The sequence below is a fragment of the Heloderma suspectum genome, chromosome 17 (assembly GCF_057233095.1).
Source record: "Heloderma suspectum isolate Gila_16-S chromosome 17, 16-S_ref, whole genome shotgun sequence".
NCBI lineage: Eukaryota > Metazoa > Chordata > Lepidosauria > Squamata > Helodermatidae > Heloderma > Heloderma suspectum.
The window spans coordinates 10,105,760-10,547,598 of record NC_139474.1 but is presented as its reverse complement, the minus strand read 5'-3'; the positions used below and the strand labels follow the sequence as shown (position 1 = coordinate 10,547,598).

General features: G+C 48.4%; 19 protein-coding genes and 1 non-coding gene across 34 annotated transcripts; 10 read left to right on the top strand and 10 right to left on the bottom strand.

Annotated features, from left to right (window-relative positions):
- Positions 1 to 945: 945 nt before the first annotated feature.
- On the bottom strand, positions 946 to 28,528 carry NR1I3 (nuclear receptor subfamily 1 group I member 3). The gene is made up of 8 exons (XM_084824052.1): positions 28,353 to 28,528; positions 24,872 to 25,002; positions 17,194 to 17,387; positions 15,331 to 15,545; positions 8,019 to 8,164; positions 6,205 to 6,321; positions 4,709 to 4,814; positions 946 to 2,404 (listed from the first exon to the last, which is right to left on the bottom strand). The coding sequence occupies exons 1-8, from the start codon at positions 28,526 to 28,528 to the stop codon at positions 2,266 to 2,268; spliced, it is 1,224 nt and encodes a 407-aa protein (XP_084680178.1). The 3' UTR covers positions 946 to 2,265.
- Positions 28,529 to 55,026: 26,498 nt separating this feature from the next.
- PCP4L1 (Purkinje cell protein 4 like 1) lies at positions 55,027 to 88,344 on the top strand. Its single transcript, XM_084823635.1, has 3 exons — positions 55,027 to 55,166; positions 80,460 to 80,514; positions 86,084 to 88,344. The coding sequence occupies exons 1-3, from the start codon at positions 55,158 to 55,160 to the stop codon at positions 86,227 to 86,229; spliced, it is 210 nt and encodes a 69-aa protein (XP_084679761.1). The 5' UTR covers positions 55,027 to 55,157; the 3' UTR covers positions 86,230 to 88,344.
- Positions 88,345 to 98,882: 10,538 nt separating this feature from the next.
- LOC146334457 (uncharacterized) lies at positions 98,883 to 121,225 on the bottom strand. Of its 2 annotated transcripts, none has more exons than XM_084824820.1 (8): positions 121,044 to 121,225; positions 117,947 to 118,141; positions 114,372 to 114,533; positions 112,234 to 112,404; positions 110,373 to 110,471; positions 109,515 to 109,988; positions 103,438 to 105,363; positions 98,883 to 101,905 (listed from the first exon to the last, which is right to left on the bottom strand). In XM_084824820.1, exons 1-8 carry the CDS (start codon positions 121,048 to 121,050, stop codon positions 101,364 to 101,366), a joined length of 3,576 nt encoding a protein of 1,191 aa, XP_084680946.1. In that variant the 5' UTR covers positions 121,051 to 121,225; the 3' UTR covers positions 98,883 to 101,363. The 2 variants fall into 2 exon arrangements, with proteins under 2 accessions (XP_084680946.1, XP_084680947.1); XM_084824821.1 differs by having other exon boundaries at positions 114,372 to 114,509.
- A 5,795-nt stretch (positions 121,226 to 127,020) lies between these two features.
- CFAP126 (cilia and flagella associated protein 126) lies at positions 127,021 to 171,634 on the top strand. Of its 2 annotated transcripts, XM_084824143.1 has the most exons (6): positions 127,021 to 127,296; positions 127,415 to 127,534; positions 162,604 to 162,666; positions 164,613 to 164,693; positions 165,877 to 166,053; positions 170,484 to 171,634. In XM_084824143.1, exons 1-6 carry the CDS (start codon positions 127,258 to 127,260, stop codon positions 171,135 to 171,137), a joined length of 1,134 nt encoding a protein of 377 aa, XP_084680269.1. In that variant the 5' UTR covers positions 127,021 to 127,257; the 3' UTR covers positions 171,138 to 171,634. The 2 variants fall into 2 exon arrangements, with proteins under 2 accessions (XP_084680269.1, XP_084680268.1); XM_084824142.1 differs by lacking the exons at positions 127,021 to 127,296; positions 127,415 to 127,534 and adding an exon at positions 161,535 to 161,770.
- Positions 132,296 to 156,604, bottom strand: MPZ (myelin protein zero). The gene is made up of 6 exons (XM_084824144.1): positions 156,538 to 156,604; positions 143,147 to 143,313; positions 141,305 to 141,518; positions 137,699 to 137,834; positions 137,416 to 137,473; positions 132,296 to 132,400 (listed from the first exon to the last, which is right to left on the bottom strand). The coding sequence occupies exons 1-6, from the start codon at positions 156,602 to 156,604 to the stop codon at positions 132,296 to 132,298; spliced, it is 747 nt and encodes a 248-aa protein (XP_084680270.1).
- A 5,948-nt stretch (positions 171,635 to 177,582) lies between the features above and the next one.
- On the bottom strand, positions 177,583 to 200,034 carry SDHC (succinate dehydrogenase complex subunit C). 4 transcript variants are annotated; one of them, XM_084824148.1, is made up of 7 exons: positions 199,988 to 200,034; positions 191,338 to 191,394; positions 189,499 to 189,600; positions 188,100 to 188,239; positions 186,778 to 186,839; positions 182,468 to 182,631; positions 177,583 to 178,810 (listed from the first exon to the last, which is right to left on the bottom strand). In XM_084824148.1, exons 4-7 carry the CDS (start codon positions 188,165 to 188,167, stop codon positions 178,706 to 178,708), a joined length of 399 nt encoding a protein of 132 aa, XP_084680274.1. In that variant the 5' UTR covers positions 188,168 to 188,239; positions 189,499 to 189,600; positions 191,338 to 191,394; positions 199,988 to 200,034; the 3' UTR covers positions 177,583 to 178,705. The 4 variants fall into 4 exon arrangements, with proteins under 4 accessions (XP_084680274.1, XP_084680273.1, XP_084680271.1 ...); XM_084824147.1 differs by lacking the exon at positions 188,100 to 188,239; XM_084824145.1 differs by lacking the exons at positions 191,338 to 191,394; positions 199,988 to 200,034 and adding an exon at positions 188,914 to 189,153 and having other exon boundaries at positions 189,499 to 189,599.
- A 10,695-nt stretch (positions 200,035 to 210,729) lies between these two features.
- Positions 210,730 to 210,920, bottom strand: LOC146334453 (U2 spliceosomal RNA). The gene has a single exon (XR_014786382.1). It is a non-coding gene; the product is annotated as a U2 spliceosomal RNA (small nuclear RNA).
- Positions 210,921 to 212,067: 1,147 nt separating this feature from the next.
- On the bottom strand, positions 212,068 to 238,358 carry LOC146334452 (5'-3' exonuclease PLD3-like). 3 transcript variants are annotated; one of them, XM_084824253.1, is made up of 13 exons: positions 238,088 to 238,358; positions 231,475 to 231,693; positions 227,665 to 227,742; positions 226,307 to 226,573; positions 225,607 to 225,791; positions 224,955 to 225,138; positions 223,474 to 223,588; positions 222,424 to 222,551; positions 220,973 to 221,173; positions 220,123 to 220,262; positions 219,379 to 219,544; positions 217,751 to 217,850; positions 212,068 to 217,156 (listed from the first exon to the last, which is right to left on the bottom strand). In XM_084824253.1, the coding sequence occupies exons 1-13, from the start codon at positions 238,175 to 238,177 to the stop codon at positions 216,930 to 216,932; spliced, it is 2,100 nt and encodes a 699-aa protein (XP_084680379.1). In that variant the 5' UTR covers positions 238,178 to 238,358; the 3' UTR covers positions 212,068 to 216,929. The 3 variants fall into 3 exon arrangements, with proteins under 3 accessions (XP_084680379.1, XP_084680380.1, XP_084680378.1); XM_084824254.1 differs by lacking the exon at positions 238,088 to 238,358 and adding an exon at positions 234,810 to 238,081; XM_084824252.1 differs by lacking the exon at positions 227,665 to 227,742 and having other exon boundaries at positions 238,088 to 238,283.
- ZBTB3 (zinc finger and BTB domain containing 3) lies at positions 238,304 to 247,961 on the top strand. 2 transcript variants are annotated; one of them, XM_084824257.1, is made up of 3 exons: positions 238,304 to 238,647; positions 240,261 to 241,785; positions 243,017 to 247,961. In XM_084824257.1, exon 3 carries the CDS (start codon positions 243,069 to 243,071, stop codon positions 244,449 to 244,451), a length of 1,383 nt encoding a protein of 460 aa, XP_084680383.1. In that variant the 5' UTR covers positions 238,304 to 238,647; positions 240,261 to 241,785; positions 243,017 to 243,068; the 3' UTR covers positions 244,452 to 247,961. The 2 variants fall into 2 exon arrangements, with proteins under 2 accessions (XP_084680383.1, XP_084680382.1); XM_084824256.1 differs by having other exon boundaries at positions 240,261 to 241,789.
- A 685-nt stretch (positions 247,962 to 248,646) lies between these two features.
- On the bottom strand, positions 248,647 to 256,635 carry LOC146334450 (microtubule-associated protein 1 light chain 3 gamma-like). Its single transcript, XM_084824258.1, has 4 exons — positions 256,442 to 256,635; positions 254,846 to 254,901; positions 251,114 to 251,220; positions 248,647 to 249,690 (listed from the first exon to the last, which is right to left on the bottom strand). The coding sequence occupies exons 1-4, from the start codon at positions 256,479 to 256,481 to the stop codon at positions 249,528 to 249,530; spliced, it is 366 nt and encodes a 121-aa protein (XP_084680384.1). The 5' UTR covers positions 256,482 to 256,635; the 3' UTR covers positions 248,647 to 249,527.
- Positions 256,636 to 258,326: 1,691 nt separating this feature from the next.
- Positions 258,327 to 283,320, top strand: LOC146334449 (uncharacterized). Its single transcript, XM_084824832.1, has 4 exons — positions 258,327 to 258,849; positions 272,683 to 272,980; positions 274,875 to 275,117; positions 276,135 to 283,320. The coding sequence occupies exons 1-4, from the start codon at positions 258,667 to 258,669 to the stop codon at positions 277,598 to 277,600; spliced, it is 2,190 nt and encodes a 729-aa protein (XP_084680958.1). The 5' UTR covers positions 258,327 to 258,666; the 3' UTR covers positions 277,601 to 283,320.
- A 3,185-nt stretch (positions 283,321 to 286,505) lies between these two features.
- TTC9C (tetratricopeptide repeat domain 9C) lies at positions 286,506 to 293,753 on the bottom strand. 2 transcript variants are annotated; one of them, XM_084824836.1, is made up of 4 exons: positions 293,645 to 293,753; positions 292,034 to 292,289; positions 289,740 to 289,922; positions 286,506 to 287,561 (listed from the first exon to the last, which is right to left on the bottom strand). In XM_084824836.1, the coding sequence occupies exons 1-4, from the start codon at positions 293,663 to 293,665 to the stop codon at positions 287,467 to 287,469; spliced, it is 555 nt and encodes a 184-aa protein (XP_084680962.1). In that variant the 5' UTR covers positions 293,666 to 293,753; the 3' UTR covers positions 286,506 to 287,466. The 2 variants fall into 2 exon arrangements, with proteins under 2 accessions (XP_084680962.1, XP_084680961.1); XM_084824835.1 differs by lacking the exon at positions 286,506 to 287,561 and having other exon boundaries at positions 289,546 to 289,922.
- Positions 293,754 to 297,257: 3,504 nt separating this feature from the next.
- On the top strand, positions 297,258 to 318,371 carry HNRNPUL2 (heterogeneous nuclear ribonucleoprotein U like 2). The gene is made up of 14 exons (XM_084824831.1): positions 297,258 to 297,764; positions 302,180 to 302,312; positions 302,763 to 302,836; positions 305,274 to 305,413; positions 306,588 to 306,678; positions 306,774 to 306,886; positions 307,267 to 307,530; positions 308,465 to 308,587; positions 309,720 to 309,851; positions 311,149 to 311,317; positions 311,481 to 311,681; positions 313,428 to 313,510; positions 313,870 to 313,977; positions 315,724 to 318,371. The coding sequence occupies exons 1-14, from the start codon at positions 297,272 to 297,274 to the stop codon at positions 315,790 to 315,792; spliced, it is 2,193 nt and encodes a 730-aa protein (XP_084680957.1). The 5' UTR covers positions 297,258 to 297,271; the 3' UTR covers positions 315,793 to 318,371.
- A 3,239-nt stretch (positions 318,372 to 321,610) lies between these two features.
- LOC146334446 (adenylosuccinate synthetase isozyme 2-like) lies at positions 321,611 to 337,447 on the top strand. Of its 2 annotated transcripts, XR_014786364.1 has the most exons (14): positions 321,611 to 321,884; positions 324,943 to 325,045; positions 325,663 to 325,731; positions 325,852 to 325,902; positions 326,008 to 326,074; positions 326,879 to 326,986; positions 327,654 to 327,735; positions 328,683 to 328,809; positions 329,583 to 329,737; positions 330,686 to 330,810; positions 332,359 to 332,456; positions 334,361 to 334,510; positions 335,018 to 335,926; positions 336,470 to 337,447. XR_014786364.1 is itself a non-coding variant. In XM_084824834.1 (13 exons), the coding sequence occupies exons 1-13, from the start codon at positions 321,672 to 321,674 to the stop codon at positions 335,068 to 335,070; spliced, it is 1,401 nt and encodes a 466-aa protein (XP_084680960.1). In that variant the 5' UTR covers positions 321,611 to 321,671; the 3' UTR covers positions 335,071 to 337,447. The 2 variants fall into 2 exon arrangements, 1 of the variants encoding a protein (XP_084680960.1); XM_084824834.1 differs by having other exon boundaries at positions 335,018 to 337,447.
- Positions 337,448 to 337,793: 346 nt separating this feature from the next.
- GNG3 (G protein subunit gamma 3) lies at positions 337,794 to 346,064 on the bottom strand. Of its 2 annotated transcripts, XM_084824837.1 has the most exons (4): positions 345,587 to 345,663; positions 343,755 to 343,913; positions 341,307 to 341,412; positions 337,795 to 338,736 (listed from the first exon to the last, which is right to left on the bottom strand). In XM_084824837.1, exons 3-4 carry the CDS (start codon positions 341,403 to 341,405, stop codon positions 338,608 to 338,610), a joined length of 228 nt encoding a protein of 75 aa, XP_084680963.1. In that variant the 5' UTR covers positions 341,406 to 341,412; positions 343,755 to 343,913; positions 345,587 to 345,663; the 3' UTR covers positions 337,795 to 338,607. The 2 variants fall into 2 exon arrangements, with proteins under 2 accessions (XP_084680964.1, XP_084680963.1); XM_084824838.1 differs by lacking the exons at positions 343,755 to 343,913; positions 345,587 to 345,663 and adding an exon at positions 345,760 to 346,064 and having other exon boundaries at positions 337,794 to 338,736.
- A 3,425-nt stretch (positions 346,065 to 349,489) lies between these two features.
- On the top strand, positions 349,490 to 368,887 carry BSCL2 (BSCL2 lipid droplet biogenesis associated, seipin). Of its 3 annotated transcripts, none has more exons than XM_084824828.1 (11): positions 349,490 to 349,584; positions 351,697 to 352,317; positions 354,878 to 354,959; positions 357,071 to 357,214; positions 360,054 to 360,188; positions 361,956 to 362,053; positions 363,045 to 363,186; positions 364,408 to 364,483; positions 365,622 to 365,702; positions 367,630 to 367,716; positions 368,542 to 368,887. In XM_084824828.1, exons 2-11 carry the CDS (start codon positions 352,109 to 352,111, stop codon positions 368,700 to 368,702), a joined length of 1,215 nt encoding a protein of 404 aa, XP_084680954.1. In that variant the 5' UTR covers positions 349,490 to 349,584; positions 351,697 to 352,108; the 3' UTR covers positions 368,703 to 368,887. The 3 variants fall into 3 exon arrangements, with proteins under 3 accessions (XP_084680954.1, XP_084680955.1, XP_084680956.1); XM_084824829.1 differs by having other exon boundaries at positions 349,490 to 349,901; XM_084824830.1 differs by lacking the exons at positions 349,490 to 349,584; positions 351,697 to 352,317 and adding an exon at positions 352,342 to 354,275.
- Positions 368,888 to 376,917: 8,030 nt separating this feature from the next.
- Positions 376,918 to 383,189, top strand: LRRN4CL (LRRN4 C-terminal like). Its single transcript, XM_084824827.1, has 2 exons — positions 376,918 to 377,241; positions 380,844 to 383,189. Exons 1-2 carry the CDS (start codon positions 377,235 to 377,237, stop codon positions 381,707 to 381,709), a joined length of 873 nt encoding a protein of 290 aa, XP_084680953.1. The 5' UTR covers positions 376,918 to 377,234; the 3' UTR covers positions 381,710 to 383,189.
- Positions 383,190 to 404,022: 20,833 nt separating this feature from the next.
- LOC146334442 (uncharacterized) lies at positions 404,023 to 412,163 on the top strand. Its single transcript, XM_084823612.1, has 8 exons — positions 404,023 to 404,107; positions 405,854 to 405,953; positions 406,639 to 406,723; positions 407,738 to 407,762; positions 407,938 to 408,125; positions 409,651 to 409,725; positions 410,351 to 410,661; positions 412,002 to 412,163. Exons 1-7 carry the CDS (start codon positions 404,023 to 404,025, stop codon positions 410,621 to 410,623), a joined length of 831 nt encoding a protein of 276 aa, XP_084679738.1. The 3' UTR covers positions 410,624 to 410,661; positions 412,002 to 412,163.
- A 1,195-nt stretch (positions 412,164 to 413,358) lies between these two features.
- On the bottom strand, positions 413,359 to 415,988 carry LOC146334441 (proton-coupled zinc antiporter SLC30A1-like). The gene is made up of 2 exons (XM_084824826.1): positions 415,370 to 415,988; positions 413,359 to 414,658 (listed from the first exon to the last, which is right to left on the bottom strand). Exons 1-2 carry the CDS (start codon positions 415,905 to 415,907, stop codon positions 413,943 to 413,945), a joined length of 1,254 nt encoding a protein of 417 aa, XP_084680952.1. The 5' UTR covers positions 415,908 to 415,988; the 3' UTR covers positions 413,359 to 413,942.
- A 3,711-nt stretch (positions 415,989 to 419,699) lies between these two features.
- On the top strand, positions 419,700 to 431,027 carry UBXN1 (UBX domain protein 1). 2 transcript variants are annotated; one of them, XM_084824338.1, is made up of 10 exons: positions 419,700 to 419,797; positions 421,316 to 421,399; positions 422,261 to 422,314; positions 422,411 to 422,532; positions 423,150 to 423,228; positions 424,878 to 425,069; positions 427,913 to 427,964; positions 428,916 to 429,047; positions 429,410 to 429,593; positions 430,669 to 431,027. In XM_084824338.1, exons 2-10 carry the CDS (start codon positions 421,344 to 421,346, stop codon positions 430,719 to 430,721), a joined length of 924 nt encoding a protein of 307 aa, XP_084680464.1. In that variant the 5' UTR covers positions 419,700 to 419,797; positions 421,316 to 421,343; the 3' UTR covers positions 430,722 to 431,027. The 2 variants fall into 2 exon arrangements, with proteins under 2 accessions (XP_084680464.1, XP_084680463.1); XM_084824337.1 differs by lacking the exon at positions 430,669 to 431,027 and having other exon boundaries at positions 429,410 to 429,785.
- Positions 431,028 to 441,839: the final 10,812 nt, after the last annotated feature.

The window sequence follows — 441,839 nt, the reverse complement described above, 5'->3', positions numbered from 1 at the left end:
GCAATGCTGATGCCACCTTAAAACATAAGGACTACGGGGCTGATTAAGGATAGGAAAGGCTTTGCCTGACTGGAAGCAAGGGAGAGGAATGCAGACGCGGAAAAATAAAACCAGCACTTTTTAATGTTGCCATTAAAGTGCTATGGGGCGAGAGGGGCGGGGGGGCTCCGACTTCCTCTCCTTCCCATGCCCTAAGACATAACAAACTTATCCATTCTCCAGTCTGCAAAGAAGATGCCTTCCCTGTGTGGCATTGCAGTCTTATGTGTGTTGAATCTACACTGGAATGGAAGAAGAAAAATTGGGTGACATCCTATGCCTATTTAGACAAAAAAAAGTCCTACAGCTCCCAGCATGCCCAGCCAGCATTGGGGGGGAGGCGTTTCCCATTCATAAAATGGCTGCTGCAGTGGGCACGGCCAGTGGCAAAACACTAACTTCCCAGGAATCCAGCTCTGGAGATGAAAAGAAAAGTCAGTTACCCAAGAGCCCAAGGCAGAGGTGGGCTCTGAACTCCAAACCACAAAACTATTCTCTTGAACCTAAATAAAGATGGTGTTTGAAGACGGCCCTCTGCTTTGCAGCATGCCAGCATCCCAGTTTAAAAAAAGAAAAGGATTTCTAAAACAGAAATAGAATAAAATGCCAGCAGGGAGCCTGTTGGGCAGCAAGAGAGGTGTCTGTGGGCCCCCTCTTGGAGACCCCAGCACTAGACGTTTTAGAAAATGAGTGACTCCATGTGCCTATTAGCTATGCTGGCTAAGTGGCCTCTGAAAACCTATGGCAGCCCTCAAATAAGCCGGGAAGGACAGTTGCCTTTGTCCTTTGTGCTCGGCCTTCTAGGAGGCCCCTGGCTGGCCCCTGCCAGCAAGGCTGGGGTCAAAAGGCCTTTATGCGGAGCCATGACTGCTCTCCTTATATCCATCAAGTTTCTTTTTTCTTTTTGGAGCGGAAAAGTGGCAGACAGATGTTGGGGGTAAAATAAATAAATTGCTTCCTTTCAAATGGGCAATTCTTGTGAAGCAGAGAACTCGGTCACCTGTTCTGTCGCCTAATCCGGTGGACCTAAGAATCCTGCGTTTCTGGAAGCTGCATGGGGACGTGTGCACCTTGGCCCTACGGAACTGGCTCGCTTAAGTGCTGACAAAAAAGAGGGGCGGCATGTAGCCTGCCTTGCTCTGTAGTCCGCTGGGTTTCGATGCCTGCTGTAATTCCAGTTTGGCCCCCGAGGCGTTCCTGGGCAACCCTTCTCAACTTGTCAGCAAGTCCATGTTCCATGAAGATGCCATCACTTTCCCCAGAGTGACCCTCCCTCCTGAAGGAAACCAGTGGTAGGCAAAGACGACCCCCGAGAATTCACACGGGCGAGTGTAGCGGGCTGGGGGGAAGCTTGGCAAACAGGGCTGTGCTTTTCATGCTCTCCGAAGCCTAAAGAGGGGTTTAGAGAGCCGAGCAGGGGCGCTCGGAAAGACTTGAGTGGGTCAGACGGGGGGGCTGCTGGGGAGGGTCAGGTGGCCCTTGGCTAAGCCGGGGTCAGCTTTGCAGGGGGGGTGGGGAGGACGGGGTGGGCTGCTGTTGGATTAGCTGTGTGGAAGGAGAGGATTAGATGGGGGGCACAAAAATGGGTTCTGGGCAGATGGGGGGTAACAGCTCTGCAGTTCGGCAAAGGGAACCCCAGCTCCGGATAGCAACCCCAGCTCCGGATAGCAACCCCAGCTCCGGATAGCAACCCCAGCTCCGGATAGCAACAGGGCAGTGCTGCCTCCAGGTTTTGGAGGGCCCTTGGGCAAGAAATCCTCGGCAGGCCTCCTCCCTCAGTGGGTCCACCTTCTCACAGCCATGGCCACTGGTTGCTGCTGTTTCCCGCCAGGGCTGCCGCTTGCTTGCTTGGAAGGCAGGGAGCCGGGGAGCGAGGGGGCCACAGCATGCACTGCTCCTCCCTCTCGCCACCTCTGTCGTCTGGGCCAGCGCGAGAGGCAGGTGAGCAAGCAGGTTGCAGTGGGGAGCAACTCTGGGGGATCTTGCCAGTGGGCCCCTGCTGGGGGGGCGGGCCCTCGGCCGCTGCCCGATCAGGCCTGCCCTCGGTGCTGGCCCTGAGCACAGGTGAACATGCCTGATTTTCCACCAGAGCCCCAGTTCCTGCATTTCAGGGTGAGGTTGTTCATTCTGGGGGAAGGTTCTAGATCCCGTCGTCCGGAGCAGATGTCGGGGACATGGAGGCGATGGAGTTGCGAGGCAACGCGATGCCCTCCCGGCCTCCAGCTTTCAGCTGATAATTTCTGACAGCAGCGGCGTCATGGAGGTGAGATCCTGGGTGTCATGGATGTGAAGGATCTGCCGTGTGTTCTCGACTTTGAGGGTCTGCAGCTCCGTCAGCAGCAAGAGAAGTTTGGCGTAGAGAAACCTGGAGAAAGGGCCACAGCAGCAGCTTTTAGGCCGGTTCCTGCCTCTCAGCCGTCTTCCATATCTTTGGTTCACAGTTGCATTCTCTTTACCCCTTCTGACAATGCCCCACTCAGCCAATGAGTGGGAGAGCCCCCAAACGCATCAGGCTGGCCGGATTATAAAGCAATGCATACAACTTCACTTACCATCTAAAGTGGGGGGCCCTGGAAGACCAGAATGTAAAGCCACCTAATTGCACCTCTGCTTAACAGTCTTGCAGCCCTGACACAAAGAAAGCAGAGAGGTCGCAGCCCTCTCCTCTGCCAGCAGGAGATACCAGAGCTTTGGCATGGCCCGTCTAAAAGCTCTCATTTCAGCTGGCTCTGCTCTTGCTTGCTGCAAACACAACAGCGCCTACCGCCTAGTCCGCAGCATGTGGGGAGGCTTATATGGGGAGAGATATCTTTTTTCCTGCTCTTGCAGCTATGATGCCCACAGAGTCTGAGCCTTTCTTCCTGAGGCTTTTAATGTGTGCTCATGATTGCTCGCTCATGGTAGTTTGCAGATCCTTTACACGACGTCGTCATCCTTCTCGGCCTCTCCCACACTTTGCAGCCATTTCCTCGGCATTTTTTAGATCGGGAAAAGTGTGGCATTACTTAGGAATGGCGGAATGAGACTCTGGTGTAATTGCACAATTCCGCAATACCACAGTGCCATCTGGTGGTTGTCTAATGGAACGTGTAGAAAGGCAGAGAAAGATAAACCCCAGGGGGGAAAAACATGTGTAAAGGAGCTGAGCTTAGTCCCGCAAAGACTCCAGAAGCAGAAGCCTCGGTAAAGGTACAGGTTAAAAGCCTTCCATTTCCTGCCATGTTGGGCCACATTTACACAACAGCCTTAAACGGGCCAGTACCCAGGATTCTATGGGGAAAGTCAAGAGAGGTATAAAACCACCCTAAAATACCCTAGATCAGCCTTCCCCAACCTGGTGCCCTCCAGATGAGTTGGACTACAACTCCCAGCATCCCCCAGCCAACATGGCAGAGAGGGGGAACCTCCAGCCCGCAAGCCTATTCTGGCCTGCGGCGGTTTCCCATCTAGTCTGTGGAGCCTCGTTGGATTCCTCTCGGCCCCCTGGTGGACCCCCCCCACTGTTATAACTCATGGGGATGCAAGTAGCAGGGAACTTGGCAGGTGCTGGGAGGAGAAAGGCAAAATGGGTGGGACAATGATATTGGGGTGTGTGGCCATGCCCACTGATGTCATCTGGCCGCCCACCTAAAAGCGATTCTCCAAAGTGAAGAGCCATTCTGCCACACTGGCTCACTTCACCTATACTGCTGCAAATTTCGTGTAGAGCAAGGGAAGGCAGACCCCAGGCATGCGGGTTGTGCTTAGTTATGTTTTGTTGTTGTTTTTACTAGAACCCCAAAATCTACCAGCTAAAGCCAGCTGCAAAAGACACACACCTAGAATTAAAGATTTCTGTGTCCAGGCATTTTTGAGGACCAGAATCAACTCTTGCAGTCTTTCCACATGCAAAGATCCATTCCGGGTCCAGTCTGCTTTCTAATTCCAGCAGTATAATTTGGGCAGGGTGGGGTCATCTTTGTTGTGGCTGTTGTTAAACAATTGGGAGACAAATCCTGACCAATTTACCTCAGATCACTCTGAGATCTACTAGTAGATCTCCTAGGAATGTAGGAAGCTCCGTATACAGAGTCAGACCATTGGCTTATCTAGCCCAGTATTGTTGACACTGGGCGTGTTTGTACATGAGGCTTTTATTGTGCATTTGTAATTGCTCACTTATGGCAGTTTGTGGATCCTTTGCATGACATCCTCCAGGGCCTCGCCCATGCTTGGTGACCATTATCGTGAGTTTTTTCCCAATGAGGAAAGTGTGGCATTTTTTCTGAATGGCATTATAAAGCCCTGTGTAATTGCGCAATTCCACTCTACTACAGCACCACCTAGTGGTTGTGTAATGGAATGTATAGAAAGACAGGGAAAGAACCCACCCAGGGGAGGGGAAACACACATGTAAAGGAGCCAATTTTAATTCTGCAAAGAATCCGGAAGCAGAAGCCCCGGTAAAGGTGTGGGATAAAAGCCTCATGTAGAACTGCTGTGCCTGGCAGTTGTTCTCCAGGATTTCAGACAGGGGATCTTTCCCAGCCCTACCTGGAGATGCCGGGGGTCGCACCTGGAACCTTCTGCATGCAAAGCAGGGGCTCTGCCACTGCGCTACGCCCCTCACCCCGATCTTGATCTCCCTTCCGCCCCTAAAGAGTCCCCCGAAAGCTCTTTCCCTGCTCACCTGCCTTTAGGCAGAGGGTGTCGCTGGTCGATGTAGCTTTTGAGGGTGAGGGCAATTTTCTCTTGGATCCGGTCGATCTCCTCCCGCTGTGTCACATTCATGTGGTCTGCAAAGTGTCAGGCTCGGGCAGTGAGAGGCAAGGCAGAGGAGAGATGGGGTGGAAATGCTGGCGCCCTCCCTTGCCCCGAGGGGCACGGGTGAGCCCTGCTTGCTGCAGGCAGGGGGGCCCCAGAGCTTGGGAGTGCTTGTGATGGAACGCCTTGCAGCAATGGGGGAGGCTTTCCTTGCCAGCAGAACAGGGGTAGGCCGCTTTGGGGGGGGGTGCATTAAGAAACTTTAGAAATGGCAGGTAGCACCTTAAAGCAGATGTGCAGAACATGGGAAGCTGCCTTATACTGAGTATACCATCTAGCCTAGTACTGCCAGCACTGACAGGCAGCAGCGCCTCTCCAGAGTTTCAAGCAGGAGCTTTTCCTAGCCCTGTCTGGAGATGCTGGGGATCGAACCTGGAACCTTCTGCATGCAAAGCAGGGGCTCTGCCACTGAGCTGCAGTTCCTCCCCTGGGGACGCATCGGGCCCACCTGGGGTCCCAATCCAGCCCTCCAGGGTTCCCCAGAAGCCCACACCCCTTTCCCCTTCCCACCAATCTTTTGGTGGTTTCCTGGCTTTTGTGCAGGTTTCCCCACCTTCTAAGAGGTTGAAACGTCCCTCCTAAGGCCTCCTTATTGGCAGCAAGAGGCTTCAGCTAAAACGTGCTGGTATTTCTGGTACTTTTTGTCCCGCCCCTTTGCCTTTGGCCCCACCCACCACTTGAATGCAGACCTTGAGCTTCTCCAAAATGGAATTCAGCCCTCAGGCTGAAAAGGGTTCTGCACCCCTGCCTCAAAGGCTTCAATAAATTCCGAAGATTTATTATGGGATAAGCTTTCATGACCCAGAGTCCACTTCGTCAGATGCACGAAAGGTTAGCCTGAGGTACTCAGGTTTCAGAGAGGGACAGAACAACCTGGCGTGGAGTAAGCCAGTTAACACACGTCGTGTGAAATTATGATTTATGATTGATCATTTATTGCATTTCTCTACCACCTTTCTGAAACCAAACAAGGTGGTTTACAAAAATTTCAGAACATAAAAAGCACGATCAAGTAAAAAACTTAGTGAAACATTAAAAACAGCAACCCTGAAAAGCCATAATAACCATGGCTTTTGTGGATGCTGTTTTTAGAAAAAGACTGCACAAAGGGAGCGATGCTTGGCACGTGCTCAGCAGTGCTTAGAAAAACTGTTCAACCCTTTGTCTGGGGAGAACAGGCCCTCCATGCACTCAGAAACACCCTTCCAGAGATGCCAGATTTCTCAACATCAGAACAAGGCCAATGTACCAATATTGTGTGCAGTGTGACTCTGGGCTGCCGTGGGTGGGGATCTCTTGCATTTAGGGAGCGGGCTGCAATTTGTGGCTGTTGGGGGGAGTGGCCGGGGGGGGGGGACTAACCTGGGTAGAACAGCACCAAAGCTTGTAGCAGGACATATTCAGCCTCGTGCAGCTGGAGCTTCTTCAAGCTGATGTGGAACTTCAGCAGTGGCTCCAGGTAGATCTGCTGGAATCCCGCTGGAAGACAGAGCGGGCTGATGAGCGCCAGTGTGCATGAGAGGTGGGGGGTGCTGTGGTGCTTGGGGTGGGGCAGCAGAAAGATTTTCTCGAGGGGGACAAATGCAAAGAATGGGTCCCTTCAGGATTCCTTTGCCATGGTAAATAATCCCCTCCGACCACACGACGGTGCATTCGCGCAACATAACCCACTGACCTGTTGTGGCAGGCTGGTTTCGGAAGGGGGCAAGACTCAGGCCTTTGCGGGGAGGAGGCACGAGCTGCGAAGAGCCTCCACACCCCACACCCCACACCCATCATTTTATTATATTTGCATATATATATATATATATTGATTGATTGATTGCATTTATACCCCGCCTTTTTTCTTCTTGCAAGGAACCCAAGGCGGCTTACATTATTCTCCTCCTCTCCATTTTATCCTCACAACAACAACCCTGTGAGGTGGGTTGGGCTGAGAGTCTGTGACAGGCCCAAAGTCACCCAGTGAGTTTCCATGGCCGAGTGGGGACTAGAACCCGGATCTCCCAGCTCCCAGTCCAACACTCTCGCCACTACACCACGCTGGCTCTCATATAATCCTTTTTGATAATGAAATGGTGCATATTCCCAGGTAAATGTGTTCAGCATCAGGACAACAAAAGCAAACTCCATTTTATTCCTGTAGTCACAACAGTGCTATGATTTATGCGAGTTTAAAATGCATAACTGCACTGGCCCAAAGTCTCGTCTTGTCTTTTCTTTGAATCAGGGTTGGCAAATAGGGTTTTTGCTTTGGTTTGGCTTTTTTGCTCAAACACGTCAGGAATGTAGAACCAGCTGTGAAGCATGAAATGGCAGGGAGGAGAGGAGAGAACTGCTACTTATGTACTTCGCAACTTAAGTTATACATGTGGCAGTCCCGGAATGTATGATACATTTGTTTCAGTTCGGTTTTGATCAGGATGTACCCAGTTCATACTGCCTGAACTGAATGTGGACTCAAACTCAATCTGTGGTCAAAGTCTGTACGTCTCCAAGCTTGCAATATGATTTGCAGAATGCAAATAATGCATTGGACAGCATACATGCTTTTGAAAAATGCATACAAGTACACTTAAGCAATGGGAGACTGATGTGTCCATTTCAAAGATGTGCACAACTGATGCATACATTTGGGAAAATAAGCAAGCATGTTTGTGCAGAAAGAAAGAGTCACAATCCGATATGGACACAAGTCAGAACTGATGGGATTATTTAGTAGTGATGCTTCCTCTTAGAAAGGCAAATAGCAGAGAAAATACAAAAAGGCAAAACAGAATGAGTGTTTACCAGTCCCGTGTGCACACAGGCTATCTTAAGATAACAAAAGGAGACCACACCCTTCTTTAGAAAAGGGAGGAGCAAAAGGAAGGAATCACAGGAAACCACACTGTAGGCTATAGAGATCCTAAGGCTGGCTATACCCCAAATACCCTTGAAGTAACTAACTGCAACACTGCCCCCTACCTGTAACGTGCCAATGAGGCTGTGATACTCCCAACATGCACAAACTTTGAGGTGGAATTTGAAGAACTTGACAAGCTCGAGGTCTGCTTGTCCGCACATCGTTACAGCTGTCTAATGGGAGGACCCATAAGATCATATGGTCCTGTGTCTAAAATTGCTGCTTCCACTCAGTGTGGCAGTTGGAGGACTCTAGACTTCCGGCGACTTACCCAGGGCTCCATCTTGGATGGTATAGCAGTGCTGGCCACACTCCCAGGCCTTGGTCTCCTCGTTGAAGACGGTGTTGAACTGGATCTGGCAGATCTCAAGGGTGGCCCCCTTGAGAAGGGAGATCTGATCATCGATTGGCAATTTTCTAGTTGCAGGGAGGGGGGGAATGGGGCAAAAAGAGATTGGTAAGCATTGGCACCAGCTCAAACCGGTCTCCTGCCCCTTTTGTTGAAGGCCCAAGGCAAAATTTGCAGCTCGTATTCTACCCAATTGCTGCTCAGCAGGGGCATTGCTAGGCTGGGGGCCATGGGACCACGGACCTGAGTCTATTTCCCAGGGCCCCGGATCTCAGCGGAGGCTGGTGGCTCCGATTTTGGTGGGGCTGTGAATCCATCCTGGGTTTCAGTCAGAACCAGCCAGAACTCTAAAGGAGGTATCCAAGGTGCTGAACCTATTTTACTTGTTTTTCCCATTTTCTTGAACTACTTACAAGGCACACACAACTCACAAGCCCCAGTTCGGACACTACAGAAATATAACAAGGGGGTTCAGATTTCATCTTTTAATTTGTTGATATTTTTAAAAATAAAAATCCAGCAAACACGCCATTATTGGGGAGCTGTTCTTAATTTGACTAAGTATATCTTACCAGTGATGAAAGCAGCCAATTAAAGCAATGAAAATAAATATTTATTTCAAACAAACTCAAGTAAAGAATAAATTAGACTCAAAACTACAGAACTAGCTTCGGCTACAGTCCTATGCATCGTTGGCTTTACAAAGGCACCAGTTCCTGTTCGGAGAGCCTGGCCTCCCTGATCCCAACCCAAGGCTTAACCTTCACCCTCGCGTGCAACAGAAACATCCCTCCATCCCCCTGCTATGCTCAAAGACAGTTGGCAAGCTGGCCTTTTAGCCCACTCAGTCTGCCTGGCCAAGCTAGGCTGTACTGAGGCCCTGCTCCTCTCTGGACAGCCGGGCCTCCCCTACTCTAACCCTAACCTGAGGCTTAACCCTCACCCTCACGTGCAAAGGAAACAGTCCCGGGTCCTGTCTGGAGACACGTTAAGGCCGCACCACTGATGCTGGGGTGCCCTCCTGTGGCCACCTCGGAGCACTGCAGTATGTTTATCTCAATAGTCCTGCACTTATACTGGGGTGCCCTCCTGTGGCCACCTCTGAGCACTGCAGTATGTTTATCTCAATAGTCCTGCACTTATACTGGGGTGCCCTCCTGTGGCCACCTCTGAGCACTGCAGTATGTTTATCTCAATAGTCCTGCACTTATACTGGGGCGCCCTCCTGTGGCCACCTCTGAGCGCTGCAGCCTGCTATTCTGAATAGCGAATTTAAGTCCTTAGCGCTCATCCTGGGGTGCCCTCTTGTGGCCACCTCTGAGCACTGCAGTATGTTTATCTCAATGTTGTTGTTCAGTCGTTCAGTCGTGTCCGACTCTTCGTGACCCCATGGACCACAGCACGCCAGGCCTTCCTGTCCTGCGCTCTCTCCCGGAGCGTGCTCAAGTTCATATTCACTGCATCGGTGATGCTATCTAGCCATCTCATCCTCTGCCGTCCCCTTCTCCTTTTGCCTTCGGTCTTTCCCAGCATCAGGGTCTTTTCCAGGGAGTTTTCTCTTCGCATTAGGTGGCCAAAATATTGGAGCTTCAGCTGCAGTATCTGTCCTTCCAATGAGCACTCAGGGTTGACTTCCTTTAGGATGGACTGATTGGACCTCCTTGCAGTCCAGGGGACTCGTAAGAGTCTTCTCCAGCACCACAGTTCGAAAGCATCAATTCTTCGGCGCTCAGCCTTCCTTATAGTCCAGCTCTCACAGCCATACATTACTACTGGGAAAACCATAGCTTTGATTAGACGGACCTTTGTCGGCAAGGTGATGTCTCTGCTTCTGACTCTGCTGTCTAGGTTGGCCATAGCTTTCCTCCCAGGGAGCAAGCGTCTTTTAATTTCATGGCTACAGTCACCGTCTGCGGTGATCTTGGAGCCCAAGAAAGTAAAATCTGTCACTGCTTCCATTTCTTCCCCTTCTACATGCCAGGAAGTGATGGGGCCAGATGCCATGATCTTAGTTTTTTTAATGTTGAGTTTCAAACCAGCTTTTGCACTCTCCTCTTCCACCCTCAACAAGAGGCTCTTGAGATCCTCTTCGCTTTCTGCCATTAGGGCGGTATTGTCTGCATATCGGAGGTTGCTGATAATTCTCCCGGCAATCTTAATTCCGACCTGTGATTCATCCAACCCGGCATTTCTCATGATGTACTCTGCATATAAGTTAAATAAGCAGGGTGACAATATGCAGCCTTGTCGTGCTCCTTTCCCAATTTTGAACCAATCGGTTGTTCCATGTCTGGTTCTTACTGTTGCTTCTTGACCCTCATATAGGTTTCTCAGGAGACAGGTAAGGTGGCCTGGTAGTCCCATCACTTTAAGAATTTGCCACAGTTTGTTGTGATCCACACAATCAAAGGCTTTAGTGTAGTCAATGAAGCAGAAATAGACGTTTTTCTGGAATTCTCTTGCTTTCTCCATGATGCAGCAAATGTTGGCGATTTGATCTCTAGTTCCTCTGCCTCTTCGAAACCCAGCTTGTACTTCCGGTAGTTCTCGGTTCGCATACTGCTGAAGCCTAGCTTGTAGGATTTTGAGCATCACCTTGCTGGCATGTGAAATGAGTGCAATTGTGCGGTAGTTTGAACACTCTTTGGCGTTGCCCTTCTTTGGAATTGGAATGTAAACTGACCTTTTCCAGTCTTGCGGCCATTGTTGAGTGTTCCAAATGTGTTGGCATATTGAATGCAGCACTTTAACAACATCATCTTTTAGGAGTTTAAATAGCTCAGCTGGAATACTGTCATCTCCGCTAGCTTTGTTGTTAGTAACGCTTCCTAAGGCCCACTTGACTTCACTCTCTAGGATGTCCGGCTCAAATTCAGTGACCGCACTACCATGGCTATCAGGGACATTCAGATCTTTCCTGTATAGTTCTTCTGTGTATTCTTGCCACCTCTTCTTAATCTCATCTGCTTCTGTTAGGTCCCTGCCTTCTTTGTCCTTTATCATGCCAGTCTTTGCACAAAACGTTCCCTTGAGATCTCCGATTTTCTTGAAGAGATCTCTAGTCTTTCCCATTCTGTTGTTTTCCTCGCTTTCTTTGCATTGTTCATTTCAGAAGGCCTTCTTGTCTCTCCTTGCTATTCTCTGTAACTCTGCATTCAGTAGGATATATCTTCCCCTTCCTCCCTTGCTTTTCGCTTCCCTTCTTTCCTCAGCTACTTGTAAAGCCTCCTCAGACAGCCACTTGGCTTTCTTGCATTTCTTTTTCTTTGGGATGAATTTCGTTGCTGCCTCCTGTACAATGTTACGGACCTCCGTCCATAGTTCCTCAGGCACTCTGTCTATCAGGTCTAATCCCTTAACTCTATTCCTCACCTCCACTGTGTATTCATAAGGGATATGACTGAGGTCATACCTGAATGGTTTAGTGGTTTTCCCTACGTTCTTCAATTTAAGCCGAAATTTTGCAACAAGAAGCTCATGATCTGAGCCACAGTCAGCTCCAGGTCTCGTTTTTACTGACTGTATAGAGCTTCTCCATCTTTGGCTGCAAAGGACATAATCAATCTGATTTCAATATTGACCATCTGGTGATGTCCATGGGTAGAGTCGTCTCTTGTGCTGTTGGAAAAGAGTGTTTGCTATGATCAGCGTGTTCTCTTGGCAAAACTCTATTAGCCTTTGTCCTGCTTCATTTTGTACACCAAGGCCATGCTTGCCTGTTATTCCGGTTATTTCTTGACTTCCTACTTTAGCATTCCAATCCCCTATGATGGAGAGGACATCTTTTTTTGGTGTTAGTTCTAGAAGGTGTTGTAGGTCTTCATAGAACCGATCAACCTAAGCTTCTTCGGCCTCAGTGGTTGGGGCATAGACTTGAATTACTGTGATGTTGAATGGTTTGCCTTGGATTCGTACTGAGATCATTCTATCATTTTTAAGATTGTACCCCAGTACTGCTTTTCCCACCCTTTTGTTGACTATGAGTGCTACTCCATTTCTTCTAAGGGATTCTTGCCCACAATAGTAGATATGATGGTCACCTGAATTAAATTCGCCCATGCCTGTCCATTTTAGTTCGCTGATTCCCAAGATGTCGATGTTCAATCTTGCCACCTCATGTTTGACCACCTCCAACTTACCTTGATTCATTGATCTGACATTCCAGGTTCCTAAACAATATTGTTCTTTACAGCATCGGGCTTTCTTTTCACCACCAGACACATCCACAGCTGAGTGTCCTTTTGGGTTTGGCCCAGCCGCTTCACTCTTTCTGGCGCTACTTGGAAATACCCTCTGCTCTTCCCCAGTAGCATATTGGACACCTTCCGACCTGAGGGGCTCATCTTCCAGCATCATATCTTTTAGCCTTGTGATACGTTCCATGGGGTTTTCTTGGCAAGAATACTGGAGTGGGTTGCCATTTCCTTCTCCAGCGGACCACATTTTGTCAGAACTCTCCGCCACGACCTGTCCGTCTTGGGTGGCCCTGCACGGCATAGCTTATGGCTTCACTGAGTTACGCAAGCCCCTTCGCCACAACAAGGCCGTGATCCGTGAAGGGGCTATTATCTCAATAGTCCTGCACTTATACTGGGGTGCCCTCCTGTGGCCACCTCTGTGTACTGCAGCCTGCTGATCTCGATAGGCACGTTAAGGCCTCACCGCTCATGCTGGGGCGCCCTCCTGTGGCCAACTTTGACCACTGCAGCCTGCTATTCTGAATAGCGAGTTTAAGACCTTAGCACTCATGTTGGGGTGCCCTCTTGTGGCCACTCTAAGCACTGCAGCCTGCTGATCTCAATAGTCCTATTATGTGCGAGGATACATGGATTAGCATCTGCTTATGCCACATTGCACTCCTTGGAAGGAAGGGGCTGGAAAGAAATTCAGTTAACTGCTTTTGAAAAATTACACACCTTGATCCCAGGCATCGTTCAGCGACAATTTTTCAAGGGGGATTGCAGCTGGGGAGGGAAGGGTTAACTCCCCCCACAGAGAGATGGGGGGGAGAGGGAGCACCAAAGTTGGAAAACAGAATGATGGACATATATAACGATTAAAAAACCAACAACTTTGAGAACAGTAGGCATTGCACTGAGGAAGGACTATATGTATCTCAGCGGTAGAATACAGACGTTGCATGCAGAAGGAGGTCCCATATGTTGGATAATAGGGACAACTCTGCATGCTTCCAGACACTAGGGGGTGATAGAGAATGTCCGGTAGTCTGATCAGTTCCTTTTTCCTGCTCCCTCCCCTTCCTTTTCCTTCTTCCATCTTCCTCTGCCACAAGTGCCATGTGGTCTCTCCAGAAAGGAAGCAAGTAACCATATATCATGCCTTCAGCTCACTTAAACTCATGCATCCAGCTTTAGGGGGTGTTTATAGTTAAAAACTGTTAAAGAGCCTTCTCTGACAATGTGTATAAAAGAGTCTTCTCTGACGTACTAATAACGTCAATTGATTTGGACTTCTTTTAAGCTGGCTCTAGCCTGTGTTTATTGCCTCCAATACTAAATGCTGGGTTGCCACACTCTCTATATATGAAGCAACTCTGCTGTGAGTCACACCAGACTTTCCAACACCATGTTCAATCCTGACAAGTTCTGGAGTGGGGGGAGGGGACTTGGAGAGCTGCTTCCAATGTTCCCCACCCTGGAGTAGCCAATCCAGGGCGGAGTCTGTATGGAGCAGCTCCATTGGTTCAGGTGCTTGTCAATCATCCCATAGCACTGGTGGACTACTTAATCTCTCTGGTCAGTAGAGCCAGCAAAGAAAGACCTGTCCCCTGCTTCCATATAGCAGAATGCTTTTATCAGGCCAGCTCGGAGATCACAAAGACCCACAAGCATTTTTTTCCAGATCTGTTCATCAGGCAAGATGTTACAAAAAGCAGGTTGGTTTGCGGGTCGGGGGAAACAGGAGGAGGAAAGAGAGCTGACTGGATGTTGCATAGTCAGAGTCTTAAGAGGATATGGAGGGAGAAGAGAGTTTGCAGACATTCAGATTGGGCTCTGCACGGTGATGGGGTGGTTTCAGGTTTCAGTGCCTCCTAGGACCACTGGGAAGCAGACCATTGTAGACCCTCCCTTTTTGCCAATATAAAATCCAGCTAATTCCAAACTATCTCCATCTTGGGTGAACTAGATGGTTCCTTGGCTGGTGGAAAGACAGAGATCAGCTAGGCAGTCTTTCAGTTAACAAAGCATGGGATAAATTTAGATGCTGTGTTAGGTTTTTAAAAAACAAAGAACCAAATTCCGTAGTTTTGCCGAGTAGCTGGAGGAGATGAATCCCCAGAGAAAAAAGCCGCAGCTTCAAGTGAACAGCTGCAGACAGACCACCAGCCAGACGCACGAGTGGCCAGCGTGTGGCAGCTTCGTATAGGTTCAGATAACGTTAAGCACAAGTATCTCTTATATTTAGCCGGGGGGGGGGGGCATTGGCCAGTTTGCATTAACGCAGAACCGGGGTCCCCACGCATTTGGGAATTTGAGAAACTACCGTGGGTGCCACCACAAAATGGCTCCCATGGAGGATGGGGCTAGTCACATGACTGCCGTGGGGAGCCGGCTAAAAGTGAGTGAGAGGGGGGTCGGGGAGAGAAACAGTGGGGCTGGAGGCTGGGAGGGCAGAGAAAGAACAAGGCGGGAGACTAGAACAGGAGAGAAAGGAGGCTGCCCTAATATTTTCCAAGGTTTTTTTTAAACGTTTTTGAAGGGGGTGGGAGGGGAGAGCTCTGTGGGCGCTGCGTTGGGGACCCTTGACTCAGAATGTCTGTCCCTCCGTAAATCCCTTGCTAGCTCCTACCACAACATTTCTGGCTGCGGGCCTAATGAAGACATGACAGAGCAGAGGTGCTGAACCTTTCAGCCCAAGGGTCAAATTCAATTTTGGAGGAGCTCCCGGGGGCCACATTCCAGTGGTGGGTGGGGATGAAGGCAAAAGGGGGTGGAGCCCAAACTACAAAAAATACCAGCCTCTTTTAGCTTCAAGCTCTCACTGCCAGGAACGAAGCCTCAGGAGGGGCATTTCAACCTTTTAGAAGGAGGGGGGAAATTGCAGAAAAGCCAGGAAGCCAGCAAACGATCAGTATTTGGGGGGAAAGGACATGGCTGGATTTGGCCCCTGGGCCTAAGGTTACCCATGTCTGTAGTAGAGGGTGAGTAACAGAGGGCAGAGAGGACCTAGACATCTGTCCAGGGTGATCAAACAAAGAGGCACGGCCACCCACCTGAAAGACGGGATGGCCTTGGCGAACTGGATTACTTGCTGAATCATGAAGGTGCTGAGGTCCGCAAAGAGCGGCAACAGGGAGAAAACATCAGGCAGGACCTCTTCCGGGTAGCTATCCACAGGGTCTTGAAGGCTGAGGGGGCACAGCGGAGGAAAGGTGCCATGCGGAGGACTCCAAGGTCTGGGACTGTGGATAGACAGGCGCACTGGAGGCTGGAGACAGAGGCTGCGTCAGAGGGGCTCACAATCAACACAAGCCCCTGTTTCTTTGTGCCAAGCCTGGGACAAGCTCAACAGCCTTCCCCCCCCCCCTTGGCTAAGTGTCTAGTCCTCATGAGGAACGCGTGGACATTTTAAAAGCCACCTAATTGCCGTTCGCCTGGCCCTCTGTGGTGAATAAAATTCACCTACAGAAGTTAGTTCAGCAAAGAGCCACTTCTGTCCTCTCTCTCTCTCTCTCTCTCTCTCTCCCCCTCTTTTTGTTCTGCAGTAAAACCAATTTGAAACAAAAACATCTGTGGATAAGGCAGGAAGGCTGGCATGTCATGATGATGTGGACTCTAATCCACGAAAGCTTATGCCATAATAAATGTGTCAGTCTTTAACATAAGGCAGGGATGCAGAACTAACCCATGGGCCAAATTCCATTTCTGGATGGGGCCAGAGAAAGGTGGGGCCATCTGGGGAACCCTGGAAGGCTGAATGGAGGCCCAGGTGAGTCAGGTCTGCCCCAGGGCCTGAACTTATGCCCCCCGCCCAATTTAAGATGTCACAAGAAGCTTCTTCGGTTGTGCTGCAAATTGGTTAGTAGTCCAAGTGGGAGGTGAAATTGTTTCCATTGGGTTTTTCTGCCTCAGGCCCTCACATGACTTAATTTTTAATGCATTTTATAGTTGTAAGCTGCCTTGGGAGGGCTTCTGCCCTGAAAGGTGGCCAAGAAATATTTTAAATAAAAATAAACCAATAAATGAATTGTTTATTTTTATTTTTTCATTTCTGTACCACTGCAGGTAGGTGAGAATTTTCGTTAGTTTTCAACAAGAATTCACCAAAATGTGCACATTTCCTCCTATATGGGATGGAAAGACCTTGCAATTTTATTTTATTTTTAAAGGGAAGTGGGAGAAAGGGAAACAGGCCGATTCGTCCATTTCTAGCCAGCTGCTAGTAGGCGACGAACAAAGAAATAAAAAGACACATTACATGCATTCGCAGCAGTCTGGCTGTTCTTTGAAAGGAGGGATGCATTTATATGGCCCTCTGCTGTAACGCAAGGTGTGGTCTGAAGGTGCATGATGCAGCCCCCTTGCTGAAGCCAAGCCGGGCTGGCCCTGGACAGGGTCTGGATGGGAGACCACTTGTGCACACCTTGATCAGGGCCGCCTCCAGGGTTCTGAGGGCTGCTGGGCAAGACACCCTCAACGGGTCCCTTCCGCCTTTCTCATCACTGCTACCCTCAGAGAGCCAGGGAGCAAGCAGGCCGCGGCATCGCCTGCTCCTCTTTCTCCCGCCCTCCGCTGTCTGGGCCAGAGCGAGAGGCAGGGGAGCAAGCCGGTTGCAAGGGGGAAAAGGAGGAGGAGCAACTCCAGGAGGGTTTTGTCACCAGGCCCCTCCTGGGGTGCGGGCCCTTGGCAGGTGCCTGACCATGCCAACTCTTGACGCCCGCTCTGCATGAGAGCCCTGCGGGGAGGTGGGGAAAGTCATGGTGGTAGACGACTCCAGGGGGCTCTTGTCAGTGGGCCCCAGCGTGCGTGGGGCCCTCGTCCGGGGCCCGACCAGGCCTACCCTGACCTTGATTGCCATCTCTGAAACAAGGGTGGGATGAGCAGAAGCGAATGAAATACGCCCCTCTGCAGCTCACCTGGTAGTGGATGAACTGGGAGAAGCTGGAGTCGAAGTTCCTCTGGTGCGCTTCGGTGAGGATGCCGATCAGCTGCTCCTGCTCGGCGGTGAGGCCGCTCTCCTCGGGCGGCTCCACCCTGGGACTCTGCTCTCGCTGGAGCTTTTGCTGCCGCAGCGCCCGGCGCTCCCGCAGAGCCTCCTCTGACATGATCACTAGGGCGGGAAGGAGGAGAGGCCACCTGGGGTTTGGGTTCAGCTCAGGGAAGAGGCCCGTGCGCCTGGCGTGCCACTGAGCCAAACCCAAACTCCAGATGGCCCATGAGAAGGCAAGCGCCCCACGGGCCACGATCCACGCCTGCTGTGCCCCTCTGAGCATCGCACCAGATTTCAGACGGGCCCCATGTGCAATGGATGGCCGAGGGGTTGGACTCGCCAAACCAGGCTCCAAAATTTGGATTCGGCCGAGTCGGTTGGCCTTTAATGATTCATTATGGGCTGCTTCCAGACTAAGTTAGTTGAACCTAGTCCTCATTGAAATCAATGGGACTTAAGTCAGGACTAACTAGTCCCATTGATTTCAGTGGGGCCTGAGTTCATCCTAATCAGGATGCAACCCTGTATTTTCCTCCTGCCTTTCCTCCAAGTTGCTTGCGTCACTGTACTTGGTCCTCCCCCCACACGCCTACCCCCATTTTATTGTTCTCTAAAGCAACCCTCCCCTTCATGGATCACTGCCTTGTTGTGGCGAAGGGGCTTGCGTAACTCAGTGAAGCCATAAGCTATGCCGTGCAGGGCCACCCAAGATGGACAGGTTATGGCAGAGAGTTCTGACAAAATATGGTCCACTGGAGAAGGAAATGGCAACCCACTCCAGTATTCTTGCCAAGAAAACCCCATGGAACGTATCACAAGGCTAAAAGAGATGACGCCGGAAGATGAGCCCCTCAGGTCGGAAGGTGTCCAATATACTACTGGGGAAGAGCAGAGGGTATTTCCAAGTAGCGCCAGAAAGAGTGAAGCGGCTGGGCCAAAGCCGAAAGGACACTCAGCTGTGGATGTGTCTGGTGGTGAAAAGAAAATCCGATGCTGTAAAGAACAATATTGTTTAGGAACCTGGAATGTCAGATCAATGAATCAAGGTAAGTTGGAGGTGGTCAAACATGAGATGGCAAGATTGAACATCGACATCTTGGGAATCAGCGAACTAAAATGGACAGGCATGGGTGAATTTAATTCAGGTGACCATCATATCTACTACTGTGGGCAAGAATCCCTTAGAAGAAATGGAGTAGCACTCATAGTCAACAAAAGGGTGGGAAAAGCAGTACTGGGATACAATCTCAAAAACGATAGAATGATCTCAGTACGAATCCAAGGCAAACCATTCAACATCACGGTAATTCAAGTCTATGCCCCAACCACTGAGGCCGAAGAAGCTGAGGTTGATCGGTTCTGTGAAGACCTACAACACCTTCTAGAACTAACACCAAAAAAAGATGTCCTCTTCATCATAGGGGATTGGAATGCTAAAGTAGGAAGTCAAGAAATCACCGGGATAACAGGCAGGCATGGCCTTGGTGTACAAAATGAAGCAGGACAAAAGCTAATAGAGTTTTGCCAAGAGAACACGCTGATCATAGCAAACACTCTTTTCCAACAGCACAAGAGACGACTCTACACATGGACATCACCAGATGGTCAATATTGAAATCAGATTGATTATGTCCTTTGCAGCCAAAGATGGAGAAGCTCTATACAGTCAGTAAAAACGAGACCTGGAGCTGACTGTGGCTCAGATCATGAGCTTCTTGTTGCAAAATTTCGGCTTAAATTGAAGAATGTAGGGAAAACCACTAAACCATTCAGGTATGACCTAAATCATATCCCTTATCAATATAAAGTGGAGGTGAGGAATAGATTTCAGGGATTAGACCTGATAGACAGAGTGCCTGAGGAACTATGGACAGAGGTCCGTAACATTGTTCAGGAGGCAGCAACTCAATCCCTCCCAAAGAAAAAGAAATGCAAGAAAGCCAAGTGGCTGTCTAAGGAGGCTTTACAAGTAGCTGAGGAAAGAAGGGAAGTGAGCAAGGTGGAAAGGGGAAGATATATCCAACTGAATGCAGAGTTCCAGAGAATAGCAAGGAGAGACAAGAAGGCCTTCTTAAATGAACAATGCAAAGAAATCGAGGAAAACAACAGAATGGGAAAGACTAGAGATCTCTTCAAGAAAATCGGAGATCTCAAGGGAACTTTTTGTGCAAAGATGGGCATGATAAAGGACAAAGAAGGCAGGGACCTAACAGAAGCAGATGAGATTAAGAAGAGGTGGAAAGAATATACAGAAGAACTATACAGGAAAGATCTGAATGTCCCTGCTAGCCATGGTAGTGCGGTCACTGAATTTGAGCCCGACATCCTAGAGAGTGAAGTCAAGTGGGCCTTAGGAAGCATTACTAACAACAAAGCTAGCGGAGATGACAGTATTCCAGCTGAGCTATTTAAAATCCTAAAAGATGATGCTGTTAAAGTGCTGCACTCAGTATGCCAACAAATTTGGAACACTCAACAGTGGCCGCAAGACTGGAAAAGGTCAGTTTACATTCCAATTCCAAAGAAGGGCAATGCCAAAGAGTGTTCACACTACCATACAATTGCGCTCATTTCACATGCCAGCAAGGTTATGCTCAAAATCCTACAAGCTAGGCTTCAGCAGTATGCAAACTGAGAACTACTGGAAGTACAAGCTGGGTTTTGAAGAGGCAGAGGAACTAGAGATCAAATCGCCAATGTTCGCTGGATCATGGAGAAAGCAAGAGAATTCCAGAAAAACGTCTATTTCTGCTTCATTGACTATGCTAAAGCCTTTGATTGTGTGGATCACAACAAACTGTGGCAAATTCTTAAAGTGATGGGAGTACCAGACCACCTTACCTGTATCCTGAGAAACCTGTACGATGGTCAAGAAGCAACAGTAAGAACCAGACATGGAACAACCAATTGGTTCAAAATTGGGAAAGGAGTACGACAAGGCTGCATATTGTCACCCTGCTTATTTAACTTATATGCAGAGTACATCATGAGAAACGCCGGGTTGGATGAATCACAGGTCGGAATTAAGATTGCCGGGAGAATTATCAGCAACCTCCGATATGCAGACAATACCACCCTAATGGCAGAAAGCGAAGAGGATCTAAAGAGCCTCTTGTTGAGGGTGAAAGAGGAGAGTGCAAAAGCTGGTTTGAAACTCAACATTAAAAAAACTAAGATCATGGCATCTGGCCCCATCACTTCCTGGCATATAGAAGGGGAAGAAATGGAAGCAGTGACAGATTTTACTTTTTTGGGCTCCAAGATCACCGCAGTTGGTGACTGTAGCCATGAAATTAAAAGATGCTTGCTCCTTGGGAGGAAAGCTATGGCAAACCTAGATAGCATAGTAAGAAGCAGAGACATCACCTTGCCGACAAAGGTCCGTCTAATCAAAGCTATGGTTTTCCCAGTAGTAATGTATGGCTGTGAGAGCTGGACTATAAGGAAGGCTGAGCGCCGAAGAATTGATGCTTTCGAACTGTGGTGCTGGAGAAGACTCTTACGAGTCCCCTGGACTGCAAGGAGGTCAAATCAGTCCATCCTAAAGGAAATCAACCCTGACTGCTCATTGGAAGGACAGATAATGAAGCTGAAGCTCCAATATTTTGGCCACCTAATGCGAAGAGAAAACTCTCTGGAAAAGACCCTGATGCTGGGAAAGACTGAAGGCAAAAGGAGAAGGTGACGGCAGAGGATGAGATGGCTAGATAGCATCACCGATGCAATGAATATGAACTTGAGCACGCTCCGGGAGAGTGCGCAGGACAGGAAGGCCTGGCGTGCTATGGTCCATGGGGCCACGAAGAGTCGGACACGACTGAATGACTGAACAACAACAAAAGCAACCCTGTGATATAGGTTAGGTTAGGCGGAGAGGTGGTGAATGGCCTATGGTTTTCCACTGCCAGCTTTGTGGGTGGGGAGGATTTGAACCTGGGTCTCTCTGCTTCTAGCCCTCCACGCAGCCTTTCCTCCACCTGATCCCTTCCAGATGTTTTGGATCTCCAACTCCCATCAGCCCCTGCCAGCATGGGCAAGGCTCAGGATTGTGGGGAGTTGTAGTCCAAAACATCTGCCGGGCTGGAGCAAAGCTGCTCGAACCACTACACCATGCTGCTCTCTTGCTATGACGCTGCATATCCCAGGGCTAAATAGTGGCTCTGAAAACAAGGTTCTAGTCCCCGTGGTCCCAGTCATACTCAGGTCCCTGTGGCAGGCATGGCGCAAGACTGCAAGGAAGGCATTGCGTGGCGGTAGTGTCTTTAATACACCAGCTTTCTCTGTTTCTCTTGCTTGTCTTCTGCCTTGCCAGTGCCCGGCTGAACTCCTTTCAGATTCTGTAGGGAGAACTTGACTGACTGATTTGTTAACACGCCTCTCCCCTCTCGGGCATACAGATCCTGCCGACAGAAGCCGGCTCCTTCGCAGCATTCAGGAGAAACTCGGGTGCAAGTCAAAGCCGCTTGCGTGCGTGTGGCTCAGATCTGGACTGTTTCTCTTTTTCGGTAAACAAACGCAATGTGCCCAGGGCTAATAGCAGGCGGACTGCAGCAAAAAACTGCAATACTTCACCCTTTTTCATTCTTGCTCACTGCTCTTTCTCTGTGTCTGCTGCCCTGAGGAGCAGGATAAATCTTTGGCCAGAGATTTAACTTGTCCCCATCATATTATTCTGTGTTCAAAGACCTATTTGGGCTCTGTTGCCAGCCTGCCCTTGTTTGCTTTCGGAGGCAGAGGGAGGGAAAACTTGAGCGTTTTCTTCTGCAACCAGAAGTGGTGATGAATCTATTCTTGTGTTCTCTTTGTCTGTGTTCTTTCTTTTCTTTCCCCCCTCCTTTTAATGAAATCGGACCCTCTGGGCCTGTCAATGCAGAGGAAAGCCAGGCAGGGCGGCCTCATCCATCCAGATTTTCCAGTGCGTGGTTCCCTGGGGAGATGATGCGGCGTTCCTGACAGCTGCCTCCTCCTCCCCCCTCCCCTGTACACACACCGCCCTGCAGCTGTGGGCCACTGCCTCCCGCATTACCAAGGATGGCTTTGCAGAAGCAAAACAAGCGGAAGGCTTCCCCCCCTGCGCAGGAGGCCCAAAGCCCCTTGAAGCTGCGCCTATTGCACTGTTCACCCGCGTGCGTGAAACTCAGCCATACAGGACAAATCAACCAGCCAGAAGGACAGAAGAAGAGCTGTGCTGGATCACACCACGGGGCCATCTAGTCCAGCTTCATGTTTCCCCACAGCAGCCAACCACAGCCTGCCGAGAAGCAAGGCCTGCTGGTTGTTCCCCTGCACCTGGCTTCCAAGGGGACTTCAGAGGTTGCCTAGTCTGACTAGTTCAGTGCAGAATCCACAAAACAGGATGCAACAAAGCAGGGGTGTTGAACCTCTCTCAGCCCGACGGCCAAATCCCATTTCAGAGCAGCTCCCGGGGGCCACATTCCAGTGGTGGGCGGGGCCAGAGGCAAAAGGGGGTGTGGCCAGGATTCTAAAACCACCAGCCTATTTTTAGCTTCAAGCTCTTCCTGCCAGTAAGTCAGAGCTTTTCTACACAAGGCTGTTAATCACTATACCTACTTTCAGTTTCATTGCAGGACTGAGAGCCGAGCTCTACACAAAGACCTTTTCCTTTCCTGCTTTTCTGCTATATCACCTCTAGGTGGTGCTGTGCTATGGTGGAATAATACAAGTACCACAAGTAGCTCTTTTGCTTTCAGAAATAATACCCCATTTTCTCCACTCTAAAAAAATAAATAAATGGGAAAGTGCTCTTAAAAAACAGAAGCAAAACTGGTGCATCACGACGTCATCAAAAGAACCCGTAAACATGGGGTTCTGGCTGGGTCATGCTGGGAATTGTAGAACTTTTTTTCTGTCTAAATACGCATAGAGTTGTGCCCTTAGTTCTTTCCACTATTCCTCATAGGGTGTGGTTTTCAGTATATTGCCTCTAGTCACAGAGGCTCCATTTGGCTGTCATATCCACTAGCTGTAGATAGATCTGTCTGCCATAGGAACATATAAACTGCCTTCCTGGAGCTATCCAGCCTAACATTTGGTTTTCCACAGTGGGTGGCCAGCCAAATGCGTCTGGGAAGCCTGGAGCAAGGAGCAACTTCTCCCTCTTGTCCCCCTGAAGGTCGGTCTAGAAACGTTTTAAATAAACAAATAAATTAAACAAAAGGGTCAAATTTAGCTTCAAAACAAGCTACATTCAAACTATTTGGAGCTCTGTAGGCCATTTAAAAAAAAAATCAAACCTACCCAATTCTCCACCCCCGCCCCCACCCCTACCTGTCACCACCCTGGTGCATAGAATTGCTGCCTAAATTAAAACACATATATATCGAGAGACTTCATCTAAGTTACAGGGTTGTTGTGAGAATAAAAGAAGAACCTTGTGCAGCATGCTGTGCTTGGTACAAGGCAAGATAGTGTTAAATCAACAGCAGAAGCATGAACCTACCTGTATACTATGTTAATCATCTAAGGCCCTCCTCCAGGTGCCTCCTCCAAGGGAGGCTTGGAAGGCAGCAACAAGGGAGAGGGCCTTCTTGGTGCTGGCCTCCAAATTTTATCTCCCCGACGAGGCCTGCCTGCCACCAACATTGTTATCTTTTTAGCTACAGGTAACAGTTAAGACCTTCCTCTTCTCTTAGGCATTTGGCAGCATATGATGAGGTTTTAATCAGGTCCTGGATTTTTCTTGTTGTTTAAAATTGTTTTAGGTATGTGTGTGTCTCTCTGTGTGCTGTCTGTTTATACCTTTGTATGTAAACGGTTTTTATACTATCCATAGTGTATTTTTAAGGATTTAATCTTTGTAAACCACCCAGGAAGCTTTGGCTATTGGGTGGTATAGAAATGTAATGAATGAATGCATGAATGAATGAATGGTTACCCGGAAAAGGTGTTTCTGCCTTACCACACTCTGCTCGGCTGTTTCGAGCCATTTTTCCCCAAGAAGGGATCTTTATGAAGCCAAAAAGCCGCCACCCACACACAAGAGGGTGGTATCAGCAGGACTGGGAGAACCCTGAGTTTTGCAGAAGTACAAACAATAGTTTTTTTAAAAAAAAAACCCTAAAAGGGCTGTAGGGGCGGAAACTCCATCAACAGCCCAACAAGGACTAGTTGGAGAAATGAAACAGAAAACCCAGGAGCAGGAATGGAATGGAGCACCCTGGAAGAGGGTGTGGCTGGCTGGAACCCTAACAGGAACACTCCACGCTGCAATGTTTTGTTGCAGCTCCCACTTGCAGAAAGCAACAACTTCCCATCTCATGGCGACTTATGTATTTATCAGATTCATTTAAGTCCAGTGGAGGCTGGCAGCTCTGATTTCAGTGGGGCTGTGGAGACCTGGGTTTCATTCAGAACCAGCCAGAATTCTAAACTAGCTATCCCAGGTGCTGAACCTATTTTGGGGGGTAGGGTCCAGCACCTTGGAGAGCTCCACTGGCCTCCGCTGTTTAAATCCTGCCTTTTTTATACGATGGAGATCAAGGCAACGTGCCAAAGCGGTCCCCCGTCCAAACACTGACCAGCCCCAGATCCTGGCCCAGAAAGCCTGGCAAAAAGCAAGCCCAGAAGAACCCGGGCACACTTACTGTCCTTCCTCATGCCCACGGCCAGGCACTTCTGGTAGCGACAGGCCTGGCAGTGGCGCCGCTTGGCTTTGGTGATGGTGCAGCTGCGGGGGAACGGGCAGGTAAACTGGACACCCTTGATGACTGTGCGCCTGCGAGACCAAGGAAGGAAACGGAGATCAGCCCATGAGCACAGTTAATGCTGTTAACGTGTAGCACTCAAGTGCTGGAAGAGGTGGGGTGGCCACATACTCAGATGGCTTTAAAGAAGGCAGCCCGCCACCGTCCCTTCGAGCCTAACCTCTGAGATATGCCGCCTGTCTCTTCAAGCCGGCCCTTTCCACCAATCATGCAAAATCCCCACATTTTTTCCCTTTTCCCTCCCCTTCCCCTTTCCTCATGTGTCATGTATTTTTAGACTGTAAGCCCGCGGGAAGGGATGGTCTTATTTTATTGAGGGATGGTCTTTCCTACTCAAGACATTTATCATGCACATGTCATTCCCTACTCATGTTTGTTTACAAGTTCTTTAGATGACGAAGTGACCCTCCACCTTTGCTTCTGCACCTAACCAGCACTTTCAGAGAGGGGTTTTTTTTGAGAGGAGGGGAAATGTGGCATTTAATTGTGAAAGCGAAAGAAACCCTTTCCTTTTTCACTTGTGCATTTGTGCTATTCCGGTATACCACAGTGCCACCTAGAGGTTATGCAGTGGAAAAGCAGGAAAGGAAACACTCTTGTGTAGCGCTCGGATCTAAATTCTGTGGCGAAACCAAAAGTAGATACAGTGAATGAACAGCCGATGAACAGCCTCGTGTAGAAAAGCTCTGAGTGACTGTAAGTTGCTCCACGGGCCTTTTATTTTTTAGATTAAAAACAACCATTAAAAAAACACAACCGTACGAGAAGTTTTTTAAAAGCAGCACCCGGCCCAAAAGAAGCTGCTTCGTCTAAAACTTCCAAACGGCTACTTAGGACGATCTCACATCTGACTCACTCGTGGGAGACTCCTTCTTTTGGACTGTGTCGGGAACAATACCCCGGGGCCGCTGTCTTTTGTTGTTTGGTTGTTTGGTTTTGGTTTTTACAGCTGCTTTTTAACCCTTTCTGTGGTTCTTGACAAATTTTCTTTCCCCTGCGAATTTTTGCTAGTGGCTTCCCCAGCCTCCCAGGACGAACAGCATGGCAAGGGCAGACCAACCTGGCCCCATCCGCCCAGAGAAAGAGCAGAGGCCAGGCATTTGTTTCCCTCCTCCCTGCCAGAACGAACACGGTCAGCTTCCCTGGGGCTGCAGGAACAAGGCCGGTGCCAAGGGCCGGCATGGTTGGGCACCTGCTAAGGGCCCACACCCCAGCAGGGGCCCATGGACAAGAAGCCCCTGGAATTGCTCCTCCTCTTCAGCATTGCAACCTGCTTGTTTGCCTCTCACTCTGGCAAGGAGGAGCAGAGATGCCACGGCCTCCTTGCGCCCTGCTCTCCACCTGCCAAGCAAACAAGTGGAGGAATGAGGAGGAGAAAGAGCAAGAGCAGCTGGGGGACACACACTGTGGCCACCCCCCTCTGCCAGGGGGATGGCGCAACCTCTGCCTTCCAGGAAGAGCATCATGGCAAGGGGGAGACCAACGTGGCCAGAGGAGACGCAGCTGCAGGGAGCTTGTTTCAGAAAGAACGCTCTAAGCACTTTGCAGCTCCAGGGCCTTTTCCCTCCTTCCTCCCAGCCCATTTTCCCCTTGTGTCTGTGCCATTTCAGTCGCAAGCCTGAGGGCAGGGGCTGCCTTATTATTGATTTTTGTAGGCCCTTCTGGGACGCTTTATCAGCTGAAGAGCCAGTGGTGTAGTGGTTAGAGTGCTGGACTTGGGAGACCCGGGTTCTAGTCCCCTCTGGGCCTTACAGCTCACTGGGAGACTTTGAGCCAGTGGAGCCTGGTGGCTCCAATGTCAGTGGGGCGGTGAATCCGCTCTGGGTTTCTGTCAGAACTCTAAAGGAGCTATCTATGGTGCTTCAGAACCTTTAGAGTTTTGACTGGTTCTGCCTGAAACCTGGAGTGGATTTGCCACCCCCCTGACATCAGAGCCATGAGACTCCACTGTCTGGGGCACGTCACTGACTCTTGCCCTAACCTACCTCACAGAGTTGTTGTGAGGGTAAAATGGAGAGGGAGAAGAGGAACATGCATGCTGCCTTTCCTCTTTTTTGGAGGAAAAGGTGGGATATAAATGTATCAAACAAACAAACAGATAGATAGATAGATAGATAGATAGATAGATAGATAGATAAAATGGTACGGGTAGAAATGGTTGTTCTTAATATTTTATGGTTTTTAATGTCCTTTTTAGTGTGTTAAGTTTTTTTTTTAAATTGTTGTTCACCAACTTGAAGGGTTCTTGTTGTTTTTTTAGCAAACAAGGCAGTATATTAATGTGATAAATAAATACATAAATAAATAAATGTAAAATGATGATAATAATGATAATAATGATCCCCCAATAATACTCCTTGCAAATTAAAAATACAAAGCTAGCATATCAGGGATGATGATTCTATCCCAGTCTGCCCACTGATTTTCTACTTGCAGGGATGTGTGCATGTGTGTTTTCTCCAGAGGCAGCATGCAAAATATCTCCCCACAAACAGCTAGAAATGACGCCGTCCATACTTCCACCCCAAGGCGCTCCTGCTCCGTGAGGAAAAGAGCATCTGGAGAAGATGGAGTGCAGACATGTAGCAGTTGACAGTGCCCCTGAGGAAGATTTCAATGGAAATGGATTGGGACTACTAAACAATATCTCCTGTGCCTAAAGGTTTGCTTCTGTCTCTGCCCCAGTGTCTTTCCCCCTTTCTTCTTTGCCATGGTAGACAAGGCTTTGGAAAATGTTATTTGAGTGATTGGATTGCTAAGTATCTGGCGGGGTAGTGGTCATTTTGGAAGCTAATAATGACAGTCCCCGTAGCCACACCCCCAAGGAGAGTCCAAACATCCAGGCAGCTGTGTAGTTCCATATCAACAAGCCATTTCTAGAAGTTTCCACCTCCACCAGGAGCAGGCCTTTGGTAAAGCTAATGGGTCTAATTGCCTATTCAAGACCAGGCCGCCCCACAAATATTTTGCGTTACAATAGAGATCGCTCACAACTATATATTGGCCTGGTTCGCATGGAAGGACAACCCAGAGTATGGTCTGTTGTTGAATCATGGGTTGCTGAATCATCGTGCATTGTTGCTGAATCGTGGGTTGTCGTTATGTGGGAACCCTGCACTAAGGTTTCACTATGGGTTGTTAACCACAAACGAACCAGGAAAAGAACCCATGACTTGTTGTTGGGTTGTGAATGCTGGGTTGTCCATGGCTGAAAGAGTTTCAACACCCCTGTTTTAAAAAGGCCCAAACAGGGTTTAACTTTTCCTTGCAGGGAAGTTGCTTCCTCTGATGGTTTGGGTGGCCCTCTCTGGAAGAGGGGCAAGGAGCAGCTTGGAGCAGAAGGGCTTGGGGGGGAGCATACCGGAAGAACCCCTTGCAGCCTTCGCAGGTCATGACATGGAAGTGGTAGCCAGTGGCCCGGTCTCCACACACGGCGCAGGTTTTCTCCTCCACCTCCAGATCCGTGTCGCCACGACTGGAAGCTGTGGTGCAGGGGCTGCTGCAGCTGCTGGTCTCACCGTCCGAGGGGCACTGCATGGTCTACTGTTCTGGCACAATAAGGGGGGGGATAATCAGTGACAGGCAGGTCCAGCAGCCTATTCCTGAGGGGCAGGTCCAGCTCAAATCACTTTGCTGCCTGAAGCGAAAAACAAAATGGCGCCCCTCCCATTCCATGCACAAGACACGCCTGAAGTGGCTGTTGAATCTTTCTTCCGTACCGTCAGTGGGGCAACATCCTCCATCATACCTGAAGAGGGCAGGCTAACTTAGAGGTCACAGCACAGGCCATGGAGCACAGAGCTCTCTCCTCCAACAGCTGGCTGCCGCCTCCCAGCATCTGCCACCTGAGGAGACTGCCTCACTCTGCCTAATGGTAGGGCTGGCCTTGCTGAGGGAGCGAAATTCAAACAGCACCTCCCTGTTTAATTTTTACCCAGCTTTGTTGCTGCTGTTGTTACTGTAAAGAAAACCTGGTCAAAGTGGCTTACAAGAGTTTGAACAACAGTGGGCTTTTCTGCATGATGCTTTTAACCTTTGCCGAGGCTTCTGCTTCCGGATTCTTTGCAGGTTTAAGATCAGTTCCTTTACACATGTTTTTTCCTGGGTTTTTTCTTTCTCTGCCTTTCTGCATGTTTCATTACACAACCACTATGTGGCGCTGTGGTATAGCAGCATTGCGCAAATACATCAGAGTCTCATTCCACCATTTCTAAATAATAACCACACTTTCCTTGATCTAAAAAAAGCAGGGGGAATGGTTGCAAATAGCAGGAAAGGCGTGGAGGAAGATGACGTCATGTAAAGGACCCGTAAACTCCCATGAGTGAGGAATCATGAGCACACAATAAAAGGCTCATGTAGAAAAGCTCAGTAAAGAGGACATGTAGCAAAACAATGCTAGGAACGAAGTGTGGGCAACTTGTGGCTCTCTAAATGTTCTGGCCTACAGTTCCCAATAACCCTCACCATTGGCAATGCTGGCTAGGGCTGATGGGAGTTGTAGGCCAAAAAAACCCTTGATTAAGACCAACAAGACATACAGAACGCATCATAATTTTAAGGGTTTTACGTCTGCATTTTTATTATTGTTTTGGATCTTGTTATTTCCTTTTTATCGCTCACTGCTCAGATATTTTATTGGATATAGAGCGGTATATAAATGGTGTCAATGAAAATAAATAAATAAATAAATAAAGACAGTCACATATTACATAGGGACATGAGGAGGGGCGCTTAGCAGATCAGATCAAAGCCTTATCTAGTTCAGCCTTCTGTTCCCCCAGAGGACAAACAACTGCCTACGGGGAAGCTCGAAAGCATGACAGAGGATGTTTCCCTACACACAAAGCCATGGACAGACTCCCCCCGCCCAGAACACAATTGAAATTTGGTCGGGCGCCAGATAAAAGTGCTCAGCAGGGTGAAGTCGATCCAGCCTGCGTGGGGCACCGGTCAGCCCATCCTTCTGCCCCCAAGCAGGAACTGAGTGGCTTCCCTCTGGGGCAGAGGGGCTGCTGCCCCATGGTTTGAGAACTGAGAGCATACCACCAATCTGTGTTCAGGCATCTTGAGTTTACCACCTACCTGTGTGAAAGCTGTGCCCTCCTCCTCCTGACCACTGTGCCTGTGGGTATAAAAGGGCAGCATTATGCAACCTGGGAGTGTGTGGGGGGGGGACATAAAAGCAAAGGTCAGGAAAAAAAGCAAATCTCTCTTCAGTGCCTCCCTTGGCTTATAGAAAAACAGAGAGCTGAGGAAAGAAACCCAAAATAAGACAAACCTGGGAACTGCTCTGGTTCCTCCAACCCATCTTTCCAAAGTGGACTCCTTCTCTCTCTGCTTCTGATACACCTGTGAACTTAACTAGCTAAAGACAGGAGGAGGAAGGGGGGGCTGCCAGTTTCATCCCTAAGTAGCCTCCCCTGACTTCTGACCTCTCCAACGTCCTCTTCTTTCTCTCCTGCACCCCAAATTGCCCCCCTCTGCTCTCTACACAGCTAGCCAAAGTATCCCCACACCTTTCTTTTGCCCTACCTGGGTATCACCACTTGGCCAGCTTACCAGTTGTGTTTGTGTGTGTGTGTGTGTGTGTGTGTGTGGTGTGCAAGGATGTCAAGAAAAGGGGGGGAGCAGCCAGCCGGGTGGATGATGGGGTCTCTCCAGGGCCTCTTGTTTTCCTCCCCAGAAGTGTTTGCGTCTCCGGAAAAAGATCCAGCTTGATTTCGTTTGATAATGGTGGGTGAAATTTGTACTTTGCCCTTGAGAGCAAAAAGGAGTGGACCGACACAGGTGGTGTGTGTGTGTGTGTGTGTGTGTGTGTACACCCAGGCAGGGGCAAGCAAAGGCAGAAATACAAGTGGAGGTTTGAGGGGGGTGGAGACGAGGTTAGGAGCAGATGTGACAGAGAAAAGGGGAGACTGTCCCCGAGAGATTGCCACCTCATTAACTGGCAAAGTTTCTGTGTCTTAGATTGGCCAGATCTCTTCTTTTACAGGGATGGTCCTCTATTTGAAAGGTGCCAGAGGAGCATATTCTGTTTCAAGGGCTGTCCGGTCCAGTTCTGGTTTAAAGATAAAAACCGTACGCCCTGTCGTCCATGATCCACAGTTAGTACCTGGGCAGGATATCTAGATTTGCATCTCTCTACCTAAATTCCAAAACAAAACAAATGACCACCAGTAGAGCATCCAGTTTATAAATTTATAGATTTCAAAAATTAAAATTGACAGATTTCAAAATTTCAAAATATATATATAACAGATTTTAAAATGTGACACGTTTTGGTATAAAACACCAGCACTCGGCCATGGAAGCTCACTGGGTGACTTTGGGCCAGTCACAGGCTCTCAGCCCAACCCACCTCACAGGGTTGTTGGTGTGAGGATAAAATGGAGAGGAGGATTATGTATGCCGCCTTGGGTTCCTTAAGGAGGAAAAAGGGCAGGATATAAATGTAATAAATAAATAAATGGGGTGCCAGCATGTGTATGGAATGCAGGAATGAAGCAGACACTGCTTTCCCCATTCTTGCCTCCTCCTTTTGAGAGAAAATGCTGCACATGTTGAATTTCTGCCTGTCAGACAGCTGTTGAAAAGACAGGAGCCCTGCCTAATGGGAGGGGAAACCAGAGACAGGAATCAGAAGTGCCTTAAAAGGACATAGGTCTGTCTGTCCTAATAGCCAGAATCATCGTTCAAGCAGAGTCATGTGTGTATATTTATTATGTGTTAAAACAAACAGACTCATCCATCCTCCAAAGATGGCAGGACACACGGTCCCTGCAACCCATTTATTTATTATGTTTATTTAGAATACAATGTACAGCTCCCATTTTCCTCCCCAAGAGATGTTCAAAGTGGCCAGCGAAGGCAAACAAAACCACACAAAAGGTCGGTCATTAAAATGCAACCAATACAACAAAGTTAGCAACACGCCAAGAGTAAAAGCAAAACAAAAAACAGCATAAAAACATAACATAATAGCCCTGTGAAGTAGGTTAGGAACTTTATTATGTGCTTTCACTACTCTGTACTTTAGTGTACATTATACATAGGGCTTTCCTACATGAGGCATTTATCATGCACCTCTTATCCGCTAGTCACTGCTCTTTATGGGTTCTTTGGACAACATTGTGACCCTCCAGTTTCACTTGTGTGTCTAATCAGCACTTTTGGAAATTTTTTTTTTTTAGAGCAGGGAAAATGTGGCATTTAATTGTGAAAGCAAAAGAAAGTGCAATTTCCTCATGTGTATTTGGGCTATTCCACTCTACCACATTGCCACCTAGAGGCTACATAGCAGAAATGCAGGAAAGAAAATGCACTTTGTGTAGTGCTCAGAACTCAATTCTGTGATGAAACTGAAAGTAGATACAGCTGACTAACAGCCTTGTGTAGAAAAACTCAGGGATTTATATACAAGATAACATCTCTGGGCATGTACAGAGTGTTTTTCCAGTCATTACAACTAACGCTCGCACAAGTCTAGGATTAAGGGTGATCATTTCTGTGGCTGAGGGTCTAACTTCCAGACTGGCTTAAGCAACAACACATCAGACAGAAGTTCAGCATGTGAAGCTTCCACCTGTCCCATTACGCTTTTGTGTCCAGATTTACAGGCCTGTGCTATTTTGATTCCTACAACAGGTTTGCTCTGCCTGCTACCATTTCCCCTTTGCTTATTTTTATTTATCGGGTGCATTGCCTACCTGCCTTTCAAAATTACAATCATAACAACATATGAAGAGCCCTGCTGGATCAGACCAAGGGTCCATCTAGTCCAGCATTCTGTTCACACAGTGGCCAATCAGCTGTTGACCAGGAACCCACAAGCAGGGCATGGGTGGGAGGGTGCTGTTGCGTTCATACCCTGCTTGTGGGTTCCTGATCAACAGCTGGCTGGCCACTGTGTGAACAGAATGCTGGACTAGATGGACCCTTGGTTTGATCCAGCATGGCTCTTCTTATGATCTTATGTTCTTACTGGATCACCCTGTCTACATGTTTATTGACACTCTCAAAGAACTCTAAAGTCAGACAGGACTTCCCTTTGCAGAAGCTGTGTTGATTCTTTCTCAGCAGGGCTTGTCCTTCAATATGCTTACTAATTTTATCTTTAATAATGCCTTCAATTTCTCAGGTCCCCCCTGGATCCCTTTTTGAAAATTGGTGTTACATTGGCCATCTTCCAGTCCTCTGGTATAGAGGCTGATCTTAGGGACATGTTGCATATTTTGGTTAGAAGATCAGCTATTTCATATTTGAGTTCTTTGAGAACTCTATGATGCATACCATCTGGGCTCAGTGATTTATTTGCTTTCAGTCTATCAATAAGGTTGAGCATTTCATCTTTTGTCACCACTATTTGCCATTCCTCAGATTCCCTTCCTGAAAACATCCATTCAGGCACAGGTATCAGTTCTATATCTTCAGTAGTGTAGACAGATGAAAAGAATTCATTCAGCTTCTCTGCAATCTCCTTATCCTCCTTCAGTACTCCTTTTAACTCCATTGTCATCCAATGGTCCAACTGCCTCCCTATCTGGTTTCCTGGTTCTGATATATTTAAAGAATTCTTTATTGTTGGCCTTGATATTGTTAGCAATATGCTCTTCAACATGCTTTTTTGCATCTCGTATTGTCTGTTTGTATCGCCTTTGTGCAAGGTTATACTCGCTTTTGGTTTCCTCACTTGGGCAAGACTTCAATTTTCTGAAGGAAGCTCTCGTTTCTCTAATAGCTCCCTCTACACTGCTCATTAACCATGCCGGCGACCTCTTGGACTTGGTGCTTCCCTTCCCAACCTGCAGTATACATTTTAGCTGGGCTTCCATTATTGTGGTTTTGAGTAATCTCCAAACATTTTGAAGGGATTTAATCCTCTTGATTTAAAAGGGATTTAATCCCCTTTTAACTTCCTTTTTACCAGTTCCCTCATTTTAGAGAGGTTTCTGCTCTTGAAGTCAAATGTGACTGTGTTGGACTTCTTGGGCAATTTTCCACTTAAATATATGTTAAATCTGATAGCACTGTGATCACTGTTTCCAGTTGGTTCAACAACATTTACATCTCCTACTAGGTGGCTTACAATAAGAAAACCATACAGTTCTCCATCGATATAACAAGTTTGTAAAAGCATGAATTAATTTTAAAGCTGCATTTAAAAATGAACCATAGAATCATAGAATCATAGAATCATAGAATCATAGAATAGTAGGGTTGGAAGGGGCCTACAAGGCCATCGAGTCCAACCCCCTGCTCAATGCAGGAATCCAAGTCAGAGCATCCCTGACAAATGGCTGTCTAGCCTCGTCTTGAAGGCCTCCAGTGTGGGAGAGCCCACCACCTCCCCAGGTAATTGGTTCCATTGCCGTATTGCTCTGACACTCAGGAAGTTTTTCCTGATGTTCAGTCGGAATCTGGCTTCCTGTAACTTGAGCCCATTATTCCGTGTCCTGCACTCTGGGATGATCAAGAAGAGATCCTGGCCTTCTTCTCTGTGACAACCTTTCAAGTACTTGAAGAGCGCTATCATATCTCCCCTCAGTCTTCTCTTCTCAAGGCTAAACATGCCCAGTTCTTTCAGTCTCTCTTCATAGGGCTTTGTTTCCAGTCCCCTGATCATCTTTGTTGCCCTCCTTTGAACCCTCTCCAGCTTGTCTGCATCCTTCTTAAAGTGTGGTGCCCAGAACTGGACACAGTACTCCAGATGAGGCCTAACCAGTGCTGAGTAGAGGGGAACTAGTACTTCCCGGGATTTGGAAGCGATGCTTCTATGAATGCAGCCCAAAATAGCATTTGCCTTTTTTGCAGCCACATCACATTGTTGGCTCATATTCAGCTTGTGATCGACGACAATTCCAAGATCCTTCTCGCTCGTAGTGTGGTTGAGCCATGTATCCCCCATCTTGTAACTGTGCATTTGGTTTCTTTTTCCTAGGTGCAGAACTTGGCATTTGTCCCTATTAAATGTCATTCTGTTGTTTTCTGCCCAGCACTCCAGTCTATCCAGATCACTTTGAATTTTGTTTCTGTCTTCCAAAGTATTAGCTATCCCTCCCAATTTTGTGTCATCTGCAAATTTGATCAGCATTCCCTGCACCTCCTCCTCCAAGTCATTAATAAAAATATTGAAGAGCACTGGGCCCAGGACTGAGCCCTGCGGTACCCCACTCGTTACCTCTCCCCAGCTTGAGAAGGTCCCATTGATAAGCACTCTTTGAGTCCGATTCTGTAGCCAACTGTGGATCCACCGGATCGTTGTTTCATCTAGCCCACTTCGAGCTAGTTTGCTCATCAGGATATCATGGGGCACTTTGTCGAAAGCTATTTAAGTCGCTCATGGAGACGCCCCCTTGTCTGCCTGAGCTTTTAAGTGAAAGGCTTTTGTTAATACGTGCTGCTTTTGACCAGATCAAAAGCAGCACGTATTAACAAAAGCCTTTCACTTAAAAGCTCAGGCAGACAAGGGGGCGTCTCCATGAGCGACTTACTCTGAGCTGGCCACGTTTGGAGATTGTTAGGGGTAGATAACGTCGCGGCCATCCAGCAGCCACCCTGGAGCTTATCAGGGAAAACCCAGATTTCCTGAGACTGCTTGAAGTCCAGTTCTTTTCCTTAAGTCAGGTCCTCCCTGGTAGAGTTGCTGTTTGCCCCAGCCCCTGCATTGACCTCGGGTCGGCCAGCCCTGCCCAGGGGTGTGCCTTTCACCGGGACCCCGGTCAAGGGGTGTTTCCTGTGTGTTTCCCCTCCCTGCACAAACCCATTAGCGTCTCCTCAGAAGTAACTCCCCTTGTGCTCAATGAGGCTTCGCCCCGAACGCCTACATCAGAATTGGCAGAGATCCCCCCGCAACTGAAATAGCACATTTTAAAGCACTAATTCCCTAAAGGCTGTGAAGCGCTTTCTCCGAGCTGTGCATCCCCCTTGTTCGGCTTATTGCCATTCAGAAGTGACTCCTTCCACCTTTGATCATCCCGATCCTGTGCAGCATCAGGTTAGAAAGAGGGCTGGTTTCCTCTCCGTGTCCCCTCCCTGTCTCTCTCAACACAAACATGTGTGTGTCTGCTCAGGAGTAACTCCCATTGTGGTCAATGAGGCTTGTCCCTGAACTGCGCACTCCTGAGATTCCCATGAATCAGAATAACACATTTAGAGAGCCTTAATGTCAAAGCTGAGATCAATACGGTGTTCATTTCATGATTGGGGGGCGGGGCGGGGAGAGAGAAAGAGAGTGATTTCTGTGGATACAGAGGAGGAAATCCCCCAGGATGAAATCAAAGGAGAAAGCGGGGGGAGAACTTGGGGGGGGGGAGCCTCTCTTATCGGTTGAGCAGCCACTGCCAGTCTGATGATGTTCACTCCAACCCCCCTCCCCACCCGGAAGTGTGTTCTGTGAAACGACTGCGATACACTTACTCGTGGAGCCCTGTGGAGAGCAAAGCCAGCTCCCTGAAAAATCCAGGTAAGCCATGATTGGCTTCTCCTTCTGTCTCCTTCCACTGTCATGGAGAACCCCCTCCCCAAGTTTTAAAAACACACTTAAAAGCCAAAATAGATGGAGCCACAGGGGGGAATTCTGCAGAACAGGGGCCACGACTGAGAAGGCCCTATCTGTAGACCCTGATGACATTACAGATCTTAATGGTGGACCACTGAGTAGGGCCTCTGATGGTGATCATAATGCACAGGCAGGTTCATAGGGGTGAAGGGGCATTTTCCCAGCTGCCCCTTTGGGGTTGCCACTTCGCTGGCCATGATCCCATGCTTGAGCAAGCCGCCTGATACACAGACTCACGACAAGCTAACCTTTCCCCGTGATGCCCTCTCCATGCCAATGAAAAGTCCACCTGCAACATTCCTGTTAAAAGCCACTGGAGCAGGGCTAATTCAATAGATGGCTACCCGAAGAAGAGAAAGGAACCAGAGCAGGGCAGAGCGAAACGAAAAGATAGATTCCATCCTTCCGTTCCCCAGTGTCTGATTAATACCCCCAGTCCCCAGGCAATGAAGACCAATTTCCTGCTAATGAAACATCGGAAAGGCTGATTAATCTGAGCTGAGCCAAGCTGGGCTGATCCATTCCCCCCGGGTTCCCCCTCTCGCCAACCATGGTGGTTCAGGCAGAGATGATAATTATATCTGAATAGGATGTCTTCATTTGGCTGAGACTGCTCCATCACATCCTTGCCTTCCCTCCCTCCTCCACCCCCTGGCTCTCCATCCACAACCCCACAGACCCCCTGGGATTCTTCTGGCGTGGGAGCTGCACAGACAGGACTCCGCAAAGAGAGATGGAAAATTCAACCGAGTCTGTAAGGTGGCCAAGGTTCAGCCCCCAAGCTCTCCCCTAGGGAAGGCCTGTAGCTCAGCAGCAGAACACCTGCTTTGCATGCAAGCTCGTGATGGCCGTTGCTGGGAAATCCAGTTCTTCTTTGGATTGACAGAGTTCTGCGGCATGTAGAACTCACTTTGCAGCTGCGGGCTGTTTCCCAGGCTCTGGGAATTTTTTTGCACATTTTTGGAAGGTTCTGCAATTTGCACAAATTTCTGAGCCATTTGAGCAAATCTGGCCCTAATTTGTGCAAATTGCCCAGAAATTTGTGCAAATCACAGAACCTTCACACACACACCCCGCAAAATTCCTGGAAAATCTGTGCATTGGGCTGACTCACTGCAGATCAAGTCGGGCATCACAAACAAGAGCCAAATTGAAGTTCTAAGGGGCTCTACCCCAAAATGGATTTCTCCAACATCCCTAATGCAAGCAGACCCAGTTCAATCTCTGGCATCTCCAGGTAGGGCTGGGAAAGACCTGAAACTCTGGAGCCCCTGCCAGTCCTTGTAGCCAGTCCTGAGCTGGATGAAGCAAGGACCTTACAGGATAGGGCCGTTTCCTATGCTCCTATTTTAATTAGCTTTTTTTCAAAACCATGAGGACTAGAATCTTACTTGCTCTTTAGGGGAAGGGTTATATAGCTCAGGTAGAACACATGCCTGACATGAGAAGGTTCCCAGGTTCAAGCGCCATATCTCCAGGTAGGTTTAGGAGAGGATTGTGCCTGAAACCTCTGGAAAGCAGCTTCCAATCAGCGTAGACCATTCTGAACCTGATGGACCACCTGGTATAGGCCTGCTTCTTACATTCCTATTTAAATTAGCCTTTATTCAGAACCATGAGGACTGGAATTTTACTTCCTTTTTAGTGGAAGGGCCATAGCTCAGTGGTAAAACACATGCTTTGATGCAAAACGTCCCCGGTTCGATCCCCGGCATCTCCAGGTAAGGCAGGGAAAACCCTGGCCTGAAACCCTGGAGGGCTGCTGCCAGTCATTGTCGACAGTACTGGGCTAGATGGACCAGGGATAGCAACAGGCTGGCGAATGCTGGGAGTCGTTCTGTCTAAACCGGCAGAGGATTGCGTCCTTAATCCCTGTCAAAGGGGCAGGAATCCTCCCTCACACCCCCTCCCCCAACAGGTGATTCCCACAGTCCACTTACCCCGGCACTCCGCAGCCTGTGCAAGTCACCTCCCAAAGACGTTTGGCCAGCTATACGGAGTGCTCTTCTTGGGGGCTGCCCCTTTTGCGTTGGGGGCTCAGACCTTTCAGGGGCTGCCAGCCTGAGGAAGGGCGGGCTTCTGGGGAGCTCCTCGGGGACCCCACGCCTGTCCCATGTCTCAAGGCTCCATCTGCAGTTGTGCTCCAGGGCTCACTCGCAAGGAGGTGCCTCCCATAACAAGCCAGGAATGAGGACGGACTAGTTCAGGCCCAGCCAGGTGAAGGTCGGGGCCGGGTGGTTGGCATCTGAAGGACGGGCCGGGGGGGGTGCACAGGAACCTCCCCGGGGAGGCAGACATAAACAGTGGAAGACTGAGCGCAGCCTGGGCCAATCTGGTCCCTGCCAGACGTTTTGGACTACACTGTCCATCAGCCCCAGCCTCAGGAATGCTGGGAGTTGCAGTCCAAAACACCGGGGGGGCACGAAGTTGTGGAAGGCTGTTTTGGGGCTCCACTAGAGCAGGAAGACACACACTGAAGGAAGGCGCCAACGGATGCCAAGGTGGTCAGGTTAGGAGCAGTGGAGGCAGGTGTCTCTGATGTCAGTGGGGCAGTGAATCCACTCTGGGTTTCAGTCAGAACCAGTCAGAACTCTAGAGGAGCTCTCCAAGGTGCTTCAGCACCTGAAGGAGAGGGCTTCTTCCCCATATATTGAACAGTGGAGAGGATTTTTTTTTTCTTTGCCAGGCTGGTGCAGGGGGCAGAAAAATCTGCTGCTTTCCCCATTCTCGTTTCTCTACAAGTATCCAAGAGGTACACGAGCCCTGTTTGTGGACTGCCACTCTCCCTCTGCTCTGGTGCCTTTCACTGCAACTGGACAGGCAAGAATTAGATAGGCGAAGCGCTCGAAGTTCCCTGCCAGGAAAAAGCTTCACCTGCAGAATTTCTGCCTGAGTAACAAGCTGCACTTAAGGGTGCAGGTCAGCATCGGTTTAAGAAGCTGGCAACCCTAGCAGCAAGCTTTGCTCTGGACTTGCAATTGGGCTATGTTTTGTTTTTGTTTCTAAACTGTGGACGTCAACTTTCTTGTGGGTCGCTTTGAGGCGCTTTGGCCATAAAGGGGCATAAAAGCCAAACACCATTAATATAAGATAATGCGACTAGGCCTCCCTCCTATACAGGAAAGGCAAAACCAGGGAAGAGAGATTAGACTGTAGCAAGTGGTGCTGTTGCATCTTCATTTTGTTTTTCCACCGCCCCATGCTTTTTTGAATAGTTGCAAGTTGGGCAGAAGTTCAGCAGGTGATGCTCCTGTCCATTGCGCCTGAGGCAGTTTTGCCCAGATTTTGCTGCCTTCTGTTTGATCTGTTTTTCACAGTGCCCTGGAGCAACAGATTTCTTGCCTTACCTCATATTTAGGGCACTGGAGTTGAGACAGAGAGAAAGAGAGAAATGTTTTGGCCATGTACATCTCGGTCTCTTGCGTGTCACGTTGGAGGCACAGTTGTGTTCCCGCCTCGGTTTTGCATCTCTGCCTCAAGCCTGTTTGCTGATGATGGCAAACCATGGATATTTCTTGGATCTCGGTGCGAACTTAAGCCTGGTACCTCTGTAGAATTATTTCTGAAGATAAAAGAACAGAACAACAGAGGATTTTAGATACAAGGGAGTTTTTGTACCAATGTAAGTTTTAAAAGGCCCCTGTCAGTTTATTTCAGGGGTGGGGAACTTCAGGCCGGGGTGCCAAATCTAGCCCTCTTGGGGGCCAAATTTGGCCCTCCGGGGCTCCGCAGATAGACACACCCCTTCCTCTGGTCCCACCCCTTTCCCTCAACCACTGGTTGTTGGGTGGTTTCCCAGCTTCCGCACAGGTTTTTTCTTTTCTTTTTGCCATTCTGAAAGGTTGAAATGCCCTTCCTGAGACTTAGTTGCTGGCAGTAAATCTTTAAGCTCGATCAAGCTGACATCTTTATTTGTATTTTTAGCCCCACCCTTTTTGCCCACCACTGGAATGTGGCCCCCAAGAGCTCTTCTGAAATTGAATTCGAGCCTCAGGCTGAAAGAGGTTCAACACCCCTGTTTTAATTATTGCAATTATTGCAAAAATCCCTCCTTCACTTCAAGAGGCTCCGAGTGGGATACTTGGTCCTTCCTCAACCCCCGCCCCCATTTTATCCTCACATCAACCCCGTGAGGTAGGTCAGATGGCAAGAAATTGTGATTGGCACTCTTCTACAATTGCTTCACCTCCTCCTCCTCGTCATGTTAGGTGCTGTACATCAGAGGCGGGGAAGCTTTTTCTGTCGAGGACTACATTCCCTTGGGGGTAGTCAGGGGCAGGACATGCCAGCAGTGGGTGGAGTCACTGCCAAACTGGGCAGGGTCATCTCTTTCCTCTCTCTCCCTTTCTGACACGCCCTCTTCCCCGCTCCGACGTTACCCAACAGGTTGCCTAAAGAGGGACCGATAGCTCTTGCAAGAGTGGATCACTTGGAAAGAGCTTTTGAAATCAAGCCAAAGACACCTGTAGCCCTGGGGCTATACATCATTGCCTAGCTTTGCTGTCAGAGATGAACACACTGAGACGCACACACAGCTGCCCGAAAGCTCACGAATTTAAAACAGTTCCTTAAAGGCATTTCAAAGACAGTGCTAAATGCGAAATCACTGAAATGCAGTTCATCAAGAAATTCAACTGTATCTCCTGTGGTTCGAATAAGGACAAAGGTTTGTGGGGGTTTTTTTGCTTAAAATCACAGTATGTATGTCAATCAGTTCAACATTGCAAGAATTGTCAATCAGTTCAACATTGCAAGAATATCTGTGTTAAAGCAGCCAGGTTTTGTGAATGGCGACTACTGAGGTAATAATTTCCAGAAGGGGTATCCTTATAAGTCTGTTTCAGCAAAAACAAGGAATCTTGTGACACCTTAACTAGAACACATTTATTCTGGCCTAAACTTTAGTGGACACTCAGGCATCTGATGAAGTGGATAGTGCCCACGAAAGCTTAGGCCTGAATAAATGTGTTCATCTTTCAGGTGCCAGAAGACCCTTTGTTGGTTTATGTTAAGGTAATTATCACTGTCTCTACCGTCTGCATATTCATTCCCTCTGACAACACAGTTTGTTCATGGCCTCATGACCCTCCAAGTTTCACTTCTGTGTCTAACTAGCACACTTTGGGGGTTTTTTAGAGCAGGGAAAATAGGTATTATTTCTGGTGGTGAAAGTAAGCGTGATTTCCTCTTTTGTATTTGTGCTATTCTGCTATACCACAGTGCCACCTAGAGGTTACATGGTGCAAAAGCAGGAAAGGAAACCCTCCTTTAGTGCTTGGATCTCAATTCTGTGATGAAACTGAAAGTAGATACAGCAGATTAACAGCTGATTAACATGTAGAAAAGCTCTCGGTTGGTTTTGCTGCAATGGACAGACATGACTACCCCTTTGGAAATCTTAAAACAAAACACACCCGAGACAGAAGGAGATAGGAGTTGAAGGGGGAAACTGCACAAACAGAGAGGGATTGAGAAAGAGAATATAATCATCCATCTCCTAATAGGAGATAAACAAAACAAAAAAGCCAAGTTAATCCATCCAAAGGGAAATAAAAGAGAAATCAGTCACCTGCACACTCAGGTCCACTCCCTCCCTCTTCGCAGCGGGGGTTGCATGTGACAGGGGAGGGTGTCGCCTTCTCCACGCTCTCCCTCAAAAACACAGAGGGATTCTGGATTATCTCAAAAGGACCATTTGCTCCCATCAGCAAACCAATGTGGATTCTTGACCAGTGCCCTGCCTTACAAAGGCATGGTCGGCCAGCCTGGTGGCCAGAACATCCTGTTCATATGCTCCTGCTAAGCGTTAGCAAGGACGAAACACTCCAGGTGGTGCTGGAAATCCTGCTCCGTTTCCACCCATCCAGCCAGCCCCCTCTGGTGCCTGAGTTTCCGCCAGGCATCAGATGCACCTCCTACCTTTTTCAACCATAAAGCCTAGAAACTTACTTCCTTTTCAAAGACGATTCTCAGGATGTTTGAATCCTACACCTAAAGGAGGCCATGTGTCCTACTTTATGGAAGAAAGACCTCTATTGGAAGGCATCCTTCAGTTCAGGGCTGGGCAATGTGTGGCCCTCCAGATGTTCTGGCCTACAACTTCCACGATCCTTCGCCATTGGCTATGCTGGCTAAAGCTGATGGGAGCAGAGCAGGGGTCTTGGAGATGCCCACCCACAAGTATCGGCACCTGGGGAACAGACTGAGCAGGAAGGCGTACAGGTCACGTGATCACAGTCTTCCCCACTAGGGTGAGATATATTGTATTTCTGTTTAAATTATAGAAGAGGCGTGCAGAACCTCTTGCAGCCACATTCCATTTTGGTGAAGCTCGAGGGCCATATTCCAATAGTGGATGGAGCTGAAGGCAAAAGGAGTGGAGCTAAAATACCAGCATATTTCAGGTGAAAGCTCTTACTGCCAGGAACTAAGCCTTAGGAGAGGTAGTTCAGCCTTTCAGAATGGGGGAAAGAAACTATATAAAAGCCAGGAAACCACCCAAATATTAGCATCTGGGGAGGAGGTGTGGCCTTCTGGAGAAACCTGGAGTGCTGGATTGGGGTCCCCAGAGGGCCAGATCATAGAATCATGGAATAGTAGGGTTGGAAGGGGCCTACAAGGCCATTGAGTCCAACCCCCTGCTCAATGCAGATATGGCCCCAGGTTTCTGCACCCCTGTGATGGAAGGATTTCTAAAGTTACCTCTATGTACATATAAGTTAACATATGCACAGTTCATGCAAATCCTCTCTTGCCCTCCCTTTTGGCACTGTGTTCAGATTTTACATGCCACTGCACAGCTGCAGAACGCACACCGTACAGGTCTGTCGTCTCCATGGCTGCGAAGAATATCTTGTCTTGAGACGTGTAGGGGGACAGGAGGAGGATCCATCGAGGAAGATCTTATGTGCTGAAGGAAAGCTGTGCACCGGCCTTTCCCAACCTGGGTCCCTCCAAAGGTCAGATTCCAGTTCCTATCATCTCAGCGAGCAATGGGAGTTGTAAGTGTAATGATGGGAATTGGACAAATTCACGGAGGGGATGAATTCATAAAAGGGGACCGGACAAACTCATAAAAGAGGACCGGACAAACTCATGGAAGAGAAGGCTATCAATGGCTACAAGTCCTGATGGCTGTATGCTACCTCCTTATGTACACCAGTTGCTGGGGAACATTGGCGGGAGGGTGCTGTTGCACTCCTGTCCTGCTTGTGGGTTTCCCATGGGCAGCTGGTTGGCCACTGTGTGAACAGAATGCTGGACTAGATGGACCCTTGGTCTGAGCCAGCAGGACCCTTATATTCTTATTTATTATCATTATTTATTAAATTTATTCATTGCCCATCTGGCTGGTCACCCAGCCACTCTGGACGATGTACAAGAATAAAAACAGTTCATACAATAAAATTCAACATTAAAAACATCACATTTCTAAAATTACCCTTGTTGTTCAGTCATTAAGTCATGTCCGACTCTTCGTGACCCCATGGACCATAGCACGCAAGGCCTTCCTGTCCTGCGCTCTCTCCCGGAGCGTGCTCAAGTTCATATTCACTGCATAGGTGATGCTATCTAGCCATCTCATCCTCTGCCGTCCCCTTCTCCTTTTGCCTTCAATCTTTCCCAGCATCAGGGTCTTTTCCAGAGAGTTTTCTCTTCGCATTAGGTGGCCAAAATATTTGAGCTTCAGCTTCAGTATCTGTCCTTCCAATGAGCACTCAGGGTTGATTTCCTTTAGGATGGACTGATTGGACCTCCTTGCAGTCCAGGGGACTCATAAGAGTCTTCTCCAGCACCACAGTTCGAAAGCATCAATTCTTCGGCGCTTAGCCTTCCTTATAGTCCAGCTCTCACAGCCATACGTTGCTACTGGGAAAACCATAGCTTTGATTATACGAACCTTTGTCGGCAAGGTGATGTCTCTGCTTCTTACTGTGCTGTCTAGGTTTGCCATAGCTTTCCTCCCAAGGAGCAAGCGTCTTTTAATTTCATGGCTACAGTCACCGTCTGCGGTGATCTTGGAGCCCAAGAAAGTAAAATCTGTCACTGCTTCCATTTCTTCCCCTTCTATATGCCGGGAAGTGATGGGGCCAGATGCCATGATTTTAGTTTTTGTAATGTTGAGTTTCAAACCAGCTTTTGCACTCTCCACTTTCACCCTCAACAAGAGGCTCTTGAGATCCTCTTCGCTTTCTGCCATTAGGGTGGTATCGTCTGCGTATCTCAGGTTGTTGATAATTCTCCCGGCAATCTTAATTCCGACCTGTGATTCATCCAACCCGACATTTCTCATGATGTACTCTGCATATAAGTTAAATAAGCAGGGTGACAATATGCAGCCTTGTCGTACTCCTTTCCCAATTTTGAACCAATCGGTTGTTCCATGTCTGGTTCTTACTGTTGCTTCTTGGCCCTCGTACAGGTTTCTCAGGAGACAGGTAAGGTGGTCTGGTACTCCCATCTCTTTAAGAATTTGCCACAGTTTGTTGTGATCCACACAATCAAAGGCTTTAGCATAGTCAATGAAGCAGAAATAGACGTTTTTCTGGAATTCTCTTGCTTTCTCCATGATCCAGTGAATGTTGGCGATTTGATCTCTAGTTCCTCTGCCTCTTCGAAACCCAGCTTGTACTTCCGGTAGTTCTCGGTTCACATACTGCTGAAGCCTAAGTTGTAGGATTTTGAGCATCACCTTGCTGGCATGTGAAATGAGTGCAATTGTACGGTAGTTTGAACACTCTTTGGCATTGCCCTTCTTTGGAATTGGAATGTAAACTGACCTTTTCCAGTCTTGTGGCCACTGTTGAGTGTTCCAAATTTGTTGGCATATTGAGTGCAGCACTTTAACAGCATCATCTTTTAGGATTTTAAATAGCTCAGCTGGAATACTGTCATCTCTGCTAGCTTTGTTGTTAGTAATGCTTCCTATGGCCCACTTGACTTCACTCTCGAGGATATCCGGCTCAAGTTCAGTGACTGCACTATCATGGCTATCAGGGACATTCAGATCTTTCCTGTATAGTACTTCTGTATATTCTTTCCACCTCTTCTTAATCTCATCTGCTTCTGTTAGGTCCCTGCCTTCTTTGTCCTTTATCATGCCCGTCTTTGCACAAAAAGTTCCCTTGAGATCTCCGATTTTCTCGAAAAGATCTCTAGTCTTTCCCATTCTATTGTTTTCCTCGATTTCTTTGCATTGTTCATTTCAGAAGGCCTTCTTGTCTCTCCTTGCTCTATTCTCTGCATTCAGTTGGATATATCTTCTCCTTTCTCCCTTGCTTTTCGCTTCCCTTCTTTCCTCAGCTACTTGTAAAGCCTCCTCAGACAGCCACTTGGCTTTCTTGCATTTCTTTTTCTTTGGGATGGATTGAGTTGCTGCCTCCTGAACAATGTTATGGACCTCCGTCCATAGTTCCTCAGGCACTCTGTCTATCAGGTCTAATCCCTGAAATCTATTCTTCACCTCCATTGTATATTCATAAGGGATATAATTTAGATCATACCTGAATGGTTTAGTGGTTTTCCCTACGTTCTTCAATTTAAGCTGAAATTTTGCAACATCATCTGAGCCACAGTCAGCTCCAGGTCTTGTTTTTACTGACTGTATAGAGCTTCTCCATCTTTGGCTGCAAAGGACATAATTAATCTGATTTCCATATTGACCATCTGGTGATGTCCATGTGTAGAGTCGCCTCTTGTGCTGTTGGAAAAGAGTGTTTGCTATGATCAGCGTGTTCTCTTGGCAAAACTCTATTAGCCTTTGTCCTGCTTCATTTTGTACACCAAGGCCATGCTTGCCTGTTATTCCGGTTATTTCTTGACTTCCAAATTTAGCATTCCAATTCCCTATGATGAAGAGGACATCATTTTTTGGTGTTAGTTCTAGAAGATGTTGTAGGTCTTCATAGAACCGATCAACCTCAGCTTCTTCAGCCTCAGTGGTTGGGGCATACTTGAATTACTGTGATGTTGAATGGTTTGCCTTGGATTCGTACTGAGATCATTCTGTCGTTTTTGAGATTGTACCCCAGTACTGCTTTTCCCACCCTTTTGTTGACTATGAGTGCTACTCCATTTCTTCTAAGGGATTCTTGCCCACAGTAGTAGATATAATGGTCACCTGAATTAAATTCGCCCATGCCTGTCCATTTTAGTTCGCTGATTCCCAAGATGTCAATGTTCAGTCTTGCCATCTCATGTTTGACCATCTCCAGCTTACCTTGATTCATTGATCTTACATTCCAGGTTCCTAAACAATATTGTTCTTTACAGCATCAGACTTTCTTTTCACCACCAGACACATCCACAACTGAGTGTCCTTTCAGCTTTGGCCCAGCCACTTCACTCTTTCTGGCGCTACTTGGAAATTCCCTCTGCTCTTCCCCAGTAGTATATTGGACACCTTCCGACCTGAGGGGCTCATCTTCTAGTGTCATATCTTTTAGCCTTGTGATACGTTCCATGGGGTTTTCTTGGCAAGAATTCTGTAGTGGGTTGCCATTTCCTTCTCCAGTGGATCATATTTTGTCAGAACTCTCCGCCATGACCTGTCCATCTTGGGTGGCCCTGCACGGCATAGCTTATGGCTTCACTGAGTTACGCAAGCCCCTTCGCCACAACAAGGCAGTGATCCATGAAGCGGACAAAATTACTCTAGCCCACCCCAAATGCCTGCCTGAACAACCAGGTTTTTAATGCGTGGCGGAAGCTCATTAAAGAGGGGGCATGGCGGAGTTCCCTAGGGAGGGAGTTCCACAGAGTGGGGGCCACCACAAAGAAGGCCCTTTCCTTCATCCTCACCAGCCTAGCTGTCCTGGCTGATGGGTCAGAGAGAAGGCCATCTGAGGCTGATCTTGTTGAGCGGCCTATCTGGTGTTGCTGGAGGTGCTCCTTGAGATAGGCTGGGCTGGAACCATATAGGGTTTTAAAGGTCAAAACCAACACCTTGAATTTGGCCCAGAAAACAACTGGTAGCCAGTGCAGCTCCTTCAGCACTGGAGTGATGTGATCTCGCTGGTGGCTGCCTTTAATCAGGCGAGCCGCCGCGTTCTGTACCAGCTGCAGCTTCCGAACTGTCTTCAAGGGTAACCCCACGTAGAGCGCATTACAGTAGTCCAAACGAGAGGAGACCAGGGCACATACTACTGATGGGAGCCGATGGTCGGGAAGGTAGGGGCGCAGCCGCCGTATCAGATGGAGTTGATACAGCACTGTCCGGCTCACAGCTGACACCTGAGCCTCCATGGACAGCTGGGAGTCCAAAATGACCCCCAGGCTGCGGACCTGGTCTTTCAAGGGTAACCATACCCCATTCAACACCAGGTCAACATCCTCCAGCCTCCTCTTGTCTCCCACCAAAAGTACCTCGGTCTTGTCAGGGTTCAGCTTGTTCCTCCACATCCAGCCACTCACCATCTCCAGACATTTGGACAGGGATTCTACGGCCAACCTTGGTGAAGATCTGAATGAGAGGTAGAGCTGCGTGTCATTCGCACTCCAAACCTCCTGATGATAGCACCCAGCGGCTTCACATAGATGTTAAATAGCATCGGGGAGAGGATGGAACCCTGTGGCATCCCACAAGTGAGTGGCCACAGGTCCTAAACTGCTTCTCCCAGTGCTACCCTCTGGTACCTGCCGGAGAGGAAGGACCGGAACCACCATAACATAGTCTCTCCAATGCCCAACCCCTCCAGGCAGTCCAGGAGGATACCGTGGTCAATGGTATCAAAAGCTGCTGAGAGGTCAAGGAGAACAAGGAAGGAGCATTCGCCCCTATCCAGAGCCCTCCTCATATCATCCACCAAGGCGACCAAGGCCGTTTCTGTCCCATGCCCAGGCCTGAAGCCTGACTGAAATGGATCTACATAATCGGCTTCTTCCAAGTGTGCCTTCAACTGCATCGCCACCACCCGCTCAATCACCTTGCCTAAAAATGGCAGATTCGAGACTGGGCAAAAGTTGTTCAGAACTTGGGGATCCAAGGAGGGCTTTTTAAAAAGCGGTCTGATCACTGCCTCCTTGAGGACTGATGGCATCACTCCCTCCTCAAGGGAGGCATTCACCACTGCCTTGATCCCCTCACCCGGCCTCTCTCTGCAGCTCATAATGAGCCAAGATGGGCAAGGATCAAGTAAGCAGGTGGTCGGCCTTACAGAAGAAAGCACCTTGTCCACTTCATCAGAAGGAAGAATCTGGAACCGATCTGGAACAGTGCGGGCTCCAGATTTTGGAGGGCCCTTAGGAAAGATGCCCTCAATGGTCCCCCTCCCACAGTGAGTCTATCTTCGCACTGCCATTATCACCAGCTGCTTTTGCTCCTCCTCCTCTTCCTCAGCATGGCTCCCACTTGCTTGCTTGACAGGTAGAGAAAGCCAGGGAGCAAGCAGGCCGCGCCGTCTCCTGCTCCCCCTTCTCACCACCTCCGTTGTCTGGGCCAGAGCGAGAGGCAGGTGAACAAGCAGGTTGCAAAGGGAATAGGAGGAGCAAGGCCAGGGAGCTCTTGTCAGTGGGCCCCTGCTGGGGTGTGGGCCCATGAGAGGTGCCCGACCAGGCCTACTTTTGACGCCGGCTCTGGTTTGGAGCGACCTGGGTCGGAGACGGCCAGAGTACCCCCAGCCTCACTTGACACAGATTAGTTGTGCTTAACTATCAAGAATTCCTGAGTCTGCACTTTTGCTTCGTAAAATGGACCACAAGGATTCTAATTTACAAAAAACAAAAAAGTACCAAACCAACCGAGACTCGGCTTGGCCTGGGGAAGAAGGAAACTCTTGCATGTGCTCCATTTGTGTCAACATCAGAGATGTGCTTCTGCGTGTGCCTCTCTGTGCATCTTTATGACTCAAGGATGATGAGGATGCGAAAGAAGAAAGGGGGAGAGGGAGGGAGGGTGTGTTTGGGCCTGCAATTGTGTCTCTGTCTGTGCGTAAGTCACTTTCTCGGAGTGTATGAACAGGGCCTGGCTATATGGGGGTGGGAACGCGTCGCTGCAAACTCACCAGTGGGTGTATAATTGGAGCCGCTGATGCGCACACCAGCTGGGTGTGCTGCTAGGATCGGAGAGGGATGTGAGAATCTGCACTGTGCACTGCCGGGCATGTTTCTTCCTGATGCTGATGGGCTGGAGGGAGCAGGATGCGGAGGAGAAGAGAGCGACCCAAAGCCTGGGCAAGAATCATGATCATACTAGAGCGTTCCCCAACCTGGTGCCCCCCAGATGATGGACTACAACTCTACCTGCCCCCCACTTTAAACCTAAGAAAGGACATGAGGGCCCATTGCTCAGAGCGCAATGCCTCTCTGGCTGGGTTCACACAACACGACAACCCACACTCAGAGTTGAGTGTGGGTTGTCATTGAACCGTGGGTTGTTGTTGAACCATGGGTTGTTATGCTGTGTGGACCCAGCCATGCTAACAAGCCATGGTTTGTTAACCATGAACAACCCACAGTTCACAACCTAACAACAAACCATGGATTCTGTTTGTGGGTTGTTCGTGGGTAACAAACCAGGTTTTTTTCTTAGCACGGCTGGATTCACACAAAGCAAGAAGCTGTGGTACAACAGCAGGTTCAGCAACAACCTTCAGTCAACCCATACTCAACCCTGAGTGTGGGTTGTTGTGCTGTGTGAACCCAGCCTCTGTGTACTGCAGAGGGACGCATTGCCTACCACTCAGAGGTCTCAGCAGTATATCAAGCAGGCCCTTTCGCATAGGGCAGGGGTGCTGAACCTCTTTCAGCCCGAAGGCCAAACTCTATTTCGGAAAAACTCTTAGGGGTAGGCATTCCAGTGGTGGGCGGGGCTGGAGACAAAAGGGGTGTGGCCAAAAGGTCCAGCAGATTTTAGCTGAAAGCTCTCACTGCCAGTAACCAAGCTTTAGGGGAGGCATTTTGGCCAAGACTGGTGGGGGGAACCATGCAAAACCTGGGAGACACCAATCGGTGATTGGGGGGAAGGGGTGGGGCCAGAGGAAGGGGGCGTGACCATCTGGGGATCCCAGAAGGGCCTAATTCAATATCCTTGGGGTTCAACATCCTTGGCATAGGGGGAAAGCACACTGGGTAGGTGTGTCTGTGAAGGAAGGGGGGAGGGAGAGAGAAAGAAAGAGGGGTGGGTGGGAAAGCAATCAGGACGCCTGGCAGGGCAGTGCAAGATATAATCAGAAGGGGCCACCATACACAGCACTGACTCCAGGATTTACCCACGTCACCTGGAAAAGGGAATTTGCACCACTTGCTGCTGACCTCCTTCAGTAGGAAGTTGACACCATCAGGATGGCAGCATCTTGGCCAGGGCTGGGGCTGTTCCTAATGCCTGGCCTGGCCTCCTTTCCTTCCTTTCAGAACCAGCCTGCAACTGCTGCCCAGTTGCTGTTCCAAACAAGGGCTGAAGTTGGTTCCTAGTGGTTCCTTCTACTTTAGCTTCTTCTGTTGTCAATAGATTTCGGGTGGGGTGGGTGGGGAGGGGGAGTTTTGGCAGATAGGAAGCTGAACGGAGCCAGATTTCTCTGTCTCCGTCTGCTGCCTGCCTCTCCCCGGGTTGGGCTGTGCCACATTAATTTTTTATCACCTGCTTCTTCAGCTTTCAATTAAACATGAGGAGGGAAGAGATGGGGAGGGGGAAGCCACCAAAAATAAAGGCCTTTAATCAGCTCTAAATGGGACATGGCAGGTGACAGTGGCTGGCAGAGGGTGTCTTTCTTATGTGCGGAGAGGTGGGGTGGAGGCAGTTGTGGGGCGTAAGGAATCAACTGCCCCACCCATGTCATTTCCATCTTGCTCTGTTCAAGGTATGTGTCAAACAACACTCGGCATTTGTCAGACCACATTTCAAGTGCTCAGTATGATTCATGCACCTTATCTCTGGGATTTTTGCAACAACCTTTGAAGGTAGGCCTTATCCACAAGGTGCAGATGGGAGGCTGAGAGAGACTTAAGACTCTGATTATGGAGACATCCTGCTACAACATCTAGTGCGCATTTCCCCCCTCCTATTCCCCTTGCCAGCCTGCTTTTTGTAACATCTTGCCTAACAAATAGATCTGGAGATCTCAAAAGCTTTCACATTTTTGGTGATCTTTGAGTTGGCCTAGTAAAGCTATTAACTTGAGCACGCTCCGGGAGAGAGCGCAGGACAGGAAGGCCTGGCGTGCTATGGTCCATGGGGTCACGAAGAGTCGGACACGACTGAACGACTGAACAAGTAAAGCTATTACACTATATCATTTTTTTTGTTATGGGCAAAACATGGCTGCTGTACTTTTTTTTAACCATGCAGCAAGTTATTAATTAATATTATTATTATTATCATAATCATCAACAACAACAACAACAGCTATTGTTAAGGCTGCAGTCCTATACATGGTTGCCTGGGAGTAAGTCCCATTGAACTCAGTTGGACTTACTTGCAAGTAGACATGCCTAGGACTGCACTGCAAAGAGCACAGCGGTGTTCTTTCTGTTTATTAACACTTTTACGGGATTTCATGGGAGTTGAGCAAAGACTTCATCAGTACAATGAGCAGCAAGACAGCATAGCGGTTTTGACATCTCCTAGTTTATGTAACGCTTCCCTTGAATCCTCTACCCAGTCAACATTCCCCAACAAAATATGATCAGCTTTGAAAATGATTTTTAAAAGTTTTTTTCAGAACAATAAAATATTAATTTAGAAGGGAAAAAAGGATACACATAATTATCTGGTTTTATACACATTCCCACACGGTAAATATAGATATTATTGCTCACTTGGAAATAGAAATATACAAATTTAGTAAAATCTGTTCCGTTCGTGTTTTGCGGATTGTCGGTGCCTTTCATTCTGTCGTCTGCCCTTAGATGGAATCAGATTTTTTCCAATTTCCTGATTGTGTGCAAATTTGCATTTGCGTGAATTTGCACTTGTAAAAATGTGCAAATCACCCCGCATGTGCAAATCCCACACACACATTCTCAGCTGTTCCCCCCCTATTTTTCTATGACTAAATTTGCGTAAAATTCCAGAGAATAAAAAAAAACAGTCCACAAGTCTGTGGAATCTGTGCAACTTGGAAAAAGACGGTCTGCTGCAGAATTGGATTCATAGAAATTCGAACTCATTTGAGTCCATTGCTGATTTCTCCGACATCCCTGCCTGCACAATTCCCGATTACAGCACTGTACTTGTCACTTTGAAGAATATTGTTATTCAGTGTTACATTTTTATTTTATTACATTTACCTCCCCATTTTCCTCCAAGGGCACTAAAACCAGCACACATAATTTTCTCCCTTCTTGTTTTATCCTCCCAACAATCCTGTAAGGCTGCCAAAATGAAGAAAGCTTGGGGTGAAAACCAGGAGTGGATTTTCACATGGAAGAACAGCAGCCTCAGTTCTGATACCAACAACAAGTTCTCAGTCTGAGCCATGTGCTCAGAGGCACCCTCTCCCTTCATTCTACTCGGCATATGTCTGCCCCCCTGAGCCACAGATGGTGAATCTTGAGGTTCACAGTGGGTAAATCTTGAGGTTCTAGTAAACAAACAAAAAAACAAACAAACCCAAAACCAAAGTAGATCCTGGAAAGCTGAAGTCTTACCAACCCCAAATCTGACCCATCAAAATAGGGGTCCCCAACCTTTTGGAGTCAATGGGCACATTTACAGTAGTGTATTGTAAATACTACGAAACTGGAAGAATGAAAGTTTGCCGCCTATAATGCAATGGATTGAAGACTTAACAATGCTAGCAACATTTGAAAGAGTGATATGTGGACTTGATATTGCAAGTCCAACTTGCAAATGGACTTATACTTGAATATCTGGTCTGCTTTTACTGAAGTTTACGTCTAATCTATTCTTTGTCTCTTTTTTTCTCCCTAGAATATTGTAATATTTGAAACTGAGGATCTTAGAATATGTTGTTATATTTTTAATTATGTTGGTTTTGTTATTTTGTTGTTGTTTTGTTAAAAATCATAATAAAAAATTAATTAAAAATTACAGTAATACATTGGGTCTGAATTAACGAATATGGAGTCAAAGTGTGTGTGCGTGTGCGTGTTCCCTTCGGTCAGCTTTCCCCAGTGGAGGCTGGTGGCTCCAATTCTGGTGGGGCTATGCATCCATTCAAGGTTTTAGTCAGAACAAGCCAGAACTCTAAAAGGGCTATCCAAGATGCTGATCCCTATCCCCCAAATGGGGTCAGCACCATGGATAGATCCTTTATCATTCTGGCTGGTTCTGACTGAAACCCAGAATAGATCCACAGCCCCACCGGAATCAGAGCCACCAGCCTCCACTGGCTTTCCCCTAACCTGTGCCCTCCAGCTGTTTGGGACCTACTCCCAGCATTCCTCCCTGTTGGCCAGGCTGGCAGGGACAGACAGGAGCTGAAGCCCAAACCATCTTTGTGTATTTTTCCAAATGTACACATCAATTGTGCGCATCTTTGAAAGGTATGCATTCTTCTCCCACGGATTAAAGCATATTTGTGTCCCTTTTTCAAAAGTATGCATTTTTTCATGCACCCTTTTCAGACGTATGCATGCTGTTGAATGCAAGGGGGGGGGGTGTCTGTGAATCTCCTTGCGTGCTCAGAAATGTACGGACTTTGACTGCAGATTGCATCCAAGTCCACATATGGTCCCGAAGCTGCTGGGTAAATACTGATAAAAAATGAACTGGAACGAATTTCTCACACACCCCTAGCCCTGGGTCCATCTAGCCCAGTATTGTTGACACTGGTTGGCAGTGGCTCTCCAGGATTTCAGGCAGAATTATTTTCTAACTGTACCTGGAGACGCCAGGGGTCAAACCTGTGAGCTTTTGCAAGCAAAGGATGTGTTTTATCCCTGAGCTATGGTCCTTCCTCTAAAAAAAAGAAAGAAAAAAAAAGGTTCCAGTCCTTATTGTTCTGAACAATGGGCTGATTGCCTTATACCAAGTCACATCTAGTTGGGTATTGTCCAAGGCTCTCCAAGGTTTCAGACAGAGGATTTTCCCCAGCTCTACCAGGAGATGCTGGGGATCGAACCTGGGACTTTCTGCATGCCAAGCAGCTGCTCTGTTGCTGAGCTACTCTGGATGCACACAGGGGAAGCCCAGGGACGCGGGGACAGGACTGCAGCTTTTTAATGCATGAAACAAAGCCATTCTCAAAGGTGTTGCTTTGCAATCACCAAGCACTGGATTTCAGAAAGAAGCAGAAGAAAACCAAAGGCTGGGTGAGGAGGACGGGGAAAGAAATCTAGCTGGGATACTCCAGGGGGGGGGGGGGGAATCAACTAGGCACCATTTGCCTGCCCCCCTCGCACACACACACATACCCTTCTGTTTACTACCACCAAGCCCCACTGTGTTAACCCAGTTTTGCGAATGCAGCAGAAGCTATGGGTCACTCCCATTGGCTGCCTGCACCTGCCACTCAAAGTGCCGGGGATTTCTGAGTCTAGCAATATGCTATATCTGCCAGTGAGCTGAAGATAGAGAGTGAGAGAGAGAGAGTGAGAGAGAGAGAGAGGTGTGTGGGGGAACCAGTGTGCGAATGAGAGCGAGCAAGAGACAGAGGACCAGAGCATCTTCGCTGGAGCAATACCCTGGGTACCAGCCCGGCAAGCGCCATGAGTAAGGTGAGAGGAAGATGCTGGGGCTTGGGAGCGAGAAGGTCTGGAGGTGGGTTACTTTTTTTTGTTCCCCTCTCCTCTCCAAGGGATACCTTGGCAGCCTCTGGGCAGATTGTAGGGCTTGGATGTGCAGGAGGGATAGCAAGGCATCAGGGATTATGGACTGAAGAGACTATTGGCATGGGAGAGTGTGTGGACCCAAAGCGAGTGAGACTATTGGCATGGGAGAGTGTGTGGACCCAAAGCGAGTGAGACAGACAGACGCTTAATTGTGTAATGTATGGGGGGGGGGGAGAGACAGACAGGCAAGCTTCGTGCTGTCACCGTGTAATCCCACTGGTGTGTGTGTGTGTGTGTGTGTGTGCGCGCGCGCGCGCGCGCGTGTGCGCGATTGACCCACGCATCTCATCTTCCTTGTGCAAAGGTCTGAGTTCTTGGTGTGTTTTCCCAGCGAGATTCAACTGTACATCGGAAAGAGTGATGGAGAAAGAGAGAAAGGAGGAGAGAGAGCAAGCCAACTTTGTGACTGTGTCTGCAAGAGAGAGAAAGGTTTAGAAGAGATGGAAGATCTGCTCACACAAGGGCTAGCAGTTGTGGGAGACACTCAGCCCTGCAGAGCAAAGAGGTGTGTGTGTGTGTGTGTGTGTGTGTGTGTAAGCATGCTTATTTGACACACTGAAAGGCCCTTTGTAAATATGTTATTTATAAGTGTAAGTGTGTGTGTGTGCGTGCATGTATGGGACAGTTCTTCCCCCCACCCCTTTCTTCTTTTGGGTAACCGCTCTGATAAGCAACAAAGGTCTGACTAAACAGAGAAGGAAGGACGTTGTTCTATAGAAGAGGGGATCCTGAGCGGTGCAGCTTTTCTCCACCTTGTAGAAAAAGCTGGGGGGAATTCACTCCTCTTCTATACAACTCTTATTAAAGGCATAGCAACCCTGTCTCCTCTCGCATCTGGTCAGCCTTGGAGAAGTGTGTGTGTGTGTGTGTGTGTGTGTGTGAGAGAGAGAGAGAGAGAGAGATGCGGAATGCTCCCATCCTATATCTGTGCCAAAGTGAGGTACAGTTGTGTATAGCAGAATTTAAACCATGTGTGTGCGCACGCAAATGCATGTGCATGTGCATGAGAGAGAAACAGACTCAAGTGTGTATATAATTGAATCCGGTGTCTGTTAATCTCTGAAATCCATCTCAGGGCGCTAACCCAGCTCTCTCGCTCCGTGTGCGTGTGCACTGATCCAAATGCATGTGCTATTTACGCTGAAACATGCATAAAATCCTACTGTGTGCATGATCCAAATGTGGAAGAAGGGATCCCCTTATCTGCAAATGACAAGGATAGAGAGGGAGGGGTGATTGTGTCTTGTACAAATAAACTGTGTCATTGATAGTGGGCATATATAAAATTACATTTATATCCTGCCTTTTTTTCTCTCTCTTGCAAGGAGCCCAAGGCGGTTTACATGATGCTCCTGCTCTCCATTTTATCCTCACAACAACCCCGTGAGTTAGGTGAGGACTGGCCCAAAGACACCCAGTGAGTTTCATGCCGGGTGGAGCCTTGAACCCCAGTCTCTTGAATCCCAGTCCATCACTCTAACCACTACACCACACTGGCTCTCTTACAATGTATCTATTTAATAGAAGAATTCTGGGGTTACTTTCTGAAATTCATTGGCAGTAGGGGCAAAACTGTCAAAAAGAAAGCACTTCATTAGGGGACATGTAATTAACATATGGCATTTGCTTCCCTAAGAAAGGGATGACAGCCTAAAAAACAAGCCAACAAAAAGATTAGGTGACTTTAAGAAGGCTAGTTCAGTGGCTGTTGGCCAAAAAAGTTAAATGGAACCTCCATTTCCAGTAGCACTCTACCCTGGAAACAGGATACTGAATTGGATGGAATTTTGGTCTGATGCAGCAGGACAGCTCTTCATATGTTCTAATCAGGGGCACTCTCAAACACTTAAAAGATTTGGGGTCTAGATAGATTTGGGGTGTAAAATCTACATGGGCTAATTAGGATCTATATTTGCAAATTTAGAACGCATGACTAGGTTTTTACTGAAATTTCACAGCAGGCAAAGCCAGTCAATTAATTTCTCATGTAAGTAAGCTCAAATAAATTGCATTTTTCAGTTGATTTGCACCCTGCCCTGGATCATCCCAGACCAAGGTGGAAAGGGTTTCCCACCCACCCCCCTGCTTAATAGCCAGGCAGGGGGAGGTTTGGGGGGGAGGGTGTGTCGCAGGATGTGGGGAGGGGACAATTAACCCTTTCCTCCCTCCCCAGTGGCAATCCCCCTTGAAAATCACCCCCTGCATGGCAAATAAGCTGATGGGGGGCGGGGGGGGGCAGGAACCCGCCCATTCACACCAGGGCTCTACAGAATAGATCTAGGCTGCAGGAAAATTGATTCAGCCCCATGACACAGGCCATTAATTGATGGCCCCATGACCCAGACCTAGGGACGCCCCTGGTTCTAATCCTGCAAGCTCCACTTGCAAAAGTCTCCCAGCAGTCCTGCAGCAAATCCGGCGGTCCTTGCGCTGGACCCAGGCTGCCCCCAACTCACCCCTGTGGTGCTCAGCCCAGCTGCAAAACCTCTTTTGCAGAGGGAAAAAGAAGAAGCAACTCCGGTAAAGAGCCCTTGAGTGAGGCTCTGGCTAAGTGGGGTTGACAGGAGCCATTTAGGCATGAGCAGGGGAAGGCTGATGCTCTTAATCATGGTTAATTGCTTTGGAGAGGCCAGTGAGAGCCCTAGCTGGTGCTCTGGGCTCTGGGCTGGGAACTGGCACCATAGCCCTCGCTCCAGATGGACACCACTGATTAAAAACGGGCTCCCGCCAACCTCTGCCAGGTCCTCGCACCCTTCCAGAGTCTGCCTCTTGTCAGTCAGGGGACGCATCTCCTCCTGCTGCGATCCCTCCAGCGAAGGCATTTGTTCTGCCAACAAGGGGCCTAGGCCCTGGGGCTTGTCCATCACCTCTCGCCTGTGGTGAATCGAGATCGCCTTGTGGCGATTAGGAAAGGCATCTTTTCTCAACAAGACTGGGGTAGGGAGAAGAGCTGGCACAGGATTTCCCCTCCGCCAATGACAGCTGTGTGAGCAATGGCCTTTTGGGGCCCTAGCCGCTTTGTGGATTTAATTGCAAGAATGTGCCAAGGGCCTGGAAAGAAGTATGGGAACGGGGTGTGGGTTGTAATCCATTGTGATGGACAGGGCTAAGGTGAAAGGAGGGGATTAGGATTTGGTAAAGGAGTAAATAGCCTGGGAGGGGAAAAGATCTATTTGGAGGGGGGACCCCCCCTGCATCTATCATTGTAATTTTGTGCTATGTGTGTGCATGCGTGTGTGTGTGTGTGTGTGTGTGTGTCTCTGTGTAAAAGACCTGATCCCTCCATTGAGGCCAGATTGTTAACAGGATTACAAACTAAGTCCCTATTCAACCCTTCTGTTCCTTTAAACAGACAATTTTGACCAGATTAACAATAGCCTGGATGCCAACATCTGTTGTTGTAACGCTGCCAGCGCCGGACAGTGCTTCGGTTTTCTTCTGGGAAACCCAGGTTCCATTCCCGGCTTAGCTACCAAAAGCTGGCAGGGTGTCCTTTTGAGGCACGTCACTCTCAGACTTCCCTACTTTGCAGGGCTGTTGTGGGGCTAAAATGCTGGAAAAAAAGTGGGGTACAAAAGACAGACACATACACACAGAGGTGTGTGGGTATATATATAGGACAGAAATATTGTCTGTGACTGAAGAAGAATTCTGTGTAAAGCTTATTACAAGTCTTTGTCCATTTTCCTCACTTCTTCCTCCGGGAATTATGTTTGGATTCAGTGGTACCAACAGGGGAGAATTTGGGGGCAGATTTCGAGGCCCCACTCGGGGGGGGGGAGGCAAAACACAGCACTACTAATACATTTTGAAGTAACTGAAGTAATACACATTGCCATCTGAAGAGGGGATCCTGTAAGACCATTTAGGCCAGAGTTTAAAATTCCTCCAACCGGACCAGTGCTTGGATTTCCTCTCTCCCCTAGTAAACGCTGACCATGTACAGCAGCCCCTGTATATGCACACACCAGTAAATTAGATGTAGTTTGCAAAGCAAACAACCCACAAAACAGAACCACCACCACCCCTAAAAAAAACCCTCCCAACAACATGAGGTACCGGGACAAGATCATAAAATAAATGAGCTGTGAGACAAGGAAACAGGCATCATTTCTCTCCAAAGAAAGTGGCAGATGAAACTTGCAATGAATAAATGCAAGGGCATAAATTCACTGGATTGTTAAATTTTTTACTTGTTTGTGCTGTGAGGGTGGGATGAAGGAGAAGAGACAGACAATGTCCAGGAATAATGAATGAGAGATTTCTGTCCAGACCACTATAGTACAAAAAGCTCGTACCTCTTGAATGAGTCACCAGATTTGCACACAGAGACTCTAGGAACTGAGCACAAACAATAGTAGGATCACATACAGATGGGGTGAGAGAATGCAAACTTGGACGAGTCTCATGAGAACAGAATAGAAAAGGGAGAAGATCATAATATCCATCATTTTAAAAGCTTTTACATAGTGACTTGCTTTACTGTCCAAAAATATTCAAATATAGCATTTCAACAACAGCTAAGGTAGATCGGTACTATTACCCCTATATTACAGATGGTGTAAATGACGCTGAGACAGTGTGGCTTACCAAAGGCCACCTAATGAGTTTGTGGCAGAGGCTAGACTCGAACCAGAGGCTCCATGTCTTGCCAGGCAAGGAACCTCAATCATTTCAAGTGAGAGCTGGATCCACGTGCGCTCGGTGGAGGCGAGCTGGGGACGGGAATGGGGAGGGGTTGGTTTCGGTTACGCCTTTACCATATTTCGTATTGAGAAAGAACTTTCCCCCCAGACTGGGGCTTCCTGGTCTTTTTCCCAGGACAGGGCCAGCATCAGAGGTAGGCATGGTTGGGCACCTGCCAAGGGCCCACACCCCAGCAGGGGCCCGATAACTAGACCTTCGTGGACTTGCTCCTCCTCTGCACCATTGCAACCTGCTTGGCCGCCGGCCTTTCACTCTGGCCCAGGCAACGGCAGTGGTGAGAAGGAGGAGCATATGCCGCTGCAGACTTGCGCACCAGCTCTCTGCCTGTCAGCCAAGCAAGTGGGAGCCATGAGGAGAAAGAGGATGCGTGGCAGGAGTGGCTGGTGGCAATGGCTGCGCATGTTCCTGGCACGGCCCCAGGAGCACGCAGCTTGGCTTACTTGCTTGAGTCACCTGAAGAGGCTCTCTAAGCATCTTGGGTGAAGACGCATTCTGTCTTGCTCTCTAGGTGTGGTCCTTATTCTTTTGAGATTGACTGGGGGGGGGGGGCAGGGAGAGCATGCAAGGGGCTGTTCCCACACACCAGGCCCTCTATTAGCTTCTGAACTCTCTGCTCCTGTGATTGAATACGCTGCCTATTTCATCCAGAGGTGTGCCAGTGGCTTTGTGGCCATCTTCGCATTTAATACTCTTCTTCCATCTCGACCCCTTGGGCTGGCAGTAGAATATTAATGGAACTATTTATGTCATCCTATTATTCAGAGCTTCCTTTTAGCTATTTTTTCCCCCTTCAGGATTTGGATACAGTCCTATTCTTGCTTTAATCAAGGCCTGGGGGAGCAGGGATCTAACCTTGAACAGGAGTCATCCAGCAGCGTGAAGGAGGATGAAGGAAGGCCTGGCATGCTATGGTCCATGGGGTCATGAAGAGTCGGACACAACTGAACGACTGAACAAGTTGTTCTCTCAGGACCAGGGAGAGCGCCTAATGAAGGCAGATGTCACTCTGACAAGGCCCATAGAGCAGCGCGGCCTTTATATACCCTAAACAGAGTCAGGTGACTGCAGAGTCCCACCCATCAAGCGAGGTTGCAGGAAATTTAAAGGGGTGGTGCTGTGCTTTGGAGCCATTCCATTAGTTCCTTTGGCAGTCTCCAGTGGGGGAAGCTCAAGGAGAGAGAATGGCCTTGAGTGGCTGGTTGGTTGCTTCAGAAGGCCCCACCCCTCTCCCCACTCCCTCTCCCCCAACCACTGATCATTTGGTGTTTTCCCAGCTTTTGTGCAGTTTTTGCCCCATTCTCAAAAAGTTGAGATGCCTCTCCTAAGGCAGCAAGTGCTTTAAGCTCAAGTATGCTGGTATTTTGGGCTCTGCCCCTTTTGCCTTTGGCCCCACCCACCACTGGAATGCAGCCCCCAAGAGCTTCTCTGAAATGGAATTCAGCCCTCAGGTTGAAAGAGGTTCTGCGCCCCTGGCTCTACGTCCAGTGGTTTTAGGGGCTGTGAGATCTCCTGGACAGATTTACTTCTACACTTCTGGAGCTGTCTGTTAGAAGCTGCTTTGGTGCTGACCTTGCTTCGAGACTGATGTCACTGTGAATCTGGCACTATCTGCTGTGTTCTTGCTTCTGCACCCCTGTAAAATTGTACAGCTGGAGGCATCACTTTCAGAGGGTTTGGGCGAGACCTAAGCCGCTAACAATGAATGCTAATTAACATGTGGTCAAGACAGCAGAATCTCACCTCGTCCATTGGGGTAAGGCAACTTGGTGTTTTGGACTCCAACTCCCTTAAGCCCCAACCAGGATGGCCAACGGTCAGGGAATATGGGAGTTATTGTCTGGAAAACACTAGGTTGCCTCCCCTTGATAGAAATGGCCAGGTCAACCCAACCCACAGGCTGGGAAGGAAATGTATTTATTTATTTATTCCATTTCTAATCTACCCAATAACTAATGTTCTCTGGGTGGATTTCAAGCAGTTAAAAACTAACATGCCACATAACAGTTAAAAATATAAAATATGGTGCAAATATTTGAAAGAATAAAATACAATATAATGCAAAGCAATAAACAGCACAGGAGAGAACTAGGTCTCAAAAATGCCTGGGAGAAAAGAAAGGTCTCTGCCTGGCATTGAAAAGATAACAATGTAGGTGCCAGGCAAACCTCTTTGGGGAGTTCATTCCAAAAGTGGGGTGCCACCACTGAGAAGGCCCTGTCTCTTGTATCCACCTGTCTAGCTTCCTTTGGCAGGGGCACCTGCAGGAGGTCCTCTGAGGATGACCTAAGGGTCTGAGCAGATACATGCAGCAGGAGATGTGCCTTTAGATGCTCTGGTCCCATTGTAAAGGTCAACACCTTAAAAGGTCAACAAAAGTATGTTTTCCTAGTTTGAAGTGGGATATAGACAGTATTTCCTCTCTCCAGAAAATCGAAGGTAGCATAATGCCCAGATCATGAGAAGTAATGGTACCGCTCTATATTCTGCTTCGATCAGACTTCCAGTTCTGGAAATTGCAGCTTTAAAAGGATATTGATTAACTGGAATGTGAACAGAGGAGGGTGACAGATAGTGAGGGTCTAAGTCCTATGCGATGACGGTTGAAGGAATCGGGTCTGTTTAGCCAGGAAAAGACATGATTCAAAGATGGTATGATAACCATCCTCAATATTTGAAGGGGCGTCACATAGAAGATGGAGCAAATTTGTTCTCTTTGCTCTAGAGGAGCCTTCCTTAATCTGATGCCCTCCAGATGTGTTGGACTACAGCCAGCCAGGGGATGCGGGGAGTTGCAGTCTAACACATCTGGGGGGCATCAGCTTGTAGAAGGCTGCTCCAGAGGGTAGGACCTGAACCAACAGGTTCAAATGGCAAGAAAGGAGACGTCAACTAAACCTTTGGAAGAATTTCCTGATGGTATAAGCTGTTTGACAGTAGAACAGAGTGCATCGGAACATGGTGGATTCTCCTTCATTAGAAGTTTTTAAGCAGAACCTGGAGGGCTGCCTGTCAGAGATGCCATAGCAGTGGATTCCCTATATCAGCAGGGGGTCAGACTAGATGACCTTTGAGGAACCTTCTAACTCTATGATTCTATGACTGAACCTTTGTTTCTGACGGTGTACATATTTATTTGTTTTGCTCTGGTGTCATGTTGGATCAAAGATTTGGAAGCAATACATAAATCAGAAAAATGTTTTGGCGCAGAAAGATGAAAGTGGGTGATTTCAAAGAAAGAAAGAAAGAAAGAAAGAAAGAAAGAAAGAAAGACTGTACATGCCCCAAGCAATAATGTTCCCCATATCACAGTCAGCTCTTAAATATTCTTGTTTGGATTCAGTCTGAGACCTCGAAAAGAGACCATCCTGAATTTCGCCAAAGAGTGAAGGACACAGTTCTAAATTCCTGGAGCCATTTTAAAGAAGCTGTTTGGGCACTGACCTTACTTAGGGTTACTGTGAATCCCGTCCTACCTGCTGTGTGCTTGTTTCTGCACACCAGACCCTTCATAAAATCAGCTACATGCTATAGCTGTCAATAAACGGAAATGATCACCATCACGACGATGACACAGATCAACATTCTGCAGCACTCCTCTCTCAGCCCCAAGAAATATGACCCTGTTAAAGGCTCAGCTAGAATTTGCCATGGCTGAGAGAAGCGTGCAACACTTTGCTCCCTTGCTTTGGCACTGGGCCGCTCTTACATTAGGAGGGCAAACCTTGAAAATGACCACATCTTGTATGGCACAGAAAGCTAGACATGCGTTCCTGGGATATGAAAAAACAACTGATTTTCTAGGTGGGATGGCAGGGGATGTGGACGTGTGCTGTGAAGTTAAAGGATCCCAAAGTTTCCAGAGCAGCCTTCTCCAACCTGGTGTCCCCCAGGTGCTTTTGGACTACAACTCCCATCATCCCTGAACATTGGCCCTGCTGAGTGGGTGCTGATGGGAGCTGTAGTTCAAAATGTCGTGGAGGGGACCAGGTTGGAGGAGACGAATGCTCGAGCAGCTGTGGCTGGTTCATGCCAGAGGGGAACGAACAAAGAGACTTGGGAGGAAGAGCCTCCTGTTACCTTCAGCTCAGCTGCTTTGATGCAAGAAAAGGGCATGGCTGGCAAACAGGCCTAGGAAAGCCGGGGGTGGGGGAGAAGAAGGGGAGGGGGCTCAGGGGGGATGTGGTGGTGATAGGGGCTTGAGAGGAAAAAGAGGAGCAAGAATGTATTTATGCATTTTTATTTTTACATGTAGAACCTGCCCTTCCCGTAAGGCGCTGAAGGAGCATGGTTTCCCCCTCCTCATTTTATCCTCACAACAACCCTGTAAGGTAGGCTAGGCTGAGAGAGAGGAACTGGCCCATAGGTTACCCAGCAAGGATCATGGCAGAGTGGGGATTTGAACCTCGGTCTCCCCACCCCACCCGGCCTAGTCTGACACTATCGCTACGACACACTAGCTCTCTAGAATGGTCCAAAGGAAAAGTCAGAGGGGGAAGTTTAAGGGCAAGAAAAACTCCGGGTGGGGGGCCAGGGGGGAGAGAGACAGAAGCGTGGTGTGCGGGGCTGCAGAAAGGAGGGAGGCTTACGTCCTTGTATTGAGTTGGGGCAGCCAGCCAAACTTTTGTCTGCAAAGTCTCTAAAGACTGCAGAATTATGCACATTGACGTGCCAGCAAGCCCTACAGAACTCAGTGGGACTGAGACGGCTCCCCGTTTGACAGTGGAGGCCTGTGGCTCCGGTTTGGGTGAGGCTGTGAATCCATTCCGGGTTTCAGTCAGAACCAGCCAGAACTCCAAAGGAGCTCTCCAAGGTGCTTCCACACTGAGTGGTTTGTTCTAGTGTGAGTGTTCAGGCCAAGCAACTCCAAAACAGGCAATAGGCCTGTGCTGGCTCCAGGTTCTGGAGGGCCCTTGGGCAAGGCACTGTCAATGGGGCCCCTTCCCCAGGGAGTCTCCCTTCTCCCTGCCATGGTCACCAGCCGCTCTTGCTCCTCCTCCTCCTCCTCATGGCCGCCACTTGCTTGCTTGACAGGCCTTGAGCCAGGGAGCAAGCGGGCCGCAGCATCTCCTGCTCCTGCTGCTCACCTTCACCGTTGCCTGGGCCACAGCGAGAGGCAGGTGAACCGGCAGGTTGTGAGGCTGAAGGGGAGGAGCCACTCCAGGGAGCTCTTGTCAGTGGGCCCCTCCTGGGGTGGGGGCTCTTGGCAGGTGCCTAACCATGCCTACCATTGACGCCGACCCTGCATGAGTGCCCTACTGGGAGGTGGAGAAAGTCAAGGTGGTAAACAGCTCCCCAGCAATAGAGGTCTTGCCCACTCTCCCCTGTCCTGCCCACTCCACTCTTGAGAGACGAGTAGCCTGACACCACAAAATGTTTTGTCCCCACGGCTGCCAATTCTGGCTGAGTTATCTCCCGTTACATTTTTTGCTGTGCTAATCCAGTCCCCATGGACAAAAAAGGGGCAAAGCTCCTCAGCCTCCGATAGCTTTTTTTTCTATCTCTGCCCCCACCCCCGTCCCCCGCGTTCTGTTTCTTTCTTGGGAGATAACTGGAGCATAGGCTTCTTCTTTTCTTCTTCTTCTTGTGTGCGTGCGTGTGCAATGGAGTTCATTATGGGATGGCCTGTGGTTGCCTTGGCAACAGCAAATACAGACAGAAGGCCCAGCTCCTCAAGGAGAAACCATCAAGACAGAGCATCTTCTGAGAGAGCAGTGGGGTGGGCCTTGCCACGTGGGGGTGCTGTGTCCAGGGCAAGAAAGAAGCTCTCTGGCAGGGCTGGCTGTACCCTTAGGCAGAGTGAGGCGGCCACCTCAGGCAGCTGGTTTCGAGAGCTGGTAAAGGGCAGCGAATTATTGTTCGCTATTTCCTTTATGGTGGTTGTATTTTTACGGCCGGGGAGGGGAAGAGATTTGATTTTCTGCCTCAGAGGCCAAAATAACATGATCAGCCTTGGGTACAATGCACGTTGTCTTTGGGGTTCAGCACCTTGGATAGCTCTTTTAGTGTTCTGACTGGTTCTGACTGACACCCAGAGCGGATTCACTGCCCCACTGACATCAGAGCCACCAGCCTCCACAGAAGATGCCCCACCCCAGTCTGAAACCCTGAAGGACCATTGTGATCCAGTGTAGACCAGTTTCCCCCAATCTGGTATCTTCCAGATGTGTTGGACTACAGAAAATATCAGCATGAAATTTAACAGACAAGTACAAAGTTCTTCAGTTAGGAAAAAAAAGAAATCAAAAGCACAGGTATAACATGGGGGGATACATGGCTTGGCAATAGTAGGTGTGAAAAGGATCTAGGAGTTGTAGTCTATCCCAAGCTGAATATGAGCCAGCACCATTATGTGGCTGCAAAAAAGGCAAATGCAATCTTGGGTTGCATCAACAGAAGTATTGTTTCTAAATCTTGGGAAGTAATAGCTCCACTCTACTCTGCGCTGGTCAGACCTCACCTTGAATAAGGTGTCCAGTTGTGGATACTGCACTTTAAAAAGGATTCAGATAATTTGTGAAGAGTTCAGAAAAGGGAGACAAAGATGGTCAGGGGACTAGAAATGAAGTTCCACCAGGAAAGATTGACGTAATTAGGTATGTTTAGCCTTGAGAAGAGAATGCTGAGGGGTGGATAGGATAGGATTTTTCAAGTACCTAAAAGGTTGTCACACAGAAGAGGCCCACAGCCTGTTCTCTCTCATCTAAGACTCTAGGACACAGGCTTACATTAAAGAACGCAGATTTTTCCATGAGGAAAAATTCTTAATGGTTAGAGCAGTCAGACTGTGGAACCAGCTGCCTAGGGAAGTTGGTGGGCTCTCTGTCGCTGGAGGTATTCAAGCAAAAACTGGACAGCCATCTGTCAGGGATGCTTTAAACAGGATTCCTGTACTGAGCAGCAGGTTAGACTCGATAGCCTAAATGGTCCCTTCCAACTCAATGATTCCATACAGCTCCCATCACGCTGTGGCTGGGGATAATCAGAGTTTTAGTCAAACAGGCTCAACAACAGGGATCAATGCTCTGACTTGGCAAAGGGCAACTTCCTATTTAAAAGCAACCCTTTATTCAGAAGCATGAGGACTGGAATCTTAGTTTATTTTTAGGGGACGAAAAACAGCTCCATGGAAGAGCACCTGCTTTGCAAGCAGAAGGTCCCAGTTTCAATCCCTGGCATCTCCAAGCTGAGCTGGAAAAATTCCCCCATCTAAGGGCTTCTCCACACAGGACTTTTATTCTGCTATTGAGATTGGTTGCTCATAGAAGTTTGCGGGTCCTTTACAACCTCCAGTGCCTCTCCTGTGCTTTCTGACCATTTCCGTGGCTTTATTTGAAATGGAGATAATGAGGCAATTAAAAAAAAAAAAACACTGAGGGGCTGGCTGGGGAATGCTGGGAGTTGCAGGACTTTTTTTCTGTCTAAACTTGCATAGGATTGCACCCTAAATGAATTTGTCTGTATAAAGAAGGAATTGCCCTATAACAGCAGCACCATCTAATGGCCGTGTCTTGTTGAGGGTGAAAGAGGAGAGTGCAAAAGCTGGTTTGAAACTCAACATTAAAAAAACTAAGATCATGTCATCTGGCCCTATCACTTCCTGGCATATAGAAGGGGAAGAAATGGAAGCAGTGACAGATTTTACTTTCTTGGGCTCCAAGATCACCGCAGACGGTGACTGTAGCCATGAAATTAAAAGACGCTTGCTCCTTGGGAGGAAAGCTATGGCAAACCTAGACAGCATAGTAAGAAGCAGAGACATCACCTTGCCGACAAAGGTCCGTCTAATCAAAGCTATGGTTTTCCCAGTAGTAATGTATGGCTGTGAGAGCTGGACTATAAGGAAGGCTGAGCGCCGAAGAATGGATGCTTTCGAACTGTGGTGCTGGAGAAGACTCTTACGAGTCCCCTGGACTGCAAGGAGGTCAAATCAGTCCATCCTAAAGGAAATCAACCCTGAGTGCTCATTGGAAGGACAGATACTGAAGCTGAAGCTCCAATATTTTGGCCACCTAATGCGAAGAGAAAACTCCCTGGAAAAGACCCTGATGCTGGGAAAGACTGAAGGCAAAAGGAGAAGGGGACGGCAGAGGATGAGATGGCTAGAGAGCATCACCGATGCAATGAATATGAACTTGAGCACGCTCCGGGAGAGAGCGCAGGACAGGAAGGCCTGGCGTGCTATGGTCCATGGGGTCACGAAGAGTCGGACACGACTGAACGACTGAACAACAACAACAACAAATAGAACTTGCAGATAAAGGCAACCCCTGAAAAAAAAGAGAAGGTGCATGTGAAGGAGCTGATCTTAAGCCTACAAAGAATCCAGAAGCAGAAGTCCCAGTAAACTTGCAGGATAAAAAGCCTGGTATGGAGAAGCTTGAAATCTTTGGAGAGCTGATCCTGGGCGAGATGGAAGAATGGTCCTAGAAAGCAGCTTCCTATGTTTATTTAGAAGTGAGACCCACTGTGTTTAATGGGGGGAAGTCTGCAGATAGATGCAGCCTTAGGAGATTAGTAGTGCAGGCGATGCTTGGACGTGGTCGGGATAAGGTTCTATGGGGTAGGCATGGTTGGGCACCTGCCAAGGGCCCACACCCCAGCACACTGGCAAAAGCTCCTCCAAATGGCTCCTTCTCTTCACTTGCAACTTGCTTGTCGGCCTGCCTCTCGCTCCGGCCCAGACAACGTTGGTGCTGAGGAGGAGGAGCAGGAGATGCCACGGCCTGCCTGCTCCCTGGCTCTCTGCCTGCCAAGCACGCAAGTGGCGGCCATGATGAGAGAGAGGAGGAGGAGCCAAAGGGGCGGGTGACCGTGGCGGGGAGAAGGTGGACTCCCTGAGGGAGGGGCCCAAGGGTTCCTTGCCCAAGGGCCCTCAGAAACCTGGAGTCAGCCTATTGACAGCTACCCTCCACCACCCTCCAAGACCGGGACAATGAGTCTGAAATGGGAAATCCCAGGCAGGTGCCGGTGTGATGCAGTGCAGGCTGGTGGCTCTGATGCCAGTTGGGCAGTGGCTCTGCTCCCGGAAGCACCTCGGATAGCTCATTTAGCATCCCGACTGGTTCTGACTGAAACTCGGAGCGGATTCACTGTCACTGGCAACAGAGTCACCAGTCTCCGCTGGTGTGGTGCAGTGGTTAGTGTTGGACTAGGACTCAGGAGACCCACTCAGGTTCTAGTCCCACTCAGGCCATGAAACTCCCTGGGTGACTTTGGGCCAGTTGACCTTCAGCCTAACCTGTCTCATGAGGTTGTTGTGAGGATGAAATGGAGAGGAGGAGGGCCATGTAAGCTGCCTTGGGTTCCTTGCAAGGGGGAAAAATGGGGGGGTATAAATGCAATAATAGATAGATGGATGGATGGATGGAAGGAAGGAAGGAAGGAAGGAAGGAAGGAAGGAAGGAAGGAAGGGATGGTGAGGTTCCTGCAGTGTGTTCCTGTGTGTGTTTGGGCATCTTGGCAATGTACTGATGGAGCAGTCAGTCTTGTGGAAAAATTATCACTTGACAGGCAGCAGCACCTGAGGGGGGGCACCATACAAGCAGTGGGGGGGAGAAGTAAAAGAGTGACAAAGATCACTGGAGCCCAAAGGAAGACATAGAGAAGAGAGAAGCAAGCTTTGTTAAATCTCTCCTCTTTTTCTCACCAAGAACTCAAAGTTTGGTCCAAAGATGCAGCAGGGGTAGGGAACCTGTGGATTTGGTTGGACTCCAATTTCCATCAGCCCCAGCCAGTAGTCAGGGATCATAGAACCATAGAATAGTAGGGTTAGAAGGGGTCTATAAGACCATCGAGTCCAACCCCCTTCTCAATGCAGGAGTCCAAGTCAAAGTATCCCTGACAGATGGCTGTCCAGCTTCATCTTGAGTGCCTCCAGTGTGGGAGAGCCCACCATCTCCCTAGGTAATGGGCTCCATGGTCGTATTCCTCTAACAGTCAGGAAGTTTTGCCTGATGTTCAGCCGGAACCTGGCTTCCTGTAACCTGAGCCCATTATTCCGTGTTCTGCACTCTGGATGATCGAGAAGAGATCCTGGCCTTCCTCTCTGTGACAATCTTTCAAGTATTTGAAGAGCACTATCCTATCTCCCCTCAGTCTTCCCTTCTCAAGGATAACATGCCCACTTCTTTCAGTCTCTCCTCACAGAGCACTGTTTCCAGTCCCCTGATCATCTTCATTGCCCTCCTCTGAGCCCTCTCCAGTTTGTCTGCATCCTTCTTAAAGTGTGGTGCCCAGAACTGGACACAGTACTCAAGATGAGGCCTAACCAGTGCTGAGTAGAGGGGAACTAGTACTTCATGTGATTTGGAAGCTATGCTTCTATTAATGCAGCCCAAAATAGCATTTGCCTTTTTTGCAGCCACATTACATTGTTGGCTCATATTCAGCTTGTAATCGACAACAATTCCAAGATCCTTCTCACTTGTAGTATTGTTGAACCAAGTATCCCCCCATCTTGTAACTATGCATTTGGTTTCTTTTTCCTAGGTGCAGAACTTGGCATTTATCCCTATTAAATGTCATTCTGTTGTTTTCTGCCTAACGCTCCAGCTTATCAAGTTCACTTTGAATTTTTTTTCTGTCTTCCAAGATATTAGCTATCCCACCCTATTTTGTGTCATCTGCAAATCTGATAAGCATTCCCTGCACCTCCTCCTCCAAGTCATTAATAAAAATGTTGAGGAACACTGGGCCCAGGACTGAGCCCTGCAGTACCCCGCTCATTACCTCTCCCCAGTTTGAGAAGGTCCCATTGAGAAGCACTCTTCGAGTCCGATTCTGTAGCCAGCTGTGGATCCACCTGATAGTTGTTTCATCTAGCCCACTTTGAGCTAGTTTGTGTCAGGAGCGCCCTAGCTGCCTCTTGCGGTTCCCACCAATAGCCAACTCAGGACACAGACGACGAGGAATTCTTTCTGAGACTTTATTCCTTTATTACTTTATGACTCTTTCAGAACACTAATCGCTAGTGCCAAAGCAAGGAACAGCACTGGGGAAAGATAGCAGAGTAGCCTAAGCTCCAGGTAAGGCAGTTGGTCCCTGTTTGAAGGAGAATCACGGGAAGACCCTGAACTTATGGGCTAGGGAGAGATCCTCCCTCTTTCCCTTGTTTCCTCAGGACGCGACTGTTGTTTGTGCGCCAAACGAGTGCTACGCCTCCTTTCAGTGCCCTCTATCTGTCGTCGCTCCCTGCGTCTACGCCGAGCATCCAGCAAGCCCCCCTCCAGCGCTCTCTCACTGCCAGGGTCACTATCTATCCCAGGAATGCTGGCAGGAGGAATATCTGCCAGCTGCTGTGCTTGTGAGAGATGAGCGCTCCTCTCCCATGGATTGCTGTTCCTCCTCAGAATCAGAACTGCTCTGGGGCTCTATGGGCTCAGTTTCCACCCTGACAGTTTGCTAATCAGGATATCATGGGGCACTTTGTCGAAAGCTTTGCTGAAGTCGAGGTATATATGCCCACAGCATTCCCACAATCCATAAGGGAGGTTACCTGATCAAAACATGAAATCAGATTTGTCTGGCAGGATTTGTTCTTGACAAATCCATGTGGGCTTCGAGTAATCACTGCCTTGTTTTCAAGGTGCTTACAGATGGATTGCTTGATAATCTGCTCCAGAATTTTCCCAGGGATTGATGTTAGACTGACTGGTCTGTAGTTCCCAGGTTCCTCCTTTTTGCCCTTTTTGAAGATAGGGACAACATTAGCCGTCCTCCAGACATCTGGCACTTCACCCGTCCTCCATGATTTCTCAAAGAGAATAGACAGTGGTTCTGAGAGTTCTTCTGCCAGTTCCTTTATTACTCTAGGATGCAGTTCATCTGGCCCTGGAGATTTGAACTCATTCAAAGTAATTAGGTGTTCTTTGACCATATGCCTATCAATCTCAAGCTGCAATCCTGCCCCTTCAGCCTGTACTTCGCCTTTGCCGGGGAGGGGGTCATAGACCCTCTTTCCGGAGAAGATTGAGCCAAAGTAGGAATTGGGCACCTCTGCCTTTCTTTGTCATCTGTTATCATCTTGCCGTCCTTATTTAATAGTTGAACCACCATTTCTTTCTTCTGTCTTTTACTATGCACATATCTGAAGAAAGCCTTTTTGTTGCTTTTAGCAACCCTCTCTAACCTCAGCTCGTTCTCAGCTTTAGCTTTCCTGATGTCGTCCCTGAAGTTCTGTGCTACCTGCCTGTACTCTTACTTTGTGGCTTGGCCTTCCTTCTACTTCCTATATGTGTCCATTTTTTGTTTTCAGGTCATCTCTAAACTTTTTGTGAAGCCACATTGGCATCTTCTGTTGTCTTCCACTTTTTTTTCTTGTTGGAATTGTTTGTAATGGTGCCTTTAGAATTTCATTTTTTTTACAAACTCCCACCCATCTTGGACTAATTTTCTCATTACAGTCGCTTGCTATGGGACCTTACCTATAATTGTTCTGAGTTTATTAAAATTGGCTTTCCAGGGTACGCGTTTGGCTACACTCAGCTTTTGCTTCCTTTAGAAACAAGAACTCAAGTATAACATAGTTGCTTTCCCCTAGAGTTCCTGTAACTGCTGCTTTTTCCACTAAGTCATCTCTGTTGGTTAGGATCAAGTCAAGGATATCCGATCCTCTAGTTCCTTCCTCCACTTTCTGTAGGAACACAAGTCAGAAATTTCTTGGAGGGGATGAGAGTTATAGCCCATCAACATCTGGAGGGCCACAGTTTTGCCGCCTTTGTAAACGGAAGATTCCAGGGTACAAAGACAGGGATGGGAACACAAGAGCAGGACAGAAAAGGGATCCAGCCTGTCATCCGATGAACCTGATAGGCGCTAAGTTCAGGGCTGAGAGAAAGGAGGCCTTTCTGCGCATGGTGGGTGGTCAACTTATGGAACTCACTGCCGCAAGGTGCATTGAGGGCAGCCGGGCTCAGATGGCTATAGAACAGGACTGTCTCCCAGGAAAAAGAGATCCTAGTTGAGTTTTGAGTTTTAGCTGACTGATCAGCGCATTCCAAACTGAGAATATTCTTGTAAAAGCTCGCATGAAAATTTGTGCACTTTTCATTTTGTACACAATTCTGATGCGAAGCAGCAGCAGCAGCATATCGATCCTGCCCTTCCAGGATGGCATACATGCTTCTCTCCCCGCCCCCCAACACCCATTTTATCCTCACAATGACCCTGTAAGGTGGCTTCGACTGAGCAAGAGTGACTGGCCCAAGATCACCCAATTAGCTTCATGGCTGAGTGGGGGGATTTGAACTCGGGTCCATCAGGTCTTAATCTGCGACTTGAACCCCTACATTACACAGGCTGTCTAGTAATAACCATAGCTCCCCATGGCTACAGCATGCCAACCCAAAGTTAAGCAAAAGTAGCTGAAACAAGAAGAGCCACCTATTGAATATATGATAGCCAGCTGGGGGGTTGAGGATGCTCCCCCTCTCTGCTCCATTACAGAGTTCTCTGCTCTTAGCACCCCCGATCTCCTCCTCCGCTCTCCATGGCCTACTCTTTGCTTGTCCTTGATGTGATGGCTGATGTTATCGCAGCAGGGGACCCAGCCTCTGCAACTGTCAGGAGACCAAAAAAAAAGGAAGAGAAAACAGCTGGTTCTGTGTGCAATGGCCCATCAGTGACCCAGTGGAAAAAAACACAACTGTGGTGGGATGAAAACAAAGACCATCCTATGAGCTATTTCTGGAAAGAAGCAGGGATGAAAACAAGATGTATTTGGAAAACAAAAGGAGACCCTTTCCTCGAAAGAGAGGAATCTCTCTCTCATGTGAAGCAGTAGTTTTCCAAAATGTGTTATGGGAACTCAGTTTGGTTCTTTGTCAGCACAATGTGCATTCCTCACTTGAAAAGACCCATAATGGCACACAGCTTGCCTGTAGCTCAGAGTGCTGTATGGCCTGAACTTCAAGTTACAGTTAGCGCAATTGAAAGGCGGTGGTTATCTATGGGCACAGGGTGGTGTCCCTCTGTCCCCTGGCCTCTTTGTGATAAGAGTAATAAGACTCCTCTAAGCTTTTCATCTGTACAGCTTTTCTAGATGGGGCTGTTAATTGGTGGTTAATCTGCTGTATCTACTTCCAGTTTCGTTGCAGAATTGAGATCTGAGCACCACACAAGGAGCATTTCCTTTTCTGCTACATGTCCTCTAGGTGGCGCTGTGCTATAGCAGAATAATGCAAATATACCAGAGGAAATCGTGCTTTCACTTTCACAATTAAATCCCACATTTTCCCTACTCTAAAAAGAACCCGCCAGAAGTGCTGGTTAGACACAGAAGCAAAACTGGAGGGAATGATGAGTGCATGATAAATGCCTCATGTAGAAAAGCCCATCGTTACAGTGGAAAGCCCACCAGTGAGACCTGCAAGAAAATGCTTCTGTTCAGTGTTCCAGCCAGCCATGCCCTCCACCACAATACTTCATTCCATTTCCCTCACCCACCATCAGCCCAGTTTTCTTCCTTCCCCCACAACTGTCAGTCAACACTCAGCACACACCAAGCATATGCTACGTCTTCATTGGGCTGTTTTGGAGGGTTCCTTCCCCTACGTGTCCCCCCACAAGAGTTTTTTTTACTTCTGGAAATCCTGGGTCCTCCCAAGCCTGTTGATACTTCCCTCTTGTGTGGGGGTGGTGCCATTTTGGCTACATAAGCAACGGCACTCACTGCCTGAACATCAGAGATAAAGAGAATGATGATAAGTATGGTGTGACTCTAGATTTCTTCTCTATCTACAGGCTTGCATGCCACTACCGATGAGGAACAGTTGAAAGAGCTGGGTTTGACTATTGTCCTGGAGAAGAGCAGATTTAAGGGGAGACATGATAGCTGTCTTCAAATATCTGAATCGCTGTCAGGCAAAAGATGGAGCAGACTTAGTCTCTGTTGGTCCCAGGGACAGGACTACAGCTGATGGGTGGACATTTCAGGGAAGCAGATTCTGGCTAAGTGTTAGGAGAAACCTCCTAAGGGAAAGAGCTATTTGACAGTCAAACAGACTACTTCAGGGCTCTCTTTCACTGGAGATGTTTAAGCAGAGCCGGATGGACATCTGTCAGGGAAGCAGAAGTTGCATCCTGCATTGCAGAACCTTCGTTCAGCACACAGATGTATGTGTTAGCCCCCATGTTTCCTTACAACTCTTATCATTGTGTCCCCGCAAAGCAAAACTAGGAACAGTGATTTGTTAGGGAGCGGTACGGGAAAATAAAGGAAAAATTCAGGATGCTACAACCTTCCCATGTGATGCAGCAAAGCGCATGCGCAGACTGTGACAAATTCATTCATGCAGCCTTGGCACCAGTGCTCAGCATCCATAGGCAGTGACCAGGGTCCCAGGCCCTGAGACCACCAATCAGAGACAACGCCCCACCTGGGCTCTAGGAGGGCGAGCCACCATTTTGGATTTCCCACAATGCCTCACAGCACATGTAGCGCTGTTTGTGGGAAATATAAAATGGCAGCTTTGTGGCTGCCAGGTAAGCCCACAGCTGGGGGTGGCACTGATGTAAAATGGGCCACCTCAAACCTGTGCAAAATCTAGCATTTATGCCCACAAACAGTAAGGAAGGTGGATTTTATTTATCTTGTTTATTTCCTGGCACCAAATCCTCTGTATTTGGCAACAAGGAGAGAGAATGAAGTTCTCAATGGGGCCTACAGAATTCTGTCCAGTGCAGCAGCTCTCATTAGAAGGGTCACGGTCCTCCCTGCACGCTCTGTGAGGTGCTCTGAGGTGGCCTGGCCAGGCACCGCTTTTTGGTGCCAGCTGGAGAGAAAGAGATGGGACACTCATCCTGGGCAGATAACAAGGTTTGGAAGGTTTGGCCGAGCAATAGCAATAGCAAATTAGGGATCACTGAGCTGCTGAGCGTGACTGGAGAGCTTGCACCATTCATGTATCTGTGGAAAGCAGTGTGTGTGTTTGGCAGGAGGTGTGGGAGAGACTGAAGGATCTGATTGTGGATGCAATAATAAAAGCCAAAGATATCTGGATGCTTCGCTCTGGTTCTTCTCAGAGTTTGCCGTTGACCTGCAGCGCTGGGGAGGTGGACCTAACCTTTTGGGAAGTTTGGGAAGGAGAGGAGATTCGGTTACAGAGCTCCGTGAGGTTATACACTATGTGGTGGCTTCACTCTAGGCCTTGGTTGTATGGACCCAACCTGTCTGTGGCAGCAAGGGAAAGGGCCTTCTCGGTGGTAGCCCCCCTCTCTCCCTCTCTCATAATACTAGAACCCAATGGGATCATCCCATGAAGCTGATTGGTGGGAGATTCAGGACTGATCAAAGGAAGGACTTCTTCACACAGCGCGAACTATGGAATTCGCTACCACAGGATGTAGTGATGGCCACCAATTTGGATGGCGTTAAAGGGGGATTGGACAAATTCATGGAGGAGAAGGCTGTCAATGGCTACTAGTTTTGATGGCCATATCCTGCCTCCAGTATCAGAGACAGTCTGCCTACGTACACCGGTTGCTGGGGAACATGGGCGGGAGGGTGCTGTTGCACTCATGTTCTATTTGTGGGTTTCCTGGGGGCAGCTGGTTGGCCACTGTGTGAACAGAATGCTGGACTAGATGGACCTTGGTCTGATCCAGCATGGCTCTTCTTATGTTCTTATGAATGCTGTTCCCCCTTCCTCTGCTTCCCTTCCCCTTCCTCTGTTGTTTTCCTTGTGTCAGATTTTAGACTGTAAGGCTCTAGGGGCAAGGACCTGTGATCTTGTCCTCTGTAAAGCAGCTTTCCCCAACCAGGTGCCCTCTGGCTCTTTTGGACTACAACATCCATTATCCCATGGCCAGCATAGGGAGTTTTAGTCCAATACAAATCTACAGGTGTGTGTGAGGGAAACAGCCCCATAATAACGCAATGGCACAAACTGTTGAGTGAATGTCAGGCGGGAAAAACTGACACCAAGTTGAAGAAGGCTGCTTTACAGCAACATGCATATGGATGGTGCTGAATAACAACAACAGCAGCAGCAACAACAATAATAACTGTGGACTAGTAGCTTGGGCTGATTTATTTGCAAGGCTCGGCTGTGCAGTGTGGCATTCTTGATGTCCTTAATGTCAGAAACCTCCTCCCACACCACTCAGGACCCTGCAAATCCTAGTGCTGCCCTTTCGTGGACACCCCCCCCCCCGCCCTCACTGCTAATTGTTCCACCCCCTGTGGGCTTCGGTTCGCTCTGCCTGGGCTTCTCCTGCTGCGCTTCTCTTTAGCGCTCTGAGGGTTGCATAGCAGGGGCTTAATTGCTGCTTTAGAGCTTAATCACCCACTAGGGTATAATAAAGAAGCAGATGCTGCAGTGCTGCACCCTCCACGCATGCACGCCACCACAATCCCTGCACGGCCTGTACAAGGAAACCGGGTGAGGGTTGCAGCGTTGGCTGCCTCTTCTGCTCCCCCCGCCCCGCAGCCCCATGCGGAGAGCAGATGCCAGCCTGCATTTGTGATGACTGCGTGGGCTGTAGCATCCTTTCCTCATCTCCCCCCCATAATGCAACACCTCTCTCTAATCCTCCACTCTAACTCCCCCAGTCTTCCTTAGGGACTCCCTCTCGCCATCCAAGCTGCAGGCAAGGGATGATCCCCCATCCCCTCTCCAACGAACTATCTTCCCCTGCATATGGCTGTTTTTATAAAACATTCCCCAATAGATTGAGGGTGGCCTTGCTGCATGTGGAAAACAGCCATAAGAAGTGCTTTGCTGGGTCCACTCAGCCCAGTATTCTGCTTCCAAAAGGGGGCAATCCAATGCCTTTCCTCCTCTCTTTCTAAATTAGCAGTCCTTCCAGATTGTTAATGCCTCAAGCTCACAAGCACAGTGTGAAGGTAACAGCCCCCCTCCCACCATTTATCCTCAGCATCTGGTATATTTGGGGATAGGCTGCTTCTGAACATGGAGGTTCCATTTAGCTATAAAGGCAAATTGCCATTCATAGATCTGTCCATGGTGGATATGCATAATCTGTCCCTCTATTCCCGATTTGAACCTTTCTGGGATGTGGAGCTTGAGCCAAAACCACACCAGCCATGCACAAGAGAAACATAGCAGCAGATTTGGGGTAACCCCAAGGTTTGTAGAGACCACAAAAATCTTGGCGGGGGGGGGGACAAAATTGTGCATTGGAGGGAATCAGCACCATAAAAATGCAATGGCACAAAGGGTTGAGTGAGTGTCAAGGGGGGGAAACTGACAATCAAGTGGGAAGGAGAACTGAATGGAATGGGTGGAGAGGAAGGAGGAGACCCATAGATTTGGTGGGGAAAGGGTAGAAAGGATCATCTTATTGTCTGGATTGGTCACTTCCTGATTCACACTGAGAAGTTATTTTAAAATGTCCCCAGGGGCAGAAGTGAGATATCAATGGAGAAATCATATTAATTGAACGCAGCTGGGATGAATGACAAAAGTACCCACCCCATAGACCGACAAATACAGGGGGACACCCTCCCCCAACCCAGTCCATTGTAAACTGAGCATGCTTGGCAGGAATGGAAAATGGTCTGGGGAGGAGGGTGACATGGAAAAACAGCAGGAGGGGGGTGGAATGAAGTGACCGGAACCCTGAACAGAATACTCAATGCAGCATTGTTTAGTTGCAGGAAATCACTCGTTCTTTCTAAAAGCCATCTTAAATTTGGGCCCATCACTGCAGCATCAGGCAGTGAATTCCATATATTAAATCATTACACGTTGCATGAAGAAGTGCTCCCTTTTTAAGAGCTAAGTGCAGGATCTAACTTGTTTTGTAGGTATTCAAATTCATATTCCATTTTAAAACCTTAAAAAAAACAGATTTGAATTTTTTAAAAACCTGATTTAAACGGAAACAAATCTAAGATGTTTGTTTGTTTGTTTGTTTATACAAAAAGTATTTTTTTTAATTCATCCTCTTGTTGTTAGTGTGTTGCAGGAAGGAGGAGAAATGGTACAAAGCGTTAAGTGCTCCCTTCTTGCTGCTGCTTCTTTTACCCAAAGATGTTGTGATGGCAGGCTGCCATTTTGGATGGCTTTAAAAGGGGATTAGACACATTCATGGAGGATAAGGCTATCAGTGGCTACTGGTCATGATGGCTATAGATTATCTCCAGAATCAGAGGCAGTATGCCTCTATGCCAGTTGCTGAGGAACATTAGGGGAAGGGTGCTGTTGCACTCATGTTCTACTTCTGGCCTTCCCATTGAAGCATCTGGTTGGCCACTGTGGAGCAGAATGTTGGACTAGATGGACCTCTGGTATGATCCACCACAGCTCTTCTTATGTTCTCATCTCAGTTGCCCACACTAGAAGAGGCCTTGGCTAACTTTTAAATGGGCTCCCAGGGCAGCCACCTTCCTGAAGCTAAGCAGGTTGGATCTGGTAAGTGTTTGGCGGGGAGACTACATGTGAACCACGATCCATGATAGAAAAAAGGTGGGATATAAATGTGAAAACATAATATAAGCTATTATCAGGAAAGGTTGGAGGAGTTGGATGTGTTTAGCCTGGAAAAGAGATGACTAAGAGGCAATATAATGGCCATTCTCAAATATTTGAAGGGCTGGTGCACAGATGATGGAGCAAATTTGATGATGGAGGGCACTGTCGCCCTCCTGTCCTGCTTGTGGGTTTCCGCTGGGCAGCTGGCTGGCCACTGTGTGAACAGAATGCTGGACTAGATGGACCTTGGTCTGATCCAGCAGGGCTCTTCTGATGTTCTGATGTTCTTACATGTCTTCTCTGCTGCTCCAGAGCCACTGGGTTCAAATAGCAAGAAAGGGGATTTCAACTAAACGTCAGGAAGAACTTCCCAACAGTATGAGCGGCTTGACAGATTGCCTCAGAAGGTGGTGGATTCTCCTTCCTCTGAGGCTTTTAAGCAGGGGCTGCATGACCACATATCAGGAATGCTCTAGTAGTAGGTTTTGTGCATTGGGAAAGGGTCAAGACTAGGCTCCTTCACGTTTGCATTTACAGTTTGGGCCTGACATGTTGGACTTTCCTTCACTCCCCAGCATTGCTAATTCCATCCCCCACTTATTCATCTTTTCCCTTAAACTAAAAAGAGCCAAATGTGTTCTAGTTTTTCCTCACAGGGAACGTGTTCCAGTCCAATCTCTCCATAGTTTTAGTTGCCCTTTTCTGTAGCTTTCTCCAAAAGGAACCTTTCAGGTGACAGCGGCTTGGTGTACAAAAACAGAGGAAAACAGTTCAGTTAAGAAGGAGAAGAAAAGATGTAGAGAGGTCAACGCATCCTCGGTGCTGGGTAAGATACACCCACCTTGTCTAAAGTTTCTCTCCTTCCCTCCTGACAGCTGTTCCAGAAGCTTCTCCCCTGGGTGACATTGACAAGCAAACACGCACACAGGGACATCTGAATGACAGGGAACTCGGAGGCAAATGAGGCCACCCGTCCGAATACAGCATGTTCTAATCGATGCCCTTTTCTCCCTCCCACCCCCCGTTTTCCTCTCTATAGCTCAGCTCTAATGAGTCACCGTCCCCCAGTGAGATCCCTGGCCAGGAGGAGAAAGGTGAGTGGAGACAGCTGGCATGCTCTCTCTCTCTCTCAGCTGCCAACTTCATGCCGATCCGAGCAGCACCATCCCACAGGGGAAAAAATCTTTACAGAAATACATAAACCAGTGCTTTTCTATCTTTTAATGCAGGGGTGCAGAACCGTAGGCATGGGGGGCAAATGTCTTCCTCCTGGGGTCCTGATTCAGCCCCCAGATAGCCACATCCCTTCCTCCCCCCGCACTGGTTGTTTGGTAATTTCCTGGCTTCTGTGTAGTTTTCCCCCCATCCTAAAAGGCGAAATGTCTCTCCTAAGGTTTTCTTACTAGCAGTAGGAGCTTTAAACTACAATATGCCGATATTTTATGTATGGGGGGGGCTTTTGCTTTGGCCACACCCCTTTTGCTTTGGACCCTCCCACTACTGGAATGCGGCCCCCAAAAGGTTCTCTAAAATGGAAATTGGGCATTGGCCTGAAAGGGGTTCTGCACCCTGTTTCTGCCGCCCGAGGCAAGGGTCTTGCTGTGCTCCGTTGCAGGCTCAGAGAGGCGGAGATGGAGTCCAGGGGCCCAAGCTGCCAAAAACTCACAGAGCTCTACCCCCCAAATGGAGTCTTCCGACATCCCTACCGTCACCTCCCCCAGATTGGTTCAAAGCGCAGCGTCCTTGGATCCACACTGGGGTGTCTTGAAAGTGTTGCACGGGCTGTGTCTCCCAATCTGAGTCCTTCTGGCTGCCCACGTGCTTCCAGTAGCTCAGTGAGAGGGGAGCAGCCGCTGTGCTAACGACAGAGACGCAGATCGACGAGGTCTGACCCAGGGCACTACAGAAATTGCTGTCATGAGAGAACAGGCAGAAAGGGCAGGGAGTGAGCGGCATCGCGGGTTGACGGCAAGGCGGGCAATGCCAACATATCGGCAACGCCACTGTATTCCCTTTGGTGGTGGGAGTGCTCATTCCCCTAAGACAATTGCTCCAATTGCTTATCCACAAACAAGGAACCGATCACCCCCGTCTCTGCTTCTCTGCTCATTTTATTCCTTGAGCATGCCCCATCATTCTAATTGGCAGCCCCGTGTGGATCCCTGAAGGGGCGCAATTCGTCTCTGTTTACTTTGCGTGCTTTCAGGCCAGGCGTTTCTCATGCAATCAGACTGCCTCCAGTGGTGCAGCTATGTAATTTTAGACCCTGGACTTAATGGTCTTATGCGGGCGGGGGTGGGGGTCCCACTTTCAATGGCTACGGACATTACTTCAGTTGCGAAGCGCATGATGCACATTTCTCACTCATTTCATGTATTACATTTCTATACTGCCCCATAGCCGAAGCTCTCTGGTTGGTTTACCAAGATTAAAAAACATTAAAAATACACTATACAAAGTGTAAAAACCATTTACATACAGACACACATATATCTAAAACAATTTTAAACAATCAACAATAAGAAAAGTCCAGGACTTGATTAAAATCTCATCATATCCTGCCAAATGCCTGAGAGAAGAGAAGGGTCTTAAGCCGGCACTGAAAAGATAGCAATGTTGGTGCCCGACGGGCCTTGTCAGGGAGATTGTTCCAGAATTGGGGGGGCACCACCAAGAAGGCCCTCTCCCTTGTTGACACCTTCTGAGCCTCCCTGGGGGGAGGTAGCTGGAGGAGGGCCTTAGATGCTGAGCGTGGTGTACAGCTAGGTTCATGCCAGAAGAGGCACTCCATCAGGTACTATGGTCCCAAGCTCCCTCCTCCCCTCGCCCCCGCCAACAGCCATTACAAACTTTAAAACTGCTTCTGCACTCCTGGTGTGACAGAAGAACGACAGGAACAAAGCTGTTTGCCAGCCCTGATTTTAAAAAGCAAGAAGCCTGCACATCTGCAGTTTCGCATTTTGAATTCACTGAAATCATAGCATCATCCAGGAATAAATGGAATTTACCTCCACTCCCATGATGCATCTCCTGCCGCGCTGGGTAGTCAGAGAGGGAGCAGGGAGTTGGGGGGGGAGTTGACTTTGGCCCTAGCTGCACCACCGTCTGCCTCATTCACAGAATTTTAGGGTGGGGGGTGTCCAGACCTCGTCGTCTTCCACTTGTAACCCTTCCATGTTTTCCCACCGCTTCTTCCACCTTTTTTTTCTTTCCACAAAAATGCCCATTAAGGAGGAAAAAACGGAATAGCTGCCTGTGTAGTGTCATGGGTGGCACTAGGAGTTGTCCATCTCACAGCACCCCCTCACTCCCCTGTTCTGGGCTGAAATCCTCAGGAGTGCTCTGGCCAGATGTGGAAAGGGTCCAGGTCAGGAAGGAAGCAAGCCATCTGGACCATGGATAGTTCCCTGTGGGGCTGGCCGCAAGAAGAACAGGCCAAATACCTGACTTCCGGGCAAGCGGGGATGATGGCCAGTACCTTTGAGGCCCTGAAGGTTTAAGTTTGTGCTGCGTCCAACTTTTGAAATTCTGAAAGAGCAGCGTGAATGTAGGAGTGGGGGTGGTGGCAGAAGAGGCAGTGGGGTGGGCAACTGCCTCCCCGTTTTCACATGTTTGGGGGAGTTAATTTTGAGGTGGGGCATGATCTCAACATTCACTCTCCCCCCACCTCCTCACTGCTGCCAGCTGTCAGGTTTAAAATTTCCCATAATGCCCTGACACAGCACAACACTGTGGCATTCTGGGGGGGGATGCTTCCTTTACCCCCCCCCCCACATCCGCTGCAGTTTTGTCCCATGGCATTATGGTGTATTAAACTTGGCAGAGGGAGGAGCTGGGGGAGCGCTGGTGAATTTCAGGCACCCCTGCCCTCAACGTTCACCCCCCCTTTAAAATAACCAAACTGCCCCCCCCCCATGTTTAGATGCTTTCCACAGAGAATTTTGACATCTGTTAGGAATCCTTTGGCATATGAATTTAGAGAAGGGAGAGGACAACTCAGCTGCGTGTTTGATGCTGTGATCCTGCAACTGGTTTCATTTCATGTCACATATTCAAAGACATTTATTTCCTATCAGCCACCCCTCACATACTTACTCTCCACTTTGAGAGAGAGAGACAGAGAGACAGAGAGAGAGAGAGAGGAATGAATCAAACATGGATACTCTTGACGGCCCATTTTGGCTCTTCTCATGCTAGAGGGCTGCCTGCAGTCAAAAATGGTGGTGTCAAGTAAACAGCAACAAAAAGTTCTACAACTTGTCAGTCTCCCACAACCCGATGCCCTCCAGATATTTTATACTACAGCTCCCATCAGCCCCAGCCAGCTTAGCCAATATATAGGGATGATGGAGGTTGTAGTCCAAAACATCTGCAGGGCACCACGTTTTATTGATCACTTGATTAATTGATTAATTGATTGATTACACTTATATACCACCCAGTCACTTAAGCTCTCTGGGTGGTTCACAGCAATTAAAACCACAAAATACAGCATAAAATACAATAGGAAATTTAAATGTTGAGGAAGGCTGGACTAGGGTTTGACTATATGTATAAGGCATTATACATATAGGAAGGGCTGTAGCTCAGTGGTAGAGCACCTGCTTTGCATTCAGAAGGTCACAGGTTCAGTTCTCCAGCCTCTCCATGAAGGACTAGGAAATACTTTTTATATATCTCCTGCCTTTTTTCCTCTTGCAAGGAGCCCAAGGCACCTTACATAATCCTCCACAACAACCCTGTGAGGTAGGTTAAGCTGATAGTCAGTGACTACCCAAAGTCACCCAGTGAGCTTCATGGCCAAGTTGGGACTAGAACCCAGATCTCTCGAGTCCCAGTCCAACACTCTCACCACTACACCACACCGGCTCAACACACCTGTCTGGAAACCCTGGTACCTATCAACGTAGACTGACGTTTCCTCAACCTGGTGCCCTCCAGATGTTTTGGACTTCAACTCCTATCAGCCCCAGCCAGCATGGCCAGTGTCAGCAATGCTGTGAATTGTAGTCCAACACATCCGGACGGCACAGTTTGGGGAAAGCTTGTGTTAACAATAACGTGCTATATGGACCTATGGTCCAACTCGATTTAAGGCAGCTCCCTATGTTCTATGTTTTAGGGTCTGTATCCCCCTGCTAGCAATCAGATGTAGATAAACACCCCTCACTTCCAAGTCCTACACATCCTTACCCAATTGTAGGCCCCATACCAGATGGTGGGGGGGCGGGGAGAGAGGGAGGACTGGCATTCAGGAAATATTAAGGAAAGAAGGAGTGGAGGGGGAGATATAGCGACAAGTGATGCTCTGACCCCATCAGTGAGTGGTTGCTAGGCACTCACTGATGGCAAAATGCTTTCTGTCCTTGCAGCATGGTGGCTGTAAGTTACAGGCAGCTCTCTGCTTCTGGTTGCTAGGTTACACAACGCCCATTGCTCAGCCCTGAAGGCTGCGAGCCTCCTCAGGGAGGGACAGTGGTTTTTCCTGATACATTTTGTGCCCCCCCCCAAATGTCCAGGTGCAAAAATGCACACAAACCCTGCACCAACTGGGGAGGGCCGCTACCTTAAACATGCTCATTCATTCATTCATTCATTCATTCATTTTCATTTCTATACCGCCCAATAGCCGAAGCTCTCTGGGCGGTTCCTTTTTGGGGCTTGATCCTTTTCGGGTTTCCGGCCTGTGTGTATTTCAATTCCCCCTCCCCCCCTTTTTTTGCAACTCATGTGGTGTGTGTGCGTGGTGCCCTCTAGAACCTGCTAGGTGGTTGTCTGGAAGAAGTGTGCACTTTCCCTTAATTTTTGTACACATTTTTGATTGGCGAACTCCACTGCGAAATTTGGAGAAAGGCGAATTTCAAAGGGTGATTGCATTTCGAGTCACGTAATTGGTTCGAAAGGGCGAGAGTCGGTGTGTTTGCATGAGAATGTGAAGCAGCCCCATTTTTCTCCCATCCCTAGTGTGCTGTGCAGGCTGCCACCGAGCCTGTGGTTGTCTCCCTCTAATGGTGGCCACTAGGTTATACCATGGAGGACTGTGTCATTCCATCTTCATGCACTGTTGGCAGTTGTTAGGCCTATAGCAGACTATTGCTTGCCAAACCTAAGAAAATAAAGGTGTTTGGGTGTGTGTGTGTGTGTAAGGAGAGAGAGAGAGTGTTGGCTGGCTTACGTACAGAAATGGTCCTGGGCTGTTGCCAACTGCGATTGCAGAGAATTGAGTGTATAGAAATATTGGCATAGGTCAAGGGTAGGCCTGGTTGGGCACCTGCCGAGGGCCCACACCCCAGCAGGGGCCCACTGACAGGAGCCCCCTGGAGTTTCTCCTCCTCTTCAACATTGCAACCTGCTTGCTCTCCTGACTCTCTCTCTGGCCCAGACAATGGTGGTGGTGAGAAGGAGAAGGAGGAGATGCCACTGCCGACTCGCTCCCTGGCTGTCCGACTGCCAAGCAAGCAAGTGGTGGCCATGATGAGAAAGAGGAGGAGCAAGAGCAGCGGAGACTGTGGCGCCGAGAAAGTAGACTCATTAAGGGAGGGGGCCCATTAAGTGCATCATTCCCGAGGGCCCTCCAAAACCTGGAGCACTGTGGGCGGGTGTTACATTATGATGCCATTTCTTATTGTGTTTAACGGCTACACTGGCTGGTTCTCCACACAGATAAAGCTGGGAGCGCCAAGAAGGTGGAAGCAGAAGAGGAGGAAATAGACATTGATCTCAACGCTCCTGAGACTGAGAAAGCTGCCCTGGCCATTCAGGGCAAATTCCGGCGCTTCCAGAAACAGAAAAAGGACCCCAGCTCCTGAGCAGCCAGGGCGACAAAAAACCCTCTCCACTCTGCTCCCTCCCATTTTCCTTGCTCCCCACCCCAGAAGCACTCCAAGCACAGCCTGGCTCACTCAGTTTCTTCTGATCCTACCCCCATCCCTCTTAAGTGGGGCTAGAGGTCTTTTTTGCTTTGTTTTTTGCACGTACTGTAATATATTCCAAGCAGAGTTGGGTTGGGTTTTGGGGGGTGGCTGAGGGTTGGACTCTCTCCAGAATAACATAGGGGCTTCCGTAAAGCTCATGCAACTACCCCACGCACCCACCCACCCACGAGGGTGTTCTCACCTTCCAATAGCCATGATAAAGCAGTGTAGCATTGTCCTTCATGGAAAACCATTGATGCTTTGGGGGAGCACGGTAATGCAGGGGGGCAGGCAGCCCTTGGGACAGGAAGTAGAAGGGTAGCTGCTACAAGACTCACATATGAATTTTTAATTCATTGAAAATGTCTGCACTTTGAAAACTGGCCTAGCACCCAGGGTGACTTTGTGGGTCACCTCATACTTCCAAGGTGTCCCCCTTTCTTCTACTGCCGAGTTAGGTACTTTGCTATGCAGCACGAACTGAAGTACCTTAAAGCCACCATCCCCATAAATACACGAGATGGGAGCAATTCCCATTAGAAATGGCAAATTAGATGCCACCCTATGAGAACATTCATGGGGATGGTGGTGAGAAGAAATTGTTTGCAAGTCTTGCACTCTGAAACGTTTCATGCCATCCTACGGAATTCAATAATTGGGGGGAGCCAATGCCACCTTTGAGAGAAGACACAGAAGTTTCTCTCGTCCACCGAATGCACCTGGCAAAGTCAGTAAGAGCGAGCGTTCAAACTGCACGTTGGCAACTCTAAACAGGCCAAATTTGTCAGATTTCAAATCTGTTCTGCATTTGTCATGTTCATACCTACTGCTGTTTTCTTTGGTGGTAAGTATGAATGTAACAAAAGGTTCTAGGGCACTTGAAATAATAGCAAATTTATTAGGGCAGGAGCTTTCATAGGCAGGAGCAAACGACACTTCCTTTGCTCTTTTGACCAATAAGATACAGATCTGGATCAACTCAATCTAAAATAGAACCCTGATTCCATATTCATAACTCATGTTTAGACTCCCCATTGTAACCATGTGCTTGTGTTCAAGGAGTAGGGAAAATATCTACTGTTGCCACCTACATTGTGGGCAAGCATGTTAAAAGATGAATAATTTGCACTAAACATACATGCCCCAATTACAAATGAACTTGCCATATGAAACTTATAGCTCATCGGGGAAGGTCCTGCTCTCTCCCAGAGCATATTTTTGTGATTAACATATACTTTGCAAGAGGTCAGCTGCAAGCTAGTTAAATTTAGAATTTTCTGAAAGAGCACTCTGCCACTAAATATACAGGTCAGTCTCAACAAATGCGCCATGTGGTTTGCCACAAACTCTAACCCCTGACCTCTTGCAAAGTCTATCTTATTTTCCAGATTAAGCGCTTAAGAAAAGTCTGACCATGCAAGCTCAGCCCTTGCAAGCCATTTCTCATTTCTGACACATGAGCTTTGCTTAGGAAAACTTCATTGATACCATTTCCCAGCAGCTAACAGAGAGACAGTTGCTAAGGTCCAAAAGTAGCCAGGAGATCTGATCTGATCTAAGAACGGTAATCTACTTGTCCGAATAGTTGATGGCTGGACTAAACAAACTGATTGCTAAGATCCTAAAATAGATCTGCTCTCCTAGGGGGGAAAACAAAAGGAGGAAGATCCTTCAATCATTGCTAATTTAGACACGTTACCAAGCTCCAAGCCCATCCTATAGTGTGATAAGGCTTTAGCATGACACCTTGGTTCTGTCCATCCCACCAGCAGGAGAGGGCTGTTCTTCATTAAATCCACACTCCCTCTGCTCAAGGCCCAGCCTGCCCCAGAACTTGTGTTGAAGACAACCATTACACAGCTCTGAGCACCATCTCGCTACATCACCTCCAAGCCCAGCTGCGGTGTAGTTCCATGGACCCATCAGCAAATGGCAAATGGTGTCACCACATGAAGCTGCTTTGAGGACTGACTGTTTTGGCATGTTAATAAAATAATCAGGGGGAAATGGTCACGTTTGGTTTTTATTTCACCTCCCTCCGCCACCATTTCTAGAATCCATTTGAATTCTTTCTGTATTTCAAACTGGAGGTGGGTTAAGGGAGTGTGAGAGTGAAAGAGCAGGGGAATAAAGGTTTAAAAGAATTGGATAGCCAAGGATAATAAATATTGGCCATCCAAAAATTGGATCGCCAAGGATAATAAATCTAACACAGTCAAAAATATCATACTGTCCAAAGCCAAAGGATGGTTAGGGGAGGCGTGACCCCATCTTCTGGCCTTCGTTTGCTGCTCTGCAATGCCAGGTCTGTTACCCAGAAAACTTCCCTCATCCATGACATGATCCTGGACGAGGGTGCAGACCTGGCATGTATTATGGAGACCTGGCTGGCCGAGGCCGCTGCTCCAACTCTTGCGGCCATGTGTCCAGCTGGATTTTCGTATGCACAGCAGCCGAGGGCTGGGGATCGGGGAGGGGGAGTGGCTGTTATCTACCGAGAGTCCTTGGTCTTCACCAGACCCCCTCTCCGGGAGACCAAGGTTGCTGAGTGCATGTATTGGAGGTTGGGCCCGAAGGGCCGTCTGGGGATTCTGCTCGTGTACCGTCCACCCCGCTGCACGACTGACTCCCTGGCCGAGGTGCTTGAGGTGGTCTCTGATGTGCGTGTACAGTCCCCTAGCTTATTGGTGTTGGGGGACTTCAACATACATTCGGAGGCCATCCTCACAGGAGCACCTCGGGACTTCATGGAGACCATGGCCTCCTGGGAGCTGCACCATATTCTAACTGGGCCCACCCATGTAGCCGGTCATGCACTAGACCTTGTGTTTGTTTCTGGAGAAGTGGGGAGTGATCTGGAAGTCGGGGGTATATCCACAACCCCCTTGTCATGGTCAGATCACTATCTGGTGACGTTGGACTTCTCGGTTCCACAACCCCTCCGCAGGGGTGGAGGAGCCATTAAAATGGTCCGCCCCAGGCGTCTTATGGATCCAAATGGATTCCTGAACGCGCTTGGGGATTCTCTGGGGCACGCCAACGGCCACTCGGTCGAGACCCTGGTGGGTGGCTGGAATGCCGCAATCACTGGGGCATTAGATCGGGTGGCTCCAAAACGCCCTCTCCCCCTGAACAGGGCTCGGACTGCACCATGGTTCAATCCACGGTTACGAGCTCTGAAACAGGAGGTGAGACGGCTAGAGCGCCGGTGGCGGAGGTCTCGCTCCAAAGACGATCAGACACGGGCTAGAGCTGTATCTTCAGCCTATCACGTGGCGGTGAAGGCAGCATAAAAGGAATATTATGCTGCCTCCATCGCGTCTGCAGAGTGCTGTCCCGGGAGGCTGTTCCAAGTGGTCCGGAGCCTGGTCGGTCCTGTGGCTCCGGAACCACTGGAGCATTCTAAGGCCTCCTGTGAGGCCTTGGCAAGGCACTTTGCAGATAAAATTGATCAGATTAGGTGTGTTACTCTGCACGCTGTGGATACAGTTAGTGAGCAAGAGGCGGCCTGTGGCAAACCGGTTTTGTGGGATAGGTTCCAGCTTCTTCCTCCTAGGGGTGCACGAAAGCCACTTACCTGGTCTCGCAGCTTGCTTCGCGGTGGGGGGGAGGTGCTTCGCTGCTCCCCCCAAAGTTCAGGCCAGGGGGGGAGGCTTCCCTCCTCGCCCGGCCGAAATTCAGGCCGGGGGGGGAGGCTTCCCTCCTCACCCGGCCGAAATTCAGGCCGGGGAGGAGGCGCCTTGCCTCGCCCGGCCGCGAAATAAAAAGTTAAAAAAAAAAACGCCCCCGTGATAGGATACGTAACGATTAACGTAGCCTATCACAGCTAGATCTGCAAAGTCAGCCGTGATAGGCTACGTTAATCGTCATGTAGCCTATCACGGGTGACTTAAAAAAAAAAAAAGCGTGTATGCAAATGGCGGCCCCCATAGGGAGCCGCCATTCGCGTTCCTTATTTGGTCGCTGTAGTCTACAGACCAAATAAGGAACGCGAATGGCGGCTCCCTATGGGGGCCGCCATTAGCCGTACGCGTTTTTTTTTTTTTAAAGGCACCCGTGACAGGCTACGTGACGATTTACGTAGCCTATCACGGCTGACTTTGCAAATCTAGCCGTGATAGGCTACGTTAATCGTCACGTAGCCTATCACGGGGGCGTTTTTTTTTTTTACTTTTATTGGAATGGCGGCGGCGGCAGCCGGTCAAAAGACCGGCTGCCGCCTCTGCCCCTGTCGAAGACCTGCCAAACTGCCTCCGGGACCCGCCGCCGGGAGGGACATTCGGGAAAGGTAAGTCCCATCCCGGGGGGGGGGGCGGGGGGCGGGGGTGTGTGGAGAATTTCTCCCCGAAACTTCGGGGGGCTGAATACGTTGGCACTCAGCCCCCCGAAGTTTCGGGGAGAAATTCTCCCCCATCCCTACTTCCTCCTGATGAAGTGGACAAGGTGCTTTCATCTGTACGGCCGACCACCTGCTTACTTGATCCTTGCCCATCTTGGCTCATTATGGGCTGCAGAGAGAGACTGGGTGAGGGGATCAGGGCGGTGGTGAACGCCTCCCTTGAGGAGGGAGTGATGCCATCAGCCCTCAAGGAGGCAGTGATAAGACCGCTCTTAAAGAAGCCCTCCTTGGATCCTCAAGTTTTGAACAACTTTCGCCCAGTCTCAAATCTGCCATTTTTGGGCAAGGTGATTGAGCGGGTGGTGGCGGTGCAGTTGAAGGCACACTTGGAAGAAGCTGATTATCTAGACCCATTTCAGTCGGGCTTCAGCCTTGGGCATGGGACAGAAACGGCCTTGGTAGATGATATGAGGAGGGCTCTGGATAGGGGTGAATGCTCCTTCCTTGTTCTCCTTGACCTCTCAGCGGCTTTTGATACCGTTGACCACGGTATCCTCCTGGATCGCCTGGAGGGGTTGGGCATTGGAGACACCGTATTGCGGTGGTTCAGGTCCTTCCTCTCCGGCAGATACCAGAGGGTAGCACTGGGACAGGAGGTTTCGGACCCGTGGCCACTTACTTGTGGGGTGCCACAGGGTTCCATCCTCTCCCCAATGCTATTTAACATCTATGTGAAGCCGCTGGGGGCTATCATCAGGAGGTTTGGGGTGCAGTGTCATCAATATGCGGATGACACGCAGCTCTACCTCTCATTCAAATCTTCACCAAGGTTGGCCGTAGAATCCCTGTCCAAATGTCTGGAGACGGTGAGTGGCTGGATGGGGAGGAATAAGCTGAAGCTGAACCCTGACAAGACTGAGGTACTTTTGATGGGAGACAAGAGGAGGTTGGGGGATGTTGACCTGGTGTTGAATGGGGTACGGCTACCCTTGAAGGACCAGGTCCGCAGCCTGGGGGTCATTTTGGACTCCCAGCTGTCCATGGAGGCTCAGGTGTCAGCTGTGAGCTGGACAGCGCTGTATCAACTCCATCTGATACGGCGGCTGCGCCCCTTCCTTCCCGACCATCTGCTCCCATCGGTAGTACATGCCCTGGTCTCCTCTCGTTTAGACTACTGTAATGCACTCTACGTGGGGTTACCCTTGAAGACGGTTCGGAAGCTGCAGCTGGTACAGAACGCGGCGGTTCGCCTGATTAAAGGCAGCCGCCGGCGAGATCACATCACTCCAGTGCTGAAGGAGTTGCACTGGTTACCAGTTGTTTTCCGGGCCAAATTCAAGGTGTTGGTTTTGACCTTTAAAACCCTATATGGTTCCGGCCCAGCCTATCTTAAGGAGCGCCTCCAGCAGCACCAGACAGGCCGCTTAACAAGATCAGCCTCGGATGGCCTTCTCTCTGTCCCATCAGCCAGGACAGCTAGACTGGTGGGGATGAGGGAGAGGGCCTTTTCTGTGGTGGCCCCCACTCTGTGGAACTCCCTCCCTAGGGAACTCCGTCATGCCCCCTCTTTAATGAGCTTCCGCCGTGCATTAAAAACGTGGTTGTTCAGGCAGGCGTTTGGGGTGGGTTAGCTTATTTTAGAAAATGTTTTTATTGTAGAATTTTATTGTTTTAAACTGTTTTATTGTATGTTGTACATCGCCCAGAGTGGCTGGGTGACCAGCCAGATGGGCGATTAATAAATTTAATAATAATAATAATACGAGGTGAGTCTAAGGTGGACACTTACGAATCACCCCCCAAAAGAGAAAATGGATCACCAATAAAGGCAGCACAGATTTGCATAAAATGTGCAAATGCTAATTTATAACAATAGATACAAATTTGGAAATCATGACTATGATTTAAATAGAGCACACCTCACTATAACATAGAAGACTGTGACCAGGTGACCCGTGTGCTGGGCTTTTCAGGTGCTAACTGTGGGTAACGGGCAACAGTTCTTAGAGTTCTTTATCTTTATACCAGACTTGGACCAGGCAGGCCTTTAAACAGAGGATGCTTTCAAATAGAGGATGATCATCTGTTAAAGAGGACACCTGGCCAGCCTATGGCTGGGTCATGTCCTGAGCATCAAGACCTATGTCCTGTCAAAATAAGGAAAGGGGATAGAGATTATCTTTCATTGAGCACCACTACTCAGAAGACCAATAATTAACTGGCCTCAAAGCTTTTATAGAGGCCAAACAATGTGTCACATTAACTGGTCTCCCTGTGGGCCTCTCTTTGGACCAGGCAGTGGCCCACAGGTTGAAGAATCTCCACCTGACACCTCCTTGGTCCTCTGGTTCAAGACTTGAAACATCCTGGAAGAAGCAGGTTATGAGCCTATGATGGCCGCACAACTACCTCAAGGCAGAGGGCCTGATGGAGAAGCAGCTGAAGGGCGTGGTAATAGTGGTACCAGGTTTTCCCCATTAGGAGATTATTATATTTCTACCTAGGCAACAATATCACCACAAAAATCCACCAAGGCAAGGCTGTTACGTACTAATTTATTTAATCCAAATTATTTAAATTATTTTTAGGCTGGCTTTCAGGATAATACCCTCTCAAGGTGGCAATAAAGAGCCAGCACACATATACACACATGCTATAGCAAGGGTGGGCAGAAGGTAGATCTCCAGATGTTTGGGGCTTCAACTCCCAGAAGCCCCTGCAAATGGTCAGGAATGCTGGGAGCTGAAGTCCAAAACATCTGGAGGTCTCCTTTCTGCCCATCCCTGCACTATAGAGGAAAAAGATTCAGAGAGCACCAGCTTTGCACACAGAAGGTCCCAGGTTCGATCCTCGACATCTTCAGGTCAGGCTGAGAAAGATTCATCTCTGAAGCACTGGAGAGAGATGGCAATGCTGAGTTAGATGGTCTGATGTTCTGACTCGGTGACCTGGTTTGCACAAAATGACAACCCACTGTATAGGCTGAGTTGAATCCTGGGTTGCTATTGAATCGTGGGTTGCTTCTGAATCATGGGTTGTTGTTATGTGCGAATCCTGTACTGTTTTAACTATGGGTTGTTATCCACTAACAACCCAGAGTTCACAACCCAACAATCAAACCATGGGTTCTTTTCCTGGGTTGCTTGTGGTTAACCACCCATAGTTATTCCATAGTGCAGAGTTTGCATGTAACAACAATCCTCAATTCAAAGACAAGCCATACTCAGGGTTGTCATTATGTGCAAACCAGGCCAGTATAAGGCAGCATCCCATGTTCTAAGTGAGATCTGAGGTGCATGCTCAGGCCTCATTAGGCTGTGTTTGGAGGGTTTTCCACCCACCCCCTTAGGTCACTTTTTACCCTGTTAAAAGTTTTCTGTGCTTCTGAAAACTTCTGGCCCTGTGGATACCTCCTTCTTATGCATGGATGGTGCCGCTTTGGCTATTTAAGGGCTGGTACTCAGAGAATGAGTTTGCTATGATATATGGCTGGCACTGGCATGTCTGAGGAGATAGAAATGGAGGGAACCAACTAGGCTATTCCATGTCCCTTCAGCTGGGTTCAATCCACATGCAGTTTGCACGTCTGTGGTTTTGAGACTTGAATAAAAACAACAAAGGGTTTAATGGCACATTAAAGACTTAATACATTTATTTTGGCATAAGGTTTCGTGGACACTGTCCACTTCATCCGATGCATGATTTGACCGACTATTCAACGGATGTAATAGCCAGTTGGGCTTACACTTGGCCTAGACGCACCTTCCTGGCTGCAAGAATTCCCCCTTATCCCCCCTCAAATCAACCCAAACCTGAAGAGGCAACAGAACCCAGGCTTCTGTTCTGAGGGAATTTTCAGGGCCCACATTTTGACCAAGGACAAAAAACCAAACCGTCCCATTTCCAAACTCTGCTAGTCATGAGAGCATGTGGAGTTACCCATGAACCAAATTTGGATGGAAAGAAAGTACTTTAAGTATTCTGATAGTTCTACTCCAACCTCCCCACCCCAAACCACCTGAAATCTGACCTGCAACCCATCAATTATTTTTTCATGTTTAAGGCTGGATTTATTAAAATAAATAAATAAATAAATAAATAAAGTGTGTGTGTGTGTATATACACAAACACACAATCTATATATTTGTGTTTATTTTTGCACATACAAATACGGGGTGTGTGTGTGTGTCCGTGTGTGTCCCTATATATCTAAATAGATACATATACAATGTACACAATGTACACACTTATATAAATCCCACCTTTCACACAGACTCACACACACACCCCTCACGCGCACGCACACACACTTACTTATATCCAACTTTTCTCCAAGGAGGTCAAGGCAGTGTGCCTGGTCACCCACCACATCATTTATGTGTAAGCTGTGGTAAAAGTCCAAATTGGACTTGGAGGTCCGTGCCCAGCTGCCCTCCAATTAAGCTCTGGACACACAGGTAAGATTCGAGTTTATTCGTGTACAACGAAGGCAGCTCTGTCAACCCAGAAGCAGCCCAGGTCAACACTCACCAGTTACATTTATAATCATAATGTGGCTAAATAAGTGACATCAGCCAAGCCTAGCGCGCATGTCCGCTCATTATCAATTAAACTTTTACTGGACCATCACCCCCAGCTTCTTCTCAGAGCCCTGCAACTTTTGTAAGGACGATGATTCTTAGGTCTGGGGTAAGTTGCTGTGGAGACAAGATAACTTCTCTCTACTGTCCTAACAGTTTCTCGAAACAAACAAAGACAACAGCTACAGGCTTTTGAGGAATCTACTACATCGGTGCAAAAAAATAGCCGAGACAACATGGCCTTGCCTTAGTTATTTTCCACAAGGCCAACATACCCTGACTCAGAAAAACATAACACTTGTGCATTTCTGTTCCAAAAATGGCAAGCTCAAACACACAGCAACATGGATTAGGTCCTTCGATACAAGATAATAGGTACGTAAGCCTCAGCATTCTGATAACAGGGAAATCCTGAGGGAGGCGCTATTCATTGCTAGCCCTTTCCCTCAAGATGGGAGCATAAAGTACATCTTAACCATTTCAGGCACACTTTATGCGCCCTACCTTAAGGGAGAGGTGTACCAGTGACCCTCCCTTTTCTGGCTTCCGTTGTCTTCAAGCAGTCTTTGAATACATCACTACCAAATTTCATCTGTCTAGGTGCTGTGCAAGATGCTAATCCACGATGTGGCCACTTTGGGCTTGCTATTTGCAAGGAGGGGAAAGAAAATACCCAAAATGTTCCACTTCTCTACTAGCCCAGATGTCTTTGCCTATAGGCCTATTTTTTCTATACTCAAACAAAATGTCAGAGCTATAGGTCATGGGGATATTCCCTTACCGAGTGAGTGTGACTCAGCCACATTTATTTCTGTATTTAAAGTGTGTAGATCTATGAATAGCCACACACAACATACTGTGCTACAATCATTCAAAGGTACAGACTGCAGCACTTAACATAGCCAGCTTATTACTTCACCAAACGAGGGAGCTATGAAGGCGGTAAAGCCAGACTTTCTGAATGGCGCAACTTCCATTTGAGTCAAGAATGTGCAATTTTCATGTTACATAAATCTTTGCCAGACCTTTTTCTTGCACCTGGTGAATATGTAGTTATTTATTTCACCTGCACTCCCGCTATGCCTAGAAGGTTCTCCCCGGAAACCTCCATAATTTAAATACACAACATCAAAGCAATTCGCCACTGCCAACTTCAGCTGTGACATTATTCAAAAGGGGATATTGAATCAAGTTGGCGCAATGATTCACCCTCCACAGTTCAGGAATGATTCTAGTAGCCAGCTGGTTCAGTCCGTGCAATTCTGCAGTCCTCTGAACAGCACTTCATGTGACAGAGAAAATTAAGGCAAGCAATCTCCCACAGCCCTCTCTGGGACCCAAGCCTTGCACCAAAAAACATGTTCTGCAAAACTCCAAACACCATTGCCAAGCTGCTCACGCAGATGGATATTTCCACACAGAAGAAGAAAACATCAAAATATTGTCAAGGCCCGCCTGGCGCATTTGGCGCGGTGCCCATCTCAACACTGCAAAGGAGAGACGCTCCCTGCGGAGCGCTCTGAAACAAGGAATACGGAAGCATATGGGTGTCCCCAGCTTGAGAATTTAGAATTAAATAATTACTGGGGAGGCAGAATTCGTGTTAAAAACAACCAAAACAATGATTTTGCTTCTTAAAGCATAAAAACCAAGAGACACCATCAACCGGCAGCTGCATGTACTTGTGTGATTTGGAATGTTCCGGCAGTCAAGTCAAGCACCAGATAAACCGAGGCCTAGTAGGTAATAGTCATTATGACAGACTAGGCAAAGAAAAAGAGGGTGGTTTCCTTTTTCTTCCAGACAGCTTGCCAACTGCTTCTATGTACCAGAGCAGTACTTCCAGCTACCTGTCCCTGGCAAGACATTTTGGGAACACCATTTTCGCCTTCTGAGGATGACATGTTGAAAATGTTGTTAGTGCAAACTGCTAGTGCCTGAGTTCTTCAAGCTCTTTTCCCCAGAAACTCTAGAACAGGGAGCCACAAAGCAGCACCGCAGGGAGCCATAAACTGGCACCCACAAAACTCTCCGCTCCCTGCCCCCTTCAAAAATGCTTTCAATAATTAGCTCACTTTTAACTAGGCAGGCCCCCACGGCAGCCATGATGTGACTAGCCACATCCTCTGTGGGAGCCATTTTGTGGTGGTGTCCACAGCAGTTTCTCAAATTCCCAAATGTGTCCACAGGTCCGAAAAGGTTAGGGACCCCTGCTCTAGAAACCTCAAAATGGGTGCATGGATGGATCGTTTCTGGCACAGGGGTGGGCAGACTTTCAGGAACTACTTTGTTTTTTTACTGGAATCCGAAGATCCACCAACTGGAACCAGGTGAAAAAAAGTACACCTAGAATTAAAGAATTCAGAGCCCAGGAATTTGTTTTAATTGAGTACCAGAACTGAATGAAGCTCATAGTCCTTCTACACATGAAATCCTCTCCTGGTTATTCCAAGCTTTCTTCAATTCAACACTATAATTTAAGGAGCTGGCTCATTTTGTTGCTGTGATTGTTAAAAAAAGTGGGAAACAAATACTTGCTGATCGACCGCAAATCACACAGAGATCTACCAATGGGCCCAATCTACCCTCTGTCCACCTGTTCTAGCACAAAGCCACAGCAATCTGTGTGCAGTAACACTAATGATACAATTCCATATGCGCACTCACCTAGAAGCACTGGAGCTGTTGGCTCCGAGGTCAGTGGGGCAGTAAATCTGGGTTTCAGTCAGAACTCTAAAGCAGCTCTCCAAGGCGTTTCGCACCTTGGAGAGCTCCTTTAGAATTCTGACTGGTTCTAACTGAAACCCAGAGTGGATTCACCGCCCCACTGACATCAGAGCCACCAGCCTCCACTGCCTTGAAGTATGTCCCAGCCAAATGCAGGAAGACTTACTCTCCCAAGTAAACATGCATAGGATCATGCCATAAGGCATCAAACACATGCAGCGCCAGCCATTTCACACCCTGCAGCTGCAGAGGCATATTTTGAATTGTGTTTCTGTGTACACCTTTTCTTTTCTCTTTAAATACTTTTTATTCTATTTTTAATCTTTATAAATGAAATAAACAATAGCAACAACCCAATCAATATCTACAGTTTCCAACAATGCAGTATTCTTAAGAGGACACAGCAATAACAAGAGAAAGAAGGGGTGGTGAGAAAGAAAAAAGAAGAGGGGGGGAAATAATAAGAAGACGACGACGACAAGGGGGAAGAAAGCAAAAGGGGAAAAGAAAAAATATGAAAAAGTTACTTCAAGGGGTTAAATTTAAACTTCATTAAACACAGACTTCAAGTATCATTCTATTTAAAAAATTATACCTATATCATTGCCATTATTACACTTCAATACAGCATAGATAATCAACCTTAAATTTCAATATCATATCATCAGTCTTATAACACGGAAGGAAGCATACAATTCATTTCCAATAAGCATATATTGCCCTTCAGTTAATATATAATAATAGAGCTTAAAAATTTAGCCAGCTAACAATATTACTAATCAAGGTCTCATAGTAATGAAAGTTATAATAATAGTAAAAAGAAAAAAGGAAAAAAAGGATGAAAAATAATAAAAAATCACTAATATAGTTATACTATCTATATTTTAAATAATATCATTTATATATGAATGTGTACATATCTATGCACACCCAAATAAAATTGTATATAAAGTATATCATATCTAATATAAAAAGAAGTAAGAAAAAAACAGGAAAATACATAAACAGTCCTCTTCATTGGCATACTGCCCGGCCCTTGTAGCCTAAACAAATCCAAAGATCAATCTTGATTGAAGAATTCTCAGCTCATGAAGCTAGAAAAGATGTCTCCTGCGTTTTACTTTGTATGCCAGCTAACCAAGCCTCTGCTAATTCATGATTTAAAAAATTTTTCATCTGGCCTTCAAAAAGAATACAAAATATACCAGGATATTTGATATGATATTGTAAATTCATTTGTCTTGCGTGATTTCTCGCCTTGGTAAATTGCCTTCTTTTGTCAGCAATTTCTTTGGTGTAATCTGGAAATAGCATAACTATATCTTGATTTGGCCCTGAAAAAAGTCCTTTCATTTCTCTAGCCAAACGCAGGATATGATTTTTTGTAGAGACTCTTGCAAATTGGACTATGACAGTTGCAGTCCCATTGGTGCCACGAGCTGCACCTGGAACACGGTACGCATGCTCAATATCCAATAAATAATCAGCTAGCAGAGCAAGTAGCTCATGCAGAAATTTATCCAGGAATTTAGGCAGGCTTATCCCATCAGGCACAGCTTTAATACCCAGGATGTGCAGGTTTGCCCTGCACGAGTATGCCTCCAATTGAGAAATTCTAGCAGACATGACATTATGACTGGCTTGCATAGTTTCTTGCACAGAAATCTGTTCTTGGGGGGCACTGACTTTCAGTTCCATTTTTTGCCAAGAGCTATTAATTAAATCCACAGCCCCTTGAAGGATAGTAATGGAAACTTGGATTGTATCCAGCCTCTTAGCCTGTTCTGCTAGTTGAAAAGACAAAAGTTTTTATCAAGGCCAGTACTGCCCCTAAATCTGCAGGGTCTTTAGAAGCCTTTAACAAAGGGGGGGTTGCAGGGGTCAACAGTGGTCCGACAGTTTTCTTCCTTCCCTTTGATGCTGCCATCCCCCTCTTCCAAAGATAAGGCAGATAGAAATAGTTATAAACAGTCACATAAACAGTCACGTAAACAAGATTTTGCAGGTCCTCAGATGTTGTTATTTTCAATTCAAAATTACTAACTAAAATTGGTGCTTGTCAGTCCTGAAGTCTCCTCACTACCTAGGAGTTTCCAAAACAACTTTGAGTAGATGACGCTCCGGAAAAACTGACTTTAGAATGCAGCTCTTCTTCCGTTTTGCAAAAGGAGTTGTTATTCCAAGCTCTTATCCAGATGGTACTCTAGCTTTCCCTTTTAATTCCAGGGAAAGATGAAAAGCTGTTTGAGGGGGCGACCTGAGGAGCCTCCACAGAACGCTTGCCAGAGCGACATGGCGCCAACCGGATCTTTGAGTAGCCGACCGGATCTCCGAGTAGAGTACACCTTTTCAACGAAAGGAAAGAACACGGTCTTCGTTTTCGTTTTTATTTCTTTGGTTAAAATCATGTGTTCTCTTCAGCTCAAAAAGGCTCTTCCCAGAGCACCTTACCAAGATTTACACTCAGACAGTTGTGTTTTAGATTGTAAGCCTGAATGCAACAACACAAAAGGAAAAAGGCACTGGGAGGAGAAACATGCAAATTCAGGCACTGCTCCTTCATTACAATGTCCTTATAAATGCGTTTTCTGGTACTGAGTGGAGAAGCAAGCGCCTTGCAGCCGCTTCTTCTCTGGCTGGTGGATGCGGCCAGGCTCATCTCCCCTTTGCCATGGTGTCCTTCCTGGAAGGCAGGGATGCAGCAGCCTTCTAGAAGCCTTTAATCATTTGGTGGATGGCAAAGACCAGCAGTTGCTTCCCTTCAGCTCCACAGTTCCAGAACAACTCAAATCTGAAATCACTGGGGGTTGTTGCAAATTAAATTAATACAGCAGCACTCTTGCAAAGTAAATAAATATTAACTAATACACATTTGCTGGAGACCAGAGCCTCCAGCAATGCGTAGCCGTGAGGCTGGGGAGTGGGGGTGCAAGAAGTGATCCTCGGTACGAAAATACGGGCATGATCCCTAGTCTTCCCTGAGCAAAGTTGGAGGATATACTGCACCCACATTAAAAAGCACCCACCAATAAAATGGGGAGGAAATTCAGCACTTGAAAACAAGGAAAGGCCTTTTCTCCCAGCTATGAGGCACTATTTACTAAGAGGTAAGAGCTGGTCTTTGTCACAGGGGGAAATCTTGGAATTCAATAGACAAGGAGCTACACTAACAGACAAGCAAACTCACAAGAAGATTGGGGACGAGTGGGAGAAATACAGTTTCCAGCCAAATAAGCCTGGTTGGGTGACAATTCAAAATGGCAGGAAGGAACCACAGTGGATTTTCAAAATAGGGGAAAGGCACACCACACATGATTGGGGAAAGTCCAGGAGAACCAAGCAGCCAGGCCCAAAGTTCCTAAGCTGCCTGGCCTAGTGCCTTCTTACTCCATGGCTCCCTTATTATGGCTGAACATGTGCCTCTTCAGTTGCTCACTACGAAGGAAGGAGGCATCGCATTGGTCGCAGGAGAAGGCAAGATGCAGACGCATATGTTGCTTCAAGGAGCGCTGATGGACAAACTGTTTGTCGCAGACATTGCACATGTAGCCGCCCCGATGTTGCTTGGCTTGTCCCAGTTCCCTCAGTTTCCGAGAGGACAAACGCTGCCTCTTCATGCTGGCTGCAGGAGATACATCATCATCTTCCGACTCGCTCGACACAGTCAACGTTTCTTCCATTTGCCAGTCATCGTCCGAGTTCTCTTCCACATCACTCTCTTCCCCTTCAACAACATAAGTCACGTGGGAGCGGGCTTCTCGTAAGTTGTAGGACTTCAAGGTTTTCGGCTCATCCTGGGCCTGGGGAAGAGGCTGGAGTGCTGGGGATGGTTCCTGGGCAATCACAGGAAGTTGCTGAGGGGCCACAGTATTCTTCTCTTCCGCTTCCAGCCTGCATATACTGGGTTCCTCTTGACCCCTTCTCACTGGATGAACAAGAACACAATTCATTATATGTACAGTATATCCCGCTGGAAAATTTGGTGTGACTTACAACAGTGTTGCTTCATAGAGAGGAAGTGTGGCAACATAGCATTTAGTACTGGAGGCAATAAAGGCAAGCTACAGCCAGTTTAGAAGAAGTTCAAATCAACTGACTTTATTAGTGCTTTTATACACATCGTCAGAGAAGGCTACCTAACACTGTTTAACTACAAGCACCCGCTAAAGCTGGGTGCGTGAGCAAAAGTAAATGAAGGCACAAGATATGTTTACTTGCTTCCTTCAGGGAGAGAGCCACATATAAAGTTCAAGAAATACAGGAGGGTGGCAGAGGGGATAAGAGCCAAGAGCAAGCATAGAATAGGGGGGGGGAAACCTGTCTTTAATTTACAGTGCGTTTTTGGAGGATCAAGCCAGAAAAGAAACAGACAGTTCATTTCAGAAGGGGGGGGGGCGCAAACAATAAGGCAAGGCATGGGTAGGCTACTATAGTAATATTTCTTTATTTTAGAATTTAGAAAGAAAAAACTAAATGGTTGAATAATAATTAATTAAAAGGGGGTGAGCAAAGGAACAAGCCAACAAGTAAACGTTTGTTTCTTAAAATCTAGATAAGACAGAGTTGAGCGGCAAACAAGGAAGGAAGAAGAGACAGGAGCAGGAAGAAGGAACCGATCACACAACAAGGACATTCTCTAACACCCCCTACTGTCTGGATGCATGCGGAGTTGTTCCTATTATCCAACATATCCCACCCTTATATCCCATGTATCTTCCATAGAACTCAAGATGGCGTACTTGGAGTTCCCAGACAATCTCCTGTCTGGGTACTGACCAGGCTCAAGACATGCTTGGCTTCTCCAATAAAGTGGCTGCAATATGTGCCCTCAGATTGTAAACCTGGTCTATATCCACTCCCATACACCTGCCTATTTCAGTGTATCCTGTAAATCCCTACACACACACACACACACCTACCTTGACATGTACTACAGGGGTGGAGAACCTCACTGAGGAAGGCCACATAGGCCAAAACGCGTTTGGCTTTGTTTTGAGATCAACGAGTATTTTCTTCTGTTCACCAATTCCATGAGCATCCAGGAGGAGTGATAAGAACTACTAACCCATCATTTTCATCTTATGGACCATATATTGAAATAGTCCATAAGATGACTAGAAGAATCGTGTTTCTTTAAATGCTTTTCCACCAGCACTCCAGGGTTCAGGAGAAGGCCCTGTCCCACACGCTGTCTCCCAACTACTGAGCATATGGTAGTTTCCTAGTTGTCCCCACATTCTGAAAGCCTGAAATGCTCTCCGAAGACTCCGTTATGGCAGTAAGGCCTTCAAGCTACAATAAGCTGGTATTTTTGGTGTTTTGGCCCCAGCCATTTTTTGTTTTTTGCCTTCAGCTCCGCCCACCACGGAAACATCCCTGACTTTAAAAAGAAGGCTGAAATAGGTACTGCTGGAGGATACAGAAATGAACAGCAGTTGGGGAAGAAAGCAGGCATACCTGGATTGCAGTGCAACATTTTGCAGTTGTGCTTCCCCAAATACTTGGTCTGGCAGAAGGCGCACGTCTGGGGTGCCAGGGTGGGCATGACTTTCCAAGCAGGGACCTGTAACGTGATTTTAGTGCCTGGGGGCAGCGTTGCTGGGTTCAGCACTATCAAGTCTTTATTTGGGGCCCTGTTGACTTGGCTGAAGTCACCAAGCAGCGGGGCTGATCCTGGACCATTCAGGGGGATTGTGATGGTCATCAGCTCTGGGTCTGAAGCCACCTGCGGGACGGGAATAACAGGAGAGGCTGGCAAAACTGGAAAGGCACATGGCGCTTGGGAAAAGGGCTGGACTGTTATTGGGGCTGTAGGACGGGGACTGGCTGGAGTCTTGACAGGAGGCTGAGCAACCGGTTGAACTGAGCCCATAGGCTGGGCAATGGGCATGTGTTGGATGTGCTGGCCCAAGTTAGGAACTTTGGTTCCTGGGGGAGGTTGAGATCCGATTACCACTGTCACAGGTGGAGGAGCCTGTGGGAAAACAACTGGCACCAAGGGACCGGCTATAGCTGTGGGCCCAGCTCCGGCAACTGTACAAGTCGCCAGCACCAAGGTCTTTGGTACGGTGAGAGGCCTTGGCTGGATTGTACTCCGGGTCAGGCCTTGAGGCCTACCCTTCACCTGGGTCGGTAGCAGAGACCCAGGTGGGGGCGAGGGCCTCTTGGGGCATTTAGCCGGGCCAGTTTCCGACGCTTGTGAGGCAAGAGGTTTGGACTGGGGTGTAGCCTGACTGGGATTTGAAGGCCTGGGTGTTCTGTCGTCCGGTAGCGCAGGCTTGAGTAGGCCTGAGGGCCTGTTTGGTGCCTGGGCAGTGTTTGAGGGCTGCTTAGGATGTGTAGGGTGGATTGGATCTGGGGGCCTGATGCTTTCCTGGCTTGTGGCTGGGGTGTTCCCCAGAGCCAAGGGACTGTCAGAAGAGGAAGGCTTAACCATTGCCTGGGGAGACCCGGAGGGCTGCGTCACGTCTGAAGGAGGCGCCAGTGTCAACGAATCCCGGTTAACACTTTCAGGCCGCTGAGCATCCCTGGCCTGGTTTGGGCAGGGGTGCACCCCAGAGGCCCCGCAGCGCTCGCAAGGGCCTACGGTGTGCAAGGACATGTGGAACTTGTACTTGTACTTGAGGCTGAAGGCTTCGCCGCACTTTTCGCACACAAAGCGGCTGTGGCACTTCTCGTGCTGGAGGAGGAGCCGGGGGCCGGCGAAGGTCTTGCCGCAATCCCCGCAGCGCACCAGGGGCCGGGCGCGGTGGGCCCCTTTCCCGAAGACGTGGATCTTGATATGGTTCACTAGTTCGATCCGGCTGAAGAAGCGGCTGCTGCAATCCAGGCAGGGGAACGGCCGGATGCCTTTGTGGCGGCGGAGGTGGGTCTCCAGGTGGCTCTTCTCATAGAAGGCCTTGGGGCAGAGGGAGCACAGGTGCTGGCGCTCACCTGTGTGGAAGAGCTGGTGCTTGGCGAGGTTGGAGGGGTCTGAGAAGGACTTGCCGCAAGCGTGGCAGCCAAAGGGCTTCTCCCCTTTGTGGATGCGAAGATGCTTCCACATGTTGCTGCTGTTGGAGAACTGCTGGCCACATTCGGGACACGGGTAAGTGTGGGCAGCTCCTTGCAGATTCGCTCTAGGCGGAGCGTTTGGAACTGGTTCTATTTCGCCATCCTCCTCCTCTTCCTCCTCCTCCTCCTCTTCATCTTCTTCAACATCACACCTGTCTCTGACAGGTGACCAGTCATCCTCAGAACTTCCGTCAGACCAGCTCTTTTCTCCTTCCTCCTCTTCCAAATCATATCTAACCGCCTTGCTTTGATGGCGGAAGTTGTATGGTTTTGAGGAAGGCCCTTCCAAACTGGAAGAGGGAGGACTTTCTAAACTCTCACCAGCTTGACCTAGAGGGGAACAAGAGAAACATACTTATTTATTACATTTGTATCCTGCCTTTGTGGCGTTCATGATCCTCCTCCTCTACATTTTCTCCTCACAACAACCCTGTGAGGTAGGTTAGGCTGAGAGTCAATCACCCACTGAGCTTCATGGCCGAGTGGGGACTAGAACCGGGGTCTCTCAAGCCCCAGTCCAACACTCTAACCACTACACCACACTGGCTCTTAATATATATACTTAGGAACACAGCAACATTGGAAGTCAGACCATTTGTCTGTCTTAGCCCAGTATTGTCGACACTGACTGGCAGTGGCTTTCCAGGAAGAATTCTTTCCTAGCCCTACCAGGAGATGCAGGAGATCGAACCAGGAACCTTCTGCATTCGACGCAGGTGTTCTGCCACGGAGCTACAGCCCCTCCTTGACTACAGCCCTTTTTTTCCCCATAATGTTTTTATTTTATTTTGAAGAAAATTCAAAATTGAAGGTAGTCAAAAAAGAACATACATATAACAAGATCATTAGAGAAACAAAGAAATTCACTCATTATAATTCTTAGGGTGCAATCCTATGTATGTCTAGACAGAAAAAAGTCCTATACCTCCCAGCATTCCTCTGGGGAATACTGGAAATTGTAGGATCTTTTCTGTCTGAACATGCATAGGATTGTGCCCTTAATTTATCACCAATATCCTTGTGGAATATCTACAGTAAAACAGCCTAGTAGGAGTTCAATATCTAATGAAAGAATTAAAATAGAAGGTATACACCATATAAAAAGCATGAGTGTTATTTTGTGCTTATGTGTGTGTATATTAGTCAGAAAAAATATATACAACTGGCCTTGGTTGGAATTTGATCAAAGTTTTGAATGGAAACCATGGCGCCATAATACTTTTCTTAAAATTAGGATTCCTTGTTTGCTGCACTTGCTGAGTAAATTTATACGCAGTCAATCGCCCTGTTCAGACATAATGGTGACAAATCATGGGTTAATTAACCCACAATTTGCTGTGTTGTGTGCCACCGCCATTTTGAATGTGCAACCTCTGACTTGCTGTCAGGGTGGACACTGAGCCCATAGAATCCCAGAGTAGTTCTGATGCTGAGGAAGAGCAGTCGCTCCTTCGGGAGAGGAGCGCGCTCCTTTTTTCCCAGGACCAACAGCTGACGGAGATTCCTCCCACCCACATTCCTAGTTTAGAAAGCAGTCCAGGGAGTGACTCAGCACAGATAGCAGACTGGGGGGGATGCGACGCAGAGAGCGGCGCCAAATGGTTCGCACTCAAAGAACGGTTGCGTCCAGAGGATCCAAGGGAAAAGGGGAGGGATTCTCCCTAGTCCTTATATTCAGGGGTCTGCCAGTAATTGCCCTTCAAACGGGGACCAACTGTTCTAACTTAAGGCATAGGGATGCTGCTGCTCAGATCTAGTTGCTACCTGTAGAGCTGTTAAGTTGTAAAAGAAGAATAAAGCTTTGAAAAGAATCCTTTTGTCTGTGTCTGGACTTAGCTACTGGATTAGACTGAGAGCCCTCCAAGGAGCCCTTGACACTTGCCCGATTGGAAGTTGCTCCGTGACAGCTGAAACTGGACACTATGGGTTAATCGTGGGTTAAACAACCCAGAATTAACTTAACAATTCATTGTAGGTTAACTTTGGGTTATTTAACCCACGATTAACGAGTTCGGCTGTCACGAAGAAACCTCCAATCGGGCCGATCAGAGGTTGAAAATTCAAAATGGTGGTGGCACACCAAATCGTGGGTTAATTAATTAACCCATGATTTGCTGCCATTACATGAGAACTGGGTCAAAGTCTCCCCATTTTTATCAACCTACTGCTGTTTAGTTGGTTGCTTCAGAGGTTTCCAGTTACGCCCTTCTTGTGCAGGCAGAGGAGCCTGGTGCAGGCAAATGTCACGACCCCTGCAGCGGTTACTTGCGATGAGATCCTTGGCAAAATGATGGGATTTGGTAAGCTAAACGCTGGACCGCTCCTGCCCATCCCATCCCCTGCCTTGATCGCCGATTCTTGTCCTTCACCCTCTGTCCCTCAAGAGCCAAGGTGGCAGCAGACCCAGTGGGAAGCCCACAGCACCTGTTTGGCTGCCAGAAGGCGCCATTGCAAGGGGTCTACTCAGGAGGAGGGAGACAATCCAGCTGAACTCAATGACCCAGCTGAGGACCAGGAAGAGAAGGGGCTGGCCATGAGTATGAGAGACTTGCCATCTACTCCAATGATGTAGTGGAGGCAGGGCTCTCAGGGTCGAAGCACCAGGACATTTTCCATTATCAGGGATGCTAATCTGCCCCCCACACACACACACACACACAGGATTCCCTGTTCCCTCTGCAATCCTCATGGCAGTTAAGGGAAAATGGATTTTCCCAGTAGCGATATATTGCTATGTGATACCCCTGTTGTAATGCAAAATATTTTGAGGTGGCTTACTCTCGGATGGTCCTTAAGACCCATTAAAGGCATGGGTGGAGATGCAAGCTGCTAGAACTGGTTTGCTGATTTGGATCAATGCAGCTGCCTGCATTTCTGGACTCTCCCTGGGGGCACAGCTGGGGGGCTGTCCTGATGAGCCCCTGCACTTCAAAATTTACCACTACACCACTGGTCTCCTCTGCACTTTTGTTGGGTTAGCAGCTCCCTTTGAGCTGTTACCTGCAGCTCCTTGGTCACGGACACCTGCTGGGTGGGGAGGGAGAAAATGGGTGGCCCTGCCTACTTTTGGCTCTGGCTCCACCCACCAGGGGCTTCAGCTCCACCCACCACTAGCATGCAGCCAACAGATTACCAATGGGCAAATGCAGCCCTTGAATAGAGATGTGAAGGCCAGAAAAGAAAAGAAAAAACGGGGAGTGTGTGGGAGAGAAAACTTTAAAAACAAATCAACCGATATGCAGGCGATGCAATGCACAAGATACAGCACTCCTAAACAAACAAAAAAGACCCCCAGTAGCACATCCAGTTTATAAATGCATAGATTTAAACATTTAAAAATTATAGATTTAACCATTTCTAAATACATAAACAGATTTTATACATTTCAGTATAAAACACCAGCTTCAGTCTGTTTTATATCAAAACGTTTCACATTTTAAAATCTCTCTCTCTCTCTCTCTGTGTGTGTGTGTGTGTGTGTGTGTGTGTGTATATATATATATATATATATATATATATATATGTGATAGAAAAACAGAGTATTAAAAGTATTTTTTGGTTGAGAGAGAGAGGGAGAGAGATTTTTTTCCCATTTTTTTTCTGAGCTGTCAGATCTCTACCCTCAGCCAAACAACAGCTCCCCATCACCAATCTAAAATAATCACTTCAGTATAAGGATGACTCTGAAAAGTCTTTTCCTTGAGCTAAGCGGAATCCTGGGTGATCCAAGCTGAGTTCATTTGGGGGCGGGAGGTGGAAGGTCAGATGCTACTAATTTCTGTCAAACCAGTGAAGCACTCTGAACCCTTGCAATGCACTCAGGAGCAAGCCCCGCCATTTCTTTCCGTCTACGCGTCTGTCGTTTGCACCAGGCTCCAGCTGGTGGATCTCAGGTTCTAGCCCCAAACCAATTAGATCTTGCAAGATTGAGATCTGCTGTCTAGCCTTGGTCTAGACCATTGGCAGGCAACAGGTGGGTGGAAACGACCTGCCAGTTCTTAAACAACTTCAGTGGACAGTGATCCAGTTTTCAGCAGAATTCAAAGTGTTGGTTTTGACTCTTTACAGCAGGCACCATAGCTCAGCCACAGAGCCCCTGCTTTGCATGTAGAAGGTCCCAGGTTCGATCTTCTCCAGGTAGGGCTGGAAAAACTCCTGCCTGAAAGCCTGGAGAGCCGCTGCTGCCAGTCAGTGTCGACGATACTGGGCTAGGTGGATCAAGGCTCTGACTCAGTATAAGGCAGCTGCCTATGTTTCTAGTTAAATTTCTATCTCACCTTCCTCAAAAGACGCTCAGGAAGGCGCTTATGGTTCCTCCCCACCTCCATTTTACCTTCACAACTGCCCTGTGGGGTAGGCCGAGCGACTGGCCCAGGGCCACCCAGTGGGCATCAAAGCTGAGTGTTCCTGCCCCGACCCTCTCACCACCACAGTGGTGAAAAAACCCAGCTACAGAGAACAATGTAGGGGGACACACCCACCTGCCACAGGTTGCCGACAGCCCACAAGCGCATTTCGGCTGGTGAACTGCTTCTGGACGGACTGGTGCCCGTGTTTGCTCCCATTGGCCTCAGTGCGCTGGCTCTTCTTGTCCGGCCCGTCCATTGTGGCAGCTCGGCGGGGCGCCTTCTGACTCGGCTCCCTCCTCAGAGGAAGGGCAGCCTCTTCTTCCTCGCCAGAGAAGCAGCTGCCTGAAGTGCTTCCCGACTGGTCTGGCGCTTCCTCGTGGGGAACGCAGAGCCTTCGCAGGCGAACGTACGGCTTCTTGAGCGGGACGAGCCTCCCGCAAGGCAGCTCAGCCGAGGCTCTGAAAGGGGCGGTGGGTCTTTCCGGCAGCACCTCCTCCTCCCCCTCCACACCGTTTCTGCCCGCTGATGCAGCTACATCTCGCTGTCGGCCGGCCGCTTGCTTGGGGCCCACAGAACCTGGCAGCTCTTCCAGTTGTGACAGGTAGTCTGCAAGAGAAGAGCACAACAACCTTTCGGGGGGGGGGTGTCGTAACTCAGCCGAACTCTCAGGGTCCCAGTATGGCCCTCCAGGGTTCCCCCAGTGGCCACACCCTTTCCTTGAGCCCCAATACTTGCGCTGCTCCCCGGCTTTTGCAGAGTTTGTCCCCCATTAAATGTGTCCCCTAAGGCTTAGCTACTGGCAGTCAGAGCTTTCAGCAGAGAGAGGCTGGTATCTTGACTCCGCCCCTTTTTGCCTTCCGCCCCACCCACCACTGGAGCGCAGCTCCCAAGAGCTCCTCCGAAACAGAATTTGGCCCTGGGGCTGAATGTGTTTCAGCACACCTGGCTTAAAGCTTCAGTTCCTCCTGCTCTCTCTTCATGCCAGCTCACCTTGCAAAGCTTGATGTTCCACCTGCGCCTCATCATAATCAGGGTCCTCCCAGATGTATTCGTCGTCGAGGTCCAAGGGGTGACCCTGCCGCCACTTTCCTAGAGAAGGAAAAATACAAGAATGGAAAAACAGCTCCACTGAATCAGACCAATGGTAACTTGACGTCCTGTCTCCCAAACCTTGGCCTTTTCAGGGTACAAGAGAAAGCTCTGGTGACAAGGATCAGTCTCCTCTCCCGGGGGAGGGACAGCCAGTCCCAGGAGCCCCTCGGCCAGAAGACACAGCCTTGCCATCATCTTCTGAGTCAGAAGAAGGACCCCTACCAGATCCTCCACCTCCCACCCTTGGCAAAGTCTAATATTAGAGAATTGAGCAAGGGCCCTTCAACACTCCTGCCAGCTTCTCCAGAGGGCCTGGAGCTAACCACACTACAGATCACAGCTGCCTACATCAGGCTTCAGCTTGCCACTGAGACAACATCCTCCTATGTAGGTGAGAGCTCTCTGTGGTCCTGTTGCAGCTGCCCTTTTACATAAGAGGGTGTCTGCCTTGACCTCGCCTGCTGTGCCTCATACACTTACCCTGACCTGACTCTAGCCGGCCTGCCTTGACCTGACTGTCCTACATCGTCTGGATCTCTTTGCTCAGATCTGACCCTAATGACATTAGCTTCCCCCGTGAGCCTCAGGTAACCACAGGACAATCCACACAAATGGCCAACCCAATGCCTATGGAATGCTCAAAAGGCACTGCCCATGGCCCCCCAAGCAACTGGTATTCAGAGGCAGACTGCCTCTAGACAAGGAGGTTCTATTTAACCATCACAGCTGTCACTAAAGCCATCCACTTCCATGAACTGGTCTAATCGCCTAAGCCATATCACCCCATTTCACAGCAGGAAATTTCATGGGAAAGTTGACACATTGCCCCGTGATTAGTTTTTTTAAACTGTTTTTATTAGAGCAATCACATTTTTAATAGGCTACCAGCATGCACATGCGCGTGCCAAGTACTCTTTCTGTATAAAATATAGAAGTAAAAATAATAACCAAACAGAAGCTAGCAGCAGTGCAAGAACGTAAAATACAATAACAGATATAAAACAAACAGAAAAAACTAAGATGGTTTTAATGTTTTATATACTTTGTATTGTTTTATTGTGTGCTCTTTGGTTTTAATTTTTGTGAACCGCCCAGAGAGCTTCAGCTATTGGGCAGTATAGAAATGAAATAAATACATACATACGTACATAAGAAAGATGTCTGGGAGAATAAAAATGTCTTCACCTGGTGCTGAAAGGAGCAAAACATAGGTGCCAGGCGAGCCTCTCTGGGAAGCTCTTTCCACAGCTGGGATGCCACAGCACAAAAGGCCCTCTTCTTAGTAGCCACCCACCTCGCTTCCTTTGGCAGAGGCTCCTGGAGAAGGACCGTTGAAGGTGACCTTAGGGTCCAGACAGGTGTATGTGGAAGGAGATGATCCTTCAAGTAGTCTGGCCCCAAACCATTTAGGGCTTTAAATGCTAGTACCAGCACTCTGAATCGGGCCTGGACATGCACTGGCAGCCATGACCCAAAAGGAAAAACAGGAGACTGGGACAGGTGAAGGCTGGGGAATTTGGGGAGGCTAGGGCACTCGCAGGCCACACAGGAGAACCCCTGAGGGTCACATGTGCCGTGGACTGCCCACCCCCAGTGTAGACAATATACCAAACTGGAAGAACTGATGCTCTGACTCACGCTTAAGACCGTTTTCTAAGATCCCAGATACCACTGGGGTGGCGGCATCAGGCCACTGGTGACCTAACCTTGAAGAACAAACGCTGCCCTTCCTCCCGCTGTCCTCCTCCACAGCACTTACTAATCCTGTCAGCTTCCAGGGTCAGGTCTTTGTCATCCGTCCACGGCCAGCACTCCCAGGACATCACAAGTGCTTCGATCTCTCTGTCTAGTTCCTCTGATCGCTCGTCCAATTCACTCCTACAGACATCAAGGGATAATCGAGGAATGGGCACGGACGCACAATGCAGATCTGCAGGGGCCCGGAGAGATGGGGAGAGAGAGATTTTGTGAAGCTCGAGTCCAAGATAGTCCAGCCGGGAAGTATCACACCAGTATCACAACTCCTAATAGCTTTATCCAGAAAAAGATGATGGGCCCTGAACACATAAGCACCATTAAAATCACAACACCAAATCACAAATCCACAACAGAATACAATAAAACCATCACCACAACACCAGAAAATAGTATTGCCTATACTCTAAAAGCTTGTGCAAATAAATATGTCTTTAACTGGGGCCTGAATGACAACAGAATTTCTTTCAGCCAGAGGGCCAAATTCCATTTCAGAGACACACTCGCAGGCCAGTGAACACCAAAAGGGTGGGGCCAAAGCAAAAGGGGTGGAGCCCCCAAAACTAAAAATACTGACATATTAGAGTTTAAAGCACTTACTGCTCATGACTACGCTTTACATACCCAGGCAACCTTAAAGATCAGAGGCGGCCTTGCTGGTCATTCCAAAATTAACAGAACGCTGCCATGCAATACCTCGATGTCAGGCCTTCTCGACAGCGGCGCCCATCCTTTGGAAAACCCTCCCTCGTGCAGTTCAGGAGGCAGAAAATGTGGCACCTTTCAAACGCCTCCTGAAAACACACTTGTTCACCCAGCCTTTCCCCTCCGGGGCTGTAATTAAATTAATCACGCTGCTCCATCTCAGTGCTCTTTGTATTGCTTTGAATTGGAATTGGAATTGTTTTTAATCCTGTGTTTTTAATCTTGTATTTTAAATGCGATTGTAATATTTATATGTGAACCGCTTAGGTGTTTTATTACATTTAACAGTATATAAATATCGCAAATAAATAAATAAATTTCAACCTTTTGGAATGGGGAAAAGACTGCACAAAAGCCAGGAAACTACCAAACAATTGGTGGTCGGAGGAAAGGAGGTGTGAACTTCTGGGGAATGGCAGAGGGCTGGACCGGGACCCCGGGAGGTCTGGATTTCAAACCTCGACTTACCATTCTCCGCCCCTGCTCTACACTACACTGGTTCTATGCTGTTGTCCACGTGGAAGTATATTCCCACCCTATCCCTTGTTTAAGACAATGCAGATACAAGTCCACCATTCTACAGAGTCTCACCGAGGACAACCGCAAACAGGAGCACAATCCTGTGCGTGTTAAGACAGAAAAAAGTCCTACAACTCCCAGCATGGCTGGCTGGGGAATGCTGAGGGCTGTAGGACTGTTTTCTGTCTAAACACGTGCAGGATTGTGGCCTAAGAGCCCGCTTCGTTGCCCGAAACCCGCTCTGTTTGGATCCACCATCGTCTGAGCCTCTGGAAGCTCTGCACATAAACTCTCTTCTAACAGGAACTTTGGATTGCCAAGGACTTGCCATGAAAAGTACTGTGATGCTTTCGTCGGCTTTGAACCCTTGTTTGCTGTGGAACTTGTGTCTTCCTTGTCATCAGCCAGAGTGCTCTGGAGAGAAAAGTCCAAGAGGCAGGATCAGACCCAGCCTGCCAGCATTCTGGCCGATGACAAGGAAGACACACGTTCCGCAGCAAACAAGGGTTTGAAGTCTATGAAAGCCTCCAGAGGCTCAGAAAATGGTGGACCCAAAGAGAGTGGGTTTCAGGCCATGAAGACGAGTGGTAAAGTGCATGCAAAGGGTCCCTCAATATCCTTTGGGGGCCCCAAGAACTTCTCTGAAATGGAATTCAGCTCTCAACCTAAAAGAGCTTCAGCACCCCTGCCCTACGTGTTGGTGTGCTTCCCACAGCAGCATCTGGCCCAAGGTGAAATCCAAGATGCTGGCAAAAAACGGGACCTTCCACCTGGTGCCTTTTTCATTCAGACGAGGAAGAAACTTCCAAAACGGTCATTTCAGAGGTGGAATTTCTAGCTCACAGCATCCCAGCTGGCTGACAAAAAACCTAGAAATCAACACAAGTAATAAATGCACAAGGGTTGCAGTTCTCTTACCAGGAGGAGGAGGAGGCAGCGACAAAGATGTCCCAGCTGCCCTACTCTCTTGGTGAGATGGGGGGCCGTCACTAGGGGGTGCTTTGGGAGGTAGTTCATGCTGGTTGCTATCCGAAAGAATCATAGCAGTGGAGAAGTCTATCGGACAAAATCCGAAGGCAGCTGTGTCAGCCATAAGAAAAATCCCAAAAAATGTATTAGTGTTAATATCCTGAGTAGGCCAACTCAAATATCACCCTCCTGCCCCAAACCTGAAAGCTTTCAAGACTTCCACATCAATTCATCAGGCAAAGATAGTGGGAAAAGCAAGGGGGACGAGAAAGCTGACTGGATGCTGTCATCAGGATGTCTGCATAGTCATACCCTTAAGATGCTTTCTGCAACGTCTCGGCTGATGAAGAGAACCCGAAAGCTTGCACATTTTGGGGTGATCATTGAGCTGGCCTAATCAAGGCATTATACCAGAAGGTAACCTTCTGGGGGCCATGGGCACCTTCGGCAATTTGTGAAACCACCACAAAATGGCTGCTATGGGGTGCAGGGCAAAAGACACATAACCTGCCCCAAAGACTGAGAACTAAATAAGTACTTGGAACACACAGTTTTCAGCACCAGCAGAAACCGATTTCACAGCAATTCCAGGTGTCGGCAAGAGAATATATTAATTTTTTTAAAAATGGGAAGGGTAGAACCTTGTTGGGCACCAAGAAAGGTGTCCAGAGATGCACCAGAACTGAATTCAGCTCTCGGGATGACAGAGATCCAACACCTCTGATTTAGGGGAAGTCCCTATACCTCAGTGGTAAAGCGCATGCAAAAGGTCCCAAGTTTGATTCCCCGGCATTTCCTGTTTGGGATGGGGGGGGCACAGAGACAGAGACAGACACACACACACAGGCTCACACAGAGACACATGGCATCTCAAAGGCTAATAGAGTGGATATAACACATCCGCCCACTCACAGCATGCGGGGGTGGAATAGAAAACCATGGCGCCATGAGGTGGCAAGGAACCCTCTGCACTATTTCTGTGCAAAGCTCAAAGATAAACAGGATCAGCCCCCATGACCGTTCGCCACGGCACTAAACATAATGCGGCTAAACCGGGAGGACTGTTTTCTTGCCAATTAGCACTGTCGCAGACGTCACCATGCATCTCTCAAATACGTTCTGAGCTCCGTGTGGAGATCTCGCAGGCCGCACCTTTTCGCGCTGCTGGTTTTCCTTCATGATAAATCTGTCTTTAAGGTGCCCCGAGGCTCCTTTTCGGTTTAAACTTAAAAATGAGACTGGAATAGCACCAATCTCGTTCAGATAATACAGCGTGGGAGAGCGGACTGATGTACATAGGTAAAGCTGCGGTAGTAAATCAGAATTCCAAAGCAAGATCAGGAGCAGGTAGCTGGATCAGGTCAGTGCCAACGATCGGCGCAACTTTTTGTTGATCCTCCTTCCGGGGAGGATTTTTTTTATTATTATTTTTGCTGCTGGAGAGCAGGTGGTAGAGCAGAGATACGACTGAACTGATATTGACACTGCGTGTTCCCTTTTCAGTATGTACCCTACCTGCCAAGGAGGATGGGTCATAGCTCAGTAGTAGAGCCCCTGTTCTGGATGAAGGTCCCTAGTTCAAATCCCCAGCCTCTCCAGTCAAAAGGATACGGGAGCAGGTGATGAGGAAGCGCTGGAGAGATGTGTGTCAGAGTAGCCCAACATGCTGCTTGTGGGCACCAAGGCACCTACGGATACCTCTCTTGGTGTCTGCCAGGCTCCCTGACCCTCCTGATTTTTATGTAATTGCTTAAGATTTTTAAAATTATTTATTTAAAGTGGGAGGCTGGCTTGCTGCAAAGCAAAGGGCTGCCCTGCGGCACCATCTTTATTTGGGTTCAAAAGTGTGGTTTTGTGTTTTGGAGCTCAGCCCCCCTGCCCCCAGCCTGGTACTTGGGTTCTCGTAGGGATGTCAGAGAATTCCGCCACGGATCCCAAGGAGGCCAAATTCCAGTGAATTCGACCCCCAGAATCCATGGCAGAACGCAGCAACCCGCCCCACCACCCTGTGGAAGCCCCCCAGAACGGAGCCTACCTGGCTCCAGCGACGGTGGCAGCTCTGGCCACTGCCTGCTGCGGCCGCAAATGGTGGCCACTACGCCGGCCACCATTTGCGTCCGCAGACCTGCCGCAGCCAGATGTCCAGCTGCGGATGCACCCAGCCAGCGGCTCCGTGGAGTCACCATGGAGCGGAGCCGGCCGGGGAGGATTCTGGGGGGAGGGACAGAGCTCCTCCCCCCCACACCGTGGATGCCACTTACGAAACAGGTAAGTGGTTTCGTACATCCCTAGGTTCTTGGAAACGTTACTTTTCTTTTAGCTTCATCAGTTTGCCTTCTGGGAAATGAGCGTTTTGTGACCGGCCCCTGCCCATGGCAGCCATTTTGTGAGAGCACCCATGGCATTCTCTCAAAAATTCCAGATGTCCCCACTGATGCAAAAAGGTTGGGGAACCCTAGTATACAGATGGATAGTCTGAACTGCTATAAGAGAACTTTCTACGTATTGATTTTCTTCCCCAGGTTCAAAATGACTGAACAGTCCTACTATGATACTGGAAGAATAAAAGCTCACTGCCTGTAATGCAATGGATTGAAGACTTAACAAAATTAGCAACATTTGAAAGACTGGTATATAGACGTAACTTGCAAATGGACTTATATTTGGATATCTGGTCTGCTTTTACTGAAGTTTATGTGTAATCTATTCTTTCTTTTTTTTTTCTCCCTAGAATATTGCAATATTTGAAACGGAGCATTTTAGAATATGTTGTTATGTTTGTAACTTTTTGTTTTGTTTTGTTATGCTTTTTGTTTGTTTTGTTGAAACTCACAATTAAAAGCTGATCAAAAAACAGTACAATCCTATGCATGTCTAGAATAACAACACTCAAAAGTAAGCCCCTGTGAGGAGTTTTATAGCAGCTACTTGAAGGCAAAGAATCGTTCACCTCCATGATGTAGAACTGTGGTTGCAGCCCAGTACAGCACCCTTTCCTGGGGAAGAGAGACCTGGCCAGGGTTACCCATACATTAGTACCACCCCGCTGAGGGCAGCCCTTGAGAAAGACCTAGAAATCCCCAATGGTTTCAAATGGCCTTCTCTGACCTGGTGCCCTCCAGATGTTTTGGACTTTATTTATTTATTTATTTATTGCATTTATACCCCGCCTTTCTCCCTCTCGCAAGGAACTCAAGGCGGCTTACATTATCCTCCTCCTCACCGTTGTATCCTCACAACAACAACCCTGTGAGGTAGGCTGGGCTGAGAGTCTGTGACTGGCCCAAAGTCACCCAGTGAGCTTCCATGGCCAAGTGGGGACTAGAACCCGGATCTCCCGGCTCCCAGTCCGTCACTCTCACCACTACACCACACTGACTTCCACTCCCATCTGCCCCAGCTAGAACAGACAATGGTGAGGAATGCTGGGAGTTATAGTCCAAAACATCCAGAGGGCTCCAGTTTGGGGAAGGCAGTACGGGTGCTGTGAAAGATGGGGAGGAAGGGGCAGAAATGCTTCTCACCATCAGTGCAAGATGAAGGGAACGAGGCATTTGCCGGAGGGCTCATGGAAAGCAGAGCATGGATGTGAGGCTCAGATTGACACTGCTTCTTTGAAGCCCCTGGCCCCACCTGAAGCCTGCTGGGATCTATGCTCTTTACTAGCGTACTGAGCTTCTCCAGGAAGGAGCTTGAAAATGGCAGATCTGCTGTAGAAGCTGCAGGGAGAAAGAACGGAAAGTCAAGTGAAAGACGTCAATGTAAGCAGCCCAGGCACCTTTTCATTCCCATAGGACAAGTGTGGACAACTTGAGGCCCTCCAGATCGAGGCGGGTGTCAAGGGTAGGCATGGTTGGGCAGCTGCCAAGGGCCCACCCCCCAGCAGGCCTACTGACAAGCGTCCCCTGGAGTTGCTCCTCCTCTTCCTCCTCACAACCTGCTTGTTCACCTGCCTCTTGCTCTGGCCCAGGCGATGATGGTGGTGAGGAGGAGGCGGAGCGGGAGATGCCACGGCCTCCTTGTTCCCTGGCGCTCGGCCTGCCAAGCAAGCAAGCGGCAGCAATAATGAGAAAGGAGGAGAAGCAAGGCCAGCTGGTGACAATGGTGGCGAGGAGGTAGACTCACTGAGGGAGGGGGCCCACTGGGAGTGTCTTGCCTGAGGACCCTCAAAAACCTCTAGATGGCCCAGCACTGCTCTCCAGATGTTTTGGCCTACAACCCCTAGCCTTCATGGCCAATAGTCAGGGATGATGGGAGTCACATCTGGAAAGCCATGGGTTCTCGACTCCTGCTCTAGTGCCAGAGCACACACTTTCCATGCAGAAGGTCTCCAGTTTGATCCCCAGCATCTCCAGGTAGGTCTGGGAAAGACCCCTGCCTGAAAACCTGGAGAGGCCCTGCTGGTCAGCGTAGACAACACAGAGCTAGAGAAATGGCCTGATTGGGTATAAAACAGCTGCAGATTATGTTTCCTTTATTTTCTCAGTAGCCCCACAAACACACACACCCAAGTCCCATGCGCATTTGGCCCCATGGTGAGCCAAGAGCTCTGTTACACACTCAGATTGCTTTTCAGCTCATTAGCTAGGAATACTTTCAAAACCCAGGGAGGGATTCAAATTAGGAAGCGACAGGGATTTCTGAATGACCTGGGCTCATTTTCAGAACAAAGCCAGATTAATTAGGAATGTATTAGTATATAGCAAGTTCACCAGTAGTATATACCACCCTTCTCCAAACAGATGCCCTTCAGATATCTCAAACTACAACTTCCATCATCCCCAGCCCACCTACGTCCTGGTTGGTATATACCAGCCTCCCCCAGCCTGGTGCCCTATAGATGTTTTGGACTACAACTTCCAGCATTCCTGACCACAGGCCATGCTAGGTAAGGCTGATGGGAGTTGTAGTCCAAAATATCTGGAGGGCCCCAGATTGGGGAAGGCTCGCATATACTAATAGCAAACCCAGTCTCCGGGTGTGGATCCTTATACAGCCAAAACAGACCCATCCACACACAAGGGGGAGGTATCAGCAGGCTTGAGGGAAGCCCCAAAGTTTGGAGAAGTACAAAAAAAACATTATTTTTGGAAAAACAATTAAAGGGGAACCCCCATACACACACCAAAAAAAACAGGCCAACAAGAACAGAGCATGCTCAGGGTGAACAGAATGCTGGCCAACTCTTGAGGGGGGGAAAGAAAAATAGGGGGTGTAATGGCGTCCTGGAGGTCAGCACGGCTGTCTGGCAGAAACACTGATCAGGAACCACCACCACACCAGCTCCCACTGCAACATTTTGTTGCCAGTCTCACTTGTAAACACCAAATAAGAAAAACAAGGGGTGAACACCAAACCAGATGCTGCTAAAGGCTGGGGAAAATATAAAGCTTTAAGATGGTGGTGCCTACAATGGGGATACCTGAAAAATGTGCCTGGGGAAGATATTCCAAAGTCTGGGTGCCACCACAGAGAAGGCCTCGTCCCGGGTGGCCATCGACCTCACCTCTGAAGGTAGGTGCACCCAGGGAGAAAAACCAAAACACTAGCCCGGTAGCCATAACATGCTTGCATGTAAGCTATTGTTGTCTTCCCCCTCACCCCTGCAAATGCACTGATTAAAATAACCAATACGAAAAGCAGCTATTATTTTAAAAAATGAACAAACAACTAACGTTTCTAGGCCTCATGGTTTGGGGGACTAAAACAATTATCTTCACAAGTGAAAGAAGCCCCTTCTGCTACCAGGTGCAAGGCTTAATCTGAACTCAAGGTAACCGGGACTAAAGCCTGAAACTTTTCTTGGGGGGGGGGGGCAGTCCCAGTGCGACATGGAAAATAATGTCCATTATCTGAACATACGCAGGGTTTGCCGCTCAATGAACTTAGCCAGCTACTACACAGTGGAGATTGGGGGGCGAGGGCGCATCCTGCCAGCTTTACACCAGAAGCTGTTTCATATCATCAGACCATTTGACACTGTTAGCCCAGTTTTGTCGACGCGCCTGGCAGCGGCTTTCCAAGGTTTCAGATAGGACTCTTTCCTAGCCTTACCTGGAGATGCCAGGGATCGAACCGGGGATCTTCTGCATTCAAAGCAGCTGCTCTACCACTGAACGAGGCCTCCTCCCTGTATCGCACCTACCCTGTGCGACCTTCCAAATAAGGCTGCTACACAATCCTAGCCACAGTTTGCTACGGCCGAAAACAACCAAAGCAATGTCTTGCGGGACGTTAAAGCGCCACTTTAATGCGGCAGCCACTTTCCCGGCGACAACCCGCGCTGAAGGGAACAAGCAAACGTGTCCCGGGCCAGGCAGCAAAAGGGACCGCAGCGGGACCTAACCTCCGCACCCTCCGCAGTTGTCCGCCGGGCGCACCGCCCTCTCCAAGCGCGGCGCGCGCTTTCAAATCTCCTCTCCAAAGCCGTGCGCCCTAGGCGCACGCCCTCTCCAAGCTGCGGCCATTCCACGCTTTACAACCGGGCGCCCGTTCCCTGTATCTTTGAACACCAAATTCACTGATGCACGACCCGGAGAGGAGGAGATGCCCCCCCCCGAAGCTCTAGAAACGTAATTCAGATTTTGTCTGGGGGGGGGGAAGAAAAGAAACTCAACTTACCTTGCATTGCGCTTCTAATAAAATCGGCTCTTTAACTAACTGGAGATCACGCAGCCAGTCTGGACTTGACCGCTCCGAGTTACCTAACCTCACGCCCGGATGGCCCGCTCAGGAGGCACGGTCAGACTTCTCCTTAGTCCTTACAGAGAAATCAAGAGAAAGGGGCCCGTGGCGGAGGCCGGATGTGGGCTGGGAAGAGTAAGAGTGGTGGGGCGTCACTTGAAAGCAAGAAACGCTAGATTAGGCAAGGACCCAGGGTTGCGACACGGGAGTGACTCGGTCGTTGGCTTGATAAAGAGGCCCCGGGGGCATTTTGCAGGGCTGGGTGGGGTGATAAATGCACCTTACCATGCCTGTTTACATAGAAGTTGGCACGAAATCCAAGGAGATTTACTCCTACCTGAAAGTACATATAATGAGATTGTGCCTTTAAACCGTTTTTTAAAGAAATTTGTGTGTGTGTTTTTTTAAGTAATGAACGAATCAAGAAAAGATCCAGAAATATAGAGATGGTGCTCCTCTAAGAAGAAAATTGACTTTTAATTCAAAAATCCATATTAGTGTAAAACTCAGTTTATTAAGCCAACCAAACGTTCACCAAAAATGTGCAAGCTTTTGAGATTTCTTCATCAGGCAAGATGTAATTTAAAAAAAAAAAAAACAGGTTGGGGGTGTGGGGGTGAAGTCACATTATCAGCATGGTTAGGGCACAATCCTATGCATTTTTAGACAGAAAAACTGCTGGCTGGGGAATGCTGGGAGTTGTCTTTTTTCTGTCTAAACATGCATAGGATTACACCCTAAGGGTCTTAAGATGGAATGATTGGCCTAGCAAAGTTATTACACTAATATGGATTTTGGAATCTTACTTATGGTCAACATGACTACTTTTGCTTCATCTTTTTAATGGAAGCACCCCAGCCCCTCAACAGTATCCAGGAGGTCTTGGGTTATGTAATCCATGCAGCATTACATATTGAGGGCACAATCCTATGGCCACTAGACAGTGGCTAGACAGCCATAGGATTTTTCTTTTTTGGGGAACTGACCTCGGAGTCAGTTCTCCGAGGCTGGTTCCCAGAAAACCACCTCCTTGCCCTCTCCCCCGCTGCCTTGTGGGTGGCATGGTTTGCCCCCAGCTCCCTGCTCACAAGAGCAATGTGGAGCAGGGGGAAAGGGGGTGTTCCTGGGGACAGGGAGGGGATGGCAGAAGCACCTGTACAATGCTTTCTATGCGCTGTCTGGACTCTCTCCACCCCTGTTCCAAGCCGCCCCAGCTAGACAGCCGAAATCAGTTGACTAGCTGCAAATGCAGGGCAGCTGGAGTGCAGAGGAGAAGATTCCCTTGCACTCCACCCACCCTGCATTGGATAGTCTGTCACCTCCAAGTTCAGAGGTGGCTGGCTATCCCCATAGGATTGCGCCCTCATCAGAACGTAAGAAGAGCCCTGCTGGATCAGACCAAGGGTCCATCTAGTCCAGCATTCTGTTCACACAGTGGCCGACCAGCTGCCCACAGGCAACCCACAAGCAGGACAGAAGTGCAACAGCACCCTCCCACCCATGTTACCCAGCAACTGGTGTACATAGGCTCACTGCCTCTGGTTCTGGAGGCAGCACATAGGCATCAGGACTAGTAGCCATTAATAGCCTTTTCCTCCAGGAATTTGTCCAGCCCCCTTTTAAAGCCATCCAAATTGGTGGACATCACTACATCCTGTGGTAGTGAATTCTATAGTTTAACTCTGCGCTGTGTGAAGAAGCCCTTCCTTTGATCTGTCCTGAATCTCCCACACATCAGCTTCATAGGATGACCTTGGGTTCTAGTATTTTGAGAGAGGAGAAAAATGTCTCCCTCTCCACATTCTCCACGCCATGCATAATTTTGTAGACCTCTATCATGTCTCCCCTTACCCTCCTTTTTTCCAGGCTAAGCAATCCCAGCTGTTATAACCTTCTCTCATAGGGGAGATGCTCCAGCCCCTTGAACCTTTTAGTTGCCCTTTTCTGTGCTTTTTCAAGTTAGACAATATCTTTTTTTAGGTGTGGTGACCAGAACTGTACACAGTATTCAAAGTGTGGTCGCACCATAGATTTGTATAGGGGTAGTATGATATTGACATTTTTATTCTCAATTCTTTTTCTAATTATGCCTAACATGGAGTTTGCCTTTTTTACAGCGGCTGCACACTGGGTTGACATCTTCATTGAGCTGTCCACCACAACCCCAAGGTCTCTTTTCTGATTGGTCACAGCTAGCTCAGATGATCCCATCAGGTTATATTTGAAGTTGGGATTCCCCCCACACACACACACACATGCATTACTTTACACTTGCTTACACTGAACTGCATTTGCCATTTAGATGCCCATTCTCCCAGTTTGGAGAGATCCTTTTGGAGCTCTTCACAATCCCTTTTTGTTTTAACACCCTAAATAATTTGGTGTCCTTGGCAAACGTGGCCACTTCACTGCTCACTCCTAATTCCAGATCGTTTATGAACAGGTTGAAAAGCCTTGGTCCTAATAAAGATCCCTGTGGGACCCCACTATTTACTTCCCTCCATTGGGAATACCATTTATTCCTACTATCTGCTTTCTGTTCCTTAACCAGTTACTGATCCATAGAAGGACCTCTGCTTTTATTCCATGACTGCTAAGTTTGTTCAGGAGTCTTTGGTGAGGGACTTTGTCAAAAGCCTTTTGGAAGTCCAAGTAAACAATCTTTACCGGATTACCGCTGTCTACATGTTTATTGACCCTCTGTTATTATTTATTTGTGAAATATATATCCCACCTTCCTACTAAAATAGTGCACATGGCAGCTAAAAATAAAATTGTGGGGGCAGACAACGCTCTAATTAACTTTGTTAACTTTTACCAGAGAGCCACTGTGGTGTAGTGGTTAGAGTATTGGACTGGGACTCAGGAGCCCTGGGATCTAGTCCCCACTCCAGTCACTGACTCTCAGCCTAACCTCCCTTACAGAGTCATTGTGAAGATAAATTGTAGAGGAGAAGGATCCTGTATGCCTTTTTGGAGGAAAAGGAGCGATATAAATGTAACTAAGGGCACCGAAAAGGCGTAGAACTCCCAGTGTAAATGCTGAGAGTTGTAGGGCCTTTTTCTGTCTAAACATGCATAGGATTGTGCCCTAATTAATTTGTGGTGCCCCCACCCTATGGAATTCCCTCCGAAGAGATATACAGTTGCTTCCTCTGCGACTGGTTTTAAGAGGGCTTTAAAATAAAAACAGACTTGTTTTCTCTGGCTTTTCATTGAAAGTGTTCTTGTATTTGCCGTTACTACATATTTAAACATATTGTGTTTTTGTGGCTTATTCTTAAATTGCTTACATTTAAGGTGGTTTTATAGTTTATTTATTGCATTTTATTGTTTTATATTGCTTTTTTATTTATCTTTTTTGGAGTTGTAATTGTTCATTAGCAGTGTATTTTAACAGTTTTAAAAATATTTTTGTATGTAAACCTCTTACTATATCAAGCAGCATACAAGAATTATTAATAAATGAATAAATACATGTTAAGCCATCTCGGGAAAACTAGGGTCTTGACAGGCAACTAGGAAATACAGTCAATTTAAAAAAGAAAAGAAAAGAAACTTGCCAATTAAAAACCCAGCCAATAAAAACACATCCATTACACAAATAAAATAAAAGATGAATGACAGCACATCAATCAGAAAGAATGGACAACACATAAGGAAGCAAGAAGAACCCCCCTGGATTGGACCAGGGAAGAACTGTAGCTCTGGGCCAGAGCACATGCTTTTAGAGTTTACACAGAAAAAGTCCCAACATCTCCAGGTAGGGAGGAATAAGAACCCCTGAAGAGCTGCTGCCAGTCAGTGTTTGCAATACTGGCTTAGACGAACCAGTTGTCTGACCTAGTACAACCAGCTTCCTATATCCACATGTTAGCCGTAGAAAACTCCACTGGGCCCCAAGGAAAGCCTGATCCTTGAGGATGATCTGGAAAGAAGGTTGCCCATTTTTTTTCACTCACCCAGCTCCTGTGACTTTAACAACAACGCAACATGATGAAACCAGCCAGTGAAGATTTCGCATGGAGATGGACTGATAGGGCAGAAGCTTAACTTGCCTCCTTTCTGCATGTTAGGCTACAACTGAAGGCACAAGAGCAGGGCTGGTAAAAAAAAAAAGTTGGCAACCTTAGCTGCAATTGTTTCAGCACTCAGAAGTGAGAGCATTTCCCAGTCCCTGCTGGGCTCCTTTTCTGCTGGTTGCTTCCTAAGTGAAACTTGCTAGCAAATGCATTTCGATGTGCTAATAGGACACTCCTGGGGTTTGAGATATAATCAAGTTAGTGGCCATTATTGTGCTAATTGGACAAGCCCTTTATTGGTGATGATGAGTGAGTTGAGCATCATTTACATTTCTAAAAGGACAGCTATAAGTAGATTATAACTCTACCTCCATACAAAATTTGTATGGGGGCCCCCATAAAAAATGTGAAGGTGTCATTTGAGGTTTGTCTCCATGAGCAAACATTATGATTGCCCTCTTTTAAGCCCCCTTCTTTATCCTGTTGAAGCGGGAAATGCCACTTGCATTGCTAGCATGGGAATGTGTTGCTGAGGTGGCGAGAGTCAGTGATTGGATTAGTACTAGAGGATGGTGGCCTATTGTTCTGGGTCCAGTCCCAAAGAGCCACGGGAATGTTGATGAGGCAGAAGATGGCACTCTACTAACAAAGGTGTGTACTGAACACAGGCGAAGGAGATGATCTGAGAGGCGGATGTCAATCTTGACTGCACCACACCTTGGTGTCCTGATAATAAATATCCGCTCAAACAAAGAGTTGGTGTCTGTTCTCTGTCCGAGCCCGGCAGAAGGGTAAAATTCTACAACACTGTCTACCTTTCACAGGCCTCTTTCCCATCTCCCTTACAATAACTGACATCTGTTATGGATCAATCACGCAAGCGAAACAGCGCTCTTCCTAGCCCTTGTGACAACAGTGACCATCTGTTCAACACACTGCGTGGTTTCCTAGGAATGCCACGCATAGACGGAACACATGCCTTTCTCTAGTAGCAGGAGAAGGGTTGTCACTCAGTGGCAGAGCCCATGTTCCACATGGGGAAGGTCACAGAATCAGTCCCTGGCATCTCCAGGTAGGATTGCAGTGGGAGGTGTTCATTAGAAGTGTCTGAATACAGCAGATGGGAGGAGGAAGTAGGCCGTGAGCATATGGTGAAATAGGATAGCCAGTCAAAGAGCTATAGTAGAAAGTACACATGCCAGAGACATATGGAGAGGGACACCATGTTTAGGTGTTTCTGTGCTAAGCCAAGAGAGAATCCTGTCAGAGAAGCCTCTAACCCAAGATGGGAGAAGCTAGAATGCTTGGTTTGAAGTTAGATTCCTGCACTGAGCAGGGGGTTGGACTCAATGGTCTTATAGGCCCCTTCCAACCCTACTTTTCTATGATTCTATGAAAGCAGAACTTAGATATTGCAGTGAAGGAGGGGGAATCTCATCAAATTCTAAACCACGCCCCATTTTCAAAAGTGACAGGTGCCCCGCCCCTGTTGAGATAGGACGGCCCGCCCTAGCCAGAAGTCCCACCTATGCGATCAGCTGACCGGGTCATATGACCTTCAGGGTCACCTGACGGGGGTCATGTGATCCCTCTACAAACTTGTCATGCCACGGTGGACGAATAGGAAGAGGTTTTAGAGCCCTAGCAGGTACAGGTGTGGAAATGGCCCACAGGGCCTTTTCCAAACCCTCCCTGGATTGGCCCAGAGGGGTCACGTGACCCGTCTACAAACTCGCCATGCCACCGTGGACCAACAGGAATTGGTTTTAGAGCCCTGACATGCACAGGAACTCTGGATTGGCCCACATGGCCTTGTAAGGGCACGCCCCCAACTCCTGACCAATAGGGACAGTTTTACCCCCAGAAAAACAGCCTTTCCTACCAACCAATCCAAATCAGGGGCAGTCAGATTCCACCGAGGCAGCCTTTTTTTCTTGCCCAGACATGTTTTCTGCACAAAGAACATGGTGTGGCCAAGCACCCCTCTGGGGCCATCAGCTACTCCTCCACCGGCTGTAGAACCTAATCCCTGAAAACAGTATATCAGTACCAGTTCTGGTGACACTGCTTTTCCTCCACCTAAACTTCTACGCAAGGAGCAGGCCGAAGTTTCCCAAACATGGCACAACATGTTGGAAGTCATTTCAGTAGAGAACCTTGTAGCACAGGTAAGATTCAATGTTTCCATCTATCTGGGTGGGTGGGTGAGATTTTGTGGGGGTTTCTGAAGTGTGCAAAAGGGTTACAGGCAGTATACAGCTTCATAACAGATTGTTCCATTTCCAGGATCCCGGTGTGAATAATGTAGGTGCAGAAGACCCTGGAAAAACTGGTGAAACAAAAGCAGAGGTGCCATCGCTTGTGGCATTATGGAAGATGGCTTCAATTGGAAACTTTCAAATACAGGTACGTGCGATTATTTGTAACCCCAATATTAAAGACATGCTGCGTGTTTTTAGGAGACACCAAAGTATTTTCTTAATTTCTTTTTAGGGTTCTGCTGATCTGCCAATGGATCAGCCAGGCCATGTCATCCTGAAAAGTATTCTAGGCCTGGAAGCAGATGAAAAAAGCTTCAGCTCATCAAGAAAGTGCCGCAGAGCAATGCAGTGCATTGTGAGAACCACTGTTTTTGGCATCCTGAAGCACTGCTTAATTGAATATCTATGCGATACATGTATAGGATATATAATCCAGGCACCTGGACAAGCCTCACATGAATGCTTATCTTGGCCAAAGAGTGTCATCTCTGGAAAGCTGAGAATTGTATGTGGGAAAATATGTTTTAAAAGTATTTTAAAATGGGCCATTTCTGCACCCGTGCCCCCTAGGGCTCTAAAACCTCTTCCTGTTGGTCCACGGTGGCATGATGAGTTCATAGAGGGGTCACATGGCCCCCGTCAGGTGACCCTGAAGGTCATATGACCAGGTCAGCTGATCGCATACATGGGACTTCCAGCTAGGGCAGGGCTTCCTGTCTCAAAAGGGGTGGGGACCTGTCACTTTTGAAAATGGGGCGTGGTTCAGAGTTTGATGAGAAATCCCCTCCTTTACTACTTGCCTTCTTGTAGCAGCCTAGAAATTCCTTTCTTCCTGTCTCAGGAATTCTGAGAGCCACATCTCTGAGCTGGTGTTGTGACATGCAGCTGGGTCACCACCATGTGCTCTGCAAATTCCTGAACTAGGAATAGAGGAACCCATGGCCTGTCTGTTATGGCCCTGTCTTACCCACCACCACCCCTATATCTGGGATCTTCCATATGTTCAGCATGTGGTCTCAGAATTCCAGAGATCGGAAGAAAGGAATTTCTAGGCAAGTTGGTGACTCTAGTTGGAAGTGTTTCAGCACTGTCCTGTTCAGGTCCTTTTCTGCTGATTGCCTTCTAAGCAGTTTGCTTGCAAATGCATTTAGATATGCTAATACAACACTCCTGGGGGTTGTGATCTAATCAAGTTGGTGTCCATTATTGTGTTAACTAGCTTGCTTGAGCTAATTTGTTAAGCCTTTAATTGGTGATGATGAGTGAGTCAACCAGGGTGGCTTGAGGTGTTAAGGGGTTGTTAGTTTTGCCTTTCAGAATGGCAGGGATGATTCCTTGTCACATTCAAATCTGAAACATTCAGTGGCATGATGATGGGGGGGCAGGCAATAGACCCTGTTGAATTTCTCCCTGGCACACAGTTGTCAAAAACACAAATAAGACCTGCCTGAAAAAAGCAGCAATCCTGCATCAGAAGGCACCCTTGATGTTTCAGACCACAGCCTCGAGGAAGAGCATCACGGCAAGAGAGAGAGGCCAACCTAGCCCTATACACTGGCCAGAAAAGGAGCAGCTGCAAGAAGCTTGTTTCACCCTTCTCCCTGCCAGAAATAACATCTATAAGAATTTTGAAACTAAGAACTAGGGCTGGAGTTTTTCTCCCCCCACCCCTGCCCTTCCCTTCCCTTCCCTCCCAATCCCTTTTCTTTTTGTGTCGTGTCTTTCACATTGTAAGCCTGAGGGCAGGAACTGTCTCCTTATGAATCTTTATAAGCTGCTCTGGGAGCCTTTTGGGGCTGAAGAACGGGGTAAACAATACTATAAATAAATAAATTTTGGGCAACAAAAATCACCAAGAAAGCTTCGGCTATGTGGTGATATAGAAATGTTGTTATTAATATTAATAACATTATTAATAATAATTAACAACAACAACAACAACAAAGCTGAGAGCAGGAAGGTAGACTTGCCAAGTTTTCTTTAAAAGGCACCGCAAGGGCAAGTGAAAGGAACCAGGGCAGGACCTGGAGGACTATGGGTAGAGCCTTGGATAATGGGTACTGGCTTTTCGGACCCGTTTTGATTATCTGGCAGAACATGGTTTTACTGATCAAACAAGTCAGGTATTGGCTGGTTGGCCACAGGTTTGCAGCTTGGGTGGGCCACATGACACTCCCTCAAGGGGCTGGATTTTGGCTGACATCCGCTAGTGACCAACCCCTGCTTTAAACATATTTCAGCTGCTTATTTACAACAGGATCCTAGAACATAAAGAAGACTGGGTCTGTGTAGAAATGTCAGTCTTTTTATTAAGGTGTTTTTTTTTTAATTGTGTCATTTTTGGTTGTTGCTGCTGTTTTTGAGAGAATGTACACGAAGTTGAGAAAGCCCCACCACCCCACAAAGAAAAAAGAAATACACCACCATACATAACATTTAAAAAATGCAGTTTAGTCTTCTAGGACTTTTCACTGACAACATTATATGCTACACAGAAAGAGTGTGTGTGTGTGTGTGTGTGGTCTGCTATATACATTTCTATAGCATCGCACATTGATGCTGTGACATTCCCCACTCACAATTGGTGAGGGAGTTTCTGAAGGTCATCGGACGGGAACACGCATGATCTGGTAGAAGGTACAGTAATCTGTCCAAGCTCAGGTGGGAGATGGGATGGGGCCCAGTCCTCAATAGTATGGTGTGTTGCTGGCCTAGCAGAATGGTTGCCCTCCAGAAAATTTGTCCTTGGCAGCTGTCAGGCCTACTAAGTTGTGGAGCATGTTGTCATGGGCAACAGGAATTAATGATTCCTGTTGCCCATGATTCCTGCACTGAGCAGGGGGTTGGACTCGATGGCCTTGTGGGCCCCTTCCAACCCTACTATTCTATGATTCTATAATCTGAAAAAAGATGAGGACAGGCCACAAAAACTGTGGACAGAGAGAAATGGAAAGACTGAGGCCTCAATAAGGGACGTTACCCATGTGACGTCATGTGGTGTTCGGTCACAGGGAAGAGAGAAAAGAAGACTAACAGAAATATATCAATAGTTAATAATAATAATAATAATAATAGTACTAATAACAACCCTCCTGTAGATTGAAAATCATACTGTAAGGTGTCATCACTGTTGAGAGGACTTGTCCAAGGATGGCTTAATTCCCCTTGAGGGGATTAGTGAACCAGAGCATCAACGATGTGGTGAGAAGTCAATATTGGGATGTTTATGTGGTTTGGTATACTCTTGAAGACGGATATGGGAAACCTGCCTGAGGATATTTTCTGATCAAAGCTCTTTAAGCTTTCCTCAGAGGTTTTGCCCAAACGGAAACCTTCACAATTTGCCTAGGATTTCACTTTGGGCAAAATCTGGCAACAACCTAGAGATGGGCGACACCCCCTCCCTGAGAAATTTCGTTGGTGGCCTTGGACATTTTCTCACTTCCCTCGAAATTCCTCAGATGTTTCGCCCAATTAGGAACTGCCGGATTTGCCTAAAGCGAAATTCTGTGGCAACTGGATGGTACTGTTTTTCGCTTACACCCCTATGGGAATGGGACAACGAGAGCTTGCGCCTGAAAGTGAAGGTAGGCAGGGACAGAGTACCTGCAAAATATTACGCCATTTCAGAAAACAAACATTTTCACCCATATCTTTTTTTTCCACTGAGCTTAGAGTACCGGCAAAACAGGGCTAAGGCCCTGGGAAAAGTAAGCAACCAAGGGTGGGATGGCATGAGCTATGTACGGGAATTAAACCATCCTTTTGAATCTCAGAGACACGTATACATATATTTGGTCCTTGGATTAAAAAGAGAAAAAAAAGAAAAATTACACCTGTGCTTGGGTTACCAAGCAGAAGAGGGTTGTCACAGACATTTGAGCAGTAGAAGGTACACTTATCATAGGGTTTGTGTGTCTTTTTCTTGCCAATGTTTAAGACACTGGGATTTTTGAGGGGGATGCTTCAGGGATGGGGCACTAGACTATCTAGTTCTCATGGTATTGTATCAGGCCTAGTGACTGATGGGAATTTGGGCCCCTTGTGGCTCAGGTTGAAGGAGCTTCGTTCCCCTTAAATGGGAGACCAATGTTTCATTACTAGAGGAACTTAAATCACCAGAGAAAAGGTCCTGTCTGTTTCATGTATGTGCTGTCTCAATTTACAGCTTGCACATGGAGGCCTTGGTGTTACTGTGGCCACACGGGGTTACTCAGCGAGTCACTGGCCCCTCAGTAAAAGCTATGGAGAGCAGTGACACAAGGCTGCGGTGTTAACCTTAGCAAAGTGTGGATATAATGGTGTCCCAAGACGTTGACTGGTCTGTTTCTGGACTTGAAAGAGGAAGATGTTCCTAATAATGAGAGGGGGCATAAGTTGGATAGTTGCCTGTGATGATCCTACCTCAGTTTCCCTCCTTCTTTTATGTACACACAAAGTCCTAGGAGTTATTTAACAATGTTAAGCAGTTGTGAACCTACCCTGTGCTTTGCTATACATATACGACGCAAAGATCTCTCCGTCAAGGTTAAGGGCAAAGAGGGACAGACACTGAGCCAGGTTCTTGTCAGCAAAAGTAGGCCAAAAAACCCATCAGCCCCTGACTAGGTGGGCTAATAAAGTACAATGGGTAGTAAACGTGGCAGGAAACAAAGCCACAAAGGGGAAAGTATTCTAGGCCCCTGGAAGTAGAGGACTAGGATCGTTCCCTCCTTTCAAATCACTTTTCCAAATCACTTTTGATGATGTTCATGAGCGCATTTTTGAGGCTGTTCTTGCTGGGGGACTTGACGGCGGGCTTCAGGCCTTCAGCCTCGAGTTGGTCCCTCTTCAGTTCCATCTCGATAGTCATGATGACCTTTTTATCTCCCGCCTTCTTCTGGGTACCTTCCCTGCCTGCTAACCGCTATTTCTTATCCTTGCGGGAGTCACCCAGGCCCCCCTTGGACTTCTTCTCACTCGCCGACTTGGTGAGGCGGCTGTGGTCCAGCATAGCATACAGGACGGGAGGCTAGAGGAGCAGGAAGAAGAACCCCGGAGAGGTTGGCATATGTGGGGAAAAGACAGGAAACTGAAGTCAGTCACAGACAGGAGCCTATATATCTATCGCTATATGCATATTTGCTTCAGCAAAGGAGATCGTTACCTTGTCGTGGTGCCGGAGCTTGAGCACCTCAATGACATCATGAGCTAAACCGTGAAGGGACACCCAAGACGGGAAGGTCATGGCAGAGAGGTCAGACTAAATACAATCCCTGGGGAAGGAAACGGCAACCCACCCCAGTATTCTTGCCAAGAAAACTAAATGGATCAGTACAACCAGAGATATGTCGGTATACCATCGGAAGATGGGACTCCCAGGTCGGAAGATGGTCAAAATGCTACTGGGGAGGAATAGAGGATAAGTTCAACTAGCCCCAGATGTGATGACGCAGCTAGCTCAAAGCCAAAAGGACGGCTAGCAGCTGATGGTGCTGGTGGTGAACGACGAATCCGATGTTCTAAAGATCAACACACCATAGGAACCTGGAATGTAAGATCTATGAGCCAGGGCAAATTGGATGTGGTTATTGGGGAGATGTCAAGATTAAATATAGACATTTTGGGTGTCAGTGAACTGAAATGGACTGGAATGGGCCACTTCACATCAAATGACCACCAGATCTACTACTGTGGACAAGAGGACCACAGAAGAAATGGAGTAGCCTTCATAATTAATAATACAGTGGCTAAAGCAGTGCTTGGATACTGTCCAAAAAATGACAATCATCTCAATTCGAATTCAGGGTAAGCCATTTAACATCACAGTGATCCAAATATACGCCCCAACCACAAATGTTGAAAAAGCAGAAGTAGATCCGTTCTATGAGGATCTGCAGCACCTACTGGATAGTACGCCAAAAAAAGATGTTATTTTCATTACAGGAGACTGGAATGCTAAGGTGGGTAGTCAAACGACACCTGGAATTACAGGCAAGCATGGTCTGGGAGAACAAAATGAAGCGGGACATAGGCTGATAGAATTTTGCCAAGACAACTCACTGTGCATAACAAACACTCTCTTCCAACAACCTAAGAGATGACTTTATACATGGACTTCACCAGACGGTCGACACTAGGGATGTTGGAGAATTTCTCCACGAATCTCCGGGAGGCCGAATGCCAACACATTCAGCCCCCCGAAATTGGTGGAGAAATGGTCCGCCACCCCCCCCCCCACCACCCCAGGATGGGACTTACCTTGCGCGAATGTCCCTGGTGCTGGCGGCTTCCGGTGGCGGTGCGGCGGCGGCCGGTCTTCCGACCAGCTGCCGCCGCCATTTCCCAGTAAAAAAAAAAACACGTGATAGGCTACATAAAGATTTACATAGCCTATCACAGCTAGATTTTCAAAAAACACCGTGACAGGCTACGTAAATCCTTACGTAGCCTATCACGGCTGACTTTGGGGAAAAAAAAAAAAGCGCGTACACAAATGGTGGCACCCATGGGCGCCGCCATTTGCATACACACTTTTTTATTCCCCCCCCCAAAGTCAGCCATGATAGGCTACGTAAGGATTTATGTAGCCTATCACGGCTGACTGCAGGGACACAAACGGCGGCGGCTACAGCCGCCATTTGTGTCCCGGCCGGCCAGGAGGATTCGCGGCTGGAGTGATGGGGCGTCTCCCCCCGGCCAGAATTTCAGCCGGAGGGACGGGGCGCCTCCTCCCCTGCCAGAGTTTTGGTCAGAGGGACGGGGCGCCTCCCCCCCAGCCAGAATTCCGGCAGGGAGGGACGGAGCGCCTCCCCCCCACCGCGAAGCAAGCTGCGGGACCAGGTAAGTGACTTTCGTCCATCCCTAGTCGACACCGAAATCAGATTGACTACATCCTTTGTAGCCAAAGGTGGCGGACATCTATGCAGTCGGTAAAAACAAGACCTAGAGCTGATTGTAGTTCAGATCACGAACTTCTTATTGCACAATTTAGAATCAGACTAAAGAGAATAGGGAAGACCCACAGATCAGTTAGATATGAGCTCACTAATATTCCTTATGAATATGCAGTGGAGGTGAAGAATAGATTTAAGGGACTAGATTTAGTAGATAGGGTCCCGGAAGAACTATGGACAGAGGTTCGCAACATTGTTCAGGAGGCGGCAACAAAAAACGTCCCAAAGAAAAAGAAAACCAAGAAGGCAAGATGGCTGTCTGCTGAGACACTGGAAGCAGCCCAAGAAAGAAGGAAAGCAAAAGGCAACAGTGATAGGGGGAGATATGCCCAATTAAATGCAAAATTCCAGAGGTTAGCCAGAAGAGATAAGGAATTATATAAACAATAATTATCTTATTCCGCAGAAGCGGAATAAGATAATAGAATAAGAAGGACAAGAGACCTCTTCCAGAAAATTAGAAACATCGGAGGTAAATTCCAGGCAAAAATGGGTATGATCAAAAACAAAGATGGCAAGGACCTAACAGAAGCAGAAGAGATCAAGAAAAGGTGGCAAGAATATACGGAAGATCTGTATAGGAAGGATAATAATATCGGGGATAGATTTGACGGTGTGGTCAGTGAGCTAGAGCCAGACGTCCTGAAGAGTGAGGTTGAATGGGCCTTAAGAAGCATTGCTAATAACAAGGCAGCAGGAGATGACGGTATCCCAGCTGAACTGTTTAAAATCTTGCAAGATGATGCTGTCAAGGTGATGCATGCCATATGCCAGCAAATTTGGAAAACACAAGAATGGCCACCAGATTGGAAAAAATCACCTTATATCCCCATACCAAAAAAGGGAAGCACCAAAGAATGTTCAAACTATCGAACAGTGGCACTGATTTCACATGCCAGTAAGGTAATGCTCAAGATCTTGCAAGGTAGACTCCAGCAATTCATGGAACAAGAATTGCCAGATGTACAAGCTGGGTTTAGAAAAGGCAGAGGAACTAGAGACCAAATTGCCAATATCCGCTGGATAATGGAGAAAGCCAGGGAGTTTCAGAAAAACATCTATTTCTGTTTTATTGACTATTCTAAAGCCTTTGACTGTGTGGATCATCACAAATTGTGGCAAGTCCTTGGTGGTATGGGGATACCAAGTCATCTTGTCTGCCTCCTGAGGAATCTGTATAACGACCAAGTAGCAACAGTAAGAACAGACCATGGAACAACGGACTGGTTTAAGATTGGGAAAGGAGTACGGCAGGGTTGTATACTCTCACCCTACCTATTCAACCTGTACGCAGAACACATCATGCGACGTGCTGGGCTTGATGAAGCCAAGGCTGGAGTTAAAATCGCTGGAAGAAACATTAACTATCTCCGAGATGCAGATGATACCACTTTGATGGCTGAAAGCGAGGAGGAGCTGAGGAACCTCATGACGAAGGTGAAAGAAGAAAGTGCAAAAGCTGGGTTGCAGTTAAACCTCAAAAAAACCAAGATTATGGCAACCAGTTTGATTGATAACTGGCAAATAGAGGGAGAAAACGTGGAGGCAGTGACAGACTTTGTCTTTCTAGGTGCAAAGATTACTGCAGATGCTAACTGCAGCCAGGAAATCAGAAGACGTTTACTTCTTGGGAGGACAGCAATGACAAATCTTGATAAAATAGTTAACAGCAGAGACATCACACTGACAACAAAGGTCCGCATAGTTAAAGCAATGGTATTCCCCGTAGTAACCTATGGCTGCGAGAGCTGGACCATAAGGAAGGCTGAGCGAAGGAAGATAGATGCTTTTGAACTGTGGTGCTGGAGGAAAATTCTGAGAACGCCTTGGACTGCAAGAAGATCAAACCAGTCCATCCTCCAGGAAATCAAGCCAGACTGCTCACTTGAGGGAATATTAAAGGCAAAACTGAAATACTTTGGCCACATCATGAGAAGACAGGACACCCTGGAGAAGATGCTGATGCTAGGGAAAGTGGAAGGCAAAAGGAAGAGGGGCCGACCAAGGGATGGATGATATTCTGGAGGTGACGGAATTGACCTTGGGGGAGCTGGGGGTGGCGACAGCCGACAGGAAGCTCTGGCGTGGGCTGGTCCATGAAGTCACGAAGAGTCGGAAGCGACTGACCAAATAAACAACAACATATGCATATTTGGCAAGAGAAATGGTCCTGAAATAGTCCCAGTGTTATATGTGGTAGAGCAGGGCTGGGCAGCTTGTGGTCTCCAGATGTTTTGGCCTACAACTCCAATCAGTCTTAGCTAGCATAACCGATGGTGATGGATCATAGGAAGGAGTTGTGCTCAACCCTGTGGTAGAGTAACACTGGAGCCATGTCAAGGCCAGTCCTAGTCTGAGCAATGGTCATGGCATCTAACCCACTACAGGTCCTGTTGCCCCCAATGATGATCTTTGTCCGGTTTCTATTCAACTCCCAGGAAGAAACATGGTTTGCTGTTGCTAGGCAACAGTGGCATCCTCCCCATCCTCCCCTGATACCCACTCCAGCCTGTGGTGGATGATGGGAGGAGTGGTTTATCCTAGATTTTCAAGCTCCTGTGTGTAATGCCCCATCCTTTGCCCATTTCATCCATCCCTGCAGCTTCTGATTGGCCCCAGATTCTACAGAGTCAACCCCCACCGGGATCCCCATCCCACGTTCCCTTGACCATCTGGCCGATTCTCCTAGAGCTTTTCTACACAAGGCTGTAAATTGGCTGTTAATCAGTTGTATTTATTTTCAGTTTCAACAAGGAGCATTTCCTTTCCTGCTGTTCCACTACATAACCTCTAGGTGGCACTGTGGTATAGCAGAATAGCGCAAACACACAAGAGGAAATTGCCCCTTTTTGCGCTTTCACGGTTAAATGCTGCACTTTCCCCGCTTTAAAAGAATTTGCTGAAAGTGCTGGTTAGACAAAGAAGCAAAACTGGAAGGTCACGACCTTGTCTAAAGAACCTGTAAGCAAGCGTGAGTAGGGAATGATGCACACCTCCTGTAGAAAAGCCCTTAACCCATCCCTACTATATTCTTCCCCATTCTCCCAGCCCCACCCTGAGGCTCACTTCCTGTTCATTCTCTCACACTCACCTGACGGCCTCTTTTTGAAGAATCCTTGCCCAGCCTCAACTTCCCTTTCTCCATTGCACTAAAATGAAATGAAAACAGAAGCGAGTCACTCCCCTTGTGCTTACTTAAACACTCGAAAGGTCCTGAATGTTGGGTACCTTTCTGAGCGAGCAAGCCCTTACTGAGTGTAAGTGTGAGCGTGAGGAAGAAGTGTAAGTAAGTGTGAGGAAGAAGTGTGTGTGTGTGAAGTGCCCAGGGTGATGCTTGCTGCTTCTGCTCTTCCATCACACCCCCAGGGCTTTACCTGAGTCTCCGCTGGAGAGTTGCTTGCCTCCTCAGCCAGCAATACCTAATGAGATAGGCTATCACCAGGACAACAAAGACCACAAGCAGAACGCCTCCAATGATGGCTCCCAACACCACGCCGTACCTGGTAGGGACTAAGGAGAAGAAAATAGAAGGGGGCTGTGTTAAGATGTTTCCTCTCGGATCACAGATAAGAGCACAGATCCCCCTGCATGCAAGCTCAACCTTGCCACCTGGAGGAACGGAAGGAAGCTCCGCAGGCCAGATTCGGAACCTCCATGGGCCAGATGAGGCCTGTGGGCCAGGGGTTCCACATCCCTGGCATTCAGTCTCAAACTGCTCCATCAGCGCTGTGTTTCCTCTACAAGCTTGGCAGAATGAGCTCAGTGCTTCTAGGGGGCTGCCTAGGCTGCAGGCCAGCTTGCCTGACTTCCAAGAGGCAATCGCTGTCCTCGAGGCTGTACAAAAAACACTGGCCTCGGAGGCTACTGCTCCTCAGACCATTCATTCATTCATTCACTCATTTCTGTGCTGCCCAACAGCCAAAGCTCTCTGGGGAGTTCACAACAATTCACAGGATAAAATACAGCATAAACATTTAAATATACAAAATTTAAAAACAATTTATACAGCTAAAAACAATTTCAATAAACTACTAGACCTGTTCAGACAGCTGGCATATATGCCCCATCATCTACCATTAAATGCCTGGGAGTAGAGGAGAGTCTTAACTTGGAGCTGAAAAGATGACAGTGTTGGCACCAGGCAGGCCTCAGTGGAGATATCATTCCACAATCGGGAGGCCACCACTGAGAAGGCCCTCTCCCTTGTTGCCCCCTTCCAAGCCTCCCTTCCCCAGACGAAGGCCTCAGATGTTGATCGTAGTGTCTGGGTAGGTTCAGGCGGGGACAGGTGCTCCATCAGATATTGAGGTCCCAAGCTGTGTAATTGTTTTGTCTTTGGCATAATGACATTTGTCTACGCCGCTCTCTTTTCTCAATTGCTGCCTTGCATCCTGACCCCTGCCAGGGTTTGACAACTCAACAGCCTCTGGCCCCTCTAAACCTTGTCTGCTGCTCTGGAACTCGACCCCCTGCCTCTTTTGGACCACACAACTGCTGCTGACCGACTTGGCCTGACAGCAAGCTCCCCTGATCCGACAGTCTCGATCCAAACCCTTCCTGAGGCCTGAGAAGGCAGAGCCCATCAGCAGCTCACTGTGGGTTCTCATTGGGGTGTCAGTTTCTGTTAACGCCGTTGTTCCTCAATAGAGAAAGATTTTTTTTAAAGATTTTATTGATTTTATGAAACAAAATTAAACAAACCAACAGAAAGAAAATAAAAAGAAACACATTGGATATTAAATCTCTTCATTGACAGAGAGTGGATTTACCTTTCAAACCAAGACATAGATGAAATCCATAGGCTGCTTAGAGTTTTTCTTTATAATTCTTCACCATAACAGATTAAATGTAGTCTCTTTTCCATAGTCTGAGGAAAGGCTTTGACAAATAGTGCAGTGTTTGCCCCTGATTAGTATATAAAATTAAATCCTGCCATATTTTATAAAAGTCAGATGTTTTGCCTTTGCCTTTGGCTAGTTTCAGTTGGTACAATCAATTTTTCTGCCATGACTATTTGCCACAGCTCCATATACCAAGATTTCAGTGTTAGAGGTTCTGCAGTTTTCCGCCTTTTAGTGACAACTTTTCAGGCTGCCATCAGCATGAACACAATTAAATCTTTAGATGTCCCTTTTGCATTTTGTTCTTCCCATATTGTTAATAGGACCAATGCTGATGTAGCATGTATAATTTGATGTGTCTGAGAATATGATGTTCCAAAACTGAGAGAAAACAGGACACGCCCATCACATATAAATATATAAACCTTGCTGAGATATAGATGAGACCATCCCTTTATTTTATTTTAGAGGTGTTGAACCTCAGACCTGCAGGCCAAATCCTGGATGGCCAAATCCTGGAGTTCCAATCTGGCCCTCTGGAAATCTCCCAATGGCCACCCCTTTCCTCCCAATTGTTGATCGTTTAGTGGTTTCCTGGTTTTCCCCTGCATTCTAAAAGGTTGAAATGCTTCTCCTAAGACTTAGTTACGGGCACTAAAAGCTTTAAGCTCAAATATGCAGGGCATTGGGGGTATGTTGACCCTGCCCCTTTTCCCGTTAGCCTCCTTCCCTTTTGCCTTCAGCTCCACCCACTCCTGAAATGCTGCCCCTGAGAACTTCTCAGTGCAGAAAAGGGCAGCTAAAATGATCAAGGGACTGGAGCAACTCCCCTACAAGGAAAGGTTATGACATCTGGGGTTCTTTAGCTTAGAAAACAGGCGAGTAAGGGGAGACATGATAGAGGTGCACAAAATTATGCCTGGTGTGGAGAAAGTGGAGAGGGAGACATTTTCCTCCCTGTCTCGTAAGACTAGAACCCAATGGGGTCATCCCATGAAGCTGATTGGTGGGAGATTCAGGACAGATAAAGGGAAGGACTTCTTCACACAGCGCAGTTAAACGATGGAATCCACTTGCACAAGATGTAGTCAACTTGGATGGCTTTAAAAGGGGACTAGATAAATTCCTGGAGGAGAAGGCTACCAATGGCTCCTAGTCCTGATGGCTATATGCTACCTCCAGTATCAGAGGCAGTCTGCCTATGTACACCAGCTGCTGGGGAACATGGGTGGGAGGATGCTGCTGCACTCATGTCCTGCTTGTGTCCTTCCCATGGGCAGCTGGTCGGCCACTGTGTGAACAGAATGCTGAACGAGATGGACCCTTGGTCTGATCCAAGAGGGCTCTTCTTATGTTCTCCAGAACTGAATTCAGCTGAAAGACATTCGACATCCCTGCTTTATTTCCAGAGCTATTTCAGCTTTCCAGCACAGGAGCGTTCCATATTTGGGACACTTATCCACTAAGGCAGATATGCTGCTTTTTGGCAATGCAGATCTGAATTGTTTTCATGCAATTGTACATGCAGTTGACTTGGTTGCATAGGATGCCACATATCCAGTCACATCTCCTGCCCCCTGATCTGACAATAAGGTTTCCAAATCTGTGGTCTGTTCAGTGCACATATGCACAACCACGACTAGGAGGTTCCTGCACTGGGGGCAGAAAAATCTCAGGCACTCCCAGAATCTTTACACCTGATTGGGATGCTGGAGAAATCTGAGACGGACTAAAATGAGTTTGGATTTCTAAGAATCTGACCTGTGGAATCCACTGCAGACTGGCCTCCTTTGGATGCACAGAACCCATGGACTTTCGGATTTTTAAAAAACTTTCCTAAAATTTACGCAAATTTATTTGTAGGAAACTATGCGCATTTCTGCTAAGACATATGCTATTCTGGAAAATATATATGGGGGAAAGTTTAACGGAATGGGGGACAATACACTAAATGTTACGTACTAACATAAATTACATAAATTGTTGCAAACCCTCTTACGGAATGCTTTGCGTATTTTTCCGCATACTGGAAAAAAATAAATTTGAAGCCAGAACGAACGACACCACACAATCCATGAAACGCACATGGGATGATTTCATAAAATCCAGATGTTATTTCAGCTGGACAGGAAACATTACCATTTTCAAACACGTAGAGCATGACTTGAGAGGACTTCCCCACGATGTCAGGGGGATTCTTAACATCACAGGTAAAGGTGCCGTTGTCTGTGTACTCCAGATCATGGATGACAATGGAGCCATCTTTCCAGCGGGGGTTCCCAATAAATTCAATGCGGTCCTTGAAGACTCCAACATTGTCTATGTAAGCCTGGCCTTTGGCGTAGTGAAATATCTGGGCGGGCAGAATGACAAAAGGAAAGCATGAGCAGAGTGATGGAGAACATGATTGGTATGCAAAAGGCCCCCGATTCAATCTGCAGCTTCTCCAGGTATGGCTGGGAAAACTGGGCAGGATAGACATGGAGTAAATAAATTAAAAATAAAATAAAGTACATGCCTGGCCAGCCCCTAATCATAAAATAATTTTAAAAATGAGAGGAAAGGATGCTGCAGCCACCTGGGTCAGCCCTGGAATGCCCAAGCCAGCCCAGCTAGGCCCTGAGACTCAGGCCTAGCTGCACCACTGTTTTCCAGAAGGATTTCAGCCAGCATTAACTTGGGGTCAGGCAGGGGCGTTGTTAGGACTGGACCCCAAATCTATTTCCCAGAGCCCTGAGTGTCTATTGGTGGTAATTGGAGGGGGAAAAGCAGGATACAAATATAGTTAATTAATGTATATATATGTTTCTCTTGTTTTCCTTGGGGTCAAGCTGGTGAGAGTTTAGAAAGTCTTTCCTCTTCCAGTCTAGAAGGTGGTGGTGGTGGTGGTGGTGGTGGTATTGTTATTGTTGCTACTGCCACCACATTTATGTCCCACCTGTTTTCCTCCAAAGACCCCAAGGAGACGTACATGGTCCCCCTCCCCTCCATTTTATCCTCACAACTTTACACAGGTTCCTATGTACCTGTGAGGTAAATAAGAACATAGGAAGTGGCCTTATACTGAGTTGGACTATTGGTCCATCTAGCCCAGTGCTGTCAACACTGACTGGCAGCAGTGGCTCTCCAGGCTTTCAGGCAGGATTCTTTCCTTGCCCTACCTGGAGATGCTGCTGGGGATTGAATCGGGGACCTTCTGCATGCAAAGCAGGGGCTCTACCACACTGAGCTATGCCGCCTCCCATAGGTTAGGCTGAGATTCAGTGTGTGTTTTTCTCAGTTTAATTGCCATGCAGGGGGCAATTTTCAAGGGGGATTGCAGCTGGGCAAATCACAGAAATCATAGAATCATAGGGTTGGAAGGATCCTACAAGACCATCGAGTCCAACCCCCTGCTCAGTGCAGGAAGCCTGATTCCCAGGCGGTACCCCATCCAAGTACTAACCAGGGCTGACCCTGCTTAGCTTCCGAGATCAGATGAGATCAGGTGCATCCAGCCCTTCAGGGAAAGGTTTAACTCTCCCCCCATGCTTCAAACTCTCCCCCCGCTCCGCCCCCAAATCTTCCCCTACACGGCAAAAAAATACACCTTTTTCCTTTGGGTTGGGTTAACCTGGGTCATGGGGCCAATTAATTGAAGAATGTGTTTTCTTTAAGATGATTTGGACACGAAATTAAGTGGCTGGCTTTGCCTCCTGTTAAATTTAAATACATCCTAGTAATTATTTCTAAATGTGCCTATATAGATATAAATTAGCATGTGCTGATTTTATGCAGCTTTGTGTCCTATGCCCCCCCCCCATACACATACACAGAGAAGCAGAGGGAACCAAGCATGTTTAGGGCTAACGGAAGCAAGGCCTGGAGCGGGTGCACACTGGGTCACACATCCCTAAGGCAGCATACAGGAAAGGTAGTGAAGTTGGGTTCTGTCTTTGGCAAGGGTCAGGGAAGGCATTTGTGCCTCAGAATGGGCCTTACCGAAACAGCGTCTCGGCTGCTCTCAGGCTGAAAGCGCCAAGTAACGGAAATGTCGTCGGAGATCCATTCATTTGACCAAAAGGTGCAGGAAAGGGTCACCTTGGAGCCCACCGTCCCGTGGATTTCGCCAGCCGTGTAAACGTTAATGGCCAAAGCTGGAGTTAGCACTGCAAAGGAGAGGAAATCAGAAGGTGATGATTAGTTCCAGCCCCTGTGGCAGCTCTTGAACCCAGGACCTCAACAATGCAAAGCTGGCCCCGAAAAACACACATGCACACACACCACCTCCCAAGCACAGAATCTAGGAACATGGATGAGTACAATAAATTGTTTTTGGCTGGCTCATATTCTGCCTTTAATAATCATGAATAATTTATTATTAGCATGAAGAATTTGTTTTAGACCTGATTCCCTAATTTATTCGGTTTAAGTAAATTTGCACATTACTTAAAATCTCAAGATTGGTACCTTTTTAGAGGTTAGACTTCATTCCTAAGGGGGTTGTTCTTGCAAATAAGTTAACAGCCAGGCAAGGGTCTGTAATTGGCTTGCATGCATCTGAAGCTAATCCAGTGTGCCCCTTTGATAGAGGCTACTGGGAGCTCCTTGAAAGAGCAGGATATACAGATAATAAATATCTTTTTTTAAAGGAACAACCAAACTATAAAACTGCATTAAAAGCCCAGCAATCGTCGCAGTCGCACAGATTGAAGTGTAAGATTGTTGATACTTCCATTAATAAAAATTATCACTTGTTTCAATATAATTGTTTCAAGATTTAATATTTTCTTTACCTTTGCCTCTTATAGTAACACAGAAAAGCAAGGGTGCCTTTAAGAACAATTTAAGAAGAGCACTGCTGGATTGAAGCAAAGGTCCAATTAGCCCAGTATCCTGTTTCCAACAGTGCTCAGCCAGATTTATTTGTTTGTTTATAAAGACATTTCTTTACCATCTTTCAGCCCTAACACGTGTCCCCCTAAGGTGATTTACAAAACACATAAAATCAGTTTGAATAATAACAGAATTTAAGCAGAACATTAAAACAATGAAGGAGCAGAATTAAAATGTTCAATCACAAGTTAAAAGCCAAGCAGAAATGGAACGTCTTCACTGCCTGCTCAAACGCCATCAGGAATGGTGTTAGCCTTAATTCCTTTTGGAGAGAACCTGGGTGCTGCCACAGAAAAGGCCCTATCTCACTTCCCCACCAGCCAAATCTCTTTTGGAGGTGGGACATACAACAGGGCCTCAAAAGATGATGACAACCTATGGGAGGTGGAGGCCTTTCAGATATCTTGGCCCAAAGCTGAAACAAAGAAAGCTTGGGGTACTCAGGGGTTTTGTGTGGCAGGACCATGAGCTCCATTCAGTTCCAGTACTCAGAACACATTCCTGGGCTCAGAATACTTTAATTCTTGTGTAATCTGGCAATGGGACAGCATCCTTCACTACACCTGAGGGCAGTAGGCTTACTTAGGGGGTGCAGGGCAGGCCATGAGGCACATAATGGGAGGAGAGGGAAATAGCTGGGGTGGGGAGGCTCAGTAGAAACAGCTGGGGACTGCCACCACTGCCCCCCAGGATGTGCCCTGGGAGGCAGTCACCTAGCTCTTAATCTCATCTGCTTTTGTTAGGTCCCTGCCTTCTTTGTCCTTTATCATGCCCGACTTTGCACAAAACGTTCCCTTGAGATCTCCAATTTTCTTGAAGAGATCTCTAGTCTTTCCCATTCTGTTGTTTTCCTCGATTTCTTTGCATTGTTCATTTCAGAAGGCCTTCTTGTCTCTCCTTGCTATTCTCTGGAACTCTGCATTCAGTTGGGTATATCTTCCCCTTTCTCCCTTGCTTTTCGCTTCCCTTCTTTCCTCAGCTACTTGTAAAGCCTCCTCAGACAGCCACTTGGCTTTCTTGCATTTCTTTTTCTTTGGGATGGATTTCGTTGCTGCCTCCTGTACAATGTTACGGACCTCCGTCCATAGTTCCTCAGGCACTCTGTCTATCAGGTCTAATCCCTTAACTCTATTCCTCACCTCCACTGTGTATTCATAAGGGATATGACTGAGGTCATACCTGAACGGTTTAGTGGTTTTCCCTACGTTCTTCAATTTAAGCTGAAATTTTGCAACAAGAAGCTCATGATCTGAGCCACAGTCAGCTCCAGGTCTTGTTTTTACTGACTGTATGGAGCTTCTCCATCTTTGGCTGCAAAGGACATAATCAATCTGATTTCGATATTGACCATCTGGTGATGTCCATGTGTAGAGTCGCCTCTTGCGCTGTTGGAAAAGAGTGTTTGCTGTGATCAGCGTATTCTCTTGGCAAAAGTCTATTAGCCTTTGTCCTGCTTCATTTTGTACACCAAGGCCATGCCTGCCTGTTATCCCGGTGATTTCTTGACTTCCTACTTTGGCATTCCAATCCCCTATGATGAAGAGGACATCTTTTTTTGGTGTTAGTTCTAGAAGGTGTTGTAGGTCTTCATAGAACTGATCAACCTCAGCTTCTTCGGCATCAGTGGTTGGGGCATAGACTTGAATTACTGTGATGTTGAATTGTTTGCCTTGGATTCGTACTGAGATGATTCTATCATTTTTGAGATTGTACCCCAGTACTGCTTTTCCCACCCTTTTATTGACTATGAGTGCAACTCCATTTCTTCTAAGGGATTCTTGCCCACAGTAGTAGATATGATGGTCACCTGAATTAAATTCGCCCATGCTTGTCCATTTTAGTTCGCTGATTCCCAAGATGACGATGTTCAATCTTGCCATCTCATGTTTGACCACCTCCAGCTTACCTTGATTCATTGATCTTACATTCCAGGTTTCTAAACAATATTGTTCTTTACAGCATCGGATTTTCTTTTCACTATAAAGAAGGCTGAGCGCCGAAGAATCGATGCTTTCGAACTGTGGTGCTGGAGAAGACTCTTACGAGTCCCCTGGACTGCAAGGAGGTCAAATCAGTCAATCCTAAAGGAAATCCACCCTGACTGCTCATTGGAAGGACAGATACTGAAGCTGAAGCTCCAATATTTTGGCCACCTAATACGAAGAGAATACTCTCTGGAAAAGACCCTGATGCTGGGAAAGACTGAAGGCAAAAGGAGAAGGGGACGGCAGAGGATGAGATGGCTGGATAGCATCACTGATGCAATGAATATGGACTTGAGCACGCTCCGGGAGAGAGCGGAGGACAGGAAGGCCTGGCGTGCTATGGTCCATGGGGTCACGAAGAGTCAGACACGACAGAACGACTGAACAACAACAACAAAATTAATTGATAGGGCTTTTAACTCTGCTTTTCAGCCAAAACAGGGCTCCCAGCACAGCTTACAAAGATGAATAATAAGGAAGTCCCTGCTTTCAGGCTTGCAATCACAAAGAGCAGATGGAAAAAGAAAAGGGATTGGGAGGGAGGAGGAAAAAAGCAAAACCTCAGGCACCAGTTCTTAGTTTCAAAGTTCTCATAGCTGTTCTTTCTGGCAGGGAAGGGTGAAACAAGCCCCTGCAGCTATTCCTTCTCTGGCTAATATATGGTGCTAAGTTGGTCTCCCCCTTGATATGATGGTCTTCCTAGGAGGCAGCGGGTGCAGCCTTCCAGAGGTCAGTATTTGTTGTTCTCCTCCTCCTCCTCCTCCTCTTCTCATCATCATCCCTAATTATATTTTCTATTATTTTTATTTAGACTGAAGCACAGCTGTGTCTGGTGGGACCGTAAACCCCGCCCCCCACCCCAAAGAAATTAGTTGCCCTGGAGAGATGCCCAGGTATGCTGCAAGCTGAATCTGGCCAAGACTGAGAGAGGCGGCCTTGCAGACCTATGTGGGGTTAATCATTGTCCCAGGGCCCCATGGCATGAGGTGGAGGTGCAGAAAGCTCCTTTGTTCGAGAGGAAGACCCAACTGGGCTCTCTGTCTTGAGAGACTTTTGTTCGGCGCCTCACCCCCTCATCCATCCATCTGCGACGTAGGAGGTTCCCTTCTGCAAAAGCCACCAACACGGCTGAAGGGGCTGCGGAACATTGCTGAGCTACCCAGAAGCCTCTCTGGGGCGACATTTGGAATCACAGTGGGTCATTGTGTGCTACACAATCCCGTCCTTTACTTCCACCCTCGGGGGCAAATTCCGACACGGCGCGCAATTTCCTCGAGCTGGGAGCTTTCACGCCTGCTCTTTTCTCAACCCAGCCTCAAAAGGCGTCGCCCTAAAACGGACCAGCATGACGCGCAACACACCAGACTGAACGCTGGCCTCAAGGCTGCGCATATTGTACGGCTTGACAGGCCCCTGGCTTTTTCTTAACCGAGACCCTGGTGGGCCACTGTACGTGGCCTGGACACGGCTGTGTTTGGCGTGGGAGGTCGTCTCTTGTGCTGGGCTGCCTTAAAATGTCATAGAGAATGGCATGGTGAGGACAGAGACCACGGGGCCATTTCTCAACCATTCTAAATGTGAATGGCATGTGCCCTTATCTGTCCCTATTGACCTAGTATGGTCCCAGTTTCCTGAGACACATCCTGGTAAAAATGCAGCCCTTCTATTACCGCCCGAATCGGGGGCAGCGTGTCCCTTGATAGAAATTGCTGGGAACATGAGGAGGAGGGTGGTATAGTATCGCACTCATGTCCTGCTTGTGGGTTTCCCCACAGGGATCTGTCCGGCTGCTGTGGGAAACAGAGCGTTGAACTAGACAGGCCTTGGGTCTGATGCAGCATGGCCCATTTGCTTTTTGGTGGGGGAAGTTACTTTATTTTTTTTAAAACCCTGTGTACATGTGTGCTAGAGATCTATGTCTTGCAGATCTGTGTTAAATTTCTGAGCGGGCTACAAGATGGCATCTTAACAGAGCTGACTCTAGACATTTTGGTGCCTGAGGTGAAGAACAAGATAGCACCCTTCCCTGTACAGAAGCTGACTGGACTGGCAGTTGCATCTTCCTTGAACACTGGCGAGGGGACAGCATTCTCTACCACACCTGAAGGCAGAGGCTAGCTTAAGGGGTGCAGGGCAGGCCGCTTGGCACACAATTCTCTCTTCCGACACTTTGCTGCCGCCTCCCGGCATTTGCTGCCTGAAGCAACAACCTCACTCTGCCTCATGATAGGGCCGGCCCTGCATCTTGACTATATGTCACATCGATTGTGGAGTGGGGGGAGGGAGGAACAACGGCATAGCTCAGTGGTAGAGCAGACACTTCGTACACAGGCGTCCTCAGGTTCCATCCTGGCATCTCCAGTCAGGTTGTTATAGAAATTTCAGTTGTAGTATGTCTGTTATCCCATGATTTTATAAGCTAGGCTATGTCTGTTTTACCTCAGTGTGAGACTGCCATGCTAAACAAAGACACAGCGTCTTATCAGAGACTCAGGAATGCCAAGAATGTGTTTACTAGAGTACAAGGCTACCTCTCTGCGCATGCCTAGATATGTCAAAGGTGCTGCCTGTCTTCTGTTTCCCTCTCAGCTAGACAAAGAGATTAGTACAGCGCAAGCGTAAGACAGCCCCAAAGGTCTTGCCTATATAAACTTTTGAATCACATCACTTGATTGTAACCTTTGTTGGAGCGTTAGCCCCAAGGGTTGCCTTATTCTGCAGAATAAAATCGTGTTGGACCAGATCTCTGCCTCCTCTTGTTCTTGGTAAACGAATTAGAAGGTCTACCAGGGAAAAAGAACACAATTTTTGTAACAAGGTGGGGGAAGTTACTTTATTTTTTTTTTAAACCCTGTGTACATGTGTGCTAGAGAAGGTCAGAAGGTCAGGTAAGCCCTTGGAGAGCTGGTTCCAGACAGAGCAATGCTGTCAGTGGATGATGGGAGTTGTAGCCCTCCATACATGATCAGATCAGACTTCTGGGAAGAGCAATCTGTCCTTTCCTTGGCAGTCTGCTGGGGGGTTGGGGGAGAGAAAAGGGGTGGCAGAGAGAGAGAGAGAGAGAAGGGGTCCCCTGTCTACAAGTGATCTCCAAGGGAATGTGTGGGCTAGGGCTGATGGGACTTGCAGTCTAACAACACCTGGAGGATGACAAAATACACACACCCCAGGGCTAGCCACTAACTCTCTTATCATCATCATCAGAGCTATCCTCCTCTCTTAACTTGTCTAATCTTTTTTTAAAAGCCACCAAAGCACGCAGGCATCAAGTCTTGCAGCCGTGAGTTCCACAGGTTAGTTTTCTGTTGTGTGGAGCAATAGTTTCTTTTGTCTGTCCTGGACCTGCTGCAAATCGGTTTCTGACAACTACACTTGGCAGCCTCCCAGTGTACGTATGCAAGGAAACCATTCCTGCCCATTTCCTAAGATCATGCTAGAAACAGCTGGCTTTGACACTGCGGAGTGCATTTCGCTGGGCATGGTTCATAGACCTCTGTCTCTTTACAAATAATGAACTAAAACGATGGGGGGGGGGATCATAAATCGGCAAAGCTCAACAACCCGGCAACTACAATTTTGGCATAAACCTGTTTGGATCGCCACGGTCCTTTGTTAATGGGTTTGCTTTAAAATGTGCAATAAATATCACCATAAAACCCGAATCAAATAAAAGCCGTAATTCTGCATTCAGGAATGTATCTGCATCTATATAATGGAAATGATGTACGTGGCATAATGCGTCTTGATCGGCACATTCCAGGTTTTGCGTATGTGACTGCTGCGCTTGGACTACACTCTGAAAGATTAAGGATATTTGCATTGCCTTCCCTGGGGAAGCTTCCCTGCTACCCACGCTGATATCTTTTCAGTATCAGGCAAAGATGGCTTTATATTCCCAGGCATTTTTATGCTTTTAGTGTTCAGAGTGCATATTGTCTCTGAATTTTCCCAGCCTTGGGATGTTCTGGATGACTTTGGACTACACCTCCCATCACCCCCAGCCAGCTGGGGATGAAGGGAGTTGTAGTCCAACACATCTGGAGGGCACCAGGTTGGGGAAGGCTGGTTGGGGCACTGGGATGAGATTTATGGGTGCTGTGGAGCTTTTGCTGCCAATCTTATTTTGAGTTTTATAAGGGTTGGTTTCCCCCATCATTTCTTTTTCCAACAGTGTGTGGGGCTTTTTGTTGTTGTTATATATTTTTCCAAGTCTCAGGGTTCCTTCAAGCCAGCTGATTCTTCCTTGTTGTGTATGGGTGGTGCCATTTTGGCTACAGACGGAACATATTTGGTAGAATGAATTTGCCATTAGCATACAGCAGCCTTCTCTGACCTGGTGCCCTCCAGATGTGTTGGACTACAAGCCCCAGCATCCCCCAGCCAGCCATGGTTGGTGAAGGCTGGGATACAGGACTGTTGTTTTTAGATTTTGTTGTTCTTTGTATCATTTGCTACCCAGGGAACCCTAGGGGTTCAAGATGCACAGGATATTAACCTATTAAAGAAATCAGTGAGGAAATAAATAAATAAAATGATGCATTCACTTGGGTTATGGGTATTACAGTTCTCAGGGTATTTCCTTATGACTTAGCTGAAATTTACAGACATTATCGAAAGCACCCTGATTATTACTAGGGGGCAGAAATCTGCAAATGGGCCACGTGTACATCTCTCCCGCAGCACAGGGGATGTGAAGTGTGCCCCCAAATGGTAATGACACTTCTGTACTAGCAAGAGAGGTGACAACCAGTACACCAGTGGGCCAAAACACTGTATAATTCGCAATGTCTGGAAAAGGGAGACATGGGTCTTTCTGCAGTAAACATGAAGGGTAGCCTTAAAATGGTAAAAGGATTTCCGCATCAGCTACACGTCTGAGATTCGGCACACGCACAGTCCAAGAAACTCTCTCTCTCCTGCGAAATGGTCCATATGAGCATCATACACCATCTCTGTGGTGGCACACTACGTTTGGAATACCCTCCCTAAATAAAAAATAACCCTAAAGTGGTTACAGTACTACCAGACCACCAACCCCCAAAGCCCCTGAAACTGCATAGCCCAAGGTGCAACCAATTAATAGAAAAGTAAGCAAATGTGAGACCTTAACATCTAATGGTCAGTGTTCAGGACATGGGTATTTCCCTTATAAAGAAGGTCAGCATTAGGGCCTCTTCTTTTTGCTCACTACCGGCTGCACAGCAGTGCTTATCATGGAGTTAAACTGTTGGCCCAGGTAGCTCAGTATTTTGTGTTCTGACCGGCGGCAGCTCTCTGATGTCTTTCCCAAACCCTACTATACCAAAGACACCAGAGATTGAATCTGGCCAGCATTTATCCAGGCTCCAGTAACCTCCAGACTAGTCTACTACAAGGGGTTGAGCGTGGGGCTGCCTTTGAAGATTATTCAGAAATTTCAGCTGGTCCAGAATACCATTTCTAGGGCCTAGACAAAGGGTAGACTGTAGGTGGATCTAGATCTAGTGGTAGATCTCCGGGTGAATTGCTGCAGTTCAGAAAGGATTTCTTGCTGATCTACTGCAATATTTAACTTTAGCAGCAACAAAATGGCTTTCCCCAACTCCAGCCTAAATTATACTGCTCAAATGAAGAAAGCTTGGCGTGGATTTTTGTGTAGAGGGACCATGAGCTCTGTTCAGTTCTGGTACTCAAACCAAATTTTTGGGCTCAGAATTCTTTTATTCAATGTCTTCTGCACCAGTTGGAGTTCTAGCCCCAAACCAAGTAGTTCCTGCAAGACATCCTGCAATGTCAATCTGCTGCTCACCCCTGGTCTAGACCATTGGCAGGGAACGTGTGGGTGGAACCCAACCTACCAATCCTTAAACGTCTTCACTGGATATCGTTCCAGTTTTCAGCAGAATTCGAACTGCTGGTTTTAACTCTTTAAGGCAGGCTCCATAGCTTGGTGGGAGACCCCTTGCTTTGCAGGCGGAAGGACCCTGGTTTGAGACAACACTGTGCTAGGTGGACCAGTGGGCTGACTCATTATAAGGCTGCTTACTAGGTTTCTATTTAAATTCATGAGGACTAGAATCTTATTTGATGTTTAGATGAAGGCCTGGAGCTCAGTGGGTAGATCGCTTGCTTTGCATGCAGAAGGTCCCTGGCTTGATTCCTGGCATCTCTAGGTAAGGCAGGAAAAACTCCTGCCTGAAACCCCGGAGAGCCGCTGCTACCCATCAGTGTAGACAATACCAGGCTAGATGGACCAAGGGTTTGACTCAGCATAAGGCAGCTTCCTAGTTTCCTCAAGCCCTACATGGCTTGGGACTGAGGACAGAGTGCTGAGATCTTCTTCAGAGGCCATCCTACGGGTGTTGTCTAGGGTGGCCATTTAAGCATTGCCCAAAAAAGAGGACAGATGCATGTGCTCATTTATACGCCGAGCTGCATATTTAGAAAGAAAGACAAATTTAAACAGAAGCCCAGTACATCTCAGTGGAGTGGGGGAGATCGACCAAATAGCCTGTGCGCCTGCTGCTCGCACTGCTGTCCAGATGGTAACTGTGGCCGGACAACTTCAGGGTCCCCGCTGTTCCCCCTTCTTAGCATTCGTTTGCTTTCAACCGGACTTGGACCAGACAGCCCTTCAAATAGAGGACAGTCCAGTGCAAAACAGGACACACGGCCACCCTAGAAAGGCAGGCAGTGACTAAGGAAAGAGCACCCTACTTGCGGAATGCTCTCCATAAAGTGCATCATGGAGAAGAAAGCTATCAATGGGGCTGTTCTCACAACACGCTAACCCTGCCGTTGAGTGTGGGTTGTTGTTGAACTGGGGGTTAACGTGTTGTCTGAACCCAGGACATTTTCCACAGGGTGGCTTGATAGACACCCTGAACAATCCAACAACAAACATGGGTTCTCAAGGTGGCTTGTTTGAGAAAAATAAGCCACACTGCAGGGTTAACAAGGCACTCTGCGGAAAATGTTCTGGGTTCAGACAACATGCCAACCAATGGTTCAACAACAACCCACACTCAACCACTGAGTGTGGGTTAGCGTGGGGTGCAAACCCAGTCCTGATGGCTGCATGCTACCTCCAGTATCCGAGGCAATATGCCTGTGTACACCAGTTGCTGGGGAACATGGGCGGGAGGGTGCTGTTGCACTCATGTCCTGCTTGTGGGTTTCCCCTGGGAAGCTGGGTGGCCGCTGTGTGAACAGAATGCTGAACTAAATGGACCCTTGGCCTTATCCAGCAGGGCTCTTCTTATGTTCTTATCACATCTATCGCCTTTTGGGTGTCAGCTTGCCATGTAGGATGCCTTCTAGGCTGCCATCCTCTCTGCTCGCTTTCTTAGGAGTAGGCCTCATCAAACTCTGCAGGGCATACTCCTAGGCTGGCGCTGCGCATCTTTCCCCTGGCATCTCCAGTGAAAAGGATCGGGTAGCGAGTTATGGGAGAGACCTTTCTCTGCTGATGACCCTGGCAGACACCAGCTGCCAGTGAAGGGCAACAATACTGGGCAAGATGGACATATAGTCTGATGTGAGGGGCTGTGATTCAGTGGTAGAGCACTTGCTTTGCATGCAGAAGGTCCCAGGTTCGATCCCCAGCTTCTCCAGGTAGGGCTTGGAAAGAACCCTGCCTGAAACCCTGCAGAGCCACTGCCAGTCAGTGTCAACAGTACTGGGCTAGATGGACCAAGGGTCTGACTTGGTATAAGGCTGCTTCCTAAGTTCCCATTTAAATCAGCGCTATATTAAGAGCCATGAGGACTAGGATCTTACTTTATTTTTAGGAGAAGGGCTGTAACGCAATAGCAGAGCACCTGCATAACATGCAGGTCTCAGGTTCGATCCCCAGCAGCTCCAGGTATAGCTGGGAGAGACTCCAGTTCAAAATCCTGGAGAGCTGCTGCCAGCCAGCATTGGCAATACTGAGCTAGGTGGACACAGTCTGATGTGAGGGGCTGTGGCTCAGTGGCAGAGAAGCTGCTTTGTGTGCAGAAGGTCCCAGGTTCGATCCTGAGGATCTCCAGGTAGAGCTGGAAAAATTCCTGCCTGAAATCCTGGAGAGCCGCTGCTGCCAGTCAGCGTCGACAATACCGGGCTAGATGGACCAGTATAAGGCAGCTTCCTGTGTTTCTGTGATCTGAACTAGCTGTCTGTGTTCCTTTTAGTGTTAATTGTGGCTGATTCCCCACCACTTTTCCGTCGCCTCCTCCCCCTTTTTTAAAACGAGTCCCCTGCTGCTTTTAGATTGCACTGCCTCGTGTGTTGCTGTTATTGTATGTTTAAAAATTATTATCTCAGAACTGCACTGGGAGTCCAAAAGGCAGGATGTTACATTTTAATAAGCCCTCTAGGTCAACCTGGCAGCCTCCAGGCGTGTTAGATTACGGATCCTATCATCCCAAGCCCCAGGTTTACTCAGGCAGCAAAAGAAGGAGGCAATATGGACCGCCATCCACCCTGGACTGGAGAAACGAAAGCAGGGCTTTTTATTATCATAATACATTAAACCTGTCAGGTTCCAGCCATTTAGAATCTGGAAAATGACAATTCTTTTCTAATAGCTCTTGCTTTGCCTTCCCCATCCTCTTAAATCTATTCTCCAAAAGAGAGCGGGAGCAAATCCCCAAACAACATACATTTTATTAAATGTATTTCTTCTTCTAACACAGTCCTCGGTTGAGTTGGAAGCAATTTAAGTTACGCCTGGAACCATGACGGGGTTGGGTTGCTTTTGCTTTTTAAAAATACATTATTTGGGTAATTTTTGTCTCTGTGTCAAGTCCCTCTGCCATGAGTTTTATGTCCTTCTGCTTTTGTTTCATGTGTGTGTGCAATTCCCATTTTTTTCAAGTGAAGTTCCTTATGATCTGGTTATAATTCTGTATATTGAAAATGTCAATAAATATAACGTTTTAATAATAATGATGATAATAATAATAGGTTAGATCCAGGTTTAGCCATGCTTAGAGTAGACCCACTGAAACCAATGGGACTTAAATTAGCCATGACTAACTTGTTCCATTGATTTCAATGGGTGTGCTCTAAACATAAGTCAGTCTGGATCCAACCCAATAATAATAGACTTCATAAGGACTTCCTTTCCCCAACCTGGTGCCCTACACACTACAGCTCCAGCATTCCTGTTCATTGGCCATGCTGCCTGGGGCTGATGGGAGCTGAAGTCCAAAACATCTTGGAGGGCACAAGGTTGCCTACCCCTGCATTACACCAGTCCCTGCCCTCCTCTCAGACCTATCTGTATTACGCCAATCCCCACCCTCCTCTCAGACCTATCTGCATACCTAGCAACCGGCACAACTCAAACTAAGGAAAGGTTCAGAGATGAATGTGGGAAGAGGAGAGCATTAACCAGCATTGCTTTCCTGCTATGGGCGGGCTGTGGGGAAACAAGCCACTCTGAGCTTTGGGAAAGCAGTCTTCCAATGCTTAAAATAAAAATAAATCAAGGTCACTTTACAGGGGGTTTAGGCTTTGAAGCAGAAATAGTTAAGAATCACACCCACTGCTAATAACCAGCTGCAGGATTGCCCACTCTCTGCCCAAATGCCAGACTATTTGGATCAGCCCCTCAACCTGACCCAGATTAAGCTGTGTTACAGGCCACCACGGGCTACAAGCTGGAACAAACAAGGGACACCAGGCCAGAATGACCCCACCCCACCCCCGCAAGAAACTGACGGGCAGTAGTTCTGGATTATAGAAAGGAAGCACTTCTTCGCTCAAATGCATACTGCACCAGTGGAACTCTGTGCCACATGGCGATGGCCACCTGTTCAGATAGCGTTAGCAACAACAACAACAACAAAGGATTAGACACGCTCATACAGAGTAGAGAACATGTATCATGATTTCTTCTTTTTTAAAAAGATCCCCCTTGTAAAGAACCAGAATCCAGACGCTGGGGACAATCAACACGAACAGCGCTAAACACAGGCACAAAATTTAAGAACTGGACCATCAGCAATGAGAGCAAATGGGTGAACCCTCCGCAGTCAGAGGACGTCTGCCTCTGAGTGACATTGCAGCAAACGTCCTATCGCTTAGAGCTGTTCTACAGCCAGTCTGTCTCAGGAGGTGGTGGGCTCTCTGCTGGAGGTATTTAAACAGAGGCTGGGTAGCCAGCGGTTTCAGGCGTACTGCAGATTCCTGTGTTTGGAGGGGCGGTAGGTCAGTGGTAGGGCTCCTGCTCTGCATGCAGAAGGTCCTAGGTTCAATTCCCAGCTTCTCCAGGTAGGGCTAGAAACGAATCCTGCCTGAAACCCTGGACAGCCGCTGCTGCCAATCAGTGTCAACAATACAGGGCTAGATGGACCAAGAGGCTGACTCAGACTCAGTATACGGCTGCTTCCTAAGTTCCTATTTAAATCAGCGCTATATTCAGAACCATGAGGACTGGACTCTTACTTCCTACGTTCCTATTCCTGCCTCAAGCAAGGGGAGGTTGGACTACATGACCTCTGAGTACATTCCAACTCTTAAAATGCTACCACAGAGAAGCCGACTTACCCATCGTTGATACCAGCACTGTGAGCAGAAAGGGTCTCTCCTTCCCTGTGCTGCCCGGAGACCCCATGGCTTTTGTTTTGGGGGGGTTACTGTACAATTCCGAGCCACATGGAAGGGAAGACTCTGCAGCAGGGACGGCGATCTCTTTCCGAAGAGTGCCTCGGAGGGTGGCACCCTTGGTTTAAGAACCTGGCCGGTCTCAGAAGGATGCCGTCGTTGCAGAAACCCAGAGCCAATGGGAGCCTGGCATTCGGTTTCGTGGGGGGCCTTTGGAGCCAAGAAGGGGGAGAGAAAAACCCCAAAGCAGAGAACAAAAGTGAAAGGGGGGCATTTATGTTTTCTGGTAGCGAAAGGCGAGGAAACACGCTCCGGTGGCATAGCTGGGCAAACAGCAGCCATTGTCAAGCCGCATTCTCGGCTGAAGGGTGTGGGCGCGGTCACGGCCTCGAGAAAGAATGCAAACTGGTCCAAGGAAGAGCCAGCATCCCAGCCATAAGAGGCAGAGGGACTTGAACAAAAGGCCTGCATCCTTTGGTCCTGTTGCAATGGTGCAGCTAGGTAATTTTAGACCCTGGACTTCATGGTCTCATGGGGCGGGGGAGCTTTAAACGCCCATGTGTATGACTTCACTTGTGAAGCGCACAACTGGTGCCAGCTCCAGATTTTGGAGGGCCCCTGGGCGAGACCCCTCCACAGGCCCCCTCCCTCGGGGAGTCTGTCTTCTCACTGCCATGGTCACCAGCCGTTCTTGCTCCTCAGCCTCTTTCGCAACACTGCTCCCGCTTGCTTGCTCGACAAGCAGAGAGCCAGAGAGCAAGGAGGCCGGGGCAACTATTCCTCCTCCTTCTCACCACCGCCTTTCTCTGGGCTGGAGGGAGAGGCAGGGGAACGAGCAGGTTGCAATGGCGAAGAGGAGGAGCAACTCCAGGGGGTTCCTACCAGTGGCCCCTGCTGGAGTGTGGGCCCTTGGCATGTGCCCACCCTTGGCACTGATCCTGTATACCCAATTCTGTGCAATCACGGTTGGCAGCAGCCCAGAGCCGTTTCTACAGGCAAGACAGCCGAGGGTCTAAATATATATATGCCCGGCCTTGCTTGATGTCAGCCCTAATCCCTGAGGTATCCAAGTCCAGACCTACCTTATTTATGTATTTATTAATAATATTTGTATACCAGTTCTCATTTGAAACAAATACCAGTGCAGTTTACAAAATAATAAAAACAAAAACAGAACAAACCAAAAAGACCACACAACAAGCGCAAAATAATATCTTGAGGTTGGTAGAAAACTAGCTCATAGCTGGGCAAAACCCAAAGCAAGTAGATACATTTTCAATCAACGCTTCAAACACGCCAGCTTTGAGGCGTGATCTACCTCAGAGGGGAGATCTTTCTACAGGGCAGGGGCCACTGCAGAGAAGGCCCGTCTCCGTGCCATCACCAAACAGAAATCTGTAGGCCATGGCATGGGCAGCAGAGTTTAGTGTTTTACAGGTCAAGAAACAGAACTCAGGCCAGGCATAGACATGCGGAAGCTCTGGTCTCAGCAGAGCCCCCAGCACCCTGGCACAGCCCAGTGCTGAAACCTGTCCTGCGCCCCCGCCCCCATTTTTTAAAATGTCCAGTTGTGGTGGGAAGCACCAAGTGGCTGGGAGCCGCCATTTTAATTGCCCACAATGCCCCAGAGTGCTGCTACCTTAAAGGGGGATTCTGGGGAATCAAAATGGCGACTCACAGTCACCTGGGGATGCCTGCCGTTGCCACCCAGTGTGCCTGCCAAGAAATGCCTTTTTATAGCCTCACAACAGTCCTGTGAGGTAGGTTAAGCTGAGAGAAAGGGAGAGAGAGAGATTACCTGAGATAAGATTACCTTAGTTGTCTCCCTCTGTGGCCAAGTCAGGATTTGAAACTGGGTCTCCCTTGTCCTAACCTGACATGGAGAAGACAAAAGGGAGACATGGTAGGAGCCTTCAAATACCTGATGGGCCATCATGCAGAAGATGGGAGCAGAGTTCTTCTCTGCTGCTCTAGAGGGCAGGACTTGGAACCAGTGGGTGGAATTGGCAGGGAAGCAGATTTTGGCTAAACATTAGGAGAACCTTCCTAAGGGCAAGAGCTGTTCCACAGTGGAATGGACTTGCCTGAGGAGGAGGTGGGCTCTCCTTCACTGGAGGTATTGAAGTCGAAGCTGGCGGGTCATGTGTCACAGGGATGCTGTCGTTGCAAGATTCCTGCATCGAGTGTTGGGGGGGGGGAGGTTGGACTAAATGACCTCCAAAGATCCCTTCCAACTCTTCAGTTCTATGATCCTATGTGCCAACTGCTACACCACGCTGTCTCACACCATGTACAGTTTTATAAAACTCTCATGTGCCTCCTCTTCGTTGCCTTTCCCACCCTTGCTAAATCAACCCCCTCACACCCAAGTGTTAGCTTTTTCCAGGGGAGGAAAACGAAAGGCACAACGGAGCACACAATTTCTCCCCTTCGTCTTCCGGATCCCCTGGAATCCTTGCTCCAGAGCCATGCTTTCTATCGGATCTAGCTCCTGGCCTGCCTTCACTTGTAGGCACAGCATTCCACCAGGCTGGGGTGATTGAGTTTGGGCCAACAATGGGAACTTGTTTTCTCGCTAGGCCAAACAGTCAGAAGTGGGCACCTTGAAAAAGTCGCGCGCTCCTAGGACTGCTGCTGGATCCAGAGTAGGACACTGGAAAGGCAAGGGCAGACAGAATGAGACAGGCTACAACAGGGGTGCAAAACAGCAGGGCCGGGGGCCAAATCCAGCTACCATGGGATCTCAATCCACAGCCCTTCCCCCGGCCCCATCCCGTTTCCTCCAGCCACTGACTGTTTGGTGGTTTCCTGGAGTTTGTGCAGTTTTTTCCCATTCTAAAAGGTTGAAATGCCTCTCCTAAGGCCTAGTTGCTGGCAATACAAGCTTTGTTAAAAGATGCTGGGAGGGTTGCCCTCACCCCTTTTGCTTTCTGCCCTGAATGTGGCCCGCCGAGAGCTTCTCCGAAATGGAATTCAGATCTCAGGCTAAAAGATGTTCAACATCCCTGAGGTGGCAGATGAGGGGAAAAGACCCTCCCTCTGCCTGAGACCCTGTAGAGCTACAGCTGATGGGAGTAGACAGTGTTGGACTAGTTTGACTTGGTATGAGACAGCTGCCTATATAATGTTTTTCTTTTCACTACAGAATAATTATGCATCTTTCCAGACCCCACACCCTAAAAAAGGCAGCTCCAAAGCCAACTTGCAGCTTACTCAAGAGGCTTGGTAAGGGCAGCAGGGCAGGCAAAACAGCGCTATAGAAGCTTCTCTTTGACCCTGGTACAGTTTAGACCATTCAGCTGTTAGAATGCTGCTAGTGGTGAAGGCAAATATTGGAGATGTGTGGCACTGAAGAGCAGGAGTCCACCTCTGAGCAGGAGCAGTCTATCAGAGCATTGGGACTTCTGTAGCAGACAAGGCTGTTAAAAGCCCACAACCATTCTGGGCCTAGTCTTGACGTTAGTTCCTGGTGGCGAGGAGCAGAGTGCCAGTAGAAATGGCTACTTAAGCCTTGGCCAAGAGGGGTTGGGTCAGCCCTAGTCCAAGTTTTGGCAGTTGTAGTCCCGTTCCCTGGGACTGCAGACACCCTCCCAATCCCTTTTCCTTTTGTGTCGCGTCTTTTAGATTATATGCCATTATATGGACAGGGACTGTCTCATTATTAATTTTTGTAAGCTGCTCTGGAAACCTTTTTTAGCTGAAGAGCAGGGTAAAAATGCTGAAAATAAATACATAATAAGTAAATAAACTTGCAGCGTGTTGCCGAGACGCAAAGCAAGCTGTACTGTCTGACTCATTAGCAAACGGAGCTGGTCCTCTTGTCGCATTGTCCCACAAAAGCGAACAGACGGTGCTGAAAAACCACAGGCCTCAGCGCTCACGTCTGGCCTCTTTTAATTATCTCTTGTAAATTAATCTGTCTTTTTGCCCAATGCATGCAAATGTAATTTAATGATTGCCAGCAAAACCTCAGTGGTGGGAGAGACAGACTGCACAGATCCTGGCTCAGCCGTTCCTACCCCCCCCCCCCCCGCCATGGCTGTAAAGGAGAGGCTGGAGCTGCATTCGAATCTCCCTTGAGGATGGATTTCACAAAATATTGAGCAAACCCATTAGGGAAACTGGCAGTCCCAAGTCCCCTGGTGTAGAGCATCTGGAAGGAGAAGCAAAAAACAGATTCATCCTGCCAGATCCACTTCAGTGCTACAGAAGTCATGGTTATTTTAAAAAATAAAATAAATACGATCTAGACACACCTTTTCAGCTTGTTAGCTCACACCCAGGAGTATTAGGGATCTGGCTGTGTTAATTTAATAGTGAACATTAATTCTGTGCATGCTCCGAGGCACAGTTAAGACCCTAAGAAGAGCCCTCCTGGATCAGACCAAGGGTCCATCTAGTCCAGCATTCTGTTCACACAGTGGCCAACCAGCTGCCCACGGGAAACCCACAAGCAGGACAGGAGTGCAACAGCACCCTCCCACCCATGTTCCCCAGCGACTGGTATACATAGGCAGACTGCTTCTGATGCTTCATAGATTATTTCTTCACATGGCTCACAACAAACCTGGGGGCCCTGGAGACGGTTGCTTGTGACTGCTAATTCCACACACATACAGGAAAAAGCACAGAATGTGGCACTCTTATTAGTAATGTTATACTTATATTCAGTCTTTCCTCCAAGGAGCCATACAAGGTTCTCCCTCCCCCATTTATCCACACAACCACCTTGTAAGTTAAGGCTGGGATAGAGAAGGAGGCCCAGTGTGCTGAGCAAGGATTTCAACATGGGCCTCCTCGGCCCTCGTCCATTTTGCTACCACGTGCAAAGTTCAGACTCCTGAGACTCCCAACACACAACTCTTTTTGTAATTACTTTAAAACTGATTTTTACAAAAACAAGTTTCTAGTCCTTAGGGAGGAACCGGGAAACGCGGACCAGATTAGTTGAATGGAGGGGAGGGGAAAGAGTTGGCTGGGGGACGTGGCTGGGAACGCTCGTCAGAACGGAGAGAAAAGAAAGGGCTGGGAAGGGGCGCGGCTTAAGAGCTCGCCTTCTCATTGGCTGGAAGCTTTTTTTCCCTGCCGGCCACGCCCACAGCCCACCGTTGCTAGGAGACGGCCCAAACAAAGGTCCAGAGAGGCCGGCATGGCAACGCATTACAGTTCTGGCCAGGTGAGAGTTTGGGGGGGGGCGGGGGATTCCTCACCCCATAGAGACCCCGCCCCCTTTCCAACACAGAGGCATGAATGGGGGTGGGAGTGTACGAGGCAGGAGGAAATCCCCCCCTTTCTCTCCCCATCCAGTCTCCCCAAACCTGGTCCCCTCCAGAGGCGTTGGACTACAACTCCCAGCATCCCCCAGCCTGGAGGGCGCCATAAATATTGCTATAAATATTGGGGGTGGGGAGACTTCACTCCCCATCCCCAGTTTACAGAGAAAACCGGTTTGCTATTTGTTCCAAAACTCCTGTAAAGATGCAAATCCTCTCCCACATCTCCTTCCACCTGCACACAATAAATCCGTCTTTATCCCCCTGCCCCGGTTCCATCCTGCACCCCACCCAGACCTCTTGCCCCCTGAAAGAGCCCTTGTCCCCTGTGCAATCTCCCCCCACCCTTTTTAAACAATTTAAAGGGGGAAAGCTTCTGAAACACCCCCATCCTCTCCAAATTGAGACCTCCCTTCCTGCCTGCCTCCCCCCTGCCCCAACTTCTTCCCTCTCTCCCTTTTTGCATAATTCCACTTCCCCGGTTTTGGGGGAGAGGGCAAGGAGATATGTCGCCTCCTGCCTCCCTCCAAAATTGGAAATCTTCATTCAGCCACACCTCTTGCCTTCCAAGACTTTGTGCATATATGCTTCCTTTCATGCCCAGCTTCAAGGCCATGAGGGCCAGAAACTTGTGTTTTTTTAAAAGGTAAGAGATTCACTTCGCATCACCTTGGCCCTGCTGCCTCTGGAATTGGCTGTCCATTCTCATGCATGCCTCCCCCTCTTCGTTTTGCAGTATGAAGATGCCTATGTTGCCCGGAATTTGCAGAACTGGAGCCTTCCCAGAGTTTCCAAGGAGGTAAGTTTCTCAGTGATCTTGCAGTTGGATGCGGAACAGGTCCCTGAGGCCTGGCCAGATGTGATTCAGTGCCATCTTCAGAGCAGGGGTGGGCAGAAGGTAGATCTCCAGATTTTAGGATTTCAACTCCCAGAAGACCTTGCCAGCATAAGCAGTAGTCAGGAATACTGGGAGTTGAAGTCCAAAACATCGGGAGATCTACTTTCACCCACCCTTGGCATGGAGGACAGACACCTGGAGGCTGTGGGGTGGCCCAAAGCTTTATTATGGGATGCGCACCCTGAATCCCTTATTCTTTTCTGTTTATTTTGACAGTGTCTTGTGCCCAAACAAAGCAATGGGGCAGACATCATACAGTGCCATCTGATAGAGGACATTCTCCTGAAAACGGGGCTGTATGATTTCAGGCAGGCCAAAGTGTACTGAGTGGTGCACACCCCCAGTTCCTTATTCCTACTTGTCATCCAAAGTCATCACCTTTTAAAGGAGCATTGAGTAGAACCAACACAAGTTAAAGTGGAGAAAATTATGAATCTCATGATCATCCATGGAGATATATGATATGGGGTGGCCTAAAGGTTATTTGGGGGATGCAGGAGCCTATAAACCTTAGTTCTTAATTGTTTACCAACTGAGCTCCGCTTTGAATGTTTCATGCCAATAAGCAGCTGGGGACTAGTAACCAATTTCAGCACCGTTACCCATTTTTGAGGGAGAATAAGGCCCAAGACATTGTAGAATGCTATGATGGGGAGGTGACGCCTGTATGGCCAGTATTAAATCCAATTTACTCCAGATTAATACTAGTAAGAAGAAGACAAATTCATAGAAGATGGGCACATTAATCATTAGACATGATAACTAAATCAAACATCCTTGGACAGGAGCAGTTTACCTCTTCTACCTGGTGGTGATGGTGGTGAAAGCTGTGTTGCGTTAATGCTTTCTGAGCTTCCTGCAGGCATCTGGTTGAGGTTATTATTGAAAGGCGGAGGGGTGGGGGGAAGCTGAAATAATGGTGAATCTCATTATTTGGTCTAGCAGAGCTCTTCTGATGGTCTTAAAACAAATATCTTAAGCTGGGGCTGTAATTAAACGGAGCATGAAAATGGACCCTAATAGAAATGGCTTAAAACAAAAGGGAAAGGGCATCAGACAAAGTCATGGAGGAGGAATTGAGTCCTCTGAACTGTACTCTACCTCTGAGTGCCATGTGCTGGGGATATAGAACGGGTGGGGTGCTGTGGCATACATGCCCTGCTTTGAGCTTCCCAGAGGCCCCTCTGGTCGTGTGCAGCTGGAAGCTGGTCAAGCCAGGACCTTTTGGTCATATCCAACTGGGCAGGTGAAATAAAGAACCAGGTAAATGCCTTGCCAAGCAGGCCTCTCAGTAGCCAGGCACTATCACAGCCCAGAACAGAACATCCATGGGAGAGGTAATCTACCTCACAGGCCATACCCTGACCGTTGTTGGGAATTGAAGCCTGGGTGGGATGGGCCTTGGGTCTGACTCAGTAAGGCAGGGGTGTGCAACCTCTTTCAGCCTGAGGGCTGAATGCCATTTCAGAGAAGCTCTTGCGGGCCCGTTCAGTGGTGGGCAGGACCAAAGGGGGAAAGGACGGGGCCCAAACCAGCGTATTTTAGCTGTAAACTTTTCATGCCAGTAACTAAGCCAGGAAAGGGGGGGGTGACTTTTTCAAATGGGGAGAAAAATGCAGAAAAGATGGGAAACCACCAAACAATTAGCAGCCAGGGGAAAGGGGGGGGGCCTGGGGAACGGGGCATGGTCATCTGGGGAAGCCCAGAGAGCTGGACTGGGACCTCAGGTAGGCTAGCTTTGGCCCACAGACCTGGGGGTCTGCACCCCTGCAGCAAGGCAATTCTTCTGGCCTCCTCCTTCCTCTTCTATCTCCCACCTGCCCTAATTCTCTATGTTTCCCCCACAGCATCCTTCTGCCCGGGAAGGTTACACACAATTTATAGCCAATGACAAAGGACACCTGCTCCCTTCAGTCCCACGCTCCAAGGTGAGGCTCTTCTCATTCCCTGCCCACAACAGATGGATGGGGGACCCTGCTTTAATTTGAGAGTTGTACAAAAACAAATAACAGAAGACCCTGTTGAATACTCCTGGCAAAGGTAAAGAATCTTGCAAGACAGGGTTAGCCCCATTGCCCAGGCTGTGTGCAAGTCAAGACTCCACGACAACACAGAAAAAGCACCGAGTTCAGCTCCCAGAGAAGTTAGCTTTCATTTAATTTTCTAGTCCTTATGGCTGAAAAGATCAGCTTGAAAGCAATTGCTGGAGAAAACAGCCACATTCCCAGCTCTTAGGGGGCGGGGAGAAGAGAGGCTTTACTACCTTGTTCATCTCCTAGTCCCTCCCCATGGCCCACGGAAGCAGGATTATTCAATTATGTACATGTGCAAAGCAGCCTCATTTGCATACCACATTGCAGAAAACAGCTTTTCCAGGGACAGAATTTTGGTTTTGGTTTTAGTGTTAATAGCCCACTCCCTGTCACGGCCCTAGCTGCCCTGCTCTCTCCCTACTCAACAAGCTTTTCTCAGCCACCCTAAGGACTGGGAACTTAAGTTTTAATTCAAACAACACCTGGAGGTTCTCAGGCTGACAAGTGCTGTGCCAGGTGCCAATATTCTGTGCTTGCATGGCAACCCCACCAGTTATTGTGGGGGTAGGATATGATTGTTGGTTTGTTACATTTATATCCTGCATTTTTTCCTCTTTAAGGAACCCAAGGCAGCTTACACAATCCCCCTCCTCCATTTTATCCTCACAACAGCAACCCTGTGAGGTGGGTTGGGCTGAGAGTCTGTGACTGGCCCAAAGTCACCCAGTGAGCTTCCATGTCTGAGTGGGGACTAGAACCCGGATCTCCTGACTCCTAGTCCAACACTCTAGCCACTACACCACACTGTCTGTCATGAAATCCACAAGCCCTTTCCCCCTTGACCCCCACCCAATTTTAGCCAAATCATTCCCCACATCCTCACTGTAGCCTTCTAAGGCAGTATCCTTAAATGTAAGGGACACACACACATACATACACACACACACACACCCGATAATTCAAGCACCAATCCCCACAAACATATGCAAATCCCGCTAGCTTTATTCCCACCCCTACCCAAAGCAAGCAAGCTCAAGGGATAAGCTCTTGGATGGACTGCTTTGTCACCGCTCTGCAGGCTTCCCCCTGGGGCACCTACATGGGCACATGGGATATGCCACTGAAGATCCCTCCGGCCAAAGTGAACCTCACGTCCCGCTCTGTTGACGCGGCTGCCCATCTCACCGAGTGGATCAACAAGTCCACAGCCCTGAACAGGGCCTGCAATGGCTTCTGCCCCCAAGTCACTGGCAAGGTAAAAGAGGGGCCGGGGGAAAACCCCTGGGCACGGCAGGCCAGAGCTGCCACAAACCTTTTGCTGAGTTCTGATGTCAGCCACTAGCACATACCAGTAGCTGTATAGCTGAGAGGTGAACTGTCAAATGTCCTTTAAAATCATGTTGCCGATATTTTTCTTTTTTTACAGGATTTATCGAGTATTCTAAAGCTCCAAGCGTGTTTATTTTTGTTTTTAAATACTTCTTGCCTTAATGACTTTTTTTAATATCAAAATTGCGCCTGAATGGTCCCTTGAAACATATTGGGCCTTCATTGGGTAATGGAATAGAAATGTCATTTGCATTAGCTACAAGTCACGGCAACATTGAACATAAAACACAACAAAAAGGATAAAATTATCAGACTAAAAATTATGATAACGGTTTACGCCAGCCACAATTCACATCAAATATACAATACTAATAAGCAAATAAAACTGGCAGGCTAAAAAAAATATTTAATAGAAAAAAATTACAATTCAGGCACAATAACAGACTTTATTTTAATAGCAGCTAGCTGTCCAAAATGTTGCAGATTTTACTGTCACCAATTGATCTTGGTCTACAAGTAGGAAAGATACATACGTTTTGGGCCTTCATCTGGGGGTTGGAGCAGGCTCTGGACTAGTAAGAGCTAAAGTGGTTTTTACTTTAGCAGGGAGAAGACAGCTAAGGAGTCAGGGCATGAGTAATAGGTTTATCAGATCATGCATACCATGGAGAAAGCGGAGAGACCTTTTTCCTCCCTCACAGAGTTGGAGGGGATCTCAAAAGGTCATTTAGTCCAACCCATCGCTGATGCAGGAAATCTGCTGCTACGGCATTCATAAGAACAACCCTGCTAAATCAGACCAAAGGCCTTCTATTCTAGTATTCTGTTGGGAACCTGGGAAGCAGCCTTAAACTGAGCCCTTGGTCCACCTAGCCCAGTATTGTCGACACTGACTGGCAGAGGTGGCTCTCCAGGCTTTCAGGCAGGAATTTTCCTGCCCTACCTGGAGTTGCCAGGGATCGAACCTGGGACCTTCTGCATGCAAAGCAGGGGCTCTACCACTGAGCTACAGCCCCTTCCTATGTTCCCAGAGCAGGCAACCAGATGCCTCCATGGGAAGCCCACAAGCAGGGCATGAGTGGAATAGCACACTCCTGCTTGTGTTCCCCAGCAACTGGTATTGAGAGGCCTACTGTCTCAGATCCTGGAGGTAAATATAGCCATCATGACTAGTAGCCATCGATAGACTTATCCTCCATGAATTTGTCTAATCCCCTTTGAAAGCCGTCAAAGTGGGTGCCCATCACTCCATCTTGTGGTAGCGAATCCCGCATTTTAACTGTGCGCTGTGTGAAGGAGTCCTTTGTTTTATCTGCCTTGCACCTCCTACCATTCAGCTTCATGGGATGACCCCAGATTCTAGGACTATGAGACAGGGAGAAAAACAGCTCCATTTGCCCCGATAGGTGCCTGCCCACAACCTGTGCTTGAAAACCTCTAACAAAGGAGAGTCTACCACCTCCCTGTTCTACTGTCATTACCATTGGAAAGTTCTTCCTAATGTTCCATCAAAATCCCTTTTCTTGTCATGTGAAGCTGTTGCTTTGGGTCTTACCCACTGGAGCAGCATATAAATTTTGTTCGTAAGAACGTAAGAAGAGCCCTGCTGGATCAGACCAAGGGTCCACCTAGTCCAGGATTCTGTTCACACAATGGCCAACCAGATGCCCATAGGAAACCCACAAGCAGGATATGAATGCAACAGCACCCTCCCGCCCATGTTCCCCAGCAACTGGTTTACATAGGCACACTGCCTCTGATACTGGAGGGAGCACATAGCCATCAGGACTAGTAGCCATTGATAGCCTTCTCCTCCATGAATTTGTCCGATCCACTTTTAAAGCCATCCAAAGTGATGGCCATCACTACATCTTATGGAAGTGAGTTCCATAGTTTAATTATGTGCTGTGTGAAGAAGTCCTTCCTTTTATCTGTCCTGAAACTCCCAACAATCAGCTTTATGGGAGGACCTCAGGTTCTAGTATTATGAGGGAGAAAATTCTACTCTACCCACATTCTCCACACCATGCATCATTTTGTACACCTCTATCATATCTCCCCTTACCTTTTTCCAAGCTAAACAATCCCAGCTGTTGTAACCTTCCCTCATAGGGGAGTTGCTCCAGCCCCTTGATCATTTTAGTTGCCCTTTTCTGCACTTTTTCAAACTCTGCAATATCCTTTTTTAGTTGACCAGAACTATACACAGGATTCTAAGAAAGGTCACACCATAGATTTGCATATGGGCAGTATGATATTGGCAGTTTTATTCTTTATAGGTTTGACCTATAATGCCCTATATAGCTTGGGACCAGGCTACCTGAAAGACTGTCTTCTCTCATGTGAGCCTGTTGGCGTTTTAAGATCTTTGACGAAGGCCCTTTCTCTTGGTCCCACCATCAGATGTGTGTTTGGTAAGGATGAGAGACAGGGCCTCCTCCATGGCCACTCCAGGCTCTGGAGCTCCCTGCTGAGGGATACTTAGTTGGCTCCCTCTCCATTGTCCACCCGCTGGCAAGCACAGACATTTTTATTCAAGCAGGCTGTTGGTGTAGTGGATTCCGTTGGGTTGAGTGCTGTTTTTATTTGATTGTTGTGTTTTTTAATTTGTGTTTTGAATCTGTTTGTTTTTTATGACCTTTAAAAAAAAGTGTTTATCTCAACCTTGGTTTTTGTTGCTCTTAGACACCTTGAGCACTATTTTGTCTGGTGGAAAGGCAGGGTACAAATCATATAAATCAAATAAAAATATACCACTTAGCAATGGTTCCCAGGGAGGCCTAATGCCTTTCTTACTCACTCACTTCTGTTTGGAATGACAATATTGGATTAGAAAGACCTTTAGTCTGAACCATCAGGGCTCTCTTACGTATCATGTTAGAACCCTCCTCCCCTTTCTTCTGCCTAGCCATGGTAGCTAAATGGAGCCTCCATGTTCAGAGGCGATGTACCTGAATCTTTTATTGTATCTATTATTACATTTAAATCCTAGTTTTTCCTCTTGCAAGGAACCCAAGGCAGCTTACATGGTCATAACTTCCTATCAACAGCTCTGTGAAGTAGGCTAGGCCAAGGGACTGGCTCAGCATCACCCAGTGTATTTCATGGCCAAGTGGGGACTTGAACCTGGATCTCCTAAGTCCCAGCCCAGTGCTCTAACTACTACACCACACTGGTTCTTTCAGTATTGGTTGCTGAGAGACACAAAGGAGGACGGGACGTTGCCTCCATGTCCTGCTTGGGGGCTTCCCAGGGGCATCTGGCTGGCCACTGCTTGGAAGCAGGATGCTAGGCTAGACCCACCTTTGGTATGATCCAGCAGGGCTCTTCTTATGTACTTAATAAACCAATTGGTGCATGTTCCAGGTTTCCTTTTCATGTTATGTTCCAGGGCCTCCCCCTGAATGCACCACACATTCTTTCTTGTTCCCTGTGGGCACTGAAACCATCCCATCATCTGGTATGGCCCAATTTGAGTATCTGCATACCTCCCTGCTCTTCCATATCCCACTGGGTAGATATCAAGTCAGCCTTTTACTCTCCTGCCTCCTATGCCTCCCCACCCCAGCAAGCCAAGCTGCTTTTGTAACATCTTGCCTGATGGAAGAGATCTGGATATCTCAAAAGGTTGCACATTTTTAGCGACCTTTGAGTTGACCTAATAAAAGTATTACACCAATCTGGATGTGGGATTCCCACCCTACCTGCACTCCCTTATGGCCAAAACATGGCTACCTTTGGTTTTTGTATCACAATAAATGTGTTTGTCTTGTTTTTGCTACCTTGCAGGGTTGTTGGTAAGGATGACTGGGATTGCACATGCAGCATGCTTTGACCAGTTTCCCTGATGGAGCACCTTCTCCCATAGGTCCCTGCCTGATTACTAAGCTAGTTTCTGGAGGCTCTTCTCTGGCTGCCGCCGCCCACAGTGGTGCCACGGGTGGCTGCCAAGGAAAGAGCCTTCTCAGGAGTGGCTCCCCATCTGCAGAATGCCCTTCCCAGGGAGATCTGCCTGGCATCTTCAGTGTATATATTTAGATAACAAGTTAAGACCTTCCTTTTCCAGCAGGCATGTTATCTTTAACCTGTTGCTGTAATTATTACTTTTACTGCTGGTTTCTATGCTTTTGATGTTTAATATTGTATTACTTCGATACTTTTATTGTCAATTTCTTTCGTTATTTTGTTGTTGTTTGGGGGGTCTTTTATGATTGTATGCCGCCCCAAGGGCCGTTGCCAGTTGGGTGGTATACAAATCTAGCAAATAGCTAACTACATCATGAACTCCCTCTCTCTATAGGCAAAGAGATATAAATGGTCTGTTACAGTTGTGATAACACCTGTTTTGCCCTACAGCCAAGCAACCCCCCAGCACGTATCACAAAAGAGACTTCTGCCAAAGGTGTCCAGCTCTCCAGCAAGGGCTCAGAGCGTCCCTGCTCGGCAGGGAAAATGCCTGCTGAAAAAGAAATTGAGCACAGGGGAACCACCACGCCCAAAGGTCCCCTCTCCCGTAAGCCCGGGTGTATTGATATCCGGCTGAAAGAAGATGCTTTGCCGGATGCCCAGGCCTCCCAGCAGCTGGAGACCAAGGAAGAGAGGGGAAGAAAAGCCAGCGAGATCCCAATCTCACGCCAGCCTGGCTCCATGGATGTTCGTCTGAAAGAGGCTACAACCCCTAAAATCCCAACCCCAAGCCGCCCCAGCTCGAGAGAGTCCACGCCCAGGAGAGCCGTCTCAGCGGAGGCCTCATCGTCAGGTTGGCCCAGGTCAGTGGACGGGAAGCCCAAAGGGGTCAGCACACCTGAGCTCTTGGCTTCATACCGCACAGGGTCAATGGAAGCCAATCCCAGAAGCGGCCGTTCGCCAGAGGCCCTGCCATCCAGCCGACCTGTAACTAAGGGCAGCCAAGCTTTGGAGGTTCGGAAGACCCCAATGGAAATGGATGTGGATCAGAAAGAAAGGGGAGGCTCGGCCAGGCCTCTGTCTTGCCTAGAACGATCCAGTTAAACCTCCATCCGAAGGTCAAATCAAAAAATTCTATTACCAATGACTGAAAGTTAAAACAAGCCGTTCTGCTCCATCTTTCCCGTGTGTGCATGTGTTTTCTTTGCTTTTCTCCCCTGCCCACTGCCTCATCTCACCTCGGAGCATTTGTTTTTCTTTCTCTCCATGATCTTTTCCACAATTTCATTTCTCTTTGGCACTGGCAACCTAGTATCTCAGCAGGAAACACCGTCCATCGAGTCCAGGCAAGGGCGAACTGCTGTACCAGCGATTTCCATGCATTTCTCAACTTGTCCCAACCCCAGGAAAAGGAGGGGGTTTAAATCTGTGGTGCCCAAAAAAATGCCCAGGAGAAGATGGGCTCAACTGGGCAAGGAGCAGCGATACCACCTCAACTTTGCAATTAAAAAATAAAAATCACATGGACCGCTGAGGATGGAATGGTGGTGTCACACCTAATGGGTGTTTTCACGGTAATCAACACTAAATAAAGCTAACACAAAAAACATTTTCCCCCTCCCAAGAGATCTTTTCTTTTAGAAAAAGAAAAGGACCTGTCCTCTGATTGGAGAATGTCAAGTCAGTTCATTATCTGTTTTGCTAAGATTAATCAAAGGCTGAAAGCCAATGTAAAATTATTTGGCAGTAAGACCCATGGAACACAGTGGGGCTTACTGCTAAATGCATGGGTATAGGATTGGCTGTGAAACTGTACCACTAAAGAGGATAGGTCTAAAGAGAAAAGTATCCTCTTGTTGTTAGATGCAGTTGGCACCATCTCAAAAGAAGCATTCCGCCCTGTGAGAAAATGGAAAATGCCCCTCCCAAGAAGGTACTGGAAGAGATGTTACCTCCTGTGAGAAAAGGAGAAATCCCTCTTCCAAGATGGCATTGGAATGCATGTTTTAAAATTCTTGTCTTGATTGTTTTATTATCATTTTAACTTTTCATAAGCCGGCCTGGGAACCTATTGAAAGGCAGGGTGTAAATCAAAGAAAAACAGCAGAAAACTAGCATGCCTGATACATGTTTGCAAAGTGAAAGGATTTCTTCCCCTTTGGTATGGGGGAAGCATTCAGGTATAGAATCATAGAATAGTAGGGTTGGAAGGGGCCTACAAGGCCATCGAGTCCAACCCCCTGCTCAATGCAGGAATCCAAGTCAGAGCATCCCTGACAAATGGCTGTCCAGCCTCGTCTTGAAGGCCTCCAGTGTGGGAGAGCCCACCACCTCCCCAGGTAATTGGTTCCATTGTCATATTGCTCTTACAGTCAGGAAGTTTTTCCTGAGGTTCAGCCGGAATCTGCCTTCCTGTCACTTGAGCCCATTATTCCGTGTCCTGCACTCTGGGATGATCAAGAAGAGATCCTGGCCTTCTTCTCTGTGACAACCTTTCAAGTACTTGAAGAGTGCTATCATATCTCCCCTCAGTCTTCTCTTCTCAAGGCTAAACATGCCCAGTTCTTTCAGTCTCTCTTCATAGGGCTTTGTTTCCAGTCCCCTGATCATCTTTGTTGCCCTCCTCTGAACCCTCTCCAGTTTGTCTGCATCCTTCTTAAAGTGTGGTGCCCAGAACTGGACACAGTACTCCAGTGCTGAGTAGAGGGGAACTAGTACTTCCCGGGATTTGGAAGCTATGCTTCTATTAATGCAGCCCAAAATAGCATTTGCCTTTTTTGCAGCCACATCACATTGTTGGCTCATATTCAGCTTGTGATCGACAATTCCAAGATGCTTCTCGCTTGTAGTGTGGTTGAGCCACGTATCCCCCATCTTGTAACTGTGCATTTGGTTTCTTTTTCCTAGGTGCAGAACTTGGCATTTATCCCTATTAAATGTCATTCTGTTGTTTTCTGCCCAGAGCGCCAGTCTATCAAGATCACTTTGAATTTTGTTTCTGTCTTCCAAAGTATTAGCTATCCCGCCCAATTTTGTGTCATCTGCAAATGTGATCAGCATTCCCTGCACCTCCTCCTCCAAGTCATTCATAAAAATGTTGAAGAGCACTGGGCCCAGGACTGAGCCCTGCGATACCCCACTCGTTACCTCTCCCCAGTTTGAGAAGGTCCCATTGATAAGCACTCTTTGAGTCCGATTCTGTAGCCAACTGTGGATCCACCGGATCGTTGTTTCATCTAGCCCACTTGGAGCTAGTTTGCTCATCAGGATATCATGGGGCACTTTGTCGAAAGCTTTGCTGAAGTCAAGGTATATGATGTCTACAGCATTCCCACGGTCTACAAGGGAGGTTACTTGATCAAAAAATGAGATCAGATTTGTCTGGCAGGACTTGTTTTTGACAAATCCATGTTGGCTTCGAGTAATCACGGCATTGTTGTCAAGGTGCTTCCAGATGGATTCCTTTATCATCTGCTCCAGAATTTTCCCAGGGATTGATGGTCTGTAGTTCCCAGGTTCCTCCTTTTTACCCTTTTTGAAGATAGGGACGTTAGCCCTCCTCCAGTCATCTGGCACTTCCCCCGTCCTCCATGATTTCTCAAAGAGAATAGACAGTGGTTCTGAGAGCTCTTCTGCCAGTTCCTTTATTACTCTAGGATGCGGTTCATCTGGCCCTGGAGATTTGAACTCATTCCAAGTAATTAGGTGTTCCCTGACCATATGCCTATCGATCTCAAGCTGCAATCCTGCCCCTTCAGCCTGTACTTCGCCTTTGCCAGGGGGGTCATAGACCCTTTTTTGAGAAGACTGAGCCAAAGTAGGAATTGAGCACCTCTGCCTTTTCTTTGTCATCTGTTATCGTTTTGCCATCCTTATTTAATAGCTGAACCATCATTTCTTTCCTCTGCCTTTTACTATGCACGTAGCTGAAGAAAGCCTTTTTGTTGTTTTTAGCATCCCTCGCTAACCTCAGCTCATTCTCAGCGTTAGCCTTCCTGACGCCATCCTTGCAATTCTGTGCTATCTGCCTGTACTCTTCCTTTGTTACTTGGCCCTCTTTCCACTCCTATATGTGTCCTTTTTTGTTTTCAGGTCATCCCTAAGCTTTTTGTGAAGCCACATTGGCTTCTTCTGTTGTCTTCCACCTTTTCTTCTTGTTGGAATTGTTTGTGATTGTGCCTTGAGAATTTCCTTTTTTAAAAGCTCCCACCCATCTTGGACTCCTTTTCTCGTTAGCGTCGCTTGCCATGGGACCTTACTGATCATTGTTCTGAGTTTATTAAAATCAGCTTTCCTAAAATCCAGGGTACGTGTTTGGCTACACTCAGCTTTTGCTTCCCTTAGAACCAAGAACTCAAGTACAACATGGTCGCTTTCCCCCAGAGTTCCTGTAACTGCTACTTTATCCACTAATATATGATCCTCTACCTCCAGTCTGGGGTGGTACAGATTTACCACCTCTCCATCAAGCAGCTTTCCCCACGATGGGACCCACCAGATGCATTGTGCACCTCTCCCATCACGTTGTGGTGTTAGACTCATCGGCCATGCCTGCTGAGAATGATGGAAGCTATAGTTCAACACCTCTGGAGCCAGACAGGTAACTCTGCCGCCTCCTCATGCAGCAAACTGAGCAGTGGTACAATTTGCTCATTTTAGATTCTAGGCCCGGGCTCCAATGTGCCCACAGGTACTTCTCGGTACCCACCAGACTCCCTGCCCCTCCTGATTTTTATTTTATTCCTTAAGATTTTTTTTTAATTAACTGTTTTTAGAAAACTGGGAGGCTGATGCACTGCAAAGTGAAGGGCTGCCCTCCAGCACCATCTTTATTTGGGTTCCAAAGACTGGTTTTGTGTTTTGAAGCTCAGAGCCCACCTCTGCCTTGTTGTTTTTCTTTTAGCCTCACCAGTTTGCCTTCTGGAAAATGAGTGTCTGTGACTGGCCATGCCCACCATGGCAGCCATTTTATGAAGGAGCAACCCCCCCCCCCATGGCAAAACTCAAAATGTGTCCACCAACCCAAAAAGATTAAGGCCCCTGCTTTTCGCTCAATGGCCTCGGAAACCTGCCCCTCTGATGGTAATGTGCATTACTTCACACTTTAAAATGTTGTACAAATTTTAAAGGCCACCCTGCTGAATGGGGCCCTGCACTCCTGCCCCAAAGCCCTACCCTGACGGCGCCGGTGAAACCAAGAGACAACATAGTATGCACTCAAGGAGCCTCCAAGATTGCCAATGGTGGGCAAGCCCTTCTTTGGGGAATGTCTGCCACTACTGATCTTTTCCATCAAGGAACTCCCCAATAAGCTTCTGGGGAAACTCCTGGGAAACACCATTTGAAAAGAAAAAAACCCACACCAGAAGAATTTTGCTCTGAAGGCTTGAGACGAATCACACCATCTCCCTCTTGTTTACGCCAAGCACATCTGCAAAATGGGGCGGACGGGCGGGCGGGGTGTGTCTGTGAGAACCCAGCTAATTAGTTTGCTGAACGCCAACGGAATCCATTTCAGGACTCGCAAGCTTTCAGACTCCTTAACACCCAGGCACATACTTAAGAACAGATAATTACAAAACACACACCTCCCGAAACCAATAATGGAGAAGCAGGAGGGGGAAGTAGGGAGTATAAAAACTCATCTCGGTAATGGGCACACATAATTGGTTTAACAGAACAGAAGGTATCAGGCTTGCGTTCTGAAGGAAAGCCTTGATCTTTTCATCAAAGCAGCAGGCTTTTAAAGAGACTTTCAGAAGCTGCCAGGGAGATCTGGGACTCGTCTCCCTTTTGATAGAGTGTGCATCCTGGGAAGAGAGAAACAGGTTCAATCTTCTTCCCCACCCCACCCCCTCTATTTTTAGCAACAGAAATTGAGGCACTGCCTAAGTTGAGGGATTCTGCATCTATGCGCTCAACATTTGTTTTGTTGTCACTTTCGTTTGAAACGGTACAGACCTGACCTTTTCATCATGGTGCAACATCAGAGGAAACTCTGCTTGTTGATGTGAAGCCTCCCCACCCAAAAATCAAGTGTGCCTCTAACTGCCACCCTTTCCCCCCAATTTCCAGATGGGTAGCCATGTTAGTCAGCAAAAACAACAAAGAATCTTGTGGCACCTTAAAGACTGACAAAATATATTTATTCTGGCATAAGCTTTCGCAGACCCTCATGCATCTGATGAAGTGGACAGTGTCCATGAAAGCTTATGCCAGAATAAATACATTTGTCAGTATTTAAGGTGCCTTTTTTCTCAGTCACACTAAAAAGTGTGCCAGATCTGCCTTTTTATAGCTATCCTACATACCAATGGAGGCTGATGGGCCCGATGTCAGTGTGAAGCACCTTGGAGAGCTCCTTTAGAGTTCTGACTGAAACGCGGAGCAGATTCACCACCCCACTGACATCAGAGCCACCAGCCTCTTCTGCTATGTACATCCTTCTCAAAGTCTGGATCTGTATGTAGCCAAAACGGCACCGTTCATGGCCAAGGAGGTATCGGCAGGCTTCAGGGGAACCTCAAGATTTGCAAAAAGTGCCAAAAAAAAGCCTTTTGGGGTGGGGGGAAACCTGGATGGGATGAACCCACCTCCAAAACAGTCCAATGAGGTCTGAGTGTGCTTAGTGGGCACAGAATGCTGACTGGTGGGAGGAGAGGGAATGGAGGACATGGCTGACTGGCACCCTGAACAGGAACACTAGACCGCAACATTTTCTTTTTTGAAGGTCCCACTTGCATATAATAATCTGTTCAATGGTCACCAACATTTTCAGACCGGTAGCCCAAATGTGCATTTATGAGGCCATACACCATGTATGCGTACGCCAGAGGTGCTGCTGGTGAGACCCAGAGTTGTGGGTCCAAGGCACCAGCTCAGTACCGCTCTTACCAGATACTAGCAAAATGCCTGTCCTTATGGATGGGTTACTGAGGGTTTGCACATTGCACACACCTGCAGCAGGGTGTGTGCATATTGCAGTCTCTCTCTATGCACAGGTAACTGGCATCCTTCCCATTACAACGGGGAGCTCAGTGGCAGAACACATTGGGCTGGGTCCAACTTTAGCCACGCTTAGAGCAGACCCAGGGTGAAGCTATCCACAACTAACTTAAGTCCCACAGATTTTAATGGGTCTACTCTAAGCATGGACTAAGTCTGCATCCAAGAAGCGTTGGTGCCTTTGTCCTTAAAATGTGCCAACACATTTTTAAGCCAGGCTGGGTTCTGCATCCACGGCACACAAGGATCAACAGATGTGAGGCCAGCGGTGATCTGTTTTCTATCATGGGAACATCAGAAGCTGCCTTCTATTGCGTCAGACCCTTGGTCCATCTAGCCAATAGTGTCAACACTTCATGGCAGCACCTCTCCAGGATCTCAGGCGGGATTCTTTCCTTGCCCTACCTGGAGAAGCTGGGGATCGAACCTGGGGCCTTCTGCATGCACAGCAGGGGCTCTATCACGAGCCTGATTTTTGTTCAAGGTTTCTAAAAGGCTCCCATCCCTCCTTATTCAGAAACAAGCAAAATAAAAATTCAGCCAGCACCATTGCCTGCCCCACCAAAGGCTGGGGCCATTTTATTTATGAATAGAAAGGGCAAGAACTTTATAAAACCAAACCAATGGTTGCACAATAGCCCTGAGGGAAGTTGCTGCTTTTGCAGGGAGGAGGCCATCCGGCTTCAACATTTCAAGACAGGAGAGTAAAGTTTGGGCTTATATATACACACTGGAGTTGACAGTATTTGCTTGGTTGGAAACGTCTCCAAGGATGGCTTTTGGTGGAAGGCAGGCAAGCGGCAGATGAAAAAGGGTTGAATTAAATAGGCACTGTTTTTCCACCCAATAGAGACCATGTCCCAACATCCTAAGCTACGATGACATCACTTCCTCCCCCCCCCCCCGGGCCCGGTCTTGGGTGATGGCTGGTGTGGGGCTGCTTAGCAGCCCATGCCTACAAAGAAAACAATGCGGCACCTCAGCAATGAGTCAGAGCAACCTCAGCAGACGGCAGCAGGCATGGCCACAGGCTGCAGGCCCAAAAGCCTTGCTGTGAGCATTCTGGGGAACAGGACAGCGGCTGGAGGTGGCCTAGGCTGAATGTGCTGCTCTCGCCACACTCTGGACATCAATGGGGATCGTTGTCCTTTTAAAACTATACCCACACGCTCGCTCACACACTGTGCTATTGGGCACAAAGATCAGTATTGTCTCAAGCCTTGGGAAGAGGGGGAGAGAAGAAAGAAAGAAAAAACAAGCAAGCAAGCTGGGAAAAGTAATGGCTCACAGTGCATTGTGGGTATGTTAGATTCTCAGCCAATCAATACTCTGCTGTTCTTGGCCTTCTAAAGTCTTGTACATTTAGTCTCAGGAAAGATAGTCCTGATAGTCCTAGTCGGGAAAGATCCCCTGAACTCCACCTAGCAATATTATGGGACATCACAAAAACAGGAGATTGTACAATAATCCAGGCGGATCTGAGAGAAGGCAAGAGCCCCCTCCTTTCAATTTACTACGAACTATGTGCCGATTTGTGAACCGCACCCCAACCCCACCAGTTTCTTTAGCCACAGAACTGGTGCCAACATTAACCAAACTGCTCAGGAGATGGAAGAGATCAGGACTTCAAGGGGCAGTGGGAGAAGACGGGGTCATCCTGTCCAGATTCACACTGACGCAATCCCAATGGAGGACAAAACTGTCAGGACCAGGACCAGGACTCCGGACTGGTAGACCTGTGGGATCTTGAATCCTTTGCCCAAGTCCCACGCCTACAAAAACAGAGAAAGAGAAGTGAGATATTTCAGCACAAGGAACCAGACAGCACAAGGATATTTCAGCAGAAGGAATCCCAACAAGCGCAACGCCCTCTCCAAGGCATTGAGGTAGAGTGGGGAAGCAAGGAGCAGGAGACCAAAAAACAGCTGAATTCAGAGAGACAGGAGGCACCACTGCCTGAATCCACTGTGCGCGCCGAAGCCAACAAACTGGGTCAACTCAGAGGAAATCTTACTGAGGTTCATGTTCACGCCACGTGTGCATGTACGCACGCATACCCTCCCTCTCACTCTTACGGAGGATGTGTGTTCTGAATCTCAAACTCAGACAAGTATTGAGAACCTAATGAGAGCTGTGCGGGGTCAGACCAGAGGCCTCTCTTGTCTAGCACTGTGTTCCCACAGCGGCCATCCTCATGCCCCAGGGAAGGCCACAAGCAGAACATGAGCGCAACAGCACCCACCTGCTTGGTTCCCCAGCAACTAGCATACATAGGCAGATGGTCTCTGACACTGGAGGGAATCAATAGCCATCATGACTAGTAGCCACTGATGTCCTTCTCCATGAATTCATCCAGTCCCCTTTTGAAATCATCCAAATTGGTCATCCAATTTAAAGGTTTAAAGTCATCCATCACAGCAGTGCAGCTAGGTAATTTTTACCCTGGGGGCCTGTAGATGGTAATGTGTATTACTTCAATGGTGAAGCACACAACTTACATTTCTCTTCCCACTGTCCCAACCACCACTGCCATTCCCAGCTTTACCGCTTCTACACGCCCAATATGTTAGAACAAAAGACATGTTTGCCAGCCCTAGTTTAAAAACACACACATTCTGAACATGTGCAGTTTTGCATATTAAACTCACGTAAATCATAGCACCGCAATAACTGCAGGAATAAAATGGGAGTTTGCTACTGCAGCTGCTGCTCTCTGGGTAGTCATCTTGGGGTCCCCTGGGCTACAAGGCCTTGGACTTTGACCCTCGGAGTCTGACCCGAGCTGACTTATTCCTCCAAGACCTGATCCAATCCTGTTGTAAAGCTGTCCACATTAGTGGCCATCACTAGATCTTGTGGCAGCAAATTCCACAGTTTAGTGTGCAGAATATATATGCTGTGTGTGTATTCTGCAATTCTAGGGGCAGATGCACAAGAAGCATAGTTGTCATTAACCCACTTACCCCCTTCCGAGTTTCTAGCTCTTGTGGCCATGAAGATTTCTGCACTGCCTGGAGAAATCTCAGATGCCAGGGAAGCGGTGCTGAATATCATCTCCACTGAGTGGACTTCCAGGACAAGCCTCCTGAAGCATAGCAGCTAAGAGACTGAGCTATGAATCAGGAAGTCCCAGGATCAAACATCGCCTCTCCCATGAACTCGTTACGTGGCTTTAGACAAGCCGCTCTCTCTCAGCCTCAGTCCACCCATCTTCAATATGGGGGATAATAAGACTGACTTACTTTACAGGGTTGTTGTAGGGACTACAACTAGATGATATAGGTGAAGCACTTGAACACTTGAAAGCACTACACCCAGGAATTGTTCATAATTGTTGTTGTTGTTGTTTTATTATTATGATGCAAAATATATGGCCTGATTTGCATAATTTACACCAGTCACAGAACATACCTCTCTGTGGCCTAAAAGAGGGGGAAATTGTTTTTGTAAAGCTCCTTTGCCTAGTCGCCTGCAAGAGATTCCTATTCACCCAAGGCGAACAGGGAAATGCCTATTGACAGCATGCTTCGAACACCACAGGGTGTTCACAAGGCAGATTTGCTCCTTTGCATGCAAGAGCTCCACAAGTGGATTGGATCCCCCTGCACCAGAACTGGTGCAGCATGGCACCCCAGGATTAAGTCTGTATTTTTCCAGAACTTTCCCATCTACAGCCCCCACCTCTTGGCTATGTCTCTCTTCCCCTCTGTCTCTTGGCAATATTCTCTCGCTCGTTTCAGCAGCTTCTGAAGACAGCAGTTTGTATCGAGTGACAGTAGTTTCCATGTCTCCTTAATAATGTACAAGGGCACACTGAGGCACATACATCAAATCCATTTTTCAAGTCCAGCGCCCACCAATCAGCTTGCCTCTCCTTAAGCAGCAACGTTTGATCACACTTCCCTGTAAACCAGAATGCCCTCCAGATTCCCCCCGCTCCCAAAAAAAGGGTGGTAGGAAGAGAGAGGAAATCCACACAGACTATTTGGAGTGAAAAGCAACAGAAGATGCTCATTCGGAGAGGCATACGGTGCCTTCGAGTCAGCACTTGGCCTCTACAGTTTTCTTTCTGAAGAGGAAACACTCATGCACATACGCATACACACAGCTCACGCTTCTCCGGGGCAGAACGTCTGTCCAAAATCTCAGCCCAAGGCAAGTACTGAAGAATCAGTTGCTTTCAAGGGAATGTTGCCGGGCTCCAGAAGGGAGTATTCAGAACAGTTATTATTTTTAAGGTTTTTGTTTTCTTAAAAAAAGGGAAAACATAAAAAACTGACAGATGTAATTGCTTCAAAAAGTGCTGGCTCTCAGTGCAGGGAATGGTGGTGAAGGATGCAGATAGAGGAGATGATTCTGCTTTGCTCGGGGCAGGAGTAACCCTTCACAGGGCAGCTTTAACCCTTCCCCACCCTCTTTGGTTTTAAGCTCTAGGCCAAAATGGTATAAATACAAAATGTAATAAATAACGTATTTGACCCACGTGGACATAAAATGCATGGAGGCAGCTCTTGCTTTGACCAATTCATTGCCATTCAGGGCAGACTTCCCCCCAACACTAGATGTGTTGGGACTACCATTTCCATCATTGCCAGCCAGCATGTCCATACTGGTGGGATGATGGGAGGGGATTCTCAACCTTTTTGTGTCAGTGAGCCCATTTGGGGTGCTGAGTGTTGTGGGTGCTCTCACAAAATGGCTGGCATGGGAGGACTAGCCCGTTCATAAAATGGATGCTGTGGTGGGCATGGCCAGTCACAAAAGACTCATTTCCCAGAAGGCAAAGCGGTGAGACTAAAAGAAAAGTCACTTGCCCAAGAACCTAAGCACAAGGCAGAAGTGGGGGCTGAGCGCCAAAACATGAAACCGCTCTTTGGAACCCAAATACAGATGGTGCTGGAGGATGGCAGTTTGCTTTGCATCCTACCAGCCTCACATTTTTAAAAGCAATTAATTTAAAAAATCTTAAGAAATAAAATAAAAATCAGGAGGGGCAGGGAGCCTGGTAGGCACCAAAAGAGATGTCCGTGGGCACACTGGTGCCCACATGGAGACTCCAGGGTAGTCCAATACATGCCAGGGGAAGGCTGATGCTGGGTTCCCCCCTTTCCTCCATTTAATCGTCACAAACCACCCTGAGAAAAAAGGTTAGGCTGAGAGACAGCGACTGGGCCCAGGGCCACAAGACTGTGAGCTTCGTGAATGTATGGGGGGCTTGAATCTGGGTCTCCTCAGTCCTACCCCAACACTTTTAGCCCCTACACCATGCTAGATGTTCTGGCTGGCCGCTGTGGAAATCGGGATGTTGCAGGGGAACAGGTGTTGGGCCTGATCCAGTAGGGCTCCTTCTGATGTTCTCATATTGCAAAAGGCTATAAAAAAATAAAACTGCAGACAGAAGCCCCCACATTGCCCTGAAGGCTACTCACCAGGTGCCGGATTCCATTCCAGGTGTGATACGTCAAAGGGAAAGCCAAGGCAAACTTTGCAGAGTAGATGAGAGCAGGCCCCAGGCTAAGGGACTTGACCAGTTCCAGGTAGTCAGCAAAGTGTCCCGGAAGGACCAGAGCGCTTAAGCCAAAGAGTGACACCACTGAGGAAACATGGGCAGAAAGATCATCAGGCTAAAGCAGCAGGCAGGCCACCCCAGGGCCCCATCAAACGCTCCCGGTTTCTGCCACAGCTGTGACAAAAGCTACACACAGCCGATCATTGGATATGGCAGTCAGGACCACCAGAAGCCCACCGCCCTCACCCAACACACGCCTCAAAGAAAGCCCACGGGCGGCATCCACGCCGGAGCTCCCTTGGGGCGTCCAAGCCAGCACGTGCAGCTGCCCTAACAGAGGAGGTGGAGAAACAAAGGGAAGCAGCCTTGGGCAGACAGACCAGCGGTCCATCGAGGCCAGAATTGTCTGCACCGGCCTTCCTCGACCTGGTACTGTCCAGATGCATCTGGACAGGACTCTCGCCATCCCCAGCCCGCATGAGGGCGTGATGGGAATTCTGGCTCGACACACGTGCAGGGTTGGCACCTCCTACATCCCAGGAGCCACACACAGGTGTGACCTGCATGCACAAGTATAAATCTACATCTGAGTTAGTACAGATCAGGGGTTCCAACAACCGGATTTAGAAGTGGGGGGGGGGTAGGGAGAAGCTGCATGGCTGTTGCCAAGAAACCCTTGTCGATATTGCAGATCGTACAGCCGGCCCAAGACATGTTGCTGTCTGAGGCAAACGACAAGATGGCGTCCCTCCTCCCATTCCACGTGCAGAAGAGAACCGAATTAGCAGCTGAACCAGACCCAACATGAGTGGACATTCCCTCCATCATACCTGAGGGCAGCAGGTTAGTTTAGGGGGTGCAGAACAGGCTCTGTGGCTCACACGGCTTCCTCCTCCAAGAGCATGGAATGGCGGGGGGGGGGGGGCGCTCAGGAGGATCAGCTGGGGGGCTGCCACCATGGCCTCCACAAGCTTCTGCTGCCTGAGGTCACTGCATCCCTATACCTAACGACAGGCAAATTGCCCAGAGATCTACCAGTAGTAGATCCTGATCTACCCTCAGCCAAAAGTTTTTTAATTCAACTCAGGAAGGGGCGCCTATAAATAATGTATTGTTGTTGTTATTGTTACTGTTACATTTATATCCCGCCTTTGTTCCTCTTGCAAGGAACCCAAGGCAGATTACACGGTCCTCCTCCTCTGCATTTTATCCTCACAACCCTGCGAGGTGCGTTATGCTGAGAGCCAGGGACTGGCCCAAAGTCACCCGGTGAGCGTCATGGCCGAGTGAAAACCAGAACGTGGGTCTCCCAAGTCTCAGCCCAACACTCTAACTACTACACTACACAGGTGTGTATTATGATGTAGTATTGAATAAATGATAATAATAGAACAGCAGCAGCAGCAACAACTATTATTATTATTATTATTTTAAAATTAATTATAATACTCACTAAAGACTGTGGCTCCACTGTTAGCAACCGACATCATGATGAGAAGCATCGATTGGGAAGGCACGCCGCAGATGCGAGCAAGAGTGGGTAGCAGCAGCTGAAGCTTGGACAACGCCCCCCCCCCCCCACCACCAAAGGTTCCCTTTCCAGGCACATATGCATCACCTCGCCATCACTAGCGACTCAGCTAGCTGGGCAAACCCCACGGATGCAGAGCCAAGCTGACCTGCCCCAGGGTGGGAGCTGGCCTGCAATAAGGCCGCTCGATCCAAGCTCTCAAGCCAGCTCAAGGGCGATGGCGGCAGCTTCTCTCTGTGTCACTTCAAGGCTCCCCCCACACACACTTTTCCCTTCCTGATGGTGCTGCCAGGACGGCAGTGGGGAAGGGCAAGGGAATCAAAGGAGAGCAGAGCCGGCCAAGCGGCAACGAGGGCCTCTCCCTTCTGTCCCAGCCACCTAACGTTTGGCCAGGAGCCCCCAAACGCTTCCTCTGCCACCCCAGCTAGAGAAGCATGTCGGACGAGCCAAAGCCACCACCACACAACCTCCCCTGCTGTTGCCTCGTTGTGCCACTCGCCACTTTGGTGTCTGCCTCCCGAAACTGCCGTCTTGTCCAGAGGATGTTCTTTTTTGATTTGGCGGCTCCCTGATTTCCCCTTGGCTGCTTGAGAGCTAATGCCAGACAGCCTCTCAGTTCTTTCTTTTATTGACCAGGTTCGGACGCAACAGCAATTCACGTGTTAACCCATGAATTGTTGGGGTCACATAGGAGAGAGCAGACGGGCTGCCTCCCGCCCACTCGCCAGTTTCACTTTGCAGCCAGTTTCTCAAACAGCCCATGGGTTAAAACTCTGGGTTGTCTGTCCCTCAACAAGATAGAGTTCCAGATTTGGACATCACATCAAACAATCCAGAAATGGGGTGGGCCATTCCTGGGCTGTCTGAGAAACTGGATGCAAAGGGGAAGTGACAAGCAGGCAGGAGGCCGCACACTTGCTCTCACGCAGCCCCAACAACCCATAGTTTAAACAACTCTTGGGTTGTCATTATATGCGAACCAGGCCACTGTGTTTTAACTTATTTGTTTTTATGTTATACTTTCAGATTTTGTTCTTTAATCTGGATCATATTGTTTATCTCAACACTCCACTACCTCACTGTACTGCATGCACAGACCAGATCTGAGACAAGATGGCTGGCAGAGGCCTCTGGAACAGGCCAGGCCTGGGGAAACAGTAGCTGCTGCTTGCGCCATTCCAATTCCTAGGGCCAGGCACTGCGCTCACTTTTCGCACTAAGCCGGTGGCGTTTAACCTCCGCTCCAAGGGAACCCTAGAATTCCTTGAAAGCTTATCAGAGATTCCTCAAAGAGCAGAACAGCAGTGGCAGGCCAGCTTTCCTGAAAGAGAGCTGGCCCACCATTACCGACCTTCCCCTGCAATGTGCAGATTACAGCTACCAGAACAGGCAGCTGCAGTTGCATTTCTTCCATTTAATCCCAAAGGTTTTAAAAACAGACTCCCCACACACACCGCGCAACCAATTTTTTAAATCCTTGACAAATTACAACTCTGTGATCAGTGATCTTTCGGAAAGCTGCCCAACTAATTCAAATGTTTGCTCCTAAATGGCTCCTACATCTTTCAACACGGCACACAACTTTAAATCATCCCCTCTATTTCTGATATTCAGCAACGAGTGCCGATCCTTATGTAGTCAAAACGGGACCGTCCACACACAAGAGGGAAGTATCTGCAGGTTCAGGGTTCTGAATAAAGGGCTGACTTAAGCAGGAAGACAAGAAGCTGCCTTTGATCCATCCAGATCCGTATTGTCTACACTGACTGGCAGCAGCTCTCCGGAGCGTTTCCCATCCCGAATCATTTTTTAACTGCAAGTGGTGGTTAAAACAAGTGCTCTACTACTGAGCTATGATCCGTCCCCTACAAAGAGGTAGGTGGGATCTTATATGCCGTTCTGAGGCCTTTTGAGGAAAAGTAACCGGTTTGTTTTTGTTTTTAAACCTGGTTTACCATGAACACAGCCAAACACTTCTGGCTGGAACTCTGGCTTGTCTCTCCCCTGACAAGCCAGAGTTCTAGGTTCAGACGTAATGCTAAACAACCCAGGGATGGAGTGCTTCCTCGGTTGTTTAGCCGCTCCCACTGGCAGGATGAGCCAAGCGGGAGAGATCAGGCTGCGTGAACTACACACCGGCTCATTCATGGCTTAAAACTCTGGCTTTAAAAAAAACCTGGCTTACTGTTGCATGCAAATCGGGCCACCACGACCTTGTAAATGACTTAAGGAGTCACTAAATGTTGCATGCTTCCAGGCTTTCCTGCTCCCCTTCCCTTCTCATTGTGTGCATGTTTTTTAGATTACAAGTCTGCAGGCAGAGTTTCAGTCCTGCTCTGTACAGATTACTAGATGATGATGATGATTAATTCACCACCCCTTCCAACTCTGGGATTCTAGGTTTGCAGGGGCACACTCAATCCTGTGCAAAAGCCAAACCAAACTGATCTTTGTCCCAGATTAATCTAAACAAACAACTGCATGGCCATCTAGGGGTCTGAACACTCAGAAAATCAGTTCCTAGGGAACACAAGCAGAAGGGTGCCTTGCACTCACGTCCTGGGGCTTCCCATATGCCTCTGGTTGGGCACTTTGGGCCACAGGATACTGAACTAGTTGGCCTTTGGCTTTATGTTCTCACGGACCCCACCATGGGCCAGAGTAACCGCATTTGCAGATAGAAGAAAAAGGCAACACACCTAAGCTCATCGCAACTCCCGTACCACGGTGGGTAATGGACATCATCATGGGCAGAGACCAACTGAAAGAGAAAGAGAGACAGAACCCTGAGAACTGATATGAAGAGGTGGCAGCGCTAGAATCCCACGAGGCTTCTGCCAGAGTTTACTGCCAATCCTCAACTGGGATATGCTTCTTCCTCCTCCTGTCTCTGTGCCTCTCAATGCCCTCCACTCCTGGTTACCTCAGGAATATTGTTCAGGGCGGCAGGGTGGGTGGGGGGTTAGAGGTCATTTTGTTGCTGCTGTTGTGAATAATTTGTTGTTGCTGTTCAGTCGTGTCCTACTCTTCGTGACCCCACGGACCATAGCACGCCAGGCCTTCCTGTCCTGCGCTCTCTGCCGGAGCTTGCTCAAGTCCATATTCATGACTCAGAAATCCTTGCCAACATACTGCAAATCACCCAGAGATGTATCAGGAGGCCCTGATCTGCCTTCTGCCCACCTGTCTTGTATCATTTTTGAGAGGAGATGCGGAGATGGTCTGCACACAAATTGTGGACTCTACCACTGACCGATGGCCCCGCCACAAGAGGGAAACCTGCTCCCACCTTCCGGTGCTCTAGCTGGTACACAGTATGACGGGTAAGTCTCTGAACATATGAAGCAGTCCTAGCACTTGGTCTGTCTAGCTAGGTACTTACTGACTGGCTTTCCAAGGGCACCAGAATGTATTTATTCCATTTTTATCCTGCCCTTCCTCCAAGGAGCTCAGGGTGGCATCCATTGTTCTTCTCCTCTTTTTCCACTCACAACAGCCCTGCGAGGTAGGTTAGACTGGGTATGACTGGTCCAACGTCACCCAGTAAGCTTCATGAATGAGCAGGGATTCGAACCCAGGCCTCCTCAATCCTAGTGCATCACTCCCACTCAGCCTTCCTCAACCTGGGGCCTTCAAGATGTGTGCTGGACCGCAAGCCCCATCATTCCCACCCAGCATGGACAATGGGAATGATGGGAGTTGCACTCCAACACATCTGGAGGGCACCACATTGAGGAAGGTACGACCTGGTACCAGAAATCTTTTCAGTGGCAATGCTGGGGATCAAAACTCCAATCTGAGAGAACAGTGGGGACTCCTCCAGGAGGCTGGACTTGGAAGCTAAATAGCGCCCCCTGGATGAATCCAAGCAGGCTCTGCAGGCTGGATGAGGAACTTCCACGGGCTGCACTACACCCGTGGGACAGAGGTTCCCCATCCTTATGCTAGATGGACCAATGATATATGGCAGCTTCCCATTGTGGCTGGACTCCTGCCGTTGGTCCATGGAGCGCAGTATCACCTGTTCTGGCTGGCAGCAGCTCTCCAAGGTCTAAGTCTGGGGCCTTTCCCAGCCCTGCCATTCAACATCTTTTTAAACTGGTGATGCCAGGAACAGAAGGCCGTGGACAGACTCTGTCGCTGAGCGGTGCCTGTATGCAGCTTTGGGAAACAAGAAGGGACAAGAAGAGGAGACAGAGAACTGGTGAGGCTCCAGGCACGATGGGAACTCCAAACTGCTCCAGCTAGCTCCATGTCTGCACTCAGAATTATGCAAGGAATCCAGCCCAGAGGAGGAGAAAGAGAAGGGATGGAGGAATCTGTGGAGGTGGCTGAGGAATTACATGACCACAATGATAAGAATCCTGGGAGGGCAGCAGAGGAAAGAGCAACAGAGTTAAAGGGAATGGATCGGGTGTTACGAGCTGTGCTGTCAAATCCAGAGCCACCTACGACAGCAGCCAGATTCTAGCGAGAACCCAGATCTGGCACTCCAAAGGTGATGTGCAAATCAAGGCTGCAATTCTGTCAGGTGAGTGTGGCGGTTAGCATCCTGCACTTGGACCAGGGAGAAGCGAGTTCAAATTCTGGCTCAGTCACAAACTCCCCTGGGAGGTCTTCAGCGAGTCATCTCAGCCTAGCCTACCTCACAGGGATAGTGAGAGGATAACATGGATTAGCATCTGCTTATACCACACTGCGCTCTTTGGAAGGAAGGAGCAGGAAAGAAATTCAATTAACTGCTTTTGAAAAAGTTGTTATATACCTTGATCTCATTTAATCGCACCCCAAGCAAATGCGAACTCCCCGCCTACCACAATAAGGCAATCTTCTACCTGCTGCTGACTTGCAGGACAGAACAAGCCAGCCTGAAGTTCCCCCTGCCTCGGTTCCTTGAGGCACCCCCAGGACTTTTGTGCTGGTCTTGGCCTGGATAGGACTGCAGGCTCTGTTATAGATGCGGCCAATGGGGAAGGCAAGGAGATGTCCAGATCTCTCAAGGGCCTTTTGGGGGGCTTCTGCCATTGCATGGCCTTGGGCAAGACACTGCAGCCTGGCCTCAGTTTTCCTCATCTCTACCATGGGAAGAAACATGACTGGCTTCGCAGAACCTCTCTTTCTCTTATATCTGTATCTCACAACCCTGTATGGTAGGTTACATAAAGAGTGACTCACCTAAGAGTGACCAACATGCTTCAGGGAAACACCCCCCCCTTCTTTAATAATCTCTTAATTCTTATTGACTAATCATCATCACAAACCTCTCAACCCCCACTGAAGCTAAACCTAAGGACATGTAACTGAACTGAGTACATATTCTTCCTGTTTCCTCTTGCCTCCTTCTCCCTCATCTACCCTCTACGGCAGGCATTGGGGAACCTCTAGGCCCATGGGCCGGATATCTCCCCAACTGCTCTTACTTGTAGATGGTGATATGAGGGGACAGTGGGCGGTTTGACTGGGTGTTCTTGTCCCAAAATCGGGCCATTTCCTCCTTTGCCGTTGTTGCCATGGGGACCACACTGGAACAAAAACACAGGAAAGAAGTAGTCAAGAGATATGCCAGAAGGCCTGAGTGTGGGAAGGCAGAGAGGTAGCCATATGGGGGGAATTTTTATTTTTTATTTTAAGGATTGATAAACCACACCTTCACCCTCCACCCACAATGGATTGCAGAAGAGCAATACATATAAAATTGACATCTACAATACAGTTGATTGCATTAAACGTAAAAACAGCAACGTGATAAAACTGAGAGAAATAACTAGTCGACCAGCTGAAATGTACAACAGTTTAAAATACTGGGGCAAATTAAAAAAAAAGATTTTAACCAGCTGCCAAAAAGAAGGGTCAATCATAAGGCACAGGCAGGTTGGTATAGGAGAGGGTCCTCCTTCAGATAACTGTTGTGTGTGCGTATCTTCTGTACGAACATCAGGAGTGCCCTACTAGATACAGGTAGCCCAGTAACCCATTTCCAACAGCAGGTAGCCCAATTTCTTTTAGAAAGTTCTCGAGCTGGGTATAAAAGCAATGGCTTCCCAGTCCCCAGCACTGGGTTACTCATGGTCATGGTGGTTCCATTTAGGTACCGTGGGTAATACTTGCTGAGAGACCTGACCATCCTCTAATATGAATCCATCTAATATCTTATTAATTTATTTAAAAACATTTCTAGGTCATCTTTAAGGGTGGAACCCTCTCAAGATTAAAAAAAAACATACGAAGTGGATACCATAAAAATCAGTAAGTACAGCCTTGGAGCTCTGCTATTGCAAATGGTGTATTAACAACTGAAATGTTTACCAATGGCAAGAACGATAAAAACAGCTTTTAACCTATCACAAATGTGTTGATTGTGGAAACGTTTGAGTTCAGTTTTTCTAACTGCGCATTTGAACAGTCAGAGAAAACTCCTTTTGCTTGGTTAAGTCCATATTCAATAAAAATCCATAAAAACAGTAATTACCAATAAAAATCAATGAAAACAGAAATTACCAAAAAAAAAACCCAGCGGCCCAAGACACTACAGGAAGGCCAGTGAAAACAGGGAGCAGGGGGTCTTCAGAACTTTCCGGAAGACCTGCAGATAGCGCCTGACAAACCTGCAATGGAAGCTGATTCCAGCGGTACAGGGCCACCACTGTGAAGGCCCTCTCCCTTGTATTCACTAGCTTAACTGCCCTTGGTGGCAGGCAGGTGAGAAAGGCATCTGTTGGTGAAATCAGAGTGCGGGCAGGCTGGTACAGGTATTTATTCATTGATAATATTTAGCAGCATCCCCATTTTGAAACTCCCTCTCCCAGGGAGGTTAAGATGGCTCCCACATTATTGGCCTTTAGATGCCTGGTAAAAAGGATACTAGTGATTAATGTCGCTCCTTGATTTTCCTCCTGTTTTACTGTAATGTTTGTATTTTATCTGAGTGGCTCAATAAATAAGCGGCGGGGGGAGGAGGGCTTTGAGGGCAGGTGTAGTGATCTGGTGTGAATTGGAAACGGCACAGAAGATCTCAAGCCAAGCCACCACAGCCCGGAGACACAGTTTGATTTATTGCACCATGTATTTCCAACAAAAAGCACCTGCAGGTTATCCAAAGCGCCAATCATAGCATCGACACCCTGCTAGCCAGCCGTTTTTAACAGCGCGTGAATTATGGTGGAACGAAAGGGAGAAGAAACAAGAGGAGGGAATCTTGCAAAGATCCAAGCAGGAGGAGAAGGAGAATAAACAAAGCCCTTGTGCTGGTAGAAACTTACTGTCTCATGGAGAGCCCTGATCCGAGACGAACACAGAGGCAGCGCTGGCTGGCTAATCTGAAAGACAAGAGTCGGCACTGAATTTACAAGTGGAGGCAATCTGTTTGGCTGTAGCATTCAAACCACACTAAGGGCGCAATCCTATGCATGTTTAGACAGAAAAAAAAGTTCTGCAACTCCCAGCATTCCCCAGCCAGCCATGCTGGGTGTTGTAGGACTTTCTCCTGTCTAAACATGCACAGGGTTGTGTCCTAAAGCTTCAACCCTGTACCTGCTTTCTTGGGAGTAAGCCCCACTGATCTTCACGAGACTTACTACTGCGTAGACATGTGTAGGTAGGACTGCGGTGTAGGTATGTTTTATTGGGGAGGGGGTCTTTCCCTAATGGAATATTTCCATTCAGATACTTTCTGGCTATTGGGAAAAAAACAGCGTGTAAAGTTAATATGGTTGGTTTGTTTGTGTTTAGATCTGCTTATTAAATATAATTATTCAAACACAGATGGCAAATCTGAACCCAACTGATGCAGGGCATTCCAGCCTTCTGCAAACTTTGTGCCCTCCTGCTGTTTTGGATTCCGACTCCCATAGTCTCTGACCACCGGCTATGCTGGCTGGAGCTGATGGGAGTTGCACTCCAAAACATCTGGAAGGCACCAGGTTGACGCCTGCGCTGAAACATGGTTTTGCATCGTTAATTTATATCCAAATGTAACCAGTGACAGAAATCTCAAAAAATGGCACAAAAGGCCCAAGAGAAAAAGAGACCAGATCAAATCCAAACAGCAGAACCCACTGTAACCAACCTTATTTGGTTTGATCTCTCCCACCCCTTTGCTACTATTCCTCACAACTGCCATAACCTGCCACACAGACGGCCCCTCCCCAGCAAACAGCCCCAACTTTGGCTTTATTTATCTTGACCTTTCTCTAACTGCTTGCGATCTTCCCTATCCTTCATGGATGAGAAGGAGGAAGAGAGAGAGAGAGAGAGATCATCAGCAATGATATGGTGATGAAACAGAACACTCCACCTGCCTCCCCGCAGCGGCTCAGAGCTGATTAAGAAAATTACTTCAACATTAATCCCAGAGGCTTAGTGGGTTGGCTTTTCAATATGCACAGACAAAGCTGCATAAGCTGTTAATATTGGCTGAGAGCACCATCTTTGAACCTAGAAGTCTCAGGTTTGAATCTCACCATCGCCATGTGTGAAGCAGCCTCAGAAAAGCCACACTCTCTCAGTCTCTGCTATGCCCACTCCATCTGCAGTATCGCTAGCACCAGCCTACCTTACAGGGTCAGATTGCTGAGACGATACATGCAAAGAAGGACTGTTATTAAAGTCCCACAGCCATTCGTCTGGGCTAACAGTGATCTATCTTACAGGGTTGCTGCAAGGATTATGAAGATAATGGCCAAAAAGCTCTTTCAGCCTACAGGAAAACCTATATTATTACTGCTTCTGTTTTTCCTGCCTTTACTCCAAGGAGCTCAGGGCAGCTTACATGGTCTCCTCTGCATTTTAACTTTAAAAAATCCTTAAAGGGGGGTCAGGCTGGGAGAGAGTGACTAGCCAACGGTCACCCAGTGAACGTCATGGCTGTAAAGGCATTTAAACCCGGGCCCCCCAGTCCTAGTCATAAGAACATAACATAAGAAAAGCCCTGCTGGATCAGACCAAGGTCCATCGAGTCCAGCATTTTGTTCACATAGTGGCCAAGCTGCCCATGGGAAACCCACAAGCAGGAGATGAGTGCAACAGCACCCTCCTGCCCATGTTCCCCAACAACTGGTGTACATAGGCTCAATGCCTCTGACACTGGAAGCAGCATATAGCCATCAGGACTAGTAGCCACTGATAGCTTCCTCCTCCAGGAATTTGTCCATCCCCGTTTTAAAGCCATCTAAATTGGTGCCCATCACTACATCTTGTGGTAGCGATTTTCATAGTTTAGCTATCCGCTGTGTGCAGAAGTACTTCCTTTTATCAGATACTTTCACAACTACATCACATCTGGTGCCCTCCAGATGTGTTGGACTACAATTCCCATTCTCACCAGCCAGCATGGCCAATGGCTATAATGGCTAGAGGATTGGGGGGGGGGGTCCAATATGTCTGGAAGGCACTGGGTTGGGGACAGCTGCTCTCGAGTTTATGAACTCAAGCACCAGAAGTACTTTCACCTCTATTAAGAATCTCTCTCGTTCTACTTGAATGATAAAATCCTCCTCCAAACCAAAGACAGCCAGACTGTAGCCTGGGCTAGGCCTTCTTCCAAAGGTAAACCAAGATGTGGTTAGTACAGACACAGATTTATGAGCTATATAACTTTAAGAATAAAGCCCTTTTAAGGCTGCAGTTCTTGCCCACTTACCTGGGAGTAAGTCCCATTGACCAGAGTGAGACTTTCTTTTGAGTAGATATGGATAGGATTGTACTACATGTTACTCCCTACCCCACCCATTTTAATTTATGTATGTATTTATTTGTGGCATTTTTATACCACTGAATATAATAAAAATCTCTCAGCAGTTCACAATATTAAAATACAATATTACAAACACAACATTAAGCACATAAGAACCTAAGAACAGCCCTGCTGGATCAGACCAAGGGTCCACCTAGTCCAGCATTCTGTTCCCACAGTGGCCAACTAGCTGTCAACCGGGAACCATAAGCAGGACATGAACGCAAGAGCACCCTCCCACCCATGTTCCGCAGCAACTGGTGTACATAGGCAGACTGCCTCTGATACTGCAGGAAGCATATAGCCATCAGGACTAGTAGCCGTTGATAGCCTTCTCCTCCAGGAATGTGTCTAAAACAATTCGAACTACAGTAAAAACAGTTCCAACTACAGTAAAAATCAAGGAGCAGTAAAATAGAGCAGCATAATTAATTTACTTACAGCCCAGGGAAAGCCTGGGTGAACAAGTGTGTTTTCGAGTTAAGCAACTTGTAAGAATAAGCGCCTGAATTTGCTTGTTTTCCTCTTCCCTCCTCATCCTCTTTTCCTTTTACATCATGTCTATTTCGACTGTAAGCCTGTGGTCAGGGCAGGGATTATCTTGTTTGTTACTGATCTCATGTAAGCGGCTCTGAGCGCTGCTTCTGCTGGAGAGTGGTGTAAAAATGCTTGAAATAGATATATATTTGTAAGAATGAGAAGCAATTAATCTGTCTGCATATTCTGGGGAACGTTTTATGCTATTGCCTGGGACTGGCCCATGCTTTTAATTTTGGCAGTCATCTCAGACTCTACTCCTGTGATGAACATTTTCCAGAAAATTTCAGATCAGAATTTTTCCAGAACATCTCCTGCTGCCCTAATCAGCAGCTGCACATTTTTCAGCCTGAGGGCCAAATTCCATTTTGGAGAAGCTCTCAGGGGCCACATTCCAGAGGTGGTTGGTGCAGAAGGTAAAAAGGGTGGGGGCAAAATACCAAAACCACCAGCCTATTTTAGGTGAAAACTCCTACAGCCAATAACTAAGTCTTAGGAGAGGCATTGCAGCCTTTTAAAATGGGAGTAAAAAGATGCACAAAGGTCAGGAAACCACCAAAACATTAGTGGTTGGGGGAAAGGGATGAGGTGGGGCCATCTAGGGTTACCCCAGGCCGAGATTCTTCACCCCTGTTCTAGGGAATGCCAAATGTTATCATGCCAACAACAAGTTTGGGAGAGGGGGAAGATTCAGCCACTTTCCAGGTGTAACCAAGTGGTCCACTTAGAATACCAATGCTGACTCTCCCTGCTCCAATCTAACAGCACCTCTTCCATGCCATTCATCTTTCCATGCTCACTAAACATAAAACCGTTGAGAGTGGGTGATAAAATAGGATCTGACAGGGAAATCTGCCAAGCAAAAAGCTGTTACTTCACACTCCTAGCATCCAACCCCTAAAGAACAAACGTTTGCTGGCTTCTCGGGGGGGGGGGGGGGAGAAGAGAGAGACAGAGGCCTCGGAAAACAAACTTGCTTTCATTATACTCTTTTGTCAATGCCATTCGTCACAACCGAAATGCTGGCGAGATGGCAGGTCACTGTCACGGCTCAGTGACCATCGAATTTCTGTTGCAAACCAACACCATGGGCAAGAGGTAAATTAAGGGTTTCGGGGTTTTTTATTATGCGCACGCGTGCACACACACGGACCCAGAGGCTGTGGGAGCTATTCTGAACAGATCCGGTCAAGGAGCCATTGCCAGGGTGACATTCAAAAGGTGATGCACCAGCAGAAAAAAAAAAGAAGAGCGAGAAATGCACAAGCTGGCCCGTCACAGCGCAAAGAGTTTAGAGATGTGGGCTGGAATCTACTTTGCCTGAAGAACACATTGGTGTGAGGATTAAGGGCACATAACAAAGGCACACTTCAGTTTCCAACTGCCACTGCCCCACAGGCTGCCTTGCCATATCTAACTCATTCTAAGTGAGAGGGAAGGGGAAGGCTGGGTGAAGAGAGACAAAGCAGGGGGTAATTCAAAGTGAGGTAGAGAAGAGGGGCAAAGGAAAAGAAATCAACTGTGAGGCAAGAACCAGGATCAGAACTGAGCCCAGCTGACAGCCTGACTCTAAGCATATTTACTTGGAAGCTTGCGGTGGTGGGAAAAACTCTGTATATAGGAAATTTTCCCACAACTGTGTCTTTCAGCAGGAAAAAAAAATCTACTTGTTACACAAAATTGATAAGTACGTAAGACCCATGCTGGATTAGACCAAGGTCCATCCAAGGTCCACACAGTGGCCAACCAGCTGCCACAGGAAATCCCCAAGCAGGACATAAGTGCAGCAGCACACTCCCACCCATGTTCCCCAGCAACATGTTCCTCTGATACTGGAGGTAGCCATCAGGACTAGTCGCCATTGACAGCCTTCTTCTCCAGGAATTTGTCCAATCCCTTTTTAAAGCCACCAACTGGTAGCCATCACTACAGTGTGTGGTAGTGAAATGCACAGTTTAAGTATGCACTGTGTGAAGAGGTATTTCCTTTTATCTGTCCTGAATCTCCCACCATTCAAGTTCATGGGATTATCCCTTTGGGTTCTAGTATTATAAGAGAGAAAGAAAAATGTCTCCACACCATGCATAATTTTGTACACCTCTATCATGTCTCCTCTTACTTGCCTTTTTTTGTAGGCTAAACAGTCCCAGATGTTGTGACCATAATAAATGTATTTCTTTATACCCTACCTTTCTCCCATCATGGAATTCAAGGTGGTGCATGCAAGGTTTCCCACATGCTCTCCCGTCCAAGCACTGAACAAACTTAGACTGGTTTGGCTTCAGGCAAAGGGGCTGCTTTGTGTGCCTCCAGACACAATGCCAGCTAATCTGGACAGTTTCAAAGTGTTAATTAAGTTTTTTTAGGAGAGTATCCATAGGAAGCATGTTTCCTATGAGGCCATGTTTGCATGGAATGGTGAGTCGGGATTCTGGAGAAGCCTTTCTTATCAAGAGTGAGCTGTGTGCTGTTACACACCGCTCCCCCTGTTAGCACAACTGGCTACACCAGGCAGGCCACTAATGACCATCCAGATGTTTTGGCCTACAACAACTCCGATGAAGCTCACAGGATGACTTTGGACCAGTCACTGACTCTCGGCCTAAGCCACCTCACAGGGTTGTTGTGAGGATAAAAAGGAGAGGAGCAGGAACCCCACCTTGGACTCCTTGGGAAGAAAGATGGGATATAAATGTGACAGACAGACAGACCGACTGACAGACAGACAGACAGACATAAAAATCCGCCCTAGCTGGCACAGCCAATGGTGACGGCTGACAGGAGCTGTAAGCCAAAGAAAGTATAGGGCTTCAAGTTGCCCACCTCTGGGCTAAAGAAACTGTAAAGGTTTGTTTAGCATGTTGTCCAAACCAGGATCCTGGCTTGTCACCCCCTTTACAAGTCAAGACTGTAAAGAAGTGTTTGTTCTCGACTTATAAATCCTGGTTCGTTTCAGAACAATAAACCAGGATTCCCAGTTCGGACAAGACACTAAATAAGCCTTCGCTGGTTTGTTTAGTGCAGGGGTAGGTATCTTGTGGCCTTCCAGATCTTTTAGTCCACATCTCCCATCAGCCTTTGCTAGCATAGCCAATGGTGAGAGATGGTAGGAGTTAGAGGCCAAACATGTGGAGGGCCACAAGTTGCTCACCCCTTAGTGGGTCTCTCTGCAACAGGGGTGGGCAACTTCTGCGAGTCCAGGAGCCAATTCTCTCCACCTCAAACCCACAGCCGGCTCCACCCCTCCTGGCCACAATTGCTGCCACTGCACCGCCAATTCTGGCACCAAAATTCAGTGACACGGCAGTGATTTTCCTCTAAAACAAGATGTTCAGGGAAGTAAGATCGGTGGGAAGCAAAACTCCACCCCGCATCCACCCCTGGGAGGCTTCAGTGAGCATGATTCTGTGTTGAGAAACATTGCTTTGGAACTGGCACTGGGTGACAGGAAAATTCTGGGTTTGATCCAGACTTGGTCATACTTAGACTGAAGTCAATGGGACTTAAGTTAGTCTCATGTTCCCAGTACCACAAACGGACACATACATTTAAACTTATGTGCAGAGAGAGAAAGAGAGAGAGAGACACACACACAAGAACGTCCAACTGCTATTCGTATATTACGCGTTCATTTCCACTAACGCGCATTTGGACACAACGATGCACACACATAGATGTGCAAAGCCTGAGTGCCAGCTGCAGGTTTCGGAGGGCCCTTGGGCAAGGCACCCCCAATGGGCCCCCTCCCTCAGCAAGTCTACCTTCTCACTGCCATTGTCACCAGCTGCTCCTCCTCCTCCTCGCTACCACTTGCTTGCTTAACAGGCAGAGCGCTGGCATCTACTGCTTTTCCTTCTCACTACCATGGTTGTCTAGGCTGGAGTGAGAGGCAGATGAACAAGTGTGGTGCAGTGGTGAGAGTGCTGGACTGGGAGCTGGGAGATCCGGGTTCTAGTCCCCACTTGGCCATGGAAGCTCACCGGGTGACTTTGGGCCAGTCACAGACTCTCAGCCCAACCTACCTCACAGGGTTGTTGTTGTGAGGATAAAATGGAGAGGAGGAGGAGGAGAATGTAAGCCACCTTGGGTTCCTTGCAAGAGGAAAAAAGCCGGGATATAAATGCAATCAATCAATCAATCAATCACAAGTAGGTTGCAAGGGTGAAGAGGACGAGCAACTCCAGGGGACTGTTGTCAGCAGGCCCTTGTTGGGGTGAGGGCCCTTGGCAGGTGCCCAACCATGCCTATCTTTCATGCCAGTCTTGCAACACATACATGTTTACTAGTGTTATAAAGTGCAGTTCACTTTGTGCGCACACAGGCCCCCGTGTTTGAAATACCACAAGCTAATTCATATATTTATAAACTTATGTACATGCACACTCACATGTGCTCAAGATGTGGTATGAATGTATGCATTTCAGCTTAAATTCATTACCATACAACAAAGTGCACACGTTAATCTTGTTAGGGCATTCTCCATAAGTGGAAGCTAAGTGTGGAGAAGGGGCCAGCAGGTCAGCATCACGAGCCCCAACGTGAAGTCATACATGGCACCAGTCTGCCTCGGTGCCCTGAGTGCCCGCACAGTGATGTGGAACCTGCACCAAGGAAACCTACAGGCTGAAAGCTGGCTGCGCAGAGGCTTTGACAGGATCAGGACCCCTGCACAATCAGGGCCCCCTATCATGTAGAACCCTATACACAAGCAGCTGTTCACAAGTAGGCTTCCCAGGTGTGTAAGCCTGTATGATTGCACATACATAAGAATGTAAGAACAGACATGCTGAATAAGACCAAGGATCCATCTAGTCCAGCATTCTGTTCCTACAATAGCCAATCACCTGCCTGTGGAAAACCCACAAGTAGGGCGTGAGTGCTATAACTTCCTCCCAGTAGTGTTCTCCAGGGGGCAAAGACAATATGATGCTGGGGCCTGGACCAGTGGCAAAGTCCCCTTTCTTCACACACAGTTTCTACATGTGGAGAGCACTGGAACAGGGGCAACCAATGCGAAGGTATGATTGCACAGGCACAAATACACACGTTTCAGTGAGCAGAAATGTGCATAATGCTGAGGTGCATGCGTAGTACATCTGTGGAGCTTGCAATCCCATGTCTCTGCATGTGTGCACGTGTGTGAACACCACACACATCTCTATATACATGTTTAAACACATGGTCAGGTTTGGAGCACACGGTGACTTTGGGCCAGTCACTGACTCTCAGCCTAACTCACCTCACAGGATTGTTGTGAAGATAAAATAGAGAGGAGGAGGACCATGTAAGTTGCCTTGGGTTCCTTGCAAGAGGGAAAAACGGCGGGAAATAAATAATAATAATAATAATTAATTAATGTCTGGGTGTCGCACACGTGAACACGTGTTTGCCTGTGCAGAAGTGCCACAAACCCGCGCATGCCTTTCAGCTTCTGCTCGCAGATAACGGGGCAAGAGATAAAGAGACTCGCCACTAGGGCACAACCAATGTCGCCCAGCCCAAGGGCACCACTGTGCCCCGCCGCAGCAAGACCCAGTCACACCAGCTCCCACACAGGCACGAATGAGCCCCCGCCCCCATTTTCCTTCCCCTCCTCGCAGAATCCCTCCCAACGCCTCCCTCCTGCCGCCCCCTCCGGTCACCTCAATAGAGAAGCCGCCATCTTGCCAAGGAGTCGCTCTTTTCCCTCCCGCTCGCGCGGAAGTGAGCTCGCAGCGCGGCTGTGACGTCGCTGCCCCACTTCCGTCGCCAGAGGCAAAGGAGGGCGGAAGGCAAGGCAAGGGAAGGCAAGCGGGGGGGGGGGGGTTAGCACGTGAGGCCGAATCTTTTGGAAAGGTGGAAGGCGGGTGCCTTTGTCTGTGCTTCCCCCTGCAGCGATCCAGTGCACCAGCCTTCCCCAGCCTGGTGCCCTCCAATTGTATTGGACTACAACTAGGTAGCTCTGAGCATGTGTGGAGCGCTGTCACATTCTGGCATCTTGTGTTGGGTACTTCTGAGCATGTGTGGAGCGCTATCAGATTCTGGCATCTTGTGCTGGGTACCTCTGAGCCTGTGCTGGAGTGCCTTTATATTCTGGTGTCTCATGTTGGGTACCTCTGAGCATGTGTGGAGTGCCTTCAAATTCTAGCATCTTGTGCTGGGTACTTCTGAGCATGTGTGGAGTGCCTTCACATTCTGGCTTCTTGTTTTGAGTACTTCTGAGCATGTGCACATGATTTTCCCTCGCCCTCCCATTTTATCCTCATAACAACCCTGTAAGGTAAGTTAGACTGATAATGAGAGAGAGAGAGAGACTGGCCCAAGTTCTCCTGGTGAATTTCAGGGCGTAGTAAGGGAGTTGAACCCAGGTCTCTCCAGTCTGACATACTAATCATGCTGGGTACCTCTAAGAAAGCATAGAATGCCTTCAAATTCTGGAGACTCCTGCTTCTGAGATGACTCTGGAGCAAGCCACCATTCTTTCTGTCTGCCTGCTTTCCATTTGCAATCTGGCAGGGACAATTGTACTGCCTACCTTACAGGGTTGCAGCCAGGATTGCTGCGATAACATAGGTAGTGCCTTTTGAAATGGCAAGTATGATGATTAAGCACCCTCCACTGTTATCTACGTCTTCAAAGATTTTCTAAACTTAATTAGTAAACAAATAAAGGAAATTATGTTCTTAGTTAGAAGGAAACCTGCTGAATCTTGTCTGTCTAATCCAGCATCCTGTTTCCAACAGTGGGACATGCCACAGGAATGAGGATTACTTCTTCAAATGCCATGTATTTCTCAGATGGGTTTCTCAGCAATACCAGCTGCTGTCAACTGCAGCTGGTATTGCCACCAGCCAGCAATGCCTATTGGGGGGGAAAAAGCATCAGAGGTTGCTATCAAAACCTCTGGCAAGACTGTAGCTTTTCTGCACATCAGCAAGGCCAAAGGGAAGGGCACAGGGTTTGGGAGTGGGGGGAGAGACAGACATCTTCACATCCACAGAAGATGCAAGGGCAAAGTAGCATTTTTCTGATGTGGCACAACATTGCCCCGGTGTGGTTGCTTGAGCTCATTCCAACTGTATTCGTTCTTATGAAGGAACCTGATAGAAACAGGCTTGCATTGGAAGCAGGCAACCTGGTGCACTTCAGGTGTTCTTGGACTCCAACTCCCATCTGCCCCAGCCAGTATGGCTAATGGCCAGGGATGATGGGAGTGGAATCCAACAACATCTGGAGGGCAAGAGGTTCCCCCAGACCTGGGATTCTTTATTATCAAGGCTGGGATGTATATTTTTCGTACTCACTTTGTATCGTTTGCTTTATTGATTATGGTAGGGTTATTTCAATGCAAAGTATAATAACATAAGAAGAGCTGTGCTGCATCAGACCAAGGGTCCATCTAGCCCAGCATTCTGTTCACACAGTGGCCGACCAGCTGCCTGTGGGAAATACACAAGTAGGACATCTCTAGCTGAAGCAGGAAGAGGCCAGGATATCACCAGAAAGGAGAAAAATATGACATTCAACTCACATCTCTGGCAAGTTGACTTTTAAGCCAGGAGCAAGAGATGTCACAGAAGATGGGGTCCCTGTGACTTTAGCAACCTACCTGGGCTGTTGTTCCTCTTGAGGAGGTCTGGGGAGCCTGTGTGCCCATCCAGATGTTGCTGGACCCCAGCTCCTATCCACCACACCCAGGTTGGCCAATGGTCAGGGTTGATGAGAAGTGGAGCCTAACAACATCTGAGGGTCGCACATTCCCAGCCCCTGCAATTTTACTCCCAGTAGTTTGTACACCACATTGAACCACCTGCTGGTCTTCCAGGTAGGTGGTTTAAACATTTCATTTTCATATCTCCATTACTCAGATCAATCAGATTCCCATTTGTCAAGCCACATTTCTAAAGAGGGTCTGTCCAGACCTCCCTTTAAATATTGTAGAAAACCCATACCTCTGTTTGTCATTTGTCCAAACAGCTGGTTAGGGATGGTGAAAGTTGTAGTCTAGCCACACCTGGACGGCCTCAGGTTCCTCACACCTGGACTATAAAGGCAGGAGATATGTTTATGGCAGGATACTAAAAAGAGCAAAAAGCCAAGTGGTAAATGTAACAGATAGAAAATTAAGTCAACTCAATAAAAAAAGGTTGGGAAAACACCCAAAGTGATGATGAATAACGTGTTAGTTTACTGCAAGATCTTGCTAGCGGAAGAGCAAAGTCTGATACTCTCTGAGGTAAAAGTTTAACTGTTCTGTTTGTTTCAATTACTGAGGGCCACGATGGGTTAATAGTAAAAGAAAAATGTATGCTTTTTGTCTTGAGGTTTATGCTTGAGGGGAGTTACATTGCAGATATAGTGCGCTAGCAAATTGGCAGTTACTGTTACCGCCAGGAGATAAAAATGAAGCCAGGTTTCCTCTATTTATGTGGGAAGGGAGGACTGAAATTGGCACCATCCGATTGGAGAATAACTGAGCAATCTAAACATGCCTATTGGTCCTAAGTTTACACAGAAGTGGGGTGACGGAATGTTGGCCACACCACAGCTGATTGGCTGGAGGGTACTGACTGGTGTGTATATAAGGAGCTGTGGAGCATCAGGAGACTGACTGGAGAGCTGCCCGAGGAAGAGTCAGCTTGTAGTGGCTTTGTGAGAGGCTGGGTAGCTAGAAGACAGTCAGGTGGTGGAAGAGCTGCTGCAAGACCAGGAGGCTGAGCTGAGAAGCATGTGAGGCAGAAGCTGAAGAAGGTTTGCTAGAGTGGGGAGGAAGACTCCTAAAGCAGCTTTTGGAAGAGAGCGAGAGCTGATGGTAGTGGTCTGAAGACTGAGCAGCCGCTGGACCTGATGGAAAACTTCAGGAGAAGATGAACAGCCCAGAAGGCTCCAGGTGGTAGTTAAACCTGACCAGAAAGAAGACTGATTCAAGCCCTCATTGTTAAGACTGTGAGCTTGGTAGGGGAATTGACTTAAGTTTAGTTAGCATTAAGTGGGGCTGATTGATAGTAAAAGTAATGGTATAGAAATCTTGCTTAAAAGTAGTAAAATATTCTTAAAATAAGCTTTCTTGTTTTATTTTGAATAAACTACATGTAGTTTTGTTTACTTTTCTGTTATCATGGATCTGTTTCGTCTTGCACCTAAGGGTGTGGGTTTGCCCTAGTGTAGAGGCCCCACTCCAAGCCTCAGGTTCTCCACACAGCCAGAACTTCCAACAAATAGGGCAACTCCACCTATTGAATTTCTGCCTGCCACTTAATTGCTAGACATAGAGCTTGATGCATGGTGGAAGTTCGGAGTAGAAATTTCTATAGGTGAAAGCTTATTTTCTTCCACCATGCCTGGAGCTCTGTGTCTTAGAAATGCAGTAGGTGAAGGTCCAAAGGTTTCCTGTGCCTTCAGTAGGCACTTTATGCTTGGGCATTCTGATGACTGTAGCCAATGAACTGCCTGTGGGCAGCCCATGGAAAGGACATGAGTACAATAGCACCATCCTGTTAATGTTCCCCAGCAGCTGGTATTCAAGGTGGCACCAAATTCCACAGTAAGTATGTGCTGTGTGAAGAAGCCCTTCCTTTTATCTGTCCTGAATCTCCCACCAACCAGCTTCATGGGATGAGCCCACTGGGTTCTAGTATTATGAGGGAGAAAAATGACTCCCTATCCACTTCTTTCACACCATATGTAATTTTGTATACTTCTTTCATGGCTCCCCTTGGCTTTTCTTTAAGTTAAACCATCCCAGACCCATAGCAGAGTCCCATAACTCCCACTCCTCGATCATTTTGGTTGCCATTTTCTGAACCTTTCTAACTCTACAATATCCTTTTTGAGGTGCAGTGACCAGAACCGTACACAGTATTCCAGTTGTGGTCGTACCACAGATTTGTATAAGGTGAGCATGAACTTTGCAGTTTTATTTTCCATTCCTTTCCTAATTATGCCTCGCATGGAATTGCCCTTTTCACAGCAGCTGCACACTGGTCAACGTTGTGATTGAGCTGTCCACCACAGCCCCAACATTTTTCAGGTCACTCAGCCTTCCCATACCTGTTGCAATCAAGTCTACCTAGGAATGATGGGAGTTGTAGTCTATAACATCTGGAGGCTACCTGCTTGGAGAAGGCTGCTATAAGCAACCTGGATTTAATGATGACCAGTTGCCATTTGGAAGAAAATGTGTTTCAATTACCATTCTTTGTCTTGTTCGTATGTCTCGGGGGTCTTTTAGGCTTGAAGATCAAACCAGTCTCAGCCCCACAATATTTTTACAGTGGACTGCTCTGCAGGGTTGTTGTTAGCTACTCTCTCAGTCAGGTATTGAGCATGTGGGTTGAGCCTTTTAAGTTCTGTACATTTTTTAATCAGGTGTTGAACACTTTGGTACCAAAGTAATGTAATTTCCTGGAGGTATGTTATGTGTTCATTTGGTCCACATTTGACACACCTGTGTAATGCAGTCTCATCACCATCTTCTTGGGGGCTCCTCCCATTTGCAATTTCTGCATTCTGATGCCCATCCTCTAGCACTGCGGGGACACCTGTGAAATGCAGTATGACTCAGCTACGTTGTTCCACTGTATTGACCAGTCTTCCTTGTCTCAGAAAAACTAAGTAAGATGCATATAGGGAAACTCCAAGCGCATAGCCAGCCCAAGACATTTTGCTGCATGAGGCGAAGGACAAGATGGCACCTGTCACAGAAGGTGATCAGACTGGCTGTTCAATCTTACTTTGATATTGGCATTGGGCCAGGATCTTCCATGGCACCTGGGAGCAGTAGACTAGCTTGGGGGTGCAGTGCTGCCCATGTTGCACACACAGCTCTGTCCTCCAATATTTCACCGCCTTCTCCACTCCTCACCATCTGCCACTACACTTTGCCTAATAGTAGGACCGGCCCCACCTAACCCCAGCTCCTGTTGACTGAGGCTAAAGATTAATAGTGCTGTTTTGTACCTCTGTCAGCTGCCATTCCTCCACGCCATGCCCCCTGTTTTTTGCTTCTATTGCCAGATACCCAATCCTGCAACCAGGATTATGACAATAGGGACCCTTTTCAGCCTCCTTTTGAACACACTTTCACCTGCAATGAGCCATAATTGACTCTTGGGAGATAATGTAAAACCAACTAATGGAAACCCAAGGCAGGAAATATACATAATATCAATAGGGCTTCTGTCCTATCCATCAATCCAGAAGTATCCCCAAAGTGGCCACAGAGAATATGGATTAGCAGTCAGGATGTCTCTTGTGCAAAAAGATAGCAGGAGAATACAAACTCATTGTTTAGGGCTTGCCCTTGGAAGCGCTACATTATGGCCACCAACGGCAGGAGCCACATGTGTATGGCCCCCATTGGATCCTATCCTTGGAGTTAGTCAGTCTCTGGTAGTGAGGAAGAAAGTCTGGTGTTTGGTGGGTGGTGTTTTAGAAGGATCAGGAGAAAGCTGAGGAGAATCTGCATAGCTAAAGCCTGAATGTTATGCTACACCTTCTCTGTGGGATAACCATGTAGGGGGGCTGTGTTATGCCAGGAGGCTGCCTTAACATCTTGCCAGAAGAAGGTGATAGAAGCAAGCAGTAAAAACCTAGATAAGTTGTCCAAGCAGTCATAAATACAACAGGATGAGCTTTGGGAGTCAGAGTAAGACTGTACTCAAGAGCTGGTTGTTGGTGTGGATGTATTTGGCTGGGGTGAAGGTTGCAGGAATCTTGCCTGTGGTAAAAGTTGTCATTAAATCCTGCATGTCTGGGTTTGCCCTTCCCTTGATCAGCCTCAACATGTAGCCTGGAGTTATCAACAAAAGATTCAAAGTTGGACTCTCTATGGGTGTGGTTTTGTTTAGGCCTTTCAAGAATTTATCCTTGATTGCCTGAGGGGTCATTCCAGGAATCATTCCCATTTCTTATCTGGGGTTTGGAACCCTGTGAAAGGATTGCCTGAGTTGGTGCACCAGGAATCCAGAGTCCCTTCCCTTGTGTTCAGAACTGTGGAGATGGCAACAGGGAAACCACGTTGATGGGGATCTCAGTGGTAGCAGTGTTTAGCTTTGGAGTGTTCTGGAATTACAAAGACCCTATAGCTATTGACCATCAGCTATATGACTTCTGAAGAGTGTGACCATTAAGCTTTTGCCGTGGGATTTCCTGCAATAAAGAAATCTCACTGATTTGAGTGTCTGGTGTCAGATTGCCTGAGTGTGTGCGCTGGGGGGATCGGGAAACCTGACAAATAACCCCCAGCACCACCTTCTTGGATCAGCCAGTAGGACTGGAACCGCTGCCTCCAGCTCCCAGCCCAGACAATCTATCCAGAAGGATACCATGGGTTATGGTATCAAAAGCCACCGAGAGGTCCAAGAGAATCAACCGGGTTGCACTCTCCCTGTCCCTCTCTTGGCAAAGGCCATCCATCAGGGCAACCAAGGCCATTTCTGTTCCAAAACCAGACCTGAAGCCCAGTTGAAATGGATCTAGATAATCCGTTTCATTCAAGAGTACCTGGAGTTGTCCTGCAACCACCCGCTCGAACACCTTGCCCAGGAAGGGGATGCGTTAGCCACTGACCTATAGTTATTAACATCCTCTGGGTCCAGGTGAGGCTTTTTCAGGAGTGGCCTAATTGCCACCTCTTTAAAAGATGCTGGAACCACTCCCTCTCCCAGGGAGGAATTTGCAACCTCCTGGCTGTAAATTCTGGTTGTAACAGCCTCCTGGTGTTTCCTATACGCTACGGCTGGGAAACCTGGCTATTAAACTACAGCTGCTATTATCCCTGACCATTGGCCATGCTAGCTGGAGCTGCTGGGAGTTGTAGTCAAACCTCTGGAAGGCACCAGTTTGCCTGCCCCTGCCCTAGGCAGTGTCAGAAGTTCCAGTGAGTGGTGGCAACCTATCATAATTTTCCCCTTGGGGGAACCTAACTAAAAGAGAAAAGGAAGGGTCTCTCAGTAAGGTTATTCCCTCTCCTGGATCAGAATCCAAGGCCACATTTGTCTACAGTTAGGTAGGCAAGCTGAAGATGTGTATGCACAAAGTGGTGGGTGGAACACTGGACAAAAAAAGAGGAATAGAATGCTCCATTCTAGCATGGACAGGTTCATAGGGTTGTTGTTGTTCAGTCGTTCAGTCGTGTCCGACTCTTCGTGACCCCATGGACCATAGCACGCCAGGCCTTCCTCTCCTGCGCTCTCTCCCGGAGCGTGCTCAAGTTCATATTCATTGCATCCGTGATGCTATCTAGCCATCTCATCCTCTGCCGTCCCCTTCTCCTTTTGCCTTCAGTCTTTCCCAGCATCAGGGTCTTTTCCAGGGAGTTTTCTCTTCGCATTAGGTGGCCAAAATATTGGAGCTTCAGCTTCAGTATCTGTCCTTCCAATGAGCACTCAGGGTTGATTTCCTTTAGGATGGACTGATTTGACCTCCTTGCAGTCCAGGGGACTCGTAAGAGTCTTCTCCAGCACCACAGTTCGAAAGCATCAATTCTTCGGCGCTCAGCCTTCCTTATAGTCCAGCTCTCACAGCCATACATTACTACTGGGAAAACCATAGCTTTGATTAGACGGACCTTTGTCGGCAAGGTGATGTCTCTGCTTCTTACTATGCTATCTAGGTTTGCCATAGCTTTCCTCCCAAGGAGCAAGCGTCTTTTAATTTCATGGCTACAGTCACCGTCTGCGGTGATCTTGGAGCCCAAGAAAGTAAAATCTGTCACTGCTTCCATTTCTTCCCCTTCTATATGCCAGGAAGTGATGGGGCCAGATGCCATGATCTTAGTTTTTTTAATGTTGAGTTTCAAACCAGCTTTTGCACTCTCCTCTTTCACCCTCAACAAGAGGCTCTTGAGATCCTCTTCGCTTTCTGCCATTAGGGTGGTATCGTCTGCATATCGGAGGTTGTTGATAATTCTCCCAGCAATCTTAATTCCGACCTCTGATTCATCCAACCTGGCATTTCTCATGATGTACTCTGCATATAAGTTAAATAAGCAGGGTGATAATATGCAGCCTTGTCATACTCCTTTCCCAATTTTGAACCAATCGGTTGTTCCATGTCTGGTTCTGACTGTTGCTTCTTGACCCTCGTACAGGTTTCTCAGGAGACAGGTAAGGTGGTCTGGTACTCCCATCACTTTAAGAATTTGCCATAGTTTGTTGTGATCCACACAATCAAAGGCTTTAGCGTAGTCAATGAAGCAGAAATAGACGTTTTTCTGGAATTCTCTTGCTTTCTCCATAATCCAGCGAACGTTGGCGATTTGATCTCTAGTTCCTCTGCCTCTTCAAAACCCAGCTTGTACTTCCGGTAGTTCTCGGTTCGCATACTGCTGAAGCCTAGCTTGTAGGATTTTGAGCATCACCTTGCTGGCATGTGAAATGAGCACAATGGTGCGGTAGTTTGAACACTCTTTGGCGTTGCCCTTCTTTGGAATTGGAATGTAAACTGACCTTTTCCAGTCTTGTGGCCACTGTTGAGTGTTCCAGATTTGTTGGCATATTGAGTGCAGCACTTTAACAGCATCATCTTTTAGGATTTTAAATAGCTCGGCTGGAATACTGTCATCTCCGCTAGCTTTGTTGTTACTAATGCTTCCTAAGGCCCACTTGACTTCACTCTCTAGGATGTCCGGCTCAAGTTCAGTGACCGCACTATCATGGCTATCAGGGACATTCAGATCTTTCCTGTATAGTTCTTCTGTGTATTCTTGCCACCTCTTCTTAATCTCATCTGTTTCTGTTAGGTCCCTGCCTTCTTTGTCCTTTATCATGCCCGTCTTTGCACAAAACGTTCCCTTGAGATCTCCGATTTTCTTGAAAAGATCTCTAGTCTTTCCCATTCTACTGTTTTCCTCGATTTCTTTGCATTGTTCATTTAAGAAGGCCTTCTTGTCTCTCCTTGCTATTCTCTGGAACTCTGCATTCAGTTGGGTATATCTTCCCCTTTCTCCCTTGCTTTTCGCTTCCCTTCTTTCGTGAGCTACTTGTAAAGCCTCATCAGACAGCCACTTTGCTTTCTTGCATTTCTTTTTCTTTGGGATGGATTTCGTTGCTGCCTCCTGAACAATGTTACGGACATCCGTCCATAGTTCCTCAGGCACTCTGTCTATCAGGTCTAATCCCTGAAATCTATTCCTCACCTCCACTGTATATTCATAAGGGATATGATTTAGGTCATACCTGAACGGTTTAGTGGTTTTCCCGACGTTCTTCAATTTAAGCCGAAATTTTGCAAGAAGCAGCTCATGATCTGAGCCACAGTCAGCTCCAGGTCTTGTTTTTACTGACTGTATGGAGGTTCTCCATCTTTGGCTGCAAAGGACATAATCAATCTGATTTCGATATTGACCATCTGGTGACGTCCATGTGTAGAGTCGCCTCTTGTGCTGTTGGAAAAGAGTGTTTGCTATGATCAGCATGTTCTCTTGGCAAAACTCTATTAGCTTTTGTCCTGCTTCATTTTGTACACCAAGGCCATGCCTGCCTGTTATCCCGGTGATTTCTTGACTTCCTACTTTAGCATTCCAATCCCCTATGATGAAGAGGACATCTTTTTTTGGTGTTAGTTCTAGAAGGTGTTGTAGGTCTTCATAGAACCGATCAACCTCAGCTTCTTCGGCCTCAGTGGTTGGGGCATAGACTTGAATTACTGTGATGTTGAATGGTTTGCCTTGGATTCGTACTGAGATGATTCTATCATTTTTGAGATTGTACCCCAGTACTGCTTTTCCCACCCTTTTGTTGACTATGAGTGCTACTCCATTTCTTCTAAGGGATTCTTGCCCACAATAGTAGATATGATGGTCACCTGAATTAAATTCGCCCATGCCTGTCCATTTTAGTTCGCTGATTCCCAAGATGTCGATGTTCAATCTTGCCATCTCATGTTTGACCACCTCCAGCTTACCTTGATTCATTGATCTGACATTCCAGGTTCCTAAACAATATTGTTCTTTACAGCATCGGATTTTCTTTTCACCACCAGACACATCCACAGCTGAGTGTCCTTTCGGGTTTGGCCCAGCCACTTCACTCTTTCTGGCGCTACTTGGAAATACCCTCTGCTCTTCCCCAGTAGCATATTGGACACCTTCCGACCTGAGGGGCTCATCTTCCGGCGTCATATCTTTTAGCCTTGTGATACGTTCCATGGGGTTTTCTTGGCAAGAATACTGGAGTGGGTTGCCATTTCCTTCTCCAGTGGACCACATTTTGTCAGAACTCTCTGCCATGACCTGTCCGCCTTGGGTGGCCCTGCACGGCATAGCTTATGGCTTCACTGAATTACGCAAGCCCCTTCGCCACAACAAGGCCGTGATCCATGAAGGGGTTCATAGGGTTACTGTAGAATAAAAAAGTGTGCTGAATGCTTCATCTTTCTTTAAACAGTAATATTCCCCCCATAGGGGAGGTGCACCATTCCTGGAGGTACTGCAATACCAGGTTGATGCGTGGAGTGGATGGAGCAAGCCCCTATTCCATCTCCCAGTTCCAAAAATCCATTTAATATATAGTCCTCAAATAGAGGACATATCAGATATTAAACTGATAAGAACAGATACTACACTTGATCTTAGCCAAAAGGCCGAGAAGCGATGCTGATTGCTGCACAAGGCAGGGCAGGCCCCCTTTCCAGTGGTATTTGAGCGGTCCAAGAGCAAATCGAGGCTCCAAGGAGCTCAGCGCCACATCAGAATCAACAGAGTTGAAATTCCACAGAATGCACTCTGACAACCTTCCTATTTTGAAAATCCAGATTAGCAGCCTCCGATAGGCAATTTTAATCTAAAAAAATGTAGGTTTTCTCAGTCTTGTCAATTTCTCCGCTGTCAGCCTGGTTCCTCTGACAGCTGGTTGGTGTGATATTTACATAAACCTACCCATTGTCCCATCGTGCTCTGCAAAACAGTTCAGTCCCTGCCTGCCAGCAGAGGTCCCACATGATTGCCTTCCTGCGGAAACCCAGCAGTGTGTGCAAACAACATTCATCATCATTAAGAAAGGGGTGCAGACAAGAAAAGTGCTCCCCATCAAAAGATGCAATGCTGTAAACACAGTTTTTGTAAACCATGAAGGCACAACACTTTTTTTGGCCTCACGTTCCCTTTGAAACTAGTTTTACTAGGAAATGTCTAAGAAACTTCAAGAACGTAAGAAGAGCCCTGCTGGATCAGACCAAAGCTCCATCTAGTCCAGCATTCTGGTCAAACAGTGGCCAACCAGCTGCCCACAGGAAACCCGCAAGCAGAACAGGAGTGCAGCAGCACTCTCCCACCCATGTTCCCCAGCATACAGCCTCTGATACTGGAGGTAACATGTAGTCATCAGGACCAGTAGCCATTGATAGCCTTCTCCTCTCTGAATTTGTCTAACCCCCTTTTAAAGCCATCCAAATTGGTGGCCCTCGCTACATTTTGTGGTAGCAAATTCCATAGTTTATGCGCTGTGGGGAAAAGTCCTTCCTTTTATCTGTCCTGAATCTCCCATCCATCAGCTTCATGAGATGAGCCCATTGGGTTCTAGTATTATATGAGAGGGGGAAACAGGTCTCCCTATCCACATTCTCCACACGATGCATAATATTGTACACCTCTCTCATGTCTCCCAGTACCCTCCTTTTTTCCAAGCTAAACAACCCCAGCTGTTTTACCTTCCCTCTTCGGGGAATTGCTCCAGCCCTTTGATCCTTACTCCTCCTCTTCACACTTTTGATCTGAGCATGGAATGAACAGCTGTATCCTGAATGATTATAGCACCTTTCCCTTTTATTGATTTTTTCTAAATGAAAATGCAGTCCTGCCCCCCAAGTTAAGTCAGTATGTCTCGAGCACATCAGAACGAATCCGCAAAGGTATTTGAGAAGGAAGGAGGCTTGTCGTGATCTTAGAGCAGGGCTGGGGAATCTCTTTCAGCCTGACGGTACAAGGTTGGGAAAAGTTACACTAATATAATTCTGATGCTCTGACCCAAAGGCATAGGAAAGAGCAGTTTTGCTGGAGTTCAGCAGGTCTGGGCCCGGTCCATGCCCTGCATTTCTTTATGGAAGTAAGGGGTATAACTGCATGAGCAGAAGTATCATTTTTATTTTTAATTCAGGCAAACAGCTATAGGCAATGATCAAAAGAGGGAGAATCTTGTTCTCTTTGCTTCCTGCCACTAGGGCACCAATTGAAGCAATACACAGTAGCTTCTATTTCGGTCCCTGTGCTTTTGCATCGACATACAATGATGAGAGGGGTGGATGTCAGGAGGTAGCATGGTAGGGTGCCTGCCCTGGCCCACCCCACAGCAGGGGCCCTGGTGCTGATCACTGGAGGGATAAAGCTTTGCTTCCCGTGACGCCAGTTGCTCGCTCTCAACAGCTGGACTGGGCGCAGAAGAGGAAGGGAAGTGAATGGATGTGGGGTTCCCTGGGGAGGGGAGTGCCCAGGGGGAGGATCCCACCTCCAGACTGTTAATGGTACTGGATGATATAGGGCTTTCCTATACAAGGTATTTATCATGCACTCATCATTTCCTACTCATGGTTGCTTACAGGTTCTTTAGATGATGACATGACTCCCCAGTTTCGCTTCTGTGTCTAAGCAGCACTTTGGGTGAGTTTTTTTTAGAGCAGAGAAAATGCAGCATTTAATTGTGAAGATGAAAGAAAGTGCAATTTGTGCCATTCCATTATACCACAGCACCACCTAGAGGTTACATAGCTGAAAAGCAGAAAAGGAAACGCTCCTCGTGTAGCACTCGAATCTCAATTCTGCAATGAAACCGAAAATATAGTGGATTTACTGCCTCGTGTAGAAAAGCTCATAGTTGTTATGGAGCTTAAGGCAAAGCAAGGCTGGGTTATTGCGTTCCTCCCCTCCTTCCTTGTGGACTTCCTTGGCGGGGAGGGGGGAATAAATATAAAATATAGACACATCCCAAGCCTTGATGATAAAAAAAAATCTCAGGTCTGAGGAACTGGTGGCCCTCCAGATGTGGTTGGAATCCAGTTCCCATCATCCCTGGGGTTGGTGGGTTAGAGTCCAACAACATCTGGAGTGCACCAGCTGGCCTGCAGCTTGCCTCACACACACACCCAAAGCCTGTTTCTATGATCTATCACATTTCCTCATGATAAAAAGGGCTACAGTTGAAATGAGGTTATGTAGCCACACGGGGACACTGTTGTACCACATCAGAAAAATACTACTTTCCCTTTGTATCTACTGTGGGTGTGTAGATGTCTGTCTGTCCCCCCAGACCCCACAAACCCTGTGCCCTTCGCTTCGGCCCCGCTGACGTGCAGAAAAGCTACGGCCTTGCCGGAGGATTTGATGGCAACTTCTGATGCTTTTTTCCCTAGTGGGTGTTGCCAGCTGCAGTTGAGAGGGGCTGGGAAACCCATCTGCCAAATGCATCGTATTTGAAGAAGTGGTCCTCGTTTCTGTGGCATGTCTCAATTCTTTCTCCCCCTCCAAAAATGTTCAGTTCCATAGAACTAAAAATTATGCATCACTTATGCTCAAAAACTGTAGAACTGGGAATGTTTTCCTTATGGCTGCAAGATTTCAGCAGTCAGTAAGTGAAAGCTTTGAGCTGATTAATGAGCTTTTGAGTGGATTTCCCACATTGTGTTGAGAGTTTGTCATTTTTATCCCACTTTTCCTCCAAGAAGGTCAGGATGGGGCACAAAGCATCTCCCCCCCCGCTACCCCAGGCCCTTATTTCAACCATCCGACAATCCTGTGAGGTGGGCTAGAAAGAGGGATTGGTGACTTTATGGCTGAATGGGCTGCTAGCGCTACCAATCCAAAGGCATTGTGCAGCTATTCTGTTTTTTCTTCCTTGATGGATTTTCTGCAGTAAGAAAAAAGATGGAAGGAGCAGTGGGGAAAATACAGGAGGGTTACAAGTGGAAGACCATGTCAGGACTCACCATAAAAAAAAACCCTGAATGAGGCAGTGGGTGTAATAAAAGCCTCATCTGGAAGCATACATGGTCTGCTCTTCCTATTCCCCATCTTTTCTCCCTTTCAATGTGGTTAATATTATGCTTGCTTGCTTGGAGAGCTTTCTAAGCCCCTTTCAGTATTCAAAAGTAATATTTAAAACAACAAAACAGAATGAGCAAGATAAACCATTTCTATCCCTATGAGACTATTTTTAAAATTATTTCAAAGCAAACATCAACATTTACAGTCACCCACACCCATTCCGGCAGGGTGCAGCAGAGGGAGATGAGAAGGGAAGCAGGGCCATTTGCACCAGCCCCGCTGAAAGGACGGTTGCATTTTTCCTCTTCCCTCCTCATCCCTTTACCCTTTTCTGTCATGTCTGTTTAGACTGTCAGCCTGCAGGCAGAGATTGATCGTATATAAGTCGCTCCCGGAGCTTTTCTGGCTGAGGAATGGGATAATAAGTCTTTAAATAAATTAAATAAACATACATACATACATAATCAAAAGTGGCTGGGAGGATTGTCTGAATTAAAATCGTGCAAGCAATATACAAAGGATTAAAACACACACGCTGACATTTGACACTTCTTTATTAAAAATGGCCGCAATATCAAAAATAAACTCTGCCAAGGAAAGCAATTGCCTCTTCCTCCCCGCGCCCCCATTCCATACACTCAATGAAGGTGCACTCCCTTAGCCATTGCTTGAAGCACATATAGATTAAGGCGCATAATTCTTCATCTCAAACATACTCCCTGAGTAAAACAGATCTCTTTGGTCAATTGAGCTTTGAAACAAAGCTCCCTGAGGACAGTTTCCCAGTGTGTTCCTTTCCAACTGATCTTGTTTATTTATCGGTGCTACAGAATGCAAAAAAAGCAGCAGCCCTGTACATAGCTGCATTGCTAAACAGACCTTTAAGACACGCACACACCCGTGCACACACATTCAAGCCCCTGGAATACCCCCCCCCCCCCCGCAGCAAAGCAGCCACATCCAATAGGCCATGAATCTGGCTGCATCCCCTTTCCAAAATGCTCAGGAGCTGTGGGTTGCCTCCGCCAATATTGAGGGGGTCTCCAGGTTAACGAAAGAGACGGAGAAGCCAGGGTTGGAGATTAAGCTGTCCAAGCTCTTCTCCTTTTTCATCTATTTTTCGTATACAGGGATAATCAAACAATACCTTTCATTGTACGCTCCGTTTCTATTTGCCACTATTTACCGATACCTGTCCCAGTGTCATCATTTTGACCTTGCTTGGGCGGTACCTTGTTAACATTTTTGACGAGTGTGAGGATTGCTAGCGCTGTTGGCAGCCTTCAGGGTTCAGGCCGCCCTCACCACCGCTCCCGGACTCTTAATCATTAAACCTACGAGTGGGGCGCAAATGCATCTCATCTCTAGGGCACACTCCTGTAACTGCATGCACACAGAGCTTTTCTACACGAGGCTGTTCATCGCTGTATCTGCTTTCAGTTTCCTTGCAGAATTGAGCTCCAAGCAATACACAAAAGCTTTTCCTCTCCTGCTTTTCCGCTACATAGCCTCTAGGTGCTGCTGTGCTACAGCAGAATAGCGCACGTACACAAATAGGGAACTACCTTTTCTTTCACTTTAAGAAATAACTCATTTTGTCCCCTCTAAAAAAACCTGGGAAAGTGCTCTTAAAAAACAGAAGCGAAACTGGAGGCTGACGAAGGAACCCGTAAACAACAGTGAATAAGACATCACGAGCGCACAATAAATGCCTCATGTAGAAAACCTCACAGTGTTCTGGGCACCACATGGAGAGTGGCCAGAGGAGAACATCCAGGATGGTGGGGAGTCATGAAACTAAGTCCTGCAAGGAACAGTTGGAAGCGCTGGGTAGGTTTTAGCCTGGAGATGAGAAGATCAAGGGAAGACGTGATAGTGGCCTTCCAATATCTGATGGGCTGTCAGGCAGACCATGGAGGAGACAGGGTAAAATCCAACATAAGTCCTACTTAGAGTAGACCCATTGGAATGAATGGGACTTAAGTTAGACATGACTAAGTTCTTGTTCTGTCACTGAAGAGGGCAGGACTTGTTTAAACTTTTGTCCTTTTTAATGAGACTTCCCCAACCTTGTGCCGTCCAGGTGTTTTGGACTACAGCTCCAGCACTCGTGACCACTGGAGCCATGTGGGCTGGGGCTGATGGGAGCTGAAGTCCAAAAACACCCGGAGAGCACCAGGCTAGCTGGGAAATGTTTACAATTCCCTTCCCTGCCCCCACCCCCTTCCTGAGTTCACGTTTTTGCTGGGAGGAGCGTAGGAGCAAGGAACGTCTTGACTTCCAGGTGTTCCTGGACTGCAGCTCCCATCAGCCCTTGCCAGCATAGCCAAGGGTGAGCGCTGATGGGAGCTGAAGTCCAACAACATCTGGAAGACCAGGCGTTCCCCCTCCTTGCTCTAGAGCACCGCAGAACCAGTGTTCAAATCGCTACGTCAGCGGCTACAGTAGTTCATTCTGTGGCTATGTTCCATCCACAGGACCAGCGGCAGCTTAAGGACAGAAGGAGAGTCTTGCTGGAGCAGGTCAGCAGTCCAACTAACTGGTGGAGGGAAGCCCACGAGAGAGAGCATCTACACTGGAAAATGTTTAATGGAGTGCTTCCGGGTTCAAGGGTCGGAGCGAGGCTGGGCCTAGGACCCTTTCTCCTGGTAGGGTTGCCCACTCTGCCCTTCCTTGGCACACTCTCGGTGCCTGCTGAGCGACTTCACGTGGGGAGAGTTCCAGTCCCGGAGGAAGACATCCTCCATTTGACGGCGCAGGCTGTGTCCCGGGGCTCCCGAGACAGCCTCATTCTGCCTGACGACCAGCCCCACGCCAGTGGTGTTGACAAAATAATCTTCAGACCAGTTGGAAGTACCTGGAGATGGTGAAAAAGCACAGTGGGTTAAAGGGCTTCCTGCACAATTCTGAGACCCGGTTCACACGTCACGGCAGCAGTCCCTGCGTTGTTTAACCCAGGAATTGCAGGGACAAGCAGAGTGTGCAAGCTGCACGCTCATCCTTTCCACTTTTAATGAACAACTCAGGAACGCCCCATTCCTGGATTGTTTCATGACATGCGAACCCAGAAACTCTGGGTTGTTTATGGGTTAAACAACCCAGAGTTAAGCCCACAACAGAACATGGGTGATTGTTGGGTTAACTCGGGGCTGTTTAACCCATAAACATCCCAGTGTTTCCCAGGTCTGCACATCATGAAACAACCCAGGAACAGGGCATTCCTGTGTTGTTAATAAAAAGTGGAAATGACAAGTGCGCGGCTTGCAAACAAGGTGTGAGTGTAGGAAGCAGCCCAGAGGTGGCAGCGGGATTATCGGCAGGCTGGACTGAGGATTTGCGTTGCCTGCCAGGCAAACCAATGGTGTTGGAAGGGAAGTCCTGGCCGTCCAGAGAGTGAACTAGTGGGAGGGGGAGGAGGGGGAAAGAGAAAACACGGACAAGGCCTACGTACCAATGTAGGCAACTCGGTCAGTCACCATGTATTTGTTGTGATTCACGTGGGCGTAAGGGATTGGCGGTTGCTCCCCCTCCGAGGGAACAACAAAGAGTTTCTGGAAAGAAAACAAAACCCAAAAAGTTGCCACTTTGTGCTCTCAATCCAAAGAGGGAGTGGGCAATTGCTCCATTAGCTTCTTCAGGAACTGACTACTAAACCCATCTTGAGGTGGGTACTGCATGGTGTAGAGGCTAGAGCAGCCTTCCCAATCTGGTACCCTCCAGATGTGTTGGACTACAACTCCCATTATCACTGCCAGGGAGACGAGAGTTGTAGTCCAACACATCTGGAGGGTGCGAGATTAGGTTAGAGCATTGAACTAAGACCAAGAGAAGAGACCGAAGTTCAAATCCTCACTCCACCATGAAGGTCACTAGGTGGGCCAGTCATATTTGCACTCTCTCTCTCTGCCTAGCCTACTTTGCAGAGTTATTGTGAGGATAAATGGGGGGAAAGAACCATGTACACCATCCTGTGCTTTCTGGAGGATGGGTGGGATGTTTTTTTTTAAGTAATAAATAATAAACAGACACTTCTTCATACTTCCAGCTTAGCATCTATAGAAGGTTTCAGAAGTCTATAAAGCAGCTGACTTACATGATCTCAGGGCTTTCTAGATGAGGCTTTTAACCTTCTACTTTACCATGGCTTCTGCTTCCAGATTCTTTGTGGGATTAAGATCGAATCCTCTACAAACAATTTTTCCCAAGGTTTTCCTTCTCTGCCTTTCTATATGTTCCACTACATAACCTCTAGGTGGTGTTGTGGTATAGCGGAATTGCACAACTACACTAGCATTTCATTCCGCCGTTCCCCAAAATGCTGACTTTCCCTTAATAAAAAATCCCCGCAAAAACGCTTGCCAAGCACAGGAGTGGCCCTGGAGGATGACGACATTGTCTAAACCACCTGCAAACTTCCATGAGTGAGGAATCACCTGTGCACAATAAATGCCTCATGTAGAAAAGCTCTTAGTAATCCTTACAGCAACCCTGTAAGGTAGGTCAGTTATCTGCATTGCAAATTGTGTGTTTGTGGGCAGGGGCCGGGGCCGGGGTGGGAGGGTGGGGACAGGACAGCTAAGGCTGAGAGATACAGCTTGAGGGGCATCAGTGAGTTCATGGCTCGAGGCAGGATCCTGAACTCAAGACTTCCCATTTCAGAAAGCATCATATCCGTTCTATGTATGGTCCACCATCACCACCTTTCAAGATGAAGATGCAGTGCTGAGGAACTGAACCAACGGCCCTGTCTCTAACACGCTATGGTGTACTCCGAGTGGCAGCAGCTCTCCAGGGCTTCTGTCTGCACCAGCCCTACCTGGAGATGTGAGGGATTGAACCTGGGACCTCCTGCATCCGAAGCAGGCGCTCTACTGCTGAGCTACGCCCCCTCCCGCTAATACATATACACAAGAAGCTGCCTTATCCCAGGTCAAACCACCGATCCATCCAGCCCACTTTTCAGTTGTGACTGGCAGCAGCGCCTGGGGATGTCACGCAGCACACACACAGCGCTGCTTTCTCAGGGCTCTGAGCCAAAGATTAGCAGCCTGCAGCTCATTCTGTGGTTCCAGGACTCACCACCTCAATGGGGCAATGCAGGGGCTCGTGGCTAAGGACGTGGAGCGACTCCAGGAAGACGAACATGGCTGGCTTGGAGTGCGGCCAGCAGCTGATGAGGAGGCGCACCTTCACTCTGCGGTCGCAGGCCGCCGTGCGCAAAGCATCGTCGATGACCGGCCAGAACCTATGAGGGCGGGCCAAACATAAGAGTGTTATTATTGTAGACAGGAGGAGCAGTCCTTCATTTCGTGTCCTCTGCCTGCTGTTGGAAACAGGATGCGCAGACATCGAAGCCTTTCCTCAGAATATGGAAGAGAGACTACAGGCGCAATCCTATCCATGTTTAGACAGAAAAAAGGTCAGCAACACCAAGCATGCCCCAGCCAGCCATGCTGGGAGTTGTAGGCCTTTTTCCCTATCTACACATGCATCGGATTGCGCCGTAAATAGAATTTGTTATTATGAAGCCTGTAAAGGAAAGAGAGGAAAAAATTTATACTACTCTCTGTCAACAACTAGATGTAAATGTGATGTAAATTTCTTTGTGTGTGTTTGTTTCTGTAATTGGAACATTCCTAAAATTCTTCAATGAATTAGGAAAGGCTTCTCAATGCTTTAGCGCCGGTGCTTGGTTCGGACTCTTGTGTGTAATTTTCAAATGCAAATTTGATTAGTATTTCATTCAACGATGATAAGCCACCTTGGATATCAACTGTGCGGAAAGGCAGAAGGTACTTAAAAAGAAAGGAAAAAAACTCTCACCTTTTGGGCTTGCAGAACGAACACTGAGGCTCGTAGTCCATTACGGCAATGTAGATGAAGTCTTCCGCATCCTCAATGGTGCTTATGATGGCGGAGAGATCAGAGGTTCGTCCCTTGGAGCACAGGGCTGGCGGGGAGCTCTAGAACCAGAGAATTGCAGTGTCAAAGAGCATGAGAAGGGACCAGCCATTTCCACCCTCCAGGCCAGGGGTGGGCAACTATAAGCCGGGGGGCCAAATCCACCCCTCCAGAATCCACCAGGTGGCCACACCCCCAAACCCTAAGCATTTGGCAGTTTCCTGGCTTTTGTGCAGTTTTTTCCCCCGTTCTAAAAGGTTGAAGGCTTAGTTGCATTTAATTTCATTACATTTCTATACTGCGCAATAGCCAAAGCTCTCTGGGTGATTTACAAAGTTTAAAAATACAATATTGTACCTAATATAAAAACCATTTACATACAAACATATAAAAACACACACACACAAGATAGAAAGACTAACAACCGAGTATTCATACGACTATAATGATCAACAATAAGAAATCCCAGGACCCAATTAAAAACCTTATCATACGCTGCCAAAAGTTTCTAAGAGCTCTAAGCTACAATATGCTGGTAGTTTTAGTATTTTGGCCCTGCCCCCTTTTGCCTTTGGCCCTGCCCACTACTGGGATGCAGCCACCAAAAGCTTGTCTGAAATGGAATTCAGCCATCGGGCTCAAAGAGATTGCCCACAACTGCTTTAAAGACGAGCGTGACCAGCCTTGGCATCTGCTTGCTCCACCAGTTCTATCTCAACTTCATGCTCCCACTCCAGGGAAGGAGGGAGCGCGAAGCAGCAGCAAGGCTTACGGAAATGTACAGCTCTGCGTCGGTGCCATTGAGCTGCAGCTTCAGGGGGTGGCTCAGGCTGGACTCAGCCGCAAGGCTGGCTGGCCATGCTGCCGGGATGGAAGCCCCCTCTTCTCCCAGCATGCGGTAGATGGCAAAGATCCGGTGCAGGTCCCGAGCCAGGCAGCTGCAGTTGTACAGCACAGCACCCAGTTCCTTCACCTGGAATGGAAAGAAGCAGATGAGCAGCACTCTTAAGAGAGGTCTCCGACGCTCCAGCCATGCTCCCTTTTAAGTAGGCCTCCGTCTCATCCCCTGGGACCTGGTGTGTGCACCAGTGCAGCCCTGAAGGGCCAGCTTCTTGAACCTCAGCTGGACCACAGTTGCAGAGAGAGTGAGAGGAATCTGCCTTCCCTGGCCAAGCTCCCATTGACAGGGACTGAAGTGCAGGGTGGGGAGGGACAGTGAGTCTTGATGTGCACTGGGATGGGCTTCACCTCCCAGAGGGTTTTGCACCAGATAAACCCTCCTTGCACACATCCCCAGCCTGCCTAATGACAGCCCTTTTGCAAGCAACAGGTCAAGTTGGGGCCTGCAACAAAATGTTGCAGCATATCCCCGGCATATCCCAACAGGCCCAGGGAAGAAAAACGACATAGGGTCTAAAGCAAGGGTGAGGAACCTCCAGCCCATGGAGGCTGGGGCTCCCTCTGTGGGCCCTCCCCTCCCCAAGCCCCACCCCATGGCCTGGAGGCTACAAGGGGCATGGGGAGGGGAGAGGAATCCCCTTGTTCTCTCCGATCTGCGGAAGGGGGTACCAGCAAGGAAGGGGAGTGGCGCATTCAGCTGGTGCTGGCAGGAGCTCCTGCAAGCGCAGCTTGAGTGCGCTGTGCCGCTTCACCATTGCAACCTGCGTGTTCACATGCTTCTCTCACTCTGGTGGTGGTGAGATGGAGGAGCGACAGATGCGGCTGCCTGCTCGCTCCCGGGCTCTCTGCCTGCCAAGCAAGTGAGCGGGCGGGAGGAAGGAAGGAGGAGAGAGAGAGAGGAGGAGGAGCAGCTGGTGACCACGGTGGGGAGAAGGGCAACTCCCTGAGGGAGGGGGCTCACTGAGAATGACTTGCCCAAGCGCCCTCTGAAACCAGGAGCTGACCCCGGGACAAAGGGTCTAGTGGCCTCTTTAATCCCCCACAATGCCCCTGACAAAGCCTTGCTCTGGAGCACTGTGGGAACTTAAAGGGGCAGCCCTCAGCCACCAGGCAGTGCTCAGGGCACTGCTGCTAGGCACTGCCGTGACCACATGAGCCCTCCTGGACAACCAGATCGCGCTGTTTTCCAATGTATGGAAGCCCCCGCCCCCCTGCCCCGCCACCAAGCTCCCTAACAATCCACAGAGTGCATCCACAGGGAGTCCGTGGGGGCAATTCCCTCTGCCCGCCACCCCGTCGGCCCTGTTCCCACCACGGCGGTACCTGCGTGAGCGAGCGCCAGTCCATGTTGGCGCTGCCAATGTAGATGTGCTTCCGATCCACCACCCATAACTTGGTGTGCACGATGCCCCCCGTCAGGCGCGTCATGTCCACGTACCGCACGTCCGCCCCTATGGAAGGAGGGTGCGAGGACTGAGGGAAGCCAACAGCTAACTCTGGCCAAGGCTCAAGGCCCATCTTCCACTCCCCCATCAATTTTAGGCTGACATCATTCTCATTATCATTCGCTAGCAAATGGACCCAGCTTTGCATGGGTTTGAATGCATGGCCATTAACAATGAAGCCTTCAAGAAAATGTACGCAGCTGTCAGAGTTGGACACATCATGTCCACCCTGTAGGGATGTCGGAAAGATCCATTTGGGGGGTGGATTTTGACGAGTTTTCCTAGGTTCACCCCGCCCCCCGTCAACCCTAGACTCCGTTCCAGTTCCAGCAGAGGTGCCCAACTCAGTCTGCAGTGACTCCACCCAGCTCGCAGATTTTCTGGTTATTTTGCACATTCCCCCCCCCCTCAGGTTCTGCAATTTCCGCAAATTACATCCCAGATGCAAAGCAGACAAAAGGAAGCCCATCTTCAAACAGCAAATCATTAATTTGTGAAAGTTTCTCCTAAAAGATGCATCAACAGCCACCAACTTAGGTGGCTTAGATTAGACAAATTAACAGCATCTATCAATGACAGCTCATAGGAACCTCCATGTTCAGTGGGAGTCTACCTCTGAGTAATAGTTGCTGGGGGTCAAACAGCAGGGGAGGGGATATTACCTGGGAAGCCTGTGGGCTTCCCAGCAGCATCTCATTGGCCACTGCAAGGTTTGAGGCTAGACTAAATAGACTGTTGGTCTGGTCCAGCAGCAGGGCTGGTCTGATGCTTTAAGATATGCAGGAAAGGCCTAGAACACTCCCAGAATCCTTTGCAACCCACAAAGGGAGGCTCCATGGTTCAGACGCACAAGAGTTCCTCGGCAGAGAGATCAATGTGGAGCTGGTTCCACGCTGCTCGGCATCCGCTGCTCTAGCCAACATATTACCGTGACGGGCCAACTCGTCCGTGTCATTCTCCGACAACTGGGGGCTGTTCACAGCAATACTGAGCTTCACCCCACGAGAAGGCAGGCCCCGCAGTGATTCAAACACTGCCTTTCCCTGCAGAACAACAACACAGTGATATGATTATATTATATTATATTATATTATATTATATTATATTATATTATATTATATTATAATCTCTCCAAGCTCTCAAGGCAACATACACAAGAAAAAATAAGCACAACAAAATCCATGATAAAACGCATTAAGGACGCAATCCTATGCAGATAGGTGGCTGCCTCTAAACTCAGAGGTGACTGCCTAGCCAGTGCAGGCAGGAGAAGCATGGAGGGGATCGTCCCTCTGTGCTTCTCCTGCCCTGCCTTTTCGGGTAGACAGCCGATTGCAACTGTCTAGCTGCAGGAGGGCCAAGAGGGGGAGGAGGCTGCCAGATGACACATTGGATGTGTCATACCAGCATTTCCGCCCTCCCCACCCGGGAATGCCCTCCGGGAATGCCCCGTTTCCCAAACTCCTCTTGCGAGAGGCTGTTCCGCACTGCCTCCAAGGCAGTGCGGAAGTGGGGGGAGGTCGATTATCTGGAAAACCAGATATCCTATGGCCATCTAGCCACTGACTAGCGGCCATAGGATTGCTCCCTCCAATAATGTTTTAAAAGTTTTAAAAAGCACCAATGATTAAAAAAAAAATTTGAGAGAGAAATATCCAAGCTGTGAAACAGTGGAAAAAAGATAATTCCAAAACACAGCAGCTAACACATCACTAAAAATAAAAGAAGCAGCAGCTAAACATTATTTTCACTTCTACTTAGCATTTATATCCAAAGAATGTGTGTGTGTGTGTATCATTATAGGAAAAGCAACTAAACAGCCCTGCAAAACAGGAAAATCTTGGATCCCAGAGGGATGCAACCAACCCCGATAAGAATACTTGTAGTAAAGTAACTGGCCAAACAGGGATAAATATATATTCTAATGGATACTATTGTTCTTGTCTTTTAATATTTTGATATTTTTACAATTTTAATATTGATGATTTAATTATATTTTAAATTTTTGTACACTTGTATTTCTATTTCTATTTATAGGTTGTAATTGTACAAGTTTTAATGTTGTAAAGCCACCCCGAGTCCCAGTATTGTGAAAAAGGTGGGATGATATTATCATCATCATTATCATCATCAAGCGTTTTGCTTTCCCCCTTCGTCAGCGACAGTATTTAGCCATCCACAGTTAGCAGCGGACTGAGCAGGTACACAGGCCAGCTGGTCAGCCTTCCTCACTATGGTAAGATGTATTGCATTTCTACTTAAATTGTAGTTATTCTTTCTAAATTTGCATATATATATATATATATATATATATATGCATATGTAAGTTATGTAAACTGATGTCCTCTTTTGGGGATTATGCATTTCCTCTTTTTTTGGCAGTTCAGAAGCAGCCATCCTCCAGCTGACCTGCTGAGAAGAAGGATCCTGCACGTGAATATCTGAGTCTCGTAGGGTAAAGTAGAATGCCGCAATCTCCACGCTGCTGTTGGCTCCTGCCAGAAGGTCCATCCAGGCCTGGTAGATGGTTGGATTGTGAGGGTTCAGCGATTTGTAATCCAAGCTGGCTGGGATGCTCTCGAGGAGGACCAAGCTACAGCCAAAGAAGAGAGAGATGGGCGTGGGGGGAGCACGGTTTAGGCTAAAGAAGTGGTTTTTCTCCAATCCAGGCCCAACTTTTAAATCGACGCTGCTTTCCAGGATGACACAAATGGGCAGGAACCTGGGTTTGCTGGAAAGGAGCCTGCAAGCAGAAAATTGTGTCTCTGCCCTTTAGCCATTAATTATTATTATTATTATTACTACTACTACACTGATTATGCATCACTTCCCAATGCAAACAGGAGACTCCAAGCAATTTACACACACAGAAACCCATGATTAATATGGCTGGGGCGGGGGGTGGGGGGCAAAATCAATATAAACCATAATCTGCACAATACTACAAATAAAAATAAATACCACAGAAACAATCTAAAAACAACACAGTATAAAAAGTCTTCATCAACAAGTGCACCAGAATTCCCCCTGTTCGCAGTCCAGAATATTACACAGCCCTTACTTGCACTGCGTACTGCACTCCTCTGTCCCGCTCCACAGCTTTGGAAAGCCGCTCCATGTCCACTGTGCACATCCCATCATCCCCAGGAGAGATCCCAGGCCTCTGTGCTCCCAAATGAACCAGCAACCAAAGCCCAGGAGAAGCAAGACAAAAAGGGAACGGAGAGTCGAACGAGACGGGAAACGCTAAGCAGATACAGGGAGGGGCAAAGAGAGAGAGAGGAGAGAGAGATTTAGTGGAATCTCCTCTTGTTCACGACAACCGCAGACATCTCTCGAGTCCACCACCTCCAGCGAGATTTTCCAAATTCTGTCATGGTGTCTGGTACCGACCCCAGGTTCGGAGGGCCCTCGGGCAAGACACCCTCAACAAGCCCCTTCCCTCAGTGAGTCGACCTTCCCGCTGCCATGGTCACCAGCTGCTCCCCCTCCTCCTCCTCATTGCTCCCACTTGCCTGACAGGAGGGAGCAACTCGGGGGGGTTCTTGTCAGGGGGCCCTGCTGGTTTGTGGGCGTTTGGCACATGCCCAACCATGCCTGCCCTTGACGCCGGTCCTGATACATCAACCCCGTTATTCCGTACACTCCAGCTGTCCCATTTGCCAGGAATAGGGCCTTATTTGTTTTGCCTCCTGTCCCTGGTAAAGAAGGACCATTGGGATGCATGCAGATAAGAGTGTACCAGAATTCTCCTGATATACCATGGTCCACGTTTTGCCGTCTCCTTCAGCTGGCAAAGCCGCAGTCTGCAACTTCGAAGGTTTGACCATCTTCACGGTGGGCACCTGGAACTCAGTGGTGACCCTCGGCCTACTGAGGGCTTCATTTTCCATCGTGCCTTGCAGACCAGGCGCTGTCTCTCCCACCAGGGGCCTTGGCTTTGTTCTCCGGGGCCTCGGGGCCTCTAGTACCTGCAGCCGGGCCCTGTTGTCTTTCACCACTTCCCAGTCGACGTTTGGTTTCTGCGGCTGAAGAGAGAGAGGGAGGGGGTGGGGGAAGACTGCATTGAGACAATCATATCTCGGCTTAATACGCCAAGATATGAGTTAACCTTTTGACCATGCAAACAAACCCCCTTGTGTGAGCAAACAAACTGGAAAACCTTCAGTTAACTAGACTGCCCCATTTCATCCACACTCGGAAACTACAGTTAACAAATCCGGAGCAAGCCAATATATTCAAACCATGGTTTGAAGCTGGCTTTGTATCCTTGGGTATTCCAAAACTGTTAACCATAGTTTCCCAATTCAGATTAAATAGGGAACTATGGTCAATTGGAGATTCCTGGCTTATTCCTGGTTTATTTGCTCCTGCTTTACAGGGGATGTGTGGGCAGCCAAAATGTTAGTTCAGGGGTGGGCAACTTCTGGCCCTCCAGATGTTTTGGCCCACAACTCCCATGATCCCTCACCATTGGCTATGCTGGCTAGAGCTGATGGGAGTTATAGGCCAAAACATCTGGAATTGCCCATCCCTGGGCCAGTTCATATCTCAGCTTATTAAACCAAGATACAATCATCCAAACTATCCCAGTGAGAACCAAACCAGGAGGCCGCAGTTCTTGTGCAACCCGAGAAAAAGGTGTGAGCCTCATGGGACACCATCCGTTCTGTGGCAAGCAAAATAAATAACTAAAAGCATTCTCAAAGGCCACAAACCATAAAGCTGGAATGGCTGAATGCTAGTGTACTCTGGGGATATCAACAGCTTCCCCATTCCCTCCCCCCAAAATAGAAAGGGATGGTAGAAGGATTGCTGTCATATTTTCCCCGGTGCCAAGGTCCTGTTCCTTGCACAGCGGCCTCACAGAGAGAAATTCAGCCCCTGAAGCTTGGCCTAGCGTGCAGGAAAACTTTGGCCAGCTGAACGTATTTATGTCTTTGGGATATTAATGGCCTGCCTTTCAATGGGTACACTAAGTTGACAAAGTGGCTGATGTTTTCGCCAGTGGTGCAGCTGCTGAAGGCACAGGAACCTTATTGGGACACATGGGAAGATGTTGAGGGTTACCTCAGGAAGACCCCTGATTTTTGCAGACGTTTCACCCAGCCCCCGTTACCTCCTTTGCCCTGTTTTGGTGTGGGGAAGGCTCATCATCCTGTGGAAGGTCCAGTCTCCTCAGCCTGACAAAGGGGGACTGAAAAGGAAAATGGATGGATGTCTTCTTTGCCGTTCAACACACCCAGCTATGGCCGACATCTGGTTTGCTGTTTGCTTTTGCTTTTTAATGGCCCCGTGCCTGTGAACGATGGCCTGACCCCCAGGAACTAAGCAGCTGATGTGTTGAATGGCACTTTTGTTTGTGTATGTATTTACTTAAAACATTTATTTCTTGCCTTTCAAACCACAAGGACCCACAAAGTGGCTAAGAACAAGAAAAAGCCATGATTAGGGTGGACACATGCCCTACTTACAGAGGGCAGTCCTCTGTTGGAGAGCATCCTGTGTTTGATGGCCATCGTGGGGAAGTGCAGCCCTTTTGGGGCTGGTCGGATCTCCCCAGGGCCCCCGGCTCAGCTAGCATTTGCAAGATGAGCTGAGGGCTTTTTCCTGAAATCCAGGAACTCTTCTCAGGGGAGGGGAAGTGTTCTTAAATCAACATTTATGCAAATTGCAGTTACAATGCGCGTAATTTGCGCAAATTTCAGCTGTGGTTTGCTTGTGCGAATTGCTACCATAATATGTTTAATTTGCACAAATTACACATATTATGGCCAAAATTTGCACAAATTACAGCTGACATTCGCACAAATTACACACATTGCAGCTGACATTTGCGTCAATATCAGTTTAAGTGGGGGGGACCTGAAAATCTACAAGCGGGTCTGACTCGATCTGCATCAAGTTGGGCCAGCTCATGGGGAAGTGAGCTGACGTCTGGGGGGACGAGCTAATGAAAGCTCGGCAAACTTCACCCTCAGACAGATTCCTCTGACATCCCTAATCCAGTCCAATTCCAGTTTAAAGATAATGAACCATAAGAAGGGAGAGCAGCGGGGGTGTGGGGGTGTGAAATTGCAAATCAGCACTTAGCATCCGGACAGTGGACTGAGCAGGCCCAAAGGTCACCTGTTCGCAGTCGTCCCCATGATGGTGAGATCGATTGTATTTCTATTTAAATTCAAGTCACATTTTCTAAATTTGCATCTGTACATACAAATGAGCACACACACATTTCATGCAAAGATGCGTTTTCTTTTGTCCTCTTTTTTGGCAATATGTAAATGGTCTCCTGCGCCATGATACAGAATGGCCCAGTTTGGGATGGGCTAAACCAACCAGGAAGCCTGTGTCCGTGGCTTGTTTAGCATTCTGCCTGAACCAGGATCCCTGACTGTTTTGTGTGCTCACCAACTGTTCATTTCTTATACATATTTTTATAGTGCCCTTCAATTAAAATCCACAGGGCAGGGATGTAGACTTCCAGCTATGAACTGAGTGTCTGGGTAGTTTCATACAGGAAAAGGCTGTCCTAAATCTATCCAGGTCCTAGCTTCTTTGGAGCTTAAACAAGTATTATTAAGGAATTTTAAAATAAAAGAAACAGTAGTCAGTATGAAGATAACTGTCATACCAACCAAACGTAGAAAATACCATATACATACAGCACATACAAATACATATAGATAACTCTAAATATATGGGTTGAATTTAGACTTAGTAATTCTTAAAGTAGACCCATTGAGATCAGTGGGACTGAAGTTAGTGTGTCACACAACTAAGTGTGATTCAACCCTCCTTTAACCTTGTCTAATTTAATGGGACAAAACCTATTCAAAACTAAACATCCTGCAACTTTATATAAGGAAATAGAGGAGAAATAGAGGACAAAAAGATTAATATGCATATATCACTTTCAACACCACTGGTTTCACATTCTCGTATGATATATGGTGTGGACCACAATCCTATGCTTATGCAGAAGTAAGTCCCACTGTGTTCAATAGGGCTTACTCACTAGTCAGTATGTTCAGGATTGCAGCCTTCACTTTATATGGTTCCTTCCTCACCATAGCCCTTGCCATATTCATTTATAAATACTACATCAATTTATGTATTAATATCCTTTGCCATATTTTTTTTCTCCTTAAACTATTCTTCTATGTTTGGGAAGATTTTGCTGTTTCCTGTAGTGAGCAACCAAAATACGTGCAACCAAGTCACATGTTAACAATATCTGGGTTCACACAACACAACAAGCCAGGATACAGGTTGAGTGTGGGTCGAGTATGGGTTGTCACTGAATCGTGGGTTGTTGTGTTGTGCGAACCAATCCACACTAACAAACCATGGTTTGTTAACCATGAACGACCCACAAAGAGAATCCATGGTTTGTTGCTGGGTCACGAACTGTGGGTTGTACATAATTAACAAACTGGTTTGTTAGCATGGCCGGGTTCACACAGCACAACAACCCACGATTCAACAAAAAACCACACTCAGCCCATACTCTGGCTTGTCGTCTTGCGTGAACCCAGCCGATAGCTTTGCACCTGTTATGTTTTAGTCTCTCTTTTACTGCTAATTCCGCTGATTTTATCACACTGGCTGGTTTGAATGTATTTCAGCGAGCAATTGTATGGCCACCTTGAGGCCATAGGTGGGGTATAAAGTAATTAATTAAAAGTCAAAAACAACACTTGGAAATGGGGGCACAGACACCAGCCAGGAGCCAGTGAAGTTGATGCAACACCAGAGTTATATGCACCAAGCGGCTCGCCGTGTTATTATTTTGGCACCTGCATCCTGGGCCGCTTGTGGTCTGCCAAGATTCACCAGCTATATTTCCTGTGTGTTCAGGCTGTTGCTAAAGACAGAGGGAGGGTTACAAGTCTGCCACTGGAACAGCATTCGGAACAGAGATGAGCCTCTCCTAAGGCAAGCCGGAGTGTGACGGTTCCAAGCAGGAGAATTTGGATGTCAGCCCACAAGCAGGACATGAGGGTAACAGCAACATCCCGCTCCTGTTCCCCAGCAACTGGCTGGGGGAGCTTTAGGCTAAAAGATGTCAGTAGTTTTAATATTTTTGCCCCACCCCCTTTGCCTCTGGCTCTACCCACCTTCGAGAGCTTCTCTGAAACTGAACTTGGCCCTTGGGCTCATGGAGGTTCCCCACCCTGGTCTAAGTCCCTCTTAACGTGGGCAGCCATTGCCAAGTCTTTGCAACAGCAGTTTCCACAACCGAAAGCAAATGCCCGCAATCTAGCGTTCTCCAGATGTTTGGGACTTCAACTCCCATCAGCCCCAGTCAGCATGGCCAATGGCCAGGAATGCTGGGATATGTCGTCCAAAACGTCTGGAGGGCATTGGGTTGGGGAAAACTGGTCTAGAGCCACTGCCCCAGTCAAAATTGGAATCTCCCCCAGGGTGGCCAGGTGTCCTCTTTTACAGAGGACGGTCCTCTGTTTGCAAGGCTGGCGTGTCCAATTCCAGGGTAAAGATAAAGAACTGTAAGAATTGTTGTTCGTCATCCACAGTCAGCCCCTGAGCAGCAGCAGACACACCTGCTGGTCACACTCTTCCACACTAGAGTGGGATGTACTGTATTTCTACTGAAATTATAGAAACAACTATTTCTAAATGTGCATCTGTACAAATCGATTCACACATGCAAATCACTGCCCTCTGTTTTTCGGTGATGCATTTCCTTTTTCAGTGATTCATTAGCGGCAACCCTACAACCACCTCCGCCCTTCAGAGGCATTAAAGTAAAAAGAGCCAGGAGACACTTTGTGTTTCACCTGCGTCACCTTTCATTTGCTCCTTAAATTGGACAGCAGAGAAGGACGCGGACTGCCCAACCCAGCCCACTTCCTCTCCCCAGCAGCAAGATGTTGGCAGCCTTGGATCAGCTCGAACACAAACTCACCAGCGTGCTGTCAAATTCCAACACAGCTTGTCCAGGGTCTTTCCGAGTTTCTGATTCTGAGAGCGGTGAAGGGCCCCTGGTTGGACTAGATGGGCTGGGTGAGCGATCCCTGGTTGGCTCAACCTGCTTCCTGTAAGCACTGATGCTCTCTCGGGGCTGAAGGATATCAGCAGAGCGACTTCCCTTTGAGCCTTGCCGTTCCCTTGAGCGTGTGGTTCTCTGCAGTTGAGGAATTGTGTAGGCTTGCATCAAGTACGTAGTTATGGTATAGCATCCACTGCCCTTTTTTCTTTCTTTACTTTTTCTTTTGCTATTGCTGTGTATAATATATATGGGTCACAATGACTACGTTTGGTGTTTGTTTCATAATGAATGAAACTACGCTGCCCCCACATGGCCTGTCCCTGATGTGGAATTACTTTCAGTTTTACTTTTTTACTATATTTCTACTAAACTTTATTTATTTATTATTACATTTCTATACTGCCCAATAGCCAAAACTCTCTGGATGGGTCACAACACTTAAAACTATAAAATACAGCATGATATAATACAATATAACAGTTTAGACATTTAAAATGTCAGTATAAAATAAAAAGAAAAACCCAAACTTTACACATTTGTCATTCCCCCTCTCCACCTCGTAGGTACGTGGGCAGAACGTAGATTTCTCCAAGTTTTGAACTTCCAACTCCCAGAAGCCCCTGCCAGCAGGGCCAGAGATCAGGAATGCTGGGAGTTGGAAGTCCCAAACATCTGGAGATCTACTTTCTGCACACCCACACTAGGTGTTTTATGGCTGCTAGGCCATATTGCACCAAAGATACCAGTGCAATGCAGCCCATAATTTTAAAAAATGTAATGTTTAAGAGCTTTACGGTAGAACAACTTGACAACAAACCACATTCTTACAAATGGATTTGTATATACCTTCCCACTGTGTTCAATACTGTAATGACCATAGAAACAGAAGAACAGCCCTGCAGGAGCAGACCCAAGGGTCCATCTAATTCAGCATCCCATTAAATGGAATCAAAGGTTCAAAGACAACCCACACTCAACCCATACTCAAGGTTCAGTACAGGTTGGCTGTAGGTTGTCGTTGAACTGTGGGTTGTTGAGTGAACGCAGCTGTGCTAACAAACCATCGTTTGTTGACCACAAACAACCCATGAAGAGAACCCATGTTTTGTTGCTGTGTTGTGAACTATGGGTTGTTCATGGTTAACAAACCATGATTTGTTAGTGTGGCTGGATTAACACAGCACAACAACCCATGGTCCAACAGCAACCCATGGTTCAACAACAACCCACAGATCACGCCAAGCTCAACCTTGAGTATGGGTTGAGTGTGGGTTGTCATGTTGTGTGAACCAGGTCGTAGAGTTGGAGGGATTCCTTAGAGGCCATCTAGTCCATCCCCCCGCTTCATGAAGGAAATCTAATGCTAGAGCATCCCCAAGAAATGGCTGTCCAGCTTCTGCTTCAAGACCTCCAGCAAGGGAGAGCCACCCACTCACTAGGCCAGGGATAGCTGCCCAACCCCTCCCACTTTTTTAAAAATTTAAATTAAACAGACCAAGTTCCTTCATAGGACTGGTTTTCCATATGACTGACTGTCCCTGGATCCTTTTGAGAAGCCCACAAGCAGGGCATAAAAGCAACAGGTCAGTGATAGAGCACCTGCTTTGCATGCAGAAGGTCCCAGGTTCGATCCCCAGCAGCTCCAGGTAGGGCTAGGAAAGAATCCCGCCTGAAATCTTGGAGAGTCAGTGTCAGCCAGTCAGTGTCGACAATACTGGACTAGATGGACTTATGGTCTAACTCCATATAAGGCAGCTTCTGATGTTCCTGTGCCCTGTTGTTTGTCTTAAGCATCTGATATTCCAAGGTTGACTGCCACTGTCCACAGAAGTTCTACTTAACTACCATGGTTAACACCCAGCAATGGACCTGTCCTCAGCGAATGCGCCTAATCACCTGTTGAAACCATCTAAGTCAGTGGCTGTCTTTACACATTTCTTTCTTGGAAGCATATCCAGCCCCCTCACACATGGCCTCCAAATGGCGAACAGTAAACCAGACGTGAAAACATGCAACAATAGAACCATTAACAATAGATCCAGCTGGTAAAATCCATTCAAACATCCGACAGCAAAAGGCAATGACTGATTGACTGGATTTGTACTTTGCCTTTCCACCAAGAAAAATGGCACTCAATGAGGCTTACAATCCTAAATAAAACTTGATTAAAACAATAATAAAACAAATACATTAAAACACCATTCAAAACACAACAACAAGAGAATAAAAACAGCATCCAATGCAACAGACCCGCGTATATGCCAAAGGCCTGCTTGAATAAAAAGGTCTTTGCCTGGCAATGGAAGGACAGCAGAGTGGGAGCAAACCTAGCCTCCCTGGACAGGGAGTTCCACGGCCTGGGAACGGCCACCAAAAAGGCCCTCTTTCAAGTCGCTACCACAGATGCCTCTGAAGGCAGTGGTCTTTAAAGAAGGGCTGCTCCTGAAGATCTTAAGACACAGGCAGGCTTGTATGGGAGAAGGAGGTCTTTCAGGTAGCCTGGTCCCAAGCCATACAGGGCTTTATAGGACTTTGACCCAGCACTTTGAATGGAAAGATCGCATCTTTTTTTGAAAACTGTTAAAAGGCACAGGAGAACGTCTTCACTCGGTGAAGAATAAAACTATGGAATTAACTTCCACCAGATGTAGTGATGGCCACCAATTTGGATGGCTTTCAAATGGGATTGGGCAAATTCCTGGAGGAGAAGGCTATCAATGGCTCCTGATGGCTATATGCTACCTCCATTATCAGAGGCAGTCTGTCTATGCTCACTCTTTCCTGGGGAACATGGGCAAGGGTGCTGTTGCACTCCTGTCCTGCTTGTGGGTTTCTTGTGGGCAGCTGGTTGGCCATTGTTTCAACAGAATCCTGGACTAGGTGGACCCATGGTCTGATCCAGCACGGTTCTTATGTTCTTAAGGTGGATTTTGTCTGGTGCCAAAGCAAAAGCAAAGGAGGAGGACGTGTCTAAGGAGGAAGTTCCGCAGTTTGGGTGCCGCCCCCCAAAAGGCCCCGTCTGCCGTAGCCATGCCACTACGTTTGGAAGGCGGGGGCACTCAGAGAAGGGCCTTTAAGACGATCTTAACTGGCATTCGGATTCCTACGGTAGGTGGCCCTTTAGGGCCTCAGGGGAAGCTCAGAGGGCCAATTGGGACTTCAGGTAGTCTAGATTGGGTCTGTGGGCCTGATGTTCAACTCCTCCCATCATAATGGGATTAAATACACTACCGGGGTAGGGAACTGGTTACCTTCTAGATGTTGTTGGACTACAGCTCCCATCCGCCCAAGCAGCACAGCCAGTGGTCAGGGTTGATGGCAGTCGTAGTCCAACAGGTTCCCCACCCTGGCTGGAGATATGTGTGCCCAAGTAGAAACATTTCAGGAAACCGTAAAAAAAAAAAAAAGTATATCGCCCCATCGTCACCGAGGAAGCCCTTGGTGGAATATCAGCCGTTCGACTGCCCCCACACACAGGATGCCACCAGAGAGGCGGCTCCTGCAGCCGTTATTCTGAAGTCACAACGAGCACAAACGCTGCTCTCTTGGGAGTTTCCTCTCTCAGACGGACTGCACAGATGTTTTAGTGTCGCAGAGAGATATGAACTTCAAGCCGGCCTCTCCCTGCCTTCAGACCCACTCACAGCAATTTCTTGCCTTGGGAAGGAATATAGAAAACTGCCTCCTACCAGGCAGACCATCGGTCCATCCAGACCTAGTGTTCTCAGCTCCCACTGGCGCTCCAAGCACCTTGGAGAGCTCCGTTAGAGTTCTGACTGAAACCCAGAGTGGATGCACAGCCCCGCTGACATCAGAGCCACCAGCCTCCACTGCCCAGGAGTGTCTCTCACAGCCTGGCTACCGGTGCTCTTTTTAATTAGAGGTGCCACGGCGTGGACTTGAGACCTTCTGCATGCAAAGCGGGTGCCCCACCACCAACTTACAGGTCCGCCCAAATATATACCATGTGAAAATGAACCCCTGCAATCCGTTCTAGCCCCACCCAAAAGAGGACGAGTGGTGCCCAAAATCCAGCCCCTGTGACCTGTTCTTCAATGGAATATCGATGTAGATTTGTATTAATTAATTTTTTAAATTTATATCCCTTCTTTCCTCCAAGGAGCCCAAGGCGGTTTACATGGTCATAGAATCATAGAACAGTAGGGTTGGAAGGGGCCTACAAGGCCATCGAGTCCAACCCCCTGCTCAATGCAGGAATCCAGGTCAGAGCATCCCCGACAGGTGGCTGTCCAGCCTCGTCTTGAACGCCTCCAGCGTGGGAGCGCCCACCACCTCCCTAGGGAATTGGTTCCACTGTCGTATTGCTCCAACAGTCAGGACGTTTCTCCTGATGTTCAGCCGGAATCTGGCTTCCTGTCACTTGAGCCCATTATTCCGTGTCCTGCACTCTGGGATGATCGAGAAGAGATCCTGGCCTTCCTCTCTGGGACAACCTTTCAAGTACTTGAAAGGTCCTCCTCCTCTCCATTTTATCCTCACAACAACCCTGCAAGGTAGGTTAGGCAGAGAGTCCGTGACTAGCCCTAAGTCACCCAGTGAGCTTCATGGCAGAGTGGGGACTAGAACCCGGATCTCCTGAGCTCCAGCCCAGCACTTCAACCACTACACCACACCGGCTCACACTGGAATGCTTGAGGCCCTTTGTTTGAAGTTTCAGCTCTCATTTTTTCAACAACAACAAAAAAGGAAAAGTATCTAGTCTTTAAGAAGATATAAGGAAAAATAGAACTCGAACCAATTGCTCTGTTAGGTGTCAACCTGTTCCCGCGTTTCTCGTATTCTGCCCAATGAGTGCAAAGGCACTGGCGTAACTTGGCAATTATATATACTTTTTTTAAAAAAAGATTCAATTGGACTAAAATAAATTAATGCATTAAAAATGAATTAATGCATCAAAAATGAATTAATGCATTAATGGTTACATTAAACAAGTTAGACTCACACTGATGCGTTTGCTGCTTCACCTTGCCTTAAGATCATACCCACGTATTCTTAGGACTACCACCACAACAACATTTCTGAGCGTGGGGCTGGCTGCTTTGCCAGTTCAGTCAATTCCAGATCACATCAATTCTAAAGCGTTTACGTGTTGCCAAGGGCTGGAGAAATCCAGCATCTTGACTGCCTGGGTGTCTGGGGAAAGGAAGCAGGGGACCTGAAAATTGCACTTAGAAATCTGAATTTGATAGAGTTTTGTTCACTGTCTCCAACCATTATTTTGCTGATAACTAGAACGCTGGGGGAGATTATGCACGCACACGCACACACAGTATTTGTATATTGCTCCACAGCCAGAGACCTTGGAGCAGTGAACAGCAGACAGGATAAAGAATAAAAACACCATGTTACAATAATTTTTTTTTTTTAAAGAAACAGAGTTCTGATAAAACCAAGTTTGATAAACTGCAGCTGGTCATTTAATGAAGGCTTCCTGAAATAACAAAGGAAGGGGGCCACCACACTGAAGGCTCTTTTCCTGGTGGACTCCAATCAGGCCATGGGCCCATGTGAAACCACCAGGAACATGCCCTCTGCTGACCTCAGTGACTGGGCAGGTTGGTAACACAGAAGGTGCTCTCTCAGGTATCCTGGTCCCAAGTTGTTTAAATCTTTGTACACAACAATAAATATATATGTATCTTTATTGTTGTAGCTTGTTCAGGAGAGGCAAAGCAGGGCTGAGGAGCTGTCCAACTGACTCAGAAAAGCAGCATTTTTGCTGAGAGAGACCCAGTAGGTCCATCTAGCCCAATATGACGTAACTCAGGTTTTCTGGCCACAATGGGGATTTCCCAGCTCAGCTACTGGAGAGCCCTGTAGCTGTAGTTGCTGTAGATGAAACCTGGGACCTTTTGCCATACCTTTACCCATAATAAACGAAGCTGCCTCGTACCGTCCTGTCATTGATCCCCCTGCCCGCTCTGAACACCAGCAGCTCTCCAGAGCAGCCTTCCTTCTCCAACTTCCAGCTGTTTTGGACTTCACTTCCCATCATCCCTGCCGACTGACCATGCTGATTGGGGCCTATTTATTTATTACATCTCTATACCACTGAATAGCTAAAGCTCTCCAGACAGTGCACAAAAAGCCTCTAAAACCATAAATTATGACATGATGAAACATCATATAGAACCTTTAAACATTGGAAACAAGAGTAAAATCAAAGCAAAAGCCAGGAGCAGTGTAAAGATCTAAAAGCACAGTTATCAAGACTGATGGGAGTTGCAGTACAAAGCATCTGGAGAATACCAGTTAAGAGCGTAGGAAGAGCCCTGCTGGATCAGACCAAGGGTCCAGCTATTCCAGCATTCTGTCACTCGGTGGCCAACCAGCTGCCAGCGGTTGGGGAGTTTGCTCTAGGGCCTCCAATGGTGCTGGAGAGGTTCTTTCTTACCTCTTTGGATGCCTGATCTTTTAAAGCTGGAGATGACAGGGATAGAACCCAGGACTTCCTACATGCTCTGACATGGAGGTACAGCCCTCCCTTGCCAATGTTCCCTATTCTCACCTGTGTCACAACGTTCTCCTGCTGCAGGTCGCTGGATCTTCTCAGAGGGGTGTCCCTCAACCCCTTTCGCTTGGGTTCTTTCTTCCTCATGTTCCCCCTGGAAAAGGACAGACGGAAGGACCTGTGGAGAGTCCGCCGCCAGTCCAACACTCTTTCCGCTCCACACCAGAAGAGGTGGCTCGAAAGCGCAAGCGATCTGTCAAGCAGACGTTAACAATTTAAAAAAAAACACCGGATGGATTTGAAATGACAGGCGGCTGCAACTGGCTGACGGGTTGTTTATATACAGACTTTGTTCCACACGGGCCGGGCCGACTCCTAGTGGTGGCTGATAGGAGAAAAGGAGACAAACAGAGAAAACTCAGTTGGTTCGAGAGGAGCACAAGCAATGAGGTGCAGAACCTGCAATCCCAGTTTGGGAAAGAGCCCCATTTTTAAAAAACAGCTTTCTGGTGACACCAACAGGGAAGGACTTTGGAGCAGATGTTCAGGGCCCACTTAGCAGAATGTGGGGTGTCGGTGGTACGGAATTCAGCAAGGCTGACTTATCACATTTCAAAGTAAGTGAAGTACAACATGTCGCCGCCTAAAGAGCTCCCCCCCGGCCATAAAACCAATAAGTCCAAAATCACCTTATCTGTCATCTTTTGGGCACCAGGCAGATATACTTATTTTCCCAGGCATTTGGACATTAGTTATGTCCCAACTGTTGTGGGCTACTTTTGTGGTGTTCATTCCAGGCTGTGGGGGCAGGTGGGATTTTGTGAATAGTGGATTAGCACTTTGCATATTGTATTCTTTTTAGATTATGTTTTGATGGTGTTTTGTTTTATTTGTATCACTGTGCTGATTAAAGTTTATTTTGATTTGGAGGGGGATTTCTGTTACACTCATTACGAATTTCTCTATTTTGCTTGCGCAAGTTGCTTCAAGACTGCTTTTTGCAGTGGGATGCCACACATAAATTTAATAAATAAATAATTGCACTGCTGCTTCTAGCTGGGTTATAGCTACTCCCACAAGTTTCCATCCCATCTAGCCAACATCTTGTCACTGTTCAGCATAACCAAGAAACAGAACTCAAAGCTGGGCTATTCTTGGTGGTGGCCCCATGACTTTTGAACTCCACCCCGCCCCCCAGAAGAGATGCATGTTTGATCCCTTCAGTACAGGTCTTGAAACCCCATTTATTTTTTATCTGTTTTTAATGATATTGTTGAGCTGACTTTTGGATTTTTAATGTTTTGTGCTGCTGCTGGTTTTAGATTTGTTCCCCCCCCCCAATTTATTTAAATTTAGTTATAGAAGCATGGTGGTGGATTCTGATATGTTTTAAACAGATGCTTTAAATTACTGAATGTCAGGCCTGCGGGGGGGGGGGGGGCAGTATAGGATTACTGTAGTTTAAAATTTTATTTGTAAGTCGCCTTTGCTCTAAAAGTGGCCTACAAATATTTAAAATAAGTAGCTGTCAAAATTCACTGCCAGGAGCTTCACCTGCTTCTTTTTCCTGGACTAGAAGAGGTCCGCTTGGCTCTCACAAACAGTTGAGGCAATAAACCTGTGTCGGGATTGTACCATTTCAAACTCCAGGCGGGGAATCAGCATAATTAAATGGTCCTCTGTACAACAATGAATATCCATACACAGAGAGCTAGCATGTCAGGAAAAGGGGTTCCAAGCCTAGCTTTCTCCCTGACATTCTAGTCTTCTGCCTCATCTGTTGGCTGTTTTTGTTTTTTTAAAGCTCTCTTTTAAGTTTTAAACCACTTCTTTTGTTTAACGTTAACAGGCTTGAGTAGTTCTACTACTTTTGAACTAGACAGGCAGGCAAGATATAATTATTCCAAATAAATAAATAAATAAAATGCTGTAATATTAGCAAACTATTATAAATATCCCAAATATGTAAAATGCTACAATATTTATAGTATTCTATCTTCCTAAATAAACAAGCAAGCAATAATAATAATGTACTTCCACCTGGTCATGATGTAACTGGAAAGTTTTGCTATGTGAATTGGCTTGTTTCCCTTTTTGTATCATCTATTATTTATTATTATTATTTTATTTTTATTATTATTATTATTATTATTATTATTTTGTTTCCCAAAAAATATACAAGGTAAAAATGAACTACCTCATCAACAATGAAGTGTTTTGTGTCTTTTAGGTTGCAAGCCTGAAGGAACAAAATTCAAAGTGATCTTGATAGACTGGAGTGCTGGGCAGAAAATAACAAAATGACATTTAATAGGAATAAATGCCAAGTTCTGCATCTAGGAAAAAGAAACCAAATGCACAGTTACAAGATGGGGGATACGTGGCTCAACAACACTACAAGCGAGAAGGATCTTGGAATTGTTGTCGATCACAAGCTGAATATGAGCCAACAATGTGATGTGGCTGCAAAAAAGGCCAATGCTATTTTGGCTCATTAACAGCTCATTAATAGAAGCATAGCTTCCAAATCCCGGGAAGTCCTAGTTCCCCTCTACTCAGCACTGGTTAGGCCTCATCTGGAGTGCTGTGTGCAGTTCTGGGCACCACACTTTAAGAAGGATGCAGACAAACTGGAGAGGGTTCAGAGGAGGGCAACAAAGATGATCAGGGGACTGGAAACAAAGCCCTGTGAGGAGAGGCTGAAAGAACTGGGCGCGTTTAGCCTTGAGAAGAGCAGACTGAGGGGAGATAGGGTAGCGCTCTTCAAGTACTCGAAAGGTTGTCACAGAGGGGAAGGCCAGGATCTCTCCTCGATCATCCAGAGTGCAGGACACGGAACAATGGGCTCAAGTTACAGGAAGCCAGATTCCGGCTGAACATCAGGAAAAACTTCCTGAGTGTCAGAGCAATACGGCAATGGAACCCATTCCCTAGGGAGGCGGTGGGCTCTCCCACACTGGAGGCATTCAAGACGAGGCTGGACAGCCACCTGCCAGGGACGCTCCGGCTTGGATCCCTGCACTGAGCAGGGGGCTGGACTCGATGGCCTTGTGGGCCCCTTCCAGCCCTACTGTTCTATGATTCTAGGGCAAGGCCGGTGTCATTTTTTTAATCTTTGTGAATCGCCTAGAAAAATTAAGATGCTTTATTAATACTAAATAATAGCTCATTAATAATAAAATAATGAACGTTTTGCTTGTTTCCCCTCTCCTGAATGTTGTAAGTCAACGACCATTTTATCTGCATATATTTGCATAAAGTACGATTTGCATAAGCAGCAACTCAACCTTTCCCCCTTCCCTCGGATTCTCCCTCCCCACCGTCCCCCATTTGCACCCGCCCACAACACCTCGGTAACTATGGAAACCAAAGCGCCTCACCTCCAGGACGATTTCACCAATCACCGCTAAGGGCGAGTCGCTGCACGGCTCCTCCAATCGCAAGGCCTAACGTGCAGCATGATCGTCGTGATAGACGGAGGTAGGCTGGGCCAATGAGACAAGAGAGCAGGCGGAGCAAAACCCACCCGCTTTTGCCTCCCAGTTGACTCAAGGTTGGCTGAGAGCGACAGATGGGCGAGAAAGAGCGCCAATGAGCACTGGGAGGGAGGAGGGCGCAGAGAGAGCCACTCAGGACGAGAGTAGGCCAGAGAGTGACAGTTGAGGTTCTGAGAAGTCCCGCCTTTCGAGAGAGTGACAGGAGCGAACAGCCAATCAAGCGGGAGGGGGCGGGTCCCTCGAGGCCTCTGCTTTGTGGTGGGTAAGTGGGGGAAAGAAGGGGCTCCTCCACCACCCAACGCACCCCCTGTTGGGGGGGAGGAAGAAGGGCGCTTGCCGTTAGAGATAGATTTATATTATACTATGGGGGACATTAGCTCCCCCCTCGCCCATGAGGGCGGGGCTTGGAAAAGGGGGGTCAGTGGGGGGGCAGATTAAGGGGTCACTACTGGGAGTCCTCAGGTGTTATTACTGAGGGGGTCACTGTGGAAAATATACTGAGGGCTATGGGGGCAACCCTCCACGCCTAGGAGAATCATTGGGGGGGTGTCCAGTTTTATTGGGGAGGGAGGGCAAAATGTTGACGGCAACTGAGGGGAGGGGGAAAGCAGGGAGGGGGGATTATTAGAGAAATGTTTTTATAGTTGTGGAGATCAGATCATGGGAAAAGATATAATAAAGGGGGTTCAGGTTGGGTGGGGATGGATATTGAGGGGGGTTTCCAAAGAGGAAGGTAATTGCAGGGTGGGGGGACTGCACTGGCACTGGAAATCTAGATTAAAAAGAGGGCTTTGTATAAATATCCCCAGACACAGACTTTGCGGTCTGAGGATGGTTGTGTGGGATGAATTGGAAGAGGGTTCAATTTAGAGGTGCTCGATGATGGGGTGGGGGGATTCAAAAATAGGGGAATTTGAGAAAGGGAAGGGAATCTATATGGGCATCAGAAATCTATATTGATGGCTGTCTGGTGGGGGTGTATTGCCCCAGAATGATATGGCACAGCAACGGACCCTGTTGGATTGAAGGGGATTTTTTGGACAGCTTAAGTTAGCCAGTCCCTCCTTTTCACACTCTGGATGGCAAAAGGAAAGGACTGAGCAACTGAGGGGAGATGGTAGAGTTCCAGAAGACAGATCTCTGCCTGAGACTCTGTAGAGCAGAGCTAAGCAACGTAGTGCTCTCCAGATGTTTTGGACTACAACTGCCACCAGCCCCAGCCAGCATAGCCCCTGGTCAGGGATTGTGGGAATTGTAGTCCAAAACACTTGAAGAGCACCAGGTTGCCTACTGGTGTTGCGGTGCCTCTCCCAGGCTAAATCAACAGTGCTGCGTTAGATGGATCCATGTTCTGACCATTCTTGAGAATGTGGTCCTAGCAAAACGTAATCCAAATGAGTAGAAAGCTGTGGATTCGGACTCCTAAAAACTGTGCCTGAAAAGTTACCCAGTGTCCTCTCTTGCTTTCTCCCTGCTCTGCTATCCCAAGGGGGCTAAGCTATGCCGTTGGTTTCTCTGCCATTCTGAAAAGCGCCTTCAGCATGGAGTTCCCCGACCACAGCAAAAACTTACTGCAGAGCCTGTGGGAGCAGCAACGCGAGGGCTTCCTTTGCGACTGCACCGTGCTTGTGGGCAGCACCCAGTTCTTGGCCCACCGGGCGGTCCTGGCATCTTGCAGTGCCTTCTTCCACATGTTCTACAAGGAGCGGCTGGACAAGCGAGACTTGGTCTCCATTAACAACGAGATTGTCACGGCGCCGGCATTTGGGCTACTGCTGGAATTCATGTACAAGGGCAGCCTCTCCTTCAATGACATGCCGGTGGAAGACATACTCGCGGCTGCCAGCTACTTGCACATGAACGACATCGTCAAGGTGTGCAAGAAGAAGCTGCAGGCCCGTGCCTTGACGGAAGCAGACAGCACAAAGAAAGAGGAGGATTCCCCAGGCAGTTCAGAACATCTACCTAGCACCTCCAAGTGCCAACTCCAGATGCCCGAGATCCAGCCCTTGCCACTGCCGCCCCCTCACCCGGGCGAAGCAGAGAAGAACAAAAAGGAGGAGTGGAAAGGAGGCGAGCGAGCTGGTTCCGAGGAACCGCTGGCCTCTACTTTGGATGTTGCCGACACCACGCAGCCAGGAGTGGAAGCTCCTCCACCAGCAAGGCCTCTTCTGCCCCCCGTCGTTGACATCTCCCTCTCCAGCCCCAGCAGTTCCACTGAAACCATATCGCACAGCTGTTTTCCTCCAGGGAACATAGCTGAGGGACCTTCCGGTGCAGACCCCGTACCAGAGAGGTATGCGGAGCACCGGGCAGGTGGCCTCGGCACATTTTGCCAGAAGGAGTCCAACAGGTCCTCCATCAAGGTCAAGGTGGAAGCCATTGTGATCTCCGACGAGGAGCCAGATGGGGCGGAGCACCTGGATGGACACAACACAGAGTTGAGGCTGGAGAGCATCTTCCAGAGGTCCACCGGAGAGGCAGGGCCAGCTGGAGGCTGCGGACGCCACCCGGACAGCTTCGAGGAGCCTGGTGGGATGGAAGAGGTCTCTTCGGAGAGCGGCTTCTTGCCTCAAGACCACATCCCCTATCACATGATCCCTATGGCTGGCGGGCAAAGCTTCTCCAACATGGTGACTCCCCCTCTGCACGAACAGATGTACCTGCAGGATTACGAGTCCCACTCCAACTTTGGCATCTTTACAGAAGATGTGCCCACTTGCAAGACATGTGGGAAAACCTTCTCATGCTCCTACACGCTGCGGCGCCACGCCACCGTCCACACACGGGAACGCCCCTATGAATGCCGCTATTGCATGCGGAGTTACACCCAGTCCGGAGACCTTTACCGGCACATCCGCAAGGCCCACAACGAGGACCTGGCAGCCAAGCGTTGCAAACAGGATGTGGAGAACCCCTCTTAGGGTGCCCGGTCAGGTGGTTCAAAGGTGACCCAACCGGACAGTTCCCGACACGAAAGGGTGGCATTCTCTCTTTTAACTCTGTGCAGAAGCCATGTGACAGGCCTCCTTCTGAGCCAACAATTGTTTTGTGTCCTACTCGGCTCAGTCTTCCCAGCCACTCCTTAACCATTGCCCCATCTTTGCCTTGGGAATTTGGCATTGGTTTTTCCACAGGGTAGTTCTTGGGCAATGCAGATTCACATCCAGGCCGTCCCTTGTACATAGTTTGGAAGAAGCCACATAATGTAAAAGTAACGGGGGAGTTTGTTTCTTTCCCCTCTTGTATTTATTTATGTCATAGCTCCAGGACAGGAGGTTGGAGTGAAACCACAGAAGATTGGTACTGCTGGATTGAGGGCAGATGTTTTACACCAGGGAAGATCCAGCCTTCTCCAGCCTGGTATCCTCCAGATGTGTTGGACTTCAACTCCCATCAGTCCAAACCAGCATGGTCAAGAATGCTGGGAGTTGTAGTCTAAAGCATTTGGAGGGCACCAGGTTGGAGAAAGCTTTTTGTTCTCCATAGCTGATGCAGAGCAGAATTTCATGTGGGTGGGGAGCAAGTAAAAACAGTATTCTAGCTCATGGCTGCTTAGAAAAGATTGTGTCTGTGGGGATGACTACATTGAAGGGCTTTGCCCTGGCACTATCCCATTGTGCAATGTGGGTGAGCCATGTGGCAAAAAGGGGCAGGGTATTCTGTTTTTAAAACAGCCCCTCCCATACCATTTGACGTGGTGGCATCAGAGTACCATCCGAAGGTGTTACATCCCTGTTCTGAAATATGCCCATTTTACAGACAAGAACGGATGAGAACTAAAGCAGAGGTAGGCAACCTAGGGCCTGTGGGCATCAACACCCCCACACTTCAAAAAAAATTATCACATTTTCTTACTGGCAGCTGGACTTGCCTCACTGACTCTCATCTTCTGGGCAGGTGACTTGCCTTTGCCACACCTCCCAAGGCAGCCATTTTGTGGTGGTGCCCAGGAGTTTTTCTCAAATTGCCAAATGTGTCCATGGCTCAAAAAGGTTGCCTACCTGTAAACTAAGGTTTACACAAGCTGCATTGGGGGGGCCCACACACACACACAAATTCTTACCTGCCTCAGAGTCAATTCTTACCCCCTATTAAGCCTACCACTTCAGAGCAGCCACTGCCAGCTGCTACTTTGCTCCCAGGATTCGCAGCCCTTTCCCCTGTGAAGTGTGTTTCTCCAACCTGTTTGTTTCGTAAGCAGCTGCAAAGCAGCCTCACTGCCAAGGACACACATTCAACAGTAAAAATCAAGCACCGCGTGCTCCTGTATTCTGTTTTCTGTGGTGTAGTGGTTTTCTCTCTCCCATTCCTCTTGCAGCATATCTACCCATTTAAATTGGCTTGGGTTTGATTGAACAATTGATCTAACATTGTTTCTAGGCCACCTTTAAGGGTGGAACCTTCTCAAGGTGGTGTGGAACCCTCTCAAGGTTGCCTTCCTCCCCATCCCCCAGAAAGAACCCTGGGAGCTGTAGTTCATTAGGGTGACAAGAGTTCTTGGTTAGACTCCCAGCTAGAACTATAATTCCCTGTATCCCTTGGTTCAAAGCTGGGACAGGTTTGAATGGGATTAAAAAAAATAAATAAAAGACTAGTGTATTCAGTCCCTTAAACCAGGCTCAGGATTGTCAGGACACAGGATTCCTCCCCAGTGCTCTGTTCTCCCCTCGGGGCTCAGATGCAGAAAATAAATTAACCACACTTTATTCCTGCTCCTCTGTCCCATACCCTGCCACTACCAAGGGCAGCAGCTACTGGCAAACTTCCTCATTAGCCCAGCTTTCCCCAATCTGGCACCCTCTGGGTGTGTAGTCTCTCAACTCCCAGAACCCCCTAGCAGCACTTGCTCCCCAAGGCCTCAACCTCGCAGGAGGCATCCATTGTGGCCATGTTACCTGGGCAAATGTGGAAGCCCTCCAAACCCATCTGCCCCGCTTTCTGCTTGTCAGCAGGTTAGCAGTTACAGTGGGCAGGTCTCCTGCTGGTCCCTGCTTGGTGTTGATGGGCAAATTGGGTATGCTTTCCTACGCAGGAAGTTGCATCCTGGAGATGTGAGCCTGAGAGGGACATTTGAACTCCATATACACAAGGCTGTAAATTCCATCCTTCACCCCTACCCCTCCGCCCACACTTTTGGCCATGTGCTTAGCCTTCTTCGACAAATTCTCTAGAAATAAGCCCTATAGACTTAGTGGATATACTGCTGTATCACAGTTGTCGAGCTGTGGGTACATCATGAACCTATTTAACAGTTGCGCTTGTTTGAAAGTTATGGCAGGTCTGGCTTGTGATAGGAAGAGCCAGGTCCTATCACACCTGGACTAACTACAGCAGCAGACATCTGCTTTAGCTGGACTGTCATTTCCTCTTTCCCCACCACAGGGCCATCTAACACAGAGCCAGCATCAAGGGTAGGCATGGTCAGGCAGCTGCCAAGGGCCCGCACCCCAACAGAGGCCCACTCACAAGTGCTCCCCAGAGTTGCTCCTCTTCACCTTTGCAACCTGCTTCTTCACCTGCCTCTTGCTCTAGCCTAGACAATGGTGGTGGCAAGGAGGAGGAGCAGTGAATGCCATGGCCTACTTGCTCACTGGCTCTCTGCCTGCCAAGCGAGCAAGTGGTAGCAATGGTGAGAAAGGAGGAGGAGCAAGAGCAGCTGCTGACAATAGTGGTGAGAAAGTAGACTCAGGGAGGGGCCGTTGAGAGTGTCTCTCCTGAGGACCCTCAAAAACCTGGAGATGACCCTGATCCAACACCAGCCGCCCTGTGGGATGGAAGCCAGGAGTGACCGGGGGGGGGGGGGCAGGCAAAGACAACAGCACCCCACCCTGCTCCTCCAGTGGAGTCGGTTTGGTTTTATTTTAAGTGATTTAAGGTGCAATCCTATTCATGTTTAGACAGAAAAAAGTCCTACAAAAGCATAGCTGGCTGGGGCGTGCTGGGAGTTATAGGACTTTTTCCTGTCTAAGCATGCATAGGATTGTGCCCTTAAATGATTTATCCACTACACTCTGTAAGTGATGAGAGGCACTTTGAAAACGGCATGCCAGAAACGGGTTGCAAACCTACTAAATAAATCATAAACCAATAGCAATCCATAGGTAGGCTCTCCTGAGCAAGCCGCATCAAAACGGATGGGAGCTTGTTCTTGTGCAGGAAAACTTCCTGGGGGAAATTGTGGCTTGCGTTGGTTCCGACCTGTCTGTCTCCACTACCCAAAGCCACCACTTGCTGTTTCCTTGGACTAGCTTGGCCTCCTCAGTCTCTCTTGTTCTCTCCCTTTCTCTTGTTTTGTAAATCAACAAGTGTACAACACAACTCTTTGGTTGCAGGGTCTGCAAGCACTTCTCCATCGTAGCCCATATGAGTAAGACAGAGATGTTGTAGGCTGCCAAGAACAGATTAGGTTCCCATTTGGATAACTTCTTCACCGTCCTGAAAGTCAACCTGCTCCCATTACATCTGAACATGTCTTATTTTCCTGGCTGGATGACAGCTGCACTCCTTCCCCCCCCCCCCCACACACACACCTGAAAAAGCTTTAGGGCTATAAAATTGGTGGTAGAACACATATTCTGCATGGAAAAGGCCTTAGGTTCTATCTCCAGGTAGGGCTAGGAAAGATGCCTCTGAAAACCCGAAGAGCCACTGCTAATCAGTACAGATGATACCAAACTATATAGACCAGGGGTCTGACTATGTATAAAGCTTCCAATGTTCCTAACATGATCCTACCAAGAAGGTGAAGTTTACTTCCTTGTGGTTCCTGAGCAGGATGCCTCCTGCCCCCCAATATAAACCAGAAAGCTCCTTGCTCTTTTTGCTCACCAACTCATGCCCTTCCCTTCTATGTCAAGGCATTAGAAACTGGGAATAGAAGCTCTCTTTGAGGCTGATCAGTAGCTTTGGGTGTACTTTCAAGACTTTAGATACAAAACCAAAGACTGAGCTAAGTATGTTTACCTTGTAAGGGAGTTAAGGTCTTGCAAGGGCTCTGCTTCAATGCAGCAGCTGAGGTTGTGCAAAGCCGATTTTAAAATAGGGGTCCCGAGCTTGATTTGGCCAACAGCAACGGTCTCAAGAAAAGTTGTCCCCCTCCCCAAAGGTAGAGTCAGGAAAGGAGATAAGGTAGACAACAGTTTTCTACCTTGAGTGGACCAGTCGGCATGCAAGTTTAAAATAACCAAACCTTGAAAAAGCAACACTTTTCCTCTAAACATTATAGTAAAGCACGCATAGTTTACTTTTGCATTTTTACCCAGACAAAATGTTAATACTTCGAGCTTCTTTATAGGCAGCAATAAAAAAATCCCCTTCCCAGTTTCCTCCACATATAAACTTTGTGCTACTACAGCTCCATATCTGGGCCTTTGCCCACCTTCCCAGCATAGGCAGCAGTGTCTGGTGATGATGGTGGGAGATTCTAGGTATGATCTTCAGTTTGTGCAACCGTCACCACTCGGCCTTCTCCTAGTCCCCTCTTCCTTGGTTGCCAAAAGAAATCATTTAAGGTAATCTCAATTTATGGACTTGGGGAGTAGGGCAGGCACAGCTACCACCATCTAATTGAAAAAGTGCTTAAGTGCTACTGTGGCTTCTCTGGAGACAGGAGCAGAAAGGGAAGACTTTTACCCCAAGATTGAAGTAGCCTGTGCTTTTTGGGTGGCAATACTTCGAGGACACAGAAGGTTTGGTCTGCGGCAGCCAGGTAGCTCTTACCAAGAGGTAGACATCCCACCCCAGTGACTGCCACAGAGAGCTAAACCGACATCAGCTCTGTCCATCATAAAACAAGCCTCCCCCTTCAGAAAAAAAAGAGAGAACCTCTTGGTTTACACACAGTAAGAGGCAAGCAGATCGAAAGAGATGTTTAGAGAGCACCGCAACCCCAGGAAAAGGACAGGCAGGCAACCAAGTCGTAGAACCACAGCATCCGTGAGGCAGGCGACCACATCTCTGAAAAGGAGCCAGGAGTCCCAAAATGGCCCCCTGTGTCATCAGCCAAACATCTCCTGGGAGGCATAGGTCATGTAGAGGAAGCCGTCTTCATCTTTGTATGTCGTGTACACTTCGGCCATGGTGGATGACATGCTAACCAGGCTGCGGTTGCCGTCTACCAGGAAGTAGAACGCCTGTGTCGAGCCGATGGCCATCCGGTTCCTGAGGGGGGGGAAGCAACACACGCAGCCAACATGGCTTCCGTGAGGCCTAAGCAATTCTGTATTTCTCAGCCCCCCTTAATTTTTGTTCACAGATGTAATAATGAGATCCCCCCCCCCCCGCAAAGCCGGGCCATTTACAATCCAGTTAACGTAGACACTGCTTAAACCAGGCCCCACATATGGTTGCAGAGACACGCTCGCAGCCCACCGGCTGCTCAGTAAACCGTTTTTATTTTTACAGCCTGTCAGGACTTGCTGGAAGCCCATGTCTGGGAAAGGTAACAAGTGAGGCAGTTGTGGTGTGGAAAGCACCTCATAACGGGCAGGGCCGCTTCACTTCCAGGTGGCAAGGGCCCCTTGGCAGGGAGCCCTTCAAGGGCCCTCTCCCACGGTGGTCTCCCCACCCGCCCTCCCGGCAGGACGGTCAACTATGAGCCATCATATTAAAATTTCCCACAGTGCCCTGGAGTGGCTAATGAAGTACTGCCCCACAGCAAGGGCGGGGCATCTGCAGCCCTCCGCCTAATATCATGCGGCCCCCGGCCCAATTTCAAAAGCCCACTGCAGGCGATCAGTTCAGATCTCTGGCAGGAGTGAGGTGTTCCTTCCTTGGCAGCACAAAGAAAGCAGGAGAGAGAAATGAGTGGCCAAAAATAGGGGTGATGCACCCATTTTAGACTCTGGGCCTGCCCGCTGCTGGCTTCAGCCTTATTCAGCGCCAGCATTCAGCCCCTGACCCCCCCTCCAAAAAAGGACTGCCTTCCCCTGATTGACAGGGAACAGGAACCAGAACATGAGGCCTATCCCTGACAGATACAGAACGCTGTGCCAGTGGAAGAGTTACCTCATGTGCAAACTTATCACGAAGACGCCGTAAGCCAGGGGTGCAGAAACTGAGGCCCTGGGGCCAAATCCAGCTTTCTGGTTTTCCCCATATGGACCACCCTGTTCCCCTGGCTCTACCCTCGTTCTCTTCACCACCAATTGTTTGGTGGTTTCCTGGCTTTTGTGGAGTCCCCCCCCCCGCCAACCCCAGCCTGTCATTCTAAAAAGGTTGAAATGCCTAAATATGCAGGTATTTTTGGCACCGCCCCTTTTGCTTCTGGCCCTGCCCACCACTGGAATGCGGCCCTCGAGAGCTCCTCCAAAATGTAATGTGGCCCTCAGACCGAAAGAGGTTCAACACCCTCGCCCGAAGACTTGAGCATTTTCCCCTCCAAAAAGGAGAGCTACATTCTCACCAACATGTGAAAAACGTTAAGGTTTATATCCCCTGGTATCCCAGAGTCTTAGGGTGGATTGAATTAGGGGGCAGTGGAAGAAGAGAACCAATGTTCAAAATGGCAACACCTATTTTTAGGTCACCCAGAGAGTCCTCCACACAGATTAGGATTACGACGCTAGAGATTACAGATGCTCACCGGATTATTGTGACAAACTGGCCCATGGTGAGATCTTGGGGAACTAAAAATTTGACCTTATTTAAGGCTGGCAACATTTTCTCCTTGGGGTAACGCTCCAGGATCACCTGTGAACAAGAAGCATGTTTGAGAAGTTCAACAGGCCAACGAGCCTGCAAGCTATCTCCAACAGAAAACAACCAGATCATAGAATAGTATAGAATAGTAGGGTTGTAAGGGGCCTACAAGGCCTCTGGGAAGCTCATGCATGCAGATAACAATGAAGACAGCCATTCCCAATTTGTCCTAGTACCCCAAGGTAGACTGCTACTGTACAGTGAGGTTCATCACTTTAACTCTGGAGTCTCCAGTGTGGTGCCCATGGGCACCAATGTGCCCACACACACACACATTTTTAGCATTTGCTGGATTCCCTGCCCCTCATCATTTTGTTATTTTTATATAATATAATTTATATAATTTATATTATATTATATATTCTTATTTTTCATTCTTCTTCATTCTTATTCTTTTTTATTCTCATTGGATTCTGGCATGTTTCAGAGAAGTGCAAAATGGCTGTTTTTTGCCTGGTTACACCCTCCATAACAACCATTTTGTGAGAGCACCCATGACACAAGACTATCTCAAAATTTCAAATGTACCCACAGACCCAAAAAGGGTGGGGGCCTCCATTTAGCTATTACAGCTAACAACTAACCATTTATCTATCCTCCACCAATTTGCCCAACCCAGCAATTCTTAAACCACAATGCGTGTGATGGCTGGGTTTTAGGAACAACTTCCCCAACCCAGCACTAGGGCTGAATAATCCGTTTTAAGATTGCAAGGTAACCACCATCAAGTTTCCGGGAGGCTCCGCCTGCTGGGGGTCAGGAATAGTTCACGTCCTCCAAATTCCAGTCCTATCAAATCTAAACCAAAGCCAGATTTTAAGGGGTTTAAAAAAGGAGAGCGGAAGAGGGGTGGGAGGGGAATAGGTGTATGGGAAAGTACCTGAAGAGCTTGAGATGGTAATTTGCTTCAGTGAGAAGGTTGGGGCGGGTGGAGATATCATGGGGAAGGTGGACATTGCAGGATTCTGGATAAAGTTTTTTAAAAACCTCCCTCAAAACCATTTCTGGATTACAGCTGATTAAAGGGGCCTATGTTTCAATACCACTCCATATTAAAAAGCTCCAGTGCATAGCAAACAAGTGTATGTCAGGGAGAAGACTAGAATCATATAGAATCAGAGGGGGGCTTTGAGGTCATCTAGTCCAACTAAATCTAAAGCACCTCTGACAGATAGCTGTCCAGTCTCTGTCTGAAGATCCCCAGTGAGGGAGAGCCCACCCCTTCTAGGTAACTGGTCCCATTATCAAACTGCTCTTACCACCCAGTTACAGAGTTGAAGAGATATAACATTCTGAGTGTTTGGAAAGCTACCCCGAAGAAGACCCCTAAAAATATCAGGGCTGAAATGCGTTGGGCTTTATTGAAAATAAAGTTTTATTTCCCAGCATCTTGAGACATGTTCTCTCTCTGTAGAACTGTGGTGGACGCTTCCCAGTTTGTCTCCCCTCATCTTACCATCCAAAACTTTTCCTCTAATGGACAACCAAAATCTAGCCTTCTTAACTTTAACCTGTTAGATCCAATCCTGCCTCCTAGGGCAGTAGAGAATAAGTCCATGTCCTCTTTTAAGGGACAGCCCTTCAGCAATTTAAGGAGTGCTATCACTAGCCTTGTCTCTAATGTGCTATTTTTTATGTGCAGGATTTTTATTTTATTTTTTGATGGGGGAGCATTCAGCCACAGGAGACTGGCAGGGAAAACTAGACCTAAGTGGGACTGACTTCAGAGCAGACAAAAGGCTGAAGGTTATGCAGAAGCTGTGTATTTTGAGCAACTGAAATCACTGCTGTAGTCATAATGTGAAGGTTTTTTTTTTAAGCAGACTACAACTCCCATCAGCCCCAGCCAGCATAGCCAATGCTGAGGGATGATGGAAGCTGCAGTGTCTGGGGGGCCATACATTCCCATTCCTGTTTTAAAGCAAGCTGCACATGTTAAAGTAACCACACTTCAAGAAAATAAAACTTTAAAAACAAAGTAACATGAACCCATTAAGAATGACAGTCAGGGGGTAGCACAGCAGTAAGCAACTGGGCGCCCTCCAGATGTTTTGGTCTACAACTCCCATCAGCCCCAGCCAACATGGCCAATTATCAGGGCTGATGGGAGTTGTAGTCCAATGATTGCCTACTCCCGGTGTTGAAGTAGTGAGCGGGCTAGAGATTTTAGGTGCTCCTGAACATTTACGACTTTCCCCTTTCCTCCCCATCTTATCCACACAACAACCCTGCAAGGTGGGTTGGCCAAAAGCATGCAACCAGCCCAAGATCACCCAGAAATCTTCATAGTTGAGCTGGGGGGGGGGGGGAGGATTTTAATGTGGGCCTTCTCAGACCTTGTCCACTGCTATATTACACTCATCGTAAAATACAGCCTGAACCTCTGCCAGGGCAGGCAGCAGACCCCCAAATGGGCCACCGGACTGGGCAATCAAGCTGAACTGGAGCATCGAACTACACCACTTTTGTTCAGCTTCCCAGCTTCTATCCTGTACCTTTTCAAAGCCTTTTAAAATGTCCATTTACAGAATCCAGTTGGACGAGAAGCCGAACCAACAACAGAATCAAGGAAGAAAGAAGCACACCACAACAGCCACTGTGGTGTGGTGGTGAGAGTGTTGGACTGGGGCTCAGGAGATCCAGGTTCTAGTCCCCACTCAGCCATGAAGCTCACTGGGTGACTCTGGGCCAGTCCCTGACCCTCAGCCTAACCTACCTCACAGGGCTGTTGTGACAATAAAATTGAGAGGAGAAGGATCATGTCAGCTGCCTTGGGTTCCTTGCAAGAGGAAAAAGGGTAGGATAGAAACGTAATAAATAAAAAATAAAAAGTGGGGTGGGGAAAGAGAGAAAGTCCATCCTAAAGGAAATCAACCCTGAGTGCTCATTGGAAGGACAGATACTGAAGCTGAAGCTCAAATATTTTGGCCACCTAATGCGAAGAGAAAACTCTCTGGAAAAGACCCTGATGCTGGGAAAGACTGAAGGCAAAAGGAGAAGGGGACGGCGGAGGATGAGATGGCTAGATAGCATCACCGATGCAATGAATATGAACTTAAGCACGCTCCGGGAGAGAGCGCAGGACAGGAAGGCCTGGCGTGCTATGGTCCATGGGGTCACGAAGAGTCGGACACGACTGAACGACTGAACAACCACAACAACAACAATGAAGGAATTATCGCTTTTGAACTCATCGTCCCAAAGGCAGAGAACAAGCAACATATGGAAAGGAAGGAAATAAGGCAAAGAGAATCTGACAGGACCTAAAGACATAAATGAGATAATGCTCCTCTTAGGCAGAAGTCACTGAAAAATTGGTATATACCAAGTTATAGAATTAAAAGCACAGGAACAAACTAGGCATTTTTCCTGGTCAGGAGGCAGCCCACTCCTGTAGATAGCGGGTTGGCTCTGAGACTTAAGTCATGCTTAGCGGAGACATGCTGGAATCAGTAGGACAAGGAAGTCATGACTACCTTATAGTCTTATGGATTTCAATGGATTTACTCTAAACATGACTAAATCTCAAACCAACCCAGTTTAACAAAACAGATATACACATACACCCTACCCTACCAATTACTCACAAGATATAGATAACCCCAAACCCACATACCGGTAGCTTGCAAGGAAATTTGATCCTGATAGCAGCCACCTCACTTTTCCTCGAGGCTGGAGTGGGAGATAAAAAGGAAAAACATTGGAATAGTTACTTCAACAGAATGAGATCCTCTAGTCTAGGGCTAGGCAACCATTTGGGGCCATGGGAACATCTGGCAATTTGAGAAACTGTCCTGGGCACCATGACAAAATGGCTGCCATGCAAGGCGGGGCAAAGGACAAGTCATTCATCCAGAAGACCGAGTACCAGGCATAGATGGGGTCTGAGTCCCAACACACTAAACAACTCCTTTAAACCCAGTTTTGAGCACCAACAGAAACCTATTTTACAGCATTTGCAGCTGCCAGTAAGAAAATGTATGTGTGTTGTTTTTTTAAAGGACACCTTGGTAGGCATCAAGAAAAGTACATTACATTGCTTAACCCTGCTCTGGTCTCCCCTCCTGGGACTAAATTCTCTCTGCAAGCAAGAACCAGAAAACTAACCCTCATCATTACAGGCCTTCAAACAGGCCCTAAAAACTCACGCATTTACCTTAACCGGTAATTGAGTTAGGACTCTACAGGGGTCAGTGCATATATGGCACTATCTCGTTTTAACTGTTAAATTCTTATTTTATCACTGTTATTGTTCTATGGAGTTACATTTTCTTGTACACTGCCTTCGGAGGGTTTACCCTAAAATATGTGTGTGTGTGGGGGGGGGGGAAAGCACCTATAATTTAAAAAATAAAAATACAACCTTTCACTCCAATCTTAAAGATGAACAGATTTATTCAGGCACAAGCTTTTGTGGACTAAAGCCCACTTCATCAGATGCTCTTTCTGCACAAGGGTGTGGGGTAGTGGTGTTGAAAGTGTGGCTCTCCAGATGCTGTTGGACCGCAACTCCCATCATCCCTCACCTTTGGCTATATTAGTTAGGGCAGGTGAGCGTTGTAGGCCAAAAATTTGGAGGGCCACAGCCCTGGCATAGGGCAGTAGTGTAGCTAGAGTTTTAAACCCTGGACTTAATGGGCTTATTGGGGGTGTGGGCTTTAGATAACCATGTGTATTTCTTCAGTTGTGAAACACACAACTCACCTTTCTCTTCTCCTCCGCTCTAACAACTACTCCATGTTTTAAAATTTCATCACCATCCCTGATATGTTGGAACAAAACTGTTTGCCTGCCCAGATTTTTAAAAAAGATACTCTGAACGTGTGCAGTTTTGTATTTTAAACGCATTTAAATCATAACATGATGATGACTACAGGAATAAAGTAGAGTTTGCTTCTGTACCTGTTGCTATATGGGTGTTCATTGGGTGGGGTGCTAGACAGCCCTGGATCCCCAGGTCCAACCTAGCTGTACCCCTGGTGTAGGGAGATGGGAGAGTTCAGAATGAGGTCAGAGGAATAGAAGAAATACATCGTTTCAGAAATACTTCATTCATAATAATTGTGTTCAAGCTTAGGGAGGTGTAAAATCAACGACACGCCTATTTGGGCCAGCAGGGGGCGCCCGCAGCCGAAAAAGAACAACGCCCTGCAGGGTCCGTAATGCAAAGCGGGGCGTTTACATGGGGGAGAAAGGGGTGGGTGACTCTTACCGAAGGATTTTCTGTGCTTGAACGGAGGAAACGAATCCATTTTGGAACGAAAAGCTCCTTTTTCTGAGCCCAACAACAAAAGAAGGGAGAAAAAAGGCGACCCGCTTCCGATGCAAACTCTGACTTCAGCCCCTCCGCAAGCGTTTAAATAGCGGAAGATCCGCACGCCCCGCTCAGTCCAACCCTTTCCCCCCAAAGTGCTTACAGAATCGGGATCGCCAACTTCTGGTTCCGGTGGGAGGAGGCAGGAAGGGAGTGAGGGGCTTCCCCACCCCCAGACCAGACTCGCCCACCGTGAATGGACCAAAGGAAGTCGTCCTGGGTGCGCGCCCAAGGGGGAATGGATTGATAGAACTCACTGCCGCAAGATGTAAAATCCGTGTAAATTAAAGCCATTAAGGGCATAGTCCTAGGCATGTTTAGACAGAAAAAAGTCCTACATCTCCCAGCATTCCCCAGCCACCACGGAGATATAGGGCTTCGTTTTGTTTTTCTCATTATGATACTCAGTGCAATCCTATGCATGATTTACTCAGAAGGGTGTCCAGTTGAGTTCAGTGATGTGTGTACTCCCCTGTAGTAGGACTGCAGCCTCAGCCTGTCACGAAGCCTGGCCATGTGTGACCGAAGCAACAGCCTATTTCCCCGTTTATTCCTGGAAGAAGAAGGCTATCAATGGCTACTTGTCATTATCAGTATCCGCCTTTCGATGTCAGTTGCTGGAGAGCCTGAGCGCAAGGGCGCTGCGGCGCTCATGTCTTGCTTGTGTGTTTCCCATTGGGGCATCTGGTTAGCCGTTGTGGGAACGAAATGCTGGACCCTTGCTCTGATCCAGCATGGCTCTTATGCTTACGCCTGACTCCCCTTCTACCGTTGACTCTCTTCTGTTGAAGTTTAGAGGTATGTTACGGGCGGGCGGGAAAGGGGCCTGGGTCTCTTGTGCTCTGTAAAATGCCATGCACACTGATTAAATAATAATATAATAATAAGCAGCAATAGCAGCAGCAAAGGTAGCGGTGTGTTGATCATATGTAAAATGGTAAAATCCGTGTCACTGTAATACCTTTATTAGGCTACCCAAAGGATCACCCCAACTGTGCGGGTTTTGGAATGATGATGGCTTGGCTCCAGACTTACGGCGCAATCCTCTCCATGTCCACTCGGAAGTAAATCCCACTGTGTCCAATGAGTCTTACTGCCAAGTAAGTAGATGTAGGAGTGCAGCCTTACTTGTTCTTAGAACAGACTCACTGAAATGAAAAAGCCATAAATTCAACATGACTAGAGGATGAGATGGCTAGATAGCATCACTGATGCAATGAATATGAACCTGAGCACACTCCGGGAGAGAGCGCAGGACAGGAAGGCCTGGCGTGCTGTGGTCCATGGGGTCACGAAGAGTCGGACACGACTGAACGACTGAACAACAACAACAAACCATTAATTTCAGTTGGGTCTCCTCTAAGTAGGACTAAGACAGGATCCAACTACAAAATATTATTATTTGCAGTCAGAGGCAGTCTGCTTATGTACACGAGTTGCTGGGGAACATGGGCGGGAGGGTGCTGCGGCACTCCTGTCCTGCTTGTGGGTTTCCCGTGGGCAGCTGTTTGGCCTCTGTGCGAAAAGAATGTGGACTACGTGGTCTGATCCAGCAGGGCTCTTCTGCTGTTCTTGTGTTCACTTGGAGGGGGGAGTCTTAGGGCCACCTGCCGTTCCCGCTTCCTTGAAACGCAGCATTCACACAACAAACTTTCTCAACTTTTTGTTCCCGGACAACTTTTTGCTTCGTGTCGTATTGTTTGTTGCTCTTTCTCCCGCTCGGCTGGGCCAATCACAAGCCGGCCCCTTGAGTGGGCGGGAAAGGGGCGGGGGCAAGCCCAGCCTCCACGTGACTCTTTCAAAACCTTCCCCTTTGTCTGAACTGCTGTGCGCTCCTTCGCCCAGAAGCGCAGCTCGGCGGACTGGTGCCCTGAAGCCGGCGGAGCGCTCCGTTTTCCCTTGGGGGGGGGGGCTCTGCGTGGCGCCCCCACCCGATCTCCCGCTTCCCCACCACGGTGGCAGCCTCTCCTCCGATCCTTGCCGGGAGGGACCGGGTCGCCCGCCGACCATCTCCCCGGAGGGCTGGCCACCTGCGTGCGCCTCGCTCCCTTGGTGCATGCGAGCTGGCCTCTCCAAAGCGCCGGGAGCTGGCGGGGCCGGAGGAGCCCGGAGCTGGGGGCCCCATGGCCGCCCGCAGAGCCGTGCCCCCCTCGCTGTGGTCCGGCAACGAGCGCCTCCGCATCGGCGAGCGCCTTCAAGCCGGCCTGGCCGGGATCTTGGAGTTGGATCTCCTGCGGGAGACGCAGAAGGGGACCGTGGAGCGCGCCCTGGAGGAGAGCCGGGGCGATGGAGAGCCGCTGCAACAGGTGAGTGGGGATGTGTGTGGAAGATTGGGAGGGGGGCTGAAGAGGGCATATGGTGGGGATGCGGGGGGGGGGGATATGGGGCAGAATCCAGCAATAGCCCTACTTATGTCGGACTACACCACGGTTTGTCTGAATCCCAGCACTGTGGGTAAAATCCAACTTAAGTCTTATTTAGAGTAGACCCACTGAAATGAATGGAACTTCAGTTAGTCGTGACTAACTTATGCCCCATTTATTTTAATGGGTCTACTCTAAAATAAATGGGACTTCAGTCAGTTATGGATTTTACCCATAGTGCTGGGATTCAGACAGACCACGCTAGACAAACCGTTCAACACACACACACCCAGGCACACAACTCTATGTACTATATATAAGCCTGAAACTCTCCATGATACTCCATGCATTCTGATGAAACTGGTTATAGTCCACAAAAGCTTCTGCCAGAAAAACTAATCCTGTACATGTTTACTTCGAAGCAAGCCCCCCCTCCCCCCCCCCGATTTCAGTTGGGCTTGTAGGCTGCAATCCTATGTACCTGTCCCACAAGACTCTTCATTGGTTTTGCTGCCATAGTCTTTTTAACACAGCTGCCCTTCTGGGAAGAGCCCTGGTCTAGGCATGTTTGCTTGTGAGCATGTTTGTTGCTGAATTTGGTGGCTCTGACTCCCCCAGGCAGGACAGGTGGCTCTGTCCACAGTGATTCTTATCTCCAGCAAGCCCTCTCCATGTCTACTCAAAAGTAAGCCCCATTCAGTACCATGGGACTTAACTGCTCCCCAGGTTAAGCATATGTACACTTGCAACCTAGTGGTATGTCTACTCAGGAGCAAGCCCCATTGAATTCAACAGTGCTTACAGCGCAGGCTTATGTAGGAGCAAGCTCCATTGAGCTGCTGTTCTTTAAAGGCATTGAAGTGAGTCTGTCTTGTTTCATTGTGGTTTGTGTATTTTTACCCTGGTTTGATTTGATTTATTTGAGTTATATCCCATCCTTCCTCACAAAAGACCCCGGGTCAGCTATAAAACAGAGCACACCACATAAACCACCTTAAAATCGTGACGCTAAAAGCCACAAATGTCTAATAAAATACAATGAAACCATCAATGCCATCAAAGAGTCAAAAAAGACTGGCTTAAAATACCTGCCTTGGATTTTTTTTTTTTTTTGGTAGAATGGCAGGTTCTGAATCTTGATAATAAATCAAGCAATATATTGAACACAGCGAGACTTCTGAGTAAACAGATGTGGGATTGTGCTTTAAGTGAATCCTTTGTGTGGGCAGGAGGATTGCTTAACGTGGCTGAGTTGTACCTTAAACCGCTTAAGTGATCTTGGCTTTATATATTTAAAATGCATTTGAGTAAATCAGAGTTTGTCATTTTAAAAGGGTGGGGAAGTAGATATCATGGCTCATCCTTGCACCACCTGCCAGTTTGCGGTGGGCTACCAGGTGCCTTGCTGGTTGTTGGGCAGGATTTGGGGGTACATGTCTAGCCCCCATGCAGCAAAATGAACAGGAGGGACCCCCAGATGCAGCATGGCTGACTTCAAAGTGTGGTAAGTGAAGTCATCCATATTACTGTCTAAAAGGAGCCCCCTCCTCCTCCCTGGTAAGACCATTAAATCCAGAATCTACAATTACCTAACTGCACTAGTGTAGGGAGTCTTACAAAGAATGCTGGGCCTAATCCAGCAAGACGCTTCCTGTGCACCCCTGCTTAAATGTACGCAGGTTAGTTATCTCTTAATGGTTCCCCTTGGCTTGATTGAAAATGTGTCAGTTTACCTCAAAGAATCTAGATTTGGGCTGGGGGGTGGTTTTGTTTTAAGTCAGCCCATGCCTACCTTAGAGCAAAGGTGGGGTTAAAAAAAAAACATAGGGCCAATGGCTAATTTCAGAGGGGGCTGCCTGATGGTGCCAGCTGGTCACTTGGAATTCCTGCAGAGATGTTATTTTTATATTTCCAAAGAATGGCAAAGAATTATTTGTGGTGCTTTATCAAAAAAAAATTAAATGCTAAGAAAAAAAGGATCCCTGCCTGGACGTGCTTGCAATGGGAGAGCCATAAAGGGAGGGAAGATAGATGGAGGTAAACCAGGCAAAGGTGTGTGTTTAGTTCAGTTACACATCTTTAGGGGACCAACGGGTGAGAAAGTAAATGTTGTGGGCCTTGCCCCGATCCAAGCAAGCATTTCTGACGCAGGTTCTTTACACTGTAATAGATTCAGAATCTGCATTCTTGTTTTACACATGAAAAACGTGTTGCTGGACCAGGGTGTCCTGGGATCTAGTAAAGGAGTCTATGCAAAGCAAGAGGTAGCCCTTCTCAAGCCAGAGTAAGTTGGGGGAGTGTATGCAGATGGCAGTGGAAGTTTGGAATGAAAGTCATCAGGGGGAGGACTTTCAAGGGCAGGTAGGACAGTGTTGGAGTGGAGCAGGGGGCGTGAATTGGGTATAGGGTTTTAGGTGAGATGTTGTGGGGGGCAGTGGTCTGGTGATCAGGAAAGGATGGACTTTGGGGCAGGCAGTAGGATTAGAGGTTAAAGTGGGAAATTTTGGAGGCACTGGGGCAGAAGGAGAGGTCTTTGAGTGGGATGGGAAGAGGTCTTGGGATTGTGGGGGATCAAGACAATGGGCTTGCGGAGTCGAGGTGTATTGAGCACCTGAATTCAGAAGGGCTGGGCCAACATCAAGGAAGATTAAGCAGGTGTACAATCAGGAAAGGGAAAAAAGGCTTGTAAATGCCTACGTGGCAGATGGGTAATTAATATACAAGAGGAGCTTTAGACAGGAGGAGGCAGGGGGGTTGGAAGGTACAAGAATGGGCCTGTAGGAGGAAGCAGTCTGAGATTATGGGCAAGGATGAGAGGGGGAGATAGAGGGTTCTGTTTGCAGGGTTTTGGCAGAACGCTTTCAGTTTAGTGTGACGGATCTTGCCGAGGACAAAATGTTTACACCAAATATAACCCGATCGTGCTGTTGTTGGTTCATCTAGAGTAACTGCTGCTCCCTGCTTCTGTTTGTGAAACTACAGGTGTGCATTAGAGCCTTCCCCAACAGATGTGTTAGACTACAACACCCAGCATCCCCCAGACAGTCCAACACATCTGGAGAGCACCAGGTTGGGGAAGGCTGATGTATTAAAATCCCTCGGCATGCTCCAGAAATAGTGTTTGGGGATGGGGAGAAGGAATTTGCCCTTACGCTGTTTGGGATCTCCATTTGGATCGTTAAGCAATCTTCAAGAATCACCCTGACTTGTTAGCAAGGGGTTCCGCTGGGAGGGGAGTTCGTGTGGTTAGCAATGCATTCGAAACCCAGACAGCTGGGCCGGCTTGAGCTGGTAAAAGAGCAAGTAGTTAACTGCCTGGCAAAGATTTGTATGTCACTCGAAAACCTGCACCCTCTTCTTCTGGCCCTCCCCCTGAACAAGGAGTTGCCATTCTAGTTTTGTGTCCAAAACATATTGGCACACAACCCTTCCAATTTTGTATTCTGTCAGTGCACAACAACTCTCCCAGTTCTGTAGATCCATGTTGTATCCACAATTATGGATAGGGGTGGTTTGAGAAGCTACTTGGTGTGATGAATTTGCAGACAGGTTACCCTGGAGAAGAAGCTGTTGGTTTAAGGAACAGCAAGCTTTTAAAGAAAACTATAGCTCCTCTGTTGGCAGATCGGTTATGTGTGGGTTCTTCTCTTTAATGCCACCATGACCACATTAAGTTATTATATCCATACTAGAGAAAATCCAATGTTTGAGAATACCTTTGTGGAAAGATAGTGGTGTTTGTCATCTTTTGGAATTCTCATTTCCAACAAAGTATTTGCCCGTATTCTCTTTTCATTAATTTGAAATAGACGCTATCTGGTTTATCTAACAATATTGTATAATCTCAGTTATTATTGAAAGCCTAAATAGAAGAATCAGTTTCCCTCCCATGACTGTAAATGAGAGCATGCCCATATTTTAAGTACTGGTGTGGTTATAAAATCAATAAGATTTTTTTTAAAGCAATATGCAAACTTTTGACTTGCATAGAACACTTGGATGTCATTCTGATGAAGTGTTCTGCCTGACTTTAAAGCTTGCCTCTGTGTGCAAGCTGAGACATAGGAACTGTGGCAGGGGTGGTAAAGGTGTAGACTGCAACTCCCATCAGCCCTTCCCAGGGTGGCCAGTGGTGAGGGATGATGGGAGTTATAGTCCAAGAACATCTGGAAATCCACACTTTCCCCACCCCTGGAGCGCCTGTTAAGGATTGCTGTTGTGAGGCTGATGAGACATCAGTATTCTTTAATAAGCCTGGAAAATTTCACTTCTGTTACCTGTCTGTCCACCCCCATCAGATCTGCCTTGCTATTCAATCGTGGCCACATCAGGTTGTAGTGAATTCCTCTGGCTTTATCCTGTGCCGACTGGGAATTCTGTTCAGTGTTAGCAACTATGAGTGCGGAATTTGGACGGGGTATACTTCTGGATGGATTAACACAGAATATGTGTCATCAAAAGCCATGCTCCTGGTGGTTCTGCCTGGACCTATGGCCCGATTGGAGTCCACCGGGAGAAGAGCCTTCAGGGTGGTGGCCCCTTTTCTGTGGAACTCCCTGCCTCTGGAGGTCAGGCAGGTGCCAACACTGTGTTGTTTCCAGCGCCTTCTGAAAACAGCTTTATTCCAGGAAACCTTCCTTGACTGACCAGCCACGGTTTTTATTGGTACACTGTTTTTAAAAATAATAATTTTTAATATGGTGTTTTATTTTTCTTACCTTTTTATCATGTTATCTTTTATTGTTCACTGCTTTGGAACCTGTTTAGATGTGGAGTGGTACAGAAATGCTGTAAATAAGTTGTACCAAGGCAGGCTATTTGTCTACCCATCCCAGTGTTGTCTGCTTGAACTAAGAGCGGTTCTCCAGCGTCTCATAAGTCTTGCGTCCGCAGTAGGAGGCTGCAGGTACCGACAATGGGGTGTACCCCACCTTCATACCAAGAGTTTAATTATATCCTATACTTTAAAAACATGAATCAACCTCTGGGTTTGGGGGTTGGATGGGATGATTCCCCTCACAGGGCAATGGGTGACATCACAGCAATTTTAAGGGGCCCACGAGAATCCATCTTATTCTTTAACCTGGTGCCCTCCAGGTGTTTTGGTTGACAACTCCCGTTATCCCTGACAATTGGCCAGGCTGGCTGGGGCTTTGGGGACTCGTAGTCCAAAAACATCTGGAAGGCACCAGGTTATTTCAAAGGCTGCAGAGAAGTGATTTTTCTCCTGACCCTCTCTCTCTCTAATCTGCACATACCATGCGCTTCTTGGCTGTTTGCATTATTGGCTGCATTTGGACTGGAGTGCTGCCTTTGTAAATAATATCTCCTCTTTTGTCCAATCTGTCACTGCTGCCCCCTTCAAAAAGTAGGGACTCCTGAGCTAGAAACACCCCTAGCGAAACCCCTTGGCTTCCAAGACTCGGTCTCCCGTAGCCTCAGCCGGTGCAGAGGGCCTGGCAGGTGGGTGCTGTGTTCTCTTTCCTCACGGGTTTGGCTTGCGAGCCCTGGGCGTCAGCTGGCCCTGCATGCGTGTGCGGGGCAGGAGAGCGAACCAAAACAAAGCACCTGCTGTTCACCACGGTGACTTCCTCCTTGGCACGTCTCCCTCCTTCTGCTCGAGCCTGCAGGAACAAGGGCCTGACTTCCTTGGGCTTTTTTGCTTTTAGTTTGCCGTTGACCTGAGCAATCCAACAAGAAGAGTGCCTCTGGTGACTTGCTGTGCAACCTTTCCCTTGCTGTGGGGGCTTTCCAACTCTCCTGCGCTCAGGGGAACCCTCCGCATTGCAGAGGATTCTGGATATCGTGGTTGGTTCAAGTAGGGCCTTGTTAGGCCTCACTTTTAGTGTGCCTAAACCATTGCCTTCAGGGGACCCTTATCTGTGACAACTCACCCACTGCAGAACCACAGCATGTTGCAGAGGATTCTGGGCAGTGTTGGGTGCACGGCTGGTTCAAATAGGGCCTTATTAGGCCTAGCTGTGTGTTGCCTTGCCTCAACAAAGAGTGTGCCTAAACCATTGCCTTCAGGGAAACCTTACCTGTATTGGCTTGCCTGCTGTGGAACCCCAGTATATGCAGAGGATTCAGTACGTGGTTGGTTCAAGTAGGGCATTATTAGGCCTCACTGCTTGTGGAGAGCATGCCCGAAAGCATTGCCTTGTAGCTTCACATTGCAGAGGAAGATCCAGCTGTGTTGGGCACGCTCGCTTCCTTACCCGGGGAGGAGGTTCATAGGCACCTCAGACCTCTGTGGTTTGGACACCACTGCATTGCCATGAACATCAGGGGACTTGGGGGAAGTGATGTGGCTTCCAGGACATTCTAGGGGAGTCTTCTCAAGCTGGCCCCTTCAGATGTGTTGGACTACACATCCCATCAGCGTGGCCAGTGGTAGTCAAAAATATCTGGAGGGACCCAGGTTAGGGAAGGCTGCCCTTGGTTGTCCGGTCTTTTTTGAGCCCCATTGCGCCCTTTACCAGTGGGTGTGCTGCACCTATCAACTTCTGTAGAGATTCAAAAGGAACGATGGTCGTATGGAGCTTCTGGTTTCCAAGCTGGTTGCCGTGAAATATGGCTTTCATATTTCATAGAGGGATGATGTACAAAGCTGCGTTACCCTAAGTCAATCCGTTGGGTCTGTCTGGACAAACTTCAATTTAAAAAGGTCAAAACAAAAACTACAAAGGTTACTGGAAAAATGGGGCGGGGGGAACGTATACATCGTAGAATATATAAAAATTCCTAATAGGATACACCAAAGTAATGTACAGTGAGCAAACATTGCAATAAACCAGGTTAAAACATTGTAATCACAATATATGAATGTATATATTCATATATTCATCTTAATCTTAAGTAAGATAAGATTACTTATTGTAAACAAAGCAACATGTATACTCTTAATACAGATGCATGTAAGTAAATGTCAAACGCCTTTAGAATTCATAGTCTTCAGTGGCACATTTATGGATTAGGCAGTCTTCTTTATTTTATTTATTAATTACATTTCTTAATCGCCCATCTGGCCGGTCATCCGGCCACTCTGGGCGATGTACAATGGTACAATTTAAAACAGTAAAATTATACATTAAAACTTTATTTAAAAATACCCTAACCCACCCCAAATGCCTGCCTGAATAACCAAGTTTTCAGTGCATGGCAGAAGCTCATTAAGAGGGGCCATGGCAGAGTTCCCTAGGGAGGAACTCTTTAAAATGAATCCAAAAGGCACAGTATCTGATTATCAGGGAACACACTCTTAAAAGTATGCAGAGGGTGAGGCTCCATGTTTAAATGCTCTCCGTTTTTATTTAAAGTAAAAACCCAACTACCTGTCAATAGAACACTTGGCATGTCAGGGAAGAGGCTTTCTTCTTGCTGACATGCTCGTGGAGGCTGTGTTAAATAGGGGTGGCCGTTCACCTTGAATCGGTACAGTCTAGCAAAAGCTTGAGCACTCAGTTTCTTCCCATTGGGTTGCTCATCTTTGTCCATCCGGGCACAGGAAAAGCCTTGCAAATGCTTGGCAGCATGACCACACAAGCAAGGGGCTTTTTTTGCTGCAGCACCCTTGAGTTCGGGTACACAGGCTTTGCTGCAGAAAGCAGTTTGCCTATATTAGAAAAATTCCAGCTGTTCTGTGTTCCCCCTGAATTTGTGCTGTTTTGCAACGCAGGGGAAAGACGTTGCGGAAGGGTAGCCTTGTTAGTCCATTGCAGCAATCCCCCAAAATTTAGTGGTCCCATGTCCACCTGAAAAGCTAACCAATTTATCGCCGCCTCAACTCTTGTGGACTTGAGCCTGAAAGGAGGTGGGCTCAAAGCCATGGGAGTTTATTCAGGGAGGGCACATAGCTCTGTGGGGAGAGCACCTGCTTTGCATGCAGAAGATCCCTGGTTCGATCCCTGGTTCGATCCCTGGTTCGATCCCTGGCATCTCCAGTTTCCAAAGCATTGGATGCTGGGCACTGTAGTGCAACCTATCTGGAGGGTACCAGCTTGGGGGAGACGGGAGTAGGCACTACTGGGATAGATGGACAAGCGGGGCTGAAATGGACATTAATTTAAATTTATTATATAAATTATATAATATAAAAACACATCCACTACAATATCAAAACCAATAGAAAAAACAGCATAAAGCAATAAATACCTTAAAAACATGACAGCAAAAGCACCAAAACAGAGCAATGTAATGATCGATTAGAAGTCAAGACAATCTAGGTCTAGTGCCTATTTCTTTTCTCTTGTTTTCATTTTTACTCTAGAGTGGGGTGGGCAGACTTCAGGCTTGTGGGATCTGCTTTGGGATTTTAACTAGAACCCTGAGATCCGCCAAATGGCCCTGCAAAAGGCCTGCCCTTAGAATTCTGAACTTGGGAGATTTATTTTGAGTATTGAAACTCTACTGAGCAAACAGTCCTTCTACACCAATATCTACTCCCATATATAGAAAATAGCTTTGTGAAAACCCTTGGTAGCCTTAAAATGGTGGTCTGTCTTCTCCTTCTCTTTTTGGAAGGTCAGTAAGCCCTCGTCTTTCTCCCCATCTCCCTCCTCCACTCCGCCTCCCATGCATGGGGCACTCTCCCTTCTGATAAACAGCGTGCTTCTTTTTTTAAATGGGAGCGTGATCCTCCTGGACAAGTGGATGGATGGCAGCTGCAGCACAGCACTCCACCCAAGGAGGGGAGAGGCTAGCATGCACGCCCATGGATCTAATCGTGGACAAACAGCTTTATCTTCCTGAGGGGTGTGGAAGGGTGGCAGTTCTGTGGCCACATAAATACACTGGGGGAGAGGCTGCTCTAGCTTTTGTAGGTCCTGTGGGCAACTTGGAGTTGAGGGGGGCCTTTAACAGGGGTGGATGTGGGGGGAGAGGACATGGCCCCTAGCCAGTCAGGGTTGGAAAAGAGCAGGGTGGGTGAATGGGTCCTTTGTGCCGTCAAAGGGGTGCCACTTTCTCTCGGGCCAGGACATGGGCAGGTTGGCTGAACTGTGGGTGGGTGTGACCTGAACCTATCTCTGTTTACCTGGAACAATCCTTCCTTTCCAGCTCCTGTCCCTGGTAAAGTGCCCTCCCTGCTTTTGCCTCCTGCAGAGGAGTAAGTCCATTGAAGCTGACAGGACTTCAGACTTCACCCAGAGCAAGTGCAGATATGGATGGACTGGTTCTGGAGAGAGAGCCCAGGGGAGACCTCCTGTTTGATCAAAAGCTGCCATCCTATGCGCCCTTGCTCCCGGATAGACATATGTATCTGACCTGGCTGCAAGCGTCCTCGTTCCCTGGGGTGGCCAGATGCAAAAAAAGGTTGGGGCTTCTGCAAGTTTAATAGTCGCATGACAAACTACACCTGTTGAAATTCTCTCTCCTGCAGAACTCTTAAAGGTGCAAGAGCCTCATCCCCTTAATGGCAAACTCAGGCAGTGAGTGCCGACAAGATTGCAGCCAAAATGGGGCCACCGAGAAATGAGAGGGAGGTATTGGTGTACTGTGGTGGTGAGGAGCCCCAAAGTTTGCAGAATTACAAAAAAAAATGGGGAGGGCAGGGAACTAAGCAGGCAAAGAACCAAACCAAAATGGTCCAATGTGGGCTGAGCTAGAGAATTGTTAGGCAGGGTGGCGGTGGCAGGGGGGATGGAAAATGAGAGGGGGAATAGAATGGAGCATTTGGGGAAAGAGTTCTGTCTGAAACCCTGGAGAGGCAATGCTGGTCAGTGTGTGTCGACAGCCCTGAGCTAAGATGGGCTGACGGTTTAATTCAACGTAAACTGCTTCCTATGTTCTTAAGATGCTAGGTTTTGCTGCCCAAGGCTGGTTGAGGAAAAAGCACTCTGCACATGCTTGACAGCACAGCACTTTTGGCCCAAACCACAGCACTGGAAATCAGTCCTGGGGCTGTGCATTGAAATCCTAGACATTTGGGTGTGAGCCGGCGTTCCTCAGCATTGGTTCTCCTTATCTCCAGTTCACAAAGTCCTCCTAAAGGCAAACAAAGATACATATTTTTTTTATAAAGGTTGGCGTAAGACAATTTGCCCATGAAGTCATGTGCTAAAATTGCTTGACTTTTGCAAGTTCACAGGGAAGTGTTTTTGTTCATAAAGCGTGGCATTGATTTATGCAATGTATTGTGGCAAGATGTGGTTGTGGTAGTGATGATGGCAGCTGGCTTTTAAAAACAGGAACAGGGCGATGTCTGTCATTGTTTACTAGCCAGCAAGGACTGGAACCTCTGTATTCTAGAGTAGTATATCTGTGATTACCATACGACAGGGACAGACAAAAGGGGCGCTTGTAGACTTCGTGGAAACCTCAGGATAATAGTCTAGAAATAGGGGTGTCGAACCTCTTTCAACCTGAGGGCCAAATTCCATTTTGGAGACGCTCTTAGAGGCCACATATAAGTGGTGGGCGGTGCCAAAGGAAAAGGGGTGGAGCCAAAGCACCCAAAATACCAGCATTTTTTAGCTTAAAACGTTATTGCCTATTGCCTTAGGAGAGGCATTTCAGCCTTTTAGAATCAGGTGGCTGTGGGGAAGCTGTACAAAAGCAGGGAAACCAGCAAACAACTGGAGGTCTGGTGAAAGGCGTTGGGGCCTGGGGAAAAATGTGGCCATTTGGGGAACCCAAAAGAGGTTCCCAAACCCTGGACTAAAAGGACATTTGGTCTGGTCCAAACAGGTTCTTTTTTTTTAACATGGTGTGCTAAGGATAATACCTTATCCTTGGTGTTGGTATTGATGATGAGAATATTGTGGTTTTGTAAATTTCTGTCCTTCAGAGAACAATGGGCTTTACGAGCAGTTGGATCTCTGAGCCTTTTTTGGTGCTGCCAGATCATCAGCAAAACATCCTTTTCTCTTTGAATTACCCCAACCCTCCCCCATGAAGGTAGCTATGTTGACCGTAAGAAAAATGGCAAAATCCATATTTGCATAACATCTTTATTAGGTCAACCCAAAGATTGCAAAAATTGTGCAAGCTTTTGAGATCTTTTATGGGATCTTTTGGTTGTCCTAATAAAGGTATTACACTTGTGTGGATTTTGGAATATGTTTTTCTTTTAAAGCTGTTTTGTCCAAGTTTTGATTTTCCACGCGCTGTTTGCCCTCCACTGGGAGATTTCTGAGCAACTCGCCTAGCTCTGCTGGGACGAAGGACTCGGGACAGCGATGAATTCCACTGATGAACCGTCAGCCCCCAAAACAAAAATATTGGAAATACAAACTCAGGGTGTGCTGTGGTGGGAGGGGGGTGAGCCAGGCTGGACAAATGGGTGTTTGCCCTCTGTATACCCATCCACGCCATGCGCCGGCCACATGGCACAGGCGTCTGCCGGGCGGGCTTGCTCTGCGTTTGAATGGGTAACCAGGAGGCCCTCAGACAAAGGCAACAGCTGTGTGGCTTAGGAGAAGAAAGAGCAGCGCAGGGAGAGGAGGGGCCCCCGGGGTTTATGTTTCATTCCTGCTGGCTCAGCAAAGGGGGCTTTCTCCACCCCCCCACCCCCACCCCGTGCTTTTCCTCGCATGCAGCAGCTGTCTTAACTGGTCAGGGAAGGGGAAGGGGAAAACTTCATAGGCATGTTGCAACAATCACCCTTCAACTCCTCACGGAGATCAATAAATCTTGCAAGCCCGGTCCAGGTGCAGTCTGAAAGGCCGGGCTGTGTGTAGAGATAAGCTTTCACATGTTTGCTCCCTGTGACGCTCTGCAACTGCTAATGCCTTGGATTTTGGAGTCTTGGCTCGCAACATCTCCCAAGCTTAAGGCTCCCTTGGTTTGTCTGGGCACAAGAGTACATTGGCAGAGTGGGTCCTGTAATGAAAGATGTTGTAGGGCGGGATGCTCCTGTTCAGGGTGCCAGCTATGCTCTCTCCCATGGTATTCCATTCCATTCCCCCACTCCCGAGTTCCCTATCCCCACCACCAACACACTCATGTCCTCAGGCTGTTTTGGGGGGGGTTCCCTCCCCTTAGGGTGGTGCTTTTGGGGGGGGGACTATTTTTCTGCCACCGCACCCACCCAAGCCTTGATTGTAGCTCTATTCTCTGCATGGGTGGTGCTGTTTTGGCTACACAAGGATCGACACATGAAGCAGGAGTTGGCTACCAGTATGCAGCAAAGGTGGGCAAACTGGCAACCTCTGGTGTTTTGGACTGCAACTCCCATCAGCCCATCTAAAGTTCAGGGATTATGGATGTTGTAGTCCAAAACACCTGGTTGCTTACTCCTGGTAGGTCGAATGCTTTGCATGCAGGAGGTCCCAGAATCAATCCCTGGGATCTCCAGATAAGACTGGGAAACACACACCCCGTCCCCGTTTGAAACCAGTGTGCGGCTGCTGAGAAAAAAGCAAATTCCATGTTGGGCATAATTAGGAAAGGAATCAAAAATAAAAATGTCAAGATCATACTGCCCTTATCGAAATCTATGGTGCAACCACACTTGAAATACTGTGTACAGTTCTGGTCACCGCAACTCGAAAAGGATATTGGAAAAAGTGCAGAAAAGGGCAATTAAAATGATCAAGGGTCTGGAGCAACTCCCCTAGGAGGAAAAGTTTCAACATTTAGGATGGCTGAACTTAGAAAAGAGGTAAGGAGAGACATGCTCAAGCTCTACAAAACTATGCCTGGTGTGGAGAATGTGGATAGGGGGATGCTTCTCTCTCTCTCTCTCTCTCTCTCTCTCTCTCTCTCTCTCTCTCATAATACTAGAACCTAAATGGGGCCACCCTGTGAAGCTGATCAGTGGGAGATTCAGGACAGAAAAAAGGCAGGACTTCTTCACACACCACAGAGTGAAACTGTGGAATTCACTTCCACAAGATGTAGTGATGACCACCAATTTAGATAGCTTTAAAAGGGGATTGGATATATTCCTGGAGGAGAAGGCAATCATTGGCTACTAGTCCTGACGGCTACACGCTACCTCCAGTATCGGAGGCAGTCTGCCTATGTACACTAGTTGCTGGGGAACATGGGCGGGAAGGTGCTGTTCCCCTCGTGTCCTGCTTGTGGGTTTCCCAGGGGCAGCTGCTTGGCCACTGTGTGAACAGAATGCTGGACTAGATGGACCTTGGTCTGATCCAGCAGGGTTCGTCTTATGTTCTAAGCCCTGGAGAGCTGCTGCCAGTCACTGTAGACCATGAGAGGGCAACATCCAGCCCAGGGGCTTAATCCAGCTTGCGGGTGTTGCCTGTCCAGTGAGGAATTCCCCTTGTTGTCTCTGAACCATAATCAGAGATAAGGAGGGGATTTCCCCTACAAGCCATTCGCCCTCCCAGTGGAGCACAGGGGACTCCCTTTGTTATCTCTTGATTACAAATTCTTTTCCTAAATTGCAGCCAGATTAATGGGAGGGCAGCAGACTTCAGGCTTGCAGGATCTACTCTGGTTGTTGCTTTTTGTCCGCTGTCCACCCCCCACTGCAGCCAGGTACAAAACAATGGCTGTGGCAGGCAGACACACACAAATGATTAAGGAATGTGGTGACTCTGAGCACAGGCTGAGTACCAGAAGCAAGCTCGCAAGTCCTTTTCTACTCCTGGTTCACCACCGCCACCCCGCTTTCTTTTCCAGCTTGTTAGTTGTAGCAAGTCTTAGGAATTAGTCTGTCTCCAATTACAAAATACTGGGGACAGAGGAAGGGAGGGCTGTTTCCTTCGCGCCTTGCCTGCAGTCTTCGCGGAGAGCATCCAGCTGGCTTCTGCCAGCCTTTCCTTGCTGTGCCATCTCATGCCAAATTTGTTTGTCTTTCCTGCGAAACAGGAGGAGGACTTGAGCAGCCTGGGCGGGAACCGGTTGCCCGCCGCCCCCACCACCAAACTCGACCGGAGCAAATCTGAGGACTTGCTGGGGACCCCCAAAGAGCCTCGCGCCTCCTACAGCTCATCGGAGAACATTGAGGCAGAGCCCGGGGTGCTGCGGGCTCACGTAGGAGACGGGTTGGACAAAGGATGCCTTGGGCTGCGGATGGTAGGCGAGCAGCTCCTCTCCCACAAGAAAGCCGGGGTCAATGGAGGAGACACCCAGGAGATACTGGAGGCTGACTCTAGGCCCAGCTCAGGTTTGTCCAGGTTTGGGATAAATCCAGCCATGCAAGGGTCTGTTTCATTCTGAATCCTGCCCCAGCAGGAAGCTGGGAGTGGATGTTGAGCTCCGATTGCAAGCCTCTGGAACTCTTCCTTTGGGTGTGTTCTGGATCTCTTCTTAGTTTGTGTGAGGAATTTATCATAATTGATTGTTTTATTTAAATCAGGGGTACAAAAAGTGTTTAGGAGAAATTGGAGATAGCCAAGGGATTCCTTGCCAGCTCTAAGGGAGTCTCTAGGCTTGTGTGTGCGTGCGTGTGTGTGCGCGTGTGCATCTGTGTGTGCATGCAGCCCCCTGGTGGTGCCCAATGTGGCTCTCAGGGCCCAAACGGTTGTACCCTGGTTTTAAATCGTTCAGTTTTATTTGTACCCTGCTTTTCCTTCAAAAAGGAAGCCCAGAGCAGCTAACACGATCAGCAAAAAACAAAGGCAGCAATTTCAAAAGACAAGCCAACGGTATGGGAAACGATCTAGACAATGCAAATGCTATAATAAGGCTATAAATAAACTTTCAGTTCAATGAATGAGGAAGCACCAGTTTGGTTAATAAACCATACAGGGTTCATAAACGGTATGCCTGCTCAAGACCCGGCTGGATATGTTTGCTTTACATTTCCTTCAAATTCCTGCCACAGGTGGTTGGATGTGGCATAGGGAAGGGGAATCTTTTGAATTTAAAAAATGACGCTACTTTGCCCTTATATGGCACTTCCAAATATTTCATTCTCAGGCTGTGCTTCCTTCAATGTCACCCTGCAAATGTAGGTCAGTCTCGTTGCAGATTTTGGCAGGGGCGGGACTGAGAGAGAGGTGGCCGCATTAGACCACCTGGTGAGAGGTCATGACTGTGGATGAGATTCTGACGGAGGACTTCCTAATCTCCATGCTGCTACCTCTGGTGTATTACTGTTATGATCCCGAGCGACGGGGCCTGGCTTCGCACTGGTGGAAATAGCCCTTACTTTGATATAACAAAGCCTTCAAGCAGACGTATGCAACTGTCAGAGTTGGGGACAGCGGGCTGTCTCGCATGATCAAAATAAGCCACCATGGCTTATTTAAATCCAGGCACAATTTCCACAACCACCACCCAGGCTCAGCTTGCCATCTGAACCTGGGCAGCATGGCTTGTTGGAGGGGGAAATGGACCCCCAGTGACCTTAAATAAGCCACGACGGCGTCTTTAAATTGCAGTGCGTTCCATGCACAATTAAATAAGCCACTGTGGCTTATTTTGTCGTGTGGACAGGGGTCACCGTGCCCCCCAGTCTGATTGAAGCCCTAGGCACAGCCCCAGCCATGGTGTACCCCTATAGCCCCCTGAGGGGGGGGCTCCCACACAGCAGGGGGTAGGGGGCAGTCCTATAGCTCTGTCCCTCAGCCTACTAATCTCCCCTGCCTTCAAATGGCATCGCTTGCAAAGCTATGTGCTGGTTAAGTCTTCCCCTAATGACTGAAGATGTTGTTGCAGGCTTCAGCCACAGGGATACATTTAAATTAATGGGGTTTAAAAACAAAATAACCCCAAGGCATATGTCGCAAAGGTCTCCTTAGCATGCATGCCAAGTTTCAGGTGTCCACGTTTCACGGTCTTTGTGCTATGGTGCTGATGGATGGACAGACAGACATCCCTTTTTATAATAGATTATTATCATCTTTGTTATGACAAGCAAGGAGTTAGACAATACCCCCCCAGTTGTTTGTCTCTAACATTCAGGGGTAGACTGCCCCTACCCATGGGGGTTCTATTTAGCTATCATGGTTAATAGCTGTCGCTAGACCACTCCTCCCCGAATATGCCTCCAGCCCTTTTCTTTACAAAACCCACCTAAGCTTGCATCCGTCATCCTGGCTCTCTCCACCTTTCAGGCTTCTATGAGACCAGTGACGTGGGCTCCCTATCTGACTCCTGTGCCTCCGTGCACAGTGATGGGCCCGGGGGATCACGCTGCAGCGTCGGCTCCCTCTCTCAGCTGCCAGGCCTGCGGGAGAGCTGCTTGGCCCGCCCGCACTCGACCGACGAGGCCGCCGTCCGCCTCCTGGACCTCCGGCTACAGCGTCTTGCCTTGGCCAACGCTCCTGGCGCTGACAGCAGGAGGCCTGTATCAACAGGTGAGGCCGTGCTTGGCGTGAACGGTGACCTGGGCTTTGCAGATCCTCAGCGTGCCCGAGTCTCTGCTCTGGCCAAGAGGAGTCAAATGGTAGAACGAGCAGGATTACAGACCTCCCTTCAAACCGGAGCAAAGACAGTTCCTTGGGAGCACTGGGGGAAGCAAAACACTGAGTGCCAAATGCAACTTTCTGAGAATCAATTCTCAGCCTGAAACGAGAGGACGTTTCTAGCCCTCATGGCTGCAGAGACATGCTTGGAAGTGTATATAGGCCAGGGGGTGCAATCCGTGGTCCTCCAGATGTTGTTGGATTGCAGCTCCCATCAGCCCTCACCGGCATAGTCAGGGATGATGGGGGTTGCAGCCTAGCAACATCTGGAGAGTTACACATCTCCAAAGCGGCAGCTGCTTTACTCGTGTTGGTTCTGCGCACGATTGTCTAGCAGCCGCCCTTCTGCAGTCCTTGGCTGTCCAATGCATGGAGGGTGACTAGGCCAGCGACAGGAATGCAGTAGTGGGTTCAGGGTCAGCAAGCGTGGTCTGCTCTCTCCCCTTGCATGTTTTTGATCACGTGATGAGGAACACCCCAAGAAGGCAGGGGGGTTGAACCTCCAGCCCAAACACAGCCCAACCTGGCTCTCTGGGATTCCCCAGATGGCCACACCCCCTTCCTGCCCCCCATCTTTTAATGGTTTCCCAGGTTTTCCACGTTTCCCCCCTCCCCATTCTAAATGGTTGAAACACCTCTACTGTGACTTCATTCCTGTCAGTAGGAGCTTTAAGCTACAGTGCGCTGGCCTTTTTGCCCCAGCCACACCCACCACTGGCATGCGGCCCCCAGGAGCGCCTCCAAAGTGGAATTCGTCTCTTGGCCTGAAAGAGGTTCGAGACCGCTGAAGCAGGGCTCTTGTCTGTTCAGTGACGTTCTGATTTCGGCCTTTGAATTACCTCACGTCCTGCCTCCAGCTGCTGGTTCTTGTACTCGTAAGCTCCTTTTCAATGTCTTCCTTTGCTGCAGGTGACCTGGAGTTCCTTGTGGGCCTCGGAGACTTGTCCCTCCCGCTCCCAAAGAACCCGAGCCTTCAGCTGCTCCAGTACAGGTCGGATCTTGTCTCCCGGAACACCAACGAAGTCTACCACTACCCAAGTCCCTTGCACGCTGTGGCTCTGCAAAGCCCCCTCTTCACCAGCAGCCTCTCCCGCAGTTCATCCCAGGAGGATCTTGACGAGGGCCCTCTGGAGCATGCCAGACCCAGATCCCCAAAGAGGGCAGCCACGGGCTCCAAGGAGCAGCAGAGGGTCCGGTTAGACCAGTACGTTGCTAAGTTGGTACTACGGTACAAGTGCCGACCAGTGGCCGGCAGGACAGAGGCCGGATACCTAGTGGGAAACCAGAAGAGCCTCTCGATGTCGTCCGTCTGCAGCTCGGTGCTGGGCGCCAGCCAATTCCTTGCCCCGGCACCCGGGTGGAAGATCCGACGACGCATCTCCACTTGCTCCCACTTGCGGTCCCCGGAGGGCTCCGAGGGGACGCGGGATTCTCGGGTCTTGGACGGCCCAGGGGATATCGCCCAGTTTCTGGAGATCAGTTCCATCCAGTCCAGCTCCACCAACCTCGCCAAGGTGAGCGAGCCATCGGTGCTGTCCTTTCCGGATCCCCTCCCACCATACCAGGACCCTTCAGTCAGCCCCTACCCAAATAAGCCATGTGGCGGATCGGAGAGAGGAGCTCTGAGCTGGGCTGATGGGACCCGGAGGCACCTTGTCCAGGTCGAGAGCCCCTCCGCAAAGGAGGCCTCTTTGCCCCGGGCTGCCGGGGGAGACTTGGACAAGCTGTACAAAGGCAAACACGCTTCCCGGGAGTTGGTGAGGACGGCCGAGAGGCCAGAGAAGGCATCCGAGAGGAGCTGGCTGAGCCCCCGAGAGCTGCTGCGCAGGCTGAGCCTTCGGCGTAGGCCATCTGCCCGGGTGGGGAGCAGGGCCCGGGCCAGCTCGGAAATCAACGTCCACATGGCAGCGGGGCTGGTGTGCCACGGCGAGCCCCAGGCCACCCGAGGCAAAGCTGTCAAGCCCAAATGGGCCTCGGTTCTGGAGATCTCTAGCAAGGCTCCCGGGCGGCATCGGCTGAAAGCCGCCACCTTCCACCACCCACCCCACATGCTTAACCGCCACCTCGCCTTCTCCTCCGACTCTCCAGCGTCCTTTTGCTTCCTCGGGGGCAGCCACCTCGACCTGCCCCCCCGGCAGCGGGCCGGGCTGGCCAGCAGCACCTCTGGCCTCGGCAGGGTGGAAGCCACCAGCGCCATCAGCCTGAACGGGGACTGGATCCTCCACCAGCTCGGGGACAAGTGGCCTCACGCCTCAGCCACCTTGGACTCTGCCGACCTGCCAGTTCGTAGCTTCAAGCTCCGGCGCAGCCGCTCCTTCAAGGAGCTCAAGAAGATGGTGTCACGCTCCATCAGGGGTTCCAGAACTGCCAAGTGACACCTGCGACCCCAGTCCTTCCTTCCTTCAGCAATGCCAGAAACAGGCAGGAAGATCCATTGGGGGATAGGGGTGCCGGATGGAGTAGCTGCTCAGCCTGTTGCAGGTTTCCTGCATGACCCTCCTGGGAAGAGTTTTCTGTCTCTCTTTCTGGACAACATGGGCTTCTTCCAGAGTTTGTTCAGTACCCCCACCCCCCAGATACACACACCAAATCTATATTTCCACTTCCTTTTGTGGGGGCCAAGCACATCTTCAAATTTGAATTCTGAAGCTTTGGAATATCCACCGGCCTTCGCGAGAACCAAAGTGTGCAGTTGAACTCTGGCACTTCGCCCAGGTGGCGATTTTATTAAGAGTTGGTGGGCGTGGAAGGGGGGCTCTGTGACAACCGCTTCTTGCCCTCGATCCGATGTTGCTCCCGTGGTCTTGCAGCGTCATGGCTGTGAGGGGCAGAGAGACTGCTGCATCCCTTTTTTCTGTTTAAGGTCTCTTCTTTCATTATTGTTATCATTAACTACGATATTTTGGCGTGGTGGAAAAAACATGCAGGCCTACCCCATTTTTCTTTTATTTTGATTCAACAAGTGCAACGCAGCCCACCGAACCTCCGGCTAATCACACACACACCCCTTTCCCGGTTTCGTGTTTTTGTTTGGTTTGACAGGTGCAAGCAACTAAACCAAGAGGGTTTTTCAGCCTCTTGAGTCCGTGGCTAACGTGGTGAGCTGCTTTTGCCTTAGCCCAGGATGGGGAACCTGTGCCTGTCCAGACATTGTTGGGCTAGACAGCCTCACATTCTTCACCATCCCTGGCTTAGTGGGCTCCAAATTGTGTAGGCACAATGGCAACATTGAGGGCCTGCATATTTTGGTTTGGAATTGGATCAGGTGGTTGACGCCTGCCTACTTTGGCTTCCTACCCTGTGCCTTGCGACTGACATCTGTAAAGATGTCTTCGTGTTATATTATATCTCCCTCTTCCAAAATGAGGGTAACGTAAGAGCTAACCCTGAGCAGGGGCAGCCCCTTTGATTTTTTTTCCCCCTTGGGTCCCCCTCACAGGTTCCCTCAGGGAACATCTCAACGTCTTTCTGGAACTTTCCAGTGCTCCCACTGCATTTCAAGGGAGGGGATGCTATGGCCCCATATACTTAAAAGCTGATAGTGTGAAGCATCAGTTTCCAACGTTTTGTTGTCGTTTTCAATTCATCTTGCTCCCTGAAACTGTGAACCTGCATTTTCTTTTTCTCTCCCCACAAATATAAATGTTAAGAATGAGGTTAGGAAAAAATAATAATAAACAAGCAGTTTTAAATGAGGCAGCTTCCCGCTCATTGTTTCCGAGGAAATATTAAGAGCAAAATAGATGGAGGCGTGAAGTCCTCAGTACAAAGATATTTGCAGATGGAGGGTTTTTCAGGAGTCTGTTGCTCTGGCAAAGTACACCTCTGACACCAGGGTGGCATCTTTTCTGTGCTTGCAAGCAACTCAATTTTAAAAAAATTAAGAACTCTGGCAAGCCAACCCATATCTTGCGACAGGAACCACCTGAAGTCTGTGTTAATGTTCAGAAATGAAACAGAGCTGCACCAGGAATGATTCTGCCGTGTATGAATCTGAGGCTGAAAGGAGTCAAAAACAAGGGACAGAGCCCTAGATTAATGTGGGGCTTTTCTTATCCCCACTGTTGACATCTTGAAATAACAGTCTGACCAGATGGGAGAGCAAGAAGGTTTATGACGGGTGCAGAACTTCTTTCAGGCCAAGGGGCGAATTCCATTTCTGAGAAGCTCTTAGGGGTCGCATTCCAAGTGGTGGATGAGGCCAAAGGCAAAAAGGGCGGGGCCAAAAATACCACCATATTTTAAGCTTAAATCTCCCACTTCAGGTAACAAAGCCTTAGGAGAGGCAATTCAGCTGTTTAGAATGGGGGAGAAAAACTGCACAAAAGCCAGGAAACCACCAAATGATCAACAGCTGGAAGAAAGGGAGTAGGGGCCAGGGGAAGGGGGTGTGTCCTTTGGGGGAACTCTGGGGAACGACTTGGCCCCCGGGTCTGAAGTTCTGCACCCCTGGTTTATGGGTTCTATGCAGAAAAGTTGTGCACAGGCCATGGGGGCGGGGGACCACCTCATCCCACCCCATCTCTTTCACCAGGGGGGCACCCTGTGGCTCTCCAGAAGTTGCTGGACTACGGCTCCCATCTGCCCTAGCCAGCATAGTCAATGGCTGAGTGTTGAGGGGAATTGTAGTCCAACACACAAAGAGACACACGTTCCGCACCCCCTACCTTAATGAACCATCCAGTGATGCACTTATTAGCGTTGTGCTTCATAAATGAATCCGTCTGAAAACTTGATCACCTTTAAAGACTGCTCCTGGCAAATTGGGAAGCAGATTTATTCATTTCTATATAACAGCCAATTATTTTTTAGTCAGGAATCACCACCACCACAAAAACGATGGGTGGCAGACCAAACTAAACACTCACATGCTGGTTCGGCTAAAAGCAGGGTGGGCGTGAATCACCTCAAACACTAAAAGGAAGCAACAAAATGCTACAGTGTGGAGTGCTGTTCAGGGTGCCAGCCGCGCCCTCTGCTCCCTCGAGTCTGCTGCAACCTCCCTCTTGTGCGTGGGTGGGTCCGTTTTGGCTACGTACAAACGACTTCGCGATTCGTATATTGGATGGCACCTCGCCGTGCCGTTGCCCTGCCTTAACAGTATCATTTTGCAAGTTGTGGTGCCGAGAGATATGAAAGCCTGGGGTAAAGTGGGAGATGTCTGCCTGGCCCTCCCATCATTAAACCCACGTTTACAGTATACAAGCCCTACCCTGGGCCTAGAAGCAAGCGAGGGGATCTTGCGGACTACTTTTCTCCTGCCTCCAAGGCACACAGTTTGGCATCCTTGATGCGGGTGCTGCTGTTGCCTGTGGCTTGAAGGACTAAGCGAATTGCTGTTTACGGCGCGATGCCTGGCTCCATGTGGCTAATAACAGTAATTAAAAGAGACTAGGAGACAGTAGGGATGAGATCTGCAAGCCGGGACTCGTTTGACGGTGCTGCCGCGTTCTAGTCCAGAGCTCGCTTTTTCCAGCACTTGAAGCACCGGTTCAAATAACTGAGGGGCTGACATTCTCGGCCAGGGCTGCCGCCGCTCTCCACCAAGAGATGGCGGGCCCAATCGTAACCTAAATCATGAGGGCTGCGGAGTTGAGTTTATCAGTTAGAATAATCAATTAAAAACCCTTTTGGTAGAACCCAACCACCTTCCCTAACCTGATGCTCTCCATTTCTGTTGGATTGCAAGCCTCATCAGCCTCAGGGATGATGAGGGTTGTAGTTAACCTGTCTGGAGGACAATTAGGGTGGGGGAAGCTGAACTAAAAGGTTCCTTGATTAAACAGGGTGCAGATGGTTAAAAAGATTTTTAATGCAAGTACTTACTAAACACACTCACACCCTGCAGATGGCATGTGCCACCCTAGAAGATGCATCCCTACCTGTGTGAGACAGATGCAAGGGAGTGGGGCACTTCAAAAACAATGGTTGCTGCCACAGATGCTCTAAAAACAACCCCCAAAGTGTGGTTTATTTCTTTAGGGTATTTTCATACTCAGCCCTAGGCCAACTTAATCAACTTGCTGTATGAGTTTTAGTTGAATCAACAGAGAATCCTGTAATAACCGGGTGACGGCCCTAATAATAATTGTATGTTGTGTTTTTATGTAGCATTTTGCCTACATTTTCTTGGCAGTCCTTAAAAGCAATCCTAAAAAGTGGGTGTGCGTTGTTATCACCATATTGCCAAGGGTATGGCCACTAGCAAGATTCGAACTGGGGACTTCCTGAGCTGTAGCGCCGCATCACAAAACCTTCCCTTGGTGGAAGGGGCTTTGTGTTAGGCTAATTTTTAAGACATGTGAGATTCCAGACAGATCTTGCTCCTACCATTAGGGAGGGCAAGGAAATCTATCACAGGAGGCAGATTTTGGAGGAGCATGACAAGGCAGCGAATGATCAGTTGTTTAGTTCAGATACGGGCTGACTTCAGGCCCGAGGGATCACCCAGGAGGTTGCCAGCTGGAGTCAGAATCAAAATGGTGGCTCGGGGGGGTGGAGCCAGATTCAAGATAGCGTCTTGGTGGGTGGAGTCAGATCCAAAATGGTGCTTGCAGCGGATGCAATTATCTCCTGTACCCCATGAATGCACAGAGAAATAGCTTTTGGTCCAAGTGGCTATGGCTCAGGAAGTCTAACAGCCCGATTTTGGGAAGAGTAGGGCTGGGGGGAAGGGATTAAATTTGTTGTTGCTATTGTTAAACAATTAGGGAGCAGAAACTGGGTTCCCGTAGATCCTAGTCTACCTTTGAGGCAGCCATGATTTAGTTTGTTATATTTCTGTCGCATGAGTGGGGAGGAAGGTGCCATCTGGATTTTTTTTTCTTTTTGGCCTCTGGCAACCAAAATGTCGGAGGCCAGCCCTAATAGAGCTATTTCAACCTCTGGAATGTGTTAATAAGAGGCCCATGTCCACTGGGGAATGTCTTTAGTAATTACTCAGGGAGGGGGTCTAAAATGGGGTCAACACAGCCTTAGCGCTAATGAAGCGTTCTGAAGAAGAGGGAAGAGGTAAAGTTATCCAACAAACCCCAAATAGCTGTTTTTAAAAAATAAATTGTAGAGCAAAAATGCTAGGGTGTCTTTTTTTCTTGCTTTAAATGTTACTACTCAGTACGATTGATCTCTGGATATATTGCTCGTTGGACAGTTTAAATTAGCAATGTTATTTTTTCCCCTTGCTTGCACTCGCTTCCACCCTGCAAGGGGAACAGCAGGGGGGGAAATAGATTGTCTAAAGCAGCAGTTAAATTTTGTCAAAGGGTCACTCAGAGAAGTCAGTTGGGCGGTCGTAGGCTGAAGCAGCCATTCATGAGATGGTGGCACCAGTTTTTAGAGGAAAGAACAAATGGAAGTGAATCTTGGGAGATGCTAGATCAGGGGTGCAAAACCTCAGGCCCATGGGTCAAATCCAGTCTTCTGGGGTTCCCCAGATGGCCACATTCCTTTTCCCCAGCTGTTTGGTAAAAATCCTTAATCTACAGAAGCGATGCAGTTTGCCTAATGCATTTCAGGTACACTATTCTGTTTTCCTTGAAGAGCTACTGATGACTTCTTGCGACTTGCATAAAAGAGCATTCCTGTGGCTGACCTCATTCAGGTCTTTACAACAACCCTGTAAGGTAGGTTATAATGCTTACCTTGCAAGGAGGCAGCTAAGGGAGAGAGAGAATGGCTTGCCCAAAGAGAACCTAGCGAGTTCAGGGCAGAGATAAACACTGAATTGGGGACTTCAGGATCAGTAGCTGAGGCTCGTGGACGTTATGCGGTGCTAGATCTCATGGTGTGGGTTGTTGCTGGTGAGTCCCAGTGCTGTATCTATTGCTCCTTCTCTAGCCTGGTTTTACCTTCCAAGTTGGCAACCGGCGAGGAATTGGGAGAGCAGGGCGGGGAGGGGAGAGTGATACCGCACAGGAGGCAGATCTCATCACTGAGGCAGCCAGTTGCTGACCTTGAATATATGGGCTTTAAACGTGTTGATTTGTGGGCTCCTTAAAGCAATTTCCCCTACACACACAAACTCCCACCCTCAAGCCACTATTAGCAAAATGTATGGTAATTTGGAACTGTGGTGAGACTATAAAGGCACTGCTTGCATTGGACCCAAGGCTTTGTCTAGTTTTGCATTCTACTTTCAACAGCAGCCAGCAGATGCTGTAAAGCATTCAGGGCTAAACTGGTTCTGCAGCTGGAAGCTCTTATTTTTCTTACTGTGGTCAATAATATTCAGCAGATGGCTTTTTCCCCACAAATGTGTCGAGCCCTCTACATCAGAGAGTGGGGAACCTGTAGCCTTCCAGCTGTTGGGGAACTCCAACTCCTAGCAGGCCCAACCAGCATGGCCAGTGGTCAGGGAAGATGGGTGTTGTAGACCGACATCAAAAAGGCCACAGTTTCCCCAGCCTATTTATAAGAGCGTAAGAATGACCTTGCTGATGCAAACCAAAGTATACTTTCACGGTGGCCCAACCTGACACAGCCAGAGAGCTCACAAGGCAGCTGTGAAGGTGATGGACTTCCCTGTTCTTCATCACCTTGTCTGGTGCGCAGAGATTTACCACCTCTGGATATAGAGGTTCTGTTTATCATTGCAAATGCCCATCAGTACACTTCATCCTTCCTGAATTGGGATAGTCCAATTGGTAAAGGAAACAAACCTTTTGGTGGCGAGTTCCAGCAGTGGTTGGGGGAGCACTTTTTCCAGAACAGTGCTTATGGGTTGGTGACTTCTTGTATTTAGTTGGAGGAAGACACAAACACACACAGCATGACCTTTGGCATCAGTCCAGGTGGTACAACACAGCCAAGGTCCACAAGAACACAGCATCTGCCCTTTTTTTTTTATGAGCAGAGACGCTGATGTCATCCACCACCCCGCTCCGACTTCCTTGTTCTTTCTGAGCTTAGCTGTGATCCTCACGGTAGCTGGGAAAATTCATTTTCCCCCAGCAAGAATATATTGTTCCCTCCTGTAATGCAAACAGATCTTGGGCTGCCTTGGTCTTGAATGGGCAATTTGGACCCATTGGCTTTACAAAAGACCTGCTCCTGGTGGAGAGAACTGCGGAAGTGGTTTATTGATACGGATCAACACGGCAGCCTGTGTTTTTGGACTGTCCTTTAGGGAGTGGCTACAGGGACTGTCACGATGAATGCCTGCACTTCAAAATTTACCAGTTCACCACTAGTCCAGTGCTGTGGTGGCAAATACAGAGCCTGCGGAAGGCTTCGAAGTTATTCTTGCAGCTGGCCCTGTGCGGAACGAGGGCAGAGGTGGAAAACCTGCAGTCTTCCAGATGCTGGTGGACTCCCAATGGCCCTGGCCTGCATAGCCAGTGGTGCTGGATAATGGGAGCTGCAGTCCCGTCAACAGCTGGAGGGACACCTGCTCCCCCACCCTGCTGCAGCACAAAGGACATTTCCTGACCGTTGCTGTCTGAAAACGAGAGCTGCTGCCACTCCTTCCCCGTGTGCACGTCTCGTTGGATTTGCCTAGGCCTGGAGGCCCTTGGGTGAGATTTTAAAAAAGCAAACACCCTGGCTTGGCAAGATGCCCAGATACTGCTCAACAGCACACGCCCTGAAACTATCTGTTTTGGGGGTGGCTCTAACCTTGACGGAGGAGCTGGAGCTCTAGTAAAAAAAACACACCCTGTGTTGCATGCAGAAAGGCCCAGCTCCAATCCCTGCCCCCTCCCAGTAAAAATGATAACAACTGGACCACATCGTGAAGCAAAGCTTAGAAGGAATTGACTAGCCTTCCCAAATCCGTCACCCTCTGTTGGACTACAGCTCCCGTCATTCCCAGCCAGCTGTGTTGGCTGGGAAGGATGGAAGCGGCAGTCCGACACATACAGACAGGTAAAGACAGTAAGGCACTAAATGGATCAATGCTCTTAAGGCAGCTGCAGATCAACTGGCCAATGTTTCATTTCGGCTTTCAAGCACCCCTGCTGAGCTACTTGCTCGATTCATCTATAGCTATGTGATCTGTAGGCCCTCCTCCTCCTCTCCTTGGGGATACGGTCAGGACACATTTTATCTGTGATGGGGTGGTTGCGTCCCACCTTTTGGGTCCCATTCAGCAGCTATCCGATTTTTATTAAGCACATGCAGAGTTAATTACGGTACAGCAGGGAGGGTGCTCTCTGGCTTGCTTCTGGAAACCATGCCCCAGCCTCTTTGGTTGCTGACCCATTGGCAAGCACTGCCACCATGAGGGCTGGAAGCTTTCTTTGGGGATTTAAAAAAAAATACAGCAAGAGAGTCTCTCGATGCCAAATTCCTGTTGGGTTTGACATTACCACACCCATAATACACACACATTCCAGTGGTGTTACTAGAGATAACAAAGGGACGATGGGCACAGAGGCACACGGTCGCATGCTCCCAACACGGGGAAAAAAAGTCCTCGGTGCTGTCTTGTTTGTTTGCAGAGGTGAGGTCACTGAGGGCAGCTGAGAAAAGCAAACAGCCCCCTTTCCCAACTGCTGATGGGGAGAGAAGTATTTGCTTAAGAGCCAGGGAGGAGCTGGTACATGGCAAGAATGAAGGATGTTTGCAGGAATGTCACAGCTGGAGGAGGAGATGGAATTGACAAGAGATACAGGACAGGAGCTCTATGTGTGCACAAGTGCCAGCAAACACCAATTTATAGGCCTCTGGCCACATGCCCACTCCATTCCCCACAACAACCCTGAGGGGTAGGTGGTAGGCTGGGTGGGGGTCTGAACTTCAATCTCCATAGTCCCTGGTACGACAGTGCACCAGGAGTGGGCAGACTTCAACTTTGCGGGCTCTACTTTGGATTTGGTTTGATTTTTACTAGCACCCCCAGCTGCAAACAGAGGTGCAGGTAGACAGACATGGGCTATGAATTAAGGAATGGGGTGCTTCAGAGCCCATGCTCTGTGCAATCAGGACCCAAACCAAGCTCACACTCACCTTGACACATGGTTTTGCTCCTGGCTTGCTCCCCTTTTTCAGCAACCTCATTTAGGGGTGAGGGAGAAGCCTGTTCAGTTGTTCACTGTTAGACATTTGGGAGTCAAAAAGCCTGGCTGATTTGGTGCAGGTCACTCAGATCTACCAATACAGCTCAATCTATCTTCTGCTGGCCGCTGTTCTATGCCACCTTGGATCTCCCTCCCGTTCATTGTCTTTCCCCTCTCCCACCCCTTGCAGAATGCCTTGGACAAACATATCCGTCTCTCTCCTGGAGCTACTGGCCCCGTTTTTTGTGCATGCGACAATCTCTGAGGAACTACTGTGACTTGCGTTAGAAGAAAACACTAGGAAGTTTGTTTTTAATCTTGGTCTTATTGTTAGCTGTCTTGAATGCCATTTCTCAGTGGAAAGGCAGGATAGAAAGCCAATAAAAAAATTAAAGAAAAGAAAGCAATGCCGTTTCCTGATCTTCAGGTGGATTAGCACCACCCCAACCCACAGCAGCGGGGCGAAGAGTACGTGCAAAAGTTGCTTCAGCCCAAGGGTGTAGTAGAACGTGCAGCCCTCTTTATGTCTGGGTTGGGGTGTCTGGGACATGAGTGGGGTGCAGAGGCCACATGGAGATGCCAAATATAGGTGACACGACAGCACCCCGTTGCCATAGGAACAAGCGTTGAGAGGCCTAGCGGTGGTCACTATGGCAATGAGGGCCCCAAAACGGCAACAAAGCGTTGTAGATTCACCTGCCTGATCAGATTAGGGGGTGTGTATATGGGGATGGGGTGGGTGGAGAAAGACTTGCACTCAGAACTCAAAATCAACAATTCTCTCTGGGACAGGAGCCCAAACCAGGCCATTAACAAGCAGCCAGACCTCAGTGGTCAATGAGTCATGTCAGGCTCTATGCTTCTTGACTTGTTTGGTTTCTCCTTTGCAAACGAAAGTACACACAGTGGCTAAAGTTACTTTCCCACAATACTTTATGAACCAACTAGGAGGGGGGGGTGGGGAATAACAAAACAGCCACCAAATGTACCCCCGTGGTTCCCCGTTTTTGCTGCAATGGAGGGAAGGAACCACATTTGGGGTTGCGCAGTCTGTGCACCATCTGTTCCCATCTGAAACAGGGAAAAGTGATGAAGGTCCCCATTGCTCACAAGGCCAGTCATTAAGCACATTTCTCAAGGCACTGTGTATCTGACGCCCGTGGAGCTGATGGATGTGTATGGCCCTCAAAAAGGCGGAAGCCAATGCTACGCTGCATCCAGGCCTTTCCACGGAGGAAGCATCACCTCTAGCCAAACATCCCCACATACAGCTGCTTCTCCTTTTGGTGGTAGCTGCTCAGCTGAGACTCTGTCAACTGCAGGTAACGCTTCACGTTGGCATCTTCGATGGCGAGATGGAAAGAAAAGAAAAAGGGTTAACAAAAAAACTGTGTGTGTGTGTGCGCGCGCGCACGCGCGCACCATAAAACAAAAGTGGTTAAAAGAGGGTGTGGGTTCCCCTTCCTCATCCTTTCCATGTTCATTTAGACAAGATTCTAGCCCACATTAACTGCTTTCAATAGGGGCTGGCCCAAGACATTTGGTTGCATGAGGTAGAGCAGCAAATGACCATCCCACTCCATCATACACAAGCCATCTGTCGGGGATGCTCTGACTTGGATTCCTGCATTGAGCAGGGGGTTGGACTCGATGGTCTTGTAGGCCCCTTCCAACCCTACTATTCTATGATTCTATAAGGCTGGTCAAGTTAGTACTTTTTAATTATTTATAGCCCACCTCTCAGGATAACATCCTACTAGTCTGTCTTGTTTTACTGATTATATGTAAGCCGTTCTGGGAACCTTTTGGGCTGAGGAGTGGGATAAAAATACCTTAAATAAAATCATCACCCTATTTTGGCACCTGAGGCAAATAATCCCATGAGCGCATCGTCCCCACACTGGCAGTAAAACTACAACAATAATTTGCTGCCCTTTCAGGACACCCAAAATCGGCAGCCTGAGGCGGCCACCTCACTCTACCCCCAGGATGGACAGAAGGTAGATTGGGATCTGCTAGTAGATCTTGGAGTGATTTGCCATAGATCACCAAGGGTTTCTGACTCCCAGTTGTTTAAAACAGCAACAACCAAGAGGCTTTTCCCTCTTCTAAATTAGGCTGCTGAGATAGAAGAAAGTTTGAGGGCAAAATCAGGAGCGGATTTTTGTGCAAGAGAAGGACTTGTGCCCTCAGTTCTGGTGCTAAAAACTTTCCTGGGCTGCGCATGTGCTCAGAGGCACCCTTGTTCTTCAAACCACCTCCCCCAGCCACTGCTGTACCTGGCTCCGGCTGGTGGACCTGGGGGCATCACTGAAAGACAAAGAAGATCCCTACCCACCCCTGCTCTGCTAACAGAAGGGTCAACCCCGTGTGCAGCAGGGAACCAGTCAGCGGTATGAACTGAGGTAGCGTCAGTTGAGGATGGGGCGCCAATGTCAGCGGGGCAGTGAGGCCGCTCTGGCCAGTAAGAACTCTAAAGGAGCTCTCCAAAGTGCTGAATCTATTCGGGGGTAGGGTCCAACACCTTGGGTAGCTCCTCTAGAGTTCTGACTGAAACCCGGAATGGATTCACCACCCCATGACAACGGAGCCACCAGCCTCCAGGGTACGGTGTAATGGCTCAGAGACTGAGAGCTACAAATCAGCAAGCCTCCAATTCGAATCTCACCTCTGCCCTAAACTCACTAGGTGGGCCTCAGGCAGGCCACTCACTCTCAGCCTCAGCCCTCCCTATCTTCAGTATGGGGGAATAATAATATTGGTTTACATTACAGGGCTGTTCTAACTGTAATCCCTTGATCATGCACATGAAGCGCTTTGAACAGTTGAAAGCGCAATATTACTTATTTTGTGTATATCCCACCAAAAATGGCACTCCAGGCAGCTGCCAACAATAAAATGCAGATTAAAAGCAAATCTTAATTAAAACATAAAAGCAAATTCAAAACTCGCAGAAGGACAACAGGGAGGGAGCCAAACTAGCCTCCCTCGGCAGAAAGCTCTGGAGCCTGGGAGCAGCCACTGAGAAGGCCCTGTATCGCGTCCTCGCCAAATGTAGCTACAATGGTGGTAGGATTGAGAGATGGACACCCCGCCTCCAAAGATATTAAAACCTTGGCAGGCTCGTATGGGAGAAGATGGACTTTCCAGTAGCCTGGCCTCAAGTCATATAGGGCTTTATAGGTTCATAGAAATCTTAAGTATTATTAGTAATCAGAATTATTATGGATAACGGTGCAATCCTATGCATGTTTAGGCAGAAAAAGTCCTACAACTAGATATCCTCCAGAAATGTTGGACTGCAGGTCCCATCATCCCCAGCCATTTGCTGTGGTGATTGGGAATGATGGGAGTTGTTGTCCAACATGTTTGGGGAAGGCAGGGATAAATCAGTCCAAAGCAGGAGGGAAAAGCTTATGAGGTATGACCATAAGTTTAGAAACACTACTCCCACCAGCCAACGGCTCCCTTGCAAGGTGGCACAGGCAATGGCACCACGGTGAAAGGCAGCACCTCTCACCTTTGGGCTGCTTGCCGGTTGCTGCCACGAGAAAGTGGCGTGCCCTGTCATAATCCCGCAGGTGGTAGAAAGCCACTCCGGCCCGATACAGTGCCTTGGCGTTTTCCGGCTGCCTTTCCAGGACTTTGAGGCTGTACTCTTTCACGCGATCGTAGTTCACCGGTTGCATTTGAAGGAGGCACGCTGCAGAGGCACACAGCACAGTTACTAACAGGCCAGTGATGGCCTGGGATTACTCATTTAGAAGGGTTAGGATATCCTAGGCACGCTTTAAAAGGTGCTCACCTCATCAGCTGTCAGCCTACAGGTGTAGAAGGAAAACAAGTGTATGAACTGGAATCCTGTTTCATGGCAGGGTCAGCAACGAAGCTGAATGGTGGGAGAATCAGGGCATACTAAACCCACATGGCCTCCCCACCTTTCCCCACAACCAACTTTGTTCCAAATTTGGCTACTAGTCCTGATAGATATGTGCTACCTCCAGTACCAGAGGCAATAAGCTTATGTACACCAGTTGCTGGAGAACATGGGCAGGAGGGTGCTCTTGCACTCGTGTCCTTCTTGTGGGTTCCTGGTCGACAGCTGGTTGGACACTGGGTGAACAATGCTGGACTGGATGGACCCTTGGTCTGATCCAGCAGGGCTCTTCTTATATTCTTATGAAGAGAAGGCTATCAATGGCTACTAGTCCTGATGGCTATATGTTGCCTCCAGTATCAGAGGCAGTATGTTCTCCAGTTGCTGAGGAACATGGGCGGGCAGTGGTGGTGCTGTTTGCACTCATATCTGCTTATGGGTTTCTTGTGGGCAGCTGCTTGGCCACTGTGTAAACAGAATGCTGGACTAGATGGACCCTTGGTCTGATCCAGCAGGGCTCTTCTTAGGTTCTTATGTTCTTAACCACCAATTGTTTGGTGGCTTCCCAGCTTTGTGCAATCTTTCCCCCATTCTAAAAGGTTGAAATGTCTCTCCTAAGGCTGAGTTATTGGCAGTAAACTAAAATATGCTGATATTTTGGCCCTGTCCTTTGCCACTGTTCACCCCTAGAGCGAAGCCCCTGAGAGCTTTTTCGAAATGGAATTTGGAAATTCAACACCCCTGAGCTGATGTTGTGCAATGCATCGTTCATTTGGGGGAATTCACTGCCACGTAACATGGCAATGGTCACCAACTTAGACTACTTGAGAAGGGTTTTAGGCAAATTCATGGAGAGCCAGTATAGCATAGCAGAGTGCCAGATTAAGACTAGGGAGGTCCAGATTCAATCCCCACTCAGTCATGAAACTCACTCGGCGGCCTCAGGCCAGGCATGCACTCTCTCTCTCTCAACTTAAACTACCTCACAGGGTTGCGGTGAAGTTAAAACTGTGGCAGCAGGAAGAACCTTTTAAGCCATCTTGAGCTCCTTGGAGGAAGGGCGGAATGAAAACGTAGCTAATGGAGGAGGAAAGGCCTGTCGATGACAACTACCCACAAGGGCTAAATAGAACCTCCAGCTCCGGAGGGACTATACCACTGAGCAGCAGTGCGAGAGGGCTGTGGCCCTCCTGTCCTGCTTCTGGGCTTCCTTGGAGGCATCTGGTTACCACTGATGGGAAACAGGAAAGTGGACTGGATGGATCGTTGGTCTGTTCCAGCAGGTCTCTTATGTTGGCACAGTCAGGTTCTCAGGCACACAAACATTTTCTGAAGTACCCTGGGAGCTGTAGGCCTTTTTTCTGTCTAAACAGGCAGAGGATTGTGCTCAAGATTTAGAGCAGGGGTAGGCAACAATTTTGGGCCCTGGGCACATTTGGCAATTTGAGAAACTGTCCTGGGCACCATCACAAACTGGCTTCTATGGGAGGTGTGGCAAAGGTCAAGTAACCTGCCCAAAAGACTGAGTACAAGGCAGAGGTGGGGGCTAGTCACCAACACACTGAACAACACCTTTAAACACACAGTTTTCAGCACCAACAGAAACCTATTTCCCAGCAATCCCAGCTGCTGGTAAGAAAATATTGTTATTATTTTAAGTGGGAAGTGACACCTTGAAGGGCACCAAGAAAGGTGTCCAGGGATCCATTGGTGCCCACAGGAAACACACTGCCTACCACTGATTTAGATGGCACTCACCGAAGTCACAGCACTACATGTCACTATTTCAAATGCAACAGGAACTACTTCCTCTTTCAAAAAGGCCCAATGGAAGCAAGTAAAAGGAACAGAAGGATCCAGCTCTCCCTGCCTGTTAAAGGATAACCACAGATATCACCTGAAAACACTTTGCCCAGCATTGGTCCCCGCTGATTTACCAGCAAGATTATTGTAGCAGTCTCCCTGGGTGTTGTGGAGTGCCTTCTCCTGCTCAGGGGTGACGGGAGGCCTCTCTGCGCCAAATTCCTGCAATGGAGATGGTACGCTGGGATCCAGGCCTTTCACCTGCAGCAAGGCCCAGTGGTAGCGGCTCACAGCATCACGGAAACGCCTCTCTTTGTAACAGCGGTTTCCTTCCTCCTTGAAGGCCTGAGCCTGCTCCAGACGGAGGTCCATGACTGCTTCTGAAGAAGCCTAGAAGGAAATAAAATGAGCTTCTAAATGAATAAGCAAAAGCTTTTCCAGGAGATGTTGAAGGCAGCATGGGGAAAACCATAGGGACCTCTGTCCCCTCAAATCTTCCAGCATAGTCCATCACAGCGTAGACTTAAAGGCATTTTTTTTAAAGTTGCCAATTTAAAAAAAATTAAGGGTGCAGTCCTATGCATGTTTAGACCAAAAAACCTCCTATAACTCCCAGTATTCTTTGGTCAGCCATGCTAGCTGGGGAATGCTGGGAAATGTAAGGATTTTTTTGTCAAATCCTGCAGAGGATTTTGCCCTTAAACTCAAATATGCTGGTATTTTGGGGACCACCCCTTTGGGGTTGGCCACACTACTGAAATACAGCCTCTGACAGCTTCCCTGAAATTGAGTTTTGCACTTAGGCTGAAAGAGGTTCAACACCTCTGTTTTAGGGGAATACATTCTTGACATGCCCAGAGGCTCCCTGTGTGACTCAGACCTTTCCATGGTTCAGCTCTGATATGTCAAAAGTCTCTGAGGTTAAGCCCTGGCCAAACTGAGTCCAGGAGAAATTAAAAGATAATCAGCACATGTTAAGTAACCAGATACAAAAGGGGACAGAGGCATTGTAGGTTTAATTAGACAGTTATGCAGAAGGGTGAAGTTTCACAAGAGGATCTTTTCATTCCCTCGTGGTACAATTGCCAGAGAAGATGCACCGCTAAAATCCCCTCTTCTGAAAACTCTTCAAGCAGCCTTCCCTAACATGGGGCCCTCCAGAGGTGTCAGACTGCATCTCCCATCATCCACAGCCAGGCTGAGTGATGGGAGTTGTAGTCCAACAAATCCAGAGGGTGCCAGGTTACAGGAACCCCATCTTCTATCATACTACTATTCTGTTATCCTGCTCTTGCCTTCACAGTGCTGATAATATTGCCAACTTTTTTTCTTCCTGGAACTACTCCTGTGCCTTTAACAGCAGCCTGAGACATGGATATTTGGGCATCCCCGCTCCCTTTGGCAGTGCTGAGTGTAAGGCAGTGAGAGAAGGTTGGCATACTAATTGATAACATATGTACCCCAGCTGTCATCCCCTGCTCATTTTTTTTTTGTTTGGCCATCGGTGGATAGTCCCTAGACCCACTGTGTACACCAGTCTTCCCCTGTCTGGTGCTCTCCTTTCTAGCTGGGGACGATAGGACTTGCAGTCCAACACATCTGGAGAGCACCCGGTTAGGGAAGGCTACTCCACTCAAGAGTAGTCGGGTGAGAAGTAGAAACTCACTAGACTCAGCTGAACTTGCAAAGAGCCAGTACCGTCTCTCCCCGCTCTGCAGCTCAGTCACCCAGCCCAAACTTGGTACCTTTGCTGCTGCCGTTGCCATTGGGATCAGGGCGTGTTGCAGCTGCTTCTGAAGCCGACCGTCAGAGTTTGCTGTTCTTCTAGGAGCTGCTACACCCTCTCCGTGACCTGGAAGCAAAGTAGGAGGGGGGGGGGGGACTACAAAAAGGGCAGCTCCTTGCAGCAAGATCATGTGATTCACAGTCAGATGATTGGAGCTACACAAAAGAGGAGTAAGGCCAACAAAAAAAATTAAAAAAGGAGAAACCTGCCGGATTATTACTAATCCCAGACAGACAGACACAAACTGTAATCTATCTATATAAATTTTTATATGATTAGATAGGATACACACCCACACCTACTTACATGGGGGTAAGTCCCATTGAACTTAATGGGACTTAGTTCTGAGTAGACATGTATAGGATTACACTGCATGGACTGGAAAGCATGCAAACCCTCCAAAAATTGGGGTGGAGTGGCAAACTTTTGATGGTACCAAAAACTTTTGTTTCTTATAATCACATTTGAGATGTGAGCCTTCCCCTTCGTATGGATAATTTAAATGCCCTCCAAGTATACATCCTATTAATTTAGAATAGAATTCTTTTGAATGTTTTGAGAGCCAGTGTTGTGTTATGGTTACACTGTTGGACTAGGACACGGGGAGATCCAGGTTCAAATCCCCTCTCTGCCATGAAACTCACTGGGTGACTTTGGGCCAGTCACTAACACCCAGCCTAGCCTACCCACGGGGTTGTTGTGAGGATAAAATGGAGAGGAGGAGCATCATGTATACTGCCTTGGGGTCCTTGAAAGGCAGGATATAAATGTTAATATCGATTCAATGGAGACCAGGGTCTTCTCTCCCACTACAGACATTAAATTAGCATAGCAAAGTTAGGAAGACTGTGTTATTGCCGATTACAGTGGTTGTGAACGCTCACTGCCTTATCTTGCATCCATTCGAGCTTAGTATATAAGTGCTGTTTTGTTTCTCTCTGTATACAGGTGTGTATATACACACACATATATAGACAGGTAGATAGTTGAATGTTAACGTGGGATACACTTAATGCATCAGACAAAGTGGCCTCCCAACCATGAAATGTTATGCCACAAAACATTTTAGTCTTTAAGGTGTCACGAATCTTTGTAGTAGTTGTTTTATGTCATCCAATAAACTTGGTAGTATAAAGCATTGTGTGCGCTGATGCTGCTGTGTGTCCACATGTGTAATATATTCGTGTCTTTGCAAGTATTTATAAACCACTCATGTCTAAACATTTCAAAGCAGTGTACAGAAAATCACAGAAGCATAAAAATAAAGACCAATACATAGAATATATTGTATCTATGTAAGATGGTAAGCTACGCTACCCAGGGAAGGCTCGCATATTCAGATGGGTCTTCAGTATCGGACTAAAAATAAGAAGTGTTGGTGTGAGGGGGAAAATTATCCCACTGTGCTAAATGCCCTGCTCCAAATGACTGTAGAGCGGATCTCAGAAGTATGTGGCACCATAAGGGCAGCCTCAGATATCGAATTTGTCTATAGGGGTGAAGGTGATCTCTCAGGTAAGCAAGTCCCAAGTTGTTTAGGGCTTTATATACTAACAAAACCTTAAACCTTGTAAGTATCCTGATATTAACTGATAGATAATATTGTCCCTGGAGCTGTTCATGGCACAGGCATCGGTTATTACCGGAGCTCAGTTTGAACCAGGTTGTCCCAGCCCTGGGATATGTTTAACAGGGCTAAGTCGTTCCAATGCATGACAGGCTATGGAACCCTGTCTCAAGGGAAGCTCATCTTCTCCCCTCTTTACTGACCTTCCACTGGGCTGTTATTCCATTTTTCTCAGAATTGGTTTAATTTGCCTGATGTAAGCTGCTCAAAGTGTTTTTACAACGCAATCCTATGCATGTCTCCTTAAACATAAATCCCACTAAGTTCAATAGGTTCAATAAGTGTGCATAGGATCTAATTTTTATTCTGCTATTTTTAGTGTTCTCCTGCCCTTTGTAGTTGCTGTAAGCCACCTTGAGGTCTATTGAGGAAAGGCAGTATCTAAATGTTTTAATTAAATAAAACAAAATCTTACAAGAGGGTTACTTTGAGCGTGAGGGGTAGCCACAGTCAGCATTCATTTAATGCAAAAAGACAAAATTGGCCATAAGAAAAATTCCCAAATGGCTGTTAGGGCAATACCTTTACAAGGCCAACGCAAAGGTCACAAATTAGTGTGCAAGCCTTTGAGTTATACAGAACACTTCATCAGGCTACACAAAGCAGTGGCAGGGCATGGTGGGGGGCAAAGGAAATTAGGTGACTGGTGTTGAAGCCAGTTGGTCAGCCTTAAGATGGAAGGTGGGACACCAGGCACTCAAATTAAGCTCCCCAACTTGGTACTGTCTGGATACATTGGACTACAACTCCCATCATGTTCAACCAGATTCGTTTGAGGATGATAGGAATTGTGCTCAACACATCTGGAAGGTACTGGGTTGCCTTGTGGGGGGGGTTGCATCTGGGACTATCCTTAGAGCTAGAAGGATAAAGGAATGGTTGAGCATTCACATTTTTGAAAATGTAAAACATAGCTTTGACCCAAATGTGTCTTCATAGTTGCTAAATAGGTAACAATTCAACTGGTGTAGCCTCCCCAGTGAAATGGAGGCGCAGCGACAGACAAGCTGCAGTCGTCGAAATTCTGCCTATCAGGCAACTCTTTTAAACATAAAAGAGAGTCGCTGGGAGGGGACGAGGGGAAAAGTCGATAACTCGTGCAACATTCATCGCCCACTTTCGGCTCTGAGGCTTCTAAGGGCAAGATGGCGACACCCTCAATTTGAGGTAAAAAAAAGAAAAGGGGTGGGGAGAAGGCGTGCGGGAAGTCAACCAATTAAGAAGCTTTGACGGTTTTTAGGCGGAGCGGCGTAACGCTCTCTTCATTCAGATTGGTGAGTTTGAACCAATCAGAAAAAATCACATTCCCGGTTTGTAAAACCGGCCCCAAGGGGCGTTAGCTGCCCGCCTAAAATCAACCACACCGCACGTCCGCAGCGCGAGAAAGTAGAGCGCATGCGCAGTAGAAAGGATAGGGCGATTATTTTGAGTTTCAAAAAAAAAAACAAGAAAGGCTGCGCAGGCGCATTCTGCCCATGGATCTGAGATCTTTTTGCGCGCGGAGGAACTGCGGGGGCGGGGGAGAATAAAAGATAAAATAGCGCCTGCGCCATTATAGCCGCTCAAGCCCGCGCACGCGTGTTTGCGTCGCTCGCCCGAATCGATGCTCTAACCAGGCGTTTGCGCCTGCGTCTTCTCCTCCCATCCGGGGCCCGTTCCTCCCGCGCTTGCGCAGTATCCAGTTCCGTGAACCCGCGCTTGCGCACTAACGGCCGTGGGGCGGCGGGTGCGGGCGGGGAAGGAGGCCAACCTTTCGGCGCAGGCGCGGGCGCGGGCGCGCGGGGCTCCAGCTGCGGGGTGTAGGCCGCTGCTGAGGCGAGTTCAGCGTCGGGAAGAAGAGGAGGGGGGAAGGAAAAGAGCGAGAAAGCGACACTACCGCGCAGGCGCAGTCCCGCCAGAGCGCCTTTCGTTCTCCCTCTCCCCCTCCCTTCCCCCCCTCATCCGCGGAGCGCGCGCGCCATGGACGTGAAGCGGCTGAAGGTGACGGAGCTGCGGGCCGAGCTCGGGCGGCGAGGCCTGGATTCGCGCGGCTTGAAAGTGGAGCTGGCCCAGCGGCTCCAGGAGGCCCTGGACGCCGAGATGTTGGCGGCCGGGCCTGAGGAGGCCGGGGCGGAGGCCGGGGCGGCGGCGGCGGCCGGGCAGAGCCTGAGCAGGGCCCGCTTGGGCGTCGGAGGCGAAAACGACGACGAGGACGACGAAGACGAGGACGAGGACGAGGAGGACGAGGAGGCGCTGCTGGCCGACGAGGAGGAGCCGCCGCCGGAGCAGCAGCAGGCGGGAAGCGGCCAAGCCCAGCCTCCGCAGGCCGGCGAGCAGGGCGAAGGCCAGGCCCAGCCGCAGCCTGCCAGTGGCGACGGCGGAGTCAACGGCGCCCAGCGGGCCTCTGAGGAAGGCGGCGGCGAAGCGGCGGCCGGGGGAGACGCCGAGGCCAAGCGGGAAGGAGAGCAGGAGGGTAAGGCGGGAGGCGCGGTGGCGGCAATCTCGAGGTCGCCGTCATTGGCGGCGGCGGCGCAGTAGCTGCCTGACATCGCTATCGTCATTACGATCCCTGTTGATGAAGGGTGTTATTATTAGCTCCACGTTTATTGCCGTTTATTATGGCTGTCAGTGGGTTGTATCCCATGTTAGGCCCACTTAGGTAGACCCATTGCAATCAATGCCACGGCTACTTAGAGTAGGCCCATTATTAGCTTCTTGTTTATTACTGTTTGTTATCGCTACCTGTGGATTGTATCCCGTGGTAGTCTTTCTTAGGGTAGGCCTATTGCAGTCTGTGGGACTTGAGCTATACTTAGAGTAGGCCCATTGCCAGCTCCTTGTTTATTACTCATATTGCTGCCTATGGGCTGTATCCCATGTTAGTCCTACTTAGGGTAGACCCATTGCAACCAAAGTGGCTTAAGTTAGGCCAACATTGGATGCAACCCATTAGATACAATTCTATATGTTGATGATTGGGGTGGGGTGTTGTTAGTTTTATGTTTATTATGGTTTATTTTTGCTACCTATATGTTGATGGTGACAGGGGTGGTTATTGTTGTTAGCTATGTGATTATTGTCATTATTACTACTTGTATGTGATCATTATTACTACCTGTTTGCAATGGTGATGATTAGCCAGGGGTTAGATCTACACATAGCTGAACTATTGAAATCATTGGGACTTAAGTTACTTACAACAAAATTTATTTCAGTAGGTGTGCTCTAAGTATGACTAACTCTGGATCCAATCCATTAGGTTGTCATTCCTATTAAGTTATTGTTAATTCTGTTATCAATTATATGTTTTTGTTCCATCATCATTATGAGCCATTCAGGAAGGTAGCCTTGGCACAGCCCTGGCCTGTGGGTTTTTGTTTGGAAATAATTCACATTGGTTTCAACGGGGGCTTACATCCAAGTCAGTGTGCATAGGATAAGATCCACAGGATTGCAGTCTTACTAGGGAGTAAGTTCTTTTCAAATGAGTGGGACTTGCTTCTGAAATAAATCTGCATAGGATTTGGGCTGTTAGGTTGTATTCCTGTGTGCACTTGACCCAGAATTAAGCCCTTAATGGACACATTAGGGTTTACCTTTATGTAAACATGCATAGAATCAGGCTGTTAGCCTGTTAACAGGAGAAAGAAAAAAGGGGTTTGTAGTACTACTACAAATCTACTAGAAAGCTAGTAGATTTGTTATGGGCCAACAGATAACTTGTTGATGGTTGCTGAACAAAAACAAAGTTATCTTGTGGCCTGCTAAAAGATTAACAGACTTATTGTGGTAAATTCACAACTGTAGTAATTGGTGTAGGAAAGATGGTGTTATCACAAATTACTATTCTGAATAATCACACTATGTTTTTTGTATACGTTTGACCTTTGCGTAGAAATGTAGCAAGTCAAAGGTTCAATCCAGATCTATTCATGCTTAGAATACATCCAATGAAATCAATTATTTCAGTGGGTCTACTCTAAGTATGACTAAATCTGGATCCAACCCATTCTGTTGAAGAAAGCTTCTGCCATAAGACAGTTCGTTTGTCATGTATATAAAATGCAATCAGCAGGCACTAAATTGTCTATAGGAGATTACTCTGTAAAGGGCTGGGCACATTAATGGCTCTGTATAAATAAATACTCATTGTAGTGGCTGCATTGTGAGCCATGAAATTTCAGGTTCAAATCTTGCCTCTGTCACAAATGTACTAGGTAGCCTCTAGGCTAGGGCAAGCCTCTTTCTTTCTTCCTCCCCACAATGTGGGTATAATACTGAACTCTCTCTTACAGTGTTGGTTTAAATAAAGATTGCTGAGGTAATGAGAGCCTGCCAGGGTTGTGGCAAGTGTCAGAGTCGGACTGGAGTGTCTTCGAGTTGAATCCTCAGTTGGCCATGAAGTTTCCTGGATATGACCTTGAGCCACTTATCCTCCCAGTCTAACCTACATTGCAGGGCTGTTGTGAAGTTAAAATGGGGACATGCCCACTACTATGAGCTCTTTGGAGAAGGGCTGCAATAAAAATGTGATAAATATATGTGAAGAACTTGAAACACTTAGATAATCAGCCTATCCTAACCTGGCGCTAGATGTTTTAGACTACTATTCCCAGTGAACATTCTGGCTGGGGCTGGTGGCAGGTGTAATCCAAAACATCTGGAGGGCACCAGGTTGGAGAAGGCTGCTGTAAAGTACTACAAGTGTTGGTTAGTTCCCTGTGGGCAGGGAACTGCTTGTTTGGTTTATTAATCTTTGTAAAGCACCATGTAGTAATAATGTTGGAATAATTACTATGATTCCAGTTTCCACAACTGGTAGACAGGAAGGAAGAAAGGATTCCTGAGACAGGTTCTCCATTTCTATCATGCCACAAGAAAAATACTTAGCCATTCATAAATGTTAACTGTTCAAGGCACGGAACATTATATTGGTAAGCTTGGCAATGGGCCTGCAAAGAGGTCAGTATTCCCATTTTGTTGGGGGTGGGGGTCATGTGAGGCTGACAGGATAATGGCCTGTTTTAAGGTCACAGAGAGACTTACAGCCCAATCCTATGGCCACTAGACAGTGGCTAGATGGCCATAGGATTGGTCAGTTTCCAGAGAACCAGCTCCCCACCCTCTCCCCCGCCGCCTCGTAGGCAGTATGGATCATCTCCACGCTCGTAAGAGCAGCACGGAGTGGGAGTAAAGGTGGCATTCCCAGAGGCGGGGAATTCATAAGTGCTGGTACAACACTTCCTATGTGTCATCCGACCTCCCCATCTCACACTCAGATGTCCCGTGGCTAGACAGGTGAAATGGGCCATCTAGCCGCAAATGCAGGGTGGCTGGACCGTGGAGGAGACGATCCCCTCTGCATTCCTCCCACCGTGCATTGGATAGGCAGTCGCCTCCGAGTTTGGAGGCATCCAACTATCCCTATAGGATTGCTCCCTTAGTAGCAGAGTTGAGATTTGAACTTGGGACTCCCTGGCTCGTAACTCATATTGTTCTGGTATGCTGCATCAAGTTTTCTAAGCAGATCTATGAAATTATTAATAGGCATTTTGCAGTGGTTTGACCTTGGGCTTTGAAGAACTAGAAGTTGGGGGGGGGTGTTTACCTGGTACTGCTGTCAAATTGGTGTTTAGTGGATAGCAGATCACAAGAATAAGGCATGCCGAGAGTTTTACAATCTCAGACTGGCACTTTTGAATTTTTTTCTTGAATGAACTATCCTTAATTTAAAATACTGCTGGTACCCAGACATGGTTGGGACAGTCTTTCCTTGTTTCTAGTATAGCCTACTGCAGTTCCTGAGGTGTTTTCCAGGTTTATCCACATAAAATGTAGTAATGGTGCCTTTGTGTGTTCCTTACCTGAATGCTAAGCCCTGTGAAATTTTGGGTTGAACATCTGGTGTTTCTTATCTAGGAATGATGCATGGTGAGGTTTGGATATTATAAAGTGATGAGACCACACAGGAGGTCGTTTAGAGAAAGCTTGGTCTGTCATGTGCTTGCTGTAGAGGTTTGTTTCATTTTTGAGAAATTCAGACAGTTTAACTGTTTAAGGGTCAATCCTAAGCATGCTTGTTAGGGGGTAAGGCCTGTTGAACATAGTGGGGCTTACTTCCCAGTAAGACATGCATAGGATTGCTGGATAAGAGTAGTTTCAGGTGGTGCTTCAAAGTCACATGGGTTCTTATTGCACTCTCTAAGCCTTTTGCTATGAATGAGCTCACAGTTGCAAATTGAAAAATGCTTTAAAAAACAAGTGTGCTATATTGCATCACTTAATTCAGATATTCTGAGGTAAATGGTCTCTTTTTTCTGCCTGTCTAGCTCTCTCACAATCCCTTGTTCCGTTACAAAATAATTAGTGTATCGGGAATATTACTGATTTATCATACACCTCTTTCCCCTTAAAAATGGAAAATACTCTGCTGTTGATGAAAAAAAATCTTCTAAAATTGAGTCCCTTTGAATGACAGTCAGTATAAAATGAAGAAATTGGAAATTACTCACAGGCATACAACACTTAAAGATCTTATCTGTGCACAGTATAGTCACATCTTATTCTGCATTCAGTATCCAGTTTTGATTTGCAGTATGAAATTCCTTTGTAATATTTATGCCCAAAAACAAAGCGTGCCACTTTGCCTTCCAGGAGTCTCATGACATGGATAACTGTGAACTAGAAAGGCAATGCAAGGCTTGTTTATAAACTATTTCCCTTACCTTGGGCACAAGGGATTTGGGCTGATCCAGGAGTCCGAGATAAACACCGTATGTGTGTTTGATTCTAAGGCAGGAGATGCTAGTGGGGCTCATCTGTGTGAGTGAATTAGTTTTAGATTGCTCTCAACAAAGTCTGTCTGTTTGTCCTCCTGCCTCCTTACAGCAAACGAGGAAGATGAGAAAGCCAAGCAGGCTGGCCCAGATGGTGAACGCCATGGGCTAAAAAGACAACGGGACGAGAAGGAAGAGCATGGCCGTGCTTACTATGAGTTCCGAGAGGAGGCTTACAATAGCCGGTGAGATGCGGGTCATTTTGGTTAGGAATCCAAGCCAGTTTGCCAGCTGAGAGTGAAACAAGACGTGGTATGGAGGATTTGGAGGGTAGGGTTCAGTAGGTATGGGGAGGGCTAACCAGTTTTACATGGTCTTACCTTTTTTAAAACTCGGCTCCCTGTGATCCACTGATAGGTGTTACAAATATGCATACTTGGGATCTCTGAACAGTTAAGCCACAGCTAGCCTATATGAAGTGATTTTGAGTATGTGGCTTTGCTGAATCGGGCCGTCTACTCCAGCATTCTTTGCAAGAACTCCAGCGGGTGCTTTGTGATCCACCAGGAATTGACCAGTGGCCTATCAGTGGATTTCAGTATAACTACTGCCATACCTGGGGAGTCTTCTTAGTGTTAAATTAGAAAGACATTTTTTACATGATTATGTTGGTTATTCCTTTCCATTTGATATAGATCCAAGTCTCCACCACCTCCGGAAGAGGAGGCCAGGGAAGAGGATGAGGAGACTGTTGTGATCCTGGACACAAGTACGTATTCCATACACTGTCTGAACTGTATCAGACAACTAGAAAATTTTGTCTGATACCATGGGAGCGGGGGTGAGAGAGAATATGGCTCATCCCATCAGGTGAATTTCAGTTTTCTCCATCAGGGCAGCATCAGTCATCTGCCCTTATGAAGAAGTCAACTCGGTAGTAAAGAAGGTGTAGTTGAAAGCTGTGCTTTGAATTTTTCTTCTTTAAAATGTTTTTTAAAACAAAACAGCAACCCCTGTTGAAACTATGATAAGTTTACAAACATAAACAATTCAGTTCATGAAGGCATGTCCTCTATATATCCCCCAAAATATCGATATTTGTAGAACTAAAACCCTATACCTAAAAGATGATGCTGTTAAAGTGCTGCACTCAATTTGCCAACAAATTTGGGACACTCAACAGTGGCCACAAGACTGGAAAAGGTCAGTTTACATTCCAATTCCAAAGAAGGGCAACGCCAAAGAGCGTTCAAACTACCGTACAATTGCGCTTATTTCACATGCCAGCAGGGTTATGCTCAAAATCCTACAAGCTAGGCTTCAGCAGCATGTGAACTGAGAACTACCGGAAGTACAAGCTGGGTTTCGAAGAGGCAGAGGAACTAGAGATCAAATCGCCAACATTCGCTGGATCATGGAGAAAGCAAGAGAATTCCAGAAAAACGCCTATTTCTGCTTCATTGACTACGCTAAAGCCTTTGATTGTGTGGATCACAACAAACTGTGGCAAATTCTGAAAGAGATGGGAGTACCAGACCACCTTACCTGTCTCCTGAGAAACCTGTACGAGGGCGAAGAAGCAATAGTAAGAACCAGACGTGGAACAACCGATTGGTTCAAAATTGGGAAAGGAGTACGACAAGTCTGTATATTGTCGCCCTGCTTATTTAACTTATATGCAGAGTACATCAAGAGAAACACCGGGTTGGATGAATCACAGGTCGGAATTAAGATTGCCAGGAGAATTATCAACAACCTGAGATACGCAGACGATACCACCCTAATGGCAGAAAGCGAAGAGGATCTAAAGAGCCTCTTGCTGAGGGTGAAAGTGGAGAGTGCAAAAGCTGGTTTGAAACTCAACATTAAAAAAACTAAGATCATGGCATCTGGCCCCATCACTTCCTGGCATATAGAAGGGGAAGAAATGGAAGCAGTGACAGATTTTATTTCTTGGGCTCCAAGATCACTGCAGACGGTGACTGTAGCCATGACATTAAAAGACGCTTGGTCCTTGGGAGGAAAGCTATGGCAAACCTAGACAGCATAGTAAGAAGCAGAGACATCACCTTGCCGACAAAGGTCCGTCTAATCAAAGCTATGGTTTTCCCAGTAGTAATGTATGGCTGTGAGAGCTGGACTATAAGGAAGGCTGAGCGCCGAAGAATTGATGCCTTCGAACTGTGGTGCTGGAGAAGACTCTTACGAATCCCCTGGACTGCAAGGAGGTCAAATCAGTCAATCCTAAAGGAAATCAACCCTGAGTGCTCATTGGAAGGACAGATACTGAAGCTGAAGCTCCAGTATTTTGGCCACCTAATGCGAAGAGAAAACTCTCTGGGAAAGACTGAAGGCAAAAGGAGAAGGGGACGGCAGAGGATGAGATGGCTAGATAGTATCACCGATGCAATGAATATGAACTTGAGCACGCTCCGGGAATGAACAGAGGACAGGAAGGCTTGGCGTGCTATGGTCCATGGGGCCACGAAGAGTCGGACACGACTTAACAACTGAACAACAACAACAGCTTCCCTAAGTGTAGCTAAAAATGGAAATAGGTGGCTTCTCTGGAAATGCTTGGTCTTATTCTAAACCAGGATACAAAAAAGCTCAAATGGAGAAGGCGAACAGAAAGAATACTGAGGAAGCAAAGAGAGAGGCTGTGTGGTCTTTAAGTACTGACTATCAGCAGGGTACAGAGCAACCTGCATTCATTTAGAGAGATGGGTTAGGCATGTCATCAACTCCTAGCTTGAGTCACTTTACTGGTCAATAACCAGTGGTTTAAAGATGTGACTTTGTCTGGCTACTCCAGATTTTTAAACCAAAAAAAAGCAGCTTTGATCAGAGTTAAGGGTACTTGGTTGCTTCCCATCAAAATAGAAGCATCTATGTTCAGAATCAGTTCAGTGTAATTTGCACATTTTCATCCTCCTCTATAGCAAGGCCTGGTTTGAGAGGATTTGTGGGGGTTCAGCATGAGTTACCAAAGGGACAAGAGGGATTAGATGCCATTGAGCATTACAAGAAGCCTCAGAATCTGACCAATGAATACCAGCCGGAGACTGGCATAGTTTTCTGCACTGTTTGTGGGCACAGCTCATCCACATCAAGTTTTCTCTTCTGAAGCAATTTTACAACTTCAGGCGCAATCCAATCCATCCATTGTGACTTTAAACTCACACTGCTTTTGTTTTGTTACCCAGATACATCTGATCTCCACTTCCGAGCCACCAAGGACCGCTATGGAGGACAGCCTCTGTTCTCTGAGAAATTCCCCAATCTGTGGTCTGGGGCAAAAAGCACGCACGGAGTGAAAAAAGGGAAGGTCTGCTTTGAGGCAAAGGTGAGGAGAAGCTTTCAGCCACAAGTGTGATCTGAGTCAGTAAGATTGGCACATTTCCATTTATTCCAACAGAATGTGGTGCGGAGTTGCTCTTCGTTGTGAATGGGATAGTGTAGCACTTGAACTTCCCCTCCAGATCTGAGTGGGATGGACTTTAATGTACAGTTGCGCTTTTTTTTTTTAAAGAAACTGGAGCCTCGTTTCAGCTTATTTAGCTGACAGACAAGACTATTAATAGTTTAAATTGCCACGCATTCATTTTCTGCTTCTATTTGGGTCTGCACAATAAGTAGCTTTAAAAACCGCCAAAGGTGTTTTGACAAGTTTTCCTCAGAACCATACTAAAAAATAATATGTATTCTCTTGGGAGTATTTACAATAAAATACACACTTGGACATAGAGGATGTAGAAGTGCATTTGGGAGAGGTGACTTTCATTGCCAAGGAGTTAAGGCATAGCACATCACTCACCTGGTTGTTGCTGTTTTAGTTTTATTTAGGTTATTTTTTGGTCTCTTAATAATGGTTTTTAAGACAGCTTACAATGTAGAGTGAAAGTTAATAAACAGAATTACAATAACACAATAAAAGGCAACAGAATACAACTATAGATGAAAATGCATCACTTTTAAAATCAGACAATAGAGGAATAAAAAAACACAGCACTAAACCAATTCAAAGCAGCAGAGGAGTAAACCCCACCAAGCTAAAACAGTGTTAGAATCACAACATAATTTTAAAGTCCTGGGAATTATTACTATAATTACTATAGTTACTTAATTATAGAATGGGGAGAGTTGCCTTGTTGGAACAGACCTGTGACTACTGCAGCCACTTAACTAAGGGGGTGTGGCTCATATTTGTAGAGGCACCAGTCGAAGGGTGTGATCAGAACGTGATGGCAAATTATAACTTTTTAATCTTTAATTGAGGTTGTGGGGTGGTTTTTTTGTGCTGCTGCAGCATTAACTGCCTTAAATGGGATCAGACATGAGGCCTGTTTTGGAAACAGGTTTGTTTGGGGTTATATTCAAGTAAAGCTTATTCCACCATTTGCCAGAAACATTAGTGTGCAGATGGAACTGACCTGGGTGAAACAGCTAGCTTTCCTAGGCCCGCTTCCTCACTTTCTCACAGGCAACTCAAATGACCATTCTCCCTTGGTTTGTCTTAGGTGGCACAAAACCTCCCGCTGAAGGAAGGCTGCACAGAGACTCAGCTGCTTCGCGTTGGATGGTCTGTTGATCTCTCTCGTTCACAGCTAGGTGAGTAGGACATCCTCTCATGCAGCTGAGCTTGATGCCACCTCGGGGAGATCAGTGCTCAAGGTGCAGTCGTAGTAAGTGTTGCTCTCTTCTAGGTGAGGATGAGTTTTCTTATGGCTACGATGGACGAGGGTTGAAGGCTGAAAATGGGCAATTCGAAGACTTTGGTCAGCCCTTTGGGGAGAATGATGTGATCGGTTGCTTTGCTGTAAGTGCAGTGAGCGAGGCCTTGGGCCGGCTCTTGAGGGGCCTCTTCGGTGTCTTCGGAGTAGGCCGGGGCAGGGGAAATAAGGTTCTGTACATCCAAGGTGTAACTAATAATGGAAAGTTAACTCCTGCTCCTTTCCTTGATGCAGTACCATTCAGGGCACAACCGTGTGCTGCATGTGCCATCCCGAGGTTTGCCTTCATGCTTCTTATTAAATGTCCCTGCAACTGGCTGCAGCAAAAAGCTAGCTTTGCCTTCCGTTGCTTTGTCTTCAGGAGGCGATTAGAAAATGGCTCTGAAAGCATGTGTTGGTGTGAACACAGCATGCACTTGTTCCCCAAGGATCCTCCGGTCTCATGCTTGCCTGTCCTCCATTACAGAACTTTGAAAGCGAAGAGGTAGAGCTATCCTTCTCCAAGAACGGGGAGGACCTGGGTGTGGCCTTCCGGATCAGCAAAGAGGGGCTCAGTGACAGAGCTTTGCTGCCTCACGTGCTGTGCAAAAACTGCATTGTGGAGGTGAACTTCGGCCAGAAGGAGGAGCCTTTCTTCCCCATTCCTGAGGACTGTGTCTTCATTCATGCTGTCCCTGTTGAGGATCGAGTGCGCACTCCGCTGCCACCCAAAACCCCTGGGGAGTGTGAGGTAATAGAAGTGCCTCTGCTCCAGTCACTGCAGAACTGTCTCTTGCTCACTTGGACACTAGTATCACTGTGTCTGATACTGTTTTTTCCCTCTTCATCTTTCAACCTTAGTACTTAGGTTATCCGCTATGTCTTTTTAGCTCTGGTGAAATTTGATTGGTGCCCTTGTTGAGGGGAGAATGTTGCCATCCTCCATCAGTCTGTTTGCTTTGGGACAAGAGGCAGCCGTTTGCCTGTGTGCCTTCAGACCCTAGTGGAATATTTACTGAGGAGAGAAGCCTTCTCTTCTTTTTGTGTCTTCTGTTCCATCCTATGTTTTCATCATTCTTGGGCTAGTTGTCTCCCAGGAAGGGGATATGTAGGTGGACATTTTAACAAGATTCCAAAATCCTGTGTGTTTTTAATTACAAGTGTTGGGATTGTCCCCCTTTCCTCCGGAGGAAAACCTGTCTCTAGATCTTTACATCACTATCCTGATGAACTAGTGAAAGGGAAGCTATTATGTGATGGCCAGAACTGTTCGTAACTTTTGTCTTTTTCCTTCTAGAGCAGGGGTAGGCCACATGCAACCCACCAAGGCCATTTGTGTGTGTCCCATGCTGCAGCTATTCTGCTGCTATTCGGCTGGGAAGTAAGGCGTACGCTCCCTACATGCCTTATTTCCCAGCAGAATTGCTGGGATTCCAGCACCACAGCCCCTCCTGGTGGCAGGGTGCAGACCTGGGAGATTCAGGGGGCAATGAAGCCCCCCAACCCTCTGAAATTGCCCACTTCAATTGAGGTTGCATGAGCTTTGCAGTGAGAGGTATTTCCGAGCATTGCTGTAACCTTAATGATCCTTTGGCAACTGCCACCTTCCAGGGCCTGCCTAGTCTGACAACACTTCAGCCTATCTAAACTTGTGGGCTTGCTCTCTCTCCCCACCCCTATTACAGGTGCTGCTTATGGTTGGGCTACCAGGATGCGGGAAAACCCACTGGGCACAGAAGCACACCCAAGAGAATCAAGATAAGCGCTACAACATCCTGGGGACAGACACCGTTCTCTACCAAATGAAAGTAAGAAGCCTGAAGTCACTTTCAAAGGAGCAATGTCCCCACAGGTGTTCCCAAGGCTGATTAGACATCTCCTGCAGAGACAATGTTTGTTTCTCTCTGCTCATGGCTAATGTCTGCCTCATTTTACCTAGGCTATTAAGAACAATTTGGAGGCATATCCAAATAAGGGTGTCTGTGTCATTAGTAATGGCAAGCAGATCGGACCTTTTGATAGTGACCTGCATGCCAAACGTAATCCTGACAAATCTCTTTTTTTAAAACATTTACATCCTGCCTTTACATCAGATACCGTACAGTGTAGCTCATAGGAAAGCAAACTAGAATTAAAATAAGCATAATAAAGCAATTGTCATACAGGATTGAGGACAGTGACCAGTAAGGAAAAGCAGAAATCATCTGTTCTCTAAGTCATTTCCACAAAAATGTGAACAAAAAAGCAAGGCTTTAATTTTCTGCTGGGGTGGGGAACCTGCTGCTGTCCATGTCTTGCTGGACTACAGCTCCCATCATCTCTGACCATTGGCTATGCTGGCTGGGGCTGATGGGAGTTTGAGTCCCAACAGCATCTGGAGGGCCACAGGTTCCACAACACTGACACAGGGCGTAATGGTCAATGCCAGCACATTGAACTGGGCCTGTAAAGCTTGATATTGCTCTGCTGTTCGGCACAGCCATGGTAGGAGAGCAGGATAACATCTGGTGATCCGGCGGGCGGGGGGAGCTACTCCTTGACTGCCTTCAGTGTCTAATTTGTGTATACTTTCGAAGGGTGAATGGGAGCTCAGTGAGTTGAAAGAGACCAGTGGTGGGGAGAATCGGCTGTTGAAACCTTGACTCTGGACTCATCCTTCTTTCACTTCCACATAAGTGGCCATGTAAGCAACAGCAAAGGTGTTTTATCTCTGCTGTGCAGGCATGGGTGGTGTTCAGCGTTTCAGAGAGAGGGCAGGGAGGTGACCTGTAAATGACCCACAAATGTCAACAGAGCAGTGACTGGAAGAGAGGGGTTGTCCCAGGATAACATCCTTGTCATCAGTGTCTGAATTCTGACTCTGTAAAGGAACAGCATGTGGAGCGTTTCTGTAAAATATTTCCTTGATTAATCTTTTGTCTGTCATTTTTTTCTCTTCAGACAAAGGGTCCCACAGTTGAAGAACCGCTGGACACTGCGGCTCGAGATCTGCTGCTTCAGCAAGCTGCCCGTTGTGTCAGCAAGCTGGTCCAGATTGCTCCCAGAACAAAAAGAAACTTTATTCTTGATCAGGTATTTTTGCTTAAATGTGGGACAGAGGGGCGGCTAGTTCCAGGGGAAAGGGAAACAGTTTAGTTATAAAATTAAAAATTATTTATAGTCTTCACAAGATATGAAAAATACAGGATTTTCCATCCCTGGGTGAGGAAGGCTCTCTGTTGCCACATTTTAATACCTCCAGTCTGTGTGGTGTGCGACATACCTCAGCCCATTTAGAGCAGGAGATTAATAAGTGGCAAATAAAATTAGCCTTAGAGAGAGGCTTACGTGGCTGGTGCTTTTACTACAAACAAGGTTTGAGGCAGTGGGCTGGAGATTTCTAGTATTGTGAACAGTATGGAAAGAGGAATTAATCCTCCATTATGTTGGTACTTGGGTGACCCTAATAAAGTTGACTGGCAGTATACAAAGAGATCCACTGTTTAATTCTAGCTCAGTGCATAATGAGTGCACTGTTGCAGCATTTGGTGATGTTCAGTAGCTTAGATCACTTATTAAAGGGAGTAGGCAAATTCGTAGAAGATAGATCTTGTGTGTAGCTCCAATTACCAGATGCTGGGGTCAACTGGGAAAGGGCTGTCTCCATCACATTTTGCTTGTAAGCTCCTTTGGTAGCATCTTACTGGGCTCTTCTTGAGACTAAGGGTTATATCCAACAGTGTCTGGACATGACTGGCGGATCAAAGCCCCCTGAAGCCCCTGGTGCCCCCCGGGGCAAGGGAAATTCCCATTGCATGAGCGGAAATCCACACAGGTAATGTTGGATTTAGTCCAAAGGACTCTGGATTAGACTAAATAAAAGGAGTCCTGCGGCGTCAGACCTGTGGTTCATCTAGTTCAGCATTCTGCTTCCCACAGTGGCCAACCAGATGCTTCTGTGAAGGCCATGAACTATGTAAGAAGGCAACAGCCATTCCCTGCGGCTTGTCCTCAGACACTGCCTTGTCCTCAGAAGCAGACTGCCTTGGAACATGGGCTGACTTAGCGCATTTCCATGCTACTCCACTGTAGTTACAGGGAATGCCTCTGGCTTTTAGCTGTCACTGTGAAAGCCAGTGTGGTGTAGGGGTTACAATGTTGGGCTGGGACTCAGGAGACCCAAGCTCTAGTCTCTGCTTGGCCATGAAGCTCACTGGGTGACTTTGGGCCAGTCACTAACTCTCAGCCTAACCTACCTTACAGGGTTATTGTGAGGATGAAATGGGGAGGAGGAGGTCCTTGTAAACTGCCTTGGGTTCCTTGCAAGAGGAAAAAAGGCAGATAATAATAATACATCTCTGAAGCCCTTTCCTTCCTTCTTTCCTTTCAGTGTAATGTGTACAACTCTGGCCAACGACGGAAGCTGCTCCCCTTCAAGGGGTTCATTCGGAAGGTCATTGTGCTGGTTCCCAGTGAGGAGGACTGGGAAGACAGGCTGGAGCAAAGGGAGGAAGCTGAAGGGGACGATGTGCCTGAGTCAGTGATGCTGGAGATGAAAGGTAGGCTCCACAAAGGGTCAGAAGGGACACAAGACACATGGTGGTAGGCAAGTGGTTTGGGTCGGTGAGCACTACTGATTTTCCCCGCTACTGCAAAGCAGGGTAATCAAGAACATGGTCTGATGTTTGTGCCCTTTCTCCTTCTGTTTCCATCCGATCCCAGCCAACTTCTCTCTTCCGGAGAAGTGTGACTACATAGATGAAGTCCTGTATGAAGCGCTTGCGAAGGAGGAGGCCCAGCCCCTCGTCACCAAATACAAGGAAGAGGCCAGGAAACTGCTCCCGCCCTCTGAGAAGCGGACAAACCGGCGCAACAACCGCAACAAACGCAACCGCCAGAACCGCAACCGTGGCCAGGGATATGGTGAGGCTTTGCACGTGGCGAAGGCTGCTCTCTGGCAGTCCTCCTCACGCCTTTCCTTGTCACTTGCCAAGGACAGCTGCGGACTTTGCGTTCCTCAGTTCCCAAAGGAAATCCGTGCTGCTGTGAGATCAGCGCTTGCTTTCCTCCCACCCATATGGCTCCCCTGTTCTTCCTCAGTCCACTCTTGTCCCATTGCTCTCATGTGTTTAACTTTCTCTTTGAAGCTTAAGCCAGCTTTGAAAACTTGCAGCCACAAAGGAGAATTTTTGGCATACTTAGAGGACATGATTGTGCCAGTCCAGTGGCTTTTGCTCAGGTGTGAACTCATTTAATTCAGGAAGTCACACGGTCCAACTTGTTGGGTTTTTTCTTTTTCAACTCTGGGCTGGATGTCACGCTTAAGAGTTACCTTCTGGCCAACTTAGTGGGGTTTCTCTTGCTAGGTTCAGTGTTAATCCACTGGGCATCTTCCAAACTCACTGTCACGTATGTCTTCTCTTCACAATTTGCTCATGCTCTGTTTTTACATTCAGTCTTTCCAGCCACATTTTTGGGTGTCCCCACTGATGATCCTTATTCCTTCAACTCTCTGGAGCCATAGCTTGGGGTCTCTGCGTTCTTGATGTATGCGTTTTTATCTTTCCTTTCCTTAACTCCCAAGTTGGCGAAGGCTCCAAAAAGAATCCTAGAGGAAGGGAGCTAGATACAACATTTATCATTTGGGTCACATAGCCACGGGCATTTTGAACCACCTCCCCAGATCCCTCATACCCTCTGTCAGGTTATGAATGATTCATCTTGAATGTTACCCCCTTTGTTCTCTTTTCTAGTCATGTTCTTCAGAGCTTCTTTCTGTCTCCACCCTTGGCTTGAGTGCAATGCCCACTAAAATATCTGCTGAGACTTGTGCAGTCCTGCTGCATAGTCGGTGTCCTGCAATCTCATGGCGAGTTCTCCTCCCTTGCTGCTGAGATCTTCTCCATAGCTTCTGCTCGAGCACATAGTAGAGCCTTCTCCAACCTGCTGTCCTCCAGCTGTGTTGGAGTTGTAGTCCAACACATCTGGAGGGCATCAGGTTGGGGAAGGCTGCCATAGTGGATGTAGTTTCTGCAGCAAAGCAGACAGTATTTGTAGTCCTTCTGAAGTCAAAACTCTCACTGAGAGCCTTTTTTTTTCTTTTTGGCAAAAGCCCAGACATCCAAGTATGCAGCAGCCCCCATGGGTTGCTGTGTGAATAGCACAATGTTCATTGGGAAATGGAGTGGAGCATGAGGGGGAGATGGGGCGGGGAAAAGGGAGAGCACTTTGGGAGTGAGGACTGGGAGAGGTCCAGAGGGGTGGATTGTATTGAAATGGAATTTGTGGAGAAGCAGGTGCTGTTGGTATCAAATGGTCTATGTAAGTTGTCGTCGTCTTCCCCCACCTCGCCCCCCAGTTGTGGTTTTAGAAAAGGGTGTGAGGTATGGCTGGCCAGCAGGATGCAGTGAGAAGATTTAGCTGAATCTAATGTGTTTGTAAGTGGCAAATTGTTCTCTTGCATTCTTAGTTCATATGAATGCAGCTCAGCTTCCCCCCGCCCCCGTGACTTGGGTTCCCTGGTTTCTTCTGTGCTGTGTAAAAGGCCTGTTGCTTCTCCATGCACAGAAGAGAAACCAGGTCAGCTAGCAAGTTGGCTGCTGCAGCTCTTAACGTTTTTACTGAAAGGACGCTCCCATCTGACCCCTCTTCATCTTGTGTTTTCTCCAGCTGGTGGCCAGCGCCGAGGCGGATACAACAATCGGGCTTATGGGCAGCAGCAGCAGTACTGGGGGCAACCTGGAAACAGAGGCGTGAGTATATCCCTTGGGTTTGTCATTCCCCAAGTTTAATATTAACTTGCTCTCAGGCAGGCAGAAGTGATAGAAGCTCCCGCCCCCCATCATGAAATTTCAAGTTTTCTTTCTGGCAACCTCTGAAGTGTCTAGTTCTTGTGACACAAGAATCTTGCATGTGCCCTCTAAAGGGTCAAAAATTAAAGGCAATTTTAAAAGAAATGTAAGCATTGTGGGTTCAAGGGTATCGGAGAAGCTGACTAGCTCAGCTAAAAAGGCTGGGCTAATGTCTGGTCTTGCTTCTAGCTGGTCATGCCATAAGATCTGGAGCATGGAGACGTGCATTGCTGAGTCTAATCTGTTGCTTTCATTTGCAGGGTTACCGTAACTTCTACGACAGATACAGGGGAGACTACAACCGGTTCTATGGGCGCGATTATGAGTACAACAGATACAGAGACTACTACAGGGACTACAATCGAGAGGTAGGAGGCTACAAGCCACAATTTCAGAACAGGGTTTTGCACTTTTTTGTAGCCATTCCTCGAGATGACTGCTGTGGGAGTTCTCTTCTGTGCTGGCCACAGTAGAGCTTCCCTTTATCATGGTGGGAGGAGACTGACTGGCAGACAGACATTTCAGACCACAGAAGCTCTGGAAACAGGCAGGGGTTTGGAGTGCAGGTTGCCTTAAGAAAAAAACGTCATGGGCTGGGGCAAAGAAGAGGGTTGTGGGTGAGAAGTGCATGGAGACTGGATGACCTGGATTCCAAATCCATCTCTGCTACATGACAGCTTGGGGTATTAGTGATGTCTCTCAACCTGCTACCCATCTCTACAGTAGGATTTTTCAAAGGAGCTCTTAACAGTTCTACTACGAAACACTGTGCCGGTTCGCATAACACAACAGCCCACTGTAGGTTATTTAGAAGAGACATGCTTGCTGGGTTCTCACAACACGACAACCCCCAAGTGGGGGTTGGATATGCAAAATGGCACTTGTAGGAGCTGCAGCTCATCCTGGGTTAAATAACCCATGACGAGCCTCACTGTGTCTTGGGAACCAGGATGTTGTGACCTGGATCATACATAAAGCTAACCCATGGTTGTTGAATTCTGGGTTGTTGTGATATGTGAGCTCAGCCATGCTAACAAACTATGGCTTGTTAACCGCGAACAACCCACAAGAAAGGTCCCATGGTTGGTTTTTGGGTTGTGAACTCTGGGTTATTTAAATCATGGGTTGTCATTATGTGTGAATCCAGAATCATGTTGTTCGTGGGTAGTTTTGCCAAGCTGCAGAGGCAGCAGGCAAGAGTGGTATAAACAAAACCAGCTGCTCTGCATGCCAGTACTACAGCTAGGCAAAAGCATTTGGGAAACAGGGAGTAGAGATGTAAAACTTCCAGAAATTCTGAGGCCATGGGGGGGAAAGTTTTTTTCTGCGGGAAAAGTGGACAATTTGGGGAGAATTGAAAAATAAGTGATACTTATTTTTTTTAGAGCTCTTTGCAGATCTAAACTCACATTGTTGCTTTGTTGCTTCTGCAACCTGGTGCCCTCCAGATATTTTGGACTTCAGCTCCCATCAGCCATAGCAGCATGGCCAGTGGTCAGGAATGCTGGGCACTGTAGTCCAAAACATCCAGAGGGCACCAGGTTGGGGAGGGCTGCTTTAAGAACATAAAGCAGCCTTTCTGTTCCTAAAGTTATTTTATGTATAAGTTAAGTTTGCTCATAAAATTATCATTATATTTTTAAAGTTCTAAAAGTAAAGTTGGTAAATTTGTAATTATTGTCTGAATAGATTAGAACTACATTAAATGACTGCTACAGCATCAGAAATACAGGGCTCTGTAGAAGTAAACCCAAACTGTCAGGAATGCACATTTACTGTCAAGAGTGTGATGCTACTCGGATGAGAAAAATGAGGAAAAATTGGGCTTTTTCCGATTTTTCTTCCAGGTCTTCACGTCTCTAACAGGGAGGGAGGGGTGAAAGAGGAGGGAAACAGCCATGGTGTGTTCAATCATCTGCCAGATAAACCATGGCTTAGCATTATGCGCGAACCAGGTCAACATTTGCATAATCCACCCTAGATAAATCAGTATGTAAAAACCATATCATGTCTAGCCAGTCTTTAGCAGGGGAATGGAGGGTATTGGTTCTAAGAGGGGACACTGAACCCATCCCACTGACTTGCATGAAGACGACTTCCCTTGTCCTTTACAGTGGCAGAACTACTACCAAGACAGAGACCGATATTACAGGAACTACTACGGATACCAGGGGTACCGGTGAAACCCCAGCCATCTCCACCCTTCAGCGAAGCCGTGAGGCTCTATGGAGGGGGTCCCTGCCACTCCCAAGACACACAAGCAGTGGAAACGGGGCTGTTGGGGAGAGTTGGCAGCAGGGTCGACGGGGTGGGAGGGGGAGGTTTAAAAAAAAAGAAATTGTAAATTTTTTTTAAAGTTTGTTGAAAAGAATATTGTCTTATTCTATAAAAAAAACACAAAAAAACATTTCAAACCTAGTTTAGACATTTGTAATCAAAATGTTTGCGCAAAGAGGAGAGCAGCACTTAACGCTGCCTATGATTGGACAGGAAAACATGACATCATAGAGCAGCTGGACTGGCAGGGGGGTGGGGAGGGAGGTGTAGGGCTTGCAGGGTGAGGGCAATCTGTAACAGGCTTGGGGAGGCACAGATGGGGACATGCAGGGAAACAGATGGCCACGGGGGGTGGAGCAGGGGGAGATGTACGTCTTCTGGCTTCTCCTAACTTGTGCGAAAACGAAACTTGCTTAGGGTTCTTGTTTGCCACTCTGTTTTTTCCCCAGGCGGGGGTGGTGGTGGCCTAAATTCTCATCAACAAGGAAACACTTGCCATTTGTAGCCACCGAGAGAGAGGTGGTGGTACTCCTCTTCCCCTCCCTTTCAGAGTTCGGCCTATGTTTTCAGACAGTGAATTGCTGGGAGGCCTGTTGGACATGGTGTATCCCCAGGCCAGAGGCTTCTCCCTATTTCCCCAGGCATCTCACCTTGAAAGCTTAGTGGGATGTTTGTGAACCATCTGACGGAAGGAAGCTCGGGAAAGTAATTTGCAAAGTTGTCACGTTCTTGTTCTTCTTCCCTGGCCAAAGCAGGCTGCCTTGGGTGACCCCCTGCACCCTCTTCCTTTCCTCCCAAAACTTAGCAGGCCCTCTTATCATCTCTGTATAGCATCTGTCCTCTTTTTCTTTTTTTTTGCGGAGTGGAAGGAACATTTTTCTCAGGGTTTTCTGCAGGATCTTCTCATTGTTAGCACCTAACTTGTATATAGGCAAAACTTGTGCTAGCATGTGACTTTCACCTTTTTTGAGGAGCTTAATACTGAGAACAAAGTTTTATACAGTCGGTGCAGAGGGGGGGTGGGCACAAATAATGATGTGCTGGTTGTGGTTTTGATAGTCTGGTAAGCCTCTGTATATAGGAAGTGGGGGGGTAGAGGATTTGCGCTTTTGGGGGTGGGGGAGTCGGTTGTGTGTGTGCCCCTTGGGAAAAAAGTTGGCTTTTTGATCTCTCCGTTTGGAAAGTTTGATTTTTCAGAAGAATTGGTGTACATCTTACAGCCTTCTATCGGAATGCTCCCTTTTCCCCCCTAATTGGTGCGCCCAGCTATTATAATACTTGAGCATTCTCTTCAGTGTTTGTCCTACTGTGCAGACAAGAAAACTAACCTTTTGTGTCCAAGTGGGTTCAGTGGCTGGTGTTCTTTTGGGGGGGCAGGATTTGTGGGGTGGGCTGAGTGGGAGAAATATGCTCCCCATTGTGATACTTATAGATTGGATTAACTTGGCTTCCGCACTTGCTTCTCTCCACAGATCAAAGGGGGTGGGGGCGGTCTTCTATAACAGGATGTCCTTTTCCCCCCCTCAGACATGAATGGTGTAAATACGCCGTGCGTCCAGCTTGGCTAATTATGTCTGATTCCCAGCCACAGGGATTGAAGATTTGCCTCTGTTCCTTGTGATTCACTGTTTGAAATTCAAACTTTTTTTTTCTTTATAAATGTTGGGTTTGGGGTTTTTTTAAGAATAGATACTCATAAAAATAATCTTGCCAGTCTTTGCAAGCAGCTATTGTCTCCATCCCCATAAAGAATGCTCATTCCTGCATCCCAGCCAGATGGATGAATGGGGGCCTGCCAGCTCCAGAAGATGTTGGGCCATTAGAACAGGGGGCTGATGTGTGGGGGTGGGGCTGCCTGGAGGTAGGGTGGTAGCTGTCTCCCAGCCCTCGGCCCCTTTTGTCAAAACAGGAGTTAGAGAGAAGCAAGATTCTTCTATCTCCATGCATGTGTGTATTCAGAATGTGTGATTGTGTGACAACTGTTTTTATAACAAAGTTAACTGGTATTTTAAACACTTCAGGCCACTAGAAAAATATTCTTCTGGGGAAGAAGGGGTGTGTGTGAGAGAACGAGAGAGAGCACGCAAATTAACTTCGGTAGCTGAACTTTCACATGAGAGTGTGACAGTTTGAGGCTATGAAAAGTTGGTCGTACCAGCATGACAGTTACCGGCAACCTTGATGAAAGCAAGCAGATCCGCAAGCACGCTTCTTGGGATCACAGGACGAGGTGGAACAGGTGCTGGGGCCCCGTTAGCTTCGATACCTTCAAGAAGTTGCCATTGCTGTTAAATGGAATAGCTTTTGGAGCTACAGTCCTTTTCAAATAGGATCTAAAAAGAGAAAGACTGTTTTTCTGTGGGGAGAGGACTAAAACTGCCGCATACTAGACCATCAGACCAAGAGATCTTAGCAACTTCAGTAGACGTCTTCTTTTTTCTGCACATTTTGTAAAAAAAAAAAAAGGAAAGGAAAAAAAATTAAATGGTAAAAACTACAAAAAAAATCGGCCTGTTTAAAATCTGTTAGTGTTTTTCATGATTGTCTTAGTTGCTATAGATGGAAAGCTCAAGTGAAACGAAGGCTGTAAATGTTTTTACAAACTGTAAAACGTTTAAGTGGCCAGTAAAAGGGGTTTTGCCATTGAACATGTAACTGTGTGGTTGTTTACATCTGTAACTTTCTTTCCTTAACAATTCTGGCATATGTAGGTTGAAAAACTTCCATTTTTAGAATAAATAACCATTCGCTTGACTCCACATCCTTCTGTTGCTGCGCTGACTTCTTAGGTGTCGTTTTAACGCTTTTGGCTCATCTGTTCTCCCCTCTCCCCCCCAATAAAAAGGAAGTCAAATGACCAAAGCAAACTGAGGTTCCTTTTCATTCAAGTGGAAAATTCCCCTTCACCACTTTAATGAGTTATCTGGATATGGGTACATTGATGCATATCATTTTGGTAATGACACAAACTGAGCAATTTGCAACCCTTTGTGAGGATGGGATTAAAAATGCTCCTGCTTTGCAGCCCAGTTCTCTTGATGTAACAAAATGCAAGTTGTTTTAGTGGGGTACTTTATCAACACAAACTTATTTCTGGGGGGGGAACTGGTTGGGTGTCAGCAAGAGAAGCTATACAAATCACAGATGTTCACATGACGCTGGAGTGGTGCAGTATATGCCCTATGGTTGTATTACCATTAAAGTTGTACCAGGGAAGGTGATACAGCTACTTTCTCCCTAATACAGGTTTATATGCCTTAACTGGAATTTTCAGTTTTATTACATTTTAAGAAAGGTTCAGATTTAGAGGAAAGGTTTATCACCAGCTCTTTTCCATAACTAAAGGAAATCTCAAATGAGGTTGCTCCACACTGCTTTTCTGCCTGCAGGGCAACCTGCTAGTTTAGATTTCCAATTTTGGCCCTGCCAGAACGTTCTCTTTACTTTCCTAACAAGTAGGAATTACATTTTTATGCCACTGTTGCTAAAGAGCTCAGTGTGTGTATGGTAACATCACCACCCCCATTTCCCCCCTCATGACAGCTATAGGTTGGACTGAGAAGCAGTGACTGGCTTAAGATCTGGTGAATTTTGTCCCCAGGTAAGGATTTGAACCTGGGTGTTCCTGTCTTTTTAAGTCCAAATGCTCCAACCGCTACCCTACATGTGTCATATTTTCTAGACCTGTAACTTGACTGAATGAACTTTAGTGGATTGTTTTTACCACATACACACACCCTGAGTTTTAATCAGTGTTTTTGAAGCAAAACTTTATTTTTAGAGGAAGCATAAATGTCTTGAAAGAGATGGGGGGTTGCTTCTAATATGGCACTTCCTGCAGTTTGTACAAGTTATTTATACTTTTAAAAAAAATTTGTTTTTTAAAAAATGCTTGATTAGGTAGGGGCAGCCTTCTAGTTGAAGGTTTTTAAGTGCCCTAGGAAAAGTTCTGGAAAGCTGGCACAACCACATTGAGAAGCAGGCTTAGTTCTCATAAAGAGACTTAAATCCTGTGCCACCATGTTGGATGCTGGCGCTGAGGTCTCCTGGTGTGGTACCATGTTTTGTCAGGCTCATTCATCCTCTAGCTACACAGTCTGAGGAGGTGGAAGCAGCTGCCATGGTGGATGCTGAGGTTGCCTTAGCAGCACCAAGCACCATCTTGACTCGGGGCTCCTGAGGGAGCCGTTGTGTAGACCCTCACTAATTAGATTCACATTATAGCACGTAGCTTCAGAGTTGATTTTCAAAGCATTTTTGGGTGGAAGTGACAGCTGCTCCTAGAAAGCAATGGAGAAATCCAGGATGTTACTGTACACACACGCACACCAACAAAAAGAAGCTGCAACTGTATATACACACCTAAGTAGATTGAGCTTTACTGCAACTTGATGGCTGTTCTGAATGTGGGGGAGTTGGGGCTGGAAATCTAAAGAACTTTCAGCCCTGCCCTTAAATCTGCAGTGTTAACAGTGAACTACATTGCAGGGCTGTTGTAAGTCCACTCTGTCCTAGAGATCCTTCCCCTCCCCCCACAACCTACCATATTTATTCCAGCAAATTTATATCCCACTTTTCCATCTGAAGATGGTATGTAACAACACACAAATGTTGTACATTAAAAAAAAAAATTATAACAGCATTTTAAAAATGGGATAAAGTAGACTATTTCCATTGGCAAATGTTACCTTTTACACTGCCCTGGAATCTACTTCTTGTTGGTGATGGTGGCCCAGAAATTTCTAAAGAAAATAAATAGGGTAACTAAATGCAGGCTTTTTAAAAGTTTTAAAACATTTTTTTCCTGCACACAAGTTACATCTTGGCTGCTATCTTACATTTTCCACCACCCTGCCCCATAAATAAAAGTGGCACCAAATTCAGACAAGTATATCTTCTCTGGGGTGATCTAATGTAGCCTTCCCCAACGTTGGATCACCACATCTGGAGGGCACCAGGTTGGGGAAGGCTAGTTCTCTAGGGCAGCTCTCCTGATGTTTTGGACTTCAACTCCCAGCATTCCTAACCATTAGCCCTGCTGGCACAGCCTTCTGGGAGTTGAAGTCAAAATATCTGGAGATCTACCTTCTGTCCACCCCTGCTCTACTGTCTTAAGGCAGAACTACAAATTAGGAAGGCCCCCATCCAAATTTCATCTCTGCCCTGAATTCAAGTAGGTGGCCTTAGGCAAGCTAGTCACTCTCAGCCTCCCCCGCCCCGCCCCCAAATCAGCAGCATAGGAGTGGTAATAATACAGGCAGGGCAATTCTCGAATGTTTACTCAGAAGCAATCCCCATTGAACTCAATGGGTCTTACTCCCGAGGTAAATGTGTATAGCAGTCGTCGGGGGATGTGTCTCCCCACCCACCCCACCGGACAATGTTAGACCACATCTCTCATCAGCCCTAGCCAGCATAGCCGGTGGCCAAGGATAATGGGAGTTGCAGTCCAGCAACGTCTGAAGGGGCCACAAATTTCCCTACCCTCCACCCACTTATCGAAGAGCACCCTTCCCCCGCACCGTCCCGATCTGTGGAACTACAACCCCCATTTCCCCTAGCCAGCACGGCCAAGGATGGGGCAGTCGTTCAGCACAGTAGAAAGGCTGGCCTGCTCTAACCTTTTTCCTATCTCTGTGTGCCCTTGTCTGTTTACCCGGAGGGCGGGGGGAGGAAAGGGAGGCGGAGCACGTGGCCGCCATGTTGGAGGCTGGCGCTGAGGTCGCCCAGGGCGGCGCCATGTTAGGGTTGGCCGCCTCTTCTGTTGCTGCCGCAGCTGCTGCACATGGCGGGGGCAGAGAGCGCGGCGGCGACTAAAAGCTTGCTGAATGGGGGCGACGGGGACGGGCCGGAGGGGAAGCGTCCGCGGCTCGCTTCCTCCTCGGGGCCCCCAGGCAACCGCGTGACGGTGGTGCTGGGCGCGCAGTGGGGGGATGAGGGCAAGGGCAAGGTGGTCGACCTGCTCAGCCTCGACGCCGACCTCATCTGCAGGTGCCAGGTGAGCGCGGCGCCTTTCTTCCCCGGGATCGATTTATCCCAGCCTTCCCCGACCCGTGGCCCTCCAGAGGCGTTTGGAGCACAACTCCCATCATCCTCAGCCGGCCCGAGGGGAGCGGGGGTCTGAGTTTCCCCTGATCCCAGCCTTCCCCGACCCGCCCGGCCGGCCGGCCGGCGGGCGGGCGATGATGGGTGTTGTGCTCCAAGCGCCTCTGGAGGAACACGGGTCGGGGAAGGCTGAATTATGCCCTCGCCCACAGAGGTGGAGCAAAATCCTTGCCCGAGTTTTGGTCCTCGCAGAATTTGCGCAGGGCGAGACCGGCGACAGAGTCCTGCGCCCAGGGTCAGGGGTGGGAAGTAGTAGATCTAGTAGTGGGAGAGATCTACTGGCGGGAGGTACTGGTAGATCTCTGGGTGATTTGCAGGCAGTTGGTGAAGGTTTTCTGAGTCCCGATGGTTTAACCGTAGCGACGATGACTGCAGCAACCAAAACCTTTCTTTCCCTCCTAAATTAGGCTGATGAAATCAAGAAAGCTTTGGTGGCGGCGGGGGGCGGGAATTGGGGTGCATCTGTGCGCCGAAGGATGTGCGCGTTTGTGCGAGTTCCGGTTCTGGTGTGGAACACAAACTCCGGGCCTGAGCATGTGCTCAGAGGCCGCTTGTTGCACAATTCAGTGTCTGCCATTTTGAGGCTGGCTCCAGTTGGTGGACCTCAGTGAAAAATAAAGGGGATTGTTTTTCTACTTGTCTGCCCACCCCTGTTCTACAGGAACCACTTAAGCACTAAAAAGGCAACTATTGTGTTTAAAAGCTTACTAAGAATAATTTTTGAAAACTCTGCAAAAGCTCGCCTAACTTTACTTGGAACCAAGTCCCATGTTGCTCAACGGCAGAGATGGGCAGAAAGTAGACCTGGATCTACTGGTCGATTTCTGGATGATTTGCAGTCAGTCGGCAAGATTTTCTAACTGCCAAGTGGTTTAAAGCTAGTGACAATAAACAGCCTTTATTTGCCTCCGATATTGGGATGCTGAAGACAAGAAAGCTGATTGTGTGGGAAAGGATTTCAGTGCCCATGCTCTTGTTCTGGAACTGAAAGCAAGTTCTTGGGCTAAGCATGTGCTCAGGTGCACCTTGTTCTGCCATTCTGTGCTTCCCTTCTTGAGACGCTATTTTGCACATGGCCTCAGTTAATGGATGTCGGGGTTCTAGTGAAAAACGAGGTAGATTCCACAAGCCTCAGGCCTCCCCCAGCAATAAGGGTTTCTCTCCGGTAAGTGTGCGCTGGGGTTGTAATGCAAGCTCACCAACTAGGGAGTGAATCCAGCTGAGCACAGCGGTTCAGTTGCTGAATGGCAACTGAGCACAGCGGTTCAGTTGCAGTCACGCTAAGCCAGTGTTGTGGGAAACCCTGGTTTATCAGGATCAATTGCTCCCCCTTGTCTTCTAATGCAAGTGGGTCTGGTTAAACAAGCCATGGATCCTCCATCTGTGCAGGGCTGGTGCCAAAGGTGGGCCTGGTCAGGCACCTGCCAAGGGCCCATACCCCAATAGGGGCCCACTGACCACAGCCCCCTGGAGTTGCTCCTCCTGTTTACCCTTTCAGCCTGCTTGTTCACTCACCCCTTGCTGTGGCCCAGACAATGCTGGTGGTGAGACAGAGGAGCAGGCCTACTCACTCCCTGGCTCTCGCTCTGCCTGTCAAGCAAGCAAGTGGTAGCAATGATTAGAAAGTGGAGGAGGAGCAAGAGAAGCTGGTGACAATGGCAGTGAGAAAGTCCACTCACTGAGGGAGGGGGCACATTTAAAGTGTCTTGCCCAAGGGCCCTCAAAAGCCTGGAGCCAACAGGTTTGCATATCAGGACGTCCAAACTGGCACCTCTGGCTTCTCTCTCGCCAAACAAGACAGAGTCATAATCTGTGGTTTGTTGTTGGCTTCACACCCTAGCTCATTTGGGGAGAGACAAGCCAGAGTTCCTGGTTCAGAACTCTGGCTCAGCGGCAGGTCTGTGGTGTGTTTAGCCGTTCCCGCTTGCTGAAGGAGCCAAGCGGGAGCGATCAGATGGCATCTGTGAACATGCTGCTGGTAAACGATAAGCGAAGGTTCTCCATGGCTTATCATCGTATCCAAACCGGGCCTCTGATGTACCTTTGAGTAAATACGTGCTGTAAAGAGTGAATCAAAGGCAGCATGGAGAGATTTTGTCCACTAGCCAGTCAAGAATAACAGCATTCAACTGGGAGGGGATTAGCGTGCCTGTGATAGAAAAGTTTTTGTGACCTTGTCTGAGCTGTGGAATGCTTTTGGACCCAGTGCTGCTTTTAGGAGAATCAGGCCGAAGTTGTAGACAGCAGTGCCTTCTTTCACCTTCAGGCTATTTAGGAGGTTTATCCACCACTTAAGACAGGTCAGACCTTGCTCCGCAGGCATTCAGAGGGAACTGTTGGGATGCGGGTGCAAGAGCAGAACTAAAAAAAAAAAAAAAAGCAACAATGACTTGAAAGTGGAAGTTTGGAAAAAAGGAAGACCTGATGTATTTGGCTCGGAGCCCAGATATCTGAAGGAGCACATCCTCGCAGCCTGCCTCTTCTCCAAGTACCGTCAGAGGGAGAAAGATGCTTGATGAAATAATTAATTTATTATATTATATTCATCCACCCTGTAAGAAGCATTCACTGGGCGGGTGACAAGCAACCATCCTGTAAAAAAAAAAAATTAAATCCTTAAAAAAAATAAGATAAAAAGGCTGGTTTTATTTTGGGCATCGGGGAACAGGGAGGGGCTGTAGTCCTGTGGTAGAGCCCCTGCTTTGCAATCAGTAGGTCCCAGGTTCAATCCCCGGCATCTCCAGGTAGGGTCAGGAACTGCTCTTGCTTGAAACCCTTGCCTGAAGTGCCCACCAGCATAGTCAGTATTGGGCTAGATGGACCAGTGGTCTGCTACAGTACAAGAGAGCTTCCGATGCTCCTCTGTGCCAGGACAGAAGTAGATTTCTGGAGAGGGGGGTGGCAACTGTGAGACGTTCTCTCCATGCCTCTGTGATTGTGTCTCTCTGCAGGGTGGCAATAATGCCGGGCACACCGTAGTGGTGGATTCGGTTGAATACGATTTCCACCTCTTGCCCAGTGGGGTTATCAACCACAGCGCCACCTCGTTCATCGGTGAGAATCCTTGTACGTCACCGCAGCCATGAGAGGCAGCGGAATCTGAGGCAAAGAGGGTCGGGGTAGGAAATTTGGGCTTAAATACCAGCCCCACCCGCAGACCAGTTGGCTGACCTCTGGCACTGTTTATTCTCTCCCTCTGCCACCCCCTTATCCCTGCTGTGGGCTTTCTCCTGCCATAGATTCTCCCATTTTTCTACACCAGTGGGGGGGGCAACTATGGGGGGGCATTTTCACCCCTCAAATCCTTCCCCCATGGGCAGCCCCCTAAAGAAGTGTTTTGGTTTTTAAAAAAGAAATAGCTGTTAGCTTTATGGAGTGCTAAACAGCTCACGTGTAGCCTGTTTTGAAGCTATATTTGACCCTTTTTGTGTTCCGTAGCACTAACACCGTCATTAAAAACACACACATTGTTTTGGTACGGGGCTCTTGCCACTGAATTCATCAAGGCAGTTTGGGCTGCATGGGGGGAGGCGGGGAGGCCTGCGTATTTCCCACCCCGGCTCTACACATTGCCCCAAAATCGAAACACATTCCCTAGATGGGGGTGGGCGGGTTTTCCCTTAACTCTTTCCACATGGGCACTTAGGAGTCTGCTGTGGTTTTTCTCTCAGGGAACGGTGTTGTCATCCACTTACCTGGCCTCTTTGAGGAAGCTGAGAAGAATCTGAAGAAAGGGCCAGGTGAGTGAGCCTCCTCTCTCCTGTGGCAGTCTGGAAGGGTATCTTGGGAGGTCATCTAGTCCCACCCCCTGCTTTGGTGTTTGCTTGTTTGTTTACTCTCTTCCTGTGCTGTTTCCCTAGGGCTGGAAGGCTGGGAGTCTCGGACGGTGATTTCTGATCGTGCCCATCTGGGTGAGTCTCAGATTCTCAGGACTAGCAGGAATTGGGGAGGGGTGGAGAACAGAAAGGAGATAGGTGACATCTCTCCTTTTGCTTTTCCTCTTTTTGCCGAACCAGTGTTCAATTTCCACCAGGCTGTGGATGGAATCCAAGAACAGCAAAGACAACAGCAGGCTGGCAAAAAGTAAGAGGGGTGTTGGGGCATGCTGGCAGCATTGCTTGAATTTTCCTCCCAGGTAGAGGGTGTGGTTTTTGTGGCATGGGGGTGTCCCAGGCATGTTGTGATGGAATAAATGAAGCAGCAGGTGAACTAGCAAGAAGGAGAACCGCAGGGATGGAGGACAGGCAAAATGTAGGACTCCTGAGACAATTAACAGGCATGCTAAATCTGCTCAAACTTACTTTACGGCAGTGTTCAGTCTCCCTTATTTTCCCCTTGCTTGCCAGGATTGATTTTGCTTTAGTCAAGCCAAGAATGTAGTACATGGATGCCTTCAGGGGTAGGCAACATGGCACCCTCCAAGTGTTTTGGACTGCAACTCCCATCAGCCTCAGCCAGCACGGCTAGTGATCAGGGATTGTGGGAGTCGCAGGCCAAAACATCTGGAGGGCACCATGTTGCCTCCCCCGTCTTAGCAGCTGGCAGTGCAAACAGTGACTTCTGTGGGATGCAATCTCCTCCAATCTTTTTGGAGGTGCAAAGCACGAGTGTGGCACAACCAAAGAAGCAAAGAACCACAAGCAGAAAGAGAGTGCAGTTTAAATCTCAATTTTTTAGTGACTGCCTCGCTACTGATAGCTCTTTGGAACTTCAGGACCAGCTTCCAGCAACGTGTTTTTTTTAGTTTAAAAACCCTGGAAATCGTCTGGTTATGATCAGCCACTGTCAGCTCTGGTGTGTGTGTGTGTGGGGGGGGGGGGGGGCGGTGTCCCACAACTGATGCGAGGGGTTCCCATGGAAGGGATGTCACTCCGCTTCCTCTTGCAGCCTTGGCACCACCAAGAAGGGGATTGGACCCGCCTATTCCTCCAAGGCCTCCCGAACCGGCCTGCGCATCTGTGACCTGCTGGCTGATTTTAATGAGTTTTCCAAGAAGTGAGTTGATGGCTGGGGGAGATGGGAAGGAGGGAGAGCTTGACGGAGGATAGACCAGGATGAGGAATCTGGAATGGGAGCTTTAAGATAAGCATCTGAGGCCCTGCTCTGCCGGTCCACCAATAAGAACTGTGAAATTGGTGAGAGCCAGGGGCAGGGCCTATTCAGTGGTGGCCCCACACCTTTGGAATGCCCTTCCCTAGAAAATGTGTACAGCCACCTCTTTGCTGGCTGTTTGGAGGATTTTAAAGACTTATTCATTCCAGTGTTCACTGTGTTAATTTTAGTAGACTCTGCCTTTAACTAAGGTTTTATCTGCTGCTGTGTCATTTCTTATGTCTTGTCATTTTAATGCAGCCTCTCCAACCCAGCACCCTCCAGAGGTGTTGGACTACAGCTCCCATCTGGGGCATGCTGGCTGGGGATGATAGGAGTTGTAGTCTGACACCTCTAGAAGGTGCCAGGTTGGGGAATGTCATTTTATGTATTGAATATTGTTTTTAGGGTTTGATTATGTATTTTAATTTAAGTTATAATTTGCTTTGTGAGGTTTTTTTTTTACCCTGAAAAGTGGGCTATAAATCTATTAAATCATAATTGACCTCATATGGGTAAGAGGTTGGAGCATAACTACCTCAGCAGCCATGACCCCGTGCCTTTCTCTCAGGTTCAAGGTCTTGGCCCAGCAATACAAAGCAACATATCCAGCTCTCAACATTGACACAGAGGCGGAGCTTCAGCAGTTGAAGGTGAGGAATGGCAGCTGGGAGGAAGGGGGTGCACCTCCTGAGTCCCTTGCCCCCAAAAAGCCTACGTCTCTTCCTCCTGCATCCTGCTTCCACTACCCCACAGCTTCTGATGTTTCACCTGGTAGCGTTCATTTACATGGAATTTGGAGACACAAGTGCACCCCACACACACACACCTTTCATATGCAAGTAAACACGTGCGCATGCACAGACATCCCTCCATGCCCGTGCGCGCATAGACACCACGCACAAATAAACAGCCCTCTGCGCACACCCATTCACATACACACACACACAGTAGACATCCCTCCATGCACACTCATGCACACACAGACACAAACCCATGCAAACAAATAGATATCTCTCAGCGCACACCAATAGATACCCCTCTGTGCACGCACGCACGTAGACACCCTTCCACACACATAGACACCCTTCCGTGCACACAAATGGTTTGTGCTAACCTTTCTTCAAAATGCAAACCGTGGCTCGACCTTCCGAAAGGGCAGGCAAGCCACAGTTTAGAGCTGCTTGCCTGTTGTAGTTTTCCGTCTGCTTGGCGCTCCCGTTTTTATGGTCTGAGAGCCTCTGGGGGTGGAGCAGTGGCCCAAATGTTGCTTTGTCGATCCAGATATCCCACCATGCTGCAGCGACCACAAATGGTGGCTTGCAAACTGTGTGTCCTGGCTTGCTGGCTTGTCAATTCAGTCAGCTTCTTTAACCATGGGTCAGTGTGGCATCTGAATAGAGCCTGCACATCATAAGGCTTAGAAGCTTTATTTTTTTTTTATTGAAGCTGAAGATTCTTGAGGTGCTGACTTCTGTGTCATACATCCCCACTGGTATGAGCCCCAGCACTTGTTCCTTTCCGAATAAATAAAGCACCAAGCTCTTTCCTTGGATAGGGCCAAACCTCATCTCTTCTAAGGATTATTATTAATTGGCAGACCTATGCTGAGAAGATCCGCCCATTGGTGAAGGATGGCGTTTATTTCATGTACCAAGCCCTGCACGGCCCGCCCAAAAAGATACTGGTTGAAGGAGCAAATGCTGCATTGTTGGACATAGATTTTGGTGAGCACCTTCTTTTGCCCCAACCCCTCAGGAATGTGTGTGTCGCTCTAGCTTTATGTATTGCATATCAGCTTTCCCCCAACCTGGGGCCCTCCAGAGGCGTCGCACTACAACTCCTTCCCTCCCCCTCTGAAATGCCTTTGCTAGACAGGCAAAAAAGCCCATCTAGCAAAAATGCAGAGTGGGAGGAGTGGGGAGGCAATGATCCCTTCTGCCACTACTCCTGCTCTGCAGTGGATGACCGTAAGTCTCCCAGTTCAGAGGCTTACAGTCATCACAATAGGATTGCACTCTTACTAGCAATTATACGTGGGTTTCAACAAAAGGGGACCAACTATCCAAATTGTTCACATGTTGAAAGCACTGTAAGGTCCTCAATCCATTGCATTAGAGGAGGTGAGCGTTGATCCTTCCAGTGTCGTAATATCAATCCTTTAGCTGTCAAAAGGTCACGGAGAATCCAGTTACTCTAACCGTTCATTAATTTCCATGTTGCAAGTAAAAGAGTGTGTATGTCGGAGAATATTAACGGCAGTTCCAGTACCAAATTTATCTGTATAATTCCTCCCCAAAAGATGGAATTACTGGGAGTTGCCAAAACATGTGTTTAAAAGCAGCATTAGCTGGGGGGCTTTCCCTGGAGATGCAGGGGATAGAACCTGGGACCTTCTGAATGCAAAGCTGGTGCTCTACCATTGAGTTGCAGCCCTGCCCCCTCTGACCAGTTTCCAGTCTCCTGCCTGACCCAGCCGCCTTTCTCACCTATCCCCAAGGTACCTACCCATTCGTGACGTCCTCCAATTGCACAGTGGGGGGCGTCTGTACCGGCCTCGGCATCCCCCCGCACTACATTGGCAAGGTCTACGGCGTGGTGAAAGCGTACACGACCCGCGTGGGTGTCGGGACCTTCCCCACTGAACAGGACAATGTGAGTGTGGAATCTCAGGCCCAGACTCTGGCCTGCTTGGAGTCCCCAGGTGGCCCCACCCCCTTTCCCCCAACCACCAATGGTTTGGTGGTTGTGCGGTTTTTTCCCCATTCTGAAAGGTTAAAACCTCTCTCCTAAGACTTAATTACTGGCAGTTAAGCGCTTTAAGCTACAATTTGCTGGTGTGTTTGGCTCCTCCCCTTTTACCTATGACCCCTCCTGTTTGGCTCCTCCCCTTTTGCCTTCAGCCCCACCCAATATGCACAGCACACAGGCACACACACCCACTTGATATCATAGGGGTGCGTGAGAGAAGGCGGGTGGGGTGGTATCACGTTCCCCTGTCCTCTTCCTATTTTATTGGTAGGAAGAGGATACTTTATTGGTTAACAACTAGCTTTGTTACAAATGCAAATTCTAGGAAACTCTCAGACTTCACTGAACCAGCTGATCCACACATCTAGGAATATCAAGAGAGGATACAAAGTGGAAGTTAGGAAAGTTGCCAGCAGTCTGGGCAAGAACTTCACGGCCAGACTAGCTTCGCAGAGATGCTCCTCCCTCCTACGTTGGCTTCCACGAGTGGCCAACCTGGCAGAGCGTCTGAGCCCTGCCCCTGACTTCTCCCGCTTCGCTCTGCGACGGACCCTAGCGTCCCTCAACTCACACCGCTGGCCTCCTTCCTCCTCCTCCACTGGGTGGGCTGCCTCCCTCTGTTCTGGCTGTTCCCGTTCTGATTCTGAACCTGAGCTGCCAGACATATCGACATGCTCAGATTCATTCCTGACAGGCAGTGGGGGTTCTGCATAGGATTCTGACCCGCCCGTGTGGACTCGATCCATTTCTCTCTTTTGCAGGCTGGGCTGCCCGCCCCGATGGAGACTTCAGGAGGAGGGCAGGGTGATTCGCCTGCAGTTGCAACAATTTCCCTTTTGTGTCACCTTGCAGGAGATCGGCGAGCAGCTGCAGTCGCGGGGACGGGAATTTGGCGTGACCACGGGCCGGAAGCGCCGCTGTGGCTGGCTCGATCTTGTACTGGTGAAATATGCCCACATGATCAACGGTTTCAGCGCGTAAGCCTCCCCCTCGAACCCGTTGCATCACCACGTCGCAAGAGTAAACCAACAGGAAACTTTTCTCCCTCTCCCAGCTGAAGGGTTTCCCTAATGTAGTATACTATCTTAGACCTTCTGTGTAGAATAGCACCACCTGCTGACCAGTAAAGAATGAGCCACGTAGTGCTCTTCACTACACTTTAGCGCTGTTCACTTAACTTAAAGCAACATTTTGTGAAGCAGCAGAGAGTGCCAGTCAAAAGAGGACTTAATGGCTCTGGAGAAGCATTAACATCTGCTTTCAAGGGCTTCAGCAGCTGCTGAAGTGAAAGGGAGAATTGAGTGGAGTCAAAGCAAGGTTGACTTTTAAGTGGGGAGTATATAGTGGCCACATTCACACATAATAATTCCGGGAATCCTGGTTTATTAAACCACAATCTGAACAAACAGCAAGTTCATGTACACAACCCATTCACTCCTCTCTTCGTGCGAATAGGGATAGCTTTGCATGACATCTGAACCCCAGATTCTAATTTATTGCACTCAAAACAAGGCAGGATTCATAAACCAACAACAAGCCATGGTTTAAATATTGTACAAGAAACTGGAGAGATAAGAAGTTGTAGTATCACACTGACCCATCAAGTTATTTTGTTAAAGGCAGTAGATAGACATGTAAGGAAAGAACATACTGTATTGTTTACTTGCATGCATATTATTGTCAAAAGGTTGGAAATCTGCCCTTCTGTCATCTCTCAGTCAATGGAGATGAAAATATGGAATAGTATGATAATGAATAAAATCACAGCGTATAAACCTTTACGGGAAGGAAGGGAGAACACAATGGAGACACTTCAACAGAGCTGGGTTTTATTTATTCAGTTCTGGAGCAAGTGTAGGCCTGGCTAGCTTATATCATTGCTGTTGAGATTAATTATGTATGATGTGTCTGATAACAATGAACTGAAACGTGGGTTAGAAAAGCAACACCAAACCACCCATGTTTACGATCCCAATTTGTTTGGGCACCATAAACTTCCATCCCAGGTTTGGATATCATGCAAAGCTATCCCTGCCTGCTTTGTTTACCCGCTCATGCAAAGAGAAGAGCAAACGACAGGCATTCACATTAGGCTGATTCGCCCATAACGATAAACCAAAATTCTGGCCCGTTCCTCTCCTGAAAAGCCAGAATAAGTAGGCACAAACAAACCCTGTCTTATGTTTCTGGCTTGTTAGGTTCAGACAAACCATGACCAGAGGTTCCCTGGTTTGTTCAGCAAACCAGGAAAAAGCTGGCAGGATGAGCTAAGCAGAAGCAGTCAGGCAGCATGCACAGGCATGTTTGTTTGCGCGTTATTTCTGGCTTCGTTACGTGTGAACCAGACCATTGTAGCTATTAAGCCAGAGTTCCTGGCTTTTACCTCAGTGTGCAAACACACCCAGTGTGTCTCTGGATTCCAAAGCTGGGGGAGAGCGTTGTCATGGAATGTTATTTCCAGCATCATTTTAACCTGGTTGGATGTTCCCAGCCCCGTAATCTTCATTCTCTGGTCTTATCCATAGCCTAGCCGTGACCAAGCTGGATATCCTGGACACTTTTGAGGAGATCAAAGTGGGTGTGGAGTACCGGCTGGATGAGAAACGGATTCCTTACTTCCCAGGTGATGTTGTGGGCATAGAGTTGCGAGAACTAGTTGTGGGAGAGAGGGTGGTTCTGGCCTTTACAGTTTTTATGCTCTTGTGGGTTCTCTTTGCTCCTGAGTAGAGATGTTGGAGGAATCCTTTTGGGAGGTGGAGCTCGAAGAGCTTTCATTGGTTGCCATCCCCACCCCCCACCCAGACTTTGATCCGTTTTCCGCTAACTTGCCCGACTCGGTCTTCAGCAAATCGGGGCAGTTAGTTGATTTTCCATGTTTTTCAATTTGTGCAAACTGCTCAAAGTACAGACGTGATTTCACATATTATGCAAATTTTGGCAGCAACTTGTGCAAATTATGTGAATTACGTATGCAATCTGCACAAGTGCAGGCCACAATTTGTGTAAATCTGTATTTGCGCAATTGCGGACCAACACCCCCCCCCCCAGCAAAAAGTCCCCAGAGTTCAGGGAAAACCTGTGGCCCACAGAATCAGGCAGGCAGCAGAACTTCATCGCGCCCCAAAAGGGCGGAATTTCCAAGCGATGGACATCCCTGCTCTTGAGTAATCTGGGTCAACCCACCTGTTCTCTGCAAGACTGTTCCCAAACAGTAGATGGCATTGCTGGGCCAGTTTAAACCCTGACACGGTTCTATCAAGGCTAAATGCAGAGGAGAGCTTCTGAAGTGGGGGCGGGGCGGACGTGCTGACACTTCAGCTGCCTTCTCCGTCTTGGCTGGGGAGCAGAGCCTAAGAGGTTAGGCAGAATGAGCGGGGGGGGGGGGGGGGGGCCAAACGCAGCAGGGCTGATTGACCACATTTCGAAGAGAAGTAATGCGTATGACCATCAGAACACCACCTGCTACCAAGAGACCATGAAGTCCAGAGTCTAAAATGACCTAACGCAGGGGTAGGTGATCTGGTGCCCTCCCAACGTTTTGGACTAAAACTTCTGTCACCCCAGGAGTGCAAAGGCTGGTGGGCATCTGAGGTAGACCCAGAAAAGGAAATGTCTCAAGCACGATGCAAAGTTTTTATTAATGGAAAGCCCCTTTTCTTATTTTGAGGCCTTCTTCAAAGGGTTATAAAAAAAAAACTCTTGCAGAGATTATTATAACAAACGTCTCCTGCTGGGTTGTCTGTGAAGTACAGCAGGAGACGTTTGTTATAAGCATCTCTGCTGACTGTTTATGATCCCTTGAAGAAGGCCTCAAAATACGAAAAGAGGCCAAAACGCATCAGGCTTTCCATTAATAAAATCTTTCCATCCTGCCTGAGACGTTTCTCTCCTTTTTTGGATCCATCAACCCCAGCCAGCATGGCCAGTGGTCAAGCATGATGGGAGTTGTAGTCCAAAACATTGGAAGGACACCAGGTTGTCTATTCCTGACGAAATGGCACCACTGGTTAAACTTCTGGCCTGAATCTAAAAGCGGAACAATAATATTCCACTAGGGAAAATACAACTGAGTTCTGTCAACCTCCGATTTCTCGTTCTCCTTATCATTATGATGATGTGTGTATATCCCATCATTCCTCCAAGCAGTACAAGGTTGCATACATGGTTCTTCTCTCCCCACCCCCTCTTTATACTCTCAACAACCCTGCAAGGTAGGTTAGACTGAGAGATAGTACCGGGGCATCTTTTCTCTCTCTCTCTGTGGCAAAGTAGTATCTACTGAAGCATGGAAAAAAGCCAACGTAGGAGATTGGGCAAGGTTAGCACTTGTAATCACAGTAATAAATGATGATGAAGACAATAAAAATAAATGTGTTGTTTATATCGCACTCTTTTACTAATAGTACCCAGAGTAGTGCACAACATGATTTATTGCACAGATTTGTATACCGCTTTCTGGGGAAAGGATCGAAGCAGCTCATAAAGCCGTATAATAACAGCCTCTCTTCCTCCCGCTGGCACTCACAGCCAACCAAGAGCTCCTGAACAAGGTGGCCGTGGAGTACAAGGTGCTCCCTGGCTGGCAGTGCAGCACTGAGGAAGCCCGCAGCTTCGGAGACCTGCCCACCGAAGCCCAGGGCTACATCCGATTCATCGAGGATTACCTGGGGGTGCCAGGTGAGTCCTGGAGGGCCCCAGTGTCAATGCTTGGGATGTCTCCGCAGGGTCTGTCCCAAGCGTGGGGCCATACACTGTAAATCAGGGTTGCAGAACTTCAGGGTAGAAGGTCAAATCCGGCCCACTCAGAGTTCCCATCTCTCCCACGCTCCTTTCCCCCTGACCACTGATTGTTTGGTGATGTCCTGACTTTTGTGCAGTTCTTCCCGCTTTCTGAACAGTTGAAATGCCTCTCTTACACCTTAGTTCCTGGCACAGTGAGAGCTTTCAGCTAAAATAGGCTGGTATCTTTAGCCCCACCCCCTTTGCCTCTGGGCCCTCCCACCCCTGGAACACAGCCCCCGAGAGCTCCTCTGGAATTGAATTCGGCCCTCGGGCTGCAAGTGGTTCAGCGCCCCTGCTGCAAGTGCCGTGTTCTGCCTTCTGCCTGCTTTTGGTTCTCATGAACTTGCCTCCCGCACTTTATCTCCCCAATCCTGTTTCTCCCCCTCCCTCTCTGTTTCGCAGTCAAGTGGATTGGAGTGGGGAAATCCCGTAAATCCATCATCAAGCTCTTCTGAGGGTGGCGCTGGAGTGGACCTCGCACCCTGGACGGAGGAGGCGAGGGCCGCCGCTTGTTCCCCACTGCACGCAACTCACGGACCAGTCGGCAGAGGACCACAGAAAATATTGAGGGAGGGGGCATAATTCTCCCATCTCACAGGCCAGACCTCCCCCCCGCATCGCCTCCACTCAGCTAAAACACTCCTCATCCCCTTGCTGAGGCTTGTGGTCTCTCTGCAGCCCCCATCCCAATTTTTAGCTTGGCCCTAGCAGGGCTTGTGCCTTTCCCCAACTGGTCCTTCATTCAGCACTGTTGCCATTTTTGCCGCATCGGGGGAGAAGGTGGATGGATGCAGGCCAGGTGGGTCTGAGATCCTGTGTTCTCTTTCTAGGACAGTCGATGCCACACACTCCGCTTTCCCCTGCTGAGTCTACGTGACTGTTGTCCCACTGTTTTTCTCCCTCCCCATTCCCAAATAGAGGCCACTGGTGTTGGTCATCTGCCTCCCACAGCACCCCTGTCTTCTGTGGCGTGCAAGGGAAGGGTATTTCCTTTGCCCCATTCTGGTGCATCCCATCATGGTCGAAGGCACTGTGGTCTTTTCCGGTAATGCATGGTGTTGAACCTTAGGGCCCAACCCAACCCTCCAGAGTTGCCCAGATGGCCACACCCCTTTCCTTCGACTTGATGGTGTGATGGTTTCCAGTTTTTGTGTAGTTTTCCCCCATTCTAAAAGGTTGAAATGCCTCTCCTAAGGCTTCGTTACAGGCAGTAAAAGCTTTACGCTCCAATACACTGGTATTTCTGGACCTTCCCCTTTTGCCTTCAGCCCAGCCCTGCACTGGGATGCGGCCCCCAAGAGCTCCAAAATTGTAATCAGCCTTTGCCTCAAAGAGGTTCAACATTCCTGAGGACAATGGCTGCATTTGGACATCATGATAAACTATGCTTTACCATGGCTGGAACAGGTTGCAGCAAAGGCTCATGGGCTCCCCTCCTACTCCTCCTGCGCAGCCACGAGGGTGAGATGGAAAGCTTTCACATCCATTTTGGATTAACTGCAGTTTAGCATTATGTCCAGACCCTAAACCGTGGTTAGTCTTAACCGTGGTTTGTTTGGAACAAGCCAGCTTCATAACCCACGGTTGGATGTTGGCTTGTTCCAAACAAGCCATCATAGTTCAGATTAACCACAGTTCGTCAGGCTCAGACACCATGACAAACAGTGGCTGAGTGAAAGTTGAAAGTTTTTGACGACCTCACAGCAACACTGAAAGAGAAGAGGAGGGAGCACTCAAAAGCTCACTGCAGCTCATTCCCACAATGATAACCCATGATTTATTGCAACCTTTTTCCCATCCCGATTGGAAAACCCAGTTGGGGAAAAGCAGGTTTATTATGATGTCCAAATACAGGTACTGTCTGCTCTCTTCTCTTTCTCTCCCCTAGTCTTATGGGAAATTAGCCAGAATTACCCATGTAACAAACATCCTGACCTGTGATTGGACATAACTATGCAAATTAAACCTCTCTCCTCCTCTACCCCTGCCCCCAAAGCAGGTCCAGGGGTGGGTTGGGGGTGTCTGTTGATTGCAGAAGTACTACCTATAATTGTTCAATGCCCTTTTCCCAGGACTCCTTTTTGGTTTTCGAACCCTAATCAGGACTAGACTCCTGAGTTTGTTTTTTTAAAAAAACCTGCAGAAGCAGAAATTCACTGCTCCAACAGAATAGATACCAAAACTTTCTAGACCCAGACATGCACAACCCTGCCCCACCCATCTCATGAAGTATTCCTGCCATTGTGGTGTTTTTGAAGGAAAGCTAACGTCCCAGTGTCATCCTCACACTCAGCGGACTTCTCATTTTCTGGGCATTGCCATATCTGCCAAGTTTCACTGTGGACAGAAATAGCAATAAAGAACAATGATTTATTTTATAAAATGGGTTGGGTTGTGAAGAAAATGACGATACCTAGGTTGTGCCTACTGTACTTTTGTACCCATTGTTGTATTGTGCACAAAAGGGTCCTGCCCCCAACTCCTCCCCCAGTTCCCTTTCTAGCTGAAATTGCTGCCAACACTGGGACTTTTCCAGTATACCTCAGCGTGAGTGAACTCATTGTAGTTTTTAACTGCATTTATTCAGCTTTAACTGCATTTTAATTGCCTTCCCCAGACTGGAGCCCTCCTGATGTTTGGGACTTTAACTCCCATCAACCCCAGCCAGCATGGCCAATGGTCAGGCATGATGGGAGTTGTAGTCTAAAACATCTGGAGGGCACCAGGTTGAGGAAGGGTGTTCTAGAGGCAAAAAAAAATGGAGAAGCCTCAAAACTAAAGGCAGCAAATGAAAAGAAATAAATTTCAAACTTCTGAGTTTTTGATTATTCCAATTTCAAGTTTCTCTCTTTCTTCCCCCCCAAAACTTGGCATCCAGATTTTGAAGCAAAGATGCCTTGTACACTGCCCCCACCCCCTATTTTTGTCACCAAACCCCAAGAGTTTCATATTTTTGTCTTAAAACCCAAAACTTGCAAGTCTGTGAAATTCAACTGTTAGATCTGTCCATTGGCTTTTGCCTTGAAAGGCAAGCAAAGGGTCATACCTTCCCTCCACTATGAAAGGGGGGGGGGCGGTTTGCCATGACACGATTTGGAAATGCCAGTGGCATTAGGAGGCCTTCTGAGGCAGATGTCAGCTCACATCTCCCTCCCAGCCCCAAAACCATTGACCCAGTTGAGTGACTCCAGTTAGTTTTATTTCTTTCTGTGCTCTCTGATACAGTGTGGGCAGGTTGGCAGGGGCAGTGTGAACCCACCTGGGCCTGGTGTGGGAAACCCTGCACCCCTCCCTGGGTAGAATTTGGAGAGTACGGGGAGAGAAGAGGGCAGCTTCAGCACCGCGGATGAGGAGCTGAATTTGTTCAGATGGTGGAAGGTGGGAGCGAAACCACCCCAGTTGGATAATTGGGTATAGAGTAGTGCTAGATAATAGGTCCCGTTTTGGGGTGTGGGAGTACCCTGTTCTCTTTTTTTCTCTCCCCTTTCCCTCAAACTGACCGGAGGTGGGGGCGGTCTTGGAGGGCGTTGTGGTGCTTGAAGCCATATCACTTGCCAAAATTGGATTCTTGTGCTCAGTTGAATTGGAGTAGTTTAGTGCAGGGGGTGGGCAGAAGGTAGCTCTCCAGATGTTTTGGACTTCAATTCCCAGAAGCCTCTGCCAGCAAGGCCAGAGGTCAGGAATGCTGGGAATTGAAGTCCAAAACAAGTGGAGGTGGTCACCGCTGGTTCAGTGCATGGAGTAGTTGAGCCATGAGCTTGTCGCAGTTGGGGGGAGGGGGAACTGGCATCTGCAGGAGGAGACAGGTGTGCCTCCCCCTTCCCAAAGCAGCAAAGACTTGGTTGCAGAGGTAAGTTTGGGCTTCCTCCGCAAACCCAGTTCCATGCTAATTGGTGACGAGGGTGTCCTGGGAGCGGGAGGGAGAAGAAAGGGAAGCGGGCTTGGTGCCCACTGTCTCCAAGGGGTGGGAGTGTGGGGAGGGCGGGGAGAATTCAGAGCAGGGCACAGAAGAACTTCTTCTCTCGGAAGGGGTTTTCGGAGGTGGGCACGGGGGTGATGAGAGGGTCCTCGCAGGCATGGGCGTCGCAGTACGTCATCAGGTCCGCGGCAGCCTTGGAGACCTGCAGGTGAAGGAGTGGGGAGAGGCTGAGAAGTCTGGAAAATGGGCCGCCTAAGGAAGAGACCCATCCCCTCACTGTTCCAGTTTTCACAAGGGAGAGAAGGGGTTCACTTGATCAGCCATTTATCCCCACCCCAAAAACACCTCAGTGAAAGCCCCGTCATTTGACGAAATTCCGATCAGGTTTCCTTGGCTAGATTCAGGACGGGCAACAGCGAAGCCAACAGAGGCTGAGCTGTTCTGGCAGCTTCGCCGGACCCTGCCCAAATCCAAAGAGCCTTGCTGGTCTCTTGTACTCCCTCCGCTTGTCATACAACACCCTGTTAGGCCTGTCGAATGGTCTGTTGAAGCCCATGTGAGTCACCACCAGTGGAACCTGGCCTTACACATCTCTCTCCCCGCCTTGTATGCTCCCACCATTACGTAGCAGGGGGAGAGGACCTCAGGGTGCTGGGCCACATCTGGCCTGCCTGGCCTCCCAATCCAACCCTCCGGGGTCCCCCAAATAGCCACATTCCTTCCCCTGGCCCACCCCCCGTTCCTGCATACAGAGCTGGGGCTCTGACCCTGAGGTCTTGGTCTAGTGTGGTCAATATTCGCTCTCACCATGGGGGCGCATGGCTGCAACCTGTTGGCCACCTGCAACAGGTTCGGATTTCTGTGAATTTGACCTGTGGATTCTGCAGTAAACCGGCTTCTTCCGAGTCGCGCAGATCCTTCAGATTGCAGACTGCTTTTTTAACTTTGGGGGGAAAGGTTGTACCATTTTGTTTGTTTGCAATTCCACATTAGCGTGTGTACAATAATGTACAATTATGCTAATGCGCATTTGCAAATGGATGAAATTCTCATTCAAAAAACCAGATTCCATCAGTGAGCAGATGATGGAACCTGACAATCCACAAAACCCAAACAGAACAGAGTTAACAACATCCATACATCCCTACCAGAAAGCCCCCTTTACCACAGTCCCAGCAACGCAATATCACAGTTTCTGAGGGGAGGGGACAAATGCGGTTCCTCGGGGTGGGGGCGCTCTCCTCAACAACTAGGCAGCAACAGCCCGGTCTTTGCACATGGGGTGCATCTACAATCCCGTGTGTGACGTGAAGTGGATTCCACATTCCCTAGAGCAGTGATGGGAAATGTGGCCCTCCAGATGGTCTTGGACTGCAACTCCCATCAGCCCTAGCCAGCTAGCGGATGGTGAGGGATAATGGGAGTTACAGCCCAACAACATCTGGAGGGCCACACATTTCCCATCCCTGCCTGAGGGGGTGATCTGTCATGGGCTGCGTGCCAGCAGTGGGCAGGACTGAGCCCAACAGCGGGCAGAGACACCGCTTTTTCTTTCTGCCACCTCTTTTTTCTCACTTCCATCCCCTTTTCTCTTTCCCTCTGCCAGCCCATTTTCTCTCTCACTTTTTCTGCCACCCTCTTTCTTCCACCCCCTTTTCTCTCTTTCTGCCAACCTTTCCCTCTCTTTCTGTGACCCCTTCCCTCCTTCTGCCAACCTCTTCTTTCTCTGCCAAACCGTTTTCCCTCACCATTCTCTCTTGCTGTCTTTCACTCTCTCGCTGTGAGCTGCTGTAGGAGGGACAGATTACTCTTGCCAGAGGTCTGAAACTGATTGCTTGTAGAGGGCTTTTGAAATTAGGCCGAGGGCTGCAGGGTGCCCACCCCGGCTCTAAATGTTGACATAGGGGAAAGGCCATTCCCTTTGTACTTGGTGAGGCTGTTGAGAATGGTTTGTTAAAGAGCCTTGACTCCTTACACAGCTACACTCAGCCAGGACACTTAAACTTGAAAGTGGTTTAAATTTGGTGTGCTTACATGCTTTTACCTCAGCAGTGGGCTAACTGCGCCCAGGCCTGGTCTACTTTTTAAATTATGTAAGGACTAGATCAACGGTTTAATGATATGTTTATAAATTTACAAAGCAAGAGTCTGTGAACACAGGCTCTCTTTAAGGCAGAAGTGATCCTCATTATGCAGTTCTTGCTTAAAAACAGGATTTTCCTTGCTGAACCAGATCAAGAGCCAACTCGATCCGGCATTCTTTGAAAGGATTCCAGCAAAGGGTAGGGAAGCTAAGCAGTCCACCAGCAGATCACGATCTGCATTCTACGCCAACTTAGGACTAAATACCACTGAACTCAGCCCAGGGCTGGCCCAAGATATTTTGCTGCCTGAGGAGAAGAACAAGATGGTGCCCTCTCCCATTTCATGTGCAAAAGCTGACTAGATTATTTCTTCAACACTGGTGATGGAACAACATCCTCCACTGACCCTGAAGGCAGCAGGCTAACTTAGCATAGGGCAGGCCGTGATGTACACAGCTCTCCAACACCTTGCTGCCACCCCCCAGCATCTGCTGTTTGAGGAGACTGCCTCACCCTGACTAATGGTAGGGCCGGCCCTGACTCAGCAGGGTTTACTTCTCAATAAACAACCTTGGAGCAGTCTTCCCCCAACCTGGCACCCTCCCATGTGTGTTGAATTTCCAGAATCCCCAGCCTGCTTAGAGTCACTACTGTCCTGTCTTGCTCCATTTTTTCCCGCCACTCCTACCTTTATCCGGCACATGCTGGCCTCGATCTTCAGCTGCTCCACCATCTTGCGGGCCTGCCCGATGCTCATGGTGCTGTTCACGGGGGTCTCACCCTTCATGAGGATTCTGCAAGGGAAGTCATGAGCAAAAAATACTTTTTTTAAATAACAGAACACTTGCTGTCCCCCTTCAGATGGCACCCCCCTCCCCTTCAAAAGGATCGGTCAAATTTGTGCCAGAGGAAAAGTCTATCGACCGAAATTAACCATCACAGCTCAATGGAACCTCCACTTTCAGGGGCATTCTACCTCTGAATACCAGTCACCGGGGTCTAACAACAGCAGAGGGCTGTTTGTTAACTTCGTCCCTTGCTTGGTGTTTCCTGGAACCATCTGGCTGACAAAAGTAGGATACTGGCATAAAGCATTAATTTTTTCATTTATTATATGTCTATACTGCCCCATAGCCGAAGCTCTCTGGGTGGTTCACAAAATCAAAACCATTAAAAATACTTTGTACAAAGTGCAAAATCATATAAATAGACAGCACGCAGACAACGTATATCTAAAAACAATTTTTAAACAACCAAAGACAAACCAGGTCCTGATTAAAAACTCATTATATGCTGCCAAATGCCTGAGAGAAGAGGACAGTTTTAGTCTGGTGCCAAAAAGGTAATAATGGTGGCACCAGGCAGGCCTTATCAGGGAGATCATTCCATAATTGGGGGCCACCACTGAGAAGGCTCCCTTGCTGCCACCCTCTGAGCCTAACTCGGAGGAGGCATGCCTTAGATGCTAAACATAGTGTATGGGTCGGTTCATGCCAGTAGAGGCGCTCCTTCGGGTACTGTGGTCCCACAAGTAAGGCTCTGTATATAAAGCAGGGCTGCAGAACCTCTGTCAGCCCAGTGGCCAGATTCTATTTCGCAGAGGTCCTTGGGGGCCACGTTCCAGTGGTGGGTGGTGCTGAAAGCAAAACGGATGAGGCCAAAATGGCAGCATATTTTAGTTTAAAGCTCTTATAGCCAGTAACTAAATGTTAGAGAGGCATTTCAACCTTTTAGAACTGGGGGCGGGGGTGCACAAAAGCCAGGAAACCACCAAATGTCTTTCTGGGTGGACACCGGAGGGGAGAATTTGGATCCCCGTGCCTGAGGTTATGCACCCTGCCCTAAAGAGATCTTTGGTCCAATCCATTAAAGTTCTTCAATTCTTATGTATCCTAACTATATGGCTTCCTCCAGTGGAGGCTGGTGGCTCCAATGTCAGTGGGGCAGTGTATCCGCTCTGGGTTTCAGTCAGAACTCTAAACTCTTTAGAGTTCTGACTGGAACCTGGAGCAGATAAACCACCCCACTGACATCAGAGCTACCAGCCTCCACTGGCTCCCTCCTTTATCTGTAATGAGGGACAAAGCTCCACCAGATCTGTGAGCTGGCCAACCATTCATTTTCAATCAATTTTTAAAGAAAGTTTTTAGCCTACACTTCCTTGAAAATTATCAGGTTCGCCTACAATAACGGATGATCAAATACCAGTAAAAAAATACAACATTGCACAAAAGCAATAGAACAGTGGTATAAAAAATTCGGCACCGCAGATTTAAAAAAAAATCAGCAGGCAGTGAACAGATATTGCCTGCTAAAAGCCTGAGTAAATAAAAATGTCTTCATGTAGCACTGGAATGGCATCAAAATCTTAGCAGTTTTAGTCTTCCCAAATCATCTCTCTCTCTCTCTCTCTCTCTCTCTCTCTCGCTCTCTCGCTCTCTCTCTCACACACACACACCCCAGTAGCCTTCTTTAAAAAGTAACTAAGCACACAATCCTATGCATGTTTAGAAGAAAAAAGTCCTATAAGCATAGCTGGCCGAGGCATGCTGGGAGCTGTAGGACTTTTTTCTGTCTAAACATGCATAAGATTGTGCTCTAAAGGGGCCAGCCAGACTCTTCCTCTCTCCCTATTCCCATTCTGCAATCTGAATGCAGAACATGAGTGAATCCAGATAGGCAGCGTGAGTAAGCAAAGTGAGGCAGAGCTGGAGACCAGACTGCCGTCCCCAAGCAAGCATAGATCTAGAAGGAAACCTACAGAGCGGGACTGGAGCCAAGGGTAGGCCTGGTCGGCACCTGCCGAGGGCCCCCAGCCCAGCAGAGGCCCACTAACAAGAGCCCCCTGGAGTCGCTCTTCCTCTTCACTGTTGCAACCTGCATGTTCACCTGCCTCTCGCTCTGGCCCAGACGACGGTGGTGGTGAGAAGAGGGAGCAGCAGATGCCACTGCTGACTGGCCCACCGGCTCTCTGCCTGCCGAGCAAGCAGTAGTGAGGATGAGGAAGAGGATTAGAAGCAAGAGCAGCTGGTGAGAATGGTGGTGAAAAGGCAGACTCAGTGCGGGAGGGGGCCCACTGGGAATGCCTTGCTCCGGGCTCCCCAAAACAAAGCGCTGGCTCTGGATTGAGGGATACCTTGTTAAATCGCTGTTAGGATGACTTTCTAGAGCTGTCTTTCACCAGGGTCCAGCACCCTCCGCCAAGGCCCCTAGAAGTCAGACTTCTGACGGATGCACCCTTAGCGTCAACTTGCAGCATGCAGGCCTGCTACTTCGACATGCTGCAAAACGTGGTCTGTTTTGAGGTGTTGATCATCAGTTGTAGGAAAAATAGAGAGAGGAGGAGGAGGAGGAGAAGCAAGAGCAGCTGGTGACAATGGTGGTGGTCAGGTAGACTCAGCAAGGGAGGGGGCCCATGGATGGTGTCTTCCTCAAGGGTCCGCCAAACCCGGGGCCAGCACTGGTGGAGGGATCCAGGACCAGGGAGAGGAGGAGAGGCCTTGAATAGAGGAAGATGGTCAGTCCCCCCACCCAGGGCCTTCTAAAACATTAGGAAAGGGGGCCCATTACAAAGGAAGACTAGTTACATATGGGCCCATTATTTGAGGACTAGCTACGTGTATAGGCCCCAGTTCACCCTGAAGGTGCTGGTGCTCTGTGTAAACTGGATCTTAGCCAAAAACCCAGCTTGGTCCTAACCTTACTGCAGGCAAATGGCGGGCACACATTCCTCATGGGACTTAATTTAAGACAGGACCTAACCCATGAACCTGATAGATGGCCTGGAGACATGTTGAAGTCCTAAGCAAAGGCCAGGGTGTCTCTGGTCATATGCAAGAGTGTATGTTTTTTTCCTCACTACAGACAGGAGAAAGGCCTTGGGGACTGGTTTTACCCACGTGCTGAAACCCTGCCAGTTCTCTCATTTTAGAAGTATTCACCTGCTGCTTTCTAAAAAGTTTCCACAGTCTGCAAAATGGCGAACGGGTGATCATGTACTACCTTGCAAGGGGGTTGTTAGGATGGAAATGAACACAAAGAAATTTCCTGCTAGCAGCAAAGAGGTTTGTAAAGCTAATAGAGCAAAAAAACCAACTCTCTCTCTCTCTCTGTCCCTCTTCCCCATAAACCACCCCATCCAAGGGAACATCCAAAGCAGCCAAATGAATCCAATTTAAAATGTCTCCTTTAGGGCTTTAGTCAATAAACCAACCATAGACATGAAAGGGTATTGTTATTCCTACAATGACTTAGGACACATGTTCAGATAGAAAAAGAAAGGCATACAACAACCAGCACTGGCTGGTTGGGGAATGCAGGACATTTTTCTGTCTAAAGGGCATAGGATTTTGCCCTTCATGCTGTGTGCTATGAAGGGTCATTTTCCTCATTTGTTTTTTTCTTTCTAGACCAGACTTCCTCCAAGCTGCCCTCCAGGTGTGCTGAACTACAACTCCCATTATCCCCATGGGTGATGGGAGTTGTAGTCCAACTTATCCGAAGGGCATCAGATTGGGGAAACCTGGTCTAGACAAAGAAGTTCCTCACACACACCACGCTTTAAAGCCTACCCTCCACAGAACACGTACCCACCCTTGGAGCTCTAACCAACCACTACTGAATTCTCCCTGCTCCACCCTCGCCCACACATCTCCTTCCTGCATGCCACATTCCTTTTCTTTCCCTATCAGATACCAAAAGGCGGCGGGGGGGGGGGGGAGAGTAGACAACTCTATTGAGCAAGGAGGAGACATGATAAAGCAGAAACAATGGCTGTTTCAAAGGCATCAGAAGCCAGAATTGATGCACATCCATGGTCTCATAGAAGCACACATTTCTGTTACCCCCGGAATAGCTGGTGATGGGTGGTGGGAAGGGGGAAAAGAATCCTTGCTCAAAAGCCCTTTCCAACTTCCATCTGTTTCTCCACACCCCCAAACAAGGCAAGCAATCTAGAATTCCCCTCACCCAGCCTCCGACAGAAACACACAGCCATGGAGAACGACCCCACCCTGCACGTTTTGTCTGCCCTTGGCATCTTGGGGGGCGGGGGGAGGTGGGAGAAAACCTCCATTGGCCATATATCCAGATCATTCCACCGGTTCATAACACACAGATAGCAGTTTTCCCTATATACAGACCTTGGCTGAGGTTTCCTGCTAGAAGTGAAGAGATGGGGGAAGAAAATGCTCAGATGATCTGGCTAGAGGGGAGAGACCCCTCCCCAGCTGGCGGTGGGTGGCAGAGGTCGGGAGGGGTGTTTTCTGACAGCACCTGCCTGCTTAATCTTGATCCTTTCCCTCTGCCACCACGTCGGTGTGCCCAGGCTGGGGTCCCCCGCAATTGCTCTCCTCACCTCTCCCAGGGATGGGGCTTAATTCAATGGAGCGGTACCTTGAGGAGGATGCTGCAAGCCACTTAAGGCTGGGACCAAACCATCTCTTCCGCAGGGGTGGGGGGGGGGAGTGAAGGTACCCACGCCCAGATGGGTTTCTCTGAAAAGCCGGCTGCTTTTCTGGACTGGAAGGGTGCGCTTGCCTTTGGGGCTGGGCGGGCAGATCTATGAAGGGGGAGGCTGAGACGGAAGGGGGTAGCGTGGGAGAGTGGAGCTGAGCGAAGGGTCCATGGACCTGCGCTTCCCCTGTGTAGGTAATGGTATGAACGCACGGGAGCTGCAGTACAGTCTCAGCAGCAGGGTCCCTTTCATTTGGAAGTCTGACATCAAGGCACTGCCTGCTCCCCCCCCCCCTTTCAGTTCCTCGCCACCCCACCCCTGTGAAATGGGCGTCAGGTCCAAAAAAACAGCTTCCTTCCCTGTGCCACCTTGGAAAGCTGTGATGGGGGCACTCTCTGTGTGCAAACCAACCAACACAATGGAAAGGAAGAGAACCTTTCATAGCCTGCTCTGCCTCTCAGTTCTGCATGACGAAGCGTTCTTTGTGAGCTAGAAGCCTGCGTCCTGGTTTGCCTCAAGAGAAGCTGCTGAGTGCTGATACTGTCATTAGCTAGGATGAGGCCTAAATCCCTCTTAATCTTCATCCCTCAATACAGTGGAACCCAAAGGCTATAATCCTATACCCCTGGAGTCTCCAACATCATGCTTATAGGCACCCATGTGCCCACAGACATCTCAGTTGGCGCCCACAAGGTTCCCCATCCCTCTGGATATTTATTTATTTACTTATTTATTTATTTTCTTAATCGCCCATCTGGCCTGTCACCTGGCCACTCTGGGCGATGTACATCAATACAAACAGTTTTAAAACAATGAAAAATGTACATTAAAACATCTTATTTTTAAAAAATACCCTAACCCACCCCAAATGCCTGCCTGAATAACCACATTTATAATGCGTGGCGGGAAATTTTATTTGTTAAGATTTTGTTTAATTAGACAACAACAAATTAATTGTGGGGCTGGCATGGTGCAATGTGAAACGCTGCCCTCCAGGACCATCTTTATTTGGGTGTAAAAGAGTTAGTGGTTTTGGAGCTCAGACTCCACTTCTTCCTTGGACTTAGGTTTTTGGGCAAGTTACTTTTATTTTAGCCTCACCAGTTTGCCTTCCAGGAAATGAGTGTTTTGTGACTGACAGTAACCACCATGGCAGCCATTTTATGATTGGCCAAAATCCCCCATGGCAGCCATTTTGTCAGAGCGCCCACAACACACTCTCAAAATTCCAAAAGTGCTCACAGACTCAAAAAGATTGAGGACCTCTGCTATACCCACTGACCTGAGAGTAAGTCTCACTCAAGTCTAAGGGATATATTTTTGAGTAAATGTGTACAGCAAGACTGGGTAGATATTGGGCTTGCAGCATCAACTTTGCTTTAACGCTGAGGTCCACCAACTGGAGCCAGGTGCAGAACACTTGCTTGGGCAGATGGACATATGCTAAGAATTAAGGAATAGGGTGCCTCTGAGTACATGCTCAGCATCCCAGGAATTTGTGATCATGACCAGAACCAAGCTCACAAGTCTTTTCACTCACAAATGACAAATCCATCCCTGGTGTTCCCTCATACATTGATGTTCAGCAACCTAATATAGAGGGAGTGAAGCTTTTTAGCTGTTGCTATCATTAGACAATTGGGAGCAGGAAACCCTGGCCAATCTTCTGCAAATCACTCAGAGATAATCCTGTAGATCCCAGTCTACTTTCTGCCCACCCTTGATGTATAGGATTGCAGACAGTAAATGCATCAGCTCCTCTTACCTTTGCTTCTTCCATTCCTTCCTTCTCCCTGTTGTTTATTACCTTTGTATCTCTCTTCCGCTCTCCCTTCTGTTGTTGCCTCCCTCATTGCTGAAATTTAGATTGTAAACTTTTTTTTATTTTACTCTGTAAAGCACCATGTGTATTAATGGTGTATTTTGTTGTTGTGTTACCCAACTAAAGAAAATCAGCATAGTACAGCACCAGGTCCTTATTCTTTTCTACTTATTTTGGCAATTCTTGCCATGGTGTGTCATGCTTAACAGTGCACTGTATGTACAAAAAGCTTTGGGCTCGGCACAACTCAATGCCATCTTGTAGAGGACAGTTTGCTGGACATGTGGGTGGCCTAAAACTTAATATGGGGTGCAGAGGAACCATTCATTATTTGTCATTGTCATCTGAGGTCATCACGCATGAATGTGTTTTACATAAAAATGACTGTTTTGATTGGAGAGAACTGTTATTTATCTTCAAGGGGACAGTTTCTCACATAAGTGCCACATCCATTTTGCTTCAGAGAGGACACCTTACCTAGTAAAGCTTACTAGGAAGTTTCTTGAATACCTCCAATTACCAAATTTAGAAAAATAAAACATTATCAATATGGTCTGAGAAATGTATCTTCACTATCCAGTGAATATCCTGGAAAAAATCCCAACCTCAAGCATTGGCTTAATTTCCTCAGTTCTGATAGTGATGTTCTTGTATATTTATATATATTTTTGTCCAACGCCTTTAGCGTTAGCTGCTTTGTGAGAGTATATCTCCGAGAAGCAGGATATAAGGTATTGCGTAAGATCAGAAAAGGTGTTTCTAAGCAAAGAGAGTGATTGTGAATGGAGAGTTATGTATCTGGTTTAATTGACAAAAGGTTGGTGCTGTTTATTTCTTTTACTGGGTAGTATCCAGTGTAAGTCCCATGTAGAGTAGACCCATTGGAATGAATGGGACTTAAGTTAGTTGTGACTAGCGTAAGTCTCATTTCAGTGGGTCTACTCTACATGGGACTAACATCGAATGCCACCCATTGATGTGTTTATAACTGTGTTTTTAATTTTATGTTATCTTTTAATTAAGGCTTTGTTTTTAATCTGGATTTTACTGTCAGCTGCCTTGAGTGCCATTTTTGGGCAGAAAGGTGGGATGTTAAATAAATAAGTAAATACACTGCGCTGTGCTATTTAAAAGAGAGAGAGACAAAAGCGGCAGGCTGGATAGGGCAGGCAGGCAGGCAGGACTTCTGGAAGGCAACCCAGCCCTTCCCACATCAGTGGGGTAGGAGTCCGAGCTGCCAATTTCCCTTCCACCGTCTTAACCTTGAGCGCCTCCCACAACTGAGAGGAGGAGGGGAATAAACAGGAGCCCATCTCCCCGCTCCTCCTAACCCTCTTAGAGTTGGAACAGGGAGAACATGGGAGCCTTTCCCCCACCCCAGCACCAATGTCAGTAATTGGGAAGGAGGCCGAGGGCTGGTCTCCCCTGCTGCTGCTTGGTCGCCATGGAAACGGGAGGCAGGCGGGCGGCGGCAGCATCCCTCCGACCACGTGACTGGGAGATGCTCGCTGCAGGAGCTTTAAAAAAGGCCCGCCTCCCCTTCCCGCCTCCCTTCCGAAGAGTTCGCAAGGGCGGGGCTAAACCCGGAAGAGGCAGACCCAGTTTTTTGGAGAGGCAGAAGAAGCGAGAAGGGGGGTGAGGGAGACAGAGAAGGAGGAGTCGCTCCAGCCGGCCTTGGAAACAACTCAGGTGTTCTCATTTTTGCCCCCCCTCCGCCCAGTTGTGGCTGGGACCCACGCGACCGAGTTTCTACTTAGCTGCTTCCCCCCCAGTTGTGGCTGGGACCCAGGCGTCCGGGTTTCTAATTAATCTGCTCCCTCTCTCGTGGTTGGAACCCAGGTGTCCGACTTCCCAGTTCTCTACTTCCTCCCCTCCCCCAAGTTCATGTTGGAACATAGATGTCTGTCTGTCCTGACCTTCCTTCCCATCTGACTCTGTGTCCACAACCCGGGTGTCTGGACTCCTACCCCATCCCCTTTGCCTCTGGATGAGTCCACAGTGTCCAGGTGTGTATGGTTTACCTCTCCTTAGGTTGCTCTCCCTTGCAAGTTGAGGTGGAGTTCAGGTATTGGGGACCCTCCTCTCCCCCACAAAAACAAGATAAGTCCAGTGCAGAGACTCCCCTCTCTTTCCATTTAATATAAAGCAATCATCCCCACCCCAATTCCTTCTCCTTTCTGCTTTTTTCTTGTTTGGGAAGCGGGGATCCTAAATATGTGTACATCTTAGCATTGCTAATTCCAGCTGTGACTGTACCTTTTTTTTTAAGAAGAAGAAGAAGCTTTAGCTAGTATATAAACTAGGATGTGATGTTTTGTGGTGGGTGTAAAATATCTAACTTTTAAAAAAATTAAGTTGAGAAATTGCCTTTTTTACTTCTCCAAGGGCTCAGAGTGTAATCCAGTCTTGATCTGTGTAGCTGAAATCCTAGAACAGGGATGGGCAGATCTCTGGCTGAAATGCAGTGGATCAGCAGAGGGTTTCTGATTCTCAGTTGTTGAACAACAGGAACGACAACAAAAATGCTGCCGTTTGCTTGGCTGATCCATGCCCAAGCAGTGGGTCTCTGGAGCCTCCGCATTCCCCAGCTGTAAAATGAGGCTTTATTCTGTTTAAGAGTGCTGCTACAACTTGCTGTTTAAAACTGCAAATTAAAAAAAGTGTCTGCCACAACTAATTGGGCTGATTGCTTATCTCATGGTCTTCCTCCCCTGTAAAATAATTGCCTTTGATTAGGTTTTTACACAGCCCTGCCGGTTGAAGTCCCTCATCTGTAATTTGTGTTTGCATATATTCTGGTTAGCTCAGTTGTATGGTTCACTGGGTGTGTCTGTGTGTAGTAACTCTCCTGATGCACAAGTTTGTGCCTAGTGGTCCCCCAAATCCCTATATTGCAACTGGTTACTAGACCTGGAGATTGTAGTAAAAAACCCTCCCAAGATAGATCCTGGTCCTAGAAGATGGACTTCCATTTTCTTTATCCTCCCCCTCGCCTCCCCTACCCACTGCCCATTAACAGCATTAAAAGTTCTGAAAACTTTGGTCCTGTTCTGCCTCAGAGGCCCACTTCTCACTAACTTATCAACTTGGATCTGGCCTCTACCACTTTCATACTGCTGGGTGGGGGGAGCTTTTATGATTGACTGCACCCCGCATACAAATATGTCCCTGCACATTGAAAACTAGCATGTTTCTCCCTGATATGCTGCTTTTCTATATGCAGAGTGGGTTTTTTTCTTCAAATTACCAGGCATTTGCAAAGAGGAGCTTGTGAACCCCCCATTGCAGTCTGAAGTAGATCAACTTAAACACAGTTGGGAAAGAACTAGGCTGGAGGAGAAATCCAGGAGTTGTAGTTCCTACATTCCTTCCTACACGCCATTGCTGTTCTCTCCCAGACGTTTCATAATTCTTGCTCAAATCTACGTGCTCTCTCCAACTTGTTTTGTGACTCACTGGATCGGTGGCACTATTCTCATCTCTTTTGTACCCACACTTGTTCAAAGTCCTTCTGGTTCCCTTCCCCCTGTTTGCCCACCCCTGTTAAAGGCATTTGCAATGTGTGGGCTACATGCGGCCTCCACAGCTGTTTTTGCGGCCCCCGTTAATGTTGCTGAATTTGATGCAGTAACAGCAAAAAATTGCCATTTTTTTGGCCACTCCCATGGCAAATTCTGGGGGCAGGGATGTGCCCCCCCCCTTTGGTGGTTCTGGGGGAGCAATGCTGGTCTATGACCTGACTTCTATATGATAAAGACAGCACTAATCTTTTATTTGTCTTCTTGGCCATGCCCCTTCCAGCCCACAGAGTTGCTGAGACTGCAGACTGCCTGATTCCCAGGAGAATGCTGAGCTAAGCTAAGCGGCCCCATTGTTCGCCATGCTGTGGAGTCACTGACCCCCAGGCACCCGTCTCTCTCATGGATACAGAGAGCCTCCAAAAAGCCAAGAGGCACAAACGGAGCAGCATGAGAACCAGAAGCCAGTCTCTGTTTCCTGAGTAGGAGGCCTGGGTGCTGTCCAGCTAGGATCAAGGGAACGTTTTTTACTAGCCTCTGCGTTGCGCAAGGAACTGCTGTTACATTTCCCACCTCCAGTCTCCCAGCTTTCTCCCAGTGCCATTGCAGGGCGCCTTGCTGCTCAGTGTGTTGATCCCGCGGGGCCTCAGAACGCTCCCCTGGATTCCTCTCTGCTGCCTTCTCCTGCTCACGCCATGTCGGGGAGTGCTGGGCCCTTCCTGGTGTGGGCCCAAGAGGTGGCTGCGCTGCTGATGCTCCGGGTGCGCCGGACCGTCTTGCAAACAGCCATTTTGCTCTGCGTTCTGCTGCTTCTCCTGTGGATCTCAGTCTTCCTTTATGGCAGCTTCTACTACTCCTACATGCCTACAGTCAGCTACGTCAGCCCCGTACATTACCAGTTCAGGTTAGTTGCCGGGTGGATGGGTGGGGTGGGGAAAAACGCCTCTTGTCAGTTGTAGTAAACTTTCGGGTTCTATCACCATCGGAAGCTAGTGGGTGGCTTGCTGGAGAGAGAACCTTTTCGGTGGTGGCTCCCTAGCTCTGGAACTTCCTCAATATGGACTTTTTGCCTGGCATCACTGCTACCGTTGCGTAGGTGCCAGGCTAAGGAAGTCCTGTTTCCTGAGCTTTTTAAGTAGCCTTTTCTGTAAGGCTGTTGCCTAATTTAAACTGATCTTAGTCAACTAATCTTAAAATCATCAGTTGAAGGGAACCTCAAAGATCATGTAGTCCATCCCCCTGGCAGTGCAGGAAACCTGCTGCTACTGCACCCCAGATGGGTGGCCATCCATCCAGCTTCTGCATGAAGTCCTCCACCTTCTGTGGCAGTCTCTTCCCCTGTCAAATAGCTCATACCATTAGTAGGTGATTCTTAAATGTTTCCTCAAAATTTCCTTTCTTGTAATTGAAACCTGCCCTTTGGAGCAGCCTTTCCCCAACCTGGTGCCTGCCAGGTGTGTTGGACTGCAAAACCCAGCCTCCCTGGCCATAGCCCCCACAATGGGCCTGCAGGCTGTGGATGATGGGTGTTGTACTCTGACCCATCTGGCAGGCACCAGGTTGGGAAGGCTTCTCTGGAGCAACAGAAAACAAATTAGCCCCACCATCTGTGTCAGGGGTGAGCAGAAGGTGGAACTGGATCTAGCATTAGATCTCTGGGTGATTCGTAATAGATTGGCAAGGATTCCTGACTCCCAATTGTTTAGGAATAGCAGCAGGAAAATGACTCCAGGCACACGCACACACCTACCTTAAATTATATTGCTGAAGTCAAGAACGCCTGAGATAAAGCAGGAGTAGATTTTGGTGTGAAAGGACTGTGAGCTCCATGCAGATCTCAGAATAGATTCCTGGGTTTGGGATTCTGTAATTCTGAGTGTACGTCTTTTGCACCAGGCTCCAGTTGGTGGATCTTAAGACAAAGTAGATCCCGCAAGCCTGAAGTCTGCCCACCCCTGATTCTCTGTGACAACCAGTCAGATACTTGAAGATTGCTGTTGTAACACCTCCTTTTCAGTCTAAGCATACCCACCTCTTTCAAACTTTCCCCATAGGACTTTGCTTCCACACCTCTCACCATCTCTGTTGCCCAGCTCTGGACACATTCCAGTTTGTTGATATCCTTCAACTGTGGTGTCCAGAGCTTAAGTTTTTATCTGAGTTCTACCCGATTGACCAGTTAAATTTGCATAGGAGGTAAAATGGACAGTATATGTATTACTTTGTTGCTGATGGATGATGTGGATACCTGTCAATAAGCAGCACTAATCCCAGGAGAAGTATTCTCTCCTGCGTGCGAGGAGGAGGGATGCCTCTCTTAGGCTGCAGTCCTAACCACACTTATTAGGGAGCAAGTGTCACGGAACACAGTGGGCTTACTTCTGCATATGCATAGGATTGTGCTGTTAAGGGGTGCTAGGCACTTGTGGTCTTTATAAGTACTTCCATTAAAATTTTTTAAAAAGATCTTCCTGGTTGATTGGGACTGCCTTTTTATCTGATCAAGGATCAGATTTTGTTAAACTGATGGATCAATTAAGCTTTGCCTCTCTATTTTTTTTTGTCTTAATCTACTGATGTTATTTTGCTTCCTTTTTTATTCTTCTGTTAGCAGTGTCATTGGTGGTTGTGTGTTGTTTTTATTTTCTGTTTCTTTTCCCCCATCCCCTGCTTCTTTTGTACCACGTAGTCCAATGATGAGTTCTGCAGAACTCGAAAGCTTTCACCTATTAATGGAATGTTGGCTGGTCCTAATAAAGCTATTGCACCACTGGGGATCTTGGATTTCTGCTTTCTGTTTTTGTTTGAGATCCTTATAAATAAAACAAAGGCACTGAGTGAATTTGGATTGTCATCTCTCAGGTGAATAAGCTGAGGTATGAATGAGTGTTTTGACTGTGTCATTTGGGGCTTTAAAGGTCAACACCAACACTTTGAATTGGCCTCAGAAATGGACCAGAAGCCGGTGCCACTGATGAAGCACTGGCATCACACGGTCGAATCGGCCTGGCCCAGTTAGTAACCTAGCAGCCCTGTTTTGAGCTAACTGAAGTTTCTGAACTGTCTTCAATGGTAGTCCCACTTACAACTCATTGCTGCAATCCAACCGAGAGGTTACCAAAACATGGATAACTGTTGGGTCCTGCATGTGGGCATTCCCACTGGGGCATCTGGTTGGCCACTGTGCGGGAATGCTGGACTAGCTAAGCCCTTGGTCTCATCCAGCTACTAGTCATAATGGCTGAATGGCTCCTCCATGGGCAGGAGCATCATGGCCCGGAATCCCAGTTGCAGAGGAGTCCATGGCAGGAAATGGATCTTGCCCACATTTCCTGTTTGTGGGGCTTCCCAGAGACATCTCTCTGGCCACCGTGGAAAGCTATTTGCTGGCCTATTGGTCTGATCAGGCAGGGGGTCTTTATACTCTGAATGTGATTGGGGGCGGGACCTTTGACCTTTTTCAGGACAGACTGCAGCCAGCCTGGACCAGACCTGTGCTCCTTTCCCATTGCCAATATTTCTTTCATCAAGGACAGCCGTGACCAGGTGAGCTACTGCATGATGCATTACTGCATTATAACATTCCCTGCTCTGCATGATATGCTTGTAACTAAGGATTTCATGCAGCTGCGGCTGCTGTTACTTTGAGTTAGATCAGCCTTTCCTCAACCTGGTGAATGGCCATGCTGGCTAGGAATGATGGGAGTTGTAGTCCAGCACATCTGGAGGGTACCAGGTTGGGGACAGTGCAGTTAGATGGATGTGGTTGCCAAAAGGGTGGATAGGGATGTCATGCAGAGCTGAAACAAGTCTTCTTTCTCCCACCCTGCAGTCTGTACAAAGCATCTCAGCTGGAAATGTGCCCTTGATATCAAGCAGACGAAGACAGCCTTGTTTTTAAGGACTAACCTAGTCGCCAGAGGCGACTAGGAACAGTAGGCAGGCAAGTGAGCAGGTGGGCAGAGGAGGGGTGGAGCACGCCATCCGTCCTCTGTGCCAAGCATGGAAACAAAGTGGGTTGCCATGGGGGGGTCTCTTTTCCGTGGCCAGCATAGGAATGCAGTGGGCTGCTGCAGGGCAACAGAGTTTTTCCATCCTTTCTCTCTGAGCCCCTAGCAAGCTGTAGGCTAGTAACTTTCCCGGGCTTATTTGCAAGGGCTGGATTACAGACACAATTCAGAGGGATATAAATCCAGGTCCACGCTCCTGTAGTCCTTACAACAGTCCTGCAAGGTTAGGCTGGTATTATTCTTCCCTGTTTTACAGCTGAGGCAGAGAAAGTGCCTTGCCTGAAGCCACCTAGTGAGATGAGATTTGGACCAAGACCAGGACTTCCTGTTCTATTCCTGTTCTGCTCCTGTTCTTAGCCATGATGCTACACCCATTCTCTGCAGCCTTGCAATTAATTCCATAAAATTTACTGTCCTATAAAATATGATTCATTTGCCCACCCCCACAATACCTGTACACCCTGCCTGCATGTGAACCCATTGTGACCTAAAAAGGAGGGGAATCGGTTGCAATTATGTAAGGCTTCACTTGCCTTGGCTACCACAGACCAGTGGCTGTTTTCCAAAACAAAAACATTTCCCAGAAAATGTCCCAGTGCTTTCTTTTTCTGCAGGAAATTTTCCATTTCATACATTCATTAGTAATAATGAATGGATGCCAATTGCAAATACAATATTGGGCAGCCTTGGCAGTTTCAAAGTTGTAGAGGAGTTGTTGTCAGCATGTCATGCACATTTCTTTGGGTTGCTAGAATTTATTAGATCAACAGTTTTCAGTACCTTTGTATTTTTTTCCATAAATTCAAACAGTATAAGGGAAGTACATGCTATTGCTTCTAATTTTTTACAAGTATTTTTACAAGTATCCAGTAAAAACGTCTACATAATATGACATTTAAATTACATTAAGGGTGCAATCCTATGCGTGTTTAGACAGAAAAAAAGTCCTGCCTGGCTGGGGCCTGCTGGGAGTTGCAAGACTTTTTCCTGTCTAAACGTGCATAGGATTGCAGCCAAAGTGATTGATGTGACTAATTTTTTTTCCTGAGATATTTCAGGTCAGATACTTGTGGTAAATTGGGAACACAAAAAATTAATACGGGGCATTTTTCAGATTTGTTTACTAAATACAACTAGTAGAGTAAACATGCTAAATTAGGTCACTGTCTAGGACAGGCATGGGCAATGCACAGATGCCACTATGGCAATAAGAAAGAATTTAATGGCTGGGTTAATGCCAGAGAAAACGAAATGGGCAAAGATAGCTTGCTCTGGAGCTAAATTTGACCCACTGGCAAGAGCCCCCTGCAGTCGCTCCTCCTCTTCTCTACTGCTGCCTGTTTGTTCACCTCTTGCTCTGGCCCTGATCACGGTGGTGACAAGAAAGAGGAGCAGCAGATGCCTCGGCCTACATGCTTGCCGGCTCTCTGCCTGCCAAGCAAGGAAGCGGTGGCCATGATGAGAACGAGGATGAGGAGCAGCAGCAGCTGGTGACAATGGCAGTGAGAAGGTAGATTTACCAAGGGAGGGCCCCCACTGAAGGCACTTAGCCCCAGGGCCCTCAAAAAGCTGGAGGAGCAGTGCCACTGGGACAAGAATCTTCTCTCTCTCTCTCTCTCTCTCTCTCAACACATTCTCTGCCCTCAGGTCCTCATGTACGGCCAGCCATACCGCATCTCACTGGAACTGGAGCTCCCCGAGTCGCCAGTCAACCAGAACCTGGGAATGTTCATGGTGGTCATTTCCTGTTACACCAAAGGCGGGCGCGTCATCTCTTCCTCAGCCAGAGCCGTATGTCTGGGGTTGGGGTCTGAGTGGGTGGAGGTGGCACAGCCAGGTTGCTACCCTTCCCCGATCCACTTTTAAGAGCCAACGGGTTCCCCGCTGCCTTCAGAAACCCACATAGTTTACTTTCAAGCTTAATCCTGAATAATCAGGCCCTTGCTCTGAATTTGCCAAGATTTTTAACTTGGAGCACGACCGGGGAGGAAGCACGTTTGCGGGGAGGAAGCAGAAGCCATGCTTGGTAATGGAGATACCAAGATGTTGGCTGAACAGTGGATTTTGTATGAATACAACCAGTCTGAATGTCCACTACTTGAAAATACACAAGGGGTTATACAGACAGGCAGGTCATGTCTCTGCCCTGTTAAAGTATCAGATTACAAAGGTAATCTCTAGGTTTTTAACATTTGTGTTCATTTCTATCATTCCCAACCAGTATAATCAGAGGTTTCTTCTTGGCTTATGATCCCAGCTCAGATGGAATGCTAAACAAACCACTGACAGAGGCTTCCTGGTTTGTTTAGCTACTCCAGCTGGCAGGAAGCACCAAGTGGGAGCAATCAGGCAGCACGGACCAGCACATTCACTCAGTCCCGGTACACCAGAATTCTGAAGGATTACATTACACCATGGGAAGGCGAGGTCTCCACCATATGCAAACTGGATAATGACTTTGGCTCAGTCCAGACGTGACCCAGTTCTGAAGAATCCCAGCATACCATTACCCCCAGACAGGACCAATAGTATAATCCAGTTTATATATGGCGAAGACTTTGCCTTTCCATCGCGTAATGTAAACCTTTTAGTAATTAAAAAAAGGCAAATGTTGCTATAATTGAGGCATTCTGCTAAAACTCCCATGCTTGCACACAAGAATGTCAGTAAACAAACAGCACTTAAAACACCGTTTTATTTGCTGCACGGATCTTAACCTTTATATTCAGCTTCCCCAACCTGGTGCCTTCTGGATGTTTTGGAGTTCAACTCCCATCAGCCCCAGCGAACATGGCCAATGGTCAGGACTGCTGGGAGTTGTCACCCCAAAACATCTGGAGGGCAGCAGGTTGGGGAATGCCGGTTTATGTCCAGCTATGAAAAACAGCATAGGAATTTCAAAGCAGTTTCTGTTGCATTCTGTTTGATATTGGCGGTATCAAAGTATCTGTTGGATACTTAGATAACTAAGATCTGTTGGAGGGGGCCACCTCTGCATCCCACCAGAGCGAGATATACACTGTAGTGGGATGTGGGAGAGGGCCTTCTCTGCTGTGGCTGCCCCGGTTGTGGAATGCCCCCCCTTGGAGGCCCAATTGGCGCAGACATTGGTTTCATTTCAGCACCAAGTAAAAACATGACCTTTTACCAAAGCCTTTGAGGGCTAAATGCATTCCCCTAAAGTAGCACAGTGTTTTAACTGTTTTATTGTTTTAGATTTTAATTGGGATTAGCTTGTTTAATGGTTTAATATGTTTTTAGCTGTTTACATTATTTATTGTTTTATACTGTTTACATTGATTTTATCTGTACGCTGCCGTGAGATCTTAATGATACAGGGCAGGATACAAATGTTTTAAATAAACAAATCAATAAATAGTGATGGTCACAGTCTGCTGTCTCCCAAATACCCTTCCTAAATACCCATTGGCCATGCTGGCTGAGGATGATGGGAGTTGTCATCCAACATATTTGGAAGGTGCCAGGTTGGGGAAAGCCTGCCTTAAATTCTTCTTCTTGGGCACTCTGTTCTTACTTGAGAGTTGTGAGCATGTAAGGCAGGGGTGTTGAACCTCGTTCAGCCTGAGGGACAGTTTGATTTCAGAGAAGCTCTCAGGGGCTGCACTCCAGTGGTGGGCAGGGCCAAAGGCGAAGGGGGCAGGGCAAAATACAAAAAATACCAGCATACTGTAGCTGAAAGCTCTTACTGGCTGTGACTAAGCCTTAGAGGTATTTCAGCCTTCTAGAATAGGGGGGAAAAACAGCACAAAAGTTGGGACACCACCAAGCCATCAGTGGTTGTGGGAAAGGGGCTGGGGGCCAGGGCTAGCAGTGTGGACAGATTTGGCCCCTGAGTGGAGATTGCCAACCCCTTTTGATTGTTGTTGGAAACATCCGTTGAGCCACTGTGCACCATCCAGGTCAACAGCCAAAGCGAAAGGGAAACCTATGGATTCCTTCTCGGCCATCATTTGTTTTGTATCTCAAGGGGTTTCCCAACCCCACTGGGTCTCTAGTCCCAAATGCAGTTTTTATACTGCTTGGTCATCCAGAGCACGCCTCCTTCCGGCTGTGGTCAAAACGCTGCTTCGGTTTTCAGAGGCTAAATCTGACAAACCAGGGACTTTTTTAAAGGCAGGGAGGAATGAGGGGGAAACAGAGCACATCAGACTTACCCAGAATGGTTCCCAACCAGCCTGCACCGTAGCTCTCGTTTTCTCAGCCCAGGATGTGAAATGGGCAATACCACAGAGCACATGAAGATTGCTCACTAGATCAGGGGTAGGTAATTTTCAGGGGTTGGAGAGGTTCATTGCCCCCTCCCCGATCCCCCGGCAGCCACAGCCCTGGGCCACTGAATTTTCCGCTGAACCCTTCCCTGCCCCAGTCTGTGCCCGCGCGCACGCACACACAGTTTTGCTTGAAAACAGGAAGGGTTCCCTGCACGCCTTGCTTTAAAGTAAAATTGCCTTTATTTTGGCAGCAAATTCAGCGGTGCAGCAGCAGGGGGGAGCAGGAGCTGCAAAAAAAGGCATGGTGGGGTGGGGGCACCCCTGCACTAGTTACATAAGCCGGTGGCTTTGTTTTTGGAAGGACGTTGGAAAAAAGTCTCTCTGTCCCCCTTGCCTAGGCGATGCTCCACTACCGTTCAGGCTTGCTGCAGATCCTCGACACCCTGGCTTTTGCCAGCCTCTTCTTGGCTGGTTTTACAGAGCAGAAGCAGACGGTGGAGGTCGAGCTGTACTCGGACTACAAGGAAGACTCGGTGAGGGACGACATCGCTGTGTTCCTTTGCCCTCTGAAGAGACTGGAATTCCCGGTTCCCATGCAGTCCCTCATTGCTGTGGACATTCTCCCCGCCCCCCGCATTTCTCTCTGCACCAGTGTTCAAACGCAGTTTCTCAAACTTTTTTTAATATGTTATTACTTTTTTAAATTATCCCTACCCTTCCTCCGAAAGACCTGAGTGCATCACGTGCCACCTGCCCAACTCAACAGCCTTGCGAAATAGGCTGAGACTAATGGCTGAGCAGGGATTTGAACCCAGGTCTCTGGTCTAAAACCAGCGGTCTAGCTCAGGGGTGGGGAATGCGTGGCTCTCTTGTTGGACTGCAACCCCTGTCAACCTTAGCCAGCTTAACCAGTGGTGAGAGCTCATGGGAGTTGCAGTCCAACAAGATCTAAAGGGCTGCATGATCCCCCATCCCTGGTCTACCTACTTGGCCACACAAGCTGTCTGTTCCTCCTGGGATAAAATGCTAGGGACAAACGGGATGGCTAATGCCACCTTGTCTTGTGAGCTTGCACAAATGCAGCTTTCCTCAACCTAGTACCCTCTAGATGTGTTGGAAGCTGGGAGTTGTAGTCCCACGCATCTGGTTGGGGAAATTTGCACTAGAGCAATCTGTCTGACTGCAATTTGGAAAGAGGAGACTAGGTGGATCTTGGTCTGAAAGCTAGTGTAGTGTGAGAGGGGAAGAAGGTGATGGCTATAGCGACTGCCCTTGGAAGGGTGTGTTTTTCTCTCCAGGGTATCCATATGAGACTTGTAAGAGGTGGTTTGCTCAGTTTTACGCACTTCCCAGTCTCCTCTTAATTCGTTTGCAACTGAGCCCTTGCAAGGACATCTGGTTGAAGCAGCTGAGCTCTTGCAAAGCTGAAACTCGTAATTGCCTGCCTGTCAGGGTGGAAACTGAGCCCATAGAACCCCAGAGCAGTTCTGATTCTGAGGAGGAACAGCAATCCGTGGGAGAGGAGCCCGCTCATCCCTCACAGGCACAGCAGCTGGCAGAGATTCCTCCTGCCAGCATTCCTGAGATAGATAGTTACCCTGGCAGTGAGAGAGTGTGGGAGTGGGGCTTGCTAGACACTCGACGCAGGGAGCGATGAGCGATGGAGGGCGCAGAAAGGAGGCGTAGCGCCTGTTCGGCGCGCAAGCAACGGTCGCGTCCCATGGACCCTACCCAAGGGAAAGAGGGAGGAACTCTCCCTAGCCCATAAGTTCAGGGTCTGCAAGTGATTCTCCTTCAAACGGGGATCAACTGCCTACCCGGAGCATAGGCTACTCTGCTGTTCATTGCTTAGTCACTGGTGATTAGCATCTGAAAGAGTCATTAAGTTGTAAAAGGATTAAAGCCTTGAAAAGAATCCTTTTGTCTGTGTCTTGAGTTGGCTATTGGAGTAGACTGAAAGAGGCCGCTAGGGCGCTCCTGACACTGCCGAACTGGAGATGTTCTGGAGGAATAGAATGCTTCTGTTTTTGCCAGTTCTCCAAACATCTGCAAACAGAGAGTGGGGTGTGCAGGCTAGAGAAGATTCAAGAGCGGGGGGAGAGATGGACCCTGACACCAGTAGCGTGCCCTTTTTCAAAAATAGTGTAATTGGCAAGTCTTGATGCAGAGACCTTCCTTTGCAGCAAATTGGGATGTGGACAAGGGGTGACCTTGTGTTCTTGGTGGGCAAAACTTTTTTGCAATCTTCTTCCTCCCCCAAGGGATGAGCAACTGACCTTTATTTCTCTCCTGCTCTGTAGTACACTCCAACGATCGGTGCTGTGATAGAAATTCAGACCACAAAGATCCAGATATACGGGGCCCAGCTGCGAATTCACGCCCATTTCACTGGACTGCGGTGAGGACGGGAGCAGGTAGTGCCTGTGGGGTGGGGCGGGAGTGGTGTTTTCAATCTTGAATCAGGATTCAGGGAGAGTTATTTGGAACCTTGAGATTCAGAGGCAGAATACTGTTAGGAAGCTGCCTTGTCACCAGTCAAATCATTGGTCCGTCTAGGTCAATATTGGCTGCTTTTAGTTATTACATGTCTGTACTGCCCAATAGCCAAAGCTGTCTGGGCGGTTCAGAACAATTAAAATTGCCAGCAGCTCTCCGGGACCTGCGGCAGATGTCTTTCCCATTGCCTACCGCCTGATCCTCCTATCTGGAGATGCCAGGGACTATTCCATGCTCTCTCACTGAGCTTTTTAAAGTGTCCCCTCTCTTCTCTGGAGCTTATCCAGGCTTGCCTCCTTTTAAACCGCCAGATGCTTGAACAGCTGCGTAGCATGCCCACAAACACACACTGCAATTTCCTCCTGATAAGTTTAAAAAATAGTTTGAGTTGCATGTACCCCTCTGCGATAATTGAAATCCTGTGTCCAGGAACTCAAGAAGCTACATCTTGCACCCAATAAAGGGAGCAAGTAGGCCTGATATCTCTAATTTTGGAGGGCAGTGCATCGAAGGCACTCATGGGAGCCTTGTATGTACTTCTCTCCGCAGTACAAAGTTCCTGGGAGCACGATGTAAAATGACTTGAAAGCCAGCCTTTGTCAACCTGGTGCTCTCCAGATGCGTTGGATTGCAACTCCCATTATTCTTGGGACTGCAACTCCCATCATTCCCAGCCAGCATGGCCTTGTGTTGGATTACAATGCCCATCATTCCTGGACTGCAACTCCCATCATTCCCAGCCAGCATGGCCAGTGGCCATGCTGGCTGAGAATGATGGGAATTGTAGACCAAGAAATCTGGAGGACACCAGGTTGGGTCAAGTTGACTTACGGGGCAAAGCACCCAAGGAACAAAAGAGAACCTGCCTGCCTTTCTGCCTTGTCTCCCCGTAGATATCTGCTCTACAACTTCCCGGTGACTTCAGCCATTTTGGGGGTGGCCAGCAACTTCACCTTCCTGAGCGTCATCGTCCTCTTCAGCTATCTGCAGTGGATCTGGGGCAGCATGTGGCCCAGGGAGCCTCTCTCTGTGCAGGTGAGAGACAGGACCTGGGATGGGGTGAACTGCTTTGGGGGCCGCCACCCCTCCCCACAACCAGGGGCTGTGGCAAGAGTGTGCATCTTTGGGCCCTTCCTTTTCTAATGCGCATCCTGTGCCATGTAGGATCTGGGTCAGGACCTGGTGAAATCTCAGTATCCACGTTCCGTTATGTCTTGTTGTCTGTAAGAAAAAGCAAGTTCCTAGTGCTCATGACTTGGAGTAAAAGGTTTTTAAAGTATAGGCTGCTGAAGAGTTGACAAACCAGAAGTGGACTTTGGGGAGGGGTCCCCATTTGTTAGAGGAGGGGTGTTCTGTATTCTCTTTTGCCCTATGTCTTTTTTCTCTCCCTGCCTCCGATCAGCACTCCCTTCAAAAGTAAATAGGAAATTAATCTTGGTGTGGTGGCCACATATTAGGACTGGGGAGACCTAGGTTCAAACCCCCAGTGAGCCACAAAGCTTGCCAGGTAACGCTGGACCAGTCACTCTCTCGGCCTAACCTACTTTGCAGGGTTGTTGTGAGGGTAATATGGGCCGGGGGAGAAATATGTACGCCACCTTGACTGAAAGGTGGGACATGAATACAGTCATCAAAGTGCCCTCAGCCCCCTTGCTCAGCCCCTCCCCACTCCTGCCTTCAGTATTTCCTAGACTTGCTAAGACTCTACCGCTTCTTCAAGATTACACTTGGAATGAATTATACAAACTGATTAAAGAGATATGTACTTTTGCTGAAATGGAGTCTAAATCAGGGGTGTTGAACTTCAGGCCCATGAGCCAATTCCGGCTCACCTGGGGTTCCATTCTGGCCCTCTGGGGTCCCAGGATGACCATGCCCACTTCCCCTTGGCCCCACCACCTCCCCTGACCACCAATCATTTAGTAGTTTCCTGGCTTCTGTGCAGTTTCTTCCCCATTCTAAAAGGTGGAAATGCCTCTCCTAAGGCTGAGTTACTGGCAGTGAGAGCTTTGAGCTCCAATATGCTGGTATTTTTGGCCCCACCCCTTCTGCCTTTGGCCCTGCCCACCACTGGAATGTGACCGCCAAGAACTTCTCCAAAACGGAATGCTGCCACTTGGGCTGAAAGACGTTCAAGACCCCTGCTCTAAATGAAGAAATGGTACGTTTTTTAAGTGACAGGGCACACGGTTAACCACAGAATTCTGACTTGCTTCCATTCTCTTCATTCTCTCCTCCCCGCTCCTTCCTGCTTAGATATCTGGCCGGGAAAGACCTGGAGCACTACAGCAGACAGAAGATGTACACCGGCGGGTTGTGATCCCAAAAGAAGGTAAGGGGGGTGGGCGAAAGGAAAAGGTGAGATTTCTTCTAGGGCAGGGATAGGGGACATGTGGCTCTCCAGATGTTGTTGGACTGCAAGTCCCATCATCTCTCACCCATTGGCTATACTGGCTGAGGCTGATGAAATTTGTGGTTCAACAGTATCTGGAAAGCCACATATCTCCCACCCCTGCTATAGGGGAAAGAGAGTGGGTTAAGTCTGTTTTTTCTGAGGACGTAACACAGAGCGACAGTCTCCCACCGTTGCCATCTCTCTGTGCAAAAGCTCTTTGCCTTGGACACTGATTTTATTTATTTATTCTTAAGAGTCCTGTCATAAAAATTATCTAGGTGTTGTACAATTCTAAAATATAATAAAATACAATGCTGTTAAACACACGCACTAAAAGCAACACAATAAAAATACAGACACACACACACAAAGCCAGCATGATAAAAAAAAAAATGCAGCATAAAACCAACATTATAAAATACAGTTATTTAGGGTGCAGTTCTATGCATATTTTGACAGAAAAGTCCTACAACTCCCAGCATTCCCCAGCCAGCATGGGAACCAAAAGGATGACAATGTTCGCACCAGGTGAACATCAGTAGGAAGATCTTTTTACAGTTAGGGGGCCACCACCAAGAAGGCCCTCTCCCGTGGTGTCACCCTCTGAGCCTCCGTTAGAGGAGGCACTCAGAGGAGGGCCTCAGATGATGATCATAGTGTATGGGTAGATTCATAGGTCAAAACCAGCACCTTGAATTGGGCACAGAAATGTGCAAGCAGCCAGTGCAAGTGGGCCAGAGATAGTATTGTACATTCAGACCTCCTGATCCCTTCTATCAATCTGGCCGCTGCATTTTGCACAGGCTGTGGTGTTGCCTGCTTGTACACTTTGGGAGCTCAGATCCTGGCTTGAAACCTAAACCATGGTTGGCACAAACCATGGCTTAGGGTGGCATCTGCCTCGAGCAGATCAAAACGGACACGTGAGGTTAAGAATAAAAATGTGGCAAAGATGCCAGTTTCGTGCCATCAAAATAATAATAAAAGAGGGAGATGAATGTCATGCCTGTAATCTATTATTTTTCTAGGCACAGAACCTCGGTTGCGATGTGTCTAAAGCCAGTTTCTTCCACAGGCTCTGAGGAAGGAGAGGAGATTTCCTCGCCACAGACGGAGGATGTGGGGGCTGCGGAAGAAGAGGAGCTCTCCAGAACAGGTGTGTGTGCTTTTTCTTTTTTAATTGCCTTTCATCTTTGGACAATATACTGGGGGTGTCAAGCCTCTTTCACCCTAAGGGCGAAATTCAATTTCAGAGAAGCTCTGGGGCAGGGTGGGGCAGGGCAAGAAGTCAAAAGCAAACCGGGGCAGGACCAAAATACCAGCATAATTGAGCTCCAAGCAATTACTGCCAGGAATGAAGCCTTGGAAGAGGCACTTCAACTTCGTGGCATGGGGGAAAACCTGCACCAAAACCAGGAAACCAAACAATTGGCAGTTGCGGAAGGGAGTGTGGCCATGCAAATTGGCCCCCAGACTTGAAGTTCAACACCCCTGCTATAGCCTAACAGCAAGTCTCTAGATAAGTGGTTCTGAAATGTTCTTTTCCCCACAGATCACTTCCAGATTGCTGAGGCAGTACGCTGTTAGGTAGCTGCCACAGTCAAAATGTAGGCAGGCTACTTAAAACACCTTGTTTTGTCCTACACATCAAAGCACACAACTCATCTTTATGTGCACATTTTTTGAATGCATTTCCTTTGATCTGAATGTCACAAACTTGGAAGTGTACCGACACAGACTGCAGATTGTGTCTGGGTCCGCTTTCAGTTGCAGGAGGTGCAAGCTGGGTAAATTCTGGTTTTAAAAAAAATGAACTGAAGCAAATTTCTCATACATTCCTAGCTAACAATAACCAAATACAACACAATAAGGATGCAATCCTATGGCTGCTAGACAGCAGCTAGACAGCCATAAGATTAGTCGGTTCCTGGAGAACTGCCTCCCCACCTTCTCCCCCGCCACCTCGTAGACAGCGTGGATTGTCCCCTCACTCAGCACTTGGAAGAGCAGCGTGGAGCAGGGGAAAGGGGCTGTTCCCGGGGGCAGAATAGAGAGTTCGGAAGTGCCAGTACAACACTTCTATGTGTTGTCCAGCCTCCCCACCCTGCGCTCCGAGGGCCCGCAGCTAGACAGCCGAAATCGGCTGCCTAGCCGCAAATGCAAGGCAGCTGGAGTGCGGAGGAGACGATCCCCTCCGCGCTCCTCCCGCCCTGCATTGGATAGGCGGTTGCCTCCAAGTACAGAGGCGGCCATCTATCTCCATAGGAGTGCGCCCTATTGCATGAAAGCAAAATCAATTAAAAACACATCAGTAAAATTAAGAAATAAAAAAGACTCACCAGTTAAGACCTACACTGGCAAGCACGTAATCCAGTCTTGGTCAAAATGGCCTCTTACTTCCATTGTCAGAAAAATACAATAAATCAAGCACAGGGGCCAAGGACAGATATTCACAGCTGTTCCACAACCTTTCTGCAGTTCACCTGAATGGAGCTTGCAGGCTACAGTTCTTCTCTCCTTGTGCAGAGGGAGGAAAAACCCTGCAGGCGTTACTTCACCCAGCCTCCAAAGCGATGCCATCAAGTAACAAAGTGGGCAGTTCACATGACATGGTGGCTTATCATGGGTTATTTATCCCACGATTAGCCCTGATGCATGTGGGGCACATGTGGCTGCCAGCTTGAATATGTGACCTGTGATTCAGAGTGGCACCATGTTGTGTGAACCTGGCCATTGTGGGTTAATCGAGGGTTAAACAACCCACACTTCCCCCAACTACTAATTGAGGGCTAAGTGTGGGTTGTTTAACTCTCGATTAACCCACAATGGCCAAGCTCACAAGACACGCCGTAACCCCCAATCACCTTAATTGGGAGTTGCATATTCAAAATGGCAGCCGCACACCTGTGGCTAATCATGGGTTAATTAACTCATGATAAGCTGACCTGCTGTGCAAACCAGGTCAGTATGTGAGGTTTAAGTTCTGGCTGTTTGGCGATGATTCCCTGCCCCCCTCCATCACACAATCTCTGGCTGTGGACACGGCTTTTTCTCACTCAGTTGTTGCTCTCAACCCCACACAGTGGCTGGGATGCAAGCCAGGAACAGCAGCAGCTTCCGAAAACCCGATTCTGGAGCAGAATCCAGCCTGGGCGAGGGAGCGAACGAAGGTAGGTGGCGTTTACCGATCCTTGCAGGCGCCTTTCCAGATCAGTGTCTTGAGTGCAGATCCAGGCCACTTCAGGACATCCAAAGTACATTCCTGCCTGGCAAAAGCTCATGCTGCAAGAAACGTTATTGGCCTTCAGGGTGCCATAGAACTCGCTGCTAATGCATAGTTGTGGATCAATACCACAGGTGAACCCAAAAGCAATTTAAGCACTACTGCAGGGATGTTGAACCTCAGCGTTCGGGGTCTCAGTCTGCTTTTGTGCAGTTTTTCCCCCTGTTCTAAAAGGTTGCAGTGTATCTCCTACAGCTTAGTTACTGGTTGTGAGAGCTTTAAATTAAAACTTTGCGGGGCGGAGGGTTGGTTGGCATTTCAGCCCTGTCTCTTTTGCCTTTGACCCCGCCCACCGCTGCAGGGCCCCACCCCCACCCCCACCCCGCAGCGTCTTCGGGACTGAATTCAGCTCTCAGTCTGAAAGAGATTCAGCACCCCAGCCCTACTGCTTCTGTGGATTTTTTTAAAAAACTGTGTTTATTTAAAATTGCATTCATATCCTGCCTTTTTTCCTCTTGCAAAGAGGCTTACACAGTCCCCTTCCTCTCCATTTGAAGAGGCCCCCACTTCAAATGTCGCCTCAGCTGCCCGTATGCAATATTGAGATGACGCTGATCTCCCTTTCCCCCTCTCTCCCCCTCTCAGATGTGTTATACCAGCTGCCATGCTGGCTGGGGGTGATAGGAGTTGTAGCCTGCAACTCTGCAGCTAGAGTGCAGTGGGTTGGGCAAGGCTGTGTTAGACTGATTATTATCTATTTCTTCGTGCGCAGAGACAGAGTTTGAGTCTGTGGACGATTCCTCGCTGCTTTCTGAGGCCAACTTCCCAGCCCGTTCCCTGGAGACAGATCCCTCAGGCCTGCTCCTCCCAGCGCCCAGGGCCCTCACGCCTGACTCGGAGATCCGTCAGAGAAGTATCTGCTCCAGTTCCTGAAGGGGTCAGGGTGCGATGGCACCGGCCACCCCTGGGCACTTTGCACTCCTCATCAGGCCTTGCTCTTCCAGGGGGAGCGTCGGTTCCAAGCTTGTGTTTACATTCCAGCTCCTTTTTCTTCCCCCTCCCCCATGCCCTCCTCACCTGGAGACACTGTAACTTAAATAAAAGTTTACCTGCTAACAAAGAACTGCCAGCGTACGGCAACTGTGTGGGTTTGAGGTCATACTGCTGCTTGTTGCTGTGAATTGGTGTTGGAGCAGTTTGTAACCATGGCCGTGTCATCACTCCTACTGAAATGGGAATGAAGCTGCTTTATACCAAGGCGGAACACTGGTCTATCTAATCCACTGCTGCCTGCTTCCCAGAGTCTTGGACAGAGGTGGGCTTTTCCCTGCCACCTCAGCCTTCCCCAGCCTGGTGCTCTCTGGACACTTTGGACTTCAACTCCCATCGTTCCTGTCCATTGGGCATGCTGGCCAAATCTGATGGGAGCTGGAGTTGTAGGCACCTGGTGGACACCAGGTTGGGGAAGGCTCTGTTACCTGATCCTTCTGATTGGAGATGGACAGGGACTGGGACCTCTAGCATACCACTGAGCCATACCCCCCATTCATCATCATTTTATTTATTTATTTATAATTATTTTTTTAAAACTACTTAATTTATATGCCACCCAATAGCCGAAGCTCTCTGGGTGGTTCACAGCAATTCACAAGAGGAAATATAGCATAAAAAATTAAATATACACAATTTAAAAACAATTTAAATAGCTAAACACTAATTTCAATAAAATACTAGATGTATTTAGACAGCTGCTATAAAATGTCTCATCTGGCATTAAATGCTTAGGAGTAGAGGACAGTCTTAACCTGGCAACGAAAAGATGACAGTGTTTGTGCCTGGTGTGCCTCACTGGGGAGATTATTCCAGAATCAGGAGGCCACCACTGAGAAGGCCCTCTCCCTTGCTATCACTTTCCGAGCCTCTCTTGGAGGTGTCACTCAGAGGATAATAAATCCAATTCTGCACCCAGGCAAACTAACTCCTACAACCTGTCATTTTTCATAACATATTGTGCATCTGTAAGTCACTGCGGAGGGGTGAAACCCTCGTTGCTGTTTGTGTTCTTACTGGTTTATTACTCTTAATATTGGTTCTATGTGTTTTATTATTGTACGCCGCCTTGGGAGAGCTTTTGCCCTGAAAGGCAAAAGAAAATCATAATAATGAGAATACAACAAAGGCACCAAAGGCCAAACCCTTGGCCAATGGAAATCTTATTTGGCCTGTTCTGGCTCTCTCAAATCCAGATATTTTGTCCTTGGTATGGGTGTGGGTGTAGTCATAAGGACTAGAAACGTAACTTTAAAAAAACAAAGGCAAGCTTATATTCTCAGGGGGCTGAATTCTGCATTAGTACTGCACATCATGCTTTTTTCATGCACTTGCACCAAATTGCAGCATTCATCTGGCCCCTGACAGTAGCCTGTTGGGTCACTTTGAGCCACAAGGGTCGAAATTTGCCTTAAAGAGAAAAAAAAGCTGAGATTCTCAAAATGTTCAATATGTCCAGCTCCAGTTAAATTATGCCCGGATTTGATGCAGGGATGTGACACAACATTGAGGGAGGTCAGTGTGTGCTACTGCACACAGAATTTAGTGTTGTGAGAATCTCTAAAGCTTTCAAGATAAAAAAGGCAAGTTTCTAGCCCTCTAAACTGAAAGAACATGCTTGGAAATATGTTGGGTGAAATGTCTGCAAAATTTCTGCTGGAAACTCCTGAAGCCAAAATGGGGGCTGAATAAGACAATGAGATGGGGGGGCTTCATTTACCTACCTAGCTCTTCCCACCGCTTTCCTCTGACTAGCAAGCGCAGAACAAATCCTGCAAAATGAGATGCAAATCTATTCAGCTTGCTTAATGCATATAATTTGTCAATCTGCATCAGTTACCATCTTGCAATATTGTAATTTACTAGCTTGCGGATCTGTTCAGCTGGGCTAATTTATTCTCTGTTTTCTTGGTACAGGATTTGGGTTGCCTGGGGGAAGATCAGTGTGTGTGTGTGTGTGTGTGTGTGTGTGTGTGTGTGAGAGAGAGAGAGAGAGACCAATATGGAATACTCATGGAAAGCTGGCTTGGAACAGCATTGCCGTAATGTGTTCCTTGGCTGTTGACGGCTGCTTTTTCAATTAATAGTTTTTTTCCTGAGAATCCTTGTATACAGAGGGTCCCACCCAACTGAACTTGTGGATTTCTTTCAGTTTAACTTGGAGGGGAAAGATCCGATGTTCTTCCAAGAGAGAAAGGAGGGCTGTCTGCATTCCAGAGGCGAGGAGTAACCCTCACGTCAAATTCCACCCTGGAAGTAGTGGTTGTGACCCCTGTTGTGCCACACGCTCTGGAAGGGTTATCCACCTTCTGTTGCAAGAGCCACATTGTGTTGTATTTTTGCTTCCACTGATGCTGGTGCCGCTTATTTCGGTGAAATAAGCTTGGTGGGCAGGCCTGCTGAAACGTCAGCATGTTACGGTAACATCTCTCTATCCTTCCTGCTTATTTGGTTTGGAAACCTTACTAGGGAGCTAAAAGCACATTTATCTGATCTATAAGTGTTGAAGTTTTAAAGCCACACTCTTCCAAAAGACTTTAGGGATAAGAACGTGAAAAGAACCCTGCTGAATCAGGCAAAAGGCCCATCGAGTCCACCATCTTGTTTCCCTACAGTAGTTTATTTTATTACCATTATATCCCACCTTTTCCCCTCTTGTAAGGAAACCAGTGCAGTGTACATAGTCCTTCTCCTCTCTGTTTTACCCTCACAACAACCCTGTGAGATAGGTTAGGCTGAAGGTCAGCTCAGAAGTTCTACCATCAAACAGTCTGCCTCAGGAGCACTCTCTGTCATCATTTGGATATATTTGATTTCCTCAGGGCAGCTTCCATAAAATAATGAAAAACAATTAGATTAAGACTATCTCCGTCCCTACAACACATACCATTGTGCTGGTGTGGTTTTCCTCACTCCAACCCCAAAAAAACCCCAAGAGCCAATGTGGTGTTGTGGTTAGAGTGTTGGACTGAGACGTGGGAGACCCGGGTTGTAGTCTCCGCTGGGCCATGAACCTTACTGGATGACTTCGGGCCAGTCACTGACTCTCAGCCTAACCTACCTCACAGGGTGCTGCGAGGATAAAAATAGAGAGAAGGCAGACCATGTAAGCCACGCTGGGTTCCTTGGAGGAAAAAAGGTGGGATAGAAATGTAATAATTTTTAAAATCATTTGGTCACTGTGGCTGGTTTCGTCTCCCTTCAGTGGCCCCAAGAGCTGATACTTAGGTGCTCATCTGTCGCTTACTCATGGAATTCCAAAAAGTTAATAATTCGCTGTGTGTGAAATCATAGTTCATCATTTGTCCGAAGCCTACAATCTCTTTTCCCTGTTTGCCCAAGACATTTGCTGCCTGAGGTGAAGATGGCGTCCTCCATTCCATATGCAGAGGGCAACAGCTAAATCTTATTTTGACGCTGGTGGTGGCTCACTTGCCACCACCTCCTGCCCTCTCCCCCAGCATTTGCCGACTGAGGCAGCTCTACCTAATGGTAGGGCCGGCCCTGTTTATAAGCTTGTCCCTATTTAAGCTCCCCTCCCATTCCATGTATGAAAGAAGACTGGACTGGCTGGTGAACCTTATCACTGGTGATGGGACAGCATCCACCACCACAGCTGAAGGCAGCAGACTAGCTTAGGGGGCACAGGGTGGGTTGTGTGGCATACAGCTCTCTCCTCCGACACCTTGCTGCCTCCTGAAGTGACTGCCTCACTCTGCCTAACAGTAGCACCAGTCCTGCCTCCGTCGTCTCCAGTTCCATTCATTATTTCATCAGGTTCTTTCTCTGCTCCTTTACCCATCTGTTTTCCACACTAAAAAAAAAACCCTGAACGCTTTAGCCATGCCTCATAAACACAACCTGTCTCTTTTTCTTGACTGCCAGACATTCCTCTATCAAATGCCTCCTTTTTCACTTATGCCTCCTTCCCTACGCACTCCTTGCCAACCGAAACCTCAAATACCAGGTTCTGAGTAAAGCCAGGATTTTGCATGGTCTGTATGCCAAAAATACACATATACTCCTTCATTCTTAAATTATGCAAACCTCAATGGAATTTAAGTCCAGTATCTAAGTGTTTCTGCAAAGCTAAAATGTGTGTGCGCGCGCGCCTTTGTGGAATGGAATTGGCATGTACAGTATGAGCAAATGTGGGGTTCTATTGAGCTTTCTCAAGCTTAATCATGCTAACTGGATGTTTCATGGTTAATTCATACTCATCCAAATCTTTTCCTTTCTTCGCTGGAAATAGCCTTAGTTCAGGAATGCACACTGCTGCTGAATCAGAAGCAGATGACCGTGAGTCAGCAGAAATTTAGACACAAGCAGATTTAAACAAAACCCCCAACAACCCTTCAATCCTACTCTCTGTCCTATTTCTGTCTGAATTTTAATTTGTTTCCCCACCAGAGAGTCACTCCCCACTGGCTTATTCTTAAACATTCAGGCAACAATTTATTAACTAAGCTTGTGTGAATTAAGCCTCGGGGGGGGGGGGGTAGTCTCTTCTCTCCCAGTCCCTGGATTTTTTTTAACTAAAAATGGGAGATCTTTGAGAAGTGCTGGGTGAATTGAGAATAAAATAATTTGAAATGTGGGACATTAAAAGTGTTTCTAAATTTTAAAAGCCTTCCTGTATGGAGAGCCATGGCTCTTGTTAAGTGACAGAGAATGGATTTTAACACAAGGCAAAGTGCCTTCAAGGTCTCTGCAAAATATCTTTCCTTTCTGTCAAGAAGCAATTTAAAAAGGCGGGGGGGGGGGAATCAGTGTCTTTAAGCATTTCTAGAGTGCTTTAAGCATTTCCAGAAACATCTTTCTACACGTATAAAGACACAGAACACAAAGCTTTGCCTCTTTTTTTTTCTAACCTCTTTTTACATTGTCCCATTTCGGCAACAGGAGAGCATCACTGTAAAATTCCCCCTGCATAGCAACTGTACCAGGCAGAACAACAGCTCAGAAGTTGGACTTTACTTAGAAAGGTGTGACGACCTTGCAACGCTTGTTTACCCAGCTTGCTTGCAGAGGAGCTGAGGGTTTCCCAAAAGCTCACCTTTGTTCTTACAAGGAGCAGTAGTCATCACATAATATTATGTATGGAATAAAGGGTGGATATAGTGATGTGAGAGAGGAATGGGATATCGGTTGAAAAGTGGCGTTGCCTCTGCTGCAGGAGTGGGGAATGGGTGGCCCTCCAGATGTTCCTTAAAATGTTAATCCACGGTTGGGTTGGGGTGGCCAGGTGTCCTAATTTACAGAGGAGTCTTCTCTGTTTAAAGGTGTCCTCTATTTTGATGGGCTGTCCAGTCCAAGGCTGGTTGAAAATCAATTATTTCTAAATTTGTACCTATGCATATGAAAATACTATGCAAGTTGGTGTCCTCTTTTGGCAATGCATAAACAGCCACCCTAGGTTGGATACAGTCATCTGTCCATATCCCTTGGATTTGGCCCCATACTGTAGTGGAAGCTCCCTCCAGTCTCTTTCCCCTGATAAGAAGATAGGAAGTAGAGCTCCACTCTGTACAGCAGCTGTTGGAGGTGAGGGGGATCCAAGAAATGTCACCATTTAATCTGGAAACATGGTCTCATCCCTGACAGAATGGGCAAGGCAGGACTGTGAAAGGCAGGGTTATCCCACAGTTGCAAGGGAAATATTTTAGGAACTATGATTCAGGAATCTGAACAAAAAGTATCTTTTGGACTGTAAAAGAGTTGTGCGTACTACTTCCAATTTATTTATTAACTCTAGAAAACAATCCCTGCACACCATGGATTCAAAGTCCAACCAGGAGTAACTTGTGGCCTCAGTTCTTCATCTGTAAAACAGGAGTGATACCCTGTGGCAAACAGACAGTGTAGAAGCCCTTTGCAAGTCACGACACCAAGGACAATCTTGGCCCTGCGCCTGATGGAAGACCGCAGTGGTGTGTCAAGCAATTGTAGGGAGGGGAACGTAGTTGTTTTCTATTATGAAAAATCACACACTAGTAACCTCAAGACTGGATTACTGCAATTGCCTATGTACACTGGTTGCTGGGGAACATGGGCAGGAGGGTGCAGCTGCAGTGATGTCCTGCTTGTGGGTTTCCTGTCAACAGCTGGCTGGCCACTGTGTGAACAGAATGCTGGACTAGATGGACCCTGGGTCTGATCCAGCAGGGCTCTTCTGATGTTCCTTTACCAACATGCCTGATCACTGAAGTCATCAGAGGGCTTGTTCCTGGTGGTTCTGCGTGACTTATGGCCTGGCTGGAGTCTATCCAGAGAAGAGCCTTCAGTGTGGTGGCCCCCTTTCTGTGGAACTCCCTACCTCTGGAGGGCAGGCAGGTGCCAACACTGTGCTGTTTCCGGCGTCTCCTGAAAACACCTTTATTTCAAGAAGCCTTCCTTGACTGACCAGCCATGGTTTTTATTGGTATTGGTTTTTTATTACTTAATATGGAATTTTCATCTTTGATCTTCTTATCTTTTGTTGTTCACCACTTTAGAATTTGTCTAGATGTGGAGTAGTATATAAATGTTGTAAATAAATAAATATCTAAACTAAAAAATCAGTACAGCAAGTTTTACCCCCAAAAATTCAAGCAACGCTGTTCCAGAACAGTCATTTAGCCCAGTATGACTTGGGAACCAACAGGTACATTTTTTTTCTTATGAATCTTCCGTGTTTGGAATGATGTCATCAGTAAGTGAGAATGCAGGACTTTTACACTCCTAGTCATTTTCCTGTCAGCTGGTGTGATCTGGAGATACTTGGAACTGGGCTTCTTATGATTGCCTCACCTCTGCTGCACAACGTTGCCATTTTTCTCTGTCACATACACGCACGCGCACACATCATACACCCCTCCCTCCCTCATCCCTTTAACAGCTGTGCGAAGGGCATAAATACAACAGGGGAAGCTACTCCCAGCATGGGGATACAGTCAGGGAAAGTTTTGCCTGTTGAACATCTGCCTGTCACACAGCTGCTAAAAGCACAGGAGCCTGGCTTTGCCTGGTGGGAGATACAGCTACTGTTGTGCACCAGACAGATAAAAAGAAGTACTTTTGGGGGACTGCAACCCCCATCATATCCAGCCATGGCTGAGGTTGATGGGAATTCTAGTCCAACACATCTGGAGGGCGCCAGGTTGGAGATGGCTGAACTGTGGAATTCACTGGCATATACTGACGGCCGCCAACTTAATGGCTTTAAAAGGGGATTTGACCAATTCATGTAGGATAAGGCTATCAATGGCTACAAGCCACGAAGGCTACCTTCTAGACTGTATGCCTCTGTATGACAGTTGCTGGGGAATGTGAGGGCACCGTTACACTCACGTCCTGCTTGTGGGCTTCCCATTGCAATAGGCCTTTGGTCTGACCTGCCACCATTCTTCGTGAGGCGTTGTCCATCACTATCTTTGACCTCGGTTCTTTGTCTGTAAAACGGGTATAAGAATGCCTGCTGATTTAAAAAAAAATGTGTGAAGCACCTCTGCAGCTTCAAAAGAAGTGTGCATAATAACGGTCTTGGCTCCACTTCTGATGGAAGAAGACCCACTCCCCCCACCCCGCCCCGCCTGACTGACTGTCTGGTGATTCTGCAGTGAGTGGCGGAGAACTTGAGTGAGTGTATATGGCTCCCAGGCAAGGCTGGGCTGGTACCAGGAAAACTGTCTGTCTGGGATGAGTATCCTCTATCTTGTCGCCCATCCAGGAATACTCCTTTGCTCTTGGCCTTATGACCAGGTCCCCACCCTCTCTCTGTCAGCTTCCCCCCCCCCAATTCTGGGTTAATCCCTCTCTTCCAGGGAGAGGGGATTTTTTATGTTTCAGCTGAGCGGATCTATGCCCAGGAGTTTGTGAACAGCCCCTTATAAGGCACTGTTTGTTTTCTTTGTTGACACCTGCAACGGAGGGGGGCTGTGGGTGGATGTCTAAGGCAAGCAAGCGGGGCGTTTTCCCAACCCCTGGCTGCGTTTTGCTCCGTTCCCACTGGCTGGGCCCAGCTGTAAAGGAGGGAAGGAGGAAGAGGTTGTGGAGGGGGGGAAAGAGGATGAGGTCATCCTGTGAGTAGGGTATAAAAGTCTTCTCTGCAGCCACACAAGAGGCAACTGTGTTCCTGCTCCTGAAACAGGCAAGTGTGAGGCAAACCTGTTTCCTTGGCCACAAATCCCACGGTCTCATTGCTTGGAAAACCAAACGGCTGCAGGCAGCTCCTGTCTTCCCTCCACAAGCTTTTGGGGGTCCCTGTACATTGAGCCCTGTGATTCCAGAAGAAAAGACCATCTCTCCTCCATCAACAGATCGGCTACCTTGGCTACTGGTTGTGGCACTGTCTGAATACCGTGGTTGTCTCGGACACCCTCTGCCAACACCTCTGTTGCCAAGCCTCTGAAAGCCAACTTCCCCATCCACCTGAGGATGCCAGGTGAGTGAAGACCCTCAAACTGAAGCATTGGTCCTCCACTTGCCATTACAGTCCGTTCACGCTGGGTTAATGCCACTTCTTTTTGAGCCTGGTTCGAGCCTCGCCTCTCCGGCTGCTGACAGCACGGCTACACGTCAGATTCTTCATGTTGCCTCTCCACCCATCCCCCAAAAGTTCACCATATATGTATGTTAAGTCTGATGGCTGAGGGATTTTGAAAACAGGCAGAGAAGGATTTTTTATTTTGTTGCATTGATATTCCACTTTCTTCCAAGGAGCCCAAGGTGGTTTACAGGATCCTCCTCTCCATTTGTATCCTCACAACAACCCTGTGAGGCAGGTCAGGCAGAGGGTCAGTGACTGGCCCAAAGTCTCCCAGTGAGCTTCATGGCCGAGAGGAGATTTTAACTGGGGTCTTCCAAGACCCAGTCCAACACTCTAACCGCAACACCACACTGGCTCTGGATGGAAAGGGTTGTAGCGTGCCGCCTCGTGGCGTCCATCTGTGTTTTGCTTTCTTATGCGTGTCTTATCTTTCTTTTGGGCAGCTAGTTTTCTCTGGGGATGGGGAGGAGCAGGCAAAATTAGGAATTAGCGGCTGGAGAGATAAGACTGTTCCAGAGGGAAGCTGTATTAGTCCGAGTTGGACTGTTGGTCCATCTTGACTGTTGGTCCGTCTTGTTTACTCCGACAGGCAGAGAAAGGTCTCTCCCAATCACCTGATCCTTTTTTAACTGGAGATGCCGGGCATTGAACCTGGGGCCTTCTGTGTGCCAAACACGTCCTCTGCTGTTAAGCTGGGGTCCCTTCCTATAAGGAACAGCAGCATCTTCCCATGTGCCTCCCGCAGCAGGACTAGAACCCTCCACCTTCTGCTCACATACAGCAAGCCAGGCAGCCGGGGACAGGCAGGTCACTCCGTCTGTTGAAGCAAACATAAAGGAGTCTTGTGGCACCAGAGATTGGGTCTACACATGCAGCAGCATGCAGTAAAATGCTGAATTGAGGGGAGCAGACTACACTACTTTTAGACTGCAAATATGGGGGGGGGGGAGATTACCCTGCAAGTAAAGAAATAGCACATCTGGGAGAAAGGTTATTGCTCAGCCTGCTTGTTTTCTACCTACAAGGTGTTGTTGTTGTTTAACATAACGGGACATTCATAAATGAGATTCCATAGCTGCATGCTGAAGTGGTACAGTCCTTTTATAAATGTGATTCCATACCTACAACAGCATAGTGCTTTTATAAATGTGATTCCATTCATGCCTGCAGCCTGAAGTGGTACAGTCCTTTTATAAATGTGATTCCATGCCTACAGCGGTACAGTCCTTTTACAAATGTGGTTCCACACCTGAAGTGGTACAGTCCTTTTATAAATGTGATGCTGCAGCTGCAGTCTGAAGTGGTACAATTCTCTCATAAATGTGATGCCACAGGTGCAGGCTAAAGTGGTACAGTCCTTTTGGCATCACCTCATTCCACTGCATGTAGCAGCCAGACCTGAAAGACAAACAGGTTTAGTCTGTGTGGACTAGACAGAGCCTGCTTCCTCAGATACATGACTACCAGCTGGGGAAAAAATCATTTCATGATCCTCCTCCAGCTCTCTTTGTTTGTCTACACTGGTGGACATGCCTAGGGAAGAATCTGGCAGGCCATATGGGGACCCTCTGCAGGCCATATTTGGCCTGCATACTGGAGCTTTCCCATCCCTTGTCTACAGGAAAGACTTCAATTAAAAGCCTGGCTATTTTTTGCACCAGGAGTATATAATGTGTAGTCAGGCTGTTCAGTGTCCTTGGGCTATCTTCTAGTTCTCTGTCCCATCCCTGCCCACATCCGTAATATGAAAATGATAAGAAGGACTTGCCTTACAGGGCTGTTGTAAGAACTGACTAAGAGAGGCGCTATAATGCCTTGAAATGTGCAGTGCAAATACTAGCGCATAAGAGGAGACCTGCTGGATCAGACCAAAGGTCCATCTAGCCCTATATCCTGTTTCCTGCAGTGGCCAGCTGGGTGCCCCCAGGTTGCCCTCTAGCAGGCTGTGAAAGTAGAGCCAACGGCCTTCTGCTGCTGTCCTCACCCCCCCCCCCGCCTCCCCAAAACTGGTGTACTGCTTCTGAATCTGGAGCTGGCATAGCTCTGTCATGGAGCCTGCACCGCTCTGCCACAATTCAAATGAAGTCTAAAACCCATGGTAGCGTGATGCCCTTATGAAGACCAGCTTAAAAGTCGCAAAGCTGCCAGTGAGCAAGCGTTTGGATTAACCAGAGCTGTTCTTCAGGCTATCTGGGTTTTGGTTGGTTGGTTGGTTTTATAACTGATCTGTTATCATAACGTTTCAACAAAACAAAAAAGAGCAAAAGGGAAAAAAAATGTAGCTACATAGTTAAGCAAGAAGAAGGAGAAGTAAGAACGAAAGAAAAAGAAAGGAAGAGGGAGGGGAGAAATACATTGCTAGGGGTCTTCTCCTATGTTGCTCCCAATTCTGGAATGCACTGGAGTTGTGAGGGGTCCCCACCCTCTGCATTAAGGAAGGGGTGGAGACACATCTTTTTAATTTGCCTTTTTAAATTGCTTTTATTATGTTTGCTTATGATTCTTATCTGAATTCTTGTAATTCTTGGCTGGTTGCAGAAAGGCAGTGGTATATGCATTAAATAAACAGACAAATATACATGGTAAAAGCAGCCCAGGTCTGCAGTTTGTAATGGGATGACAGAGTGAAGGAGTTGTTATGTAAGAGCAAGGTTTAAGTCTGTGATCCTTGTCCTCTTCCTCGGTTTGTGAGTGTCTCTGTCCCCATCTGTACGAAAGTGATGGGGGAATGGAACCTCCATTTCCAGGAGTAGCAATAACTCTCAGCTGGGAACATACCAGCTAAGGCAATTTCTTTCCAGGTCCACTTTGAATTACAGCATGGGGAGGTGGGGGGGGGGGTGGACTAGCTGTCTTTGCTACTGTTTTTAGATGGCTACAGGTTGGCCTGTAATGTTGCTAAAAGGACGGGAGGGAATCAAACAGTGGGCCCTCCCCTATAAGTTGAGCAGATGCATCCCTCTGTCCTCTGTTGGAGGCAGAACACTAGACTATATGGATCTTTTGGTCTGAGCCAGCAGGCTCTTATAATATTCTTATGCCTCTTTGACACCTTGATGGAAGCGTTTTAATACCACCTTCTCCAACCTGGTGCCCTCCAGATGTTTTGGGCTGCAGCTTGCAGCATTCCTGGTCAGTGATGGGTGGGGCAAAAGAGGCAGGGCCAAAAAATACCAGCGTATTTTTGCTTAAAGCTCTCACTGGCAGTAACTAAGTCGTAGGATGGGGAAACTGTCAGAACAGGGAAACACTAGTGCCAAAGCCAGGAACCTACTCAATGATCAATGGTCGGGAGAAAGGGGAAGGGGGCGGGGCCATCTGGGGAACCCGGGAGGTTCAGATTTGGCCCCCGAGGAGGGATGGACTTGGCCCGCAGGCCTGAAGTTCTGCAACCCTGCTCTAAGGTGCTGTATAAACCAGTGTTATGGTATAATATATAATACATCTCAAATGCTGATTTCCCCCAAACTGTGTTCTCTCCACCCCTCTCTTAACAGGACCCATGCAAATCCCAGCACTTTTCCTGGTGGCAGCCTGGATCTTGAGGCTCTGCCCCCTGGGGTCGCCAACCAGCATGGGGCACCCTTTGCCTGTCCCCCTCAAAGAGAACCGCCTCTTCCCTCATCCCTCGGGGAGCCGCACCCCGGCGGTGCACAAAGAGAGGACGTCCCCGCCCGCCATGGCCCAGTCTTCCCAGGACTACTCAGATGACTATGATTACGACAGCACCGTGAAGCCCCATACGCCCGGCCCCCCACGGCCCCTGCCTCGCCCTTGCAACTACGACCACTGCCAACACCTTCAGGTGCCGTGTGCGGAGCTGAGCTGGGCCAGTGGGTGCTCATGCCCCGGGATCACTGGCCCGCATGTGGCCCCCGAACCACCCCGCCTGCAGGCAGTCCATGTGAGCGAAACCGGAGCCAGCTTGCACTGGTGTGCGCCCTCTTCCACAGTGCAAGAATACCGGTTGCAGTACCGTCCGGTCGACGGGGACTTCGTTTCCGGCCCGGCCCTTAACAGCACCTTCCGTTTGACGGCGGTTTCGGGGTTGGCACCCGATCAGGAATACCTGTTCTGTATCGTCGCCTCCAACCAGGCCGGGTCCAGCCGCACAGACGACGGTGACCAGGGGCATGGGCCATGTCAGATTGTCCGAACCCCGGCCTGGCAGATGCCCTACGCTTACATCGCGGCAGGACTGGCATCTGCTGTTGTCCTGGTAGTCATCTCTGCCTTGGCGTGGCATTTCTGCTGCCGCAAGAAGAAACGTCTCCCCCACGGGTCCCTGGATAACATCCTGGAGGGTGAACCGGGCCTGGGCGGGGCGGCCAACAGCTCATTCCGGAGCGAGGAGCAGCTGTAAGGGGGTTGCCCTGGCAGGCCTCTCCACGGGTCTGAAGCGCTCATGGTCTTGTCCAGTGCCTGGTCGGACTCTCAAGAAAAGAGCCGTCGTGCAGAGCTGGAGGAGGATGGCTAGGTCCTGTGGCTGTTGCCGTCCGCCACAGAGATGCCATTCTATTCCGTTGTGCTTAGCAGCTGTGAGTGAAAGGAGCCCTGCCACGTGTGGGACTTCACCTGGACCCATCGCTTTTCACTAAGTAGATGGTAGCCCAGGGCCAGAAGGAAGGGGCAGCAATTCTGTGCAATCGATGCTGGAGAATTTGGGTACAGTATTGGCTCCAGATGTATTGGGGGGGCTTGGGCAAGATACCCTCCATAGGCCCCCTCCCTCAGTGAACCTACCCTCTCACTGCCATCATCACCAGCTGCTCCTTCTCCTCCTCCCCTTCCCATCATTGCTACCACTTGCTTGCTTGCCACACAGACAGCCCGGGATCAAATCAGCCGTGGCATCTCCTGCTCCTCCTTCTCGCCACCTCCATCATCTGGGCTGGAGCAAGAGGCCGGGGAACAAGCAGGCTGCGATGGGGAAGAGGAGGAGCAACTCCAGGGGGCTCTTTCCAGTGGGCCTCTGCTGGGGTGTGGGCCCTTAGCAGGTGCCCAACTAGGCCTACCCTTGACACCATCCTTGTCTGGGTATATACACCTCATGAACTTTGGTCTTGTGGGGGTGGCCAGGTGGTGCCCCCCTCCCTCACTTGGGAAGAGGTCTGCAATAAACCTGTGCCATCGCTACCACTCTTTCCTCCACAAGCGCCCAGTCTAATCAGCGCAGACTGCTGCAGCCCGCTCAAGAAAACCTGAATGTATTTCCGCTTCTGCCGAATTGTCATTTCCGTTTTTTTTTTTTTAATGGATCTATTCTGGATGAAGAGGCAACTGTCTCGCATTTCTTCTTTTAAAAAAGAAAGAAAGACAGACAGACAGAAAGAGATGGCTGCTTTTGGTTGGAATGTAAAGAGTCATTTAAGATGTGATGATGTGCAAATTATGTATATTTATGTATTTATTATTATTTTTTTTATTTGAGTTTAAAAATAATAATAAAACAGAGGTACTAAAGAGGCAGGGCTGGAGAAGAAACCCAGAGAGAACTGCCGGAGGGCTAGCCGTGTTCATCTGATGCAGCAAAAACACGGCAAAGGGTCTTGTGGCTCAGGGCCCCGGTCTGAGACCCCAGAAGGCTTCTTACCAGTTCTCTGCAGTGAATGATGTTGGACATCTTCTGATGGGGTCATTCCACTTCACCTCCCAGCCTCCATTAGCTCATTTTCTGTCTCTGATGTTGGCCTTAGCAAGAATCTTGAAAGATGCACCTAATGGTATAGAACCGGCGATATTTCTGGGCAAATCACCATCTTCCATCCAGAGGTGTGGGTGTCCCATTGATGTTAATTTCTTGACGCTGGAGAAATTGGAGGAGAATAAAACACTAAACTGTCATTGCATGGTGTGGCTTCATTATTTATTTATTTTCATTCCTACTAAATCTCAGGTATGAGATTGTATGGGAATCCGAGTTATGGGAATGTGGCAGACTCTTTTCTGACCCCCATGTGTCAGCGCTCCAGGGCTGTACTGAAATTTCCATTAGCAGCTGTCCTTGGCAGCTTTAACATGCTGTTGAGCAGTGGCTGGGAAAACTCAATGTTTTCCAGATGTGTGCGTTGGAGGAAAGGATGGGGACATCTGGAATGGGAGTGCCCAGCTCTCAGCCTCGCTGGGACAACATGTGCCCATAGGTCTTGGGAAATATGGGGGTGAAGAGGTGGGAGCTTTTTATTTCTTGCCTGTCTATCCCAAAAGCAGATGTGAAACAAAGGGTCCCAGCTTGAGTCCCGTTCTCCTTCTCTCTTGCATTCTGGATCACAAGAGTTGCATAATAGCAATTCAGCACTTTTAGAATGTTCATCTTGCATCAATTTTCTCAGTAATATAGACAACCCTGTAAGGTAGGCCAGCGTTAAACCCACGTTACAGATGGTGGGAGGCTGAGTGAATAGCAACTTGCCTAGAGCAACCTAGTAAAGAAGTGAAATTGGAACCAGAGGCTTCCCCGTTGGCCCTCTTAGGTTGAAAAACCACACTTGCATTTTAAAGTGCGATGCTCATTATTGCTCAGATCTTTTCCCTTTGGCGGACATGCGTTACTGTCATTCAGAAGTTACTCTATTGCTGCTTTAATTTGTTATTATTTTATTGAGCGCTTAAAAGTGGTTGATGCTGTTCAAAAATTAGAACTAACACTTCCATCCATCCATCCATCCATCCATTTATTTATTTATTTAGTTTCATTTCTATACCATCCAATAGCTAAAGCCGTCTGGACAGTTGACAAAAGAAGACTTAAAACCATAAAATACAATAGCATAATAAAAAGATAATATATAAACATTAAATGGTTTTCGACAGAATAAAACCAGAGTAAAAAACCAAATTAAAAGCCAACATAAGTGCAAGAATCTTAACTTATACTCACACACATTCTTTTTTTAAACTGAGGGTGCAATCCCATGCACTTTTAGACAGAAAAAAAGTCCTACAACTCCCAGCATTCCTCAGCCAGCCGGGTCTTCACCTGGTGCTGAAAATGTGACAACATGAGCAGGGACCACCTCACCTCATTAGGTGGGGGCACCCAGAGGGCTTCTGAGGATGGCCTTAAGGTCCTGGCAGGTATATACAGGAGGATACAATCCTTCAGGTAGCCAGGAAAAGATAGGCTGTAGAGTTCAGTGGTGGCGGGCAAGAAAGACACAGAGGGACCAGGTGCAGCCTAGTCCTGTAAGGAAAGGTAGAAGGAGTTAGGTTTGTTAGCCTGGGGAAGAGATGGTTAAGAGGCAATATGATAACAATCTTCAAGTATTTAAAGGGCTGGGCATAGAAGCTGCTACAAATTTCTTCTCTGTTGTTCCAGAGGATAGGACCTGAGCCAATAGGTTCACATTACAGTAAAGGGGATTTCCACTAAACATTAGGACAGACTTCTCCCCTCTGGGAATTATTCAACAGTAAGTAGAACAGGCTATCTCCGAAGGTGGTGGACTCTCCTTTGTTCAAGGTTTTCAAGCAGAGGCTGGTTGGTCCACCTCTCAGGGTGGTTGCTTCACTGTCTGACTCCTACAGGCCTTTAAGAAGCCAATCTGCATCCTCTCTGTCTTATCATACCGCATCCCCTTAAATTATTGTGCGGTAAGACATTCCTGGACTTGTTTTCCTTGGATGTGGCCCAGGCAGGACCTAGAAGACCAGCATGCAATCGCAGCAGGGCTGGCTCAAAACACTTTGTCGCCTGAGGAGAAGGATAAAAAGGCACAGACGCACACACATCATTCTGCTCACAGAGGGTGACTGGAGGGATAGTTGAATTTTACTTCAGCACTGGTGTTAGGACAGCGTTCACCACCACACCAGTAAGGGGTGCAACGCAGGCTGCATAGCCTCCATAGTTCCATCCTCCATTACCTTGCTGCCACACCCCCAGCATCTGCCGCCTGTCAGGGTGGAAACTGAGCCCATAGAACCCCAGAGCAGTTCTGATTCTGAGGAGGAACAGCAATCCGTGGGAGAGGAGCGCTCTCATCTCTCACAGGCACAGAGATTCCTCCTGCCAGCATTCCTGGGATAGATAGTGACCCTGGCGGCGAGAGAGTGCTGGAGGGGGGCTTGCTGGACGCTCAACGCCGATGCAGGGAGCGACGACAATTAGCGGGTGCGGAAAGGAGGCGTAGCGCTTGTTTGGCGTGCAAGCAACGGTTGTGTCCCGAAGACCCAAGGGAAAGAGGGAGGATCTCTTCCTAGCCCATAAGTTCAGGGTCTTCCCGTGATTCTCCTTCAAATGGGGACCATTTAGACCAGATAGCAGAAAAGATAGCAGAGAGACCAGGCTACTCTGCTATCTTTTCCCCAGTGCTGTTCCTTGCTTAGTCGCTGGTGATTAGCATCTGAAAGAGTCATTAAGTTGTAAAAGGATTAAAGCCTTGAAAAGAATCCTTTTGTCTGTGTCTTGAGTTAGCTATTGAAGTAGACTGAAAGAGACAGCTAGGGCGCTCTTGACACCGCCTGAGGTAGTCACCTCAAGTTGCCTAATGGGAGAGTCGGCCTTGAATCACAGAGGGACCAGTGGTGGCTGGTGTCCACTGGGGCTGGTGGGGCGGAAGGCAGGGCACTTGCTCAATATTCCACTGAGATTGCTGGAGGAGGACAGAAGTAGGTTGTGTGTGGAACTTCGCAGCTGCATGCTATGCATTGGAGCAGATGTGCCTGGTTATGAGGGGATTGCTCTGCCTCAAGTGGGTTGGTGGGTCACTGCCCCATTTGCCCCCAATACACAGCCACCTCTGAGAGGGATACCCACCTCACTGTTCATTTCCTTCACTGTTCCCCACTGCCACCCTCTGCGCCGGTAAAACTGGCAAGGTTTGGGGGAAAGCATTGTTAGTTTCCCCCTACATGGATCACTGCCTTGTTGTGGCGAAGGGGCTCGCATAACTCAGTGAAGCCATAAGCTATGCCATGCAGGGCCACCCAAGATGGACAGGTCATGGTGGAGAGTTCTGACAAAATGTGGTCCACTGGAGAAGGAAATGGCAACCCACTCCAGTATTCTTGCCAAGAAAACCCCATGGAACGTATCACAAGGCTAAAAGAGATGACGCCGGAAGATGAGCCCCTCAGGTCGGAAGGTGTCCAATATGCTACTGGGGAAGAGCAGAGGGTATTTCCAAGTAGCGCCAGAAAGAGTGAAGCGGCTGGGCCAAAGCTGAAAGGACACTCAGCTGTGGATGCGTCTGGTGGTGAAAAGAAAGCCCGATGCTGTAAAGAACAATATTGTTTAGGAACCTGGAATGTCAGATCAATGAATCAAGGTAAGCTGGAGGTGGTCAAACATGAGATGGCAAGATTGAACATCGACATCTTGAGAACCAGTGAACTAAAATGGACAGGCATGGGCGAATGTAATTCAGGTGACCATCATATCTACTACTGTGGGCAAGAATCCCTTAGAAGAAATGGAGTAGCACTCATAGTCAACAAAAGGGTGGGAAAAGCAGTCCTGGGGTACAATCTCAAAAACAACAGAATTATCTCATTACGAATCCAAGGCAAACCATTCAACATCACAATAATTCAAGTCTATGCCCCAACCACTGAGGCCGAAGAAGCTGAGGTTGATCGGTTCTATGAAGACCTACAACTTCTAGAACTAACACCAAAAAAAGATGTCCTTTTCATCATAGGGGATTGGAATGCTAAAGTAGGAAGTCAAGAAATCACCGGGATAACAGGCAAGCATGGCCTTGGTGTACAAAATGAAGCAGGACAAAGGCTAATAGACTTTTGCCAAGAGAACACACTGATCATAGCAAACACTCTTTTCCAACAGCACGAGAGGTGACTCTACACATGGACATCACCAGATGGTCAATATCGAAATCAGATTGATTATGTCCTTTGCAGACAAAGATGGAGAAGCTCTATACAGTCAGGAAAAACAAGACCTGGAGCTGACTATGGCTCAGATCATGAGCTTCTTATTGCAAAATTTTGGCTTAAATTGAAGAACGTAGGGAAAACCACTAAACCATTCAGGTATGACCTAAATCATATCCCTGATGAATATACAGTGGAGGTGAGGAATAGATTTCAGGGATTAGACCTGATAGACAGAGTGCCTGAGGAACTATGGACGGAGGTCCGTAACACTGTTCAGGAGGCAGCAATTAAATCCATCCCAAAGAAAAAGAAATTCAAGAAAGCAAAGTGGCTGTCTGATGAGGCTTTACAAGTAGCTGAGGAAAGAAGGGAAGCGAAAAGCAAGGGAGAAAGGGGAAGATATATCCAACTGAATGCAGAGTTCCAGAGAATAGCAAGGAGAGACAAGAAGGCCTTCTGAAATGAACCATGCAAAGAAATCAAGGAAAACAATAGAATGGGAAAGACTAGAGATCTTTTCAAGAAAATCGGAGATATCAAGGGAACGTTTTGTGCATAATAAAGGACAAAGAAGGCAGGGACCTAACAGAAGCAGTTGAGATTAAGAAGAGATGGAAAGAATACACAGAAGAACTATACAGGAAACATCTTAATGTCCCTGATAGCCATGATAGTGCGGTCACTGAATTTGAGCCCGACATCCTAGAGAGTGAAGTCAAGTCGGCCTTAGGAAGCATTACTAACAACAAAGCTAGCGGAGATGACAGTATTCCAGCTGAGCTATTTAAACTCCTAAAAGATTATGCTGTTAAAGTGCTGCACTCAATATGCCAACAAATTTGGAACACTCAGCAGTGGCCACAAGACTGGAAAAGGTCAGTTTACATTCCAATTCCAAAGAAAGGCAATGCCAAAGAGTGTTCAAACTACTGCACAATTGCGCTCATTTCACATGCCAGCAAGGTGATGCTCAAAATCCTACAAGCTAGGCTTCAGCAGTATGCGAACCGAGAACTACCGGAAGTACAAGCTGGGTTTCGAAGAGGCAGAGGAACTAGAGATCAAATCGCCAACATTCGCTGGATCATGGAGAAAGCAAGAGAATTCTAGAAAAACGTCTATTTCTGCTTCATTGACTACGCTAAAGCCTTTGATTGTGTGGATCACAACAAACTCTGGCAAATTCTTAAAGAGATGGGAGTACCAGACCACCTTATTTGTCTCCTGAGAAACCTGTATGAGGGTCAAGAAGCAACAGTAAGAACCGGACATGGAACAACCGATTGGTTCAAAATTGGGAAAGGAGTACGACAAGGCTGTATATTGTCACCCTGCTTATTTAACTTATATGCAGAGTACATCATGAGAAACGCCGGGTTGGATGAATCACAGGTCGGAATTAAGATTGCTGGGAGAATTATCAACAACCTTTGATACTCGGACGATACCACCCTAATGGCAGAAAGCGAAGAAGATCTAAAGAGCCTCTTGTTGAGGGTGAAAGAGGAGAGTGCAAAAGCTGGTTTGAAACTCAACTTTAAAAAAACTAAGATCATGGCATCTGGCCCCATCACTTCCTGGCATATAGAAGGGGAAGAAATGGAAGCAGTGACAGATTTTATTTCTTGGTCTCCAAGTTCACCGCAGACGGTGACTGTAGCCATGAAATTAAAAGATGCTTGCTCCTTGGGAGGAAAGCTATGGCAAACCTCGACAGCATAGTAAGAAGCAGAGACATCACCTTGCCGACAAAGGTCCGTCTAATCAAAGCTATGGTTTTCCCAGTAGCAACGTATGGCTGTGAAAGCTGGACTATAAGGAAGGCTGAGCGCCGAAGAATCAATGCATTCGAACTGTGGTGCTGGAGAAGACTCTTACAAGTCCCCTGGACTGCAAGGAGGTCAAATCAGTCCATCCTAAAGGAAATCAACCCTGACTGCTCATTGGAAGGACAGATGCTGAAGCTCAAATATTTTGGCCACCTAATGCGAAGAGAAAACTCTCTGGAAAAGACCCTGATGCTGGGAAAGACTGAAGGCAAAAGGAGAAGGGGACGGTAGAGGATGAGATGGCTAGATAGCATCACCGATACAATGAATATGAACTTGAGCACGCTCCGGGAGAGAGCGCAGGACAGGAAGGCCTGGCGTGCTATGGTCCATGGGGTCACGAAGAGTCGGACACGACTTAACGACTGAACAACAACAAAATTGTTAGTTTCATTGGAGGGCAGATAAGAGGAAAGGCAAAGGGAATCTAGGTTGGGTGAAACTCACCTGGTTTTCCAATCACAGCAGAGGTTAAAATGTGTGTGTGGGGAGGATCATTCCTAAATGTCTACAGAAGGGTGGATGGAAAACTAAAAACATGTTTGATAGAACAGGCAATGTAAAGAAAACAAGCCAAAGAAAGAAAACACTGAACAGCACCACCAATCCAGGGAAATTGGAATGTGGTTGAAAATTGATCTTCCTATATAAACATCTATACAGTTTTAAGATTTACAGAAGCAGATTAAAAGTTTCTGTCTTTCATGCATGCAACCCAAAACACGAGAGGGGCTTTGGAGTCCTATAAGTGGATCTTTCTTTCTTTCTTTCTTTCTTTCTTTCTTTCTTTCTTACATTTATATCCTGCCTTTCCTCCAAGCAGCCCAAGGTGGGTTACATGATCCTCCTCCTCTGCATTTTATCTTCACAACAATCCTGTGAGGTTGGTTAGTCTGAGTCAGTGACTGGCCCAAAGTCACCCAGTGAACTTCATGTCTAAGTGGGGATTAGAACTTGGGTCTCCTGAGTCTCAGTCCAATACTCTAACCACTACACTACGCTGGCTCTCCTGTGGTCTCGGTCTAGCCACTGCACCACACCGGCTTTTGTTGCAATTCGCAGATCGCTTCTTTTATTCCAATGTGGGTTGTTGGACTTCTGCTTTCCAACTTCTGAATCTGGCAATGTGGCATGTAGCAGAGCAAAGATGGGCAGACGTTAGGCTTGCAAGACCTACTTTGCTTTTTACTAGAACCTCAAAATCCACTGATGGGAGCCAGGTGCAAAATAGTCACTTAAATGGGGTAAGACATTTGCTAAGAATTCAGAAATTCTTAAATGGGGTAAGACATTCACTAAGAATTCAACAGGGTGCTGTTGCACTCGTCTCCTGCTTGAGGGCTTCTTGTTGACAGCCGGTCAGGCACTGTGTGAACAGAATGCTAGACCCTTGGCCTGATCCAGCACAGCCCTTCTTCTGTTCTTATGAGAAGGAGAAGATGGTTGCATGTTTTCCTCCTGCCATGTAAGGGCAGGGAGGGATTTTAAAAGATACTCTTGACATTATTTCTTACCAGTGCCACAGAGGAACATACAAACAGCCATGCTGGATCAGACGAAAGGCCTCTCTAGTCCAGCATTCTGTTCCCACAGTGGCCAACCAGATGACCCACATATAGGATGTGAGTGCAATAGCATCCTCCAGCCCATGTTTCCCAGCAACTGGTGTCCATAGGCAGACTGCCTCTGATACTGGAGGTAGCATATAGCCATCTGGACTAGTAGCCATTGATAGGCTCATCCTCCATTAGTTATTTGTCTAATCCCCTTTTAAAGCCATCCAAATTGGTGGCCCTCAATACATCTTGGGGCACCAAATTCCATAGCTTGAGTATGTACCGTGTGAAGTAGGAATTATTTCCCACTCACTCACTGGGGAACATGGCTTCTCCCATAGTAAAAGGGGGAGCATGAGATTGCTAACAGAAGCACCCAGGAAATTAGAAGAGTTTAATCCAGGGATGTTGAACCTTAGGCCTGTGGACCAAATCCGGCCCTCAAATAGCCATTCCCCCTTCCCCTGGCCCTGTCCACTTCCCCCCGAATGCTGATCATTTGGTGGTTTCCTGGCTTTTGCATGGTTTCCTCCATTCTAAAAGGTTGAATTGCCTCTCCTAAGGCTTAGTTATGGACAGGAAGAGATTTATGCTAAAATATGCTCGCATTTTGCCTGCCCCTTTTGCCTTTGGCCTCGCCTACCACTGGAATGTGGCCCCCAAGAGCTTCTCTGAAATTGAATTTGGCCCTTGGGCTGAAAGAGGTTCGACACCCCTGGTTTCATCTATTTCCTATGAAGTTTTCCTCCCCATTTAAGAAAAAAAAAATCCTGCAAAGTGTTCTGGATTTGTTAATGAAGATCAGAAAGCAAGCAAGCAAGCCGTGATTAGGTTTCGTCACATAGCTGTGCATAATGCACTTCATGCACTCCATGCACGGATTACGTCATGAGAGAGGAAGTGTATGTGTGTGTATGTGTTTTAGTAATTCCTGTTTCTGGTTGGGTAACAGGAAATGGTTAGCAGGAAAAGATGCATAAAGATTCCCCTTCAGACTGATCAGTCATGTTTGTGTGCCTGGGCACACTCAAGCTGAGCAACAGCTGGCATGGCATTGCATGGCAGCAGCGTGTACATTCTTCTGCATCCATTAAACGTGTCCCGTCACTGTCCGCAATCGCAAACCCCCCAGGTTTCTTCCTCATGTGCCTCCTCCTCCTCCTTTACCTGTGTGCTTGCAGTTCTGCAGGCAGGATTGTTCTGAGCATCTTTGCACCAGCAGTGTAGCAGTAAAATTTGAAGTGTAGGCGTTAATTGTGACAGTCCCCATAGCCGCCGCCCCTGCCAAAGAACCATGCCCCCCCCCACACACACACATACACAGCCAGGGGAGGCACAGAACACTTTTGGCAGAGATCTGAAGGTTGAACCCAGAGGGCTTTTGAAAATAGGCTGAGGTCACCCTCCGGTGCTCTATGTGGTGGTGTGTGGTATGTGTACATGCAGGGCTGGCCCTACCATTAGGCATAGCGAAGCAGTTGCTGCAGGCAGCAGATGCTGGGAAGCAGCAGCAAGGCGTTGGAGGAAAGGCCTGTGTGCCATGCAGCCTGTTCTGTGCCTCCTACATTAGCCTGCTCCTTCCAAATGCAGGAGTGGAGGCTGTCCCACCATCAGTGCTGAAGGCAGATTGATCTCCCAGCCCAGTTGGCTTTTATCAGTGGAATGGGAGGGGGCGCCATCTTATTCTTTGCCTTAGGCAGCAAAATGTCTTGGGCTGGCCCTGTGTACATCTTTTGAATGCTCCTCCATTGGGGGGAGGGGGGGCGCAGTGGTGTAGTAAAGGCAGGGCTCGCAGGGTCAAAGCCCCAGGAGACCTTTTCATTAGCAGGGATGCTGACGTTATCTGCTACTGCTACCCTGTTCCCTCTGAGTGTAGCTCCAATCCTCACAAGTAGCTGTGGGGAGACGAATTTTCCGAGCAACAATATATTGTTCCCTGTTGTAATCAGGGATGTATGAGAAATTTGTTTCAGTTCATTTATGATCAGGATCAAAAGTACACCGAAGTCTGTACATTTCCGAGCTTGTAATGTGATTTGCAGACCAAAAAGAACATGCGTACAACAGCATGTGTACATTTGGAAAAAGTTCATGAAAAAATGCATACTTTTTAAAAAATGCACACAGCTACGCTTTAATCAACAGGAGAAGAATGCATGCATGTAAAAAATGCACACAATTGATGCATACATTTTGAAAAATACACACAGAAATACACACAGATTTTCATGTGAAAAGAAACAAACAAAGCTCACAATCTGATACGGACTCGAGTTCAGATGGAATTCTGGAATTCAGAGGATTTCAGTTGTTTCACACAGCCCTAGTTGTAATGCAAAGTATGTTGGAGTGGCTTGGTTTTGAATGGGCAATTAAGACCCGTTAGCATTACAAAAGACCTGCTCTTGGTGGAGATGAAAACTGCTAGAGCTGGTTTGGTGATATGAATCAATGTAGCTGCCCGCATTTTTGGACTCTCCTTTTGGGGGCAGAGCTACGGAGACTGTCATGATGAGCGCCTGCACTTCAAAATTTACCAATACATCACTGCGTGGTGGCGGGGAGAGAGAGCCTATAGAAAAATAGCATGTCAGAGTTAAGCTAAGCCCTTTTTATGTACAGCCTGTGGCTGGAAGTGATACAACAGGAAAAAGTCTACCATTCAATTCTGCTGATGGTGCTATACACTGATCCTTGGTCAGGCTCTAAGGATATATGAGTAATTGAAAAAAAAAAACCCTCTTAGAACACATGTACTCCTTGCTCTGCCTCACGTTACATACCCATACATTCTTGATGCGGCCAGCCTTGGCTTGCTTTGTTGCACCCCCCTGGTTTCTGCCCTGCTCTGATCCAACAATTCTGTCACCACATTCATTCCCACACGTAAGCTCAGCGGTTAATTTTATCTGGGAGCAGGTTTGACTCATGCTTGAACCGTCTTCCTTTCTTTATTGGGTAATATTTATTGGGAGGAAAGCAAATTGCTGTGTGTCATTGGAATCCTTGCGGCTAACTGAGTAAACAGCCCATCCTGCCCAGCCTTACAAAAAAAAGAAGAAAAGCAGATGGAATGGTACAGGTATAGCTACATGTATATGTTCCATCTAACCCGCTTTCCCACGTATGGTCCTGATATTTGTGTAATGCAGTGGCTGCAAATCAGGAAGTCACTGGATCAAATCTCACCGCTGCTATGAACTCACTGTGCAAGCCTTAGGCATGCTGCTCTCTCTCAGTCTCAGTTGTTGTTCCCTACCCCAACATCTGAACATAAGAAGAGCCCTGCTGGATCAGACCAAGGGTCCATATAGTCCAGCATTCTGTTCACACAGTGGCCAACCAGCTGCCCACGAGAAACCCACAAGCAGGACATGAATGCAGCAGCACCCTCCCACCCATGTTCCCAAGCAATTGGTATACATAGGCATACTGCCTCTAATACTGGAGGCAGCACATAGCTATCAGGACTAGTAGCCATTGAAGGCCTTCTCCTCCAGGAATTTGTCCATCCTCCCTTTAAAGTCATCCAAATCGGTGACCCTCACTACATCTTGTGGTAGTGAATTCCATAATTTAACTGTGTGCTGTGTGAAGATCTGCAATATGGAGAATAATGGTACTGCCCTACCATTACAAGTTGTTGTACAAGATAATATAGATGAAGCTCTTTGGAAACTCTAAAACTGGTATACAGGGACTACTTGGTAGTGGCCACACAGTTGTGGAATTCTCTCCCTGGGGATATCTCACAGACTCCCTCCTCTTCCCTTTTTTACTCTAATGTCTTTTCTTCTCCAGGCAAAAAGCACGTGATCTATTTTCTAGGCCTTTTAAAACTGTTCCAGGGCTGCAGGCAAAAGGGATGGGGTCAAAAATGCCAGCATGGTTTAGCTTAAAGCTCTTACTGCCAGGGACTAAGCTTTAGGAGAGGCATTTCTCAACCCTTTAGGATGGGGGGAAAATGGCACAAAAGCTGGGAAACTGCCAAATGATGGACAATTGGGGGAATGCGGGTGGATCCAAGAAGGAAGTGCGGCCATCTGGTGAACCCTGAGGGGCCAGACAGAGACCCCAGGTAGGCTGGTTCTACACCCCATAAAATCATAGAGTTGGGAGGAACCTTGAAGGTCAGCTAGCCCAGCCTGCTACTCAGTGCAGAATCTGCAATGCAGGATGCAGATGAGAAATGGCCGCCCAGCATCCGTTTACACAACTCCAGCAGAGGAGAGCCCACCATCTCCTGAAGAAGTCTGCTCCAATGTCAAACAGCTCTTGCCCTTAGGAAATATCTCCTAATGTTCAACCAAAATCTGCTTCCCTGCCATCTCCACCCATCAGTTCTATCCCAGCCCTCTGGAGCAACACAGAACAAGTCTGCTCCATCTTCTGCATGAGGTTGAAGTTCACCATCATTTCTCCCCTTAATTTTCTTTTTCCCAGGCTAAACATTCTCAGTTCTCTCCACTGTTTCTCACCGGACTTGGCTTCCACACCTCTCGCCATCTCGGTTGCCCTACTCTGGACACGCTCCAGTTGGTGTCCTCCTTAAAATGTGCATTGTACTGTTAACGGTGTCTTGACTTTTAAAATAGGGCAGGATAAGCTACTAGAGTCTGACTGAAAGCTGATGTGATCACTGGAATGCCAATAGAGATATTTACAAGCCAGCCCGGCCCAAGACATTTTGCTGTCTGAGGCAAAGGACAAGATGGCGTCCTCCATTCCATATGCAGAAGGTGACAGCTGAATCTTATTTTGACGCTGGTGATGGCTCACTTGCCACCACCCCTGCCCCCTCCCCCAGCATTTGCCGACTGAGGCAGCTGCCTCACTCTACCTAATGGTAGAGAGGCACTGACTTTGTTGGTGAGAGCAGGGGCGGCCAATGGAGGGGGGCACTTACACATCACCTCCAAAAGAGGAGATGCATCACCGTAAATGAGGACCAAAAAAGGCACCAATCTGCATAACATTTGCATAGGTAAATTTTGCTGTTGTTCAGTCATTAAGTCGTGTCCGACTCTTCGTGGCCCCATGGACCATAGCACGCCAGGCCTTCCTGTCCTCTGCTCTCTCCCGGAGCGTGCTCAAGTTCATATTCATTGCATCCGTGATGCTATCTAGCCATCTCATCCTCTGCCGTCCCCTTCTCCTTTTGCCTTCAATCCTTTCCAGCATCAGGGTCTTTTCCAGGGAGTTTTCTCTTCACATTAGGTGGCCAAAATATTTGAGCTTCAGCTTCAGTGTCTGTCCTTCCAATGAGCACTCAGGGTTGATTTCCTTTAGGACGGACTGATTTGACCTCCTTGCAGTCCAGGGGACTCGTAAGAGTCTTCTCCAGCACCACAGTTCAAAGGCATCAATTCAAATTTAGAAATAATCACTGTAATTTAAATAGAAACACAGCACATCTTATCATAGTAGAGAAGACTGAGTAGGTGACCTACTCAGACTGCTGTGCAGCTGCTGCTAACTGTAGATGGGCAACTTCAAATCCCTGCTCTGGTCTCCTTTCTCAGGGTGCTTTGATTTGGACTGGACAGAGGTGACACCTCTATTCAAATAAGAGACTATGCTCTGCCAGCTCTCCAAAACAGAGGACTCCCCTCTGTAATGTAGGTTGCCTGGCCACCCTAGGGGGTAGATCTCACAAAGGGCTTATGAAGCTTTTTCTCAGGAAGAATTTCTTACATAGAAGCCCAGCGTGTTTTGACATTGTGAACACCACTCAAGACAGTGTTCTGGCTGAACATATGCTCTGTCCCTCCTAACTCCTTGTCTGTTTATGCTTTTTGGGATGTTTTTCTTTACTTCGCTCCATGCCAGGGACAGAAGTGAATCATATGTGTCTTTTAAAAACTTGGCTAAAGTCATTCCGGCACAACACACACCCCACCCACCTCCGAGTGCTGGAGGGCGGCACTGGGTAGGAAATGTTTATGGACTTTGGTGGGGAGAGACGGGGGAAAAATTAGACATAAACAGTCTGGGGCTCAAAAACACAAGGATAGACAGCGCCAGTTTCTTTTGCACACTCCCGAACATGAGCACCAGGGTACCACATTCATGCCCACAAACCCATACAGCCTACATTTGGTTCCTAAACACGAGTACCGGCATGCAGTACACAGAGAGAGAAATGGGGGGAGAGAGAGAGAAAGAGAGAGAGAGAGAGCAAGAGAGAGAGAGAAAGAAAGAAAGAGAGAGAGAGAGAGAGAGAGAGAGAGAGAAAGAAAGAAAGAAAGAAAGAAAGAAAGAAAGAAAGAAAGAAAGAAAGAACTGTATCTTCAAAACAGTTGTGATACAGGATGCCCATAATGGGATCTCCCGATTTTATTTTGACTTAAAAGCAGCAGACTAGAATTACATTAGGGGTCCCATGTGTCATCCTCTCTTTGAAAGGCTTCAGAGGATAGTCTTCTGTTTCTAGGTGTCCTCTAAACGAATGGTTGTGTCCAGTCCAAATCTGTTATAAAGAACCATAAGAAGCCGAGACCTTGAAGATGGCCATCAACCGTTAGCACCTGAACAGCAGAAGGAGCAGGCAGGCCTACTGGTGACAGCCTGTCCCATCATGGTGAGATATATTGAATATAGGGCAACAAGAGAGAGGGCCTTCTTAGTGGTAGCACCCCACTTTTGGAATAAACTCCCCAAAGAGATTTGCCTGGCACCTATGTAGTTATCTTTTTGGTGCCAGGCAAAGACCTTTCTTTTGGTTGAACTTGATGGCCTTGTAGGCCCCTTCCAACCCTACTATTCTATGATTCTATGATTTTCTCCCAGGCATTTTAGAGACCTAATTCTAGTTTATTATGACTCCTTTATCAATTCCTGTGCTGTTTATTGTTTTGCATTATATTGTATTTTATTCTTTTAAAGATGTGGGTTCAAAAAATGGCTTTGTGTTTTGGAGCTCAGCCCCCATCTCTGCCTTGTACTTCTGTTCTTGGGCAAGTTACTTTTCTTTTAGTCTCACCAGTTTGCCTTCTGGGAAATGAGTGTTTTGTGACTGGCCATGCCCACCATGACAGCCATTTTATGAATGAGCAAGGGCTCATGCCACCGTGGCAGCCATTTTGTGAGAGCACCGACAACACTCTCAACATTCCAGATGTGCCCACCGACCCTGTAGTAGACGTAGTTTTTGCTTTTTCTGTTTTAAAGACGTATACTTCAGGGCTAGCTTAAGATATTTTGTTGCCTGAGGTAAAGGATAAAATGGCACACAAACACCCAATTCCACATTCAGAAGCTGATCAGAGTGATCGCTGAATTTTATTTCAACACTGGCGATGGGACAGCGACCACCACCACACCTGAGACCAGCAAGGTAGCTTAGGAGGTTCAGGGCAGGCTGCATAGCAGCCATAGCTCCGTCATCCAGCACCTTATTGCTGCTCCCTTACCATCTGCCACCTGAGGCAGTCGTCACTTTGCTTTACCTAATGGTCGGGCCGGCCCTGTCAACTACCCACCCAGCCTCACACTCTCAGTGTGTGCTTTTCAGAGAGGTGGGACAAGGCCTAATAAGAACATGGGGCTGAGTTTAAATGAAAGCCAGGGGAGGGGAACAACTAGATATTGGAAGCTTCCAGATGGACACTACTAATCAAAAGGCATTGTGCAGCTATTCTGTCTTTCTCTCCTTAACAGATTTTTTGTAGTAAGAGAAAAGACAAAAGAAGTGGAAAAACACGGGAGAGTCACAGGTAAAAGACGATATTATCTGGACACCCTCCGCCCATTAGAATTCCATGTTTGAAGCAGGGTGACTGCAGGATGAAAGCTTAGCCTGGAAGCAGGGCTGGTGTCAAGGGTGGGCCTGGTCGGGCACCTGCTGAGGGCCCACACCCCAGCAGGGGCCCACTGGCAAGAGCCCCCTGGACTTGCTGCACCTTTTCACCTTTGCAACATGCTTGTTCACCTGCCTCTCACTTTGGCCCAGACAACGGTGCTGGTGAGAAGGAGAAAAAGCAGATGCCCCTGCCTGCTTGCTCACTGGCTCTCTGCCTGTCAAGCAAGCTAGTCGGAGCAATGCTGAAAAAGTGGATGAGAAACACGTAGTAGCTAGTAACAATGGTGGTGAGAAGGCAGACTCACTGGGGGAGGGGGCCTATTGAGTAAGGACCCTCTAAAAGCTGGAGCCGGCACTGTCCTTGTCTCCATTGATGCTCTGCTGGATCACTGTAAATAAAGCAAATATTACAAAGACATCAGTAAGTCTCCAGTGTTCACATAAGAACATGAGAAGAGCCCTGCTGGATCCCACCAAAGGGTTGTCCTCCCACCAAAGGGATGTCCTCTTATCTGAAAAAGAAAGCTGAGGATGCAACCCTATCCTGGAATTATTACACCGGCAAGGGGCTTTAAGGTTTGGCAGAAGGCCTGCTCTGCCAGCGCAACAGCGAATACACTGCTGGCTTGACAGATATGCAGCTGGAACTCTCCCGATATGTTGCTGGAACACTTTGGAGACATGGGTGGGATGATGGGCGATAGAGGAGCACACTTACAGAGTCCGTGTGAACTTCTGCCAAGGCAAAAAGCTAGAGGGGCCACTGTCTGAGTAATTCCCATTGGCAGGAAGAAGGAAATGATCTTTTACAGATTTGAATAGCACCCATAATTTATTTTTTAACTTAAAAATCCTCACACACAGTTACCTTCCTTTTACTTTGAGGCAAAGGACAATTGAACAAATCACATTACAGATCCTCTGTTTGATCATCTCCACACAGACACAAAACCGCAAGCAGGAAGGAACATTTTGTCTCCAACACAGAAGTAGTCATTTTAAGTGAAATCTGGGCCTTGTTAAATACTCTCCACAAAGGGAATTCATTCACTTTGATCAAGCCGTCTTCCAATTTTGGTTTCTATGTGACCAAGGAGAAATCTTGATTTAATTCAAGGATGTCCAATCGTATTGGGAGCAGAGGAGGCCTTTCCAAGTCTAGTTTTAAATTCCTCGCAAGCAGCTGTCTCCACGGTTCCATTGAGAAAAACTCAGAACAAGGGGGGGGGGGAACCTATGAATGGAGCTTGGGAACAATCTCCCAATGCCAAGAAACCAAATTAGATGCCTCAGAGTGAATTTGCTCAAGGAAGTGTATTTTTTTTAAAGCAAAAGACAAAAACATACACACATAGATTTTTCTTTACAAGAAAGGGCATTTCCAACATGGCGGCTTCCGACACCCCACATCACATGACAGGTGCCAGCCAATAGATTGTCCTTAAGAAATTTTGTCCTTATTTTGCCCCTTTTGTTATTATTTAGTTATTTAGTTAACTAAACCTTCCTTATCAGGATCCTAACTTACCAAAACAGCTTGCAGGTAGGGGCAGAGATGAGAGTCACCTGGGCTGAAACTCTCAGTGCTTTTGAAACTCGAGGTTTTTGAGGACCAGACAACCTCAATGGGCCCCCTTCCTCAGTGGGTCCACCTTCTCACTGCCATTGTCACCAGCTGCTCTTGCTCTTCAGCCTCTTCCTCCTCATTGCTACCATTTGCTGGTCAGGCAGACAGCCGGTGAGCAAATAGGCCGTGGCATCTCCTGCTCCTCCTCCTCACCACCACCGTTGTCTGGGCCAAAGTGAGAGGAAGGTGAACAAGAAGACTGCAATACGGAAGAGGAGAAGCGACTCCAGGGGTTCTTGTCAGTGGGCCCCACTGGGGTGTGAGGCCTTGGCAGGTGCCCAACCATGACAGCTCATGACGCCGGCCCTGGCTCTGAGCCTGGCTTGGCCTTGTCTTCTTGCTTTGCCAACCAGTTGGACATAAAAGAGTTCACAGAGCAGGTCTGGGCAGCTACCAAAGAGAGAAATTCAAACTGATCAATAGCCTGGACCAGGTGATTTCTGCACTGCCTCTGTAACATAAGCTGCGTCACCCTGAAAAGGGTATACAAATGCAGATTTGGGGTTCTATTGCAGACTATTTTGGGGAGGTTTGGTTCATCACAGAGGAAAAAATGGAATTACTGTATGAAACCTTTTGGGTGGTGGTGACAGGAGCCACCCTTCTGGAAGCAGCCTTAATATTTTTCTCTAATCTGTTTGGTGTACTTTTGCAAACTTTGGGGATCTGTTGGGTGTGCAGATACATCCCTCTTATGTGTGGGTGGTGCTTTGTTGGCTATACAAGCAACAGCACTTGGAGAATGAGGCTGATATTCATTTATATGATGGTAGGTTATTGCAGCTACCATCATATAAATGAATATCAGCCTCATTCTCCAAACAACAACAACAAGGTGATTGCAGGTTAAACAAAAGTAGAAGCAGAGACTGGGTTCACACAACATGTAAACCCACACTCAGTGGCTGAGTGTGAGCTGTTTGTTAAACTGTGGGTTAGCTTATTATCTGAACCCAGAACATTTTCTGCAGGGTGGCTTGTTAACCATTTTTGTCAAACAAGCTCATTTTTCTCGAACAAGCCACCTTGAGAACCCATAGTTTGTTGTTGGGTTGTGTGTGGTGGTGAACAAGCCACACTGTGTGTTTAACAAGCTACTCTGCAGAAAATACCCTGGGTTCAGACAACACGCTAACCCACAGTTCAACAAACAACCCACGGACCAACAACAACGCAGACTCAGCCACCGAGTGTGGTTTAGCGTGTTGTGTGAACAGCCCCTGTAGCAATATGAGCAGTTCGAGTATGGGCTAGCGGAGCCAGGGCTCTCAGGGACTTTTTGATTAGCAGAGTCTCTGACATTATCAGCCACCCCTTTGGCCTCCCTGCTCCCTCTGAGTTTAGCTGCAATCCTCACAGTAGCTGTAGGAGTTTCCCAGCAACAATATATTCCTGCCAGCTATCCCTCTTGTCACACGCAGTCTTTTGGCGTGGCCTGGTGCTGAAAAGGCAGTTCAGACCCATTCACTTTATGAAAAGTCCTGCTCCTGCTGGAGAGGAAAACTGCTAGAACTGGTTTGTTGATATGGATCAAGGCAGCTGCCTGCGTTTTTGGACTCTCCTTGGGAGCGTTGGCTGGAGGGACTCTCATGATCTGGGCTTGAACATCAAAATTTAGTTTACCACTACACCACTTTGGGGGGCGGGGAGGCTTGGCCGTGATAATTGGTATGAGACTTGTAGGTTACAACCCTGTTTCTGTTTTTATCCATGAAATGCTGCAAGCTCTCTTTATATAAATGACACCGGGTAGTAATTTTGTCCCCATGCAGGCTGAGATCATCCTTTCTTCCATGCGTTCCATTTTTGCGCTTGACTCCCTTATGGCCTGCACTGGGCTCTCTCGCGCACTTTCTCTCTCAGTGCTTATTTTATCCTGGCAGTGTTGGCATGGGTACAATGCAGGAGGCGTTGCCAATTGGGCAATCCCCAAGCAGGTGGCACACAACGCTCCTTTGATTCCCTGCGGCTCGGTCGGTCCTCTCTCTGACTAATGAGCGACTCAGCCGAGTGCAGCCTTGCTCGCTGCCAAGGGGGCGAGGCGGCGGCCAGCCTCGAAAGCTCTCACTGAGGCAAGGAAGCTGTGTGTTGGGCTATACTGGTTCGGACTGTGCCGACGGAGGGCTCACATGAGGATGGAACCTTTTCATTTTTATTTCTTTGTTACATTTATATCCCGCCTTTCCTCCAAGGAGCCCAAGGTGGCATGCACATAATCCTCCTCCTCTCCATTTTATCCTCACAACAATCGTGTGAGGTAGGTTAGGCTGAGAGTCAGGGCTTTTCTACATGAAGCTTTTAACCCACACTTTTACCGAGGCTTCTACATCTGGATTCTTTGTGGGATTAGGATAAGCTCCTTTACATGTTTTTCCCCCTGGGTTTGTTCTTTCTCTGCCTTTCAATATGTTCAATTATACCACTACTAGGTGGCACTGTGGTATAACGGAATAGCGCAATTATGGCATTATAGAGGCCATTCAGAAAAAATACCACACTTTCCTCATTAGGGAAAAAATGGCAATAATGGTCACAAAGCATGGGAGAGGCCCTGGAGGAAGAGGAAAATGTTGTGTAAAGGACCTGCAAACTACTGTGAGTGAGCAATCATGAGCGCACAATAAAAGACTGGTGTAGAAAGGCTCTCAGTGACTGGCCCAAAGTCACCCGCCAACAATGAGTTTTATGGTCAAATGGGGAATAGAACCTGGGTCTGACACTCTAACCATGATACCACACTGGCTGTCCCTGCACGTAGTACACAAGTGTGCCACGGGGAAGGCTAACCATCTCCCTGACATGCTAGATGTCTATGTGCATGGCATGTTATGGTTGTTTGTTTTGGTATGAAGGAGCGTTCTGTCATGTTAGCCCTCCTCTGGAGTCTGAAGTGGTACAGTCCTCACAGACAGAGGTTTACTGCCTTGATGAGACCAGCATGGAAAAGGGGGAACAATATAGGTTGGAGAAGGAGCCCCAAGGAAGTGGCAATCGGAGGAATATACTGAACAAAAGATCAGAGTAGGAGCAAGCGCCTGAAGGTGTTGTCTAAAAATCCATCCCATCCCATTGTACCTGTTTTAAGATTCCATATTTTCTCCCAGTAGAGGTTGCTGGTATGTACAAATACCTAAATCTGGAATCTACTTGCCAGTTACCTCAGTTACTAACTGAGATTAACTTTGTAGGGGTTCTGAGCAAGGCCTTCTCTGTCGTGGCACCCACATTCCAGAACATTCTTCTCAGTAGGGTTGCCAGCCATCAGGTGGTATTTTATCTGCCCATTTGGTATTTTTGCCTCCAGAGTGCTTCCAGATGAGGCTTCTATTATAGCGGGGGCAGGGGGGTTCTAGTGACCCAAATCCTGAGTCCAACCAGACCTGGTTACAGATGAGCTAAAATTTCTGAGGGTCTGCCCTCCCAAGAACAGCCAGTGTCTACCCCGTGATGCACCAAAAGGTCATCAAACCCTGACCAAGCAAAATCTACTTCGGCTTGACCCATTGACATAGTTCCATCCCCAGGGCTGGCCCTACTTTTGGGTAGAGTGAGGCAGCTGGCTCAGGCGGCAGATGTGGGGGGTGGAGGGGCAGAGAATGGAGACAAGGTGTTGGAGGACAGATCTTTATGGCCCACCCTGCACCCCCAAAGCTAGCCTGTTGCTAGCCAGGAGGATGCTGTGCCATCACCAGTGTCAAAATAAGATTCAAATGCCACCTTCTGAACATGGACTGGAGGACACCATCTTGTCCTTTGCCTCAGGCAGCAAAATGTCTTGTGGACCAACCCTGCCCACCCTACATTGTTCTCTCCACACCCACAATTTTATCCTCACCTCTCAACAACCCTGCGAGATTGATTAGGCTGAGAAAGGAAGTGACTGGCCCTGGTTATCTGGTGAACTTTATAGCTGAGTGGGGAGTTGGACATTTCCCGTATCAACTGCACAGTTACGGTGTAATCATGTGGTAATCAGGAAAGGTCCAAGAAGTCTAGTTTGGAATTAACATTCCACAAATTCTCTCGATGGGTTGTACCGCCCTGTCTCACAGTAGCGCCTTGTTCATTGTGGCCTGCTCATTACCTGTCTTTGAAGAGAACCCCTTGTTTAGTACCTCTTTTCCTTGGTCCAAATAAACTAAAAATAAATCCAGAGGCTTGGCCGATCACGTCGGCCCCACACACACATACCAGGGTATGTACTTCCCCTCCCACCCTTCCCAATTTCTCTTTGAAGAGAGATTAATTGAAGCAGAACCACCTAAACCCAAATGGACGGATGTTGATCTGCCCTTTTTCTTATAAATGTCCTGTGCTGCCGATTCAACACACAGATTCCATTTGGGTGTCTTGTTTCGCAACTCAAGACAAACTGGAGTCAGAAGTAATAGTTAATGCCAACTACATCAGTTAGCTCTTTTCTACCTCCCTACAGCCAGGGTGGGGGATAAGATTTATTTAAGAACTTAAGAAGAGCCGAGCTGGATCAGACCTGAAGGCCTTTCTGGTTCAGCATTCTGTTCCCACAGTGGTCAACCAGTTGTCTCTGGGAAGCCCATAAGCAGGACATGAGGGTAATAGCCCTCTTCTGCTTCTGTTGCCAGTCAACTGGTATTTTTTTGTATTTATTACATTTCTATCCCACCTTTTTTCCTCTTGCAAGGAACCCAAGGTGGCTTACATGATCCTCCTCTCCATTTTATCCTCACAACAACCCTGTGAGGTAGGTTAATCTGAGAGACTCAGCGACTGGCCCAAAGTCACCCAGCGAGCTTCATGGCCAAGTAGGGACTAGAACCCAGATCTCCCGAGTCCCAGTCCAACACTCTCACCACTATATTATAGAAGCATACTGTCTCTGACATTGGAGGTGGTGTCAGCTCCAGCTTTTTGAGGGCCTTTGGGCGAGGCGCCTACAATGGGCCCCTTCCTTCACCGCCATCATCTTCTCACCGCCATTGTCACCGGTTGCTATTGCTCTTCCTCATCTTTTTCACCATCGCTACCACTTGCTCGCTTGGCAGGCAGAGAGCCAGTGAGCAAGTAGGCCATGGCATTCACTGCTCCTCCTTCTCACCACCACTGTTGTCTGGGCCAGAGCGAGAGGCAGGTGAACAAGCAGGCTGCCATGGTGAAGAGGATGAGCAACTCTGGGGGGCTGTTGTTGGTAAGCACCTGCTGGGATGTGGGCCCTCGACAGGTGCCCAACCATGCCTACCCTTGTCACTGGCCCTGACTGGAGGTAATATACAGCCATCATGACTAGTAGCCATGATAATAATCCCCTTTTAGAGCTGTCCAATTTGGGGGTGATTGCCTCTCTTTCTGTGTGTATTGGAATACTGGATTCAACTGCCAGTCCGGAGGGGAAGGCGCCATCTTGTCCGCCTCAGGCAGCAAAATATCTTGAGCCAGCCCTCACAGTTTTGAGACCCAGGTAAAAAATATTGGCTTAGGGGCCAGACAGTCACTTAGAATTAAAGAACAGGGTACGTCTGAGTACAAGCTCAGCTCAGGAGTTTGTTTTCAGTACCGGAACTGAGCTCATGGCCCCTTTCACATACAAATCTCCTCCTAATCAGCTTTTTATTGCATTGTCCTCATTTTGGGCAGAGGAGGCCTTGTCATTTGTTGCTGTTGTTAAGCAACTGTGAGTCAGAAACCCTTGCCGATCCACTGAAAAATACCCAGAGATCAGCTGGTATCTCTGAGTGATCAACCTTCCGCCCATCCCTGAAACAGAGGATGCCCTCAAAGAGAGTGCTGTCCCCTGCAAAGAGAACATGTGGCCACCCTAGGCCTGTGCCTGGTAAATCGAAGAGTTGGTGTTTAGGTCCTTGATGTTTCTTCTTTCCAGATATCATACAGAACTGGGAGTACAGGATGAAGGTGGAGGGGTGCATGTGTGATAGTTATGCCAAATTAATGGTGCAAATCCTAAACACGCTTACCAGGAAGTAAGCCTCAGTGAACCCAGTAAGACTTAACTGCTGAGTCAATTGCCCAGCGTGTTATTTCCTCTGAAGTGAAAGATGGTGTGGATACTACTAGAACTCAATGGGGTCATCCCATGAAGCTCAATAGTTGAAGACTCGGGACAGACAAAAAGAACGCCTTCACACAGTGTAGAGTGAAACTATGGAATTCGCTTCCTCAAGAGGTAGTGATGGCCACCAGCTTGGATGGCTTACAAAGGGGATTAGACAAAGTCATGGAGGAGAAAGCTGTCAATGACTACTAGTCACAATGGCTATATGCCTCTGAATACTAGTTGCTGGGGAACATGGGTGGGAGGATGCTGTTGCACTCATGCCCTACTTGTGGCTTTCCCACAGGCAGCTGGTTGGCTACTGTGTGAACAGAATGTTGGGCTGGATGGACCCTTGGTCTGATCCACCATGGCTCTTCTCATGTTCTTAGCTGCTCTTTGTCTGTGGACAGAGAGAATTTCCCGGTGGTTGCTTAGAAGCATGAATTCCGAGGCCTAGTGTAGAGAGGGCACTAATGCCGCCATCTTGAAACTCTCTGGGATCCAAATCCTATTTTACCCCCTCAGTAAGCCGACTCAGGTGGGGTGTCGTAATTTGGTGCTTCACCCCGATTGAGTGGGAAACAGCTCTCACCTCTTTTTCCACTCCCCAGGTCCAGGCAGGTGGGAGTGGATCGCTCCAACCCTAGAAGATGCCATGTCTTCAGCCTCGCTGCTCCGAGTGAAGATCCTTTTCTGGTGAGGTGGGATAGTGGTGTTGGTGTTGGTTCCCTGTCTCCTGGAAGCATGAAGTCTCTCTGTCAATCAACCACACAGGAAACCTTCCCCAACCTAGTGCTTTCCAGATGTTTTGAACTACAGCTCCCATGGCCAATGGTCAAGGATGACAGGACTTGTAGTCCAGTGACATCTGGAAGGCACCTGGCTGGGGAAAGCAGCCCCTCTGAAGGCATGAAGGGTCACCCTCCTACCCTACCCTTATCCCAAGTTTTTTAGTTGGCTTTCTCCCCACTCCCTCATAATCTGGGCGAGAGACACAATTTGGACTGGTGCCCTGTTATGATGTCTTTTGGGGAGGCTTCAAATTAGGACAAAAGGAAAGGGAGTGGAGGGTGTCATGCTTGTTTGTTAGAAGTATTTTTAAACCAAGTTTTCATTGTATACCTAAGGTGGTTTACAAAAATGAAATAAACGATTAAAACATAAATATGAAATGATGACAAAATAAGCTGAAATGCTAGGACATCTTAGAAACAGCACAGAACAGGTGGAAGGGTTAAAGTTGTCTCTCGAAGAAGGGAGGTGCAAGGTTAACCTCTTGGGGGTGATCATTCCAACAACTGGGGAGCCACCACTGAGAAGTCCCTATCTCTGGTAGCCACCTGCCTCGCATCAAATGGCAGGGACACCCACAAAGGGCCTTCCTGTCTATGTAGCATATGGTGTGGCTTAATGTCCCAAGTTATTTACTTTGTTTTGGACTGGATGAATTGACCAGTACAGAGCTGATGATTCTGTCTTTCAGCAGAGGCTGAGCCTCCACCAGGGGGTTAATGTGATGGAGGGTAAAGTCCCCAAACCGTTTTAAACAGCAGGGCCCCAACCCCCATATCTGCGAAGTCCTAATGAATGAAAGTGGCTCAGAGCATGGGCAGAATGCATTTACCTTAAGGACAAGTTGGAGGTTAAAGGGGCAGTTAAAAAATAGTTGGCTACACACAGACTGTTCATTTTGTTGGTTTTGTTTTGTAGAGGCACCTGAGGGTACAAAACCCGGGTAAGTAGCCCTGCAGAAGGACTCCGTAATAGCCTGCTTTCTGTTCAGTCCTCTTCTGTCCTGACACCCCCCCCCCACATACTAAACTTCCCTTAACTGTCACACCTTCTGTGTTTCCTTATTCCTCCCACATGTTTTAAAATTGCCCTCTGTGCGTTATTTTTTGCCACTCCAGTGTTGAGGGTTGGGGGTACGTGCCTCTGCTCGCCCAATAGGGTTCAGGAGCAGAACTTTGTGTACTTTCCCCCCACCCCTACGCACATGGGGGAGAAAAAACTGACTCCGTTCTGCTTTGATCCATCTCTCCAGTTCTTCCAGCTTAAACAACTCCTGGAAAAATGCTTCCCAAACAAGTTGGAAATTGTAAGTCACTTGAGGGGGGTGGGGGCAAGGTCTCAGGGTGGTGGGAGGAGGAAGGGAGGGATGTAGTTCCCCCAGTACTGGGGAAGAAAGGAGGGGGTAATTTGCCCTGAGTACCTGACAGCACGACGATCCCTCCAAGTGCCACTGCTAAAGCCTGGTCTACAGCTGCCAGAAAGAGGTGGTACAGTCCTGAGGTGGTAAACCGGACTGTACCATTTCAGACAAGTGCTAGGGTGTCATTTTTTAAATGATTCCCCCCCATTAAAAAAAACAAAATTAACTCCCCGAAAGTAATACAAACTAGCAAACCAGGAGGAAAGTTTTTACATCAGGCTGCACCCTGTTCTGCTAGTTTTCTACATGCAGGGCAGGTTTATCTTCTTCCCACCTTTCTTTCCCTTTCCCTTTTTTATAAAAGGGAACATTCAGCTGTGTGTTCATTCCGAGCAAGTGAGCAAATGTAGATTTGCCTTGTGGCAACCTTCCCCCAAATCTGTGCCCTTCAGCTGCAGAGACCTCAACTCCCATCATCCCCAGGGATGATGGGAGTTGTAGTCCACCACAACTGAAGGGCGCTAGGCTGGGGCAGGCTGACACCTTCCCTATTCCATTGGCCCCAGTTAGAAGTCAAAGAAACTTCTAACTTCAAATTTCTATTTCTAAAAAATAGAAATTTTTCCTATTTACCACGGGCAGTTTCTACATCTGTGGTCATTGTTCCTACTTTTGCTGCAGTCATATGCGTGCTTATCTGGGAATAAATCCCATGAAACACAGTGAGACATGCTTCAGAGCAAACAAGTGTAGGATCGTGCTGCATATCTCGTAAGTGTGGGGAGACATGTAGCTTGATCGCCCTAGCACACATGCATTTAAATGCATGCGCATAAACATTAAGCCACACTAGGTGGTGCGTGACCTGCTGTTCCACACATATGTCACAGATGCCGAGGTATATTTTGAACTGTGGGTAAACTCTTTTAGGACAATTAAGGCGCAATCCCATGCATGCTTACACAGAAAAAAGCATGGCCGGCTGGGGCATGCTGGGAATTGCAGGACTTTTTTCTGTGTAAGCATGCATAGGATTGTGCCTTTATATATACATTCTCCCTCCAAGTATATTATTTACTAAAAGTATCATCTCTCTCTTGGCTTTTAAATCAGTGGAGGATGGGTTATTGTACAGTGGCCATGTTAGCTGGGGATGATGGGAAATATATTCCAACACATCTGGGGGAGGATAGTATGGGCAGCATGTGCCCCTTCTGTAACGTACAGTGGGAAACACTTGGGAACACTTGGACAGAAACCCATGATGCACTAATATGAATGTTTATTATTACATTTAAATCCAGCCCTTTTGTCCAAGGAGCACGGTGCAGCATAACTGGTTTCCCCACGCCCACATTTTATGCTCACAACAACCCTGTGAGGTAGCCTAGGCTGAGAGATAGTGACTGGCCCAAGATCACCCGGTGAGGATTTTCTCTGTCCCTCTTGATTCTTCCCTGGACTCCTCCAGATCGGGGAAGTCGCTGAACGTGGTGCTTTTGAGATCATTCTCCCAGAGGCTGGCGAGGTTTTGCACTCTAAGAATGTAAGTACTGAGTGGGCTCTTTGATTTGGCAAGTCCCCCCCCACACACACACACACCTGAGGATTGTCTGGAGGGTGCTGTGCATGTTGAGGCATGCATTTGATTCTGGCTGGTGGGTGGTAAAGAGATGCCACCTGTGGACCCATAGGGAAAATGGGGTGCTCCCATGCATGCATGAATAAGATAGTGATGAGCTGATAAGGTTTTCAAAGAGCTGAAGGAAGTCTGAAGGAGGGATCACTCCCTGGAGTGTATACATATATCCCATTTTTGCCTTTGTTGTACAGGATTGTGGGGGTTTTGGTAACACTTCAAAAACACGTTGGACCAGAGGCAGCGGTAGGGTTTTTATCCCATCCTCACCTCAAATTGCTCAGATGGCACATATGCCACCCCAAGCCTTTTATTGTCACAACACCCCTGTGAGGTAGGTTAGGCAGAGTGAGAACGACTGGCTTAGAGTAATCCAGGAGGGTTTGTGGGCAAGTGGGGATTTGAAGCCAGGTCTCCCCAATCATCGTCTGCCGCTCTAACCACTGTACTGCACTGTCTCATGGGCTGTTCTGCAGAAGCATGGGGGTGGACTATTTAGGGCAGTAAGGAGTCTCTTCTTCCTCCTTCCAAGACCGGTGATGGGTACGTGGACACCAATGAAAAAGTACGAAGTATCTGCAATGGCATTAGACTGTCCCTGAGGAACAGGGCCAGGATCAATCCTGAGCAAGTGCCAGGTTCGTTGGCAAAGGCAGACGTGCAGCCACCACCAGAGGGGGAGGTGAAACCAGCAGCAGACCCCACACCAGAGCCGGCACTGGAAGCAAAAACCACATTGGTGTTGGACCTAGAGGGGGAAGAAGATCTGATGCCAGGGGTCGTGATGGACGCAGCACCCGTTTGAGGTTCTTAAGGCCATGTCTTATGCATCAAGACGTCCAGGTACCAGGTGGGAGAGGGCTGGCGCCAGTGGGAGGGGGCATGGCCATCTGGGGAACTCTGGATGGCTGGCTTGGGACCCCAGGGAGGCCGGATTTGCCCTGTGAGCCTGAGTTGCTGCACCCCTCGTATAAACCATCTTCCTCTGAATAAGCTCTGCGTGGGAAAGTTTCTAGATTGAATCCCCAGCAGATCCCAGGTCAACACGGCTGGGCAAGCCTCTCTGCCTGAAGCCTCGGAGAGCTTCCCACTTGGGCAAGGCCCATATCTCAGTGGAAGAGCGCCTGCTTGGCCCCACCCCCCACGTCAACCCCTGGCTCGCAAGGGAGCAGGCCGGGACAAGACTGCTCTGCCTGGGGCTGGGGGAACGGCTGTCTTTGGAGGGAGCAATATGGACCTATGGTCTGATTCAAGGCAGGGGCTGTTCTGGGGAGGGGCTGTTGCTTAAGGTGGACTGCAGAAGGTCCCAGGGCAAACCATAGTGCAGGGCTTGGGCAGGGCCAGCCCTACCGTTTGGCAGAGTGAGGCAGTTGCCTCAGGCAACAGCAAGGGGTTGGAGGAGAGGGCTGTGGGCTACATGGCCTGCCCTGTGCCCCCTAAGCTAGTTTGCTGTCTTCAAGCACAGTGGGGGAGGTTGTCCCATTGCCAGTGTTGAAGAATTATTCAACAGCCAGGCCAGTCAGCTTTGCATATGAAATGGGAGGGAGGTGCCATCTTGTTCTTTGCCTCAGGCACCAAAATGTCTTTGGCCAGCCCTGGTTTTGGGGAAGGGAGTGGGATACCCACAGGGGTCACTGCGGGCTGGATGAGGAGGCTTTGCATACTAATGCAGCCCACAGGCCAAAGGTTCCCCACCCGTGTTTTAGGGGCAGCAAATGGGTGGATTCACACAACACGATAACCCACACTCAAGGTTGAGTATGGGTTGAGTGTGGGTTGTCATTGAGCCATGGGTTGTTGTTGAAGAATGGGTTGTTGTGTTGTCTGAACCCAGCTGTGCTAACAAACCATGGTTTATTAACCACGAACCCACAGTTTACAACCCAACAACAAACCATGGAATCTCTTCATGGGTTGTTTGTGGTTAACAAACCATGGTTTGTTAGCATAGCTGGGTTCAGACAGCTGAACAACCCACGGTTCAACAACAACCCATGGCTCAATTATGACAACCCACACTCAACCCATACTCAACCCTGACTGTGGGTTATCGTGTTGTGTGAACCCAGCCAATGTGTCAGAAGTCTAGAAGGCTTATACTCCATGAACTATACAACATCAAAATTGTGAGTAGCCCTCCGCTTACTGGGGCAGGGCACTAATCCTGTCCTTTCTTCCCGCAGGATATGAAGGGGCCATTGGGGGGCAGTATTATGATAGAATCGTCCAAAAGGGTGCAGCAGCCTTGGCCGATCCCTGATTTCCCCTCTGCCGTCCCCAGCTAGCCCTCCTCCCGCCTTCCTCCACTGCAGCTGGCAAGCAATAAAGCATCTGAACATCCCGTGGATTTTGGTTCCTAGGCTGTTTATTATTTTTCACTTTACTGGGAGGGGAGAACGGATGGGTGAGGGCAAATAACTCCCGTAATCCTGGCACTTGGGGTCAATCACTCCCCAAACATCCACATTTTTCCTCTCCTCCTCCTCTGTCTGCCCTCTGTTTGTAGCCTGCATGACATCAGGGGTGGCAGCATTGGAACTCAGAACACTCAGGCCCTGGGTGCAGATCAGCAGCTCACTCTGATGCCATTTCCACAGCAGTCCTTACCTGTAGTGTTATATCTACATAACGTCCAGGGCTAGATGTACCTTGGTGCCTAAAATATTTTTTTTTTTCCAGAAGGGTAGCTGTGTTAAGTCTCTTGTGGCAAAAACAACGAAGAGTCTTGTGGCACCTTAAAAGCCAATCAGTTTATTCTGGCATAATCTTTTGTGGACTCAGTCCACTTGCATCTGATGAAGTGGACAGTGTCCATGAGAGCTTATGCCAGAAGAAAAGTGTTAGGGTGCAATCCTATGCAAGTTTAGACCAAAAAAAAAAAAGTCCTACAACTCCCAGCATTCCCCAGCCAGTGATGTTGATCTGGGGCATGCTGGGAATTATAGGACTTTTTTTTCCTGAATAAACATGCATAGGATTGCACCCTTAGTCTTTAAGGTACCACAAGACTCTTTGTTGCAATATATATATATAGCGCTGTGAGGCTTTGGTTTGCCTTGAAGCAAAGCATTTCACAGCCTGGGATTTGGCAAAAGGACATTAGGATATCGCTTGATGGGAGACAATTGTTAGAAGATGGTCTCTAGATACAGAGATCTTCCAGACTGTTTGAAATGAAAACAACCAAACACACACCAGAGTTTGGAGACCATGTGTGTAGGTTTGAATGTGAAATAAGAAAAGAGGGGTTTGGGGGAAGAGAAGGAGAGAAAGCAGAAAGAGAGCTGTGAGCTAAAGGCTTGAAGCATTTGGGGGGACAAGATGCCCCTCTCTGAAAATGTGATGTGAGGTATTGGATCTGCTACCTGGCAGAAACAAAACCCCAAGAGGTATTGGGCCCTGCTGGACAAATGGGGAGTATGCACATACACCCACACCCACACCGACATATACAGGCACCCAGGGTATCCACATTCTGCATTCAGTAAAGCTGAATTCTGTGACCTGTATAAATAATGCAAAACCGGCTGAATTTGCATGGTTTCCCTGTATTTGCATAACTTTATTCTGCAAATTCTATTACAACGGGTAGAAACTTGCTCTTAAAAAGAAAAAAAACACTAAAGAATTAAACGAGACTCTCAGGAATTGAACACTGCACCCAGTACCACATTCTGGACTTTTTCCTGAACTCACACAGAATTGTAGCATATACCCAGCCTGGACTAGCCTGTTGTTGCCAGGGGTGTGGAAGGAGGGTGGGGGGTTGTATTCCGAAATCTTTGCTCATTTCTTTGCGGTCTTTTCTGTAGGCCATGGCTGGTTAACCGGCAGCCCTCCAGATGTTGTTGGACTCTGACTTCCATCAGCCCCAGACAACAGGACAGGGATTATGGGAGTTGTAGTCCATTATCTGGAAGTCCACAGGTTCCCCTCCCCTGATGGAGTCCTTCTGGCTGCCCCCTTTATGGCTAATGTTGTTGTTGCACTTAGCTAGGAAGTAGGATCTCTCTAGCAGAAAGCATAGAGAGCGGAAACAAGGGGAGGAGAACTTGGGTATTCTAGAACCTTCCGAGGTATTCTCTCCTCCACTCATCTCCCCTCCAGGGGTCAGTCCACTGAGCTCACACTGTGGTCTCATACTCCATGATCATAACAGGGCAGGGGGTTAGGCCTTTTTTGCACGGGGCCTTGCCCCATCTTTTGTGGCACCCCCCACCCGGGCAAGCCCCGAGGTCTGGCTGCACGGTGGCAACATGGACACCGTGCTCACAGAACACCCGCTGGACCCTGTTTATTACTGCCTCATAAGCAGCCACATTGAGGCAGGCCACGTGGGCTGTGGCCACCAAGTTGCTGGGGCCATCCAGCTGCCACACGCAGAGCTCCAGCACAGCCACTACCCCTTCCGTGGCCTGTAGGTGCTGCTCCAACAGCGGCAGGTCCAGCTTCTCTGGCATGGCCTGCAGGAGCACCAGGGCTGAGCCACGCACGGCAGGCCACGCCACACGCAGCAGAGCCACCGCCACAGCCACGGCAAGCCCGGGGTCCAGGTAGAGCAGCCAACAAGGGGGTCGTTCATGCTGTGATGGCTCAGAAGCATGCCAGGCCCAACATGGGGTCCTGGAGCAGTGGCTGAAGCAGGCCACACGGCCCAGACACAGCAGGTGGAAAGCGAGAGAATACAGAAGGACAGCCACAGGGCCAAAACAAGCCATCATCCAGCCATGGCAAAGTGTCTGCCACTGACCGGGGTTCTCTGCAGGCGACACGGTGCCATCTTCCCTGTTCTCCTCCATCCAGGGCCGTCCATTTGTTGAGGATCCGTTCCCCAGCAGGTCTGCAGAGGAGGAAGAACAAGTGTGTCAAATGAAGGTCTTAAACGTTTTCACACATGGGGGAGTGTGTCCCAGAAATGAGAATGGAGGAGCTGTCTTTCTGGATCAGACCCAAGGTCCACCCCAGTCCAGTATTCTGTTCCGCAAAGCAGGTACCAGGTGCCTTTGGGAACCTCAGAAATGGGGTGTGAAGGGCGATGCGGACACCTTCCCCTATTGCTCATCTCCAGCATTCAGTATTCAGAAGTCACCTGCCTTTGATTACGGGGGTTCCATTTTGCTATCCTAGGTCCTATCCTCCATCTAAGTTGCTAGCTATAGACCCCTCTTGCCGTGGGGAGATTCATACATTATTACGTTGGGTGAAGGAGAACATTGCCTGTCCTGGTCCTGTCCAAAATCAGCTTCATGGGACCATTATCCTGAGTTCTAGATCCTGCTGCAGCTGCCTGTACTGCTGAAGAGACAATTTTTCAGAAGAAGAAGGGAAAAAAGCAGGCTTGCCTCTTCATCATACAGTGGAAACATCTAGGGATCATAATGTTTTCCACTGTTTCCTTGTCTCCTTTTCCTTGGGTCCTCAGAGACCAGTTTTCAGGAACTCTGGATTAGGCAGTCCATCAAATTGACTCCTCCCATTGCATTCCTCTCCTATGCACATACATGTATACACACATGCACACACACACATACACACACCTGGACAGACTCACCTTCCATCTCCTGGGCACAGCTTCCTGCTTGGATGACCTTCATCCTGCTGCAGCAATACCTGGTGCCTTGAACTTGGGGATGCCTCTCTTGCAACCCTGCCCTGGCCAGGTGGATGGGGATCCCCATGGCCCCGATCCCCATCAGTGCCACCATGTGCTCCGTGGCCCGCAGATCAGCTACCCGGCGAAGCGCCTCAGGCACGAGAGCCAGGCACAAGGCACTCAGGAACACCGCGCTGACCAGGATGCCGGCAATTGGGGCTCGTACCCACCCAAAGGTGTTCCTCTCTCTGGGGAACCTTCCAGCAGCCAGCTGGGCATCTGCCAAGGCCACCGCTAATGCCAGCGCACCTGCTAGGGTTTGAAAGGCACATGAGAGCAGAAGCAGGGACCCCGTCATTCGGCTGGCCACCACCTCCACCAGGAAGAAGCCGACGGAGAGGCAGAGCTGACTGGCAGGCCAACCTGGGGAGCCCACCACACACAGAGGTGAGGAGCTCACAGCTGTCCAGGACTTCTTCCCTGGCTGGGACCCCATCCTCACCTTCTGCTTCTCCCCTAACCGGGACGCCTCTCCAGCCTTGTCTCTGTTTCAGTCAGCGCCAACCTCTTTGCCTTGCTGTCTGCCCATCCTGGTACTTCTGCGCCCGGGACCTGATCCCTAATTGGTCACTCTCTGGTGCTTGCCTGGTGTTGGCCCCGAGTCTTTACTCTTCCACCGCTGCAGTCCCCTGCCTGCTCACTTTCAGCCTTCTAAATTGCCTGTTTTGCCCTTTTGTAGGCCCTCTCCGGAGGCCCCGTCTCTGTCCTCTGCCCTGCTGCCTATTCCGTGGGTTTTTCTGCACTTGTATAAAGTTTTGCACTCGGAGTAGCCAGTGCACACAGCCCCTTGGATTCCAGGGGTGCTTTAAAGAGGCAGCTCTCTCTCTCTCTCTCTCTCTCTCTGTTGGCCCCATGCCCAGGCTTCTACCAGCTGCAGAAAAAGGGTCATAATTATTCATATGATGCTCCCTATCACACAATAGGAGAGACCAGAGTGAAGAGGGAGAAGTTCCTTTGCTAGGGTACAACACAAGGCCATGTGAGGTCACAGTTTGAGGGGAGCTTGCAAATTTTATTTTCCAGGCATCTCCCTGCTGCTACCTTCCCCCAAACTGCTGGGCAGCCAAAAGCTTAGCAAATGCCTCTACCAGCTTAACTGGGGGAGACGTATTGGCCAGTCTGGCGTTTAATTTCTTTACGGCAGAAACACCTTTCTAGCAGTTGAGGCTCGCTTTTTATGTATTTATTTACATCTTGCATTTCTAAGCCACCCAATTACCGCAGATTTCTGGAAGGTGTATGAATTAAAAACAGGAAATGCAAGAAGATCTGACGACGATGAGAAAACAGGTTATTGTTTTAGACATATGTTGTCTGAAATGGTTTGAAATGTACGTTGTCTGTGTGTGTGCGGTTTATCTGTTTTTATGTAAATAGGTTTGCCCTTTGTATAATGTATTTTTAATGGTTTTTAATTTTTGTGAGCCACCCAGAGAGGTTTGGCTGTGGGGTGGTATAGAAATATAATGAATGAATGAATGAATGAATGAATGAAATGAGATCAGGATAAAAGCAAGATAAAGCCAATAGCAGAGATAAAACAGTGCAAAGATCTAAACCAGAGGTGGGCAACTGGTGGCCCTCTAGCTGTTGCTGGACTGCAACTCCCATCATCCCTCACCATTGGATATGCTGGCTAGGGCTCATGGGACTTGCAATCCAACAACATTTGGAGGGCTAGAAGTTGCCTTCCCCTGCCTTTAACCAAAAGAAACCAACACCATGATGGCTTTTTAAAATCAGTGAAGGACAGTCTACTGAAGAATGAATGATGGCAGCATCCAACACAGGACCAGAGTCAGGGGGTGGCATTACCAGGCACCTGTTAAGGCCTTGGAGGGGCCCACTACCAGCATCCCCCCACAAAACTCCTGCTCCTCCTTGCTGTTGCTACCAGCTCACCAGTCCTTTCCGAGCATGGAAGCAAGGAGAAGAGTGAGAAGATGAAGCAACATTGTCCACTTGCCTTGTAGTCCCTTACTGGGTGGATTGGGCCCAATCCTCTCCCAGAGGGAGAGGGTAGGCGAATGGGCAGAGGTCACTGTGGCAAGGAGGAAGTAAGCTCACTCAGACAGGAGGTTCCATCTTGTGGCATTTTGTAGCCCCAGAACCTGGAATCCAGCTTAGTGGTGAAGATCCTTCAACCATGTAACAGAGGGCAGGGGAGCACTCACCCAGTGATCTTCGGCATGAGAATTGGGGGTGTTACAGGCACCTGCCTTTCCATCTCTGAAATGCCAAAGGGTCTGTGTTTTCTCCATGAAGGTACCACATTGCCCAGTTTCTAAAATGAGAGGCGTTGGGCACTCACGGTCCCCTCACACCAGTCCTATGCCAAGAAAGATGTCCCTCCACCTCGTAATTGACTTGTAAATTTCCATATTTCTATCCTGAAACTGTGACCCCTAAAGGAGACTTACAACAATTCCAGTTTTAACCCCCCCCCCCAAAAGACACAAATGTATAAATCCCAGCTGTTAGGGAGTGTAAGTGCAGTTACTCCTTCGTGAAGGCTCTCCATGCACACTCTGAGTTATGCTCTCACTCTGCATGTTGTTCGGAGTCTGCAACAGAACCAGCTTCAGGTTTCTGAGGGACCTTGGGTGAGACACCCTCCATGGGCCCTCTCCCTCAGCGAGTCGACCTTCTTACCCCGTTGTCACCAGCTGCTCTTGCGCCTCCTCCTCTTTCTCATCATGGCTACCATTTCCTTGCTTGAAAGGCAGAGAGCCAGTTAGCTAGTAGGCAGCAGCATTGCTCCTCCTCCTCCTCACCATCATTGTTGTCTGGGCCAGGGAGAGGCAGGTGAGCAAGCAGGTTGCAATGGTGATGAGGAGAAGGAGCTCCAGGGGGCCCTTGTCAGTGGGCCCCTGCTGGGGAGTGGGCCCTCGGCCTATGCCCAACTGTGTTTACCCTTGACACCAGAAATGGAATTCGGTCTTGCACTAAAAGAGATTCAGCATCCTGGCAGAGGACATGGGGTAGGGAAGGAGATGTGAGCTTGAGCTCCACCAAATGGAAGCCTCTGAGAAGGTGGTGGGGATGTTATGTCAGAGCAAATGAGAAGGAGAACCAGAGACTCAAATACACCCTGCAAACGCCACAGAACAATCCCGTAAATCTCTGCCAACCCAGCACCCTCCAGGTGTGTTGGACTGCAACTCCCATCATCCCTGACCACTGCCCATGCTGGCTTGGGATGATGGCAGTTGTAGGAGGGCTGCTTGCAGTCAGCCACAGCATCAGATGGACATTAGGCACATCAGGGGGCATTTGTCTTCCCCCAAATCACAAGGGTTGTGTCCCAAATGAATGAAAGAAGGGGAAATAGACAGCACAGATGAAATAAAATACAGAATGGAAAGGAGAAAAAGAAAAGACAAGATAGACTGAATGAAAAAGAAAAGGCAGAAGGAATGAATGAAAACGTGAAAGAAAGGAAAGAATGAATGCAAACTAAAGAAAAAGTAGAAAGAATGAAAGGAAAATATAATAGAAAAGAAAGAAGAAAAGAAAAAGAAAAGGCTGATTGATTGAATAAATGAAAAAGAAAAGGAAGAAGGAATGAAGGAAAAAGTGAAAGGAAAGAATGAATGAAAGCTAAAGAAAAAGTAGAAAGAATGAAAGGAAAACATAACAAGGAAAAGAAAGAATAAAAGAAAAAGAGATTGATTGACTGACTGACTGACTGAATGAATAAGAAAAGGCAGAAAGAAGGAACATAAGAAAAACACAATAGAAAGAAAAATGAGAGAGAAAAAAGTAGGATGAATGAAAAAGAAAAGTATGAAAGAAGGAAATAAACGACGGAATGAATTAGAAAAAGAAAACATTGAACAAATCAAAAAGAAAAGGTAAAAAGAATAAAAGAGAAATATATCATACTGAAAGGATAGAAAGGATAGAAAAGGGAGAAAGGAAAATAAGCGATAGAAAGAATGAAAGAGAAAATATATTAGAATTGAAGAGAAAAATGAATGAAACAGAGAAGGAAAAGAAAAAAAGAAAAGATATAACAGAATGAAGGAAGAAAAGGCAGGAAGAAAAGCTCCAAGGAACTCCTGAACAGACGACAGACAGAAGAACGCGGGACGGGCAGGAGCGGAGTCGACCCTGGCGAAGCCTGACGGCTCCCGGCCCCTTTAAGGCGAAGCTTCCACTCCCGGCGCCCGACACTACTTCTGTCCCTCGACGGCCGCCGTCGTTACTTCCGGCAACCTGCCCACGTGACCCAAACAGCGGCCGCACGACAGACCCGCCGCTTCCGGTGCCGCCACCGCCGCTGCTGCAGCCACCTGGGGAGGAGCTGCTGACACGGAGCCACAGGTGAGGGAGGGAGAGGGAGGGAGAGAGAGGGACGCCCCTCCCCCGCCCCCTCGAAAGTGGCAGTGGGAAAGCGGGGGGGGAGACAGAGCTCGCACAGCCCCCCACGTGACGCAGCCAGCCCTTCCTCCGCCCCCTCCCAGCCCTCTTCGGCGTGATCTGTTTGGGGGTGGGGCCTTGTGGGAGAAGCCCCTTTAAGAAATGTGGGAGGGGCCTTGTGGGAGGAGCTCGTCCGTGGCCCCGACCTTCGCTCCTCCCCTTTCCCGGGTCACTTTCTTTAAAGAGCTTTGAGGGTGGGGCTCTTTCATTCTGGGGGGGCAGCCAGCATGGCCAATGGTCAAGGATGATGGGAGTTGTAGTCCAAAAGAGCAGGGGGGCACCAGGTTGGGAAAGACTACTATTGAGCTGCCTTCCCTAATCTGGTGGTGCTCTCCAGATAATTTGGACCTCATTTGCCATCAGCCACAGCCAGCATAGCTAAGGATGATGGGAGTTGTAGTCCAAAACAGCTGGAGGGCACCGGGTTGGGAAAGGGTGCCATAGAAGTGCTTTTCCCAACGTGGTGCTGTTCAGAGGTTTTGGACTTTCATGCCCATCAGCCCCAGCCAGCATGGCCAGTGATCAGAGATGATGGGAGTTGTAGTCCAAAGCATCTGCAGGGTGCCAAGTTGGGGAAGGCTGCTATAGAGGAGTTGGTCTCATCCCTGAGAAAGGGGTGGTTGTAAGTGGGAGGGATTTATTATTTATTTCATGGATTGATCTGTGCTCCAGCATTTGAGAGAAAATCTGTCCATGGTGTCACACGGACAGAATGGTGAAAAAGAAGAAAGATGGTGGTAAAAGCAATTAGAAGGAACATGAGCACATAAAACAGAAGAGGAATGTTAAAACGGAATCTTAAGAGCCAGGGTAGGGTCAGGAATACTTAATGCTTGACTAGTTCTTCATGTGCATTGTCTAGTTGTAATCTTTACAACAGTCCTAGAAGGTAATCCATAATCATCTTCCCTATTGCTGTCGGGGTGGGGTGAGGACTGAAACTGGGAGAGTGGTTGACCATACCCCTTGCTCATAGGACGCCTCGTGGAACAAACGCGTTTTTCAGAACAGACCTAAAGATGGTGAGGGAGGAGGGGGCCTGTTGGATTTCCCTAAGGAGGAAGTTCCACAACTGGTGCCGCCACTGAAAAGGCTCCATCCTTGGGATCTTCCAGTCTCGTGGGTGGGGTCAAAGTCTCCAAAACCCATCTTAGGGCTTGGTTCATATAGGCCTCAGACATCCTGGGCCTGGCCTGTTCTGGCCTTTAAAGATCAATACCAGCACTTTTAAGTTGAGCATTGAAACAGTTTGGTAACCAGTGTAATTGTTGCAGGACCTGTGTAATACTGTTTCCGTTTGTTGTTTTTGTGATTTATAAACTGCTTTTTGACAGCACCTCCCTAGGCGGCATACAGTGAAATATTGAAATGCAATAAAAGCAATAGAATAACTAGAATTCCAATCTGTGGTTCCTTTTCCAGAGTTTGCCAGGAGCGGCAGTGGACCGTCATGGAGAGCACGGCCCTCGAGAGTCTAATAGAGATGGGCTTCCCCCAGAACAGAGCGTATGTGTTTATCTTTGGGCAAAGGTGGGATGCATGTGGGTGATAAATAAATGGGAAAAGCCAGCCATTTCAGTTCCATGTCCATTGGCCAGGAGTGCTAGAAGCAAAGTGCATTGTCCAATGCCTTGTGGGAACTCGGCGAGGCACACAGCTGTCTTTGTGGTGTAAGACCTCTTCCCTACTCCCAGTGGGAGCGTTAACTTATGATAGAGGTGTACAAACCTGATAGAGGTGTGCAAAATTATGCATGGTGCGGAGAATGTGGGTAAGGAGACATTTTTCTTGCTCATAATACTAGAACCCAGTGGGCTCATCCCATGAAGCTGATTGGTGGGAGATTCAGGGCAGATAAAAGGAAGGGCTTCTTCACACAGCGCATAGGTAAACTATGGAATTCTCTACCACAAGACATAGCAATGGCCACCAATTTGGAAGGCTTTAAAGGGGTTAGACAAATTCCTAATAGTTGATAGAAAGCTATCGATAGTTCTTGATGGAAATATGCTACCTCCTGTATCAGAGGCAGTCTGCTATGTAGGCAGTTGCTGGGGCACATGGGCAGGAGGGTGCTGCTGCACTTGTGTCCTGCTTGTGGGTTTCCCATTGGGGCAGCTGGTTGGTCATGGACCCTTGGTCTAATCCAGCACGGCTGTTCTTATGTTCTTAACCCGTAGTTGGATGTGCATGAAACGGAGCTAGCATGGAAAAATGATACCGTGCAGTGTTGACTTCTTGGTCACTGGATAGAGGGGTGGGAATTGGGGTGGGCTTATGCGCAGGCACTCAGAAGAGCAAGAAAAAACACGTGGAAGTTTGAGATGTGGCTCGTTGTATCTTATTTCTCGTTTTCCCCCCTCCCAGAGAGAAGGCCTTAGCGCTGACTGGGAACCAGGGCATTGAATCTGCGATGGACTGGTGGGTGTTGCCTCTGTGCCTTTCTCGCAACTGCAGATGCCTTCCCAGCACCCCCCTCTCTCTTCTCCTGAACTGTGGCCCTCTCTTTACTTCCAGGCTCATGGAACACGAGAACGACCCTGACTTGGATGAGCCCTACGTTCCCCCGCAGGGCCATGTTCTGAGCTCAGAGGAGCCCCGCGAGGGAAGGACGCCAGAGTTGGTGCAGAGTGGATCAGGTCAGAGCAGAACTGGAGAGGCTGAGACAGGAGGCCTGGTACTTTGCAGAGAGCCTTTGTCACCTTTACCTAGTCTGGTCCTTCCCATGGTCTGAACACAGCACGATGTGGCTTGTTAATCATGCTGTGTGGCTTGTTAATCAGCCTGAACAACCCAACCACAAACTTTGGTTTCGCGAGGTGGCTTGTTCAAGAAAATAAGCCAGACTGCGTAGTTAACAAGCCATCCTGGCTGCGTTCAGACAACACGCTAACCCACGGTTCAACAAATAACCCCTGGTTCAAAACACCCCACACTCAACCACTGAGTGTGGGTTAGTGTGTTGTGTGAACAGCCCCACTGCTTCATCTGAATTAGATGAAAAGGAGAAACAGAGCTATGTGCCATCTGCAGACTGATGACAACACACTCCAGATCCCTGAATGATTCTCAGCAGTGGTTAGTTCTTTTTCTTTAACCATATAAATATTGTAAATAAAAAAATAACCATCCCTGGGGGTGTTTGAGAAAGTGTGGATCCAGATCCTCAAATGTAGCGATTGATGCATTGGCTTGCTTGTTCCCTGGTTCCTCCAAGCCCCACGGATAAGAGAATAACAGTATTTTCTCCCCACAGATCCTACGTTAGATGAGCTGACTGAGGAAGACAACCGACGCCCCCTGAGCGAAGAAGAAAAACGGGAACAAACAAAGAGGTAGTAATTGTGATGGTGTGTGTATTCTGCACTTAAGAAGGGAAGGCAGGAAAGCAATTTTGCTCCAAGCTAAGCTGCATTCTGCACCAAGAAAACCTGGATTCTGCAACCAGCATGTTGTTGTTTATTCGGTCAGTTGCTTCCGACTCTTCGTGTCTTCATGGACCAGCCCACGCCAGAGCTTCCTGTCGGCCGTCGCCACCCCCAGCTCCCCCAAGGTCGAGTCCATCACCTCCAGAATATCATCCATCCACCTTGCCCTTGGTCGGCCCCTCTTCCTTTTGCCTTCCACTTTCCCTAGCATCAGCATCTTCTCCAGGGTGTCCTGTCTTCTCATTATGTGGCCAAAGTACTTCAGTTTTGCCTTTAATATCATCCCCTCAAGCGAGCAGTCTGGCTTTATTTCCTGGAGTATGGACTGGTTTGATCTTCTTGCAGTCCAAGGCACTCTCAATTTTCCTCCAGCACCACAGGATAAGCTAATTATGCAAATATGCATGATTTCATAACTCTGCAGTGAGGTGAGTTTCTGCTTTTCTCAGCCATGGAGAGGATCAGAATGCTGAAACCCTTCCCATCTCACTGTCTCTTGGCTACAGCAAATCTCAGTTGGCAATCTCTCTGGGGTCTCCACACATCTTCACACACACCTTTGCAACCCATGAGTGCTAGGAACTTGCTTTTTAAAGTGAAAGCTGAGATTCACGGGTCACTAAATTCCACATAGCATCAGTGTGTGTTGCCTTGCTGACCTGCACATGTTGTCTTACAACCCACTTTTTAAATACATTAATGGTGTCTTGCAGGACAATTTCATTGGAGTACTGGGACTTATTAACTTCAGAACCTACACCAGTTCGGTTCTAGATACCCGAGTGGGTGACCAAGCCAAGTCCAAACAGATAAACATCACCACAAACCTAAAACGGAAACTAAAATCCATTAAGGGCGCAATCCTATGTCCCCTAGACAGGACCAGTCTAAGGAAAATGCAGGGTGGCCAGAGCACAGAGGCGAGGATTGCCTCCGTGCTCAGGCCGCCCTGCATTGGATACTCCGCTGTCTCCAACTGCAAAGGCTGCCGACTATCCAGATAGGATTGCGCCCTAGATACTTAATTTAAGAAAATTAAGAAAAGATGCTTTGACCATTAGAAGCTTTTCCTGTGATTGCATTATTGGCAGCGAAAATGAAATACACAATCAACCAAAACGGACTTGGCTGGCGCCGGCAGAGTGGACACCTCTGTGCACCTCTTGCTGTCCGCATTAGAGGCGGAAAGGGGCCCATGAAGGAAGATAGCCGGGGCTGGGCTGCTCCCCTGCCGCCTGCATCCCCATGGAGGAACCCAGGAGGCTCTGCGGGCAGGATTGGGGAGCCCAGCGGGCTGGATTAGGTTTCTGAACCCCTGCGATAAAGGTATTTCGGATTTTTTTCCTCCCTGGATTTTTGATATTTCACGCATGGATCAGTGCAGCTTGTTTTTTAAAAAACAGAGTGTATGTCAAGTGTTCAAAGGACTGCCCCCACGCAGTATACAGTGCGATCCACCTAGCAAATGGCACACTTAGGCCTGGGGTTTCTGGGGGAGGGCCGGGCCTGCGTAGGGGGGAGTGATCCCTCAGCTGCTCTGCTGCTGGTCCTTTCAGGATGATGGAGCTGATCTCTCAGAAGCAGCGGGAGCGCCAGGAGCGCGAGAAACGGGAGAGCATCGAGCGCGAGAAGCAGCGCCGGAAGCAGGGCCAGGAGCTCTCCCTCATCCGCCAGAAGCTACAAGAGGACGAGATGAAGAAGCTGGCAGAAGAGAGGCGCCGGGAGAAGCTGGAGGAGAAGCTGGCCAAGTGAGAACCTGGGGTGGGGTGCGGGTGGGACCAAGAGGGCTCAATGCAGGGCTGCTGCGGGGGGGCCATTAACGGGGGCCGTTTTCGGCCTTCACAAATCAAAACAAAGTGCTAGGAACATACGAAGCTGCCCTTTGCCGGATTAGATCCTTAGTCCTACTGGTTAGGTCCTAGATCAGACCCTTTCTCCACACTGGGGGCTGTTTGCACAACATGCTGACCCACACTCCGTGGTTGAGTGTGGGTTGTTTTGAATGGTGGGTTAGTGCATTGTCTGAACGCAGCATGTTTTCCGCAGGGTGGGCTGTCGCGTTGTCTGAATGCAGCCAGAGTAGCTTGTTCACCGTGCGGTGTGGCTTGTTAACCACCCTGAACCAACAACAAACTATGTGTTCTCAAGGTGGCTTGTTCGAGAAAATAAGCTACACTGCATGCTTAACGAGCCACCCTGGCTGCCTTCAGACAACACGCTAACCCACAGTTCAGCAAACAACCCATCGTTCAAAACCCAAACTCAAGCACTGAGCGTGGGTTAGCGTGTTGTGCGAACCCGGTCATTGACTGGCAGCAGCTGTCCAGGGTTTCAGGCAGGAGTCTTTTTCCAGCTCTCCCTGCAGATGCTGGGGATTGAACCCGGGACCTTCTGTGTGCAAAGCAGACGAGCTGTACCACTATACCAGTGGCCTATACCCCTTCCCCTAAAAAGGAAGCAAGATCCCAGTCCTCATGGTGCTAATTTAAATAGGCGCAGAAGAAGCTTCCTTCTACTGGGTCCGACTACTGGTCCATCTAGCTCAGTATTGCCTACGCTGACTGTCAGTGGCTGTGCAGGTTTTCAGACAAGGGTTCTTCCCCAGCTCTACTGGGGATCGAACCCGGGACCTTCTGCGTGCAAAGCAGGTGCGCTACCACTGAGCTACAGCCCATCTTCTCTAGGAATATAGGGAGCTGCCTTATACTGGGTTAGCTTCTTGGTCCATCTAGCCCAGTATTGTTCACACTTATGGGCAAGATGCGGGTCTTTCCTAGCCCTGGCTGGAGAAGCTGGAATTTGAACACAGGGCCTTCTGCATGCAAACGGAACTAAACTGATCCAGGGGCCAGAGCAACTCCCCTGTGCGGGAAGGATACAACAGCTGGGGTCGTTTAGCTTGGAAAAAGGGCCAGTAAGGGGAGACACGATAGAGGTGTACAGAATTATGCCTGGGGTGGAGAAAGTGGATAGAGAGACATTTTTCTCCCTCTCTCATGTTACTAGAACACGAAGGACGTCTTCACACGGCACAGAGTCAAACTATGGAATTTGCTTCCGCAGCAGATGGTGATGGCCACCCCTTTCAATGGCTTTAAAAGGGGGTTAGACAAATTCCTGGAGGAGAAGCCTATCAATGGCTACTAGTCCTGATGGCTGTGTGCTACCCCCAGTGTCAGAAGCCAAACTGTTAATATTCTACGCTTCCTAATGTGTTAAATTGAAGTATTTTGCCTGGTGCCTGCCTTTCTCTTTCCCTCTCTCTCATATTTGTATCTTCTTGTTGGTTTTCACATATTTAGGTTGTAAGCTGCCTTGTGCATTTCTTTTAATGCAGCAGTGCACAGCTCAGGGCCTGCGGACAGCCCCCCAAGGCTGTCTTCTCATCCCCAAGGGTTCTCTGACCTCCCCCCCCCGAGCTCCTCATACAGATCACTCTTTCATCACTGGGAGGAGCAATTACTGGAGGGACGGGTGGGATGGGGGGCATGGAAGGTGTTGGAAAGTCTGGTGTGGCTTACAGCAGAGTTGCTTTATATAGAGAAAGCATGGCAACACAGCAGTAAGCAAGGCTAGAGCCAGTTTAAAAGAAGTTCAAATCAACTTACTTTATTAATTAATGCTTTTCTACACATTGTCAGAGAAGACTATCAGGAAGAGGAAGGGGAGGGAGCAGGAAATAGGAACTGATTAAGCTACAAGACATTCTCTATCATTCCCTAGTGTCTGGAAGCATGCGGAGTGGTTCCTATTATCCAACAGAGAGAAGGCTCTCCCCCCGCCTCCCCCAGCAATCCTACAAATAGCTCTTTTGCCACTGCTCCTCACAGTGATGAAAAAGTGATCTGCATCAGGATCGCTAGGGTGTGTGTACGTGTGTGCGTGGCCCCTGGCCCCCATGTGGCCCTTGGAACTAGAAATGATGTACTTGGAATGGAAAGGTAGGATAAAAATATGTTTAATCAATAGTGCAAGGGAACTGCTCCATTAACACATGGTAGCAGTGGCAGCGGGGTAGTGGTTGTCTGAGCTCAAGGAAATCGATGGACAAAAGTTGAGGTGCGTGTACTTAAAAAATGGAATCCGGTTCCTTACTCCACCCAAAGCCTGCCGAGGGTGGCAAACAGCCAACCTGGTGCCCTTTCAATGAATCTAGGGTTCCTTGTTGAAGATTTGGGGGAGATGTTTGGGTAACTGGAGGTTAACAGTTGCAATGTGGAGGAGAAGGTTGCGGGGGGGCGGGGTGGACCTGTGGTTTGCTGGTGGAAATTGTCGAAGTAGGGGTGGGTGTTAATGGGGAAGGACATGGAGCAAAGAAGTCTCGCCTCCCCAGTATACAGGAAAATCCTCCCTACTCCAGATCACTTCTGAACTTTCCAGCTCGTATCAGCTTACGTAGTCTTGATTATTTTTAAGCTTCTTACATGAGAGCTGTTGGGCTCGTGAGATAATTTCATGATAGTGAGAATTAAGGGGGGGATATACAGACCTCTTCTACCAAGGCAATCTTTAGAGACCCCCCCCCCATGGCTGAATTGGACCCTTGCCTTCCAAACTCTCATATCCCCATTAAAACCGTTCTCCTTTCCAGGCAGCGGGTGCGAGAGAAGATTGAACGAGACAAGGCTGAGAGAGCCAAGAAGGTGGGTGACCAACAGAGGCTGGGAAAAGGGAGTGGGGGTTGAGTTTTGGAATAAAGAGAAGATATCCCACTCTCATATTTCAAAACTCAACCCTGTTCTTCTGTTAGAGGAGGAGATTAGAGTGTTTGTAGTAATGTGGTCACACAGACAAGACAGAATACATGAAAACTGATTTTTTTATTTTAGACTGCTGTTGCATCTGCACTTGCTGCATATTTCCCCATTTCCCCTTGTTACACTGTGACTCTCTGACTGTCTGTTCTTGTGCTACTCTTTTTGCATTTGCAATACACAAATTACAGAGAGCAGAACATAGGAATGAGCTGGCCCTCAGGTGCTGCTCCAGCCTGTCATTTCAAACAACAGGCTGGGTCACCTACTGGCAAGTAGATTTACTCCTGGGGAGGTGCTCCAGCCTAACCATTTCAACTGGCAGGCAGGCAGGCAAGCAACCGTGTTCTTCTGCAGTGTTGGGAAGAATACTGCAGGAAGGTTTAAGGCGATTCGCACTTTACAGAAATGGCATGGGAGTTGCTTATGCACGGTTGCTTCCGCTCTGGCAATAACTAAGCCAGAATAACTTGATGTTTTTGCTGCCCAGAGCAGTTGTGCGATAACCAAGAACTGCACCTAAGCATTCCTCTAGGATGCTGCAAAGTATAGTGGGGCATTCCTGGCTCGTTTAAACTAACCAGCGTTCCCCGAGTTCGAATGTATGGGAAGCCCCAGTTGGTTTTAAAGTAGAAGTGGGTGCTTCTGATCTCTCTGTGGCTACGGCACCAGGTTGAGGGAAGCCGCTTCCACGTTACATCCCCGCAGAGCAAGAGAATCTTGTGCCTTCTGGCACGGGTTAAGAGCAGGCTGGGTGGCTCCATCTGCGTAGTGCAGCGTAGCATGGTTGGCGTTTCCTTCCTAATGGCCTCTGCTGGGGTCCTCTCCATTTCTGTCTAGTTTGGCGGCGGCAGCTCCAGTAGCTCTTCTCAGGCATCCAGCCCTCCTGAGCCGATAGCTCCCACACCGGTTCCCCCGTCGCCCAGCCAGGAGCCCCCTGTCAAGCGAGAGTACGACCAGTGCAGGATACAGGTAAAGGACCGAGTTCCAAGCCTCCCGTGCGCAGCCGTTTCTCATGTAAGCCGCTCTGCTTGCCATACATGCCCATGCCGAGGCGGTAGAGAAGCTGCGTTTCTTCTCCTGCATTCCTGCCACGTGGACCTGGTTTATTTTTAAACACAAAGACAGTCAAACCCGCTGACTGCTCCCCTGTCTAGTGCAAGCAGCTGTGTACAATGCCAGGGTTCAAAAGGCTGGTGTACTCTGGAGATGAAGCGTCTGAGCCAGGAAGTCCGCAGTTCAGTGCTCACCTCTGCCACAAATCCACTTTTCAAAATAGTTATTATATTAATCAGACAGACACCCTCTGTTCTGTTTGGCCTCTTCCTTGGCAGGTGAGACTGCTGGACGGCACGTCGCTCACACAGACGTTCAGAGCCAAAGAGCAGCTGGCCGCCGTCCGGCTCTACGTGGAGCTGAACCGCAGAGATGGAGGCGACGAGCCGTTCAACCTCCTCACTAGCTTCCCGCGGCGTGTCTTCACCGAGGAAGACATGGAGAGGCCCCTGCAGGAGCTGGGTGAGTCTGAGGTTGATGGGGTTGGACCGGTACCTGCGGCTTGCTGCAACTGTGGCACCGAAGGGGAGAGTCTTGCTGGGTACTTCTCCCATGCCCATGCAGTCCCATTCCCTGCAACTTAAGAGCAGGGGCAGGCAGCCCAGCACCCTCCAGATGTTTTGGATTACAACTCCCATCGGGCCATGAGGGCTGATGAGACTAGCAGTCCAAAACATCCAGAGGGCACCAGGTTGCCTGCCCCTCTGGACAGTACTACCCACTACTGCCCACAGCTGTTGAGCGCTTCAAGTGGGGAAGGGTCTTTCCTTGCTTCTTGATCCTCTTAACTGGAGAGGCCAGGGATTGAGCCTGGGGCTCTGTGCACGCAGAGCTGCTGTTCTGCCGACAGTTCCCTCTTGGATTTTCAACCATGGAATCTCCCTTCCCCTAGTCGGGGGCCTGTTCTCCAGCCTGCCCACTCACAGTCTGAAGCCCTCCTTGGAGCAGGGCTCGGTGTCCCCGGTCTGTTCTTGTTTGGAGAGAAAACATATGAGAAAGAAACACGAGAGGGGAGTGAGTTGCCAGGGGCGCGAGAAGTGAAGTTCTCCAGTTAAAATCATTCATCCACCTCTGCTATTCTCTCGACCCTTCCCCAGCCTGGAGCCCTCCGGATGTTTTGGTCTACAACTCTCAGAATTCCTCACCGTTGGCCGTGGCGGCTGGGGCTGGTGTGGAGTTATCCCAAACATCTGGGGGGCACCAGGTCGGGGAAGGCTGTGTGTGTGTTGGTGCTGGAAACCTTTGCTTCAAAGGACTTGCTTAGTGCATCTCCAGGAAGGGCTAGGAAAACTGCGTGAAACCCTGGAGAGCTGCTGCCAGTCACTGCTACCAGTCTCAGGCTCGAAGGACCCGTGGCCTGACTCTGGATGAGGCAGTTTCCTGTTCCTCGTTCATGTCTTCTCCAGGATGGGAAGAAAGGTGGAGGTTGTGTAAAAACAGGTTGTCCTGTGCTTCATTCCCAAAGCGCCTCCTCTGCCTGCCCGCCTTAGAGGTGGGTTCTTCACTTTGGTCTCTCTCCGCTCTGTCTTTTCTACAGGTTTGGTGCCTTCAGCCGTGTTGATCGTGGCTAAGAAGGGCCTCAACAGCTGAACGGCCCTCTTGCCGCTCACTCACTTTGGTCTCAGCCCTCCCTCGCTGCTGCTGGAGGTGAAGCTCATCTTTCCTTGCGCTCCGTCTCGGGGCGCTGCCCCCCAGCCTCCCCCCCTCCGGCCCAGTTCTGACCTCAGAGACTCCAAAGCAGCACCATCTCTCAGGCTGGGATCCAGAATTGATGATGTTGATGGGGTGGCAGTCAAAGAGTTGGGCTTCCCCACAGCCTCCTGGCGGGGAGGGGCAGGATTGCAACTCGACTCCCCCCCACACACCACTCCATGAATAAAAACCTCTTCCCTCTCTCTTGATGCTTGTTGTGGCTTTCTTTACCCATTGCACCCACTGAGCAGAGAGGTGGAAGGAGACCCGCTCCTGCCAGAGTGCAGTTGTCCTGGAGAGACGGGTGTGTGCCTCGCTGACCGTTTTCCCCTCCGCCTGTGACATTCGTTCATCATGTGATGCAGTTGTAGGAAATGGTACCTTTTCTTGCAGCTGCAAGAGTTGCTAGTTCAGCTCGGTTTTCTTTTTCTCAAGAGCCACTTTGGTTTAAAAAGGGGTGAGGAAGTGATTTTGAAAAGACGGAAAAGCAGAGGGCCTTCCAGTCGGTGTACCTATGGCATAACTAAGACGCCTGCTAGACAGGGCCGAAGGATCCTTTAGCCTGGAAGCCTTCCAGACAGCGATCCTCTCTAGCAACTGGTATTCAGAGACAGGCTACCTCTGAATCTGGGGGCTTTGTATGGCCACGGGCAGATCTCTCTCAAAGCTACCGCCATCCCCACATCTTTTGATGGTGAATTTCACATATTGGGCATCTTTGCTTTTCATCGAGGATGTGGAACCTCAGGCCTCCATGGGCCAGATCTGGTCCTCCTGGGTTCCTGATCCAGGGCTCCTCAGGTGGCCATGCCCCCCTTCCCCCAACCACCAATGGTTTGGCAATTTCCCAGATTTCTCCCACCAGTCAGCTTCATGGGATGACCCTGGCTTCTAGTATTATGAGAGAGTGAGAAAAGTGTCTCCTTCTCCACTGTCTCCAAACCAGGCATAATTCTGTGCATCTCTGTCGTACCTCCCCTCACTCATCCCTTTTCCAAGCTAGCTAATCCCAGCTGTTCTAACCTTCCCTCACAGGGGAGATGCCCCAGCCCCTTGCTCATTGTAGTTGCCCTTTTGTGTGCTTTTGCCAATGCCACAGTGGCCTTTTTTAGGTGTGGTGACCAGAACTGTACACAGTATTCCAAGTGTGGCTGCACCATAGATTTGTATTGGGGCAGTATGATCTTGGCAGTTTTAGTCTCAATTCCGTAATTATGCCTTACATGGAGTTTGCTGTTTTTACGGCAGCCTCACACTGCGCCAGCGTTTTCATCAAGCGGTCCACTGCAACCCCAAGATCTCTTTCTTGCTCTGTCACTGCGAGCGCAGATCCTATCAGGTTATACTTAAAGTTGTTTTTTCCCCCCAACATGCATCACTTTACACTTGCTTACATTGAACCGCCTTTGCCATTTAGATGCCCATTCTCCCAGCTTGGAGAGATCCTTTTGGAGCTTCTCACAATCCCGTTTTTGTTTTTACCACCCTAAATAAGTTGGTGTCCTTGGCAAATGTGGCCGCTTCACTGCTCACTCCTAATTCTAGATCATTTTGGAATAAGTTGAAAATCATTAGTCCTGATACAGATCCTTGAGGTTATTTACTTCCTCCACTCACAGAATTTACTATTTATTCCTACTCTGCTTTCTGTTCTTTAACCAGTTACTGATCCATAAGAGGGCCTGTCCTTTTATTCCATGACTGCTAAGTTTGCTCAGCAATCTTTGGTGAGGGTCTTTGTTTACTTGGACTTCCAAAAGGCTTTTGACAATTTCTACCGGATCACCCCTGACCACATGTCTGTTGACACTCTCAAAGAATTCTAAAAGGTTAGTGAGACAGGACTTACCTTTGTGGAAGCCATGTCGATTCTTTTTCAGCAGGGCTTGTCCTTCTATATGCTTACTAATGTTACTTTTAATAACGCCTTCAACCAATTTACCTGGAACAGATGTTAAGCTAACCGGCCTGTAATTTCCCAGATCCTTTTTAAAAATTGGTGTTTCATTGGCCATCTTCCAGTCCTCTGGTACAGAGGCTGATCATAGGACATGTTGCAAATTTTTGCTAGAAGTACAGCAGTTTCATAATTGAGGTTTTTTTTAAGAAGGCTAGGATGGATACCTTCTGGGTCTGGTGATTTATTTACTTTCAATTTGTCAATAAGGTTGAGAACTTCATCTTTTGTCACCACTATTTGCTTCAGTTCCTCAGACTCCCGCCCTGAAAACTACTCTTGGTACTACCTTTCCTAACCTCTGGTATAAGGGAATTAACCCTCTTGACTCCCCCTTTCAACTTCCTTTTCACCAGTTCCCTCATTTTAGCAAAATTTCCTCCTCTGAAGTCTACTATGACTGTTGGACTTCCTTGGCAGTTGTCCACTTAAAAATATGTTAAATCTGATAGCACTGTGGTCACTGTTTCCAGTTGGTTGAACAACTGGAAGCAATAGGTTCTGGGAGACCCCCCCTTAGGATGACATCCAGGGTTGCCTCCCCTCTGGTCGGTTCCAGGACCAACTGTTCTAGGGCACAGTGAGATTAGGGCACTGAGAAATTGTCATGACTGGAACATGCATTATCCAGTCAATCTGGGAATAATCGAAGTCACCCTTATTACAACACTGCCTCATCTGGGAATAATCAAAGTCACCCTTATTACAACACTGCCTCGTTTGGAGCCTCCCTGATTTTGTTTTCCATCTCAGGGTCACCCTGAGTCTTCTGGTCTCAGGGGCAGTGGCACATTCCTAGTACTAAATTACTTTTGGAGCCCAGTATTGTCCTCCATGGTGCTTCTGTGGACGAGTCTGTCCCTTTTAGGTGTTCTAGTCTGCTCGACACTATGCCGTCTTTGACGAATGGAGCAACATCTCCAGGGTGCCCTTCCCTGTCTTTCCTGTAGAGTTCATAGCCAGAGATTATGTATTCCATTGCTTCTCTGTATTCCACCAGGTTTTGGTAATGCCCAGTATATCTGGGTTCTTTAAAAGATGGGCTCAAGAGTTGGCCACGGGATAACCACGGGGTAAAGGCGCTGATGCCTTTACAGGGTGGTGATCAGCAGGCTGCAGTGCCCAGAGTTGGCCACCGGAGGGCACCCCGGTGCAGGCGCTGAGGCCTTTACAGGGCGAAGGAGACCGGCAGGCTGCAGTGCCCAGAGTTGGCCACCGGAGGGCACCCCAGTATAGGAAGATGGAGATCAGCAGGCTGCAGTGCCCAGAGTTGGCCACCGGAGGGCACCCCAGTGCAGGCGCTGAGGCCTTGACAGGGCGAAGGAGACCAGCAGGCTGCAGTACCCAGAGGTGGCCACTAGAGGGCACCCCGGTGCAGGCGCTGAGGCCTTTACAGGGCGAAGGAGACCGGCAGGCTGCAGTGCCCAGAGTTGGCCACCGGAGGGCGCCCCGGTGCAGGCGCTGAGGCCTTTACAGGGCGGTGGAGACCAGCAGGCTGCAGTGCCCAGAGCTGGCCACCGGAGGGCACCCCGGTGCAAGAGCTGAGGCCTTTACAGGGCGGTGGAGACCGGCAGGCTGCAGTGCCCGGAGTTGCACACCGGAGGGCACCCCGGTGCAGGCGCTGAGGCCTTTACAGGGCGGTGGAGACCAGCAGGCTGCAGTGCCCAGAGTTGGCCACCGGAGGGCACCCCAGTATAGGAAGATGGAGATCAGCAGGCTGCAGTGCCCAGAGTTGGCCACCGGAGGGCACCCCGGTGCAGGCGCTGAGGCCTTTACAAGGCGGTGGAGACCAGCAGGCTGCAGTGCCCAGAGTTGGCCACCGGAGGGCACCCCAGTATAGGAAGATGGAGATCAGCAGGTTGCAGTGCCCAGAGCTGGCCACCGGAGGGCACCCCGGTGCAGGCGCTGAGGCCTTGAAAGGGCGAAGGAGACCAGCAGGCTGCAGTACCCAGAGGTGGCCACCGGAGGGCACCCCGGTGCAGGCGCTGAGGCCTTTACACGGCGAAGGAGACCGGCAGGCTGCAGTGCCCAGAGGTGGCCACCGGAGGGCACCCTGGTGCAGGCGCTGAGGCCTTTACAGGGCGAAGGAGACCGGCAGTCTGCAGTGCCCAGAGTTGGCCACTGGAGGGCACCCTAGTATAGGAAGATGGAGACCAGCAGGCTGCAGTGCCCAGAGTTGGCCACCGGAGGGCACCCCAGTATAGGAAGATGGAGATCAGCAGGCTGCAGTGCCCAGAGTTGGCCACCGGAGGGCACCCCGGTGCAGGCGCTGAGGCCTTTACAGGGCGAAGGAGACCGGCAGGCTGCAGTGCCCAGAGTTGGCCACTGGAGGGCGCCCTAGTATAGGAAGATGGAGATCAGCAGGCTGCAGTGCCCAGAGTTGGCCACCGGAGGGCACCCCGGTGCAGGCGCTGAGGCCTTTACAGGGCGGTGGAGACCAGCAGGCTGCAGTGCCCAGAGTTGGCCACCGGAGGGCACCCCGGTGCAGGCGCTGAGGCCTTTACAGGGCAAAGGAGACCAGCAGGCTGCAGTACCCAGAGGTGGCCACCGGAGGGCACCCCGGTGCAGGCGCTGAGGCCTTTACAGGGCGAAGGAGACCGGCAGGCTGCAGTGCCCAGAGGTGGCCACCGGAGGGCACCCTGGTGCAGGCGCTGAGGCCTTTACAGGGCGAAGGAGACCGGCAGGCTGCAGTGCCCAGAGTTGGCCACCGGAGGGCACCCCAGTATAGGAAGATGGAGATCAGCAGGCTGCAGTGCCCAGAGTTGGCCACCGGAGGGCACCCCGGTGCAGGCGCTGAGGCCTTTACAGGGCGAAGGAGACCAGCAGGCTGCAGTACCCAGAGGTGGCCACCGGAGGGCACCCCGGTGCAGGCGCTGAGGCCTTTACAGGGCGAAGGAGACCGGCAGGCTGCAGTGCCCAGAGGTGGCCACCGGAGGGCACCCCGGTGCAGGCGCTAAGGCCTTTACAGGGCGGTGGAGACCGGCAGGCTGCAGTGCCCAGAGTTGGCCACCGGAGGGCACCCCAGTGTAGGAAGATGGAGATGAGCAGGCTGCAGTGCCCAGAGTTGGCCACCGGAGGGCACCCCGGTGCAGGCGCTGAGGCCTTTACAGGGCGAAGGAGACCAGCAGGCTGCAGTACCCAGAGGTGGCCACCGGAGGGCACCCCGGTGCAGGCGCTGAGGCCTTTACAGGGCGAAGGAGACCGGCAGGCTGCAGTGCCCAGAGGTGGCCACCGGAGGGCACCCTGGTGCAGGCGCTGAGGCCTTTACAGGGCGAAGGAGACCGGCAGGCTGCAGTGCCCAGAGTTGGCCACTGGAGGGCACCCTAGTATAGGAAGATGGAGATCAGCAGGCTGCAGTGCCCAGAGTTGGCCACCGGAGGGCACCCCGGTGCAGGCGCTGAGGCCTTTACAGGGCGGTGGAGACCAGCAGGCTGCAGTGCCCAGAGTTGGCCACCGGAGGGCACCCCAGTATAGGAAGATGGAGATCAGCAGGCTGCAGTGCCCAGAGTTGGCCACCGGAGGGCACCCCGGTGCAGGCGCTGAGGCCTTTACAGGGCGAAGGAGACCAGCAGGCTGCAGTACCCAGAGGTGGCCACCGTAGGGCACCCCGGTGCAGGCGCTGAGGCCTTTACAGGGCGAAGGAGACCGGCAGGCTGCAGTGCCCAGAGGTGGCCACCGGAGGGCACCCTGGTGCAGGCGCTGAGGCCTTTACAGGGCGAAGGAGACCGGCAGGCTGCAGTGCCCAGAGTTGGCCACCGGAGGGCACCCCGGTGCAGGCGCTGAGGCCTTTACAGGGCGGTGGAGACCAGCAGGCTGCAGTGCCCAGAGTTGGCCACCGGAGGGCACCCCAGTATAGGAAGATGGAGATCAGCAGGCTGCAGTGCCCAGAGTTCGCCACCGGAGGGCACCCCGGTGCAGGCGCTGAGGCCTTTACAGGGCGAAGGAGAACGGCAGGCTGCAGTGCCCAGAGGTGGCCACCGGAGGGCACCCCGGTGCAGGCGCTGAGGCCTTTACAGGGCGAAGGAGACCAGCAGGCTGCAGTGCCCAGAGCTGGCCACCGGAGGGCACCCCAGTATAGGAAGATGGAGATCAGCAGGCTGCAGTGCCCAGAGTTGGCCACCGGAGGGCACCCCGGTGCAGGCGCTGAGGCCTTTACAGGGCGAAGGAGACCGGCAGGCTGCAGTGCCCAGAGGTGGCCACCGGAGGGCACCCTGGTGCAGGCGCTGAGGCCTTTACAGGGCGAAGGGGACCGGCAGGCTGCAGTGCCCAGAGTTGGCCAATGGAGGGCACCCTAGTATAGGAAGATGGAGATCAGCAGGCTGCAGTGCCCAGAGTTGGCCACCGGAGGGCACCCCGGTGCAGGCGCTGAGGCCTTTACAGGGCGGTGGAGACCAGCAGGCTGCAGTGCCCAGAGTTGGCCACCGGAGGGCACCCCAGTAGAGGAAGATGGAGATCAGCAGGCTGCAGTGCCCAGAGTTGGCCACCGGAGGGCACCCCGGTGCAGGCGCTGAGGCCTTTACAGGGCGAAGGAGACCAGCAGGCTGCAGTACCCAGAGGTGGCCACCGGAGGGCACCCCGGTGCAGGCGCTGAGGCCTTTACAGGGCGAAGGAGACCAGCAGGCTGCAGTGCCCAGAGGTGGCCACCGGAGGGCACCCTGGTGCAGGCGCTGAGGCCTTTACAGGGCGAAGGAGACCGGCAGGCTGCAGTGCCCAGAGTTGGCCACTGGAGGGCACCCTAGTATAGGAAGATGGAGATCAGCAGGCTGCAGTGCCCAGAGTTGGCCACCGGAGGGCACCCCGGTGCAGGCGCTGAGGCCTTTACAGGGCGGTGGAGACCAGCAGGCTGCAGTGCCCAGAGTTGGCCACCGGAGGGCACCCCAGTATAGGAAGATGGAGATCAGCAGGCTGCAGTGCCCAGAGTTGGCCACCGGAGGGCACCCCGGTGCAGGCGCTGAGGCCTTTACAGGGCGGTGGAGACCAGCAGGCTGCAGTGCCCAGAGTTGGCCACCGGAGGGCACCCCAGTATAGGAAGATGGAGATCAGCAGGCTGCAGTGCCCAGAGCTGGCCACCGGAGGGCACCCCGGTGCAGGCGCTGAGGCCTTGAAAGGGCGAAGGAGACCAGCAGGCTGCAGTACCCAGAGGTGGCCACCGGAGGGCACCCCGGTGCAGGCGCTGAGGCCTTTACAGGGCGAAGGAGACCGGCAGGCTGCAGTGCCCAGAGGTGGCCACCGGAGGGCACCCCGGTGCAGGCGCTGAGGCCTTTACAGGGCGAAGGAGACCGGCAGTCTGCAGTGCCCAGAGTTGGCCACTGGAGGGCACCCTAGTATAGGAAGATGGAGACCAGCAGGCTGCAGTGCCCAGAGTTGGCCACCGGAGGGCACCCCAGTATAGGAAGATGGAGATCAGCAGGCTGCAGTGCCCAGAGTTGGCCACCGGAGGGCACCCCGGTGCAGGCGCTGAGGCCTTTACAGGGCGAAGGAGACCGGCAGGCTGCAGTGCCCAGAGTTGGCCACTGGAGGGCGCCCTAGTATAGGAAGATGGAGATCAGCAGGCTGCAGTGCCCAGAGTTGGCCACCGGAGGGCACCCCGGTGCAGGCGCTGAGGCCTTTACAGGGCGGTGGAGACCAGCAGGCTGCAGTGCCCAGAGTTGGCCACCGGAGGGCACCCCGGTGCAGGCGCTGAGGCCTTTACAGGGCAAAGGAGACCAGCAGGCTGCAGTACCCAGAGGTGGCCACCGGAGGGCACCCCGGTGCAGGCGCTGAGGCCTTTACAGGGCGAAGGAGACCGGCAGGCTGCAGTGCCCAGAGGTGGCCACCGGAGGGCACCCTGGTGCAGGCGCTGAGGCCTTTACAGGGCGAAGGAGACCGGCAGGCTGCAGTGCCCAGAGTTGGCCACCGGAGGGCACCCCAGTATAGGAAGATGGAGATCAGCAGGCTGCAGTGCCCAGAGTTGGCCACCGGAGGGCACCCCGGTGCAGGCGCTGAGGCCTTTACAGGGCGAAGGAGACCAGCAGGCTGCAGTACCCAGAGGTGGCCACCGGAGGGCACCCCGGTGCAGGCGCTGAGGCCTTTACAGGGCGAAGGAGACCGGCAGGCTGCAGTGCCCAGAGGTGGCCACCGGAGGGCACCCCGGTGCAGGCGCTAAGGCCTTTACAGGGCGGTGGAGACCGGCAGGCTACAGTGCCCAGAGTTGGCCACCGGAGGGCACCCCAGTGTAGGAAGATGGAGATGAGCAGGCTGCAGTGCCCAGAGTTGGCCACCGGAGGGCACCCCGGTGCAGGCGCTGAGGCCTTTACAGGGCGAAGGAGACCAGCAGGCTGCAGTACCCAGAGGTGGCCACCGGAGGGCACCCCGGTGCAGGCGCTGAGGCCTTTACAGGGCGAAGGAGACCGGCAGGCTGCAGTGCCCAGAGGTGGCCACCGGAGGGCACCCTGGTGCAGGCGCTGAGGCCTTTACAGGGCGAAGGAGACCGGCAGGCTGCAGTGCCCAGAGTTGGCCACTGGAGGGCACCCTAGTATAGGAAGATGGAGATCAGCAGGCTGCAGTGCCCAGAGTTGGCCACCGGAGGGCACCCCGGTGCAGGCGCTGAGGCCTTTACAGGGCGGTGGAGACCAGCAGGCTGCAGTGCCCAGAGTTGGCCACCGGAGGGCACCCCAGTATAGGAAGATGGAGATCAGCAGGCTGCAGTGCCCAGAGTTGGCCACCGGAGGGCACCCCGGTGCAGGCGCTGAGGCCTTTACAGGGCGAAGGAGACCAGCAGGCTGCAGTACCCAGAGGTGGCCACCGTAGGGCACCCCGGTGCAGGCGCTGAGGCCTTTACAGGGCGAAGGAGACCGGCAGGCTGCAGTGCCCAGAGGTGGCCACCGGAGGGCACCCTGGTGCAGGCGCTGAGGCCTTTACAGGGCGAAGGAGACCGGCAGGCTGCAGTGCCCAGAGTTGGCCACCGGAGGGCACCCCGGTGCAGGCGCTGAGGCCTTTACAGGGCGGTGGAGACCAGCAGGCTGCAGTGCCCAGAGTTGGCCACCGGAGGGCACCCCAGTATAGGAAGATGGAGATCAGCAGGCTGCAGTGCCCAGAGTTCGCCACCGGAGGGCACCCCGGTGCAGGCGCTGAGGCCTTTACAGGGCGAAGGAGAACGGCAGGCTGCAGTGCCCAGAGGTGGCCACCGGAGGGCACCCCGGTGCAGGCGCTGAGGCCTTTACAGGGCGAAGGAGACCAGCAGGCTGCAGTGCCCAGAGCTGGCCACCGGAGGGCACCCCAGTATAGGAAGATGGAGATCAGCAGGCTGCAGTGCCCAGAGTTGGCCACCGGAGGGCACCCCGGTGCAGGCGCTGAGGCCTTTACAGGGCGAAGGAGACCGGCAGGCTGCAGTGCCCAGAGGTGGCCACCGGAGGGCACCCTGGTGCAGGCGCTGAGGCCTTTACAGGGCGAAGGGGACCGGCAGGCTGCAGTGCCCAGAGTTGGCCAATGGAGGGCACCCTAGTATAGGAAGATGGAGATCAGCAGGCTGCAGTGCCCAGAGTTGGCCACCGGAGGGCACCCCGGTGCAGGCGCTGAGGCCTTTACAGGGCGGTGGAGACCAGCAGGCTGCAGTGCCCAGAGTTGGCCACCGGAGGGCACCCCAGTAGAGGAAGATGGAGATCAGCAGGCTGCAGTGCCCAGAGTTGGCCACCGGAGGGCACCCCGGTGCAGGCGCTGAGGCCTTTACAGGGCGAAGGAGACCAGCAGGCTGCAGTACCCAGAGGTGGCCACCGGAGGGCACCCCGGTGCAGGCGCTGAGGCCTTTACAGGGCGAAGGAGACCAGCAGGCTGCAGTGCCCAGAGGTGGCCACCGGAGGGCACCCTGGTGCAGGCGCTGAGGCCTTTACAGGGCGAAGGAGACCGGCAGGCTGCAGTGCCCAGAGTTGGCCACTGGAGGGCACCCTAGTATAGGAAGATGGAGATCAGCAGGCTGCAGTGCCCAGAGTTGGCCACCGGAGGGCACCCCGGTGCAGGCGCTGAGGCCTTTACAGGGCGGTGGAGACCAGCAGGCTGCAGTGCCCAGAGTTGGCCACCGGAGGGCACCCCAGTATAGGAAGATGGAGATCAGCAGGCTGCAGTGCCCAGAGTTGGCCACCGGAGGGCACCCCGGTGCAGGCGCTGAGGCCTTTACAGGGCGGTGGAGACCAGCAGGCTGCAGTGCCCAGAGTTGGCCACCGGAGGGCACCCCAGTATAGGAAGATGGAGATCAGCAGGCTGCAGTGCCCAGAGCTGGCCACCGGAGGGCACCCCGGTGCAGGCGCTGAGGCCTTGAAAGGGCGAAGGAGACCAGCAGGCTGCAGTACCCAGAGGTGGCCACCGGAGGGCACCCCGGTGCAGGCGCTGAGGCCTTTACAGGGCGAAGGAGACCGGCAGGCTGCAGTGCCCAGAGGTGGCCACCGGAGGGCACCCTGGTGCAGGCGCTGAGGCCTTTACAGGGCGAAGGAGACCGGCAGGCTGCAGTGCCCAGAGTTGGCCACTGGAGGGCACCCTAGTATAGGAAGATGGAGACCAGCAGGCTGCAGTGCCCAGAGTTGGCCACCGGAGGGCACCCCAGTATAGGAAGATGGAGATCAGCAGGCTGCAGTGCCCAGAGTTAGCCACCGGAGGGCACCCCGGTGCAGGCGCTGAGGCCTTTACAGGGCGAAGGAGACCGGCAGGCTGCAGTGCCCAGAGTTGGCCACTGGAGGGCACCCTAGTATAGGAAGATGGAGATCAGCAGGCTGCAGTACCCAGAGGTGGCCACCGGAGGGAACCCCGGTGCAGGCGCTGAGGCCTTTACAGGGCGAAGGAGACCAGCAGGCTGCAGTGCCCAGAGGTGGCCACCGGAGGGCACCCTGGTGCAGGCGCTGAGGCCTTTACAGGGCGAAGGAGACCGGCAGGCTGCAGTGCCCAGAGTTGGCCACCGGAGGGCACCCCAGTATAGGAAGATGGAGATCAGCAGGCTGCAGTGCCCAGAGTTGGCCACCGGAGGGCACCCCGGTGCAGGCGCTGAGGCCTTTACAGGGCGAAGGAGACCAGCAGGCTGCAGTACCCAGAGG

What these genes read in the sequence shown, in the direction of transcription:
- LOC146334450 (XM_084824258.1), bottom strand. Translation starts at nt 256,481, where the DNA reads ATGGATTCGTTTCCTCCGTTCAAGCACAGAAAATCCTTCG. An exon ending in CAAGCACAGAAAATCCTTCG is followed by an intron (nt 254,902 to 256,441) that starts GTAAGAGTCACC and finishes CTCCCACTCCAG; the next exon opens with CCTCGAGGAAAAGTGAGGTG. An exon ending in CAGTTTGTCACAATAATCCG is followed by an intron (nt 249,691 to 251,113) that starts GTGAGCATCTGT and finishes CCCCCCCCTCAG; the next exon opens with GAACCGGATGGCCATCGGCT.
- GNG3 (XM_084824838.1), bottom strand. Translation starts at nt 341,405, where the DNA reads ATGAAGGGTGAGACCCCCGTGAACAGCACCATGAGCATCGGGCAGGCC. An exon ending in CCAGCATGTGCCGGATAAAG is followed by an intron (nt 338,737 to 341,306) that starts GTAGGAGTGGCG and finishes CTTCACCTGCAG; the next exon opens with GTCTCCAAGGCTGCCGCGGA.
- LOC146334457 (XM_084824820.1), bottom strand. An exon ending in CCTGGAAGCTGACAGGATTA is followed by an intron (nt 110,472 to 112,233) that starts GTAAGTGCTGTG and finishes TTCCTTCTCTAG; the next exon opens with GAAAGTGGCGGCAGGGTCAC. An exon ending in GGAACATCAAGCTTTGCAAG is followed by an intron (nt 109,989 to 110,372) that starts GTGAGCTGGCAT and finishes CTTCTCTTGCAG; the next exon opens with ACTACCTGTCACAACTGGAA.
- UBXN1 (XM_084824337.1), top strand. Translation starts at nt 421,344, where the DNA reads ATGGAGAGCACGGCCCTCGAGAGTCTAATAGAGATGGGCTTCCCCCAG. An exon ending in GTTGGTGCAGAGTGGATCAG is followed by an intron (nt 422,533 to 423,149) that starts GTCAGAGCAGAA and finishes TTCTCCCCACAG; the next exon opens with ATCCTACGTTAGATGAGCTG. An exon ending in AGGCTGAGAGAGCCAAGAAG is followed by an intron (nt 427,965 to 428,915) that starts GTGGGTGACCAA and finishes ATTTCTGTCTAG; the next exon opens with TTTGGCGGCGGCAGCTCCAG.
- LOC146334449 (XM_084824832.1), top strand. Translation starts at nt 258,667, where the DNA reads ATGGCCGCCCGCAGAGCCGTGCCCCCCTCGCTGTGGTCCGGCAACGAG. An exon ending in TGACTCTAGGCCCAGCTCAG is followed by an intron (nt 272,981 to 274,874) that starts GTTTGTCCAGGT and finishes TCCACCTTTCAG; the next exon opens with GCTTCTATGAGACCAGTGAC. An exon ending in CAGGAGGCCTGTATCAACAG is followed by an intron (nt 275,118 to 276,134) that starts GTGAGGCCGTGC and finishes CCTTTGCTGCAG; the next exon opens with GTGACCTGGAGTTCCTTGTG.
- LOC146334442 (XM_084823612.1), top strand. Translation starts at nt 404,023, where the DNA reads ATGGGTTGTACCGCCCTGTCTCACAGTAGCGCCTTGTTCATTGTGGCC. An exon ending in CGAGTGAAGATCCTTTTCTG is followed by an intron (nt 406,724 to 407,737) that starts GTGAGGTGGGAT and finishes TTTGTTTTGTAG; the next exon opens with AGGCACCTGAGGGTACAAAA. An exon ending in TCCCAAACAAGTTGGAAATT is followed by an intron (nt 408,126 to 409,650) that starts GTAAGTCACTTG and finishes GGACTCCTCCAG; the next exon opens with ATCGGGGAAGTCGCTGAACG.
- MPZ (XM_084824144.1), bottom strand. Translation starts at nt 156,604, where the DNA reads ATGGGGTCTCCGGGCAGCACAGGGAAGGAGAGACCCTTTCTGCTCACA. An exon ending in GCTCTACGTGTTTGAAAATG is followed by an intron (nt 137,835 to 141,304) that starts GTAATGTTTCCT and finishes TCTTCTCCTTAG; the next exon opens with TCCCTACCAGGTACGGCGTG. An exon ending in ACTCTCCAGCGGAGACTCAG is followed by an intron (nt 137,474 to 137,698) that starts GTAAAGCCCTGG and finishes ATTTCATTTTAG; the next exon opens with TGCAATGGAGAAAGGGAAGT.
- TTC9C (XM_084824835.1), bottom strand. Translation starts at nt 293,665, where the DNA reads ATGGCAACGGCAGCAGCAAAG. An exon ending in TGGCAACGGCAGCAGCAAAG is followed by an intron (nt 292,290 to 293,644) that starts GTACCAAGTTTG and finishes ATTTCCTTCTAG; the next exon opens with GCTTCTTCAGAAGCAGTCAT. An exon ending in CTGCTACAATAATCTTGCTG is followed by an intron (nt 289,923 to 292,033) that starts GTAAATCAGCGG and finishes GTGCCTCTGCAG; the next exon opens with CGTGCCTCCTTCAAATGCAA.
- NR1I3 (XM_084824052.1), bottom strand. Translation starts at nt 28,528, where the DNA reads ATGCAGTGCCCCTCGGACGGTGAGACCAGCAGCTGCAGCAGCCCCTGC. An exon ending in CGTGGGCATGAGGAAGGACA is followed by an intron (nt 17,388 to 24,871) that starts GTAAGTGTGCCC and finishes TTCCCGCCCTAG; the next exon opens with TGATCATGTCAGAGGAGGCT. An exon ending in TTTGGTGCTGTTCTACCCAG is followed by an intron (nt 4,815 to 6,204) that starts GTTAGTCCCCCC and finishes GACACTTTGCAG; the next exon opens with ACCACATGAATGTGACACAG.
- HNRNPUL2 (XM_084824831.1), top strand. Translation starts at nt 297,272, where the DNA reads ATGGACGTGAAGCGGCTGAAGGTGACGGAGCTGCGGGCCGAGCTCGGG. An exon ending in AAACCCCTGGGGAGTGTGAG is followed by an intron (nt 307,531 to 308,464) that starts GTAATAGAAGTG and finishes CCCCTATTACAG; the next exon opens with GTGCTGCTTATGGTTGGGCT. An exon ending in GAAACTTTATTCTTGATCAG is followed by an intron (nt 309,852 to 311,148) that starts GTATTTTTGCTT and finishes CTTTCCTTTCAG; the next exon opens with TGTAATGTGTACAACTCTGG.
- LOC146334452 (XM_084824253.1), bottom strand. Translation starts at nt 238,177, where the DNA reads ATGAGGAAGAAAGAACCCAAGCGAAAGGGGTTGAGGGACACCCCTCTG. An exon ending in TGGAATTTGACAGCACGCTG is followed by an intron (nt 227,743 to 231,474) that starts GTGAGTTTGTGT and finishes TTTCCTTTTCAG; the next exon opens with TCCCCCTTTGTCAGGCTGAG. An exon ending in GAGTGCAGTACGCAGTGCAA is followed by an intron (nt 225,139 to 225,606) that starts GTAAGGGCTGTG and finishes CTTTGGCTGTAG; the next exon opens with CTTGGTCCTCCTCGAGAGCA.
- BSCL2 (XM_084824828.1), top strand. Translation starts at nt 352,109, where the DNA reads ATGTCGGGGAGTGCTGGGCCCTTCCTGGTGTGGGCCCAAGAGGTGGCT. An exon ending in TCAAGGACAGCCGTGACCAG is followed by an intron (nt 354,960 to 357,070) that starts GTGAGCTACTGC and finishes CTCTGCCCTCAG; the next exon opens with GTCCTCATGTACGGCCAGCC. An exon ending in GCCCATTTCACTGGACTGCG is followed by an intron (nt 362,054 to 363,044) that starts GTGAGGACGGGA and finishes GTCTCCCCGTAG; the next exon opens with ATATCTGCTCTACAACTTCC.
- SDHC (XM_084824145.1), bottom strand. Translation starts at nt 189,108, where the DNA reads ATGCAATGGCAGAAGCCCCCCAAAAGGCCCTTGAGAGATCTGGACATC. An exon ending in GGGAGTTGCGATGAGCTTAG is followed by an intron (nt 182,632 to 186,777) that starts GTGTGTTGCCTT and finishes ATGTTTCCTCAG; the next exon opens with TGGTGTCACTCTTTGGCTTA. An exon ending in GGAATGGAATCCGGCACCTG is followed by an intron (nt 178,811 to 182,467) that starts GTGAGTAGCCTT and finishes CTGTTTTTGTAG; the next exon opens with GCGTGGGACTTGGGCAAAGG.
- CFAP126 (XM_084824142.1), top strand. Translation starts at nt 161,546, where the DNA reads ATGGAGGGGAGGGGAAAGAGTTGGCTGGGGGACGTGGCTGGGAACGCT. An exon ending in CGCATTACAGTTCTGGCCAG is followed by an intron (nt 161,771 to 162,603) that starts GTGAGAGTTTGG and finishes TTCGTTTTGCAG; the next exon opens with TATGAAGATGCCTATGTTGC. An exon ending in GCCCCCAAGTCACTGGCAAG is followed by an intron (nt 166,054 to 170,483) that starts GTAAAAGAGGGG and finishes TTTGCCCTACAG; the next exon opens with CCAAGCAACCCCCCAGCACG.
- ZBTB3 (XM_084824257.1), top strand. Translation starts at nt 243,069, where the DNA reads ATGGAGTTCCCCGACCACAGCAAAAACTTACTGCAGAGCCTGTGGGAG.
- PCP4L1 (XM_084823635.1), top strand. An exon ending in CCCTGGCCAGGAGGAGAAAG is followed by an intron (nt 80,515 to 86,083) that starts GTGAGTGGAGAC and finishes TTCTCCACACAG; the next exon opens with ATAAAGCTGGGAGCGCCAAG.
- LOC146334446 (XM_084824834.1), top strand. Translation starts at nt 321,672, where the DNA reads ATGGCGGGGGCAGAGAGCGCGGCGGCGACTAAAAGCTTGCTGAATGGG. An exon ending in ACCTCATCTGCAGGTGCCAG is followed by an intron (nt 321,885 to 324,942) that starts GTGAGCGCGGCG and finishes GTCTCTCTGCAG; the next exon opens with GGTGGCAATAATGCCGGGCA. An exon ending in ATTGTTGGACATAGATTTTG is followed by an intron (nt 328,810 to 329,582) that starts GTGAGCACCTTC and finishes CCTATCCCCAAG; the next exon opens with GTACCTACCCATTCGTGACG.
- LOC146334441 (XM_084824826.1), bottom strand. Translation starts at nt 415,907, where the DNA reads ATGGGGTCCCAGCCAGGGAAGAAGTCCTGGACAGCTGTGAGCTCCTCA. An exon ending in CTGTGCCCAGGAGATGGAAG is followed by an intron (nt 414,659 to 415,369) that starts GTGAGTCTGTCC and finishes CCTCCTCTGCAG; the next exon opens with ACCTGCTGGGGAACGGATCC.